The sequence below is a fragment of the Panthera leo genome, chromosome E2 (genome assembly GCF_018350215.1).
Source record: "Panthera leo isolate Ple1 chromosome E2, P.leo_Ple1_pat1.1, whole genome shotgun sequence".
Lineage (NCBI taxonomy): Eukaryota > Metazoa > Chordata > Mammalia > Carnivora > Felidae > Panthera > Panthera leo.
Genome location: NC_056693.1, coordinates 37,719,802 through 38,275,472, shown reverse-complemented (window position 1 = coordinate 38,275,472; position 555,671 = coordinate 37,719,802). Strand labels below are relative to the sequence as shown.

Here is a 555,671-nt window from a genome sequence, read left to right as displayed (position 1 = left end):
ATAAATCAGAGGATGAATTCACTCCTCAAATGACCCTAAAATTATATGTGTTATATCCATATCCCACTCAAATGTAAAGCACCAGTAAAAGGATAGAATAAAATTTAACCCTTTGCATTCCTTACTCTAATGCCTTATTTTAAAATCCTTGGGATATGGAACATATTCTGGAATATAATAGGTGCTCAGCCAAGTCAGTTGAATAAATCAGAAAGTAAATCCATAATATTTTTTTAAATGAAGTTACTGTTTTTTTATAAGTGACTTTTTTCTTTAAATTTTATATGCAACTTATATGTATTATCATCCCCAGAAACATACTATTTAAATGCTTACTAGGCTGATAGGAAAATATATTCAAATCTCTCCTGTTCAGCTTCTCCTCAAGAGTCCTCCTCTGAACCACTGGTCTTTGGGGTCATAATTGTAATTGTGTTTGTTGGCAATCCTGTGGAGCCTCTTGCTGTCTGTTTTGTATTATTTTCATTTTTTTATACTCAGCAGGGATATGTATTAGACTTGCTTACATCAAGGAATACTTAGTGGGGCTCTGACTCAAGGAAGAGCTCTGTGATATAAATAAGAGTTACCAACTACTAGAGCAAAATACAAAATTAGATTACAGGGTCATATCTGTTTTAGTCCCTTTTAAAAATAAAGTTATTGCCTTTGTTTATTTATTTCCATCCAGAAGTCCAGTTTTGCATAGCTATTATGAACTTGAGAATGCCCAGGGCTCTTGGCCTCTATTTTTGTGGACAGGTTTTGTATAAAAATTAGTATATATGCTTAAGAATATGGCCATCAAACAGGTCTCAGTTTGAATCCTGGTTCCTGTATGTGAGCTGTGTGACCTGTACTTAACTCAGCATCTCATATCATGCCACAATAAAATCAGGACGCAAAGAATACTTTGCTTGTGAGGGGGTTGAAGTTATTACAATGAACATTTATAAGCAAGTGCTCAGTAAATGTAACCATCTTAATATAACTAACAGAGAATCCTGGCCTATCTTAAAATAATGAGGATGAGAAACAAGAATAGTGGAGGTACTGCAATCCTATGCTTTGCCCACATTTGAAAAGGGGAAGGAGGGGGAATGTGGAATGTAAAAACAAATCAAGGTGCAAACCCTACTTTCATACTGAACAAGAAGTCCTCAATTAAACCCCAACTCACAAAGCCCCTGTATTTTATTACATACAATGTAGACAAAAAGAAACTTGCTTAAATATAAGATTTAAGGAAACTGGTGAGAGAATCAGCTTAATTCATTCATGAAACATAGACTGTGTCAACCAAGGGATATAGTGCAGCTGTATAAAACATGGTCTTTGAAGTCCCTGTAACCTGGATTAATATTCCAGATCCGCACTTAGAAGTCCATGGCCTTGGGCAAATTATTTGACATCTGAAAGCCCCAGATGTCTCATCCACGGAATCAGAGTAGAATATGCCTATTCCATTGAAATATTTGAAAACGGAAAATAAAAAAAGACCTCCAAACAGAAGGAAAACACTTATTTGGTAAGTGAGATTCATGCTTTATTTCTGAATTAAAGTCAAATAACTAATTCTCAAAGTTGGGAAACAGTAAGATTGTAAGCAAAGTGTTTCCAAATATACCTTACCTCATTTTATTTAAACAAAATTCTTGAAACTGGCATAGTGGTTCTCCACTGGGGGAACTTTGCCCCCTCCTCCCCCCCAGGACACCTGGCAATTTCTGGAGAGATTTTTGGCTGTCACACTGGGGGATACTATTGGCATCTAGTATGTAGAAGCCAAGGATGCTGTTACATATCCTACAATGAATAGACAGCACCCCCCCCATGCACAACAAAAATTATCCATCCCAGAATGTCAGTATTGCTGAAGTTGAGAAACCCTGATCTAGAAGAACAGGCATCTTCTAAATATGGTCTGTTTGCAATAAAAATATGTTTTCCTATTTCATGTTTCACCTTTTGTTTTTGAACTAGTATCAATTTAGCAGTGAAACAGAAACAATACTTATTTCTTTGGGTCAGCTGTCTGAACTAGTTCCATCGCTTCTGTAGGGACATTTTTCAATTGGATTACTCTGTGTCCACAGACAAATAACTGGAGGGGTAGCACTGATTTGAATTCGTTATGGAATTCAAATTCAAATTCGTTATAGAATATTCATAATCAAGGGCTAGTGGTTGTATTCTTCAGAATATTGACTAGTCATAAAAAGTATAATAGTACTTATTAATTGGCAGAAACTATCTTCTTTATACACTTAATTCCAGCATCTTTGTTACAGTAGCTCCTGGCCAAAAAAAGGGGATAAGGAGTAGGAGGTTGAAGATAATAAAATTTCAAATCCTATAATATGTGGAAGACTGTCTAGTGAGTATTCTGGACATCCAGGATACTACCACCTGGGGCACTGTCGTAAAATGGGCAGATCCCCCCGACCCCCTATCAGGTCCAGTGGATAATTTTTGACCCTTTATTTTGTTTGCATGGCTGTCAATCAGTTTGAGAATCCATCACTACCCCCACCCAAGTCTCTGTGTCCATGAGAAGGTGCTTTCTAACTTTAATTCAAACTAGGGCTCACATTTTACTCCATCCTTCAGTGATTGTCTACAGTAGGAATGTAACCTAGAACTTGCTAGGCTCAAGCCTCTAAATCCTGGGGCTGGGTTGTGACTGTCCACATTCTGCTATACTTTACCATGTAACCAGCTGATAGCTCTCTTTATACAAAGTCTGCATATCACATCATGGCACAAGTGGTTTTTATAAGATGAACACACCTCCTTCCCCTCCCTGAGTTGTATTCTTTGGAGAAATGTTGAAATGTTACAGAATTACGATGTACATGTGGTTGTGATTTATGACAGCAATCGTATCAAAAGGAAAATAAGAGGTAAATTACCCCTCTTTAAAAAAAACTTAATATTTATTTATTTTTGAGAGAGAGACACAGCACAAGAAGGGGAGGGGCAGAGAGAGAGGGAGTCACATCTGTAGGCTCTGAGCTCCTATCACAGAATGTGATGGGGTTCAAACCCCACAAACCACGAGATCATGACCTGAGCCAAAGTTGGATGCTTTACTAACTGAGCACCCAGGCTCCCCTTACCCCTCTTTTTAAAGCCCAGTTTTGGGAGAAGAATACAAAGGAAATTGTTGTGAGCTCTTTCCGGAGAGTCAGAAAAGGCCGAGCTGAGTAAAGAGGGTAAGATGTGGATCCCCAGGCAGAACACGGCAGATGAAGTAGCCTGTGTGCAAATGCACAAAACTTAAAAAAAAGGAAAAAGCACAGACAGGCAAAATATTTAAAATTTTTAGAGGGCAAACATATGCCAGCTAGTTCAGAAAAAAATGAGACTGGAAATATAGGAGGAAGAACCAAGTCTGAATGATTTGGTTTCATTCTAAAGGGGGAGTTATGGCATGAGATAGCATTTTCTCCTTTTTAAAGGAGAGTTTGTGGCATGAGATCACATTTTCAAAAAATCTGTCTGACACTTATATGAAGAAGAATGGATTAGAGGAAGGTAAAGCTAGATACTGGAACCAGTTATTAAGGGGAAAGCAAAAACAAAAATGCAAACTTTTAATCAAGGATTCTTGTCAGAAAAAAGAGAAAGTTAAAATAAATATGGAATAAATTAGTTTAAAATAAATCATTGAATACTCCTACTTTCTTAGTGTACCTGAGGGATTGGACTTGGCCTTGGATGTTTAACTTTTGTTGTGTTTTTTTTTTTTTCTAGTAATCTCTGTTGACATTGTTGCTAAATCCTCTAATACCCAATATGACATTTCCCCAATATTCTGTCTTTGTGTCGAACTATTAACAGACGTTTCTCATAAAGATAGCTAAGTCTCACTAGGTCTACCCTTCACAGATGGTCTGAGATACCAGTAGTGACCATAGAAAGGAGAAAATAAGACGATGTAACAGTATTTTGGCAAAGAAAAACCAGCATTGATTAAATTCTTGCAGTTGAACAGAATATTAACAAAGATTTCCTGCCTCATTTGGAGAGGGTGGGATTAATTCATGAAAGAGAGGGTAGCTATAGGCAAGATTCCACGGACACAGAGAGAAAGACAAAATGCAGATTATGGTTTAAAAAAATTAGTGAATGGGATGTTAACCTCCAACTGGGGAAGTAATTGTATTAGAATGGTGATGGAAAAAACTATCAACCAAAGAAATGAACCTGAACTGAAATGTTTCTAAATGGCAAGTAACTTTGGTTACCTTTTTGGCTTGTGCATGTTTCATTTTGTATACCACTACCCTATGCTCTAAAATCTCTGTGGAGAGGAATTCTGTAAGGTTTTTTGTTCTAATACCTAATAAAGCTTTGTCCCCACACATCTGACTTGAGCTCAAAACAGGATTCTACAGACAGCAAAATTCCTGCATTCCGTGGTGGTTTGCAACAAAAGTACCTCAGTCAATGGATGAAAAGATCAGATAGCACTTTGAAATACCGTGTGTACTGCCTGGCACAGTGCAAGTTTTTCCAAGTCTGGTCCTTTTTCTACCGTTCTGAGCTAGTACAAGATTACCATAAGTGATGAATCTGAGAGAAACAAGGAAATTTTTGAAACTCTGCCAGCTGAAGAACGTTCTGGGCTCTGGAGCTCTGTGACTCCACATGGTTGTGATAAGAAATAACTAATGTCACTTCCTCATAGGTTTCTGTCCTGATTGAGGCACATGAAAAATTGAGTGGTAGGGGTTCTGGTAAAATACACCCATGAATACCACTATTTAGGGGGTGTTCCCATGCCTTGAATTGCAGGATGATTTACTAAGATCATAAACTGTATTTTGTGTATAAATGTACTTTCCCATTACATGAAGGCAGCTATGTCCTTTGTCTTCTTGCCTAGCAGGATTTGTGTTTGAGGACTTAAAGTAGAAGGAATCTTCATACATGACTATTCCTCGTTTATGGTTTTGTTCTGAGGAAATTATGCTGGTGTGTGCTGCATAGTAAGGTCAAATAGGTAAATGTTTTAAAGGACTTTATTTTTTACAGTGTTTTAGGTTTACAGCAAAATTGAGTCAGGAGTAGTTTTGCCATGTACTTCTGGCCCCACATAGGCATAACCTTCCCAACTATCAATATCCTGCCTTATAGCAGAAACTTTGTTTACAATAAATGAACCTACATTGATTGATACATCATTTTATTAATGAAATAGAATTTTTAACTGTGTTTTATTTTGGTGTATAGCTCTATGAATTTTAATGCATGTATACATTCATGTAATCAACATTCAGATACAGGGTAGTTCCTAAAGACCCCTTTCATGCTCCCCCCTTACATTCACACCCTTCCCTTATTCCTACCCCTTGACAGCCACTGATTTGTTCTCTGTCACTATAGTTCATCTTTTCAAGAATGTCACATAAATGGAATCATAAAGTATGGGATCTTTTGTGACTGGCTTCTTTGATTCATCAATGATGTCTTTGAGAGTCATACACATTTTTACGTGCATCAATAATTTGTTCTATTTAATTGCTGTATGGGGTTTCATTTTACAGATGTACCACAGTTTGTTTACTTACCCAAAGAAGAACATTAGAATTGTTTCCAGTTTGGGCATTTATGAATAGAGCTGTGGTAGGCATTCATCTACAAGCTTCTATGTGAACATGTATTCATTTTTCTAGGTAAATACTCTGGGGTAAAGATTGCTAGGCCATGTGATAAGGATAAGTTTAACTCTATAAGAAACTACTGAAGCATTTTCCAGAGTGGCATTTCTATTTTGCATTCCTGAGAGCCAGAGATGAGAATTGCTAGTACTTGGTCTTTTCAGTCTTTTCTTGGTATGTTTGTTTGTTTCCAGCCACTCTGATGAATATATAGTGGTATCTTTTGTGCTTTTAATTTGTATTTCTTTTTTTAAAATGTTTCTTTATGAGAGCGAGAGCGAGAGAGAGAGAGAGAGAGAGAGAGAAGACAAGAGGGGGAGGGGAAGAGAGAGAGGGAGACACAGAATCCGAAGCAGTCTCCAGGCTTTGAGCTGTCAGCACAGAGCCCAGTGCAGGTCTTGAACGCACAAACTGTGAGAACATGACCTGAGCTGAAGTCAGACGCTTAACCAACTGAGCTACCCAGTCTCAGTTAATTTGTATTCCTTTAATGGAGAATGATATTGAACATTTCTTCATATGCTTATTTGTCATCTGTATGTGTCATTGCTGAAGTCTATTGAAGGTTTTTATCCATTTTTCATTTGTGTTCTTGGTGACCTGACTCTCTTATCCTTATGCAGTGTCCCTGTCTACTCTTCTATTATTCTCTGACTTTCAGCAGGAATGTTGGACCATTTGCATGTGATTAGTAATATGTTTGGATTTAGCTTTAATGCTTTAGTATTGTTTTCTGTATGTTATTTCTGTTTTCCTTTTCTTGTCTTCTTGGAGGTTTCTCCTTGTGTTCATTATTGGGATAGTGGTTTGGGATTCAGCAAAATGTGAGTACTCATGGCCTTCTCCCATTTATCGCCTCTGGGAGAGTGAAAATTTCAGAGAGTAATGTCTTTAGGTACATTTTGAGAGGTTGAATTTTAGGTCATTGGTGTCACAGAATCAGTATGATTTCTATTATTTAAGTTAGCAAAATCTGAAGAAACCTTGACCATCAGAAAATATGCTTTCTTCACTTATGAGCCTCTATCAGGGGTGGCTGGATATTCCCCGAATGTTCTGTATGAGACCAACTAGCCATTCCAATGACCCCGAGAAAACACATCAATCACTGCCAACCAGATAAATTTCTAGTATAAATTGAGTATAGATTAAATCCCATACCTACTCTTCTTGCCCAGTAAAAAGAAAAAAAGTGGGGGTCTGAGCAAAGCATTTAAAGAGGATGCTACCTTTTTGCCTCTTCTCTTTCTGGAAATAGTTGTTCTACTAATAAATTCTACCACTGATATGTGACTATTTGTTAAGGGATATTACCATATTTTAACAGTGGTGGGGAAGTGCGTCTAAGATAGGGGAGGTTTTGTTTGCTTGTTCCTCCCATTCAATTTCATGATTTAGTTCAATTAAGAAAACATTTACAAACCTTCTGTATACCAGAGGTTTTGTCAAATACTGGAAGACAGACATAAATATGATATTTTTGTTTTATTTTTTATTTAAAAAATTTAATGTTTATTTTTTTTTTAGAAACAGAGTGAGACAGAGTGTGAGTAGGGCAGGGGCAAAGAGAGAGAGGGAGACACAGACTCCAAAGCAGGCTCCAGGCTCTGAGCTGTCAGCACAGAGCCCGATGCAGGGCTCAAACTCAAGAACCTGGAGATCATGACCTGAGCCAAAATCAGATGCGTAACTGACTGAGCCACCCAGGTGCTCCAATATCTTTATGCATTTCGAGCAGTTAATAACTGAGAAACACATACTCACCCACTGTATTGTTTTATGATCACCTGAAGCAAAAACCTCTGACCATCTCAAGTGGGTGTAGGTAAAAGTGGAATTCATGGCTCACAGCCATGGAGAACTTTGATGTAACTGTGTTTAAAGCTCTGTTGGTTTAGGAGGAATGAGAAGGTCACACTTCTTTGTGGCCCCAATTCTCAATGCCTTTTGCTCTGCAGTGCCTCAGTATCAAACACACATGTCTCCTCTTGGGAGCAGTTACAGACAGTGGCAGTTTTAGCATCACATGGTACTTTAAGTGGTAGGTGATTAAAGAAAAAAAAAGTCTTGCCCAAAAGGTACTCAGAAGAACCAAAGTGATCTGAAATACGTCAGATAGCCATCCTTGGAATTAGAGGAAATTGAGTGAAGAAGGCATACTTCCCCAGTGAAAGAAATGCTTGCCATCAACTAGTAGAAACACAATGCATTACAGATTTAAAGATTTGAGGGCATTATGGTCATGGTCATAAATAATCCTATACAAATTTGTAAGATAAGTTTCCACCTACATATAATACTCTCACCAAAGAAAAGGAGACATTCGTTATATGTTATAATGGGCTCAAATGAATATTCCTTCCAGAATTACAGTTTTATTGCTTTCTTCAATTTCAAATTAGGGCAAATGTATCTTTAAACATATAAGCTCCATATGTTCTATTCCAATATACTAAGCTATAAGATATATCTGCACCTAGTGATAAACACCAATACTCTTATTTCAGCTTTAGACACTTACTGCTTTTGCCTTGTTTATTTGACATTTAAAAAAAAATCTAAACCAGAGAACCTTATTTAGCAACATGATTATTCTCAAAATTATATCAGAGCAGTAACAGTGATTCACCAGGTGCTATAAATTATTCCAAGAAGAACTACCTTCCAAATATAAGCCTGTATTACAAGGTGCAATCGTGAATCATGTGTGAATGTCAAAAGGGCAGTGATATTTTAATACGTCATAGGTGCACTGGATTAACGCCATGTATTATGTGGAGATTGTAGAGCCATTCCTTACTAGACTGCTTGTTCATGTGACAATGTCTATTTCACATGGTTAATATATGAATTTTTATATGGGATGTGTAAAATATTCAGAAGCTCTGGGCTTTTTTATATGATACTAACTGCCTAAATGAAAATAATGTAACTCCTTCCCAGGTATCTATGGAACATGGGACACACACACATGCATATACACACACACACACTTCTAACCAGAAGAGAGAGAAATGTAGGAATTAAGTGAATGCCTTAAAATCTATGAGCAATCAAAAGAAAAAGAAAATGAATTAATTTCCTGATATGAAACAGATGCCTTAGAGTAATTGGTGGGAAGTTATCAAATATTATCTTACTATCAACACAATATGGATTAAGTACCTTTATGAACTAACCAACTGGCCCATGGTTTTCCAAAAACATGGCTAGCAGAGAAGAGGGAGAACAAGGCATAAAAAACAGTTGTTAATAGTTAAGCACATGACAAAGGAGTTGACATTATTGTATACTTTGAAAGATGTGCTTAGAATATTTTACTTATGTGTAAGCCATGTGTTTGTTTTTGTTTACTTACAAATATTTAAGTGTCTCTTACCTGCCAGGCACTGTGCTAATTGTAGAAAAACAACAGAGATAAGAGTCTTGCCCTCAAAGAACTTACCACACAGTGCACCAATAAATTAAAGTTAGTTTTTTAAGTTAAAAAAAAACTTTGTTTTTATTGATGTGTAATTGACATGCAGTATTATATTAGTTTCAGTTGTACAGCATAGTGATTTGACATTTATATATATCACACAATGTTTACAATAAGTCTAGTTAATGTCTGTCATGTTAGGAAATTAATACAGTGTTATTGACTATATTACCCACCCTGTGCACTGTGTTCCTGTGATTTATTTATTTAAAACTTGGAGGTTTGTATGTCTTTAGTCCCTTCACCCATTTCACAACCCCCAATCCATCTCCCCTTTGGCAGTCACCAATCTTTTCTCTGTATCTATGATTCCGGGTTTTGTTTTGTTTTGTTGTTTTGTTGTGTTTTGTTGAAATTCCACATAGAAGAGAAATCATATGGCATATGTCTTTCTTTGTCTGACTTATTTCACTTTGCATAATACCCTCACGGACCATCCATGTTGTCACAAATGGCAAGATCTCATTGTTTTTTATGACTGAGCACTATCCCATTGTATTATTATATATATATTGTATCTCTTCTTTATCCACTCATCCGTCGATAAACACTTAGATTATTTCCATATCTCGGCTCTTTTGTATTTTGCTTTCATAGCAAGAGGATGTGAAGGATTCTGCATGATGCATCCTTGATATGTGTTCTTCATTCTGTATCTGAAGCCACTGAAATGTAATCTCTCATAAATAGCTACTATTCATTACCTGATGGTAGTTAATGAGTTTTAATAGAGTATTCTAGGAAAGCATTCAAAACTGACAAGTCCTCCTAGGACTGAAACCTCTTGTGAAATAATGGTTGCATCATATTCTTGTAGGGTGTTCATTTACTTCCACGCCTGTTATGACCTGAACATCCTAGCCTGTAAATTTACATTATTGTACTTTGTCTTTTCTGTTGTATGAATGTTTCAGGATATTTCTAAACCTCTTGTGCTTTGTTAAATTCAAGGACAATGAAACAAGTTAGTTCTAATTTAAGTAACAAGCCTTAGTATGTGTCTATATATATATAGCCATGAATATGAATATCTCTCCCTCTTTCCCTATCTCTTTCCTATTTATGTGTATCTATGAGGAAGAAAGGGAGGAACTGTTGTCTTTTCACCAGATACTTTACATGCAGTGGTTAATTTTCATATACTTAAATCCATGATTCCAATAATAGCCTGACAGTGTTCCTGTGAGCATTGAATGTCATTCAAAATTTCACCCAAGTTCACTTGGCTAGAGAGTTGTAGAACAGGGATTGAACTCCAGCTTTGGCTTAGCATGACTCCCCGTGATTGATTCTCCTGCCATACTATTCTGAAACACTTTGAATGAAGCAATTAAATGGTAAGATTTACCATGAGCCCCAGGAACTAGACACCCATATGGCAAACATTATGTCCAGAGCAGACCACTCCCGGCTCTTCCTGAGCCTCTCTTGGCCAAGATTCTGACTTTTTTCCACTGAAATACGACATAGCATAAGATATTTTCTCTTCTTCTCCAGTAACCTTAGATGTGAATAATAATTTAATGTTATGTTGAAGTTTATGTAATATTTATATAGAAAAATATACCTGTCAGACATCTACAGATTGATATAGCTTCACAAACTTAACACACTTGTGTATCCAACACCCTGATCAAAGAACAAAACCTTGCTAGACCTCCAAAGACCTCCTCATGCTCTCTTCCATCATTTCCCCCCACCCCAACAATAAGCTTTTTTTCTAAATTCTAACTCTCCCAACTCTCCCAACTTTTGTGTTTCATGAAATTGGAGCCGTACAGTGACTCCTTTTGCCTAACAATATATTTCCAAGAATCATCCTATCACTGTGTAGTTGTACCAGGTTTATACTAATTGTTATGTTGTATTTAATTAGGCATCGATATCAATTTAGTTCATCAATATATAGATGATGGGCATTTTGGTAATTTCCAACTTTTAGCTATTATGGAATGGTATTATGAACATTCTAGAACCTGTTTTTAAATGAACAGTTCACATTTCCACTGGGTATATACCAAGAATTGGAACTGCTATATCACAAAGTGAGTGTATGTTACATTTAAGTAAATACATAAATGACTTTCTTTAGAAGTGACTTTTGTTGTGTAAAGATGACATATTTTTTCAATTCTTCCTTCTTGCTTTCAATATAATGCCTTTTTCTAACATACTGCCTCTCAGTAACATGCAGTTCATTTCCTGCTTGTCCAAGCTTATAGTTCTAGGGTCTTACACAGATTTTAGTCTCATTACATCCCACTCCACCAAGTAGCTTGCTGATGTTGCTTTGGTTTTATGTATGCATAAAGAATTTGACTGCTCTCCCAATAGTGGAGTGTGTATGGAAGGCACTGAATGGCTGAGCAAGAGGAATAAGACTGGAAAAAGCTCGCTTGTTGAATTTTATATCCTACTTACTTTCAAAAATCACACTAATTTAGTTTTACATTCTACTTATTTTCCAAAATTTCCTTTGCACCTTAATTCTTTGCTGGTAGGCAGTGACTAAGCCTTAGAGGGAATACAGCTTGCTAGGTAAACCACAAAATTGCTTGCTGGGTTGTGTATCTACAGACTGGGAAAAACTCTGTAAATATCAGCTCCTTGAGTCTTCCTGCAATTGAACTTGAAAAAAAAAAATGTGCTTGAAAACATGCAGTGAGGGGCAGCTGGTTGGAAGTCACCTTTCATCATGTTCAAGGAAAGGCTATATCACGGCATCCAGGTAAAAGCATTGTAGACTAAAATTTAAACCTGTGAATTGCAAATATACAGGAAATTGTACCTTGCATTCCTTCTCATTCTTGTGTCCTTCTACTCATATGCTAAGAATTAAAGGCATATATCATTATGTAGCTATAGCAATTATAATTTAAATAATCTTTAAATTGACTTGAAGCTATACTTTTTCCTAGATAAAATTACTTACTCAATTACATATGTTTTTGAAGAAGATGGAGATTAATGAAAACTGTGCCCTCATGTAACTTCTAATCTAGCTCTGGTAGATCAAAATTCTAGTGTCTATGTAAAAGGACTGTTTGAATTAAAGATGGGTTGTCAATAGATGTTAGAAGGTAAAATAGTGTGGTGTGAGTAGGACACTCTTTCCATATAATTTCTATAACCCTTTATATGAAACCCTTTATATGAAACAATACATGTTGTCATTTAATTCAAGAGATGATATATGTATACCTTGTGTGTTGATGTCAACTGTTGGGGTTGTAAATTCAATTCCTTTAATTGTTTAGCCTCTCTACTCTCAGCTTCCATAATTGTTCTTAAGTATTAAGTGAGATAATGCAGGTGAGCACGTTGGCATAGAGCCTTGCGTATAATACTACTTCAACTATTAGTGACAACAGCGGCAGAGATAATAACTATCCAAATATAGTGGGAGCCTTTTTTTAAAAGGCTTAGCCTGTACTTAGCATGGAGTAAGTGCTATATAAGAGTGTGACATTTGTTTCTAGTATTGTTTTGATGTTGTGTTGTCATTATTATTTCTGTTATAATTTTTGAAGCACAATAACTATAGCCGTATGAAGAGACCCTTGGGCTATGGAGACTGTCTTCCCTCCACAGGAGTGAGCCAGGGAAATCCCATTCATAGCCTGAATTTTATACCATTCCTTCCTTCCATACCAAGGTTTCTGGCCATCACACTGCTAGGATGACTTTGATTGGAGTTGTATTCCTTTTTGTTCACCACTGTTGTCTATTCCTCTCAATTAATCAAATCATCTCCCAGATAAATTATAACACCAGTGCAAAAAAATGTTTTGAGCAACTTCCATGAGCTGAATATAATACAAGGTGCTTCACATTATATATTCCATCTCTCCACATAAACTTGCAATATTGGCATTACCTTCATATCTAGATAAGAAGTCTGAGGATCACAAAGATTAAGAACTTGCCAAAGTATATGAGAAGAATTCACATTGTTAAATGAGTATTTTTCCATTAGGTATACTAGAGTTAGCTTACTTGTCCACCAGTTGACATTTAACTTGTTCCCAGTTTTTTAGCAATTATGAATGACATGGCTACAAACGTTCAAACACAGGTGTTTGTGTGAACATGAGTTTTCATTTTTTCTTGGGTATGCCCTTTAATATGTGAAAGAAGCCAAACTCAAAAGGCAATGTACGATTTAATTTAAATGACATTTTGGAAAAAAGAAAAACTACAGAGATGAATGAAAAACAGGTCATTGGTGGCCAGGGCATGAGAGAGACATTGACTACAAAGACGGCAGGATAGTATTTTGGGTGATGGAACTTTGATACAACTTATTTGGATTGTGGTGGTGGTTCAGCCACACTAAGCATTTGTCAAAACTCACTCACAGATCTGAACACAAAGAGGGTGAATTTTACGGCATATAAATTTACAGATCAATGAAGAAATAAGTAAAAAGCCAGCCAAAAGACACAGCACATGTAAATGGCAGAACCAGCAAGTAAACTCAGGAAGATTGTTCTCCATAACCCATGCACATTCTTGTTTTTTAAATTTTTTTAAGTGTCTTATTATTTTTGACAGAGACAGAGCCTGACCAGGGGAGGGGCAGAGAGAGAGGGAGACACAGAATCTGAAGCAGGCTCTGGGCTCCCAGCTGTCAGCACAGAGCCCAACATGGGGCACGGACCCACAAACCGTGAGATCATGACCTGAGCTGAAGTCAGATGCTTAACCGACTGAGCCACCGGTTCAGTGCCCCAACCCTTGTGTATTCTACACAAACAGTCTTTCGGTCACATTCTCATTGCCTTATCAAGGATTATTACCAAATGAGTTATTAGAAGGTCCCTTGTCTGTATTATAACTTCTGAAAGGGAATATTTTATATATCATCAGATAGAATATGTCTTAATAAAAACACTGTATCCACTGGGCACCTGGGTGGCTCAGTCGGTTAAGCACAGGACTCATGGATTCCACTCAGATCATGATCTCACAGTTGGTGAGTTTGAGTACCGTGTCAGGCTCTGCACTGACCTCGTGGAGCCTGCTTTGGATTCTCTGTCTCCCTCTCCTCTCTCTGCCCCTCCCCTACTTGCTCTCTCTCAAAAATAAATAAATGTTAAAAAAACAAAAAAAAAAAAAACCCATATCCATATTCCCTTGCATAAATCTACTTTCAGGAGCATCTGGAGTACTACTTGTTTTCAACAGAGAATTGAATAAATTAATGCCTTGGATTTGTTATTTTTTTTTTAGAATCAGAACTTTTTTAACATTTAAAAATATTAATCAAATCTATTTCAGTATTCCCATCTGTTCCCCAAATCAGACTCTCTTTAAGATGGCAATTATGACTTTAACTCTATAAAGCTTTTCTCTCCAAGAATACAGGTTGATATATGCACCATGACTTCTTCTAGTCCATTAATCAATAAGCATGCACAGACACTTAAAGTAATAGTGATGGGGAGTCCTGTTAATACGAAAAAAGTTAATGGTCCTTTTCATCAAGTGCAGGCTAATCAGGAAATTATGTCTCCTCTCATAATTGATAACTCTTATAATTCTCTAGAGATTTACTGTCATCAACAGGTTGAAATACCCCTATTATATTGAACAGCAATTTAGAAATCTAAATAGTAGGAGAAAACAAGGGATTGGAATGTAGCAGTGTTTTCTATCATAAATTGTTTAGTAAATGAACATGCAGATTATTCCAGGCTCACATTGCTTACTTGGATGTTTGAAACCACTTAGAAATTCAGTACTTAAAATTTATCTATAAATACATTAAACTCTCAAAGAACCTGCAGTATTAATTGTTGACTGGGGATTTCATCAAGCAAACAAATTATTCAGACAGAATAATGTGTGTCCTTGTTTGCTGGATTTCCCCAGGAGGTAAAACAATAAATCTCAAAACTTAAAGCCACCAAATTTATTTATCTTCTGGAATAAGTACTTTTTTACCCCCTTCTGCAATGAACCCTGCAAAAAATAAAATGCCTTGAAATTTATTGTTTTAAAAAGAGAAAATCCTTTCCTAACTAGAATTTGAGTACTATATTTCAAAGATTGCTGAAAGGGTCTTTTTATCAATGACATATTCTATATGCCAAAATATTTGAGCATGAACACACTGGAATCGGGGGGGGGGGAGTATTGTCATCTTTTGAAGATCTTCTGTGGAAAATACCATGAATTTGTAATCAAGTCACTTATTCTTTTTTTTAAATTTATTTATTTTTTTAATATATGAAATTTACTGTCAAATTGGTTTCCATACAACACCCAGTGCTCATCCCAAAATGTGCCCTCAATACCCATCACCCACTCTACCCTCCCTCCCACCCCCCATTAACCCTCAGTTTGTTCTCAGTTTTTAACAGTCTCTTATGCTTTGGCTCTCTCCCACTCTAACCTCTTTTTTTTTTTTTTTCCTTCCCCTCCCCCATGGGTTTCTGTTACGTTTCTCAGGATCCACATAAGAGTGAAACCATATGGTATCTGTCTTTCTCTGTATGGCTTATTTCACTTAGCATCACACTCTCCAGTTCCATCCACGTTGCTACAAAAGGCCATATTTCATTTTTTCTCATCGCCACGTAGTATTCCATTGTGTATATAAACCACAATTTCTTTATCCATTCATCAGTGGATGGACATTTAGGCTCTTTCCATAATTTGGCTATTGTTGAGAGTGCTGCTATAAACATTGGGGTACAAGTGCCCCTATGCATCAGTACTCCTGTATCCCTTGGGTAAATTCCTAGCAGTGCTATTGCTGGGTCATAGGGTAGGTCTATTTTTAATTTTCTGAGGAACCTCCACACTGCTTTCCAGAGTGGCTGCACCAATTTGCATTCCCACCAACAGTGCAAGAGGGTTTCCGTTTCTCCACATCCTCTCCAGCATCTATAGTCTCCTGATTTCTTCATTTTGGCCACTCTGACTGGCGTGAGGTGATATCTGAGTGTGGTTTTGATTTGTATTTCCCTGATAAGGAGCGACATTGAACATCTTTTCATGTGCCTGTTGGCCATCCGGATGTCTTCTTTAGAGAAGTGTCTATTCATGTTTTCTGCCCATTTCTTCACTGGGTTATTTGTTTTTGTTTTTCGGGTGTGGAGTTTGGTGAGCTCTTTATAGATTTTGGATACTAGCCCTTTGTCCGATATGTCATTTGCAAATATCTTTTCTCATTCCGTTGGTTGCCTTTTAGTTTTGTTGGTTGTTTCCTTTGCTGTGCAGAAGCTTTTTATCTTCATAAGGTCCCAGTAATTCACTTTTGCTTTTAATTCCCTTGCCTTTGGGGATGTGCCGAGTAAGAGATTGCTACAGCTGAGGTCAGAGAGCTCTTTTCCTGCTTTCTCCTCTAAGGTTTTGATGGTTTCCTGTCTCACATTCAGGTCCTTTATCCATTTTGAGTTTATTTTTGTGAATGGTGTGAGAAAGTTGTCTAGTTTCAACCTTCTGCATGTTGCTGTCCAGTTCTCCCAGCACCATTTGTTAAAGAGACTGTCTTTTTTCCATTGGATGTTCTTTCCTGCTTTGTCAAAGATGAGTTGGCCATACGTTTGTGGGTCTAGTTCTGGGGTTTCTATTCTATTCCATTGGTCTATGTGTCTGTTTTTGTGCCAATACCATGCTGTCTTGATGATGACAGCTTTGTAGTAGAGGCTAAAGTCTGGGATTGTGATGCCTCCTGCTTTGGTCTTCTTCTTTAAAATTAGTTTGGCTATTCGGGGCCTTTTGTGGTTCCATATGAATTTTAGGATTACTCGTTCTAGTTTCGAGTAGAATGCTGGTGCAATTTTGATTGGGATTGCATTGAATGTGTAGATAGCTTTGGGTAGTATTGACATTTTGACAATATTTATTCTTCCAATCCATGAGCAGGGAATGTCTTTCCATTTCTTTATATCTTCTTCAATTACCTTCACAAGCTTTCTATAGTTTTCAGCATACAGATCTTTTACATCTTTGGTTAGATTTATTCCTAGGTATTTTATGCTTCTTGGTGCAATTGTGAATGGGATCAGTTTCTTTATTTGTCTTTCTGTTGCTTCATTGTTAGTGTATAAGAATGCAACTGATTTCTGGACATTGATTTTGTATCCTGAAACTTTGCTAAATTCATGTATCAGTTGTAGCAGACTTTTGGTGGAGTCTATCGGATTTTCCATGTATAATATCATGTCATCTGCAAAAAGCAAAAGCTTGACTTCATCTTTGCCAATTTTGATGCCTTTGATTTCCTTTTGTTGTCTGATTGCTGAAGCTAGAACTTCCAGCACTATGTTAAACAACAGCAGTGAGAGTGGGCATCCCTGTCGTGTTCCTGATCTCAGGGAAAAAGCTCTCAGTTGTTCCCCATTGAGGATGATGTTAGCTGTGGGCTTTTCATAAATGGCTTTTATGATCTTTAAGTATGTTCCTTCTATCCCGACTTTCTCAAGGGTTTTTATTAAGAAAGGGTGCTGGATTTTGTCAAAGGCCTTTTCTGCATCGATTGACAGGATCATATGGTTCTTCTCTTTTTTTTTGTTAATGTGATGTATCACGTTGATCGATTTGCGAATGTTGAACCAGCCCTGCATCCCAGGAATGAATCCCACTTGATCATGGTGAATAATTCTTTTTATAGGCCGTTGAATTCGATTTGCTAGTATCTTATTGAGAATTTTTGCATCCATATTCATCAGGGATATTGGCCTGTAGTTCTCTTTTGTTACTGGGTCTCTGTCTGGTTTAGGAATCAAAGTAATACTGGCTTCATAGAATGAGTCTGGAAGTTTTCCTTCCCTTTCTATTTCTTGGAATAGCTTGAGGAGGATAGGTATTATCTCTGCTTTAAACATCTGGTAGAACTCCCCTGGGAAGCCATCTGGTCCTGGACTCTTATTTGTTGGGAGATTTTTGATAACCAATTCAATTTCTTCGCTGGTTATGGGTCTGTTCAAGCTTTCTATTTCCTCCTGATTGAGTTTTGGAAGCGTGTGGGTGTTTAGGAATTTGTCCATTTCTTCCAGGTTGTCCAATTTGTTGGCATATAATTTTTCATAGTATTCCCTGATAATTGTTTGTATCTCTGAGGGATTGGTTGTAATCATTCCATTTTCATTCATGATTTTATCTTTTTGGGTCATCTCCCTTTTCTTTTTGAGAAGCCTGGCTAGAGGTTTGTCAATTTTGTTTATTTTTTCAAAAAACCAACTCTTGGTTTTGTTGATCTGCTCTACAGTTTTTTTTAGATTCTATACTGTTTATTTCTGCTCTGATCTTTATGATTTCTCTTCTTCTGCTGGGTTTAGGCTGCCTTTGCTGTTCTGCTTCTATTTCCTTTAGGTGTGCTGTTAGATTTTGTATTTGGGATTTTTCTTGTTTCTTGAGATAGGCCTGGATTGCAATGTATTTTCCTCTCAGGACTGCCTTCGCTGCATCCCAAAGCGTTTGGATTGTTGTATTTTCATTTTCGTTTGTTTCCATGTATTTTTTAATTTCTTCTCTAATTGCCTGTTTGACCCACTCATTCGTTAGTAGGGTGTTCTTTAACCTCCATGCTTTTGGAGGTTTTCCAGACTTTTTCCTGTGGTTGATTTCAAGCTTCATAGCATTGTGGTCTGAAAGTATGCATGGTATAATTTCAATTCTTGTAAACTTATGAAGGGCTGTTTTGTGACCCAGTATATGATCTATCTTGGAGAATGTTCCATGTGCACTCGAAAAGAAAGTATATTCTGTTGCTTTGGGATGAAGAGTTCTAAATATATCTGTCAAGTCCATCTGATCCAATGTATCATTCAGGGCCCTTGTTTCTTTATTGACTGTGTGTCTAGATGATCTATCCAATTCTTTAAGTGGGGTGTTAAAGTCCCCTGCAATGACCACATTCTTATCAATAAGGTTGCTTATGTTTATGAGTAATTGTTTTATATATTTGGGGGCTCTGGTATTCGGTGCATAGACATTTATAATTGTTAGCTCTTCCTGATGGATAGACCCTGTGATTATTATATAATGCCCTTCTTCATCTCTTGTTACAGCCTTTAATTTAAAGTCTAGTTTGTCTGATATAAGTATGGCTACTCCAGCTTTCTTTTGGCTTCCAGTAGCATGATAAATAGTTCTCCATCCCCTCACTCTCAATCTAAAGGTGTCCTCAGATCTAAAATGAGTCTCTTGTAGACAGCAAATAGATGGGTCTTGTTTTTTTATCCATTCTGATACCCTATGTCTTTTGGTTGGCGCATTTAATCCATTTACATTCAGTGTTATTATAGAAAGATACGGGTTTAGAGTCATTGTGATGTCTGTATGTTTTATGCTTGTAGTGATGTCTCTGGTACTTTGTCTCACAGGATCCCCCTTAGGATCTCTTGTAGGGCTGGTTTAGTGGTGGCAAATTCCTTCAGTTTTTGTTTGTTTGGGAAGACCTTTATCTCTCCTTCTATTCTAAATGACAGACTTGCTGGATAAAGGATTCTCGGCTGCATATTTTTTCTGTTTAGCACACTGAAGATATCGTGCCAAGCCTTTCTGGCCTGCCAAGTTTCAAAGGAGAGATCAGTCACGAGTCTTATAGGTCTCCCTTTATATGTGAGGGCACGTTTATCCCTTGCTGCTTTCAGAATTTTCTCTTTATCCTTGTATTTTGCCAGTTTCACTATGATATGTCGTGCAGAAGATCGATTCAAGTTACGTCTGAAGGGAGTTCTCTGTGCCTCTTGGATTTCAATGCCTTTTTCCTTCCCCAGCTCAGGGAAGTTCTCAGCTATTATTTCTTCAAGTACCCCTTCAGCACCTTTCCCTCTCTCTTCCTCCTCTGGGATACCAATTATGTGTATATTATTTCTTTTTAGTGTATCACTTAGTTCTCTAATTTTCCCCTCATACTCCTGGATTTTTTTATCTCTCTTTCTCTCAGCTTCCTCTTTTTCCATAACTTTATCTTCTAGTTCACCTATTCTCTCCTCTGCCTCTTCAATCTGAGCTGTCGTCGTTTCCATTTTGTTTTGCATTTCGTTTAAAGCGCTTTTCAGCTCCTCATGACTGTTCCTTAGTCCCTTGATCTCTGTGGCAAGAGATTTTCTGCTGTCCTCTATACTGTTTTCAAGCCCAGCGATTAATTTTATGACTATTATTCTAAATTCACTTTCTGTTATATTATTAAATCCTTTTTGATCAGTTCATTAGCTGTTGTTATTTCCTGGAGATTCTTCTGAGGGGAATTCTTCCGTTTGGTCATTTTGGATAGTCCCTGGAGTGGTGCGGACCTGCAGGGCACTTCCCCTGTGCTGTGGTGTATAACTGGAGTTGGTGGGCAGGGCCACAGTCAGTCCTGATGTCTGCCCCCAGCCCACCGCTGGGGCCACAGTCAGACTGGTGTGTGCCTTCTCTTCCCCTCTCCTAGGGGCGGGATTCACTGTGGGGTGGCGTGGCCCGTCTGGGCTACTTGCACACTGCCAGGCTTGTGGTGCTGGGGATCTGGCGTATTAGCTGGGGTGGGTAGGCAAGGTGCACGGGGGCAGGAGGGGCAGGCTTAGCTCACTTCTCCTTAGGTGATCCACCTCAGGAGGGGCCCCGTGGCAGCGGGAGGGAGTCAGATCCGCTGCCGGAGGTTTGGCTCCGCAGAAGCATAGAGTTGGGTGTTTGCGCGGAGCGAGCAAGTTCCCTGGCAGGAACTGGTTCCCTTTGGGATTTTGGCTGAGGGATCGGCAGGGGAGATGGCGCTGGCGAGCGCCTTTGTTCCCCACCAAACTGAGCTCTGTCGTCCGGGGGCTCAGCAGCTCTCCCTCCTTTGTCCTCCAGCCTTCCCGCTTTCCGAGCAGAGCTGTTAACTTATGACCTCCCAGACGCTAAGTCGCGCTTGCTGTTGGGACACACTCCGTCCAGCCCCTCTGCTTTTGCCAGCCAGACTCGGGCGCTCTGCTTGGCCGGCGAGCCGCCCCTCCGCCCTGACTCCCTCCCGCCAGTCCGTGGAGCGCGCACCGCCTCACTGCCCTTCCTACCCTCTTCCATGGGCCTCTCCTCTGCGCTTGGCTCCGGAGACTCCGTTCTGCTAATCCTCTGGCGGTTTTCTGGGTTATTTAGGCAGGTGTAGGTGGAATCTAAGTGATCAGAAGGACGCGCGGTGAGCCCAGCGTCCTCCTACTCCGCCATCTTCCCTCCCAAAAGTCACTTATTTATTCTTTCAAATGCTCTGTATTGAGCACACAGTATATGAAGAGTCTAGAGTCACCAAGACAGTATAGGATAGAACATGCCAAAAGAGACTGAGAATTTCAACAAGTTGTCTCCAAATATCTGGGGCTCAAAGGTGGTTAATATCCAAGCCAAGCCTGGAACCCATTTTTCTAGCACTTTTCCAGAAATTTCCCATAGTACCTTGATGCCACAAAAGGATCAATTTATTTCATTAAACAAATGGCAGTTTCCACTAGAATTTAATGTCTTTACTGGTTAATTTGTTAAGTACTGTATATCTGAGTCGTTTTAAATATCCAAGCCATCAACATCAGTCTTGACCAGACTAGAGAACCATTATTAACAAGGGTAAGGAATTGAAGATTTGCAAGGAATACAATTTACAAAGGATCTTGTGAAGGACACTGTCATGCCGTCTAGCAATTTAGGCAGTATTGTGTTGGGAAAAGTGATAAGGCACTTGAATTAGACAATTCTTAATTTGAATCAAAGCTGTGATATTTTGTACAGCTGTGACTTCAAGCAAATTACTCCATGCATATGTTCCCGTTTCTTTTTCTGTAAAGTGGGATTAATATAAGAGGAAGAGTTCAATAAATAGCTCTTTGTAATAGCCACAAGTAAAAACAACTTCTATGCAATGTATACATCTATCTTTAAGGTAGATATTATTAGCTTTTTACTTTTTTGTTACTTTTTTTCCTTTATTATCTTTTCACCTCATTACCTTTTTGTTGTCCTTGTTGTTGTTCAAACTGAGGCTTAGTGAAGTTCTCAAGATTATGTCGTTGTAAAGTGATAGGGACAGGATTGTAAGCTAAGCAGTCTGGGGCACCAGCCTGCACTGCTAACGTTGCACTACACTGCAGAACAGAGAGAATAAAATGACATAATTCACATGACAACCTAGCAACCCTGCTGACATATGGCAGACATGCCATCCGTTGTCTAGTACAATTAATGAAGGGAGTAATCTGTAGGTGCGATGAATAAGAGACTGAAAAATTGGTTTGGGGAAGAACCATTATGATACAAAACTGGTCTGAACATTTAGGAGCACCGCAGATCCCACTTTTTATTTATGCCAATGGCTCTGAATGGGGAACAATTCTGCCTTCCCCTCCGGGGGGATGTCCAGAGATGTTTTTGATTGTAATGATTAGAGAGAGGCTGTTAAATCTCTAATGGGCAGAAGCCAGTGACACCACAAATCGTCCTACAGTGCACACACAGTAGCCATTAACCCTCATGGCAAAAGATTGTCCAGTCCAAAAATAGCATTGTATCACTGTTGAGAAACTCTGATATATGTCGTCTGACAATTTTAATTTATCATGCTAGGTTAGATGCAGGCCCTGTGTAAAGAAAAGTGTATCAATTTTTTATATTTTCCAGAACTCTCTCAAGATTGGATTCACACAAGAATCCATCAGGGATTCTGATTTTAAAGACTTGAGCTCATTCTAGACATTTACACTTTCAACACTTCACACCTTCAGGTAATTCTGATGTAGGTGGCTTAATTGGCCCTGTTTTAAACAGAAGAGCCTCCAGTTGTAACTCTGCTCTACCTGATACTATGGGCTAGGAAGTGTAGAGCTGCCAGAAGCAGTCAGCTTAATAATAGCTGTCGTCATAAACCCCATGCTGATGTTCTGCCACCCCTCTGGTTCTTCCCAGCCAGCTTCCGTATCAGGCTAGCACCCTGTAGTTGAGGAGCAAAAGACATATTACAGGCAAGGAAGTGTGAGTTATGGTCTGACAAGGAGGTGCTAATAACTCCACTGAAACTTAGAAATATTCCTTTTTCTCTGTGCCAAATGGGTAGGGGAGAGAGTGGAAACAGGTGTTAAAAGAATTCAGCGTGAAGCCAAAGTCTATAGTAAAGCCAAGACAATATGTGCTGGAGAAAGAAGGGACAGCAGCTGGTGCAGTGAAGAGAAGAAGGGGTTAGAATCACAGAGTTGAAGAGTTTATAAGTGGTAAGTATGGAGGATTCCAGTTCAAAATGCATTTGAAAAAATTTCAACAGGTTGCTTAAACTCTCTGAGGCAGTAGTTTTCTATGCTGGATGTAAGTTGGAATCACCTGGGGGGCTCTAAAATAAATACCAATATCTGGGCCCCACTGTAGACCAATTAGATCATGATCTCTGGAGATGGGCACAGAGTATCAATATTCTTTTACTGTTCCCATAGTAATTCTAATATGCAAGCCAGAGTTGAAAACCACTGCTCTAAACATTATCTTTCTCTTGTCAGGAAACAACTACACAATCAGACCATGAACATAAAGATTTCAGCAAGAGATCTGGGGCTAAGCACACCAAATGTTCGTTGTTGTTGCTATTTTTATGATTGCTATTGTTGCTGCTGATGCTATTGTTATCCTAGTTATATTTCTCACTTTATGATGTTGAGTACCTTATTCATGTCTATATCCTCATCTGGAAGAGGGAAATAAGTAAGATTTATAACCCAACATTGCTATAAAAATAATAAGGGGATATACATTTTTGATATATAATTTTCATAAATATTAGTTTTTTTTCTTAGAAACTACTGCATTAACTTGCATTAAGAGGGAATTTGAAAATCTCCCTGATAAAGATGATATTCTTAAGGGTCAAATGTACAATAAAATCCTATGAGAAAGAAGTATTTCATAAAATAAACTATTACTGCTATTATTACCTGTACGAGAAACTGTGTATGTTTGTTTTTAACTTATTAAATTTCCAAGCGCTCTTAGGAGGTATTATGTTTCCATTTAACAGATGAAGAGGAGTGTACACACAGTGATAGGATCAGAATTTGAACATAGGACTTTCATGCTGAATTATTTCCCGTCACCAATATTCTTAGTACTCAGGAGAATAATGGCCCATAAGTGGGATGGGCCACTAAATGCATTGTCATCATTTTTAAATCATTTGGCTTGGGCCCCAGCAATCCCACCCTGCTGGGTGGAGTTCTGGGATTTTATACACACAACTATCAGGAAATGGCTGCGAACAATGCCCTGAAGTATCAGAGAACATAGGGTCGGAAATTGGAAAGCAAAACACCTGGAGAAATTCCCAAGGCCATGTGCAGGCACACTTGGCAATCTTCTGCTGCTGACAGGGCTGCATATGCCAAATTGAGTTAATGGAACAGAAAAAAACAGGTGATAGAATTTAGCTAGCTTTATTTTTCTCAAACATGACATCTCTGCTTTTTATATGTCATGGTCACTGGCATGGCCCTTGGTTAATGGATTATATCAGGAACTTCTGGTTCAGAGAAGCTCTGAGTCTTATCTAAGATCTTTCAGTCAGCTGGCATTCAAGAAACCTAGTATGACCTTCTTTTCACTCTGACATGGAAAGTCCCAGGCTCTTGCTTACTGAACCCTTGCATTAACTTTGAAATGTTATTTATGACAGCTAGGCAATATGCTATGTATTAAAACTATCATGAATATTAATTTTAACTTGATTGAAATGGCAGGAGGTAGCCCTGCAGCTTTTTTTGTTTGTTTTTTAAGCAAAAATCATAGTATTGGTGTCAAGTATTCAGAATATCGTCACCCAGATGCATCAAAATTTAAGAAAATTTGAGAAGAGACTCTACTTCTGCACGGTAATGTTTCTGAGGTCTAGAATAGTACTCATATATGTAATATTAAAAGTGCTTTGATCCTTGAAATCACTGTTAGAGAAGGACAAAATCCCGATCCCCATTTTGCAGATGAAGGAAATTGAGGCTTCAAGAAGCTAAGTGACTTGTTTGAGGTTACTGAGCTCAGTTAGATGGAAGATACGATGAAAACAATAGCGTTTACTCCATGTCTGGAAGGCTTGTCTTAGAAGCATACCTGGAAGTGATAGAGCAATGTCTTCTTAGTCATATAATAAGGTTTTGTGTGATATCTGATAAAATACTAAGTACTGGCAACCAGGGTGTGTGTGTGTGTGTGTGTGTGTGTGTGTGTGTGTGTGTGTGTGTGTTTCTATTTAGCAGGAAGGCTAGGGAGGTTACCCGGTTACATGTATACCAATTATTCATCTATTCTTGCTTTCAAAAAATAGGATGGCACATTAGCCAAACTAAATAATAGTATGGTGCCCAGACATGAGGAAGAGATAGTAAGATATGGTACTGCTGTTTTGCAGTTTTTCTCTTTCCATGTTTTACCTGCCCTTCATTGGTATACAGATGCTGGCATCTCTCTTTTTGATTACCACGATGAGTTAATTAACATTCCCTTCATCACATGCTTGCAAACTTTTTTTTTCCTTTTGATGAGAACTTTTTTTAAGTTCATTTATTAATTTTGAGAAAGAGAGCACAAGCAGAGGAGAGGCAGAGAGAAGAAGAGACAGAATCCGAGCAGGCTCTATGTGTTCAGCCTAGAGCCCCATGTAGGGCTTGAACTCATGACTGTGAGATCGTGAACCCTTCACTGACTGGGCCACCCAGGCGCCCCATGAGGAGAACTTTTAAAATCTCTTGGCAACTTTCATATACAATGTAGTATTGTTAATTATAGTCACCATGCTGTACATTATATTCCCAGAATTTAACTTTTTTTTTGTAATTGAAGTATAGTTGACATACAATAGTATATGTTTCAGGTATATGGCAGTGATTTGACAATTATATACATTATGAAATACGCAGCATGATAAGCATAGTCACCATCTGTCATCACACTGTTATTACAGTATTATTGACTATATTCCCTGATGCTGTGCTTTTCATCTTTGTGACTTTTTTTTTTTTTTTTTATGACTGGCAGTTTGTACCTCTTAATCTCCGTCACCTATTTCACCCATCCCCTCCACCTACCTCCCATTTGGCAATTACCAGTTTGTCCTCTGTATTTATGAATCTGGTTTTGTTTTGTGATCGTTTCTTCATTTGGGTTTTTTTTTAATTTGTTTTGTTTTTGTTTTAGATACCACATTTAGGTGAAATCATATAGTATTTGTCTTTCTATTTCTGACTGACTTAGCATAATGCCCTCTGAGTTCATCCATGGTGGTGCAAAAGGTAAGATTTCATTCTTTTTTATGGCTAAGTAATCACTGTGTATATATGCCAGATCTTTTTTAGCCATTCATCTATCAATGGCCATTTAGGTCTTGACAATTGTCAGTAATACTGTGATGCACATAGGGATGCAAATGTCTTTTCAAATTAGTGTTTTAGTTTTTTTAGGTGCATACCTATAAGTGGAATTACTGGATTGCATGGTATGTCTATTTTTTAATTTATTGAGGAACTTCCACGCTGTTTTTTCCATAGTGGCTTCACCAGTTTACATTCCCACCAATAGTGCATGAGGTTTCCCTTTTCTCCACATCCTCAGATGCTTGCATTTTTAATCTTTTATGTTTTGGAAATGTTAGAACATAATAGCGATTTTAAACTGCCATAAGCAGTCTTTTAAAAATATATATCAAACCCAATTCTCTCATCTCTCACGCTAGACCCAAGAAACACTTACACGCTTAATGGTGTCGATTTGCAAGGATGATAAATGGGCCCATCTGTCCACACCAACTGGTTCACAAAATTAAAGTGGGGAGTAAGAAAAATATAAAAGGAACACAGAAGGCAATTGTTTCTACTTTTTGAGCTTGGCAGACATTTTCGAGAGGGAGTCCCATATTACAAAATCTGACCCCTATTAAGTATAATATAAATGCTATATCCTTTATGTGAGTCTTACCGCCCCATCTCCCAAATCTCAGAGAGTTCTCTTAGTACTTTGGATAAGTTATCTCTCTTAACCTCTACAACAAACCTCCAAAGCTGTTGTTGTCATCCATAATTTACAGAGGTTTTCATAGTAGAATTCCAGAGCAGTAAGCAGACTCTGAAATCTAATATAAATGGACTTTGACCCTTAAGAGATAGCAACAGCTAACACACTTCATGTTGGTATTTTCCATATGAAAATACCACATGGTATTTTACTTTATTTTACTTTTTAAGCTGGTTTATAATTTTTATTTCTCTCACACAGCTTTCTGAGGATATGTGTCTGAAGCATGTGTGTAGGAGGGGGGATCACACCCTACTTCAAAGATCTTTTGAAAGGACAGAAAGTATTTGAAAATGAGTCTTTATGGCCCTTCATTTGTCTATCCACCATAAAATATTCCCTGAATGTTCTTTACATTCCAATCAATATGCTGAGTCATAATAAAAACTCACCAGATATAGTTTTTAATGTGCCTATTATAGTATAAAATATGATAATTCAAGGAAGTCATTTATTTAACCCACAAACATTGAGTGAATGCTTCATAGGTGAGTTCTAGGATGATACAGGATTATATTGGTTACACAGGGTAATCAGGTATGTTTGCTTCCCCTGAGGAGCTAGAGATATATTTTGTAGTGTGTGTGTGTGTGTGTGTGTGTGTGTGTGTGTGTGTGTGTGTGTGTTGGGAAAAGGGATTGAGTTGTTCATAGCTAAAACATTATATTGTACTATTATTTTTGGGTTCCTGGACCTAATTCCAGCATGGGTGGGGGGGGCTTCCCCACACACCACCAAGCAGTTCTCAGACTCCAGCAGTGTGTCTGGAGACAGCATCAGATCCCACAGGTTAAAGCTTAGTCCCACAAGGATGCCCTCCACCCTACTCCAGATGCCATCTGCAAGCCCAGAGTGTCACCTACAATTCTGACCTCCTGGCTACAAATTGGCGGTTTCAATAACCCTCTCTGACTCAGGATGCCAATTGAAAGTTCAAGTTGGTACCTGTACTTCCGACCAACTGGCTATCAGAGATTCCCATGACCCCCTTCTCTGTTGGTTTAATTTGCTAGAGCAGCTCACAGAACTCAGAGAAACATTTTACTGACTACTGGTTTATTAAAAGAAGATACAACTCAGCAACAGCCAGATGGAAAAGTCATATAGAGCAAGATATGAAGGACCACAGAGATTCCTTGTCTTCTCCAGGCACCATTCTCCCCAAATCATGTGTTCACCAACCTGGAAGCTCCCCAAACACAGTCCTTTTGAGTTTTTATGGAGGCTTCATTACAAAGGCATGGTTGATTAAGTAATTGTCCCTTAGTTGAATTCAGTGTTTAACCCCTCTCTCCTCCCAGAAGATTGAGGGTGGGGCTGAAATTTCCAATCTTCTAATCACAGGGTAGATTCCACTGGTGACCAGCCCCCATCCTTAGGTTCTTTTCAAAAGCACTGAATTAACATAATAAACGGCACCTTTTTCATGCTCTTCACCTAGGAAGTTCCAAGGGTTTTTTTTAGAAGCTCTGTGCTAGAAATGAGGGCAAAGACCAAATATATTTTTCTTGTTATAAATCACAATATTACTATTGTAATTATCTCTTTCTTAAAATATGATATGGAAATGTGGAAAGGGCATTTCAAGCAAATCAAACAGCGAGGAAAAATAGAGGTACAGATATATTGAGGAGCACAGAAGACCTTGGGGGAGAAAATGACTCTGAGCTGAGTCTTGGAATTCAAATGATATGAATCTCACAGGGTGGCCCAGCAGCAGCGCTGACTTCAACTGGGAACTCACTAGAAAGGTGAAGTCTTGGGTTCTACCCTAGACCTGTTGATTCAGAGAATTCTGGGACTGGGTACCAGCATTCTGTGCATTGACATATTCTCCTGGTGATGCTAAAACAGGATAACATTTGAGAGTTCGTGGATGTTAAAGAGGCATGGAATATATGACTACACATTTGGTGTCCCCTCAGGTTCCCCATCTGCAAAATAATACCACCTTATTTGGCATTTTGTCAGAGTGGGAGCAGATATTGTAAACAGAAGTCCTTAATTCAGGCCTCTCTAAATGATACTTCCATAAATACTGTGTGGAGAAATTATTCCAGATATATATGTATATATATATCATGTTTTATTATGTAAAGAAATACCCAAGAAAGTATAGCTATAGATAAATGAGCTTATATGTGTGAAAATAGATATATTTGTATGTATACATATCTATTATAGATTACAAAACAATCACTCAAATGAATATTACCTCCTTCAAAGAGTAAACACTTAGAAGGCTGCACATTTCCCTACTATAATTCTATTGTCTAAAAGCCTAGATACGTACATAGCTATTTAGGTAGGAAAGCAATAGGTACATAGGTAGATAAATAGGTAGGTAGGTTGGTAGGTAGATAGGTAGGTAGATAAGAGAAGCACATAAAATATTACAACTTTTGAATTTCGTTGGTGGGTTGTGGGTATTTTCTCACTATTCTTTCTTTATTCCTGTATGTGTGATGATTTTCATAATAAAGTTTTAGAGAGAAAAAAAGCCTGTTAGCTTCATCTTTGGAAGCTATCCCCAGAGCATTTTTGTATGATACAGAAATCAAATTCATTACCTCACTTTTTTTTTTTTTTTTTTTTTTTTTTTTTTTTTACTTCTTCATCACTACTGACTCTGAAATGCTTTTAGGTGTTGTCTCGTAGCAAAATATCCACACAAGTTAAACATCCCAACTACTTGGGATTTGCAGAGGATACATCATGAACTACTTATAAAACAGTGATTCTCAAAGTTGACTTCACATTAAACCACCAACACTAAAAGTTATCAATGCTCAAATCCCACCCATAGAGATTGTAACGTACTCAGTTCAATGTGAAACTCAAGCATTCCCCCTTTTAACTTCCTCAAGTTATTCCAAAGTGTACTCACAGGGGTTGAAACTCCAGGTCAGAATGTGAGGTCTCAGTCTGTGATTTAAGGTGTTGCATGTGGAATCTTGAACTTATAGTTTCCAGTGAAAGAATCAATGCTCTGATTATGTTATTTTTAGTATGAAAATGTGATTTCTGTTTGTAACTCATCGTAGAAACATTGTGGTGGGAGGAGAGGGGATAGCCTGACTGCTAATAAGGGAAATGCTAAAGATCTACATCATAAAAATGATGACATGGCCCTCAAAAAACAAAATTGGTCTTAATACCCTTCAGAGGCTATTAAAGGATTTAAAAATAGAATAATTTGATGAAAAACTAGCTTCTAGAGATAAAGACTTTGGGGCAGCTCGGTGGCCCAGTCCTTTAAGGGTCTGATTTAAGGCCTGGCACAGGGCTTGATCTCATGAACCATGAGATCATGACCTGAGCCAAAATAAAGTGTCAGACCCTTAACCAACTGAGACACCTCGGTGTCCCCAAACACCATGATTTTGTAACTATTCCCTAACGTAGCTCAAAGACCAAAGAAAAACTGCACACAGTCAATCTCAAGGTCCCCTTCTTTCTCCCTTTCTTCTGTCTTTCACACAAGCACATTCATACAGGCGCATATACATTTTCTCTCTGTTTCTGTCTTTCGTATGCATACATACACACAAACACACTTGTGTACACCCCATCCCACTGCCACAAGCACACACACACACAAACTTCCATACGTGTATAGAATAATAAATATTTCCTCTTATTCTTTCATATACTACTTTTGGTTCATTCTTGGCTCCCATATGCATTTTTATCATGAAAACATTATTTTTTAATTTTTTAAACATTTATTTTTGCGGGGCAGAGACAGAGTGTGAGCAGAGGAGGGACAGAGAGAGAAGGAGCCACAGAATCCGAAGCAGGCTCTAGGCTCTGAGCTGTCAGCACAGAGCCTGATGTGGGGCTTGAACCCATGAACCATGAGATCATGACCTGAACTGAAGTTGGATACTTAATCAACTGAGCCACTTAGGGGCCCCAACATGAAAACGGTGTTTATTTATATAGTTTTGATTCAAGATTCTTTGAAGCAAGACCTTATTTGTTAGTTCTTCTGGTTCAAAAATATTAACAGCATGCTAAAAGGACACACATCTGATTTTAATTCACTCTTCAGCATATAATTTGACATTGGTTGTACACATGCATTCTTTGTTCTTTCTCCTTATGTTTTTTTGTTAAATCATTTCCCCTGAATCTGAAGATTCTGCACAATATTCAGCTGAAGCAGACTTTAGGACTTGTAGCAACATATTTTACCAAAATTATTAATATTTCATCAGAAATTAGCAAAAAGGTACAGCTTTGGGTCATTTTATACCAGCCATTCACACCTTCTCTTGAAGTATAACACTCCTGTAAGTTTTGTTGATATTTAAGATGCCCAATTATGTTAAAAACTACTTCCTGTCATGCAGAATGATGTAAGAAAGTATTAAAGAGAACAGAGAGATCAATTCCAAAATATGAGCCTAGGGAGCCATTCTCAACAATGCTTTCAGCTATTTTAGAAGAGAGAGAGTTTGGGAAACTAAGAGGGAAGGAGAGAGGATAATGTGGTGTAGACAAAGCAGGGGAGAATGTCATAGTTTTAAAAAGCAACAAAAAATTTCATCTACTTATTCATAAATTCATTCAAGATTATTGAGGACAGGGGCACCTGGCTGGCTCAGTTGGTTAAGCGTCCAACTTCAGCACAGGTCATGATCTCGTGGTTCACAAGTTCAAGCCCCGCGTCGGGCTCTGTGCTGACAGCTCAGAGCCTGGAGCCTGCTTCGAATTCTGTGTCTCCTTCTCTCTGCTCCTCCCCAAATCGTGCTCTGTCTCTTAAAAATAAATAAACAAAAAAATTTAAAAAGATTATCGAGGACATTCTTTGTTAGACATTAAATTAGGTGGTCTTAAAATTGCCAAGTTGTGTCTAATGTCAGCCACAGGTCACATTCTTTTCATAAATATTTACTGAGCACTGACTACATCTTAGGCCTAAGAAGGAAGGATATATTGAAGCCATGCTTGATAACTTAGAATTTTTCTTGGATTAGGTATGCTATGGATAACCCCCAATTTTAAAGGGCATGGATATTTTCAAAAGAGAAATGCAACATAAAATTCTGATATCACACATTGCCCCAATCAATTCAGGAAGGACTGGATACATGAAAAATGATTCCAGAAATGTATTGATGAACTCCTCCCCTAATCATCTTTAGGAGCAGGGTGTCTTGAGTGACTCACTTATCCTAGGGATAGTTTACTTCCCTTTTTTCATAATCCTTCCCTCCGTCTTGATGTTCTTGCCACTGTAAAGTATCTATTTTTAATCTCTGCCTTCAGCAAGTGAAGAGGAAAAAAGAATATGAGACTATTTCAGGGTAATTTTTCCTGTTGGAAGAATTTTAGCACCAAACTTTCAATCTTGATTCACTGAACAAATATTTAATTATAATAATAGCTAACATTTAATATGTAGTTACTAAGTGTCACACAATTTACATGCTATATTAGTTTGCTATTGCAGTGTAAAAAATTACCATAAACTTAGTGGCTTAAAGAACACCCATATATCAGCTCACAGTTCTGTAGGTCAGAAGTCTGGGCTGACTAGGCTGATCTCTCCATTCGGGATTTTCATGGGCTGATATCAAACCCTAGGGATGGATCTACTTCCAGTTTCATTCAGGCTGTTGGCCGAGCCTGATTCTTTCCATGTGGCTATAGATTTGAGATCAGCATTTTTCTTATACTGGGTTAGGGCTGAAGGCTATTCACAGCTCCTAGAGGGCTCCTGAGTTCCTTCCGATGGGACCCTGTTCATCTTACTGTCTTCAAAACCTGCAGTAGGAGGGGCACCTGGGTGGCTCAGCCGGTTAAGCCTCTTGATGCTCAGGTCATGATCTTGCAGTTCTTGAGTCTGAGCCCCACATCAGGCTCTGTGCTGATGGCTCAGAGCCTAGAGCCTACTTCAGATTTTGTGTCTCCCTCTCTCTCTCTCTCTCTCTCTCTCTCTCTCTGCCCTTTGCCTGCTTGCACTCTGTCTCTCTGTCTCTCAAAAAATAAATGTTAAAAAATAAATAAATAAATAAACCTGCAATAGGATGTCAAACTCCTCCCACGCCTCAATTTTGTCTGATTTCTCCTGCACCAGTAGGAGAAAACTCTGCTTTTTAAAGAGCTCATGTGAGTAGGTTAGACCCTCCTTCCCACTTGCCAATCATCTTCCTATTTTAAGAACAACTCATTAGTAACCTTAATTACATCTGCAAAATCCTTTTGTCATGTAAGGTAACATAATCACAGGGATAACACCAGTGGGAAAAGCCATATAGGTTACTGACTACCACAGTATTTTACCTTCAGTCTTTATCAGTACACCATTAAATTAAGTATCATTATTCCCAATTTTCAGAAAGATCCAAGGTCACACAATTATTAAGTACCATAGCAGTAGTTTGACCCCACGTCTTTGCAATTCTACAGCTACTGCTTTTTTCACAATTGTACAAGCAACAAAACCTTTATGAATACCTATGCTGTACTATAGTGTAGAACTAAAGAAAGGAATAATGCTTTTTCTTGGCCTTCAGGAGCAAAAAATTAGCAGATTCCTCTTCACTGAATCAGTTAGTAATTAATCCCTAATACTTACCATGTGCTCTTTTAAGAGCTTTGTATATGTTAATTTATTTAATCCTAACAATAACTTTATGAAATAACTCTGTTAAAATCCCCAAGGTCAACCCACTTGACCTGGAAAAGTTTAAATTCCATCATAGACACTTGGTCTCCAGAGTTCATGTTTTTAACTACAATATATATTGCCTTTGAAGGATCCATTTTTAAGTTCTATATTTAGATGCCAATCAGATAATGCAATGGAGGTTCTCTATATACACCATGCTATATTTTGTTTGCATTGTAAAGATCCATTTTTATATTTCTTTCTAAAAAAATGTTTTAATGTTTTTATTTTTGAGAGAGACAGACAGACAGACAGACAGAGCAAGAGCTGGGAAGGGGCAGAGAGAGAGGAAGACACAGAATCCAAAGCAGGCTCCACGCTTTGAGCTGTCAGCACAGAGCCCAATGTGGGCCTCAAAGTCGTGAATCGTGAGATCATGACCTGAGCCGAAGTCAGACACTTAGCCGACTGAGCCACACGGGCACCCCTTTTTTATTTATATTATATTTCACTGTAAAAGTTCCTTATTCTCAATGTGTACTTACACTTAAGATATATCAATATTTGACATAGCTGAAGCTTTAGCAACACTGTGCTCATATACTTTCATAGCTACAATCCACGGGAGCTGAATAGTACCCTCCCTACCTATCCTGAGATAGAAATCCTACTTTGCCATACTCCTTGCCACTCTCTGTTGTCTCCCATAGATTAAAAGAGTTTATTACTATTACCATTATATCCCATCAATACTGTTGTGTTTTCTTATAGTAGAGATTTTTTTTTTTTTCTGTACTTACAAGAAGTGGGAAATCAGAATGTAAACTGGAAATTGCCCACAACAAACATTAACTTCTCCTCCTTGGATTTTGTTAATTGTCTGATAGCCTTAGACATTTACTTTGGTTGGGGAGCTTTTGTTTTACCTAGAGACCATTCTTTAATTAGATTTAAGAACTTTGTACCTTCATCAAGTTAAAGAAAATATTGGAGTAAGCTGTGTAATTGTAGGGTGTGAGTGAGACAAAGGAGATATTTTAGTCTTCAGTTTAGCCACTAGGAGGAGGAAACATGCTTTCCAAATGTATTTATTTGTTACTCTAATTTTAAAGTTAACTTTATGTTTTAAATGTTGATTTTAAATTAATGGGTACTTACTTCACCGGAGTCTGTGGTGATGTTTAGCATTTGTCTCCGCAATGTGTTTTTGTGAATTAGTCAATTCCCTTATATATCTTCCTTTATTTCTCATACTTATGTTTAATAATCTTTGCATTGCTTTCTAGAAAGCATTTTGCCCATGAAATTTGAGCCACATTCAGGGAAAACAGAGGTAGTAACCCACTGGCAGAATCAGTAGGCTTTATGGCTGAGAAGCCCACGCGTTTGTGTTAGATAAATGTCTCCCTACCTGGTTTTTGTTCAGCCCGTCCACCGATATAAAACCTCACAGCAGCCATATCTGTATTCAGCCACAACTCTTTGTGAAAGGGACAGCTTGAGAACCTATTAAAAATACATTGTTACTATGAGTATTTTGTTCTTCTTTGCTATATAATAAGCTGAAAGCTACAGTAGGTGAGCATTCTGTGGGGAAGACCGCTGTTCCTTTTATTGACTTTATAGCCACACAAACTAATAGAAAATGCATTTTATATCACACAGCTGAACTCAATCATGCTGAACTCAACAGGATGGAATATTTTCCCTACATTTAAGTTGTAAATGGCAGGCTGGTTTACAATAAATACCTGGGACAATAAAATGTCACTTCTTTATAGAGTTTTATTATTGAAAATACCTGTATTGCAAATAATATTTAGAATTTTTGACTGTGAAGCTAATGTTCATTAGAGAAAACTTGAAAATTCTTAGAAGTCATTACATACAAAATGTGAAATTATTTTTTATATTGACTTTGCAGGAGCAAAAATAGTTGTCATTACTATTTTTTCAGTAATTTTCACTATTCATAAATATAAGATTGAATGATTTACCAGCATAAATTTATTCAGTAATATTCCTCCTTGAGACATTTAAAGTTTCTTTTATTTAATATTATATTTTATTTAACCAATATATCCAAAGCATTCTGCCATGTAATAAATATAAAAGTATTAAGGATATGTTTACATTCTTTATTTTACTGAGTCTGCACAATTAAATGGTCTTGAAAATTGCAAAAAGATCTGCTAAAACGTGGGAGATAGGATGTTAAGAAAAAAATACAGACACAGATATAAATGTAGACTATGAGTATAACTGTCAGTCTGTTTTTTTATACCTAAGATAAAGGACTAAAATAGAAAATGAGCACAAGAAGCAGTGATTTGTTGGGGTGCTAAGGTTGTAAGGAATTTAGTCTCCCCATTTATTAATGTGATAAGAAAAACCCACATACCATAAATTTACTGCCTTAGCAGGCTCACTGTATCAACTATATGTACCTTGTTATGTAACAGATGTTCAGAACTTTTTTCATCTCGCAAAACTGAAACTCTCTACCCATTGAACAAAATCTGCCCATCCCCATCCCGAACTTGGTAACCACCGTTGTATTTTACGTCTCTGATTTTGCCTTACTCTAGGTACCTCGTAGAAGCAGAATCATGCAGTATTGAGACACTTAAAGTTTTTATTAAGTATCCCAATACATTTACTTTTTTCTCTCCCTCTTCTTTCCTGTCATTTTCCAATCTTTTATTTTGTTCCTTTTAGAAAATATTCACTGCGATTCACAATTCCTCAGAAAATGCTCAGTGTGCTACCTGCTTTGGTCCTTCAGTTGAAATTCTAGATACAGAACTATATGTCACAGCCTGTTATTGTTTATGTTGCTGTTGTTTTATTAGCAAGAGCAGCATTATGATTTGCAAATTGGTATTTATAATCCTTCCAAAGGAAATAGGATCATTCCAAAGATAAATGGTGAAAGTGGAAGGTGACTGTGACCTGAAAATTTCTTCTGAATTAGATCTCCAAATATGTCTTCATATAGTTCTTTCTCTTATTTGGAGGTTTAATATTTATCTAAATAAATACTCCTATATGCAGTTTTTTTTACACCACATTTTTAGACTCTATATCAAAACACTCCTGAAAAATCATTAAGATAGTTTTGTTAGAGTGACTGTATAATTTACAGTCTGGATCTTCTAAGTGAAAGGAGACTCTGTCATTCACTACCCCAGGAAAATAGACATAAATCAGAACTATCCCAGGCAAACCATGAAAAATGATTTCCTCAACACTTGCCAAAAAAAAAAAAAACCAAACTAAACAAAACAAAAACAAAAACAAAAGACACACCTATCAAGATCTTTGCTTTCTGGCGTCACTATTTTTCAATGTAAGAAAGCAAATAACTAAAAAGTCATAAAGGGTAACTTTGGCTACCCTTTTGTTCATTTTGTTTCAAAAATACAGGCTTTTTTTTTTTTTTTCATTAAAAGGATGCCTTTTAAGAAGGGAGGATTTATAGAATTTTACATTCACCGCAGCAGCTGTTCTCAACTGCATTGCCATCAAATATGTCAAGATTAGCTGTGGGAAGGAAAAGGGGGGGAGTCACAGATAGTAGACACTGAAATGAGAATAACTGCATCTGTTATAATATTTATTTCATTTAAAAATCTATCATTATATGTTCATAGATGTGAATGAAACATTTGGACACTATACAGTGCATGTGTTGCCAGAGTGGAGGAGGGGAGTCTTGTTGGCGAACATTGACATAGAATTGATACAAATCCACATTCAGTACCTTTTACCTGAAGTCCTTAGAACTCCAGGGGTGCCCGGGGGGCTCAGATAAGCATCCAACTCTTGGTTTCGGCTCAGGTCACGATCTCATGATTACTGAGCTCGAGGCCCGTGTCGGGCTCTGCACTGCTAGTGTGGAGACTGTTTGAAATTCTCTCTCTCCCTCTCTCTCTGCTCTTCCTCTGCTCTCTGTCTCTCAAAATAAATAAACTTAAAAAAAAAATTAAATTCCTTAGAACTCCACCCCCATTTATGTTCCTCAATTTGTCTCTCATTTCTCCAAACATAAGCTCTAAAGTGTGTATACATTTCCCTGCTTCTCTCTTTTTTTAAATGTTTATGTTTGTATACATGTTTATTTTAATTTAAATACAACTTATTTAACAAAGTGTAATAACGATTTCAAGAATAAAATTTAGTGATTCATCACTTATATATGACACCCAGTGCTCATCCCAGCAAGTGTCCTCCTTAATGCCCTTCACCCATTTAGCCCATCCCCCCACCCACCTCCCCTCCAGCAACCCTCAGTTTGTTTTCTGTATTTAAGAGTCTCTTATGGTTTGCCTCCCTCCCTGTTTTTATCCTGTTTTTCCTTCACTTCCCCTATGTGTATCTGTTGTGTTTCTTAAATTCCACATATAAGTGAAATCATATGATATTTGTCTTTCTCTGACTGACTTATTTCACTTAGCATAATACATTCTAATTCCATCCAGGTTGTTGCAAATGGCAAGATTTCATTCTTTTTGATTGCCAAGTAATGTTCCATTGTTACTCACTGATCAAAAAGAATGGAATCTTGCCATTCCCTGCTTCTCTTTTTATCCCTACTTCCCTTTTTATTTTATTTTTGTATTTGGCAAATCTAAGTTTTGGAGGCAGTCCACTTTCTCAGCAGAACTTTACCCAGCTTCTTCCATTTCTTTTTGCTGCACTCCCTGCCTCCCCCTCTTGTCCCACCACACATACACTCTGATCATGTGAGAGGCCCAAGATACATTGTTTAGATACTAATGCAACTTTCAGTAGAGATTAAGTATTGACATATGTATACAGAAAAATTCTATAATAATAATTATCCTACTTGGAATTTAGGCTACTTCCATTCCATTTCTGTTAGAAAATGTGGAGTGCCTGGGTGGCTCAGTTGGTTAAACATCCAGCTTCAGCTCAGGTCATGATCTCACAGTTCATGAGTTCAAGCCCCACATCAGACTCTTTGCTGACAGCTCAGAGCCTGGAGCCTGCTTCAGAATCTGTGTCTCCTTCTTCTCTCTCTGACCCTCCCCTGCTTGTACTCTGTGTCTCTCTCCACCCCACCCCCCGCCTCAAAAATGAATAAAACATTAAAAAAGTATATGTTCTCTTAGAAAATGTGTCTTAATGAAAAGAAGAATGGAGTTTCTTAGGCCACAACCGCAGAAGCTTTACAATTTCTCCCATAAAAAAACTGAGCTATGATCTATATTTTAGACAATTACTTAAAAGTTCTGGCTTTGGCTTAAGGTCACATCTTCCATTGACTTAAAGTAACTTTTTATGTCTTTGTTACTTTTAGCTGTAAATATTCTCTGATAGGGACCTAGAACCAGATACAAAAACCTTTAGAGCCAAGATTAGCATCTTGATTTCAAAGAGCATATGTTTCCTGAAATGGTGTTTAGAGGCTGGTGTTGCACATTGATGTAATTAAGATAGGGCCCCAGGAAAGATGAACTATAAAAGCATCCTGCATACGATCTTCTCCCCATAGATTTGTTATAATTTTTATGATATGAAAGAAAAAAAGAAATGATTGCTATAATTATTATATTATTATTATTATTATTCAAGAATAAATTATTCTTGACATATAATAAATAATATATTATTATTATGTAAAAGTGTATTTTTCAAAGCATTATATCTGTATCCCTCCTTTAAATAACATTCAGTGATACAATTAAATAGTCATTATTACTCTTACCTTCATTCTGTATTGTCACTTTCTCATTCAGAAGTTCCCTCCCCTATTTTGGGAGTCTAGAATTTGACTCATTCATCATTTCACTGGATTAAATATTTCAACTATTTGTTGGTTTGTCAGTTTCTTCTTGTTTGTTTGTTTTCTGGAAAGTACATATTGATTAAGTCTTCTGAGTTACTGCAGGGCTTAGAAGTATCTTTGTACCACCACTGTATGTGAACTGGAAATTTAGCTATGACAAAATTTGGGGTCCCTAACTTTTGCACCACAATAATCAAAAAAGTTATGCCACCATATTATGGCATGTTGTAGTGCAGATGAAAAATCTGAGGCAAGATTTTTTTTTTTTTATTTTTACGTCTAATATTTTCTACATAGTTGACTTCAGATGATTTCTGCTACAAATTGGCAATTTTCCTTAAGACATATACAATTACCAGTAATGTTGTCCAATATCCCTTGGGATCTTTCTGTCTACCTTTTTAAGTCTGCGTTAACAAAGGACCAATATTCTGTAAATACCGACTGGCCACTAACGACCCTTCCCAACAGTGAGGTGTTTTTTTCTTTTTCCTTTTTTAAAAAATTGTTTTCATTTTTTTCAGTTTGAGTATAATTAATATACAATGTTACATTAGTTTCAGGTGTACAACAGTGAGTCCACTTCTTATACTTTAGGCTCACAGTTTAGCTACCGTGTGTTCAACCAATGAGTTTTACTAAGTGAAATAAACTGATAGTTGGTTTTTTTCTTTTCATTTCTGATTATTTTTACTCCAAAATATTTTCTTGAACTTTTTCTTCCCAAATCAATTATGTACAGAATTTGTGCTACCTGTAAACAGGTTAATGTACAGTAGATATAACAGTTAATTCCTTGATGTCTTTGTAATACTGTATACCTCTCATCCAGCACTTTTTATCTCTAAGCTGTTTCACTGTGTATTATCTTTTCATTCAGTTAAACCATGTTTTCTTTATATTTTATGGAGTAAACAAAACAGACGTGGCTGCAGTACATTTCTATTCCCTGAAGTCTTTTTTTACGATTATATTTTTCTTTCACTTCTTGAACTTTGCACTCATTTTTATGTTAAACATTTCTTTTCCTTTTTTATGTGGAAGTAAATCTTAGATCTTAGTAATCTAGATCTTAGTGATATAGAATGGTTAAGAAATAGAGAAATCTGATCTATTTTTAAGTTTATTTTTTATTTTGAAATAGAGGGGCTGGGAGGCCAAAGCAAGAACAAGTAGGGGAGAGGCAAATGGAGAGAGAGAATCCCAAGCAGGCTCCAAGCTTAGTGCAAAGCCTGACACAGGGCTCAGTTCCATCAACTGTGAGATCATGGCTGAACCTAAATCATTAATCAGACACTTAACCACCTGAAGTACCCAGGCACCTCTGATCTATTTTTTAATCATTTCATCTCAAGTGTATGCTGTTGGAACATGTTGAAGAATTCTCTTAGTTCTCAGAATAGAGATCTTATAGAATAAAGATGCCACGGATCTTGGAAAGCCACCATGGCTTGTTATTTCTTTGTGTGTGACCATTTTTTAATATGTCTGTTTATCATCATTATCATCATCATCATTTTCATATTATCTGTGCATAATTGAACAGCAACCGTTAACAACTATCTAGTTTGCATCCAAAATGAAACTGTATACTGATATCCTATCAAAGAAGAATCTCTCTCTCTCTCTTTTTTTTTTTTTTTTTTTTAATCTTTGCCAATGCTGTGATCAAGCGTGACCTTTTGGGAACTCTATGTCAATTGCCTACTAATGTGGCTTGTCTTCTTTCCTAGTGTTAGGGTAAGACTGCTCTTACATTAAAATTTTAAAAATAGTTGCAGACTTTCCAAGTTGTTTCTTCTAAAGCCACAGTCACCATGGCCATCATTCTAGCCTTGGTGGCAACTATATCTCATTGAGAAACCACCTTTCAGGAGCTCTTGTCACCAAAGATGGCCTTCTTTTCTAAGTGGCACACAAATGTCAGCATTTTCTGGCTCAGCTCACTCAGGCACCGCTGCTCAGGTAAATGACACGCTGTCACAAGCCATTCGCAGAGGTAAGTACCATGATCTAGCTCACTGTGGTCAGCTCACAGATTCCAAAGAACCATAATGACCAAAGGAAATTCAACACACTTTAATTTTAAAACCTGCCCACACCGGTGGACGCCCTTATCCATGGGTGGGTGCTCACAGCTTTCAGAAATTCTTCCATTTATGTGTCAGCTGTCCAAGACTCTCTCCTCTCTCTCTCTCTCTTAATTGAAATCTATTTGACATATAACATTGTATAAGGTAAATAACATGTTGATTTAATATATTTTATGTTGCAGTATGATTGTCCTGTTAGCTGGCACGTCTATCAAATCACACAGTTGAGGGTAATTTCTGAGTTGGTCTTTAATGGATTGATTCAATCTGAATGAAGCTGAGTTGTATATAAGTAGATGAGTAAACCACTTGAGTTAGAAGTGGTGACTGGAAAGGAGAGAAAATTAAACCATTAGTGATTTAGGGATTATTTTTTTTTAATCCACTAGTATATGTATGTGTATATCTATCTGAATATTTGTGCTTTCCTTCTGCTAGTTTGAAATTTCTCAAGCTATTATATTTTGTGGGGGGGAGGGGAATGGGGGGCAGATATTCTATGCTGGTCATATTTTCTTTGTTGTTTAACTTCCAAGAAAATAAAAGCCAAATTTGTATCTTGGTATGATACACTCTGACATCCATTTCTTCTGCCGTTTCTTAACTGAATTGTGTTTGGGTGTTGAGTTTGATAAGTTCCTTATAGATTTTGGATACTAACCCTTTATCTGATAGGTCATTTGCAAATATTTTCTCCCATTCCATCAGTTGTCTTTTAGTTTTGTTGATTGTTTTCTTTGCTGTGCAGAAGCTTTTTATCTCCATAAGGTCCCAGTAGTTCATTTTGCTTTTTCTTCTCTTGCCTCTTGGAGACACGTCTAGTAAGAAGTTTCTGTGACCAAGTTCAAAGAGATTTCTGCTCGTTTTCTCTTAAAGAATTTTGATGTTTTTATGTCCCACGTTTAGGTCTTTCATCCATTGTGAATTTATTTTTGTGTATGCTGTAAGACAGTGGAACAGTTTCATTCTTTTGCTTGTCGCTTCCAGTTTCCCCAGAAAAAGTTGCTAAAAAAAAACTATCTTTTCCCCATTGGTTATTCTTTCCTGCTTTGTCGAAGATTGTGATTGGCCATACACTTGTGGGTGAATTTCTGGGTTCTCTATTATATTCTATTGACCTATGTGTCTTTTTTTTGTGCCAGTACCATGCTGTCTTGATGATTATAGCTTTGTAATACAGCTTGAAGTCCAGGACCGCAATTCCTCCATTCTTGTTTTTCTTTTTCAGGATTACTTTACTATTCAGGGTCTTTTCTGGTTCCACACAAATTTTAGAATTGTTTGTTCTAGCTCTTTGAAGAATGCCACTGGTGTTATTTTGATAGAGATCAGATTGAATGTATAGATTGTTTTTGGTAGTATAGACATTTTAGCAAATTTGTTCTTCCAATCATGATCCTGGGATGTTTTTCCATTTCTTTGTGTCTTCTTCAATTTCTTTCCTAGAACTGATACATGCATGAATTTAGCAAAGATGTGGGATATAAAATCAGCATACAGAAATCAGTTGCATTTCTATACACCAATAACAAAGCAGCAGAAAGAGAAATCAAGGAATTGATCCTATTTACAACTGCACCAAAACCCATGAGATACCTAGGAATAAACCTAACCAAAAAGGTAAAAGATCTGTATGCTGAAAACTATAGAAAGCTTATGAAAGAAATCTGGCATGCATTCTTGAAATCTGATATTCTGGGGTTTTACCATGCATCCAAATAATTTGTATTTCCTTTTCATGAATTTTAAATTTAGTAAATATAGATGTGGAATAGACTGTAACTATCCTTAGACATCTTCAAATAACTTATGTAAAAAAAGGGTCACAATTAAATAAAAATATTACAAATAAATTGAAATGTATTTTTATTAAAAGGATAATCTGTCCCTTAGATTCATAGATTGTTCCAACAAGAGGATGCTTAAGTCATTTCTTCCAATATCACCATAGATACCATTAAATAAATCAGAAACCTAAAGCCCAAAGAAGAGAAATACCTCCTGCATGTCTACCACCTTATAAATTGAAACACATTAATCTTCGCTTCTGATTTATTATTCATTTTTATACCTGACATTAAAATGACTGTAGGAATTACAACAGCCAAATAAACTGCAGGGTATATTATTGAAATGTATGTGGTCATTAGTAGGGGACTCAATAAACTCTTGTACATAAATCCAAGGGAATGTTATGCAAATAAAAATAAATGCTATAACTAGTTACACCCTGATAATTTAAATTCAATCTATATTGCAGATTATACATATAAGGTATAAAATAGTACATTATTATAACCCCATTTATGAGAATCACATGTATTTTACACACACATACATAGACTTAAATTCTGACATTTTTATCATTAATGTTAGTTACTCTATAGTAGAATATAAAAGAGATAATAGTTTACTCTCTGCTTTATTACTTAATTATTTTTGTTTTCCTTTCTTTTTAAAACCCTTCTGGGATTGTCTTTCTTCGTTGTCCCTAAGTCACTACTGCTTGTGTATGGTATCATTTCATTTCTTTGTTGTTGCATTGACTATATGTAACAGTTGAAAATAAAGTGTATATTTGGGAATTCTATGTGCATATACACTCTATCATCCAATTTCCTGATTCCAGGTTAGAGTTTATAATGAACCTCATTTTGGAAGGGAACATTAGGTTTTGCATAAAAAAGTAATGTATAATGTTTGTAGGGAGAGATCATTTATAGGGGAGATATGCTTATCTCTATACTTCTGCAGTTTAAGAAAAACAAAAAAGAAGCAAGTGAGCTGAGTCATTTTAAGTTTTATGTCATAAGCCATGCATTGGATTTACCCTGGAGATTAGCACTTGCCACTAGCTATCAGTTTAACTTAATAAATCCGTAGAATTACTGGCTTGGTTTGTAGCAGGAGAAAACTCAATTTCCCCTCAATTGTGTCATCTTGTGCTGTAGTGAGTAATGCAAGAACCAACTAAGCACTACTGACAATAGAAAATCCTGGGAAGTACCAGCTCTACTTTCTGTGTGTGTGTGTGTGTGTGTGTGTGTGTGTGTGTGTGTGTGCGCGCGCTGCATGCGTATGTGTTCATCTTATTCTTACATTTAATTCAATTTAAAGGGGTTGTAAAATACCTGTAATGAATTGCACTGTGTGGATATTCAACAGTAATCATTTTTGCTATTACATTGGCCTTTTTGGTAATTTCCATTGCTGTACATGTTTCTCTCCTATTTTATGCCAGTTTTTAATCTGTTAGATATCACCGACCTCATCATCAGAAAACATTGACAGTTACACAGAACATTCACCCAAATATCAGCTCATGACATCATTTCTTCTTTTTTCTTAATTGTCTTCTATTTTCTATTGATCCTTGTACTAAAATATTATTTCCATATAATACTTTCCGTTTTTATAGAGCTTTACAGATTAGAAAGCATTTTCTTATATGGCATCATGTTTAATCCTCAGAAATTCTGTAAGCTTAATAAGTTAGTACTATTGTTGAATTAATGAGGTTATAAGAGCTCAGAGTATGACCCGATGAAAGTCATTCAACTTACACACTAGCAAAACTGAGACCACAGTCTGTGGTTTTTCATAATTAATAACCACCATTGCTTATGCAGTACTTAACAAAGTCCTTGGCAAAGATCATTTCATTTAGTTCAAAACTACTCTTTGAGGAAGGAATTATTAGTATTCCAATTTTACAGTAAATGAGGCCAGAGAAATTTGCCTGCCATCACCAATGTAATAGTTGAAGGAGCCAGTGCTCAATCCCAGGAACCCTGCTTTCAGAGCCCACTTGGCATTAACAGTAAACTATACCTTTAATTGGTGTACTTTTCAGTACTCATGATTGGTTAAAACAATAAATAAACCTGTGGTGGCACACTACTCTAATTATACTGTCACTTAAGAAATAAATCAGTTACCAAAGTGAAGTGTAAATTTACAGAAAAGTTCAAAAATCTTGTGTATACCTTGAGAAATTTTTGCAGAGGGATAACACCTGCATAAATATCACCCTGAGCAAAATTTACAACATTACCATGCTCCACATCTCTCCTTCCCACCCATGGTCATTGCTACCTCTCTTACAGGGTGACTGGATGGCTCACTAGGTTAAGTGTAGGTCTCGGTTTTGGCTAAGGTCATGAGCTCGTGGTTGTGTAAGTTCAAGGTCAGCATCGGGCTCTGCACTGGTAGCACAGAGCCTGGTTAGGATTCTCTCCCTCCCTCTCTCTCTGCCATTCCCCCACTCATGCCATTTCTGTCTCTTTCAAAATAAATAAATACACCTCAAATTTTTAACAAAAATAATAATAATAATATAATAATAATAAAAGAATATCTTTCTGACTATGTAACTACTAACACCATAAATTATCTTGACTTGATATCCATGGGCTACTAGAGTATGTAATTTTTTTGGCTTTTGCTTCTTTTCAGTTTTTTATCTGTGATTCATTTATATTATTGCAGAAAGCCATACTTTGTTCATTATCCTTCTTCTATAGTGTACCAGCATGTGAATATTCCAGAATTTATATTTCTATTGCTGATGGGCATTTAGTCACTTTTAGTTTAGGACTATTTATGAATGGTGTGCTATATAAGTTTTGTAATAATATTGTGGGTGCACGTGTATACACATTTCTGTTAGTTATATTCCTGGGAATGGAACCACTGGGTTATAGTGGATGTCTACATTCAGCACCAATAAATATTATTGAAGGGTTTTCTAAAGAAGCTGCACCATTTTATACTCCTACCCATATTGTATAATATGCTTTTTCACAGTATCACCAACCCTTGGTATCTTATGATTTTTATTGTTGTGGCCATTCTTGTTGACACATAGTGTTATATTATAGATGTTAATGTGCACTCCTTTTTCAAATATTTGTGGTTATTGGATATTATTTGGGGGAACTTGACTACTGAAGTCATTTGCTAATCTTTTTTTTGTTTTTGTTTTTTGTTTTTATTTTTGTTTTTTTTTTTTACTGAATTATCTATTTTGTTTTATTGAAATGTGGTTCTTTAGTATCGATTTAAGAAGAATAAGAGTCCTATGTGTGTTTGTGTGTGTTGTGTGTTGTCTTACTCTTTGGGCTGTCTTCTTAGTCTCTTGGTAGTGTCTTTTGATAAGGTGGTGCTATTAATGTAAATTTTGTAGTTTACCAATCTTTACATTTTAGTTCCTTCTTTTCGTGTCTTATTTAAGAAAATATAAATCTTAGAATTGATATTATGCACATATAGAAACATGTAGTGAAATCTAAAGTACTATTGACTATAATAGTAATAACTATATTATTATAATTATTTTTATAGATAAGTCATGTAGATTTCACCGTATACTTACTCTTTCTTTCTCCACTCTCCCTGCATTCACATGTGTCCCCATTTCTTTTTTTTAATATGAAATTTATTGTCAAATTGGTTTCTTTTTTTTAAATTTTTTTTCAATATATGAAATTTATTGTCAAGTTGGTTTCCATACAATACCCAGTGCTCATCCCAAAAGGTGCCCTCCTCAATACCCATCACCCACCCTCCCCTCCCTCCCACCCCCCATTAACCCTCAGTTTGTTCTCAGTTTTTAAGGGTCTCTTATGCTTTGGCTCTCTCCCTCTCTAGCCTCCTTTTTTTTTTTCTTCCCCTCCCCCATGGACTTCTGTTAAGTTTCTCAGGATCCACATAGGAGTGAAAACATATGGAATCTGTCCTTCTCTGTATGACTTATTTCACTTAGCATAACACTCTCCAGTTCCATCCATGTTGCTACAAAAGGCCATATTTCATTCTTTCTCATTGCCACATACTACTCCATTGTGTATATAAACCACAATTTCTTTATCCATTCGTCAGTTGATGGACATTTAGGCTCTTTCCATAATTTGGCTATTGTTGAGAGTGCTGCTGTAAACTTTGGGGTACAAGTGCCCCTATGCATCAGCACTCCTGTATCCCTTGGGTAAATTCCTAGCAGTGCTATTGCTGTGTGTCCCCATTTCTGACCAAAGAACATCTGTTGGTATGTCTTTCAATTCTCTGACAATAAAATAAATTCTTTGTTTTTATATGTTGAGGAATTTTTTTAATTTTTTCTTTTAATTTTTTCTTTTTTGTTAAATTTTTTTAACTTTAATTTTTTTCTTTAAGACATTTCCTCTCTGTATAAAATTCTAGTTTGCCAGTTATTTTCCTTCAGCACTTAAAATATAGCATCTGATAGGGGCACCTGGGTGGCTCAGTCGGTTAAGCGTCCAACTTGGGCTCAGGTCATGATCTCACGTTTTGTGAGTTTGAGCCCCACGTCAGGCTCTGTGCTGACTGCTTGCTCAGAGCCTGGAGCCTTCTTCAGATACTGTGTCTCCCCCTCTCTCTGCCCCTCCTCTGCTCATGCTCTGTCTCCTCTGTCTCTCAAAAATCAATAAAGATTTTTAAAAAATTAAAAATATATATAGCATCTGATTAAATTGTAGTTCTCATTTTCCTATTTAGAAATCAAATGTCAATCTTTTTATTGCTCTATACATCTCTTTTGCCCCCCTTTTATACTTTTAAGATTTCCTCTTTTTCAGGGAGCCTAGGTGGCTGTCAGTTGAGTGTCCAACTCTTGATTTCAGCTCAGGTCTTGATACCATGGTTCGTGGGATAGAGCTCCACATCAGTGTGGAGCCTGCTTGAGATTCTCTCTCTCTCTACCTTTCTCTGTCTCTGCCCTTCCCCTGCTCTTTCTCACTCACATGTACTCTATCTCTAAAATAAACTTTAAAAAAATAAAGTTAAAATTTTTAAAAAAATAAAAGATTTCCTCTTTGTCTTCGGTGCTCAGCAGTAGGGCTGTGGTATGATGATGGAGAGTGTTTCTTTTCCTGTTTATTCTGCTTAGATTGTCTGAGTTTCTTGAACCTGTAAGGTGATGTCTTTAATCACTTTTAGAAAATAACATGACCTTTACTTCTTTGAATAAAGCTTATGTTACATTTTTTATACCCTAGATGTGCCTCAGTGACACAACATATATTAAAAATTTTCACCATGTGTCAGGGCGTCTGGGTGGCTCAGTCAGTTGAGCGTCAGATTTCTTCCACTCGGATCATGATGTCACAATTTATGAGTTCAAGCCCCATGTTGGGCTCTGCACTGACAGCTCAGAGCCTGGAACCTGCTTCTGATTCTGTGTCTCCCTCTCTCTCTGCCCCTCCCCACTAGTGCTCACTCTCTCTCTCTGTCTCTCTCTCTCTCTCAAAAGTAAATAAACATAGAAATTAAAAAAAAAATACTAAAAAAACTTTTCACCATGTGCCAATGCTATCTTACACATTTCTGGATATTTGTGTTTCCCCTTTTATTCTCCCTTTCTCTCCGTCTCTCTCTCTCTGAGCTTTAGTATGTTTCTATTCTACTAGTTTTCCTTGAGTCCACTCATCCACTCTTCACCTAGGTCCAATATGCTGTAACAGATTTTGTTCAGGTGGTTCTTCTTCCCAGTAATTGTTTGTTTAGTTCTAGAAATTCAATTTGAGTCTTTGTTTTTGTAGAGATTCCAGTATGTTGGCAAAATTCTCTATCTTAACTTTTCCTTATCTTTCATATATTAATGAATCTTTTTGAAAGTTCATGTGATCAATTCATTATCTGGACCACCTAGCCATCCATCTTTTGTTGTTGTTGTTGTTGTTGTTGTTGTTGTTGTTGTTGTTGTTTTTGTTGTTGTTGTTAAATTTTGATTGTGTTTTCTTAAGCTGTGTTTTTTTTAACTTTTATTCATTTTTGAGAGACAGAGACAAAGCTCCAGCAGGGGAGGGGCAGAGAGAGGGAGATACAGAATCCAAAGCAGACTCCAGGCTCTGAGCTGTCAGCACACAGCCCAAAAAGGGGCTCAAACCCACGAACCGTGAGATCATGACCTGAGCCAAAGTCAGATGCTCAACCGACTGAGCCACCCAGGTGCCCCAAGCTTCATAAGTTTTGATTGAATGCCAGACATTATATTTAAAATGTTGTACAGGGTTTGAATGTCGTCTTTCCACAGAGGATTTTATTATCCTTGACTATCCTCTGGCAAGTAGTAAAGGGGAAAATTCATATAATCTAATGAGGGACCTAGCAGTTGCAAGGCAGTAATTCAGACTTGTAAAGAAACCATGTCTGTCAACCACTGGTTTGCTCCCACTTGCAATACATTTCTCTGGATGCCCCTTCATTGGCAGGACTTACACTCCAGTGACTGTCACAGCACTCTGAAACCACCAAAACCAACACGGCCTATTTCAGCTCTCCTTGGCTTGGTTTCCAATCCTACCGTTCAGTGCAGCTAAAGAATAAACAAACGTCTCCAGGTGGAACCTGAGACAGAATGAATGGCAGCAATGTATCTGTTCTCTCTGTGAGGCTTCCTTCTTTCTTAGATCTTCACCTTTCAAATCATGGGTGTCCCCAGCATTTTCACTTTTTTTAATCTGGTCTTTCAGATTTTCCCAGTAAAAGTGCTGATCTTACCAGGTATTTCAGAATAGACAAAGTCCATGGTAGAGCTTTTTCTCTTTTTTTACTGAAATATCACTGACGTAACATTATGTTAGTTTCAAGGGTGCAACGTAATGATTCAACACCTGTGTTTGTTCCAAAATGATCACAGTCAGTTTCGTTAATATTTCTCATATGGCATAGCTCTAATTGCAAATTTTGTACAATTCATGTATTTGATTTCACATAATAAATTAGATATCTATTATATATACAAGGGACTGTCTTTACAGTTTGTATTTATATTATTTTCCATACAAAAGTAAATTTCATACAAATGTGTTTTGCAATGTAAAAGCCTATGATCTGTGAAATATTGCATGCAGACAAAAAAGACCTATTAAGTTCTAAAGGAGGACTGCATTGGGGATTTTTGAATGTAACTCCTACCTTTAGTTAAGCTCTAAGACACTGCCACTCTGTGGTAACTCTCAGACACAGCAGCATCCTCTGTATTTCTAGAGATGAGGATGCCCCAGCAACTTGCTTCTAAATTCCCTTCCTTTGTTGTTCAGGAAAGTAAAATTCCCCCATTCAGTGAGCATTTCAGCTACTCTGTACTCCATTCCCTCCCATTCCAGTTCTTCCAAGCCTGAAGTCTAGCCATTGAGTCCTTCCTCTTCTTTGCAGGAACTTGAGCAGCAGCAGAATGTTAAGTTGCCTGAGTCACATGAGTCCACAATTTAGGCTTTGGCTCCTGTGAGTGGTATGGTCTTAGGCTCATTACTTACTTGCTCTTATCATCAGTGTTGTCATGTAAAAATAAGAATTTTAGCAGGCATATTCACTTTATGAGAATTCATTGAGCTGGGTACTTTTTGTGTGTGCCAGATTTTAGTGGAATTAATTTTTTTAAAGGTCAATAATACATATGTAAATACATCCTTTAAAGGTTTGGTCTCTGTATTTAAATGTGTAATGTCACCTCGTCAATGGAATCTATACGGACTTTCCTTTTCAAAATTATCATTTTCCCTCCTTTCAGCTATCCACACATATCCACACATCCATCCATCTCCTTTACTCTGTTCTGATTTCTATTATTTTTCTACAACACTTAGCTTTGTCTGAAAAGTTTAATTGACATATTATGCATCTTCCCTCACCCCTTTGTGGACTTACAAAAACATGATTTCTTTTTGCTTCACTCACTGATTTAAAGCAAGTGCCTAAAACAGGGCCTTTCACATGGGCAGTTGCTCAAATGTATTTGTTTAATGCATGATGAGGAACTTAATATAGTTATTGGTACCTAATGATAGCTCATATTTAAATATGGTATTATGATCCAGGCTTCTGCTGGAGGCCATTGTTCTCAGATTATAAACATAGCTTGTGGGAGTGCCTGGGTAGCTCAGTCACTTAAGTGTCAGAGTCTTGATTTTTCACTCACGTCATGATCTCATGGTTTGTGAGTTCAAGCCCTACATCAGGCTCTGTGCTGGCAGTGCAGAGCCTGCTTGGGATTTTCTGTTTCCCTCTCTCTCTCTCTGCCATTCCCCTTGTTCAAACTTGCACATGCTTGCTTTCTCTCTCTCTCTCTCTCTCTCTCTCTGTCTCAAAGTAAATAAATAAACTTAAGAAATTAAATATAGCTTCTGGATAAGAAAGGTGCTGATAAGCAGGTGTCGCATATGACTAGGAAGAGACAGTTAAAACTAGTGAATTGCTTAAAGGGTAAATTTTATGGTTAGTAAATTATATCTTAATAAAGCTGTTATTTTTTTAAGTAGTAGTTCACTCTTCAAAGGGAGAAACATTAGCTCCTGGTTCTGAAACAAACTCCCTTTTTGACCTGATGTAGACCAGTTCGCTCCAGTTTTTAATCTTCTTTATACAAATTGAGTGTGTCCATGAGCTGAAATTCTGAAATCCCCTCCAACTCCAACATCCTGCCCTTTAAAACATGCAGATCTCTGCAGAGATGGAGAGAGTGGAAGGTGATCCTGTGCCACTATCACATTGCTTTGTAACCAGAAGCATACACGTTTTAGAAAGCATTGGGTTATTTTTTTTTTAATTTTTATTTAAATTTTAGTTACTTACAGTGCAATATTTTTTATTATTTAAAAATTTTTAGTGTTTATTTATTTTTGAGAGAGAGACAGAACATAAGTGGGGGAGGGGCAGAGAGAGAGGAAGACACAGAATCTGAAGCAGGCTCCAGGCTCTGAGCTGTCAGCACAAAGCCCGATGTGGGGCTCGAACTCACAAGCTGTGAGATCATGACCTGAGCCAAAGTCAGAAGCTTAACCAACTCTGAGCCACCCAGGCACCCTGAACCTACAGTGTAATATTGGTTTCAGGAGTAGAATTCAGTGATTCATCCCTCACCCAGCTACAAAGCATCGAGTTTAGAGACTGAGCTCATTTCAGCATTCCTTAAGTATCATATAGACATAGAAATATGTTTCCACATGTGCATGTAAATATCTTACTATCTAATTTTTGTGGGACAGAAAATAAGACAATGACTACCAATTTCTTGGTTTCCAAAAGACTTCCCCAGAAGCTGTTTCCTAGCCCTGCGAAGTAGATCATGGATCACCAAGGCACAGATTCTTCTGTCTGCAAACCAGAGTGTACCTTGGGGGCCATCTGCTATCTCCACACACCCAAATTAGCTTGGTTTAATTTGAGTGAGTTAGAAAACTCTGTTGTCACAATGAGAGAATGTTCCTATTACCTAATTAGCGGGGCTTATTAGGAGAGTGGTGACTACTGAAGTCCACTGAACACCCAGCCATATGGGCATATGAAGTGTGGATCAAACAGGTCTTTTTGTAATTACGTTAATAGTTACTCTTTTAGCTTTCTCTCATTTTCATCTAAGCCCAGTGCAAAGCACATTTCCTGGATTTTCAACAGAGTGTCAAATAATAGGCACTGTAAATGGATTTGAGTTATCAAGGCCACCATTTACTGGACACATGTCTGCTGCCCGGTGGCTAACCCCTTTTGCCACTTTGCAGAATGTCCTTCTCTGTGCCTCGTCTGAGACACCACAGGTCATCTGCTCTATTGCTGTGGCCTTTTCCCTGCCATATGGCTATGCTGCACCCAAACCTTCATGGTGATGTGCTCCTTTGATATACCTTCAGCACAAAAACCTTTGCTAAATAGGAAAGTACAGCATGTATAATTTCCTCATTAAATCAATAGACAAGGTCACACTGTGTTAAATGGAAAAGGAGGCGCGTCCCCATGTGCTGCGTACTGGCAGGAAAATATGATGCAATGACCTTTCAAAATCATCCAAAAGTCACTTCTTTAGACATTTTGACCAAAATAATACATGGGTGAATTTTAAATTTTACCCTCACATATATTAAGGGACACTGTATTTATTCAGGTTCCCATGGTCTAAGGACGAAATGGTTTCAAAAGAGGCACAGAGCCTTGATTTTGCACACAATGAGAGAATGCTTCCTGGATACCAAGTCCCACAACACCAATTGTCGATAAAAAGTGTTTAATTAACACTATCACGTATTTGCCCCTAACTAGATCGTGTACAAAATGGTATGCATACTCTCAACAACCTGGAAGTGCGTCCCGTCTTTTTTCCCAATCTTAAAAGTGAGAAAACTGAGTCTTCTAGAGAGCATGGAATTGATCTCAAGTCAGATGCACTTTGACGTCTTTTCAGGACTTTCAGCATCTCCCAATCTAAGAGTCATCTCCGCTCCTGGAAAACAGTAGAGATTCAATGAATCTGTTTTGTTTTGTTTTGCTTTTTCAACGAGTGTCTGTACAACAGTTTCACGTAGGTTAATCATTTATTCAGTGGGTTGATTTAACAAATAAATGTCTGATGAAGTCAGAGGAAGGGAAATCCTAATAGCTGAAAAGAAGATGAACTTATAATATAGATTTGTAATTAGAAAACAGATCCTCCTGCCCAATGTGTACATGAATGAGCTGTCAGTAAACTGAAAGAAGCGAAGAAAACAAGTATTTACAGCCCCTCAGGGGCTATTGCTGTACACAAAAGAGACAAAGATTGACTGATGGATACTTATCTGTAAAATTCAGATCCAAATATACTCTTTTCTGCAGTATCCAAAAATTAGGGAGATTGAGGAAAGAAGTTCTGATTTTACATGCAATATATAAAATACATTTGCACATCTCCAGAAAATTGGATCCAAGAAGAGGTTAAAAATAAAGTTCAGATTTCCAATTTGAAAATCACTTTATTAAATGCCAAATTTAAATGTATGAGTGTATCTTGACCTGGGGAATCCTCTCTCACGTTTTCTCCATCCTGAGGCCCATTTGGAACCAATAAATCTCATGAATCTACTTTTATACTGAAGCTGCTTTAAGTTTGAGCAGTTGTAATGAGACTATCTTTTACAGTTAATGCAGTATTAGCCATCAATCAGGTTCTGCCTTCAGTCAAGCAGTCTGTGTAACTAAAGTCTTCTTTCCAGTTTGTTGTTGGCACATATTCCAACTATGGGAGGCATTGAGTGTAAGAAAATATTTAGGACCACATTTACAATTTGGATCATTGAATATCATATTTGTAGAATTGCATCATTTAATGCTCCTCTTGAGAAGACAAAATCTACTTCTTGAAAATGAAGTATCCTGACTTATCTATTAGTGCTTTGGTCTTTAAAAAATGTTTTTAAAAGGACTGAGAATGAGAGACGAGAGGCTTTCTGGATGTCCAGATGGACCCTAACGGGCAAATAGTACTGCTTCTTATGTTTGGGATCACCATGTGTGATGTGTGGACTTCTCTAGTCTAGTGGTCCCTGTCTATAGAATTGTACATTTATTACAACAGTTTTTTAACAGGTGATTGTATGAAAACTTGAGGAATAGTGTAAGTTTTTTTTATAAATTTCCATGAAGGGGATGGCTCAGTTACCACCAGAACTATTTGAAACAGTAATTTTCCTCCTAAGCTGGTATTTCTGGATTACTCTTCTGTTATCTCCTATCATTCCTCACATAGAATTTCTCACACTTTTCTGTAATTATTTGCTTAAGGATGTATCTCCTGGGGAGTTTGTTAACATCAAAGACTATGTCCGATGCATCTCTGTATCTTTAATTCCTACCACTGATGAACACTGATACATGTTGAATGATTGGATAGGTTTTAATGTATTAACTCTCCTTGAAATTTACTTGAATAGAAAATCACCTGATGGTCGCTTTATAAAAAGAAATGAGTCACAAGAAAATATAATTTAGATGAACAAAGTAAGCCTTCATTTGTTCATACCCATATCTCAGCAAAACTCCTATCCTCCAATCAGCCAATAATCAGGCATATCTCTCATCAAAATTCTAACTTATTTAAGAATGTGATGCCTCATTGCTCACCAGTTTCACATGGCCCATACCCTTCAAAATACAGGAAGGAAGGGCAATGTTATTACATTTATTTTAAATTATGTATACTTATTTTGGGAATAGATAAATTTAGATGGTCCAATATCTGAAATGTACAAAGAGATGTACTGTAAAAGTCACCCATCCACATCTGTCTCCTGCCACTCATTACTTGCTCCACAGAAAGCAGTGTTCCAAAATGTTTTGTATATTTATAGAGGTAGTCTGTGCAAATAAAGGCAAATATATACATGCATTTTTTATGCGGTTTATTCATTTTCTATCACTGCTGTAACAAATAACAACAAGGATAAAACAACATGTATTTATTATCATATATTTCCTTAGGTCTAAGTTTAACATGAGGTGTACTGGGCTAAACAAAATAAAGGTATCTGTAGGGCTTTTTTCCTTTATTTAAAAAAAAAGTTTATGCATTTTGAGAGGGGTGGGAGGAGAGAGAGAGAGAGAGAGAGAGAGAGAGAGAGAGAGAGAGAGAGAACGAGCAGGGAAGGGGCAGAGAGAGAGGAAGAGAGAGAATCCAAAGCAGGTTCTGTGCTGAGAGCAGGGATTGATCTCGCCAACAATGAATCATGATCTGAGCCAAAATTAAGAGTCCAACACTTAAAGTAGTGAGCCACCCAGACACCCCAGACTCTGTTCCATTCTAAAGTCTCTGGGAAGCAGCCATTTCATTGACTTCTCAAGCTATTAGAGTTCATCCGCATTCCTAGACTTGTGGTCTCATTTTCAAAGGCAGTAATGCTTGCTCAAGTCTTTCTCCTGCTGACATTTCTTTGGTTCTACAGCCAAGGAAGTTCCTCCTTTTAAGAATTTCTGTAGTTTGATGTGGCACATCTGGATAATCCAAGATAATCTCCCCATCTTAAGGCCCTGCATATTACTTATCTGAAAGTTTATTTTACCGTGTAAGGTAACATATGCACCAGTTACAAGAATGATTAGAACATGAACCACCTTGGGGACTATTATACCACTTATCGTGTGTTTCATGCACACACACAAGCATGCGCACAAACATACACACAACTTTACTTCTATAATGAAGCAGCACACTATAATGCAATTCTGTGGTTTGCCTTTTTTTTTTTTTTAATTTTTTAACGTTTATTTATTTTTGAGACAGAGAGAGACAGAACATGAATGGGGGAGGGTCAGAGAAAGAGGGAGACATAGAATCCGAAACAGGCTCCAGGCTCTGAGCGGTCAGCACAGAGCCCCGACGCGGGGCTTGAACTCACGGACCGCGAGATCATGACCTGAGCTGAAGTCGGACGCTTACCCGACTGAGCCACCCAGGCGCCCCTGTGCTTTGCCTTTTTATGCAGTATTGGATACTTTGGATATTTTTCCATACTTGTATACAAAAAATTCTCATTCTTTTTCACAGCTGCATAGTTTTTTTTCTTTTCTTTTTTTTTTTAATTTACATCCCAATTAGTTAGCATATAGTGCAGCAATGATTCCAGGAGTAGATTCCTTAGTGCCCCTTACCCATTTAGCCCATCCCCCCTCCCACAACACCTCCAGTAAGTCTCAGTTTGTTCTGCATATTTATGAGTCTCTTATATATTGTCCCCCTCCCTGTTTTTATATTATTTTTGTTTCCCTTCCATATGTTCATCTGTTTTTTCTCTTAAAATCCTCATATGAGTGAAGTTCTATGATATTTGTCTTTCTCTGACTAATTTCACTTAGCATAATATCTTTCAGTTCCATCCACGCAGTTGCAATTGGCAAGATTTCATTCTTTTTCATTGCCTAGTGATACTCCATTGTATATATATACCACATCTTCTTTATCAGCCATCGAGGGACATTTGGGCTCTTTCCATACTTCGGCTGTTGTTGATAGTGCTGCTATAAACATGGGGGTGCATGTGCACCTTCAAAACAGCACACCTGTATCCCTTGGATAAATGCCTAGTAGTACAATTACTGGGTCATAGGGTAGTTCTATTTTTAGTTTTCTGAGGAACCTCCATACTGTTTTCCAGAGTGGCTGCACCAGCTTGAATTCCCAGCAGCAATGCAAAAGAGATCCTCTTTCTCTGCATCCTCTCCAACATCTGTTGTTGCCTGAGTTGTTAACATTAGCCATTCTGACATGTGTAAGGTGGTATCTCATTGTGCTTTTAATTTGTATTTCCCTGATGATGAGTGATGTTGAGCATATTTTCATATGTCAGTTAGCCATCTGGATGTCTGCTTTGGAGAAGTGTCTATTCATGTCTTTTGCCCATTTCTTCACTGGATTATTTGTTTTTTGGGTGTTGAGTTTGATAAGTTATAGATTTTGGATACTAACCCTCTATCTGATATGTCGTTTGCAAATATCTTCTCCCATTCTGTCAGTTACGTTTTAGTTTTGCTGATTCTTTGCTTCGCTGTGCAGAAGCTTTTTATTTTGATGAGGTCCCAGTAGTTCATTTTTGCTTTTGTTTCCCTTGCCTCTGGAGATGTGCTGAGTAAGAAGTTGCTATGGCCAAAATCAAAGAGGTTTTTTCCTGCTTTCTCCTCAAGGATTTTGATGGCTTCCTGTCTTACATTGAGGTCTTTCATCCATTTTGAGTTTATTTTTGTGTCTGGGGTAAGAAAGTGGTCCAGGTTCATTCTTCTGCATGTCGCTGTCCAGTTTTCCCAGCATCACTTACTGAAGACACTGTCTTTATTCCATTGGATATTCTTTCCTGCTCTGTCAGAGATGAGTTGGCCATACATTTGTGGGTCCATTTCTGGGTTCTGTGTTCTGTTCCATTGATCTGAGTGTCTGCTTTTGTGCCAGTACCATAGTGTAGTGATGATTACAGCTTTGTAGTAAAGCTTGAAGTCCAGGATTTTGACACCTCCTGCTTTGGTTTTCTTTTTTAAGATTGCTTTGGCTATTTGGGGTCTTTTCCGGTTCCATACAAATTTTAGGATTATTTGTTCTAGCTCTGTGAAGAATGCTGGTGTTATTTTGCTAGGGGTTGCATTTAGCATGTAGATTGTTTTGGATAGTATTGACATTTTAACAATATTTTTTCTTCCTATCCAGGATCATGGAATCTTTTTCCATTTTTTTTGTGTCTTCTTCAATTTCTTTCATAAGCTTTCTATAGTTTTCAGTGTATAGATTTTCCACCTCTTTTGTTAGATTTATTCCTAGGTATTTTATGGTTTTTGGTGCAATTGTAAATGGGATCAATTCCTTGATTTCTGTTTCTGTCGCTTCATTGTTGGTGTATAAGAATGCAACCTATTTCTGGGCATTGATTTGATATCCTGCAACTTTGCTGAATTCATGAATCAATCCTAGCAGTTTTTTGGTGGAATCTTTTGGGTTTTCCATATAGACTATCATGTCATCTGCAAAGAGTGAAAATTTGACCTCCTCCTGGCTGATTTGGATGCCTTTTATTTCTTTGTGTGGTCTGATTGCAGAGGCTAAGACTTCCAATACTGTGTTGAATAACAGTGGTGAGAGTGGACATCCCTGTCTTGTTCCTGACCTTAGGGAGAAAACTCAGTTTTTCCCCATCGAGTATGATATTAGCATTGGGTCGTTCATATATGGCTTTTATGATCTCGAGGAATGCTCCTTGTGTCCCTACTTTCTTGAAGGCTTTTATCAAGACAGGATGCTGTATTTTGTCAAATGCTTTCTCTGCATCAGTTGAGAGGATCATGTGGTTCTTGTCCTTTCTTTTATTGATGTGCTGAATCATGTTGATTGTTTTGCGGATATTGAACCAGCCCTGAATCCCAGGTATAAATCTCACTTGGTCATGGTAAATAATTTTTTTAATGTATTGTTGGATCCGGTTGGCTAATATCTTGTTGAGGATTTTTTGCATCCATGTTCATCAGGAAAATTGGTCTATAGGTCTCCTTTTTAATGGGGTCTTTGGTTTTGGAATCAAGGTAATGTTGGCTTCATAGAAAGAGTTTGAAGTTTTCCTTCCATTTCTACTTTTTGGAACAGCTTCAAGAGAATAGGAGTTAACTCTTCTTTAAATGTTTCGTAGAATTCCCCTGGAAAGCCATCTGGCCCTGGACTCTTGTTTTTTGGGAGACTTTTGATTACTAATTCGATTTCCTTATGGAAATCTGTTATGGATCTGTTCAAATTTTCTATTTCTTTCTGTTTCAGGTTTGGTAGTGTATATGTTTCTAGGGATTTGTCCATTTCTTCCAGATTGCTCATTTTATTGGCATATAATTGCCCATAATATTCTCTTATTATTGCTTTTATTTCTGCTGTGTTGGTTGTGAACTCTTCTCTTTTATTCTTGATTTATTTTGGTCCTTTCCTTTGTCTTTTTGATCAAACTGGCTAGGGGTTTACAATTTTGTTAATTCAAAGAAACAGCTTCTGGTTTCATTGATCTGTTCTGTTTTTTTTTTTTTTGGGGGGTGGTTTATAGCATTCACTTCTGCTCTAATCTTTATTATTTCCTGTCTTCTTCTGGTTTGGGTTTTTATTTGCTGTTCTTTTTCCAGCTCCTTACGGTGTAAGATTAGGTTGTATAATGAGATCTTTCTTCCTTCTTTAGGAAGGTCTGGATTTCTATATACTTTCCTCTTACGACTGCCTTTGCTGCATCCCAGAGGTTTGGGGTTGTTGTGTTATAATTTTCATTGGCTTCCATATACTTTTTAATTTCCTCTTTCACTTCTTGGTTAGCCCATTCATTCTTTAATAGGACGTTCTTCAGTCTCCAAGTGTTTGTTACCTTTCCAAATTTTTTTCTTGTGGTTGATTTCGAGTTTCATAGCATTGTGGTCTGAAAATATGCACCGTACGATCTCGATCTTTTTGTACTTAGGGCTGAATTGTGTCCCAGTATATGGTCTATTCTTGAGAACTTTCCATGTGCACTGGAGAAGAATGTATATTCTGCTGCTTTAGGATAAAATGTTCTGAACATATCTGTTAAGTCCATCTGGTCCAGTGTATCATTCAAAGCCAGTGTTTCCCTGTTGATTTTTTGATTAGATGATCTGTCTGTTGCTGTGAGTAGGGATTTGAAGTCTCCTATTATGGTATTACTATTGATGAGTTTCTTTATGTTTGTGATGAATTGATTTATATATTTCAGTGCTTCACATTTGGTGCACAAATGTTTACAACTGTTAGGTGTTCTTGGTGGATAGGCCCCTTGATTATGATATAATGTCATTCTGCATCTCTTGATACAGTCTTTATTTTAAAGTCTAGATTTTCTGATATAACTGTGACTACTCCAGCTTACTTCTGTTGACCATTAACATGATAGATGGTTCTCCTTCCCCTTACGTTCAATCTGAAGGTGTCTTTAGGTCTAAAGTGGGTCTCTTGTAAACAGCATATTGATGGATCTTGTTTTCTTATCCATTCTGTTACCCTGTGTCTTTTGATTGGAGCATTGAGTCCATTGACGTTTAGAGTGAGTACTGAAAGAAATGAGTTTATTGCCATTTTGATGCTTGTAGAGTTGGAGTTTCCGGTGGTATTCTCCGGTCCTTTCTAATCTTTATTGCTTTCAGTATGTATGTATGTATTTATTCCTTCCTTCCTTCCTTCCTTCCTTCCTTCCTTCCTTCCTTCCTTCCTTCCTTCATCTTTTTTCCCCCTCAGAGAGTCCCCCTTAAAATTTCTTGCAGGGGGGCGCCTGGGTGGCTCAGTCGGTTGAGCGTCCGACTTCAGCTCCGGTCACGATCTCGCGGTCCGTGAGTTCGAGCCCCGCGTCGGACTCTGGGCTGATGGCTCAGAGCCAGGAGCCTGCTTCCGATTCTGTGTTCCCCTCTCTCTCTGCCCCTCCACCATTCATGCTCTGTCTCTCTCTGTCTCAAAAATAAACATTAAAAAAAAATTTAAAAAAAATTTCTTGCAGGGCTGAAATTTAGTGGTCACAAACTCCTTTAATTTTTGTTTGTTTGGGAAACTTTTTATCTCTCCTTCTATTTTGAATGACAGCCTTGCTGGATAAAGAGTTCTTGGCTGCATATTTTTCTGATTAAGCACATTGAATATATCCTGCCACTCCTTTCTAGCCTGCCAAGTTTCTGTGCATAGGTCTGCTGAAAACCTGATCTGTCTTCCCTTGTAGGTTAGGGACTTTTTTTTCCCTTGCTGCTTTCATGATTCTCTCCTTGCCTGAGTATTTTGTGAATTTGACTATGATATGCCTTGTTGATGGTCAGTTTTTGTTGAATCTAATGGGGGTGCTCTGTGCTTCCTGGATTTTCATGTCTGTGTCTTTCCCCAGGTTAGGAAAATTTTCTGCTATGATTTGCTCACCTACCCCTTCTACCCCTATTTCTCTCTCTTCCTCTTTTGGGACCCCTATGATTCTGATATTGTTTCTTTTTAATGAGTCACTGATTTCTCTAATTCTTAAATCGTGCTCTTTTACCTTCATCTCCCTCTTTTTTTCTGCTTCATTTTCCATAAGTTTGTCCTCTGTATCACTGATACTCTGTTCTGCCTCATTCATTCTTGACGCTGTGGCATCCATCCATGATTGCAGCTCAGTTATAGTATTTTTTATTTCATCCTGACTAGTTTTTACTTCTTTTATCTCTGCAGAAAGGGATTCTAGTCTATTTTCGGCTCCAGCTAGTATTCTTATTATTGTGATTCTAAGTTCTGGTTCAGACATCTTGCTTGTATCTATGTTGGTTAAATCCCTGGCTGTCGTTTCTTCATGCTCTTTCTTTTGGGGTGAATTCTTTTGTTTCATCATTTTGAAGAGAGAAAAGGAATTAATGAGGTGGGAATATTAAAATTAAAAAAATTAAAATTAAAAAAGTTTTAAAGTAAAAAATTTAAAAAGCACGCACAAAATTGAATAAATGATGCTAGATCCTAGGTGTGTTTTGGTCTGGGTGTTTGTTGAAAGTGATTTGACAGATGAGAGAAAAAAGGGGGAAAAAAAGCAAATCGTTTGAGAATTTGAAAAAATGACTACACTGAAGTAGACTAAAATGAAATGATGGAAGTAAAATACAATTTGAAAAAAATTACACAAAAATAAAGAATATAGGAGAAAAAAATAAAGAAAAATATTTTTAATAAAAATTAAAAAAATGAATTTTTCTCCTCTGTATTCAAGAAAAAGAAAAGAAACAAAAACAGAAAAAAGAAAAAAAAGGAAATCATTTGAAAATTTGAAAAAGTGAATTCACTCTAGTAGACTAAAATAAAATGATGGAAGTAAAGTAGAATTTGAAAAAAAAAATTATGTAAAATAACAAATATAGTAAAACAATTAAAGAAACATTTTTAATAAAAATTGAAAATGAAAATGATTTTTTCTCTTTCTGTATTCAAGAAAAAGAAAAGAAACCAAAAGGAGAAAAATGAAAAAAAAAAGGAAATTGTTTGAAAATTTGAAAATATGAGTACACTGAAGCAGACTAAAATAAAATGATGGAAGTAAAATAGAAATTGAAAAAATTTGCACAAAAGTACAAAATATAGTAAAAAATTAAAGACAAATATTTTTAATAAAAATTGAAAATAAAAATGAATTTTTTCTGTTTCTGTATTCAAGAACAAGAAAAGAAGTGAAAAAGGGAAAAAAAATGAATAGATGGACCTGCTAACAGATTGAAATATGACTGAAATTATTTCGTTTTCTCCTAGAAGTCAGGCTATAAAGCGCTTTATAGTCCATAAACTAAGCAGGCAGTGAGACTTGTGTTCTTGAAGAGTGTGGTTGGCCCAGTTGGGAGGGGCTCAGTGTAAAGGGTCAATTCTCCACTAGATGGCGCTGCTAGCCTACTGAGGTGGATAGTTGTGGTGCTCATAGGTGTGTATGCGCATGCGCGGGAGCAGTGAAAATGGCGTCACGCAGCTACCGAGTCTCTAGTATTGGAACTCTGTTCTCTCTGATCAGCAATCGCGCACTTGTCCTCTGTCTTCAACTTTCGTCCACTCCCCACTTCCTCACTGTATGTGACCAAGCCCCGGGCAGTACCTCTCTCCCGAGTTTTGTCTCACATGAGGCTGTGTTCCCAGACCCTTATTTCCGAAGGACTTCAGCTTTGACCCATTCCGCCCCTCTCCAGGAAGGTCTCCCCGATCAATGGCCAAATGTTGACTGCATCCAGGATCCTGGGTCCACTTGCTGGACCCTGTTGCTGCCGGTTTCCAAGACTGCGACCAGGTTCCAGCCCACCCCCAAAAAAGATCGTGAGACAGTGTAGCATCAGTGTTTCAGGGATTATGGAAAATCACAACACGCATCTGGCACTTGGCTTCACCCTTAAAGACTTTCTTCCAGCACCAGCGAATGTGGTTGTTCTCTGAGATCTGCTGGGACCAGGTGGCCTCACAGTCTCTACCAAATATTCTTCCGGCAGTGGAACCGCTTTTCCCCGTGTGGCCCAAGAACCTCCCAGACCCTGCTCTGCTCCTGGGGATTTGCCCTTCCTACCACAGCACCTCCAGGTATCAAGCTGCAGACTTTCAGATTTTGCACTCCCCCTGTTTACAGTCTTAATGGAATTTAAACCCTCTCTTTTCTCCTTTCTCCCTTTTTAGTTTAGTCCCTGTGCTGTTTCCAATTTTCCACTTTCTCTCCAGCTGCTTTTGGGGAGGGGTGCTTTTCCCATATTCTACCCCCCCCCCCCTCCGTCTCTGTCCTTTCTCCTCATGCAAAAGTAGCTCCCTGTCCTCCGCAGCTTCACTCTCCCCAGGTTCACCTCTCCGCGCCACATGCCTGCTGAATTCTGTAGTTCAGGTTGTGTAGATTGTTGTGTTAATCCTCTAATCAGTTTTCTAGGTGTGCAGGATGGTTTAGTGTTGGTCTGGCTGTATTTCATGGATGTGAGATGCACAAAAACTTCCATGCTGCTCCGCCATCTTGGCTCCCCCTCCCATAGTTTTTTTTTTTTTTAATTAAATGAATATACCATAATTTATTGCACGAGTCACATATCAAATTTCTGTGTGTTTTAAAGTTCATGTTTCTTTAAATAGGCCTCCCTGGCTAGACATTCATATCTGTGCAATAATTATGGTGCTTACTACCATTTCACTTATTAGAAATATCATCCTGATAAATGCCTATGTGCTTTTATTAATTATCATTATTCTTTTCCTTTTTAAAAAAATGTTTATTTCTAAGAGAGAAAGAGAGAATGTGCATGAGAGAGGGACAGAGAGAGAGAGAGGGAAACAGAGGATCTGAAGCAGACTGTGCTGACAGTGCAAAGCCTAATGGGGGGCTCCAACCCATGAATGTCAAGGTCATGACCGGAGCTGAAGTCAGATGCCTTACTGACTGAACCACCCAGGCACCCCTCAGTATTCTTTTCTTAAACGTATCATGCCCTGTGATTTAACTCCTTGAAAAGATACCACCTATCTTTTGCTGTTGCATTCAGACCTTCGTTTGTTTTCATTTTTTAGTTCTTTTCGCCCCAGAAACAGTCTTAATGGTTTTGAGGAAGTATGCTTAGTATACAATCATATTCCTTTCTCCTTTCTCTTCTCATTTCTGGTTCCATTGGTCCCATCACACTCTTAAGATCATTCACTTTATCATTTTCCTCTTACAGGCTGCTGTGGAAGCCTGAATTTATTTGACATTACTTCCTTCCTGAAGTAGTGGGCGTGGCCTAGCTACATAAATTTAACTCTGTCTAGTGTGTTGGGATCAAGGCTGCTGATCACTACCCACAAATAATATGATTGATTTCCTGTCACTTACCTTGATGTAATTTTCCTTTTTTAAAATATGAAACTATATAGGAGCACAAAAGAAATTCTTCCTGTCATTGTGTAAAAAAGCTTGGACTTTAGTCACCAGATTTAATTCCCTGATGAAATGTTATCATCTGGCATTCCTAGACATTTTCCAACATATTGTTTTTTCAAACCTTCTTGATCTTTGCTAGATTTGACTTTTGATTATTATTTATGAGAATTATATTTTCTGCTGTTGCTTTTTTTTCTTGTCATTTGTTCCCTGCATGAGACTGTTAGAACGGTGCCTGGATGGCTCAGTCAGTAAAGTGTCTGACTATTTTTTTTCACATTATTTTTGAGAGACAGAACAGAGCATGAAGGGGGAAAGGGCTGAGAGAGAAAGAGACAGAATCCAAAGCAGGCTCCAGGCTGTGAGCTGTCAGCATAGAGCCTGACGCAGGGCTCGAACTCACCATGAGATCATGATCATGACCTGAGTCAAAGTGGGACACTCAACCAACTGAGCCACCCAGGCGCCCTTGCATCTTTGACTCTTGATGTCAGCTCAGGTCTTCATCTCAGTTCTAAGTTCAAGCCCCATGTTGGCCTCCATGCTAGCCTACAAGTAAGTAAGTAAGTAAGTAAGTAAGTAAGTAAGTAAATAAATAAATAAATAAATAAATAGTTATAGGGCATCTGGGTTCTTTTTTAAGTAATTCAATAAAAATAACACCTTCTCTGTATACAAACTGTAACAAGAATAGAAGAGACTTAAATTTGAGGAGAAAAGAGGGTATTCAATTATTTCAAAAGCCCTTCTTAAACCACTTATTTGATATCATTAAAGAGGTACCAAAAGAGTTAGACATTTTCATGCATGATTATATACCTAAGTCCAAATCATATCCAAAGTCTGTATTCTTTTATTTGAAATTTCATTTAAGAAATATTGTATCAAATTGAGTAAACACTATATATTGTATATTGAGTAAACTGTAAATGTTTCACTTAAGAAACATTGTCTACTGAGTAAATACTATAAATCGAAGAAGACAGACTCCCTCTCTGGAAAAGAAAAATGGAATCCAACTAGAACATTAGCTGCTCCATAGGACACTGAGGTAAAGCTGGAGTAAAGGAATTTGTTTAAAAGCCAACAACTAAACATATAGCTGCAGTATCTCTTTGCCATAGATACAGAGCTCATATTGTTTTCCTTTAACTGTGTTTGTTTTAAAACTGCATGTAGTCTGAAAAGACCCAGTCTTCAAATCCAAAACACATATTTCTATAAATATTGCTTCAGGTCGATTGTATTTTGTTACCAGCAGGAAAAAAGCTTCCATTTCCATGTGCAGCAAAATTGTGCCACAGGGGTTGGCACGATACAATTAAGGAAGCTAATGTCAGTTGAAAACAAGAACTGAGGTGTCTCAACCACCAGATAGCTGGAAATGGATTTACATAATATGAAGGAAGTTGCAGGATCTCTGCTTCCATTATAATCCTGCTCACGGATCTGCGTCTGTGTCACCTGGCACTTTCATGAATACACCATGCAGGGTATGCAAGAGGGCATTTTGGGATGAGATGGCAGCTTTCTTTCTTTGAAACAATGAGCCCTGCTTGGAAATACCCATAGAGTTTGGTTCCATGAAGTATGAAACATCCCAAATGAGGGAGATTGTCTGTGAGTTGTGCACTTGCTGCCTTCAGCATCTGTAGGCCGTTTTCTACTAAAAGTCTGACTATTTAGAATTCAAGCCTTATGCAACTAAGAAACTCCAAAAGAGGTAATGAACCATAAATTATTGCCGTTAGATATTTAATACTCAATCAGTATGTGCTCTCTCAGGCATATCCCACCGGCATTGCATTCATTCTGACAGTGTGGTACTGGTTAAATTACTTTGCTCATTTACAATAAAATATTAATAAAAAGAGGTATATTTTAGTTCACAGAGATTAATTGCATCCCATACTTTCCCTACACTAGAAATAGTCAACCCATAATCCTGATAGCTTTTGCATCAACAAGTGCATGGAAAATTAATAGACTTTCTGCTGCTGGAAATCTCAGAGGGTTTTCAGATAGAAATATCCAGGGAAAACAAGATTGAAAGTTGGCTTTGGGCTGCAAATGAATTAATTTACCTGCTTCTTTAAATTTACTTTTATGACATTTTGAATTAGCCAGCATAAAGATATGTGTACTGTAAGTATTTTATATCTGCACATTTTCTGTCAAGTATTTGCAAAGCACATTCCCCTTTGAGATCTAATTCTACCACATAGAGCCAGGTATGTATGCCCATGCTTGGTAGATGTTCCAACATTTGGGGAGATGTCTATTAACATTTGATAGTTTTTTTTTTCTTCAGAGAAAATAGATGCCAAGTATACTAGTGTATTTATTTTGAATATTTTTTAACATAAAGGTGTTCACCATGGGGAAATCTAGGTTTAAAATTTCAAAGTACGTCCCTGATAAAGAATTCTTAAGTTTTTATAAACTTTGTGAATGTGACACTCTATTTTCCAGTGCCTTGAAGATAAACAAACATCTTTAGCTGGTGGTTAGCTAGAATAGAAAAGAAATTTAAATTTACTAAGTCTTACCTACTTTAAAGTAGGGTTTTGTTTCCAGATTTTATTTTACTTGATCCTTACAACAATTTGGTTATATTAATGTTTTCACTTCTCAGAGAATAAACTGAGGCTCAAAGAAGTAAAGTTACTTGCCTCTGGTCACACAGTGACCCAGTAGCTAAACCTGTAGTCAAGCCACTGTCTTTCTGTCTCCAAAGTCCATTATATGTTGTATAAATCAGATTAAAGGTAAGAAAGCTTCTGTGGCTTTCTTGAAAGCCTTTTCTTGAAAGCCTTTCTTGAAAGACTTTCTGTGGGAGTCATCTCTTCTCTAAGCTTGCTTCTGTTTGTCAAATGGTGAACGTCACATTTACTTGATACAAATATTCTGATGATGGAGTAAGACAACCATTGCACATGAAAACTAGGAAAGTAGCGGCACTCTGTGTGCATGGAAATAAAATATAGACGGATTGGGGTGCGAGTGTACAAACCTGACCCTTCCGTCCTGGGGAAATCACTGTCAAGGGCATTGACAGGACTGTGTCTCAGATGTTTGTCCCAGTCCAAATGGACGCTGGGAGGGCTCCTCTCCTCCTGTTTGCAATGCAGTGTTTTAATCTACTTCTCAGTCACGGTATTCAGGAAACTTTTAGCTGCAGAAGTATCTAACCTGTGTTCTCTGCACATTGTTATCTTGTTTTTTGACAAGAGAGATGTGTTCCCTTCCACATATCCTTAAATTTCTTTGTAGAGAGCAAAGGAGTCAGCCTAATTTCTGTTCCCATCTCTCTTGTACTTTCCAGGAGCTCCACCCCAGTGTTCGGTGATATCAGCCCCTGAAAACTTAACTATTCAGTGACCCTCCAATTTATTGAGTGGTCTGTAAGGAGGAAACACATGAATCAGAGATAAATCCACTACTTCTGAAAACATACATAGACATCATAAACATTAAAGATGAGCAAGGCCGAATTAAAGCAATGATACATCCTCTTTTTTTTTTATAAACAAACTATTGCTTTTGTAGGACAAACTAACCTATTTTTCTGATTTATTTCACTGAATTTATTTTATTCCACGGTAGTGGTTTTATTGTGTCAAAAGGAACACAGCTCATCCCTGTGTTTCCATAAAGTCGACTATTTTGTAGCACTTTTAAGCTGAATTTATTTTGTGATCTCCTAGTGAGCTCACTGGGAAAAATGCATTTCAATTTAAGAAGACAGTCTAGAAGCAGTGACCACAGAACAGGTGTTTTTATGTTTGTTTTCATACTTATGGGAGTTTTGGATGAGAAAGAACTGGTTGCTTCCCAGTGATTTTGTTGCTGCTTTACAAATGATGATAATGTTTCTATTCCACATAGAAGCCACTGATATTTCAAATTCTTTACATGTCTTGCACCTGTACAAATAATTTATCTTAATACAGACCTGTGTGTTGTCTTTTAGAACTTTCTGTTTAACAGCGATTAGGTATAATAACCCATCTGTGTAACCCTGGGCAAGTCTTTTCACCCTCTTAGGCCTTAATTTCTTCATTTGTGGAATAATGGAATTTGGACAGAGCATGAGCCAGCAAACACTATACATCTATTAGGATGTGTTCCAAAGGGCCTAGAGCTTAATACTTCATAAAATACAGATTGTGCCTTCAATAACTTCACTGTGTAATGGGAAATGGAGTCAAGCAAAGAAGCAAGAACAAAATAATCATCATCACCACACTAGAGAGACGCATAGTTCCCATTAGAATAGGAGGGACAATACTCAGGTGTGGGAGGTGCGAAAAGCCCCGAAAAGTGTCACCAAAAAAGGTAACACTTGACCTGCATGTAGAAGAACGCCTCGTACTTTGTGGGTAGATATGACGATATGGGTGGTCTAGAAAAGGAAAGAACAACAGTAAAGAAATGTATTTTTATTTTATTTTTTTAAAAATGTTGATTTATTTATTTTTGAGAGAGAAAAAGAGAGAGACAGAGACAGAGAATCCCAAGCAGGCTCCACAACATCAGCACAGAACCTGATGTGGGGCTTGAATTCATGAACCTCGGGATCATGACCTGAGCCTAAACCAAGAGTCCGTGCCTAACTGACTGAGCCATCCAGGTGCCCCAGGAATTCATTACTTTTAGAAAATTGTGAAGGACGGCATAAGGCTATTAAGGGGTGGCAATAGACAGTAAGATGTGTAGGAGCAGTTAGAGAATCCAGAACAGGCCCCGTCCCATACAAGCCATAGGCCTCCTGAGGTTTCTGTCAAAACTATAAGGAAATCATTGATGCATATTAAGCAGCATTAGGCAACATCACAATGTAGTTAACACAGGTTAAATCTAAATATTTCTATGATATGTTTGTGAACTACTGGATAAAAGACAATCAGAAGCAGGACAGGTGTCTAGTAAACATCCTTCAAAATGAGAGTCACACTCCAAATGTCTTGAATAGCATGTAGATGTATAGTGACTGCACATCTTTTGAAATCTGCATCAGGTAACTTTATGTCTGACTTATAACAAGTCCCTCGGTTGATGCTTGAAATGTTTAATGAAAACATTAAAAATTACTCGTATTGGCCTGAAATCTTCCAAATCTTTGTGACAGTATACAAATAATATTTACATAAATTGTGCGTTGTTGTTGTTGTTTTTTTTTTTTTTTTTCATTATCACCTCTAGCCCTTGAGAGACATAAATTCTAAATATAAATCCACTCAGTTTTGCCAGGTCATCTCTTTCCTGTGAATCCTGAGGGTGAATTATTTATTTCATCTTTTAAGGAAGACGACTTGCCTTCTTTCATTGTCTGAAGTTCAGTTGGCCTCAGGCTCCGAAGCGCTCGCTGTTCGGTCGAGAGAAGAAGGGTTTCCCAGCCACAGTATTGCAGGCAGTATGTGGCACTTGATGCCTCGAATTTGCCGTCATAATCTTTCTCTTGTCGTTTCAACTGCTTTTGTCTCCTGAAAATCTTTCCGTTCTGGTATTTAACATGTTTTCCTGTTGATAAGCATCCTTGTCTTATGTCTCTGGTCTTCAGGAGCCTTGCCATGCTTTTTATTTCCCCAATCTGATACTTAACAGGGACCACTAAATGCGGGCTCATACATTGTAGACATATTCTTTTCCCTTTCATTTCCAATGAGTATTTGCTCTACAGTCTTCACTCAAGGGATTCATTGTGAATTATAGTTACTTTCATTTAAAAGGAAACACAATCCTCTCTTCTTGTTGGAAATACATTGGGAAAATTGTTTTTAAATATATACAAATTCCTATGGTAAACTGAACGGGGTACCACAAGACATGAGTGTTAAGTATGGACAGCAAGAAATGCCAATTTTCTTAGGGAAAGTTGTAAAGTTATAAAGAGTGTGGGAGATCAACCCCAATTCTTTAATTTCTAATGACTGTATAACCTTGGAAAATCCAGATAATCTTTTAACATAAGTATCATTAAGTTCATTTGATAAACAGGTAAATAAAGATCTTTTTTGAAAGAATATGTTTAAAAGGCTGAAATAATATTTACAGGGCCTCTCGTGCCCTGTCCATGACACGTGTTAGGGGCTTGATAATTGGAAGTTATAATTAGTTATGTATTCTCTCATTAGTTAAGTATCAATGGACATCCTTAACTCTATGAAAGGAGCAAGGGTATTTTTACGTGATCAAACCCTCAAACTGGAAAGTAAACACCAGGTAGAAGGTTGAGGATTAAAATCAGAGAAGTACTCTTTTAAAATTGTTAATGGTTCTCTGGTTCATAAAAGGAAAAGAACAGTTCACATAGACTTCAATTTGCTAAGCTCTTTTTTTTTAAGTTTATTTTGAGAGAGGGTGTGTGTGAGACAGAGCAGGGGAGGGGCAGAAAGAAAGTGGGGGAGAGGGGAGAGAGACAGAGAGAGAGAGAGAGAATGAGTCAATCCCTAGCAGGCTCCACCCTGTCAGTGCAGAGGCCCTATGTGGGGCTCCATATCACCAACCATGAGATCATGACCTGAGCCAAAATCAAGAGTTGAATGAATGCTTAACCAACTGGACCACTCAGGCACCCTGCTAAGCTCTTTTTAAAATTCTCCAGGATCTTTAGAGGCGCCTGGGTGGCTCGGTCAGTTGAGCGTCCAACTTCGGCTGAGGTCATGATCTCACAGTTTGTGGGTTAGAGCCCTGTGTCGGGCTCTGTGCTGACAGCTCAGAGCCTGGAGCCTGCTCTGCTCTGTGTCTCCCTCCTCTCTGCTCCTCCCCTACTCATGCGCTCGCTCTCTCTCTCTCTCTCTCTCTCTCTCAAAAATAAAATAAACAAAAAAAAAATTTTTTAAACCTCCCCAGAATCTTGCTATAAATGAAGAAAAAAAAGAGAGAGAACTCAGAAGTTTGATAACTTGAAAAGATTAATGTCTGCCCACCCATGTGGTTCAAGTTCAAATATACTATTCCATGTGCTCATTAAGCTCAGTGCCAACATTTGTCCTCCAATCCTCTTCTGATTGTTCATATATGATGTAATAGTGAATCCAAGTCTGAGTTGTAGTTAATAACAATATTTTAATGCCACCAAGCATTTTAGTATGCTATGGTCTCTAGAAGAAAATGAACCTTCATTATAATATAAATGTCTTTTATACACAGCCTCAACCAGATTCTTGACTACTATTTCAATACATTTATTTCAAGCATAATCAAATTCTAAGAAAATTGGTTGGTAGAGTGAGCAATGACTGAGTTATCCATCCTGTTGAATTTTAATTCATTGTCCTAAGTAAACCTGAAATTGGCGATATGATTTGAGTGCAAAGTCAACCACTGAAATGAACATGTATAATTTGGAATTATTTCTATCACAGTGTCTGCCCAAGAACATTATGGACAAAGCAGTTCCCAAAGGATTCCACTTTTAGAAGCTTATGAGTGTTAAGAGGACTGTTGAATGCAGTTGATATATGTATATCCGTGTCAGGACATTGATCCAGTGTTTCATTTTTATCATATAGTGGGATACAAAAATTAAATAATTGTTATTTTGTTATTAGAATCTGTTTGGCAGTAATTTCTTATCCTTAATTATTCACAATATGCTTGCAGATACATTATACCATTATAAAAATCCATGAGAAGAACAAATATGCTTGCCTATTCACAGATAAGGAAATAGATACAGAGTAGTGATGACTTATCTACCTTCTCAAAAGGGATTATTAAACTGGGTAAAGCACGCCCCAGAGGTAGGTAAATACAGTTTTCTTTTTCTTTACTTGATGTGTAGTTGACTCAGAGTGTTACAATAGTTTCAGGTAACACAGCGATCCAAGTCTATATGTTATGCTGTGCTCAGCCAAGTTTAGCTACCATCTGTCACCATACAATGAACACTATTACAATATCACTGACTGTATTCTCTATTCTGTACCTTTCATCCTGTGACTTACTCATTTTATAACTGGAAGACTGTATATCTCACTCCCCTTCACCCATTTTGCCCATCCTCTCCTTCCCTCTGACAACCCCCAAATTGTTCTCTGAAATACTAACATTCTAATAGGAAGCACTTGGATCAAATCACTCTTATTTGACCAAGACATTACTTGCAAATAATCATACTTGACTTGTCATTAGTACTATAAAGAAAATAAAGCAACATATCACTGAGAAATGACTTTAATTTAGATTGCATAGTCCTCCATCTCCAGGAAATAAAAATCAGGGCAATAAAAGTGAAGTCGTAATATTTCTGGAAAAAAAAGGGAGAAAACGATACATAATAACAAATTGTTCCCACAACAGCCACAAGAATAATACAGATTAGAATACACAATGTGACCTGTTACACACCACAGAAGTCCCCCGTTATTGACTTAGGCATGCACTGTGTCTGCCAGAGAGGTGACATATTCATAGTTAGTGCATTCACCTTAACTCTTTGTAAGTGCATGGCTTGTGACAGTATAATTATCCATCTATCAGTTTTGATGTTAGGTAGTTACGTTAAATGACTCAGTTCAGGACAATGAGAATCAGAGCTTTGTCACTTTCCACACTGGCCAGACAAGGGAAAAGGGAAAACCACCTTGTAAACTGCAGGGTCGTGCGGGGGAGGAGTGATGGTGTGAGGCAAGCCCAAGATTGAATCACATGATTCCAGAAATGTGAAGTCCTTTCTCCTGAGTCCTTTCACAAGAAATAACAGATCTTAACAGGTTGTGTGTTCTCACAGACTCTATTGTTTCATTTATTTTAGAACAATAAAGAAATAAAAAACTTTGTGGAGAATTCTCAAACTTGAGAACATTATGAAGAAGAAAAGAGCAGTCCCATGTTACTGCTATAGTGCACTATCTCTAGGAGAGCCTGAAAGGCATAGATCCTAGAGTCAGGGTACCTAGGCTAGAGTCGATGCTCAGTCACTTACAAACTTATTAACCTTGGGAAACTTGACTAAACCTCACTGTGTCAGAATTTTCTTATCTGGAAACCACAGATAATTAACAGCACTCCCCTCATAAGACTGTTAGGAAGGCTAAGTAAGCTAATATATTTGAAACTTAGAACAGTGACAAGCATATTGTAAGAACAATAAAAATGTTTGCTAAACGCAATTTAAAAATGAAAATAATAGCAAACATAGTAGATTACAGTATTGCTTCCACTTTTTCACTCCTGATTCTGATAAGAGCATTATTCATTCCCTCTCCCTGCAATGGCCTTTCATATCTCCTAATGGAAGGCACTGTGGCCCCACCCATCAGAACATGCTTTGGCCGGGGCGCCTGGGTGGCGCAGTCGGTTAAGCGTCCGACTTCAGCCAGGTCACGATCTCGCGGTCCGTGAGTTCGAGCCCCGCGTCAGGCTCTGGGCTGATGGCTCGGAGCCTGGAGCCTGTTTCTGATTCTGTGTCTCCCTCTCTCTCTGCCCCTCCCCCGTTCATGCTCTGTCTCTCTCTGTCCCAAAAATAAATAAAAAACGTTGAAAAAAAAAAAAATTAAAAAGAACATGCTTTGGCCAATGAAATGTGAACAGGACCTTGAAAATCATTCTGTGTTTATTCCAATTCGTCCATACCTACTCTTTGCTTAGCCATACCTAAAACAGGGATGGCTTCTTTGGCCCAAGTCCATTTCAGACAAAATAAAAAAAAAAAGTATGAAATAAATATCTATTGTTACACAATAAGATTTTTTTAAAGACCTCCATTACTCCAGCAAAGTTGACTAATACAACAACTAAACAAAGAAATAAATGAATCAATAAATAATAAGCTCTATTAGCATTTAGGTAATGTTTTAAATGTTACCCTTGATTATTTACATATTCAACTTCTGTAGTAATCTTTAATTACATATATGTATAATTTTTAAACTTGCTTTTTACTTAGCTTATAAGTGTACTTTGTATCTTTAAATACCCTTGCAAACCTTAGAACTGATAGATTAATTGAAATAGCCACCTATAAGTGAAAAAATGATAATTGTAGCAATAGATTATTCTCAAATAATGAAACATATAATCAAACATAATTTGATTATAATGAAATAAAATGTATTAACACATCTAAATAAACTAGGACAAGGAACGACACAGAGGCTGAAATAATCAGTGCCCAGCCAAGAAGTGCTCAAGGCTTATCCAGTAGATACGAGTATGATACTTTGTTTGGCATTTTATGCACAGGATGAACTGTGTGCATTCTAAGACTGGTTTACTTAACGTATAAAGTAGCCACGTATTTATGCTATCAGTTAACATGGGTATACAAAAAAATAACTTGATGATTTTACAAAGTTAATAATCCATCATGGCATATTCATAAATTCATTAGATGTGTTTATTATTTAACCTATGTCAAAGTGGACAATATTAGCATCATTCAGTGTGTTCATCTGCTAAATATAATACTGACTGTAAGCATGGCATTAAGTATACCTGTTGCTATTAAATCAATGTTTTTGAAGCATATTCCATGAAATACTTGTCTATAACTATGTATACATATAACTATATATTAAATTATATAGAGTCACATATATAACTATGTATCTATATAACTATATTTATATATAAAGCTATATATATAATCATATATAACACTATATATATGGGGGAAAGCAACGAAAACTGAAAGCACATAACAACTTATTGAGCTCCTACTGTACGACAGGCGCTGGACGTAATTACTTCATCTTGTGCCACCATCTCTGGAGTCAGAATTATCTTCACTGGCAAATATATTAACTGAATCTCAGGCAAGTTAAACACCTTGACCAAAATGCATCACATAACTGTGGTGCCATCAAGATTTGGACCTGTGTTTCAAAATACCCATAGCTTTTCCACTACACCGATAAACATGAGATTTATACGTAATGGCAACCTGAGAGGCACGTGTTTTCAGATCATCAGATCTGGTACATTTAGTGTAGAACCACTTCCTAATAGGAAAGAGTGTGAGATGCTGTGATCAGAAAGTGTACACATCCATTACCATCTGACTGTCACCTGCTTCTCCTGGTAAAACCATTTTATTAAAGTGAGTCACATTTCTAAGCATGTGTATCCCCATCATTGAAGGTAGGCAAGGAAATACTGAGCAGATGACCCAGGAAAACATTAAACAAAAAGACAAAAAGAAGCCAATACCAAGATGGGGGACATGTATCCATTCTTCTATTTTTAATCTATCTGGCTTAAAAAAAAATGTTCCAAGAAATAATTGTCATGAAAAGACATGCTGAAAATGTGTTGGTGTGAATGTGTTTCATGCACAATGCATTTTTATGTAGAGGAAGAATATTCCTAGCTTCTCTTCTGAGGTATAACATAAGTACCATGAAATTCATTTGTTAGGGGCGCCTGGCTGGCTCAGTCAGTTGAGTGTCCGACTTCAGCTCAGGCCATGATCTCACGGTCTGTGAGTTCGAGCCCCACGTCAGGCTCTGTGCTGACAGCTCAGAGCCTCCAGCTTGCTTAGGATTCTGTGTGTCTCTCTCTCTCTCTCTGCCCCTCCCCGCTCATGCGCGCTCTCTCTCTCTCTCTCTCTCTCTCTCTGTCAAAAATAAATAAACATTAAAAAAATTTAAAAAAAAGAAATTCATTTGTTGGAAGTGTATTATTCATTGAAGTTTAAATATTTATATTATCCCACAAGTTTTCCATGCCTCTTTACAGTCTATATCCATTCATTTCTCCAAACTCAGCTAACCCCTGATGTGCTCTCTGTATATTTATTTATAAACTAAATCATACAGTATATGTACTTTTACTGTCTGGCTTTTTCACTTATCGTGTTCTTGAAGTTAATTCATTTGTAGAATGTATCAGCCATTTATTCATTTGTGCAGGCAAATAATATTCTGTTGTATGAATATACCACATTTTGTCTATCTAGTCTCTAGTTTGTGGACATATTTTGACTCTTACGAATGATACTGCTATGAATACTTGCATACAAGTCTTTGTGTGGTCTTGTGTTTTTATTTCTTTTGGTTACTTGTTTGGTTATTTATTTCTTCATTTTGAAGAAAATGCCAAACTCTTCTTCCAAGGGTCTAAACCTTTTTCCATTCTCAATAGCAATGTGTGAAGGTTCCCCTCTCTATGTCCTTACCAACATTTGTTATTATTTGTACATATGTATTAAAGATTTTTTCATCTGTGTCATTAGAAATATCAGTTTGCAATTTAGTTGTGATGGCTTTGTCTGAATTTGCTATCAGGGTAATACTAGCCTCAATGAGTGAGTAGAGAAATGTTATTAGCTAAAAGATTAAGTGAAAGGCTCTTATTGTTTATTTTTTAGATGTTTTTGGAAGACCCCACCGGTGAAGCCATCTGGCCTGCACTTTTCTCTGTAAGTAGATACTGAATTCCTAATTCAGTTTCTTTACTTGATGTAGGTCTATTCTGAAGTTGAAGTAGATGGAGGCATGAGAAGTTCAAGAAGGGCTTTCAAAATAGGGAGAAAAACATGTGCACATGTATACAGGAAAGCAAGCACTTGACCTGAATTTATTACTCCAAGTGGTTGGGTAGCCCATAAATGGGATGCCACAGTCAGAATAAAGTAAACTTGTCTTGTTCATCACCTAAATTAAAGGCATTAACAAGATGTATTTAAGTATCTCCAGTCAGTCAAATATGTCACTTAGTGATAAGAAATTTATAAGCAGACCGTGATATCTGAAAAATCCAAACAAGGAGTAAGATTATAAATTAATGAGTAACCATGTTATTGATTAATTTTTGTGTAATCAGAATATTGAATGGTGAAAATATGAATGGTATCCCAAACATTGAGTCATATTTTATCAACTGTGGTAGGCAGAATAATGGCCTATAAAAGACACTTCTGACCTAATCTCTAGAACCTCTGACTATGCCATTTTATGTGGCATCAGTAATTTACAGATGTCACTGAAGTTAGAGAACGTGAATTGGAAAGATTGCTATGGATTATCATAATAGATACGGTGTACTCACATGAATCCTTAAACCAGAAACTTGTCCCAGCTTTGGTCACAGAGTGATGTGACCACAGAAGAATAAGAAAGATGCAATTTTTCTGGTTTTCAACATGGAAGACAAGGGCAGGGGGCCAAGGAAGGTAGGAAGCCTCTAGAAGGTAATAAGCAGAGAAGCAGAGACTCTTCTAGAACCTCCAGAAAGGAATACAGCCCTGCAGACATCTTGAGTTTAGCCCACTGAGTCCCGTGTCACATTTCTGACCTTCCCAACTGTAAGATCATAAATTTGTGCTGTTTTAAGCCTCTGAGTTTCTAGCAATATGTTACATTAGCAATAGAAAACTAATGCAGTAGCTATTCTAAAGATTATAAAAGTCCATCAAGATGCTTCCAGATTATTGCTGAGAGTGATATAAAATACATAGAGGGGTGCCTGGGTGGTTCAGCCACTTGAGCGTCCAACTCTTGTTTTCAGCTCAGGTCATGTTCCTGGGGTTGTGGGATTGAGTTCTCCTTTGGGCTCATGCTGAGCTTGGAGCATGCTTGAGATTTATTCATTCTGTCTGTCTCTCTCTCTCTCTCTCCCCCTCTCCCTCCCTCCCTTTCTCTCTCTCTTTCTCTCCCCCTCTCTCTCTGTTCCTCCCTCCCCTCCCTCCCTCCCTCCCTCTACCCCTCTCCCACTCACATGCTCTCTCTAAAATAAAATAATATGTATATATTTAAATGAATATATATATATATATATATATATATATATATATATATATATATATATTTATTTATTTATAACCTGTGGTTTTAGGCCACTCAAAATATCAAACACCATCAGTAGAATTTATATGATGTAGTTACAGACAGTGAAGTCTCTGCCGACCACTGCCAGGAACATCCAGCAACAAAACTATCAGTACACACATGTCTATGTTTGTCTTTTCTGCTTTCAGCAATATTTTTTTAAGTTTATTTATTTTGAGAGAGAGAGCAAGCACATGAGCAGAAGAGGGGCAGAGAGAGAGAGGAAGAAAGATTATCCCAAGCAGGCTCTGCAGTGTCAGCCCACAGCCCTCCTTGGGGCTCATGACCTGAGCTGAGATCAAGAGTTGGACGTTTAACCGACTGAGCCAGCCAGGCGCCCCATGCTTCAAGCAACATTTTAGGTCACTCGTTGCACAGACACTCCATGCCTCATTTTTGAAAAAAAGACCCATTTTTTTTTTCTCTCTCTCTGTAGCTTGGACTCCAGAGTGGATTGTGTATTTGTAACCTGACTCTAGAAATATATGTTAAGATCAGTTATCAGGTGTACATCTCATTTCAGTGTTTCTTAGTGTCCATCCTAAGATAAAGCTTCTTTTGCCAAATCTGAGATACTGCGAAAACTTTCAGTGATTCTCCTAATTCTCAATCCCTCTACTGTTTTCTCAGACCTCCCTCTAGTCGTCTTCTTTTTTTTTTAATGCAAAAATCTTCCTTGGGTATCTCTTTCTTATTTTTCTCTTGCTTCATCTTGACCCTACTACAGTCAACTTAACCTTTATTCATTTACCTCTGCATCGTGTCTAATGATATAACCCAAGATAACTTGTTTTAATTTTACAAAATACTTACATTTTCAGATGAGAGATGGGACCTTCCATTCAAGCAGCACGACCAATTTGTTGCCTATAACTCGCATGTCAAATGAATTTCTCAAAACTGCCAAATCCTTTCTGAACTCCTGTCAAAAAATACTTGGCATAGTTTTTGCCACCACTTTCCTACCTAGTATGCACATGTCTGATACTGTTATCAGATCAGTAATCTCTCGTGTTAGTTTCTTCAGGCTGTCCTACCAAATTGCCACAGATTTGGGCAGCTGAAGACAACAGAAATTCTGGAGGCTGGCAGTCTGAAATCAAGGTGTCACCAGGGCATACTTCCTCTGAAGGCTTTGGGCTTTAGCTTCTGCTTTTTGCCAACATTTCTTGGTATGCTGTGTCATGTAGTTGCAATGCTCCAGCCTCTGTGTCTGTCATCATATGACCTTCTTCCCGCTGTCTTTCCTGTGTCTGTAAGTCTCTTTTCTTACACGAAGACCAGTCATTGGATTTAGGGCCCACACTTGTCCAGTATGCCCTCATCTTGACACTGCAAAAACTCTATTTCCAAATAAAATCACATACATAAATACCAGGGATTAGGGTTTTAATGTATCTTTTGGGAAGAAACAACTCAACCCAAAACATCCCTATGCGAGGGCTTTAGAATATTTAATACACTATCCCAAACAACCACTTGCAACCAGTAAGCGATAGGATGTAGAATCAAGTGTGTTTGGGGAGGCAATCTTGAGGAGGGTTTAAAGCATGGATTCTGGAATGAGACTGCCTTGTTTGGAAGGCGGGTGGGACATAACAGGTGTCTGACTTTGTGAAAGTTGCTTAGCCTTTCAGTTTTTAGATGTTGAATGTGCAAAATGAGAATCGTTATAAGACCTATCCCGTTATAAGACCTATCGTTAATTTATAAAAAACTAAAATTATTAATTTTACTGAAAATATTTTAATTTATTATTAGAAACACTATTTAAGCTGTTATATGTAATTAGCATTGTGAAAAATATCAGAGTAACAAAAACAGCTATGCCTTTATCTCCTAAAAATATATCTAGTCCATATTACATACAAATTTAAAATTTACAAAATTTGAATTGTAGTGGCTTTTATTATTAAAGTAATAATCACTCCTTGGGGCGCCTGGGTGGCTTAGTTGGTTAAGCGTCTGATTTCAGCTCAGATCATGATCTCAGTGTTCATGGGTTCACGGCCCACATTGGGCTCTGTGCTGACAGCTCAGAGCCCAGAGCCTGCTTCAGATTCTGTGTCTCCCTCTCTCTCTGCCCCACCCCCACTCGTGCTCTCTCTCTCTCTCTCAAAAATAAGTAAACAGGGGCGCCTGGGTGGCTCAGTCAGTTAACCATCTGACTTCTGCTCAGGTCATGATCTCAGTGTTCATGGGTTCACAGCCCGCATTGTGCTCTGTGCTGACAGCTCAGAGCCCAGAGCCTGCTTCAGATTCTGTGTCTCTCTTTCCCTCTGCCCTTCCCGTGCTCATGCTCTGTCTCTTTCTGTTTCTCAATAATTAAAAAAAAAAAAATTAATTTTTTTATTTTTTTTTATTTATTTTTTTTTTTTTAAATTTTTTTTTAACGTTTTATTTATTTTTGAGACAGAGACAGAACATGAATGGGGGAGGGGCAGAGAGAGAGGGAGACACAGAATCGGAAGTAGGCTCCAGGCTCTGAGCCATCAGCCCAGAGCCCGACGCGGGGCTCGAACTCACGGACCGCGAGATCATGACCTGAGCTGAAGTCGGCCGCTTAACCGACTGAGCCACCCAGGCACCCCAAAAATTAATTTTTTTAAAAGTAATAATTGCTCCAAAATGTCAAGCACAAATTTTTTGGTGATTTCTTTTTATTTTATCTAAAGTATTTTCTGTCTTTCTGTCACTGTCTCTCTCTCTGTTGGTCTCTCTTTCTTTCTCTCCCTCTCTTTGTCTCTTAATATAGAATTGTGTGTGTGTGTGTGTGTGTATATATATTTATATAATCATTATTTTATTATATTGAGATCTGTAATATGCAGAGTATAATATATAAGCATTTTTTCAAGTCTTTACAAACCTGTGGAAACATAATTGTTAGAATTGTGTAATATTCTACTAAGGGCACTTATTAAAATTCATTTAATTTTATAAGATATTTAGCATTGTGTTTGCTCCCATTTGAACACAGTTTTAATATTAAAATATCTAACACCTTAAGAGAAAGAAAACTGGTATGTTTTTAAGATTAAGTAAAAAATAGGGCATAAAACTGAGTGAATAGTTAAGGGGAAAAGTACTACTTAAGTACAATCGAAGAAACAGAAGTAATGACCGCTAATGCTAGGGGCTTTGCACAGCAGATAAAGATCACATTTCACATGTAATAAGCAGTTAGGCTAAAGTTAAGCTCGTATAAGAATTTCTTTATATAGGTTTTTAAATTTGTGAATCCATATTTTTTCTATTGGTATTGGCTATGATATATTAAGTAAAAGAATAATGTTGATTTTATTTTTGCTGTTACATTAAATCAACTTGCATTTGTGCTTCCAGATTATTTTACTAAGTTGTGGGTTTATGGAAGCATACTATTCCTTTGGGTAACAGTAGAACAGACAAGAGATAGATCTGCAAATTATTAGGGTTTTTTTTTTTCCAATTTTTAAGTTACTTAAGCACTTTTATTCTAAAATGAGGGGAAATGGCACTGGTATTTACTTATTACCAAATTAAATGTGAGGGTGCACAAAAAGAACTTGAAGCAGAGAAGGATCCTTTGTCTTTTTTTACTTTCTTGCTTTGGTTTGCATTTTCCCCCTATAACACGGAACCAGCTTTGGATATCAACATAAGGAAGGACTTGGACATAACAAGAGACATATTACATTTAGATGCAAATTATTAATCATGCAAGGGGGAAAAAAAAACCTATTGTACCATGACAGACAGAATGAGTTTTATGACTAACTTGATAGTTTGCTCAGCTGTCAGTGCCATTGGGCATTAAAACTTTACACTGACATTAAAACTTTACATGAATTATTACTCAAGATTATTTTCCCAAGAAGAATGTTTTGTGAAGTCTTGTATGTGTTGTAAAATACCGCACATGTAATTTTTCTAAGCATCACGAGAATGAGTAAGGAGGAAATGCACCCATTTATTGACTTAAACTTGTCAGAGGAACCTGTGTTTTAAAGAGTCAAAGACACTTTTGTCCCTGGGTTGGGATTGGGGAGTTATTTTTATTTCTCCTTAACAGAAGTGTAGTGTCTGAAAGCAGCTGAGTATTTCTTGTCACCTGTTCCAGGTATTTAAATTTATGTTGCTCTTTTTTCCACATGCATAATATATATTTATCCACCCCAGGTGAAAACAACATCAGAAGAAGGGGGGGAACCACCAAACCAAATTAAACCAGCAGGATTAAGCCAAAATGTAGTTGCAGCCAGCTTGATCAGTGATGTTTTATTCATCAATCACCTGCACTCACCTCGAATTGTTTACGCACAGATTTCAAGCATAAATAGCAAATGCACCACTTCCTTTTACTTGTGTAATATCATGGATTAATGTGGTGCCCATTAGTCTGTTAGATCCCCCTTCAGTGTTCAGGTGCTGCATAAAATGACTTCCTATTAGTTGTATTAAACTTCCTTTTTTTTCACATGAAATGAAAAGAACTTTCAGGTGTTTCACATAATGAGGCAGATTATTTAAGCACTTAGGCTACTTTAGAAAAGCAAGTAGGCATGACTAGAAGCGGCATTAATGCCTTTATGTCACAGAAAAATTACTGATGCAGTTTATGCGTTTTTCCAAAGCTTATGCGTCTTGTAACCTAATATTTTCCAGTATGTGTCCAATTTTGTTATGGAGGGTGTCAGAATTTACAGGATAGACTGAAAGTATGTGAGCAGCCTCCTTTAAAGAGGATGATCTGATAAGACCTCCATGAAGAAGGAATATTTAAGCAGAACATCTGCAAAAGAGTCAAGACCGCAAAAGTTGTAGGGAAGAACATACCAAATACCAATTGAGCCATTGTCACCATTATCAAGTGCAAAGACTGTGAGTAGGGGACAAGTGTGGTGTGTTCGTGGAACAGGAAGAATACTGGAGTGTCATTTAACATACTCAGTCCTGCCACATTCCAAAACCGTGGTCTTTACACCAAGCTGCCTTGGGGGGGAAACAAAAATACGGAGAAAGTGAGTGTGCTTCCTTTTCCTCAGCAATGGCTATATACGGTATATAAATGTCTCTTTATAAGCTGTCAAACTGTTTGATTGTTTATTTAAACAGAATTAAATAAAATCTCTTACATTGACATTAGAGTAGTTTCACACTTTGAAATGATAATAATAAGACTGTAGGTAAATTCTAGCCCAGAAATAAACCACAAATGGGACAAACACTTTTATATTGAAAGTACTGAGAGGAAATGAACCTTGGATTAGAAGATCCATACATTATTCATGAATAAGTAGAATCCATTGTTGAAATCATGTAGATTTCATTTTTGCTCACTGTACAAATAATTTGATCCCCCCATAATTTAAAAGGCACGATACCATTCCAGTAATTTGAGATGGAAAAATAACATCTTTGTGTTCTCTATACCAGACATAATCTTCTAATTAAGGAAATGAGTGTTGTAAATAGGAGATCTCTGAGAGCCTTCCAATTCTGACATCCTCAGATTCTGTACAAAGTTAGCCTCTCCAAGAAACTGTCCTAAAGAATGATATCATGGTTTTGCTTTGAGCTTCTAATTGTTAATTATCCCTACCATATGATGTTTAAAATTGGGTTAGAGCAGGGGCTCCTGGGTGGCTCGGTAAGTTAAGCATCAGACCTCAGGTCAAGTCATGATCTCTCGGTTTGTGGGTTCAAGCCCTGCCTGGGGCTCTGTGCTGACAGCTCAGATCCTGGAGCCTGCTTCGAATTCTTTGTCTCCCCCTTTCTCTGTCCCTCCCCTATTCGCATTCTCTCTCTTAAAAATAAATAAACATTTTAAAACATTAATAAAGAAAAAGGAGGGGGATAGAGTAAAATGGCTTGCAAAGGTGTTTACACTCTAGGGTCCTTCGCTCTGCCACCAACAAGCCTCCTTATGTTGAATATCTCATGTAATTCCGCCAGTCATCATTGAAAAACTGAGATGACATCATACTGTCTTTCTCATAATAAATGATAAATTGCAACAAGAGATACGTTGCTCTTAAAATGAATCTTTAACAATAATTATAGCCAACACAGAATGAAAACATTCTCAGCAAACAAAAGACTATAAAGTCTTCAAATCTTGATTTGTTTTTTTTTTTTCTTTTTGAAATGTGGAGTGAGTTATGATGGCCATTTGGCATACTTCAAGTCCTTCAAATTGTCAATTCTTTGCTCTTTCTAAAGCTCTGGAGGTCTGTTTTCTCTGAAATGTTTGTTTCTCTCAATTTGTAGCTCTCTGTAGGGTCCCACACTCAGAGCATAAACTAAAAAAATACAAAGAAAAGTGAATAATCTTACCCTAAATTTATTACAAATAGCAATTTAGAAGACTCATTATCACAGTATGAAACATTAAAAAAAAGAAGAATCATAATCAAAGAATGTGAAAAAATGTAGAAAATGTGTGGGTACGTATCTATCTAGCTATCTCAACAACATCTGAATGCATGATGTTGTGCTGTTATGCGTGAATCAATAAATACATTTCTGTACTCATTTAACAGTGTGTTATTGAAATTAGACTATAGTTATAAATACTAATTAGAATTAAATCATTAGAAATGAAATGTGCCCAGCATCTCCTGACAGGCTGCTGTAAATGAAAACACTTAAACTTGTTGAAATTCATCAATTTTTGTTTCATACTTTTATCAGGGTTTTATAAGACAAAAGTTTGGGGCGGGGGAAGTCCCCAGGCTTCAAGAGACTATAAAATCTCATTGAAGTCAGTTTCCTGCAAGTCAAATAAAAAGGGAAAAAAGCCCCTTGGTACTCATCCACTGCTGAGTTGGTCGAATCGAGCCAATTCTAATTTTTCAGGGTTGTTGAACTCACCAGGGAGGACATGAGCAGACAGAAGAAGTAGACTATACTCTATGCCCCAGCTTCAGCAAAATCCAAGTGATTTCTCAGCCTATACTTTTGAACCCTCACATCATGGGTCTCAGTGTTCTCTAATGCTCTTCAGTGAGTACCTGGGGTGCCTCACTCAAGTAGCCCTGTTTCCTTGATAATGTAAGAGAGACATCAGCTCTCTCCAGGTCTGAGCTGTAAAATCTCAGGCCAGAGCAAGACTGACCTTGGCAGCTTCTTCAAGGAAGATAGGAAGCTTTGGAGTTCAGAAACTCCTTGGAAGACTTCAGTGTGTTCCAGGATGGATGTAGCCACACAGGGAAACCAAAGAAGCAGGGAGTGCAGACCAAGAAGAGGTATCCATTGAAGACTGGGGAGGTGGTAGAATGTTGCTGAGAAATGTTCACCAGGCTATGCCAGGGTTCCTCAGCCTCAGCACTATTGAAATTTGGGGGCAAGTAATTCTTTTCTGTCAGTATGCAGTGTTGTTGCGGGTGTGTGTTTATAATAGGATATTTAGGAGCATCCCTGGCCTCTACCCACTAGATGCCAGTAGCACTCCTCCCGAGTAGAACACATCAAAAAATGTATCCAGACACAGCCAAACATTCCATGCTGGTGGGGTGGGGGTGGTAGGGGGGTGGAGGGAGAGGTGGCAAACTCTCCCATGGTTTAGAAATCTCCTGTGGTACATTATCCACTCCTGTGGTTTGGATTAATGACTTTCTACTTTAACTTTTAATAATCATGCTTCTTCCCCCAGAAAGCTTTCCCTTCCTCTCTGTGAAATTTCAATGCTCACCGACATGCACTTTTAATACCCTATTCTTGGATCATTCAACAAAAATGCATTAGACACCTACTATGTACTGTGTATGTCCCAGAGATATGGTAGTCAATAAAATTGACACAGCTCCTATCTTTATAAACCTTGCGTGTTTGAAGAGGAAGTAGGTCTTAAAATGCTTACCTACAAATGAGTGAGATATTTGTGGTTGCTAGGAAGGATATTAAACAGTGTTGTGATGAGATTGCTACTTAGGAATTAAGGAAATAATTTAACTTGAGTGGTCATGAAAGCTGATAATTGAACAGACACATGTGTAAAGAAGGCATCCTAACAACCAGGCTGAGGAAGTAGCAAGAGCAAGAGCCCTGACATGGGAGCAAGATGGATTTATTTGAGGAACTGTAAGAAGCCAATGGCTATAGTGTTGAGAGCAAGGGGAAAGGCAGACTTGAGGTGAGTGAAAAAAGGAAGGTCATGGCCAGGTGATACAGAGCCTAGTAAACCGTGGTGGAGTGTTAGCTTGTATATCAGTGGTGTATCATAGCTCTTAATACACTATCCCTACTTGTGGAGAGAGATTGGTCTCTCTCTCTTATTGTTCATGTGGCCTTAAACCATGTATTTTTTTAAAGCTATAAAATGGATAACACTATATGCCTCAAGTAATGTTGTAGGATTAAATAAAATATTGTGAAACTAATGAGTGTTAGTGAAATTTTAGTTACAGCATTTACCTGCATTGCATCTCTTAACCCTCACAACAATATGCTTTATTCCTATCGTAAGCATGGAACAAAAACACTAGAATTCAATGTTGAAGGCAGGAAAGGAGTTTGGCAGGCAAAAAAACGTGATGGAGAAAAGGCACTTCAAGGAAAATGGGAGCAACATATGTGCCAGGCACAGTTATTGAAACTCCTGAAGTAGAGAGTGACTGTGAGCAGTTAGATGTGGCTGGAGGGTCAGGAGCAAGGAACAGGAGGAGAAAAGCCTAAAGAAATACATTCTTAATATATTTAGGTTATGTGATCTTGCTGAAAGTAACTTTCTTCTTTAGTCCTCAATTTCCTTGTGCACAGAAAGGGGCAACGGTGTTTCTTTCATAGCATTGTTGTGAGGAAGTATAATCTTTTATCAGAGACCAACATAAAGTTTTAAAAATGTTAGGTGTGTATCCAAATATTGAAGGGATGCTTATTAGTCCGCCAGTGCCTTTGTTAGCTCATTTCTAGAGATAGGCTAGTACTCTGTTCTCAGATCTTTCTCATTCTACATTTTGATGAAAGATTTGATTGCTAACACAGATCAGATTTTTTACATTATCAAAGTTGGAATGGATAGTTAATATACCAAGTGACAAAAATCATATCTTGACAGGCTGAAGTGATTAAATTTAACACAGATAAATGTATAGTCCTAAACTCACATTCAGGAAAAAAAAAATGTATCTATTGAGATGAGACAGATGTCGGTGTACAGCCATTCATCTAAAATATCAAAGGGCATTTTTGGGTGAATGCACACTTATATGAGGTAAGAATGCGATATATTTACCCAAAAAGGCAGATGCAATGGCATTTTAGTAGCATTCATAGAGGTAGGTGTCCATTATAAGGAAGTAATTATCTCACTTCACTAAAGCCAAAGAAACTTATGGTAATGACAGAACGTGGCTGGCACGTATTGATTGTTTGAATGATTGCGTCTTTGAAACTAATGAATGAAGTGGTTAGTATATTAATGCTATAAATCTATCTCTAGTTAGTGTCCATTTAGAATGGAAAGTATGAAAGATTCTCTGAAAGATGTGAAAAGCAGTGTCCTGAAAGGAAATGGAGCCCATGATATTGACCTTCATCCTCTCTTTTGATTCCTGTAATTCCACTGCTGTTAAGGAGGCCAGTAGACCAGTTGGCAGATCTTTTCAAGGAAACTGACCCTGAGTAGCTCGCTTTTGACATATGGCCAATGGAAAGTCAGGCTGTAATTCATCTGGGGAGTCTGGTTGAAATGTGTAATGATGGGCATGACATGTACTCAGCAAGAGTGGCATGAACCATACAAGGGCACTGGAATGCGTGCAAAGAGGATGCTCCAAAAAGAGGGTGCAGAGAAAAGCACAGCCCTCATTTGAAATATACTCTTAGTGAATTTCAAGAGACTGGAACATGTTTTAAGGAAATCTGGGCTTGCTTTCAAAAACAGGATCCATTTATAGTCTGAGGGGAAAGCCACAGGAGGCTAAGGGATGCTGGCTGAGATTTACTTTGAATTCCTTGATTTTCCAAATCTGAAGCTCAAAGTCAAGTTCAGGCTCTGCCAACTACTTGAACCATGACAGGAGTTAAAAGGTTTTTATAAGTCCTTGAAAAATGTAGCTATAGCTTGATGACTTCAATTCTGCAACATCAATAATGGTAACCGGGTTGGGTAATCCTTGTGATACTACTCAGTTTCACTCCCTAGTACAAACTGCATTTATTTCTTGTTTTGGAAAGGTATTACTCATACGGGAATGACTGTGAAGTGATTTGTGTAAGACGATTCTCTTGAAGCCCTGACAGTCCTGACTTGCTTGTATTCTTGGGTTGGATTTTGCCTTCTGCAGCCATGAAATTTTGTAAGAGCACATTAAAACTCTTGTTAGAAGCAGGTGCAGAGAATTCTACAGGGAAATGGTGAGCACAGATTAGGCACAGGTGAACCATTGGCAGTATCATCTGGATTCAAGAGATGATAGATGACAGGTAGAGTAGATAGATACAATTTTTAAACTGGATAGTGATTTTAGTTACCAGCCCTTTTTTTTCTGTAAAATTCCCTCTTACATCACTCATCACTCATTTTCAGCTAATTGGCACTTGCTCTCAATTTCAGAAAGACTGCTCCTAACTAAATTGGTCTTACCAAAATATTACTTTTCAATTATTTTCCACATGTGAAGGCTCCTTATTCATGTTGACTCTTACCCTGTTTATAAAACTCCCTGTAATAAACTATATGGTGTGGATTAAGGTCCTAACTCCAAATCTTGTTTGCACAACACTGTAAAATATATTTCAGAGATATACCATGTTATAGACTCACCATCTGTGACACTAGTAATTGTGGCAGGGGAAGAGAAAGAACAGACACTTGTGCAAAGGTTGATTAAGACCTCCTTCTAGAAGTGTTATAAATCAGTTGTATTCATATCTCATGGATTGGAACCCAGCCACCAGCCTGCTGTTGAGGAGTCATTGTTCAAACTTCACCTGTGATGAACTGAGATGTGATACCAGCAGGTGGGAGGCACTAACAAGAACAATTACCCAGACAGTTGGAGAAGTTGGAGTAAAGTAGTAAAGATAAGGACTATAGGAATGAATGGCCATTTTTATAAAAAATGATACACTCTGGGGCCCCTGGGTGGCTCAGTTGGTTGAGCGTCCAGCTTCAGCTCCGGTCATGATCTCACAGTCTATGAGTTTGACCCCCGCGTCGGGCTCTGTGCTGACAGCTCAGAACCTGGAGCCTGTTTCAGATTCTGTGTCTCCCTCTCTCTCTCTGACCCTCCCCTGTTCATGCTCTGTCTCTCTCTGTCTCAAAAATAAATAAACTTTAAAAAAATTTTTTTTAAAGTTTAAAAAAAAAAAGGAAAATAAATAAATGTTAAAAAAATGATACACTGAATAAGATAACAATAGGTTGAGGGTGGGTAATCAACAATTAAAGGCTAAGTGTGAAAGCCAATGAATTGGTACAAACAAAACAAACAAAAACAGCCTTCCTTACTGTGTTTCTCCTTTACTCTCCTGTTACTATGACACTTAGAACACTGATACCAGATGTGTGTTGTTGTAGGTCCCCCCCACACACACACACAAAGCAATTCTCTGAAACACCAGTTGGGTACTCTACAATTTCACCCTGTTCTAATGCTATCTACCTGGAGATATCACCAGATACCATAGATTAAGGGCTCAGTCCCATAAGACTGTCCTCCATTTCAGATTCAGTAGCAAGTAGTGAGTCCCCAAGTTACCCACAATTTCTGTCTGATTTGGCTATTAATAGGAGGTTCCCATGGCCTTCTACCCCTTAGATTCAATTATTTCCTAGAACAGGTCACAGAACCCAGGCAAACACTTATTTATATTTACTAGTTTATTATTAAAGGATATGACAAAGGATACTGAAGAACAGCTAAATGAAAAGATACATCAGGTGAGTTCTGGGAGGGACCTGCACACAGGAGCTTCTTTCTCTGTGGAGTTTGGATATGTCACTTGTTCATAGGTGGATAGATTCACTAACCTGGAAGCTCTCCAAATCTCAGACTACTGGGATTTTATAGAGGCTTCATCACTTAAATGTGATCACTTATTAACTCCATTTATAGCCCCTCTCCCTCTTCTAGAAAATGGCAGGTGAGACTGAAGATTCTAAACTTCTTTCTTTCTTTCTTTCTTTCTTTCTTTCTTTCTTTCTTTCTTTCTTTCTTTCCTTCTTTCTTTTGAAAGAAAAAGCACAGTGGGGAGGCGGGGCAGGCAGAGAATATGGGAAGAGAGAGAATCCCACGCAGGCTCTCCACCATCAGTGGAGAGTCGGATGCAAGGCCTGAACTCACAAACTATAAGATCATGATCTAAGCCAAAATTGGATGCTTAACCTGAGCCATGAATGTGCCCCAAGATTCTAAGCTTCTAATCATAGTTTGATATTTTTGGAGACCAACCCCTATCCAGGAGTCATCCAGGAGCCCTCCAGAGTGACTTCATTAGAACAAAAGATGCTCCTAGTGCTCTTATCACATAAGAAGTTACAGTGGTTTTAGGACCTCTGTGCCAGGAACTTGGGAGAAAGACTACAGATAGGTAGATATAGATACAGATTTTTTTTCTATTATCGCACAGTCAGTGAACTTCCATGGCAGCATGTAAAAAGACTTTCAAGTCCTAAATTCTGCAGGCATAAAATTTTGAAGTCCAGGGCCAAATCTTGTTTATAAGACTATCTCAATTCCATAGGAAGTTGAATTCTCCATTGCAGCTATACTAATGTCTGGCCCTAATTGAGAAGGAATAAAACCAGAAGATGACATGTAAACTTCCGAGTCATTCATATACAAATCTTGAATTCCAGATCCTTTTAGTATCCCTGGAACTAGAGAAGTGACCCACTTTTTGTTAAAGGCTGGTACTTCTGGGGCACCTGGGTGGCTCAGTTGGTTAAGCATCTGACTTCGGCTCAGGTCATCATCTCATGATTCGTGGGTTCAAGCCCTCTGTGCTGATAGCTTGGAGCCTGGAGCCTGCTTCAGATTCTGTGTCTCCCTCTCTCTCTATGCCCCTCCCCTGCTCATATTCTGTCTTTCTCTCTCAGAAATAGCATAAACATTAAGAAATATATATTTAAAGGGTGCCTGAGCGGCTCATTCGGTTAAGCATCGAACTTCCGCTCAGGTCATGATCTCACAGTTTGTGAGTTCAAGCCCTGCATCCAGCTCTGTGCTGACAGCATGGAACCTGGATCCTGCTTTGGATTCTGTGTCTCCCTCTCTCTTTGCCCCACGCCCACTCATGCTCGCTCACTCTTTATCTTGAAAATATATAAACATTAAAACATTTTTTTTGATTTAAAAAAGGCCAGTTTTTATTTCTCTTTACTTAAAAATGACTCAAAAGACTTGCCTCACAAGCAGAGGCATGCCGTTAAGAATCCTCACCTACTTCCCACCTTTCACCATCCATTAATCAGGGCTGAGTCACAGATGACCTGGTTCAATGTATGTGTTGGGGGGGGGGGGGCACTAAATACCAATGGACATATGGAAAGAGCAGTCAAAATTTAGCAGGCTAATGGATTAGCCTTCATATAGAGCAATATTTGGGCAACTGAGAAAAAAATGATGGGAATATCAGAGAAATCCAATATATACATACGTAGACGGATTTATGGAGAGCACAAATGAGAATATCATTATATCACATGTTAGTGCCCAATAGAACACGTCCACTTTTGTGGTAGGCAGGATAGTGCCCCCTACTCCAAGATGTCTGCCTCCTAACCCCTAGAATGTGTGAATACGTTATCTTATATGTCAAGAGGGACTTTGCGCATGCCATTAAGTTAAGGATCTTGAGACGGGGAGATTATCTTTATCTCGCTTGACCCAATGTAATCGCAAGCCTCCTTACAATTGAAAGAATAAGGCAGGAAGGTCACCATCAGAGGACCCGAATGATTGAAACAGAAATTGGGAGTAATATGGTTGGTGCCAGGTGATCTTGAGTCAAAAAATTCTGGTATCTTGTAGAAACTGAAAAAGGCTAAGAAGTAGATTCCTAAATCTTCCAAAGGAAACCTTGCTGACACCTTGATTTTAACCCCACAATACACATTTCAGACTTTTGACTTCTAAAACTATAATTTACTAAATTTGTATTATTTTAAGACAATAAGTTTGTGGCAATTTGTTATAGTAGCAGTAGGAAACCGATACAACCAGGGAAGAGGGACTAAACAACAAAGCAGACAGCATTACTCACCTAGCTGACCTTGGCATGTTTCTATCAAAAGTACTAGAATAATGGTCTTATGAATTTAGACATATTGGCAGAGATAGAAGTAACACATGGGCTCATTGATGCCCACACACCAAAGCTGACCTAATTATCACCACCAAATATCTTTATTGCCATTAACTAAGACCAGTGCTAAGCCCTTTGTGTGGCATTCATCACTCAGAACACCAACAAGCCACTTAGTCACAAGTGTTTATATTACATCCTTCCTAACACAGAAGAGGTTCATCTTTCCTGAAGTTGGCAAATACTCTTGGTATGGGTTTCCCTTTCATGACTGCAGAGCCCCAACCAGCCCCATTGCCTAGAATTTACAGAGGATCTGAACCATTGACATGGGATTTGCATAACATTGCATCCCATCAAGGAACCCATTTAAGAGCAAAAGTTATGGCAGAAGGCAAATACCTTGGAATCCACTGTTTATGTTACATATGCACCATACAAACTGTCAGACTGACACAGCAGTGAGAACAGTAATTGAAATACAGCTTGGAGATGATCCTGAGTATATAGGATAACATCCATCAGTATACCATATACACCCCAAATCAATGACTATTGTCTTTTCCACTGTACTTGGTAGGTATAATATGTGGGCTTGAGAAATATTGGTTGCAAGTAGGAGTGGCCACATGTATCACTCCCAGTGATCCCCTTGGGGAGTTTGTGCTTCCCATACCACATCTCTGGACTCGATAGGTCTGGAAGTCCTGATCTTTGCCAGAGAACACAGACATAATCTCATTAATTGTTTAGTTATAGCTGACATCTGGTTATTTCAGAATATGTATGCCAATAAATGAATAATTACAAAAAGGAATTACCAACCTTGCTATGGTGATTGACTCTGATTATCAGGAGAAGACAGGGTACTTTCAGTCCACAAGGTAGCAGAGAATATATTTGGCATCCAAGAGATCCACGGCCACATCTCTCATTATCCCCTGGCCCAAATTTAATAGGAAATTGACAAGCAAAGTGCCTGTGGCCTGAGAAGGGCATGGTGACTACAGGGTAAGACTCCCTCAGAATAACAGTCTGGGTTACTTGACTAGGTAAGCTACCTAAGACAAGCACAGATGCTAGCCAAGGCTAAGCAGAATCTAAAATGGGTAGTAAAGGAAGGAGATGGTGAGCATCAGTTGCAGATTCAAGATCAGCCACGGTAGTGAGGCCATAGTGCATCCACTAGCATTGTTCTTGTAAATTTCCCCAGGAAGATAGAGCAACCAGAATCCTGGAGGAGGTGCTTCCAGAGCACATCGTATGACAAAAGTAGATTTACTGGTGTAAGATGTACCACTCAGGTGTGTCACCATCCCTCCAGTCTCTAATTCCCACTTTTCAGAGCTGAGTCATACATCCTTGAAGCTGCTGGAATTGTTGGTGTCTGAAGGTTCTCAGGTGAATCATTGTCCAGGAATTCCCTCAAAAGAAGAGAGCTGAATTACACAAACACATTACCTTTCCCTGGGATATGCCACATATAGTAGATGGTCAAGAAAGAGGTGTAAATGTCTCAAAATAGAACAGTTATAAAGACCTGTCCCATCTCCAGTGACACCCTTGGATTGTAGCGACTACATGCATAGGTCAACGTCTCTTTCTGTTTAGGCTTAGTTTTTTCACTCACCCATAAGTTTTAATCTAAAGCATATTCCCCAATAAATTTCTTACATGCAGATCTCCATCTCAGACTCTTTTTGGGTGAAAATATGACAATCTTTATTATAAGATCAAAGAGGCAACTATAGTTTTTTGTAATGCAGTTTTTGTGAATCGGAAGCAAGAAGTGTGATATGATCAGATTCTCATTGTGAATGGACCTTTCTGCCTTTGGTATAGAAGCAAAAGGTGCATACAGAATATGGGAGGAATGGACACATAACTATGAGGGTATAGGTAGAAGTCAATGAGGACATGAGAAGGGACATCTAAACCAAACCAAGATGGTCCTTAGCATCATGTAAGGCTTCTCAGTAGAAATCACAACTAAACAGAGTGGGAAAAGCTGTACAGGCAGAGAAGAGAAAAAAAGGGTTTTTCTAACAGAAAATGTGTGAAAACCTCTGATCAGGAGAGGACAAGCCTATCACTAGCACTATAACTTGATAGTTATGTATCACTGAGAACAAAAACACATTAGCCTCAGAGCTAAGAGGCCATTTCCTAAATGAACTTCTAGGGCAGAGTTTAGACTTTACAGTAAAGGTCAAGTGGAACTATTGCACAAAATTAGCAGCAGAGGGGCCTGATCATGATTCCACTTTAGAAAGATCTCACTAAAAGCAACTTAGAGGACAAAGTGGAAGAACTGAAGAAACATAGCAAGATTCTTACATAGGTAGGGGCTGTCTGTCATCTGATTATAGTTTCACATCAGAAAGATTACTCTCTCAGCTGTGTTTATAGTGGAATAGGACAGGGAGACTTACCACCAGAAGCAGATAAAAGATAACACAAAGATACTTTTATACATTATCAAAAGATAAAGACTTCAATGCACATGGTTGTAAGATGTACATGAAATCCTTGCCTCATCTGTCCATGGAATTTCCAAAGACAATAACAAATGTATCATTAAGGTACAATGAGGTACAGAGGAGGCTTCAGCTGGTCCTAAAAAAAGCTCTAGAATTGGGCTGGCCCTTCAAAGTTGTTCCATATTGAGGCATGGTGGCTGGGTATCTATACTCCTACATAGATCACTCTTTGGATTTCAAGTTGTCCCCAGAGAGGGAGCATACACTTGGGGATGGTCATGGTTAATTTCTGGTAGGGACTCAGTCTTAAACCATCAGCAGTCTATCCTCAGATTCTCAGCAGCTGGAGAAATGAGTATCTTGGCCCTTAATTGTAGAACTTAGTCATGCAATAGGGCATCCACTAGAGAAAGCAATTCCCGGGATAATCCCGGGGAAACTGCCTCCAGTTCTGCATAGGTTTCTGTTGCAACTTGCTCTCTGTGAGGGCTTACAAAGCTTTCAGTAAGTCAGCTTCCTTTCCTGTATTCTTTCGCAGTTTATTTTGGATCCTGTAAATCAGCTGCTTAGGCACACTATAGTAAACACTTTTCCAGCTCCTAGGAAGAGTAGCCCATACTAGGTCTTGAATACATGTGCTGTTCACTTCTTAGCCCTGGAAACTGAAGCTACCCCTTTATTTACCTGCCTTTTTTCTTCTGGCTCTCCCACTAAGGGAGAAAGTTTTGCCAAAATCAAAGAGCACTCTAACTGTAGAGAGCTGACTTAGCCATCAAGATTTCTCATTGATGTGATACATGTGACCTTCTCTCTTTTGCTGTCACTGAATTCTACACCCTACACTTTTTTTCTAAGATGCAGAGAGAAAACCAACTCTCTCCACCTTGAGGAGAATGCCTTTCTCCTCAAATTATCACTTGAGGAGATTGAATGATCCCTCTCAGACTTCAAGTTACCCTATGGGCTTCCAAATATGAGAGAAGGCACAGAATATACCTTCCCAGGTTTTTGGTACCTATGTGCAAAAATGACTGGAAGAGAAATGTAAAAACTCATTTGAAATGTGTTGAGGCAAATGATCATTGATATTATTTTAAGTTCAAAAGATTCTATCTGTAAGACATTTTATTGAATATAGACTAAAAGCTTCAACTTTGGAGTCAGACAGTTGTGTCTCCAGTTGGACCTCCTTCATCCCCTACTTGTGTTATTTGAGCAGATTAGTCAAACACACTTAACCTCAAAGACATCACTTGTGCGAGGGTATTTACAATAGGTAGCACGTTGTTGGTGTCCTACTCAACTTCCTCTTCTCTGACAGTGATCCCTCCCCTGCTGCAGGTGTTGACTGCTTCCAATACACATCTGAACTTTTCTTGAGAGGATTCTCCTTGATTTATGAGGTCTACCAAAGTGCCTAGGAGGTTACCCACCCTCAAGTCAAGCCAGTAATTGATTATGAGGTGGGTCTACATCCCATTCTGACTAAACGATTATGAAAAATGTTCTACTCGGAAGATCTTCCTCATTAGGAAGATACAGTCTATTTTTTTTATCCTCTGTGTGTTGTTGTGCTTCCATGCACCTCACAAAACATCTGCAGTTACCAGCACACTATACTGAACATGAAACAAACGTTGAAGTTGTCAGAGCAGACAGGTGAAAAAGAGCTAAAGTTCTTGGAAAGATTGGTGAGTATTCAAGCAAACATTCTGGAGACTTTTCTACCGCTGGACTTTCTACTATGTTAGTCAATATATGTCATCACTATTTAGTGAGTTGTTGCAAGATTTATCTTACTTGAAATCAAAAGCAAGTTAACAGATAAACAGTGTAGAAGAGAGAGAGAGAGAGAAGAAAGAGGAAAGAAGAGAGAAGATGTGTGTCCTGGCATCCATATTGATTCCCTAGTCTTGGTCCCTGAAGAAGCCATACATCCTTCCCCTAAACCCTGCTCAGCTTTCTCTTTTACTTGAACTAGATTGAATTGAGTTTCATTAAAGGGGACCTGAAAGACTAATATTGATTAATTCATATTTCAAAGTGCTTTGAACAGTTACAGTACAATAAAGACTCAGTGACTACTAGCTATTTATAGCATCCTTAATTATCAAGATAATCATTATATTCTTTCATCTTATCACTCCTTGTGAAACCAAAGTAGTGATTCTTAAACCTGGTTTCACATTAGTATCACCGATAAGGCTTTTAAAACTTAACAACACTCAAATTTTCCACTTCTATAATAGAGTGACTTATTCAGGTCTTCAATGTAAATAGGAAACTATACAAAATATATAAAGCAACTTTTGTCAGTACAATAAGTTCATCTTTGGTCTTTGCCCGTAGTTGCTGGCATGCAGCTCCCAGAACACTTGGAATCTCCAGAGTAATAGGAACATGTTTTGTTCTACTAAGACTACTCTTGACAGGGTCCTAGATCACTTCAGCTTGGGGTCTGGTTGCCCAAAAGACCAAGGCATGATTAGAGAGTTGGAGTTTTCATCCCTATCCACTTACCTTTAAGGAGAGAAGAAGAACTAGATATTGAGCTAATCACCAATGGTCATTGACTTAATCAGTCATACATACTTAACTAAACCTCCACAGAAACCCCTAAAGGACTAGGTCCAGCGAGATTATGGTTTGCTGAATACATGGAAGTGCAAGTGTCAGATGGGTGGTGTGCCCGCAAAGAGCATGGATGTTCACATGCCTCCCTCTATACCTTTCCCTATGCATCTTTCCTTCCCATTTGGCTATTCCTGAGTTGAATATTTTATAATAAACTCATAAGTAAGATGCTTTCTGAAGTTCTGTGAACCTTTTAAAATGATCAGACTTGAGGGGCGCCTGGGTGGCGCAGTCGGTTGAGTGTCCGACTTCAGCCAGGTCACGATCTCGCGGTCCGTGAGTTTGAGCCCCGCGTCAGGCTCTGGGCTGATGGCTCGGAGCCTGGAGCCTGTTTCCGATTCTGTGTCTCCCTCTCTCTCTGCCCCTCCCCCGTTCATGCTCTGTCTCTCTCTGTCCCAAAAATAAATAAAAAACGTTGAAAAAAAAAATTTTAAAAAAATGATCAGACTTGAGGAGAGGATTGTGGCTAGCTGGTCAGAAGTACGGTGACAACCTGGGACTTACAAATGATGTCTCAAGTTGTGTGGGGACTCTGATAACTCCAAGCTGTTAGTATCAGAATTGAACTGAATTATATGACATTCAGTTGGTATCCATAGAGTTGGAGAATTGGTTGGTGTGGAGAAAAAAAGCAGCCCACACATTTGGTGTCATAAATGCTGTGAGTAACAACAGTTCAGTTGACATTATACAGCAGGCAGCAAAGGCTGGCACCTGAGAGAAAAGAAATAAATGAGGTGAACCTTACAATTTCCCCAGCTATTGTCTGGAGGAACTTTCTAGACCTCATACAAGTAAAAGGAACCCTACAAATGCAAGGAGTATTTTTGAGATTAGGAAGCAGATATCAGAGTTAAGATAGTCTAAGGTAGCTGCAAAACTCAGAGTACTGATGGGATGCGGCCATGCAGAAAAAGAGCTGCAGACATCTGCAAGAAGCCCTATGGGTCTGTTATTGAATACAAAATTGTGTATGTGTAGGGGACGGTGTCATAAACCCAAAAGTACACTACCAGAAAAGCTATTAGCTAAATTATTATGAGAGGTCACCTAAGTCTGGCAATATATTTATTTCTGACCAGTTAGATTGAAGACTGTTCACTGAACACCCAGAATATCTGGTAGTAGTAGATGAGTCATGACTTAGTTGTAGAGCAAACCTACCTCTAGGATAAGAACTGCTATAGATCAACACTAGTAAAGTTTAAAAGGAAGCAAGCCTGGGAAGTCTCAAACTGGTCCACAGGTAACTTACCTGCCAAACAAGATAAAATTCAGCATTTGTGAAAGAAGGCAAGAGAATCCAGATACTAATGTGATATTAACAATGCCTAATGCCTACTAAAAATTAGGCAGATAATTTTGGGTAGTCAAGACAATGTCAGCTATGTGAATTTGATTACCCCCCCCCCCCATTTCTCCAACAAATAAACAATAAAGGACAAGAAAAAATACAATGACAAAAACTCAATCTGTCAGCATCACATGAAGATTGAGAACAACTAAAATTACATTGCCTGTAACTAGAAAAATGTACACCAAATTCTGGCCAGCTTTCTCTGTGCATCCTCGCACAAAAATTTGGAAATGCAAATAGAGTTTGGAGAATACTCTGGTGTAGAGAAATTAGAGAATCTATGTCTGGGTCTTTTTATTTTTCTAAAACTACATCAGAAAGAGATAGCCTACTTTCTGTTGAAAATGCTTAAAAAACATGCAGGTAGATCAAAGCAGGGAAAAGGCAAAAATCTTTGTGTGAAGGGTGGGAGAGAGCAAAAGGAAGAGACACTCTTTAAAAGGACATGGGAAAGGAAGAAAAAGCAAGAGGAGAGAATTCAGGATTCTGCAAGGTGAAGTAAAAGATATCAAAGATATCCTCTGCTTTCCAAAAATAAATAAATAAAAGGAAAGACATACACTTTTGTACTCTGACAGGAGAGGGCACTCTTGAACTACCAATCTTCTAGCCTTTACAAGCTGGCAGACTTGATCATCTGTGTGTGTGCGTGTGCGTATCTCAAAAAACAAAAAAACCTATGTAGCACAATGTTCAAAATTGAATTAATTATACTCACACAGCATTTAGGGATATGAAAAACAATCTGAATCAGAAATTTTAAGAATGCAAATAGAAATAGATTTAAAAAATGAAAGAATGAAATGAAAACGAATGAATGATATTTGGAAAGAAATAGGAAAAAAAGACAAAGACATATTACAAATTACAACTAAATTACAAAGCACTCAAAGAGGAAGCTATTTGAGTGAAAGCATTAAAAAGGCAAAAATCAGTGTGCCTGGGTGGCTCAGTCAGTTAAGCCCCTGACTCTTGATTTTGGCTCAGGTCATGATCTCAAGGTTCATGAGTTTGAGCCCTGTGTTGGGCTCCACACTCACAGCATGGAGTCTACTTGGGATTCTCTCTCCCCGCCTCTATTTCTGCCCTTTCCCACCCCAAAATAAATAAATGAACTTTCACAAAAGGCAAAAATCAATGCCGTGAACAAGTTAAATAAGTAAAATTGTGTGGAAAAAAAATAAGTGTTTGAAATTGAATAAAATCAAAGAAAAAAATAACATCTGTATAATTGGAGTATCCAAGGAAGCTAAGATAATGCAACAAAATTCATCTGAAAACTGCAGTACAAAAATAATTCCAAAAACATAAATAAATAAAACCTGTATCAACATATGCAAAGGGCCCATTGCATACCTGGAAAAAATATCCTGTGATTATCAACCAACTCTTTGATATATACTAGTAAAAGTTATAGTCTGTAAAATTTAAAAACAATCCTTAGGACTTCCAGCAAAAGGATACAGTATCTCACAAATGAAAAAGAATGAGGCTGACTTTAGACTTGTCCAAAATAACATACAAAAAAAAAAAAGAGCAAAATGGAGTATTTTCAATAAATTGAATGGTAAAAATCATGAAACACAATTTGCTCTATATTCCTTTTTCTTCCATTATTATCAACAAAGCTGTCTTTCAAATATCAAGGCTATTAAAAATAAGAGTTACAAGAATTCTAAAACTATGAGACTTTCTTCGGAAATCTGCTAGAACATGAACTTTTTCCAATGAAAATATGTCTAGGGAAATTAAAACAAAGGATTAATAATAAGCATTTAATGTATTAATATATTAATAGAATTGTATTAGATATAATTAGTTAGATATTGTAAGACTAACGTCAGCTGAGGGTGGAAGAATAATATGCTATATGATATATAAATTATCTTGTGGGTTCTGACAAGTAGAAATAATGCCGCTTAAAACATGGAAAGAGAAGAGGAGTAGAAAGTGAAATAAAGTGATTCTTTTATGGGGCGCCTGGGTGGCGCAGTCAGTTAAGCGTCCGACTTCAGCCAGGTCACGATCTCGCGGTCTGTGAGTTCGAGCCCCACATCAGGCTCTGGGCTGATGGCTCGGAGCCTGGAGCCTGTTTCCGGTTCTGTATCTCCCTCTCTCTCTGCCCCTCCCCCGTTCATGCTCTGTCTCTCTCTGTCCCAAAAATAAATTAAAAAAAAAAACGTTGAAAAAAAATTAAAGTGATTCTTTTATAAGAAATGAGTGTGGGGGCGACTAGGTGGCTCAGTCAGTTAAGCATCTAACTCTTGGTTTCTGCTCAGGTCATGATCTCATGGTTAATGGGATCGAGCCTCACTGAAGCCTGCTTGGGATTCTCTCTCTCCCTCTCTCTCCCTCTGGCTCTCTCTGCCCCTCTCCCACCCATGCCCATTCTCTCTCTCTCTCTCTCTCTTTCTGTCTCTCACAATAAATAAACTTTAAAAAAAATGAATGTGAATTAAAGGATATCATTAACAAATGAAAAACCAAATAAAAAATTACCTAAGTGTAAAAACTTGAGATAAAGGGCATTTTAAAAAGTATAAGTAAATAGGTATCCACTAAAACAAAACTATAAAACTTCCTAAATATTGTAATAAATTAAAACATAAAGAGCCAAGAAAAAATATCATGTAGAGAAAGAGGTATAAGTTATAGATACAAGTACTAATTTTAGGATAAAATAATATGGCAGAGGTGAGACCAAACTATCAGTCTTATCAATAAATGTGAATGGGCTTAACTCACCTATTCAAAAACAAATCTCAGTCAGACTCACAGAGACCCAAATATATGCTTTTTACAAAAGGCATACTTAAACTGAATACTAGGATAGAAAAACACTAAGAAGAAAGGATTAAGAAATACCAGGCAGAACAATCAAACAAAACAGCAAGACAGTAAGAATGCAGCTGCAGAAACACTGATACTAGTTAAGGAAGAATACAAACCTAAACATAATATACATGACAAAGAACATATTTTGATGCTAAATATCACAATTCACAATGATTAATTACAAATACGTATGTGTCTGTACCCCAATGATTATAGCATTACTATCAATAATAACCAAATTATGGAAAGAGCCCAAATGTCCATCAACTGATGAATGAATAAAGAAGATACGCTTTATATATACAATGGAATACTATTTGGCAATGAGAAAGAATAAAATCCTGCCATTTGCAACAATGTGGAGGAACTGGAGGGTATTATTCTAGGTGAAATAAGTCAGTCAGAGAAAGACAGGTGTCATATGTTTTCACTCATATGTGGAATTTGAGAAACTTAACAGAAGACCATGGGGGAAGGGAAGTGGAAAAATTGTTTCAAACAGAGAGGGAGGCAAACCATAAGAGACTCTTAAATACAGAGAACAAACTCATGGTTGATGGGGGAGGCGGGGGTAGGGGGAAATGGCGATGGGCATTGAGGAGGGGACTTGTTGGGATGAGCACTGGGTATTGTATATAAGCAATGAATCACAGGAATCTACTCCCCGAGCCAAGAGCACACTGCATATACACTAAATGTTAGTTAACTTTACAATAAATTATATTTAAAAAAATTATATGTGCCACATAACAGAGAAACCACCTTTATATACCCCAAATTATAAGAGTTATGTAAGGATTCATAGTTATAAAACACTAATAATGAGTCTTAAATAAGCTTTTCTCAGTGGAAGACCTATCAAACCAAAAAAATGAAGGAAAAACAGAGATGAACTGTATTAGCACAATCAGTATGGATAAACGTCTTTATACCCTAACAATAAAGAATATGATTTCTCAAGCATACATGGGCCATTCATGAAAATTTAACATATTTTATAATACAAAGCAATCAATAATTCCATAAATATTACAAATATTACCCTCTGATCATAATTTAGTAAAGACTAAAAATTATTGAAAAACAAAACCCTAGAAATCAATTAACTTTTTGGTTTTCCAAAAGACTCCTTCAACTATTTACAATCTCTACTTTGAATCAGATGTGCCCTGGCTGAAATTCAGCCTGAAATCTTTGGTCAGATGCTACATTCAGTGAAAGCCACAACTCTCCTAGTTTTCCTTTACAATGCTGTTAGTCAAAATTTAGATGATTCAACCTCTTTAATTGGTTTTGTTATATTGCTAGCATGTACAGCACACAGCAGCATGGTCATCAGTTTTCCAACCCTACACTGAGATTCAAAATCATAATGTTACAAGTATTAAGTGATTTCTCTGAATATGTACTTTTTGAAACACCAGTACATTGCCAGTCATGAAAAACGAATGCTTTTCAGTTCACTTCATTGTGTTTGGGGGTGGGGGGAGGAGAAGAGATTTCTTCTGGAATTAACTAAGAGGATGCTCTAAATCACGCTTCCATTGTTGATAAGACGCTGACATTACTACCTATTTTTGAGTAGGTTAGATATTCTCACCTTCCTTCTAAGGAGGAATCTGGCCAGAGAAGCATAGAGCACATTGAATACCCAGATGGAAAAATCATACCAAATGAACAGAAAATACATTCATCTAGCAAGGCATTCCATCATTCAGAAAAGTGTATTTAACGCTAGCTACATGTGAGGCACTCTGACAGGTAGTGACCCCCCAACTTTGTAAGATAAAATCCTTGCCTTTCAGTAACTTATCATCTGAGAGAAACAAATTCACAGAGAAGATATTTCACTAAAATGTAATGGATATTATAGTAGACATGACAAACTCAGAAAAATGATGCTTGACATGGAGAAGGAGTGCCTCCCAAAGCAGAGGAAATTAAGTGTGCACCTTTGCAAATTAAAAGATAATTTATTCAAGTATAAAAATGGGGTGGGTATCTGTTGGCTATTTCTGCAACACTGCTGCATAATATGGAACCACAAGGTCTAAGTGGCATACAACAAGCGTCTATTACTTCATGAGTACTTGGTTGGACTGGGTCAACTCTGATGATCTCAGCTGGACTCATCTATACCTCTTCAGGTTTGCTGTGGGTGCTCTAATCCTGACTGCTCCTGGATGGGTGGCTTGGCTTCAAGCTCTAGGGCTGGCCCTTGTGTTTACACTTCACCCAGGTCCTCACCCCGGGACTCATGCTGAAGGGCCCTTGAAGGGGAGCACTTCTCTTAACATGAACAAAAGGGTAAAAGATGGAGCAGCTTACACGGTACCTCATGGGCTGAAATGAGAGCCCAGAAATGGCAGAGTGTCACTTCCCCCTACATTCCACTATCCACAGGAAGTCATAGGGACAATCTACTCTCAATAGCATGGTAAAGTAAATTCATCATCTCTGCTGGAAGTTTTTAAAAAGGGAACAGAGAGAGAAAATATATAAGTCTTATATAGGAAGGAAATGAGTAATTGGGAATAAATGATTTAATCGATAAGCGTTATTCATAGCTGACATAATAGCCTGAGCCAGAATTATTTTTGAAAACATAGAATATATTAAAATGCATTAAATATACAAATTATAAAAATATATTAAAAAGACTACCTCTGCATATGTTATTTTAGGGAACTTTTAGTGGTTCCGTTAGGTTAAATGACATGGCGGGGGGTGGGGGGAGGCATTGGCAAATGGTAAAGAGGGAATCTGGGCTCTTTTAGCCTAAAACAAAGATTTAATTTCCCTTTGAATCAATGTTTGTTTAGTTATCAAATGTTTTCTTTTTTTATTTATTATCTGTCATCTTTCACCCAAAATTACAAATAGGTCCTTGTGTCTTATTCATCAGTTTGACATGAAGGAAACACAGACTATATGGTATGTTTTCATCAGATGGTGAATCCTTGCTACATCCTAGTTAGCACTGAAATTATTATTAACAAAAAAGGCTGCATATCAATTGGTACCTTATGAGATGCCATGGGGAAGACACGAACATAAATTGGAAATGGAATGAAGCACAATATTTAGGATTTCTAGTATTGCAAACACTGCACAGTTTTTTGTGAAATGAAAAATTCTGACATCTATACCTTTCATCAGTTGGTTAAAAATGACACATGAGGAATGCTGAAATATTTAAAACCAGCATAAATATCCTTTTCATTCCATTTCCAATTTGCACCAATATCTCTTCCTCTGTATCTCTCAAAATGAAACTTCGTGTTTACTAACCTGTGGAGAAAAATTTTATTAACAGCACTGTTAACAGGAAGGAAAGGAAATATTAACTATTTGAATCTGTGGTTTAGGGAGCACATGTGACCCTGTAAGAGTTTCCTTTTTATTGTTTTTATGTCAAAATATTTTTGTGCAAATGGAATTCCTGTTCAAAATAGAATCTTACATTGCTATTGTTGCAAAGGCTCTTAATTTATAATAATCACTGAAAGCCTTCATATTTGGAAACCTTGCACTATGTTATATTTGGAAGCTGCTAACACATTTTTAATCATATGATTTATATCAGAAGTCTTCAAAAATTTAGCAAAGGGAGTTCCTGGCCTCCTTCATTTTCAAAGCTAGTGACAGGTGGTCAATCCTTTCTGATGCCTTGAATCTCTCTTATCTCCCCTTGGTCTCATCTTTTCTGCATTCCTCTTCTGGTTCTAAGGATTTATGTGATTACATTAGGCCCACCCAGATAATCCAAGATAATCTCCCTTTCTTGAAGTCAACTGACTAGTGACCTTAATTTCATATACAATTAGTAACTTTAATTCTATTTACAAAGCCCCTCCATGACAGTATCAAGATTAATGTCTAAGACTGTTTTTTAGAGTGAAGAAGAAAGTATCTTTAGATTCTGTCTACCATACTGCCTCACTGAGTTCCTCCAGGGATTAAATAAAGGAATATATATCCTATGTATAGTGGCTGACACATAAGAAAATTTCTATGAATAATAGCTTTTATCATTGCTGATGAATCAATAGAAGTCTGACATTTGGGTACATTTGACATCAGTCATCTTATAAAGGCTGGAAAAAGGAAGTTCAAATTTTGAGGGAATGTTATGTAGACTAAAATCATTAGGATGATCAGAGTTGTTAATTCACATCAAAAATTGGAGTCAAGTTCTTATTTTAGACTTTGAAGTTCAGATATGTCACGTAAACAAAGTGTTTCAATAAATAAAGAAGACTACCACTACTGATAGGGGCTATGCCATTCTATTACCATGTGACCCTGGGCTCTTTACCTTCCCCATATCAGCACTCAGGGATTTCAGCTGTAAGATGGTGTGATAATACCTACCAACATTAAAAAAAAAAAAAAAAAAAAAAAGATAAGAAAAGTGTGATGATACCTCTTAAGTAATAAGTGCTCAATAAATGTGAGTTTCCTGTAGTACCCTTATACCCACGTGTTAGTTTTGGAGTTAAGACAAAGAAGTGTTATTTTTGGTTCAGTCATTTATGAGTTTTTATTTTCATAGTCTGTAAAAATGGACATAATTGTTCTTACCTGTAGGACATTGGTAAATAAAATTAGAAACCTCCATGATTTAGTGATTACTGAAGTTTCCCTTTTAAAAGATTGAAGAATTTTAGAGGTGCTCGTTGGCTTAGCTGGTTAAACATCGGATTTCAGCTCAGGTCATGATTTCATGGTTCGTGAGTTTGAGCCCACAGTTGGGCTCTAGGCTCTCAGGTCTCAGCACAGAGCCTGCTTCAGATCCTCTATCTCCCTCTCTCTGTCTCTGCCCCTCCCCTGTTCGTGCTCTCTCTCTGTCTCTTTCAAAAATAAACAGACAATTAAAAATATATAAAAATAAATAAATAAAAGATTGAAGAATTTTAAAGCATTTCAAAACCTTTGATTGGCACATGTCCACCTGTCAGGTCACCCCTTAAATAATATTAATGTTCCAGTTACTATAAGACTGATTGTAAAACACAATGCTCTTTGGGAAATGTGCACTTGTTACCACTGGGGATTCACCTCCTGTGCCTCTGCTAGAGCGCAGTCACCTGTAAGCCTTTAGTTGGCCAATCTGAAAAGGCACTGGCTTGCTCCTACTATTTATTAATATGTGTTATCTGTATTCTCAAAGGAATCTTCTATATCCGTGTATTTAGTGATCACTAACAATGTGGTAGGCAAGGTCATGGAAGATTAGCTAGGATTTAATGTAATTTGATGTTTGACAATGATAATGAAATGTGTACTGTATTGGAACTTTGCTTGTTAAACAGGGATAGTTTTTAATCTGAAAAGTTGCATTCAAAAAATAATTACAATGCCAGACCCTAAAACCAGAACACTGAAAGAGAAAAAACACCTGGTTACTTGATTTATTGAAACATTTTACAACTTTGGAGAATATATTTATTCTCTCAATGGACCCAACTACCAGTGTGTTCATGTGTGTGTATGCACATAATAATGCATATAAATTATATACCTATAAGTAGTACTATATATATATGTGTGCATATGATTATTAATGTTACATAAATTATATAGTATATATAAGAAAAGTAACATAAAACATAAATACATATAGTTATATATACATATATATACACACACAACAAATATGTGTGTGCACACATAAATGGTTGCTATTACTATAACATAATGCCTTGTTAACATGCTATTTCTAAGGCTGAAAGTTCTTTGAAGGAGAGAACTATCGGAAAGCTATAGATATAACTGATCTGTTTGATTACACTAATAGTTTCCATACTAAACTTACTGGGTCAATGTATATGAACATGTCTTTGGTTCTTATGTGCAATAATTTAATTTTAGTAACTCCCATAAAGAAAAAAAAAACAAAGTAGTATATCTAATGTGAATTAGATTATCCAGTGCTCTTCATTTCAGTGTTATTTCCTATAAAACCCTGTTGGGTAATATTGATTCACTTCTGGATAGCAAGGGGTCTTTTCCAAAGCATTTGATTAAAAAAAAAAGTTAGTTACTAGTCATTCCTCTTTTACTAGTAGATTTTGTCAAGGTAATTGGGTTTTATTGTACTTGGAGACACCTGTGGGTAATGGTTAGGATAGTATACCTTACACAGATCAGCAGGCAATAAACTGGCTTCTGCCTGGGCTTTCAATCCAAGGGCGTCCCCATTTAATCTAACAACCTGCTGTGTAGAAACTGTTTCCTGAGGTACTCTCACTTATATGCAGCATCCAAGAAATGTCTTTTTGAAGTACAACACAGTTGTGTTTTCTTAAAATACTTCCCACAAGGGATGTGAATATCAATAAATGAGAATATCTTAAGAAAAAGAAAAGGGGGTCTTATTTTAGAAAAAAAAAAAATTCATGCATTCAAAAAGCATTGTATTCTCAACCACTGCTGAAACCAGGGGTACAGGAATGAAGAAAATGTGGTTCCTTCCCTCAAGGAACTTGAAGTCTTATAAAAGAAATAGCATGTTAACAAGTCATTATCTTATGGTGCCCATCAGTATTTATCACAGTGATCTGTGTTGTTTGGTAGTCGTAAAAAAAAGAGCAGTCATTTACTAAGCACATCATGTTTGCCACACCTTGAATAAAATATTTACAAAACTTATGTCACTGGATGCTCACAACAGCGTATGTAGTGGGCATACTTTGATCATTCTTGTTCTGAGGATGAACTGTGGTTGGAGAGATTGACTTGCCTGCCTGAAGTAATATGGAGAGGACATCACTCAGTCAGGATGCATGCCTGTCTAACTCGCATCAGGGCATCTCATCACTATGCTGTGTGGCCTGAAGGAGGGTGGGATTGTCTCTTTATTTAGTGGGGTGGCAGGGGGTAGGGATGTGGGAGGTTATTAGTGGTGGTGGCAAGTGAGGACGTTGAAGGATTCACAAAAGAGTAAGGTATCAAACATACACTAAAAAATGTATATGTTGGGACACCTGGCTGGCTTAGAAGAGCATGCAACTCTTGATCTTGGGGGTTTGAGCCCCACATTGGAGGTAGAGATTACTAAAAAAAATAATTAGCTTAAAAATAGATATGTTTTCTAAGCAGACTTACACATGGGGAATTCCAGGTGAAGGATACAGCATGGGCACAGACGGAGAATCCTGAGAAATCATGGCTAGAAAAAGACAGACAATTCTGCATGGCTGGGAATAGGCTGCAAAAGGAGTAGGTGGCCCTCTAAGATTCTGGAAAGGCAGTCATGTGACATAGCTAAAGCTCTTACATTATGAATTGTCATTCACTACCATAGAAAAGAATCAAGCAAGAGGTCTGGGGTGATTAAGGTTTCAGAAAGATAGCTCTTCAGAGTGATTGAGGTATCAGTGGAACAGAACCTGAAAATGGCCATCCCAAGAAAAATGCCATTGAAAACATCTAAGACAAAACTTACAAACTGAGGCAGTGGCAATGGGAGATCAGGTGAGATGAAGGAATGCCAGATTGGATGTGGGTCCATGAAGCGGAAGAAGGATTAGGAGTTTACATTTCTAACTCAGGTGTCTGGTTGAGAGAGAGGCTTGACCATTGGTGCAGGATGGTCGGAAGGAAGGAAGAAGAATAATGATGAGGGCGTTTTGTTTATGTCTGACCTTAGTTATGGCAAATTATGGGTTACTTCACCAGGATGAAAATTGAGAGCGATCAAGCCATTTTATTTCCAAATACACAGTAATAAATGCCACAGCATAGTAACTTAGCAACCTTCCAAATTATTGAACTATAACTGATAAGGAACATTTTATCTAAGACCTCTCTCCCAATCAGTAGGTTGAAGAGCTACACCTAAGTGTATGTTTGTTTACCACATTAGATGCTCAGGAGAAACAACAAAACAAATATCAGCAACAAAAATACTGCAGGAGCACATTTGTATCTTCACACCAAGATCTTATTGGTGAATGAAGTTCATTTCTTAATATGACCTCCATTGTTGAGAAAGCTCCCCATCCACTCCTAGTATCCTATGTTAGCTACTTCTTTTCCTGGATCCCGTTCATGTTAATTCTCTTGGTATTCTCACTGCCATCAAAAACTTCACATACAAAAATTTTCTCAAGTTTATTAGGCTTTAGTCGGCATATTGTCAGGCATTCTATTTACTGGCTGACACATTAGCTATGTAAAATATATATTACTTTGTTTCCTCACTCAAAGACACTTTCTTAAGTTTTGAGAGTAGAAACCACAAGCTTCATTAGGAATTAAAGATACAGATAAAGGAGAAGAGTTATCGAGAATCCACTCTGCCAGGTGCTGTGTTTCTGTGACCTTTTATTTTCCTAACTCACAGTACGAGATTAGTATTATTATCCACAGTTTTAAGAAGGGTATAATGTTTAATGAGACTGAGTACCTGTTAAACATGCCACATCTTGCTAAGATTCAACTCAGTCTCTTTGAGGAGATAAAACACTGCTGTCTTCATTTGCTTCCCTCTGGAGAGATGCTTGGAAATTACTATGTTTCTTACCTGCTTCATTCAGCCCACAACTTCTAGGGGTTAGAGATGAACAGATTAGAGAACTGCCCAGGATGAAATAATGACTTTAGGACAAACAAATATTGTCGCAAATTGTTTTACTAATATATACCAAAGCTATCATTTCTCTTCCTATGGAAAAATGAGGCAGGTATTCATGTTGTCCTTTTTCATGGATCCTCAGTCAGAATGCAAATTTTTGTGGAAGAATTTTTAAGATAAGTTAAAAATTTCTGAAATATCTCCTCCCTCATGTCTAAAGAATGATCTTTCATCATATATCACATGTCAACTACCTTGATCTTTTTGATTGTATATAATTCAGATATTGATGCATGCATGGGGGCAGAAAGGTTGAAATACATATAGCAACTCAAGTAGTCCTCATAATAAAATGTTGAGTCAAAAGTGAAGGAAAAGACACAAGAACTCTGTGTGGTTTGGTTTAATGACATTTTAGATATTGGGGTTAAAGGAAGGGAAAGGTTTCAGTGTGAGGAAAATACTGTGGGGAAATGGGGAAAGCAAATTCTCCCTAAGTGTTGAGAATCAGAGATCACTGTAGATCATTTAATTGTCTTTTAGCTGTTTTTAATGCCAGATTAATATTTTTTGGTTAGCATCTTATGAAAAGGTGTTCATTTATTTAGTAGGTTTTATTAATCACATTCATACAAGATAGAATAAAGAAAAAAAGAAGGAAAAATGATAATGAAACCCTTAGATCCTAAATGTTAATTTATTTTTTTTTGAGTTTTAATAGTCTTTATTATTTTTTTATGAAATTTATTGTCAAATTGGTTTCCATACAACACCCAGTGCTCATCCCAAAAAATGCCCTCTTCAATACCCATCACCCACCCTCCCCTCTCTCCCACACCCCATCAACCCTCAGTTTGTTCTCAGTTTTTAAGAGTCTCTTATGCTTTGGCTCTCTCCCACTCTAACCTCTTTTTTTTCCTTCCCCTCCCCCATGGGTTTCTGTTAGGTTTCTCAGGATCCACATAAGAGTGAAAACATATGGTATCTGTCTTTCTCTGTATGGCTTATTTCACTTAGCATCACACTCTCCAGTCCCATCCACGTTGCTACAAAGGGCCATATTTCATTCTTTCTCATTGCCTCATAGTACTCCATTGGTATATAAACCACAATTTCTTTATCCAATCATCAGTTGATGGACACCTAAATGTGAATTTAGATTCTACCATGTTTATTTCTGTGATAAAAAAGAAGATACCTTATCCTCAGAGCTTTAATTTTCACCAAAAGAGTGAGAGATAGAGGGGAAGGAGAAGGAGAAGGAGAAGGAGAAGATGAGGAGGAGGAGGAGGAGGAGGAGGAGGAGGAGGAGGAGGAGGAGAGGAAGGAGGGAAGGGAAGTGGGGGAGGAGAAGAAGGAGAAATCCTGGCAAGGAGAAGCTATCATAATGTTCATCAACTCAACAAAGTCATATAATAAGTTGCCCACCTTGCAAATAATACTTTTATTAAAAGTTAACCAAAATTCAAAAATACAAATTATAAATATTAGAATTACAAATTATTGTGCCAATTCTATCTCCAAAGAAGTAAAACGTGATATTATATCACTGATTTTACCTTTCATTTTAGATACAATTTTCAATAATGTAATACTAGCATTTCTTATAATTTCCTTAATTTTGTTTCTTTGTTTCAAAATCAAAGATTGATAACTGGCTTAAGGTCACTGAGGGTCCAGCTAACCCTAGGCATGTATTGTTTTTGATAGGCATTTGAACATTTTCCATTTGTTTTTAATTTCGTCACACTTTTATGATACTCCATGTATCAGTGCTACAGGCACTTTTTTCTGTTGTCCACTGTTTTCATATATTAGGCAGATTCAATAATATTCAAGTAGTTTCACAAACTGGCATGCTACTGATAATGGACGATGACAGCAGGTAGAAACATTGTGTTGGAAAATGAAATGTCAGTTACTCACCTGATGAGCAACAGCCAAAATCTGGCATAGGAGAGTTCAAAGTGCCCACATATAATATGCACATGGCAAGTGTTTTGGAAGTGAAATCTGTAAAAATTAAAGATTAGTTGATACTTGTGTATGCAAAGAAAACAAAGATTAGAGGAAGAGGTGACAGCTCTTCATGACAAGCTTTCCAAAAGAAGCAGCAAGTACAGTCAGGAAAGCTTTCTAGGACAAAGAGAATATACAAAAGAATTTCAGAGTTTTAGAATTTAAGAGCTGGAACAATTTCAACATGAAGGAAATGATCAATAAGGAGATGCAAGGGGAAAGTTCTGGAATACATTTCAAGAGAGTATCTGTCAGCATCTGGATAAAACATCATTTGAGAGAACTGAGGATATCTATAGAAATAGTAGAAACTGAGATGTGGCTTGTAGAAGATTCAGATAGATAGTTTGGGGACAGAGAAGAAACACTTCTGTGTGTCTTAGGACAGTCTTCCTTTCCTTTTCATTCGAGTCTGTATGATCCATAAGTTTCTTATTAGTGGAAACTTTGAATTACTTTTCAATACATGAATATTCTAGTATCTCCTGGAATCAAAAAGCAATATGAAATGATTCTAAGATAAAACCAAAAAAAAAAAAGCACTCTTTATTTAAGCCGACTTTGGATAGTATCCCTTATAATAACCATAAGCTCTTTCCTTCAAACTAAAGGCTCTGTCTCTCCCCCCACTCTACCTGTCTATTGTGGCTAAAGTTTTGATGATTAGCTCAGCCATCGCGGGGTCTCATTTTCCTTTTTTCCTGAACTAGTGATGTGATAAATTTCAAGTCTCAAGTTGCCTGCAAAAAAAAATGATATAGCTCATTGCAAGTGTTTTTAAAAAATCATGAAAATATTGGTGTCTTACTGTTACAAAGGGAATTAAAAAAAAAAAAGAGGAACAAAAATGAGAATTCTTTTTTCTGTGTTCAATTTTGAGACAACCAAACATGGACACAATGGGAAATGCAATAAAAAATTACATAAACTGTTTTGAGTTTTGAAAGATTAAATTTTTCAATAAACCATCAATTGGACATGTTTAGATTATTGTCCCTGAACTCCCTATTGTATTTTTTTTTCCAAACAGGAAATTTTTTCTTTGTTGGCATTTTGTTTTTAATTTTTAGATGATGTGCATAAAGGGAAAAGCATTAGGAAGAAAATCTGCAAAACTCAGTCACAGTTTTGAACTATCTAAACTAATCTTGAAATTTTAAATAAGCCACCCAATTTGTTGATCAGTTTTATCATCTGTAATAAAAAAGAATTGATCAATATAGTTGTACATAATTTTAAGGTTGGCAATAACCTTATCTACCTTTATTTAGTTAAATATTGAAGTAAAAAAGTATTTGTTTCTCGGCTAGCTACGTCCACAAGTGGTAAAACTCTCTCAAATATACCTCTCCAATATACTGAGGAATCTCACTTTTCCCAAACCAAATTCTTAGATTTTTCTCCACTGGCTATGGAGTTTTCCATATGAGCACACCAACAGGTTGTATGTGCAAGCAAGCTATGTCCAAGAATCAGACACAGGGTGCTAATTAGGTAGAGTGGGTCCAGTGTATCTTCACTTGACTTTCAGGAGGCTCCTGCCCTGGCCTTTCTCTCTGGTGCACAGTAAATGTGTCCTTTTTTTCCCCCTACCTCAACCTGGGAGCTTAAGGTCTCTGTTCAATTACCTTGAGTCAACAGTGCTGATATGTGTCTGTTAACTGTATTCATTCTATCATTGCTTTCCCTTGACTGTTTCCAACTCCCTCATCCCAGGAATGAGCCTCTTGAGCAAGCCCACACATCACCACCAACAGGAGAGTATTCAAAGTTGAATGAAACTTTACTTTGGTAGAAGAAATGGGCATTTATCAGAGATGGTTAGCAGTGGACACTGGAGAATGGAAGGGATTCTACTGTCTCCAGAAAGCCAGAGACTTTAGCACTTATTTTGTCTGTTTAACCAAGCATTACTGAGTAATACACAAAGAAGCAAATCATCTAGCTGTTTAAGGTCTAAAATAGTGTAGCACCAGCTACATTATCCATTGTTTATGCCTTGCTATAAACTTGCTTTCACTGATAAGCTGACTAATACTTGGTGTGAATAGTTCCATCTTTCTCCATCTTTAAGAATGGTTAAAGCTATTTTTTGTAGAATATCTTGAAATGGCACAGTTGACTCAATGAGCACAAGTTCCTAGAAAATCTATACAACTTCATGGCTCCCCCAAATTATTGTCATAGTCTGTGATCTTCAGAAGAGAAAACTAAGCTCTCCAAAACATACAAAGTGTCATCTGAGACAATGATCTCATTTGCTATTCTGGACAATTAATACATGTCTGAAATTCTGAGATCTAGCTCTTCTCCTCCTCCTGAATTTATTGGAATCTAATGAACTGAGAGACAGTTTGTAAACAATTTAGGGGGTGAGGTAGAGGGCTGACCCCACTCATTCTGCTTTGAACTGGTCAGCAACACAGAACACGTATGGTAGGTGTGATTCAAGGATAACCTAAATACCACCTGATCCTTTTATAACTCTATCCACCTTAATCATAGCTGATGGAACTAAAAGATTAATATATAGGCAAAGCTAAAGTAAAATATTTTTTAAGTTTATGTATTTATTTTGAAAGAGAGAGAGAGCATCCAAGTTGGGGAGAGGCAGAGAGAGAAGAGAGAATCCCAAGCAGGCTCTATGCTGTCAGCACAGAGTCCCACGAGGGGCTTGATCTCGTGAACTGTGAGATCATGACCTGATCCAAAATCAGTAGTCAGACGTTTAACTGGCTGAACCACCCAGGTGCCCCTAAAACATTTCTTTCATTATTTCTTTTCTGACAAAGTGAGGTTTGGTCCTTGGGAAACATGTTAATACATTAATGTATTTCACCATGGTTTTTTACTGAAAACTTCACAGTATTAATGAAAGAAATCAAAGAAGATATAAATAAGTGAAAGGACATGCTGTGCTCATCAGTTGAAAGACATACTTAGTAAAGATGTCAATTAAAACACAGGTTTAACACAGTACCTTTCAAAATTCCATCAATTTTTTGTGGACATACACAAGATTGTTCTAAAATTGATATATATAAAGGCACAGGATCTACAATAGTGAATGCAGTTTTGAAAAGGAAGAATAAAAGACAAATCAGTCTGTTCAATTTCAAGGATTATTATATAGCTATATTAATCAAGACTATGGGAACGGTGGAGGGTTGAATACATAGGCCAATAGAGTAGAGAATCCAGAAATATATATGTACATTCTCTTAATAATTTGAACTAAAAGAAAAATTTTCCTGAATCACTCTGATGATGGTGGTCAGTTGAAGGAGGAAAATCAGGCATGGAACAGCATTGGAAGCCAGGATTATAGAAAGTATAAAGAAGCATAGGTCAGAGATTTAGGGAGGTTAGGGGAGAGAAAGAGAGTAAGATTGATTTTTAGTTTCTGGAAATTCCACATGCTTCTAGAGACTCCTCATTCCTTCTGATTAATCGATTTTATCCTCAAGGTAATTAGAAAGGTGTCTTACTGTTATTGCTGTTGTCCCAACATTGTCCCAAGCTACCAGCTTAGACAGATGTGCAACTTGGAAACAGTTCAACAAACTAAAGAGTGAAGGCTGTAATATGAACAGAAGTTTGCTGAGTTCAGGTTTCCAGGACAGGCCTTCGTGTTTCTGTGCAGAGAGTGACAGAACAGCAATCTCCCAGCCACTATCAGGAAGCAAAGACACACGACTTTCAGATTTAGGATGAGATTTAGAATTCTAAGATGGCATATATGAGGCAATAAAACCAGTGCTTTATGGACAGAAGCAAGAGTGAGAGTTGTACTTTCATTAGAGTCTCCCTGACCAGGGCTGGACTAAATCACCCTGAGCAAGTTACTTAACCTCTCCAACCTTTAGTGAGTTCAATGGAGAAATGGAGATAATAACAATAGCTCTTCCACAGGATAGCTGTAACAATTAACATACAGCATAGCACTCTGCATGATGTACTGAATATTTAAAAGTGCTTTAGTGATATTAACATTGGCTCTGTCTTAATTTTGTTATCTGTCATTTGGACAGGTTTTAGAGAAAGTCTATAGATGGAGACATTAAAGTATCATTTGTTAAAATTTCACAAAGGTATGTCCACATGTACAAGATTTTCTTTGTTACTTGGGACACTTGACATCCCATGAACTAGGGGAACAAAGCCCAAGTTTAAAATATCTCACGTTCACATTTGAACAGTTTCAGCAATGTGCTCAGTGCCAGCTTTTCTGAATATGAAGTTATTAATGTAGAAAAAGAAAGTAGTGAATTGGCCCTCAGAGATAGATCGTTGGGATGAACAAATAAAATGTGTATTCACTGATTTACAAAGTTTTAAAATACTTTAAATAAGAAATGAGTTTGAAAGAAATTTTATTCTGGCAAACTGATACCTTTCTTCCACATTTGTTTGCAAAATAAGACTTCTCAGCGATCGTTTGGTTTATAACATATAATTTGCACTAGTAGAAGTAAGAACACAAATGATTTATGTTTATTAAATAGCTGTTTGCTAACTGGCCTAAGGAAACCTATGGAATATCAGAGTTTGAGGTAAGGAATCCAAATGCACTGGCTCTTTTTAAAGGATATAATTGTTTAAAATATATAACTATTGATCGATATTCTTTTAAGTGTTGTTAGACAATAGGATATATGCAACTGATTGTGAAATAGTTAATTAAATTAAGCATAGCCATTTAACTCACCTACCATGAGTCCCAAGAATGTGATGCAATTGAAATCAAGGTTTCCATTTGTCACAGTTCACTGCAATGAGCTTTCTTACACTCTCTGCCAAACAAAATGAAATGAATAGAGGTTACACATTCAAGGCCCCTATCTTTTATTCCTTAAAGCTCATCAATATGTAAACCCCTGGGGAGTTAGCTTTCTCAGTTTGTACACCAGGCCTTCACTCATGTGGGGATCACAGTTCAGTGAGTTATGTAAAAGATCCCTGCCATCACTCTTTATGTACTCTTCCCTCCAAAAAAGATAATCTGATAAAATGCTTAGGCTATAAACAGGGGAGGCAGTAAGGGCAAAAAGGGCAGAATGCTTAAGATGTGGGAAAAAGAGATGATAGACAAATAGGGAGGGAGGGAGATAGATAGATAGATAGATAGATAGATAGATAGATAGATAGATAGGATATTGGAAATATTTTATTTTGGATATATAATTTTATACCTTGGAAAACAGATAACATTGCCGTGGACTAAAACTGCCTTGCGGGGAGAGAACTGCAGAAAGATTTTACATAAAATTCTAAATTGCAATAACTTTGTAGTCTCTTCTGACTGATTCAAGCTACCTCCCAACCACTTAGAATCATCCAAGTCAACACCTCGGCTTGTGTGTCAGCTCCTTTTGTACCTTACATCTCATCCTAATGTTCTTCCCATCTGTAGCTATTGCTGGTCTACTTTGCTCTTGCAGTGCGTTCAGCCTGTAGAGATGGTAGCATTCTGAGATGTTAACTTATTCCATGTTAATATTCAGCATTTATTAAAGGGTTTAGGATTTTGTAGATACTCAATAAATGTTTTGAAATAAATGAATGATTGAATAAACAAATTAATGGATGAATGAATGGGTAGATAAATAGGACAAATGGATGGATAGATGTATGGATGGATGGATGGATGGATGAATGGATGGATGAGTGGTTAGATGGATGAGTGGATGGATGGATAAGTAAATGGTTGTCTGAGTTTGGGTCAAACAGAGCTATTTAATTGTCATAAAATCAAAGCATAAATCATTAAAAATAAATAACCAGTACTCTAATTTTATTAAAGTCTTCTTCACCATCTACTTTGTTGTTCTTCACATTTGGGATACTCAGTTAAAACTTCTTTCTCCTTAAAATTATCAAACAAGGAATTTTGGGGAAAACACTTTTTTTTTTAATTCAGGAAATATTGAACAACTTCCAAAACCCCTACACAAAGAAAAAAGAAATCAATTGATGTTATCATCAGTGCATTTAAACATAGCTTCTAAAAATGAGACACTGATGAAAAGGAGTTTAAAAGCTGTTCCCTTTACACTATTCTAAAATAGTTGATGTTATTTCATTTTTTCTCCTCTGAGCTTTCAAAATACTCATGCTGAGATACTGAGATTGTATTCAGTTTCTGAAATTAGTGACATAAAGCTTCTCCAGCCACCCCTATTATCTAGCACAAAGATGCTAAAGCAGAATTGAAATCCTATTATATATATTGCATTAAATTGGTTCCCAGCGGGGCGTCTTAATTAAGATGTGCTTATTACCTGGGTCCAGATTAAGTGGCATGGACTGTATCACAGTCTTTATAATCAGACAGAAAGCAGGGTTAGCCAGGCCCTGATTTGCTAATGAAGGCTAATGACCCGTCGACTTCAATGGTACCATTGTGGTGGGGGCTTTTAATACCACACCAGACACTGTTTTAATTTAACGCTAAGAATGCACATAACCCTATTGCCCTTTCTTAAGTAAATACTCGTAGGTCTTTAAGCATTACTCTCTTAAAGAGAGATTTGCATCAGAACCTCACTTTATGCTTTAGGGCGATAATACAGTTCCTCTACAGAACCTGCAGAAAATGGAAACTCTTTACTAGTTTGATTCCTCTTCTCTCATTTCTATTATACCCCCAACTCCAACACCCATGGCATCATACTCCTCCTCATCCCATGTATACACCCTTCTGACAAGTCTTCATCTTCCCTGTTAATCTATCCAGAATCCCCAGAGCATCAAATCTAGGATAGATCAAGAAGCTCTTTATGATGTTATAGCACAAGTCAGGGTTCAGTTTCCAAGGTCCAAACTGGCTAAGAGATTGAGCTCCAAACTACTAAGTATATTTTTGTGTGTTCTTTGTGAAATCATAGATATATCTATCTGGACCATCCATACAAGTATGTATTTTCGCATCTTTTTCCCTTTCATTGAATTAGAATATCCTATCTTTCTATTCTTATATGAATCTGGATGCAAATCAGGGGAGAAGCTATCCTACCTGATTATAGAAAGTAGGAAATGTAAATGTGATCAAAGTAGCAGGAAGTATTCTCATCCAGGTGAACACCCTCTGGTTCATCCCCATCAACCTGGGAGTAAAATCTTATTGAGTGCCCTAGGTTTCTTTACTCTTAAGTGCCTAGGAAACCCACATATGAATTAAATATTCAGCTGGGTAATAAAGATCCTATGACACAGTCCACCAAACACCTTTAAAATCAGCATTGCTGAAGGAGCCAGCAAAGTTACATAAATATTTGATGAAGGGGACTTAGTTATTGGTGCTGCAATAATTATACAGATTGTAATGGTAATCCTCACTATCAATAATACCTTTGGAGGTAATGGCATTATATACTTCTCTCAGAGAGAATAATAACAATATTAACACCGTACTGACACTTGGCAAGCCAATATCTCCCAAGCTGGGCTCACTTGGCAATCAGGACAGCAAGGAACCTTAGCAAACACATATTTTTTTGGCTGTCGTTCAGTTACTGGAGTGTCAGAGAATATTTGGCATTTAATGCTATGCAAAGTGTTGTTCCCGTTTGATTGTTGTATACTATATAAGCCTTGGAGCATGACGTGAAGTAATTTAACAACTGGAAAAACAGACATTTGGGACAAAACTAATTTCATAGAAAGGCTGATCACAGACATTTAACTTGTTCATAAAAATGTTACCTTGTCATATAATACAGAGCTGAAGATCAAGCTTTGGGGGCAAAAAAAGCCAGTTGTGGGAATGTGACGTGAAGTCTGTTTTTCACTATAATGTTATCTAAGCTCTAAGTACCAAGATGTGCCTTGGTCTTTCTTGCTGTGTCTCTCTTCGGTTTGCAACAAATGGGCAATTGAGTCAGTAGGTTTGTGTTTTAATGAGCTCTATTACTCATATCAGCATATTGATATGCTCTCATATCAGCTGTTTACTTCACCTGGCTCCTGTAAAAGATGCTGAAACAGTCTCATCAGTGTATCAGAGAATGCACAAAGACCCAAGAGAAACATAAGGAAACAAGGCAGACTGTGAGCCACATCTGAGGACTGGAGTCTCCTTTCTTTTCCTGGATAATTTATACACGTATAGTCTTAGGAGCCAATCTCCTTACATTTTCACATATCCAAAGTCACCTCACTTTAGTACCTTATGGGGAAGAGGAGGGTTCATCCTATGACCTCCCGGATTCACCCACTCTGCAGCTGCTCTTCAGCATCATGCTGTCTCTCTGTCAACTGTGATGCTTGTCACTGCCAGGGACTTTTCAGCATTGATAGAAGTGTGACATTGATAGAATCCTACATTTTCTGCCCAGAATGGAGCAGGGGATTGAGAGTAAGAAAAAGCAACACTTCCTTTTACTGCCTATCTTTCTTTTTTCTTCAAAGACCTGCCTAGTGTTTTAGAATTTACTGAATCCTTACAGTATAAAATCTGCAAGTTCCAACATCCAAAAATATTCTCTATATACCCACTGATTACCACACCCACTCACAACAACCCAATTCATACCACTATCATCTTTTACCTGGATTATTGTGATAAAGCTTCTCTTGGTGTTCTATTTCTCCTGTTGCATCGCTACTGTCAATGGTCCATCCAACAGCCAACATGTTCTATAAAAAAATAATGAAATACATTCAAAACATTAACACATGTAGAATAAACACACATTTAAAATAAAACAGACCAATGATACATAATGTATAGATAGGTACAGAACATATCTCTCCCTCTCCTAGTACAACATACACATGGACAGACAGAGACCAGGGTGTCTTTGTGTAGATTATTCATTTTAATAATCCCTAGTAACTGGATCAGCTCCTAGAATATTGTAGAACTGAATATAAACTTGTTGAATTAATTAATTATGAAGTATTCAACATCCCTGGGTCCTCTGACTTCATAGAAAGTTCTACATATAATCCTCTGTATTTGGTCTTGCCACATATCTTTCCTCCTACTAATGCTTCTCCCCGATGTGAATCTGTCCTCAGGACAATTCATTCTCAGTTTTAGTAACACATGCTCCTTAGAAAACTGGGTGTGAGTGTTGTAGGTCTCCCACTTCCCAGTGAGTAGTTGAATCACACACAGACACACTTGTGTGTACATAACCACATTATGCTTACTTTGGGTCTGCAGAGAATCAGAAACACCTATAGAACTGAAACATTCAGCACCCTTTCCTTGTTTTATTCATAGATGGAAGAAGGCCCACTGAAGCTCTGAAACCATGGATTGGAAGAACCTTCTATTTTTTTTTTAATTTTTTAATGTTTATTTATTTTTTAGAAACAGAAACAGAGCATGAGCCAGGGAGGGGCAGAGAGAGAGAGACACACACATAATCCGAAGCAGGCTCCAGGCTCCGACCTATCACCACAGAGCCCATTGCAGGGCTCGAACGGACAAACCATGAAATCGTTACCTGAGCCAAAGTTGGATGCTTAACCAACTGAGCAACCCAGGTGCCCCAAGAACCTTCTATTTTTGACCAGGGGCCATCTTCCTTCCCAAATTCAGTGAGGGAAAGAGGATGTTTCTTTCAGTACCAAGTAGAATGTCAGCATTATATTGTCCATTGTTACCATGTTTTAAGAGATGTGCTGTGCTTAAATCATTGGAAAGAAATGGTTCTTTTGGGGGTTATTAATTATATTTTGTTCAATTTTCTATGTGTCTTATGATGTTTTGACATCTCTCTTTGGGCCATACAGACCTGGGGAGAGACCACCCATCCCAGGGCTAGCTAATTGCTGGGAGAGGTGGACAGCTTGCCTGGGACATGCCCTTCCTGTACACATTGGGCATACCAAGCCAACATTTCCCCTGCCCTAACTCACACCAAGGCCAGGTACCAGACTACTAGGGACTGTCTCTATACCCTAGAGCCCACCAGAATAATTCAAACTAGCCAATCCTAAACTCTTAACCTTGCCATGCCCTGCCTTGCCTTTCCTGCAGAAGCCTCAGAAAAGCCCCTGGCCTTGCCTTCCCTTTGCCCCTACTACTGCTTGGCCAAAATGGTCAGTAATACTTTTTTTCTTCCCCTTTCCATGACACTTACCTCTCTGTATTGGCACTCAGTCATCTCCATAAAAATGAGTCACCTCCATTAAAATCCCATTGGTATAATTTTTCCCAATGGTAAAATCCCATTGGTCAATCTGGACAATAGTACCCCACTCAGAACACATTTGAAGGAGTTCTTTAATGAATTAGACCATGTACATACAAGACTCGTCCATGAGTGGACCAGGAATTGAAAACAGACTTGGCTCTGTTTGAATTGGGATATTCAGTCCTTCCGTTGTGACCATTAGGAAAACCATCTTTCAAGAGAGGAAACAGGCATGTAATATTCATGCGTAATTCAGAACATTGGTTTTCAGGTCTCTTTTTCCAGTACACCTTTACCAGGTACATTGAGAGTAAATTCGTCGTCTCTGGATCATGCACTTCATTTACTAGGTCTACTATTTTCTTTTAATAGCACCTTTCCTTGGCCCATTAATTCCACTTTTGACACCTTAAAATAAGATAAGAAAAAAAGCAAGAACTTAGTTCTCCTGCCTAGTCATTGAGTGTTTCAAATGATTGATGGAAGGGCAGAACTATTCATATGTGCCTGGCAGGAATCAGGTTTGTGCTCCAAGAATCAGAAGATTGAAAGGCAGGAAGGGCCTTATGATTCATGACAGAGGGTGGTAGGTGTTTGGATGAGTGGTTTAAAAAGTGGGGAAACATGGAGGCAGGGGATGGGGGGACTGGCTCTGTAATGACGGTAAGGATTCACCACTTACAAGAATATTATATGCATTTGTTTAAAGTCATTGTAAATAAAACACATTGCTAATATTGTAGAACTTCTGTCAACCAGAATATTATTCATTTTTCGTTTGTAAAAGAAATGGAATTTAATTATACAAAGGGAGCCACGTCTGGATAGCACTAAGCATTTTCTTGTATTGCTGATGCTTCCTCCTAGCTTTAAAAAAACTGCATGGCAATTTAGCTTGACAGATGTGCTAACAGAGATGGATGTGACATTACATTCTGGGTTTTGTTGGAGTTGCTGTTTTGGATGAATACAAACGCAGTTCTATGTGACTGATATCCTAAACTTTTGGTGTTTAGTGATTTCATAGATTTCATAGTAAGAAAGACCCCAATTTTATTTAACACTTTCAAGCAGTTTATCTTACTCTTTTCACCATGAATACAGCCTGCAGAGATGCAAGTTGGAACATGGTCTTGTTGATAATGGGGCAAGAATAGCAAAGTTAGAATTCGGCCACTAGGCCTGAAAACAAGTAGAACCTGGGACCAGACCCTCAGGCAACTTAGAATCAACTCTCCAGAGTGAGACTGTGATGGAGAATTGCAGGCCAAAGGTTTATTGGGGATTGTTCCCAGGCCAGAACACCTATAGGAAAGCGATTGAAGCAGAATTGAGCAAGGAGAGAAGCTGACTGATAACTAAGTTGCAATGGAAGCCTCAGAAGATCCTATGAGGAGCTCTGAAGTTGGACTGGCCCTTTAGAACTGTCCCACATTGATTCAAGGTGTCTGGACCTTTGCACCTCTGAGTCAGCCAAGTATCACCTGTGGCTGAGACAATGTCCAGTGAGAAACAGCTGTGAGCTGCTGGCAGCCATACTGAGGTGATGAGGAGGAGATAGGGAATGGCCGCTTCTACCCTGAAGAAGGATCTGGGCAGAACACCATAGTATCTATAACACTCGGCCTGGAAATCTAGAGCCAGAGGAGTAAGTGAAATTAGAAATGCATGTAGAACAATTAATTTTTAAATGTAAGGTATATAAACTGAATAAGTGAATAATGAATCCCAGATAGACCTCCAGAGGGGACAAGCCAAGGTTTGGGAATGAGGAAGATAGTACTAATGAAATCTTTACCAGGATGAAGGGAAGTGATTTACAAGGGGTGATAGCCTGACTGCAAGACTTTAAATTATCAATTTCCTAAAGGTATTTTACAGGGCAAATAGCGGATGCTGGTTTAATGGATCAAAGCTGGGGTAAAAAATAGATGTTTCACTCCTAAAACACCGAAGGCTGATTTCATTTGTGGTGATGCCAAAAAGCAAAAGATTTTTTTTTTTTCCCTCACCAATAAGTATTCCCATCTTGAAACTGAAATGTTTAAAAGAGGGGAAAAAAAATGAAAGGAGATAAACTTTGATCAAGGAAACACAAAACCTTCCAAAGCATCAAAGCAGCATTTTAAGGATTCACATCAAGGCTTCTCAAAAGTGGCACTGATTGGCATTTTGGACCAGACACTTCTTTCTTGTGAGGGCCTGTGCTGTGCATTGTAGGATGTTCAGCAACATTTCTGGCCACTACCTCACAGATACCAGTAGCAACCACCCCTCCCCAAAAGTCATGGCAACCAAAAATGTCTCCAGGAATTAACAAGAGTCCACTGGGTGTGAGGGGTGGGGAGAGGCAAAACCACCCCAGTCTAAATATACTTATATTCTTTTATTTTCATTAAGGGTTACCAATGGTCTGTTGGCCCAGAGCTGAGAGGTTTCTCCTGATGCGGGAATTTCAGTGCTACAACCAGGCAAGTCACAGGTAAACCATTCAAGTTGGTCACACTAATTGGGCTCTGTTTTGGAGAGCAGTGTGTTGGAAGAAATACATTGACATTGAAGAAATACATACCTGAAGAAATACATTGTAATACCAATTTTAATGAAAATAATAGGCAGCAGAATTGCCCAGCAAGAATTGTCTTTCGCACCTAAAAGAGCTTCTGATTTCTTCAGGACAGTATTGGGGTGACATACTGCAATTAGCAAAGGTGAATTCAGTGTAATTTTACCTAATCAGATAGAAGCTATTTCACTCAAACTTGATCATATGTAAAAATGGATATATTTTTTTACTGACAAGGAAACAATGAAATCCATCTAAGTAAAAGGATATTTTGTTTATTTTTAAGTTTTTGAGTAGATTTGGCACACGATGTTACATTAGTTTCAGGTGGACAACATGGTGATTCAACATCTCTATGTTTTGCCAGCTCAGAACAAGTGAAGCCACCACCTACCACCATTCAGTGCTATTCCAGCATCGCTGACTATATTCTCTATGCTGTACCTTTCCTCCTGTGACTTATTCATTCCATACCTGGAAGCTTGTATCTCTCACTCCCCTTTGCCCACCTTGCCCGCTCCCTACCCCCTTCCCTCTGACAACCATTTATTCTCTGTATTTATCGGTCTGATTTTGCTTTTTGTTTGTTTCTTTATGTTTTATTTTTCTTAAGATTCCACATATGAGTCAGATCATATGGTATTTGACAATGACATTGTATTTACAAGTTCTTTTAAAAACAATTTTTTTAATGTTGATTTATTTTTGAGAGAGAGAGAGAGACAAAGAGTGAGTAGGGGAGGAGCAGAGAGAGAGGGAGACACAGAATCCAAATCTGGCTCCAGGCTCTGAGCTGTCAGCACAGAGCCGGATGCAGGGCTCAAACCCACGAACTGTGAGATTCTGACCTGAGCCGAAGTCGGACACTTAACTGACTGAGCCACCCAGGGGCCCCTGTATTTACAAGTTCTTAAGAAAGAATGGTTGTCCCAAATAGGTTTTATTGTTCAAAATTCAAACTTTTAGGTAAAGACAAAGACCAGTGATTTGTTTTTTCTTTTGTTTTGTTTAAAGTTTACTCATTTGCAGTCACATATATTGTTCTTTTCTAATAACATGAGATGTGGAGGGAAGAATTTGAGGATCGTACAACTAGTTCTTTCTTTTTTTTTTTTTTTTTTAGATTTAATTTACAGTGAGGGAGAGCATGAGTGGGAGAGAGGAGCAGAGGGGGAGAGAGAGAGAGAGAGTGAGAGTCAGAGAGAGAGAGAGAGAGAGAGAGAGAGAGAGAATCTTAGGCAGGCTCCAAACGCAGCACAGAGGCTGACGTGGGGCTTGATCCCGTGACCCTGGGATCATGACCTGAGCTGAAATCAGGAGTGGTATGCCCAACTGATGAAGCCACCCAGGTGCCCCAAAGCCCAGTGATTTGTAACTGACTTTGCAGCAGAGATTTCTCAAATAAATCACATATTTATCCACTGCATCCATTTGTCTCAGTAAATTGAGGAAGTTGAGCAAATGATTTACTCATAGGCACACAACTAGCATTGTTCTCTCAATATGTAAATGAAAACTAACTGGAAATTTACTAGTGAGAGTAAAACTAAGGTTAAATATTATTTCTGCTTTTGAAACTTCATTGTTTAATCATTAAACAAATATTGAGATCCTATTATTTGCTAAGGTCACTGTTAGATGTTGAGGTGGAATAACTCAATAATACCCCATAAGATAGCAAATTTGATGAACACCAATAAATCACTGATTGCTGTGCTTTTGCTTATGAGCAAAGATTATTAACAATAATAACTTTTATTGATCACTATATGTCAAGCATTGTGTTCAATACATTTGTATTTTTATTAATAATCAAGACAATCTTCTAAAGTAGGTATGAGCACTATTTGGATTTCAAATATTAAATGTTATATATATATGTATATATATAACATTATTATTGGACAACTAATCATATTATATGTATATACACATATATGCAGTATATGTACAGTATACATGCAGTATATATACATATACATATATACAGTATACATATATATGACCTTAAGATTTGGCATGCAACAAGGTCACATGGTTTGCAAATGATGGGTCTAGACTCTCACTCTAGAAACTATGCTTTTAACTTCCACTCTGATTTTTGACAAAATATGTTACCTCTATGATTTTTAATTCTGTACTAATTATAATCTTGATATTTAAATGGACAACTATGTATTATTGCTTTCAGAAGTAATATAGCAGCGTGAGGTAGATGTGCATTAACTTTTCTTAGATTTTCAAAATTAGCCTTAATTTCAAATATTTTGTAATGTTCTCAGGCCATATATCTTTATGATTCAAAAAATATATATGGGTACTCTAAAAAGCATCAGTATGATTATTTGTAAGCTAATGAAAGAAATCCAGAGCACTTAGTTGCCCAAGGTCTCAGAGCTGGTAATTAGGAAACGTGGAATTGGAACCAGGACATCTGATTCCAATGTCCACTTAATCAAGTCCTCTGACTCATAAAAGTTGTGAGAGGGAAAAAGGAAAGATGGTTTAAAAAGAGAGCTCAAGCTCATGTTTGCCTAAGATTTTTCTTTTCTGGGTTTATTAAAGACTAATTGTCTTTTTTATGCTGTCAATGGGAATGGTGTTGGACAGCAAGCAAAAAAAAAAAAAAAAAACCAAAAACAAAAACAAAAACAAAAAAACAAAACAAAACAAAAAAAAACTTCTTTGAGCACTAAAATCCCTCTAACCCTCTACCTTACTAATCAGAGAAAGACGTGTCCAGGGTGTGAAAGCCTGAAAGCCTTTCTAGGGTTTCCCTTACTTCCCTGGACTCTCACTACTGAATATCTCACTACTGAGTGTAAGACCCTATATTTAGAAAACCCATTTGTTGCTTGGTCTTTTTCTATGTTCCACTACAGATACTCTCTTAAATATCTTATAAAGTGAGCTGGAATCTCTTTTGCTTCTTGCAGTTCCTCAGCCAGCCAAGTCGTCATAAGGAAGGGAGGAAAATAGATCCTCCTTCGTGTTTCATGAGTTCATGGTTCACAGAACATCTCTTCAGAATAGATTATTGGATGTAGAGGTGAATGAGATACTGTTTATCTTGTTTGACCACCCCTCGACCTGGCAACTCACTATTACATAGAAGAAATCCTAGTGTCAGACATCTTCTGTGGTTTTTTTTTATTTTATTTTTTTTTATAGTACATTTTTAAAGCTAAATGAAGGTAACTATCAAGGTTCTAGAAAATGTAATTATAAGACAAGCACATGTATTGTTGGAAAAAGGCCCTCTGAAGAGGTCAGGAGTTTGACTTATTCTTTGTGCCCTGAGGCCCAGAGTAATTGGCACATGATGAGTGCTCAAACTTCAGCCCTATTGGATTGAAATGGGTTTCATGTATCACACCAGAATCCCCTAAATTATATGCAGTAAGAACACTATTGTTATACGTATTGTATAATTACTATAGTTATGGTACTTTAAACTCTATGTAAGTATATATATTACTACATATCTACACATTACTATTATGTTACTATATATAGTGCTATCACTTAGCTCAGACAGTGATCAGAGGAACTTTGCATCTCAATCGGAAGCCATACTCCCTTTAAAGAGTGACAGTGATGTGAAGCAAAACAGACAGGGGCTTGAGGTTCAGTCCAAGTTCTGACATTTACTGGCTGAGTGAAGGTGGCAGATCTTTTTGCCCAACTGTGCTCCAGGTTTCATGCTTGTAAAATTTACCAGCAGAAGTTTCTTTCCAGATCTAAGGGCTCAATATTATCTGGTCACAAGCTAATCTATGCTCATTTAGTTTTATGATGAGAAACCAGTCCAAAACATTCTCACTTGAGAGCTTTCAAGAAAATACTCTAAGCTCTTTATTTTGAGCCTGTTGTAGATGTGAAAAATGTAGTCACCTCCCTATTTCCCCAAATTCTCAGCACTATTCTGCAGATGGCACCATATGTTCTGTTTTATAAACTCTGTTTTATTTAGTAAGGTGTTTTTGTTTAAATGCAAAGTACTAATTGCTATCTGAGATCTTAAAAGATAAATATAAAGGAGAGACTTTGTATTTTAAAAATTAGGAAAAGGCATATATTGACATGTATATCTAAAAATATAGAAAGAGAAAGAATGGGAAGAAAACAATCCCTCATTATGCATATCCACCACTGGATTTTTTTTCCTTCTTAAGGCATTCCAGTCCTGTCAACCTCCATTGAAGTGGCTGTCCCTGTCAATTGTCTGTCACTGCTTAATGTCATTCTTAAAAAGACTCGCAAACTTTATGAGTGACACTGTAACTTCAATCAATTTGCATTTCTGCCACGGTGGAAATTATTTTTGAAAACGTATGCATCCTCCCTAGGCTCTTTGAGGCCTTAATTGCCTAGAATGTCACTTAATCTATAAACTTTCTGCAAGAGGTTTGTCTGAAGGGAAGTCTGTATGAGCATGAGGAGTATCTTCTTTCATAGAACATTTTTAAACAAGTGCTAAAATCTTGCCTGGTATACACTGTTATGAGATCCTGAGGACGACCTATTGCCACAATATGTTGAATTATTTTCTGATATTCCAGACTTGGCAGGTGCAGCACAGAACCCAATGGTAGTCAGTTACACAGACTTGAAAGCTAGACTGGTTCACAGGCATAGATTTCCTTTTTACCAATCTTGTGACCCCACATACCTCACATCAACTTGTTAACCTTGGGTTCCACTTTGCAAAATTGAAGATCGAAAGTGCCTAACTCATAAGGTTACTGTGTTAAGTGCAATTGTACTTTATACTTGGAACATCAGCACTCAGTCACTGGCTGCTTTCCTTCTTTTGATGCCTGTCTCTGGGAAAACTTGAAGGGATACCTCCTAGGAAGCCCAAACATGAAACTGTGAGAACAAGTCATAGGTGGAGTGATGAAAAAACTGTGGCTATTGCTACCAAGTCTTGAATTAAAAGATTCTGTTTTTTGTCTTTACGCAACATGCATCTTTGTCAAACTGCAGAGGCTTCTTTGTCTGTCTGTCTTTCTGTTGCTTCCCACCCTCTTCCTTCTTTCCTTCCTGTCTTTCACGTGTGTGCTTCAGAAAATAGGTACAGGGAATTGATGTAAAGCAGTATATGGATTGGTATTTACATTTTGCAGATGAAAAAACTGAGAGAGAGGGTTAAGAACTTACCCAAGACCCTCAGCTAGAAGGTGTCAGATCTGGGCAGGCCGGTTCTGTCTGGTCTTTGTCGTGCATGAGGCAGCTCTGTCATGGCATTTTACAGCCGTCCTATTAGTTTCTCTGATCGAATGACACTAAACCTGCACTTTTGTTTCCCTCTTAGGGAAGGGCTGATTCCAAGCCTAATAGCAGCTATTAACATCCTCATACAAGGTCCTTTTAAAATGTGGGAATAGCTTTGAGATTAATTTCTTTTAAAGCAAACTTGAACTAGCTTTTCTATTGATGCTATGAAGAGGAAAATAGTCTTGCCCAAGGTCGATAAAGAATTGAAAAGTGAGGTTAATAATAAAAGCAGAATTAGAAGCAGTTTCAGCGGTGATATGTCATGTACAAGCCTATAAAATAAATAGCAATTATCACATTAGAAAAATGAGTCTCTTGGAATGGGAGCTGTTTCTGACAACTCTATCTGTGTACCACTCTCCTCTGCCTTGCTCACTTTGTGACTCTTATTGACTAAATCAAAGCATGATACTGCCCACCCCTGTGCTTAAGATGAAAGCTATTTTCTTCCATAAAAACTCAATAACTAGAGACAAAACCATGCCATTCCGAAAGCAACCCCTTACGTATTAGCTTATTGTATTAACAAATACTATCTGTAATATGCTTTATTTGTATATGAAAAAAGAGTACTTGCTTTATATATATCTATAACATATAACAATAAATTCTTACTAAATGGTAGCACATCTTGCCTACAAAATAATACATGTAAGTGCTTGTTTTGTGTTACATCTCTGAATCCTTACAACATCCCAGTTATTAATTATCCTTATTGCATTTTACAGAGCAGAAATCAGAGTTTGGAGAGGTGTAATGACATGTTCGGTTTTATGGTGCTATAGAGTAGTGGAGATAGAATTTAAACTTAGTTGTGCAGGCATACCTGGACTTAATACTAAGTGTGGATCACCTCCCTAAATTTATCATGTAAAATGTCCATATATACGTTATATGTCATTCACTGCCAATAGCAGAAAGTCATGATTCGTTTTGCCAAAGCTTGGAGATAGTATCTCCTCATTTTTAACCAAGTAAGGTAAGTGTATATCTTAGTATAACTCCACGATCTCCATTTCTAACTCATTCCTACCAAACACAAAAGTCCTGATTGCTTCTTGAGCCCTTCATGATGGAGCTGCTTATTTGTTTCAGAGATCACATGGCAGTGGTAAACTTCATATCTGTAGCAAAACTGTAGCCTCCTCTTGAAGGAAGACCTCCACCCAAGTTCTTTTTCCACTGGATGTCCTGGTGTCTTAATGGGCACCACTAGACAGACCCCTGTGAGCCTGTCTTACAAATGTAAGCCTTCTTGTGAATAATATGACTCCAACAATGTCTCAAGGACAGAGAAAAGTTACCTCATCAGTAAAGACAAAATGTTTTCAATGCTCAGAGATAACTTTTCCCAAAATGTATTCGCTTAATTGAATACTTTCTACAGAGCAACGGGTTTGGCAGATGGTTAGTTGAGAACAGCGAAAGCAAAGTTTGGCAAAATTGCAATTGTCGTTGTAGGCTTTATGTCCACCCAGGCATGTCTCAAGACCATTTGAGCAGTCATACCTGGGACTTAGTTATATGGTGGGTCAAAAAGCATTTCTGGGAAAACTCATCCTAGTTGGAGCAGTAGAGTCTAGAGCAATGGTCTCAAAGTGCAGTTCCCAGATCAACCAGTATGCCCTATGTACTTGTTCATGCCAACTTCTCAGGTTCCAGTTAAAACCTACGGAGTCATAAATCTGCGGAGATAGGCCTAGAAATCTGTTATTTAATAAGATTTCCTAGTAATATTGCTAGGTGCTAATTTTTTTTGACATTTTTAATTCATTTTTGAGAGACAGAGAGAGGTAGAGTGCGAGCAGGGGATGGACAGAGAGAGAGGGAAACACAAAATCGGAAACAGGCTCCAGGCTCTGAGCTGTCAACCCAGAGCCCAACACAGGGCTGGAACCCCCAAGCTGGGAGATAATGATCTGAGCCAAAATCAAGAGTCGGATGCTTAACTGACTGTGCCACCCAGGCACCCCTCGGTGCTAAATTTTAACTGCTAGGCTTAGTGCAATTCTTTTCAAATATACCTGTATTCTTAAATCACGTGGGGAGGCTTGACGGTAATTACAATTAAGTGAAAATAGCTGGATATAGAGCGTAAGGATTTGTTTGGTTTTGTTTGTTTGTCTGAGACTTTAATTCTGAACTTCTCTCAGCCACTGTCTTCTTTGTAAAATACTTAATGTTTTCCAATACATGCTATGAGTCAGACATGGAATAATTGTTTTGCAAGACTATCGTGCCTTTATGACATAGATACTAACCCTATTTTGCAGATGAGGAAACTTAGGTGCAGACAAGTTAAGCAGCTTTCTCATAATCACTATGTAAGTGGTAGAGCCAGTATTTGAACCTGCCTTCTCAGGCTCAGAGCCTGCACTCTGATCCACTCTTTGATGTCAGTCTAGACGAACAGCAGATAACCAACACATATTGGTTCTTTTCCTCCCTGCCAACACATTCAGGTACATTTCTCTTCCTATTTTCTTGTTCTTTAGTAGAAAAACATTAAGCTGATGGATTTCCTTTGTAACTCTGCTTTATATGAACTAATCACTTCTCTTTCTTTTTTTATCCCCCCCCCCCCCAAAAAAAGTAAGAGATTCCTTTTAGAAAGAAAAGAGGGAGAAGAAGGGACCATGTGATTTCGTGCAAGACCTTAGGGTCTCTAGATCTCAAATGTGAATGTAATTTAAAAAAAGAAACTTTTGGGGCGCCTGGGTGGCTCAGTCGGTTGAGCATCCGACTTCGGCTCTGGTCACGATCTCGCAGTCCGTGAGTTCGAGCCCCATGTCGGGCTCTGGGCTGATGGCTCAGAGCTTGGAGCCTGCTTCTGATTCTGTGTCTCCCTCTCTCTCTGCCCTTCCCCCGTTCATGCTCTGTCTCTCTCTGTCTCCAAAATAAACAAACGTTAAAAAAAAAAATTAAAAAAAAAAAAAAAAGAAACTTTGTTAGCGTTCTGTTCATTATATATTGCCCTGTAATCTATTCTAGGTTTTATCCCCCATCCTCACTAAACTTTAAAAAAATATATTATGGGTTACAACCATCATACTTTGCAACTGGGAAACAGCTTTAATGTGAGCAGATAGATATTAGTCTATTTGAAAATACCTCTTTGGTAACATTTTTAGCTAAGTAATTGGCAGCAGTGATAGCACAAGGAACAGGGTGGTATTTCCATCCTTGTGCTGATGAAAACCTATTTTACCTGTAGCCTACAGATGACTTTTGGGACTCTGTCGCTGAAGGGATGGGATTGGGCTCAATAGATTAACCAATGAGGCTGATCTAAAAGAGCAGTGTAAGAAAGAGGCAGTCCTCTTTACGTGCATCCTAGCAAAACAAAATTTATTGAGTGTTTACAATGTGTCATATACTCTCCTCTGCCTCTGCCACATACCATCTAATTTGATCCCTCTGAAACACCATGAGGAATCGCCATTATATTCCCATTCTAAAGAAAGTTAAATAATTTCCCCAGGGTCACTCAGTAAGTGGCACCGGTAGATGAACTAAACACAAAGAGTTTGCCTTCAGAAACTGGGTTTGCGTCTTCTGTATTGTTTTGGCTTCTTGACTATCGTTTTCTAGAAAACTCTATGTTACTTCTAATCTTTTCCTTAGTTTAATTAGCAACAGTTTTTGAATGTGTATCTTGTGCTAGAGACTGCTGAAGACACTGGGGATTTAAGGGAAATTCATGGTTATACATATTTTGAAGGAATTCCTAGCATTTCATTTAACCTACTGAAATTTGTCCATCTCTACCACAGTGCAAATGAACGGTAAGTTATAGTCAGTATTGATACACATTTTTTCAATGAATAAATGTACAAATGAATATATGAATCCAACCTGGGAGCAATGGACTTATAAACATATGCTCCTAACACATATGCTAATGATTTGGGCACAGACTAATGGATTTGTTCCCCCAAATCCATTCCTCCTTTCTTCCTTAGTAAAGGAACCCCTGATATTTACCTAGACTAGTGGTAACCATGAATTCAATTACATTTCCTACTCATCTGTGTAGTAAGGTATAACCATGTAACTCCTTTCTCTTTAATTAATACTAAATGTAGCTGTACGTACAATTTCCAAGAGTTGTCCTTGTAGAGAGGTAGCCTGCTTTTCTTTATGTCTTCCTCCTTAATTCAGACATGATGGTTGGAGTTTGAGGGGCCATGTTGGACTGCGAGGTGACATATTAAAAATTGCAAAGCAGCAACTTATAAAAATACCGATGGTCACGAAACTCTCTAATCTCGTCTATGTAAGATTATGTGAGAGAAATAAATTTCCATCTTGTTCAAGCCGTGGTTATCTGTGTTTTCCTGTCATAAGCAGTTAATCTAACCTTGTTGATTCAGTGTTAAGATACAAATGTGCATAGTGTTGCAGGAAGACAGATCAGGGAGCGTCTACCTTAAAAGATGGCTGAGAATTAGGAAAGATTCCCAAGAAACTTGAAGAATGAGTAGGAGTTTACCAGCATCCAAGGTGAGGATATTCTTTCAGGAACCAAAAATCGTATTTCTAGGAGTCTGTAGTTCTATCTTTCTCCAGGTTGTTTCCCAGTGGTGATTTTGAATGCGTAATATCCATTAAAGATTCATTCATTAAATATTTACTGGGCATCCAATGAAGCAGACACAGACTCTTCGTTCAGCAGAAGCTCCCTGTTCTTCACACTCTGGGATCAGTCTACCTCTCTAGGCTTGCATCCTGCCACTGAGCTGGCTTGCATTTTATAAGTATTTAATGAATTAGGAGAATGTCTTTTAATACACCATGCTTGTTTTGCATCCATGCTGTGACAGTTATCCAGAATTCTTCTTTCCAGTTGCAAGGTCTGCCAAAACTCTTTGCACCCACCTTCTTTCCCTCTTATCCTTCCCTCCTCTTCTCTTGCCAGATAATTCAAGTGAGACTGAGGAAGGTAGGTATGCACGCCAGGTCCAAGAACGCTGTGTGGTCCAGAGCAGTTTGTTAGAATCCAGTCAGGTAGAGAATGGCATAAAACCGTGTCTGGAGCATCTTAAATCAGAAAGTAGAGATGTAGTAGTGGACGGTGGGGAATTTCAAAAGGAGACAGAAATCTCATTGAAGGGGCTCTGGTCAGTTTAGGGAAACTTGAGACTCAGAATAGGTAACAGGAGTAACAAATTGCAATCCATTGAATAAAATATGAAATCACTATTCTACACTCTTATATAATGAATGAATATATTGAAAGTTTTATCAGAATTGGATTATGTATATAGTTTCAAAGTAGCTCCCCATAAACTAGTTGTAAATTGTAAAGGAAAACTGGCTCATTTACAATGGAAAAGCCTGCTGGACACTGTTTATACCAAGAGATCCAAGTGTGAACCTCAACCTACAATGGGAGAGAGAGAATCTGGGCATCGTGGGATGAGATGCAACGAGAACAACGCAGCACTGATTTTGCAGAATTCTTGCCACAGATACATAGCCTGAATCTGCTCATAAGAAATTTTCAGATAAGCTCTAATTGAGAAACATTCTCCAATGTAAGTGGCTTATAATCTTCAAGAGGAATAAGGCCATCAGAGGGCGAGGAAATATAGAAGAATGCTCTCAGGTTAAAGGGAAATAAAGAGATACTAAATTCTAGACTGCTTCCCTTTGTTGTAAAAGGGCACCTTTGCATCTACTAGCAAAACTTGAAGGAAGTCTCAGAATTCAACGTTACTCATGTATTGGTGTTAAATTTCTCATGGACAGGATTGTACTGTGGCCATGTAGAAGAATGTATTTATTGTAGAAAATGCACAGTAAGGTGGGCGAGGGTTTGTGGGCACCATCTCAGCAATTTATTCACACACAGTTTTAGGAAACAAAAAACAATCCACAGAGTATGCGTGCATTTTTTCTTCAGGTTCAACAATTATTTTAAAATACACTAAATAAGTACACCAAAAAATTAAGTGGTTGCAGGTTTTCCTCTGATTCTTCTTCACATACCCTGATGTGGAACACCCCTCCTGCCTCAATTTTCTGAACAAGAGAAGAGCACGAGATTTAAATTAAGGCCGATATGGGTTTTAATCTAAGATCCACTGTCTGTTTTATTTTCTATGTGACTCTTGGCAACTTATTTACTTTCTTATCCTCAGTAACCACCTCTGCAAAAGAGAAAACATAGTAGTGTTTGCATTTTAGGCTCATTCTGAGAATCAAATTAGCTAGACTATGACAAGAGAAACACAGTGTCTGGTGCAGAGCAAGCACTGAGTATCTGTTAACCCCTTTAACTGACCTCTTCTGTCCTCACATGTACATCAGTAACTCCAGCTACCTCACTATTGTCTCACACCCCTAGGGGCCAGTAAGGCACTCCTCAGAAATGTGACATCACTCATCCTCTGATGTGACTCCTTTCATCTACCTCAGGCTTTGAAAGTTCACAGTCTCTCGAAGAAGCATAGGCCAGTAGCCAGAGTGCCTTTTTTCGTCCCTGAACTCATTTGATCCTTACAACCCCCACCCTGGGTTATACCACTGTGTCCATTTTACAGAAGAGAAAGCCTCAGGTTCTTCAAGATGTTACCTGTAGTTCTGACTGACTATAAACCCTCCCCCTGTCCGCTGCCACCCCCATCCATCCATTTTGCCCTGACCCCGCAGGAGCCAGAAAAGTAAATTAAGTAGGACAGGAGCAGAGAGGAGGGGAGAGACAATCATCCCCAGTTTCTGAAGGCAAATTCTGATCGTCTCTGTTTCTACCTAAACAAAGATGGCCTAAATAATTATAGAGACTGAGCTGGGTAGAGGGAGCAGTAATAGTTTCAGCCGGTGAAAGACTGAAGTTTTTATATTCTACTGAATTGCACATGTACGTATCTATGAATGAAGCTGTTTTCATACAGAAAAGTGAGAGGAAAAATAGTGGACTCTTCTTGACTCAGTGTCCATGATTGAGTGAGGGGAATAGAAAAGCATACTGGAAGAGCTATGGTAGGAAAGAATACATGTGTTTCTTCCTTATAACCATCCCCCATCGTTCGTTCCTTTCCTTTAGTTATTCTATGTATTAGTTTGCTGGGGCTGCCATATAACAACATACCACAGACCGGTTGACCAAACAACACACATTGATTTGCCCACAGTTCTGGAGGCTCAAAGTTGAAGATCAAAGTGTCTGCAGGTTTGGTCTCTTCTAAGAATTCACTCCTCAGGTTGCAAGTGACTGCCTTCTCCCTATATCCTCATATGGTCTTTCCTCTGTCTTACACACATTCCTGGAATCTCTTTCTGTGTCTCAATTTCTTCGAACAATGACACCAGTCAGATTGGATTAAGATCCAGTTTAAGGGCCTCATTTTAAAAATGTAATCACCTCTTTCAAGGCCGTACCTCCACATACAATCAGATTCTGGAGTACTGAAAGGTAAGACTTTAGTATATGAATTTTGTGGGGACACAGTATAGCCCATGACACATATTATTAAGCACTGCTTCTATACCAAGGAGTTGACACAGTGCTTTCCTAATAATAGCAGAGTGCCTGGCATATCTGATGTCTTCAGTGAAATTTAGGCAAGTACTTTACAGGCATTATATCATTTAGATCCCATACGATGTTTGGGTATAGCAATCATTACCCCATCTATAGAGTGGAAAACAGCTACAGAGATTTAGGTAAATTTCCCAAGGTCTCACAATTAAGAAGTAATTCAGCAGGAATTGTAGCACAGATATTTGTGTCTAAGCCAGATTTCTATATTTATGATCTAATTCATCATTGCATATCTATATAACTGCATGATTATCTATCTCAAAACCTGGGGTTTGCAAATATCTCATTGATGAGAGATTTCTAGTTAATGTCAAATGTTTGTAACTCTGCTCTTTTTATATTTGATAAAAAATATGTGTAAAACTAATGAAGAATAAATTACATATGGTTGTGTGTATGTAAATTATGAATGCATATATCTTCAAACATATGGTGATATAATATGCATGTATTTATTCATAAGAATTAGCTGTTTGGTAACATGACCAAATCCTTTTCACAGTACAGTATTTGTTCTTTTGGTGAATCTTATTGTTGCTTTTTAGTTAAGGAATTAAAGAGCAATTGCATTTATTATAAAAGAAGCCTATTACTAACATTTATTGAGGGTTTTCTATGTGCCCAGGTCTTTGAACATTTATTTGGTTTCATCCTCCCTGAAAGCCTTAGAGGATTAACACCTAACAGAATATAGGTGGGTTCCTGGAGAAATTAAGTCACGAGTATCTGTATCGGGGAACTTGACTGATATTTACAGAATACCCCAACAGATCCAGAGTAAGGAGATGCAGGAAGTTGGTCCCTGACAGAAGTTAGCTGGCCACAGACTTCCAACTCCCCTGAAAAACTAACTTCTGGCACCTTCCCTGAAGACAGCAGGACAGACTCCAGAATTACAAGGGAGCTCTACACCAAGTAAACAACCAGTCAGAGGTGTTAAGATGTCAGTAGTCACAGTAGAGGTTGCAATTTCAGAACCTTTAGATTACTGACTACCAAGCTTCGTGGTCCATAGGCATCAACGAAGATGCTTATTAAAAAAATATTTGTCCCCTGAGTATCCACTCTCAGAAATTCTGTTGCATTCTGTTTTTCTAGTGCCCAGGAATTAATACACTTTATGAATTCCCCCAGGTAATTACTAGGGCAGTTAGCCCAATTCTATTTCATATTGCCAACATAGTACATTTTGAGAAACATATATTTATATTAGTGGTTCTTTAACCTGGCTTCCTATTAGAATCAACTAAGGAGTTTTGTGTTTTCTATTTTTAATTATTTATTTATTTTAACTATCATTGCTGTGGCCCATACTCCAATTCTCAGTTAATTGGTCGAGGATGAGGCTTAGGAATTAGGCCATTTTAAAGTTCCCGGAATGTTTCTAAAGGTTACCCAAGAAGCAGGGGCTGACAGTGGTTTCCCAGATACAATGTAATAGAGTCAGGAAGATCTCACAGACCAAACTGATTCTTGCAAAGAAGGCATTCCCATTAAAACACTGCCATTGAAAATTATTTTCTCCAGGTTAGGTGTTTTCTCCAACCTCCAAAATATGATAGTGTTATACTTAAAAATATCAATTTAAAATTATTATAATGCAAAAAGTTACAGAAATATAGACAGTTTTTCTTTTTTTAACTAAAAGGGAACTTGGTGAAAAGGGGCTTCAAAGAAATTGAAATTGTCCAGAGGAGATTATCACAGAAAATCACAGAACATGACAAGAATTTGTAACATTTGGAAAGTTCTTATGTTGTGCCTGGCTCTATGCTGAACAGTTAATGTACATAACATTATTTAATCTTTACAATAATACCAAGATATGTGCATCATTATTGAACACATCTTTATAGCTAAGAAAAAATGACAAAATTCACAGAGAATATAAAATGACCAAATGGGACTAGACCTCAAGGTTCATGATGTCGGATCAATGGTCTACTTATTGTAAGACACTATCACTGCACACTATTCCCAGATAAATGTGTAGAATTTTTCCTTGGGAAATAACAGTTGAGCTGTGAGATTCCAGGTGTGATGAAAAAAATTGATAGGAATCAAAGTGACAGAAAAGAAGTGATCATGGGACGTGAACGCCATGAAACAAGACTCTTGTAGCCCAAATGAGAAACCCACATCCCTTACCATAAACTCCTGGAAAGAACCCATCCCCCTGGAATCCAGATTCCTGCAGGGCATGTAAGAGACATAACGGTTTCCTGATTCTTGCTTTATTTTTTTTTTCTTCCACTACTTTATTTAAATTCAAGTTAGTTAACATATAGTGTAGTATTGGTTTCAGGAGTAGAATTTAGTGGTTCATAACTTACATATGATACCCAGTGCTTATCCCAACAGGTGCCTTTCTTAATGCCCATCACCCATTTAACCCATCCCCTCACCCACCCTCCCTCCATCAACCCTCAGTTCTCTATAGTTAAGAGTCTCTTATGCTTTGCACCCCTCTCTGTTTTTATCTTATTTTTCCTTCCATTTCCCTGTGTTTTGTTTCTTAAGTTTTGTTTGTTTTGTTTCTTAAATTCCATATTGACTGAAATCATATGGTATTTGTCTTTCTTCTGACTTATTTCACTTATAATATGCACTCCAGTTGCATCCAGGTCATTACAAATAGCAAGATTCCACTTTTTTTTTTTTTTTTTTTGGTGGCTGAATAATATTCGATTGTATATACATACCACATCTTCTTTATCAATTCATCAGTCAATGGACATTAGGACTCTTTCCATAATTTGGCTATTGTTGAGAATACTGCTGTAAACATTGGGGTACATGTGTCCCTTCAAATCAGTATTTTTTATCCTTTGTATAAATACCTAATAGTACAATTTCTGGGTCATAGGGTAGTTCTTTTTTTAACTTTTTGAGGAACCTCCATATTGTTTTCCAGAGTGGCTGCACCAGGTTGCATTCCCACCAAAAATGTAAGAGTATTCCCCTTTCTCCGCATCCTCACTAACTTCTCTTGTTTCCTGAGTTCTTCAATTTAGCCATTCTGACAGGTATGAGGTACCTCATTGTGGTTTTCATTTGTGCTTTTCTGATGATGAGTGTTAAGCATATTTTATGTGTCTGTTAGCCATTGGTATGTATTCTTTGTAGAAATGTCTATTCATGTCTTCTGCCCATTTCTTAACTGCATTATTTCTTTTTGTGGTGTTGACCTTGACAAGTTCTTTACAGATTTTGGATACTAGCCCTATATCCCATATGTCACTTACACCTTTTCCCATTCTGTCATTTGCCTTTTATTTTTGTTCATTGTTTTCTTCACTGTGCAGAAACTTGTTATCTTGATGAAGTCCCTGTACTTCATTTTTGCTTTTGTTTCCTTTGCCTCTGGAGACATGTCTAGCAAGAAGGTGCTCTGGTTGAGGTCAAAGAGTTTGCTGCCTGTGTTCTCCTCTAGAATCTTGATGGTTTCCTGTCTCACATTTAGGTCTTTCATCCATTTCGAGTTTATTTTTGTGTTCAATTGTAAGTAAGTGGTCCAGGTTCATTCTTCTGCATGTCATCATCCAGTTTTTCAATCACCATCTGTTGAAGAGACTTTTTTTCATTGGATATTCTTCACCACTTTTTCAAAGATTAGACAAACATATGGTTGTGGGTCTATTTCTGGGTTCTCTATTATGTTCCATTGATCTATGTGTCTGTTTTTGTGTCAGTACCCTACTGTCTTGATGATTACAACTTTGTAATACAGCTTGAAGTCCGAAACTGTGATGCGTCCCACCTTGCTTTTCTTTTTCAACATTACTTTGGCGATTCAGGGTCTTTTCTGGTTCCATATATATATATTTAATTTTTTTAATGTTTATTTTTGTGTGAGAGAGAGACAGAACATGAGCAAGGGAGGAGCAGAGAGAGAGAATTCAAAGTAGGCTCCAGGCTCTGAGCTGTCAGCACAGAGCCCAATGCAGGGCTCTAACTCAGGAACTAGGAGATCATGACCTGAGCCGAAACTGGACGCTTAAACAACTGAGCCACCCAGGTGCCCTGGGTTCCATACAAAATTTAACATTGTTTGTTCTATCTCTGTGAAGAATACCAGTGTTATTTTGATACAGATGACACTGAATGTGTAGATTGCTTTGGGTAGTATAGACATTTTAATAATACTTACTTCCAACCCATGAGCATGGAATGTTTTTCCATTTCTTTGTGTCTTCTTCAATTTCTTTCATAAGTATTCTATAGTTTTCAGAATACAGATCTTTTATATCTTTGGTTATATTTATTCCTACGTATCTTATGTTTTTTGGTGCAAATGTAATTGGGATTGATTCCTTCATTTCTTTTTCAGCTGCTTCATTATTGGTGTATAAAAATGCAACAGATTTCTGTATGTTGATTTTATATCCTGCAACATTGCTAAATTCATTTATCAGTTCTAGCGATTTTGGGATGGAGTCTTTTGGTCATTCTACATAGAGTATCTTGTCCACAAAGAGTGAAATTTTGACTTCTTCCTTCCTGATATGGTTGTCTTTTACTCTTTTTTATTGTCTGATTGCTGGAAATCCAGGAATCCAGTGCAATGTTGAACAACAGTGGTGAGAGTGGACATCTCTGTTGTGTTCCTGACCTTAGGGGGAAAGCTGTCAGTTTTTCCCTATTGAAGATGAAATTAGATGTGGATTTTTTTTATATGGCCTTAATGATGTTGAGGTATCTTCCTTCTATCCCTACTTTCTTGAGGATTTTTATCAAGAAAGGATGCTGTATTTTGTCAAGTGCTTTTTCTGCATCTATTGAGAGGATCATATAGTTCTCATACTTTCTTTTATTAATGTGGTGTATCACATTGATTGATTTGCACATAGTGAACCAACCCTGTAGCCCAGGAATAAATCCCACTTGATTGTGGTGAATAATTATTTTTTTTATTTTAATGTTTATTTATATTTGAGAGAGAAACAGAATGCAAGTAGGGGAAGGGCAGGGAGAGAGGGAGACACAGAACCCAAAGCAAGCTCCAGGCTCTGAGCTGTCAGCAGAGTCTGATACAGCGCTCAAATCCACTAACTGTGAGATCCTGACCTGAGGGGCAGTCAGCTGCTTAACCGACTGAGCCACCCAGGCGCCCCTGAATAATTCTTTTAACGTACCATTGGATTACATTTGCTTGTATCTTGTTGAGAATTTTTGCATCCATGTTCATCAGGATTATTGATCTGTAATTCTTTTTAGTGGGGTCTTTGTCTGGTTTTAGAATTAAGGTGATTCTGGCCTCATAGAATGAGTTTTGAAGTTTTTCTTCCATTTCTATTTTTCGGTACAGTTTTAGAAGAATATGTATTAACTCTTCTTTAAATGTTTGCTAGAACTCCCCTGGGAAGCCATCCTATCTTGGACTCCTGTTTGCTGGGAGATTTTTGATTACTGATTCAGTTTATTTGCTGGTTTGGGGTCTGTTCAAATTTTCTATTTCTTTCTGTTTCACTGTTGGTAGTTTATATATTTCTAGGAATTTATCCATTTATTCCAAATTGCCCAATTTGTTGGCATATAGTTGCTCATAAAATTCTTTTATAATTGTTAGTATTTCTGTGGTGTTGCTGGTGATGTCTCCTCTTTCATTCATGATTTTATTTGTTTGGGTCCTTTCTCTTTTCTTTTTGATAAGTCTGGCTAGGGGGTTATCTGTTTTGTTAATTTATTCAAAGAACCAGCCTCTAGTTTCATTGATCTATTGTACTGTTTTTCTTTAATTTCTATGTTATTTATTTCTCTCTAATCTTTATTCCTTCCCTTCTTCTGCTGGTTTTAGGCTTTATTTGCTGTTCTTTTTCCAGCTTCTGTAGGTGTAACATTAGGTTGTATATTTGAGAATTTTCCTGCTTCTTTAAGAAGGCCTGTATTACTATACACTTCCCTCTTATGACCGCTACATCCCAAGGGTTTTGAACTCCCATGTTTTCATTTCCACTTACTTCCATGTATTTTTTTTTTATTTGATCATTAATTTTCTGGTTAATCATTAATTTTCTAGTAGGATGTTCTTTAACCTCCATATATTCGTGGCCTATCCTAATTTTTTCTTGTGGTTGACATCCAGTTTCATAGCATTGTGGTCTAAAAATATGATCTCAGTCTTTTTGTACTGGTTGAGGCCTGATTTGTGACCCAGTATGTGATCTATTCTGGAGAATGTCCCATGTACACTCAAAAAGAATGTGAATCCTGATGCTTTAAGATGAAAGGCTCTGAAAATACATCTGTTAATTTCATCTGGTCCAGTGTGTCATTCAAAGCCATTGTTTCCTTGTTGATCTTCTGCTGAGATGATCTGTCCATTGCTTTAAGTAGGCTGTTAAAGTTCCCTACTCTTATTGTATTATTACCAATGAGTTTCTTTAAGTTTATTAACTGACTATATTTGGCTTCTTTCATGTTGGGGGCATTAATATTCTAAATGTTAGATTTATTGTTGGATGATCCTTGCTTTATTTTTGTTCTAGATTCATCTTTTGCTTTGCCACAGTTTAGGTGTGCCAAACACTATAGCCAGTACTGAGAACATACATTGCAATCACTATCCATATAGTCACCTACATAACCAAGAGTAATTGACATATACATGAAAGCAATGGAGTGTTTATATTAAGTGCTATGAGCAAAGTAATTTTTGCTCAGGAGGGATGACAAAATTGGAGAGCTTAAGGGAAGAAGGTAGGAAAAAATAAATGAAGCAAAGAAAGAGAGAAAATTATTTCAGAAACATAAAAGAGCTATAGGGGAAAAACCTTGAGTACTGAAAACAGGTGCCTGAAATATACTTCCACAGAGAATCCACCCACCCCCTGCCATTTCCTCTTGACTCTTTGTCCTGAAAAGATAAAGAACCAATCACTTGTTAAGCCTTACTGATGACATATAGTGAACCTTCCCTTCCTCGTACATCCACTCAATCCTTCAGAAAATTCCCAATGGGCAAGGAGTGCTTTTTAAACCACCTATTTTCCTCTGAGTGCTATTATCATGGGCCAATTTCTTTGAAAGTGTTTCTGAAAAAACATTATCTACTAACTAATAGGGACCTGTTGGTGAGTAACAGAAGTCCTGTCGCAGCTGTTGACCAGTCCTGCAAGTACACAATGCATATGCATGTGTTTTTCTCTTTTAGTCTGAATGTTATTTTCTGGGGAAAAAATGTATTTATATAGACTTTTTTTTCTCCCCCAGATCAGTTGAGTAGCTCTCTTCTTCTATTCTAGGGAAACATTTCACTAGTTATTCCTGTTAGGTTGAGGTATTGAAAGAGATAGGAAAAGTAGAAATTCTATTCTCCTTTAATCCATCCCAAGACTTCTGCCATGGGGCACAAAGCCCCAAAGTGTTTGCTATTCAGCTGTGAATGGTTCAGCGAATCTACTCAGAAAACATACATCTCTTTATACATCTTCTATTTCACTATATTTTCATTTTGATTGATTTTTATATTTCTTTCTGAACTTTATAACTTGGAGATAAAACAAGCTTGGCACTGACCACTTGATATTAAGGAATGTACTGAACACTTGCTCTTAACAGAAAATTGGATCCGTGATGTGACTATTTCTATTTAATGTCAGGTAGTCACAACTTGTTAAGACCTGCTTTTCTTAAAGCTCTGAAATTGCACTTATAATGAAAATTCATTTTCAATGTTTGGTGTATGCTTACAGCAGGGCTTCATCTGTAAATTACCTGTAATTTTCTTTTACTAGACTGGTTTCTAATATAAAATACTGATACTTTAATATAGTTTCCTTGAATTTACATCTATATGAATTAATAAAAAATAACAGTAACTGAATGATGTCTGTAGTGTAGTCAACAGTATCATACCAATGTCACCCTCCTGGCTTTGATATTGATAAGTTACCTTAGATGTTACCATTGGGGAAGCTGAGGGAAGGGTACATGGGACTCTGTATTAGATGTAAAAATTTCTGTGAATCTATACTAATTTCAAATTCAAATTTAAAACAGCAGTAAAAGGAGGAAACAGAGAGTACTACAGAGTATCAAATATGCTTAAAAAATTAAATTTGGGTTCCTGGCTCCACCACAAGAGCTGACTTTGGGATAATTATTTGATTACTCAAACCCTCATTTTATTCATCTTTAAAATGGTAGCAATAGTCTCCAATGTACAGTTAAATAAGAAAAATTCGGGGCGCCTGGGTGACTCAGTCGGTTAAGCATCCGACTTTGGCTCAGGTCATGATCTCGCAGTTCGTGAGTTCAAGCCCCGCGTCAGGCTCTGTGCTGACAGCTCAGAGCCTGGAGCCTGTTTCGGGTTCTGTGTCTCCCTCTCTCTCTCTGACCCTCCACCATTCATGCTCTGTCTCTCTCTGTTTCAAAAATAAATAAACATTAAAATAAATAAATAAATAAATAAATAAATAAATAAGAAAAATTCTCCAATGAACCTTTGCTTGAAGGAGCTACTAAAAGTGTGATAAGCTATTAGTGATACAAGATAACATCAACAATAATAACAAGAAAATCTGTGCTGAATTACTTGTGTTTAAGTGTTTATACTACACATCTTGGGTCTTAGGCAAAAACAAAACAAAACAAAACAAGTTTTAAGGTAACCTGACCCTTAGTCCCTCTACATCTCTGAAATCCCTCCCCATCTGTGTCCCTTTTCTATGGCTTCGGGGTGACTGGAGCATACATAATTTATGCCAGGAAAAGGAATTTAATTTTCCTTGGCTTTCTCTCCTCATCATAATACCTCCCTGTTAACCACAGGGTTAAGATCTGGACTTGTTGGCTAAAAAGATTACCATTCCAAGGCCCTTTGATATGGTACAGGATGATCCTTCAAATGCCCTCTTTTACAATTAAGGCAGATAACCCATTGTAATTAAAGTAAACAATCTACTGGATATAATCTTTTGCAATGAAAGCAAGCTTTCATAATCCTGAAGAGTTGGGAAGCCACAATTCTTTTTTCCTTGTAATGGTAGAATATTGCACTTTCAATCACCAGTTGGAGAAGGACATTGAAGTTTCCTGATTGTTTTTTTTTTTTAACTTGTTTCTTATCTGATATTGAGTATGCCAGTGCATTCCTAACGAGTATCATCATTATAGACAGATTTCTCTGAAAAGTACTTCTGAAGCTGTATTGCATGCTAACAAGGAACACCAGCCTCAATAAATGGTCTAACATCTATCCTATAAATGACATTTTTAAAAATTTTATGTGCTAATGCAAACATGTATAGCATCCTTAATTTCTGTTTTAAAGAAGTCATCCCTTACAGAAGAATGGATCCCTGCTCTTCATTGTCTCAGTGGAATTTTATGTCTCTGGGTAGAATTTCCATGTCATTGTTTTCCTCTTATCAAATTCTCAGTGAAGTGTTCACAATCAGGTATGGGCCAGTGGTTGGAAGTTGAAATTGATGTGACTCCGAGATGCATATGTTCTTGTCAGTTATGTGCAGATCAATTCTAAATGCATATTTTGGGCCTTGATTTCTGTAAGTGTTCTACACACTTTGACAACTATCTCCTGAAGTTTTAACTGCAAGGAATGTTGATGAATAAAATGATAGCTCCCACATGAACAAAAGAATGCTGATGACATAATGTATGACCTGATGAACACTTATGATCTTCTCAGAGGCCTCGTAGAAAGGCTGAGGTTCCTGGAAAAAAAGACTTATCGGGTACAAGAGGCTGGTGCACAAGTCTTATACAGTGATAAGGGAAAATAAATATTTTTTCTGGAAACTAACAACTTTAACAATATAACAGAATCACATTTTCAAGACTGTGCATAACTTTGATTGATTTTGAATGAAGCCAGCCAAGTCACTAAGATGTAGAAATGTATGCAAAATTGAAACCTAGACATTCGTGCCTGTTTCCTGACTGGTCTCAAATAAGATATTTAGCGCCTAAGTCCACAATTCCACTGGTGAAATGAGGGAAATTAAAAAAAGCTGTGCCAGCTTTTGTGTGGATGAAACGTTGCCATGCTTCAAAACTGTTCCACATCACTTATGGTATGACTGAAGCTACACTACTTTTCCCCAAAATTATATTGAATTGGCTACCTACCAAATTGATTAGACTGTAATTGTCAGTGTCTTTTTCCTTTACCATCCCTTCTTTGTCTTTAGAGCCAAAGGATCATATAAGAACTGGAAGGTCCTTAAAGAGTTCGAATATCAGGCAGGCTCCTCTTATGTGTCAACTTGGCTGGTCCACAGTGCCCAGATATTTGGTTGAACATTATTCTGGATGGTTCTGTGAGGTTTTTTGTTTTTGTTTGTGATGAGATTAACATTTAAATGAGTAGGCATTGAGTAAAGCAGATTGTCCTTAGAATGTGGATGAGCCTTATCCAATCAGTTGAAGGCCTTACTAGAACAAAGACTTACCTCCCCTGAACAAGAAGGAATTTTGCCAGAAGACTGCCTTTAGATGCAAACCACAACTCTTCCCTGAGTCTTGAGCCTGCAGATTTTAATTCACTAAGTCTTCAAAATTATGTGAACTAGCTCCTTAAAGTCAACCTCTCTCTTTCTCATTCTTTTCCCCCTCCTCTCAATAGATAGATAGATAGATAGATAGATAGATAGATAGATACATCATATTAGTTTTGTTTCTTTGGAGAACCCACACTGATAGAGAATGCTTCAAAGCTCTGTATCCACTACAGCAGAAATTAAAGGAATTGTTTACCTGGCACACTGCTAAAGATGAGAATACATGTTATAACCCAAACACTTGGCCTAATATACATCTTAGTATTTCTCCTTTCAGAGCACAATTCAAACTCCTTAATAAATATATGGTCTCATTACAACCTAGTCTCACATTGTCTTTGCAAACTTATTTCCCAAGGACCTCCATATTATAGATGATGCTTCTGCCTGTCTTCTCAGCCCCAAATATTCTGCTAGGTGCCCTAGGTTTTATTTTCAAACTCTACAGGTGTGGGGACTAGGTGAATGGGTGAAGCTAACTTTAACTAGAGAAGGCCTATTTTCATATGCCTTGATTTTTTTTTTTTTTTTATATGCCTGTCATTTGTGAAGACAGATTCCTGCCATCTTTCATGTGGGTGCTGTGGAAAACCTATTTACACTGAACTGAAGTTCACAAAGTAAATCCAGCTTCATGACTTTCTTCATTTGTTTACAAATTCATTTTCTGTTATCTCCCAGTTTAACTCAATCTTTGCCTGCAAAGTATTTGTTGGGTAAATAATGTCTCACAGTCTCTCAGAATTGAAGTGGATTATAGCGCCTGACTGGCTCAGTCATTTGAGTGTCCATTCTTGATTTCAGCTCAGGTCATGATCTCAGGGTCATGAGTTGGGGCCCCATGTTGGGGTCCTTGCTGAGCATGGGGCCTGCTTAGGATTCTCTCTCTCCCTGTCTCTGTGCCCCTTCCCTGCTCAATCTCTCTTTCTCTCTCTCTCTCTTTAAATAAATAAGTGAACTTAAAACAAGAAAGTATTTGCTGACTTTTCATGAGGAAAATAAGTGCCTCACAAGGCCACTTAATAGGGCATTTTGTTCTAAACTAATTTTTGTGTGTTGTGCAAGCAACTCGATAGTGATGTTTTTTTGTGTAACAACATGTGTGCTGTTTTTCAAAGAAGGGCTGAAGATGAGAAGGGTGGTTTCTCAATTCCAAAATACATGAAAGTTCGGATTTTATATTTATTTTATTGAAAATGCATGTGAACATTTACATGTTTGCAATAAAAAATGTCCGTGGGTTAAATTACAGCTGGCAATGTACAATTGAAGTAGATAATAACATTCTTTCTTGTAAACTGATATGATACATAGATTTGGGGATGAGCAAGGATGGCAACTCTTATGTAAGATCCCTGACATTAAGAAATATGAAGGGGGGCATTTTTTGTCAGGTTGTCAGTCCATGTAGACAAATCACCACACAAATTTATTTACTTTCTTTCTTTGGCCAAAAATAATAAACAGGAATATTGACCACTGTCTTCATCATTTAGCTAACGAAAAAAGTTAAGAACGCCAAATTTCATGAAAGATATGTAACATTGTACTGTTTTTGAGTACTAATTGTGTATGCGGTGCTCTGTAGCGAGCTCTCTGTTGATATTTCTTTATAATTTATCTGCACAGTAGCTCTGCAAGAGACAAATATTCTTCAAAGAGACAATTGTCATAGAAGTATTATAATGGGACTTCATTGAGTAAGTGCCCCTTCCTTGAAAATGCTTGGCTTCATTTGATTCACTGAAAACCCTGGCAGGTATGTAGCAATATGCCATTTTACAAATCAATAAATCAAGGTTCAGAGAAGTTTAAAAGCATTGCTCATTCACAGCTTCATTTAAAAATAATATTTAGAAACTTTTTGTTTATTTATTTTCTTTTGCCTGGTAGTTTACCAAGCTTTGTCTTACAAAGAACAGAAAGTATGGAGAATCCATGATCTTTAGAATCAAGCAAGGGAGACAAGTGTTGATCAAGTATCCCTGTAACAAAAGAAAATTGAAAAGTTGACAAATTTGCTATGAAGGAAAGGAACAGTACTGTATGAGAGCAGGTAAACGTGATCTTAATGAAACTTAACCAAACCCCCTGGGCCATGGGAAGGCTTTCCCCCACAATAGTGTCACTAAAATGAGGCATAAAAAATAAAAATCCAGGGGTGCCTGTCTGGTTCAGTCAGTTAAGCATCTGACGCTTGACTTTAGCTCAGGTCACGATCTCATGGCCTGTGAGTTCAAGCCCACTTGGGGCTCCATGCTCACAGTGTAGGATTCTTTTTCTCCTTTCTCTGCCTCTCTCTCTCTCTCTCGTTCAAAATAAATAAATAAACTTAAAAATAAATCCAAATGTTAGGATGGGAGCCAAGAAAATTTAGACAGGTTAGAGCCATGCCAAAAGTTTACTGTAAGTCATTAGAGATTTATTTTATGGTTTGGAAAATAAACAAAGTAAAGCAAGCAAACAAAAAACTTAGCAGACCTTAATGGTCCACTTCAGTGGACCATTTTTTTTTTTTTTTTTTGAGAGAGAGAGAGAGCATAAGTGGGGGAGAGGCAGACTGAGGGAGACAGAGGATCGGAAGCAGCCTCTACACTGACAGCAGAGAGCCCAATGCAGGGCTTGAACTCATGAACTGTGAGACCATGACCTGAGCCAAAGTCAGACACTACACCGAGTCACCCAGGTGCCCCTCCACTTTAGTTCTGATAGAGATTATACATACTTTTAGATAGAGCAGCAAAAAACGTAAAATATTCAAAGGTTGAAGGCCAGAATTCTTTTCTCATCACATGTGAGAACTCATGGGCTGCCCGCTCCACTCCCCATCAGTGAAGACGTCTGGGCAGTGACAAAGTTCACCAATTTCACCAATGCACATTTTTCATTTTCACTCATGCCTTTTTTTCCCCCTCTGCTGAGAATCTTATAGCTCATCTCAATCTTGGTAAGTAAATATCTGGCACTCCATCCCCAAGTCTAGAACAAAGGAGATGCATGTTGACATTTTGATGCTGGTCAATAGTTTCACAAAAAAAATAGTCAAGATATCTCTTCAAAAAACCCTATGCCATAAACTTCCCTTAAATGAAAATGCCAGCTGAACTTGTTTCATTCTTTCTAAGCAAAGCTATTCAAAAGGTGCAGGGCATCAGAATGGACCACCTGGGCTGAGCTGTTAAAAAACAGCAGGAAATATAGGAGGTCAGAAAGAATAAAAGCAAGGTATTCACCATTGCCATAACCAGCAACATGCCCCTGTGGGTTAACCTTTCCCGAGGTTCTGACCCCACTCTGCCTGGAGAAGTTTCCCTTGCAAATGAAAGCTACCTCTGATCCTGACTGTAGCAATAGAGATATATCTTTGGGTAAGATCCAGGAGGTAATGAAATAAGGAATCATAAATTCCATGGGTGCTTATGCCTGCTAACAGAGAAAAATACTGGAGCCTCTGAGTGTTGCAACTGTTTCCATCTGTTCTCTTTATGTGTAACTGATGTAAGAAATTAGTGACTGCCAGAAGTCACTTGGTTTGCAATTACAGTGTTTCATGATATTAGTATAAAGTAGGAAAATGAGATACTCTATTCTAGAATGGAAAGCACAAATGAAGGTGAAAGCTACTTTTGAGATCCTATATCACTTCTGGCATCCTTTGTCATTACCTAAAGAACGGGATATTCTCACTTTACTTGCAGAGCATATGGAAAATCCCAGAGAACCTGCTGATAAAATATGAAGGAAACTTACACAAAAACTCCTGAATTCTCACAATGGGTCATAGGAGTAGGTTTATTTGTCTCCTATGGGTCAAGTGGTTAGGTGAAATAGAGCTTAAAAATTACAAAGCCAGTCCTGTTACAAATTAAACTTTGACCCCCTAGTGCTTGTTCTGTGTCAAAATGAGACACTCGAATATTCATCCTTGTTTTTAGTCTGGCTCTGGTAGGTCACACATTCTGAAGTTCTGACTTTCATTAAGCCTCCCAGCCAGCAATATAACCTTCATGTTAATTCAGTGCAACCCTGGGTAAGGTGTTTCAGTAAAATGAGAGTCAGAAAAATGATCTGCAGAATGGGTTGATGAATCAGTGCCCTGGATAATGCACAAAAACAATGGTATGGTAAGAAGACACAGAAGCTGAGAATACTCTTGGTAAAACAAACACTTGCAAATATAACTAGTCAAAAAACAAATACTGTGTCTCTTAAAGCACAAGTGTAATACAGAGTTCTCTGTACAGAATATTCTTTAGTCAACAATGAAAGAAAAATAAAAATCCACAAGACAAGCAACCGTTTTAAATAAATATCTTATCTGTGGGTGGCAGTAGATTTTAGCAGAAAATGTATGCATCTTGGAGAAAGATGGATATGAGTTTGAATGCCCAATCTGTCACTTACTAGCTGGATGACTAAACAAATCCCCTAACTTCTCAAAGTCTAAAATTCCCAATTATAAACTAGAAGTCATTCCAACTATCTCATTATACCACAGTGAAAATTATATGAATTAATGAATGTAAAATGCTGGCATGCAATAGTTGATTAATAAATGCTAGTCCATTCTTCAAACCATCCACACCTTAAATTTTAGTAGGATTTATTGTTTGGAGGGTCACTGGAAATCTAATGAAAGCTATCTTATAAAAATTGTAGACACATACAACTTGCCTTACCTTTCTGAAGGTTCACAGATGACATCCATGAGTTTCCCACGAGCCCCTGGCTTATATACAGTTAAAAGACCCAAAGAAGGTGAAGGGCAGGATGCCCATTTAGGTAGGGTGTTCTAAAAATTCTTGAGACAAATTAAACAAAAACTAACAGAATGTATTCCATTAAAATACTCAGCAAAGAATATTTCTTGGGAGTCTAGTTGTATGGCAACTATCACTTCCTTTCTGAAACGAACTACTAGGAAGTAAGATTACAACAAAAGAAACCAGATGCATGTATTTGCAACAAAACAGTTTGTTCTGCTGCACTTAGATTAGTGTTATCAAAGTTATGATTATTGGCTTGCATTCTTGAATGTAGCACCCCCCCTGCTTCTGAATGCACAGAGCATCTGGAAATGATAGAGAACTGTGGGACCATAAAATCAGACACTTGGGAAATTCGTACCCTTGAACTCCTACACCAATATATGGTGTTTTGTTAGTTTCTGAAGAAATATTCACCTCTGAGGCCTTTAGACATTAAAAAGCATTTTGTTGCGTATGGTTCCTTATCTAGGGCATCTAGTAATGTAAAAATCCCTTCAATCATTTTCTTTTGAGTTATTATGAGAACAAGTATGGGAAAAAATAAGCCCATATTTATATACAACCTCGTTTCACATTTATTACAATGAGTAACTATATTGTTAATAGCTAGAATTACTGTAGTTTTGCAAAAGGTACTAACTTGAGACTTCATAGAGGATTATTTGTAACCATCCTTTTGAATCAAATGTTTCCTATTTATCTTAAAATATGAAAACGTTTTCTTTCAGAGTTCCTGTTTTTAACAAAGCTTTGACATTCCTTAAAATCTCATAAATTTAGTTGTGCATTTTAACATATGGTGGAACTAAAACAACCATAAAGAAGTCTTTGGAAAAGAAAGATATGAATTCGCTTCATATTAGGTAAACTGGGGTCATGCATATCAAGTGTAGGGAAAATATGTAATGTAAATCAGTGACATAAAATAAGACACTTTGTCTTTACTCATAAGGAAAATATAAAAGTTGAAATAATTTCACTCTCAATTTTTTGGTCAGGTTGGTTATAGAAGATGAGATGTGGGGCACCGGCCTGCCTCAGTCAGTCAAGCATGCATCTCTTGATCTCAGGGATGTGAGTCTGAGCCCCACGTTGGGCATAGAGACTACTTTAAAAAGAAAAAAACGAAGCTAAAATGTTCATGATTCTATTGCGTCTTTAAGAATTGGTAGTAGGGGCACCTGGGTGGCTCAGTCGGTTAGGCAGCCAGCTTCGGCTCAGGTCATGATCTCACGGTTTGTGAGTTCGAGCCCCACATCAGGCTCTGTGCTGACAGCTTGGAGCCTGGAGCCTGCTTCGGAATCTGTGACTCCCCCCCTCTGTCCCCTTCCCAGCTCATGCTCTGTCTCTGTCTCTCAAAAAATAAATAAACATTAGAAAAATTAAAAAAAAAAAGAGTTGGTAGTAATGCTGTGTGGGGACAGACTATAACTACACCTATATGGTGAGCATTGTGTAATGCATAGAATTGTCTAATCACTACATTGGACACCTGAAACTAATAACATTTTATGTCAACTATACTTCCATAATAAAAATAGTTTAAAAAAGGAGTTGGTGTCGCATATAGAATGGCAGAAATCATGACATTCGTAGTCCATAGATATTTTGACAAAGAAGTGTTTTGAACATAGTCATTTTTAATATGTGCTCCTCGCAGTGATGACGGTATCGTGCTACAAAGGGTCACTGAATGGAAAAAGCCAATTCTTACTGGAAAACCCAGTTTCCCATTGAGAAATGAAGCCCCTCACCACACCTTTTATCTCCCATGTTGTGGGTGGCGGATTTTGTTCTGCACTGATCTCTTAATTTGCAAATTAAATTTAAATGTGCATCTCTCTAAGGGTGCAGAAACATTTGTAGATAGGAGCTGAGTATTCCTTCTAAGGGCATGCATATGCTCTCCAACAGGTATGGTCACAGACAGCAGGTATTAAAAGCAATACAAAAATCCACCCACGTGTGCTCCCCTCTTGAAAAAGTTCTGAAGAATTTGAAGTCTCAGAATATTTCAGATGCGGGGGTTGGTGTGATGGAAGCTCTAAGCCCACTATGTCAACTATCTCTGCTTTTCCTTCAGCTTCAGCTGTATTCTTCATCTATTCATATTGATTTCGGCACATAGCATATATATGGAACACTTATTATACAGTAGGGCCTTTGGTAAGAACCATGGACTCAAGGATGGATAAGAGATAACTTACATTCCCCATAGGAAGTTACAACTTTGTGTCAGAGGACTTACAAACAGATGTTCAGAGTCTGGGATGGTAACAGTTCTGATGGAGGCGGGCGAATTGCATTGTGAACTCAAGAAAGGGGCTAAATAACTCAGCTAGGGAAGGATTCGGGTTTGGAAGACTTGCAGTGGAAGTGAAATAATTAAATGTCAGGACTTCTCTGGAGGTTCCCCTGGAAGACCCAGCTAACATTGTCTACTCTGGAGAAATTTATTATCTCCACTGCCACCCCACCATCATTCTATAGACAATGTTATCGCAGTTTTGCCAAGTTGATGGTAGCCTCTCTAATGACTAGCACACAACGAATAATATGCACTCCCTCCTGGGGATGGGGGGGGTGGGGGGTGGGAAGAGGGGAGGTTAGGGAGACCATCCTGTAATAGAATACATCTGAGTTAAATATTTAAGAATAGGAATTGGCCAGATAAGAAAACAAGGGAAGTGTGTTTCAGAAAGAGGCTCTAGTGAACTGAGCATGTCCTGTCTTTTTGGCTCAAAAAATGTGGCTAAAGTCGTGTTTCTCTGTAGGGAAATGTTGATTCTCATTGAGCAGGATTTATTAAAGGTCAAGACTGGGAAATATCTCAAAGATAACAGCAACCTGTTTTGGAAAAATGAAGGGATGTAACAGGAAAAACCCAACGGGATGAGGATGATGTTTTCCTTTGGGAAAGGGGGAAATAATACATGATTTCCATCTCTGCTATAAGGGAAAGGTGAATCTTCTATAGCTCACAGGGTTGCTCACAGCGTTTTCAGAAGATATGAATTAGATAAACTGCTTATCCTCATGTCTGGGAACTTGTCAGCACTTGATAAAAATAGTTTCTCCTCTCCCTCACTCCTCTCCCACTCATTTTTTTCAGTGAATATGGTTTGAAGACCTCATTTATATGTCTGTAAACATCCTGAAAAAAACATACACAAACTTTATCAGAAGAAAAATGTCGAATAGACAAGTAGGATGTTGCTTGGTGTAATATATTAGTTTCATCACACCCATGGCCCTAAAAGCTGACTTATTACAGACAAGAAAAAAAAAAACAAAAACATGAATTTCTTCACTCTTGCCTAACTTTCATACTCATGAAACATAAATAATGTAAAAAGGTGACTTCTTTGCTGGCTTGTTTTCTCTTTCACTCGTTTCCTCATACCTTTTTAGAATTCTAAGAGTCTTGTCATTGTATTATGAAAAGAAACCCGTGTTAATTGTGTTTTCAAGGTAGGCAAAATCTTAACGGTAATGCTAGCTGGCACTCTCACTGTGTTTACCCTATCTGGGCACTATTACAATGTATTAATTTAATCTTCACTACAATGCTATGAGTTAAGTTTTGTTATTATTGCCATTTTAAAGAGGAGTCACAACAAATGAGCAATATAAGGTTACATTTCAAGGAGGGACTTGAACCCAGGCAGTCTGCACTTGAACCCAGGCAGTTATGCCAAAGCGTCTCTGTTTCTTTCAACTATTCTAAAGGAAGAAACACATGGTAGAAGAATCAACAGAGTGAATTTTTCTAATGCCTCCCTTCTTCTCTTCAAACTCAGATGGTTGAGGTTGGGTTTGAAAAGAAGTTGTGCAACACTCCCTAGTCATATACTCTGGAAAAGTAAGAGACTAGGGTGTGTGTGTGTGTGTGTGTGTGTGTGTGTGTGTGTGTTGATGCTTGCCTGTGCATTGGAGATGCAAATTCGCTGAAGGTAGAAAAGCAAACACATGCTCAGCATTTTCTCCATTATCTCCTTTGAGTCCCCACACACATCTGCAATGTAGATATCATCCTTCCCACTTTAGGGAGACTTCTCCCATGTGACAGAGTTGCAAGTGGCCGAGCCAAGATTTCAGTGCAGGGTGCTTCCACAAAAGGTGAGACAGTATTATAAGAGCATTGAACAGAAATCATTACATTTGCTGGAAACAGGGTGAGATTCAGGAAAGGCTTTCTTGAAGAAAGAGTATGTACATCGAGATCTGAAGAATGAATACAATTAGAATGGAGGAGTAGTACTCCAGAGAGAAGAGTACCCGCAAAGATAGCCTCGCTTGCATGAGGAACCGAGGAAAGTCCAGTATTCCTCAACACAGGGAAGAAGCAGGGCAGTGGTGTGGGACGAGGAAGATGTAGGTGGGAACCAGACATTTGGGATCTTGAAAACATGACCAGGATGGGCATCTGTATACTAAGAGCAAGGGGCAACCGCACACAGTTCTACAGTGTGTCATGAGCAGAGAGGGGAATGCTGAGATGAACAGCTGTGCAATTAACATGAGCATGTTTGCATTTCTGAAGGTTGATTCAATAGGTAGAATATTTGGCACAGTGGAGTTATGTAGAGCAGTTAGGGAGCCCTTGCAGTAATGTAGCCAAAAGATGGTAGATCATTAGCATAGAGCAATGGTGGGTGATACGGATGGATACATTTGAGAAATTATAAAAACTAGCTGAACTTACTGAAAGATGAGATGGGTGGTTAGAGGGATCAAGAGGTCCAGGCTTGACTTCTGGTTGGATGGACTGTAGCTGCACTCCCTAAAAAGCGAAGCATGGCTTAGAACCAGCCACAGAGCAGGAAATGTGGAAAGGAGGAATTCTAGAGTGTCTTGAGCAATATGTATTTAATCATAGTCAAACATTTTGCCACACCCACCTATAGGCATTCAAGGAGAGAAAAAGCATCACAAAATAAGCACAGTAAAATCTGGGTAACCTATACCCACTGTAGTCATACCCTGGATGTAAAAGAAATATTCACAGATACTAGACTCTCAGCAGCCGATTCACTAACTACCCTAAAACTGAGGTTCAGGAAGCATGAGTTCTCAAATTCCTCTAAGAAGTCAGGGTTTTGTTTCTCCCTTTGTGACACTTTAACTTTTGAGATGGAAGAACAGGTTAGAGATGCCAGCAATGACAGATGCCATTCAAAATTATTCCTTCATTTTACAACTGAGAAACTGAGGTGCAGGGAGCAGACCCACACACAACCAAGGCCACAGAGCATCATTCTATGTCATAATTCTATTGAAGTGTTGGGGATCACGCAATGCAATGACAGGATGTGAAGAGAATATCCTTTATACTTTCCTATACTATTCATCCCAGGGCCAAGACACCCCTATGAATCAAATACAGTATACTCAAGCACTGACATCCACATGAGATATTTACATGAATGGTGTTTGGCTTCCTTATGGAGTATTTAATACATTCAGTAATGCCATGGATATGAGCCAATGCCAAGTCCAAAATCCCATAATTTAACTTGCTCAAATTCATTATATTCTGTTCTTTAAACTATTATTTTTTTAGACTTCCTCCTATTTTTTTTTTCATTTTTATTACAAATAACAGCAATTGGATTGCGCTTAAGGTTAAGATTCATATCAAAAGGAAGATCCCTTTATTTATTCATCTGTGTGTGTGTCTGTGTGTGTGTGTGTGTGTGTGTGTGTGTGTGTGTGTGTGTGTGTGTAAATTTCACTTTAGGAAATTTAAACACTTGCACATGATTAGGAGTAGCAACTAGCGTAGATCATAGATACTGGGTGATCTAGTAGTCAAGTGACAAACAACTTGATATGAGTTGTCTGCCTCATCACTCGTTTTGGAGAGTCTACAAAATGGAAAACTAAAAAGTATGCAGCAACAAAATGGTATACTCTTACAACATATAACTTTAAGGTTTCTTTCAAATCGTTGAAGGAGAAAAACTAGATACGCAGATAACAAAACCCATTCAACATATTGCCCAGAGAGTTTGGTATTGAGTGGGACCTTAGATTAGGTTTGGGATAGCTGCCAAACATCCTGCATTCCAATCCTCATTATTCATGCCGATGCTGTGTGACTTAGGGTAAAAAGCTTAAAGTCTCTGAACTTCAGTTTCATCTTCTGTAAAAGGGGAATAATAGTTGTTCCTACTTTGTGGTAGTCTTCCAAGGATTAAATGAACAAATGTAGTGAAGGATTCAGTGTGGTTCCTGGCATAAATGTTAGCTATGCTGAGGATGATGATGAATATATACAGTAAAAGTTGGGAAATACTGGAAGGCTTAGTTAATGCTCCACAGACAGAGATAATTTGTCATCATGCTATTGGAAAATAAAATTTCTTCATATGTCTGGGCTAAGGAAAACCGGATTTGTAATGGTATTCTGAATACGACCTAGTCTGTTTTCTCAGAGAATATACAATTTCTTTTTAGGCAGAGATTCTCTTCTGTATCTTTCTCTCTTTAGTTCTAGGTTACTATTCATCTGATTAATCTCATAAAAAAGTATACAATAAAATATGTTTAGTCAATCAAATAATTATATATATTTGCATATGATATATCATATGTATTTAAATTTTTTATTATCATCATGAAGATTAGGTACTAGTCATTAATATTAGGTAAATTGGCATAAGATGACTAATTTTGTGTTGGGCATTATAATGACACTGCTTGTAAGATTTAGGTGGAAGAACAGGTTGGTGAAAATTATGTGGGTTGTCAACAAAAAACAGGACAACTCATATTCCAGGATGTGCTGTTTCCTTGGGGTGTTTATTTAACTTCTGTTACCCTCTGTTACCTTTTTGTAACAACTAGAGTCATACAATCTTACAGCTTTTGCAATATATGATAAAATACATAGTATACATCAAGTACCAGGTATCCAGGAAGAGCTCAGTGTTGATATAGAACACATTGGAGTAAATACATAACATAAGTGATGCAAAAACACTTGTCTTTTCTTTTTAACTAAATAATTAAACGAACATTAAATGAACCATCTCTGAACTGGAAGTCAGGAGCCCTGGATTTTCATTTTGGCTCTGAGTTGTCATGGTTCCAAGCAGCCATCAACCTTACTGAGGAGAAAGCATATGACACAAAACTTTTGTGCCAAAGCGCATCTAGAACCAGTATTTCCAAATCCCTTGTGTACTCCCGCAGATCTCAGCTTGCATATCTGTAAAACAAACCAGTGACCTAAATTATCTTTAAGTGCTCTTCTAGCTCTGAAATGGTATCATTACTAGCATCTCATGTTTAAAAGTATTTACAAATGGATCTCAATCTCACCTTGTTTTTTTCCTGAAAATTGATTTAAAACTGGTGCATAAAGTGGGTAGTTGGGAGAAACAAAGTATGAGGGAAGGCAGCTCCTTTAGTTTCAATCTGCCTAGTCAGAGACAGATTTTCTGTTAGAAAGAGTTAACTCACAAGAACCTGTGGTAGTTGTGCATCTTTTAAAAACAGATCTCTTTTTCTGTCCTCAATGAAAACAACTATATGTCCAGTCAATGGCTGTCAACTACTGTCAGGAGATTTGTTGATGGCTCACTGTCCCTTTTACATTTGCAGCATCATGCATTTTAATTAGAAGCCCATACAACTGGGTGCCCTCTCTACCTGCCACATATAAATGAATGCTAGCATGTTGCAGAGACAGTTGTCCCAGATGAAAAGAACCAAACAGGTCTCAGAAAAGACTGATATTCATAGAATGAGTTAAAAACCCAAGGAATGATAAATGAAGGGTCCAATTTTCACTGAGCCAGTATAGATGTGCCAAGGTCAGTGGCTCGGTTTCCATATGCAATACTGACAAAGGGGTCATTGTTACCATTGAAGAGTGTTCCTATGTGCCAGTTACACAGTACACATGTTATGAGACAGATGTGGAAATTTAGGTTCAGAGAAGTAAAGACATTTTACCTAAAATAATGGGGACTAAAACCTAAGTCCCATTGTAACTTGACTTGGTGGGTTACCTCTTCATCACATTGTGTAGTGCTTGTTGTTGGGCTGGCCACATCATCTGTTGGAGGAGGAAAATCTCTCTGAACAAGAAGGAGAAAAGGAGTGAATTAAGGGAGAAAGGGAACACAAAAAGTATAGCAGAAAAAAAAAAGAAGTCAAAGAAAAGAAAGGTCTTGTCACAAAAGATGAAAAGGAAGACAGAAAGAAGGAAACAAAGACGATAGAACAAAAGGCAAAGAAAACGATTGCAGAAGAGCTATAAGCCAAAAGGAAAGGACCAGAGATGGGATTTTGTGTGACAATGCACAAGACGAACAACGGAGCAAGGGGATTTGTTAGGGTGCATGTTAAAATCTAACTGTTTCCCTTCAGGAGTGTGTATTAGTGTCTCTTTTGATCAGTAAGTCAATGTTTCAACTATGTTATCACTGCCTTCCTTGTGGCTTTTAATCATCATTCTTGAAAAAGAAGTGTTTTTGCCAACATATTGGAAGATGCTCTTCTCACTTGACTGATTATTTAATCCACCCTGAAGCTGTCTGTCTGTCGGTAGGACAAGGTGTTCATCCAGGAAAGCTAAGAACGGCGCTGATGTCTTAGAGCAAATTAACTTCCATAATGACCCTGTCAATCCACCCTCCCATCACATTCTATTTTGTTAGTTTATACTAAACTCAATCAGTCTCACACTCGGTTTGCTTTCTTTCCCGTGCATCAGTTAGTTATCCCAGCTCCCTTGAAATGTACCAAGTGCTAGGCATAGATGAGTGGCCTAAGGAATATAAGGAACATTTCCACCCCTACCACAGGAAGTATCCAAGTGTTTTAGACTGAATGTTTCTGTCCTGCCCAAATCCATATGTTGAAGCTCAAACTCCCAGTGTGATGGTCTGTGGAGATGGGGGTCTTTGGGAGGCCATAGATGAAGTCATGAGGGTGATGCCCTGATGGTAGGAGTACTGTCCTTACACAAAGAGGTAGAGACCCGACAGCGCTCACTTGCTCACACTGTCTCTCTTCAGCTTTCAAGGGCCGACATCAGGAAGGGCCACGTGAACACGCAGAGGGATGGGAGCCACTTGCAAGCCAGGAAGACAGCCCTCACCAAGGACTAAATCTGCCAGCACCTTGATCTTGGACTTGGATAAATGTCTTTTCTTTAAGCCACTCAGTCTAAGGTATTTTGTTATAGCAGACCTAGCTGACTAAGACGACACATGGTGTTAGACAAAAAGGTAGCTGTAACAGCCCAGGAGCTAGACAGCAAACAACAAGGTTTTTCTAAGTGCTGTAGGCCTGTGCCACCTTAGAGGGGAGGGGACTATTCACCTTGGTTTGAGGAAATCAAGGAAGCGTTGTCGAGGAAGTGAACTGGCCAGATTCCTGAAGATGAGCCTGATGAAGCAGGGCATTTCAAACCGAAGGAAGCATGTAAGCTTATTTGGCAAAGGAACTTAATCTAATTGTCCAATTCTGAATGATTCTCGGTGACTCTCTTAAGTGCAACCCTGAAGATAAATCTTAGAAATGAGTCCGTGCTCCGCTGTGATTAATTAGACATGTCTGCTACGGTTACAGGATTGAAGAGGTGCCTGTGTTAACTGCCATATTCAAAGAATTCAAAGAATCTAGGGAGCGCAAGCACTAAGTTTAGGGTGGGTGGAGGGGAAGGTTTATACAGCAGGTATAAGAGATTGGTTAGTAAAGGGAATTTGGGGAGGATATAAAAGGCTGTGGATGTCAGGCTGAGGAAATTATACACTGTGAGAAAAATTATACACTCATATATTTGGTACTCACTATATTATGTGTGAAAATCCAGTGGGACCAACTTCATTTGACTTAAGCCTCTATCTCTTCCATCCATCCAATTTAGACACTGTCAGTCATTTACCATTTCCCAAATGTTAACGGTCCTTTCGCACAATTTATTTTCCCTACTGCATATTGCCTTACGTGCAGTCCATATCGGTTACATAACATGTGCCCCGATTTCCCAGATCTTTAGTAGGTGTGACAGGACAGACATCAGGAATCTGTACAACACTGCAGTGGGCTCCAAGTACAGGAGTCGTGGTAGAGAGACTGTTGGGGGGCAGCACAGGGGCAGTGATAGCACAGGCTTCTTACCCTAGTTGGGTGTCATCTAGTTAGATCTTGGAGATCAGGCAAGATTTCCGTATGTATAAACCGTAAGGGAAAGTGAAGAGGAAATTCTAGACTAAGGAAACAAGCAATGATTCAGAGAAAGGAAAGACAATGGTGGCCGCTGCTGCCTGCCTGACAATATGTAGTCACGTGTTACAGTAGAATTGGACCCTTAGAATTGTATACAGAGCCTACAGCAGCCTCTGACCCCCAGGACCCCATCGTGGTGCGTTTGGTAACAGTTATGGGGACTTGGTACTTGCTGAGTACTAAAGTGGGCTGCGTTAAAACATAATAAAAAAATAATAATGCATGGAATTTAGAGTGCTTGTCCTGGAGCCTATGGCTCTAAGAAAAAAAAAAAAAAGAAAGAAATTACCAATTTAATAAGCAGAAGGACAGCAAATCCAAAATGGGGGGGAGTTCACCACCCCCATTGGGCTTCGCACTGATGGTGCCGAGCCTGCTTGGGATTCTGTCTCCCTTTCTCTCTGCCCTCCCCTGCTTGCTCTCTATCTCTCTCTCTCTCTCAAAATAAGTAAATAAGCATGAAAAAATGTACAGTGAAATAAAAGGAAAATGTTTACAGTGCTTTAGCTTGGTTCAATCCCTTCAATGTTCTTGCCTAGAGTACTGCAGTAGAATATAATGGTTAAGGGTAGGATTGCTGAAGGCACACTATCTGTGTGATCATGCACAATTACTTAATCTCTGTACCTCCCCCTTCTGTGAAATATGGAAAATAAGATTACCTATATCATAGAGTTTTATGGGCAGTGAATGAGTTAAACACTCTTGGAACAATGCTATCTTATATTTGCTATTGTTTTGTTAGTATTGTGGTTACTTTTTAACCAGTATTCCTGCTTCCCATTGCCCATAACCCAGTCTATACCCACTCAATTCCCAGGGCTATATTTTACAGGGCTACCATAGAGGTGATATATCTATACCTGCTGGGTCTTTTTAAACATGAGAGAAGTTTGCTAGATTAATGCTCAGATTTCTCAGTCAAACTGAGATAAGGCCCTCTGAGTTGGTGAATTTAACTTTTGGAGCATGTGACCCTCTAACTCTCACCTTACGCTCCTCCATGTATCCTCCTCTCCAGTCACACCTGAATACTTATCAGAGGAGTTAAGTGGCTCCCAAGGTTAGAAGGTGACAAGGATCTTCAGAGAGGTTAAGTGACATTTCCAAGGATACGCTGATTCCTAAGCCTTTCACTGTTCCCATCAATCCATTGCGCTGTAGCTCTAGAGAGCTGTCGTTGTACCAAGATCATGTGTTGGTGTCATCTGTCTGTGCCACTTGGCTGAGCTTTTGAGGACATCTTGTCTCATTCACCTCTGAGTTATCTGCATTTGGTACTAAACAGGGTAACAACATGAGAATTAATGCATGTTGATGAAACCACATAGTCATGTAGACATTTTCATATGTGAACATATTTTTATCTTAAGACACTGACTGCTAGTGCGTTCATTAAACTAAATACTGCTTCTGCTAAGCACTCATGTAATGCCTTACCATTAATGACCAGTGTTCATGGTGAAATTTTTAAAGGGAATGGCAGGAATCACAAGGGTGTCTGCTGATCAGGGAGATTTTGGCCCCACACATAACAGTGTGGACTCTGGCCTCTCTATTTGTCATTATGGAAAAGCACAGATAACACGTCAGACTTAAAATTTCAGTAAAATGGGGATTTCTACAACTTCATTTCTTGCTTTTGATCTCACACATTAACATCAAAGATCATAACGTGTGTGTGTGTGTGTGTGTGTGTGTGTGTGTAATACCATTCTGTCAAAAACTTTCATATTACTATATTTTTACTACAACCCAATAAGAAAGAGGAAGCAAGAGTTATTTCTCTCACATTACCGATGAAGAGCCTGAGGTTCAGGGAGGTAAATGAGGGCTAGTGGAGGGTGACTGTGGAATAAAAAAAAGGAGAAAGTCTATATAGACGTCAAAGTGGTATTGATAAGACCACCATAATCAATTAGTAGTCTCGTCCTGCCTGACTTAATCAGCATGACTAAATTCACAGGGCACATAGAAAAGAGAATGGGGAGGATCTTCTTACAATTTATCAAGTAATCATTACAAGAACATCATTTTAATGGTTTTATTATTATTGAGGTTTATTTATCTTTGAGAGACAGAGCATGGATGAAGGAGGGGCAGAGAGAGAGGGAGAGAAGAGCCTGACATGAGGCTCGAACTTAGGAAACATGAGATCATGACCTGAGTTGAAGCAAGACACTTAACTGACTGAGCCACCTAGGTGCCCCTCAGAACATCATTTTTAAAAGACAAACATATGAAAAAAAAAAAGCAATAGCTGTTTTACTCTTTCAAGGTCCTATACCTAGTGAATGACAGAGCCCAGAATATGTCCCAGATTTTCTGACTCCATATTTGTGCATTCCCAGAATGCTTTCTAGATTTGTGTATTTTGCGTCTGACCTTGAAAAGAGATGTGTGTGTGTGTGGTTTAAAATTGTGAATATCCTATAGGAGTACCCCAAACCCCAAGGATCTGGCTACACCAGGCAAACTCAAGGATCAAAGGGGAACCAGACAGTATTTACTATGTATTTCCTTTTCTATTTTTCTCAATTTCTGCTTTTTTGTCTTTTTTCTCTCCACTTTGCTTTGTCAAGTGTTTTATTTTCTTTTTCTTCCTCCTTCACACAGTAGAGTGCTAGTCAGTAATTCAAACTAAAGGAAAACATAAATGGTACTTCAGTATTAAGTCCTAGGGGACGTAAGTGATTTATATTCTCTTTCTTCAGCAATATTTGCTATAAAGCTATTGAAGGTGATATTTAGAGGAAGTGGATATTTTGCCACAATTTCACCTCTTAATCCTTAGAGCATTTCCTTGATATCCATCAGCAGTTCATAAAGACTTTAACACTTTATGAGCAATATGTTGACTTCCCTTTACAATGGCAAGGAAAAAAAAATAAAAATAAGCTCTCATTGAAGAAGACTACAATGTCTCCTCAAATGAAATTGGGTGATAAACCAAATAAAATAGGCACAAAAAATGGAAGTAAGTTTTCGCTTGTTTTCACACACTCTGCTCCAAATCTGCACACTGGGAAGATTTATTTGATTTATTTACTTCAGTCTTTTCTGAAAAAAGAAATTACAGGGGAATTTTTATCAACCTATGGCGAGGATGTTAACCGAAGATGATGATTATTGTTTCACAATATTAGTAGGGGGAGACAGAGAGAGATACAACAATACAAAATACTGTTTGTACCTAAAGACTAAAAGCATTTCTGCAGTGTCCATTGGAATAGGTTATACTGTTCCCATTCCTTATAACTCTCAGAACTGACATTTTTATTTTTAAGAGTCGATTTTATAGGAAATCAAAGTAGAGAAATATGGAACATTTGATATTGCATAAAAACTTTAAGCTCAGGAATAGTACTTTAAATGTGTATACTTCTAAGTTTAAGAGGACAATTTGCTTGATAATAGTACTTGCAAGACTGCTGATTTAATACAGTTTTTTTTTCTTCAAGCTTCAGTCATTTATGTAGTTCTGTGTCATTATTTTCTAATGTGTGTACACCATCTGTGTCATATAGTTTTTTAATCAACTCACTTCTTTAAGAATGTAAACATTGGTTTTGAAAGGAAACTTTATATCTACACTTAAGAATAAGAAAATTATTTTCACTTGCCATAAATACAAGGTAAACTTAGAAATAAAATAAATGAAGGCAAAACAATGTTCTTACATTCTAACAAGGCACTCGGAGTTTGCTTAGGGCTCTGAGCCTCAGGCCAGCATTTTGCTTGTTAGAGGCCAGCAGTGGCAGGGAACTGAAGTGTTCCCTCTGGACATAATGAGACAGTTGAAAGAGAAGTGGAAAGCAAGTAACTCTCCCACCATGTGATTCAGTGTTATTTATTTTCCATGTCTGTGTCCCATGAGAATCACCACGGGGGTGGACCACCTGCAGCATCGGAAATGCTGGGGTCTCCTAACAAGTCTGGGATGGACAGCCAAAGGTGCAAGTCGTTCTGGAGTCTCACATTTTGCAAATGAAAAATGGAGGTAATATCTGCATTTCTGAACAGTAAGTACCAATATGGACTGATGGCTCAATTAATTCCATCAGCCCTCAATATATGCTATCTTTCCTTCTCTCCTACAAGCATGAAGACTCCATTTATTCCAAGTCCCTGTCTTCTCCCTTTACATATCCTTCCTTCATATGGAAATCCTAAACTTGTGTAATTCACCCCTTATTTTTGCTAGAATAGTCTGAGGTGTTTGTAGTTCTGAGGAAATTGCATCCAATATTCAGACAGATTCCATAAGGTTATCTGCCTGTTCTAGTGAAAGCTACACTGCCAAAATAAATAGAGAAACGGGAAAAAAAATACTAGTAATGTAATAAAATACAGGTTAACCACCTCTGTGTAGGGCAAAGTGGAAAGATTTTGAGAGCAAATGAGACTTTGAAATCACATCATTTGGGTGTAAGATCATGAGAAAAAAAATAAGTTCCTCTTCTTAAGGCAAAAACAGCTTTAAAGTCCCATTAGGTCCTTTTAAAAAGGCTTCTTGAACATCAAATATCTTTTCCAAAACACTTCATTGATTTAAGTGTAAATTAATCAGTAATGCATGGTTTCCATTTCCCTCAGAATACACATGGATTTTTACATCAGATGCAAAGTATCTTTCCTGTTTTCCATCTCTTCAGAATTTGCAAGGGTGCTTTAGGTACTCCAGACTGACTCAAAAGTGCAAAGCCTTGCCCTTGATTCTTGCGAAACACAAGTGGTGATTTTGGCATGAGATTTGTTTGGTCCTTTATATGAATACTAAGGGAACATGCTTTCTCAGAATTCCAAACAGAAAAGGAGAAATTAAGAAGCATTGTGACCTTGGAAATATTTCTAGACAATAGCAGGGCCTAATAAGAAAAGCCAATATGTTTAAAGATCTCAGATTGGTTTCCCTGACTTCAACTCTGACTACATATTTCTGGTTTCCTCATCTGAAAAATGGGGATACTGGACAGTGTCTCTTTATCTTGCAGCTTGCTGGGGGAGAGATTTGAGATGATAAATCCACAAAAATTTATAGAGCATCTCTTCTGTGCTACTGGGGATTCAAAGATAAATGGACAAAATACTTTTCTGTGGTCTTCAAGGAAACTCCTAGCTCTGTAGGAAGAAAGCAGTCTGGGAATCTATTTTAGAGTGCTATCTTTGGGATGGGATGAGATGTGTGTCCGGAAGCTACAGAGACAGTGCACCTGCCCAAGGCATCCCAAACTTCCTTAATGGAAACTTGTTTTGTAAACACCAAGGTACTAAATTATGAGGCACTAAGGAGCAGGTGGATTCTCAGGAATACTTGATGTCATTATAATCATTATTACTACTGGTATTACCACTACTATTATGCAAATCACCAGTAGGGATCTGAATTATTTCCTGATGTTCACTCTTAATTTTGTCAGTTGGAAGAATTAATTTTTCCCCCAGTTATTCAGCCTTAGTCTGCTATCTTCACTGTTCTATTTCTGCTCTAAAAGATTGAGTTTCCTGGTTTTGTTTCTTTTCACTTTGTTTTGCCATCCCTTTTTCTCCCTCTCTCTTTTCCAGTGAAATCTGTTATCCTTGTTGAGTCCCACACACCAATCTGCTGAGCCATCTGATTTTTCTAACTCCAAATCTGGGTCTATTTCTAGCTAACTGTTGACAATAATACCATAGTTATCTTTGCAGTCATATTCCTTTATTCGTTATCTCAAATAACACAGTACCTGAACACTGACTATGTGTCAGGCTTTGAGCTAGGTTTGGATACACGGATACGGATAGTGGAGTCTCTGCTTTGAAGGAGCTCAGAATTAATCTGGTGAGGGGGCCAGACAAATGAACATAAACTGATAGGAGAGTGTGGGCCAGGAAGAACAAAGGTATATAAATGGGCACATGAGTGAAGACTTAAGACTAGAATTCCTATCTGTGAGCCATCTAGAAAGAAAAGATGGCCAGTACTTATTGAAAAGTATCCTAAGAGAGGAAGAAAGCCATCTCTCTACGCTTAGGGTCTGTCCAACAGGCTGATCCCAACCGCATCCCCAGAGTATGGTGCCCAGCCTAGTGGCAAATCCAAGGAGTGTCTCTGGGGAGCTTGAACTCTCTTGTAATTAGTGGCAGCACCACAAGAACGCATCTCCAAATAGACATACAATGTATGTAGGAACAGTGCTCTCGCTATGCAAATTCAGGTTCTAGGCAAGTTCCCCAAGGAACTACACTGTCTTAGGCTGACCCGGACATTTTTGAGTCCAGATCTCTTACCTGAGACCTTCCCATGTATCAGGATCTTCAGGCTCTAGTCTCTAAGGTACATGGCTTCCAGATAATTGGATTGAGGAAGAATCCCCAGCAGAGTTCAGCCATGAAGAAATGGGTATGGGCGTGGCCCACTGTTTGCAGGGTGCTTCTCCTCTGAAGTCCTCATGTGGCCAAGGACTCAACCAAAAAATGTTCTGAACACTGGTATGAAGCCTAGTGGGCTGTCATTTTACCTGTCTGTAAATTTCAACACCCCCCTGCTTAGAAACTGACCTTGTTTCACTAGAGATTTAGGAGAGCCCTCCTTCCATTACAACATGGGCCCTTTCTTGCCTCAAGATCCCATTATTTCTCCTTTAGGTCATCAAATGCAAAATATCCATCCATATTTCTTTACCAGATCATGAGATTGAAGTGGGCCTCTTTCAAACATCAGCAGCCTTTCAACTCTTCTTAACAAAAGTAGGAGGGGGTTTGGAAGGCCAAGTGAAATAAGAAAAAACAACAACAACAAAAAAAAACCCAAATTTTAATCTTCAAGAAGGAATGCAATTAAATGAACAAGGTATAAACTGTTTAAAAAATGATTTGAAGATGAAAGGCTGGTTTGTCTGGAGCTGAGAATGTGTTGGAGAACAGCGGATGGTACTAATTAAAGGGCTGATTGAGGTCTGACTGAATGCCCTGTGTAGCCACAAGACAGAATTTTACAATTAAGAGGAGTAGCCTCACTGTAGGGATCTTGGAAGGATCTGTTTTCTGGCCATCTGATCTTTTTTAGGTAGGTGTTGATAGGTTTGCTTGAGAGGAAACTAACATATATACTGAAAACTAGATACCTTTTTTTTTTTCTTTCATTGCATCCTTTAATGGAACGACGCTATGAGTTAAACATTTCATAAAGCATAAAAAGGCTTATGCACAGAGGCCCAAGAGCCTCAGAGTGGTTATCTAACTAGTTAACCAGTTAGCTGGTCTAATTTACAGAACCAGTAGTGTGTTCAGCCAGCCTTTGAAATGAGACGTAGGACTCCAAATGTCTGGCTCTTTCTTGCAGGCCTCATGCCTCCAAACTCCGGAGTAAGGGAGTTAGCATTTTCAAAGGAAAAAGAATTAGTTTAGCTGGTGCATACAGGACAAATAGATTGTGCTATAAAAGGATAGTGGAAAGATGAGCAAGGCCACTTGGGATTTAGAGAAGTAAAATACATTTCCCTTCACATTTTCATCATCTGAAAAACTAGGAGGTTATTGTAGAGAGTAAATGACACAACATATGTCCATCAATCCCTAGAGTGACCAGCAAGATTTTAAACGCTCAATGTAAGAACACTTACCACAACTCCTAATACCATTTATTATTACTTTCTCTTCCAGAAAAGTGATTATATGCATTATGTAATTTTGGAGGAGAAAACAACCCAGTGAAAAATAAAGGTGTTCTGTGCTCAGGCACAATGAGATAGTTTGGGGGAAGACAGAATATCATTATATTTAAAAAAAAAAAAAAAAAAAGAATGACTAAAAATTTAATAGGCTCCTTCATTTTGGCAAGTCATGTGCATTTGTTGTCTCTGCTTTGGGAGAATGCAACAGTCTTGTACACCTGCATTTGAAATGAGTTGTTACTTTGTGAGGATACATCAGAATGTATGAGAGCACATTTATGTATTTTTTTTCTTATGTTGATGTTTTTCTCTGATTCCTCAACAATCCTTACTCCAAAAATCTGCATCACACAAATTTTGCTTTGAAGGAGCCTCTGGGGCTGCATCAGTGAGCTTAACTCCAGGATACTAAAATAATTCAACCAAGACAAGACACATTATTAGACTGAGCAGATACTAGGTGAAGGGAGTAAATGTAATCTCACCAGAAAATGAAAATACTTTACTGGACTACATTAATTTAGTCTAAGTGCCTGAACTATTTTTTTCCCCAGTCTTCTAACTTCATATCTTGAAGATTATTGAGTGTTAGCTTAATGGTTTTTGCTTGGGCCATATTTACAGAGATAAGTGACAAGCTGACATATGACCAAGGACTTATGACCTGATGACCAAGGACTTAGCATCTTGTGGGGTTCCCTCCCCCAAGAATGAGTTATATAACCTTAGGCTCAGAAGTCAAAAGCCTTATCCCATTCTTTTCCTATAAAATGAATAACTTGAACTAGATAGTCTCTAAAGGGCCCTTTTGGTTCTGATAACATGTTAACTCTATAAAACTGAGGAAATAATATATCTTCTCCCCTCATAAGATTATTGTTGCAAGGATCAAATAAAAGAGCTGCTGTTTTTGGAAATATATGAAGGGCTATCCAAATCTAAATAGTAATAGAAGAGTGCCTGAACCGTGGACTCCAGTACTGAGGAGTAAGCATCACCTTGGAGGCCATTTGGTTTCATTATTTTCCAAATGGTCTTCAGAATGGTGTTTGTTATGCTGAATCATAATCGCCTTATTAGCTTTCAAAAAATACACATTCTTGGGGCGCTGGGCTTGGGCTTGCTCAGATCGCGCAGCTCTCGATCTCAGGGTGGTAAGGTTGAGCCCTATGTTGAGCATAGAGATTACTTAAATGAATAAAACTTAAAAACAATACACATTCTCCTTGGAAAGCCTGATTTAGTTGGTTAACCATGGAATCTGGGATCTATATTTACAAAACCACATGCAATTAAAGATTCCGATTTGGTTTGGGAACACATAATGTTTAGTTCATCTTGTATTGCAATGTGTGGGTCCCTGCCATAAAGAGGTAATACATTATTTAAAAGTAGGTGATGATAGTTACTTATTAGTATTTTAATGCTGAGAGGTAGTACTCAACTGTATTTAATGTTGAAAACCCTAGGTTGAAATTGTGCTCTTTAACTCATTGTGTAACCTTAAGCAAATCATTTAACTTTCTGAGCCTCAGTTTCCCCATACTTTAAAGGATACCAACCATGCCCTTTCCATTCTTAGTGCCTTAATAATAAAACAGACATTGACTGTAAAGAAATGAATGGGCATGTTATGTTATCTTGCCTCCCTCTTTAATTACTTTTTAAAGTATCATCGTTTTAAGGGGAATGGTAAAACACAATGCTGCATAATAATATTATTAAAAAATGCATCTCTGAGTTACATAACAGGTGTTTAGATATTCTACCCTCTGAATGGATGCCAAAGGAGAAGTTTGTTTACAGGTATCTTCTTCTCTCTCAGAGACTGTTTAGTGGGTGGTGTTTGGGTGAGTCAAATTACCTTCTGTTCTTGTTAGCTTATTTTCAAATTTAGGGAGATACACCCAAATGTACGTCTTGAAGGAATTTCGCCTTACCAGTTAGCTGTATTTATTCACACGCAGGCATGTTTGCAAAAGCAAGTACATTTTTCTTCCCCAGATATTCTTTCCCATTTCCTACCATTCCAAGTCTCTTGAGCAAATCCACTATTTACAATAGAGTTGTTTTAACGACATGTTTATGAAAATACAGATCCTGATCACAGTTTCCCTCTGGAGACCAAAGAGAATTTGAAACCCTGTTAGTAGATGGGAGATGAAAGGCGGGTTCAACTGTATATCAAATTGTATCTGAGGACCTGAAATTGTTTTATAAACCTCAATTAGGCCTCATACCACCCCCCTGAGGCAAGAAAGAAGTATTATGCACTTTTATGGAGACACAAACCGAAAACCCACAGAGAGGTTAATCAATTTGCATCACATGTCTTATAGCTGGGCTGCAGTGAGTTAGGAACAAAACGGAATTTCTTCCTAGGGAGCAACTTACCTTCTTTTATTTGCCTGATTACTACAGTGTGTGAAACTTCTGGAAAATTATGATGAATGTTCAAAAGAGACCCCTGAGAAAGGATTAGCATTTGTTTCCCAGTTTAGTAAATGAGTGATTTGTTTTTCACGCAAAAGCAACAGCACCTTTTTTGTTTTGCCAAACACTTTGGTAGAAATGACCCCTTGGAGGAAGGAGAAAAGGAAAAGCAGGGCAATTCAGGAATTAGGGAAGCAATTGGTAGGATATTTCTTTTTCTTTTTTCTTTCCACCTCCTTCTACATAGCAACCTGCACAGATATCGCACGCTAGAGGGCACTTGAGGTAGAAGGAAAAAAGTCTTGACGTCTCTCAGACAGGACCAGTTGCCTTTGCAAACAGGAGCCGGCAACCTAAAAGCACTGCTTTCTGTTTTCTACATGGCAGCCGAGCTCTGATGAACGAACAAACAAAAAACCCTTCGATAGCACTATGCAGCTTGGACTAATAAGGAAACTGTGTTCAGATTCTCGGAAACGCAATTTCCTTTCAACTTCTTGGAACCTTTGTCGAATGTAAATATAACATTCTTCCAATACCCAACTTGATAACAACTAATCAGAACTACAGGCTCCATTTTAGGCATAATAAGAGATGCTGATGTGCTGCCCCACCCCCTACTACTGAACCCCCCATACATGTGTAGTGATACGTTAGTGTTAGTGTGCACATTGCAGATGACAGTGATCTAAACCAGTCTTAAGATTAAATTTAACTATTATATTTTAATACCAAATACAATCTGATATACCAAACTAATTTTACCTCATGCGTGTGTGTGTGTGTGGGCGGGGGGGGGGGGTTCTTTTCCTTTTCTTTTCTTTCTTCTTCTTTTTTAAAAACACAATGTGAATCCCCCCCCCAACCCCCCGCCCCTTCGTGGCTTCCACGTTAACAAGAGGGATCTGGCATCTTAATCTAGTGGCCGGCCACTCTGTTCCAGAAAACAAAAATAAAAACACAACACAATCAAACCAAACCAAAAATGCTAAGTGTATCATCTACAAAATCCGGGCTGGCTTATTTGATAGCTTTGTACCAGTCCCCTTAAATCTATCTAACTGGCCCCTCACCCCCAGTTTCTGTGTAGAAGCTGAATTGGAGCTTATCTCTTTTCTAGCACCTGGGAAGATAGGAGATAATGCCATTTTGAAAACCTTCTCCAAAACGCTCTCAGCACAGATGTGGTTTTCAGAAAGTGTTTACACCTCCATTTACTGAAAATATAATGGCAAGCTCAAGATTAGTAATTACAGTCAATATTAAGAGATCCAGGCCTAATTTCAGGGACAGCTAAAACCAGCAGCCAAGAAACGTAACCATCACAAGTCTGAATAACAAGCTCAATGATGATTTTACGCCAAGAACCCATCACCACTTCTAAAGAAATCAGTCTAGTTTTTCAAAACCTGTAATAAACATTGGTGAAGTAATTCCATTATTTAGTGTGCATACACTTTTCTTTTTATTTTACCTTATTTGTTAAGATAATAGTCTGCCCTAGAACATCCCAGGACAAAAACAATAAGTATTCATACAATGCACTGCTTTATTTTTATTCTTCTCATCTTTATATATATCACCTGAGAAAAGAATAGCCTAAGGCAGTGGTTCTCAAAATATAGCAAGCAACACAGTCCCTTGGAGCATTTGCTAAAACCCAGGTTGCTAAGCCCCACCCAGATTCAAGGTCTGAGAATTTGCATTTCTAACAAGCCTCCTGGGATGGGGAGGCAGGATCTGGACCAGAGATCGGTGTGAGAACCACACTAATTGCTCACATTCACTTCATTTGAGCACCCATTACATCTTTTCATGACTGTAATAAAGAGGCTGATTTAAAACAAACTCTTAAAGAAATCTTTCCTAAATGTACCTAACATTTGCAAACTTCTTAAAATGCCTTCCTAATTTTTTGCCTTCTCATGATATATGGTCCAATATTGGAAATTCAATCAAATTTCAAAGTCTCTTCTGCCTAATGCTACAGTTGTTATATATTACTTATTACAACCCCCACCCCCTCAAAAAAAGGACATGGTAGTTTTGAGATTTCTGCATCACGATTTCATAACATGAAATCTGGGAAAAGTACTCTGCATTCCTGGAAAGTATTATATGTTAATTGGTATTACACTTACGTTTTGGCCTTCTTCATATTTCAGAGTCTTAAAGTTTTTACTTAAAATATTATGTTTAAAATATCCCAGGCAGGGGGCACCTGGCTGGCTCAGTCAGTGGAGTATGAGACTCTTGATCTTGGGGTTGTAAATTTGAGCCCCATGTTGGGTGTAGTGATTACTTAAAAATAAAATCTTAAAAAATTAATAAAAAATGAAATAAAATAAAATAAAATAAAATACCCTGGGCAGGAATTACATCGTGAAATATTTTCATTCACCGAATCCACACTTCTCAACCCCTCCTTTAGGAGAAAGTCCACAAATTCATTAATTGATCTAAATTTAAAAGCAAGCGAAGAAACCTGAAAGTTCTCACCATTATACTGTGGTAAACACATGTTTTTTAGTGTTTGTTTTTATATTATTTTAGTTTTTAATTGTGTACCGGAGAATGAGAAGAAGAAAAGTTTACATTTTGATGCAGCAAATAGTAGCTATGTTCCATTCTGCCATTTCCTGCTCCAGTGGGACAAAGTGGAGTGTCCCTGTCTCTCCCACCTCCTGCCAGGGCTCTGCTTCCTATAAGCCAGAGGGTTCTTCACTATCCAGCTAACCAGTCACTTGGTTTAGTTTCCTCTTTAGTCCAAATTACAGCACAAGATCTACCTGTAGTGAAAAAGAAACACAGAGTTTCTTTCCATGTCATTCAACTGCAGTAGAGTCCTCCTCTGCCTGTCACAGAAACCCAGGCTGGAGACACCCTGCCTCATCCCAGTCTGCAACTCAGTCAGCCAAGGTTATTTTGAAGGCATCTCCCCACCCCCCAGCTCTTTTCTGATTATACTTCAGCCCTATCAGATAATCCCTCACCCTTCCTCCCCTGCCAGGCACCACCGCACAGGCAATTTCAGTCGCCATTCTGAAAAGCCCATGTAGCACAGTCCTCTTCCTGTGGACTGGAAGCTGGAAGGTGTAACCCTGGAGAGGATGTTGAAAAGAAAACACTTTCTTAAGGAGTTAGGCTCTCACCATTGTGACATTACACTGCATCCTATTAAGTGTGGGTGGAATTGTTACAGAGGCAAATGCCTTGTCTTTCAGCAACCCTGATTATTTTAGAAATATCCTTATAGGGCTTTTTAACATTATCCTAATCCTCTTTCACACTGCTTAATCACCCAGACCTCTCCTAAGAATTAGGAGAAAATTAGTAGGAAATTCCTACTGCAGTGCTTTGAGCAGAGATTAGCACATGGAGAGAGGGCTACCTTGAAATCTAGTTGCCAAAATTCAATGAAGACAATGCATGTAACTGCTCTGAGAGTACATGTAGAGGTGAGTCAAAACAACGCATCCTAACCATGGGATCCAAAGCCATTGGATCCTGACTCTCTTCCCTTTGTCAAAAGAGTTGCTGTTGTTGTTTTCCTTTAAGAAAATGAGATTTGGGGATGTTTTCTAATTCTACCATTCTGGCTTTCTTTTGAGATGAGTTTGTTACTTGTGATGATTCGCAGCCTTCAGTAACACAAAACTTTTTCTGTGGTTCTCATAGATTTAAGAAAAGTACCCCCCAGGAAAGGAGCAGACCATGTGATCAAACTGAAAATGAATGTCTGAAAATTAAGCACAACACAAATATCATGTATTTCTTTGTCCACTTGGGACTTACTTCCTGGTCTAGCAGGAGTTATGATTTGATTGAGGTATGACTTCTGTTCCTTTTTCCTAGATAGAATTAGCCAACTCCTGAATACCCTGCAAGCTTACACAGTCTGAGAAAAGAAGGAACAGTTACTATGTACTGTCGTGTGTGTGTGTGTGTGTGTGTGTGTGTGTGTGTGTGTGTGTGTGTGTTTGGGGGTGGGTGGGGGCGGAGGGAAGATAGCTCCTGGTTCTCCTCACCTCTCCGTGTCTGAAATAATTCACTAAGTTTTTTGCCCGTAAGAAGCTAGAATGTGCAACAGATATTAGACCTATAGGCTGTATTCTTTTAAACATTTCATAATGGGACACACACACACACACACACAAATGTCAAATCTGCATAAAACATTACAAGCATATTGTGCCTATTTTCTCATTCTGCTCACGGTGTCTCATTAATTTGCGACAGTCAGTACAAGCTCTACAGACCTTGTGTCTGGTTGTCTGCGCCCTTTCCCCCCTCTGTTTCGGCTGTGCCCCCCGCCCCCCCCCCCCAGATGGTAAAACCCTTCCTGAGAACTCCCCTCTGGTGCACAGGGCATGGACCAAATCAGGGTGGCCTGTGGAGGGAAGTTAAACAAAAAAGTAATGCTTAGTGCATCTAACGTTTCACTGATTGTATCAAAAGATGATCACGGTGGCTCAATATTTCTGTGTTAGCCTTGGAAGTGAGAAGAAAACAAGCCTGGACCTCTTAATTTATCTGTACTGGCTCTACCCCAGGGCGGGGGGGGGGGGGCACGTTTCTCAGGACCTGCATGGCGTCCATCAGAGCAGCTGAACGGGCCACAGCCAGGGCATCTCTTGGCGGAGGTAAAGGAGCTGCAAAAATGGTGTCTGCGAGTAGATCTGGAGGCCAAGGGACACTGACAAGACAGGGCAATCTCCCCCTGGGTTTCCCACGCAAGTTCTGCTGTTCTTTTCGTGCCTACTTACTGCGCGCCCCTGCCGGCTGCCCCGGTGCCCGCCCCGATCCCATCTCCCTGAAGGAGTAGAGGCAGGGGGGTGCTAGGAATGTGCTCCACCCACAAGACCGCAACACACGCCTGCCTCCGAGCTGTAGCGTCTGAGTCGTAGGTAGCGGTCTGACAAGCACCCCACTCTGTCCGCAAGAGGCTCTCGGAATTGCGAGGTAAGCCGCCCACGCGCACCCCTCGGCCCTGCCGCGTCCTCTTCCGCCCACGGAGAACAGCTGTGGGTCGTTGAGACGCTTTTCAAGACCACGCTGGCCCCAGGGCGCAGGTGAGAGCCGACCGAGGAAGCTCGCGGGTACCGCCTCCGCCTGCCTTGATCCCCCGCCGGCCCCCTTCTCCGGGAGGCTGGCCTTCCGCGGGCTGCGTGCTCCGCACGGAAGGGCGCATCTTCAGCCGGGGCTCTGGCTGCGGAGACGCGCGGGGCGTGCTCGGGAGCCAGGAGCGAAAAGTTGGGCGCCCACTTGGAGCGGGGAAGAGCGAGCGAGCGAGCGACTGCCGAGGGGGAAGGCAGGGAGGGGGCGGGGAGGGGGACTGCTTACATGAATTTCCAAGTGGTAGACCTGCCTCTGCGCTCTGCCCAATGAGATCCGTCAGGGGAGGCACCCGGCTCACTTTTCCACATCACTTCACAGTTACATTTGGCAGGCAGGCGGGCTCGCACGCCGGAGCGCTCAGCCCGGAATTCGTGGATTTATTCGGAATCTCCTTGCTTCCCCGAGTCCCCTCCGCCGGCGCCGGTCTGGGCACGGACGGTCCCGCGCACCCGCCCGCTCGCTGCACTTTGGGCTGCGGACACCCGGACTCGGCGCGCCCGCCCCGCGTCTCCACGGCGAGCCCCGCAGCTCCGAGAGGCATGAACGGAATCCGGAGGCGCCTGCCCTGCGCGCGGGAACCTCTCGGTGCTCGCCGCCCTCGGGAGCCGACCCAGAGTCCCTGCAGCCGTGTGTGAACCAGGAAGCTTGAAATTCGCCAGCGCCGAGCTCGTCAAGAGTAAGTGCTCTCCCTCTGTCCCCTTTTCCCTCCAAGCCCCGAGGACCCCGAAAGGACCGTTTCCTTTAAGAATCCCTATCCCCCTTCGGACACCTTGCGCGTCTCCTCCCCCCCCCTCCCCCGCAGATGGTGGACGCGGGTTCCTAGCCCAGGCTTGGGGCTGAGCTGCGTCTTTCATGATGCGCACAGCCGACGGGGCCACCTCAGGGCTCTGACGATTTGGCAAACTGTTGTGACAGTAGGTCCTGGGGAGTAGCAAGCAGCCTGTGCCCCTTTAGTCTTCCTGCCAGTCTCCATCTCCGCGGTCGCCTGGCGATTTCGCCGCCTCGCCAGGCCGGCAGGCAGGCGACGCTGCAGCCGCGCGCCTTCACTGCGGGGTCCGTGCGGAGAATGGGCAACACCCGCGGCGGGGGTGAGGAGGGTGCGAGCCCGAGAGGAAAGAAGGCGCAGGGACCGGGGCTGCCCCTTTGCTGCACCTTCCCCCCACCCACCCTGGGGACAGGGAGGGAGACCCCTGCCTTGGGGCCGCGGGCCGCGACCCAGCAGCGGAGAGCCCCCCGCCCCGGCGCAGGGCTTTCCTACAAGTGGCTGCTTCAGCCTACGAGGCGTGGTGCCCGCTGCAAACTTGCTGGCTCTCGGGCCGCCCCGCGGCTCTGCAGCGGCCAAGCCCCTGTACCGAACCCCGGCAGGACGCCCAGAGGCACTGTCCTTGGCGAGCCCACGCTCACAGAGGCCCCCCGAGCCGAGGACTCCGAACCCTCTCCCCATCGCCCGGCAGGGCAGGCGGCTGCGCTTTGTGCCTTCTCCCTGCTCCCCATCCGCCGACACTCGGGGGGCGGGCCGCCTTGCTCGCTGGCCTAGAGGGCTCTCGCCTGGCTTCTGCCAGCGCGTAACAGGTTCGTAAGGGACCTCCTCCCCTCCTACCGGGTTCCAGCCTGGGCTGGGGGACACCGAACACCTGCTGATGCCAACAGGTATCCGCAGTTCTCTCCGCTTCCCTTCTCTCCCAGACCAAAGCTCTCCCCACACAATGTGGCAGGAACCTCAAAGTTTTGTTACCGTTGACCCTTCCCCGCGGGCACTGAGCCGGCCGCTCGTCAAGGGCCAGCCCCGTTGGCCTCCGCGAGTCGAGATGGCAGCTGTTTGCTTGGGTTGCTAAATCTTGGAAATCAAACAACATGAATTGTTTATTGTTGCGAACGCACAGCATCAGTCCGTCATGGCAAATCAGGCTGTCAGCTGCTCACTTCAGCTCCAGTTAGAGAACGGGGCTTGTAACCGAGGCAGCGGGAGGCAGGAAAGGTCCTTGCAACTTTACCACCCTTTCCTGAAGATTCCACAAGAGTTTCCTCTTGAAGAGGCACGATCCGACAATGCCTTAGCGCACCGAAGCTGCTAATCAGATCAGCCGGCTGCTGGGTTTCACCTGGCTTCACGCAGCTTGCGGGCTGACAATGGGAAGGAGGGGGCTTCGGAGAAGGTACGCCAGCACTGCCCTCTCGGGTCGGGTACCATTGCGGAGCGGGTAGGAGGGACCCGGGTGGGTTGGGGCGGTTGTGAAGCGCCTGTCCGCCCTACAGTTCTCCTGACAGCCGTCTCAATGGTTAACAACGCTCCCTGGGCTGTCACCTCTGCTTCATTATGGGAGCTTTTCAACTGGAAAACTATGTGGGAAAGAGATATTTATGTAAGATTCGAGAGTGGGATTTTCCATCCATTCAACCTCGCCGCTGTACTTGACTGCATGCAAAATGAGCCCCGTCTTTTAGGCTAAACACAACTGAAATTTCTGCCCGGCTGTTGCCTTTCATCAGCTGTGTCCAGTTTTGCAGGGATTTTATCTGAGTGTGTGTGTAACAAAGAGCGAGGGAGAGAGAGATTCTTTTACAGACAGGCCTGATACCTTTGAAGGATGTTCTCTAAGGGCTGCATTTTTCTCCCCTCAAAGGGAGTTCTCCATAATCATCCTGTCCAGACATGTTTTCCACTTCCCTGAGCTCTGTGGCTGAAAGAAATTCAAGGATTAACCCTCTTATTAAATAATAACACTAATAATATTCTATAATTCTTTAGCAGATTGGAAGCTCCCCATCACATACTCATTTCATGCTGGAGCAGTTGCAGCATTTTAAACCATCCCCTTTGATAGATTTTTTTTTTTTTTTCCTGGACTCTAAAGAGGGCTTGGAGTTGAGAAAAATCTCCGAAAACAGAGAAGAGCTTTCCCAGCAACTCTGGGATTGCTTCATTCAGGGCTATTGAGTGGCATTTCGTCTTCCTCATTGTTTGTTCCCCTTGCCACCCAGATGAGTGTCAAGGTATCCCATGTCCATCACGAATGGGCTATATATTTTAGAGATGCTGGCTAACGTTCGCCAAAATTTGTGCTGTAATGCTGTCACTTAAACTTTGAATCTTTCTCCCCTGCAACCTAGATCTTGTATTTCTAGTTATTATTACTGTTAAGAATCACTTTGGCTTTAAAATCCCCAGATTCCCAAAACTCTCGAGATTCTTGATAGGTAAATCTCTACATGCAAGACTCAACATTTTTTGGCTGCATTTTTGCTGTGCAGGATGCATTTTTGAGTTCTTGAAGGTGCTCTGAATTTCACTGAAGAGCAATTTTATAGCAGCCTTCCCTAGAATAGCAGCAGCATTTGCTGCTCTAAAGAATATTCTCTCTAAAGGAGAGGAGGTCTTTAACCTGAAAATAACTTTCTTTGGGTATTGTGTAGAACTCTGGTCCAGACCGAATTCATCTAAGGCAGCCCCTTAGTTTAGCACTGAACACACTTAAGTAGCCAATGGTGGTATGCTCAATGTAAAAACAAACAGCCCATAAAACATGCTCAGCAGGCTGGAATAGACCACGTGAGAAGGCATTTGTAAAGGCTGTTGTATGAGCTTATTCGTGATACAACATTTCCGTGTACACTGTGCACAGATTTAAGGTCTTAGGATGCTGGTTAGCCGGGAGCATCAGATTTTGGAGCAAAGCATGGGAACTCCAAAGAATCAGGGTATAATGATTCTATTCAAGAAGTTGTACTTCAAGGTTTTGCTTTCCAGTTTCCTTTCATTGTTCATTAGTGAGGAGAAAGGCACAATCATCCAGAAGTTAGAATCCATACTTAGCAACTGTCCAGAAAACCATATTATAAGTAAATTAATGCTTTAAGAAAAAAAATCTTTATTTTTCTACTCAAGGTGGCACACCTCACAGCTTTATCAACATTCCAATCTGAGCAAAATTTCCATGCAAAGCCAGAAGCTTTTCAGGGGTAAAATGATATTCAATTTATATTTCCAATCACACTTTTCTGGTTTATCAGCCAAGTTTTGTGTTTGACAAATCAAGGAGCAAGCATGATCAGAGTAGCCTTTTAATTATAGATGGAGTCTAAAGTCTCAAGACTTTGTTTTGGAAGTAGCGTGCTCAGTGATGCTGTGGATAGTGGTGTCAGTCATTTTATATTGCCTAAAAAGTTACTTGGAGAAGCAGGAAAAAGATGAAGTTTTCTTCCCCCATTGTTTTCAGCATTGTTGCACTCACAGCTGAAATGATCATATTTTGCTTTTTAGTTTAGGAAAAGGCTCCTAACTTTGGTGTATTAAACACCACCTGCAGAGTGTAAGAATTCAACCCTGGCCGGTCCTGGCTGCTCTGTATTAGGTGTGGTACACACATACACAAAATTTACTTGTAGAAAACTTCAAAATGTGCCCAGATAACTAACTTATGTATTGGTTCAAGTATGAGGATTTTTATCATGTTCCCTTTGCCATTTCATCTGCCTTGGATGGTTTGATTTGCACCCCCCACCCTGGCTTCCTGAATTTGTATATTGACCAGTCTTTTTTTTTTTTTTAATATCTTTTTGCAGTGCTGGAAATTTTTTTTCCTCCAGAATCCCACAGATGTGTATTTGTGAAATAAAATATTATTTTGATGGAATAAGGCTGTCATCTGAATTAGTGGGGCTTAATTAACCAAAGAGCGATTAGGCTTTTCTCATTTAATTCCCATAGAAAGTTGTGATGAGCAATCTATTTCTGCTGAACCGTTGGTTCTTGCCTCTGGAACATGCTTCAGATATAACCATGAGGAGAAAATTAGTTGAACCTGGCAACTTCGAAAGGTCAGAAAGGAAATAAGTTCAAGGGATGCCATTCAGCTGCTGCTCCCATATGCTGCCTCTAGCTAAGTCTCCAGAGTTACTTCATGGCAAAGCACCGGGGCCAATACTGTTTCCTTTTTCTATCATGTCCCAAGCTTTTATTTCCCAAGTTTTAAATGTCATATGCTTTTCCTTATGATAAATATCATCTACCTTCTTGCCTTTAGAAGTCTTGTTTTTAAGTTTTATTAATAGTTGAAATAGATGCGGTTTTCTGTCTTTCTTTAGAAAACATAAAAGAATAACACTTGTACTTAGAACCTTCAAACTTTCCTTTCCTATTCTCTCTGCCAAAGACAGTTGAAAATGTTGAAATGATGGTTAGTTGAGGGCAAGCACAGAGTTAGTGCTCTGCAAACATTTATTTAATGCATCGACAATGAACAAAGACTGCCTTCTCTTCCTTTACTAGGAGATTCTCAGTAAAGGATGGGGTGGGATATAATCCTACCCAAAATCCAGTATTATGATTATAAACCTCACTTGGAAAATCAAGACCAGACTTATATCAAGAATGCTGCTAACCTACATGGGATGCAAAGTAGTGTTTTATTGGGGAAAACACACTAAATTCTGAAGGGTTGCATGTGTAACTCAGTGTCCATACCTTTCCCTTGGTGGGGGAATGTATAAAATAATGAAGGGAAGAACTTTCCCTCTTTTGCTTCTTCCTTCCCCTCCCTCCTTTGCTTCTCTTTAGTATATTTTGTATTTGAATGGAACAGTTCATATTAACCTTATGTGAATTGCAAGTCAGAACGTCTTAGAAGACCATTCTATACTCTTCTATATTGCGTTAATCAGCAGGATACCTGGCACTCACATGTACACAATGGAAAAAAAATACTGTGTTTGCCATGATAAGGTATTTCTGTGAATAGATTTATTTACATTTTAAGCATGTTGAATATACTGCAAAGGAATATTAAGTGGAATTGTATTCTATGTATGTCATTAAGTGAAAATGTTACAGTACCTTCATGTTCTATTACCGATAACATTTTCCATGCATTGTTTCTTTCTAGATAGATTAATGCATAAAATATGACTATTTGATTTCCGATGTGATACAAATAACATGAAATAAGTAGATGAGGGAGTGATATGAATATCTTAAGGGAATACTTTTCTTATACATGCAACCTCATCTTCTGAACTTGTTATAAAAATTACAAGGACACATTCCATTCTTTATTTCTCTATTGCTGTTTCAGCTTGACAAACAGAATTTAATTTTCTGTGTTGAAGTATTTCCATCTTCCTACTGGGGGTGCTCAAAAATGAAAAACCATTAATTTATACTTATTTTTATTAAAGTGGTAGGGCATATTTGTGTTTGTCTGAGTTTGACTCAAATATAGTCGGTGAAGATAATACTGATTTTAGAACTCATATAAATACTTTAATTGTCATGACCTATGTATTCTGTTGTATCTCAGTATTACTTTTGTCAAATGATTGCTTGTTATCTGTCTACCCATCTATCAACTGTGTTCGTAGTTCATGGTAACCGTGTCAGTGGGTGGTTTTTAAGCTATAAAGTCTTTGAAACATGAAAGAATGACAGTAAGGTGCACTTGTAAGGATGGTTACTACACAGTATAATCTAATTGGCAGAATCTTGACTTAATATGCTGGGATACTTGGCTGCATTTCAGTTTTAGTATTACAGACTCTGTAGCCTTGGTTATGTGATATAACTGATTTTAACCATTTCCGCATGACTTAAGCAAGAAGCGAGAGCTTGTAATTTTCAGCTATCACCAGTAGTGCTGAAATGAATGGAAACCAGTTGTTGAATACTTTTGAAAGAAGATACTACCTGACAATCTCGTAGCATTATCTTCTCTCAGCAGCCTTCTGAGTAGTGTTGAGAGATCATTTTGGCCTCATTTCTGAGTTAGTGGGGACTCCTCACTTTGACCATTCTCATAGGAAGGTAGATGATGATGAAATGCAACAGAATTTTTTTTTTTTTTTTTTTTTTTTTTTGGTAGCAGTACCCGGCCAATGAAATGTTTGTCATCGAGTAGTTAAAGTTTGGCTGTAGTGCAATTGTACAATAGGATGTAGCAGCCCATGTTTTTCATTGAGTGGTTACAAAGGGAGGGAATAGGTCCCATGCGGATGTTTAGTGCTTGTGTGTTGTCCTGTCTGCAGAAAATAGTGAAGGGACAATGCTATGTCTTCAATGGAAAGAGACGTGGTTGGCTCTTGGGAGGGGACTAAAAATCCTGCCCTTTAGCAGCTTAATAAAACTATTTGAAGTCATTAGTTGTGTGTTAGCTGTGGGCAGGGAAAGCTATTTATAAAATGCTATTTTATTCGTATCCAACATGGTTCCTGCCATTTAAAAAAAAAAAAAAAAAACAAGAGTTGGAAAAGGTTATTTTATTACCTGTTCTAAATAGAACACTGGGATATTCCCCAGTGAGGTACACAGCAAGAAATTGAAATAAAATAATTTTTTAAAATATCAATCAAAAGTCTTTGTTAAGTACATGGAATTTTCAGTAAATAGTAGCTATCATTGCTTCATTGATAGAGTTTTATGTACATTCACTTATTTTTTTCCACTGTCCCTCAAGTTAGAGAGTATGAAACAGAGCATCAGTTCCCTTATTTGTCATAATTGAGATACATCTCCCCGTACCTTATGAGTGATAGAACAGTAATTCAAACTATTTCCAACTCCAAACTTGATGTTTCATCCACTGTGCCATGGAGCTTTTCACAGCTCAGCTACACTACAATTGGGCAATAAAATTGATTTCTATTGGTTACTGTGATTTAAAGGGTCTTGGTTCACAACCTTGGGAGTTCCCAGAGTGAACTTTGAAATTGGCCTCCGTATACACAGGGCACGGAGTTGCCAAAGAAAGATGTGAGACATGCCTGACTGGTAGGTGGCAGTGTTAATAAACAAGGGAACTCAGATATGAGGCTTTCTCTCAGGTGGTCACACGATGAGATTTCCGCATCTAGAATCTTAAGGTGTTAAATAGAGGCCTAGAATCTTAAGGTGTTAAATAGAGGCCTCCATGGGGTTCAGTCACGTATTTAGTCCAGATGGACTCACCAACATCTTAATCCCTCAAAGCTGAGTCCTTGAAATGACTCTTAGTGAGAGAACAGTGGGTAGAATGTAGGTCCAGGAATAGGGATGGGATAAAAATTTCTGCGCCAGCTCTCTGATCCACTGGTGGTCACATCTTCACAATGACCTCCTCCAACAAAAGGTGAACACATTGTTTTCACTCCTAGGTTTCTATTAAATTTTCAGCACGTTACTTAAAGACAGCAATAGATGGGGCTTTCAAATGGAGAAGGAGGTATTTAGAAGAGCCCTGAGAAATCACTGCCTGACACTACTGTGTCTATAATTAGCAAGGGATACATGGAACTTGTGTTCATTTTTTTGAGATGATCTCAGTACACTTCTGTCTTAAGAGTCTGACAGAATAGATTCATCTTCAATATCTTAACCTTATGATTTCAGGAAAGTTTTCCTAAATGAAGGTCTGGGTCTGTAACACTAGAAAAGGGCCTTATTTTGACCTTGTCTTTGTCACAGACCTAGTCACCCATGCTGAAATTTCCCTAACAAATAGAAATGTTTCTGTGCTCTGTGTGTAGAACAAAGTTCTGACTCCTTGGGAAAGGAGAAGGCATTTATTTTTGCCAAGGTAACCCATAATGATTAAACTTCATGAAAACTAAAGAAAAAGAGTCACGTGCCAATGGCAGCAGAATGGATTTGGCAGGTGTTCTGGGTGGCAAAATAAGCGAAAGATACGTGCTTTTGAATAGAATAATAGCTGGATTAAGGATATGGTAGGAGACCAAGGAAAGATGATTAGAGGGTTGTGGCTGATGGGGAGATAAATAGGGTGTGTGTGTGTGTGTGTGTGTGTGTGTGTGTGTGTGTGTTTAAAACAAAAACAAAATTAGAATCTTGTTATGCGATGGGAATCTGGTCAGGGAATTCTGAAGGCTTTAGGAAAGATGACTCTCCTGAATTGTATTTGGATGCATGCAAGTACCATCCCTCTCTAAACCCCAAATATATCTGTGCCTGTTCCGTTCCAGTCATCCAGCGTTTGGCGTGAATTGCACTGGGCCACAAGCTGAATCTCATACCCCATCTGTGTTTCTGAAACACCACTTTGAATTCAATGTGCATTTACCTGTTTTGAAGCAGCCTGCTAATGGTTCTAAATTCAAGGTCAGAAACATTTTTAATAGAAATTCTCTGGTCTTATGTGTCATTTTTGCTTCTATGAAATATTGTGGCTACTAAGCCTGGTGGATAATAAAAGCATAATTTCCTGTCAACCACAATAATCTGCTGGATTGAATCCTAAAGTGTCTGTAAAAGCCCATTTTTATTTTAGACTTCACCTATTGGTGTGCGGCTTATTGTTTAGAACTTTAATCTACCTTGTTCACAAAATTGATGGTGGAGTATATTTTTGCATAATGACTTAACGTACCCGAGAATTGACCACCTTAAAAAAGTTCACCATAAAAAAATGTTGGGGTCAGCAGAGTAACATCCAGGCTGTAATTAGAAAGGTGTCTAAAATATGTGTATGAATGAAAAGTCAGATTGTAAGTATGTTACCCAAGAGAAGATATTTTCTTATGGGGAAAATTCTAAAGACTTTCTTACTTGTAAGAATTCCAGAGAGACTGTAAAATCTCTTCATCTCACTATCTGGGTGTAAATCAATGCAACAGCATTATAATAAAGTGGATTGCTTGGCCAGACATACGTACTGTGGTTGGAAAATCTAAAAATAAATTGATTTTTTACCCAAGCTTTACAACCTTGCTCAATTTCTTCTTCCTTGCATAGACTTAAGCAGTTTGTGTATGAGTTACTCTTCACGATGTTTATTAATTCTGATAACAGTGACATCACATTTGGTTGCATCTCAAGAATTCCTATAAAGCTATTTTCTAATCATCAAAGAGACATTACCTCTGCTTGTGGCAGAGGTGAAAGCAATATAAATAGTATGGTTCTAATTGTCACAGTAGAAGCTCATTTGTCTCTAAGTGAAGACTCTCTAAGGCAGACTTCGCTGAATGGAAGGCCAAGTCTCACCACCCCCTGATAGCACATTTGTGCCTGTGAATACTCCAGTTAGTGGCACAGTTTTACCAGAGCCTTGCATAAAGTTGTGTGTGTGTGTGTGTGTGTGTGTGTGTGTGTGTGTGTGTGTGTGTTGGGGGGGGGCGGTATTATGACATCATACAAATCTCATATATTCACACCAGTGCAGGGATTCCCAAAGTCTGATGTGTGTATGTACTCCTGTAGGCACGGTGAGGATGAGCCCTGCGTGGGCCTGGGAGGAAAAGACCTTCTCACCACGCTGCTAAATCCTTTGTTATTTTAAGGAGAAGGTCTGAGTTGGGAAGTGGTCTTATTTGCTCCAACCCCAGGCTTCTCAGACTCTGTTCCTCAAATCCTTACAAAGTCCCAGGCCCCCACCCTCCATTTACTGGGTTATTATCTGCATTTTGGCCAGGTTTCCTGAGGATTTGTATGCATATGAAGGTTTGAGAAGCACCCCCAGGGGTGTTGTGGAGAGGACTTACTACATTTACCAGAGCCCATTGTTAAATTTTCAGGAAATGCCAGAACTTGTTAGTGGCCACAGCGAGAGCTTGAAATTGGTGGAAGTATTTACATTATGGAAATCATAAATCAAGGATTCTTTCTTTCGAGAGCCACTTAAATATTTAACAGCATATCCTTGCCTCTAACTGTTGATTTTCCTTTTTATCGGAGACAGATGACCTCAGGCTTTGCCAGTGTCTAGTTAAGAGAAAATAAAACATTACTTAAAATACCAGTCTCACTGTGCTTCAGTTTGCTTATCCATAAAATGGGAATGATGATAATAAAGTGATAATACTTACATTAGGGTTATTTTGAAGAGTAGATGTAAATACATAGCTGTGTGTGTACATATAATATGTATATATATGTATGTAGTCATGATTTACCATATACATACACATATGTGTGTATGAGTTGATGATTTAATATTACCCAAACACTGTCTAAGTGTTTACTGTTAATCTCTTTGTAACAAATAACATTGGTTTGCCATTTTAAAGTAGATGTTAGAAAAAACTCGCATTTTAAATTTAATAGTACAAGTAATTTAAGAATTTGGCTGCCTGAGGGAGGGGTATATGACTGTGCTAGAAATTCTGTGCAGGGGAGGGTAGTAGAAATGACCAATGTGGATGAAGGAGAGTTTCCCTTCATCCCAATAGAGTTAGGATAATTTCTCTCCAGAGCTCTGCCACCAGCTATTGGCCATTAACCAAATCATTCCTCCTTTCTCTGAAAAATGAGGAGTCAGATTGGAATAGCACTCATATGTTTCCCATACCCTGTCTGTAGGATGGAAAATATTTCTATTCCTCAAAGCCTTGGAGAAATCCAACATGCTCTTTGCTTCACAGAGAACTGGCAGAGTAGAGGGTACCCTATTTGACAGGTACTCTGTGGAGACCATGTGTAGGATGAATTTGGTGGGTGGAGAGCAGATCATGGATTGAATGATCTGGTAAGTAATGATTTGCAGACTACCTAAGATGCTGGATTAATCGGTGGTCTAGTTCCTGTGCATTGCCTGACTTAAATGCCCTTTCACCCCTAACTCCTCCCCAGTTAGGAAATTGCTTGCTTCTCCATGCTTAGATGTCACTTCCTCCAGGAAGCCTTTTTCTTTTTTTTTTTTATGCTGTGAAGATGAGTGGCATACCATCGCTCTGTATTTCTGTAACCCTTCTCAGCCTGCATTTCACTAAATATTGTAAGTATATCTTTGTTAGTCTGTACCCATTGGACTCTTTGCTTCCTGATGAGAAGAGCATTGACCTGATTGCCTGTTGACCATCAGAATACACTCATCAGTGTTTATATAACGAGAGACGTGGTTAAGAACGAGAATTTTGGAAGTAGATTACCTAGATTCAAATAATGATCTGCTCCCTACTGGAGGTATTTTTCGGGGCATGCTGTTTAACTTTTCTGTGCCTCAGTTTTGAATGAAACAGTGTGAGACACAGTAAGATTTATCCAGCCCTAAGATACTGCGTTAATGGGTGGTATTTTGGGCTATGCATCTATTCCTTTATTAATACATCCTTTCTAACTAACAAAGGTGTGCCATGGTGTACAATTACTTCAGGGTTTGTTATCACTTTTTACCTGATTTTGGTAAGTTTGGGTGCAGTACCGCTCATGTCACATTTCATCCTGGCTGCCAGTGGATGGCTTCCATGAAGGAAGTGTCTATTATGAGTATCGGATTAAACTTTCTTATCCCAGAATCATCAACAACAGAACAGATGCCAGAATATACTTGCAGAGTTATTTGGCACAGTTTAAAAATAACTGTACGCTCTAGCCTTTTCTAATTGCGTTAACAAGACTACCTCTTCTAATCCTCAAAATAAACCATTTAGGTATTCTTATAATTGTTGTTATTGTTGGTAGTTGGCCCCCACTAGTAAATGCAGTTTTTTAAACTAGAATTCAATCCCCAGACAGGCTGATGCTGGAGGAAAATCACAACCCACTTTGAGAACTTTGTAGTTCTCTGGCCAAGAGAAGGGCATGCATGGGTTTTGAGCATTCAGGGATGTTCTGTCCTATAGAAGGTGAATTTGGAGAGAATATACACTTTTTCCCGAGAAGAATTTAGAGTGAGGCTATGTGGACAGGATAGGTCTCAACTACTTTGTGATAAGGTCCAGCCCTTCCTCCCCGGCAACACCTTTGCCTTCTCCCATCCCACCTTCTGGAAGATTTTTGAGTGCTTTGTGTCACTCTTGGACCTTACCTACTCCTGCCATAGAGGTCATGTGGCTTAAGTCTCTGCTCTTTCATTTGACTTTTTAACCAAAGCCTCCCAAAGGTATGGACCATGTCAACACCACCCTCACAGTCTGGTTTAGGAAAAATAGTTTAGTGAGTGCTTCGCATGTTCCTGCTGCTTTATCAGAATCTTGATTCTGACTCCCCCTACTGACTGGAGGAAAGTGGGAATTATTTTTATTGCCATTTTGCAGAAGAGAAAACTGAAGCTCAGGAACTTACGTATCTGATGCATTATGAGAGAGACCTCAAGTGGTGTGAACTGGGATTCAAACCCAGGCTTCTCTGCCTCCACGGCGGACCCTGTAGCACACTACTGTGCCCCTTTAGCACTGTTCAGGCCCCCTGTCTAGGAGAGGGCAGGGTGTGTGATGGTCGTGCTCTAAATGCTGGTTAAATAGGCCAGTGGATGGGCAATTTAGAAAGAGATTAATACTTGGGGATGTTTTTCTTGAGAACTTTTAAATTCCGTCTTGTTTTAAATTTGAAGCCTGCAAAGGTCTGCTTCTCACACTGGAATAAGAGAAGGTCATGATGGAAATGTGCTTTAAAGAAAGGCTTCTCTTCCTTTTGTGTGCTGTGGTTCCAGGGGAAGCAGAGGATATTGTTCTGGGTTCTGTTTTCTCTGAGCTGGTTTCCTATTGAAAGCTTTTCTTCCCTTCCATTTACAGACTACTGCCGTTTGCAGTGCTTTCCCTAGGCACTCATGGGGCGGGGCCACCTGAGGTACCATCCTAGTCCGGGAGATTGAGCTGAGCCCGGGCAAAAGGTGACAAGTGGGGTGATTCCACTGGCCATCTTGTTAGATCAGATACAGCCTGTATTTGCGGCAGAATCTGGGTCTGCCATTTCAGCTGGCATCACTAAGGCCACTCACTAGCCCAGCCAATGTTAATGACTTTCTTGCTTTCCCATTCTGAGCCAGAATGGGACCAAGGACCTAGAGGTGAAAGGTTCCCTACCCCATTATGAATTCCCTGAGCCAAACTGATCCCCATGGTGTCCTGAGGAATTATTTTCCCATTTAATCTAATTCAGCAAGGCTTCTCTCTGGGTTCTGCAGTGAAAATTCTTTCTTTAAAAATAATTTTTTTGAGAGGGAAGAAACACATTTTTCCACACTGAAGGTAAGCAAAAAAATGTATTTGACACCTCAGGTAATGGGGGATTTTTTTTGCCCATCCCTTTCTGAATCTCCTCAATTGAAAATTGTATTTTTACCATATTTCATTCCCAAAGGAGCTTTTCATAATTTAAATCTCCTGTTCAACTGTACATTTAGAATGGGAGCTCTGACACCAGCCTGATTATAGCATACATGCTGGACATTACAGAATTTCTCTCTGGGAGACTTCTAATTTTATTCATTCATTATTAGCATCCTGGCAGAGAATAGCATTCTGCACCCTGAATTGGACCATCCCTTCTGATGCTTTGTGGCAGCTAAGACTGTAAAATGGGAAATTTCCTTTCCCAGTCTCATGTGTAAATTAAAAAAAAATACCCATTAAAGGCTATTTATATTGCTCAACATAGAGTGAAATAGAACCCATGTTTAAATCAGAAGAGAGGGAGGGAGGGAGGAAGAATAGGTGGAAGGAAGGAAGGAAGTAGGTAGGGGAAAGAACTTGTGTTACTTAAGCGGTTTGTGATAACTAACATAGGTACAAATAAAAAAATCTAAATAAAGCTTAACAAATAAAAGGACCCACTCATTCTAACTCCTCAGATCCACTTTTTTAACTGGAGAGTTGGGGAAATGCCTGCTGTTGTTCATTTAGGTGCTTCTAAAAGGCAGCAGTTTTGTTGGAAGACCTGGTGGAGTGAACCTTTACTCTTTCTGTCTCCTTGTGTTTGCAGGCGATTTCAGTGAGAAGGAATGCCAGTGGATCGTGGTCTCAGAAAAGCGGCTTAGATGATGTCTGTTTCCTGTGCTAGAAACACGTGGCAGAGCTGTAAGTAAACGCTCTACACTGCATGATGAATTGGATGGCTGCAGACCGGAGGCAAAAAAAATAATTGTCTCATTTTCGTGGTGATTTGCTTAACTGGTGGGACCATGCCAGAACGGCTAGCGGAAATGCTCTTGGATCTCTGGACTCCATTAATAATATTATGGATTACTCTTCCCCCTTGCATTTACACGGCTCCGATGAATCAGTCTCAAGTTGTAATGAGTGGATCCCCTTTGGAACTAAGTAGGCTGAGTGAACAGCGGATTTTGAACCGCTCCAAAAGAGGCTGGGTTTGGAATCAAATGTTTGTCCTGGAAGAGTTTTCTGGACCTGAACCGATTCTTGTTGGCCGGGTAAGCTACACTTTTAAGATCCCCATTTCGGGATCTGTTTCTCTTCTTTAGATCTTTAACATCCGACTTGTCAGAATTGTTGGCACGCTTAGCTGTAGTACTTTAGGCCAGATGGTTAGTTTAGTTACCTATTGGTTTCTTTAGGAATATGACTAATCCCACTGTAACAGTCTTAAATGTAGACAGACTGCTCTTCTGGTGAAGGCTCGTCTCCCCCACCACTTGCCTCCCTTCAGATACAAAACACTTGTGTAATGTGTGTACCTACAGACTTTTCTTTCCCATTTTGTGCAAGAAATCTGCATGGCAAACTTTTTCTCTAGCTTAAGTATTTGGAAGAGGGATACATTTTTGTTGGGTTTGAATTTCCTACGACCTTGATTCCTAAGATGTTTAGTTGTTTCATTTTGTTTTGAGGTCGTGTGTCTCCAGTTGCAGGTAGATTCCCCCCTCCCCCTTTTTTTTTTCTGTGGTTTGTTTGTGGTTTTAGTCATTAACCTGGGTTGGAGAAAAAGAAATTCTTGGATTGGATGTTTAACAGTGCTTTGTACTGTAATCCAATAAAATTTGCGATAGGAAACTAGTTCATTCATTGTCAGATGGAATCAAATGTATACAATCAAAATTTCACTTAGTGGCGTGTGTGTGCATGTGTGTGTGGGTATTTACATTTGTTTTGTTGTTGACAGGTTAAACAAATGTTCTTTCTGTAGATAAGTTTTTTTTTTTTTTTTTTTTTTTTTTCCAAAATCATACCATGGGTACTGAAGACTGTATACATTTATTCCTCAGAACTGTTCATAGGCTTCTATTAAATTTGATACATCATGGTAGAATTCTAATTATAAGCCTACCAATGGCTGATTTTCCTGATAAGGGAGATTAAGATGTGAGTCATGCCAATATTACTCATTTCCCAAAAGCAGTGATTTAGAAAAATAGGAGGAGAATTAAATATTGATCTCTAAGACCTGAGTTAACTCTTTGTGTTTGACTAGGAACTTCTGAATACATTCCTGCTTCTACCTTATTGTCTTGCAAAGCAAATTGAGACTCTCCAAGGGTTATGTTTTCTCATTTTGTATAGTTAGTCTACTTGGACAAACGATATCTGGATGAGGAGATCTCATGAGTAAATCAGATAATACTTATTAAGCCCTTTCTATGTGTCCGTCACTGTTCTAGGGATACTGGAGCATATCCGTTTTCAAAACCATGATCTCTTTCTTGAAGAAGCTCATACTGTAGCCGGTATTGAGTGTTTATTATGTATTGACCACTCATACAAAAGCACTTTGTGGGCACAATCCTGTTTGTGTCTAAAAATAGCTTTTCCCCTCTTTCTGTGTATGTATGTGTATGTGTTTATGTGCGTATATATACACATATAAAAATATACGTGCAAAACAGCTCTACACTACTTTTTCAGATGTAAAAATGCAAAAATTTCTGAAAGATTTTTTTTTGTATGTTTAATACAAACTCAGGTAGCAGAACTGACTTGAGGCTATTTATAGTCATAATGCATCCTATTACTGTGACTATTCATATAATTCCCAGCAGAAATGTTAATGTGCTTGAATGCAGGGTACTGCCCCAGACCCTGCTAAGGGTGTTACTTACTATACAGTTTATGTACCTTAATATGTTTCCAAATGTGGAAATTCCTGAATTTTGAAACACATCTGGCCCAGTGGGGTTTGAATATGGGCTTCTTGACCAGCATTATGTTTTTTGGTTTGTTTTTTAAGTACAGAAACTGAGACTTAGAAGGATTGGTAAAGCAAACCAAGATCATTGAGCTAGTAAAAGTTCTGAGTTTGAATCAAGTTGGGGATTCCCAAGGCCATAATTTTACCCACCATATCCTATTACATTTTAGTAGCTAGTTGCCACGTGTTGAAACCATAATTTGTACTTAAATGTTGAATACAAGGGTGACTGGCTGGCTCAGTCAGTACAGCGTGAGACTCTTGATGTCAAGGTTGTGAGTTTGAGCCCCATGATGGTTGTAGAGATTACTAAAAAATAAAATCTTTGGGATGCCTGGGTGGCTCAGTCTGTTAAAGCGTCCAGTTTCAGCTCAGGTCATGTTCTCAGGGTTCGTGAGTTCGAGTTCCACGTTGGGCTCTGTGCTGACAGCTCAGAGCCTGGAGCCTGCTTCAGATTCTGTGTTCCCCGCTTCTCTCTGCTCCTCCCCCACTCGTGCACTGTCTTTGTCTCAAAAATAAACAAACATTAAAAACATTAAAAATAAAATCTTTAAAGAATAAAAAAAAATTAAAAATCCTTGATCTTAATGAAAACTGAGTTAATGAATACAGAATGCAGAGCCTGTAAAGTCCAGAAAAGTATTCTGGGTATTGAGAACTTACCCCAAACCTCAGGCAATTTGTTTTCCTACTATAGGAAATTCTGGATCTGTGCACACATGCATCCATGCATAATTGGTGAATTATGTGAATTCTATTAACTTTTTATGGAGGCCTATCACTGTGATGGCATTTTGTATAATATAAATAACCAAACATGCTATACCCAGGATGTCTCATTTTTGTCTGCATAGAAAAAGTATTTAAATTGGGGTTTGCTTTGGATTCGTAAGAGTCTGATGACTAATTTTAACGCTGTTCCTTACATTAATAGAGATAGAAGCAAACAGGCAGACTTCAGCATTGATTTGTGACTTAGTAATATTTGAGAAATTCATGCTTCTTTGAAGGACAGAAATCTTGTCAGAGAACCCTAAGATTTTCAAATGACCAAAATGCTCCCAAGTCTTTATGACCGTTTTAATGAATTAGTTCTTTGCTTTCCTGTCTACCCCAGCCAGTTCACAAACAATTGTTAAATCAGAGTTAAACTTATTTTCTGAAGAAATTTCTACAAACAGTTCCAATCCTCCATATTTCCCCGTAAAGAAAATTGCTCCTGAATTATTATAGCTTAGCCATGGAGGACCTTGGGTTGTAGTGAAGCCAAAAATACCTTTCAGGTGACTGCTTCAAATTACAAGTCAGGCTGAGTGTGGGGATGATCCCTATCAAGGTGCCCACCGGTGCTTTACGGTGTTTTATCTCTATGTACACTCTTCCACGTCGGACTCTAAACCACTTGTCACTGAGCTTCTCCCTAGGAAGGGCTGGGAGCGTTAGTCACTCAGGAGCATACCTACTCTTTAAAAGGCATTCCTGTTGGTGCACCTGGGTGGCTCAGGTAGTTGAGCGTCTGACTTTGGCTGACTTTGGCTTGGGTTATGATCTCACGGTTTGTGAGTTTGAGCCCTGCATTGGGCTCTCTGCTGCCTGCTTTGGATCTTCTGTCCCCCCTTCCTCTTTCTATCCCTACCCCTCTCTCACTCTCTATCTCTCAAAAGTAAATAAACATTAAAACAACAACAAAAAAAGACTTTCCTGTGAATCACCATGGTGGGGCCCTTGACACTGCAGGCTGAGTTCAAGCTCAAAGGCAGATTCAGTTTTTGAGTGACTGGCTTTTCAGAGCTTCACATACACCCTCCATCATCCATTGTGCTTTTACTGTATTTGTAGACAGTGGGGTGCAGAGAAGGAACAAGCCCTTGAGATGTACTTTCCAGAAGTTTGAACTTTGCTTTGGCTACCTTCTGAGTGTTAACCCTGGAGAAGTTACTAAAACTCTTTTAAAGTTTTCCAAGTAAGAGCAGTAACACTGGCTGTTGTTCTATGTGAGTGATGAATCACTAAATTCTATTCCTGAAATCATTATTACATTATATCTTAACTCACTTGGATTTAAGTAAAATTAAATAATTTTAAATAAAGAAAAATGAGAGTATATAACAGCCAATAAAATAATATATGCATAGTGCCTGCATATAGTTATTGTAGTCATGATTGTATTCTTTAATTTTTTTTAATGTTTATTTATTTTTGAGAGGCAGACAGAGCATGAGGGGGTGTTTGGGCAGAAAGAGGGAGACACAGAATCTGAAGCAGGCTCTAGGCTCTGAGCTGTCAACACAGAGCCCTATGTGTGGCTCAACTCACCAGCTATCATGACCCCAGATATCATGACCTGAGCCAAAGTTGGATGCTTAGCCGACTGAGCCACCCAGGCACCCCTAGTCATGATTGTATTCTTAATTTTGTGTGTGTGTGTGTGTGTGTGTGTGTGTGTAGTTGCAGTGGTGGCTAAACAGACAATTATATCACCAGGTGAGCACAAGACACCTGGAGCCTGAACAAGAGCCCTTGCTGTTAGTTATCCCAGGCTGCTTAAGGTGGAGGTGATACTTAGATGTGTTTTGAAGGACGACTTGTTGCCTAGACTGAGGTTGGGTGGAGTAGGAACTTAGGTATCCCAGCTGGACAGAGGGTTTATGCAATGTCAGTGGGATAGGGTAGGACTACTGAGGATCCCTTCTGTCAAAAGTAATGCTGCCTGTATATTTCTTGTTGAATTCGAATGAGGTTGAAAGTCATATTCACAAGAAGTCTTCCCTGTCCCATTCTGTCTAAAATATAACTGTCCTCTCTCTAATATTTCATATCCTTTGTGCTTTATGTTTTCTTGTTCCTGATGATCATTGTCTCAGCCATTCTCTATCTTATTTAGGATTTTTCTCCTACTACAATGCAAGTTCTACAAAGAAAAAGGATTTTTGTTTCCTTTGCTTTTTACTTGACATCCCTAGAACCTAGAACACTGCGTGCATATAAGAAGTGCTCAGTAAATATTTTGCATAGATAAATGAATGAATAATTCACCTAAATAAGGGAAGAATTTATTAAAAAGTAATATAAATTCAATATGACTTAATACAAGTGGCATTTTTCAATAAAGAGGACAATGCATTACTTTCATGTTCCATTTTCATATTGGTACCTTATAGACAGCTGGGTAGTTTAAACACGGTCTCTACTTACTGATTTTATTTTTATTTTTCTAAATATTTATTTATTTTTGAGAGAGAGAGAGTGCGTGAGCAGGGGAGGAGCAGAGAGCGAGGAAGACACAGAATCGTTAAGCAGGCTCCAGGCTCTGAGATGTCCGCACGGAGCCCGACGTATGGCTCGAACCCACAAACCATGAGATCATGGCCTGAGCCGAAGTTGGAGGCTTAACCGACTCAGCCACCCAGGCGCCCCACTACTTTCTGATTTTAAAAGTCTTTCTTTGAGGTAGTCATAGTGTGCAAGTTAACTTGTTAAAACAACTCTTTTTTGAGGAGGCTGCATGATCCTCTCTAAGCCCCTTACCCGTGGTATGAATCACTACATAGAGATGATTTCATTGTCTCCAATCCATCTGCAAACTTATGTTTGTGCTTATGGCACAAGGTACCTCAGAACTCTTCTTTCTGAATTTCTCAGAAACAGGTATCAGCCAAAGAGACTCCAGTTCTTTGTGGAACAGGTGGTTCAGAACCTGCTCTACATATGAATACTTAGCATTCCACATACTTAGGAGCTCCAGGGGTGACTTACTCTGCCAATTCTGGAAGAGAATAAGGTGGTGCAAGGACTCTTCATCCTATATACTTATGTGTTCTTGTCTTAGAGAGAGAGAGAGAGAGAGAGAGAGAGAAACATGGTGGTTTTCATAAATCGTGCAACTAAGGAAAAAAAAGTCATGTCCTTGTGATGAAATGGACATGACATGAACAGCTTGATAACATCATGGGAGCCCTTCCCTGTGAAACACAAGGATGATTGATCAAGTCATTCTGCAAATATGTATTGAGCACTTATTGTCTCCTAAGCATTGTGGCCAGTAGATTCTCCGCTCAGAACAAATACAAATGCAAACCCTCTGTCATGGAATTAATGGGCTACCATGGGGAGAGAGACATTAGGAAAATAGTCATGAGAACACATGTCACATTAAAACGGAGGTAAGTGCTACAGGATAAAGAGATAGGGTTCTATGGAAACACATACCCAGGAAGCTTGTCTATTTGGTAGGATGTAGAACCTTCTTGAAAGAAATAGCCTGTGAGCTGAGACGCTATAGCCAGCGTCCTGGCTGTAGAGTGGCACCCCAGAGTGCAGGGATGGAAAGGGAGAGCATTCCCCAGCAGAGGCGATCACAGATGCCAGACTGTTGAAAGAGCCGAGAGGGTCAAGGTGACTGAAAGAGAACTAAGGTTGGAATCTGAGAGTCACAGAGAAAGGATGGGAAGGCTCTCTTGGAGATCTGACTTCTTCCTTTTTCACTTCTGCTACAAAGCAGCTGGAAGAGCAAGTCAGACAGCCTCTCTGGGGCAGTTTCCTCTCTTGTAGTGGTATCGTGGATTATGAAATTATATTTAACATACAAATCCCTATGGAACAGGAAAAGCAAGCAATATAAGAAAAATGAGTGTAGCGTCTATTGATTTTCTGCCCAAGTTCTTTTGGCTCTTGTTCTCTGGTTCTGTGATCCTGGTTCCTCATATTGGTTTATTTTGGGAAAAACCGGTTTGCTCTCCAGGTGGTCAGAGATCTATCCTAAATCCTCTCTCTTACATAAACTCCTCTGCTCTCTTTCTTCCCTTTTCCCCTCCTACCTGGGCTTCTGAGCAGTTCCTTATTTGGATATAACTCCACTGCTGGTGATGCCACATCTATTTATAATTCTCTCCCTCCAAGGCACTGACTCATTTTCTCTCTTTAAATTTGACCTTCTAACCTTCCCTCTTCTCTGCAACTTGGAAATCGTTTGGGTGGTGCTTAGTATGAAGGACACGGGATGCCAAATAATTACACTATATTATAGTTTACGGTGTCAACGGCTGGGGAGAAAATTGCACTTGACATGCCATTATTTTTGCTGGCCGTTTGCATGTAAAGAGCACTGGGCTACGCAGCCGCAGCCAAATTGTATCCTCGGCCTTGCGAGAACGATTCACTGTCAGTTCCGTGGAGCCTCTGCCTACTCAGACAAAGCCCGTGCACCAATAATTTGGCAGGAATGCAAGTCAGCATCGTGTGTCTCAATCTGGCAAAACGAGAGTTGTCGGCTTCTTGCCCCATGCCCCGACCTAGGAATAACAGGCATCCCAGAGTTTTGGGAAATCTCTGATGCTGATATCAATAAAGGAAATAATATTCGTCATGGAAATCAGCAGAAACCCTAAACACACACACACGCACAAATGCACACGTATGAGCGATCTACTAGCTGAGTTTGTGCATGAGTAAAATCCCAGATCATCTCCTACTCCTTTGTCTCTGGAGCCCCACCCCCCACCCTGTTTGCCTCATTCCTTGCCAAGGGACCAGGTGAGAGTATGGATAGTCTGTGCTCATCTTTGCAGATACCCTCAGTCACACTTCTTAAAAGTCTTTCATATGTTCTTAATCTGCTTAGGGTCATCTCATTAAGGCAGGTCTCGTTTTCCCACTTGAAGAAAATGATAGTGGTCATATGTTTGTGGGTGAAAAGCCCGATAACATAACCCTATTTTATAATTGACAACAAGGTAATCAGTATTAAAAAAAAAAAAAAAAAAAACTTTCCTTGCAAATTCACATGGCAGACTAGCCTGAATCATTAAAACTTACTAAGATTTATAACATGGGGACACGATTGCAACTGAGGAAATACCAGAAACAAGATATGAGGTGTGGATAGACTATAATAAAAAAAATGCATGTGTGAGATGAGCAGAGTATGTGGCACACATGTGTTAAGATATGCATGTGCACATGTGAAAATACATATATTTAATCATCTGCAAAATAATGAACCCCTGTGTACTCATCAACCTGATCCTCCATATTCAAAAATTTTCACCATTTTGCTGCTTTGTTTCCTTTAGTTACTTCCCCTTCACCCCTGATAGTGCCAATACTCTTTATTTTTCTTTATTTATTTTGAGATAGTGAGTGAGCAAGGGAGGGGAAGAGAGCGAGAAAGGGAGGGAGGAAGACAGAGAGAGAAAATCCCAAGTAGGTGTCAGCCCAGAGCCCAGGATGCGGCTTGATCCCACAAACTGTGAGATCATGACAAGAGCCAAAACCAAGAGTCTGACGCTTAACCAACTGAGCCACCCAGGTGCCTGTAATACTCTTGACTTTAAATATTAATGTAGAAAGAATCCTAATCATATTTATAATAACAACCCATTGTTTCTGATAATAAAATTCCCTAATAGAAAAAATGAAACATAAGTTATCAAAATTCCCAAATATATTATTGTATCTAATGAATAAATGATAGGTATGTGACCCACATTAAAAACAAAATAAGGAGTTCATTCCTGATGTTGATTCATATTAATAATTGTACCAGGTATCAATAAAGAGGAATCTTTAAGGAAATAGACCAATATATTCGTTTTTTCCCCTATTCATGTGATTGGATTACCATTTTGTTTTCTTTATAATTTTTCCCCATTTTACTTTCTAGGATATGCTATTATTATATTATAAAACATTAAAAAATAAAATTAGAGAAAATTAAATGACAATGTTATATCATTTAATTTTCTTAAAACCAGTGCTACATATTTATAGCATATTCTTGGAGACCACTGTTTAGTTTGAATCTCATTTCGTAAACGTAATCTTATTTTTAAAAAAAGTACATTTATGTTAAATTCTTGAAAGGATAATCTCAATAAATTAAAGAGTTAGAAATATTTAGTCATTTTTACACAATGATGAAGAGATAAAGAACAGCCATAGCTCGGCTATACTGCTGAATGTACTTTAATGACTTTTATTACCTTGGGATAGACCAAATACTAACCAGAAATAGTTTATATTTGGCTTTGAAATGGGAAACTATGTTTTTAATGTTTAAGTATTACAGTCAGCCTGCATGTTGCAAGTAACTTTTCAATAAATAAGAATAACCTAGAAAAGATATTTATGGAATCATGTTATTTAAGAAAGATAAAAGTGTTCCCGCATTTATAGAGTTTCCTTTGGCCTGGCTATGCGTGTTTGCTAGACAGTAGTTTCTGTAATATTTTAGCATTTTCCTTCCATGCATATCATTAACCTTAAAAATAAAACCACCAGTTCCATTACCAGCAAAAGATGGGTTTATTCGGGAATGAAAGGGAATTGCAATCTGGGATAAGCAAGAGGTGGCGACACTTAAGTAAGTCCAGAGAACAGAGTAGAGATCGCTCTTTTACCCAGGGGAGAGGGGAGTTGGGAAGGCTGTTATAAACAGTCCACTGGAGTAAACTGGGAGTAAAAGTATGGTGGCTTCTCATTGAGTTGTGACACACTCTAATTGGCTGGGCTGTTGCTGGGAGAGGAGGTAAGCTTTTCTTCCTTCTGAGGGGGTTGTGAAGTAGTGTCCATGTGCAAGGAGCATCTCTTTTATTTGGGTCTTCAACTGACCTTGAGTCTAAGGGCTCTCCCTGCCATCCCCTTGACTTCATTTTCATGAGGTATCCTTTCATTAATTTTCGCCGTATCATTTCCATTATAGCTAACTTAAACTCCCCCCCCCCCCCCCCCCCCCCACACACACACACTCTCCCCTTCCCCTTCCCTTCCTGGCATAATTTGGTCATGTACGTTCCTGTTCCTAACTAAGTCTTTGAATATTTTGAAATATAGGAAAGGCAGCCTTGTCAGTATTCAAATATTGGAATGTTTTGTTATGATGTGGGTGTGCTTTCTCATTAGCTACGGCTACCTTACCTCACATTTTAATACATTTAGGAGTCCTTTTAGATGTTCTGTCTGTAAAGAGAAATATAATTCACTACATTGTTATTACTAAAAGTGAGGGTCTACAGACCAGCACCAGTTTCTGGGAGCTAGTTAGAAATGTGGAATTTCATTCACCACCTGTATGCCTGACTTATGAATCAGAATCTTCATTGTAACAATTTCTCCAGGTAATTTGTGTGCAAGTTAAAGTACACATACATAAATATAAGTATATGAATATAAATAAATACAAATCATCAGTCAATCCCAGGATAGCTTGAATCATGACTTTGGTGCTCTGTATCTGGCCTGAGTAAATTTGGAATACCACTTAATTAAAGAAACAGGTCATGGGGGTTGATGTTTGGAAGAACTTTAGGCAAGGTATTGGGTAGGAACCGCAGCTTATTTCATTCGAACCTATGTGATAGGTGCCGGACACTATAGGCTGTGACATCAATTTGCACATGGGACTCCTCTATACTGCAGGTGATGGCAGAGGCAACAGCCTGTGGACCCCCACAAGCTGGATTAGTTAACAGGAACCATCCTCTGCTCAGCTCCATGGAATCCTTTTTTTTTTTTTCCTGCATGTATTTACCACAACGTGGCAGATGTGCTCTGAAATCTGCAGAGTATCAAATGTCACTGGGCTTCCATGGGAGACAATAGCAGAATCCAAATGAGCCTGATCAGAAGGGCTGAGGGATATTGGGAAACAGCAGGGAATAAAACACTAGATGCATATTTCTATTTCTCTGTAATCCTAAAAAAGCCCAGCTGTGTTGCATAGATCTCTTTTTGTTGTGAATATATGTCAGAGACTATGAGATCGATGACGTGGTACAGGGACATTAAAGAAAAGAAGGATTTTAAGTCACCAAAACAAACTGATCATGCGTATTGAGTGTTGACTGCATGGCAGGCATCTTATAAGGTTTGCTGGTTCAGTCCTCACAGATACCGCTGATGAAGGCATCATTATCCCCATTGCCAGATTGAGAGAGCTCAAGGGAAGAGTTATTTCCATTAGTGGTTACAGGTTAGACAAACAGTGAGTGTACAATGAAGCCAGGAGTCAAGCCTGGGCACAGGGACCCCAGAGCCTGTTCCTGTACCCATGGCCACACATCGTCTCTTTTGAACCCCATGTGGGACGTGCTCAATGAGCTTAGCTGCCACCCCAATTTGGAGATGAGAAAAGTGAGTCTCGCTGAAGTTACTCAAGTTACAGTTTCATGACTAGAATGTAAAGAGTTAGTAAGATTTGAATATGCATTTAGAGATGTCTAGCTAATTGCAAAACCACTGTAACTATTTGCATGCTTCTCTTTGTGCTTTGCTGGTTGAAGACCGGGGTGGATATAAAGCCCTTGAGCGAAGAAAAATATCCTTGAGGCTTATGCGTATGGTAGCGCTGTTTTATTTCCTTTATGGAGACATGAAACTGCCACAGTGTGGGTCTGGGCAGGGCTGGTGCCACCTACAGAGTGACATGTGGGTTAGTCTCCAAATAGAGAGTAGAGAAATAACTGTCTTTTTTGCTTTCTCATTTTTAAATATACATTTAAAATAATTATGATAAGGAAGCAAGAGAAGAACCATGTGGAAGGAGTAGCAGAATATTTCTATTGAACAACTTCAGGCATCTTGCTCAGTGCTTTAGATACACTTACAGATGTCATTCTCTGCATTTTGCAGATGAGACCATTGAGGCCTTTGCATCGAATCAAACTTTCATGGGTTAGGTGACTACACTGCAATGATTCTAGCTTTTCTTCTGAGCTGGGCAGAATTCTGCGGACTCATGAGCTATAGCGTTACCTTGGAGTACTCACCGGGACCTTTGACCATGACTGGGCAATTTTGTAGGCTCCTCTTAAACTGAGAATCACCAGACAGCAGCAAGAAGAGTAGAATGGTTGAGTGGAATAAAAAATAAAATCCTGTACACGTAGGCAGGAACTAAAAGAAGACAAAAAGCTTGTACCCTCCAGCTGCTTGAACTAATTGTGTTAATGCTGAATAATTTATTAACAATTCCCTGTACACTTGGAAACTGAGCTGGACAATATTACAGAGGCTCCAGAGGTGGGATCAATGATTTGCTTAGCTCCCCGCAGTGACTCCCCTGATTCCTCTTGCAACTCCAAGGGTCTTTTTCCAGAGGGATATGGGCTTCTCTGTTTCATCTCTTCCTTCCTGACTCTTACAATAGTGACCTTCCTCTGGCCAGCTCCAGTCATGTCCTTTGCTACTGGTGCACTTTGGCCTCTGAGAATAATTCCCTCGTGCCTTTAGCAGATTCTCTGAGGAGAAGTGATTTGGTGAGAAGGCAAACATGGCTATTAAAAATGACCAAATCCTAGATCTCTTTGAAGTAAGTCAGACTCCCTAGCCACTCAAGGGCTTTATTTAGAATGTGGTAGGGTTATTTATAGTAGAGTTTTCTTTGCTTTTATTTTTTATGTGCTTCTGGGAATCTAAAAGTCTAAATGAATTTCTCATTGCAGTTTGTTTTTTGTCATACTCGTGTGTGTGTGTTCACGTGTGTGTGTGTGCACGCATGCCTTAGAGCAGTGATGCTTTGGCAGAGCTCAGCCTCCGATTATGTCCCTGCCTGCCTTTGCAGGAACATTTACAATCAGCCTTGTGAGGTGTTTTCAGAAATCATTAGACATTTGCAGTGGCTTGTCCTATTGATCACAGCCACTATTTCTCTCCTCTTCTCTGCTTTGCCTGTCATTAAACTCATATGTAAAGTTCTTAGATTTTTAGAGCTGAAACCAAGTTCCACATCACAACTAGACTATGGGGAATGCATTTCAGTGTTTGTGGCTTTTTCTTCATCCAACAAGTTGGGTGAGAGATACAATTTGAAGCCAAAAGACCAGGCAGTAAACATGGAGACCAGCACCCCCCCCCCCCCCCCCCGCTACTGCCCCTCAGAAACACAGACAAACAGATAAGATGATCGGGTGGGGTCACAGAATACAAATGATCCAGCCAAGCAGAAAATGGAGAAGACCAAAATTCTGAATTACAGAGAGAAAGTCACATTTTAAATGTTACAACCTAAGAAAAGAGGGTAGACACAGAAAAAAACAACTGAGAGACTTTCACAGGAGCCAAAAATTTAAAACTACACAGGATCAGGAAACAATGAGATAGAAGGAAGTGAAGAGTTAGAGAGCAAGAGAAGAAAGATAATGGAGAGGAAAAGAGAAGGAGAGAGAGAGGGAGGGAGGGAGAGAGAAAATGAGAGGGAGGGAGAGAGATGAAGAAAGAGAAAGAAAAGCCGGAGTGAGTTTTGAATCCACTCAGTGATTTTCACTAGGAAGAATCTAATTTCTTTCAGCCTCTACACAGATGGGCTTATGCACACTTCTTTGGCACTTCTGATCACACATAGGTTTGCTTTTTTTTTTTTTTTTTTTTTTTGAACAAGGAGTGTGTTTTGTTTCTGACACATGGCATTTGCTGAGTAACCGTGGCTGGCAGGACCCGGCATGAAGTCAGAACAATTTGAGAGAACCAGCAAGCATGATGATCTTTCTCCTAAACTTTCCCAGAAACAGAATTTTGGCTTTTAAATTTAAATACTTTGTAGCAACTGGTGCTAGAAACTGAATGGTGGCCATTGTACCTCAAATGAGATATAATAAGTGAATAATGTCTTTTAATGAAATCATCACATAGTTCATTCTAAGGGTTCATTCTGATAGGCACTAGTTTACAAGAGAAGTAGAGAAGTTGGGGAGGATTATGGGTAAACCCTTGCACCATTTATATCTTCTAAAACTCTCTAAAATTATGGATTGGGCTTTTGAAACAGTGGAAGAGAAAAACACATTTTATTAGAATTTCTATTTCTAGTAGAGAAGCAATTTAACTTATGTATTTAATTTTAAATAATCCAAAATGTGCATAGAGGAGGCTAAGACTGTTTTCTGTGTCTGCTATTTGACAAAGACATTTCAATGAATATATTCTTTTGAAAATAATTTTTTAAATGTTTATTTTTGAGAGAGGGAGAGGGAGGGAGGGAGAGGGGGAGAGAGAGAGAAGGAGGGAAGGAGAGAGAGGGATTGTGAGCAGGGGAGAGGCAGAGAGAGAAAGAGAGAGGGAGACACAGAATCTGAAACAGGATCCAGGCTCTGAGTTGTCAGCACAGAGCCTGATGCAGGACTCAAACTCAAGAACCGTGAGATCATGACCTGAGCTGAAGTCCAATGTTGAACCAACTGAGCCTCCCAGGTGCCCCTTCAATAAATGTATTCTTAATGGCTTAAGAAAAAGTAGACAAAGTGAAATTTGAAGGGTGTGTATAAGTAGGACAAAGGGAAATAACACTTGGCACATACCTCATGCCTTCTAGGATATACAAAATCTTATTTAGCATTCATTGAACCTTGTGAGAAAGAACTCTTGACACCGATACCCCCCCACCCCCACCCCAACAACCCTTCACATCTAAAGAAACATAGGTTCTGAGAGATGTAGCCACTGTCCCAGAATGGCCAACAGTGTGGGAATGGGTACTGGAATGCAGAGCTAGCTGATTTCAAAACCCATGCTTCTTCCTGCCTACACTCCACCACCTCCACCCTCCCTTTATTTGGTTCTTCCTTATGTTTCTTTGCACATGGATATGCTCTTATGGAATATGGAAACGTTCTTATTTTTAAACAACACCATTTGCTCTTCCAAATATTTCTTTTGATCATTCCAACAACCCTGAGGCCCAAGTAGGATGTCTGTGACGGCATGAGACCCACAGGAGCCACCAGGGCTTCTGAGTCTCTGCTCAGTGTTTAATGTCACACTGCCTGATCAGGGTCCTCTGTGAATTCCTCGGAATTGCAGAAGGTGGGCATGTTTCTGTGATCACTCTTCTCCACTGGGAAGTGTGTTGAGATTCCTACTACAATTCCAGGTTGCACTACAGAGCAGGCTTCTTCGGACATGGACCCCTTATTCTTGCAACATTTTGCTGCCATGAAATGGGAGAAGTCTGGTTGAGGTTACTTGTTTTAAGTATACTAGCCAATCGTGTGTTTGATGTGGTCTCTGCCATCGAAGGACTACACTACTTCCCTTCTCACGCTGGCAAATGAAGAGTGAGAACTTGGATTAGTAATAGTCATCATCCCAGGAGGTGTTAAGGAAGGAGGCTCTCAAAAACCTTCACTGCCTCGTAACCTCTTAGCTTCACATTGTTCAAGATTGTGTTCCCTAATGCAGCCTGGCACCCAACTTCTGAATGACGTATAGTCCAGGCCAGGAAACCGTATGTACAAAAATGTTGGATTCTTTTGTTAATGTTTGAGGAAGTCCCGGGCAGTTGAAGTTTTCTGTAGGAATATTCACCAGGCTTGGATTTGGGTGGGAAAAGGTGGAGCATTTCTATGTCACTTGGCATCGCAAGCCCTGGGTACAGTTTGATCCTATGACCTGGCAAAAAAGCTTTGCTCTATTTACAAAGGAAATCAGCATGTCTGGGAACTGCTCACTGAAATGTAATAAGGAAGGAAAAGTCTGTCTGAAGGCTCTGCTCTCCTGAGAGAACTTTTGAGGTAGCTGAAGAAAGGCTGCCTCATTGGAATTGGAGACATTGAACAATTCTTGCAAATGCAAAGTTCTTGCGTCTGTTCCTCTGAAAGCTCCACAAGGTTCTGGCCTTTTCTTTTAGATTTCATAAATGTGTCGGCTCGAGCAACACTTGTCTGTCTCATCAAATAAGAAGCTAAGTGTTGGCTCTTCCTCCCTAAAACTGAGCATTAATGCACCACGTGCAGATTTTCAATTTGAACCTCAGTCGTCTTAAAGCACTAGTATTTTCTAGTTTACAATTTACTTTTTAAGGTGCATTGTTTTACCTAAGGCATCCTGTTTATGGAGTTATAGGCTTGGGTTTGCAGCTCCAAGAGGAATAAACACTCACTCGAACACAGAAACACACAGCACAAAATTAGGAAACAGTGTTGAGCACCAATTTCTGAAACCTTTAGCAGATGTTCAACACAACTTTTTTGTTATCGCCACAGTGGCTAGCCTGTTTTCCTCCCATATTTATTCCTGAGGCAATGAGCTTATATGGACCACCACACCCTGGACTACCTGTATTGACCTCTGCTGGTCAAAAGTTTAGGCTGTTTGTTTTTTTTTGGTTTTTTTTGTTTTTTTCTAAATGAGAAGTATGCTAGCCCAGAGTATTGTGGTAAGGAACTCCTGTGCTGAAGTTAGACAAACTTGAGTTTCAAATTCTGTCATAACTGACATATTCTGTGGCTTGTAACCTCTTTTAATTTTGTTAAGCCTCAGGTTCCTCATCTAGAAAATTAGCTTGTAGGATTTTTTTTTTTCTCTAGGGATTCCTTAAGCTATGGATGTGATATCTTAGTATCTACTAAGTATAATAGTATATCTGCTAAAGATAATAGTAGTTTTTATCCTAACCATTTCACACCTTGGAATTTTTTGTCATTAAAGCCCTAATTGCCATTACCTTGAATTTTTTTTAAGTCCTGCCATTTTGTGCCCGTATGCTGCTTATCTGTAAAATGACATGGATGAATGCAGTCTTCTCTAGGACCCTCAGAAATCCAACTTGTCATTTCTCTAGAATTCTGTTACCTATACTGGTAAAACACTGAGCTTGAGGAAGGAATGAATCTCACACAGTAGAAGGAATAGTGGTTCTTTAATATGAGTGTTTTGTATTCTAAAGTCATAGGTGAAAGTATGTGCTTAACTGTTACTTGCTATTCAATACTTAAGAACAAGAAGAACATTCAGAATGACATAATGGATACCCACATTCCATAGTCATAGGCAATCGAGTGTAGTGCTTCAAAATGTCACAGTACCAACAAGATAATTACTCTGAAGATCAAGTGAAGGGACAGGTTGAAGATGTTCCCCAACTTTCAACACTCAGGAGCCCATGTAACTGGAGAGCGATGTGGGTGCGACACAATGATGTTGAGTTCTGCCGTGCTGTGGACTGCTGTGCGATAAGCATGGGTAGGAAGGACTATTTTCCTCTGAGCTATGTAGGCTTAAAAATGATCCTATGAGAAAAAATACAGTCAGCCCTTACAAAGTGTTCCTGACTTATAAGTATAGAATCATCACCATCATAATAATATCAATGGCAATGAAATACTCGATCTGTAACACCTGGAAAGCAGGTTGCATGAAAAGAACATTATTAAACATATGTAATAAAAGCTATTATGTTGAAATAAGTTAGTGTTATTCCATGGCTATATTATTTCATGCAAAATTTCAAAAAGAAAATCTTAAAACTCCTGAACAGGTAAAAAAAAAAAATCTGTATTAATAATACTATCTGGAATTTATTGAAATAGAAGGTAACCTTCAATGGCACATTTTATATATATTAAAAGGAAGGAACCTTTAGATTCATAAGTAAGTATTATGTATCCTTCTATACATGCATACCACCAAAACCCCATACCTATTCGAATTATTAACTTTTCTTACTAATGGATAATTACCGTGCTGAATATGTCCAATAAATAGGTTTTTAGACAAGTGATGGGTACATCTATTATCTAAGTTGTATTATCTTATAAATTCACCTAAGATTTGTACCAAGTGTCATTTTTAGGAAAATGAGGTGTTTTATAAGAAGAATGTCATTTTTAGGGTAACACTGTATCACATGTATTGCGATTTCCATTCTGTATTTCTCTCTTAAGGAAAATAGATCTGACTGCTGCTAATAACACTAATAGCTAACATTTTGAACACTTTCATGCTAACAGTAGAATGAACACTCTTCAGTGCTCACAAAATCTGTATAAGGTGCGCACTGCAATATATTTCAATTTGTAGGCATACACAGACTTAATGAACTTGTATAATTTGCCTACAGCCAGCCAGCTGAAAGTCGCTGAATCAGATTTCAAACATAAATATATTTGCCATCAAATTTTGCTCCTAAACACTTCTGATATATAATGTCTTAAAAAATGTTGAGGTTCTTAGATGAAGTACACACATTATGTCATGTCATCACACACACACACACACACACACACACACACACACACACACACGGAAGCTAGAAACTAATAGGACATTCCACAGGTTTATTTACGTGTTATTTTCAAAATCAATACAGTTGATTAATGTGTTATTCTGAAGTGCTAACACATTATTGGGTCAAAGTAGATTAAAATATTTATTCTGCAGTATTTATTGGGGACATACTATGTGCTAGGGCCTTTGCTGAAATGATTAAGACAAAAGCCAAGACTCTGGATGACTTAAACATTCACTTTGAAGAAATGAGGTAGAAATATTCTAAATAAATTTAGAAGAAATGAGGGCTATTCACTCTTTAAAACAACTTTCTATTTTACCTTTAATATCCATACATTTTCTCCGCAATACTGCTACCAGTTCACCTAAATTATCTGGATTTCACATCACCTCTGGAAAAGAATTAGCAATCAAACCAGCTTGAAATAGGAAGGATTTCTCTCTTCCTCTTAACAGAGCACATAGCTTGAAGCTAGTGCAACTTTCTAGTCAGTGAGAGAGAGGATCACTATGTAAATCATTATCACTGACAAGTTAAGCCTCCAGTCAAAAGCAGAATGTATAGTTTGTGTATTCACCTCAGGCTATTTGTCTCCACAGGGTAACTTTTTGAAAAGAAATACTTAGAGCAGGTTGATATCCACACATATCCACACAAACATACACACATACGGTATTACTCTCATGTCGTCTTGGGTTAACTGAATTCCAAGATTTAAATTACTCTCAGGACTCTTGATATTCACCTCTCCATCCTAACCCAGAAATTCCAAGCCAACAAGATGAATTGAAACTTCCATTCAGAATGAGTTGGAATTTATCTGACTCATTCTGCATGTAGGTGGTCAAATATGCTGTCCCAGCCTCATCTTCTCTGTTTCTTTCAACTTGATTTTCTAAATTTCAAAACCAGATCTGTTATTATCCTGCCTGTAAAATTTCTGCTTCTCTGTTACCTATGTGGATGAGTATAGAATCCTTCCCTACCTCAGTGAATAGCAGTTACTATTATGTGATCTTAGGGGAATCATTTAACCTTCTAGAGTTATTGAAAACATTAAATGAGTTGATAGGAAATTGATAACACTTAGAATAGTGCCTAGAGGTACTATGTAATGGTTAAGCATACTAATGATAATAAAACTAATTATAATTGTTCACCAACAAATAACTGTTACTGCAGCTACTACTAGAATTACTACTTCTGCTACTAAAAATACTTCAGAATTTGTATCTACAGGTATTACATGAGAAAAAAATATATTAACTTTGCTCAGCAACCATGTGTGGATCTGAGCTCAGAGAAACATTGTAGCCAACTAATTCAAGTAGGATTTTGCTTTTTAAAACTCTTTTTTATTTGCTTTTATTTTTTATCTCTTTTCTTTACCATGATATCTGTAGCAACCTACATCTGTTCTGTTGTTGGCACATTGAGAGTACACAGTAAAAGTTTATTAATAGAGCTATTGTGGATCGTTTTTGTTAGACCATAAAAAAAATACCTAACACTAGTAAATGCTAAATAAATGTGTGTTCTCTTTTCTTCTAGCACTTTTCCACAACATTTTGAAAATCAGTGTACTCTAAAAAGGTGAAACATGAACTGTCTTAAGCCGTGTGTTTCCAAGATAAGAAGGGGATTCATTATGACTTTATTTTTTGGAAAACATATTAAACTCCTGTCCTTAAAGTATGCTGATGATCCCAATATGGACATCAGAAACACATGCAGAGCTAAGTATATGTACCTTAGCTTTTTCCAGGGTCCTGTGATAAAACAAAATTCAGCTGAGTAAATTTTAAAGATGTTATTGGTTTCATGAATGGGTCAGCGTCCCATTTAGCAGATAGAAAGTAGCTCCAAGGAACCATACAGAATGGGCAGGAGGGAGTGGGACAAAGAAGTCATATCAGTAAAAAGTAGATTGGTCATGGCAAGGCCAGTTTCCTTTAGGGGATGGCAGGGGACCTAGAGGGCAAATTACCTCACTAGTGCTGACCAGGGGATTCCTGATTGACTGGTTTAAGAGCCCATTTTTTGGAGAAGCTGAAACTGTAAGTCTCTGTTTGGTGACATGAGGCTTAGCCTAAGTGACTCCATTTCGAATCTGTTATTATTTTAATATATTCTCAATGATGAGAAACCCATATACCCCCAGAGGTTAGGTAAATCCTCCATTGAAGTGATGACAGATCTGGATCTGCTGATATCTGATAGGCATGTAGCTAGCTGTAGAGCTTTGGTTCAATCATCATACTGTTTATGCAAGAAATAGCCAATAGCTTCCATGATTTTCATGATCCTCTTACTCTGAGAGTTTTTACTTCCAGATTTCAACCCTCCAGTCTTTTATACTTTTTTTTTAAATTTTTTTTAATCTTTATTTTTGAGAGAGAGAGAGCAAGCGAGCAAATGGAGCGGGGGGGGGTGACAGAGAGAGAGGGAGGGAGACACAGAATCCAAAGCAGGCTCCAGGTTCTGAGCTATCAGCACAGAGCCTGACGCAGGGCTCGAAATCATAAACCATGAGTTCATGACCTGAGCTGAAGTCAGACACTTAACTGACTGAGTCACCCAGGTGCCCCTCAACCCTCCATTCTAATAATTCCCCGTTATTAGATGCAATAACCTAGCAAGACTATGGTGGAGTTGTGTCAAACACCCGGATACACGTGACTGGGAAAAAGCTTGTCCAACTTTTCTGAGCTCATTTGGGTTTTGTTTGTTTCTCTGTGTTTTTCCATCTATAAAATATTTGCTCAGCTTACATTTTGGATTAAATGAAAGTGCATATGAGAAATACTGGTCCCACACTTTTTATACAGCAGGAACTCAGTAAATGGTAGCTATTCCTTTTATTTTTCTTACTCTTCTTCTTATTAATAATCAGGCCATGTAGAGGCATCACTAATCATTACGAGTTTCATCCTTCTAAGGCTGTGTATTGGTTGTTTGCTAATGAGACTCTCAGACTTAACTGAAGTTATCTGCTTTGTCATGCCCCAGTGTCTTAGTTTTACCTTCCATGTAATATCCTACTGATTTCTTAGAACTGAATCTTTGCACCCCCATTGTATTGATTTCATTAAGTCTTTCAGCACAATGAGTCATTAGGTTGAAAGATGTGGTCTTAGAGAAAAGTCTTTGGAACCAGGAACTGAAAGTTTCAGTCCTAAGACAAGTAGGTGACTGCAGAAAGCAGAGACTTGAATTTCTTTTCCAGATGACAGGTAGCTTCTTTGTGGGTGTCAGTGCTGCTATCCATCCCACGTGTCCTTTGATTCATGAACTAAGGTTGAGTAACTCAGTCTTCTCAGTAATGCTGAACAGATGATGGGCTTGATTCATTTATTTACAAGATGAGAACTTAGGCATGGCTCAGAGGAAGCAAGAAAGGGCAACACTGAAGTTTGTATCAACTTCCTGTGTTTAGGAATAAGACGGGCTGGTTGAAGACAGCATGATAGACTGGGATGTTTTAGATTTAGACAGTTATGGGTTAAAATTTTGATTCTGCCACTCTATTACTCAGGGATTTCCAGAGAAACAGAACCAATAGGTTGCATAGACATAGAAAGGGATTTACTCTAAGGTGTTGGCTAATGTGATTATAGAAGCTGAGAAGTCCCACCATCTGCTGTCTCCAAGTTGGATGCAGGGGAGCCACTGGTGCATTTCTATTCCAAGCCCGAAAGCCTGAGAACCAGGAGAGTCAGTCACGTAAATTCAAGTTCAAGTCTGAAGGCCAGGAATGCTGATATCTAAGGGCAGGAGGAGATGAGTGCCCCAACAAATCTGCACAGAACAAATCTGCCTCTTGTCTACCTTGTTCTCTTCCAGCCTTCATTGGATTGGGTGGTACCCGGCTATTTCTTTACTCAGTCTCTCCCGGAAACATCCTCACAGACACACCCAGAAATAACATGTTTGTTTGTTTGTTTGTTTTTTTCTTTAAGTAAGCTGTATACGCCCAATGTGGGGCTTGAACTCAAGATCCCAAGATCAGGAGTCATAGGTTCTACTGACTGCTCTAGCCATACACCCCCAGAAATAACGTTTTATCGGGTCTCTGGGCATCCCTTAGCCCAGTCAAGTTCTCAAATAAAATTAACCATTACAGCCCCTGAGTAGTCCTACATTCTTAGGCAAATAATCTGGTCTCCTTAAGCTTCAATGTAATTACCTGTAAAATGAGAAAAATTGCACCTTGTAGAAATTTGATGAACAACTGTGCTTATTATTTGCCATAGAGGGCCACATTGTGATAGAATTTCAACTTTTAGGAAAGTTGGAAGAATAATATGAAGATCTCCCCATATTTGTCAGTTGTTTACATTTTGATCCATTTGTTTTATCATTTGCTATCTATCTACCTGTGAATATTATATTTTTCTTCAAAGTCATTTGGGAACAAGTTAGGGACCTTTTAGGGATATTTTCTAATCACAAGGTAATTATCATTATCAGGAAATTTAACATTGGTACACTACTATTATCCTATCCATAACTGTCTAAAATTCTGTCAGTTGTCCCAACAATGTTCTTTATACATATTATATTTCTTGGTCCGGGTCAAGATGACAGACTGCTGGTAGTTGTAATGTCTTTTTTGATTCCTTTCATTTAGAACCAGTTTTCAGTTTATCTTTAAATTTATATTGTTGAAGAATTATAGGCCATGTATTTTGTACAATGTTTTTTTTAAATTTTTGAATCTGATATCCCCTTGTGAATACATACATGTTATGGTTTTTGGATGAAAAACCAGAAGAAGTGATGATGTATTCTTAATATCACACATGTTGTCCCAATGTTGATGATGCCACTTTGATCATCTGGTGGTCTTTGAAGTCTCTCTACTAGAAAGCTGCTGCTTCCTCTTAGTAAATAGTAATTGGTGTAGAGCTACTGCATGAAATTTTGTTTCTCATCAGACTTTTGTCTAATAGTTTTAGCATCATTGGTAATTTTGTATCTCCATTATTATATCCATGTTTGTCAATTGACATTCTACTCTAAAGAAGTCTATGAGCATTCAACCACTGTTCTCTATTAGAAGAAAAGCACAGTAGGAACATGAGACAGTCTAGGGGTATAATAGTGTAAAGACCTTAAGTGCCTATATAAATAACTGGTATATGCCTTCCTGACAAATTATTTTGGTGCCATGTGCAACATAATACAGATAGGGCCTTAAAGAAATATGCATTATATTCTCATTCCAATAGAATGTCTTAATTTTACTTCATATAGCATACCATAAGGTGGGATGGTGGAATAATGGGGGAATCCTTGGTAATCCGCACCCTAAACTCGAGGAGACTCTAGATTGGAGAAGGTTGGATGTTATATTAGAATTATGAATGTTTTGGAAAATCTAGACCTTGAGAACAAAGAGACTAGAATATTAGAGAAAGATTACTCTTAAAAATATAAAACACCTCTACTTATGAAATGCTTGTTTGAAGACTATTAACTTCACATATGAAAGAAAGCAAAGTGGAGATTACCTAACGTTTCAGGATTGTTTAAATTGTAGAACCCATCAGGTATCTAATAAACTGCCTTTATTGCCATTATATAAATCAATTTGTCTTTTGAAAATTACTTCATAAATTACTACCATATTATGGGTTTAGGTGAAATTGTTCTGTACATTTTGGAAAAGATCTTATCTGGGTCTGTGTTTGTGGGAAACTTTCAGATTTTAGAATGAAAACTGTTATAGCTTTGGGAAATGTTATTATATGACTTCATACCTTCCCAATGAAAAAATATTATAGATGAGCATCCTTAAATGTTCTGTGTTATGTCTCCTAAGAATGTACTAATGCTCTCTTAAGAAGGGAGATGTGAGAGCACACCTTCCCTTCATCTGGGTACAGGTTGGCATGAATCTTTAAGTGTGGTCATTCTGGAAGAAAGCAAAATTTTCCTCCCTACCCCCGACCCCAGGCAGTGTTTCCCTGTGGTGTCAATGAAAGAAGTGTGTTGTTCAATTAGAAAGCCTGATTCTTCCATTCTGGGTTCAACCTCAACCCTGATGCTGTTATTTTTAACCCTGCTTCTGGGGATTGGGCTTGGATGATCTGTCAGCTCCCTTCTAGCTCAGATATCCCAAACTAAGAAATAGAGAACACACTAGTAAACATTTCCACAGGCCTTGAGTTTTGATGAATTTATCTGCAAGGATGGATTAGGTTTATTTTTCTTTGTCTTGAGGCAAAGGAGACATATGTCTTTAAAGCTGCTTGGCTGGACTGTCTTTTCAGCATGATTTAAGAACACAGGAAACTTTCACATAGGATTAGGATCAGTATGAGCCATTGGAAGAGTTCATAAATTCTTTTTGGAGGGTGAGTAGCTAAGAAGACCAAGGGCGGATGGATTATGTCTGCTGAATTGGGCAGGTAGGATGAGAGCTTGTGAAATTGAAAGCATGTTTTCTTCTACCTTTCTAATATATCTGTTAATTTTGATTGCATAATAATGAGAAAACATATTATTAAATGTAATTGTAGGCACTCAGTCTGCACCGTAGCAGCTGTTCTGTTCCAATTTATCCAAATGAAGAATGAGACCTGTAAAAAAGTAAAAGAGAACTCCAACATGCCTGCCCCCAGCACAAGCCCATCTTTGTCCTTAGAATCTGAGAATTAGATGACCTTTTGTGGGAAAACAAGAATTACTTTCAGTAACCTCTAAACAATTGGTTTTAGTTTTCCTCTTAATTTTTTTTTCCTTTTTTCTTTATTGTAGCTTTAGGTAAGTTCAAACCTGAAACATTATCTCATTCATAATCATCTATCACAAGAAGTGTTTTCTCTGTCTTACACAGCAGAATGTTTCCTTTGTATGTATACTAGACCTATTCCCTCTTTAATAAAACTTTACCTTGTAAGTGTCTTGTCTGGGAACAAGAGAGTTACCATGATTTCACATAGTAATCACTTTTATTTGAAACTTGGTTCATTTTTCTTAATCTCCTTGGGGCTTAGAGTTTATCTTCAGACAGCTCTGTTTGGTGGAAGTAGGTATTGGGGACACAATTAGGACTTCAGTGAGATTACCAAAGGAAACAGGGCAGAGGTGAGGGGTGCCTGGGTGGCTCAGTCAGTTAAGCATCCAACTTTGATTTTAGCTCAGGTCATGATATCATGGTTTGGGTTCATGAGTTCGAGCCCTGCATCAAGCTCTGCACCATCAGTTCAGGATATATATTCTCTCTCTCTCTCTCTCTCTCTCTCCCTCTCTCTCTCTCCCCCTCTCCCCCCTCCCCCCCTCCCTCCCCCCTCTTAAAATAAACTTTAAAAAGGGTGAGAGGTGATATTTTCCTAATTTTCTAATGGGTGGTTCCAATGTGAGGAACAAAATGGTTGTAGGAGGGTAGATGATGTGAAAACATTGAGACCTGAGGAAAATACTCTAACATAGTGTGGTTCTGAAAGTAGAGTGATCATCAGAATCACATAGAGGGCTTGCTAAAGCTGGATGGTAGGTCCCACCTTCAGAGCATCTAAAGGGGGGGCATGAGAAACTGCATTTTGGACAAGTTCCTGCATGATCCTGATGGTGCTAGTCTGGGGACCACACTTTCAGGATTGGGGCTCTAATACATCTGTAAAATACAGTCATTTCAGTAGCTTTTGTCTGTAATAGAGCAATAGATTGGTGTCAAAGCTTTGTGCATTTTATTGGTTATTTGACAGATTTCCCTTGTCCCATAATAGGTAGATTGTGGGTTATGCCCTGTTGACACAGAGGTTACTAAAGCACAATCTTTGTGTTCTGGAAATTGATAGTCAACTAGGGGAGGCAGTGAAGGAAATCCACAATCTCAATACAGCGTAATAAACAGTCTAATGGAAGTTAGTACTGGTTGATATGGAAACATAGGTGTGCCTGAATCACTTTGCATCCAGGGCCTGCAATCAGTGTAAGATCTTTGGGGGCAGACATCTACAATGAGTTTTGAACACCATATAGGATCTGTTAGATTGAGGGACAATATTACATGCATAATGAAAAGGGTTAAAGGCACACATGAGTGAAATGGTAATGCAATTTAAAAATAGTAACAGTTGGGTAAAAGTAGAACATGTAACAATGAGGTACTTTTTTCCTCCTTGGCTTATTAGTAGTAGTATTCACTTCCCAGGCATGAGTTTTGCCTGCTATTATTAGGGCTTTGCACTTTATTATGTATGTGATGGGCTTGGAGAGTGAACTCTGTCATTGATGATATTAAGCAAAGAGGTAACAAGATTTAATTTCTATTACGAATGCCTGAATAAATTGTGATAATCTCCCCTTTGGAATATGATGCAACTGTGCAAAAGGGGGTGGCAGTACTCTTATATGTTAAGGACTAGTCTCTGAAACAGGGTACAGGATAATGTTCATAAAATGCTTTTATTCATGTACAAAGCAGATGGAGGAGAGTAGCTGCACTCACATATTCTTGTGTGTGCTTTGAATATTTCCTTGTGTATGGACACATGTATATGCACAAATGTGCAAAGTATAACTTGATAGCCGTGGTTGCCTCTGGAGGGAGAAACCGGAGGACAGCGATCTGCATTGGGAAGGAGAGTTGATGCTCCGTGCGCTATTTTGTGCTACTTACGTGACGTAATTTTAACATGCACATTTTGTTTTTGATATTATCACATATATTTACTACTACAACTACTAACAAATCATTTTAGAGTAAAAAGGTTGCTATTATAAATGTTTTTATAAAGGAGGCCAGAAGGAAAGGCTGAAGAAGGAGGAACAGTTACCTTCTCTTTCAGTTCATGCCTTGAGTGTGTTTAAAGTTAGAAATATGGTGCTGGGGCACTTGGGTGGTTCATTCCTTTGAGCTCCTTGATTTTGGCTCAGGTCATGATCCCAGGGCAGTGGGATCGAGCTCTGTGTTGGGCTCCTCACTGAGCATGGAGTCTGATTGTGATTCTGTCTCTCTCCCTCCCTCCCTCTCTCCCTCCCTCCTCTACCCAACCCCCCATCTCTCTCTGTTTGTCTTCCCCCCCCCCCTTTCCCACTCCCTCACTTGTACTTTCTTTCACAAAATAAATAAACATAAAAAAAAAAGAAATTGGTGACAGGGTGTATTGAAAGGAAGAAATTGATTGATCTGAGAGAGTTATAAAACCCAGGTGTTTTCTGGAGTCACTGTATACACATAAAAGTTTGTTTTTGAACCATGTGTATGCACATTAAAAATATCAGTTTTCCCCATCAGAAGGTATGCAAACTGAAGGCAAGGGATTTATTTTTCTTGTTTACTGCTGTATCCCCAGTACCTTCTGGGTAGGTGCTCAGTAAATATTGTTAGATGAATGAATCCCAGAGCTTTAATTCCTTGCCTCTGTTGAATTTTTATTCTCTCAGCCACATATTAAATATATCCCCCCCACTTTGGTGTAGAATCCAAAACTTAATATATTTCTTTTTATTGCAGAACTCTAAATAGGGTATATTGCCTTATATAGTAGTCTCCCCTTATCCATGGGGAATATGTTCCCAGGCTCCCAGCCAATGCCTGGTACTGCAGATAGTACTAAACCCTATATAAATTATGTTTTTTCTTATATATGTGTTCCAATTATAAAGTTAATGTATAAATCAGGTACAGTAAGAGATCAACAACCATAACTAATAATAAAATAGAGCAGTTATAACAGTTTACTGTAATAAAAGTTTTGTGAATGTGGGCTTTCTCTCTCCTTATTATACCATATGCACCCTTCTTCTTGTGATGATGTAACATGATGTAAGATACTTGATGAGATCAAGTTTGGTGAATGACGTAGGCGCTGTGACACAGCATTAGATTACTACTGACCTGACGATATATATTGTGAAGAAGGAGGATTATATACTTTGGACCTTGGTTGACTCTGGCTAACTGAAACCATGGATAAGGGGGGGGGGGGGGGTACTACTGTATTTTGTTTCCTGCAAAGATGACCCCCTACAGAAAAAGGCTTTACATGTATTTTGCTGGAAGCAGGGGGTTGCAGACATGCATTCAATATATTGACTGGCCAAAAAGTTAGAAAAGCAAAGCATCAGGCAGTCCATTGTTTCTTAAGGGAGGCTTGTGTCTCCAAAGTAGTGAATAAATTTTGTGTTTGCTAGTTTTAGGAATCAGATTACAGGAGAGAGAGAGAGAGAGGGAGAGGGAGGGAGGGAAGGAGGGGGATGGATTCTTGGATAACTCCGAATTTTCTGATTTAGCTAAAATGATTGAAAGGCTTGAGCAGCACCTTTGTCCCTTACTTGTGTTGCTTTGGGCAAAACTCTCATTCTCTTGGAAACTCTCTTGTCCTTCCCTATAAAATATCCTTCATCTGGCTCCAAATGTGGTTTTAAGTACCCAGCAACGTGAAGAATGTGAAAGCATTGGGTACACTTCCCCACTGCTGCAGTAATTTAAGTCATGTCATTGTCTGCCTAAATGGAGTCTTGACACATTTGCATTAGCTGTTAAGAGCAACTAAAGGTTATGATCACTTACACTCCTGCTACATTGGGTTTCTGCGGGGAAATGAGAGCAGGAGTTTACAAAAAGGAATATCTGTAGTACAGACGGAGCGCACAAAAGTGCCTTACACTCCGCCTGGCAGATGGTAGTGTCTTAATAGATGTGTTTCCTTCCCTTCCGCCCCTGCTTACCTAAAATGTCTTAGAGATGCTAACTCTGGCAGTTTGTAGAAAATTGGATTCCTGAACTTGCCAAGTTGGTTTAGGGTATGAATCTATGATTTTTTATCTGAGTATTGTTAGTGAAGACATATTGCTAGTGAAGTCACAGAGGCAAGGAGTCAAGTCCTGACTCTTTTTAAGATTATTTGGCTAGGGGCGCCCGGGTGGCTCTGCCAGTTAAGTGTCCGACTTCATCTCAGGGCATGATCTCACGGTCTGTGAGTTCGAGCCCCGCATCTGGCTCTGTGTTGACAGCTCAGAGCCTCGAGCCTGCTTCAAATTCTGTGTCTCCCTCTCTCTCTGCTCCTCCACCGCTCACACTCTGTCTCTCAAAAGTAAATAAAGATTTTAAAAAATCTTTAAAAAATATTATTTGGCTAATGTGCACCTTTATACTCGACTCTCAGCTTTTCCTTTCTGTAAAATGAGAGTACCTTCCACTTTATCGGCGTGTTAAGATTTTAGCTAAAATATGCAAATTACTTGTTAAAGGATGTAGCAAATAATGGCAAACAATGCATGGAATTAACTAATATAACCTGGTTTAGAGGCCCCTTCTCTGATCTGTTACAATATCAGCTAATGATAACACCCATGTAGTAAGAACTTAATGATTACTGTTTCATCATGCCAACCATTAAATTTTTGTTTCTGTATCTTAGGATGGAAAAAATAATAGTACCTGTCAGTTAATGTTGCAATTTAAAGAGATTATATACACTTCTCATAGTAGAAAATCCAGTAATTTGAAGTATAGCAATTGGACCTATTCTTGTCCATCTCTAGAGTCTTAGCTGGCTTCTAACTAACATGTGATATTTACTTTTCTAAGAGCATTAGAAGAACAAAGAAGGCTCATCCTGGGGTTTTCTCAAAGACAAAATTCATTGCCTTGGACAAATCATGTACTATCATAAGATTCTAAGTTTGACACAAACAGCAAAAAAAGCATATCCTTAGCACAATCTCAACAGATTATGGGAAGGGCTTAATTAATGTTTATAGAGTGTTCCCTTGTTTGAACAGGAATACAAAAGAAGGAATAGAAACAAGCATATGCTTTTCATTCCCTGAGCTCTAATGCAATTCAGTACAATTAATTTATTTCACCATCTCCCTGATCAATCATAGGAGCTAAGGATGGCAGTCTGAGCACACTCCTGATTTGTAGCTGCAGGGAGTGGGGCTTTTGGCTGCACGACAAATCACTGAGAAAGATTTTCCTGGAGATTTGAGAGGGGACCCTTGGCACTGGTTTTATCTCGGCATGTGTGTATTGTTCTCCCAGGACGTAGACGCTCTGCCTTCTTTAGGACATGGAGTTGAAGTTGCTGTGAATCTCAGTATTTCCCCACATCTTAGGAGTTCACCATTCCATCAAAGCTGGACATCAACACGTTGACAAACTCTAACATCAGCACGTTGCCACTCACCAACCTCCCTGTGTGAGGAAACTCATTTCGGTCAATCATGGTACTGATTTATCTGCAATATTTTGAATCACTCTCTTTGTCTAAAAATAACAATGTATCAACTGCATGGGGCCTCCCTTGCCAGAAGTGTATGGATGTGTGAAATTATAATTTTGGCCTCCCTTTTCTTTTTCTTCTATTTCATCTCTCTCTGTCTGACTTTAGGTGTTAGAACTAGTCCCTAAGCCAATTCACTTCCGAGGGTTTGCAGAAATCTCCGGTTACTTTTGGATCTCACATAATTGAAGGACCTTTCCCTGTCTGTGAGCTCAAATACAGACCAAAGGAAAAAATGCTAGAGTGTTTTTAGAAAATCTATTCAAGTCTTATCTGTACCCTGACCCTTTTATTCTTTTTTCTTACCAAAAAAGCCAATTCTTTTTGGAATGAAATTATATTGATGCCATGATCTCATGTGTGAATATTTCTGGTCTCAGCAGCTTTCTTTACGTCTCCTCAGCCTAACGTTGGGATTTCCTGGGTCACATTTCACATATTTGAAGAGATTTGAAATTGCGGAGTTAAAAATTGCTGACAAATGATCAGCTGCCAGCCTTTATTATTTAAGTTAATAACAAAACATCACTTAAAAACTTCTCATTCAAACTAAAAACTTCCCATCAAATTGTGTTATAACAAACTCTAAATTTTTTAAAGATTGTTTTAATTATTTGACAGCATCAGAGAGTGAGCAGGGAAGGGGCAGAGAGAGAGGGAGGGAGGGAGAAAGAATCCCAAGCAGACTCTGCACTGTTAGTGCAGAGGCCAATGTGGGGCTCGAACTCATGAACCATGAGATCATGACCTGAGCTGAAGTCAGACACTTGACTGACTGAGCCATCCACGTGCCCCCACAAACTCTGTAAATTTTTTTTTTCCATATGTAGTTCATTATATTTTGTGTTTAACAGAAGAATCCTCCGTCATCTGAAGATGATGGGTTTTTCTTTTTATTTTCTTCCATTATCATCATCATCATCATCATCATCATCATCATCATCCTTTGGGTATTTGTAGTTCATGAAGATGGGCCAGGGGTGGATGCTGGATTGTTACTGCTACATGCTTTTAGGATGGTTTTATACTGCTATTTCAAAAATATTTACAGCTAAAATGTAGAACTTGGTTTAAAGAGCACCTGTGTAATCAAGGATAGAAAGTCATCTTTTGTATGTGCCACTAGGTGAGTAGCTGCCTTGCATGCCACTTCTGTCCCTGACGATGGCCCTGTTCTTGTGGAGTTTTCTCTCATTAGAAGATAATTCTTTTTAGAACCAGTGATTAAAATTTTAGGACAGATATTTCTGTACTGAGCACTGCTTGGGCACCAAGTTAGATATTTGTTTGTTTTAGTATAACTTTTTATGTTCATGTTCCTTTCTGCCTTTAGAAGTAATTTCCTATAGGAAGTTTGGTGTAGATCTTACCCAGAGGAGGAAGAAGCAGATACCAGCAGTGTCCTGAGTCTTCTGAGCATGGTGATGATGGAATATTTTTGTTAATTGAGCAGTATTATTTTCTAAGAATAAATACAGGGTAAATTGATCACAGCTTGGGTCCTTAATGTTATGAAGTTAGAGAGACTTGGGCCATTTAGTAGCAATGTAAACTTAGGAAATTTACTAACTTAGATTTTCCGTATTTGGAAAGTTATGAAAATTATATTACATACCTCATAGTGTTATTGAGAAAATTAAATGAGGCAATTCATACAAAGTGCCTGAAATGAAGTTAACACTTAGTAAATGCTAACTATTAGTGCTATGATTAATACCCAAACAAAAACTAAAAAAGGGGAACGATTTTTAGAGACTGAGTATTTTTGCCAGTCTAAAACACCAGACTGATTAGAATGTGAGTAATGGGGAGATTCATGTTTTTGACATCATATTGTAATGAGAAACAGAAAACTGTAAAATCAGCCAGATATATCTGAGTCTGAACTCTACTTCTTACTAGCTAAGCTTTAAGTTTCCTACCCTGCCCAATGGATATAATAATCCTGTCTCTAAGGGTTATCGTAAGGCATAAGTGACATGATGTCTCCAAATTGTATGACCCATAGTGAAAACCCAGTATATTTTCAACCCCGTATGCATTCTCCTTTGAACTCTTCATTATTAATTAGCACCACAGAATAGATTAAAACAGTGGAAACACAGTTTTTAAACCCCCCTCTCTTATGTAACATGGCTTTCATTCCCTGGGAGTTGGGAACAGGTTGTATTTGTTCAAAAGCCCAATCTTAGGTCATAATTTCTCAGTACTTTTCCATTGTTGTGAATGATGTGCAGTCCAGCCTGCCTGAGATTTGTATCTGAATGAAGAGTCTGTCACAAAATAGAAATTACAGAAACTACATTAAAGTGCTTAGACAAATTCCATATCCTGATGTCTCTTTTTCATCCTTTGAATTGTAAATGGCTTTTCCAGACAAAAATCATTCAAGGTGTGCTTGAAACTTCTCTTTCAGCCACTAGCCCATAGAATCCATGGCTGGGTTAGAGCACCTCCTCCATTACCTATCTCATTTTTTAATCTGTCTTCGCATAGTCCTGGACTCCCTGCCTCCAGCATACATAGAAACTTTACCCCTCCTTTACATAATCACCTCAAAGCCCATTACTATGGTGACTCAGTTTGGACACGTTTCCAGTTTTTAGTGATTCAGTTCTCATAATTTCAGCGTTGGGTCATACAACATTTTGAATTAAGCCTCTGTTAAAGAACACAATTCAACTGAGTAAGTTGTTATGACCTTATGGGCTTTGTTCAGCGATTTATGAATCAAGCAGCATCCAATCTAGCAGACAGAAAGGAGTTCAAAGGACTTGTATGGTTCAAGGTTTTAAAGCCCAAAGTGAGCTGAAATAAGACAGTTATACTGAGCATTTGTTGATGGGTTAGAACTGAATTACTTCCCTTGTATGGAAAGGGAAGGGGAAGTCTTAGAGCCAGGTTAGGTAGTTTGTGATAAGCAGGCAAGTGCTCATTGGTTGACCTAGATTTCCTTTTCTGGGAGAACAGAACATTAAAAGGTAGTAAAGCTTTTGCCTGGTGAAGTGGGACTTAGCATGGGGGGCTCCATCTTGGGCCCAACCTGATTATTTTAACACCTGAAATAGCACATGTTTTTTCTTTTGTTTTCTACTCTATGCATGTAATAGCCCTTCTTGCCTTTCATAGCGATTGCAAGGTGAATAGAGAACCCAGGAAAATAATGAGTTTCTTATCACTAGGCATGTACAAGCAGAGATCACTTACCCTGCAAGTTGCCCAGGGATTTGAATATCAAAAGGTTTGTAAAAAGGGTTGAGAAAGTTGCTTACAGAATCTTTGAGGTGCAACTTACCCTTGAGGCTATTATGATTTTTCCTACTCAGTACACCTTAATTTTTCAACTATTCATCTATTGGAATGAGGATACCTATATTTAGCAACAAAGACATTACATGTAGAGATTTTAAAGAAATCCAAATGTAGAGAATAAGAAAAAAGAATGAATCAGAAGACTTTATTAGTTTGTTGTTGCAATGTTTTGTTCAAAAGTCAATAAATCAGCTGTCTTTTACCATTCCATCTTAAGGGTCTGAAACAACATTATCTGATAAAGTTTTCTGTGATGACAGGAAAGTACTATATTTCTGTTTTCCGAGATGATGGCATTAGCCACTAAATGTAGGTAGAATAACTGAGTAACTGAATATTTGTATTTAATTTTAATTAACATAAAATTGTGCACATGTATCTTGTGGCTACAGTGTGGGTTGATTGCAGGTACAGAATGTAAAATGGCTTTCTTGGAAGCTTGCCATTTACAGGGGATAGAGCAGAGATCATTACAACTTTCCACATTCACAAAATAATTCTTCTTGGAGAAGAAAACAAGGTATGGGTGGTTACACTAACATAGACAAAGACTCAGTATAAAAGAAATATAAATTGTGGCTTTGGCTCCGTGATAGCCAAGTAGATAGTAGGACTGAATTAAAGGGGCCAGAAGGAGACTGTGCATACACCAAAACTTGCTGCAAAACAGAAATGGCATTATAAGTCAGTGATCAAAGACTGGTCCATAGTTGGTAAACAGCTCAGAGACAATTCATTGTCCATATGGAAAAAAAAATGGTTTTCTATTTTAAACCATCCTCCCCAAATTAATTCCAGTTGGATAAAGGCCTTAAGGATGAAAGGTATAAGTTTTGGAAGGCATATGAGAAAATTATTTTATGTCCTTTTGATAGGGAAGAATTTATAAAGCAACAAACAAATAATGCAGACATTGAAGGGAAAAATGAAAAGTTTCACTGCATCAAAATTAAGAACTTTGGCTTAGGCGTCAGGTTAGAAAAAAAGTGAAAAGGGAAGAGAAAAGCCGTCTGTTACATGTAACTGACAAGGATTTTCATCAGAATATGTGACAAGTAAGATTAATAAATAAGAGACAAAAATGAGACAAAGATGCAGACAAATAAAAATGAGACAAAGATACAAGTTACCCTTAAGCATCTTAAAAAGTGTTCAGCCTACTAATAATCATGCTAATTAAAAATTATAGTTAAGTAGCATTATGTACCCAACAAATTGCAGAAATGAGATGTAGATGGAAATGTAGAGCAGAATGAGTTCTTATAACTGGTAGGTAGTGTGTGAGCTCATAAAATTGTTACATACAACAATGTGGTATTGTCTTATATATATTTTAAAGTAGGAAAATTGAAGCTATGGATGTATTGTATTACCTAGCAATTCTCTGGGTAAATGCCCTAGAAACCTTCTCTTAGGCATACACACTAGAGTCCAAGGAAAAACTATAAATCAGCAATGTTTATAATGCTAAAAATATGGGAATAACTTACATTTTCATCTGTTGTAGAATAGCTAGATTTTTATTGTCTTTCCATAATTTGCTGAAAATGAACTACAAGTGAAAGCATCAGCATGAGTCAATTTCAAAAACAGGTGAACAAAAAGCAAGTCACAGAAGCATTTATGAGGTTGAACTTAAAAGAAAGGCATGTTAAATACAGCATTCAGGGTATTGACGGCCTTTACTGATGAGAGAAGGGGATGCTGCATTATAGGGTCATATTTAAGGTCAAATATATTAGGATTGTTCTATTTTTTTGTTAGATTTATTGGTAAGTGTTCCTTTTAGTAGTATTCTTCAACCTGATTTTTATATGATATATATAAAATATATAAATATATAAATTTATATTTATTATACTTATTTAAATATATTTATTATATTTATATTAATATATTAAACAATATATTATATTATTTAATATATTAATATTACATTTTATTAATATACCAATATATATGAACTAATATATAAATTACTATATTAAATAATATATAAATTAATATATTAAATAATATATAAATTAATATATTATAATATATTAAATATGTTTATATTTATATTTATAAAATATATAAATATAAAAATATATATACATTTATATCACATATATATATATATATATATTTGCATGTAGAGAATCTATTTCATAATATAAGTATTTAAAAAACCAGGAAATACTTTTATGACAGCATACAAATTGTTTCATACACATGTACTTTACCAGCTACAGAAGAGTTCAGGGCTCACTCATAAGCTAAGAGTGTTTGATGGTTTCATTTTTATGTTTTGTTTTATTTTTGTTTTTTTCCAGGCTCAGACTCAGAGTTCCTGGCACTCACATGTCTGTCTTAGTAAATTCATTAATTCTTATATGTTATAAAACTTCAGGATCACTTATGGTTAACTAAAATTACTAGTATTATATCTAGAAATAAGAATGGCATGTGTTTATTGACTAGTTACTATGGATGTGGCACTTTTTAAAGAGCTTAGTACACATTAACTTACTGAGTTTTTACAACAACTGAAAAGAGAGAACATTATTATTATCCCAACTCCTTTCTACTGGTTAGGGAGCTAAAACTCAGAATTTATTTTTTTAGTGTTTATTTATTTTGAGAGAGAGAGGGAGAGAGGGAGGGAGGGAGAGAGAGAGAGAAAGAATCCCAAGCAGGCTCCACACTGTCAGTGCAGAGCCGGATGCGAGGCTTGATCCCAGGAACAGTGAGGTCATGACCTCAGGTGAAATCAAAAGTCAGACACTTAACTGACTGAGCCACCCAGGTGCCCCTAAAACTCAGAGTTTAAGAAGCTTGTTCAACTTCCCAGAACTGGTGAGAGAAAAGACTGTTTCTTATGCAGGTAATAGGACCTCAGGGGAAAGGCTTCTGCCATTTACATTGTAAGGACTTACTATACATACACCTTGTGATTTTTTTTTTTTTTGTATAAGGAATGCATTTGGGAATTTATTTATTCAGTAAATATTATTGAGCATTTTCCATGTACCAGAAATTATTCTAGGATATGAGGATACAGTGATAAGAAAATTAAAAATAAGATAATGCCTTTCTTTCCTGAAAGCCATCAGTAAACTCACACAAAAGTAAGGGGCAAGAGAGGGGGCGATGGAGTGAGGGAGGGGAAGAGGAAGAGGAGAAAGAAAGAAAGCAAAACAAAGGATCAGGAAGCAATTTTACGTTCTTGTCACCAGTCCAGGGTAATTAAACAACCTTAATAGGACAAACAAGGCCTTTTATTTTCTGCTTCCTAATTACTCTATAACCTGAGAGTCTTAATTTATTACATTACTTTTCAACTCCTGACTCAGACATTCTTTCTGCTGTCACTTCTGCCCGGAGTACCTTTTTTATTTACCTTTCTGTGCCCAGTGCGCGCACGCACACCCACCCACACACGCACGCACACACCCTTCTACCGCCACCCCCACCATACCACACATCCTTTTAAATTTTCAGCTCAAAATTTATGCTTTTTTTAAAAGACTTTCTGGGCTCCCCTTAATGTCTGAGGTGAGTGGATGATTTACTCTGTGTTTATTACATTTAGAGTTAGGGAGAGAGACATACTGGTTCCCTGTATTATTCTAGAGGCTCTTTCTTTGTATGCCCTAATTGATGCCTTAGAAAAACCCCATGTTCAACTTTAGATTCCTGCAGACCACCAGATGGAAGCCCATGGAACTAAGAAATTTAAGCCTTTTTGAGAAGTATGGGGAGGAAAGCAATATTGAATACATTTGTTATAGGAACATGATGAGGCAGCCAGTCGACTCACCATTATCTCATGTTGAGGTGATGGCACTGGCCATGCTACTATTGGTTACTGCTCATTCCTCACTAGGAAGTTTTCCAAATTTGCTTCTTTCACTGTTGAAATGATTATAGGTCTGTTGTCAAGAGATATAAATCATAACAGCTACAGCTAATGCTTCCTTAGTACTTCCCATGTGCTAGGCACTCTGCTAAGTATTTTTGAGATACACTCTCATTTAATCTTTGGCACAGGTACTGTTGTTATCCCTACTTACCGTATAGATGAGGAGCTGAGCCACAGACAGATGCAGGAGATTGTTCAAGGTCACCCAGCTGGGAAATGGCAGTGCTGGGGTTCAAACCCGTTCTTCCAAAGTCTAGCTTAGTTTTGTTCTTTCAGACTTTTTATATCTGCATGGAGAGTACATTTGCCCTGTATAATTTTCTGGTCTGATGTTTTAATAAAAACATGAGTTAGGTAGTGTTCTAGGGCAGGACGTCAGGAATTGGCAAACGTTTCTAGAAAGGGTTAAGTAGTAAATCTCATAGGTTCTGTGGGCCATGCAGGCTCTGTTGCAACTATTCAACTGTGTCATTGTAGAGTGAAAGCAACCATAGGCCTAATGCAAGGGAATGCATGTGTCTGAGTTCCAACAAATCTTTATTAACAATAGGATTGACCATAATTGGCCTGAGACTAATAGAATGTGGACCTTGGTTTTAAGGGCTTTGTAAATACTCCCATAGTCCTTAAAAACAAAACAAAACAAAACAAAACATAGAAAACGTGAAAGTACCATGACTCTTGGATAACATGGGTTTGATTTGTGCAGGGCCACTTAGTTACATTTTTTTCCCCCACTAAATATAGTACAGTACTGAAAATGGGTTTTCTCTTTCTTGTGGCTTTCTAAATAACATTTTTTTCTCTAGATTCCTTTATTTTAAGAATGCAGTATTTTATACATCTAATGTACACAATATGTTTATTGATTATTTGTGTTAATGGTAAGGTTTCCTATCAACAGTAGGCTATTAGTAGTTGAGTTTTTGGGGAGTCAGAAGTTATGGGTGCGTTTTTTAGTGCATGGGGGGTGGTTGGTGCCTCAGTCTCCAGTTGTTTGGAGTCAGCTGTGTTACTATTAGGATGGCAACAGTTTAACCTAAGAGGAATCTGAGGTAAATGGAGTGCTAGTGACTTTCACCCAAAGTAACAGTTTGGTAAACAATAGAAGAAGGGTGTGATGTCAGTAGGACCCTGTTCTTCCACATTTACATGATGTTATCTGCATTCTGACCCAGAGATTCCCTGAATGTGAGAGACGGTAAGAGCAACTCACTGCCTCTCCAGTCCCAGCTACTTGCTTGGTTAGCTGTATGAAATCCCCATGCTGTGAGCCCCTTTAACATGTATCCTTGTCCCTGTTCCTGCCCTTCTCTCTTCCCTGGAGACCCATGCACTCTCCCTCTAGTTTCTACAAGACTGCAGTGCCTCATTATGCAAACTTGAATGCCTTCTGCCACCTTTTTAGGCTCCTCTTTCTCCTTCTACTCTCTAGTTCCTATTTTTGGGTTGTCTCTGGGTGGAGTGGATCAAATGTTGCACATCCTCTAAGTTAAATCTTTATAGGGCTTGAAAGGAGAAGAAAGGCACATGTCTGTGCTAGAGTTTTAAAAGAGGGAAGTATAAATGGATAAATTATTCTGTCTTGAGGGTGGAGTTCAACAAGATGCATCTTGATTTCTCCAGCAGGTATCACAGGACCTGACATAAAATAGATGCTTAATAAGTGTTTGTGGAATAACCTAATGGCTGAATGGCATCTATTATTTGATAGTCTTAAAGCATTTCTAAAACCGTGGGAGTAGTCACTGATTAGAACAGTGGCTGACTCTGTGAGTACCTGTAATTAAATATTGGGGACCCTTGAGAAAGCCCCTTTTGTTTCCTCTATATAGCAGATGACTTCATGTGTCTCTCTTTGGCTTTCATTTTTAACAAATCTGTTGAGGTATAATTAATATTTAAAAACTACATATTTGGTGTATACAGTTGAATGAGTTTGGACATATGGACATATGTATACACTTGTGAAACCATTACCATAATCATGATAATAAAAATAACAATCCACTCCCAAAACAAAACAAAACAGAAACAAACACAAAACGGAAACAAAAACCAGTGACTAATGTTATAGAAAAACCTGAGGGTAAATAAAACAAGCAAACAAAAATATTACAGAGTCATCCATATTCCCTGTCTTCTGTGTTTGGGTTGGCCCAATTTTTTTTTTTCTTTTTTGCCTGTTCCAGTTTATTGATAGAAGCTGCTTGGAATGTGATGTTTAGAAGGACGTTTAGGCTAATTCTGGCCCCATGAACACAAGTGCCTTCATCAGTTAGTGATGTCTGCCCTGTGTGCATGATCACAGAGTTGAGGCACCCTTCCAAAGTATCTGTTGATCTTTACCTAAGATTTATGTTGCTCTCTAAATAAAGGATTTTATTTTACTCATCAATGAGAAACCTTTAATTTAATGACATACTCTATCTGGAACTGGGCCTTACTAGTGTTTGTCAACTTCTTTCTTCACTCTGCTTATGCCCCTTGATCTCCAGGTGATGAAGGAAGCCTTTTACCGTCATTCCAGAAGTCCTATATGATGTCCCATCTTGAATATCTCAAATGTGTGTTGTTGATAGCCAAGATTTATTGCAGTGCCTACCTTAGGCAAGACACATTTACTCTGGGCCCATTGTTCCTGGCTCTGACTTTGGGCTGGATTCTTTATTTCTCTTGGCTTTTTTTTCAGTCGAGGTGCAAATTGCTTTTCAAAAGTTTGAGTAGAAACTAGAGCAGTTTTGGATGGGTTAGAAATGGGGAAAATGGCTCATTTCATGAATAAATATTTGCCTGCGGTTCTCCACTTTGCAGACTCAAACAGGGATTAAAAGGTAAAGATTGGCAGGAGGGAGGTGAGGAGGCTTTTAGGCAAAAACCAGCATGTGTGCCACAGCTCCACACACAGAGAATGCAATTTTCCCTTTGTAATAAGTAAAATCAGCTATAAGTAACCCTTTGTAGCTGCCACTACAGAGGGTCAGTCTCGTGGAAAAAGCACAGGATTTGAGCCAAAAATATCTGAATTGGGATCACTTACAAGAGGTGTGAGCTTGTGCAGGTGGCTAACTGTCTCAGAGTGTCAGTTTCCTCATCTGTAAAATGGGAACCAATACAGGCAAAGTGCCATGTTCAGAGCCTGATAGGCAGTAGATAATGAGCAGTAAAGCTTGGTTTTCTTATTTTTGCCATAAAGAAAAGATTATAAACTAATCAGAATTACCTGATTTCACAAGACTATTGAAGCAAACCTCTTCAAGCATTTTATTTGGATAGTCTGTTTACCATACAAAAACCCTACCATCACCATCACCACCACAACAAAGCAGCAGCAGCAACAGAACAGTGAGTGGGTAACTTCCTGAGCAGGTATAATCAGGGAGATGGGTCATAGCCTTTTTGTTAAATTGGTCAAGGAACACATGATTTGTGCAGAGAGAAATTTATGCACACGTGCGTGCGCACACACACACACACACACACACACTCATGCACACAAGACATAATGAGAATATTGTGTTTCAGAACTGCTAGGCTGGTATGCTCTCTAAAGTCCTGGCATAGCTTTTGAAGTTGCATAAAGATTTCAATAGAAGAGCAGAAGAAAATTTTGCAGTGGGCAAAGATAGTATGGCTTCCTTGCCAAAAGAGAAAGAGATTATAAATCAATAGATTCCGGACTTAAACTGAGCATGGATGTAGGTGGAAAAGCTGTTTAATGTATTGGCACATTTTACATGATTCTGTGCCACAGTAACAAAGCAACAACAAAGATAGCAATAATAAAAATAACAATCACTAAAGCTAAAGCCAGTATGTCCCGAATGCTTACTAAGACCAGGCATGTGCCAAGCCCTCTAATAAATCTGTCAGAACCTATGTGTTGTTGTTATGCAGGAAAAAAATGAGTTAAGTTAATAAATATAGTTTGTCCGTGGACACATAGTTCAGACATGGCGGATCCAGTATTGGAAATGAAGCGTTCAGATGTCATGTGACAGTGGAAAGGGCAGGCGTAATCATAAACGTTCTTCTCCACTTCTGTACCTTTAACCTTAGATATGACGAAAATTACCTTGATCCATTCACTTTACCTCCCCAAATTTCCTATGGAGATTCTAGGGAATTTTTCTTCCAACCTACAAATGGGTATCACATTTGAACTGATTTCAGTTTTCCTTTATCCCAGACTCCCCTTTCTCAGGTAAAACTTTATCATAGAGGCAATTTAGCCATCATGTTTTTTGGGAGACAAGGCTAGGGGAAGAGGCACTTTTCTTTGAAGTTGTTGGGAAGAAGTCTTTGAGCTAAGTGCCTTGGAGAAATGTAGAATAATACCTCTTTATTATGGTATTTTTTTCCCCAGTGTTTTTCAAGGTTTGGCCTCCCTGACTTCCTGCCTCTTGCTTTCTTTTGTGACTTAGACATTATTGAGCATTTATTATGCTCTAGACTGCTTGGGGCTGGAGACTCAAAAACAAATAAAGTGTTCTTTATGCCCTGAAGGAGCTGCCATTCTAGCATTTCTCAGAAGGTTAACTGTTGCATGAGTGGAGAAGATAGTAGAACCCTTGAGAAGAATTTAAGTGACTTTATCTTAACCCCTCAGCAGTGAGAGATCACCTTTATTTTAAAGATACATGTTGCCTGAATCCCATGGCTGTGTGCTTTTTGTTAAAATTTGGCTTCTTGTATTATGCAGTTCAAGGGTCCATTGATTGCATGTGCTGGTAGGTATTTTGGAAACTGATATTGATACTGGATGTCTGTATTCCAGACTTTTCCCATATGAATTAGTGTGCGTTTTTTGGGGTTTTTTTTGTTTGTTTTTTTTTATAAGTATTTGAATTGTTTGCTGAGTGAAACCCCCAATGAAAAAGTTCCCACTGGCTTGGAAAATAAGGAATTATGCTTATGCGCCATTCAGCTGCTTATACTCGTCTAACTTTGATTTGCAATTAAAGTCTCCATCAATGTCCATTATGCCGTAGTTACACGCTATTGTGTTCTTAGTGTAACTATCACCAAATTATAAAGCTCTCATTCTCAGCATTGTTTCTATCCTAGAATTTTGATTGATAACAAAGTAAAACACTCTCCATCGGTTTAAGCAGAAATAATAGCAGAATATCAGGAAATTCACAGAATCCAGAAGAAATCCATTGAATCTGTCTCAGAGAACATACTTGGATTCTGCAATGGTAGGCTTTATGAGAGCCCTGCTGCTGCCCCCTTCAACACTCATTCCTGGAAGTCTGCAATTCCTACTTAAATTCACGAGTGGTGGTGGATTTCCAAGATATTGGGAGAAGGCTCAGAAACCGTGCAGCCTGAGAGAGAGAGAAAGAGAGAGAGACAGACACAGAAGGACAGAGAAGAGTGGATCCTCTACAAAAGCAATCTGGCCTGTTCAACTATATACTACTGAAATAGAGCTATGAAGCACAGAGGGTCTGCTGCATATATATTGCTGCAGGAATATTTGCAGAATGATTTTTATCCCTGTTTTGCAAACTAAGAAGCAGAGAATTTAAGCAATTTCCCCAAGTTTGCACAGTTAATAAAAGGCTGAACTAGGTTTTAAATGTAGTACGTTTTAGGGACACCTGGATGGCTTAGTTGGTTAAGTGCCTGACTCTTAATATCCTCTCAGGTCATGATCTCCTGGTTCTCAAGCTCTAGTTCTGCATCAGGCTCTGTGCTGAGAGGGCAGGGCTTGCTTGGGATTCTCTCTCATCCTCTTGCTCTGTGCCTCCCCTGCTCACACGTGTTTGCCCTCTCTCAAAAAGAAATCAACAACAACAACAACAACAACAACAACAAAGTAAGTGTAGTATGTTTTTGTATGACATTCTCCCTGATGAACTTTCAGTCATGTTTTAAGGGATTGAGGGTGCAGCCTTAGGGGGCTAGATATTAGGTGGAGCTAGAATTTAAGCCTATCTTCTACATTCATGGACACTTTTATTTTTTCCTATTCCAGCATTCCATGTTTGACAGTAAATGCCACAGCAGTATGGATTTTCTACTTTGGGTTTCCAGTGTCAAAATGCTGAGCAGCCTTTTTCTTGGCAGGAGGATGATCACATTTGTTTCTTCTTCTTCTTCTTCTTCTTTTCTTTAATGTCAGTGACACTTTCTCCCCAACCACATAGACCATCACAGAACCTTTATGATCTAAAGGAAGACAGAGAGATTTATGGCTTCTTGAGATTGTCTCCTGCTTCCCTGAGAATAAAATGAAATTCTTTGTACCACACTTCAATATACTTGACATCTTTTATTATTTTCAGGTCATACACATCTTTCTTCCTATAAAGAAAGTCATCCTACAAGCATTCGTTCATTACTCTTAAGGTCATGTCACAAAGAATCATAGACTTATTGTCAACACACTCTGTAGAAATACAAAACCTTTTTCCCCCAAAATCTTCTGTATGTTCTTATCAGGAAATCAATGTGCTGATGGGGCACTGAGGAGTGGGAGAGTTGGAGAAATTCAGTGCACTTTGCCATCTGCCCAAGCAGATGGAATTGGGATTGAGTGCACTCACTCCGATCTAGGATCTGTTGGGTATTAGCATCTGGAATGTCATAAGTACTAGAATTACTGCCCATGAAAAGGTACCAGTTAAGATGCTGAAAAAGATGTGCAGAGCATACTTTGCTGTGATATGGTTTCTATGTTTTTGTACTATTTAATTCATTGTGTGCTTTGGAAGGTTTTTAAAAAACTGGGAATATCTACAGTTTCTTTCTTTTGAGTCTGCTTTTAGACTTCCCCAAAGCTGTGATAACCAACAGTAATAGTGTCACATATGGGTCTGAATGGTTCAAAACTTTTAGAACTGGGCATCTTTGATTTCACAGTACTTATTACATCTTTTATTAGTTCTTGAGTTTGTGAGTCAACTGTACTCTGCATTGTCTAGGCATAACAGAATGAAGCATATGCCGTTACATATCCAGACCCTCATCCCTGACACAGGTTGGTACCTACCCCTATTCTCATGGTAACACCAGCCTGGTTCAGAGAGGGATGTCTATGCACTTAATACAAAATTCCACTGTCTCATGGGTGGCTATTGTAAATCCAGTAGATGCCTCATCCTTTTCCAAGACTCTGCTTTATTGAAAGCCAACTATATTTTCTCATCTCATGAATGCATTTCTTTATATAGTTCTGCTGTTCCTAGCCTTTTGAATTATTATGTAGAAGCGTCAGCTAGGCCCATTACTAGCTGCATTAGTCAAGTTATTTACCCTCTCTAAACCTCAGATTGTTTAATTCAAAACAGGACTAATTATACCTACACCATAAAACTCTTATGATGGTTAATACATGCAAATTGTTTATTGTATTTTAGGCACTGGGTTGGTGACTCACTGATGATGAGTCTGAGGATTAGGCAAACCTGGTAGATGAGACTAAGGAGAAATGTGACAACTATGTCCATTTCAAATATTTGTGACAGGGGCATTAGAATATATGGGCTTCTTAGTACAAACATCTCGGAAAAGTGTTAGGTATGCGTAGAATGTTTGGATATCAATTTCCAAATTGTAAATCTGAGGGGTAAGACATTCTGCACCTTGAGACTGAGAAGCTGTGGATATTTTCTCTAGCTCATCATTCAGGAAATTATATCTCTGGATTTATTTAGTTTCATGACATCATTTTCATGGACTACACTCCAGGTTTCTTAGCAACCTGGATGCCTCTGTATTTTCGTGCATGTTGCTGTGTGGCACCATGGGCTCTGTGGTGTGAAGGAGAGGTGGGTCGGTCTCTAGGGAATCGTATGACTATACATTATTCAGGACCCTGAAGGGTCGTATGCTTATTTCAGCCTCAGTCACCTTTTTGGTGTAACCTAGTGTGAGCAACTTCTGAATTTCGATCCACCTCCTTGCCAAATTTCATAGAATCTTGACTAAGTGTATCTCTTCTCCATGTCTCCCCTTCTGCTTTCCTCTCTGAGTGGAAATCATTATGTAGACCTCTTCTGCCAGGTACCTGGGTGAGACAGTTGCTGACACCTACAGGCTTAACAGTTCCTTCAACCTCAAAAGCCACTAGGTAAAGTGAGGTCCATTATCACCTAGCACTCATGTCATTCCATGGAAGGATTTGGGTCAGCTTTGATGGGATGATATTTCTGCTCTCAGTTAAATCTCATTGTCATAGGAAAGGATATTCTGAACATTCTAGGAACTAAGCCCAATTAAAAAAACATAAAACATAGAATAAAACACTCAAGCACACACACACACACACACACACACACACACGCAAAATATGTTCTCAGAAAAAGTACAATTTTTCTTGCTAAGAGAGTGGGGGAGGCACATGACTATAGATACAGAGCTTACCTTGGTATCACTCTCTACCTCTTCACCAACCCTTGCTTTGTCTGCAGGAATCGTACATGATGCTTATACTGTCCCACCTCAAACCAAATTGCTACAAAAATAGACTCTTTTTTTAGACTCCTTGCTCCTCAGGGAGGTGAACAAGTTGTCTTTATTCTCTTCTTATGTTGATCCACTCCATTTCTCATTTCTTTCTTGATTTTGGAATGTCTGCATTTTTCCAGTTGTTGCTGCTTTGTTCTTCATTTTTCTGTGACTTTGGCAATCTTTTTTCAACTTCCTTCAACTTCCATTTATGAAAAGAGACATTCTCCAATATTTCCTGCTTGACTTTATTTTCTCATCCTTCTCTTGAGTTTGGATTTCACTTAGATCATACACATCATCTAAGTGATACACATACTCTCTTTTGGAGATCATACACATCTCTAAACCATGTCTCACTTTTAAGTTTCTAAACTGCATGGCTAATGGCTCCACCTAAACTTCCACGTTAGCACATTAAGCTCAAATTATCTAGATGTAGTTAAAAGTACAGGGATTATGATGATTTATGGACTTACGTAAAAAGTCCAGCATCCTAAATTTAGTAATGGGGTGACCTCGTAGAAAATACTATGTATCGTGTAACATGCATAATATGGTGATGATAATACATGCCTTTAAGAAACACTTTGAAGATCAGAGATATTACATGTAAAATATTAAGCAGATGACTTGGCATATAATATTAAAGGAGGTCACCATTCTAAGAAAGAATGCCTTTCTTAACCTTTCAGTACTCATGGATCAGTCCTGGGGAAGCACCTTAATTTGAAGACTTTGAATCACGTAGCTCTATCTCTGGGTCAAAACAGTGTTGTGTAGAAGGCAGGCCCAAACGTGATTTATATTCTCATATCAGAGACCAGCAAGGTACTTCTATACGCTAGATTTATACTCACGCCGTCCCACTTAAAGAGAATGCAACATATAGTAATGGCATCAGGAGCAGTACTATACATATTTTACCCCACTAGTGTCCTGGTACACATTATATGTTCAGTCAAGCTTTGTTCATAAATGCATTAGAAAATATATGTATCTGGGGGCACCTGGGTGGCTCAGTCAGTTGAACATCTAACTTTTTTTTAAATCAATTTTTAATGTTTATTTTTGAGAGAGAGAGAGAATGCATGAGTGAAGGAGAGGCTGAGAGAGAGGGAGACACAGAATCTGAAACAGGCTCCAGGCTCTGAGCTGTCAGCACAGATGCAGGGCTCAAACTCACAAGCCGTGAGATCATGACCTGAACCAAAGTCCGACACTTCACTGACTGAGCCACCTAGGCTCCCCTGAACATCTGACTCTTGATTTCAGATCAGCTCGTGATCCCAGAGTTGTGGGATTGAGCCCCACATCAGGCTCTGTCCTGGGCATGGAGGCTGCTTAACATTCTCTCTCTCTCTCCTTCTTTTTCTGCGCCCCCCTCCCGCACTCTCAGTCTCTTAAATAAAGAATAAAAAATATGTCTTTGGATCACTGTGTAACTGACAGAATTTTGGTCCTATTAGAGCTAGGAGAGAAATCAGAGTTTGTTCAGTACATTCTGCAGATAAACCCACGTAGGTCCTCTCTGTGCTCTGGGTATTCTTTGATGGATTTCAAAATAAAATGCATACAATATTTAAGGGACGTGCTACCCGCTAAGACAGTATCTCCATTACCCCAAACAGTATATGATGACATGTCTCATTTAGCAGTGACTCAGAGTAATAGGTAAAGCAAGCAAAAGCATGCAGCCAGGAAGGGTCAGACTTAGGATTCAAACCTGTGCCTCTGTGATTTTAACAGAGGAACACCCTGTCCTATGAAATCTACTCTCCAGATTCACAGTTTGTGTTTTAGCCTACCACCTCACACACCTGGAAATCCATTTTAACATTTCAAGGTTTCAAGGGAGGATACAGTCTACCCAGAAATCCATTCAATGATGGTGCTGCCCCGGGAGCTCACTTTTTGTAGTGATTTTCCGTGTTTGTGTCTGGGTTGTGTTCTGTGGGTTCCGAGAACTTTCATGTCACATGCCAATCCTCACTTCGTATCATTCACTCTGCCAATGGGAAGTCTATTTATTGTGAGTCATTTGTATCGTTACTGCACACTTGAGGGCGAGGGAAATGAGGCCCTTAACACCGAGGAACACAATCGCCTTCATTTTTCTTTCTCCTTAAATATGTAACCCTGCGTGAGAAGGTTAGTTCAGCTCCTTTTTGTGTAAATCCAAAGCCGAGCTCAGTGTTTCTCAACAGTCTTGGACTCTTAGCATTCTGTGGTCTTCTGCCAGGAAAAATAGTCAATTTGTGGTGTGGGGATACAGGGAGACATCCCTCACGGTTTCTGGGAGCAGAGATTGTTTTCGATGAGCAGCCTGCCCCCTGTCAGGCTCCATGCTGCTTTCTCAAGCAGCACTAAAGGAAATGAACTAATGATAGCTGATGCTTGGGATGGGCGAACTCCCTCCTGCTGCTCAGAATGGGAATGTGAGGGAAAGCTGTGGGGGCCTGGGCCAACCCCGGCAGAAACAGGTTTTTAACAGCATGAATTTATGAATCCAGTCAATGCAAATGAGAGTTTATTATGCTTGGAGTCTAAAAAACGATGCCTCATTTATTAAATTAAGCTGCAGAAATTCTGTTCGGATAATGTTAAATGATAGTTTTTACTCTCAAAGCTAGGCTTTTCTTTGAGTGCTTCTGCTTTTCATAGTATTATTTTAATGCTGTGCTTGAGACGGAAGGGAGAGGAAAGATAAGGGGATGGAGGGCATTATGATGATGGCCAGATAAGACTGGATCTGAATCACAGTTCTGCTCTTCCCTGATCTGGGTCCCACAGATTTGGAGGTAACCTTTGTCTTCTTTTAAATGGGCCTAGTTACCTAAACTGTAAAGTGTGGCGAAGGAGACAATGAAGGGAGATCACGACATTTAACTAACAACTCAGTGCAAGCAAGAGGAGGAGAGAAAACAACTTTCAGATACATATATAATCTAGATAAGTGTTTTTCACTGAGAGGCTGTGGACCCTGTGTAAGAATTCCTAGTCATTCAGTCATTCATTCATTCATTTACATATTTATTTACCTGTTGAGGAGCTATTAGAGGACTCTGCATCAAACTAACCCTTATTCTAGTTAAAGAACCACTGACCTTAAAGTCACGGTCTCTGTTTAAATCCAGCTGTGATGTAAGTAATATGAGTATTTTAACCCCAGCGTGAGAGTGCTCACTAGGTTACTAATGATCAGTATCAACATGTTAGGAGCAAATGTGATGATGTTGGAAACAGAAAACTAGCCTGTACACGCTCTTTGGGATCTTTTGGCGTGTTTATTTTTCACTGACTATATGACTCGGGCTAGTATTTAATTTCCTGTGAGACTAGTTTCTACCTCTCCAACTTGAAAAAGTCTTCATGTATTTGCATGATTGCTTTGATTAGTAAATGAGATAATGCATGTAAAGGTTTTAGTGCGAAGCTTTGTATGTCGTGGTTGCTTTACAATGCTAGTGTTTTCTCTACCTACGTCCTAAAAATAAGTAATTGCTCATTGTTTATATCTGTAGTTTGGAACATAATTGATTTGATTGATTTAATTTTAATGGTTTGACTCAGTGTCTTTTTAGTGTTCTTGCTTGTACATGTATTTTATGATGATAAGTTAATTATATAGTTGAATATTTAGGTACTCTGTGTGTGTGTGTGTGTGTTTGAATAATCACACTGTACTTTTTTTTCTTTTCTCTTTGCTAAATTATGTCAGTATACAAGTTGGTTTGCTCTCAAGTTATTACCACGCCAACTTTCTATAAAATAATCACAAGACATATGTGGACTAGGGGACTGTTTTATACTCTTCTTTTCAAAGCAATATTTTCAACAAAGAGGTTCAGCCCAATAAAGCCCTTTGTGATAAAGCCAATGAACATGTGTTTTAATTGACAATTCTTCCTGAACCTTGCAAACATGATTTTTCATCCTAGGAAGCCAATTTTGCTAACCTTTTAATAGTGTCACATATGTGATCAAGGCATAAGGTGTTCCAAGAACAATTAGCTGTTAGGATTCAGGTGTAAACAGAAGGATAATTCACAAATGCATTCTCCATGCATGTTATGCTAAAGAGCCACTGCAAATGAAAAGAATTAACATACGTTATGGCCCATTTTCATGAAAGTGCCCGCTTGCAAATTAGTGTACCTAGTTGGAAATGTACAGTCACAGTGCTCCCCAAAGTGCAGTAATACTCCCTCTTCTCCTTGTCAGCATGTTTTATCAGGAAATCAAATGGCTGTGAGGTCATCTTGTGTATATATTTGTTTTATTCTTAGTTTTGTTCTTTTGATTTTCTTTTACTTGAAATTAAGTATGTTTGTTAGCAGGGACGAGTTCCTTTGTGAGGCTTTCACCTTATGTGAGCTCATTTTAGAATTTCACGTTTGGGTTTCTGAGAGCCATGACTTAGAGAAAATTGGGTAGCCAAATACTCAGTTTAGGTTACTTTGCTGTTATAAACCTTGAGAGCTATGAATGGGTCTTTCGTTGGAGACATTTAATAAATATGGAGGGAAAAATGAGACATTCAGGTCTTGTGCTGCCTCTGGGGTTTCAACAGTTACCATATTGAAGTGATTCTAGCCTTTACAGAAAGGTAACTTGTTTTTGCTCCTACTCCCCCACGTGAGCACGTTAATAAATTAAGCACCAGGATGGGAAGTCAGCTGAGAAGAAAAGAAACTGGGTGCTGATCAGAAATAGCACATGGGTACGGAAAGTCTATTTGAGGTGAGTTGGTCATAAATTGACCACTTTTGACATTTAATTAAACAGTGATTCCCACCTGAGGGAATTTGCACATGTTGTTTCTTGTATTTTGAACACTCTTGTCCCCAACCTCAACTCTAAAAGCCAGGGAAAGAGTAGCAGATGAGGGGAATGGAAATCGTTTCATACACAGGGAACAACATGCATCAAAGGCCTTGAGGAGGATAGAGGTGGGAAAGAACCAGGTATATATGAGGTCCTAAGTAGAAGACTACTGTAGTAGAGGTCAGATTTACGTAGACCAACTATACCTCTATAAGGAGTTTGCATTTTATACTTCGTACCCAGGAAAGCCCTTAAAGCATTTTAAGCCAAAAGGGATGCAAACTAACTTACAATAAGGAAAATCCATCTTTTACAGAGCATCAACATAGTATGAGAAAAGTGTAGCCAGTAGACCATCTAGAAGGTCAATATTTAATACAGGAGAGAGCAGTGGTGGTATTTTATAAAGAGGGTAGGGGGCAGACAGGGGGTTCACTATTTTGGGGAAGACTGAATCCCTTAGAGGCAGTGATTTACCCAAGGCCGCAGACCTAGTCAAAAGTTGATTTAGGATTGCAGCCAACTATCTCCCCCGTGCTCATTGTAAATAGGTGAGGTTTGAAGAACTTTTTAGAGAGAAATGCCCAAGCGTTTTATTTTATTGCCGTTGCCTACCTCTTGTTTGCTAGAGATAAGCAAGACAGAAAGGCAAGCTTAAAAGTGGGTTTCTGAGTATTTGCTTACATATGGTTTGTTACAAGATTCTCAATTAAAGAAAACAACAAAAAGTCAATGAACATGACTGGTGTATTTGGTTCCTTGAATTTCAGAAACCGTAGGAGCTTGGAAAATACTGAAGACATTGGGCAGTCTGTTATTTCCCAAGGCATTCCCAGTTAGTTTTTGTTTGTTTGTTTGTTTGTATTTGTTTTTATTTTTTCCCCCAATCCTTATCACAATGGAGAAGAAAGTCTCAGTTTATTAGTCTTCAGTAGCGTTAAAAAGAGAGGTTAACACTTCCCTGGGCCTGAGGCCCCTTCTCTCTTTCTTAGTGCCTTTGGCAGGCAACAGCATTTAGACAGAATTTAATAACGTTGCTTTGTTTTCATTGAATTTATTTTTATGATTACATTTATTTATGGCCTGTGATATAGGTTTTGTGTTAGAGTTGTGATGTAGAGTTTTCTTTTGAAATATATTTGCGTAAAAAGTCAATTTAAAGGCAAAAGTGAAAAACGTTAATAGATGGTATGTTACAAACAATGAAACATTTTACATCCCTCCTGTCAGTTACCTCACTGATGGTTATGGTGAGGTAGTGGGGGCCGTGGAGAGGGGTGCACTGGGGGCCAGCTTCCTTTGTCTTATGCCTTTCCCTTGCCCCCATTCCTTTCCTGCTCCCTACTTTGCTTTTAACTCTGGGGAAAGAATCAGTAAGGTAGTGAGTGCAAGATACACAACACCCCGAACCTTCAGAAACCTATCTCATTAAGGGAGCGGGGATGGGGAGAGAAGAAGAGGCTTAGTTTTGATTTTACACGATTCTCTACCAGTGTACCACTTTGCTGTGTTAGCCCATACTTTTTCTCATACACACACAGGTGACAACCACGCATTCAGTTTTGGAAGGAAAGGAGAAGGTACCAATTTTAAGTCAAAGCCCTTTGAGTCCAGCAGTATTGGAAGCAATGCTTTAGTCCAGCAGCCCCAGACGAACCAGGCTTTTGGCACATGTGCTCAGCACTGTCCTGGAACAACAGATCCTGCGGATCTCGTGATGGTAACAGGAAATGCTTGTGTGGCACGGTCTTGGGACATCGTCAAGTTTGTTCTGCTCCCACCTCCACTGAGGATTCAAGGCTAAGCCATTCTTAGGGAGACCTGCTGACTTAGTATTTGTATTTTTCCCACTTTTAACAGTTACATACCGAGATGCTGCTCTTTGCTAGGCACTGTTCCAGGTATAGAGATTCAGAAGGGGAGAAGGTTGTCTTACCTAACTTGATTTTGGTGTGAAAAAAAAAAAAAACATTCAAATGGAAGGGAACCATATTTATTTACATAAGTGTTATGTATCAGGCAGCATCGAGAGACAAAGAGGAATACATTTGGGGGATCCTCTGTGAAGCAGTAACATCAGCACAGGGACTGGAGTGAGAGAGCTGTGAAAATTCTTTACCTGAAGTGGGAGGAGCTGGCAGACTTAAGGAGAAGGAAGAGTTGGGATCTTTGTGATGGAGACCAAGAAGGGGGGGCGGCGATGAAAACCTCAGGGGCAGAACCTCACACTCCCTGGAAAGAGACCGAACTTGGAAATGCATGATAGGGATTTGCTGCCAGATTTGGAGATTTTGAATGGGAGAGTAACATGATCCAATTCATGTTTTTTAAAGAGGTTATTATGGTTTTTTTTTTGAGGGGGATAGACTGTGGGGAGGCAGCGGTAGAAGCAGAGAGCCGATGTAGGACCCTACTCTAACCTTTGAATTTTCATGTTAGAACTTTTTGGAATGCAAGTCCTCAGAGAATGTGGGTAAGGAAAAGAGAGCAAAGTGAAATGAATGCTGTTAAACCTAGCACAGAGCTCTGGCAATATATATATATATATATATATATATATATATATATATATATATATATATGTGTGTGTGTGTGTGTGTGTGTGTGTGTGTGTGTGTGTGTGTATATATATGTATATATATTTAATGGGAAGTGTTTTTGCTCAGCTCGACTGTAAGGATTCAGTCAACCAAGGCTAGGGTGGATGATGGATAGTAAAGAAAGGAAAGAAAAAGGAGGGAGGGACAGAGGGAAACAGGCAAGCAGACTGGATAAAACAAAAGGGGCACCAGTCTGAAGTAGCACTTAACCATTTCTTCAGTTATTTGTGTTGTGTTTCTTTCAACATTAGTGTAGTTTTGAGCCCTAGGTTGTGGATTCAATGTGCCATGCTGCACTATACAGAAAAATCTTCATGACACATTCTTTTAAAGAATTTTTTTGTTTATTTTTGACAGAGAAAGAGTGCGAGTGGGGGAGGGGCAGAGAGAGGGAGACGCAGAATCCCAAGCAGGCTCCACGTTGTCAGCACAGAGCCAGATGCAGGGCCCGAACCCACGAACCGTGAGATCATGACCTGAGCTGAAGTTGGATGCTTAATCCAGTGAGCCACCCAGGCGCCCCTTCACTGAACATTTACTCTGTACTGCAGTGTGATAGAGTCTGTGGTGAAGACAGAAAATAAAGTGAAGGGCACCTGGGTGGCTTATTCAGTTTAGCATCCAGCTCTTGATTTCAGCTCAGGTCACGATCTCTTGGTTCCAGGCTGCATTGGGTGCTGCACTCATGGTGTGTAACCTACTTGGGATCCTTTCTCTCCCTCTCTCTCTGCCCCTCCCCTGGGCATGCTCTCCCTCCCTCTATCTCTCTGTTAAAAAAAATAAACTTTAAGGAAGAAAAAAGTGATAAGGCCATGATGCCCTAGGAATTCATATTCTAAAGACACTAGCCTGGCTCCTTATGCATGCAGCTTAGGGAATTGCATGGGTCTCTGTGGCTCAGAAGAGCCCATGGCTGGATTCTTGCTCTGCTGTTGCTGTCTTGAAATTCTCAATTTTTGGACATGAAATCCAATGAGACAAAAGAGCATGCGCATAAGTGGGAGAGATACATGGAAGAGAGGAAAATACTTTATACTTTAATACCTAAATGATGCTTTATTCTTGTCCCTTTGTCTACATTTTCATTTCGCACTGGGAGCCACAAATTAAATTAGCTGGTTTTGCAGCCAGGACATATAAACCAGTAGTTCTAGTAGACCACGACTTTTCTTGTGTGAGAGATGCTTGTGTCCAGCCACAGAGTAGAGGCACTCAAGTCAGACGTAGGTGGGAGGTGCCAGTGGTAAAAGAAGAATATCAGGAACAAGTGAGAAGGTAATTGATTTTTAAAGGAAAATCAGGCCAGTGAGAGAAAGGACTTCAGACAGAGCAAACAATATGTGTGAATGCTGAGAGTTGTGAAGAGGTTGTGCCTGGGGATTTACAGTTGTCATTCAGGCTGTAGTCCAGGGAATGGTCTGGGGGTTATATCCACTGGGGATGCAGCTGGACAGACATGGTCAGACTCAGGTCAGGTAGGGCCTTCGGTGTCACACTGTTGAGCAGGGAAGCAAATTGTTGATGAAATACTGGTCTTAGTAAATAATCTCACATGTCCACAGAGTACTGAAGGTTTTAGGAGAGTCATGATGAAGTATTATACGGCACTCCTTGTGCAAATCTTTCCGTGTGCATTACTTTCCTTCACAAGATTATTTGGAAGTTCCTATTAATTGCTATTCTGGCTGCAGGAACTGAAGTTGAGTCTGAGTTACTGTTCAGACATGTGATCTTAGAAAGATAAGTGAGAAACAGATTCATCTAAAGTATTTTGACTTTAGAGTCCATGCTTTTAACTTTTTTTTTTTTTTTTTTTTTTTTTGTGGCATCCCTATGGAATGGTAGGTAAACAGCAGTGGTGGGAAAAGGCTTTGACAGATGGACAAAGCTTGACCTAAATTGTATGGATCTTAGAATATTATTGTGTCACTGTTATGGATGAATGTGACAGTATTGCTTTCTTATATTGATATAGCTCTGCTTTGTTCAGCTTCTTTCCCACATATCACCACACTCATACACGGAAATTCAACTTTCAGATAGATCAAGAATTCTCATAACTTCAGACCTACGTACCCGCTTTTCTTTTGACTGGAGAACAGTTTCAAGCACGCTTTTCCTTAACTCATTGTCGGGGGGCCCACCTGAGCTGTCTCCAGCCTTTGGAATCTTCTCTGCCTCATGCAGACAGGCTTGGCCTCCCTTTTCCAAATTCCTGAATCTTCCATCTTTTTCTGTCTCTTACCATCCACACATTTTGCTTAGTTTTCTTATTCTGTCGCACTACACAGGACCGAATCTGTTTTCTTTCTGTATACTACACCCATTGCCTAGAGCAACCTGTAATGCAGTCAGTGCATAATTTCATTCTGGCCTGGGTTACCACCACTTACCCCAGCAGAGTTCTTCATCGAGTAGAACACCTGATATGAACAGGATATTGTATTGAGTGCCTACTGTAAATAAGGCAGACACTGTGCTAGGTTCTGAAACTAGAAAGGTAGAGTAAAAGACATGATAAAATTAGGGGGAAAAGAAATAAGAAATGATTTTAAATATGGTGGTGAGCAGAAGTGGGCTGATGGTTAAGCTGTAGCTTGAATGGCAAGAAACCATCCATGTAAAGGTTCGCATAGAAAGTGTTTCATGCACCGAGAAAAGTCCAAAGGATCTGAGTAAAAAGAAAATTTGCTGTGCTCAGAAAGCCTCTGTGGCTAGAACAGAGCATATGAATGTGTGTGCATGTGTGAATGTATGTGTATTTGTGTTCGGATACCTACATACTGTCCTTCACATGTATTTAAGTAGCTCTGTTCATTTCCATCCTGAAATCCTATGCTCTCCTCTTTACTACCAGAGCTGAATGGCTACTTAAATAGTTTGGAGTCTCCTGAAGTCACATTCACTGGTGTTCTTTTTCACAGAAATGGTGAACCTGACAGATAGGGAGGGTTTCCAATGTGTTCCTTTTAAACTACACTTAGCTGCTGCTAGTGGCTCTTAAATCGACATTCTTTCTGGCTTCCTTGAAGGGAACAATCAGATAGTCTGTAGGTGGTCTTGCTTAGACATTTGAAGCTTTATTCTTAGACAAATTCTGCCAGGATATGCTTTGATTCCTGAGAACAGCTAGAACCTATCAAGGTGTGTGTGTGTGTGTGTGTGTGTGTGTGTGTGTGTGTCTAAGGGGAGGAGACTTAGACTTGGATCTCTGGAGTCTCTGATTGTGTAATTAAGAATCAATTGGCCAAAACCTAATTTTGAATATTTAACTACTGCCACTGACTTGCTTCTGCTCAAATGATTTGCCAGGCAATATTACATTAACACCTAATCTACTCTGAAAGACGGTTAGAAATACTAAATTACCCAGATACACCTAATGTTTTCCATGGAATGTCCATGTTGCATTAAACGCATGCATTGACTACTTCACACTTACTAGCATGAGGAATGATGTCGGAACATGGACTCTTTTGACCGCAAGTAGAATGAAAGTGGATTGGAGAGAAATGCAGGCAATCCTGTAACATGCAGCTTTAAGGGCCCTCCAACCCACTTGCAGGCTGGACCCCCTGCCTCAAGTACTGAAGTCCATTCCTATGGGGCAGGTGAGAAAAATCAGTCCCAGTAAAAACACTGTTGAAATCAGAATGAGTTGTACAGAACCGAGCATTTCGCTTAGCTTTTTATTCTTTTTTTTTTCTTCTGTTTTTTACCTGAGAAGTAAAATAACTTCTTCTTGCCGAAGAAGTACAAACTTGTTAAGCGGCATCATAAAAATGCTGTTCAGGAACTTGGTACTTTTACTGTAAAAATAGATACTGCTTTGTGCTTATGCAAACTAGGCTTAATTTGCCCTCATGAAATAGAATTGCATTACCTTGGGTCTGCTGTTTGGAAATTAGATAACATTAAAGGATATAACAAAACACAATGTAAATTTACCTCCTCTCCTTCCTTTATACAAGATGAATTTTATTGGAGTCTAGTGATTATTTGAGTCAGTTCCAGGCATTTTCTCTAAGTTTACCTTAAGATTTTACTGTGTGTGGCTTCTGCGTTTTCAAAGACTGTCTTGCCTGCTTTAGAACAAAATAAACAAACACTTCTGTTGTGCAAGGCAGACTTTCAAGGAATAGGATCAAATTAGATGTACTGTTTTTAACTTTCAGAGTGTAGATATTTATAGTTAAAGGGCATGTGCATGTGTGTGAGTGTGTGTTTGCATGTATGTATGTTCATGTATACATACTTTTTTGGGCAATTAATTTACCGGATTGAAACATAGTCTAATTATTAAAATACACATTTCGACATTTATATTAGAGAAAGTTAAACACATTTCATTTATTTAAAATGTGTTAGTGTTTACATATTTACGTGAGCACTACTAAATTAAAAAAACATTTAAAAATTTTTATTTATTTTTGAAAGAGAGACAGAGCACAAGCTGGAGAGGGGCAGAGAGAGAGGGAGACACAGAATCTGAAGCAGGCTCTAAGTTCTGAGCTGTCAGCACAGAGCCTGACGTGGGGCTCAAACTCAAGAACCGTGAGTTCGTGACCTGATCCAAAGTCCCACACTTAACCAGCTGAGCCACCCAGGCACCCCTGAACACTACTAAATTTAACTTAAGTGATCAGGTATGATTATACTTAAGCTTCATGGTGTCAATGTCAAGAAAGGGGTTTACATTCTCAATATAGGGCTCATTTCTACTTGTTGGTTTAAATGTGGGAGAACTTTTGGTCTGTCTCACATGGCAATGCTGTTAACAGCATTATGTATATTGGGGCATTTATAGGTCAAATGCTACTTCTGGTATTTGAGCATTTGCTAGGGAGTCAAATAGTTTTGAATTTTTCAGGAGCCCTGTGAGACACATCATTACAAGATGTTAGGCATTGTAATGAAGATGGTGTTTTTTCCTACAGAATATCAAGAAACCCTTCCTTTTTTTTAATTTTAATTTTTATTTATTTTTTATATGAAATTTATTGTCAAATTGGTTTCCATACAACACCCAGTGCTTATCCCAACAGGTGCCTTCCTCAATGCCCATCACCCACTCCCCCCTCCCACCCCATCATCTTCCTGCAAGGAATTTCCTTTGTACAAAGTTATACCCAGGTCTTTGCAGTCATTTTCCAGTCACCTTATAGTTAAATCTTTCTCCCAAGTTGTCAGTCAAAAAACAGAGAAAAAAACCACAAAACCTAGAGTAACAGCAAAATAAAACAAGACAAAATGAGAAAGTAGATGAAAGCTCTATTTATGAAATATTTGAACATCTGAATGAAAATCAAGAAACCACTTGGTTCTCTGAATGTTCATATTCTGCAGTGGAGGGTGGCATGGTCTTTATTAGGAGGAATGCCATTTCTTCTTCACTCACTGTATCTATAGGCTCGGGTAAGTAATTTCCCTAATTCTCTTTCACTTCCTCATCCATGAAAGGGAGCCAAAAACTAGTTGAGAAAGTTACTGTTGAAATACAGTGATAGTGCTAGTTCCTGATGTGTTAGCTCTTAATACTGTTACTGCCAAGCAGAGTTCATATTTATAAATGTGTGCATTTTTGTTTAGATGTCTCATTTCCCACATAGTTAAAGACTGGGACTCAGTTAATTATGGGAGTTTAAACTCATTCTCAAAAGTATTTTTGTTCTGCAAGTTTGGTTAGAGTATTATCATGACACAAGTTTAGTCTTGAGGACTAGGGATATAAAGGTGTTTAAAGCCTTCCTTTAGTCTTTGTAGGAAGCATAGTATTAAAATCAAAGTTGGCACTGGAACTGGTGGAATTGTGTTGACGTGAACTCCTTAGTAGAGAAGAGGATGTGTAACCAAGAAGGACAAACACCATATCTTTTTTAAATTTTTCTTTTAATTTTAATCCCAGTATAGTTAACATACAGCATTATATTAGTTTCAGGTATGCAAAGTGATTCAACACATCCATACATCAGCGGGTTCTCTTCATGACAAGTGCACTCCCTAATTCCCATCACTTGTTTCACCCCCCAACTCACTCCACTCTGGAAACCAGCAGTTTGTTCTATAGAGTTAAGAGTCTGTTTCTTGCTTTGTCTCTGTCTCTCTTTTTTTCCTTTGCTTGTTTTGTTTCTTAAATTCCATATATGAGTGAAATCATATGATATTTATCTTTCTCTGAGTGACTTATTTTGCTTAACATTATACTCTTTAGTTGCATTAATGTCATGGCAAATGGTAAGACTTCATTCATTGTGATAGCTGAATAATACTATATTAGGTCTATATATCACATCTTCTTCATCCATTTGTCTATTAATGGACACTTCAGACTGCTTCCATAATTTGTCTATTGTAGGTAATGCTGCTAGAAAAATACAGGTGCATGTATCCCTTTGAATTAGTGTTTTTGTACTTTTGGATAAATATCCACTAGTGTGTTTATAGGGTCATATGATAATTGTATTTTTAACCTTTTGAGAAGCCTCCATATTGTTTTCCAGAGCGGCTGCGCCAGTTTGCATTCCCACCAACCATGCAAGAGGTTTCTCTACATCTTTGCCAACACTTGTAGTTCCTTGATAAACATCATATCTTGTTTTTTTATACCCCTTTTCTCCATAGTGGATAGATGAGAGGTGGACAACCAACTTAAAAACATGCTCCCGAGTTATGGGAAACTCTGCAATGAAAAGATGTCACCTTAGTGGAGTCGTTGAAAATTCCAGATTACTTCCTTGCGTCCATTTGTCCCACCTCCAATCTATACGTTATGCTTAATCATAGAGTTGATGAGATTTGATTTTCATTTTGGGAAGACCACACGGGACACTACACATCATTTATTTTTCAGTTCTTATAGAAGATTAAATCCTGAGGATCCAGTAGACATTGCGTATGTTGCCCCTGCCTAATTCCATGATCAACCTTCTGTAGACCACGCACTCTCCTCATTGGTATCTGTGTCCCCCTGCTCTGGCCTCCTTTCATTTCTTAATGTGTGTGTGGGTTGTTTCTTCTGGGTTTTTACATAGGCTATTTCTTCTATCTGGAGTTCACCTCCTGTGTCATCCCAACTCCAGATTTTTAACCCCTAGTTGTTTTTTTTTTTTTTTTTGAAAATCTCAATTCAATATTTATTTCACTTGAGAAGCCTTTCCTAACACCCCTCCATAAAGCCAACTGTCTTTATTCATTTTCACATGATATCCCAGGTAACAACACAAATATCAAAAATAAACACAAAGCATATGTAAAACCATAAGTCTGTCCCCCAAGTCAAGCTGTGCATTATTATTTTCTTGGTGTTCACCATTAAATCCTCAGTACATAACACTGTGAGGGAGCTCAAAATATATTTATTTTTGAATTAATTATTGAATGGAATTCCCCTGTGGTATTCTTCAGCTGTTGTAGTGGTATTTTATTTCTGTGTAATAAACTCATACAAGAAATTATAGTTTATTGGCTTCTTCTCATATTAATGAGAATAATTTTCACAGATTTCAAAAAAGGCATTTTATTTTACCAGACACGTATTGAACATCAGCTCTAAAGAACTCTGCTTTGGAAGCCACACAGATGAACAAGACATGGTCACTGCCTTCAGGGTGTCTAATAATATTCAGTAACTGATTTGGGGTTTATTCAGTTTCTCTCTACATCAAAGGTTTCTACTAGGTTATGCAATGAATGAATTCCAGCAAAGTTGGCAAATTCCTGTGAAGCAAATCCCATTTCCCATCGACTTCCATTATTAAATTGGAAATGCATTTCCTCTTGTGAGGGACCCGCAGTATTCTATTGCTTAGCACAGTGGCTCATTGGGAAATCATATCCCTTCAAAGGAGTAAAGAGAAAAGGAGGAGTGACAGGCATGGTAGGAATTGTTAATATCCTATAAAGGTGCTGCTGTTAAAGGATAATGGTGGTGTAGAAGCTCGCTCTGGCTTTTAGCTTCACTATAGTAAAATGTGAGGCTCAGTGGAGAGTATGAGCAGGATCTTTTGATTTTGAATCCCCGTTTTCCCACACTAGTTGAATGATCTAAGGCGGTTTACTTAACTTCTTTGAGTTCCGTATTCCTCAAATATGAAAAGAAGATAATATGGGGTCTCTCATAGGTGTATTGAGAGGATTATAAGTGCTAAGAATATGTGTATTGCTTAGCATAGTGCCTGGTACAAAGGAAGCACTCATTCAAGTGTATCTTCTGTTTATGATGATGATGATAATAATTAGCCAAAGACCGGAGTGTGGAGTGTTAGCAGCATAAAGATTGAAAGAACAAAAAAATTATAGTTGAACTGGTGTTGGGGAAGAAAATAAGAAAAAAAAATACTGTTACCTCTTGATGCTCTATTTCTTTATATTATCATTGTTGGCACTGAGCCACTTGAATCAAAAGCAGTAGGAGGGAATAGACACCCAGTCACGTGGTACTCTGCACTCGTGTCATTTAATCTTTTCAACATCAGTTCACTCAACAAACAAGTATTGAACTGCAATGCACATTTGCTAAATAGAGTAAATCTAGCTCCTGCCTGCAATATTTCCCTAAAGGTGTCTTTCTTATGAAGGGCTGCTTCTCAGCTAAAAATATCCTATACCCTGTCTTATCTCTACCACCTTCTCTCAACACAGAAGTCAAAGAAGAAAAAAAAATCCATTTGGGATCAAAAGGTCTTGCCTTCTGTATTACAACCTGTATCACTTACCAGGAAGTATGCTGGGCTCATCCTGTATAGACAGTGCTTTATCAATAATTTTGCTGTACAACCTCATTTACAGGTCCCTGGCTGTCTTGATTTCAGGATTATTCAGCCTGTACATCCTGTACAAAACCAGAGAGCAGGAAGCACCAGTGTGATGTTTTGGTTCACAGAGCTTAAGATGCCTTAACTCTAACATGTACCCGAGTGCATCCTGTGAGGTATTAATAGGTGTCATGTGAAATAGTCCCAATGTTAACCACAAAATCTATGAGTTAATTAGATCCTAACATGTGTCTCTGCTGAAGGAGTAATCAGAACTTTTAACATGCTGACTTGGGTATCTGCAAATTAGGAATATAGTGTGTAAGTTCAAAATATCAGGTATTATTTTTCCAAAATTTATTGGATTACTTTTTATATATAAGATTACTTTAAAAAATATCTGCTGTCTCCATGGAAGGAGAATACTTTCTTGCTTTCCCATTTTTTGTCAAAATATTAAGAAGGGCTGTATGCCTGTGTGGCTCAGTCAGTTAAGCATCTGACTCTTGATTTTGGCTCAGGTCATGATCTCAAGGTTTGTGAGATTGAGCCCCACATTGGGCTCTGTGCTGACAGTGTGGAGCCTGTTTGGGATTCTCTCTCTCTCTCTCTCTCTCTCTCTCTCTCTGCCCCTCCACTCCCCTGCCTGCTTGTGCACATGTACACACTATCAAAATAATAAACTTAAAAATTGTTTTAAAAATATATTAAGGGAAAGTGAAGTTTTTATAAAAAGATACTATATTGAACAATTAGAACATACTCTCATCTGTAGCATATTCTTTAGAGGGATGAAAAGCATACATTTAGAGGCACCTGGGTGGCTCAGTTGGTTAAGAGTCCAACTTTTGATTTTGTCTCAGGTCATGGTTTCATGGTCCTGAGATCAAGCCCCATGCCAAACTCTATGCTGACAGTGCAGAGCCTGCTTGGGATTCTGTCTCCCTCTCTCTGGCCATCCCTTACACACACACACACACACACACACACACACACACACACACACACTCTCTCTCTCTCTCTCTCTCTCTCTCTCTCAAATAAACATTTAAACAAAATAAATAATAGTATGTATTTAATATGTGTTGTTGGACGGCACATTGTTTCAGCACTAGACAAGTTCTCTACCACTTGGAACCTCGGTTGTGATCTGGTTACATATTGGTAATATTTGTTGACTAAAGAATGAATAGCATGTCCACTATTACAGAGGCACTCTGCTAGATGTTAAGTCCTGACTGTGTTCTAAACCCCTTTTGGATGTTTCTTCCAATGTTGTGAATTTTCTAAACCTAAAATGATTTCATCAAAATAATCAGAAAACTAAGAGATCAGAAATTTGGGGGAGCTAATTCTTATAGGAAGACTTAATTCTTTTGTACATATCTTAATGTCTCCCTGTTTTATTATGTTCTTTACAGTGTCAGCTCTACCCAAATGTCTTTGCCAATCTGCCCCCAATGTAGTGTCATGAAGTCTTATAGCTCAGTTGGTAATTACTGATTTCCAGTAATTATCATGTGGATTTCTCATGATGTTGCTGCTATCAAAGTGGGGTTCTTAATGACTTCATAACCAGGGCGAAAGTAGGGACAGGGAAGACTTAATGGGGATTCTTAACTTCCTGTGATCAGGAGCCTCTGTGTTTTCAACCATGTGGTCCTCCTGGGTGCCTCACTGTAATACAGATTCCATCAGATGAACATGTCCTTGGATTATTTTCATTTCCTTGTGGCATCTATTATTTGAGAACAGAAGCACAACAGCCTTGTAAGTTGACCAATAGCAATACCACACTGAAATTTCAATGCATTTTAACCCCATTTGACATTTATTTTCATCATAGATGTAACTTGCAAGACCCCAGAGTAATGAGTAAAGCTTTTTAAAGAATGAACTGAAATAAATATGTAGAATGAGGAAAAAAAAAAGCATATCCATATCTTAAGTCTGAAAAGGAGTATGTTACTTCATTTAGAGGAAAAATGTGCTATATTTTCTTTCCGATTTATAATACCTGAAACTCAAATTCTATTCCATTTTTATTTTCTACTTACTCATATATTCCGGGGGGAGAAAACTCAACCCAGAATGAGAACTCCTTGAAGGCAGGGGCCTTGTTTTATTCATCATCCCTGTATGTAACTCCTCTGGAAAATAATAGGGGCTCTGTTTGTTGAATCTGTATGACTGAAAAGCAGCTGAATCTATCCCTGAATGGTACAGTTAGAAAATATGTGCTTGGGGAATGATCAGCATTTTCTGTGACACATTCAATACACTTTTTAATTCATACTGTTTAAATTAAAAAAAAAAAAAAAGCCCTCAGTGTCTTATAGAAACGTCATATTTGCCGGTTTCCTCATAATCATTGTAATAATAATCATACTCTACTCAGCCTAAAGTCACATATACTTCAATTTAAAAATAATGTCTACAATACTATTCCTGCATGGGAAATAAATAACAGTTTAGAGTTGTTTTGATACTGTTTGTGATACTGTTTTTGAGCAGTCTTGAAATTTATGGCTTTAAGAAACAGAGCTATTTTAACCTCCCGCCCCCACCCCTGCCAGCAAGAGAATACTCTGGCAAGCTATTGGAAAGACTCTGCTTTGATCACTGTGAAATATTTCACCCACTAAATATAGTCAAGCACTTATCTTGGAAATAGATGACTGGATTTGGTCAATCTTACCCTACTGTCCGATTCCAGATTTCACCAGTTGTCTTCTCTCTGAATTCTGCACATAAGATTGTTGTGCACCATGCAAGAGAAGAAGAGAAGTTTTGCCATTCAGTTCAGCTCATGTATATTAAGAGACCAAATTGTCAAGATCTAGAGTCTGCAGATAGCTTTACAGGCTGTGCCTCCTTGGGCAAGTTACTTAGTGGCATTGAACTTCGGAATCAATCCTTGTTCTCCCTACATGATATCTTGTCTTCAGCACAAACAGGGCTAATGTGTGAGTGGTAATGGTGGAAGAAAACTAGTAAGCTGTACACGCTTACTGTGTACTGGAGAGTGTCCCTTTCCAAGCTCAGCTTCCTAATCCATTAAGTAAGTATACTGGTACCTACCTACTTCAGAGGAGAAAATAGACCCTTGAACGGGCACCAGCTGCTGTAGCTCCTGTAATCTTATCCACAATGGTGGGGCAGCCTTTGTGCTGAAGGATGTTTCAGCTTTCCTGTGTGTATGTGCACACACGCGAGCACGCACAGACCTGGGTATTAGGGGTGCAGCTTAGGTGGTAGGAGCTTCAGAGTAATTAAATGGACTCAAGTTTTTGAGAATCACGGGCAGTGATTTTGAAGATGCTGAAATCCATTCTGCCTGTGACTTATTAAAATGAGGGAAAATCACAAAGCATCCTTTGGTTCAGTCACGTGTCTTTTCACATTTTACAGCATTCATTCTACAAGCTTTTAAATCCAAATGATTTAAAAGAAAAATAGGAGGGAATAATAAAACAAAACAAAACATCACCATGCCTGAGAAAGCTATTAAAAGAAAAAAAAAAAGCCTAGTTCTCTGTAAACAGGTAGCTCCATCACCTTTCAGCAAGAGTCTTCTTAATTCACACCAGCTGGTCATTTCTGGTTTCCCCTTACTTTCTTGGAATAGCTACTTTTCTTTGAAGCAAATTGCTCAGCTTCTGCAGCTGACTCCCCGAGTTTGGAATTCATGAAGAAGGTAGTAGACCTCCTCCACTGTCTGCTCTTCTCTGTTCTTCCTCCTCAATTTCTTAACCCTTGAACAAATTTAGCTTTCATGGGTAACCTTTGAGGAGGGGCGCTCCCCGAGATAGACGCCGCCTATGAGTTTGGGTGACCTTTGCGAGTAAGTGCGATGGTGTAAGTGGGCAGATAGACTAGAATCCCTGACTTTTACCTTGCACCTAAGCACACAGTGAAATTGACTTTTCAGCAGGACCGGTGGAGGCTGGACTACCATGCCCCCCTATCACCTTTCTCTGAGCATTGATAGCAGTTTTAGTGGAGAAACTGACTTTGTGACTGTTGAGATGCAAATTCTGTTAACAAAGTAGAGCACATTTCTCCTGTACTGTTTCATTTAATCTCTGCAAGGATCCTGTCAGGTGGGCATTTTCATGTCTTCTTTAAAAATAATTTGGAAAATGCTGAGAAAGCTTAAGAAGCTGCTAATATCGCCTAGTTCATAGGAATAAAACCTTATTCAAACCCAGACTGTTAGACTCAAAAGCCAGATATTCTCCCTAGTGAACAATAGTGTCCCATCCTCTGTTGTAATAAATCTGATGAACTTCATGTTTTTTGAACCTATTTTTGTTTTGGAACTTTTGTCTTCCTTTACCATTGGTAAAACTGTAGTTTTATATGTATGTATAATTATAGTTATATGTATGTATAATTCCATATATATATGGAATTAAATAAAAAATACAAATACATAATGAATATATAAATATATAACTACATGTTTATATACATATAAAATATGTGTGTATATATATGTATATACAGGCTATTTAAGTTTTGTTTTTGTATTATTGAAAGGCTTCTGGATTTTGAGAAGCCTTCTTTAGGAAATGAGGCAGTAAGAAACAGGCCTGGCATATTTCTCGTATTGTGTATTTAGAGAGAGCATTAACTTTTAAAATGTAAATGCCTGATATATACTACTTAATATAATTAATGTGTTTAATATATTTAATCCTCACAACCTAATAAATTAGCCACCCACATCATTTTTGTTTTTAAAATAAAAAGAGAGAAAACTTAAATAGGGTGACACAACTAACAAGGTAGTAGTCAAACCAGCTTACTATGTACCAAATGGACAGTGGCCCCTCCTCCAGCAGTGTTTAGGAAGGAAAAACTGAGAACCCGTAGAATACAGGTTTATTTTTGTTGTTGTTGTTAACAATTTCTTCATCCAAAATCAGCAAGAACTACAGATTCTATGCTAATCAACATTCAACCTCTATAGCTCATTTCCTGACACCCTGTGCATTCCATTTGACTGTTGAAACTATTTACTGGTCACTCTTAATGCTTGGAAATGTGACATGACATGCTTTGCACCTGTTATTGTCACAGTGGTCTTCTGAGGTAATGAGAAGTGTTCTCAAAGCCTGCCTTGTTCCTTGTAAAAGGATATACTAAGTAACTTTAAAGACATGGGACTCATATGTAGTAATGTTGCAATAGGAACCTTGTTCTGAACCTTGTTCCGCCTGATCTTAGAGCACCTGCTCTTCCCCTTACACTGTGCTGCTTATGCTCTGTCTACTATTTTAGAGGGTTCCTTCACAGGATTTGGTAACTTAACTCTCTCCTTTGGTTGACACTATCCATGATGTAATTTATCTGGCTTCTCACCTAACTTTTATGTTGCTCTGAGAATTAGATCAGGCATTCACTTTTTCAAAAGAGACCTTCTATGATGGTTGACCTGTGGGCTCCATAACATTTCCCATAGTATAATATCACTTACTGTGCTGTAATATTAATATTCTGTTTTTATTCTGCCACTCCCATTGGACTATGAGATCTGAGAAAGGGGGCTATGTTTTAATCATATTTCAGTTTTCCCAACTCAACACAGTACACAATAAACAACTATAGAGTGCCTTGTATGTCCAAGTAAATCTACTTCTGACCCAGATAATGTGTGGAAGTACTTGGAAATCATGTGAGCAACTAGGTTTTGACTCAGAGTAGAATGACCACTCTGTAAAAAGTTCTGTACTATTTTGACATGAAATTGATCTGCAAACACTCATCTTGAACCCTAAAGTAATCGAAAGGACAGAATATATCCTCTGGACTTTATTTTTCTGAAGTATCTGGAATCTAGAAGATGGAAATCCATTGTACTACCATCATGTTTGTTTCCAATCACCTGTTCTCTCATTCATCAATCTATTACATGGCACCTAATGTTGGTAAGACATTCTTAGATATGCTGAAATACAGACTGATAAAGACAGATAAGTCTTCTATCCTCATGAAGCTCTTACTGTAGTATTTGAGTCTATGGAGCAAGAAAATAAGATAAAACAGTGATGTAGTATGGAGTGACTGGATGATTATATTTGTTTGGATTTTCTGGAAAATAATTTCTGATTGGTGATTTAAAAAATATTGAAATATAATCGATAGGCAGTGTTATATTGGTTTCAAGTGCACAACATACTCAGCAATTGTATACATATTCGTGTTCACAGTGGTGAATACAGTTACCTCTGTCACTGAATTGGTGATTTCGTGTTCACCATGCTAAATAGAGTTACCTCTGTCATTGAGTTGGTGATTTATTTTCAAGCTATGAATGACAAGAAGAGACCAGCCTTGGAAAGATAAGAGGAATTAATGCAAATACCTTAGCAGAGAATAAGGCGAATTTGCTAGAGGAACAGAAAGGAATGTAGAGTGGCTACAGAGTGGTGAACTAGGAGTACAGTGGTATGAGATGAAGTTGGAATGTAAGACCAAGGTTAGGTAACAGGTTTTTATGGACTGAGATGAGGAACTTAGCTTATGTTCTAAATGTGACAGGTGGGGATTGAAGAGTTTTTGTTGTTGTTTTGGGGGTATTGAAGACTTTTAAGTGAGGGGCAACAACATGTGTGTGTGTGTGTGTGTGTGTATGTGTGTGTGTGTATTGCACAGTTTACAATATGCCGAATGGACATTAAGGTGGGAAGAGTAGAAGAGTGGAGACCATCTGGGTGACTCTTATGTCGTCCAAATAAGGGGTAGTATTTCATTGGTCTGAGGATGTGAGTCACAATGGAGATGAGAAAACAGGATAGTTTAGGGATATTGTTGAGAGAATGAGCCAGTGCTACTTTCTTTTTGTACATAGAACTTATGAGAAAAGGGGTCAAGGAAGTCTTGTAGGTTTTTGCTTTGAAAAATGGGTAGATGCTATTACCATTTACCAAAATGAGGATCAGGTTATGGGCAGAGGAGAGGTCAAGGTATTCAGAATTCTGCTTAGCTCATGTTAACATTGAGGTTCTTTGAAATATTCATGCGGGAATGTCACACACAATGTTGGATATTTGAGTTTGAGAACCTCAAGATCATTCATTAAACATGCACATTATTGTGTCACTGACATTGTCGTTAGGATGAGATTGCCTAAGGAAAGTGTGTAAATAGAAACAGGAGATCAAGGAGACAACTGTGGGAACTTCAGCCTTTTGAGTTCTGGAAAAGGAGGGCACATCAGCAGAGGAGAGGAAGAGTGTGCACCTGGAAAGTGAAATGCTTTGGACACCAAGAAAAACAAAGTGTTTCAAGGAGAATATGACTCTTTGTTTTACCTGCTGTTATCATTATTTTAATTAAAATAATTTTGAGTCAAAGATGGAGCTATTTGAAAACACTCTTTAAAGAAATCTTAACTTTCCAGAAAAGGGAAAAAAATGGCATTAGTCACATTTATAGGCCACCTCTGGAAATTTCACCATACAACCCAAACTGTCTTTTCAATCTGTACATGAATAAAATGAGAACCAAAGATGAATGTGGTCTGCCTCAGGTGCTTATTTTTCTTGTGGATTATGGCATAATTATTTGAAAACGGTGTTGTAGTACTGTCAAATTATTGTGTCTTTTTCTCTGTTTCAAGTTCACCTTGAGTGAATTTCGTATGCCTTTAAAATGATACAAGAGTAACATGCTCACTTAAGAGTCCCATATCTTCCAACATTTTATCATTATTAGCATTATTGTTACCTTTATGGTAATTGTTATGCATGTGTTTTGCTTGTCTTCAAGATCTGGGACTCCCCAAAACTTGAATTTGTAATTCTTGAGAGATCGACAAAGACAGGGAAGAAAGCATCTTTTGGGGTGTTACATATGGCCTCTTCCTGCCAGGAAGTTGTTGTTGAATCAGCCATGGTTACCTCAGACCCAGGGAGACTTAAGGGATTCCAGCAGCCTGTGTTCTGGGCCTTTTTTAAGGTAAAAGAACCCATTAGCACGGTTTTCCCCTGCAAGGCTGTAAACTCTGGCCCTGGTGAGGAGCACACATATTCAGAAGCCAATTCGGGCCAGTAATGAGATCTTTAATGTGCAAATAAATATTAGATAGGGCAAAGAGCACACTATGATTAGATGCTGTGGTGACTCATTTATGTTGATGTGCAATGTTTGACGTAACAAAGATGTAAAAGGAGGTAAGAGGGGCATGTATTATTTTTAATACATTCTTCATTTTTGTAAAAAAAATCCGTGAACTATCCAAGAAATATAACTGAAAGACTGATTTTTGTTTTCTCCTTGGTGTTTATTATTTTGGATGTGGAAAAACTGGTAAAGAAGGAGCTAGGCTGAGTAAGGGAATGCACCTTTGTTTATGTGATGTTGGAAGGGAAGTGTTGGGAGGAGGGTGATGGTTTGTGAGCCAGACATTTCTGGCTTGACTCCTGGCCCCATCACTTAAAGTCTGTGTGCTCTTCCATAAGTTTCTTAATCTCTTTGGGTCTCAGCTTCTTATCGATGCAGTGTGACAAATAATGTTTATGTCCCTGGACATGGCAGATATTTAGTTAGTGATAGCTATTTACAATATTGTTTTATATCTTTCTCCAAATTACGAGCCTGTTAGTCTTTTCCTCTAACTTTATGTGTAGCTAGAGAGGCAGATCTATTTGCATAGCCCATCATTTTCAGATTATAGTAGGGCTTGGTATTTAGCTTTTTGGTATTAAAGTCAATTACAATTGATTTATTAGCTACTAGGAAGGTGCAATATAAATAATAAACTTGAAGGTTATAGATAAATTATGTTTTTAATTGGCATGCTAATAAATTATAATGTCATGGTATGAAGTAAGTAGCTGAATTCTTCAAACATCAGAGAAGTCACCTGATGAAAATGTTTAATAAAATTAAACTTAGCTGTCAGAATAAAATATGCCAAGGAAGAAAAATAATCCCCCCATCTCTCTAGTTAATTTGAATTTAGAATTATGTCTACAGATCTATACTTTAATAAATCTGGAAGATCCAGAAATCATTTTTTTTCCTGATTATGTAACAATAAACTTTTCCCAAAAACTTTTTTCTCCTTGAGATAGGTAAGCCATATTTTGTTTGCAAATATCCCTTGAAATTGGAATGTGCGGCTTAACTCTTAGTAGAAACAACTTGAATTGTTATGATAAATGGAAGAATTTTTTTCATACCTCTTCATCTTTCTGGATTCAATACCGATATCCATATTTGAAGCAAGTTCTAAAAAGTGTTTGGTATTTGATAAATAGCATCCCCTCTGGGAACTGAGAAACTCAGAAGAATAGATGAGGCCCTCATCCTAGATGAGACATTGGCTTCTTGCTTAATTTTCCTTGGCTTCCTTTTTTTGTTTGTTTGTTTTTCTGAGTGACAGAAGGAAATGTTTATATCGTACAGCTACTTATAATAGTATAATGACTAACATTTATTAGATGCTTACTAAATAGCTTGTACAAATGCTAAACATTTTACATATATTATCTCATTCAGTTTTAACAAACAACCCTAGGAGATCTAAACTAGCATCATCCCATTTTTGGATGAGCAAATTGCTCACGGTCATGTGGTATATAGATAACAGAGCCAAGGACACAGGCAGTCTATTGCATGCTTAACCTCAATTCAGAACTTCCACTTTTGATGAAAACCCCTTAGAGATAATGATCTTTGGACATTGGAGTGATTTTGCTCACCTGTGATTGTTAAAAAGGGGTTACCAGGTAGATGCCCTTGATGTTTTCATTGTCAATTTAACTATTTGCTATTACCTTACATTTAAATATTACTCTTCAGCTGTTTTATTTACTGATAGCAACCTTTAGGAATTTTATTTACAATTCTCAGAGATGTGGCCAAAGCACAGAGCCTTCAGTTCTGTTTCAAGCAGAGCAAAACAGAAAACAGGGATATATATCTTCTGCAGTCAGAGAGAGAGGCCAACAGGGGTGGTAGGGAGGGGAAAGGGGGCTCCTCATTAATATCTAACTGCAAGGAGTGAATACTTCGAATTTTATGTATTCTTCTCCCTGAATGAACTACCGCAATTCTGAGATGACTGGTAAGAACATGGAAATCATGTATATTGTAAAATAAGTGTAATTTGGGATAACGGGGTAATTAATTCATTCCTCATCAACTTGTCTGTAGCTACTGATGTATTACATAGATCTGTGCTTTAGTAGGAATTGGTGAGATAAACACTCAGTGAAATCATTTTATATATGATTGGGGAATTTTTTTTTTTTTTTTTTTTTCGGAATGACTTTATCTTGATGATGCAGTGTGAGGTGTTGTACTTTTCCAGGGCATCAATGAAATACGGAATTGTACCATTTGTCTCTTTTAAACCAATTTAATTCCATTACATTTAATAATATTTAGTACTTATGGAGCATCATCTCCTTTCAAATGGAAACATTAACTGTTGTAATTAATTCTCTGAGCACTTCTCCAGGCTTAAAATATAAATAGACATAAAGGAAGCAATTAGAAACAGGTGTGCCCTTGATAAAGGAAGGGAACACAATCAGATGTTCAGCCTCTGACTCAGGACTCCTGGGTTCAGTTAGTGCATGTAGAAGGTTTTTTCTTCAGGGAGGCAAGCAGTTCACTAAATAGAAATTGCAGCATATATCTGAAGCTGGACTCATTGGAAGATTTCTGGGTCCCTTTATAAGATGTTGTGAATAAAGTTCTATCATTAGTAAAGGTTTGAAAATAGATAACATTATGGGCGCCTCTCCATGCTGAAATGCTAGGATTGTTTTTTTGTTTTGTTTTGTTTTGTTTTAATTCTATGAGGAAATTGGATTACTGGGTCTCTGCTGTTCACTGTCTCTGGCTTATGCCAATTTGTCAAGGTCTTAAGAAAAGGTGTGTGTAGGGGGGATGGGTGGTGGGCAGGGGATAATGGAAGCCACAGATGGTTAAAAAAAAAAAAGTTGTTACTTTGGTCACTTGATAGCCCACTTGGAGAATCATCATCTCCCTGTTGAACGATAACTCAATAGGTCAGTTTGATTCCTTCTAAAACATGGACCTTAGCATTCCCCATTGTCCTTTCACTAAAGGACAATTTCCTTCTGTCCTCAGGAGAAAACATCCAGGCTCCCACTCATGGCACAAGACATGCCATGATAAACAGCTCCTTGTTCTTCATTGCCACGTCTTTGAGAACCATAAGACCAGAACCATGGTTTAAAGTCTCACACATATAGTAGTTACAAATTCACATTTCATGAAGACCACCCACTAACACTTGGACAAGCAGTGCTTCACCCAAAAGCAGGGTCACATGGTTTTCAACCCTGAGTAAACATCAAAATTACCTTGGAGGCTTAAAAATATCATTTCTTGCGTCCCACCACAATCTACTAATTCAGAGTATACAGAAAGGGGAGGCTCCTCGGCGTTGGGTATTTTACAGATCCCGTAGAGACAGGTGACTTCAGTTTGCCTCCAAATTTTAAAACCACTTCAGTATAACAAAAAGTAATATTACTTAGAAGTTAAGAATAAGGGCTAGAGAATTAGACAACTCGGGGGTTCTTTATGTGTTCCTAAATGAATTTTTAATTCAGTATTTATATAGAGACAGAGCAGGACATTGAAAATGATCAGAAAAGTAGGACCCCTGGTGGCAGACCTTAGGTTTGTCTCTTGTGCAGAGCAGTCAAGCTAGTAACCTCCACTCTAAGGGTATCCCACTCCACAAGACAGAAGCCTTCTGATTACCTGGATCTATTGTCCTTAGATACTAGTAGGGAGATAATTCATCAATACTTGAACATTCCTCTTCGGGAAGCGGGTCTCGTGTGGCGTCTCACGTTACTCTTGCCAGCGACATGCATCCTCTTCCTGATGGAATTGTGATAAATCTAGTGTTTTTAATCTTTTTAGAAAGCCGTTGATATTTTGTCAGTCCTTATCTACTAGCCTTAGTTGTGCGGATTAAATGAAGCAACAGTAATAAAGCACCATGTCTGACATTGTTAAATGTTAAATACATGTTGGCTGTTGTTATTATTTTTATTTTCAGCACTATGTATCTAATTACCTTAGTGCCTCAAAACTGTGATGCTCTCATTACTCATTATTTCTGAAATGCCTTGTTCTTCTCTTACCAGGAAATTTACAGTTAGAGCTAACACGGTGTAAGTATTTATAATGTAATGGGCACTGCCTTAAGTCCTTTATATATATTTAGCTTATTTAATATTTATACCTATGAGGTAGGTCTTGCTATTGCCCCCATTTTGGAGAGAAAGACACTGAGTCACTAAGAGGCTATGTACCTTTTTTAGGATACAGCTAATCTGTGGTGGGTTTAGGATTTGAACTCAGAAGTTTTGTTTCCAGAGTTTGTGCTGTGAATCTTTACAAAACTGATTCTCTCATGCTCCTAAGATTTAGCTCCCAAGTATTATGACCATGTGAATCCATCATAGACATCTTCCTGCCTAAGAAAAATGACCTATTTTCTCCATTGTTTCCTATACAGATGAAAACTGTATATATAATACTATACTGTGTGCATTCCTTTTTCAAGGAACACATAGTCCAGTGCAGGAGCACACATGTGTCTAATTGAGTTGAGTGTCTTTAGTCCATGGTAGAGTTTTGGGCATATACTGGAAGCTCAGCAAGTGTTAACAATAGAACCAAAGAAGAGAGTGAAATAGTGAACTCACAGGAAATAGAAAATTATATCAGTGTCCAAGAAATAAGAGATTTCTTCCTTCCTGTCTAATCAAGGGTATGTAAGTATGAGTTGCCAGCCATGGTGGCGATGGCGGTGAGGACATTTAATTGTATATTTTCATTTTTTTGAAGTTAAAGAACAGTTAATACACAATGTTACATATGTTTCAGGTGTATAATAGCATAGCGATTGGACACCTCTGTATTTTATGCTGTGCTCTCCACAAGTGTAGCTACCATCTGTCACCATACTATATTTTCATTCTTGATGATGTATTATTGAAGTCCAGAAACAGTTGTAGTTATGTATTTTCAATGATATGCCACTGTCATTCATCACTTCTAAATCCCCCAGAATTCATCTACATAAAGTTGTTTTTGCGCCTAATGGAAATTTAATGAAAATGAATAGGTTACTTCATTTCATCAAAAGTAATATGATGACTGTATTTTTCTGGTTATGCATCATACATGCACATCTTCAAGTTTACTGATGCATTCCAAATAGAACAATTATATCCTACTTTTACATTTATCATGCTAGCTTAAAGCATATAGACTGTAGCTGTCTTACTTTTGGCTCTTCTGAAGTTAGCCTGCAGGATTTTGGTACATTCTCATTGACAACATCATCTAATGGGGAATCCATAGGTAATTCATCTCCGCTCTGATGTAAAGATAGCATTCCCTGTGGCCGTGGGATTTAATGCAAAAGATGATAGTTAACATTAGTGTTAACAAATTCAGCTTGTTCCCAGTAGTCAATCCTCTCGGCGGTTTCCTATCTGGATGGCATACTGTGGACGTGGTGTGGGACCTAATGCCGGAATCACATCCTGTAGTTGCTGAAGCTTGCATTTTTTTCCCTGTAAAGCTTCAGGTGACAATCAGACTTAAATTCTCTGAGGATTTTAGTGCTGGTGATCATCTGATAATTCTACAAGCATGTCTTGAATACCAACCATACATGAAGTCTTGTATTCAGTACCAGGTATACAAAGATGAGTGGGATGTGGATAAGAGTTCAAATCCATTTTGAGGGAGGAAGACAGTCGCGGTACTCATAATCAAGTAATAACAACCATAGCTTCCGCTGGGTAATGTAAGGCCATGTGCTGGACATGTACCTCTCAAGAGGGTTTTCTTTTTTTTAATTGACTTTATATTTTCCTGTCTGAAAAACTGTGATAGAAGTAAATTCTTTAAAGCGAAATAAATACCATATGTACTGGATCACACATGGGTTGTCCACAAGTCGTATTCTTCTTTAACTCTATTTTTTTTAATGTTTATGTATTTATTTTTGAGAGAGAGAGAGAGAGAGAGAGAGAGAGACAGCACAGCGAGGCAGTGGCAGAGAGAGAGGGAGACAGAGAATCCAAAGCAGGCTCTAGGCTCTGAGCTGTCAGTGCAGAGTCTGATGTGGGGCTTAACTCAAGAACTGTGAGATCATGACTTGAACTGAAGTTGGACGCTTAACCAACTGAGCCACTCAGGTCCCCGTATAAGTCATATTCTTAAGTGATAGGATACAAAAGAGTAAAGTGTCCTTACTGAATCCTGACTTTAAGCTTCCTCTTATTTTTATCCTTCAGTTTATACTAACTAGTGTAGAGTCACCACTTACTCAAGGGGTCAGGGAGGCCCTTTATTGAGCCAGGACTTGAAGGATATCTGGTAGTTCGTTTAGATTCCCAGATACATCCTATGTACCCGCACTAAACCTACCTTCTGACATACGTTGCCCCTATGTCCACTGGGCAGGCTGGCATGCCTCGGGTATTTCACAGGCAGGGCTTTAGTGTTCTGGAATTTAGATAGGCTGTTTGGCTCACTCTGGGCACCACTCAGTACTTCTGGACCATATGGGCTGAAGCAACTTCATTCATTCAGGTACTGTCTCCTTACTTTGTGGCATATGCCAGCACCATCCAGAAACACCTCTGTCACTGATCCAATCTGAGCACTGTAGATGATTTCTGCCCTCACTCAAGCAATGTTATCTCTACAATCACAGGTTTTGATGTGTTCATTGCCCTTTCCATTCAGAGAAAAAATAATCCATACATTTAAAATTGTTCTGTCTGTACCACTTAAAATTAATTAGGGTATCTCTCTTCAGGAAATACAGATGTAATCCAAAATAGACTAGACCATATAAAATCTTAAAGTAGGAGAAAAAAATTCCTAGAACTCTGTTCCTTTTGCTACATGTGAAAGTTGAAAAAAATAAAAAGCAAAAACCCAGGCTTGTAGAGTTAATTAATTTCCCCAATATTTATCCCAATGAATATTTCTCAAATTTTACCATGCCTTTCCATTTTTGCTGAAACCACCTTAAGCTGTATTTCCATATTTCATTGCCTGATTTATTTCACCATGTATTTTTAAAATTTTTTTTAATGTTTATTTATTTTTGATAGAGAGAGAGAGAGAGAGACAGAGCATGAGCGGGGGAGGGGCAGAGAGAGACGGCGTCAACAGAATCCAAAGCAGGCTCTAGGCCTCGAGCTGTCAGCACAGAGCCCAACCTGGGGCTTGAACTTACAGACCGCGAGATCATGATCTGAGCCGAAGTTGAACGCTCAACCGACTGAGCCACCCAGGCACCCCTTCACCATGTATTTTTAAAAAAAGTTTTTTTTGATGTTTATTTTTAAGAGACAGAGTGCAAGCGGGGGAGGGGCAGGGAGACAGGGAGACACAGAATCCACATCAGGCTCCAGGCTCTGAGCTGTCAGCACTGAGCTGTCAGCATAGAGCCCGATGTGAGGCCCGAACTCACAAACCCCAAGATCATGACCTTAGCCAAAGTCGGAAGCTTAACAGACTGAGCCACACAGGAGCCCCATCACCATGTATTTTTTTAAATTTAATTTCTAAAAATTTCTTTCCTGATTTCAAGATGATACTCTTTCAATCAGTTTTCCACAGTGCAGTCTGAGTGATATTTTTAAAACACGTATCTGGACATGTATTCTCCTGCTCTAAATCCCTCATTAACTTATCCAAACACCTTTGGGTAAAAGTCTAGTATACTTAATATGTCTATAGGATGCCCACAAACATACCACTACCTAAAAAATCAGCCTCTCCTCTTTACACACTGCTCAATATCCTCTGCTCCCCAACCATACTGGACCTATTGTGGTTTCTTGAAACTGTTCAATTGATGCTGATCCTCTCAGTTTGGTACACAGTGGGGTTGATTGTAAAGGAAAAGGGCTTTAGACCTAGATTTAAAGTTGGCTGTCCATTTTCCCTTTGTCTGTATTGGTGTATATTTCAAATGAAGAGGGTCTTACTCTCAGGTCGTTATGAATAAGAAAGAGGACAACTTCTTCAGTAGATGGAACTTCTTTTTTTTTTTTAAGTTTATTTTTATTGATTTTGCTAGAGACCTAGTAAGTGGGGAGGGGCAGAGAGAGAGGGAGACAGAATTGCAAGAGCCCGATGTGGGGCTCAAACTCAGGAACCCTGAGATCATGACTTGAGCCCAAATCAAGAGTCAAATTCTTAATCAACTGAGCCACCCAGGCGCCCCTGGAACTTCCTTTTTCGCATGGCGTTTTCATCTCATCTTCCCCTTCCCAAGAATGGATTCCTGTCTTGTTCTGAGTGGGTTTTATGGGGTTCCTAGGTCACACCAGTGTCACCTGGGAGCTTTTTAGAAATGCAGATGCTCAGGCTCCATCACAGACCTGCTGAATCAAAATTTGCATTTTAACAAGGTTCCCTAGATAGTATGGGTACACATTGGAATCTTAGTTCCCTGCTGGGGATTGTATTTCCTAACTACTGTGTTTTCTTTTGTAAAATTCAAATCCAGCCATCATGTCAAATAAAATATATGTCACTGAGGGCAGGAGATATCTCTGATTTATTATTACATCCCCAGGGTTTGGAATGGTACAATCAATGACAGTTAAAAAAAAAAAAAAGTGGGTCCCAGAAATTAGGACTCAGTTTTCACCACTCTGAACCTACTGTTATATCTTAATCCTGATAGCACTTAGTTATTACCTGACAGTGGCATAATAATCAAGGACACTGTATATAGCAAAACTCATATAATTCCAGATTAATTTTCCCCAGGCCACAGATATATTCCTGTGTGGAGAATGTTTTCAGAAGTACATATGCATACTGCAAAATGTATTTTTGGAGCACAAAAGTCCAAAACCCTTGAACTGGGTTCTTTGACTTCATAATGCTATTTTTTTGTTTGTTTGTTTCTGGAATTATCTCTCCTAGGTGTCCAGTGTTGTCTTCACAGTTAATAACACAATATGTCATGGAGATGATTTGTAATTTTTCAATACATTTTAGAACATCTCACTTCTAGTCCAGTTATTCGTTAGATGTGTATGTGTTAATCCAGTTATCGATTACTAGGCCTGTGTATGCGTGTGTGTATGTTTAGCTCAAATCCCAGAACCGCACATTTAATACCACTGATTTTTTTTTAAAGTAGATTTTATCATTGCAAGTTTCATTTATGTGCTATTTTTGTTTGTTCGTTTAACATTTACTTATTATAGTTAGTAAAACCCCTCGTGGACTTTCTGTTGGACCCACATGACATCGTGGTTCACAATTGCTGACAGTGGAAAGTAAGTGTTCCTAGTAACCAGAAAAAGTGTCACAGTGGTGTGATGAGAGTCTAATACAGTTTATATTTGCCTCCACCACCACACCCGCAAACCGAGGGATTCTTAATGAAGGTCAGACGTACTCATTATTTCAACTTTTATATTCATTTTAAGTGAGATTATGTGTGTGTGTGTGTATACACACACACACACACACACACACACACACACACACACACACATATATAGTTCAATGCAGAGAAAATGCTGCAGTAAGTACTATCTTTGATGGATGTGAGTCCCAGCAACTTTTAAATTCAAGGGTGTGGTTACATGTGCATTTATTAGCTAGTCAGACCCAGCAGGTAGCAAGTCAGGCTCCTTTGAAAGCTGCATTTTTGTCTCTTGGACTCTTCAAGCCAAGTAATGGAGAATAACATCAGGAATTTCATTGAGGTTGACATTTAAGGCCCTTTGTTTTGTTTTGTTGCAGTCAAATACCCAGAGACCACTTTTCTTAACTAGACAAAATTGTAGCTAGAAAATCCTTAATGGTCCATGGAGAAAGGAATGATACAGTACAAACTCTTGCTTCAGTTGTTATTTTAAATATGGACATTATTTCTACCAGGACTGAGAAAGAGTTTATGGTTTATTTTTATGGAATAAAAAGGTCCACACAGTTCTAAGCCCAAAGCAAGTGTCTCCTAAGGTTTGTGAGTGATGAATCCAGAACTCCAAAGGTCAATGCAGGATTGTAAACTTACATTCCTTTTGACATTAAAGAAATAAGCTAGTTTTAAACATTTTTCAAAAGTGCATTGAGGAATAGGCAATCTAATTGTAGTATAAGCAAAGGTCAGCGACCTGTGCTAATTACAAAGCATTTTAACCCTATTCTCAAGTTGGAATGTGTCCCCGCAGTAGTTGGTTAACCTGTTTCTAAAGGTTATATGCATTTGTGTGCAAGAAAATGGAACTTCTCATTAAAAAAGAATATAGATACATGTGTGTCTGTCTTCTCTCATTTTAGCTACTTAATCCACATCACTGATGTTTAGTTTTACTGTTCACATTTTTTTGTTGTTGTTACTTTAAACATTTATCTTTCTTCTTGGTTCAGCATAATGCAGATTTCAGTAAGCACTTGTTTTTAAGCACTTATTTCTAATCTGTGATATAAAATGATTCATGACTGCACTTCTGTTTAAAAACTGTCCCCATAGTATATAGGGCTATAGTGATAGGCATGTATTTGTTATGCAACAGAGTCATTGAGCAAAAGGCTCTACAGATATTAAGCTGACCTATAATTATGTTTGATTGCATTTTAGTTTTTCTCTGAGGCATGTAATTGACATAAGTTTTGTATGTATTAATCTATTGATTAATTAATTGATTTCCTTCTTATTAAATAAGGCATGCTTTTGTTTACATCTTTACAGTGGTGCACTTATTAGAAATCTTTCCTGGCAAGCGCAATATAATAGGTTTCTTCCCAAGAATCTTCAATCTATATGGAGAACAACCAGCTGGTGAGATAGCTGGGAATGAAAATACCTAGCTCAGAAAGTTTTTGTTGTAGTCACTTGGTTAAGAGCAGGAGTTCAGGAGTCAGGGTGGCCGGCTTGATACCAAGTCAGCCAGATATGTAACCTTAGCCCCACTATACCCATTTGGAAACTAAGGCTCAAGATGCTTGTATGGTTTATACATGGTACATGGTACACAGTACAGTAAATCAGAACAGGTGAAAATCTAAAGACAAATAGGCAAAGCAAATTGAAAAAGCCAAACTGTAAGCTCTGTTAAAGAAATATCTAATGTATATAGCTCCAGACACTGTTCTGCTTCTTCACAGTTGTCCCTTTCCTAAAACACAAGTTCCTATCTAAGCCCCAGATATGTCTGCCTCTTATAATATAGACAAAGAAAAGCTATTTTAATGAAGTGGCTTCTACAACAGCACCTGTACCTTGAACATCTTTGGAAAAGTTCTCAGATCACTGACTTTCATAGAGTTTCTAAAATATAATGTTATTTTCATTTGCTCATTTGATAGGATGATAAACATTTCCTATGAACTGTTATTAGGTTCATTAATATTGGTCTTTATTGGTCTTAAAGTTGGTCTTTATTAGAAGTGGACAAGAGATAACAAGAAGGAATGGAGGAGGAGAGCTGTGTGGGCACACAACAGATGCAGTTACCCGGGGCAGTCAAGAGTCACAGTAAGAACAAGCTTTCAAAAGCTCAACAAGTTTTTGAACTGACGAGGTTCCTTGATGAAAGAGAGAGAATTATAAATAGAACATTTCTACTCTGCAATAGCCTGTGCATAGGGTAGGTAGGCATTTGGATATCTCAAAAGCAAGTTTACTGTATTCACCTAAGCATATCAAAGCTTACCATAGATGAAAATACAAATCTAAAGAAATAAAACCAAAAAATAACATAAAAGCAAGGACAGGCCTTCATAACCTAGTGATAATTGACAAGTTACAAAAACGGAAAACAAATGGGAGCGAAATAGTTTAGCTAATCCACAAAATTGCACAATAGAATTCCTATGTATTTGTTAGTGGTGGGGCCAACAGGTTGGCTCTCAGCTTGCTAGTATCCATTGTGAAGTATAAAAGTTGATTACCAGTACAAATTAGAGTATCCATAAGATAAACCAATTCACCTCAAGAAATTTGGTCACTGGCTTGGTGTTGGGAATATTTATTTATCCTTCACCATTTTCCCTCGAAGGACACTAGGCAATGGAATGAGCAAAATCCCCAGTGTGAGCTGTGTAATATCACAGTGAGGTATTTCATAAGACTTTTAATTTCTAACATTCCTTAATGTAGGTCACAGAAGTGCAACTATTGCATGTAAAGTACAATTCATTGGAACTAACTTTACTAACCTGTTGAAGGGAAGGACTGGTCATTATGATGATACTGCCCTTGGAACCTCTCAGGTGTTCCTATATAGTTGAATCATATGATTAGAGTATTCAGAGCAATGGTTTCAAATACAGTAAAATCTTGGTTTGCAAGCATAGTTCATTCTGGAAACATACTTGTAAATCAAAGCACTTGTGTATCAAAATGAACTTCCCTGACTTAGTTGGGATCATGTGACATTTGGCATCATGTACTACTTGTATCAAAACACATCGCTCGTTTATCAAGTTAAAATTTATTAGAAATGTTTGCTTGTCTTGTGGAACACACACAGAACAAGTTACTCTCAATCCCAGGTTTTACTAGGTATTTTTTTTGAATTGCCTCACCTTCTTGTCAACTATTGTCTTATATAAAAGCAACAAAAGCAAACAAACAAACAAAAAAACCCAAACATTTAAAGTTGATTAAATATAAGGCTTCATCATTATGCTTTGGGCCAGGTAGGTCCACACGGCTCCTCATGCTCCATTTTCTGAAGCATCTCCTGAGGTATCACCATAGACCCTGCCCTGGGCACAGAGTTGTGTCATATATTTACTTGTATATAATGTCTATGATTTAGCATTGGGGTGTGTGTGTGTGTGTGTGTGTGTGTGTGTGTATGAACGCACGTGTGTGTGTGTGTTTAATGAAAGATATGTACAAGTAGAAATAAAAGAATGTTTGGTGAATCCAGACCCCCACCTGTTCTGTACCTTACACACATAATATTGTCAGTTAACAGGTATACTTCGTTTTAATATAAATGTCACGTTGACTCTGTAAGACGTTCTTGTTCGTACTGTGATGTAGAAATTGAAGATAAGTAAAACGATTTGTTGAAAGTCACGTGATGTTTGAATCACAAAGCCACTGTTGGGATTCAGGACTGAGTGACTCCAAAATCCATCTTCTTTCTGCTATACCAGGTTGTTGAATTACATGGCAAGGCTAAATGGTGAGGCACTCAGACCACAGGTGATATAGCTCATGCAATGCCTTCTAATGCATCTCTTGGTTTTTTTTTTTTCTCTTTATCCTTGAAATTGTCATAAAAGGTATTAATGGCGGAGTTCAATGGCAGTGATTAGCCACTTGAAATAAAAAGTGTATAACAAATGAGACCTTGTGTAGCCATTTTCCTCTCCAGTCTCACCATTAACTCAACACAGCCTGGATGCCAATTTTCAGTATGTGTCTATGTATAGTTGCTATCACTATTAATGAGACTTATGTGAGCTCACAAAAGAAATAGTGGAATCTATTAAATCAAAATTATGACTCCTTTACCAGTTCTTCCTTGTGTGTGAGTACACCGCATCCTGATGATTCCTATTGCTTAGCCAACAATTGTTTAAATGCTGGGTCATTTGTGGGCATATGCTCCATCTGTCAGGTGTCACAGAAACCTAAGGACATAAAAAGTCCTTCTACCACCTAATGGTTTTCATCTGTTTGGTGAATTCAAGAGTTGACCCTTTAGAAGAAATAGCTAACAAGGACACAGACCAGGGTGTTAATTTGGAAGGTGTTACAGAGACAAGGAAGCAACACTGTCTATAAATAAGTATGAAGACTTTGGAAAGTGATGTGAAGCACTGGAAATTAATGGGCTGCTGTCAGGCATACTTGGGTTCAAATAGCTGTTTTCCTGTTTGTTGTCTTCTGACTTAAGTAATCTAGTAAATGATCAGTTTTCAATAAGTGTTCAATCTATTCCCTTCTTTTCATATTTAGGGAATAGATTATTTTTCTATTTCCAAAGAAGTGTCAACAGAATCCTGGAGAAAACAAATAGAATATTTATTTCAAGTGGAGAAAAAAAAAATGGTTGTAAAGACGTGTACACACACACACACAAGCACGTGTAGCTTTGTAATTTGAGACCACAACTCCATGATTCTTATTTATTAACTTTGTCTTGGAGTCAGTGATTTAACTACTCTGTGTGTCAGATTTCTCATCTATGAAATGTGAATAATAAAAACTACCATGGAGAGTAAGGCTGAAACACACACACATTAATCAATTAGAATGGTACATGGTAGGTTCTATGTATTCAACTTATCCTGCCATGACCTGACCTGATCCTGATAACAGTTATCTTTGAAATAATAATGGTAGAGAGTTTGTGTTGCTTTGCGACAGCACACATCCCCCCACCCCATTAAGAATTAACTTCAGAAACCAACCAAGTCGTTTAGCCGGTAAACAGTTATTTACTGCGAGTCTTAATTTTCATTTCATGAGATACATTTACACTAAGGAACTGTATATTGTACTTTTGTAGAAGAAAACCCTTTTAAAATTTATGTTTCTTGATGCTTTGAAATATATGTGGGATAATTCCTCTATAATTAGGCAAGATGCATTAATTATTTCCTAATGAGGCCAAATGGAAAAAAAATAAAAATGAAACAAAGGTAATGTACTATCACTATTTTATTTCTCTAAAATCATGAAAAGCCTATGTCTGACAAGTAGAAATAATTATTCATTCTCCAGATGGTGGCTTGGATTGGTGAAAGGGGAGCCTTTTGATTTGGGGATATTCAGTATTATCTCTACTAATCAATTTTTCCATTGACATTTAGTTTTTACTGGGATAAGGAAAAACTGTGAGTCTCCCGACTTTGCTTAGCTTCCTGAGGTTCTATTAAAACAACAAGAACAACAAAAACTTCTTTGCTTTTTTTATTGTGTTGTCTTGTTATTTAATCAGGCTGGCCATGTCTGATAGGCATTTGCACTGTTGCTACCCCATGGTCTCACCTGCGTTAATTGGACAGTGGCAGTTTTCAATTAGTGTAAGCTCAGCTTCTTGGACTGCCTTTGCGATTTCTCTCACACATACGTTGTAATTATGTGTGTACCTCAATGTGTGAGACTATAAACATATGCTATATATTTGAATAAGAGTGCTGTCAACACTTTATTTTCAAAGTATATTAATTATGACTGAATAATAATGTGGATGCTAATGCAGTGAGAGCAGTATCCTGTGCCTGGTTGATATTTACATTATCAAATGCATCTCATTCTCAGAAGAGTGAATTTTAAAGTAAGGAACAATTAGCAACTCTATGGAAATTGTATATTAAGGGTATCTTACAAACAATCCTCAAGACAGCCAACCACTCTTTATTTTAAATTGTTTCTTTGCTACAACAGACAGAGATGTTAAAAATAGAAGGGTTGAATTGTATTTAGAGTTGCAACAACTGAAGAAGACTGCATGGCTAGATAAGATTTTTAAGTGTTTATGGCTTGTTTTTTTTTAATTTTTTTTTAACGTTTATTTATTTTTGAGACAGAGAGAGACAAAGCATGAATGGGGGACGGTCAGAGAGAGGGAGATACAGAATCTGAAACAGGCTCCAGGCTCTGAGCTGTCAGCACAGAGCCCAACGCGGGGCTCGAACTCACGGACCGCGAGATCATGACCTGAGCCGAAGTTGGCCGCTTAACCGACTGAGCCACCCAGGCGCCCCATGGCTTTTTTTTTTTTTTTTAATAGAAACTAATATCCATTTATCTTGATTATATCACTCTATCAATCACCAAGATCCTGTATATTTATGAGTGCAATTTTTGAGTATGATGCTCTTTGACCTTCACATGAGTACACACTGATGATGCCTGGGAAGGTGAATATTTTCAGCAACTTTCAGTAGTTAGGGTAGATGTTAGGAGTGTGAAAAGGATTCTGCTATTAAACATCCCAGGTACTTGTGGATTTGGTTAAGCAGGTAAATTTGACCTGATATTTAACTCTTATAGAACAGTATGAATCTGCTATGTGCCATAGCAAGAGGATGGGATGAGAATCTGTTTTCTGGGCACATAGTAGAAACAGTATTAATATTTGTTGACTATATTTTACAATAGACTACAGGGACAAATATGAATCTCTATTACTACATAAATTAAGAGTTTTAGTATTCAGGACATGAATGTCAGAATCTTTGTAAAAAATGTTTTGGAACCTAACATTGACTATTTCTGGCAGAAACAACTGGAACCATTTATTAAAATTAGCATTTGTTACCAGATAAAATAATTTCACTTACAATTTTTCAAGATTAAAAAAAATCACAGAAGTAAATTCCTTTTTGATTTCTTAGTGGTTTTCAAAGGTTTCCTGGACCAATAATATTAGTATCACTTAGAAGCTTTTTAGAAATGCAATTGTTTGGGTGCCCAACCCCAAATTTCTACATAGGGTCCAGAAGTCTGTGTTTTTATTTAGGATTCTGATACTTATTAATGTTTACACTGCTCCAGTATATAGATGAAAATGTGTTTGTACTTTTTCCTTCTAGCCATCTAGATGGTTTACCAGGGCTTTGGAATAACCTGAGATAATATTCACCTGAGATTTCAGATGAGTGCCCAGTGTCTAAGAAGAATTGCTTTAATGTGCAAATAGTGTTAAGTTAGCTTCAAAGAAGGAGGGAACTTGGGCGGGAACTTGATTTATAGTATGTCATTTAACATTTAACATTAACAAAGTTTCAAAGTGTTAATTTTCCCATTTGTAAAACTTGCCTCAGATTGAAACAAGATAAGTTCAACTTTCTTGTGGTCATACATTGAAACTTCCAAACCTAGGTTTGGAATAAGCCTACAATTTTTCTGTTTTTTTAAATTTCAGCAACCTTTGTTTACATTACATTTAGCCTATGTTTAATGAAAATTTAAATTATATTAGTTTTTTTCAAAATAAACTTTATTAAGGTATAATTGTTATAAATTTGAATAAGTGGTTCTCAAATTTCTTTTGGTCACAGGACATCTTTATAACTTAAAAAAACTTATTAAGGACTCCATAAAGCCTTGATTTATGTGAACTGTATTATACTTACATGTTTTCCATTTTAGAAATTCACACTGAGAAAGTTTAAAGATTTAAGTCATTTAAAGGTAAAAATGATAAACTTATGACATAAATCATTTATAAATGATAAACTCATAAAAGTTGAATGAAAACTACTTTCCAAAGCAAAAAATGAGAAGAATGTTATTGTTTTACATTAAAAAAAAAAAAAACTCTTTAATTTCTGAGTTAATAGAAGATGGCTAGATTCTTCTATCTACTTCTGCATCCAGTCTGTCATAGTATGTTGTTTTCATTAAAATATAAGAAGAAAATCCAGCCTCAAATCTGTAGTTGGGAAGGCATGGATATTTTTATAATCTTTCTAGATAATTGTGGATATTTTTCTTTGGTATCACACCCAAATCTCCACAAGTGGAAGTGCCTGAAAAGCTAGTTTCAATGTGAATCGGAAACCATATCAATAAGTTTTTGTATTCTTCTACATTAAGTCTGTTGGTTTCCCTTTTGTTTGGAATAGATCTTTGCCATTTTATAGTTTTTTTAGCATCACTCATTTGGAAAACACTGTTTCACTGAGTTATATAGATCTTTAAAATTTTATTATAATAAAAATTCATGTTTAGTAGTGTCATCAGATTAATCTCACACAATTTACACTGGAACATTCAGTCGAACTGTGGAAAAAGGAAAAAATTTAAGAGAATGTTTTGTCAGTGTTCTTTATGTTTCAAAAGAATTTGATTAACCAGAGAACTAACAGGAGTTGAAAATATGAGTTAGATTTCTGATGTGCTAATCACAATTACTTGCTAAACAGGATGTATCTTGTTATCCAAATAACTGACAAGAGCACAGTGGGAAAGAACACAGTGGATAACCAAATGACAGTTTCTCCTCTCTTAAATTCTGTATTTAAAAAGAGACTGGGATAATCAAAATGCCATGACCTTGAAAGAACATTGCAACTGAAGTTTAAAAAGAGCTACATAAACCTAGATTGTAGTCTGGGTCATCAAATGGGGTGTGATATTGGTAAATCATTTTTTTTCTGTGATCAAGATGCCTAATAATAACTTAGCTGTGTTGCCTCATACTAGCCCTTGGGCTCTGCAAACCATCTCATTCAAAGTCTTGTAAAAAGCAGACGGTCACAGCCAAAGCTCAGATTTAACAGAAGAAATCACAATTTCAAGTTTCATCCACCACTACTCAATGGGTGGATGGATGGGTTGATGGGTGGATGAGTGAATGGACAAATGTGTGGATAAGAGAATTAAGGGGAGAAAGGTAGGTAGATAAATGGTTTTATTCAACAGCATATGGGTGCATGAAAGAGTGGGTGAGAAGAGTGGTGACTGAATAGATTCACAAATATCCTTCCTTTTAGACAGATGAGAATCAAAAACCCTAGTTTGGAGTACAAATACGGTAATTTCCCATTATCCCAGTTGCCCTTTCCATGGTTTGTTACCCTTAGTCAACTGCAATCCTGAAGCAGAAGATCCTCGTTCTAATCTATTATCAGTCAATAGTAGCTTCACACATGACGTCACAGTGCCTACACATCATTCATTTCACTTCATGTAGGCATTTTATCATTGTGCATCATCACAAGAAAAAGGGTGAGCACAATACAAGAAGATATTTTAAGACAGACCACATTCACAGAACTTGTATTATGGTATATTGTTATAATTGCTCCATTTTATTATTAGTTACTATTGTTAATAGGGTGCCTAATTTATTTATTTTTATTGTCACTTTTTTTATTTGAGATAGCACGCACACAAGCAGGGGATGGGAAGAGAGAAGGAGAGACAGAATCCCAAGTAGACTCTGCAACGTCAGCACAAAAGTCCAGGGAGGGGCTCAGACTCATGGGTCTGACACATCACGTTTCTAAATCTGTAAAGCCACAGTCCAGACTGAAGGTGATAAATTTGCCCAGGTCATGAATGTTGGCTTGGGTAGTCTCTTGGCAAACAGTATGCTGGCCTCCTGTTAATATTCTCCTTTCACATTCCTATTAGTTGAGCATTCTTCCTATGTCTGTGTCTATTCCATTTCAAACTTTTATAGGATAAATTAGTTCACAAAATATGCCTGTTCTCTATGGTTTTATACTCATGGCTTGTAAATGTGTCTATTAAATATTGTCATTCAGGAATAAACTGGAGAAGCTTTTATATCCTGTCTCCTCATCTAGGGAAATGAGAGATCCCTAGACTAACTACTTATGTACTCCTGAGGGTCTCTCTAGAATTATGCTAAAATGTATATGCTCTGGAATCCAATTTACTAGGTTTATATCTGGTTCTGTCATTGTTAATTGTATGTGTCAAAAAGTCATTATATTTTCTGAACCTGAGTCCTTCATCCATGTAAAATCATTGACAAGGTACGGGACATTAAAATAGGTCCTGTGCAGATGAAAAAATAAATAGACTTTAATGAGTGTTGACTATATGCCAAGTATGATGTTTGTTGCTGGGTATAATGTTTAATATTGTACATAGAGGTCCTTCCCTTGTGGAACTTTCTTTCCTTCCTTCCTTCTTTCCTTCCTTCTTTCCTTCCTTCCTTCCTTCCTATCTATCATCTATCTATCCATCCATCCACCATCCATCCATCTATCTTTAAAAGAGTAGTGAAGACAATGTATTTTTTTTCTGACTATATTTTCAGGTCCCTGCAGCCAAAAACAGCAGTTCACTTGGGCTTGTTTCTAACTTTCTATTTCTCTGGACACCAGTTCCCATGGTCAGGTCAAGCTGTTCAATGCTCACACCAGTAATTGACAGAGAATGCAAAGAACGAGTCTGAGATATCAAGATGCTGTCCCTTTGCCAGTGGTGATGCTTTAGGAAAACTATATTTTAGTGAAGCAGGAGTCATTTTCAGTATGGGATGCTGTGTTCTGTTATTTTAACCAGGGAGTGTTTCTTCTTTAGCCTTTTTACCTCTTAAGACAAACTGAAGAGTAACTCGGTTTATAGGAGAGTTAATTTGAGAACTGTTGTTTCACTGAATTTTTTTTTTTTTCCTTAGAGTGTGTGATCACAAGAGCAATTGCATATCCCAAGCTTTGTCTTACAAAATGTTGGGATGATGCTATGCCTTTTACATGGCTTTAATCCCTGCTCCTTATTGGTAGAGAGCAGTTTAGAAACATGAAAAGAATCTTTATGCCCTTGTGCTCTTTTTCTTCACCTGACCTTTCAATCTCCTAGCAGCCTATAAATGTTTTTTTTTTTTAATGTTTATTTATTTATTTATTTATTTATTAAACTTTTTTTTAACGTTTATTTATTTTTGAGACAGAGAGACAGAGCATGAACAGGGGAGGGTCAGAGAGAGGGAGACACAGAATCTGAAACAGGCTCCAGGCTCTGAGCTGTCAGCCCAGAGCCCGACACGGGGCTCAAACTTACAAACTGAGAGATCATGACCTGAGCTGCAGTTGGACGCTTAGCCAACTGAGCCACCCAGGCGCCCCAAATGTTTATTTATTTTTGAGAGAGAGAGAGAGAGAGAGAGAGAGAGAGAGAGAGAGAGCGAGCATGAGTGGGAGAGGGGCAGAGAGAAAGGGAGACACAGAATCCGAAGCAGGCTCCAGGCTTTGAGCTGTCAGCTCAGAGCCTGACATGGGGCTCGAACTCATGGACCGCGAGATCATGACCTGAGCCAAAGTCAGACGCTCAACCACCTGAGCCACCTAGGTGCCCCAATATGTTTTTGATTTAGATTGAAGTGCCGTATTCTTGAGATTTAGACCAAAATTGTACATTGTGTCAAAGTCCCTACTGCCATCTTTGGTAGTAAATGGTTGTAAGGATGAGATTATCAGTCTACTCACTGATAGTTTCACAGACCATGGTATTGTTTCTCCCTGACAGGCACAGTACTAGATACTGAGAATAAGGTGCTAGGATACAATTTGATTCAAGAGTGCTAAGCTTGCTGTCTTCTCCAAAGGGGAGCAGATTCTTGAAAAACGGATCAATAAGTGACAGTTTTATGCCACAACGATCTCTGTTAATTTCTCTGGGTCCCAAAAGATGATTCTTTCCTAGCAACTTGGATACTTCTCTAGAGCAGGATAGGGAATGAGACACTCTTTGGTGATGTCTTTGCAGATAGAGTGGAACTTCCAAATAAGTTCTGATGCCAGAGCTATCCAGTTGTCAGTTGATAAGGAAGTGATGAGGAAGTAATTTCACCTGTGGGTTACTGGATGTCATCCCTCAAAACTCACTCCAGAGGGAAAGGTGGCAGAGTGGTAATTAAATCATTCTTTGGCATTAAAATAGCCATTAAGGGAGGAATTCATCCTCTCAGACTCTGTTGTCCTAGGAGTACTTTAGTGTCCTCAGAGATCCTGTGTGAGAAGGTTGAAAAGTAGTCTGAACTTGTTTTTGACAGTCACAAAGAGATGTGGGTGACATTGGAGACTGGGGTGGGGCGGGGGCTCTTGTTCTGAGAGCAGTGATTTCTAATTATCACATAATTGTTATTTCCCGTCTATTACCCTTCCACTAGCCATCCATTTATCCATCCATCTACTCATCCTTCCATCAACATTCCCATGTCTCCATTCTTACATTGGGTGTTAAAGTTGAATACACAGTTGGGGGACTTCCAGGGCTTTGGATTTACAGTCGATTAGACTTTAGATCACTGTGCCTAATTATTCTAAATTCCTTTCTCTCCTCTTTAAATCATTGTTTTGAAAATGGAATGGGAAGATCTTAATTCCCTCCTTTCCTTCACATTCACTTTATTCCATGAAAACATTTAGAGCTTCCAACACCATGACAGACACCTTACTAGGCAGTGGGAATACAAGGGGAAATGTAAATGCAGATCCTTCTTCCCACGACTTTTGTAGTCTAAACTCATTTTAATTGGGGGGTATTATGCAAATAGATGGAAGATGGCGAGGGTGCAATTGTACTGATACTCACATTTCAGCTCAGATATGTAGCAGTCCTGTTAGGATCCCTGAAATTGAAGACTTCATCTAAGAAACTGGGTTCACCCTTTGCACACCTGACACTCTGCTTCTCCAGCCAGGCTGCAGTGAGTGACCAGAGGGATTGAAGATTCGTCTGGTGGTAGATGTGACAGATCATGGGCGTCAAGCTGAACTTGAGCACCAAAATTGAGGCAGCTTTGCGAATTGGTGTCTGTTTTCTCTCTGACCTCCTCTCCCTCTTTTGCCCACAAGACCTTTCTTGTAGGCACACACCAACCTCTGTGATGTTATGAAAACAAAATTATGATAATGTCAGGCTCCTTACTGAAACCTTGTGTAGATGGACTCTTGTTACTTTCATAGTCAAATCTAAATTCCACTTGTTGTTTTCCAAACTCTTCATAATCTGACCCCTGGCTGGCCTGCCTTTTTCTTTCTTTCCCTTTCTTTCTTTCTTTCTTTCTTTCTTTCTTTCTTTCTTTCTTTCTGCTACATTTTCTCTCCTTGACTCAGTGCTCTAGCCATATTAAATCATCTTTACTTCCTCTAACACAGTATGCTTTGTTTTTTTCTCTGGATCATTATCCATACTATTACCTGTGGCTGGCATGTGCTTCCTCCTTTCTTTGAGATCTGAGGTTTTAATCATCGCTTCTTTGGAGAGGCCATTTCTGTCCCTCCACACTTCATGTTCTGACTTAAGTAAAATTTCTGTATGCTCCCATACCCCTCCATATCATAGCCTGTAGAGCATGCATTTGAATCCAGGAAATTGACTCTAAAGCTTACACTCTGAAGATTGCCACTTGCTGATAGTGCATTCTGTGGAAGAGTTCCCGAAATCTCTCTGAATTGCATTAGTTGCATTGGTGAAGTGGAGAAATATTATCTAGTTTGCTGTGGGAATAACATTGCATTTATACATGTAAAAATGTATACCAGATGATAAGTAGCCAACACATGTAATAATAATTAATAATAATAATAATAAGTCTGCTTACCCTGAATTTTCTGTGTATTTATCTCTCACTAGCCTTTGGGTCTTGGAGAGCAGCAACCATGTGTATGTTGTTTGTAAACATTCTCTGTTCATATTTAATAAATGAATGGGTGTACTGTACTGTAGCCAGGCCTTGAGAGTTGTACCTCTCAAGGAGAATTTGCAGGTGTCCCTTACCCAGCCTGCTTCGTGTCACAGAAGCAGCCCTTGGGAGAGGTGGTCCTCACCCTTGCACGTGATGCATGGTGTGTGAAAATTCAGTGTCTTGGGGACATCTTTTGCACCATAATCTCACAGAGAGGGTCTTGGTGACAGGATCAGTGAAGTTGTATTGAAGTGAGCAGGTGTTGGCTGACTTGTGTGATGCACAACAAAGAGAACAGCTTGTCTTTCTGCACCCCACGTCCTTTTGAAGTCCACACCTGGAGTCTTACAGCGTTTGTTGCCTGTAAATTGCCAGTCTTACATATCCACAGATCTTTTGTTTGTAATGCCAAGTGGGTTACTTGAATAACCATGTGAGTGTGTGTTTGTATGTGTGACACAGACAGTAGGATGAGCCAAATATATATAGAAACACAGTTCTCTGTGTTTCAAGAGTACCGTTAGCCAGGTGATCTGGATTTTACTGAGATTTGCTAAAAATGAATTTCTGGAAGAAAGACGGAGCATACAATGTTTACTTAGGGTTTTTGTTTGGTGTTTTGTTGTGTTTTTTTTTTTTTTTTTTTTTTTCCATTTTTTCCAGGATCTAGTTTTGGGAAGTTGCTTTCACTTATGTTGCAGTGTTTCAGATAGTTGCAAATGGTTGAGTATGATACTGATATAAAAACAGTTTTAGTTACTGTATCCTTACTATGTCCACTCCCCTTTTCCTCTATTTCTCAGGTGATCTCAGATTCCAAAATCACATCTGCAGAGTAGATGGTTTATCCCTGTGTTCTAGGCAAGGTATCTGAAGCTCAAATAAATGCGTTCACCTCTCCAGTTCATATGGTTAGAGACCTAAATATTAGCTTTGTGTTTTATGACTTCAAAAACCTATGCTTTCCCCTTCTGCTTCCGTTACTTTTAATAGAAGGGGCCATCAAAACCCAAGTTAGGATTATAATGCAATTTACTTATCAGAGGCTATGGGTAAATGTAAAGAAAAGTATGGCAGAAATAATTTCCAGCATAAATGAGAATAACACCATTTGGATGGCTTGAGTTTTTTTAGCAAAAATGCTGTGTCCAAGAGTGACGCATACCAATACCTGTGTCTCAGGAATGCCTTGTATGTGGATGGAAACCTCCAAGAAGGATATATTATTCAAATTTTCTTTTTTTAATAAAAATGCTAATGAAAATGTTAAAATGCACATAAATTAAAATGATCATAAATTAGGATTAATATCACATTAATGAATTATAATCCCATACTCATTAAGATAAAGTGGCATTTCAATATTTGCTCTTGTTAATAAATTTAATACAATAAATGAAAGGGATACATTTTGAGATTCAATAAATATTTGATGTAATCTTATGCTTTAACTTTTTAAAATATGCAAAAGTAAAGTAGGATATCTAGATGCATTTGGATTCTTTGTTGCTATTTTATGTCTTTTTTTTTATATTCTTTTCTTTTCATTTATTGAAGCGCTAAATACAATTTAAATTGGCAAAGAAAGCGATAGAGCCTGTTCTGAATAAAAGTGATCCCAAGAGAACACAGTATCTTTGAGTCTAGGAGTTTCTTTCCATGCAGCAGCATTTTTTTTTAAGGAACAAGTATTTGAAATTTGAAATCTTACAGTGAAATACCTGGAAAATAGATAGATACATGCACAGACGCACATACATACATACATACATACATACATATATACATACTGAAGATATGTACATTTAAGCACTATTTTCAGCCATAATTCAGTGAGTTTTCCTTTAAAAATGCAAACTAAAATATATACAGTTTTGTTTTTAGTTTTTTTTAACAGGAGTCAACATAGTATAAAGAAGATGTACCATGTGTCTGAACACTCCTGTCTCACTCTTGAGAGTAAGCTGAAAATTTTAAAAGAGGGGTTCTGTTTTCCCTAGTACTTACCAGAATGTTTCAGGTAGGGTAGGTATTCAGTAAATTTTTGCCCTTGTAACCAAACTAACATGAGTTCAGTCCTTGGTGAGTCACAGATAGAAACTATACCAGGTGGTGTTGTCACACAAAGTAAACTTTTTTGCAACAAATAAGGAGACCATGGGGAGTAATTTCAAAAGCTGTGACTTTTGAACAAGGGTAACTTTGTTTTCTTTTCTTTTTTTTTTTTAGGATTAGGATGAATATTAGAAAGGGGAGCCTTGTCATTGGATGTAGAGGTGGGCATTAAGGTCCCACATGTACCTTAAGGAAACATGCATATTCATATTATATTTGTATGTTATGTAAATGAGGCTTGTGCTCCTCCCATGGTGGAGATTTTAGTATTGTAATAAGGTAAAGGTAACTGTCAGTCACTCTGTGGTCCATCTGCGCAGGTGTGAGTCAGAAGTTTAGTTCAAACTGGTCTGGGTGGTCTGGGTCCATGGAACTCGTCCTCTAAGCAGTTCGTTATTGCTTGAAGGATAATTTTGGTTTCCGTCATGGGATATTGTACCTATAGGGTCTTTTGCTTGAATAAAGAGATAAGCTGGAAAGAATAGCTTACAGAAAGGTGTGGAACAAAGGTCAGTGGGTACAAGCAGGTAAGAGTAGTAAAGGTCAGGCCTTGGGGGTCTAGCTAGTGATGACACCCTGACCTGAGATGAATTTGTATTTCTCCTGCAAAGTTCTGATTTTGCAAAGGGGACCCTTTTCTGGCCCCGCTGTTCTTTATCAAATGGGAATAATTTTCCAGGACCAGAAAAATTGTACAAATCAAAGAAGAGAAGGTCATAGAAAATATAAGATCTTGCTATACTTCAGGTTGGATTATTTTTGTTTTTCTAACAGGTAGACCTGAGTTGAATTATGGGTCTACTGCACTTGATCCCATCAAATAGAAACATTGGAGAGGTTATGATGGGCCTTGTCACACCTCACTTTTCTCATGTTTCATGTGAAATAGTCTAACTTACTGACTTCTGGAAAAGTTAAGAGAATTATCATATAAGCAAATCCCGTAGTTGTTGACACTATGATCCATTAAATGACCCATTAAAGGTAGCTAAGAACAACTTTAAATAAATGTATTAATAAATGGAAAAGAATATATGATTTTTGTGTTTTGCTCTTGATATTTTTATCATTCTAAATGTATGGTTGAGTGTCTGACTTTGGCTAAGGTCATGATCTCGCCATTACTGAGTTCTGGCCCCACGTGGGGCTCTGTGCTGACAGCTCAGAGCCTAGAGTCTATTTCAGGTTCTGTGTCTTCCTCCCTCTGTACCTTATCCACTCATGCTCTGTCTCTCTTTCTCTCAAAAATAAATAAACATTAAAAAAAACTGTTCGAACTGATTTGTATACATTTTATTGTATTTCATTTTGTTTTATAATATTTTTTAATTTTGTGTTTAATGTTTTATTTATTTTTGAGAGAGAGAGATAGAACACAAGTGGGGAAAGGGCAGAGAGAGGGGACACAAAATCTGAAATAGTCTCCAGGGTCCAAGCTGTCAGCACAGAGCCCGATGTGCGGCTCAAACTCACAAGCTGTGAGATCATGTCCTGGGCCGAAGTCAGACGCTTAACCGACAGAGCCACCCAGGTGCCCCTATATTTCATTTTGATTGATATGCATACAGTGCCTAAACTCTTTGTACAACTACTGTTAGAATAAATTGATGATGTTAGAATGAATGTCGAAAGAACCAACTTGATACTCAAACAGAAGGTGGTTAAAAAATAACTTTGCAAATTGCCTCATTGCTAACCCATGTCACTTTGCATTTTAGCTACACACAGACCTGGATCCTGGAAGCAAAAAAATCAAGTATATCCTGTCAGGTGATGGAGCTGGGACAATATTTCAAATAAATGATATAACAGGAGATATCCATGCTATAAAAAGACTTGACCGTGAGGAAAAGGCTGAATATACTCTAACAGCTCAGGCAGTGGACTGGGAGACAAACAAGCCTCTGGAACCTCCTTCTGAATTTATTATTAAAGTTCAAGACATCAACGACAATGCGCCGGAGTTTCTTAATGGACCCTATCATGCTACAGTGCCAGAGATGTCCATTTTGGGTAAGTATGCTTCCAATTTCACAGAAATATTAAGAGTCCTCTTTAAAATAGTTCCTGGCATCTGGGCTGGTGTGTTGCTGAATGAAAGACATTTATTACCGTCTTATCTCTGATTTGCATTTCCAAATCCCCTTTTTTGGCCTAAGTTCCACAGCTCAATAGCTTTAGTCCCTTAGTAATAGGAACTGACGAAGCAGTTTTATTAAAATATCTCTCCTTACAACGATAGTACTTCAATAGGCTGAATTTGTATTCCTCTCACAAACTTGTAGTTTGAGTATTGTTACTGAGATGGATTTATCAAGATTTGTTCCAACATGCCAGACTAATCCTATTGATATTTGCTTGATGTTTAATTATTTGTTTGTGTATATTCACATGCAGATGCCACGCATAGAGAAAGAGAAAACGGTCTAAATCTGTAGTCAGCCAGATATTGGATTGAGCTGGTGGGTCAAGTCAAGAGTGAATTAGGAAATCACAGTTGCTAGAGACTTCTTTGTAACTGAGCTTTCTGTAGGAGCACTGCATTCACCAGTGTCCTGCTCATACTTGTTTGCAGGCATTCAAGTATCCATTATATTTTATTGAGCAGTATATATTTCAAAACATGATTTTCTCCCTTTTCTTTTACTGTTTTTGGATATCCTTATCTATCCTCCACCCCTGGCCTTGGTCTAGGAAACACCTGTTTCTAGACTTTATACTATTAGAGGAAAGGTGTTAGACCTCTTCCGTACCTGACAAGATAAGGCAGGATCCAAAATTCACAGTCTGAGATTACAAAAGTCATTCTTATGTATGTAATAAGTACCCGAGCTTATTTCAAATTGCATTTAAGACAACCTACAAGGATACGTGCAGTGCAGCAAAGTCACGTAAATTAAAGCAGGTGAAATGATGAGACAACTAGAAGACACAAGTAAACGTATAAATTGAAGGCCACAGTTAGGTAAATAGCTTGGCTTCATTTGATTTCTTTGCTCTTAACCTACATTATAACTTTGGTAAATAGACCCACTGCAACAGTGAATGAGCATTTTAGGTCTTCCTATCTTACCCATGTTATCTCTTGCCAGGACTCCACTCTACCCATCTCTTGTGCAAGGAATTCTACTTTCTTCTTGTTCTTGTTCTCCTTCTCCTTCTCCTTCTCCTTCTCCTTCTCCTTCTCCTTCTCCTTCTCCTTCTCCTTCTCCTTCTCCTTCTCCTTCTCCTTCTCCTTCTCCTTCTCCTTCTCCTTCTCCTTCTCCTTCTCCTTCTCCTCCTCCTCCTCCTCCTCCTCCTCCTCCTCCCCCTCCCCCTCCCCCTCCCCCTCCCCCTCCCCCTCCCCCTCCCCCTCCTCCTCCTCCATCATCATCATCAAAATCCAGTTGCTCTTCTACACCTGGTTGAAATGACCTGTTTTCTAGGGAAACTTCTATGGCTTTCTAGCAAGCAATTAGCTTTCTACCATCACCACAAGAAGACACCCACAAATGAGCAAAAGCATCTCCATGTTTATACTTCTTTAAGAATCTGACATGCAGGGGCAACTGGGTGGCTCAGTTGGTTAAGCTTCTGACTTTGGCTCAGGTCATGATCTCACACTTGTTGAGTTTGAGCCCCCCATTGGGCTCTGTGCTGACAGTTCAAACTCTGAAGCCTACTTCAGATTCTGTGTCTTCCTCTCTCTGCCCCTCCCCTGTTTGCTCTCTCTCTCTCTCTCTCTCAAAAATAAACATTAAAAGAATTAAAAATCTGACATGAAAACAGGAACTCAGAAACTATTTTTTCTTTTTTTCCCCTCCTCTTTGATCAACTCATTTAGAGCAAAGAATTTCTCTAATTTGTCTTTTTATTTTTTATCTAAATTATAGTAAGATGGTTTTAAAGGACTCCTGATACCTACAATACATACAGAACACTTTGTCTTAATTGCTAATAAGTGATGAACTGTTGATTGAAATTCATGATTACAATTCCTGCATCATAATGACCAAATCTATATCTATTTATTGTAAATATGTCAGAGGCTTCCTTTACTGTGTATATGAGTCATGTACTTGATAAATACATTGGGAAAGAAAACCCCCAAAACTTCTGAAGACTTCAAGATCATTCAGCTAAGAAAAGCATATTAAACATAATATTAGCTACATAATACAGTGTATAAATGTATACTTATGTATGCATTTTTTCCTCTATTTAAAAGATTTTTCTTGATAATTACGTAGAGACTAAAGGAAATAACATAATATTAGCTACATAATAGTGTATAAATATATACCTATGTATTCATTTTCTTGATAATTAAGTAGAGACTAAAAGAAATCATCTATAGTAACATATACACAGTTATTTTTTAAAAGATGTATAGCCTTTGACATCTCTTCCAAAAACCTGTGGTTTTTGCTGCGATTGAAAGTGTGGTTTTTGAAGTTAGATGGAGTTTTGAATCCTAGTTCCATCCCTTATTATCTGGTTGACTTTGAAGTTCAGGGAGGTTAAATTATTGCTTATTTTCCCAAGCTATAATGCAAAGATAATAATTTCCATCTTGCTTTCATTGTGTGAGAATCGCATGAGGAAACACAAGGTAAAGGTATGCTGTAAAGTAAGTAATTGTGCAGAATTGGCTGTTGCAGTTTTTAAAATCATTTTTATTAATCTGTTTCCCACGTTACCTTTGGACCTTTGCTCAAGTATTGATTTTACGCATTGGGTGTCTGGTTTCTGCTTGACTCCAGCCTCTCTGGTTAAAGGAAGCAGAAGCAGCTGCACTATTTTATTGTCAACTGTGAATTATTCCCTTCATTTCTCATGAAGGTGAATATCAGGATGAAGGTCAGCTACTATCTCCTTTCTCTCCCCATTACCACTGTTCTCTCTCAGCCTGGCTCTTCCCTCCCCTCCTTAGTTCTTTCATTTTTCTTCCTTTGCTACTGCAGAAATGCCAGCACTTGCACCTGCACACCCTGAGGAATGCCAGCAAGGACTGGGGGTTTCATTGTGCAGAAAGTGAAAAATAAAATTCTAATTGAGAAATTTACCAATATTAAATTGAAATGAATGTGATGTTCAAGAACTGTCTGCCAGCTGACAGGCTGTCAAGACAAAACACACATATATATTTGCCCAAATGGCAGCCAAATTATTTTAGAAATATCTTACTTGGAAGCTAGAGACACAGCTCTTTTATATTCTGTGAATTTCAGAACTTGATGAGAATTCTCTTTTATAGCAATACCACATAAAGAGTGGCATGTGAGCTTGTCTGATTTTAACTGTGAATCCCAAACTAGCATTGTTGAGGTGGGTTTTTCAATGCAGATTTGCCTATACCTATTGAGTTTCAGACAACATAAATATGTTTAATGCTGTGGTACATTGGGGTGAAGGGTGTTTAACCCTGACCATATGCCTGAACCTGTGTTCAGATGAAATAAACTTTTTATTTGAGTTGAAAATAGAATCTCAGATCAGTGGCCTGCAAATCTGCCTTCTATTTGTGTGACAAAATTTGTAGAAGCCTTACTTTATAGTGTGCACAGTGATCTCTACCTAAATACATATGTTGGGAAGAATTTAGTGATTATATGTAAAGTACTTGGCAGAGCAAAGAGTTAGTGACGAGGGTGTATGAGTTTCTTTACAGCCATCCATTCATGAGTTACTTCTACTAGTAAGTTTCAGTAACCTATATGAATGCCTTGGTCAGTGAAAAACTTCTCAGCAAGCCTTACCTTTTTATTTCAAAAAAATACATATGTTGGAATGAACCCTGTTTCATTCAAAAGGCCATATTAGTGAAAGTAGTGGTGAACGAATGAGAAGTCAAATAGCGCTTAAGCTGCTAGATGTTACTGCATTGGAGAGTACACAATTATATGATATATAACACTAGAGGTTTTCTTAGTTTTCTTTGTGATTCCGGGCTTCTCTAAGGATGATCAACGCGTATTGAAAAGTTGCTATATGCCAGAAGCTGTGTTAAATGCTTTTAATATCTGCAACAGCCCTCCACCACCAGTACTGATATTAACTCCTTATTTCTCATATTTTTAATCAGAAAAACAGGGAAAATAATAGCTAATCCAAATCCAGATATTAAGTGAAGGAGCTGGGATTTAAATCCAGACATCTGGCTCTAGCTCTCATGGGTTTAACCAGTATGCTGTACTCATCTTTGATAATATCTCTAGAGAATTTTGTTTATATGAGCACTATGTTTCTGCTGCATATTTATAATAGTTAATGTTTTTCCAAGGTAGATGATCGCTTGAGGTCAATATACTTTGCAAATTAAATAAAAAACGAAGACAGGATTTGGAAAGGAAAAGTTTGGGTAGAGAGTTGCACAATTTTCAACCTAGGCACAGAAGCACTTTACAAATTTAAGAACAATGCATCACATACATATTCAGATAACAATAAAATTAATTAGGAGCCATGTGGTGAAGACTGACCCTGAAGTGCTGCTAATATAATAAAGATTAAAGAGAGTAACTGAGATTGACTCTGAATTTCCTGGTTGTGAATGCAAAAGGAGAATGTACTATCCACCAAAAATATCCACCAAAATATCGGGAGAAAGTTAAGAGATGACTTAGTATGATATATTTTATTTTGTTTTATTTTTTAATGTTTCTGTTTTGAGAGAAAGAAAGAGTGTGGGTTGGGAAGGGGGAGGGAGGGGGACAGAGGATCCAAAGCAGGCTCTGTGCTGACAAGCAGTGAGCCCCAAGCAAGGCTTGAACTCGTGAACTGAACTGTGATCATGATCTGAACTGAAGTCAGACGCTCAACTGGCTGAGCCATCCAGATGCCCCAGTAAGATCTATTTTAAAAAGGCAATTCTTACTGCTTTCCAAAGACTCACAACTGAAGCGGTTATGGAAGTCAATACGCAATACACACATAAACTCATTCTCCATGAACACTAACTCACACAAAGGAAAATGTTAAAATTTGAAAATAATTTCCGTCATTTTCTATCTATCTTCTCTTGCCATTAATATTAAGCCTTTTTGTTATAAATATGTCCTTTTATGATAAACATCCTCAAATCTTCTTATGAGGAAGGCCCACATAAAATACTTATTATTTATTTGGTGTTTTTTATCATCTTTGATTTGGAATATATTTAATCTTAGAGAAAAGGAGTAAATGTAGTTCAAGTGTATTTTCCTTGAACCATTTGAGAGTGAGTTGCTGACTTGATGCCCCATCACCATGGAAAACCTCAGTAAGTCCTTCCCACAATGCACAATGCAGCCATCACCATCAGGAAATTTATATTGATGTACCATTGCTATTGAAAGCACAGAACTCAGTCACATGTCTCCAATCATGGCAGTAATGTTCTTTTGTATTAAAAGTATCAAATCCAGGACTGTAGGTACATTACCAGTATGTGTCCTTAGAGTGCTTCAATCTGGAATGGTTCTTAAGTCTTTCCTTTGCTTTTATGACCCTTCTAGTTGGACATTATAGAAGAGTTAATCTATAGAATTCCTTAGTTAGGATTTGTCTGAGGTTTCCTTGAGATTAGATCCAGAATATGCATCTTGGAAAGTGATATCACAAATGATATCTTATTGATTTGTATCACGTGGTACAAGATTTTGACATTATTGGTGATAATAACTTTTGATGACTTCATTACGGCAGTGTCCACCATGTGCCTCCATTGTAAAGTTATTTTATTTTTACTCTTTGTACTTAATAACAACTTTGTGGGCAGATGCTTTGAGCCTAAGTAAATATCTTATTCTTCATCATATTACTACACCCCCAGTTTTAACATTCATTGAAGTTTCTTGGCTGAATTATTACCATGACAGCTGCCAAATGGTGGTTGTACTAATTCCCTCATTCAGTCTGCATTGATTACTTGATATTCTTCTTTAAGGAAAAACATTCTTTTCTTCCCATTTATTTGCTTGTGTATTTATGTTAATTTGGACTTCAAGATTTCTGTTTTATTTAGTGAGTTATATACTGTTATTATCATTATTTATCTTAATGCCATGATAATAGTTATGAATCATATTTGTATCAGGCTTGGTCATGACATGCTCTTGAAACTTTTCCTGTGTCCTATTGACATGCCTCATCATTCTTTGGGTACAGTCTTATCTCTGGCGAGAGTGTTCTAGGTTTTTTTTGTATTTTCCATGCCCCGGCCCTGGAATTTGCCATTTATACAAAGACACTTGGTTCCATTTAAAACAGACTTGTATTTGGCGCCAAATGCAGGGTATTGGTTGTATGCATTGCTACCAGGGTGTTGCTCCTCCCATATCTTCTCAATGGACAGGGCAGAACGAAGTAACATATGAGAGCATGTGTACACACACACTTATCTGTATTGAGTTGAACAGTGTTCCCCTCAAGTTTTGTCTGCCAGGACTTTAGATTTTACCTTTATTTGGAAATAGAGTCTTTACAGATGTAAGTAGTTAAGTCCAGGCCATGAGTTAGATAGAGGCAGAGATTAGAATACTGCCCTAAGAAATGTCAAGAGCTACTAGTAGCTGGAAGGGGCAAGGGAACATTCTTCAGAAGAAATGTGGGCCAGTCAACACTGATTTTGGACTCCACCACTGTGAGACAATAAATTCCTACTGTTCTCAGCAATCCAATTTGTGATCATTTGTTATGGTAGCCTTCAGAAACTAATGCACAATCGATCTATTGAAAACCATAAGTTTGGCTCTAAACCTCCAGTTCTAATGCAACAACAGAGGGTTCATTGTATATTTTTTTCCCTTCTCCAGCTGTAAGAAACTGGAGTTTCCTTATCCTCAATATATTTATTATTTGGATCACCCTTCACATCCTGTAATAAGGGATTTCCATTTGCTCCTTCTGACCAACCCCAGATCTCTCACATAAATGTTTATCTGCTGTCATACTCTCCCTTCATCTTTCTATTGTTACACAGATTAGTATCTTGCCCAGTCACACTTAATGGCTTTTGCACGAAATTGTTCAGATGGCAGGAAAACAGGAATGGAGGCAGAAAACTTATACTACTCTCTACTTTTGTTCTCCTCTATTCCTCAGTTGTTTCTTGTTGTATACTGGACCTATAGCAACATTTTCCAATCTGTATTCAAAATAGGTTTACTAAAAAAATCAAATTCAATTGATAAACACTGAATTTTGGAAAATGCAATGTTTTTTGTACTTCTGAGTCTTTATTATTATGTCATAATTTGATAAATTTGTATTACATGCTCTTTCAGAGATTCAGACATTTATATGATCCCAGAAGCTATTTTTTAAATAAATATTTTGCAGCACTGCATAATTTTATACTATACAAGCTTTACAAACACATGTCCAAAGAGAAGAGATTTTTGATTCTATGCAAGGCCACATATTAGTTTAGCATGTAGCTAAATAGTAAAATCTGCAGTTTCTAAAGAGTGAATTAAAAATTATGACAACTGTAGCTTACATGGATTAACTTGTCATTCTTGTCACTTCCTGGTACTTATATCAGTCATATGAACAAGATTCCCAAAGTAATAAAGAGTTCATTCCCATATTCTTTTTTTTATTATTATTAAAGAAACATTTTTTGTCACATAAGCTTAAAATATCAAAGAATGTTCATACTAACAAACAGTCTTAAGCTTCACATTCTCCTTTCTTATAATGTAGAGGTTGTAGATTTCTTGTCTGGATTTAAAAAAAAAATGGTACTTTTCTCTATTTTAATGGAAAGATGCAAAATGAAGAAAGGGAAATACATATCTTGATGGATTTGATTATATTTTTTTGTCTTGTTTGATTCAGAGTGATGAGCAAAACTGCAATTCTTTAGGAAAACATGGGTAGGAAATCATGGGGATTGAAATAAATACTCTCAAAAGAAATCCAGCTGCTCTACCTGATATGAATGCTTATAACAGCTGTGGTTCCAAAACTCAAAGATGACGTGAGGATTGTGTAGTTTCTATTTTGCATAAGGAAGCTAACCTTCATTAGGGATACATATTTGAAATACTGAAAGTATTCTCTGATCAGCAAATCTGTACTTATCATAAGGAAAATTAAAATACCTCCAGAAAAACTTTGTATTATAGGTTGAGGTTTGAGAAACCAAGGTAGTATTCTACCTAGACAATCCAATGATCTGCTGTCTTCCTTGTCTTTTTGCCCTCATAAGAGAATTAATATTTTAGGACTCACCATATTTATTGATTCCAGAAGCAAAAGGGCAAGTCTTCTGTAAGTTATTCAAGCCATGCTTGTGTCCAGAGCTCTGTGAATTAGTATCAACACCCACAGTGTTAGGAGTTTTTCTGTTATGTTGTCATTCCAGGAAATCATGAATTAAAAGGAACCAAAGAGTAAAAGCTTATAGAGTTCAATCTTTGCCCACATTCGCCTGCTAGAGACATGAATCAACTGCATGTCAGGGCAGCTCCAAAACATGCATTTGTGAAATTCTGAAGTCTTGGCTGAAAATGAATGTAGGACACCTTTGTCAATATATTTTTGGTATCAGCATGCTCTTCTCAGAACCTTGCCTCTTGGAGCTGGTGGGAATTCCTTAGAATGTCTATGCATTTATTAATATTATTTCTTTAACTTTGGTATTTGTGTATGATGGGCTTAATAATAGTACTTCCTGGATTCATTGGACTTTAAAAATTACCATTTGATTTTTTTAGAACCAAGCGCTTTATTCCTTGGTTGTTTTATGAGGTATGTGTTGTTGTTATTCCTATTCTGCTTACCAATAACTTCACATAGAGAAAAACAATGAGATTTATATGGCAAGATAGCTGTATGTGTAGATAAGCACATAGATTAATAGATAAAAAGTGATAGAGCTGTTAAAAGGGGAAAAATAAAGATACACAGATATGTAAAATGTAGACCTATGGATAAAAGAGCTGTGTGTGTGTGTGTGTGTGTGTACTTGATATATAATTTGATATCCTAAAAAAAGACAAAAAATAGTTATATAGGAGGCTGTAGATGAGAATACATGGATTGCTTCAAATGCATCTCCCATTGTAAGGGAACAGGTTTTCATCCCTTGTGCCTGCATTTGAAGAGTTTAAAGTCAGTATAACCATATTTGTTGCCAAGAAGATTTTATTCATTTTCTTTTTGTCAGTGAGCATGACACCAAAGAGTCTTCCCTATATAACCATGTCACATTTTTCAGATCTCATCATTATCGAACAATTATGCATCTTTGCAAGCCACAGGAGCCATCTGAGTTCAAGAAATATATTCAATGTGGGAGAAGGGGAGAAGGTGTCTGGGGAGGAAGACCACAGAAGTAAAAGTGACATTTTCATCACATTATATCAAGGGTACCTACTGTCAGTAGGATTTATTCTTGTTGATGTTAATCTTGATCACTTGGCTGAGGTATTATTTTATTAGATTCCTCTACCATAAAGTTACTCTCTCCCTCCTTTTCCATACTGTACCCTTTGGAAGGAAGTGTCAGTGTGCAGTATATATTTAAAGAGTGGAAGGTCGGGGCTCCTGGGTGGCTCAGTCGGTTAAGCTGCCGACTTCAGCTCGGGTCATGATCTCGCGGTCCGTGAGTTCGAGCCCCGCGTCGGGCTCTGTGCTGACAGCTCAGAGCCTGGAGCCTGTTTCAGATTCTGTGTCTCCCTCTCTCTGACCCTCCCCCGTTCATGCTCTGTCTCTCTCTGTCTCAAAAATAAATAAACGTTAAAAAAAATTAAAAAAAAAATAAAGAGTGGAAGGTTATGCTTTCCTCCCACACCACATAATAGCATTGCTCATGTGATTTCTCATACATATGAGATTTTTCTCTTCTGTATTTTTCCTTTCTTTTTTTTTCTTTTCTTTTTTCTTTCCTTTCCTTTCCTTTCCTTTCCTTTCACCAATATGTGTACTCAAGTGTTATTTCTTTTGTATCTTGGCTTATAATCCAATACAACTTTATTTTCTTGCTCAATTTCTTTGTCAGCTTTGGCCGCTGGAAGGCATTTTAGTTGTTTCCTGTGTCCCTTTAACATCCATCCGTCCATCATTATCATTATCATCATCATCATCATCAGTACTTTGGTTTAGATTTTAGCACTTATTTACTTTCTTACTTTCTTGCACTTCATGATGCTCCAGGCTCATCTTGTATAATTATTACTCCAATTCTAGAATAAACTATTTTTCTAAGGAACCCCAGTTCCTTTTATTGGAGTGTTACAAACCAAGATGAGTATTGGGTGTATTTGTTCCTACTGAGTTGCCTTTGCTTCTAGGCCCTCTCAGCTGATACAGGGAGGACAAATATATGTGGATATACTAAATTATACACACACACACACACACACACACCACATATATATTGTACAAATATATATGGATAGTAGTATATGTACTAATAATCTAATCCATGTATTAGTATATACGTTAGTATGTTAGTGTATTATTATGTTAATGTGTATATATACAAACACAGTATACTTATATACACACATATACAAACATATACAAACACTCACACACTTAGGTCCCCCTTTTTCCCCCATCGCCCTCAGTAAGTTCTAAAATAGATATGTAATATAGTGGCATTATTTTCTCACCGGTTATATTTTATCCTGGGAAACTCTATTATCCATTTTTTTAATTTGCGTATATTAAGATTTACTCATTGTGCTATAAATTTTAATAGTTTTGATAAGTATGTTGTGCCATGATTCCATCATTACAGTATCATACAGAATATTTTACTGCTTTAAAAATATCCCTTGAGCTTTACCTATTAAACTTTGTCATATCCTTAACTCCCAGTAAGCACTGATCTGTTTATTGATTCTTTCCTAGAATGTCCTACAAAGAAATAATATAGTATGTAGACCTTTCACTTAGTAGTATGCTCTTAAGATTCATTCATCCATGTTTTTGCATGGCTTAATAGTTCATTCCTTTTAACCAATAGGTAGTATTGAGTCATATGGATTACCATAGTTTGTTTATCCATTCACCTATTGAAGGATATTTTTATTGCTTCCAGTATTGTGTGATGATAAATAAAGCTGCTCTAAACATTCATGTATAAGTTTTTGTTTAGAAATTAGTTTTTTTAATGTTTATTATTATTTTTCTTATTTTTTTGAGAGAGAGAGAGAGAGAGTGAGCGAGCATGAGCAAGGGAGGGGCAGAGAGAGAGGAAGACACAGAATCTGAAGCAGGCTCCAGGATCCAGGCTGTCAGCACAGAGCCTGATGCAGGGTTCAAATCCATTAACTGTGAGATCATGACCTGAGCTGAAGTAGGACCCTTAACTGACTGAGCCACCCAGGTGCCCCTAGAAGTTAGTTTTAAATTTAGTTGGATAAATATCTAGGGGTATGACTGCTTATATTTAATTTTATAAGAAATTTTAATTGGTTCAATGGAAGTACTAACCACAAAGCCCTATCTATAATCTACAAAACACTATAAAGATATCCCTCTTTGATCATCAGGTCATCAAAAACCTAGAATAGAAAGCAATCAGTTAATATAGAGATGGACATAAGTACTTGAATGAGTTCCAGTCATCACATTACAAACAGGAACTATCTTAAAATACTGTCAGACCTTTGGAAATGCAACCCAAGATGATTTTTTTTAATTTTTTTAAATGTTTATTTATTTTTGAGAGAGAGAACGAGAGAGAGAGAGAGAGAGAAAGCATGAGCAGGAGAGGGGCAGAGAGAGAGAGGGAGACAGAGAATCCGAAGCAGGCTCCGGGATGTCAGGACAGAGCCCGACGCGGGGCTCGAACTCACAAACTGTGAGATCGTGACCTGAGCCGAAGTCGGATGCTCAACTGACTGAGCCACCCAGGCGCCCCCATTTTTTTAATCTTTCCTTTATTCTGGTCAAAATGAGTCCTCTTTATTCTATTCTTTGTGTGTTGTTCATAGGCACTGTTCACCAGCTTGCCACTAACAACATTACTCTGGCCATTCCTGCTTTTTGAAAGTTTGTGTGAAAAAAGGGAATGAGTGAAAAAATGAGTATCTTCTAGTCCATAACCACCTATGGAGAACCTACCTCTTTCAGGCTGTAGTGAACATCCATTGAGTGTCTGCTTAACTCATGCTGTGTTTAATCTCTGCTAACTGTCCATCTCCCTGTTGACAGTATGGATAATTAACAGTCAGTTTATATAAGGTTGCTTCTGTTCTGGAACACAGGTAGACGTTTGATCACATCGAATTTACTTAGTCTCAACCCCAGGAATTTGCCATGAAGACTCAGAAGATTTTGAAATAGTATCTTTCTTAGCAGCTCAACATGTAAATATGTGAACATGTAAATCACTATGTAGACATCATCTTTTCACGGTGTCTATTAGAGAAATCAAAAAGGTACACTTGACCGAGAGAGGTGGGGAGATGAACTAAGTAACAAAGAAAAGAAAATGATGAATAAGTAACAAAGAAAAGACTCTGCAAGTTCTTACTGGATTTTTTAGTCTCTGGTTTTCTAGAAACATACTGAGTCTTAGGTAATTCCCATCACTGGCTTCCCATGATACTCCATCCGTACATGACAACTCCACAAGGGGAGGGACATACTATGTTTCTTAAAAACAAAAATTTCATAAGAAATATATAATTGTCTTTTGTGTGTTGTCGGTGCCAGTGGAAAGAAATTATTCACAGGAAGTTTGGTCTATTAGAGAAGGGATATAGAAGCATTTTTCTTCCTGGATATGTTAACCCTGTATAAAGATAATCAATATTTATGCACACTGAAATTATATGAAGTTCTTTTTTCATTATATAAACCTAGAGAATAGACTATCACTCTTGTGTCTTCCTTCTGAAACATCTTGGCTCTTCAGGGCAAGGTGTGGCATTAGTAATATGTCGTGCTTATCTTCATAATATAATATGAGTAAAAGAGGAAGTTTTGTCTTCATCTGCCATCAACTGCTGCTCATTTAAACACAATGAACTGAAATATTGCATTCTTGGGAATGTTTAAACTGGAATTGGGGATGGGATATCCCTTCTCCCAGGCTTTTGAAAAGGTCATGGATCTCCTTGACCTGGGAAAGAAAGAGAAAATGAGTGAAGGAATATTCTCAGTTCAGTATGAAAAAAGACCCTTCATGCCAAATGCAATGTCACTCTTCCACCCATTTATATTCATAGATGCTTTTAATGGATGTCAGATAACATGCCATCTTCTGTGCTTTGTTCTTTTAAAAATTACTATTAAAGAAAAGCTGGATGATCAAGACTGAAAACAAAGGACAAAATTCATTCCTGAGTATGTCTTTAGTGTCCTTTTTCTCACCTTGACAAAACCATCTGAATAATGATAATCACCCCAGGATCCTTTTTTTTTTTTTTTTTTTTTCGGTGTTGTTATTCCTTTGTCATTTTTAGGGCTGCTGATACCATTAGGTAACAATGAAATAATATTAAACAGTCCCCACACATTTATGTATATGTAACAAGTTACAATGTCAAAATTAAACGAAAGGAGAAGTGCCAGGATCTGCCTTAAGAGTGGCTCTTGCAGTGTCTTGCAGCTCCAGGAAATGCTGTGTATGTGCACTCTGAGCACGCTTTTTTTAAAAAATAATTTATTGTCAAATCAGCTTCCATACAACGCCCAGTGCTCATCTCAACAAGTGCCCTCCTCCATGCCCATCACCCAGTTTCCCCTCTCCCCAACCTTCATCAACCATCAGTTCTTTCTCTGTATTTAAGAGTCCCTTGTGGTTTGCCTGCCTCCCTCGCTGTAACTCGCCCCCCCCTCCCCTATGGTCTTCTGTTAATTTTCTCAAGATTCACATATGAGTGAAAACATATGGTATCTGTCTTTCTCTGACTGATTCCACTCAGTATAATACCCTCTGGTTCCATCCATGTTGCTACAAATGGCCAGATATCATTCTTTCTCATTGCTGAGTAGTATTCCATTGTATATATAAACAGCATCTTCTTTATCCATTCATCAGTTGATACACATTTAGGCTCTTTCCATAATTTGGCTATCGTTGAAAGTGCTGCTATAAACATTGGGGTCCCATTGCCCCTATGCATCAGCACTCCTGTATCCCTTGGGTAAATTCCTAGCAGTGCTATTGCTGGGTCATAGGGTGGTTCTATTTTTAATTTTTTGAGGAACCTCTGCATTGTTTTCCAGAGCGGCTGCACGAGTTTGCATTCCCACCAATGGTGCAAGAGCAAGTGCAACAGTGCAAGTCCCTCTGAGCACCCGTTAGGGGGACCCTACAGCAAGGAAAGTAAGACCATGTGTTGTGAAGCCAGCATTGTCTCCCTGCTTCATGTAGCACTAAGGGCATTGGTGACTTAGAATTTTCATAAGCACAGAAGGCAATTCTTGTTCTTATTCAGGCTTTTCTGCATGTTTGCCTTCTCTTGTCCCTGGTACATATTTTTGAATTATGCATTAAAGTATAATATCCACACAGTAAGTGCATATGTCATAAGAGCACATGCTCACAAACTGAACAGTTTCATGTAATTAGCACCCAAATAGAAAAAAATCAGTATAGTATTTGCCTTGCAAAATTCATTCTTGGGCTTCTTCCTGACACTATTTCCACAAGAGTAACCTGTATCCTCACTTCTAAAAGTATAATGTTTTGCCTGCTTTGTGCTTGACACAATTGGACTCATGCACTCCTTTTGGCTTTTGTGTCTCATTTCTTTCTCTCAATGCTCCAGACAAGCTTGAAACCAGTTCAACCATATTTACGAGACACGTGAATGAATCAGTGAATATGGTGCTTTTTAAATTCCTTTATCCTGTTGATTCCTCCCACACTTCTCCTCTTTTCTTTTTGGTTTTGGTGTTAGAAGGTGACTTTACCATTAGATATGTTATTTCGCATGTCCTTTCACCACGTACCCAGCTCAAGGCAGACAGTGGGAACTTCCACATCAAGGCCAGAATTGGTTTGGTAAGTCTGCATCCATGGGACACAGAAGTGGTTTCTAATCTGCCTGAAACAGTTTGACTGATTGATTGACAGAGAGAGAGGGTGAGCGAGGATGAGCCTGGGGAGAGGGGCAGAAGGAGACAGGAGAGAGAATCTCTAGCAGGCTCTATCCTCTGCTCTGTGTGGATCTTATCGTGGAGCTCCATCCCATGACCTTGGGATCATGACCTGAGCCCAAATCAAGAGTAGGATGCTTGTCTCAGCCACTCGGATGCTCCAAATCTCACTTTTTTGTAAAAGAAATTTACATATTAGAATTACTTTTACCCCAAAGGGGAAAAACACCCAAACTGCAGTTCTGCCTTTTCTTTTTGTTTTTGTGAGAGGGAGGGAGGGAGAGAGAGAGAGAGAGCGAGCGAGCAAGTGCACATGAGCATGAGCAGGGGAGGGGCAGAGAAAGAGGAGAGAGTCCCAAGCAGGCTCCACACCCAGCACAGGGCTTGATCCCACAAACCATGAGATCATGATTTGAGCCAAAATCAAGAGTCAGACACTTAACCATATGAGCCACTGAGGAGCCTTCTACCTTTTATTTTTTTTTAAACATTTCACTCCCTGTTTCTCCATTGTCTCTAATGTTATCAAACCACCTACATTTTTGTACAGTAAAGTCACAGAGATGAAAACTCAACTCTGTGTGCAGAAAGAAGGACCTAGTGGTTAAGAATTCATTCTCTAGAGTCTGTAGGCCATATTGCAAACCCCTAGTAGTTTCCTTAGAGCCCCAAACTGACCTTTAGTCCTTTGAGATTTGCCGCTGGGATTTTTGTCCTATATCAAGTATGACATTAATTACATGGAACATGTCATGTTAGAGAAAACTATTATAATTTTGTTTACTGATATAAATTATCATTTAAAAAGGAAACTTTAGGGGGTACCTGTGTGGCTCAGTCGGTTAAGTGTCCGACTTCAGCTCAGGTCATGATCTCACAGTTCTTGGGTTCGAGTCCCATATCTGGCTCTGTGCTGATAGCCCAGAGCCTGGAGCCTGCTTCGGATTCTGTGTCTCCCTCTCTCTCTGCTCCTCTCCTGCCCATACTCTTGTTTTTCTCTCTCTAAAAAATAAATACAAATAAAAAGGAAACTTTATTTCATCACTAGTATCATTTGCCTTAAATAGATAAATGTCAAATGTAACATTAGATATAATGAAACATATACATAACATTAGGTAGACATCATGTGAGATATAGGTAAATATATAAAAGTCATTGACTTTTGTATAGACACTGTTGCCTGATGAAGGCTTTTATTTGTAGGCCTTCATGTGCCTTGGTATATTAAAGCATATTGGCAAATATCAGCTGTTAAACTCATATAGGCATAAAACTGAGATTATGCCTTTAGTATAAAAGGAGAATGGAATGGGTATATGTCTGTCACTGTGGATTTGAAACTAATTAATGCTGATTCCTTGCATACCTAGAGTACCCTGCTGGAATGCTGCTCCTATTTTAGAGAGCAACATGTTATGCAAAGTGCATGTTTACATTTTGGTATATGCCATGCAAGGACACACACAGCCCATGTTCTCTCTTAGCCATACCTACCACCAAGGGGCACATAGTTTGGCAGGGAGGGTCACCAGCTACTTACATCTTGCCAAAGATGTGGAAGGACCATCACAGCAGAAACCAAGACTGCCTGGAGGACCCAGAGATACCTGGAGATATCCCTGGGAATTTTGCTCACCTAAGATTTGCATGGCAGGGGATCCATTAAAATTTCATGTTTCCTGTGACTAGAGGAGCTGTGGCCATTTCTTAAGATCTTTGGAACAGATGAGGAATAGGCACACACTATCATCTACTCAGAAGTCAAGTCCTGTGCATTGGTCAGAGGCTGTGCTAGTAGGACTGTGTGGGCTCTGCTAAACGATCCATTTCTGCAAAATGGAAAACATTTCAGCATCATCTTTCCATTCCTAGGCCTTAGCCATCCAGAGCGTACGAACAATTAACATTGTATTCAGTGAGCAAGCAGGTGGATGAAAAGAAAAGTGTGTGATTGTTTCAAATATTTGGTGGGAGCCTTTACCTCATATCCATCAAGTGAAACACATCTGATCACAAGATATTTCAAGATGTCATGATAAAAGTGAGTTATTGCTGTGCTATCATCCTCGGTGAAAAAGGCAGTTTTGAAGCTTCCTTATCCCCACGCCTCAGACACAAGAGCCATGTTGGGTTTTGAAGGGACATTCGAACACATTAGACTTGGCATTTGCTTTGAACAGAAAAGACATTCCTGATTAATTTTAAGATTTGCCTGACTCGTTAGATTTTTCTGTAGCTCTTTAACTTCTTTAGAGCTTCTGGTACTATAGAAAGCAATTTGAGCAGGGTGGGGAATGCTTAGATATGTAAGATCCAAGGTTAGGCATAGGACTGCGTGGAGAATATAAAAATTTGCTTCCCTGTGTCTGATGTAATGCTTCCTTGAAATATTCAAAGGTAAATGCTTAGGCTTTGAAGCCAGACTGTGTTTGAATTGTGATCTCTTCCTAACTATTGGGTGACCCTAGGAAGGGAATTTACCTCTCTGAATCTGAGATTCTTTGTCTTTAAAATGGGGCTTAAAAAGGAAAATTATGTGAAAGGATAAAATACTCTGGTATGTAATATTCCAAACAATGTCATTTGGCCCAGGCTCTGAGGCATAACTACCTGTTCCAAAGGTCTGCCTCATTGGCTTTCTTTGCATGCTCCTTCTGAATTCTCTGAGCATCAGTGTATATAAATTTGAGTCTTCCTGCATGGTGGTTTTTGTTTAGGATACGTTTTCAGAATTAAGCTAGTTAGTTTGTTCAAATAATCAATTATTTTATTACCTTTACTTAAGACTATACCTTTACTCTTTGTTTCTGTGATCCTACCTACTCTATGAAAGAATTTTTTTTTAATTTTTAATTTCTATTTATTTTTGAGAAAGAGAGAGACAAAGCCTTAGTAGGAGAGAGGCAGAGAGAGAAGGAGACACAGAATCTGAAGCAGGCTCCAGGCTCTAAGCTGTCAGCACAGAGCCTGACACAGGATTTGAACTCAGGAGCCTTCAAGTCATGAGATCATGACCTGAGCTGAAGTTGGCCGCTCAACCAACTGAGCCACCCAGGCACCCCAATGAAAGAATTTTAATATCTCATTTCTTTACTTTGTGCTGAGTTCCTGGCCTATAACTCCCAACTGCCCGCATGACATGTATATGTGAGATTGAGAAGCGTTTTTAACAACTAGCACATCCAAAACTGAATCTCATACAACCTGTGGGACAGGATCCAAGCAAGGAGAGCCATGGGTCTTCTGCATTTAAGCATCTTGGAAAGCTGCAGTCAACGTGTCAGCCAGGACTGAGATCTCATCTGAGGCTCTACTGGGCAAGAATCCTAATCCCAAAGTCTCATGGTTATTGACAGTGTTCAGATTCTTGAGGGCCTTCAATTCTTTTTCGTATTTTTTTTTTATTTTTTAATGTTTATTTTTGAGAGGGAGAGAGAGAGAGAGAAAAAGCAGGGGAGGGGCAGAGAGAGAGGAAGACACAGAATTCGAAGCAGGCTCCAGGCTCTGAGCTGTCAGCACAAGAGCCCGATGTGGGGCTTGAACTCATGAGATCATGACCTGAGCTTAAGTCAGATGCTTAATCGACCAAGCCACCCAGGCGCCCCAGAGGGCGTCTGTTTCTTTCCTGTGTGGTGACCATCTTCCCTTCCTCGCTGCATGGCCTTTCCCTGTGACAGCTCAGAACATGGCAACCTCCTCCTTCATAGTCACCAAGAGAGAGTCTCTGGCATAACAGTCATAGCAGTCTCGTGTGACATAATCCCTTTGCCCCATCACCTTGGCCGTATTGTATTGCTCAGAAGCAAGTCACAGGTCATAGTTATCATTGATCCCCTCCTCTGTGGTTTTATAATAGCAAGAGTGATTATTTCTAAAACAGGGTTTTGAGCATGGCATTCCCTTGCCAAACACCCTTGTGTGTCTTCCCTTTGCTCTTAGAAATAAATGTAGTCAGATTTGAACCATTTTACAGTAGAGAAGGGTCACCTTCTTCTTTTCAACTGCTGTGTCTTCCCTCCCCATCCTAGTCCAAGAGACCATTATATTTCACTCAGACTTCTGGCTGGCCTCCATGCTGGCTGTCTGGATTCGCTACTCTGTGAATTCTAGTGCATTCTCTGATTATGGCATGTTCCTGCTTACTGATCGTCAGTGTTTCTCCATTGCATTGTAGAGATCTTCCAAAATTTACAACACGGCTGCTAATGCTCCGCTCAATTTGTGCCAACGTCCCTGTGTTTTCAAGCTGTTTACTGTCCCTCACAGGCCTACTTCTTGTCCCTCGTGTGTGATGGCCTCAGAGACTCCACATGTGGCATTGATTTTGCCTAGGAGAGTCTAATTCCTCGTCATCCTTCTAGTTTGGATTTTTATCCTTTCTTCCGAGTGTGTTCAAGCCTTCCTATCATTCTGTCTTTTCCTTCATACAAATTATAATTAATTAGTTACTTGTGTAGTTATCTGTGCTTATCATTCCTGAAGATGGAGCCTCTGCTTACATTGTTCCCCATTGTTTTCTGTACCTCGCAAGAGGCTAACCTAGGTATATCTCAGAAAACAAACAGGCACACAACAAACAGAAAAGGAAGATAGGACTAAAATAACGAACGGTGTTCTCTTTACATATTTCAGTTGCAGTTAGGGAAACAGACAAAAGATCTTTCTGCCTTGAGGCCAGGTGTGAAGGACATCTGCGTTCTCATGATCTGTGCTCCTGAGAGGTCAGGAGAGGAGCCCAGGAGAGGTTCGGTCATGGCCAGACACAGAACAGTTCGTGAGGTGGTAAGTATCAGGTACAACTGACAGCACTCCAGGAATCCCATGGTGAAGCAAACTTCAGTGTCTTGGGGGAACATGAGGCGTTTTGGTGCTGGAACGTTATCAAGATCTGTGCTGCCTCGCAGAGTGACAAGGCAGCTGATCTTGAAACGTGACAAACGGTAAACTCCTTTTACATGATGCTGTGTCTTCAGTCTTCCTGTACACACCAGACTGATAGGGAAATGAGGAAAGTGCTCTCTGTTTAAGAGAGAAGATGCTCAGGCCTTCTTCACTTGTTTTTCTTTTGATATTCACGTTTCTCCCTCCTGTTTAAGAGAAATCAGTCTTAATAACATTCTTCCCCTTTATGATTCAATATAAAGTTGACTTACGTATTACTTCCTTTTAATTTTTGGTTGTCCTAGGTAAGAGCATCATGGAAAGCTGGGGAATAACAATGTATCAGTCTACCTTCCAGGAAACTCATTTCTGTAGGATTTAGACAATGAAATGTAAGATTCACTGTATCATCTTTTATTTTTCAGTGGCTTTAGAAACTTAGGCAAGACATGGAGGTGAACACATTAATTTTATTCAGATACAGGGGATCAAAATATTCAGGTGGCAACTTAGATAACCTTTTATAGAATAGGATTTAATGTACAACATGAGATGCTAGAGTCTCTAATGAGCAGCAGAGAACAGGTAGACTCTGGAGAGGAAGCTGTGGATCTGGGAGGCCGCTCGTTAAACATGCAAATTTGGATATATTGTTTCTCTTCTCTGCACGTCCAGTTTGTAATTTTTATTTTTATTTTATTGTATTTCAATTTTTGAGAGAGAGAGAACATGCATGTACAAGGGAAGGGGCAGAGAGAGGGAGGGAGGGAGAGAGAGAGAGGGAGAGGGAGAGAGAGAGAGAGAGAGAGAGAGAGAGAGAGAGAGAGAGAGAATTTTAAACAGGCTCCATGCTCAGTGCATAGTTCGGCACCGTGCTCTATCTTAAAGCCATGAGCTCGTGTCCTGATCCAAAGTCAGGACTCAGATACTTAACCGACTGAGCTGCCCAGATGCCCTAGTTTGTAATTTTTAAAACAATTTTCTTTTACTATTATTTAGGGAACTAATTTACATTCAGTGCCATTTAGTAGGGCTTCAATACCTGTTAATTAAGAAATAAAAATAACATCACCTACAAAATTCCTGGGCTAGTGTCTTACATACAGTAGGTGCTCACTAAATCTACACCGTTGTTATCTCATTATCAACATCATTATCATTACTACTGTAGACCAACACTACACTGAGCAATTTCACCTGATTGGATGGGCACACATATCTATGAGGCCTTTTGTTCCTTTGTTTGGATTAAGAAAAGCCAACAGTTGTCTAAGAGTCTTACAGCAAATATGCAGTGAATCCGGGGTTTTATTCTTTCCAGTCTTACCACAAACACTTTAACTAAATCATGATTCTGTACATCCCAGTGGAGCACATCATTGTATGTTAAATACCTGTATATTGTTATGAAAATCACAGCTGCTTTCAAGGTACTTAGGGTTCACTCACTTTCCATTGTCCCCAGACTAAACCCTGGGCAATTATGTTGAAATACTTAAAAGCAGGTGAGGAAGTGTAAAGTATTTCTGCCATTTGGGCATCGTTTATTCAGGGTTCCTCCTTGGGCAGCTTTTAAAGGATACTCTTTCTAGGAATAGAAAAAGAAACTCGTTACTTGGTTTTCCATCCTTCTTTAATAAACATAGAAAAGTATTCAAAGAAAGATTAAAATTCTTCTAATATCTGACTCGATGATAAGCTCCGTGAAGGCAAGACCATTGCTAACACACTTTGGCATGGTGTTTGCAAGTATTTTTTTTCTTAACTGTGACAAAAACTTCATTCTTAATCCCCCTTCTTGGTTTTTAACTTACTGTTTATGAATTGCAGGTTAATGCGGTTTCTAAAAAAATTTTCTCTTAAGCCTTGCAGGAACCAAAATTTTCCAATATTTTGTCTTTTTTGCACCTATTCTCTCCTTCTCTCTGTCTGTCTCTCTATCACACACACACACACACACACACACACACACTCCTTTGCCTTCCACTCTCTCTATATGTTGCAGTGTGTGTGTTTGTGTGTGGATTTGTGTGATACATACTGTCTGAGTTGGAGGGAAAATGCTGCTTTCTTTCCAAATCAAAGAGAAAATTGCGTCGAGCCTGGAATGGCAACAAAAATAGCTGGCTTGACTCACAGTCTCTCTACTCTGAAATATAAATTCTATCCTGAAGGGAATTCTCTTTTCTGTCTCGTTCAGTCTACTCTTCATACATACACACGTGGTGAAATATGCACAGATTCTAAAGTCTTCATAGGAACATGAGAGATCATTAATTTTGTCCTATCTTGGCAAAAATGGGGGGTGAGAAATTATTTATATTGTGGGCTGTAATTCAAGGCAGTTCAAGTTCCAAAGAATTGAGTTTCAGCAAATGCCTAGGAAGCCTCTTGTTTGAAGAATTCCACATTACCCCCCATATACTTGTTTATGAGCTTGCCAGTTCCAACTGCAATATACAGCGTTGGGTAGTCTTGTTCTGAGAAGATGATGAAATTATTTCTTTCTAGTGGTGCGTAAAGTAATTGTGTTTGATTTCATGGGTTTTATAAATGGAGTAAAGAAGGTATCTGAAATGGCACATCATGCTGGTGACAGAGGAGATAGAGGGTTAGATGTAAGAGAACTGACATTGAATATGTAAATAGGTATTATAGTTATCTCTGTGGATTCTTTATTGTTTGTATGAGGTTTTCGTATATTGTGCAATAGTGTTGTATATCTTTGTGATCCCTTTGGTTGTCCGTGATAGTACGGTCATGTGAGTAAAGCAGAAAAGTATATTGGACTCAGAGATTTATGATTTGCTTTAAGTCTGTCTGTTCCAGCTCTTATTATTTATAAGCCCCACAGAGACAGATCCCCTGTGCCAAATGTGCTTTCCGTAGACTTTCTACCAAATCTAGGATAATGCTTGGATCAGAAATAAGGGAGAAGGGGCCAGACACAAATGGAAAGTTGAGGCTGTTCTCGGTGGTTGATCACCTTCATTCATTTAATCAAGAGAGAGAGAACATCTTTTCTATAAGGATATACACGCAAGAGGATTCTTTTTTATTATCAACAGTCCGTAGTCTTTGCTTCTGCTTTTGTTGCCTGAACAAGCATGTGCAGAATCAACAACAGAAGTGGTCTAAGCTCAGGCAAGCAGAGGCCATTTCGCTGACAATGGATTAAAACAATGCTTAGACCTAGTTTTGAAGGTTTTTTGAAAACTGCTCACATAAACACAATGTCCAGGATTCTCTTTTTTTTTATAATATATTTTTTTAAATTTTTATTTAGTGGGGAGAGAGCAAGCAGGAGAGGGAGAGAGGGAGAAAAACTCCCAAGTAGGCTCTGCACCATCATTGCAGAGCCTGATGCAGGGCTTAAACTCAGGACTGTGTGATCATGACCTGAGCAGAAATCAAGAGTCAGATGCTTAACCAACTAAGCCACCCAGGCACCCCAATGTCCAGGATTCTTAATCATTCTAGAGCTGTAAAGTATCTCGGTGCCTTGTATAATAAATGAGGACCAGGAAGGTGTCATCACAACCCTGATGTCTTTTAATGTAATGTGGGAGCTAGGAGAGCAGCATTTTCATTTCTTAGGGGATTTGTGAAATTATGCGCCTGGAAATTTATGTTATTTAATTCTTACTCAAATTTTCACAAAGTATATAATTTTAATGGCTGTGGTTATCTCTGTTATATTAATGTGGTAGAAAAAATTATAATTAACATGAAAACTATACTGCATTCCATATTTCTTAATTTATTATCCTAAAAAAATGTAGCTATTCTGATGATCAGGACACCATACCGTTTGGTGGAAAGATACTTTAATTACTGGAAAGCATTGCATGAAAACAGGGAGATTTATGAATTATATCCTTACTGACACTAAACCCAAAGCATATCACATATTGAAAGACTGAAAAGCATACTTAGATGTACTCCCAAATCCCCAGTATTGGTACTTTCCGGACAACCTTTGAATACAAGGAGGCTAGGGGGATTTTTGAGTCTACTCTTCTATACAATTAGAAACTTGATAGTTTTCTTATCTTACTCAGAAGATTGTAAAGTTATACAAATAAGCTAAAACACTGTGTAACATAAGTTATTATGGGGCGCCTGGGTGGCTCAGTCGGTTAAGCGTCCGACTTCGGCTCAGGTCATGATCTCGCGGTATGTGAGTTCGAGCCCCGCGTCGGGCTCTGTGCTGACTGCTCAGAGCCTGGAGCCTGTTTCAGATTCTGTGTCTCCCTCTCTCTGACCCTCCCCCGTTCATGCTCTGTCTCTCTCTGTCTCAAAAATAAATAAATGTTAAAAAAAAATTAAAAAAAAATAAGTTATTAGTGGCTTATTTCTTAGATCGTAGATACCTATGTTGATCTGGTGTAAATAGTCCTGCAGTTGGTCAGGTGATACGTGGGCTCCTTAATCTGAGTGTGCATGGGAAGATCTCGGGAACTGGTTAAAATAGTTTCACACCTTCACCCTCACAATCTGTGACTCAATAGGTTTGGAGTGAAGCTGAAAATTTACATGTCTAACAAGTTCTAGAGGAAGCTAATGCTGCTGGTCTAGAGACCAGGCTTTGAATCCACTTGCTCAGTGGGTGATTAATGCCATATTTCGTTACTTGGAGTCCAAGGCAGTGTGCCAGGAGATTCTGAAAACAAAATAAGAGAGGTGTGACACATCTTTTTGAGGTGTTACCAGAATATGGGCAAAGCTATTTCATTTTTTTTAAAGAAATAATGTTGATAGATTAAGGAATGAAATGCAGAAACAGCATGACATATCCTGAGAAAAACACAAGACCTCAGAGTTGTGCCAAGTTTATAATTGTCTGCTTCTACCTGTGAAAGCTATCACCTAATATGACTGCCTGCCTAACTTGCTAGAGCTTTTCAAACACGTCCACCCAAACGTTGTAAAATTAGGGGTTCCACAGGGCAAGTGCTGTTATGCCTGTATAGCTAATCTTGAATCCCCAGGTTTTAGCTTCAGGTCTGGCAAAAATAGAGGCTCAATAATCTGTGTGGTGTTAGGCAAGATTTCTTTTATTGTAACCTCTCTTGTGTCTAGTTGCCCCCAAAGGAAAATAAGAACAATGATAGAATCACTTCATTGGGAAGATAATGTTTTAGGTTGGGCCTGTCATATTGATTGAAGACAATATTTGATACTATTTATCAAATATAGTAAATGTACTGAGAGCTTACTGCGTGCCGCGCCACTGTTTAATAACAGTGAATAGACAAGGCGATATATACCATTCCATATGAAATTCTTTGTTGGTAGTGGGTGGGCTGAAAATTTCAGGTAAACCAGTTCATGGTGCACTTCTTAATTAACTGTATGGGTCACAGTTCAGAAAACACGGCTACAGAGGTTTTTATTCCTTTCAGAGACAATGCCTGCCCTGGAGGATATGGCAGCAAACAAAGATAGGGGGAAGAATTGAGCCTCCTTCAGGCTTATTTGTGTAAATTAGGAGTCTGGTGTATGCCTATGATTGTCTAAATAACTCTTTATTATTTATATATCAGCAACTGTATTCATCATTGATTTCGTTAACAAAAACACACATCTATACAAGCTATGCTCTAATTAGAGAGCGAATTAGAAGTGTCTAATGCCTTAGTACTATAGAAAAATGACAATACATAGGTTTTTGTATTTACAAAAGTAAAGTTTAAGCTCTTATCTTTCGCAATTCTTCAGGCTCTCATGGATGCTCTCCACAGGGTTTGACCCCCTAATCTGTCCTACATTATACTTGCTGCTTGTTAGAATGCAGGTGCTAATTAACTAGTTAACACCTTTTGTACAGTACTAAAAGCCCCGCCTCTGTGCCTTCTAAGGTGTCTCTTTGAGTTACCCACTAAAAAGAGATGTGCTTCCCATGGCAAGTATGTATTACTTTTGTAATTAAAAACTCAAAATAACATATAACTTTTCAAAGGGCATAAAGCACCCTTTCCTCTACCTAGCTCACAAATAGCATTTTTCCATGTGGCCAGTTTGTGGTGACTTGGATTCTTTGCTCCCTCCTCTGATTTTGAATTGATTTTCCAAGGGGTAGCACCTAGGGATCTCTCTGCATTTTAAATACCACTTATCTGGAGATTCTGGTCTTGGTGAAGCAATCATTCACCCAGAGCGGAGTTCTTTTCAAACTGGACACAGTGCTCTGTTTTCTGACATATCATGCTTTGTTTGATAGTTTCAAAATAGGTCCATTAAGTGTCTCCACATTCTGATTCTCAAGTAGCTGCTAAATTCTTTTTTGTTTCATCATACGGGAATAATATAGTATAGTACATATTACACAGTACATAGGGCATAGCGTAGTACGACATAGTGAGACACAGAATAGTGCATGCCATTTGCTCCTAATCAGAGTCAGCCTCTGATTATGGGTCCCACATCTGTCGGTTATGGCAACCCATGATAGTGTCCTAAACATTTTAGTTTTTTCTTTTCTCTTCTTTTCTTTTCTTTTCTTTTCTTTTCTTTTCTTTTCTTTTCTTTTCTCTTTTCTCTCTTCTCTCTTCTCTCTTCTCTCTTCTCTTTTTCCTTTCCTTTCCTTTCCTTTCCTTCTTCCTTTCATTCTCTTCTCTTCTCTTCTCCCTTTCTTTTCTTATCTTCCCTTCCCCTCCCTTCTTTCTTTTTATAAACAGTCATTGTTTTCCTTTGACTGTTTTCATTTTGTATATATTATTTTATCTTCAGGTTTTTTTTTTTTTTTACTATTTTAATGTTTGCTATTATTGTAACTATTACCAATAGTATTCTACATTTTTTTTAGGTTTACTTATTTATTTTGAGAGAGCAAGAAAGAGGGAGGGGCAGAGAGAGGAGGAGAGAGAAAATCCCAAGCAGGCTCTATGTTGTCAGCACAGAGCCCAGCCTGGGACTCGATCTCATGATCCATGACATCATGACCTGAGCTGAAATCAAGAGTTGGATGCTTAACTGACAGAGCCACCCAGATGCTCCTAAATGTTTTTAAATAGGTATTCATTTGTTCTACCATCGTGTAAGGAAAAAAAAAAAAAGCTTGCTCATATTTTGGATTCTTTAGGATAACTTGAAAGCGATAGAATTACTAAGTCAAATGTTTTGACTCTATCTATATATCTACATGTACATATCTATGTATCCATCATACCTATGTATGTAGGTATGTATGTATGTATCTATCCTTTGTTTTGTATCCCTGACTGTACTAACTACTTGGGTACTTGCTATTATTATTATGCTACAAATACCCAAATGGAAAACATCTGTAATTGAGCACATGAATGAATTGAAAATATGCATTTCTTGGGTATCTATTTCTTCCTATTTTTTTTTCAAGAAGCTAAAAGTGATTAAGTTTTAGGGTTTATGTGAAGTCTAAATGAGGTAATCCCTCAAGTAAATACTTGGGCCGTGTGTGTGTGTGTGTGTGTGTGTGTGTGTGTGTGTGTGTGTATAGCGTTTCCTCTATTTTTGATGGTAATGATCAGTATAATTAAAACAAAAGACTGATATTTGAAAGTAAGAAAAGGCAATTGACAATGAGTTGATGGTAATGATCAGTATAATTAAAACAAAAGACTGATATTTGAAAGTAAGAAAAGGCAATTGACAATGAGTTGGAAATATAGCAGTTAAAATGATTTGGGATTCTTTAGGAATTTGTGGATTTTCCCTTCATGCTTTTCCTTTGAAAGAATGTCATGAGTGAAGTTTGTATTTAATGACCATCCCGATTCCTAATTATTTTCCTGGGGAATCGGGAGAGCTGCTAAGGTAGCTACATATCCTGTATGAAATACTGTTTTGAAAATATTTCTCTGGAGAATTTAAAAACAAGAAGAGCTCAGATTCCACCGTTTTTAGACATATCCCGGTACTCCTCATTTCACACATTTATACTCAAACATGTACAAAATCCTTGCTGCCACATTTTTCTTTCTGCCTGGAGAACAGCTGTAAAGATATTAATTGTGCTTCAGTTATAAATGGATTGCCAAAAGGGACAGAACGGGTTGTGTATCTCATCAGCATGCCCTGTCTGGTATAAATAATGAGACAGGAACTTGGTAAATTGGAAATTTGTGATAAAAATGAGATGTGATATTATAAAGTCCCATCAGTTCCTTCTTTGAACACATTGATTTGTAAGGCATTCTGCAGGACTGCTAAATCAATGATTGTCTGTCACAAAATGTTGGTTAAAAGGGTTCTATTACTGGGGTCAACTACAAATTAGCCCAAAGGGTAAACACAAAGGTAGTATAAATGTTAAAAGGAAAAAAAAAGTCACAGATGTTGTGAAATAGAGTTGGAAAGGCACAATTGTAAGAAAATGTATACACTCACTGTCCCTCCTACGGTTCTTAACTGTGGTAACTAGGAAGACTTGAAGAGTGGAAGTACAACTTAATTGAACAAGGTACTTGATCATTTCACTTATTTTTAAAGCAAAGTTGGGCGTTTCTTTGATGTTTCTCCAAATTCTCTGTGTGTCTTTCAAATCTGCCGATGTTCACATGTACCTTTTGTGAGCACCTAGCAAAGCTCTTTCCCAGCACATCATGCTTAAATTTTAAACAAACCTAAGAAAATATTGATAGTTCCAAATGTTTCGTACAAATAAATTGATACATTTTGACTTGTTTCTTAAATAAAACCCAATTTTGGAAGAGGTCTTACCTTAATGTGATAAACATTGGTGGATGGAATTTAAAAAAAAATCACGTAACTATACAGAGACATTGAATACTTTGATTTCTTATGACCAAGTCAGTATTCTGAAATCACAGAATACCCTTGAAGTTGAGCTACCTGTCATTTCACATCATCAGGAGAGGTTGCATTTCCGTACCTCCAGTCTGCCTTCCACTTTTCCCTAGGCACCAGTCTCCTCTGCACACATACACAACTCCTTGAACAAAACTAAGTTATAGACTGTGTGGTGATGTTTCTTTCCATAACTCTCCCCGTGTTCGTCTGTGAGCCCTCCTCTCAGGCCATGAAGGACCTATATTCATTTTTAAAACCCCAGGGCCAAGCACGGTTTGATGGTGTCCAACAATCGATAAATGTCTGTAGGATGAGAGGAAGGAACTAAGGAAAGGAGAATAAAGAGAGAAAAGGATACACACAAACAGATACAGAAGAATAAGATGAAGAGATGAAAAATTAATTCAACTTCCTCGTGCTGTTTTGTTGAACTCTTTAAAGGTATGGTCCCTTCAGATTCAGCTTTATGTCTTCAGGACCAGAAACATCATTGTTCTGTTTCTCTCTGTCTCACCCTCTCTCCCTCTTTGTTCCCCTTTCCATCCTCTCCATTTGAAAACCACTCAAGATGTTGGCAGATCCTTAGTCACTTTTTGTAAACTCATTGCCTCCCTAGCCTTTCACATATTCTTTTGTTTTTGTCAAGATTTGAAGTAAGGCAGAGTTTTGAATACATTTCTCCCAAACTCTGTACAGGTATACAGGTATCAAGGTCTCACTTCATTCTTCTAGTAATTTTGTTTTCATGCTACAGTCTGCTTATTTAATGTGACTGCATAAAACTTCTCAAGTATAATTGTAGAAGACTTTTTTTCTCACATATATGTTAATATGAACTGGGGGAAAGAAAAGAGGCTGTTAACTGCAGTCCCAGAATTCCTACATGTAGGAATGAGAGGTTAGCACCAGAGTTACCAAGGATGGGGTTAGGAATTGACCTCAATAGACTTGATTTCAAATCTTTTCAATAACTTTCTTTAAGGTGAAATTTTCTTGCCAAGGCTGGTTATTTGTAAGGATTATATATGTGTGGATTTCTGAGTTGTATGGTCAGGTTTTAGACACGCATCTAAACTTGACTGTTTATGGTAAGGTGCTGGAACTTTAGAGTTGAATTATCTGGGTTTGAGGAAAGAAGAAAAGTGAGTTAGAATAGCATTTCTTCACTTACTATATGCCTCACTACATGTATTTAGCTTCGTTGCACGTGGTTTTCCATACTTTTGAGTGTGTTGGGAGACAACAGTATCAGGTTAATAGGTATATTTAGTGTAAAAATGAGTAAGGGAAGGTAAAGGATACTGCATAGTGAGTATGTAGCACATAGTTGGAGATAATTGTTCCAATTAGAATTTGAAATTAGGATAGGTGGTATATCTGTAACTCTATTCAGATTGGAAGTCAATGTGTTTATCAGAAGTAAAATTTGATATAAAATATACTAATACCAGAATACAGATACTGTATATCTCTGTGGTTTTTTTGTTTGTTTAATACAGTAGAAGTGTTGATTTTGGGTCAGGTGGAACTAGAATTGAATGACAGCTTCTTAAATTATAATCTAGACCCTGGTAATAAGAGATGGCAATATACTGTGTCTTAGTCAGGACTGTGATCAAAAACTACCACAGCCTGAGTGACTTAAACAACAAGTATTTATTTCTCACAGTTATGGAAGCTGGGAAGTCCAAGATCAGAAGATCCAGTATCTGATAGAACCTACTTCCTACTTTGCAGGTGGCTGTCTTCTTGCCATGTTTTCACATGATAGAGAGCAGGGGGGGAGAGAGAGAGAGGCACATTCTTTTGCCTCTTCTTATAAGGTCACTAATCCCACTACCCAAAGCAATCTACACATTCAGTGCAATACCTATAAAAAAAACACGAGCATTTTTCACAGAGCTATAACAAACAATTCTAAAATTTTCATGGAGCCAGAAAAGACTCCAAATAGCCAGGGTAATGTTGAAAAAGAAAACTAAAGCTGGAGGCATCACAATTCTGGACTTCAAGCTGTATTACTAAGCTGTAATCATTAAGACAGTATGGTACTGGCACAAAGAGAGACACAGATCAGTAGAACAGAATAAAGAACCAAGAAATGGACCCAAAAATGTATGGCCAACTAATCTTTGACAAGGCAGGAAAGAATATCCACTGGAAAAAAAGACAGTCTCTTTAGCAAGTGGTGTTGAGAAAACTGGACCATTTTCTTAACGATACACAAAACCAAAATGGAGGAAATACCTAAAAGTAAGACAGGAAACCTTCAAAATCCTAGAGGGTAAAAGAGGCAAAAACCTCTTTGACCTCAGCTGCAGTAATTTCTTACTAAGCATGTTGACTGAAGCAAAGGAAATAAAAGCAAAAATGAACTATTAGAGCTTCACCAAGGTGAAAAGCTTCTACATAGGGAAGGAAACAATCAACAAAATTAAAAGGCAATGGGAGAAGATATTTGCAAATGACATATCAGATAAAGGGTTAGTATCCGAAATCTCTAAAGAACTTACCAAACTCAACACCCAAAAAACAAATACTCCAGTGATGAAATGGGCAAAAGACATGAACAGACACTTTTCCAAAGAAGACATCCAGATGGCTAACAGACACATGAAAAGATGCTCAACATCACTCATTGTCAGGGAAATACAAGTCAAAACCACACTGAGAGATACCACCTCACGCCAGTCAGAATGGCTTACATTAACAACTCAGGCAACAACAGATGTTGGTGAGGATGCTGAGAAAGAAGAACTCTTTTACACTGCTGGTAGGAATACAAACTGGTGCAGCCACTCTGGAGAACAGTATGGAGGTTCCTCAAAAAATTAAAAATAGAGGTACCCTATGACCTAGCAATTGCACTACTAGGTATTTATACAAAGGATACAAAAATGCTGATTTGAAGGGGCATATACACCCCAGTGTTTATAACAGCACTACTAATAGTAGCCAAAAGATAGGGGCATCCCAAATGTCCAGCAACTGATGAATGGATAAAGAAGATCTATCTATTTATCTATCTATCTCTATCTCTATCTCTGTCTATATCTCTGTCTATATCTCTGTCTATATCTCTGTCTATATCTATATCTATATCTATATCTATATCTATATCTATGTCTATGTCTATATCTATATAGATACACACACACACACACACACACACACTAGAATATTACATGACAATCAGAAAGAATGAAATCTTGCCATTTGCAACAACGTGGGTGGAACTAGAATTTATTATGCTATGTAAAGTAAGTCATTCATAGAAAGACAAATATCATATGACTTAACTCATGTGGAATTTAAGAGACAAAACAGATGAACATAAGGGAAAGGAAGGAAAACTAAGATAAACACAGGCAAAATGTAAGAGATGCTTAAATATGGAGAACAAACTGAGCGTTGCTGGAGGGGTTTTGAATACAGGGTTGGGCTAAATGGGTAATGGGCATTAAGGAGGACCCTTGTGGGATGAGCACTGAGTGTTATATGTAAGTGATGAATCACTAAATTCTATTCCTGAAAACATTATTATACCATATGTTAGCTAACTTGGATTTAAAAAAAGAAATAGTCACTAATCCCATTATAAAGACCTTACCCTCATGACCTAGTTATTTCCCCCACAGTCCCATCTCCTAAAATTATCCCATTGGGGGTAAATATTTCAACATATAAATTTGGGGGGAACACAAAATGCAGTCCATAGTATCCTGTTAGTGATTTTTTTTTTTTTTTTAATAATAGGCATTAAAGGACTTCCCTATACAATACTAGTGGAACATCTAGCAGGGAGTGACTCAGGTTCAAGAAATGCGGTCTTTATTTTCTCCAGTTTAAGTAGAATTTCCTTAAGCACATTCTAGCAAGATAGGCAGAAGGTCCTTGTTTTTTCATCAAACATAGGAAAATTCCAAAAGATTTATTCATGCAGGAAAGGGCCTACCACATTTCCTCAGTAGGGAAGGAGAGATTAATCTTCCTCCACTCTCCTCCATCCTGTCCCCTCTCCTAGGACTCCATCCCTGACCATTGCTACTGCTCTTCAGTATCAGATGATTTTGTTGATTCACACTTGAATAGAATCTCCTAGTCCAGTTCTTTGCCAGAACCATGCTTGCCTTGCCTGGAAGGAAGCTTTGGGGCTGTTCTTTCACACAATGATAAGGTAACCTGTGATGCCCAATTTTCAGACTTGGGCTCTTACAGATTCGCCTTCACAGATGTGGCTGCAGCCTTCCTAGATGCAGGATTGTAAAACCTAGAGAGGCTTCACTTTGTCACCCATGGAACTTAACATCATTGCCCTTCTTCCCAGTTTCTGGTAAAGACACTTTACCCCTGGTAAAGACACTTTCTACCTTCTCAGACCCCAAATAAAATCTTCAGGCTGTCAATTCTTCTACAGGAAGTTTTCATGAAGCTCATATAAGGAACTGGTATTATACTAGGTTTTATTTATAGCCACAAGAGTGGGCCCATCTTTAGGGAGTCAAGACTCCCCTCTTAAGAGGAGGAAAAATTCCTATTGTTTATTTTCTAATGAATTTATAAAATATGAAAATAAGACAAAACAGTAGAAACAAATAATTCAAAAGATCAATGGACCAGACTCCTCTTAATCATTGAATGTGTCTTCCTATAGAAAAGAACCATTCATTCATTCATTCATTCATTCATTCACTCATCTATTTAACAAATATTTATTTCGCTTTCTCAGTTGCTGGAGAGAAAAATAAAAATATTAGGCCAAGTTCTCTGTACTTGAAGATAGAAAATTCAGAACCAGTATCATAGTTATAAAGGCTGGGAACCTCTGTAACTGGTTTTGAATATAGGTTTTACCCTTTTCTGTTTGAATGGAGATCATCTTAACAGATGTTCCAAGGCTTGTTGCAAAGATTAAAAGAATAAATATTTTATAACAGGCATTGTTCTTAGTGCTTGTACCCCTAGGATGATGTAGAGCTGTACCTCTTATATAAATAAAGGATGAGGCCACCTTGCAGAGGAGTGGGCTAATTCTGCAGAGGAGGGTCAGATGGGAAAGTTTGAGAGAATAAGAAAGAATATTGTTTTCAAGAAGCTTTCAGGGGCACCTAGGAGGCTCAGTCGGTTAAGCGTCCGACTTCGGCTCGGGTCATGATCTGAGAGTTCATGAGTTCGAGGCCCACATCCAACTCTGTGCTGATAGCTCAGAGCCTGGAGCCCGCTTCAGATTCTGCATCTCCCTTTTTCTGCCCCTACCCTGCTTGCTCGCTCTCACTTGCTCTCTCTCTCAAAAATAAATATTAAAAAAAAAAAAAACAAACAACTTTCAGTCTGGAAGGAAAAAATCTGTGCATGCTGCAATGTAAATATAAAAGGAAAAGATGTTCCCAGGGACAGTCAAATGAAGTATTTTTAGAGTTCAGAAGAGGGGACAGTTCAGCTTGGGGACAACTAAATCTTGAATCTGGGTCTCCATGAGTTAGGCAGATGTGTTGGGCAATCATAGGAATGTACTTGAGCAAGTCTGTGGGTTAAAAACAATAATAATTGGGAAGATTAGAAACCTCTGGTGTAAAAGAATGTTGAAAACCCTTTTCTGACATTCTGTTTTCCTGAGATAAGTTCCAAACTTATCAACCTCCTTCATGGGGATTCTTCCTGATTTGCAACCCCACCTCTGAACTTTGACTCAAGAGCATCCTTGTTCTTAAATGTAACCTCAGTATCATTGCTCCCTCCTTCCGGAAACCTTGCCTTTGCTGTTTAGCTGCCCCTCCAGTGTGACTCACACTGTCTTTGTCTCCCCTACAGCACTTTATCACTGGTTAGTCCTGTTATTTTCTGGTCACCCCCTGGTGTGCCCTTCAAGACAGCAAAACTCTTCTAACTATAAAGCCTCTTAGGTGCCTAAAATAAGGCTCAGCACATAGTAGGAGCTCACTGAAAATATAGTGTGATAGCGAAGGGCCCAAATAAGCCCAACTCCCCTCCTTTTCCGCTACGGGCATCATGGATGCCAGCATGTATAGGATGGCATATTCGGGGTGAGTTAAAGAAAAGTCCCTGAAGCCATTTCTCTAGAATGATATTTCAATTAAGCCTGTTTTTGTCTAAGACTTTGCCTTCTCAGTAGCTCAGTGGTTCAGTGGTTTTTCACTTGGGCGCATGTGAAATTTGATAGGAGAGTTCCTCATTTTGTCTTTGAGTTGAGGGGGTGGGGATGGGGGGTAGAAAGTAACCATGTGAGGTGGTTGGTGGATGTGTTCATTAATTTGATTGTGGTAATCATTTCACAATGTCTACATATATCAAACCATTACATTGTAGACTGCTTTAAATATATTACAATTTTTTTTTGTCAGTTATATGTCAGCAAAGGTGGAGGGGGGAGATGTAAAGGAAGAGATTATAGTCACAACTACACTGTCAGTTTTAAAACTCCCAGCTTTTAACTAGAGAATTAAGCTCATTCTAAAAAGAATAAAAAAAGAACAGCCACTTGAGTGGTTATAATTTTGTTCTCATGCCTCTTAAGCTCAAATTCATCTTTCAGCAAATGTGCACATGTCCAGGTAGGATGCCACAGAGAGCCATGGGTCAGCTCCAGATAGTGTCCCCTCATCCAGGGAATCCTGATTGTTTATCCATATGGAGCAGAATAAGACTATGAAGTAGTCATATCATAAAAATGATACTCCCATTTTTAAATTAGGAAACTGAGTCTCCTAGATGTAAAAGAACAATCCTGGCTGCAGGAGAGTGACAAGTCATTGATAGAGAATGTGACCTCAGTCCAATAATAAGAGGATGTGAGCAAAACTTCTGACACTATAATTGTAGCATATGCCTGTGTTCCACAACATCGTGCTGATGCCTTCTAGAAATAAATTTTACAAAGATTTGCAGTTTCCTGTTACGGTGAAACCCTGTGAAAACATTGCTAAAATAATCGTCAAACCCTCTCGGGACAGAAATTCTGACTGCTGCACATTCTTTTGCCCTCCACGTCTAACTCAGAGCTCAGCATACAGCACCTACCATGCAAATAGCCTTTGTGTGAGGGAATGAATGAGTTCATATACTAAAATATAATGAAGGAAGCTTCCACCGACTGCAACCCTGACACATTGTAGAAGGTACCCACAGAGCCCCTGGTAGCATAATTTTGCAAGGTCAGGATGGAAGTAGCTGCCAGTCTAAAGCATAAATGATGATAGTTTACTTCTTAGGTATTTGTAGGATTTCATTCCATAGGTAACAGATTAGCGAAGGCTTGATAGCTGGGAATAGGCAGCCTAAGAAAAGAAAGCATACTTTTTTGTCCCATTGTACTATAAGAGTCATTCTGATTCTGAAAGAGTTTATTTATGCACACGGAACCGTAAAACAGACAGGTTATTAGTTTTTACAACCAGGCTTCCAATCGTCCTCATTATCTGTTTGCAAAAGCAGTGGGTAGGCCACCGTTCTGGCGCTGTTTGTGAGAAACACGGAAGGTACTTTTCTCCTGTGCATAGTAAACATGGCTGAGACTTTACAGTTACACATTTTCGTCCAATATTTTTCACTTCTCTCACCCAATGCACATTACAGATGTTCGCGGGAATGATGCATGGGTGGATACGAGACATCTGTGTGCTTGAATGCGTTTCCTGAAGTGTTTAATTGTTCCAGAAAGTTTTGAGCTCATTTTATAAACACAATGTTGAGTGTGTATGGATGTTGCATTAAGTTACAAAACTGTTTATACCTCTAAATGCTCCAGAATAAAATATGGAAATGGAATTTTATTTCCCCAGTTTATGTCCCAAATCATAGAGCCAGAGAAATGACAGGATGCATTTCGGTGCTGTCCATCCGCCTGACTGCAGTTAAGAATCTGTCCCTGTTCCCATAATAAAATCAATTTGGAGCATATAGTATCTGGCAGCAACATTTTACTACAGGCTGAGAGTTGGCACGTGAGAAGAACACCCAGTGAGCAATGGTTAGACCTTTGCAAAAGATGATAGAGGAGGAAGTGACTGTTCAGGATTTCATTGTGTGGTGTATGTCTTAAAGACCGTTTTCTGAAATGAAATGGCAAACCCGTGCTGCCCTTGCCTCCTGTTTAATTGGCTCTTATAAATTGCAAGATGGATCACCAAAAAAGAAGAAAAGGGTTTGATCTTCTCTTCTCACCCTGACTGTAACTTCCCTAGTTTAACCAGTGGTTGTTCAGAGCAGAACTTCCTAGAAGGAAGTAAAATCTGTCTTCTTGCTTCCAGGTGGCACATCTCACTATTTATTTCCCTCAGAGCTTGGTTGAGAAAGAATTTTCCATGTGTAGGGTTAAAAAAAACAAGCCATAAATTTTACTGATCCATGTTAATCCTCCTCATCCTCCAAAGATCCCCTAAGGCGGCCCTTGGAGGTTTGGATATTTGGCATATGTCTTCTATAATTAAATAGCAAAACTGGGGGGGAAAAAAAGCTCCTGGTAGGATTTAGGCCATCTTCGCACTTGGAGGATTTGCTTGAGGCCCTTCAGGAGAAAGTAATGTTGAAGACTATGGTGTCAGTTGGAGGGACGTGAAGAAAACTGCATCGGCTGCCTGCATTTACTCTCAGCTTTTCTGTAAGCATATTAGGTCTGGGTTCTCTTGTAACTTGGGGGGTGGGAGGAACAAAATAAACAATGAAAAACGCTCTAGAATTACACAGCCATCATGCACAGAGGTATCCCAAAGCACATTTCCATAAAAGTGAAAAAATAATGGATTTGGCATCACACGTTTAAAACATCCAGGGCCGATGCTTCAGCTTCTAGTAAGGGATAATTTAAACGTCAACAAGTTACACAGGCCTTAAGAAATTATTGCTCTGCTATTCAACAACAACCAAAAAACGTTGCCATGGCAACACCTGTGCCTCACTACCTCTTGTATTGCCTAGTACTTGGGAGAATTAACAAGGAGGATGAGGGAAGATGGGCTGAGGGTTTCATTTTATTAAAATAACCAATGCCTGCTGCATCATTGCTGTGACCCGTTAGGCCTCTGATCTTCGGAATGTGTGAATGTTTAAGGAAGACGTTTTCAGATGATAACGCGGGGCACTCTATCCATGGACTTTACGTACTGAGCTTGCATCTGGGTAGCCAGAAGGTCAAAGCAAAAGTTTGAAGATGGTAGCAGGAAGGCCAGGAACATACACCTTTCTGAATTTCAGTAATTGCAGGGGTTCTGCTGCTTTATTTTCCCACCTGCTATCAGAACGCTTATTCTCTGAAAATGGATTGCAAATGACTCTTTGCAAATGGGGTTTATGTTCTTCTCATCATAAGAGTTTTCGCTTTTCCAGTGTGCGCATTTTCACGCTGCACCAAACCTTTGTTTTCCTGCTCAGGGTGTCAGCACCAGCATTTTTCTTTCTGAATAATGTGCAGAATTGGTGTGCTGACTTGCTCATAAAAAAGTATAGTCTAGCTAACAGAGCTGCACTACCCAAACCCAACATCTTATTTTCCCGAAGGCCTTTCATCTTAGTTTGTCAGCAAACTGGAACCTCTAACCTGACAGTGTAAAATTTTTGATGGTTAATTTTGCTTGTAGTGTTTGCTGTCATTATAGGGGGAAGACTTGTGGGCCCTGCTGCTAACGGGAGGGAACTTTCAGGTGTGGCAGGAGGCAAATGATACCGTGAGCCTTCTGTTAATTAAAATCCAAGTGCATGTTGGCAAATATCACTTATACAAGAAACTAAATGCAGAAAAATGGGCTTATTAAAAGCAGAATGCACCTTGGAATTGACGTATTCATACGTGAATTGATACAGCAGGATGCATTGTGGTGACAGGGATCATTTTTGTTGACAACAGCTGGAAATACAACGGCTATATTATTATAATTAGGATCGGCATCAAGTTGGATTATAATAGGGGCTTTCTTGGAGAAATGGCACAGTGTCAAATTTATAGTCACCAGCTAAATGAGTCTCTTGTATCCTCGACAAAGGGACAGAAACAGTTCCAAATGAAAACACAAACAGAGAATCCTGTTGTTATATTTCCTGGGTATTACGCAGGGTCCTATTTATCACACACCAACACTTGCCGCTTTGAAGAAACATTATCCTGCAAGGTTTACACTTTTCAATTTGCCTCTGTGGTCTGCATTCTGCATGCATTTCCATGGAGAAGCCGACACCACAGCTTGACTAGAAATCTTTTCTGCTGCAAGATTAACCTCAAAGCATCCATTTTCCCCCCTCTGGGTAATCACTTGACAAATGCATCCACAAAACCTCTACACACATCTATTCCAGTGTACAGGTGCATCAACAGTCTTGAATCACTATTAGGAGAAATATTATCCTTGACGGGAAGTAGAGCTGCCTTTTCATTTCCAGATGTCTAAAGTTGAAGGATGTGGATTTCCCGGGAAGCCAGACATCAGGCAGAAATATCATGGATGAGGATGTGGGTAAAATCTTGCCTTAGCTACGTCGCATTGCTCGGGACAGTAGTTCATCTTCAAAAGAGTATGGGATTTGCATGGGCCGAGAGATAGGGCATTGATTTGAATGCCACCCATTCACATAACAGTGAGAAACTTGTGCTGATGATGTGCCCACTGCCTGGCCCTTGTGCTTGCTACATCCAAACACAGTTTACTTTTGAGTCCACAGCAGTTTTATACTACAGAGGAAACTGACGTGAGATAAACTAGATGGGAGCAAGTGAGATGGAGTGAGTGTGTATGTATATTTTCTAAGTTAGTTTCTTATTAAGGGCATGAACATATTGTTACATTTGGGAAAGTCTTTCTGTGTTTTCCCCTCAAATTTAAGGAAATATACTACTATTAATTAAGCACAACACTTAGAAATGACAGCACCCACCACCACTTAAAATGATAAAAGATGAGTTTGTTTTTCAGTCTCTCATGCACATACACATAATGTACATATAATAACAGTGACAGCAAGGTCTCAGAAATATAAAATGTCAATGACTCTTCATTACTGTTTGCATAACTTATTACATTTAATTATCTTAACAAGCCTAGGCCATAGCAGTTATTTTACCTTCCTTTTTGCAGATTAAGAAATCAAAGCTTAGAAAAGTTTTGTTTCTTTGGCCAAGGACACAGGACTCCTAGAAGTTGAACATGGGTATAAAACAAGTGTTCCGGTTCAACATAGTATGACTCCAAATTTATCTTCTTAGTCTCTTTTCTCTACTTAATATCATCCCATTTGATTCTCTCACAGAACTTTAAGGTGTGCAGAATGAAAAATGATTGTCTTCAGATATGCAAAAAACTAAATCACAGAACATGGAAATTATGGAAATCTGGTCCCTTCCTCCTGCCTCAGTGTTTGGTAATGTGATGGGACAATAAAAGAACATCAGGTTACAGTAATCAATGAAAACAAATAGAATCATCATCAGTCTGGCATTAGTGAAGTTCCCAGGAAAGATCCCTAAATTCCATTTAAGGAAAAATCATCTCCGTGGGCCTTTATGCACTATGAATGGATTAAAAAAACCTTCAATATATAAACAAATCTGAGTGAGAATTCTTCAGAATAATCATGATAGAAATTAATGTTTCTTTGTAGGGGAGTGAAGTCAAATTATAAAAAAGTCCGGGACCCACTACAGTCATTCTGAACAATGACTTTACTTAAGAGTTGCCTGAGAAGACTTTTAAAAATACTCCACCACCATCCCCATATTGCCATGCCATAGATCTGAAAGGTACCCCAAAGATCTAAATGTTTTTCAACCCAGATTCTAAAATGTAGGCAGAGTTGGTGCTCATAGGCTTAGCATGTGGTCATTTCTGTGCTCAGCGTCTATATAGATTATTTAGTGTGACTCACAATAATTCTGATGTGTATTGTAGATTTGAGATTGGTGGGTGAGGCAGGTTAAATGATTTGCCCAAAGAGACGAGTAATTGTTTCAGCGTAGATTGGAAGTATCCCATCTGCAAAACCGTGACCCACATACTTCTCCACCCAAACACACCCACTGCACACATATATGCAGTGATTCTGTCATTGTTCACAAATGTGTTTGATTGATTTATTTTTCTGCATAAAGGTGTTTCTCAATTTAAGTCACCTACTGGCAGGTAATTTTAGTGATGATAGGAATTTTTGACTATTTGTTCACTTCTTTGTTTCCTGTGCCTAGGCAGTGGTTAGAACAGAATTAGCTTAACATCATATTTGAGTTCATTTTTCTCAAACAATGATAATGTGTTACTTCATAATGGTGGGGGGGAGCATTTCTCCTAAAAAAAAAAAAATAAGACAACTCAACAAAGCAAAACAAACAATTATTTCACAGTCTTCTGCTTGGAAGAGTTCACCCTTTCTTATGAATCTCTGGACTATTAGCTCTCAGTAACTCCTGAGTCTTTTTCTTGCTATTCATTCTTTTTTTTTTTTCTTTAACTTTTTCCGAACTATTCTTAGACTTAGAGAAAAGGGACAGAAAGAGTTCTGCATACCCCTCACTCACTTTACCCTCATTTGAACATCTTATGGAAACTTAGTACAAGGGTGAAATCAAGAAAATGAGCATCAAGATCCATATTTATTGTTAATGTTTTATCACCCCCCTAACTGGACTACTGCTGTAACCGCATATCTAGTCTGATCTCCTAATCTTGTATATCGCTTGCTCCAGTTAAATCTGGGGGCACTAATCCAGGAGAACAGCATAGGATCGGTCTCTCACTGAAATACCTTCTCTGTTTCCTACAGGAAGAGCCAATACTCCCCATCTGGGCACTCAACTGACCTCTGCATTTTGCACTCCAGCTTGCCTCTCCAAAGTTAGCTTGATGACTGATTTTTCCAATCAGATCTCCTCCTAAAATGTATTTATTTCGCTTTCTTCCTCTTACCTGGAAGGTTTTTCCTCCATTTCTTTTCCATCCCACACAATATTCAAATAACTACAAATATTGTACTTTCACGTGCTCATCTTTACCAGCTAGTTGATGAGTTATTTTCGAAAGTGAGTCTTATTTTTTTCTTTGATATTGTTCCCAGTGTCTGATGGAATGTATTACAAGACCAACATGAGGTGTTTTTTTTTTTTTTTTTTATCACTGTAGATTTTGTAGCACCTCTGAATCATAATGCTGAGTAGAAATTCCAATTTTACAGGACTATCAACCGCTCAATGAATAGTATTACTACATTTTCATGTATAGTGACCGTAATTCAAAACCCTTAATAACATTTTGATTGGCAAGATCTTGCAAAAGCTCTATCCTATTTCAGTAAACATGGAGGTATGCTACTCAGATCCGCCCTTCAAATTGAAACATTCTTCCCCCATGCTGCTTGAGAGTGTTGATGACTGGCATCTCAGAGCTGAAGGTCATCCAGCTGAAGAGAGCTGCATGACCCAAGACCAAGCCTCCATTCTCAGAGGGGTTCCCACATCCAATAACTGGACAGTGCTGGAGTCTAAAGGTCTGGCCCCATTTCCTCAATGACCATGTCAGGTATAGAGTAGCCACTGGAGTCTGTGAGTGCATCACAGACCAAGGGCTGGTTCCACCCAATATTGTCCTGTTCATTTCCCCACAGGTATCAGTTGAAGAGAACTCCCTGGTAAAAATTCTGCAATTAGGAGCATCTGGGTGGCTCAGTCAGTTGAGCGGCCAACTTCAGCTCGTGCTGTGATCTCACAGCTTGTGAGTTTGAGCCCCGCATTGGGCTCTATGCTGACAGCTCAGAGGCTGGAGCCTGCCTCGGATTCTGTGTCTCCCTCTCTCTCTGCTCCTAACCCACTCGCATTCTGTCTCTGTCTCTCTCAAAAGTAAATAAACATTAAAAAAAATTCTGCCATTAATCTGAGAGTCTACTTGCTAGGGAGCTTCTCTGTGACACTTAGATACCATTTGTCGTTAAATCATCAGATGATTTATTCATTTGCCCATTCATTCAATTATCAGTGTTTGATAATTACAGTAAAACCTTGGTTGGCAAGCATAATTCCCTTCCAGAACCATTCTTGTAATCCAAAGCACTTGTATATCAAAGCAAATTTCAAGAACCATTGGCTCAGTTGTGATCATGTGAAATTCAGCATCACACACTTCTTGTATTGCAAGACATTGCTCGTTAATCGAGTTAAAATTTATTAGAAATGTTTGCTCGTCTTGTGGAACACTCACAGAACAAGTTACTTACCATCCAGGGTTTTACTGTATTATGTGTCCAACCCTTACTGGATTAAGGACATTGACCCTGTCCTCACAGAACTTGAAGCCTGTCACCACACCAGACATCTCCAATTGCTCCCAGTTTTAGCAGTTTCCAGAATTTCACACAGTCTTTCAGACTACTTTGCCTTTACTTATGCTTGACTTATTGCTTGGAATTCCTTCCCTGCCATTCTCATGATTAAACTCTACCTGTCTTTAATAATGTAAGTCAAATGCAACGTCTCACAGAAAGCTGTCCTGTCCCTGCCCGCCCTTTCTGTGGAGTGAGAGTTCCAGACATGGTGCTATTGCATTCAGCTGAATTTTTATGTGTGTGTGCACCAGTCCCCTCTTCTTCCCTTCCACCACCAAACTGTATACTCCTTCAGTGTAGATCTTATCTTAGTATCTTTACTTCATATCAGGCAAGCTGTATGTGCTCAATTGCTGAAGGAATGAGTGAATAACACAAAGAAAATGAATCCGAAAAAAAAAAAAAAAGTTTTGATTCTATTATCCATAAGGCGTAATTACCTAAACATGTTAATTAATTGGTGGTTCCAATCTAATTTTATATTGTAAAGAATTAGATAAAATGAATGAAATATTCCTCTGATATTTCTGTGCAGTTTTTCTAGCAGCCATTTTATTCAGGTGTCTTCAGTTTAGTTTTGCAAAACTTAAATGTTACATGTGATATGAGTAATTTTGTGTTTCATGTTTCTTTGATATTTTTCCTTTCCATATCCTCCAAGCCCACATGAATCTGATAGGTGTCTTTAAAATGAAAACAAAAAAGAATCTTAAATAATATTTATTCTAAAAGGGTTATCTTTATATAGTGCTCCAGCCCAGCAGTACTCATTCTTTTAAAAGACTTGGATAGTTTTGAAGTTATGACAGAGTAGTTTTTGAAGAGATTTCTTATTTTCCTTATTCCCACACATGGATTTCTGTATGATATGCTTGGCAAAATTTAGCTCTTGGCAAAGGATAATGTGTTAATTATTATCTTTTCTCTCCCTCTTTTTCTTCTTTTTTCCCTCTTTCTTTCTTTCTTTCTTTCTTTCTTTCTTTCTTTCTTTCTTTCTTTCTTTCTTTTTTTTAGGTACGTCTGTCACTAATGTAACAGCTACTGATGCTGATGACCCAGTTTATGGAAACAGTGCAAAGTTGGTTTATAGTATCTTGGAAGGGCAGCCTTATTTTTCCATTGAGCCTGAGACAGGTTTGTGGCCTAAATTTTGAATTCTATTTACCATGTTATTGCTTCAGGGAAACACTTTTCTTGGGATTTGGATTATGAAATGTCATGGTTAAGTACTTCACTGCCTGTATCAATAATATTTGAATGTGTTATTCCTGTGCAATGTGTGCTACATGGCAAGCCCAACAATCATTTTGATACTGATTAAAACAAATTGCAGACCCATTATAGAATATCACCTATTTAACAGATGGCCTGGCACCATTTTTCATCCTGGGGGAAAAATGTGTTTATACATCAGGCACACTTAAATATCAGATTTAAGAATAAAGCCAGTTGCTTATTGGCTCTGTGATTCTTTGTGAGTAATACTTACAAATCTTTTTTAAGTTTCAATTCCCCTATCTATAAATTGGGTATGGAATCTATTTAATAGTGTTATAATGAACATCAAATCGGGTAATAAATATCGACCATATAGTGCATGACATGTGGTAATCATCCAATGGGTGGGTATTATTATATTTGCTATTAGGTTGCTTATTTATAAATCAGGATACTGATATCTACCCGTTAGAGATCTTTATGACCTAGTGGTGGTGGTAGTAATAAGAGTATTGCCAGTATTCGACCCAACCAGTATCCTGAATCTGGTGGTACAGATTTTAGAAATCATTAAGTTAGTTTCAACAACAAAACAAAACTTTTATAGTACACTTAAAAATTATTAATAACAGTGTCTTTTGCATGAATTTTTATTCTGTGTCTTGTGGTTTGGTCTGCAAATTTTCCAAATTGACAAATTCAATACATAGCTATGTATAGTATAGGTATAATATATTTTCTCTGATTCATGAGTTTTCAGTATTATTGAGATAAATTTCCATGTCTTACCAGTAAGTCAATTATTAATAAATTAAAAATTTAAAGCCTCTCTTTGCTTTTTTTTTAAACTCAAAGAGTAAAATCCTCATGCATTTAAAAGTGAGAAAAAGTACAATTTATATATAAATAGGTCATGTCTTAAAATTGAATTTAGATTTAGTAACAGGAAGGAACTCTTGTAAAAGACATTAATTAGGGGCATAATTACATACTCTTCCTCAGAGAAGAGAGAAGTCTGTTATAAACTTCATCTCATTTGGGCTCCTTGATGACCCTAGGGGAAGTGTCAGAGAAGGCAGTCAGCTGAAAGAGAGAGAAAAAAAGAGGGAGGGAGGGAGGGAGGGAGGAAGGGAGGGAGGGAGAGAGAGAGAAGTCTGGAGATGTCCTGTTGGCCAAAGTCACAGTGACAGAGTTGGGAGTAAAACTGGGACTCATCCCCAGGTCCTTAATTTCAAAACCATCTTTGAACTTTACTTTCCTAGGGAATAATTATGGAACAGAGGCTTCTGTAAAACAAAACTGTGTTGATGGCTTAAGTGGAGTTGAATCGTCTTTTCCTTTGCTCCTTGACTATTTGTCTACTTGGATCATTTTGTTCACCAGGCCCAGCATAATCCAGCAAAAATGTATTCAGCATTCACTGTGTGCCAGACATTGAATTAAATGTAAGGAGAAAAATTCACAAAGGCTAATGTCAGCCTTTGAGTATCACACAATCCATTTTGGAAGACAGATTTTTGCTTTCAACATAAATACAAGGGAGTATGGTGCTCACATTTAAATAATTCATATATCAAGAATAAATTACTATGAGGTATAGATGATAAAAGTCCCCTAGTAAGTCAGAGGATTTGGGTACTTTTAAGTCTCATTGACATCTATTGCCATTTGCTTAATCAAATGTCAGCAACATTTAATATTTACATTTTTACCCAGCATAATGAGTGTCTTTCTCAACATAGATTTATTTTAGCTTTATCGTTTCTAATTTGAAAGATACAAAATTATCTGGTTTTATATTTTAGAAAGTTTATTCAGAACCCATTGTGGGAAATAAAATGGAGAGAACGGATACTTTGAGAATGTATATAGAAGTTGCTTAATCGATATTGGTTGAGTGAAGTTGAGATTTTAAACTAAAACAGACACAATGCAGAAGGAAATAGAGGCTAAATTCAGTAATCAGTAGTCAGCCTAAGTTCTTTTGCTGCAACACAAATATGTACAAGTGAAATATAAACACTTTTGTGTGAATACCTGCATAATTACACTTAGGTGTGTTCAAATGAAAGCAGAGTGTAAGTTGTTCCCATACAAGCTAAAGTTGCTTTGTGAGTCCCTTTCTCTGTGTTTTTAAAAATATTTTTGAAACTGGTATGAATTTTTTTGAGTGTTTGTGGTAGAAAAGGGCATGTTATGCATAAATTGATTAAGAAGACTTTTTAGAACTTGTATGTCAGAAAAATATAGAAAAAAAGGGCAAAGACCATTGAGGATTTGGGCTTTTTATTTTATAAGCAAATGGAAAGTAAATACACTTTCTGGCAACCAAAATATGTGTACCAGTTATGTCCTCTGGAAAAGACATTGAGACAGAATGAGGAGAAGAAGTGGCTTAGTGGGGAAGGGCTATGAAAGATCAAAAAAGCACTGTCTTAGTTCTGGCTGCTATAACAAAATACCTTAAACTAGGTGGCTTATAAGAAACAAATTTATTTCTCACAGTTCTTGAGGCTGGAAGTCTCAGATCAGGATGCCTGCATGGTAGCATTCCAGTGAGGGCCCACTTCAGGTTGCAGGTGGCAGACTTCTTGTATTCTTGTAAAAATAGAGCTAGCTAGCTCCCTCGTCTCTTTGTATATGAGCATTAATACAGTGATCACATTGCCTCTTTTTTTTTCTTTCTTTTTAGTTTTTTAAATGTTTATTTAGTTTTGAAAGAGGCAGAGGCAGCATGAGCTGGGGAGGGGCAGAGAGAGAGGGAGACACAGAATCCGAAGAAGGCTCCAGGCTCTGAGCTGTTAGCACAGGGCCTGACGTGGCACTTGAACTCACGAACTGTGGGATCATGACCTGAGCCGAAGTTGGCCACTTAACTGACTGAGGCACCTAGGCGCCCCTGATCGCAATGCGTCTTAAAGTCCCTGCCCCCAAATGTCATCACATTGGGGATTACATTTCAACATAAGAATTTTGGGAGGGAGATTAACATCCAGCCCATAAGAGACCTGAAACAGGATTAGGCAGGGCAGCCCGTCATACTGCAGTGCAGATCTGATACCCATGCAAGTTAAACAGAGAGGAACAGGAAAGGCAGTGCAGATTTGACAGCATCTTGGCCAAACCCATGGGCGTCCCTGGAGCAAAAATGGCTCTTAAAAGAAACCCATAATTTACAAACATGGGTAGGCTTTAATACAGTCTGGCCATGCTCAGTCTTTGGCTCTGATGTGTCTGGGAAGAAGAGTCCTCAACTTGCAAACTAACACTAACCCTAAAGGTGCTTCAGCTGGAAGATGTCAGCTAAGTATACTCTTAGGCAAATTCTTTGTTAAAGAGAAATCCAAGCAGTGGTTCTCTGTGGCTGTCACAACATGTTGCAAACACAAAAGAGTAAATAAATTTACCCTATCAAGTCAGCAAATGTGATGTTTAAAACAGTAATGTGCAGGATTGGATGAGCACTGGGTGTTGTATGGAAACCAATTTGACAATAAATTTAATATATTAACAAAAATAAAAATAAAAAAATAAAAAAAATAAAACAGTAATGTGCAGGATTAATATGTGCTTGGTAAATTACTTAGTCAAAACCTAATAGTAAAAGTATTAATAATTACATTTATTGAAAAAAATTGAAGGCTATGTATCAAAACCATTAAGAATGTCCACTAATTTTAGGGGCGCCATAGTGGCTTAGCCAGTTAACCATCTGATTTTGGCTGAGGTCATCTCACAGCTCGTGAGTTTGGGCCCTGCGTCGGGCTCTGTGCTGACAGCTCAGAGCCTGGAGCCTGTTTCGGATTCTGTGTCTCCCTCTGTCTCTGCCCGACCCCTACTTTGTGCTAGTGTGCTCTCTATCTCTCTCTCAAAATTAAATAAACAAAAAAAAAAAAAAAAAAAAAAGAAAAAAAAAGGAATGTTCACTAATTTTGACCTAGGGATCTAAATTCTAGAAAAATAAAGAAATATTCAGGGATGAGCCCAAATTCATTACAAAAGACCTGTATACCCCTACAACTCTCATAGATGCCAACCCTGTACATAGTTGGTCTGTCCATGACTTCAGGAAGAGATGCAAAATAACTGAGACAGAATATGTTGGTTTAAATACCAATACACATTTCTACTGTGGAATTGTTCAGTTCCTTTTTTTTTTTTAATGTTTCTGTATTTTTGAGAGAGAGTGTGTGTGTGGGGGGGGGGAGGGTGGGTGGGTGGGTGGCTGGGTGAGTATGAGCAGGGTGAGCAGGGAAGGGGCAGAGAGACAGGGAGACACAGAATCCAAATCAGGCTCCAGGCTCTGAGCTGTCAGCACAGAGCCCTACATGGGGTTTGAACCCATGAACGTTGAGATCGTGACTTTAGCCAAAGTCCAATGCTCATCCAACTGAGCCACCTGGGTGTTCCTTTTTTATTGTTATTATTGTTGTTAAAGAACCAGGATAGTGAAATTTGTATTTTGGTAATAATTTTGAAAAAATTGTTTCTCCTTAATTTAAAAAGAAATTTAAAGACTTAAAATGTTTAGAGCAGTATTTGGTTTAGAATATAATTGACAGAGAGGGACAGAGATATCTCATATATCCTTTGCCCCACAAATGCATAGTCTTGCCCATTACCAGTACCTTTCACCAGCACAGTACACTTTTACCAAGGATAAACCTACATTGACACATAATAATCACTCAAATCCATAGTTTGCCTTCAAGTTTATTTTTGGTATTGTACATTATATAGGTCTAGACAAATATATAAGGATATATATCATTGTAAGGATATATATCAGTATAAGGATATATATTACTGTAATACCATACATATTTTCACTGCCCTAAAAATCCTCTGAGCTCTTTCTGTTCATCCCTCCCCTAATAACCCTTGGCAACTACTCATCTTTTTATTGTGTCCATAGTTTTGCTTCAGAATGTCATATAGAGTATGTAGTTTTCTTTGATTGCCTTCTTTCACTTAGTAATATGCATTTGAGTTTCCACCATGTCTTTTCATGACTTGATCACTCATTTTTAAAAGTTTAGTATTTTTATTTTTTACCATTTTATTTTTTTTAAATTTACATCCAAGTTAGTTAGCATATAGTGCAACAATGATTTCAGGAGTAGAATCCTTAATGCCCCTTACCCATTTAGCTCATCCCCCTCCTACAACCCCTCCAGTAACACTCTGCTTTTCACCATATTTGAGAGCCTGTTATATATTGTCCCCCTCCCTGTTTTTATTTTATTTTTGCTTTCCTTCCCTTATGTTCATCTGTTTTGTATCTTAAAGGCCTCAGATGAGTGAAGTTATATGATATTTGTCTTTCTCTGACTAATTTTGCTTAGCATAATACCCTCCAGTTCCATCTACTGTTGGATTGGTAAGTTGCAAATGGCAAGATTTCATTATTTTTGATTGCCATCGATCACTCATTTTTTTAAGAGTTAAATAATATTCCTTCTCTGGGTAGATCACAGTGTATTTATCCATTCATTGGCTCTCAGACTTCTGAGTCCTTCCATGTTTTGCAAATTATGAATTAAGCTGCTTTAAACATCGATGTGCAGGTTTTCATGATGATGTAAGCTTTCAACTCCTTGGAGTAAATACCACAGAGTGCAATTGCAGAATTGTCTGTTGAGAGTATATTTAATTTTGTAAGAAACCTCCACATTGTCTCCTAAAGTGTCTGTACCATTTTGCATTCCAGCCAGTATGAGTGTAAGTTCCTGTTGCTGCCATTTCCTCACCTAAATTTGATATTGCCAGTGTTCCAGATTTGGGCCATTATAATAGATGTGTAGTGGTATTTCATTACTTTAATTTACATTTCCCTGAAGACATGTGATGTGGTAAATCTTTTTGTAAGTGTATTTGACACCTCTATGTGTTCTTTTGGTGTCTGTTAAGGTCTTTGACATATATTTTGAAATTTTTAAATTAAAAAAAAATTTTTAACGTTTATTTATTTTTGAGACAGAGAAAGAGAGAGAGCATGAACGGGGGAGGGTCAGAGAGAGAGGGAGACACAGAATCTGAAAGAGGCTCCAGGCTCTGAGCTGTCAGCACAGAGCCCGACACGGAGCTTGAACTCACAGACCTGAGATCATGACCGGAGCGGAAGTCAGATGCCCAACTGACTGAGCCACCCAGGCACCCCCGTCTTTGACATATATTTTTAAAAGCTAGTCCCTTTGTTTTCTTATTGTTTAGTTTTAAGAGTTATTTGTGTATTTTTAGATAGCAGTCCTTTATCAGATATGTTTTTTGCAAACATATCCAAATTTGTGACTTGCCTTTCATTCAGTGAAATACAGTACCTTTTACAGACCAGGGATTTTAAGTTTTAATCAAGTCTAGCTTACCACTTCTTTCTTGGTTTGTGCCTCTGGTGTTATATCTAAAAAGTCATGGTCGGGGCGCCTGGGTGGCTCAGTCGGTTAAGCGTCCGACTTCGGCTCAGGTCATGATCTCACGGTTCATGAGTTCAAGCCCCGCGTCAGGCTCTGTGCTGATGGCTCAGAGCCTGGAGCCTGTTTCAGATTCTGTGTCTCCCTCTCTCTCTGACCCTCCCCCGTTCATGCTCTGTCTCTCTCTGTCTCAAAAATAAATAAACGTTAAAAAAAAAAAAAGTCATGGTCATATGCAAGGTCATCTAGATTTTCTCCTATTGTCTAGGAGTTTTATAGTTTTGTGTTTTACATTTAGGACTGTGATCCATTTTGAGTTAATATTTGTGAAGGGTGTAAGGTCTGTATTTGGATTCTGTTTTGTTTTTGCATGTGGCTATCCAGCATCATTTGTTGAAGAGATTATCTCTGCTCCACTGCATTGCCTTTGCTCCTTTGTCAAAGTTCAGTTGATGTTGTTTATGTAATCCCGTTATGGGCTTTCTATTCTATTTTGTTGACCTGTTTGTCTGTCCTGTCACCTATACCACACTGTCTTGATTACGGCAGCTCTGTGGTAAGTCTTGAAGTCAGGAAGCATCAGTCTTTCTAATTTGTTCTCCCTTACTATTTTGTTGGCTGTTCTGGGTCTTTTACCTCTCTATATAAACTTCAGAATCAGTTTGTTGATATCCATAAAATAATTTGCTGATATTTTGATTAGTATTGCATTGAATCTCTACATCAAGCTGGGAAGAACTGACATCCAGATGTTTCTGAGTCTTTCTGTTGATGAACATGGAATATCTTTCCATTTTTTAGTTATTCTTTTATTTCATTCATTGGAAGTTTGCTGTTTTTCCTCATATAGATCTTGTACATATTTGTTGGGTTTATATTTAAGTACTTTAGTTTTGGGGGTGCTAACATAAAACGTATGGTGTTTTTAATTTCAAATTTATTGTTTTTATATAGGAAAACATTGGCTTTGTATCCTGCAGCCTTGCTCTAGTTTATTATGAGTTCCCGAAGGTTTTGTTGTTTTTATTTCTGTCGATTCTTTTGGACTTTCTGCATAGATGATCATGCCATATGTGAACAATGAACATTTTATGTCTTCTTTCCCAATCTGTGTATCTTTTATTCCTTTCCTTGTCTTATTGTATTAGTAAGGACTTACCAGCATGATGTTGAAAAGAAGTGGTGAGAGGGAACATCCTTGTCTTGGACCTGATTTTAGTAGGAAATCTTCAAGGTTTTCACCTTTATGTATGCTATTAGTTGTAGGGTTTTTGCAGATAGTCTTTACTGAGTTGAAAAGTTCCCTTATGTTCCTATTTTACTAAGAGTTTTAAATCATGAATGAGAGTTAGATTTTGTCAAATACTGTTTTTTCACCTACTGATATGATCATCTGATTGTTCTTTTTTTAATCTGTTGATGTGATAGATTTTATTAATTGATCTTTGGGTATTGACTCAGTTTGGCATATCTTGGATAAATCTCATTTGGCCATGACATATAACTCATACTACTTTGGATTCAATTTATTAATATTTTGCTGAAGATTTTGTATCTATGTTTTTTATAGATATTTGTTTATAGTTATCATTTCTTAGAATGTCATATGATTTTGGTATTAGGGTAGTGGTGGCCTCATAGAATGAATTAAGAAGTATTTCCTCTGCTTCTGTCCTCTGGAAGAGATTGTAGAGAATTACTATAATTTCGTTATTAAGCGTTTAGTAGAATTAGAATAACCCGCAAACGCATCTGGGCCTGTCCTCAGTTCATTTTTATATCAGGATTCTGGCCTTACCAGCAAGACCCAGACTTGTAGCTATAATCAGTATTGTGACAGTGAGCATCCTCTCAGCAGGCTATGGGACTTGAACATATTTATGAAATTTATAAAGACTTCCCATTGGCAACTGTTATCAAGTTATTGATACTAGAGTATTTTGAATAATAATAATAAAAAAAAACAGAGCACAGGAGACAAAAAATCCCCTATGTGTCTTATTTTATCCTCACAAGAATGCTAAGAACAGAACTCTGGACTTTGGAAAAGAGAAGTTCTGCTATCCCCTTACTTGTTACATACAACTTAATGGAATTATTTTCTGTTGCCATAACACCTCAATCTCTCTACCTCAGGGAGCACTCCTTCTCTTGTTTCAGGAATAAATTTGAGATTACAGAAAGATTTGCCATTTGTTTTGCTTTTTATATTATTTCAGCTTATAATCAGTAATTATCTTACATATTGATTTTTTTTTTATATTTTGAAGTTAGTTCTAATGCTAGAATGTATAATCCATGAAGGAATGGAGCTTGCCAGATTTGTTCCTTATATGTCCCTATGCCCAGCAGAATGTATGGCACCTAGAAGTCCTTCAGCAAGGATTTTAAATAGGAAGACAAGGAAAAGAAAAGCAAAGGATGGATGGAATGGGGTAGAAGGCAGGAATGGATTAATAGAAAGAGAAAAGCTTGCTATAACTCATAGAGAAGATGTGTGATAAACCAGGTAGGGAATGCAGCTTGGTTTTTAGTCTATATTACTTCTATTTGTTCCTATGGTGGGAGTAGCCCTACTGTAACCCCAGAGGTAGTTTTGTTGTGGTTGTTGTTGAGATTCACTTAGAGCTAAAATTCATGCCATTTCCAAGTCTCATACCATGTCCTAAGTGTCTAGCCAACACGTGCTATTCTTGTACTTGCAAAAATGAGCCTTGAGACTGTGATAAACTCTTGCTCAGATTTAATTCAAGATCACATGTTGAGATAGAAAAGGGCCATCACACAAGGAAGGAATGGTTATTAATATATTCTCTTATTCGAGAGGTCACTGTGATAATAATGATAACAACAACAACAACAACAACAAAAACATGCAAAGGAATGTATTGGTGTGTTTCCAGTTTTCTAGGTGGACAGAGCAATAAGCCAGACTGTAGAGGGAATAATTTCTGTCTCCATGCTACAAATGACAGAATTATATTTCAGAGAGAAAGGTAAAATGCTTTCCACATCTATCAATAAAATTCCCTGTCAAATTATAACAAAAACAGGAAGAATGACAAGAATATAAACCAAAAGTCTTCTTTATTGAACACCTATTATGTTCTTGGCATTGTGCTAAATGGGTTTGCATGCATTATCAAATTTATTTTAATTTATTGCACACAGTATTTTGAGATAGTTTCTCATGTCATCTCAGTTTTACTTATGAGAGAATGGAATGAGGGTTAAAATTGATATTTTTTTACACAAGGAGCTTGAAGAAAGATTCTAAGTCAGTCTGTCTGATATCAGTCTCCAGTTTTTCAACAGTCTCCTATATTCCCATATGACTTCCAAGCAGTGTAGCTGAGCCCTAGGGCTATCATTGGTGTAGAGGAAAGGGACCTATAGAACTTGCAAAGTCCAGATATACTTCATACCTAGACATAGGAGGCAGTTCGGTGTCAAAGAAGATGTAAGCAGTAGTAATTGTAAAATGAATTATCATTTTTTATGAATAGCTTCAAAAGGCTGAAAATAGCTTATTTGTATTCTATAAGTACCTTCTTTTTTTGTTTTCCCCTTCATGCTACCCTCAATACCATATGTTTGCTTACAACATTGTGAGCAAAGACAGGGAGAAATGTGGCATCTATTTAAAAAGCACCAGTTTAAGGACAGCAGTGAGAAAACAGTTGCAGTCTATCCTAAGTGATTGAAGATGGAAAGTCTAAATGAAATGCAAGGCAAGTGAATGATAAATGCTTAATTATCCACAGAAACCAAGGTAAAGTTGCAGCACAGTTTAAATGTTGCTCTAGGCAAGAAAGAGTGTGAAAAATGACCTGCTTAAAAATAAGCTAACTTAAATCATTGACCTTTTTTTTTTGAAACTCAGAACATCGTTCTTCGTTGGATACAAATAACATTTGTCTCAGTAGAACTTGTAAAAAATGCGCTAAGGAAAAAAATACTCTTTGGGAAAAAAAAATCCATGTAATGAATGGTTCTCTTTTAGAAAAATCAAGATAACACATGGAGTCTTTATGAAATGCCTTCATGGAATTGAGTCATTTTTATGCATTCTGAGTCAAAGTGATAAATTGCAAACACACGGGGTCTCTTTTTAAAACATCAGGATTGGGTGGATTATCATTTTCATTGCCAAAGGGACCAGCCAAAGAATGTTCTTAGTGCAGATCTTTGAGAAGAAATATTCAGATAAATTCAGGCAGACCAGCAATGCTAAGATATAAGTGAGAATGTCTTTGTAATTCACATCAATCAATATTTACTGTCAACACTCTGATAGGTCATGTTCTGGGCATCAAGAGCGCAATGTTGTGTATGGTAAATCCTAAAAAGAGATGTATATCGACAACTTCAGTGGTGTGATAACATAGAACACGTGCCAGAATTCATGATACAGGGATGGAGCAAAATGCCACCTAAGCAAACGGTAGAAAGAGAAGAACAAGGGAACCTTTTAAAAGGCTGTGTTCTGAGAAAATGGTGGCACTTTAACCAGTGATTAATAGGGTAAACTGTTAAATAAAGCCTTACAGCAAGAGGAAATCAAAGGTATATGTGGTCACGGGAAAAAAAAATTGGATACTGAGAAATTAAATAGTTTTCACTTAGAGGTATCAGAAGTTTTTTTTGTTTTTGTTTTGTTTTTCCCTTAAGAGATTGTTCTGTATGAAATAAATTTATACCAGAATTTAAAAATCCAAGCTCCCACTAATTTTCTGCATGATTTTGCACGAGTACCATCACCTCTTGACTAAATATCCAATATTAATAAACACCGATATCATTGCCATTTCCAGCATCCATAATATTGGGGTTAAGGAAGCACATATTCCATACTTTGCTTTTGATCTCTGCAAACTGAGAGTTCCTTTAATATTATTAATTTTTATTTTTATTGAATCAAGAAAAATGATTTTGGGTAGGATATCTCCAGTTACAGCAACCCCAAGATCTTGTTTGCGTTAATAGTAGATAGAAAAGTATTTCTGCAATGTTAAATACAAGACACCCATTTCTATTGAAACTACTGGATTTGGAGTGGAAAGTTTGAAAGGTAAGAATGCCATGGAAATGAGGAAGGTGGCATTTCCAATTGCCTAAGGAAGTTACATCATAGGGGATAAAAATCCTTTCCTACATGCTGGCCAAAAGCTGAGGCATCTCCACCTATCACACAGCTGACTTGCTTTTAAAAATTACAGAATACTCTACATCAGGTCTTCCTATGAAGTGGGTAGCTAGTAATGGGGAAGGGATGGGGATGGCTTCTTATATAACATGTGGAGTCTCTTTTAAGTCTCCTGGAAGGAAGGACAGGGGCTCTCCATGAAGAAGTCAGGCTTGAAGTCAATAGACAGGAGGATTTGGAAGGGAGCCAAAGAGTAATTTTCTCACCTGTGAGGATATCCTCCTGTTGTATTCTTCATCCTATTTGTGTTTCCTTAATAGTGAAGTTCATCGATTTCTATAATTTTACAGGAAAGAATACAAGCAAAGAGACATACTTTTCAAACATAATGGCGCACGCATGCGTGTGCGTGCGCACACACACACACACACACACACACACACACACACACACAGTCACACATATGTTCAGAGCAACTAAACAGGGGAGGAAAGTATCAGTGTGTGAGTTTGCTTGTTTTAGGCCAAATGGGAAGATAGAGAAAAACAGTTGCCTTTTTTATGTTGCTTATATTTCGGGTAGAAGAGCCAGCAGTGGATATTGAGTAAAAATCATAGGCATTAACAAACTATGTGCCAGTGTCTTTATTTCTTATTTAATTCATATATCATGTAAAGTAGCTATTTTAAGATAAATTCTTAGAAGATGAGGATTATGAGGATCTTTGAGGTTTAATGATACGACAAAGTCAAACAGGTAACAAGTGTTTGGTACATATAGATCACAATAAATATTTGTGGAACTAATGAATGAATGAATAATTTAATGAATGAGTAATGAGAATCTAAAGCATGTAATTCTACCTGTACCTAAGTCTAAACTCCACTGTGTTGATGATAATGATGACAAAATTTAATTTTAAATATCTAATAGATCATTATCCTAATCTACTCAACGTTTATAGATAGTATTCCCAACAAATTCTACCCCTCTCCAGTTTTGCTGATGATTAAATCCTCATATCCCCAATGAGCATGACAGCTGTATGCATGCACACACTAACTTAACAATCATTTATTTTCTTGCTTGGAATCTCCTATGGGAGGTGAAGTAGGTTGAGTAAGTTTTGTGGTCAGATTAATTGCTTTATGATTACTAAAAACAATGTCTCTACCCCAAGAACATAGAATAATTAAATATATTTGGGTAAATAAAAATAGTGTCACTTACACCTTTGGACAAACACTTTTTAAGTCCAGAGGGAGCTGTCCAGTGCTGACTGTAACTGAGGTTGAAAAGATGAATTTTTAGAGAAACCAAGGTCTTTAGATGTGCACAGTGAACAGAAAGACTATGAACCACCCAGACTCCTCAACTGTCACACTGGGGTGCTTTGGGATGGATTTAAGTGGAAGCAAAAGCAAATACTTATTCGCAATGACATCCATTCAACCTGAGCAGACCAGCTAGGATCAAGGATTTTTTCCAGCTTACTATGTATCATGTCCCTGCAGAATTAAACTGTAATTTCTATCTCTATGGTGATATTCTTTCTCTCCTTTGAAATATAGCTTTGAGTTTTATTTGGACTAGTTCAAAATGACTTCATGAAGAAGGACAAAACTGTATTTGCATTGATTTTATAGGAAAACATGGTTTATCTAAGAATGTCAAAGATTAATCAGTATCCAAGATACGTGCATTTTGACAACTCTTACATCAAAAATGCATATGTATAATATCTGGTGTTTTTTGTGTTAGTATAGCAGGTTTTATATAGTTGGAGGATATAATTCTACCCTCCATCCTTTAGGTCTAACTCCATAACCCAGCATTTAAGATTACCTAAAATTATACTAAACATATCATGGAAATTCAATAATTGTTTTTAAATATTGTGGTAAGTCTGACTTTAGATATACCTCCCCCAAAAAGAATTATCTAATGTTCAAATTTCCTTGTCTGGAAAACAGAGTTAAACATCATAAAATTTTGTCTATGACTGTATATGTAATTATTGGAAGCTCAGAGAGGGGATTAGTTAATATTGGACACCCCTCTCACTTAAGGTAAAAGTAGTCTCTGTGATAGGTTCTGATGTGTAAATAGGAATTCACTAAGTGGCTGTAGGAGGAGAAATGCACAAATACTTCATCTGTTTCCTTGTAAGTCATATTCCAGAAACATCTCTGTGAAATTATTTCCTCTGGGCTAAAACATGAAATATCATAATTTTTTTTGAGAAAGAGAGTTAAAAAAGGAAAAATTTCTTTTTTTTCCACTATATGAAGTTTATTGTCAAATTGGTTTCCATACAACACCCAGTGCTCATCCCAAAAGGTGCCCTCCTCAATACCCATCACCCACCCTGCCCTCCCTCCCACCCCCCATCAACCCTCAGTTTGTTCTTAGTTTTATTTAAGAGTCTCCTATTCTTTGGCTCTCTTCCACTCTAACCTCTTTTTTTTTTTTTTTCCTTCCCCTCCCCCGTGGGTCTCTGTTAAGTTTCTCAGGATCCACCTAAGAGTGAAACCATATGGTATCTGTCTTTCTCTGTATGGTTTATTTCACTTAGCATAACACTCTCCAGTTCCATCCATGTTGCTACAAAGGGCCATATTTCATTCTTTCTCATTGCCGCATAGTACTCCATTGTGTATATAAACCACAATTTTTTTTATCCAATCATCAGTTGATGGACATCTAGGCTCCTTCCATAATTTGGCTATTGTTGAGAGTGCTGCTATAAACATTGGGGTACAAGTGTCCCTATGCATCAGTACTCCTGTATCCCTTGGGTAAATTCCTAGCAGTGCTATTGCTGGGTCATAGGGTAGGTCCATTTTTAATTTTTTGAGGAACCTCCACACTGTTTTCCAGAGTGGCTGCACCAATTTGCATTCCCACCAACAGTGCAAGAGGGTTCCCGTTTCTCCACATCCTCTCCAGCATCTATAGTCTCCTGATTTGTTCATTTTGGCCACTCTGACTGGTGTCAGGTGATATCTGAGTGTTGTTTTGATTTGTATTTCCCTGATGAGGAACGATGTTGAGCATCTTTTCATGTGCCTGTTGGCCATCCGGATGTCTTCTTTAGAGAAGTGTCTATTCATGTTTTCTGCCCATTTCTTCACTGGGTTATTTATTTTTTGGGTGTGGAGTTTGGTGAGCTCTTTATAGATTTTGGATACTAGCCCAAAAAAGGAAGAATTTCAGCCGTAAGTGTGGGGATCTTGTCTAATACTCACCATACACCCTAGTGCCTGGCACTTTGCCTGTCTCATGAGAGTTGTTCAAGAACATACGATAAATCAACCAGTAAACATAGACAACAAAGTCAAGGATGAGCGTGCCTAGAAAATGGTCATCTTCAGAAGGATTTGGGTATGGTCAACTTTAGATCACAGGATGTTGGGGGTTTGAAAAATGGAGACTTTTAAGAAGCTTATATCTTTGTGCTCTGTTCTCATATTTAACATATATCAGCATCTAATCATCTGATTATTTAAGAACAGAAGGTATGACATTGCTGATAATAGACTAGAGACACAAGGATGTGCCCACATTTCAGGTCATTTGTATCTCTTCTTCCAGAAGCAGGGGCCTTTAACTCATTACAGTAGCATATAACTCTGGACATTATAGTCTGTTCAGAAAATCAAAAGAAGGTACCATTTATTGATTATCTAGTATATGCCATTTGTCATCATTGTCTTAGTAACCATGTGCAGTGGGTGCTATGATCCTCACTTTACATAAAGAAAATAAAAGCTCTGGGCAAATTGATTTCTGGAAGATACCCAGGTAGTAAAAGAGCTGATTTCCCTACCTCATCTGTCTGATTTCAAGCTCTGCTACATTAGGCTTTCTGTCTCTTAACAGAGAGGATTAAGGTTGCGGAGTGGGGTGAGGAATGGTAAAAAGCAAATGTAATCAGAAAAAAAAGAAAAAGGAAAAGAAGAAAGAGATTGTAAACTATTTAATGGCCTCTGTTAGATTAACATTTATTTTAAATTCAGTAAATAAATATTTATTGATTACCTCCACTTTCAGGGACAAAATGATGGATGAGGTAGACATGGCCCTGACTTCATGGAGCTTATGGAACAACTAGAGAGATGTCAACATAAATAATTACATTATAAATACATCAATTGGATATTTCTTATTTATTGTCCGAAATGTCATGAAAAAAAACTTGTAAGGGAATGAGATAATTGATTTATTGTTGTTGTTGTTGTTGTAGTAATTTGAAAGATTGGGCTGAATTTCATGAAAGGAAAGTGGAAAAAACATTTTGGATAATGAGAATAATTGGTTTACATGAATATGAATATGGATGGTACTAGAATATTGGATAAGGAAGTCTAAAATAGAGATACTTGCAAAAATTAATTAGTCTCAAGAGAATGTCTTTCTTTTAAAAAAAAAAAATACTAGGAGGACTTTCTACTTGGGGTGAAACCCTGATTCAGAAGGAATTTTGAGTATCAGGACTGGTCTTTGTCCCCTTCTAGTTAGAACATTTTGTGGTTATAATTTGGAAATAAATGGATATTTCTACTAGGTTTAATCAACATTTATAGAATAAACAGATTTTTCAAATTTGTATGTGCCTGGTACTGTGCTTAGATCAAGTGAAAGAGACAGTAGTTTTGACTTCCCATAGGCAGGGACTAAGGAACATGTGGCTATATAAAAATAAAGCAAAAATAATTTTTTTTAATGGTTTAAGAGTTAGACTAGAGTCACTTCACAATTTGTGATTATGTATAATTTTCCATTCAAAATCTTATATGTGATTGTTTTATTACAAGGTAGGATGTTATATATGACCACAAGGAGCAGAAATATGGAATTCAGTAAATTAGTAATCTTAGTGTTCATAAGGTTAACAGGGTTGAACTGGTTGGTAAATGTAAACATAGACATAATTAGATAGATCTATCTATCTATCTATCTATCTATCTATATATCTGGAGAGTTTCTTTAAAAGTAGTTTCCATGAGCGGTAAAATTTTATTGTGTGTGACAGAGTACTATTAGAACTTTCTTTTCCGTCCCATTAACTTTAATAATGTTGCTGTGGTATTATCTATCTTAACAGTTACCTTTGCACTCTGACACCTGTGGATCTCTTAAAGACAGGAATTGAGATTGCCTAATTTTGCTATTTAATAACAAATCCATTCATGGACTATAAATGGAACTGATAATAATGACTGTATTTACATGATGAAACAAAATGCAAATTGGGTTCCCTTGCTCTTATTCTCAGCAGTGTATAGATTAGCAATCCCGTACACAAATAGTAATAACAGAAAAAAACTTAGTATGTAGCAGACCTTGGATAGTAAGAGCTAGAACATTAAGGAGTTGAAGGAGTTGGGGGTCACTCACTGGTCCTCAGTTCCTTTTTTTTTTTTTTTTTTTTTTTTTTGCAAAAATGAGGTCAAGGAAAGAAGTAGTCCCATAAATTTCTCATAAGAACTTATCAGAACTTAAGGAACTTCTATGTTTTTACAGGAACACTCTATAACTTCAGTCAAGTCATTTATGTTTAGATGACTCCACATCAAAGTAGCAATCTTAGAAGAATGACCTTCTAATAACTTCAGAAAGTCATATTTTAAAAAATCTTTTTTTCCTTTTGAGGAAATGGTCTGAACAGGATTTGTTAATAATTGAGTAACAAGAAAATGTTTAGAAATGTAGTACTGGTTGTGTGCTTTTTCTCACTATGTGTATACATATCTGTAGTTACTTTATGATAATCAGAAGGAAGCAGCCTCACCACCATGTTCCATTTTCTTTCCATCAGGTATATCACATTGCAGCAATAAAATATTAGAATTGTCACAATAGAATCTATTCTGAGATGACATCATTTTATAGTTAAAAATAGATACAGGGGAAAACACATTTGAAAACAGCATTTGTCTTATTTACATTTCATATGAACTCTAAAGTAATGTGCCTCCTACACTCTGGAAAGTAGTTATTGAAGGCTGTCATCTAAAGTAACTGAAAAATATGCTGAAAGGAAGCCAAAAGACAAACAAGAGCTCTGTGTTACATATAAACACTTATTTATAACAAAGATAAATCTCTGAATGGTCACTGTGTTTAAGATTCGAGGTGGTGACGATCTAGTTTAGAATTTCAAGGGAGACAATATAGTGCATGAAGTTCTGAATGTGGACTTTGGAGTCAGAGTTAGATTCAACTTCTGTCTCCCACATTTACTACTTTACGACCATCACTAAGATATTTCACAACCTCAAGATCCTATTCTTTATGTCTTAAGGGTGGATGATCAAAGCTACATTTAGAGCTCTTAAAAGATTCTGACTGAGATAATATTTTTCGTGTGCACAGCAGATAATATCCGTTGAGCTCTTCAAGTTCCCTGACTTGACGTATTTAGAATTTTCAGACATGTGTTAACCCAAATACTTCCCCCTTGAATCTTGCATTTACCAATATTGGGTTACACCAAGTAAAAATTTTTGGTAACATAGGCCATTGAGTTGAGAATGAATTTGGGTGGAAACGTGAGGTTTGTTCATATTTAACAGACACATACAAAACCGTCCCTTATTATCTTGGTGGGACGGCCCTAGAGTGTAGGACCAGAAGGCCCAGATGTATGTTCAAATCCCTGAGCAACTGACTAGGAAATGGCATCTTCAGAAGCAGCTTCCATTCCACCCACACGAAATTCTGGCTTCTGCATTTTTTTCTACCACTTTTGGTTGTTGCATTTACCAAGGACTGTCTTCCTCTGTGCTGACTACCAACATCTGTCTCTGAGTCAATTTGTCTCATTCTTCCATGCAACCATTTCAATAAATGTCAGGGTGCTGAATTTTTTCCTTTGCAAATATTTATGTATGAGTGAGAATAAGCACAACAGTAATTTGATCCTAAGGTATTCAGAATGTTTCACAGATGTAAATTAATTATACCATGCATCTCCCTGTTAAGTAGAACAGTACTTCTCTGGCTCTTGAGCTTTCTGTGGCCAGAATTTTCCACTATTGAAAGGGAGAAGTGGAGAAAATCAGCTCTCACTAGACATCCACACATCTTCAAAAGAGCACTTTAGATAGTCATGTACTGCATGTATTTACTTTTATATGGGATCCCTCACAAGTTTGCATGGGGAAAGATCATTCGTGCCTTGACTCGTTGAAAAATATTAAAATATATTGAGAGACTGCTACCTGTCAGATGCTGGGTAAACGTGAATAAACAAGAAAAGTCCATTTTTTTTATTGTCTGCTCCTGCTGGCTTCCATATGGGCAGAGACTTTGATGGCTCAGTAACAGAGAAGTGGAGTGTGGACAGGGAATCCTCACTGATAATTTGACGTTTGAGTGGAGATATCACAATAATGTTCTTACTAACAAAGAGAGGGTCAAAGAGATAAAGTAACTCACCCATGGTCATGCTATCTATGGCAAGCACCTGGAACATAATAGGTGTGATGGAAATGGCTTCTATCTGGTCTTATGGTATTTATCACAGTGTTTAAGGAACTAAACAAGGGGCTAGTCATATATATTTTGGAGTGAATAAGGATAAGAATACTTTTGATGAATAGAGGATGCTTAAAGCCTCAAGTAAATTTTGACACAGGAGCTGAACAGTTAGATGCTAAAATAAGAACAAAAACACATTGAAAACAAAATGGTGCAGTAAATGTTACAATAGAGGGATGCATAAAATGATAGCAACATTCAAAATAGGAAAGGATGAAGTTGCATTTTATAGGCAGTTGCTCACACCTGCTTCATCTTTTGACTTGTGAACCATTCCAGTCCAGAGAACTGTACCTCCTTTATCTTTCTATCTCCAAAGCTTAGGACAGTGCGTGCCTCTTTCCTCCGAGATGCTCTCTCAGTGGTCATTGATTTAAATGATACTATCCAAGATTTTGCAAAGATGAGGAATTAAAGGTGGTGGAAGTTTGGTAGCGTGGCTTCTTTACTCTTAACTTGCTATGGGTGTAGTAAGAAGTTAGAGTTAAATTTGGAGTATTTGGCAAGATTTAGCCTAAGTATGGAAGACTAGTCAGGAAGAAAGAAAGGTTGGTTTTATTTATCATCTTCCTGATTCCTTCACCTGAGACTTCTTTGGCTATTAATTTCACTCACACCAGAAATGGACCCCTATAATGTCTTCCTAATAACAGATTATTTTCATGTATGAAGCTAGTAAGGGTAGTGAAATTTTATTTGCCTTTAAATATAGAAAGTATTTGGGAACTTTCGAACATGAAATGATTAGGCAAGTAGCTATTGAAAGAATGCTGAGTTGAGAAAGAACAGCATCCTCTTATCTTTGGACCCCTTTGGGGCGATCACTTGGCAACAGTTTCTAGAAAAAGAGAAGGAAGAATAATTAAAGATCTTGGGAATGATCATTACAATATGCCTCTAACTATAATGCAGTATGTTTGGATGTTTTCTATAGGTTTTCAGGAAATACATGTTTTTAACAAGGATGGATGAAAGAACACACTATTGCTTAGATACATTCATGCTTGTGAAGAGAAATATTGGAACTGGAGGTAAAAAATTCTGGATTCTAACATCATTTCCTGGTAGTGTGACCTTAAGTAAATCACTGATCATGCTGTACATACTTTTAAAGAGTAGGAAAAACGTGTCTTTTGGGCAACCTCACACATGTTCCCCTGATTCAATCCTTTGACCTTGTTAGAAACAAAGAGTTAGTGGTCTTCTTTTAATACAGGATATTCGTGATGAGAGAAGGGTAGGTGACTTACTTGAAGTCACCGAAAACACAAATGTGAGATTTGAAGACAAATTTATTCTTTTGTCCTAGTCCAAAAAGGTTTTCTGTATCACGTGATTTCTTTTAACTGTGCTGCATTCATGTACACCCAGAGGTTACTTCTAGAGATGGTTTGATTCATCATCACGCTGCATAAAGTGATACTATGCAAGTAGTGGTGGCAAATTTCTCAGAATCACTGGCTTGCATTCTTGGTATTTTTGGAAGGTCAAAAACAGATAAATATATAAAGCCCAGTTTCTATAATTACCACAATCAACTGGTTGAGAGTTTGAAGGAGGCAGTCTTTCACCTACTGTGGGTAGGTCTTCTACAGAGAATCTCAGTGCAGACCCCTCGACCTAGCTTAATGCATAGCGAGTAGGAGGTAGTCAGTGAGAATCTATTGAACTGAATTGTGGCAAGCGGCCATATAGAGAAGGTAGAATTTCAGTATTCATTCATTCATGCATTCACACAAAGTATGTATTCCCATAATATGTGTCTTCATTTAGATTTTTTGGAGCAAAACCATTAAAAAGAATATATATTGCCACAAAAGTGGAAAAAATGGAAAACAAGTAGTGATTGATAGGAACCAGGAAGAGGAAGAAAAAAGGACTGTTATGTAATTATTAAAAATCCAGAGCAGGAAAAAGAAGATGTACTTATTTCTTGCAGTTTTTTATTTTAATATAGAGAGTAAAAATCATGAGCCACTTAATGTATTTGAAGAAACAGCTCTGATGTATTGTGACAACTGTCTTGAAGGGAACAATAGAGCCATAAAAATCTGCTCTTACTAACCCTCTGTATGGTAACTCCTTTAACTAGAACATCTACCTCACTTTTACATTCTGACTGGTTTTGCCTCTGGCTTGTCTTCTAGGGAAGTGAGATGGCCTCCTGTTAACATAAGTCTAATTATCTCTGTCCTGGAGGGACATAGAGATCCATTTCGCTATGCTTGCTGCTCTATGATGGGGCATAATCATACCTGGATTTCAATATTCAGAAATGTCCTGGGCTAATCATAGTTAAATGTGGCCTATGTATATGAGAACCACTGGTAATGAATAGCTCCTGCAGGTGACTTGTGTCTGTCTCATTTGTTTTTTTTCTGCAAAGTAAGTTTCACTGTCCCAGCATTACAAATTAAAAGACTGGGGCCCGGAAAGCCAATGAGTTGTGAGCCTGGTTGCCCTGTGTAATGTAGCTCTGCACATTACAATACATTCCCCAGCTTTTATACTTAGAATGCAAGAATTGTGAAGTTAGCCTCCTTATCTGTCTTCTCCACTATATCTATAGTACCTGAAACAGTGTATGATATATAGTAGTCCTCCACAAACATTTGTGTAATGACAGATTTATTACTTGTCTGTTATTTTGCTATGCTACTACTTCTCCTTATCCAGTGCGAAATAGAGCATAGGGCATTTTTGTGCCACTGCCTTCTTAGGTCCATGAATGGGAGCTGAAAGGCATTAGCTGCCTGAGTGCAAATAATTTTGAGTGGGGAAAAGTTTTTTTGAATAAAAATAATAAAATAGATAATGATAATAGATCACGATGATAAGAGTGAAAAGGAGGGATGAGTATTGTGCCAAAGGAAGGGAGCTGATGGTGCTTCTTGCACAGACACTGACCTGATTAAGTGGGAATCACGTAGCAATATTGTTTGAGAAGACACATGAGGGGTGGAGGAGGAGAAGAATTCTATTTTGAGAGAGAATGTGAAGGCAAAGAGAGAAGTCACTCTGCTGGGAAGAAAGCCTGCATCCCCAAAGAAGAATGTAGGAGGATTTCAAAAGCAGAACTTGCAGAATGCAACAAAGCGGTCAAGGAGAGTATTGGATTAAAAGGTACAAAAGGTATCGTGGGAAGATTATCCAGGGATAGTAGTGAGATCTGTGCCCCTCAGATGATTTTAAACAAATCAAGTTGTCAGAATTTTCAGTGATTCTAATATGTAACCCCTCTAGGTACTTCAACACTTTTCACATCTGTACATCTCTATGTTTTATGAGTCTTTGGCTGACAAGGAAAATGTAGCAGAAGCATGTCAATGGTAGGAAATTCTAGAATATTTCTTTTGAGCCCAATCTTGTTTCTGATTCTTATTTTGAAGGGAATTGAGGCAAGATCTCGGCATGATGATGTCCGATGTCCATTGTGGCACATTTCATTGAAGCTGCTGTGCCCCTCTGCCCTGGGTTAAAGCAATGGAAGAAAATTGTGTGCCCCTCTGCCCTGGGTTAAAGCAATGGAAGAAAATTGTTGCCCCACATTTATGAAGTCCTGGGTTCTGATTACATGAGTAGGAAACTTAGTCACACCTAGAAATCACGCAGTGATCATTTGATGCTGAACATGCAGTGACCTCATGGGGCAAAGGCATGGTTGATTATTAGTGAGAAACTTCTCTAGAAATTTGAGGTTGAGTGTTTAGCTAATTGGGACATTTTATTAGCAAAGGCCGGTGTCTTACTCTTTATATTGCATAGATCCTTCAAATCAGGGTTAATGGGTCACTGTAAATTCCCTGAGGGAGGTCACTGAGTTGATTTAGCATCTCTGAGTTAGAGATTACTAAAGGAGAAACAGCACTGACTGCCATTTGAAGCTAACAGGCAGACTTACCAAGCAGATTACTCTCAAGTTTGCAATTAGTGATCGTCTAAAGCCTCCAGAGTGTAGGAGAGACACGTTGATATAATGGGAAGTGCTGAGAGACGCATTAGATCTATTACTGTCTCAGCCATGTTGAAACTCACAGAATACAAATAATTTAACCAAGACCACAAAAGTTCACGTTTCTTCATGTTTTCATGGGAACTGTAATAGTTATGGTCATGAAATGTAGAGATGAGGTGATGATGAAAATTATTATAAGAGCTATGTGGGTGACTATCTACTCTTTGTCAGCCACTGCATTAAACACCTTACCTGCGCATGGACTGTGTACCTGTGTAGGACCTTGAACAAAGAAGGCTCAGTAGGATATGAAGTATTGCTATTTTATTGTGAGTGATCTTCACAGTCATCCAGCAACAATGTAGTATTACTGGGAGTTAGAGTAGGAGTAGTATTAGTGATCAGCAAATTACGATTTTGTTATTGCCTAAATATGTTACATGCCCTGTCTTCTTTAATAATATCGTGCGGAAATAAAACAACAACAAAAAAACTATGGGGTAAATACTATCTCTGTGTAACAAAAGAGGAAACAGGAGCTCAAAGATGTTGAAAAATTGCTCAGGTTACTTACAACAGTTGGAAGCGAAGGAGTCAGAAATCTCATTGTCCGATATCAAATCCAGAGCTCTTAAAATGGCACATTCTGCTTGTCTGTGTTGCCAAGCCTTGATCCATATGACATGCTGTGTCTGACTGATATCTGGGGCCAGAAAGTTTCAATGGTGCATGAGAGGAATCAGGACTATTTAAGGATCATATCGATTCAATTAAAATTTGAGTGTCTTTTATGCTCTGTGAACAATGTTAGATGCTACTTCATATAATGTCTGGTAGGTGATACCATCTCCGTTTTCTAGATGAGGAGACTGAGGTTCTGGGTTGAAAAGAGTGGCTTCAGTCTATTTAGATGCAGGTCTCAATCCTGGCTCCGTTTTGTAGTAGGCAACTGTAAAGCCTGTGCTTTATCCGCTCTACAACCCTGTTATTCTCATCTGCTTAAGTTCTCAATTGCTAGGAGAAAGCATCCAATTTTTTAGCGACTTTCACGTTGCTTTTTTAAACCACCCATACTTTTTATACATATAATTAGTTATTGGAATTATGGCTTAAGGAAAGAATAGTGCCATCATGCTCTTCGCAGAAATAATTCCACTTGATTGAGGAGTCCCTGGAAGTGTTTTCATTTAGGGGAAAAGAAATTTCACCTTAATTCTGAATAGGAATAATTGCAAGTATTGCAGTGTAACAGAATTGGCAATTTGAGCAGCATCATTTATTGGCTAGCCATGTGTTGATGCTGCAAATGGTGGCCTGTGCAGAATTATTTAATAGAAGAGCTACAGAACAAATAGTCCATGCACTAAAATCACCATGCACAGGGTGTGTAAAAATATTGAGACAGGATATCATTGTTAATTCGCTTACAATCTATGATATATGCTCTCCCATAAGGAAATGGGTGTAGACATGTCTGTGATCCACAGAGTGGGATAGTTAAGAAGTTATAATTATTTAGTCAAAGAATACGCTGCTTTACAAGACAGGAAATTCACATATAAGGAAGCAATTTGTACATATTGAGATACTTGAATGATTCTCAGTGTTCTGATTTAAAGCTCTCAAGTTTGCTGTTCTCTAGTAAGAGCTTTCAAACACAAATGTGAAAGGTCAGGTAGAGGTTAATATATAAAATCTATGTGAAGAAGTCATGTCTGTCAAACAGATTCACGTTAAGATGCTGTAATAGCATCGGAGATGATTGTTAGACAAATGTCTCACTAAGCACTACATAGACATTTTTTTTAGCAAAAAAGAGTATGTTATTTTATTAACATATCATAACTAAGATTCTAGAGACCCAGGTTTGAGCCTTTGTTCTGCCACAGTCTGTTATGAACTGGCCTAAAACATTTTCCATTGCTGAGCCACATTCAAAATCCATAATATTCATGTGGCAATAGATTTCCAACTAAGTTTTCCTATGAATTAATTTAGGAAAAATCAGATGTCATCTATATATGAAAAAAATATATATATATATATACACATACAAACACACAAATGTATATGAAATGTTACAGGATGCAGAACTCATCAGCATCACCCCTTTTTCTGAGTAATCCTGAGGCTATCTGAAATAGTAGAACACTATACACAAGTTTATTCTGAGGCATTTAATAAATACAAGTGTCAATTACGAAACAGTTAAAATACCTAGAGGAGCAGTGAGAACACTTAGGTTCTTTAATATGAAAAACACACTCTCCTCACCAGCATTCACTGAAGTGTTAGGTCCTTTCTCCTGGCAAACTGATCATGACCCTTGGGATGGAATGGAGTAGTCCTTGAGCCTCCCTTGAGCCTTGGAGGTGGCAAGACTTAAAAAAAATGCATCTGGTCCCTGAGACATGACAAGTATTAATATTGCATGCTTCCATAGTCTAGCTCGGAGCTCCCAGAGCAACTGGAAAAGCCCCCAATTAACGTTTTATTTTGTTTGTCTTTTTTCCTCCCTCTTCACTTTCTTCTACCTTCTCTTCTTCTCCCTTGTATTGTCTTTTTCTCTCCTATAATTGTCCATACTTATTATGTGCAGGAATTGTGTTTGGTTCTGGGCATGGGAATGAATGAGGCATGCTTTCTGTCTACAGTGATTTACTATCAGCACAGGTTGAAATCCTAGGGGAAGTGATGAAGAGGAGAAGAGACTTGAAAGTTAATGCTATGAGAAAGTGGCTAGCAAAGGTGCAGAAGACCAAAAGGAAGAGAGTAATTAGCACTACCTGGGAAGCCTTCTTAGCCTCTGAAACACCAGAGCTGGGCCTGAATGGATGGATGGAATTTTAAGAGGCCTAGTAAAGGGTAAGGGTGGTCTAGACTGCATTGTCCACACAGAATAGTGAAGGTGCTAAAGTCTGTTGGAAAAATCTGAAGAAAGGTAAGTATCTGGGGAATCAAGGGCATATGCTGTGTAGAATGTTATAGTAAAAGTTGAGTTTGGGTACAAATCATGCAGTAGAGATTTGAATGCAAAAAAAAAATTTTGTCTGTCACCTGGAAAGCACTGTGGGGACATTACTATTTTGAAGTTGATAAGAGATGTTCATACATTGTAGCATCACTGAATATAGTCTTTATTTCTAATTTTTTAAGTTAAGGTAAGTTTATTATCACTAAACTGATACCTAATTTTTATTTACATACATATATACGTATATGTATATATTTATAAAATGTATATACAAAATGATGTATATATAACTTTGAGTATACTTATGTGTGTGTGTGTATATACATATATATATATATATATATACACATTAGATATGTGTTATGTAAAAATAAATATAAAAACGTACATTTACATATATCTTTGTGAGGATGTCATATATCTCTGTATGTATAAAGGAAGACATTGGCTTTTTATTTTTCATGTAATAATATCAAATTTAAATTCTTATATAACAGTTAATAACCTTTTACATATAATATTGGTAAGTCTCAGGGAGTTTTAGTGATTTACCCAAGATCACTACATTACATTGTTGGTAATCTCATATCAAAATAAATTCTCATCTGTATAACCCCAGAACTCATTTTCTAATACCTATAGTCCTGTGCTTTCCATTACAAAGAACTGGGAGATTTGGGGGAGGGGACAAGCTTCAATTTCTTCATAAAAACATGTCACATTATCTTTGTTTGTATTTTTTGCCAAATTTTATAAGCACATTATAATATAGAATAATCATTTCATATATTATTTTTAAAATTTGAGAATTGTTATAAATGTTTTATGTTGCTATGGAATTATAGAACATAATTTTAAAACATCCGCTTAACTTTGTATATGTTTGATTTCTATAACCTTCACCACTAATTTAATATTTCCCTACTGTTGCATATTTAAATTGCTTGACAGTTTTCAAAATATCATGTAAAAAAGTGAACATCTTACTCTAAACATTTGAGATATCTGGAGAAAGGAAAATTTATAATTTCCTTGAAATAAATTCTTAGTTTTAAAAATACCAGATGAGAGTATATAAATAAGCTTTTGATTCCTGATACATTTAACTCATTAGCTTCACAATTATGTTTTGATATTTTACAAAAGCACCAGAAATATATGAGAAATATAGTTTCTCTAAATCCAGACCGTTGTATCTATCTGCCTGTCCATCTATTATCTATTATCTATCTTTACATCTACCTATCTATCAACCATCTATCTAACATTACCTTTCTAGCTAATTCATAAGTTGTAGTCAAAGAGAAAATGAACCCTATCGAGTTCATTTAAAAAAATTTTTTTATGTTTATTTTTGAGAGAGAGACAGCATGAGTGGGGGAGGGACAGAGAGAGAGGGAGACACAGAATCCGAAGCAGTCTCCAGGCTCTGAGCTGTCAGCACAGAGCCCGACATGGGACTCGAACTCACAAACAGCGAGATCATGACCTGAGCTGAAGCTGGACACTTAACCAACTGAGCTACCCAGGTGCCCCCTTATAGAGTTCATTTTTGAACACTATGGAAGCTAAAGAGTTTTCTAATGATTTGTTTTCTCCTTTGTGGTATATCTGTGCAAGTTTGACATTATTGCACTTACTATATTGTAGCTATAATTCAGTGATAAGGTGGATATATATCTGGTTGTATATCCTTTACCCCTCATACATGGCAGCATAGAGTACAAATCACATGGCAGAAGAGAAAGTTGTGGGTACAATATATGGTCCCCAAATGGAACTTTTCCCTGGTGGATTTGTACCACTTAATCTCATAAATGAGAGATTTTTTGTTCCACAGATAGTAAAATGATAATTGCACATTGAATTGGCAAGAGTTTTGGGAATAACAAAGCTAGTGGTTTCATAACCAGGATAATGTGTTCAACAAGTCTTATTCAAAAGAGGAGTCTAGCACAGCATTTTATATCAACTGCAATCTTTGTACAGCACAATCTGGGAAACCCGCAAAGAGTGAATTACAGTAATCAGGCTTCAGAATGACAAAGGAGTTAATCAGCATCTCCTTGCCTTTCTCGTGAAGCCTCTCAATCTGGTGATATCACAGAAATTATAAAAAGAAGTCTTCGTGACGGATACAAAATGCTTCTCAAATGATAACATTAAAGACAATGGGAAACACACACACACACACACACACACACACACAGACACACACACACGTTTTAAATTTTTGAGATGACTGACACTAGATTCTAATCAGAAATACTCCCTGGATAATGAGACAGAAGGAACAGCTGTTTAGCACTTAGGAAGAACTTAAGGCCAACCTAGGACTTAAATTTTTAAACTACTGCAACAGGGAAATCTCCATATGATTGAATAAGGTTAAGATAAAAATATTGTCTTTTAAATATAGGAAAATCTATTCACAGTAGGGTAATATATACCAGTTGCAGGGCAAGGTGACTCCCCCTCTCCCTTCTTAATTCTGTTACCAGGGTTCACCTCCCATCCCAAACCTTCCCACCCAGCTCTCCAGTGTCAGATTCAAAACCTCCAATGAATTAAATTCATGGAGAATAGATTGTTCTCATTAATTCTCATGAATTTTCTGATTAGATTAGATTTTCAAAATGAAGTTTGAGGGAAATTCTTCTAAAATGTGATGATTCATGTTCCTTTTTCTGAATTTATTTCATAGTTAATGCTATTGAGACTCCAGCAGGACAGGCTCATTCTCCTTAACACCAATTTGTGTATGTGTGTTTTTTCTTCTCAAAATCTTAGAGCTTCTTATTTTCAAGAAAAAGAAAAGGTTTCTCCCAAGGATGTTCCATGATTTATCCTAGAGTAACTAGGTAAAGGGTTTAAGTATAAATACTAGAACCGTTACTGAGTTGGAAATTTACAAAAGTCAAAGAAATAAGATTTTTTTTTTTTTTTTAGTTTTATTTATTTTCAGAGGGAGACAGCACAAGCAAGGGAGAGGAGCAGAAGGAGAGAGAGAGAAAATCCCAAGCAGGCTCCAGAGTCAGCATGGAGCCTGACATGGGGCTCGATCCTATGACCCTGGGATCATGACCTGAGTTGAATCAAGAGCCAGACACTGAGCCACCCAAGCACCCCAAAAGATGTAATGTTTTTAATTGTATCAGCTGCAAGTCAATCCTGGTATTACCATATTTAATTAAGTTGATTTTCTTTTTCTTTGTGAGACTATTTATCAAATGCCTACGTCCATGAGTTTCACTACCCCAGAAGAAAGCATTTTGTGATACTGCTTGCCATAAAATTGAAAACTCTGATTTGTTGTCAGACTGATATTATGGAAGTTTAAGTATAATATTTAATCTTCTGAACACTGCTGGGCATCAAAAATGTGTGACTATGAACATGTAGAAAGACATGAGCACTAATTTTGCTTGACTACTTTGGTGAAAAAGGAGGGACACAATTCTTGTCTTTGGGAATGGGAAGTTATTTGAAATTAACACCATCAAAGGTGTTTTAAATTGGTTTATTTCAGCAGAAAGGATGTAGGAATCTCCTGTATGTTGTTTGAAAATCAAAGTTGAAACTGGATAAAAATGCCATTTAACTGAGGCTTTCGGTAACTTTTTAGTATCATAGGTCAAAATTTTTGACTTCTCAAATCTGAGAGGAAAAAGAACTTACTATATTTTCTGCTCTTTGTAAGGTGGTTATTTGATACCAAACAATACTTTTTAAAATAAAGAAGTTATCTCTTTGTCGATAAAAGAAAAAGCCTGAAGTGTGGGAGAACATGTGAACCAAAGGATATAATTTAGAGGAGAAATAGAGGGAACTTTTAACGCAACTTTAAGCTTCTATTTTAGGAGTTTATCAATATCTTACAACATCTACGTAGGTGACATGATCTCCCTTTTGAATAAGAATTTTAAAAAAGGTTCAGTGACAAGTGTAGAGATGCCCCAACTCAAGGAGAAAAATGGGAGGGTTGAGGTCACTTGGGGTTTTTCCTAGCCTGCCTTTTTGGACACCAGGTAGCAGGAAAAATGCTCCAGAAATTCTTTCTTGAATTTTCTAATGAGTCATTGTTAATTATGAGTTTGAGACTAGCGGCAGCTCAGAAAACAAGAGCTGTTCATTATACAGTTTTGCACTGAAGTCCATGAAGTGTGCTGCATGCCCTAGAAAACTTGTGGAGACTCCTTGCTTGTCTTAGAAATTAGAAAACCCACTCCAAGTATTGTCTAAGAAAAGAGAAAGTGTGAAGACGTCCAGGTACAGCTTTCTGGCTGGGTCATCTTGAGCAACTCACTTAACTGAATAGCTCTTACTCGCTTTTTACTGATGGGGAAACAAAGAGCTTGCCCTGCCGTCTCAAAGAATAGCCCTTTGGACAGCAATGTGTTCTTATATTGAAGTACTCTTTGAACTGTAGATGTGTGTTTAACAATGATGTGCTGGAAACATCTTTGACACCTGGGTAATGGAACCAGTATGCTGACCATATTTTATAGGGTCTTGGCAGGAATGGGGTAATTGAGGAGAGTTTAATAAGTAACTATTGACAAAACCTTGGCCAGGTTAAGAGAGACCATCACAGGATAACAAAGCACCTCAAGCCTAGCAGCAGAAGAGCGATCATTACCCCTAGACCCAAGAGAACAAGGGATTGGGGCATCTATTGGATACTAGAGTTTTTTTCTAGTAATACCTGAAAAGACTAACCATAGAGTGGGCCAAACATGTGACTGGGATATTTGGGGAGTCTGGAACTTCACCCTGCTACATCCTCGCAATCTCCTTGGGTAATGTGTGTTGGTTGAATCTAATGCAGAGTCAGAAAGTAAGGAAGTTCGTTGAAGCAATCCATAAAGGTCACTGTCCCATGCCAAGAATAGGTAGGAAATGCTGGAAAGTGGATCTGGAGGGGCAATTGGAGAATGTTCAGCACTCTAACCACCATCCAAAGAGGCATTTAAATAAATTTTGGTTGGGAAGGAAAACGGGGAAAGGGAGTAGCATAGTTGGATAACTAGTGTGTGTGAAGAACTTTACATGAATTATCTCACATAATCTTAGTATAACCACAATGGAAGGCTGATTTATTTTCACCATTTGACAGGGCAAGATACTGAATCCTGATGAGTTTAATAATTTGTTCATGGTAATAAAAGTAGTTAAGTGTGAGAATAACTTAAGAAACCAAACTTGCTTGACTTCAATATGAAGGAGCATCTGTAAAGGGACTCCAGCTTCTCAGTAGATAAGCCTATAAGGTAGTGTGAGGCTGCTTCCTTTTATAGAGGAAGGCATAAACATAGGTGGAGACCCATGGAGCTCTTTTTGTCCCATTTAAGCAAGGCTCTCATCATGATGCTTCACATATATTTTGATATAACTCATACACATTAGCCCAGGTATGCTATTTTTAACTGAGCCTCAATATTATTTTAATTCCGAATGTCTGAGAGATATTACAGTCTTTTTTTTTTATTTACACTCTCATGATGTATTTTAAAAAATGATGAGAATAATACATACCAAACTTCTCTGACTCTGAGGAAATTATCAAAATTATTCCACTGAAGTAACCTGAAAGGACTCTTGCATAGACTTCAACCTATCCACTTCTTTGGGGGAAAAAAATGATGCCTTCCTTGGGTAATTATATCAGTTACCTCCGATTATTAGATGTTATATATTAAATTCCAAAGTCCAAAGGATGGCTTTAATTTATGATGAACTTAGAATGTGATGGTACCTAAACTTGACACACACTTGTGTAAATATCATGGGAGTAAAACAATTTTCTAATGGTTCCTACTGGAATTGGGCCCATAATGAAAGTATTCTGAGTTATGAAATATATATCCATACCATAGCACAATAGCCATATTGGCATCCCATCATGCTAATGATGAAGCTTTATTTGTTATTGTTGTTGCCTTAGCTCACAAGTTATATTTTGATACGATCAAATCTTGAAACAAGCCATTATATTGAAAAATATTATGTTACTATCAATATTTCCAAATAAGCAATATTTCCAAATAATTACCTTAGAAATGCAGGGGAAATTCTCTTTAATCCAGAAAGTTTTATTTTACTTGGGCCAGAGACATAACTCACACTTACTCAACAAGAATGTTTTGGGCTAGTCACAATAATTTTTATTATGGGCTTTTACCAATATGGTAGGGGGGCGTATTTTTTGACACAGAATTAAATAAAACTGCAGAACACAGAAAAAATATAGTGTCACCAGTGTAAAGGATCTCATTGTTCTTTGAAATGGGAAAAACTGGAAATAACTGGAATATCCACTGATAATATGTTCATAAATGAACAATCATGCAGTTAAAAGAAGTAATGAGTTGGACCTCTAGATGCTAGTGAGCAAACAAAAGACATCTCAAAGATATCTATTCTGTGATAAAAGAAAGTCCCAAAACAGTGCCTGTATCATGACCACATTTGTGGTTAAATGTTTATATGCATATACACATTTGTATGCATATACATATAATGGCTTTGAAATTGTACACATCAAAATGTTAGCAATATTTATCTATAAAAAGAGGTATGAGAGTAAGGAGAGGGCTAAATAAAGATTTTCAAAATAACTTCAGAAGCATCTACCCAAATTTTGTATCTTTAACAAGAATATTAAATTACTGGTGAAACACATAAAGAAGCAGATGGATGAAACCCTGAAAATATATCACAAAGGAAAAAGCTAACATTTTAGCACTGACGATGTTCTGTTATTTTGTATGATCTTATGTTTTACCTCCTTTCTCTTTTCTTTTTAATTTTTTTCTAAATTTTGTATTACTTTTACAATGGAGAAAATGTAGCTAACTAATTAAAATATAAATGTTGAATAGTACCTTTGGATTTAGACACTCGCCTACATTAATTCTGATTGGTGTTTTATTCATCTGAGTTGATTCTAATAATGCATTTATTTCTTTCATCTCTCTGATGTATTTGTGAGCTTCAGAATAATTTATCTTTGACCTCAGAGCCTTCAAGCTATTTATGTATTTACTCCTCTCGTAGGGGAACTGGAGTCTGTGATAAATTGTAAGATTCTTTCACTTCCAGGGTTTTCCTGGGTAGATGAGGCCATGTTTTGATTTATACTTTAATTTGGTAGGCAACAGTATGCCATTCAGTTTACTTTCTAATGTATATTTTTGCAAGTTCTCTTTTTTATACACTATAAAATGTATTTTTGCAAGTTAGCCACTAATGTCTTTGACTGAAATCTTTCAGTGTTGGCATCAATGATGCACACCAGTTAAAAGGCAAAAGAAAACAGAAGATTATCTGAGTGGGGACTTGATGTAGGGGTGTGTGTGTGTGTGTGTGTGTGTGTGTGTGTGAGAGAGAGAGAGAGAGAGAGAGAGAGAGAGAGAGAGAGAGAGAGATGCACACATTCATTTTGAATGAGCTGTCTTCCTGAAAGTCATTCTCCCATTTTTCCCCCTCAGCAATTATAAAAACTGCCCTTCCCAACATGGACAGAGAAGCCAAGGAGGAATACCTGGTTGTTATTCAAGCCAAAGATATGGGTGGACACTCTGGTGGCCTGTCTGGGACCACAACACTTACAGTGACCCTTACCGACGTAAATGACAATCCTCCGAAATTTGCCCAAAGTAAGTTTGTTCCCTACACTGGGTGAATATCTAATTACAATGTTTTCGTATTAATTTATTTTCTAATTTTTAGCAATATCCAAAAACCTGACAGCAATCATTGAATGTTTATTATATGTAAGGTATGCCAATGTGTGTGTGTCTGTGTGTATACACACACATATACACATACACACACACATAGATATGAAACAACCAACTCTCCTGTCATTTTGGTAATAAATATATTCTCATTTTACAGATTTTAAAGAAGCTGAGAAAATTTCCAAATATTTAGGGTATAGTAAATAGTGTAGCTAAGAGTTAGAACCAGTCAGTTACAGAACATCTGACTGCAAGACGTGTGCTTAGTTCTCCATTCCCTGGTACCTCCCTTTGTGAACTTGAGAGAGTAATTACAATGCACCTCAGATAGTGCTCTATCAATAGTCCCACTTTGTTGTATAAGAGGAACCACATCTGTAGTGCCTTAGGAGGGGAAAGCAGATAGGCCGTGTACGGTATACTGGCTGCAAAAATAAACACTCTTTCCTGTGACTTCCTGTGGCTCCTTCAGCCATCAGTGATCACTGACCCTACTCATCCTTACTAAAGCCAGGCTCTGCCTCAGAAGCATCTCAACAAAATTCGAGGCAGCCACCATCCATGAATCAGGGAGACAATCATTGTTTTCCAATTTTATGTACGCTCACAGAACCGTTTCTTTTTTTTTTCTTTTGTTTTTAAATTTTTAATTTATTTTGAGAGAGAGAGAGATTGAGCATGAGCAGGGGAAGGGCAGAGAGAGGGGAAGAGAGGGAATCCCAAGCAGGCTCCATGCTGCCTGATGCAATGTGGGGCTGGGTGTCATGAAGCCGTGAGATCATGACCTGAGCCAAAATCAAGAGTCGGATGCTTAAGCAACTGAATCACCCAGGTGCTCCACAGAACCATTTTCTTGTGAGCACTTATCCAAATACTCTGACAAACTGCATTGTGAAGACCTTTTGATGTGGAGACTCTTGAGTTGAGACATGAGTGATGACTAGGAATTAGCTGGAACAAGATGAAACTAGGGAAGTGGGGGTGTGGTCATGGCAATGGGAGGAAGAGGATATCCCAAAGTCCTGTGAAAGAAGGGTATATGGCCCTAGGTGAGAATTAAAAGAATCTTATAATAGGGGCCCCAGGATAGCTCAGTCGGTTGAGCATCTGACTCTTGATTTTTGTTCAAGTCATTATCTCATGGTTCATGAGATCGAGCTCTGGGAAGGGGTCTATACTAACAGTGAAGAGCCTGCTTGGGATTCTCTCTCTCCCTCTCTCTCTGCCCCTCCCCACTGTCTTTCACAGTAAATAAATAACCTTGCAATAATCCTACTACAATTGGAACACAGAGTCTAAAGAGTTAGGTTAGGCAAGAGTTAGCCATAGTTGGATTTGGAGGCCATTCTGAGTATCATGATCTTTATTCTAAGATCGCTGGGAAGCCATTAAAAGGTTTTACATTATAGGTAAAGTAATAGAATTGGAATCCAGGGAAATAAGAGAAAATGAAATCTGGCCTCCTTCCAATGTGTTCTCCACACTGCAGCCACTTGAAGGGTGTGCATAAGCATTCATGTAAAAAGTGATGGCAGAGCTAGCAAGCCAGGGTGGTCTCTGTGGAACTGGAGAAAGGTGTATAGGTGTGACAGATACTAAAGAGGTAATGATAACAAAACTTTAAGGATATGTTGTATTCGCAGTTGAAGAAGTGAGTTTTCACATTTTTGCAATGAGGGATTACATGCATGCTGGTGCTATTTGCTATAGTAGGGAATACCATAGGAGAACCTGTTGTGGTTTTTTTTTAGGAGAATTTTTTTAAAGTTTATTTATTTATTTTTTAAAAGAGAGAGAGAGAGAGAGAACGTGAGCAAGCATGAGCAGGGGAGGGGCAGAGACAGAAGGAGAGAGAGAGAGAATCCCAAGCAGGCTCCGCACTGTCAGCCTCTAGAGCCTGATGTGGAGGTCAGTCTCACAAACTGTGAGATCATGACCTGAACCACAACCAGGAGTTGGATGCTCAATCAGCTGAGCCAACCAGATGCCACTGAACGGAGAGAAGAGCAGGGAGAGGGATGAAGAGGGAGGTAGGGGGAGAGGGAGAGAGACAGATGGAGGGGGTGTTGAAAATGATACATTTAAGGTATTTTTGAGAATTTACCTGCAGAAAAAAAATCAAAGGTAAAAAGAACAGAAAGGATGAATTTTCATTAGGAATTTCAGCATTTTCACTTCTGGCTATGCATAAATCTGATAACAATGCAACCCTTTTTAACCAAATTATTGAAATGGAGAATACCATCTCTCCTATCCTTTCCCCAGCTCTCTTCTTTCCTTTTCAGTTGCCATTATAGTTAAGGATCTAATATGCAACTCTTCTTTCTCAGAAAATGATTGTTTCAATTCAGCAGTGGCAGGTGAGTTTCAAAAGTGTTCCCTTTCTTAGGAGTAATAACTATTAACTATGATCACACTAATAGAGATGAGTGAGCAGAATAGGAATGGATAAATGTTCCATTTGCTTGGCTTCCCAAAGCTCCCTGATGTAGGACTAGCAGCAAGGTGAAGCCCCTTGCTGGCTTATTGCCTTAACAAGCATACCTAGAGGGATCATCTCAAACCTTAACTGGAATATAAAGTTTGAAGGAAATGGAATCATTACACTAATTATGAGAGAATTGGGAGGCTTGTATTGGATGTGTGGATTTTCAGTGCCTACCTTATGGCAAAACTATTTGGAAAACATTTTTGTTCCCCAGTCCCATAATTTCATGATTCGAGGAGACATTTTTATTTCATCATTAAATAAAAGTGTGCTAGTGCTAGAAGAAAACCTTACTCATCATAGGAAATAATCTTGTTAGATTGCGTAGAATGAGTTATCCAAGGGACTCAGTGATTGAGTTCCAACTAGAATTGGGTAATGTTCTCTAGATTTAATTTTTCCTTTTGTTTTATAGCTCATCGAATATTTATTTATTCCCTTGTTTTGGTTCCAGCGGGAGTAAAACTTCCTGATTGCCTTGACTTTGGGTTCCCCACAAACAGGCATTGAGACAGGAATTTGATTAGAAGTAGTTTATCTTGGAGATGATCCCAAGAAACGCCAGTGGGGAAGTGAGGATGTGTGCGAGAGAAGGATAGAGAACCAATAATGTGCATTATCAAGCCGGCTACGACTGTGGAGGAACTGGAGCTTTATCCCATCGGGGAAACTCTGCAACACTGTAAATAGACAAAAGAAAAGAAATAGCTCAAGGTTACCCTACCAGAAAGGGGAGGAGCCTGGGATTCTGTATCCTAAGTTGTGTGAGTCTTTGAGGACTGCTTCTCAGAGGGCATTAATTTTCTGGTAGTTAAGGCCTGACAGGCAGTGGGCAAAATGGGTTCTGAAGGCCAGAAAAAAAGCCTCAGGCAAGAAATGCGGGAGTTGGCAGTTAGATGTGGGGCCGGTGTGTACTGAAGTGGTAATGGCCAGGGGTTATGGTCTCTTCACTCTACCAATGAAATGAGTGACACCAATACAACAGCTAAAGTGATTTGAGTAAAAATGGGACTGATACCACTAATCAGACACATTTTACTGGCCCCACAGGAGAATGAACATACACTATGATTGTATTTTGCCTAGAGAGTCTTGGAAGTAGGATTTCTGGTCTTCAGAGCAATGAGGACTTTAGTAACAGGAGGACTGTTTCATGTGTCTGAACAGCTTGCTGCAGGGCACAGCAGAAGTTTAGTAATTGGATGTTATCAAAAATGGTCTACAGGTCTGTAAATATAAAGGTAACTTCAAAAGTGACTTTCATTGTGTTACACATTACATCTTTCTGTGCTGAAATTAGCGTAATATTTTATGTTGGGCAACAATGAATATCCCCGTGGGCAGCCGGTGTGATTTTACAGCAAATTGGAAAGAACATTCACATAGACTCCTTCATATCCCGATGTAAATTTGCTCCAAATATATGCTTGGTAAACATACAGTTGAATAAGTTTTATATCTCAGAAGAGTCTCGAAGAGGGATCACTTCTTCTTCTGGGAACTCTTTGACTCATTTAAAAGATTGTACATTTCGCAGCAAAATGGATATTTTTCTCTTTTCCATCACTGTCCTGTTAATATCTGTAGGTGTGCTCGGAACAAAGAAAGTACCCAATAAATATTTGCTGAATAGGTCAGTAAATGAATGGAAGTTGTGCATTGCTCAGTGTCTTGTTTTGTTTTGTTTTTTCCTAAGGTCTGTATCACTTCTCAGTACCAGAAGATGTGGTTCTTGGCACTGCGATAGGAAGGGTAAAGGCCAACGATCAAGATATTGGTGAAAATGCACAGTCATCCTACGACATCATTGATGGAGATGGAACAGCGCTCTTTGAGATCACTTCTGATGCCCAGGCCCAGGATGGCATTATAAGGCTGAGAAAGGTAAGCTAAGGAAGATTTTGTTCGTCTTCCAAAGACGTCTTTGAAACTTGAGTTTTGAAGTTGACAGGGGTTGAGCAGACTTCCTGACATAATCTTAGGATTGGTAAAGGTTTAGCTTCTTCAGCTGTGAAAAAGCAGAGTCCTTTTTGCACCTCATAACCTTGGCCCCAGTTTCCCTTTCAGCTAACTGGGGGGCAACCAGTTATCATGGTGTTGGTAGCATCCCATCCTACCCATTATTTCCCTTCATCTATGCCTCAGTGTTCTTCCCTAAGCCAAAGGAATTGGCTCACTTCCTTTGCAGAGCACCCTCGTCACAAAGGGAAGTCAACACTCAAAAGGTCACCCTCAAGCAATGAAGGACATAGATTGGTAGACAGTTCTTATTCATTGAAGACATTATTCTGAGGCGTATTGTCTATGGTTCTTAAGAGGATTCCCAGTAGGAAAAAGATTCAGATGCCCAGAGAGGTGGCAAGTTCAGTGGCCTTTAATCCTTCCCTATAGAACTCTCCCCATTTCCACACTCCTGCTGCCTGGAATATCTGCACAAAATATATTGAAGATTCCCAAGTTTTTATTGCAGGCTCTACTTTCAGAGAAACTCCAGGACAGACAAAACAGTCAGCCTGAGTTGTTCTGGTCAGCTCTAGCACTAGAAGGGCAGGGCCAACCCTCCTACCATTGGTTACTCCAAACCATGCATCAAAGGTCCAAGCATTATGGTAAACGAAGCTCCTCTTGGCCTTGCTTCCGGGTGTGGGGCTACCATGAGAGAAAGAAACATCTAGATGAGTAGTACAGATAATGTATGGCTATTGTATCTGCATTTGCCAGCAGCCATTTCTTTTGTGATAGATGTGAAAAATTCTGTACAGTAGCTTCTGAATTTATTTATCATCATGACACCTACATTCATAAAAAAAATATGTAGAATGCATTTCATTATCTTATGGGCATGGACCGTTGCAAGGGAAAATATCCTTTTATCCTCATCATGAGTATTTTTTTCAATACTGTTTTCCGAATCTTTTTCACAAAACAGTACAAATTAATTTTAATTAGATGTGTGTGTTCATGAATAAGAATATAAATGGCAGAGCACACTGTTGGGACCCTGTCTTGATCAGCATTATATTCATGTGACTCCAAGCTTACTCTCTAATTCTCTCCATCATGTTACACAAGAACGTGATTCCAACGGCCATGCTCTAAAAATCCCGCCTTGGAGAGATAGTAAGATTATGAACCTGGAGTTTCCTGGACATACTTTTTATACAAAATCAGTGAATTTTTTAAAATTAATTTCAAGCGAGAGGAAAAAAAAAAAAAGGCTGCATTTATTTTAACTCTGTTCGGAACAACACTAGCTTTCTACCTGGCTTGAGTTTAGGTTAAGAGTTGGAAAGTATTTAAAAACTCATGTTTAAAATAGAATACAGTATAATAATGCTTGAGTCAATTATTGAATAACCCAGAGCCACATTTTCTTTAGCTAATGATTCCTAATGTCATTTTTATTGTTATTATTAACTGCCATCCTCTGCTACCATAAGGTGCTTTTATAAACTGAAGCAGTTAGCCATGTGTTATAGTTTTATTCACTGTTATTCATAAACGTGGAACTATATACTACATGTTTTGACACTGAGAAACCCATGTATTTTCATGTAGAGAGCAATATGTAGGGTGTCATATTTCTACAATTCGTGGGTCTCCTGTTTGATAAGATCCTAAGGACACTAGGGATGTGTTTGGATGCATTGTCATTATGTTGAACTAAGAAATAAACAGAACATAATCTGCTACACTTAACAGTGTTTGTGAGGAATTTGAAATTGCAAAATAGTTACAGTAGGGGTGATTGGCAAATTTTTGCAAATGCTGATGTTGAATCGTCTATTCGTGGCTACGTGTGCCTAGGAATTTCAGAATAGACAGGGAAGTGACTATATGCCTTTTTACTAGAAAATATTTCCCCCAAAAGCCAAGTCCCATTAGAACTCATATGCCTTTTTACTAGAAAATATTTCCCCCAAAAGCCGAGTCCCATTAGAACTGAATTCAAGTAGAAAGATCGACCCCAATTCTGAAATAAAGATACATATTTAAGCTTATACAGGAGTTCTGAAAGAGTTCCCTAATGCCAGCTTGTCTTCTGATTTCTTTTTTTAAAAATCTGCATTGCAGATTGTGAAGAATTGCACCTCACACCTAAATTGTCTCTCTGAACTTTGACAGACGTTTATTCATGAAATCTGAAATATTACGAGTTGACAAGAATTGCAATGTAAGGAATCTGACACAGATTGGCTTCTGAGTATTTAGGGGAACTAAATATTTTACCTAACTCTCTTCACCTAGGTCATTAGCTGAAGTCGTAGGGGCTTTTAAGGAATGAGATATTAATATGTCAGAAGTATTGTCAGTAATGGAGCAGTGAGGTAATTTCAAATTGCTTTTAAGTGGTTGGTGGAGGCACAGCCAGACCTAGATATCTATATATATACTGCTCTCACCCTTCCTTCTTCTAAATATAAACACTGATAAATATGTATCTGCATACATATTTCTTTATATGCCCACCTGCTTCAGAGCCCAGAACTTATATTAGAGACCTTCTAAGAATACCCTAAAAAGTAATAAACCTTATTTTAGCCACATGATCAGTAGAGCAGCGGTGATTTTAGAAGCGAAATCAGAAAACACTCTTTGTTGGGATTAGTGCTAAATTATGCTTTATAATGTCTCCTTGGACTAAACAATGATTATTTCTAGTTCTTTACATTTCACACACTGTTGCAGAAATGATAAAATATTCTTCCCAGATAGAGATTGTGTTCGATGCCGCCTTATCTCCCACCAGCAGAGGCCCGATTAACTGGCTGATTGTTATTCAGGTCGTGCCACCACTAGTAAAATTTTATTATGACTCTGAAGTGAAATTTTGATGGCACAATTCATGACTGTGAATATTTTGTGAATTCCAAGTGAAATGAGCAAAACAAAACAAAACAATAGGAGATTAGATTCACTGAGCTTGTATAATAAACAGATATCAATAAATGCCTGTAAAATTTACAGGTTGAATCTGAGGGAATGGAGAGTGATCCCATTAAGGCTCGCAAATGGGCTTAAATGCACATAACTATCATCCATCAGCATTATACTCATTTGTTCTTGCTGCTGTGGTCATTAGCGGGAAACATTCATCTTTGTCATTTCTTAACAGCCTCTGGACTTTGAGACCAAAAAATCCTATACGCTGAAGGTAGAGGCAGCCAATGTCCATATTGACCCACGTTTCAGCGGCAGGGGGCCCTTTAAAGACACGGCGACAGTCAAAATTGTTGTTGAGGATGCTGACGAGCCTCCTGTCTTCTCTTCACCTACTTACCTCCTCGAAGTTCATGAAAATGCTGCTCTAAACTCCGTGATTGGGCAAGTGACTGCTCGTGACCCTGATATCACCTCTAGTCCTATAAGGTATTCCTTTTATAATTTTTTTTAATGTTTATTTTTGAGACAAAGAGAGAAAGGGTGTGAGCTGGGGAGGGACAGAGAGAGAGAGGGAGACACAGAATCCAAAGCAGGATCCAGCATCTGAGCTGTCAGCACAGAGCCCGATGCAGGGCTCGGACTCACAAGGGGTGAGATCATGACCTGAGCGGAAGTCAGATGCTTAACCGACTGAGCCACCCAGGCGCCCCAGGTATTTCCTTTTTAAAAGGCTTAGGGGCTACATCAAAGGACAAGCACATCAGTACAGAATGCAATTATGTGTACATTCTTTGTGGCTGCCTTTGGTAATTAGCTCACGTGACTGAGGGATTTTGGTCAGCACAATGTCTGCATGTGTGTGTGCACGTACGTGCCCAGGCACACATGTTCACACACACCTACTAAGAGCTACATGCAATACCCAGAGCCAGGAATATCAAGATGAATGAAGCCATTGCAGCTTTCAGAGAACTCAGTGAAAATACAAAATTGCATTTTTTTTTCTAGTATTGGGCAAGTATTGCTGGTTTGTCTTCTTTCTCTTCTGACAGTTACAGTGAACTATATATATAAGAACTTGAGAGACATGAGACCACTGCCTCATTCAGTTCATTAAGAGGCCCTTATCTTATTTGTGTCATTCGTGTTTGGCTTTGAAATTATCTTCTTATCACTTCATGGGCATTTCTGATAGGTCAGCATATCTGGATTGGCCCCTTTTAGACAAAATCTTTCTTTGCCATTAAACAAAAAAAAATCTTTTGTTTATATTTTCCCTGCTCAGAATTTTTTCCCAAGATGAAACAATTCGTTTGTTTTTTAATGTTTATTCATTTTTGGAAGAGAGAGTGAGAGCGAGAGGGAGAGAGAGAGAGAGAGACAGACAGAGAGACCATGAGTGAGGGAGGAGCAGAGAGAAAGGGAGACGCAGAATTGGAAGCAGGCTCCAGGCTCTATGCTGTCAGCACAGAGCCCGACGTGGGGCTCGAACCTACAAACCATGAGATCATGACCTGAGCTGAAGTCGGATGTTTAACCAACTGAGCCACCCAGGTGCCCCAAGATGAAACGATTCTTTATTAAAGTTTTTCTGCTTTTTTTAGAAATGAGGCTCAATTCCATTTTTTTGTTATTGTTGTTGAACTGTGTACATCTTTTCTCTTTTGCCATTCATCTACATGACACTACAGGTGCTGAAGCTACATAACATGAACACTGAAAACCTATAACATGTAAACTGGCTAATGATGTGCTTGAGTATAGATTTCAAATATTGTCTTAGAAATGCTTGTTGGAAAAGAGAGAGAGAAAGAGAGGGGTAGGGAGAGACAAGCAGGGAGAGAGGGAGAGGTGGGGAGAGGGAGGAATACAGTCTTAAAGAATTGTCCTTTTAATCTGGGAGTTAGATGTCAGTTCATCCCATCTCATTGAATGGATATATTTTCAACTAATCACAGAAACTCTGGATAAGTGAGCTTTCTGCAAGTTTTATCTATTCACTTTTTTTTTTTTTTTATGTATTAAATTTCCATTACTCCCAAGGGCATTGAAACTGTGAGGCTACAAGTGAAACTCACAGAATAGTCGGTGCCCCAAATAGTTTGGGCAAAAAATAATTCTTTTCAGATCCAGAAAAGCTGGTTTTAATACAAGCCACTTCAAAACTCAGGATAATGAAGAGGGTTTCCCAAAAGGATACAAAAAAAAGAAAATTCCCTCAAAAGAGCCCAATCTCTGAGAAGATAAAATCCCACCTGGGGATTTGAAAAATGGTCAGGTGTCCATTCTCAGTTCTGAAGAAGTTCACCAAGCTATAGCCATACAGGATGTCCATAGTTGCCTAAGAGAATTGTATCTCTCAAAGGGCCAAGTGTTGAAAACAAGGGAAAAATGTATCCCGAGAAATAAATGTGCATGGTCATTCATTTTCTGACTACATATTGAAGTTATGAAATGGCTCTGTATTGTGATGCCAATATATAAATACAGGCAATATTTGTCAAATATTCTGTCCTGTTTCATGTTTTTACTACTTGTCCTCCGAAAGAACACAGAAAGGAGCAGTTGCCTCTTGCCTCACATCTCCAAGCATGACACAGAATGAAGGGAGAACTGAATGATGGGGCCAGTTTTAACCCTTGATTTTACACGATTTCTACGCTTTTTAGCAAGGAACATACAAGGGCTCAGGAGTATGCCAAGTCAGGGGCCCTTACAGACAAGGGGGTTTCAGATATTGGGGCAATCACATATAAACCCCAAACATGGAATCCATAGTGGCAGTGGGAACACACTTCCAATGCAGAGATATGCTCTTAATCAGCTAGGAGAAGGTCTGAAGAACTGTTCATGCCACACTGACAGGAACCTCAAATTGGCAGAACTGATTAAAAACCCAGGTTTATGGTTGCCCACATATTTTTGCACATTCTGTTATCTATCCATATACTGATGCAAACGTGGAGATTTACCGATACCAACTCCCGGTTCCCAGTGAATCAAATGATGATTATCACTGTAGTTAACTGTTACTGTTATTGCTGTTGTTATTTTTATTATTACCACTGCTTTGAAAGGCAGGTGTAGAGGACGCTTGAAGCTGGTTAGCAACAACTGTCCAGTTAGAAGTGTTTTGTTTTCAGGCAAGCTAAAGGGGATTAGAGGCCATGTTACCTGGAGAGATGGACAGATAAGATACCACCTGATGACACTGACATCTGTGCCTGTGATAGATTTCAGGCAAGCGCTTATTCCTTGGCATCTATGGTCCCACCCAAAGAAGGGGCAAATACTGTTTCAAAGCATTTTGCAACAGGGCTTTGATGAGTGATTCAGAAGGCAAGCCCCCCTCAGTGTGCATGGAGGTGGATTGGATGCATGGGATGGGAACGTAAGAATCATCACCTGCATTTTTCAGCACTTCTGCTTTTCTGTACTTGTTCCCCTCCCCCCCGCCCGTTTCATTGTGTTATGGAGAGCAGCTCTCCTCTCTCTTTGCACAATTGGTTAATTTGAGTAGAAAATTAAATTTTCTGACTAGCCAGAGCATTGCATGGTTCCTTATAAGTCTAGCAGACAGATTTAGACCCATTTAACCTTTTTAAACAGAACTAGAGGACATGGATATTCAGGGAATTACTGAGTGACAAATAGCTATGGATTATTGTCTCTTTAGAACTGTTGTATTTTATATGCTGACAAGAAGGTACCCATCTTTTAGAGGAATGTTTACTTTGACATGCAGTAAGAAAGAGGCCTTTTTATGGCATTTGCTGTGTTTAAAAACTCAGTTGTTTAGGGGCGCCTGGGTGGCGCAGTCGGTTAAGTGTCCGACTTCAGCCAGGTCACGATCTCGCAGTCCGTGAGTTCGAGCCCCGCGTCGGGCTCTGGGCTGATGGCTGGGAGCCTGGAGCCTGTTTCCGATTCTGTGTCTCCCTCTCTGTCTGCCCCTCCCCCGTTCATGCTCTGTCTCTCTCTGTCCCAAAAATAAATAAAAAACGTTGAAAAAAAAAATTAAAAAAAAAAAAAAAACTCAGTTGTTTATTGGTTGGTCAACTTCCCGTAAGACTCAACTTCTTTCTAGAGCACATCATCAAGTTGGAAATATCATGTATTTTAAAATTCTTATACCTAAACCTGTACTTTTTTTTAATTTATTTTTTTAATTTAAATCCAAATTAGTTAACATGTAGTTTAATAATGATTTCAGGAATAGAATTTAGTGTTTTATCACTTACATATAACACCCAGTGCTCATCCCAGCAAGTGCCCTCCTTAATGCCCATTGCCCATTTAGCCCATCCCCTGACCCAACACCCTACCAACAACCCTCAAGTTCTCTGTATTTAAGAGTCTCTGTGGTTTGTCTCCCTCTATATTTTTATTTTTGTTTCCTTTCGTCTATCTTCATCCGTTGTGTTTTTTAACTTCCACATATGAATGCAATCATGATATTTGTGTTTCTCTCACTGACTTATTTTTCTTAGTATAATATACTCTAGTTCCATCCACATTGTTGCAAATGGCAATATTTTTGATCTTTGATCTTTGAGTACAGTTCCATTGAATGTATATACCACATCTTCTTTATCCATTAATCAGTCTATTTGGGCTCTTTCCATACTTTGGCTATTGTCAATAGTGCTGCTATATAAATATTGGGGTGCATGTGCCCCTTCAAATCAGCATTTTTTTTATTCTTTGGATAAATACCTAGTAGTGCAGTTGCTGGGTCATAGATTAGTTCTGGTTTTATTTTTTTTTTTAGAGTTTATTTTTAAGAGAGAGAGACAGAACATGAGCAGAGGAGGGGCAGAGAGAGAGAAGGAGACACAGAATCTTAAGCAGGCTCCAGGCTCTGAGCTGTCAGCACAGAGCCTGACATGGGGCTCGAACTCGGGAACGGCCAGATCATGGCCAAGGCCAAAGTCAGATGCTTAACCAACTGAGCCACCCAGGCGCCCCACTAGTTTTAATTTTTTGAGGAACATCCATACTGTTTTCCAGAGTGGCTGCACCAGTACCTAAACCTGTGTCTGTAACTACATTCATACCTGTATCTTTGTCTATACCCTTTCAGGGGAAAGAAGACAGTGGCATGGAGGGTCTTACCTTGTCCTTGCCAGGAACATTCATTAAATACTTGCTACTCTTCTAAATGTCTCTGAGTAATATTGAATGAAGTCGGGTAAATTATTTATATTTAAAAAGGTGATACATTTTGAGCTTACATTTTGAGCAATCCTATCATTGCTACTTCCTCCAGCAGCTGGTCTCTGGAATTCTCTTAGACTCAGTTTCCTCATATGTATTTTGGGTTAATATCCTGTCCCTCACAGGGTAACTGAAATAATTAAGTTATTAAATTTAAAAAATATAGAAGCTACTAGCATTGCCAGTTAATAAAGCCACCATCAATTTCATGTCCTAAACACAAATTAAAAATCCAGTATTTGTGCTCTTGGGTGGCTCAGTCGGTTAAGCGTCTGACTTCAGCTCATGTCATGGTCTCCTCGTTAGTGAGTTGGAGACCCTCACTGGGGTCTGCACTAACACACAGAGCTTGCTTCAGATCCTCTGTCTCCCTTTCTCTCTTCCCCTGTCCCCCATGTGTGCCTGCTCTCTCTCTCTCTCTCAAGAATAAACATTTTTTTTTAACTCTGGTACTTACGTAAGCAGAGTTTCCTCTACAAATGGTTGCTTCGCTGTGCAGAATTACCTGTTTTACCTTTAACAGTTAGCTGCTAAATAGTCTAACCTCAGTTAGTGTAAAACGCCCCTGCTACTGCAGTGAGTATTGTTACTGGTGAGTGCTTAATATGTGACAAGGATGTGCTAAGTATACTCATTTCATTCCCTAACACCTCTGTGATAGAACATGTATTCTCATTATCGCAAACTGATGAGGAAACTGCAGATAAAAAGCCTCAATTGCTGAGTATCACACAAATACTGTAGTGGAACCATGAAGCATACCTGGGTTTTCCTGACAACGCAGTGCCTATCCTCTGTCCCTCTGCCTCACTCTATCCCTGAGATCTCTGTGACTTCACCCATGTCTCTGCCTGCTGGAACAGCCGAGCAGGACCAATTTTAATTGAAATAATAAACTGTTCATTCTCTAAATGGCCTCATTCCATTCAGGATGCATACCAACAAGGAAGGAAGATAGACCAGGTCTGTGACAATAATCAGAGCATGGGTGGAATGCTCTTTGCTCCTCAGCCCTACCCCTTTGTATGAGTTTTGTTACTATTGGCTATAAACACAATCGTGATGATGGAGGTAAAAGAAGAAATGATGTTCTAACAATAACATAAATGAAACATGGTGTAAGTTACTATTATGTACCAATTCACTTTAATTCTCACAAAAGTTGCTGTGAAGTCATCAGTGTGATTCTAGTTTTATGGAGAAGGAAGCTGAGTCTCTGAAAAAGTTCCCTGTGTGTGTGTTAGGGATTGCAGGGCCAGGATTTAGACCTAAATTTATTCTTACCATTGACTACTATGTCTGTGCATGCTTCTGGCATCTTGCATGAGGAGTAGGCTGATGACAACTCATATTTACTGAGCCCATACTTAGTGACAGACACTCTGAAATGCTGTTATGTGCAGTAAACTGTTTATGTAAGGTAAAAATTCTTAGCACAGGGTAGGTGTGAAATTCTAAGTCAGTGCCTTCATGTAAATCCTCTATGGTTCGTTTTTCCCTTTAAATAAGTTTATGAGAAGTGTGTATTTGATGTTACCACTGTGTGGAGATGACATGTGTCTGGGGTTTTTAGTAGTTGCTTCCTGTTTCTTTCAGAGCCTTCACCTTGGGTAAGACTACATGAACTGCTTAAATTAGAAGTAGGGATAATGGCCATTCAGCAGGCAGAGTAGACGGACACATGATCATGGTAGGCACAGTGCTCTGTTGTCACAATTCCTCTCCTGAAAGTAAGTGCCCACTCAACACAAGAGATTACATTTTTAGTTCCTACTTGTACTTGGGCATTTTTATAATTCACTGTGGTTATCCAGCTTGCTGTTAATGAGCTCTTTTCCTGAAAACACTCCTTACAATCCTGATGCCCAGTGATGCAAAAGTGGAAATATTTCATTCAGTAGAGAACCTGGCATTAATTTGGAGAGTAGACTGTGTATTGATTGACTCCTCAGTCTTGCAATAACTTCCATTTTAGGGAAGGACCTATTTTTTGTTTGTTTTTATTTATTATTATTATTCTTATTTTTTTGGTGATAAGAACACTTTACATGATTTCTGTCTTTTAACAGATTTTTAAGTGCACAATACAGTATTGTTAACTGTAAGTACAGTATTGTAGAGCTTATCTCCGGAATTTATTCATCCTGTGTAACTGAAAGTCTATATCCATTAATTAGAGACTCCCCATTTCCCCCCTCCGCCAGCCCCTGGCAACCACCATTTGATGCTTCTAGGAATTTGACTATTTCGGATTGTCTCCCGTAAGTGGAATCATGCGGTACTTAACGTTTCTGTGATTAGCTTATTTCACTTAGCATAATGGCCTCCATGTTCACCTATGACATGGCATATTACACAATTCCCTTTCTTTTTTTCAATATTTATTCTTGAGAGAGAGAGACAGAGACAGAGAGAGGGAGTGAGAGAGTGCTCGAGGGAGGAGGGGCAGAGACAGAGAGGGAGACACAGAATCCGAAGCAGGCTCCAGGCTCTGAGCGATCAGCACAGAGCCTGACATGGGGCTTGAACCCATGAATGGTGAGATGATGACCCGAGCCAAAGTCGGATGAGCAACAGACTGAGCCACCCAGGCATCCCTACACAATTTCCTTTTTTAAGGCTGAATATTACTCCGTTCTATCAACATACCATGTTTTCTTTATTCATTCATCTGTTGATGGTCATTTAGGTTGTTTCTATATCTTGGCTATTATAAAGAGTGCTACAGTGAACATAGGAGTACTAATATCTTTTGAGATCCTGGTTTCAATTGTTTTGGACAAATGCCCAGAAGTGAGATTGCTGGATCATATGGTAATTCTATTTTAAATTATTTTTTAAAACTCCCATTCTGTTTTCCATAGAGGCTGCACTTCTTTGCATTTTAACCACCTGTGTGCAAGGATCTAGTACAAGGACCGAGTTTTCTTAAAATAATTAAAATTTGGCCATTTCATTCCTGCACACTCTTAGCCAGGTAAAAGCTTGATTGTGTCCCAAATCAAAAATACCAACCCTTCCAAATCATTGTTCCAAAACAAATCTCACTATACTTGCTAATTCAACTAATACTACTTAATGCATCTATTAAGTCATATTTTCATTTAGTCAGTCATTTATCCATTCAGTCACACACAGACTATATATACATTTTCATATACATACACGTATATGTATATATATGTGTCATATATAGAATTTATTTATTTTACTAGGGGATTTCTGTAAACACAGAGCCCCTGCCCCATGGACCTTATTCTGTAGTAGGGAGGCTGGCTAAATAGCCATGAAAAACCCAACTCTCACATTTATCTAATTAGATACATGTTTTCTAAAAATGATAAATAAGGATGGATTCTGGAATGTTAGGGTCATATGAAGGAAGAAGTGTCCTCATTTCATAATGGATTTGAATAGAAACAACCATATATATCCAATGATGCTAAAGTGGAAATATCTCACACTGTAGAAAACCCTATATTAATTTGAATGTTTTCTTTTTCTTTTATCCTCTCTCTCTCTCTCTGTAAAGAAATGTTTTGGGTAAAAAAGGAATCCTTTTTTCTCCTTAGAAGAGTAATAAATAATATGTGATGCAGAGACCTTAGAATCCTGGGACCAGCAGCACCAGATAATATTATTTATTAAAGCAGTTAGACCAACCAGTGGAGCAATTAGAGGCAAAAAGCTGAAAACTTGTAGATGGAATTTTTGATACTCAAAATGCATGCGAGAAAATGTTAAAATGGTTTCTTTAGGCATAATAACAAAAGCTAGAATGAAATTAAGCAGTGAGAAAGAAACAGTTGGAGTTCACCGAAATATAATAACTGATTCATAACTAAGGGGTTTATTTCATTATAAGTGGCTCTAAATAGCATCTTCACTTGCAGTTGGCTCAAAATTGCATCTTCCTATAAATTTTCCATATAGAGGCTGCAAACCAGTGTTTAGCAAAACATGTTTTAGAATAGAAAAGTACCTGTATGCCTGTTAAACTTGAAAAATAGACATACACTGCCTTTCTCTGACAACAGCATCTCCCTAACTGTGCCCTAAGGGACACTATCGGGATCAAAGACATTGTGGCCACATTGATTTGAACTCAAGTTCCTTTGCACTAGGATTCCACAGGTATGTTAATTAGCCAAAGCGCATTGCACTTTTTAAGAAGGAGAAAATGTAAGCAGCACATTCAGTCTTTGAACTTTGTGTAGTTTTGCAGAGTATCTGGAGCATATGATGGAAGACAGGACCCTGAAGCTCCTGTACTGGTCTGTGCTCTAGATTCTAATGCACTGAGCATTGCGAGTTTCACGATACTTATCCTTCTGGGTGTAACAGGCGGTTTATCTTCTTATTACTGTATGAGTCTCCCTCCTCCCAACAGCTGCCTTTTTTTTTTTTTTTCTTTAGGACCTACTTAAAGGAGGACTCATGACTTTTAGTGAATACTTTTACTCTATTACGGTAGACCTGCAGTCAATAAACTATAACCTGTGCGCTAAATCTGGTCTACCACCCTTTTTTGAAGTTTTATTAGAACACAACCACCCTTATTCTTTTATGCCCTATGACTGCAGAGTTGAGTAGCTGTGACAGAGATAGTATGGCCAACAGAGCCTAAAATACTTACTTTACAGAATTTTTTTTTTTTTTTTTTTTTTTTTTTTTTTTTTTTTTTTTTTTGCCAAACCCTACCCTGGACTGATAGCAGTTTGGATTTTCATCAGTGATTTGAACAGTTGGCTCCCATATAATTCTGGGATCTTACTCTGTCTCCGAAAGTCCCTAAAGATAAAATATATATATATAATTTTTTTAAACCTGTAGCAGCCAAAGAAATTCTTTATGTTAGACTATGTGATAGGAGTTGACTTTGTCCATTTTTATCTGAGAGCCCTCAGGACATTGGTTTTCATGGGATCCATGACAGTGTATTCTTATGTTGACTCTGCCAGAAAAGACTAGTTTTGTTTAGTGTAGCTTTGGAGCCAATCCCCATAACTACCATACAAGCTGTGAAAGGGCATCCTGAGAAATGGTGTGATGCTTACATGCTTGGAGCAGGGAATTTACTTGTTTTTTGCATGAGTTTATTAAAAAAATAGATTTTTTCCTCCATTCTCCACACCTCAGTAATAAGTATAATATAGGGTTTTTAGAAGTGTGACTGGTGACTGCCTTAGCCAAACACTGGTCTCTTCATTTCAGTGTCTTGGTAAATTCTCCGATTTCAGCAGTATTTTTCTGTTTAAAAGCATGAAATCCCCTAAAAAGAGAAATTAACTTGTAATAGACTTGCTACTGTAGTGTGCTAACAGACTCTAACATGTATTCTCCAATATGAGACTAGATAGTCACCAAGTGATACTGGAAATAATCTGTGGATCTTTATTCGTGACTATTTAGCATATTAGTATAGTGCCCTTCACATGTATCTCGTTCACACTTCATTACGTTAACTCTATGAGTGACACGTATCCTATTTCCATTAAACAACTTGTTGCAGGTTGTTTTCCCTGGGAGTAGATGCATTGGAAGTACAAGATGTTTATTAGGGATCAGCACCTGTGAATGGAAGGAGACAAAAGCAGGATGAGCAGGGGGAGAAATCGAATGGCATTGCAGTCCTGGCAAAAGACCCAATCCAGTGGGTCTTTCTGGGATGAGTGTTAACCATCAGAGGAATGCATCATCCCTCTGCTTGTTTCGTCTCCAGATGAACTCCGGAGTGTAGGTTCTCTGCAAAGGATCCAGATTCTAAGGAGTGGATAGCTGAAGGGTGTCTACTGACCCCTCCCCACACAGCCCAGGCTTCCTTCCTCGAAGAGATATCTGCACAGAATATCTTCATGTCAACTGTGGATAAGAGCACTAACCATCTTTATTCGTGAAGTAATTTGACTAAATTCATACTGCTAGCCATGTAGCTCCCAAATCCATGTTGCCACCACACTACAGTGTCTTCCTTTAGGCAAATGTGTATTTGTTCTGCATTTTGAGATGCAAACACTGAAGTGGCAGATTGGTTAGCTGAAATGTTATCGGTGTAGTATGGCAATAGTTATCCAAAACTATGAAGCTGCATGTATTTATAAAATATTTTATAAAATATGGGTGATCTAAGTGGTAAAAATAGCTTAAGAATCTAGAGACAGGAAAAAAAAAATTGGAAAATGCTGATCTTGGGTTTAAAAAGTTTGTGTTTTTTTGTTTTTGTTTTTGTTTTCTGATGGGTGAAGTCTTTGTCTTCTCTAGGGAACAAATTTGATAATAATGTTTATATTCTGAGAGAAACAAAGATGCCTGTGTAGGCTGAGCAATGTTATCTAATATTGTTACTCTCATAAAGCAAAATAAATCCTCTATTTTGCATCCCAACAAAGGGAGATTGACATGCTTATCTGATGTTCAAATATTTATGGGAGTCATTTCAACCAAGCCTTTAGTTTTCCTTATATTTCTACATTCTGATTTGACACAAGGTATTATACAACCTTGCTTTTGATAAAGGACAATCAGATTTGACTTAGTGTTGCAGGGGGAAACATAATATTGCATATTTTATAAGAGAACACGTTAAAAATGGAGAAATGTCATCTCCATCCATCTATCAAAAGTTTACTGGTTCTATTCTATGTGTCTGGAGCCAGCTTGCTGGGGAGCAGAGTGGTTCAAGTTGAAGTGCCTTCCAAATGGGCTTCTAGATTCAAATCAAGTTTTGGGATAGTCTGCTGAGGGGTGTAGCTTCACAGTAAATAAGATTTAGGAAAGTCCTTAAGAAGGATCAGAGTTAGGGAAAATATATTTAATGGTGCAAAAGACAGCAATAGATCTAAATGTCCCTGTGAAGACAGTAGGACAGAGCAGGTATGGAAAGGGAGCAGGCCCCAAAGTATGGTGAAGTGTGGGAGATATGCTCACTGGAAAAAGAAGAAGCCTGTCTAGATCACCCGTATTAAATATCACGTGCATGATATTGGGCTTTGCACTTGCTTAAATGTACAAGATTAAGTTAGACAATGCAGGCAGGCATTGTGCTTAAAGATGGGTATTTTTAGTGGAAAATATTTTTCCCCCTAGACAAATTACATCTGCCTGACACTGGAATGGTGTGCTTATATTAGTACTATTGTATATCACATAGGTAAACAGGCTATTTCAATGTAAATTCATTTCCAGCCCTTAAGATTTAACAGGCCACATCTTGTCCACCTATTAATTCCTATCATTTAGCATAAATCCTTAGCATTTATTAAATGATCCAGAATTTACTAAATGTCTAATTAAAATTTCAATATATATACAATTTTATGCATTAAAAACACCTGCTTTAATATAGTTAATATTTAAAATATATTTGTATTATTTCTTGGGTGTGCATGTTTTTAATAAATACTTTTTTCTTTTGTACAGTAAGTGATTTTGACCAAAATTGGACAGATATATAATCAAACACCACCATACTTATAGCTTTCCGACATTTAGTGTCAGATACTATAGTCAGGATTTTATACTTACTATCTCAGTAACTTTATGACCGAGGAAGAATGTGTATTATCTTAATTTTACAACCATAGACATTGAGAGTCAGGACAATATATATGGGCTACTCCAGTCATTTATATAGAGGATTAAGTAAGAATTTAATACACGGGGTTACCAGAGAAGCTGAAAATTAGGAAGACCACAATAAATACATTAAATATATTACTCAATCTTAATTCTGGGTATGGTCCTATGGTCTAGACTGATACATAATGAGTACTTTTTTTTTTTTTTTAATTTCACGCCATCTCTGTTTTATTGTTAATGTAGCCTCATTAACTTTCAGTATCCTTTCATATAAAGAAAAGTCATTATTGGCATGATTGGAAGCCCCCAGAAGACATTTAACAGAGTTAAAGAATGTTCTCCACTTTTAGATTTCCCCTGAGAAGAGGAAAAGGCTGTGAGCCTTTCATAAGGGTATTTCTTCAATATTCTTCCACCTCCTTTAGTTCCCACATCCAAACAATTACCATGTTATGTTTATTTTACTTTCTAAGCTCAAGCACCATCATCTCTAATGTGAGTAGTTGCAAAAGTCCCATTTGCCAGTCTCTTATGCCTTGATATTCACACAGCTGCCAAAATGATCATTAACTCAGTTTAGATCTGTGTGTTGACCAGTAGGTTAGCCACTGCTCACACGTGGATCTTTGAATTGGAATAGAATTACTTTAAACTTCATAAAATACACATTTCTATTCCTCAGTTATACTTGCAGGATTTCACAGGCTAAACAGCCACATGTAGTTAGGGGTCACCATATTGGATGGCTCAGAGCATATTTCTACATCACAGAAAGATCTACGAAATTCAGCTGTGTTTTAGATCGTATCACTCTCCTATATTTTTTCAAGTGGCTTCCCATTTCCTACAGGTGAAAAAAAAATCCTTCATACAGTTTCCAAGGTCTTTCATGATGTATTCCCTGAGGCCCTTCCCCTATTGAGTCTTGAACTTCAACCACACCATCCTCTGTTAAGGTCTTCAAGCACACTATTCCTAACTCAGACTTTTCATATTTGCTGCTTCTTTTGATGTGAAGATTTTTGTAATATTTTATGTATCTCAGCCCTTTTCTTTTTTTCTTCATGAATCTATGACTGTAAGCTTTGAAAAAACTTATTTACTTTCATTGTCTTTCTTTACCTATAGACTCAGTGACATGAGATCGAGGCCATGTAAGGGCCAAGATGGAAGAAAGGATGGGAAAGAAAAGACAAAATTCTCATCTGTCAGACCTGAGCTCTCCCCACACTAATCTAGTCCTTTAATTTTATAGTTTCCTAAACAAATCCAAACTCTCAAGATTTTCTATGTGCATTTTTTTTATGCTGAGGATGCTGTCCTTACATATTTCACCTGGAAAAATCCTGCTTATTCTTCCTGTCCTTAAAGAGATACTATATCCTCTTAGTGTCATCTCTGGCCACCCCTCCCCCTTTCCCAGGCACATTTGGACTTACTGCAATGTGACTTCATTACGGAGCTTGCTACTTTTCATTGTAAACAATGCAAAGGTCACACCAGTACATCTAAGAGGAGAGTCTCTATTCAAACATTTAGCTTCTTCCCTAAAAGAAGTAGCCACTAAAACTTTACAGAAATTAAAAAACATAAAAATAAAAACTTATATTTAATACCTTCATATTGTGTAAAAATGTATTCTACTTTTTTCATATATTTGCTATAATATCATATTTAGAATTTTCAGTTATGAATGATTATTTCGATGACTCAGGGATAAAATTAGAATTTCTCCAAAGACATTATGTAAATATGGAAGAATTAACCATGAATCAAATTTACCTGAGATTTACTCTAAGTAATTCTCTTTTTTGTTGTTGTTTGTGTTTTGGTTCTGCAGCTACAGAAAGTTACACATGAGACTATGGCTTTAGGCTGCTATTTTCCCAAGGTATAAGTGGGATAAACTATAAAACAAAACACATGCTCAAAAAATGGAACCTCATATGAACTGACAGAATTGAAATCTGAGATTTCTATACTTGACCCTAAATAAAGTAAAAGATACCTGAGATTGATTGGGTTGGGTGGATCCGCTTCACTCTTTAGGTGAAAACAGTAAGTCGAAATACTACAACATTATGTCTATCTCCATATGGACACCAAAAAACCAGAATCTTTCAAATATTCTGTTGTTGTTACTTAAAAATACCAAGATATTTGGCAGAGTGTATTCTAGAAATAATGATAAATACTCAGTGTAAAACCATTTTTAAAAAGTGTGAGGAAATTTAAAATTTTTATGTTTTTATATATTTTTGAGAGAGAGAGAGAGAGATAGAGAGAGAGAGAAAATGAGTAGGGGAAAGGGAGAGAGGGAGGGAGGGAGGGGAACATACAGAATCTGAAGCAGGCTCCAGGCTTTGAGCTGTCAGAACAGAGCCCGTGAGGGGCTGGAACTCACAAGCCGTGAGATCATGACCTGAGCCAAAGTCATATGCTTAACCAACTGAGCCACCCAGGTGCCCCAAAAAGTGTGAGGAAATTTAGAATGTGTTATCTAATTTCAGATTCACCTAATCTTTAAAAGAAGGCAATCATATTGTTCTCATTTTTAGATGAAGAAAGTGAGTATTGGTTATATAAATTGGCTTAGAGAAGTTAAGAACGGGAGGGCCATTCCCTGGAAAAATCATCGCATGTTTCACAAATATTATAGTGGCAGGTTGCCTGGGTAGCTCAGTGGGTTGAGTGTCTGACTTTGGCTCAGGTCATGATCTCTCAGTACGCGAGTTCGAGCCCCACGTCAGGCTCTGTGCTGACAGCTCAGAGCCTGGAGCCTGCTTCAGATTCTCTGTCTTCCTCTCTCTGCCCCTCACCCGCTCACACTCTTTCTCTCTCTCTCTCTCAAAAATAAACATTTAAAAAATAATTAAAAACCTAAATATTATAGTGAAAGAATATAGTCCAGAATAACTTTTTTAAGAAACTTCTTATCAGTTTATCTGATTGCTAAGATAATCAGTGTAGCTGGTTTTGCACACTGCACAATTAAACCTGCACATTTGGCTCATGTTGCACTGAAGTCATTGGGAGTGAAAAGAAAAGTCTCCTTGACTTTAGGAACTTAGTTCTAAAAGTCCTGAAAATGTTCTTAACATTGTTATAGACCAAGAAGCGGTAAACTGAATAGGGGATAGAGGTTCACCGTACATAGTGTTAGGGGTGGGATGGGGAAGAGGAGGTGGGAGATGCTTTAAATGGATATGCACCTATAATACTTGCATATTGAAAACAAAATACACATACACATGTGGAATTTTGCGCCACAAGCTGGTATGAAATATAAATAGGTGAGCTGTGTTAATTGAGGAAACATATTACATGTTTCAGGTAAACATTGTTATTTAATATCAGTGGTGGCAGCAATGCAGAATAGGGTGCCTTGTCCCAGCGCAGTGATATCCAGTGGTCTATCTGGATCTACTCTCAGCTGCTGCACCAATGGTATCTTCCTATATTTACTTCTCTCTGTAAGCTACTCTTCATTGGGTAAGCTGGTGACATCAATTTGTGTTCATGGTCAGAATGATGTATGTTAAAGTGGAGTCTCCAAACAAGGTGCTATGCATCTAGGTAGGAATTTTCTTGCCTCTATAGCTTTAATTTCACAAAGTAAGATGATGAAGCTTTCACCATTTACTTCTAAGACATACTACTATAGGTTACAGAAACAGTAGTATTGAAGCAAACCAGGAAATTTGTTAGAATAAAATGAGAAAGTTTAAACAGGGCTTCTAAAACATATTCATTGTACTCGATGGAGAATGTGTATTTCCAAAACTTCCGTCATTAGAATTGATGTTAACATGACCCAAGGAGCCAATTTTGTCACATGCCACTTCCCACTGTGTTAATAAGAATTCTTTTCCTTCTTACTGTGGCAGGAAGATGGCTCTCCAAAGTATATTCTGTTCTTCTCAGAACGAGATCTTTTCTCTAACACATTTTAAGTAATTCTGCATAGGAACAGCAAATCCAATACATGCAAACTTTTAAGAAATTAGAGCGGAGACTTGAATACTGGAGATACAGATCCTATGACTTTTAAGATACAAATTAGAAGGCATTGAACTTTTCAGTAGATTTAAGAACCAAAATAATTCTTCCTTATTTTTTATTTCTTTCCTGTCCCATTTATTGCTTTCCCTTGTATTTATTTCTTTAGCACCCTATTACACATATAATCATAACCTATGCTTGATACATGTTTGTGCATCTTGCCTACAACCAGTCATTGAGTAACTACAGTGCAAAATCTAACCAATGTGATATTGTAATATATGAATCAAAAATGTCCCCCTGTCCTAAAAAAGTGGAAAGTCTGGCAAATGTTTAGCTACAGAAAATGGAACATCCGTAAGGAAAAGAATGACTCAGAAGCCTTGAAGAGGGATCTGTATGGATGAGGTGTGTGCTGAGAAACCCAGTATAGCCTTTTATGTCATCACTCAGAGTCTGTGCTCCATGGAGGTACTCAGACTAGCAGGTAGTTTGAAAGAGGTGAAGATGGGAATAGACAAATATTAACAAGGGTTTTGCAATATCTTTCTGGTGTCATTTGTGAAGTTCTGTCATTCCCAAGACTACTAAAAGATGTGAATGATAGCCCTTATTTATATATTTCCATTTCTAGAAATTTATGTCCACAGTTACTCTAGGCTTGAAGGCATCTCTTACAGATTGAAAAACTGGCTCATCATTTATTTTATTACTCATTTATTTATTTGCCTAATGTGAGTCATGTATCAACTCATTTACTGCAAAGCACCACTCTGTGAAGAAGATATTCTCTCCTATTTATAGACAAGACTGTGAGATTATGAATAGTACATGATTTCAGGGAGATTCCACTGAAGGTTCTCTGGTTTCTCTGATTATACTTCTCTGTGCTGCTATTCAGAAAGACACTGGGAATCCCAGAAGACAGAGTGGCTTATGGATCTACTTCCCAGGTATCTAGCCCCAATCATGACATTCTGAGAATTTACACAGTACACTGGATCCTAATATTTCAGTCGTTACTCCAGGTTTGTTTTCTTAACCCATTCTGTTTTTCTTTGAAATGATTTTCTGTTAACTGACTTAAGGAAAGAGCCTATAGTAGAGTTTCGTGTTTAAGTATTGCCCTTTATTGCTGCTGTTGTAGCTGTATGACAGAGTGGAATGAGAGGGAGGGGAGGGGAGGATGCGAGGCAACGCAGTGGATGGTGGCAGCTTAGAGGACTGGAGGAAAGCAAGGTGAGCCTTTGCAGCTAGAGATGCAGTGCTGTGGCTCTCGTGTGTGTGCTTGGGGTGGGGGTGGATGGTGGACTGAGTGTCTTCTGAGAACATTCCTAAACATGGCATGCTTTCAGTTTTTAAATGTAATCTTTAGTTGTGGAATAAGTCTTAAAAATATGTTAAAATGCAATCAGTTTTAACTATGGTTAAGAACGATCATGTTACTCAACAATAATACAAAATTGAATGTGTCCACTAAATCTGTGGACCCGCAGTGGTGACTTCACGAGACAGAGATTTTGGTCAGAAAAGTTGGTGGAAAAATAAACAACTGAAATGGTGCCAGACATGCAGGTTTCGTTCCCCATTCCCTCACACTTGCTTTTCCTTCTCAGCTTTATTTTTAATCACTCAAACTGGCATCTTCTATGTTTCCTTCTACGGATAGGAAAATCCAGATGAACTTGTTGAGGGACAGAGAACCAAGGAGTGAAATGGATGCTACCTTGGGCCTGAGAGGGGACTAGGGAATCATCAGGAGAAACTTATTATCATGTCCAGATAAGTAATGATAAGATTACAGATTTTTAAATAATAGATTTACTGAGCAATTATCATGTGTCAGGCACGGTAGTAAGTGCTTTATATGCAGTACCTCATTTAAAACTCACAAAACCCATTATAATTCCCAATTTACAGATTAAGTAACAAAGACCCAGATAGACTAATAGCATGAGTAAGTCACATCTATGTAAATGGTGAAATTAAGGCTGTCAGGCAGTCTGAGGCAGTCAGACTGGGACCCGTGTTCTTTACGATGAGATTATTATTTTTTTAAGTTTTTTCATTTATTTTGAGACAGCATGAGCAGGGGAGGGGCAGAGAGAGAGGGAGAGAGAGAATCCCAGGCAGGCTCTGTGCCATCAGCAGGTAGAGCCTGATGTGGGGCTTGATCTCACGAACAGCAAGATTATGACCTGAGCCTAGATCAAGAGTCAGATGCTTAACCGACTGAGCCACCCAGGTGCCCCACGATGAGATTATTAATGCATATGGAGCCTATGGTCTGGGACTCTCCTGGTAGTCTTAATGTAAACAACCAGAAACTCAGGCCATGCCCTTAACAGAGCAGAAAAAAGTTTGCTAGAATATAAAGGTGGATTAAAAACCTATCAGGAGGTCTATAAAGAAGATGGGAGATGGAGAATTCTTATTCCCTGGCTTTCCAGCGAGGTCTAACTCCTTGTCATCTGATTTAATAAATCATATTTCTTTAGATATATTTCAATATATGGAATTATATATATTATAATACTATATACTATAAAATACTATATGTTATATAATATATAATAGTATATATTATATTAGGATGTATATATACACACATATGTATGTATATATATGTATATATATATACACACACATATACACACACACGTATATATAGGCATTTGTAAGATGTTAAATCAGTGTGTTCTAAAATAAGAAAAATAATCACAATTTTGGGTTCAGAAAATTGAGTGCAAAGGTGGCATTCAATGATGTCACTATCATACAAATGATAGTAGAGTCTTGATCCCTGATACTTAGTGGGCAGCACACACGTATTGACAAAGTATGCCATGCTTATCATCTACTCTAGTCCTCTCAAGAATCCTATTATCCAGTATTAATATCACCCCTACTTTATATATGAATAAGGTAAGCCCTTCCTGTAGCTGGTGTACACATAGACTTCAGAGTGAATCAAACATGAATATTCATTCTGGTTCTGCTGTTCACTAGTTATGTTGCTTAAAATGTCCTCTAAGGGTTTCATTTTTCCCTTCTTCATTCTATAAGAAACCAAAGAGAAGGGACACCTGAGTGGCTCCATAGATTAAGCATCCAACTCTTGATTTCAGCTCAGGTCATGATCTCATGGTTCGTGAGTTTGAGTCCCATGTTGGTCTCTGTGCTGACCATACGCAACATACTGGGATTCTCTCTCTCTTCTCTGTTTGCTCCTCCCCTGCACTTGCTGGCTGTGCTCTCTCTCTCTCTCTCTCTCAAACAAACAAACAAACAAACAAACAAAAAGAAACTGAAGATTAGAGGACAGAAGAAGGAAGGAGCATCTAGCACTGTGCTTGGTCCACATTTGGTGTTTAATGCATGCTTGTTGACTATGTTGAATCAGGACTTCTAGGATGTTTAGCAATTCTTGGGAGCCTTTATCATAAAGTCAACCAGGCAGATGTGTGAAATATCTACATAGGCAGCAAGGGGCATCTTTAAATAGTTGAGGTAGACTTTAAACTGAATTTAAACAAAGTCATTTTTTCCCCCATCAAGTTCCTCCCATTGTGTAATCTTGTAATATTATGACATTCTCACCTGTGATCGTACTAAAGGGCTGTATTTATAGCCTATTTTATAAATTCTTATGACTCACCCCATAAAGTCTGTCATGAACTGGAACTTTAAAAAATGAGAAAAATATCTCTGCCTCTGTTAGAGTTAAGAAACTTAAATGACACCCAAAAGTTTTTCCAGTTTTATGCTATTTATAAACTGCTAAGAAAGGGGCGTTCTCTACCACCTTCTAAGTAGGAAAGTTTATTAAATTTTTGTGCAATCAGACATGGTGATTACGGTGAGGAGGATGATGATAATGATAAACATATCTCTAGCACTTTTAGAACATATCTTTAGAGACTGATTGATGCTTTATTTTTAGTCTGCAACCATATTTGACCAGTGAAAAAAATCAAGGCTCAGTGAAGATGAATTATCCTAGAAACAGCAATACGTAAATAATAGAGACAGAATAGCCATCTTCTCATTGCACCCTCATTGGTGGAGAACAGAGAGAGATCCTGTGTCTACTCCATTTTGTATAAAGTCATTAATCCCATCAGACCTAATCTAACCCTATTTACCCCTCAATGTCCTCATTTCCAAATGCTATCATGTTGGGAGTTAGGATGTTAACCTCTGAATTTGGGGGCAGCACAAACATTCAGTCTACAACACCCTCTTTTCAGTCTCCATTCCATCCTGTTTTAGTTTATTTCACTCTTTATTTATGGGTTAATTTTTCTAACTATGTCTTATGTTCCTTAAGACTTTTATCTTATTGAATTCAACATTCTATAACCAAAACACAGATCTTGGTGTATAAAGAGGATAGCAATAAATGTTGTAAAAATCATAATTACTATATTATCTTGATGCCTAGTATCCCTTAGAAGCAGTTGGTTCTAGATACAAAATACCTTAGCGGCACCTGCATGGTTGAGTCGGTTAAGCTTACAGCTCTTGATCTTGGCTCAGGTCATGATCTCACAGTTCATGGGTTCTACCCTCACATCGGGATCTGCACTGAGAGCACGGGGCCTGCTTGGGATTCTGTCTCTTCCTCTCTCTATCCCTCTCCCACTCATTCTCTTTCTCTCTCTCAAAATAAATAAACTTTAAACATAATACCTTAATAATGTCTTCTCTGAAGGAGTTTTCTCAAAAGAGGAGCTACTGGGGCGCCTGGGTGGCTCAGTCGGTTGAGCGTCCGACTTCAGCTCAGGTCACGATCTCAAGGTTCGTGAGTTCGAGCCCCGCGTCGGGCTCTGGGCTGATGGCTCAGAGGCTGGAGCCTGCTTCCGATTCTGTGTCTCCCTCTCTCTCTGCCCCTCCCCCATTCATGCTCTGTCTCTCTCTGTCTCAAAAATAAATAAACATTAAAAAAAATATTAAAAAAAAAAAAGAGGAGCTACTAACCTGTGCATTTAAAATTGTGAATTTTGGAGACTCGAGTGTTATAAAGCTGCTGAAATATCTTTTCTGACTCAAAAATGATTACTAGATAATCAGCCACCATCTTATTTCTATGGAAAGAAACTAACAGGAATCCTAAATATACACTTTACTTGTCAAGAAAACAAAACAACCCAACAGCAACAATATATAACACATACATGTTGTCTAGTGAAATATGGGTTTAACATAAATACACATTTCCTTTGAACTGCCGTAAATGACATGCTGCCTAGCACCATCCTGATTTGGGCTTGAGTTTATTGTTTTATGTGATATTTTGTGGCAACTGCTAATTATCATAAGCTGTCCAATAAATGTGATGGATTGTGCAATTAACTCTTCATCAGCATCCGTTTTTGAAGATGCTACCTATTGAAACTGATGGCAGTTTATGACCTCCATGTTGCATAGGTAGCTAATTACTCCTTGGACAATAATTATTAAGTTTCTTGTGCCTCATTCAGTCATTTTATTTTACAAATTATGATGCCACCGAGTTTCCCAATCCATTTGACTTCACAACTATGACTCTCACAGGATTACTAAAGGTCTGCTGTGGAATATATGGATCATATAAACATTGAAGTGATTACAGATGTATCTCTTTTGTAGGTTTTCCATCGACCGGCACACTGACCTGGAGAGACAATTCAACATTAATGCGGATGATGGAAAAATAACGCTGGCAACACCACTTGACAGAGAATTAAGTGTATGGCACAACATAACAATCATTGCTACCGAAATTAGTAAGTGCCTGGGTTTAATTTCTTCCTTGTGTGACTGGGTTCAATTTATGCCTAGTGATCACATGACAAACGGTCCCTGTTTGCATCAGGTATTTTGGCATTGGAACTTATATTATTGCTCCCAAGGAGCCTTTGAATGAATTGTCTCAACAAGAAATAACTTGCCCAGTGGTAAATTACCAAAGGTTGCAATATATATGGGAAGGAAATACTCTCATATCCAAATATTCTTATATATCTATTATTCAGCCACTAAATAATGATTTGCATATTAAAATATGGAGAAAGAGTGTGAAAGGGTAGGTAAAAAATAGAACTCAAGTATTGCACACTATAATTTAAATAAATGGACCGAACATATATACTATTATTCACATATTTAAACCACACACATACATATTCACGTATGCAGACAAAATATAGACGGAAACTTCATACTGTCAATGCATATTATTTTGGAGTGATAAAATTATAGATGATATTTGTTTTTTTTAAGAGTTTAATGTATCTTACTTGGTACCATAGATTATTTAAAACTGTAACTTCAATATAATTGTTTTCATAAATTACATGTGAAAATGTAAGCTTTTTTTTTTTTAGAGGATGTTCCAGGGTTGTTAAAATAACATGTTAGTCTTTCAGTCAGTTTTTAGTGAGCACAGCTTCTTTGATTGCACATACTGCCGCTATTACTGGGTCTCTAAGCAGCAGCTCTCTGGTGGAATTTTGTGCTACACTGTCTCAGAGAATTTGCACTCTGCCTCACCAGTTTTTATTACACAAAAATATGCAAAAGAACATAATATTCATCTTATTTCCAAACAAAATACCTTTTGCATATTATCTGATGTCCTTCTTTCGATCAAGGACCTGATAAGGCCTTTACAGTTCACACAGATTCAAGGGAGACAAATTCTTGAATGAGTTGGGAATCTGGGTAAGGAAATAAAAATCAACATTAAGAAAAATTCCTGGGTGTACATACAATATAGAGTTTATAGATGACACTTAATGGATGTGGGACCTAAAATTTTCTCTGTACTCTCTCTAAAATTTCCTCTATGGTTTCTTGTGAAGACAGGGCAAACATCTCTGAGACACACGATTAATTTGTTTGTGCAAATGAGCCATCCATGACATCAGGATGGCACCACTTTTCCTTGTTCTGGGTTATGGGGGAAATGTTCCCCACGGAACTTTGTTAAAAGACAAACAGAACAAAAGTAAACCAACAATAACACTGTGTGGAAAAAGTGAAGATGTAAGAGTGCGGCGTATCTGTTTTTTTTATAGCCTCCTTGAATGCAAGCAGAGGACATGCAGTCAGGTTGATACGTAACTTCAGCCCTACCAAGTGGAGGGTTCTGGAGAGAGCATAAACTCTGGAAACTCTGGTGTTTTACTGGCTAAGGAGTAGTATTCTCTTCCTCAGTGTGCTATTCTGGTAGCAGTTACCCTTTGCTAACATTAAGGGATAAAGCAAACCAAGGATACTACTTGGTAACTGGTTCATCAGAAATGTTAACCCCATCTACGCCTGGGTGGCCCAGTTGGTTAAGCCTCTGACTTCAGCTCAGGTCATGATCTCATGGTTCATGGGTTCGAGCCCCGCCTCGGGCTTTGTGCTGACAGCTCGGAGCCTGGAGCCTGCTTCAGATTCTTTCTCCCTCTCTGCCCCTACCTGGCTGGCTCGCTCGCGCTCTCTCTCTCTCTCTTAAAAGTAAATAAACATTAAAAAAAATAAATAAATGTTAACCCCATCTAGAGAAAGAAGTACAAACATGAAATTTTCATAATTTACAATGTTGAAGCCACATTATTACCTTAAGCCTCAGAGAAAAACTGTATACAGTTTATATTGCTTTAGGGCTTTATAAAAATTCTCTAAAGGATCACAGTTTTCTTTATGCAGGCAGTAATTACTTTTTAAAGAACCTTCTCATATTGAATACAACCAAGTTGAGTTAGCCTTAATTCGTGACACTTTTTTTTTTTTATGAGATGGATGCCTTTACTTAATATTCATCAAGGAGGTCCTAATTATAAGGATCTATGTTACTCATTCTAAGGAGTAAAAATAAACGAATATACAGAGCGGGTAGTTAAGAAACATTTCAGGGACAATCACGAAACAAAAGACTCGTTTGCAAGGAATTACAGACAAGTAAGAAGACAGACACAAAAGCATTTGCTGCAAGGAAATAAGCTGTTAACTCTAGGGTGACCAAGTCTGAGATGGCATTAATTTGTTCATTTACTCAATAACTATTTATTGAGTCTATCCTACTTGCCAACCACTCTACTGGTGGCTGGGGATATAGCAGTCAGCAAAAGAGACAAAATCCCTAGTGATCTTGGGGTTTTCCTTCTCGTGGCTCCTCGAAGCACCTGGATATGAAAGGGTAAATTGAAATCTGCTGAGATATCCATACAGAAAGACTGAGGGGTAAGGAAGAAGATGGTGAGTGTTGGGAATTACAAGCAGTTCCCTGTTGATGGTGTGGAAAAGTGCAATGATGGAACTCCTTTAATGAACATATGATTATATTAAAAAAGGGATCATGATAAATATGAAAAAGAATAAGTTGTTATGTGTACCAGTAAGATAATTAGTTAAGATCATTTTTAAAGCAATATAGTTTATTTTTTAATAAATACAGTATACTCTAATTACAAAAGTATATCAAAGTTTAGACCAGATAAAACTTTCTTCATGGCTTGAGATAAACCACTCAAACATGTCCCAGATTCAGGTTTACAGTTGGTTCCATGTAGGGAACAAATACAGAATGGCTGTGCCCGTATAAAGACCATTGCCTTGTCTGTGAACATTATACAATTTAAAATATATAACCCCAACTTACATCACTCTATTGAAATAATGAGAGATATCACTCTCTTTTACTTAATTAAATCTTACCTGGAGATTGAAAACTAAACAAACTACATAGGCATATTTTGACCTATAAGGAAGTTTAATTCAGGAGGTCAAACATCTCAAGAAATGTGAAACTGTTAACTTAGATATCAGTCTGCTTTTCTTGGAATGTTTGCCTGTAACCTTCTTAGCACCAGCAAGAAAGAAAGTACAAAGAGAACTTTAATTTTTGGCCGAAAGATAAAAGCTGAGATGGGCATAAATTTAGGAACTTTAAAATACAATTAAGCCTTTTATTTCCTAAAACATAAAAAGAAGTATAAATAATAAGATCACAGAAGGCTTCAGAAAAATTAGAATTACATGAAAATGGCTTAAAAACTTGTTTGACTTGGTTTTATTACTTAGCCCATCATGTAATGTTTATCTTCCGAAGCCACAGACCATGTCTTGGGGAAAAAAAGAAAATTAGAGATTTATTGTATTTGGATGAGTTGAAGATTAAAACCACCCAGAAAAACAGAACCTTAAAAGTTGAGGTTTTAATAAAGATAAAGAAATACTCTTTCCAGGGAGAACAATTTAAAATTATTCTCAGAATGCCATCTCATCAAAGATTTAAACAAATGAAATTAAGCTGAAAAAAAAAAATGGATCTTAGGGAAGTCCTTCTCTTATCTCTTAATGAGAATGGAGATGATGTCCTTTATCCTCTGTCAGATTCACTTAACCAAGGCTGAGATGCTTCATTGTGTATAGTACACAAGTATTTCTGTGGTGATAGATCTAGCTTGCCATCACAATCAACAGGCACCTCTCATTACACGAGCTGGCAGTTAGATGCCCATGTGCTAACAAGAGATTAGACTGGTAGAGAGTGTTTCTGCTACTAGCAATGCCATCGTCTGCAACTATAGCGCACGGCTGCTATTTACCACAGTGGTGAAGGTTTAAGGTAAATTTAGCTGACTAATTAAACACTGAAAAAGTATTAGGTAAGCCCTATCATGCATTAAATTCTCACAGCACTCTGAGAAAGTAGGTACTGTTAATATAATTGAGCCCTGAACCACACAGCTTTGTACTGCACAGGTCCACTTAGATGCAGATTTTTTTCCAGTAAATACACTTACAGTACTGTAAATGTATTTTGTCTTCCTTATTTTCTTAATAACATTTTCTTTTCTCTAGCCTACTTTAACGTAAGACTACAGTATATAATACATATAACATAGTAACTACATGTTAATAAACTGTTTATGTTATCAGTAAGACCTCTGGTCAATAGTAGGCTAAATTAATATAGCCTATAGTATATAAATATAATTAAGTTTTTGGAGAGTCAAAAGTTATACACGGAGTTTCAACTGTGCAGATTTGGGGGATTGTTGGCACCCCAAACCCCAGAATTGTTTAAGGGTCATCTGTATGCATTTTTCAGACAAGGAAACTCAACACAGTTAAGTAACTTACCCAAAATTTCATAGAGGTCAAGGGTTGGGGTACAAAGGCGAGAATGGTGCCCATGCCATTCAACTGCAGATGATATGTTCTTAGGTGCCTTCCATGGAAGAAACCTCTGTTAAATCTTCCTTCATCGTCCGGCTTAAATTGAGCTTCTGACATTGCCTAGCATTTGCCAAAGCAAGTGAGTGAAGTATTTCCTCTCGGCCAAGCAGAAGGGTGTCCAGACAGGGGTTCAGTGGAGGAAAGAACAAGATCAGGTCCTGCTCTTGTAGCGCTTCTAAGCGAAGGTAGGAGTATTGTCTAACGCACAAAGCAGAGCTCTGAGACTGTTCAGACTGCAAGTGTATAACCATTTTACAGATGAGGAAACTGAGGAAGGCACACAATTGTACATTTTAGGGGACAGTGTTTTTCAATGAAGACCACATGGTACTCAACTGACCCGAATCACCTACATGAAAGAGCCCTGGTGTCTGGCCGGACGTGCTGTGTCACAATTTCCAGGCAGTTCAGGAACCCCCCCCCCTCCCCCGTCCTGTCTACCCCCCAATCAGAGGTGCCTTAGGCTCTAAAAATGCCTTGAATGAAGGCACAGAAAGCTGAGGTGTTCCCTTGTTTGTTTCTGTCTTTGTTGTCATTCATCTGGTGACTAGGTGATACTTCCCTGAGCTGTGATTTGGCCTAAGGCCCATCAGATGACGCACGGGGTTCCTCTGGGTTGGACAGAATGCTAAGATCTGCCTACGAGGACAGTGTGATTAACAACACAGCTGTAGGAGACATAAAGGACATTGGGGGACAGCGGGGAATCCACTTGCATAGAATAGTCTCTGCAGAGGCATTTCAGAGGCACTGAATGACGGTTTTAGAGCAGAGAAACTGGTTGTGTGAGGTGGTTAAGTAGGGAAACCCGCTGACCCTGGGTGCCTGGGTGCTGGCAGTTGGCATTTACAGAAGCATACTACTATTGGTTACCTGAAAGTATTTTAAAGCAGGAAGCATATAATTGCCCATTAAATTAATCTCTTTGAGTTAGTGATAATGCATTGCTCTGGCCCACTACCGTGGGCTGCACACAATATTGCAAATGAAGCTTTTCACTAATGACGGCTAAATCTCCCAGGGAAAACACTAGTTTGATAGCACTTAAGAAATGTTTCTTCCTGGCATGGGGCCCAGTTGCCAGAATAATTGCTTTGTCCAACCCAGGATACTTAGGAAAAATATATCTTTGTAGCTCATGGTGCAGAGAAATCTTGAGTCCTAGTGCTGGCCGTGTCTTGGCCATGTAACCTTGGGCAAACTCTTTCTCCTTGTCCATTCTCAGTGTTTTCATCTGTGGAATGGGAATCATAATTGTCTCTTGCAATCTTGGGTGTAGTGAGAATTGAATTAAAAGTGATAGTACTGTACCTCTTAGCTCAAAATCCATCTACAGCCTCTAGAAATTAATAAATTATATACAATATTGCTAATATAGTTGTAATCCTGGGCTTTGAATCACAGCTTAATTTAAAACTATGTATTAGGTTTATATTGTGTGTTACTCTATCTCCTCCCCGCAGTTACTCTATCTCCTTCCCCGCAGAATTGGTAGTCATGGTCTGCGTATTACTGCTAGGTGTGGTTATGTTTCTTCATCGCACAACTGATAGGATAAGTTTGTTCACTGACCTTTATCTTGTCCTTGGTTCAGGCACGGTAGACTGGCCAGTGGCTAAGGGAAGGTACTCACAAGAAAGCAGGCACATTTTTGCAGAGCCTGCTTGAACTAAAGACTTCAAATTTTATATCAAGGTCCTGTTCAATATATATCATCTCTTTCTTTTTTCCCTGTGGCACAATAGAAACTAGAGTTTCATTGAGATCAATGCCATTCCCTAGTGTAGGATTAGATGGAAGCAGATGAAGGGATGCCATATTTTTCAGTTAGATAACGCTCACAGAAGGGAAAGGGTGCTGGAACCTGAGGTGGACAGTGAAATTCACATGCACGGGTGGTTAAAGAGCTCCCAAATATCAGGGAGGCCATAACAATATAACCATCTGAGAATATAGTCCCCTGACCTCAGACAAGCATACAGGTGCTGTAAGGTGAAGATCACCATTATTGTTAACAACAAGATTGATAATGAAGGGATTTGGGAAATAACATATTTGAAAGTCATGGGGAAACTACAGGTTCCTGGGAAAGGGGTCATCCTCCAGTCAATCATTATCCAGAGGGATGGACTGGAGTCAGCATCATTCTGCATCCAAGGAGATGCTGATTCAGGCCCAAATGAGTATCATTCGGTGGGTAGCCCGCATCAGCTTTCTTTAAACTGCTATAGTGCCCATGTTCTATATAGCTACTCTGGTTCTTTGCAGATTGACCTGGCAATTTCTCCCTATATCCTCTGTGTTCTGCATCCATTCTGCCAACATCTTGCCACAACATCTCCATCTTTTTCATCTCTGCCCTCCTTTTGCTTTCATCTACTTAGAAAAGCATGCAGATTGAGACTAGAGATAAGGGTTTTAACCAGGAGCTTCTTTAGGATGTCACTATGACTAACAGCCCCTTAGTCCTAACTTAAACAAAAACTGAGGAGTTTCCATCCCTGTCTTGTCCTGGTTTCTCTTTATAAACCACCTACCCAAGCCTCAGCAATAACTCTTCCTATAGACAAAGGGTAGAAAGAAGGTAAGCAGCGAGCAGCGATTCAAGCTTTTTAGGTGCACGTGACAAAAAATTAGCCACTTCGGGCAAATAAGTGGTCATTTGCAGCTTTGAGGATAGCAGATAGAGTGGTGTGAGATGGAGAAGGCCTTAGATATAAATATATGAACAGATTATAAAGATAAGATAGTATTAGATTGATTTGTCTTCAGGCTTTGGTTTCTCTGGGACAGATGTTGTAAGGACTTGGGGAGGAAGTGCAGTTATCCGTCTGGAAGTCAAAGAAAGAAAGGGGGAAGTTAAGTGATTGGTTTTCTAAGTCCTGCTGCTTGGATTACTTTTTCACTTAGCCACACTCACTCTGTTGGCAAGGTACTTCTCTCTGTGGCTCACTGTCCCTACATATAAAATGGAGACTGCATTGGTGCACCTTTAGAGATATATGATGAGGAGTAAACATATTTCAGTGCTAACATTCTGCCCAACATAGTGTAAAATTGTTGAGGACCGGTTCTGAACCCAGGTTCAGCTGCTTGCTGCCTTAAAGGCAAATTCAAAAGACAGGTGATGGTGAGAAAGGCAAGGTGGGAGGCCAGCAACTGGGGAGGATGGCGGACTAAAGTCCCAAAGACCATCCTCCCAGTCCAGGCCAAGCATGAGGTTTTCAACAGGGAAGATGTGGAAAATCGTGAGGATGGCTGCGTGCAGGAGAAGCTAGCGCAGCAGTTAATCATTTGTCCTTGCAAGTCTTCCAGATTCCGCTACTCTGCTGGTAATCAAGGCTCACAGGTGTCTCGCAGTAAAGGATGCCCCACGAGTGCAACAGTTGCCTCCTGATAAGGCAGTTCAGACTCCTCCCCTGTACCAGTAATTAAAACTACAAGTTGTCTCTTGAGGAGACTGGTCCATGGTTGCTGTCTTTGAATGCAGTCAGGCCTTATCTTCTGGAAAGTCTGGTCCTTTGTCCCTCACGGCCAGAGGACTTCGGGATCCCCTGGGAAGCAGGTTAGTTCTCCTGCAAACCATGAAGTTAAGGTCAGCAAGCAAGGAGTGAATAAGCTTGAAGCAAGGGAACCTTTAAGGACTGGTTGGAGGGCTGTTGTCAAGTGTTGATAATTATGACAATGCAGTATTGATTATCATAGCAATAATTATAAAGCAAACTTACTTTTATCATTATTATACAAGTAAAGAGGATATGCCCAAGACAGGTCTTCTTGTCATGAGCAGAACCACCTAGCTTCATTCTGAGGATCTACCAAATTGTGAGTTTTTTCCAGAAGTGTCATTTTGGGATTCTTTGGGGAATATAATTTTTCACAATGATGTGTACCTAGTAGGAGTGTTGCCTTTTCTCTCTCAGCTCAAAGTGTCCTGGCCAGGTTCCCAACTTGAAAAGCTCCCTAGTTCTAACTCCAGACTGAGGTCAAGGGTATTGCTATCACCCTTTTCACAGCAGGTGGTAGTGGTTATTAGTTAAAAACGTGAACTTTGAGTCAAATCGTCATGGCCAAAATATTGGGGCATTGTATGCTTTATGTGTGACTTGAGTAGGTTATATAATCTCTTTAAGCTTCAGTTGCTATATTTTAAGTTTGTTATGAGAGTTAAATGAGATAATACAGAAAAAGGACGTCAGAAACCAGTGTATAGTAAGTCCTCAATAGTGTTGTCTTCCCTCCCTCAGGCTTTCCCCTTCCTTCTCCCTGCTCTTCTTTCACTTCCTCCACACTAAACGTGGTGCTTACCCCTCTCACATCCCCTGGCATCTCCTTTGTCCTGTAGCTAAACATTCTGTTGGTCACTCATCTTCCCCCACTTTGTTCCCCAGCCACTTGGGCTTAGGGGGAAAGGGTTGATCAAAGTGGTTATATGAACCCTCTGATTTGTATCCACTCACCTCTGTGGAATAAGCCGTGCCTAAACTCTGCAGCTTAAAATAATAAACATGTATTTCTCCTGGTTTGATGGGGCCAGATGGGTAGTTCTTTGGGTTTGAACTGATTTTGCTAGTCTTTCTGGTCAGCTGCTGGCTTGTCTGGGGGTAGATGGTCTGTGTGGATCTCACCTGTCTATATAGAAGGTTGGTTAGACCAGGTGCCATAGAGGGCACCGCTGTACCATGCTACGCATGTGTCTGATCCTCTGATCGGCTAGCTCAGCATCTCCAGAGCTGCTCTCAGGGCTCCAAGGAGCAGCAGCAGATTGGTGAAGACGCACTTTTCAAGTCTCTGTATCAAGTTTGCTATTACCACACTGGCCAGAACAGGTCACATACCAAGAGCAGGTTCAAGGAGCAGGTTCAAAAGTTTCAAGGTTCAAGAGTTTCAAGAATGTCACCTCTTAATGGGAGGAGTTGGAAATATTATGGCCATTTGTTTTTTATTCTTTTTAAAATGTATTTCATGCTTGGATGCCGAATCTCAATAGGTGTGACCAGGAAGCAATAATGATCTGCAGCCTAGGCATAGGTACTTACCTGCCTTTCTTCCAGAATCCTCACTATACTACATGTGAGTCAGAATTTTTTGCTCCCACACCTTTCTTATTTGGGAGAAACAATAAGACACAATATTTCTGACAGCCATCAACTGGTTAACTGCAGGGTCTTTAGAATTTCAACTTAAATAGCAATTTGTATTACGCATACTAAATCTATTAGTGCATTTATAATGCTACAAGAACTTCTATGTGAGTGTTCATGCAAGCATTAACTATTATTATTACTATTTCCTGATACTCAAACTGGGTCAGGTTTCTTTGTTCTAAGTTCTCACAGATCCATTCTCTTTTACTTCAAATGACAGGTTAAGGATTATAAATAACCACCGATTTGCTTATGGCTTTGAGAATACATCTCGAAAGGAAGAAATGGGTGAAGCCCTTGCTCTTGTGAAACATGTTATTATTGTTTTATTATTGATCACTGTTTTGTCCTGGGATCCTACCATAATGCTTGGTGCTTCCAATAAATATTTGCTAAATTAATGAATGATTAAAGGAAACAATGTGTTAATACTACTGGAGAGTACCCTGATGAGTTCTGACTCCAAACAGCCACTATTAATGGATTGGTGAAAAGGATCTTTGCTTTAATATATCCCACTGGGCTCCTGGTTACGGGTCTCAGACAGGCCTATGGCTTTCTGGATTTTCTAAAGTTATGCTTTCCTCAGTGACTGAAGCTAAGACACAGAGGGCAAGAAGAACTGTGCTCCCCTTATATGAAAATTGTGAGCCATTGACTGTGCTCACAGAGAAGGATTCCCGTAGAATATTAATCAATCTCAGGAGTCAGAAACCATGAGAAAGGTGCTGGCAGAGAGGAGCGTCGGATCCCCTCTCCTTCCCCAAGGAGCCAGGCTTCTGATCTAAGAAACTTTATTTCTCTTCCCTTCTGAGAGCCTTGAGGCAAGCCCTGAATAATGCCAGCCCACACTTCATTACCCAACAAGCCCGTTTATCATTTAATCTGATCTGTATTGAACAACTGGAAGCAGGTTACAAAGCAGTAAAGCCAAGAATGAAAATGCAGCGCTTTTTCTGATTACAGGAATCCCTAATCCAAAGCTTAGAAACTGGGGCTAAAAATAGGCACCAATTCCATCTTTATCCACCCCCCACCCACCTAGCATTTCAGTTAGGTTCAGGTGACCCTTCAGCCAAACAGTAGACATTTAAATTCTGATAGCTTGCTTACATATCATTTGGGGTGGCAAGGCATTAATCACGCTGTACCCTTATACTAGTGATGATTTCTGGTTCCTGGAGTCTCTAGTACAAGGATCCACCACATGTGATGGCCAAGGTCAGAGGTTATGCTGTTCGTAACAAGGATGTGTTATGCTTGCTCCTTTTATGACTATCCGTTCTATGTACCCACAAACTCAAATCAACTAAAAGCAAAGAAACATCATTTTAGCACCAAAGTTGGGGCCAGGTATTGTGTTGAATGTTTCACAAGAGTTGTTTTGTTTGAGCCCTACAGAACCCCATTAAAGAATGGAGAGGAGGTGGTGCCTGGGTGGCTCAGTCAGTTAAGCGTCTGACTCTTGATTTCAGCTTAGGTCACGCATGATCTCAACGGTTTGTGGGATCGAGCCCTGTGTCGAGCACTGACAGCAGAGAACCTGCTTGGGACTCTCTCTCTCCTGTCTCTCTCTGCCCCTCCCCAGCTTGCACAATCTATCTCAAAATTAAAAAAATAAACTTAAAAAGAAAGAGTGGAGAGGATATCCTCTGAGATGTGAAATGACCACTCCAGGACTACATAGCCAGAATTCACAAAGTCATGCCAAAACATAATGCTTTCATATCCTCAAGACAATCGGTAGTATTTTTATAATGTTTCAAAAGTAAACAAATACCTAGAGCAAATAGGGCCCAGCTCATTTCAGCAAGGATTCCATGGGCACCTACTGTGTTAAGAATTGGGCACTTGGAACGCAGTAAGATGTGACTCATTTCTCTTTGAGCCTTAATAGTGCATCTAAAGCAAAGAACTTTTCCCTCAGGCATGCATTTGAAACTCTTACATATCATTTACTAAAAAGCTTGTAATTGGGAGCAGGGTGAGATTTCTCCATTGGACAGGAAAGACCATGTTCTCTGGGAGGATTCCTTGGAGGAGGTATATTTTCATCAGGCTTTTTGTGAGAGATCTCACAATTAACAAACATCTTGATCAAGCGGAGAAGAGCTTAGAATATCTTCTGGTGATGAGGGAAATCAAGAGAGAAAAGAAGATATGGTTGGAAAATTAAATGAATCAAATTTTGGTTGCCTTTTGATGACAGAGCAAGGGAATTACCTTATTCTGTGTCAGAGAGCCCATCATATACATTAAAATATTGAAATAAGAGATAGGGTGCAGAATATTAGGATTCAGGTTTAGGAGGTTAGGCGATTGGAATGGAGAGCCTGAGATGGAGAGAATGAAGGGGGAAGAATAGGGCTATGATGGAGTTTTTGTTTTTAATACCAGTATAGTTAACATACAGTGTTATATTAGTTTCAGGTATACAATATAAAGATTCAACAATTATATACATAGTGCTTATCGAGATATGTGGACTCTTTAATCCCATTCATCTATTTCACCCATCCTCCCACACACCTCCCCTCTGGTAGCCATGTTTGTCCTCTATAATTAAGAGTCTGGGGGCGCCTGGGTGGCGCAGTCGGTTAAGCGTCCAACTTCAGCCAGGTCACGATCTCGCGGTCCGTGAGTTCGAGCCCCGCGTCAGGCTCCGGGCTGATGGCTCGGAGCCTGGAGCCTGTTTCCCATTCTGTGTCTCCCTCTCTCTCTGCCCCTCCCCCGTTCATGCTCTGTCTCTCTCTGTCCCAAAAATAAATAAAAAAAAAATAAAAAAAAAAAAAAAAAACGTTGAAAAAAGAAAAAAAAAAAAAAGAGTCTGGTTTTTTTTTTTTTTGGATTGTGCATGTGTGTTTTTTTCCCTTTGTTCATTTGTTTGGTTTCTTCAATTACACATATGGGTGAAATCATATTTCGTCTTTCTCTGACCTATTTCACTTAGCATTATACTCTCTAGACCCATGCATGTTGTTGCAAGTGGCAACATTGCAACATATAAAAAATTTTTTTTTGTAACAGATTATAGATATAAATTACTAATATTCCATTGCACATATTTACCCCATCTTCTTTATCCATCCATCAATGGACATTTGTGCTACTTCCATAATTTGGCAATCATAAATAATACTGCTATAAACATAGGGTTGCATGTATCTTTTTGAATTAATGTTTTTGTATTCCTTGGCTAAAAAGCAAGCAGTGGAATTACTGGATCATATTGTAGTTCTATTTGTAATTTTTTGAGGAACTTCCATACTCTTTTCTACAGTGGCCGAACCAGCTTACATTCCCACCAGCAATACACGGGGATTACTTTTCTCCATGGCCTTGCTAATGCTTGTTGTTTCTTGTGCTTTTGATTTTAGTCATTCTGGCAGGTGTGAGGGGAGACTGGTTTTGATTTGCATCTTTCTGATGATGAGTGATAGTGAGCATCTTTTCATGAGTCTGTAAAGCATCTGTATGTCTTGTTTGGAGAAATGTCTGTGGCTGTTTTCTTCCCATTTTTTAATCAGATTGTTTGGGGTTTTTTGTGTGTTGATTTGTATCCGCTCTTTGTATATTTTGCATACTTAGGTTTACAGGATATGTCCTTTGCAAATATATTCTTCCATACACTAGGTTGCCTTTTAGTAGTCTTGGTTATTTCCTCTGCTGTACAGAAGCTTTTTATTTTGATGGAGTCCCAGTAGTTTATTTTTCCTATCGTGTTCCTTACTTTGGGTGACATCTCCAAAAAGGTTACTACAGCTCATGTCAGAGCAGTTACTGCCTCTGCTCTTTTTATGGTTTCAGGTCTCACATTAGGGCCTTAATCCATTTTGAGCTAATTTTTGTGTATGGTGTAAAAAGTGGTCTGGTTTCATTCTTTTGCATGTGGCTGTCCAGTTTTTTGTTGTATTTTTTTTTAACATCATTTGTTGAAGAGATTGTCATTTTCCCATTGCATATTCTTGCTCCTTTATTGAAGATTAATTGGCAATATAATGAGGAGTTTATTTCTGGGTTTTCTCTTCTGTTCTATCGATACGTGTGTCTATTTTTGTACCAGTACCATAGTGTTTTGATTACTACACCTTTGTAGTATATCTTGAAATCTGGGATTGTGATACTTCGTGTTTTGTTCTTTTTCAAGACTGCTTTGGCTCTTTGGTGTCTTGTGTGGTTCCATACAAACTTAAGGATTATTTGTCCTAGTTCTATGAAAAATGTTGGTATCTTGATAGGAAATGCATTAAATCTGTAGACTGCTTTGTGCAGAATGGACATTGTAACATATTTGTTGTTCCTGTCCATGAGCATGGATATCTTCCTAATTTCTTATGTGTTGTTTTCAATGTCTAACTTCAATGTTTTCTAGTTTTAAGGGCACAGATCTTCCAACTCCTTGGTTAACTTAATTCTTAAGTATTTATTTTCTTTAAATGGGATTTTTCTCTTAATTTCTATTTTTTCTCCTTCATTATTAGAGTATAAAAATGCAGAAGCCCTTCTGTATATTGATTTTTGTATCCTGCAACCTTAGTGAATTAATCAGTTCTAGTGGTTTTTGATGTAGTCTTTAAGAATTTTCTATATCTAGTATCATGTCTGCTGCAAAGAGTGGAAGTTTTGCTTCTTCCTTACCAATTCAGATGCCTTTTCTTTCTTGGTTGCCATAAGTAGGGCTTCCAGTAAATGTGGTGAGAGTGGACATTCTTCTCTTGTTCCTAATCTTAGGGGGATATCTGTTTTTTACCATTGAGTATGATATTGGCTGCGGGTTTTTCATAATGTTAAGATACGTTCCCTCTAACCCCACTATATGTTGATGGTTTCCATCATGAATGGATGTACTTGGTCAAGTTCTTTTTCTGCATCTATTGAAATAATCGTATGGTTTTACTTTTTCACTTGCTGATGTGATATTCCATGTTGACTGACCTGCAAATACTGATCCACCCTTGCATCCCAGGTATAAATCCCACTTGATGGTGGTGAATGAGTTTTTTATGCATTATTGGATACAGTTGGCTAATATTTTGTTGAGGGATTTTGCATCTATGTTCATCAGAGATACTGTCTTGTAGTTATCTTTTTTTAGTATTGTCTCTCTCTGGTTTTGGTATCAGGGTAATTCTGGCCTTATAGAATGAACTTAGAAACTTTTATGTTTTTCAGAATAGTTTGAGAAAAATAGGTAGTAACTCTTTAGATGTTTGGTAGCTTTTACCTGTGAAGTCATCTGGTCCTGGACTTCTGTTTATTGGGAGTTGTTTTGATTACTGATTAAATTTCATTGCTGCTAATCAGCCAGCTCATATTTACTATTTCTTCCTGATTGATTTTTGGGAGGTGATAGGTATTGATCATTTATTCTCTTTCATTTCAGATTTTTTATTTTGGGTCTCCTCTCCCCCTTGTTTTTATGAGTCTAACTAAATATTTATCAATTTTGTTGTTTTCAAAGAACCAGTTGCTGAATTCACTGATGCTGTTTTTTTGTTTTGTTTTTTAGTTTCTATTTGGTTATTTCTGCTCTAATTTCATTATTCCCTTCCTTCTACTGGTCTTCAGTTTTCTTTTTCTAGCTCCTTCAGGTGTAAGGTTAGGTTGTTTGAAATTTTTCTTGCTTCTTGGGGTAGGCCTGTATTGCTATAAACTTTCTTCTTAAAATAGGTTTCCTTCATCCCAAAGATTTGGACCATTATGTTCTCATTCTCATTTGTCTCTATGTATTTTTTTCTTTCCTCTATGACTCCTTGGTTGGCCCATCCACTGTTTAGTAGCATGTTATTTAACCTCCATGAATTTGTGTTCTCTCTAGATTTTTTTCTTGCAGTTCATTTCTAGTTTCTTATCATTGTGGTCAGAAAAGATGGTATGACTTCAGTCTTTTTGAATTTGTTGAAACTGTTTGGTGGCCTAATAGGTGATCTATTCTGGAGAAAATTCCATGTGCATCTGAAATAAATATGTATTAAGGGCTCCTGGGTGGCTCAGTCGGTTGAAATAAATATGTATTCTGCTATTTGATGATAGAAGTTTCAGAATATATCTGTTTAATCATCTCCTCCAATATGTCATTCAAAGACACTGTTTCCCTGTTGATTTTCTGCTTGGATGATCTATCCATTGATGTAAGTGGTGGCATTAAAGTTCTCTACTATTATTGTATTACTAATGATTACTTCCTTTATGTTTGTTACTGCTTTATGTATTTGGTGCTCTCATGTTGGGTGCATAAATATTTACAAGAGTTATATCTTCTTACTGGATTGTTCCCTTTATGATTATATAGCATGTTGTAAAGTGTTTTGTCTAATATAAGCATTGCTAAATGCAGATTTCCCTTTACTTTCCTTTGGAAAATAAATGTTTTCCATCCCTTCACTTTCTATATGCATGTGTCTTTATGTTTGAAATGAGTCTCTTGTAGGCAACATATAGATGAGTTTGCTTTTTTTTTTTAATCCATTCTGTTACCATATTTCTGTTGGAACATTTAATCCATTTACATTAAAAGTAGTAATTGATAGGTATATACTTATTGCCCCCTTGTTACTTGTTTTATGGTTGTTTTTGTAGTTTGAACCCATTCTTTACCCCTCTTCCACTCCGCATGTTTTAGGTATATGGAAGCATACATTATAGCCTTTTATTTTGTCAATCTCTTGAGTGATTTTTATAGATACACTTAAACTTTTTTTGTGTTCCTACATTTCTTACTCCTGCTTATGGTTTTTCCTTTCCACTCAATATATCCACTGTAACATTTCATGTAGGGCTAGGTTAGTGGTCATAAATTTTTTAATTTCTTTAACTTGTGTTTGGGAAACTCTTTATCTTTCCTTCTGATCTGCAAGATAGATAGTATTCTTGGCTGCAGTTGTTTGTTTGTTTGTTTGTTTGTTTGTTTGTTTGTTTTGTTTCAGTACTTTGAATATATCATGCCACCCCTTCTGGCCTGAAGAGTTTTGCTGAAAAATCAGCTGTTAGCCTTATGGGATTTCCTTTGTATGTAACTGTTTTCTTTTCTCTTGGTGCTACTTTATCACTACTTTTTGTCATTTTAATTACCGTGTGTCTTGGTGTATACCTCCTTGGGTTGATTTTTGTTGGGACTCTCTGTGACTACTGCATCTGGATTTCTGTTTGCTTCCCCAAATTAGGAAAGTTTTCAACTACTGTTTTTTTCCAGTAAGTTTGCTGTACCCTTTTCCCTGTCTTCTCCTTCTAGGATCCCTATAATGTGAATGCTTTTATGCTTCATGGTGTTGCTGAATTCCCTAAATCTATTTTCATTTTTATTAACTTTTTTCTTCTTTCCTGTTCAGCTTGATTGCTTTCCATTAGTCTGTCTTCAAGGTTGTTGACCTCTTCTGCTGCTTCCTCTAGTCTTTTTTTTTATTTTAGCTTGTATAGTTTTATAAACCCTTCTTAAGTTTATTTATGTATTTTTAGAGAAAGAGTTAGTGTGGGGGAAGGGCAGAGAGAGAATATGCCAAGCAGGCTCCATGTTGTCAGCACAGAGCCCAGTGCAGGGCTTGAATTCACAAATTGTGAGATCATGACCTGAGCCAAGATCCAGAATCAGATACTTAACCGACTGAGCCACCCAGGCACCCCTATTTTAGCTTGCATATTTTTAATATCAGTTACAGAGTTCTTCGTCTGATTGGTTGTTTTCTATGTTTTATAGCTCTTTGTTAAAGGTCTCAGTAATGTGTCCTCCATTCTTGTCTCAACCTTTATGACCACTAATTTAAACTCTCTATGAGTGATATTACTTACCTCTATTTCATTTAACTCCCTTGCTATGATTTTGTGCTGCTCTTTCATTTGGAATATATCCCTGCTGTGCTCATTTTTTTTTTTTTTCTAATTCTCTGTGTTTGTAAGTGATAGGGAAGTCCCCTATGTCTCCTGGTCTTCAAACTAATGGCTTTATGAAGAAGGTGTTCCTGTTGTGCAATGTCCCCTGTTCACCAGAACCTGGCACTTTAGGGGTGTTTCCTATGTGTGTTTTGTGCACTGTATTGTGGTGGCTGAGCTGATTTTCCCTTCTGTCTGGTCATCTCCAATGGTTCTTTTTGCCTGTTGTGGGCAGGGTCTTGTCTCTGTGGTGTTAGTGGTCCATTCTGAGCTGCCTTTGTCTTGAGTCAGACCAGGTGCATGCCAGAGATGTAGTAGCACCAAACTGCAGAGCACTTTCCCTGTGTTACCGCCTGTAAAGCTTTGGTTGGTGGTTGGGGTCTGTAGTCAGACCCAGTGCCTTCCTCCAGCCCACTGCTAGTTTTGAAGCCAGACTGCTATGTCTAGTTACCTTCCCTTATCCTTAGGGCAAGAGTCACCTGGGAGTAGTGCTGGCACTGGTCAGTGCTTCTTGAACACTGCCAGGCTTGTGGCTTGTGGCACTGCTTTGAATAACCTCAGGCCAAGGGAGTATTGGAGGAGTCAGGTCTGCATGAGAACAAGACAGCCGGGGCAGGCTGTCAGCAAGTTGGGTAGTGGGTGTTGGTGTTGTCTAGTTCTCACAGGAGTTTCTGTATCTAGGCTAGGGGTGAGAGAGGAAAATGGTGCCTGCCAGCTCCTTGTTCCTGGAGAAGTCTCCCAAAGATCCCTTCCCCTCCAGCATTTTCTGAGATGAGTAAACGAATCTCCTTTCCATGTACCTCACGTGTTTTTCAAACTGCTGCTTCTCTGCTGAGTCCCTATGGGGCTCCTTGTTGTGGTATCCCTTTAAGCATGTGTACTTAGTTTTCTGTGGCCCTCAGGTTCTTCCAGAGCCATGCACACTGATTTTTCACATTCCAGGTGTTAAGCCCCATTGACTGTAAGAACTCTAAAAATTTGGCCCTTTGGTTTTCAAAGCCAAATGTTAAGGGGATTCGTCTTCCCCATGCAGGTTCCCTGTGCCTGATGACCTGGTGTGAGTGTCTGTGTTTTTGCTCTCTCTGTGCCAGTGGTATCTCTCCTTGCTGTGGACAGTCCCTTTGTCTACCTCCTGACTATGCTCTGCCCTCCCTACCCTCTTTCATAGGGTCTCTTCTTCACATTTAGCTGTGGAGAGTCTGTTCTGCCAGTCTGGCTCATTTTCTAGGTTATTTAAACTTATGGGAGTGTTACCTAGTTTTATCTGTGGGACGAGGTGAGTTTAGGATCCTCCTACCATGCCATCTGCCTTGGGAGTTTACAATAATGGGTGTTCCTGAAACTTTACGGTGGATCAGAATCACCTGGAGGTTTGTGAAAACAGATTTCTTGGACAAGAATTTGTATTTCTAACAAGTTCCCATGTGAGGGATGCTGCTGGGCCAGGTACCACTTTGACAACCATTGCTATAATCCCTGCAGTCCTAATTCAGAATATAACTAAAGCTGTATTAGATATGGGGTTTGAAAGAACAGAATTTGGCATCTGATTAAAACTAATGAGCAGAGAGGAGAAGCAAATACTCTTGGTGGTTGCAAGCCTTGATGATGAGTATGAAACTAAGGATATAATTAAGTATTGTGCTTACTGTATTCTAGGCAGTATTCTAGCTCTTTGTATGCCCTTTATCACATTTAATTTGCACAAAAACTCCTTAAGTGGGTATCATCAATTCCTTCCTCTAATAAAGAAGAGATTCAAAATTCAAGCTCACTAGATTGAGGTGGCTGACTTTGGATTTGATCCTAGGTTTGTCTGTCTCTTTACCCCCAATCTCTGAACATAGAACCACTTTCTTCTTTTGATAACCTAGATGCTATTAAGATATACCATGATTCCCATGAACAAGCCAAGAAAAAGAGAAGATGGTCCATCCCTTCCAAAGTTGAAGCACCCACAGTTAAAGTCTTCCTTTAACCAGATTTTCGTAAGAGGTTCCAACACAATAGGATATTATTGGTAGACTTTCACCCCCACTAAAATAACTAAATGGGGTGCATGTGAGGAGGTCCAGATGGGGGCAATTAATTTAAAATTTACATCTGTGAACTATCTGTTCTAAAGGAATTTATATTTTTAGGAACCTCCAGTTCCTAACTTTAGAAAAAATTAAAGTCTAAGTGAGGGGCTAATATTAAAATCTGAATGCTCTGCAAACCCACAGAGGTAAGCTTGGAATGATGCTGAAGTCTGTTCCACACACCTGCTGTTGCAATTTGATAATTAATGCTTAATAATAGGCTGAGGAAGGGGGATGTGGAATAAAACCAGGGATGACAAGCAAGGAATGTAAAGGCTTTGACTCTGCAGTCAAACCAATAGGATTCCAATGTAGTTTCCAATAACAACAGTGTACTTGAACATAATTTCCTTGACCAATCTAATGTATTTGCTTATTGATTAAAAGGAAACTATAATATTCAGAGAGCTAAAACTTATTTGGCTGGCATAGAAAATAGATACATCTATATCACATTATTATATTTTTATATTTACTATAATAGATTATATTAACATAAAATTGTTACATTTTATTATATGTAATTCTATTATAATGCAATATGATACATAGTTATACAGTGTAAATATATTCTCTATATCTGTATTTAACAACAGTGATAGTGATAGTTTTACCACTTTTTCTTTCCAGTGGACTGCTGTGAGTGTGATGTTTAAGAGCCACTGATTTTTTTTTTTTTAAGAACCTTTTCTTTCAGCCTTATTTACTTGTTTATCAAACACAAAGGAACAACTCTAAAGCACTGTAAAGAAACAATCTGTGTTTGGAAAAAAAAATGTTCTATTTGAGCTTTTTTTTTTTTTTTTTTTTTTTTTCTGGCTTTTAAATAAGGCCTGTCATTAGATTGCATGTTAGGCACAGTATCCAAATTTCTTTGCCGGTTCATATTTGAGTATCTTTGGATATAAAAATACCCATACTGAGCCAGCATTTGATTTCCTGCTGAACTGTTTTCCACATTTCCAATATAATTATGTAGCAGTTACAAAGAAACAAAAACTGAACTCCAAAGAATACCATAGAAACCCACACTTGTTTATTTAAGAAAAGATATAAAAAGCATCTAAGACAGAAACTGATGTGTCAGATGACATGTCAGGGAAACTGATACCTAAAAATAAGTCTGAACGTATCTGGACATTTATCAGAAGTGGTTGGTTAGACGTGGTTTAAAAAGGCAGTTAGTCTATAGATGACTTCTGGTGTGTAAATAGGAGATCTTAGTGAAACTGGGAAGTGTTAAATTATATATTTCTTTTGTCTTTTTTCTCTGATTGATTTTTGATCCCTATAGTATCCTTCTTAAAGAGGTTTAAAATATAATAAAATAATCACTGAGTATCCCAAATCGTTGTGGATTGAACACACAAAACATTAATGAGTCAAATACATTTCTGCACAACACTGCTAGGCACTGTGGTCCCAGGTTGTTGAAGCTATAGTCCCCAGCCTGGAGGTGGGGCTTCTCTAGTTGGGAGACTACTCCTGGATTACAGTCAAGTTGTCTATGGAAGGAGACAGAAAGCATCCAAACAACACCTAGAGGAAGAGATGAGTTCTATATGATACCTTCCTCAGTGTGCTTCCAGTCAAGCTCAATGCCACTTTAGGACAAGTGAAGAAGGAAAGCAAGGATGTTACAGGCAGAGGAATTGGCATGAATCCCCCCAGGATGCTTTGGGAATTTGGAGATACAAAGCAGGGATTGTTAATATTGGCCTATTTCAGTCTTGGTTATGGTGGCTTCCATAGTATGTGCATCTTACTTCCACCTGATCTTTCTGTTGTGCTTTAGGATTGCATGATAGGTCAATAGGAAAATATAAATTAATGCCCAAGGTTTATTTTCTGGCTGCAGAAATGCTAGAGATGCTCACTTGGTTTTGGACATCAGAAGAATTAGGATTTAGGAAAGTTGCATGGATGCAAAGAAAGCAGTGGTACTGTGAGAACTCTCCTATGATCTCTATTGACTCCATGTTTAGATCCACAAGAGTGAATGATACCTGAATGTGACAAGGGGATAAACTGGAATTTGGGATGCTATAGAACGCCAAGCAGAATGCTACTCACTGTATGCAAATGCTTCTTTCATTAACTCCTCATACAAAAAAAAAAAAAACACAAAAACATTGAGATGGATGTATTCTGAGGATTGTTTCAGAAATGGAGAAAGAAGATGTAGGGAAGTCAAGGAATGTGTATATATGGTCATGTACCAGGTTTGATACCAAAGCCTGGATTCGTCATGCTACTAAGGAAGTGTGGCCTTTGGGCAAACATCCTTTGAAAAATATTAATATTTGCACAATTTTTCAAATATCTCAATAATGACAGGTGTAGTGTACTAGATATTATACATAGAGGAACAAAAAAATTAGGGAATTGCTTACAGTCTATGTGGGATTAAGAATCCTAAAAATAAGTCAGAGGGTAGTATGCTTATTTTATTCAGTGTAGTTTTAGCTTGGAATTTGGCTCATCATTATCTTCACATGGTCCGTTTTTTTTATATACACATAGAAAATTACTTTATCTGCAAAAGGAACATCTGCTTTTAAGAGGCCTGTTAAAACCATATGGGGAATATAGGTTCAATTATTGGGCCCTTTGTAATTTTAAAACTGGACTTCAGAGTTCTCTGTAGTATCTGAGTGAAATGAGAGCTCTAATTCATCTCTAGTTGATGTATCTTGGGTGGCTGCAGCATAACATGATAATGAAGAGTACATATGTGGAGACAGAAGGAGAAGATGTAAACTGATGACAGAACTTCTAAGTCATGTGATGTTGAGCAAAGTACCCATCCTTTCTATGACTCAGTTTAATGATTTGTAAGGTGTGGATAATAACACCTTATCTTTCTAGATAATCTTTCTATATGGTTGGACAATACACCTAGCATCGTGTGTAGTCTTAAAAATACTATAATGGTTGAATATATGGAGGAAGGTTAGGGCAGGAAAATTTTATTCTTTAAGACAGCATAGTCAAAGTGTAGTCCAGTGACACTGGAAGTCTTTGAAACATTTTTAAGACATCTGCAAGGTCAAAATGTGTTTATAATACTAAGACACTATTTGGCTGAGTGGGGAGTGGAGTTGTCTAGCGGCTGCATAACATATGATATGTTGATATTGCTCAATGGCCAATGAAATGTGTGCTTGTGTGTCACTGTGTTTTCAAGAAAAAATTAGTTGTAACTTCTAATTGATAAATATTGAGAGATAGCCCAGTAACATATATCTTTAAATGTAAAAGGTTTTTTTTTTATTTCTTCAATAATTTTTAAGTATGCAACGAGGACTTGAGACCAAATTGCTTGAGAACTGTCACCTTAGAAAGGCATTCATTTTTGCAATTGGTGTGACATATAGTAACAACAAAAATTGTTATTACATATTGGATATCATGTTGGTGAAGTAATTTATCACTATAAAATTGAGGTTGGCTATTGAAAGCAGCAATGCATTCAGGAGAATTCTTGGTATAGAGTATACAGTAAGAACTCCATAAATGCTAGTCCCTGTTAAGAGCAGAATGAAAATCAAGGTTGCCCTGATGGAAATAGGTTAGGATTATAATTTACATTTCTCGGTTCTCATCAAATAAGGTTGCCTTCTGAAGAGGCAAAATTGTTTCAGGCCAGATCAAAACTTGACTGCTGCTAAATCCCTGGTCTTACTATTGCAAAGAGATATGTGAGCCGGGGGAAGGAATTAAGAGAGTCATAGAAATAGAGCCTGTGGGTACTCATCCTGGTTCTGCCAGAAAGAGATGCCCTGGTCTAAGGATCAAGACTGAAGTGATCTTCCCGGGACCAGCCCTGTCTCTGGAAACAGACGCATTGTCAGAGCTTTTGGCCACCAAGATTTAAATTATACATCTTCCCCAGTGCTCTCACTCTGTGTCTTTCAAGCCATCTTTTTTTTTGTGATTATTTTGTTCAATTTTGGAAATAGCTACAATAAAATACACTGACCCAGATAATCTTTATCATAACTACTATCCCATCGTTTCATGAGATTTCCTTAGTGCTTGACTCCAGCATTTGGACAAGATTGCCCATGTACTTTATAAAACTTCCCTATGTGGTTATCAATCATACGATTAACACTGTAAATAAAAAAATCGGACAGGTGTTGTATGTCTCTAAGCTTCAAAGAGGACTTCACAAGTAGTGTTTGGTAGAGCCAGACTTTGATCCTGCATTTTGCCTGACTACCTAACATCTGCCTTAACCAGTAGACTACACTGGAAGACCTTGGACAGACATTTTATTTTTCATTGTAAACTAACATAATCATTGTCTTGTTAGACAGGTGTCTTCTAAGAGTTTGGGTAATGCATGTCTGTGCTGAAGCAACATTCACTTCAAGGATGCGCAGATAGACTAAAGTTTCTGTTTCTGCGAAGTTGAGGATAAAACCCTAAATCTCCGTGAACCTAGAAAGGTGAATGGTATTTTAAAAACTATAGTCAAAAATTGAAGCCCTTGCCAGGTAAAGATAACTTTGGCCTCCAGACTTCATTTATTCTAGTAATGGGAGTTCCTTACATTACTCTTATGATATTATATATTTCATAAATGGATACTTTATTCTTTACTACACTGAAAACTTAAATATATGAAAATAGGCCAGGGCTGATAATATTATCCTGCATTTTAGGTGATGTTCCCAAAGGTCAGAAAGCTTAGGTTGTTTTGTCAAGATCATTCAGCTAGACAGTGCAAAGTCATTGTGCAACCCTAAGACTTTTCATGAATTCATAATTAGAGTGTGTGCCACTCATAATCATTTTATGAGAACAGATACTAACCAGATCGATTCTAGGAATACAGACTGTAACAGTGGTAACAGTAATGGCATCTGTGACCACAGTGGTCCATAAAATTGTGTAGTAGTTGTACCTAGGAACCGTAGGAAGAGTGGCAGAGACACTTAACAAATCATGCAGAATACTTTGAAGGGTGTCATCATTTCAGAAGAGATATAATTGAGAATATGCAGGTCTCAGTTCTCTTCAGTGAAAGCAGATGCCTGCTGGCTTGCTCCTTCCAGAGTGCCCATCCTCTCATCTTCCTGCTGATCGTCTTCTCCAAAGTACACAAGTGCATCTCTGGAGTTGTATATGCTTTGCAGCTCAAAGGGATGGTCCTGTTCTTAAAAGGGCCAATATAAGCTTGGCCTGAGGTTCTTCTTCATAAGTAATTGTCACAAATGACTACTTAACTTGTTTAGCAGCATTTCTGTACATATAATATTGAGATAAGAGACCGTGAAGTAAATAGGTTACATTATCCTCAATTTATAAAGCTGAGCTCTAGAGAGGTTAAGTGATTTCTTTAAGATCACAGACTTGGCAACTTAGGTACATCAAATGTCCACCAAGTCTGTCTTTCTACATCAGCAGACTATTTCTGAGACAGTATCCCATGGACTTCTTGCAGATGTGAAGATTTATTCTGGATATCTTCTGGAAATGGAGTCTCTCCTTCCTCTCTAACTCCTTTCTGTCATCCCATGGGATCAGCCTGGAGTTTCTCAGGGAAATAAAATGTATGCAGGCCCATTGTTGAAATGCTGGGTCAAGATAGATATGAATTTCAGATCCAAGTTCTTATTTTAAAACAATAAAATTACTTCTTTTATTATTTTGATTAAAGCCTAGAAGGCAGGGAACAGAACTCTCTTGAATTAATCTTGCACTTTGAAGCAATTATATGCCTATAAACTATGTGATGCCAAAACATCTGGAAGGAAAAATGAAAAAATAAATCAACTGGCGTTTACCCATACACAACCAAGCAACTGATGTGGGGAAAGGCTGCATGAGTACCTCAACTAATTTTGATGAATTGCCGGAGAAATAAACCCTAATTGTCCATTTAGTAAGTGGCTGGGATTGTGGATCTAATGACAATAATCTTAACACTGAAGTGTCAGCCTGCGACATTGGAAGATCATACCTTTCTTGGTTTCTCAATTCTCAGATGCGTTTTGTTTTGTTTTTTTTTTTTTTTGAGAAATCTCAGATCTTGATATTTAGACATTTAATTGAAGTCCTTCTGTTAAAGAACAAAGATTTCTTTAAAAATTACATTATTGCTACATTCTTTTTTTAAAGTTTATTTATTTTTGAGACAGAGAGAGACAGAGCATGAATGGGGGAGGGGCAGAGAGAGAGGGAGACACAGAATCAGAAGCAGGCTCCAGGCTCTGAGCCATCAGCCCAGAACCCGATGCGGGGCTCGAACTCACGGACCGCGAGATCGTGACCTGAGCCGAAGTCGGACGCTTAACCGACTGAGCCACCCAGGTGCCCCATTATTGCTACATTCTTACATCTGCCTTATTTGCAAAGGTTGAGGGTTATGGTTCTGCAAATTCTATTGGAAGAATATAACAGAATCACGATGATCTCCGAATTTATCCAGCTTACAAGTCTTAACAAATATTTCATTAATCTTTGCAGCTTTTTCTCTGAGGTATATAAAGGGCAAGTATTATACCCATTTTTCAAGTGTAGAAAACAAGGTGAAATGACAGAAAATAATTTTCCCATGACAGCAGCAAGAGTCTTGCCCATACTACTCCATGTTTGTCATTGCTGTGTTGTTTTAAAAACATTACACATGTTAGCTAATTAGTTCACATGTAAATTATTTTTTGAACTTTTATCATGTTGAATATTTGTGTATATATACATCTTTAAATCTGTATCTATATTTATACACCAAGTGAAAGAGGGAAGAAAATTGTTTCTACACATTAAGAGGAGCATTAGAGAACTGAGGACTAATTTAGTCAATGTCTGTCTATATCATGCCATCTGTTACATTCACCTTAAATGTGTCCGTTTCCTCTATTTTCCCCCCAATAGCTCATGAAACCAGAGACTATGAGGACAGAGGATCTCTGGTTTACTTCAGTGTTGAGACAAAAAGAAACATACAGCAACATTAATCTGACATGTTTATGGACATGTATAGTGGCACTTAGGCTGTGTCAGTAATTGGATGTGAATGGTTAGCGATTCATGTAGATGGTAGTAATTAGTCTTAAGTTTTCCAAAGATAAGCACATTTGGAGCCATCTGTGAAGGAAAGAGAAGTACTGAAGTTGGGTAGCCCTCTTTGATCTGAGTCTAAGCCCCTTCCTATCTCAAAGGATTCTACCTCCTTTCGATGCCTTTTCTGAGTTCTCATCAAAGAAAGGAGTTTCAAGGGGATAGGCTTTTGTTTGAATTCTACCAGCCACCTACTTGCTGTGTGACTCTGGAAAAGTCACCTCATGTTCCTGAACTTCAGTTTCTTTGTGAAATATGAATGTTAATATGATAGGCACGCTGTGTGATCTGCAGTAGAAAAGCCACCTGTCTAGCACCCAGCCCCAAGCTTGGCACATTGAAACTGACAGTTAAATTAGATATATTAAATTCATTTGATTATTATGTTTTCACCTTTGAATCTCCAGAGGCAATCAGGAATTAGAACAGGATAGTCAATAATATTAGTTATTATTAGCTATTAATGAAGGTCTCCCTTGTTCCATTAGCTGTTTGTTTTGCTGTTAGACATGTAAACTTATTTCACTTCTCAGGATTCTTCAAAATACACAGAATCTTAATCTATTCTCTAACAGCTTTGAAGCATTTTCCATCCATGCCTCCCTACTTATTCGGCAAAAGGATTAAGAGCAACTACCCCTCCCCCTGAAATCCCAAAACATTTACTCCATGTGAATTTTGCTATTTTCTTGAAGTTAAACCCTAGACATAAAAATGGTAAATGATTTTTTACGCTGTCAGTTGTGCATTCAGATAACACTTGATTCTGCCCGCACTCTTCCATGGAATTGAAGTGTGGAAGATAAATATGCAGGAAATCCAGTCAGAGACAATCAGAGACTTCCGTTTCAACTCCAGCTCCCAACAGTATTATTTTACAGCTAATGTGCACTCTGTCGACTTGGAGTCTGTGCCCTGTGATACCCGTGGAAAGACCGATGGAGGGCCTTAGGGAGGAGGAGGAGGATGTGCAGATGCTCTGCAGTCCTGAAGCCGGAGCATCCTAGGTGGTGTATCTGAGGTTCCTGTTGTGAGCTTAGTGTTCAGATGGTAATATAGTCAGAGCTGCCTGAGTGAATAATGATATCTCTTCTGACCCTGGCTTGTATGTATGCAGTTCAGGACATTCCCTGTTGTAACAGGTTGGAAATCAGAACTGGCCCACAAGGGGTGGCCTAACACATGAAGAAAGACTGGACACTTTAGCATATTGCTTATGAACATCGGCTGTGGAGGGATCCAGCCCAGAAGGCTGTTTCCTGTTCTTTTTTGTATTGTGCAAGCCCGGATCCTTGGTTACTTCTGAGATGTGCAATTTAGGGCAACTTGTTTAACATCTCTGCCCCAGCAGGAACATGGTGCCCAAATGTTCTCACTTTCATTGGAAACAGAGCTGCATTTTGATGGAAAACACATGCCAGTTCAGAAAATACTCTAATGTACTGCTTCTGAAGCTCTATTTTTTTAAACATTTTTTAAAAGTTTTATTTATTTTGAGAGAATGCACAAGTGGGCAAGGGGCAGAGAGAGACAGAGACAAACGGGCTCTGCATCCGTCAGCCCAGAGCCTAATGCGGGGCTCGAACCCATGAACCTTGAGACCACAACCTGAGCCAAAATCGGATGCCTGACTGAGCCATCTGGGCATTCCATGGAGCTTTAATGTATCTTTGAATTACCTGGAGATCTTTTAAAAATGGAGGTTTGGATTATCTAAGTCTGTAGTACAGATTCTCCATTTCTTCTAAGCTTCCATGTGATACTGATGTTGGTCAGTGAACTCACCTTGAGTACTAAGGATGTATTCACCATATATTTAACAATTATCACAAGACCCTAGGTTGGGTGTTTCTCAAAGTTCAGCTTGCATTATCCTCACCTTGAGAGCTTGTGGAAGCCCAGATTGCTAAGCCCCACACTCAGAGTCTCTGATTTGTTGGGTCTGGACTGGAGCCTTACTTAGAATGTGCATTTTTAGCAAGTCACCAAGTGATATTCAAACTCTGCTATAGATCATAAACTGAAAAAAAAGACTGATCTAGATCAGCTCCTCCTCTATCTGAAAACTTTGGTTAATACTTCTGAAGATCATATGTGTGTTTTTCAATCTTATATGACGATCATCAGGAAGTTGATGTACTTAAATTGTTATTTTTATATAATTATATATTTGCATGCAATTTTAAGAAAAAATACAAGAATTCCTCTGTACTCTTTATACAGTTTCTGATAGTGGTAACATCTTACAGAACTGTAGTATGATACTACAACCAGGATATTCACTCTGATATAATCTACCTGAGGTCCTGAGATATCCCCAGGTTTATTGAGTAAAACTATACTCATGGTGTTTGTGTGTGTGTCTATAATTAGTTCTGTTCAGTTTTAACATGTGTAAATTCTTGTAACAGTCAAGATCTAGGGCAGTTTCATCACACCCTGAAAGGATTTATCTTAATACACTTTTATAACCAACCACTTCCTTCCCAAGCCACATTTTCCCATCCCTCATTTATGGCAATCAGGAATCTCCTCTCCAGGTTTATTGTTTTGTCATTTCAACAATGCCGAATAAATTGAATCATACAGTATGTAAGCAGCAGGAAGTGTTTAAAGCTTACAAGTGCCTGGGTCTTACCATTATATTTATTATTTTAGTATGAGACCCAATATCTGTATTTTCTGAAGCATCACAAGTAAGCCTAATATTCACAGTATTAATAATATCTCACTCCCAATAAAGGAGGTCTTTAATTTCAGGGGTTGCTTACAACTGACTCATACAGATCTAATCTCCTTTTCAGTGGCCAAAAACATACACATGACAGATTTAGTATTGAAGCCTTTTAAAATCAGAAATCTTCTTGGAAGTGCGTTTTTATTCCTTAAATTTTTAATTTGTTGTAACTAAAGACTCTGTGGGCACTTTGGCTGCTTCCATAACTTAAATATTGTAAATTATGTTGCCGTAATCATTGGGGTGCATGTATCCCCTTGAATTAGTGTTTTTGTGGTTTTTTTGGACAAATCTCCAGTAGTATAGTCACTGGATTGTAGGGTAGTTGTATTTTTTAATTATTTTGAGGAACCTCCATACTCTTTTCCACAGTGGCTGCATCAGTTTGCATTCTCACTAACAGTGCAAGGGTTTCCTTTTTTTTCCATATTGTTTATATTTTTGATTTTAGCCATTATGATAGGTATGAGGTGGTATCTCATTGTGGTTTTGATTTGCATTTCCTTGATGAGTGATATAGAGCATCTATTCATGTGTCCTTTGGCCATGTCTATGTCTCCTCTGGAGAAATGTCTGCTCTTCTGCCAATTTTTAATTGGATCATTTGTGGGTTTTTTTTGTGTTGAGTTGTGTAAGTTCATTATATATTTTTAATATATTTATATATTTTATTGGATATGTCATTTGCAAGTATCTTCTCCCATTCAGTAGGTTGCCTTTTAGTTTTTAATAATTAAAAAAAAATTTTTTTTGAGAGAGAGCCAGTGCATGAGCAAGGGAGGGGCAGAGAGGGAGAGAGAATCCCCAACAAGCTCCTTACTGTCAGCACAGAGCCCCATGCAGGGCTCCATCCCACAAACCTGTGAGATCATGACCTGATCTGAAATCAAGAGTTTGAGGCCCAATCGACTGAGCCACCCAGGCACCCCAGTTACCTTTTAGTTTTGTTGGTTGTTTCCTCTACTGTGCAGAAGCTTTTCATTTTGATTGAATCCCAATAGTTTATTTTTGCCTTTGTTTCCCTTACTTTGGGTGACATATACAGAAAAATGTTGCTATAGCTGATGTCAGAGCAATTATTGCCTGGGCTCTCTTCCAGGATTTTTATGGTTTCAGGTCTCAAATTAAGTTCTTAATCCATTTTTGAGTTAATTTTTGTGGATGGTGTAACATTCTTTTGCATGTAGCTGTCCAGTTGAAGATACTGTCATTTGGCCATTGCATATTCTTACCTCCTTTGTTGAAGGTCAGTTGACCATATAATCATGGGTTTATTCCTGGGCTCACTAGTGTTGTCCATTGATCTATGTATTTTTTTTTTTTTTTAACCAGTACTATGTTTGTGTTATCTTCAATTTCTTCAGTGTTGTCTAGTTTTCAGAATTTGGGAGTTTAACCTCCTTGGTTTATTCCTAGGTATTCTTTTTGATGCAATTGTAAATGAGATTTCCTTAAAGTCTCTTTCCGCTCCTTCATGGTTAGTGTGTAGAGATTCCATGGGTTTCTGTACATAGATTTTGCATCCTGCAATCTTACTAAATCCATTTATTCAAGTAGCTTTTCAGTGGAGTCTTTAGGGTTTCCTATATATAGTATTATGCCATCTGCAAATAGTGAGTTTTATTTCTTCCTACTGATTTGGATGTCTTTTATTTCTTTTTGTTGTGTGCTGTGGCTAGGACTTCTAGTATTGTGTTACATAATCGTGGTGAGAGTGGACATCCTTGTCATGTTCCTGACCTCAGGGGAAAGGTCTCCGCTTTTTGCCAATTTTTCATATATGGCTTTTATTATGTTGAGGTCGTTTTCCTCTAAACCTACTTTGCTGAGGGTTTTTATCAGCAATGGATATTTACTTTATCAACTGCTTTTTTTTGCATCAATTGAAATAACCATATGGTTTGTATCCTTTCTCTTATTGATGTGATATATCACATTGATTTGTGAATATTGAGCCACTCTTGCACCCTGCAATAAATCCCACCTGACCCTGGTGAATGATTTTTTTTTTTTTTTTTAATGTATTGCTGGGTTCACTTTGACACTATTTTGTTGAGGATTTTTTTGTATCCATGTTCATCAGAGATATTGGCCTGTAGTTCTCTTTTCTAGTACTGTCTTTCTCTGGTTTATCAGAGTAATGCTGGCCTCATAGAAGGAATTTGGAAATGTTCCTTCTATTTTTTTTTTGGAATAATTTGAGAAGAAATTTTGAGCAGAATTAGCCTGTGAAGCCATCTAGTCCTGGACATTTGAGTTTTTAATTGACTCAATTTTGTTGCTAACCTTTGTTCAAATTTCCTGAGCAGGAAGTAATAGGTTTCTAGAAATGTGTTCATTTGTTTTCATAATATTCTTTGGTGGCAGTAGTTAACTTCTTTCAATTTTTATTTTGTTAGAGTCCTTTATTTCTTTGTAATGAGTTTATCCATTTTACTGATACTTTCAAAGATTGAGCTCTTGGTTTCATAGATATGTTGTAATTTTTGGATTCTATTATTTCCTTCTTTCTGGTTTGTGTGTGTGTGTTCCCCTAGCTCCTTTAGGTGTAAGGTTAGGTGGGGTTTGGGATTTTTCCTGTTTCTCGATTTGCCCTGTGTTGCTGTGAAGTTCCTTCTTAAAACAAATTTTGCTATATTGCAAAGGTTTTGGACCAAAGGTTCTGTGTTTTCATTTGTCTCCATGTAATTTTTTTTATTTCCTATTTGATTTCTTGATTGACCCATTCATTGTTTAGTAGCACGTTAATTAACTTACATGTATTTGTGTTCTTTCCAGATTTTTGTCTTGTGGTTACTTTCTAGTTATTTTCCAATTTCATAGTGTTGTGATATGAAAAGATACATGGTATGACTTGGAGGCTTATTTTGTGGCTTAATATGTGATCTATTTTGGAGAATGTTGCAAGTGTACTAGGGAAGGATGTATTTTGTTGTGAGGATGAAATATTCTGAATATATATGTTAGATCCATCTAGTCCAATGTGTCATTGCAAGCGACTCTTTTCTTGATTTTCTGTTGGGATGATCTGCCCATTAATATAAGGGAGGCATTAAAGGTGTTATTGCATTACTATTGATTATGTTTGTGATTAGCTGCTTTATGTATTTGGGTTGTCCCATGTTGGGTGCATAAATATTTACGATTGTCGTATAACATTGATTTTATTTAGGAAAAGCAGCATGGGTAAATTATAAATTTGCAATATGAGACTTTTTCTAGAAAGGGCTATAACCTCATGTTTTTGTTTTTCCCCACTCCTTTCTCTTTTTAAATGTTTTTTTTTTTTTTTTTTTTTTTTTTTTCAACGTTTTTTATTTATTTTTGGGACAGAGAGAGACAGAGCATGAACGGGGGAGGGGCAGAGAGAGAGGGAGACACAGAATCGGAAACAGGCTCCAGGCTCTGAGCCATCAGCCCAGAGCCTGACGCGGGGCTCAAACTCACGGACCGCGAGATCGTGACCTGGCTGAAGTCGGACGCTTAACCGACTGAGCCATCCAGGCGCCCCTCCTTTCTCTTTTTAAACCTTATTAATGAAATGTGAGTTCTATCTTTTCCATATTTAATACTAACACACATTTACTATTAAATATGGAGAATGCTTTAACAGGTATTTCTTATGTTCCCTGAGGTAATTATGTTTACATTAATGGTGAATAACATGGCAAATACTCAATGTTACCTACTAACACTAAAATAGACATCTTTAATATTTTCACAAGTTTTAAATTCAGAAGGCAGTATCTAGGAGTGGTGGATCAACTGGGGCTGGAAGATCCACATCACTTCTCTAAATAGCTGGGAAACTGATGTTGATCTCAATGTGGGTTTTTTCAGAGAGTGGTTTGATGCCTAGCATCCATGATGTCTGGATTCCAAGAGCAACCATCCCTAGAGTGTTGGAGAGTGAAGTCTAGAAGTTGGTGTTATATATTTTTTTCTTTTTTAATGCCTATGGAACTCTACTACTGGCTAAGCTTTACTTCTGTCATTTTCTATTGCTTAAGCATAAACCAAGACCAGATTTACAGGCAGACAGAGAAGAATGCTAAATAATTTCTGATCAAAGGTGGTTTGTGGTAGTTTTAAAACATGGCATAAAATTACTTAACTCCTGTTTTTAAAAGTTCCAGTATCAGCCTCAGGCTTCAAGTCCAGGAGCTCATCATGGATGTTAGAAACAGGTGTGCTTCTGTGAGTCAAATTTCTAGAGTGTGGTTCTTCTGTATTGGAAGACCTAGAGACAAAGAATAGAAAATTTGCACATATTTACAATATAATGGTGGAAGGTGATAAGGATAATTTCTCCAGACAACTATTTTTCTATAGACAACTATTGAAAAGGAAAGAAGATGAATTCAAGTGAACATCTAACACAGGTCATGTATACAGTACTTCTCTGAAGGGCTGATTCTTCTAGATTCTAGTCTCTACCCTACAGCTCTTGGTTGTGCTCTAGGAATCATTCTTTTTTCTTCATAAACTATTTGTGTTTGTAGCTGAGATTTCTTCTCATCTCCTTCCTGTCTAGAAAGGTTTGAGACTCCACTAGCCTCTTTTCATCATTTACTGTCTTTTAGTCAAAGCCAGTACATTTCCTTTAAAGACTTTCTAAATTTCAAATAAGTTTATAAATCGATTTTATTAAGACAGTGGTATCTCTTCATTATGAGCCCTTACTGACCTTGGCAGCCTAGGTAGACTGCTATAGTCGATGCCCTTAATCGCCTTAACAGAGCCAGTCTGTGAAATGAGCTCTGTTTTTAAATTGTCGAAGGGACTTGTAGCTCTCTGGAAATTCCCATGAGGAATCTCATACTTCTGACATATTAACAACAAAGGATCATATTGTCCCATTCTGTATTTGACCTGTGGGCTGAGATATTTCTTAACTTTTTTCTCTGGAGAAGACAGAAATGAAAAGTAGTTTTGTTTTCACACCCAACCAACTTGGTGGAAAAGTTCCTTCTTTAGCTAATTTTTCTCCATTCCTATTTATTTCGGCATTGAAAAGCCATGTGGCAGTAAAAAAAACGTATGCCTCTACCTAGCATCTCTTAATTAGATCATCAAATGCATTAAGTACCTTTCCTTTTTTCATATCAAGCCACTACATACCTGAGTTCCTTTCCTCCAACTTCCAATAATTCATGCCTTATTTTTATGACTAGAAGATCTCATTGCCAGTGCTCCCCCCGCCCCATTCTTTAGTCTTTGAACACTCTCTCTGGGGCCCTTTAGGCTTTCACTAACAGTCATCTAAAATCCTCCTACCTCTTGTTTTCCACTTGGTCCCAACGCCACCTGTTTTAAATTTTCTTTACAAATCTATCCAGATTATATGTTCTTACATTAAAAAAACTACTCCTGCAACACGTAATGACCTAAAACAACAATTAGCATTTATTTTGCTCACAAATCTGAAATTCAGCAAGGTTGGTCACACTCAGCTGGTCTCTGCAAAAATGTAGTGCTAGCTGGGATAGCTTGAAGGTAGCTGTCCATCCGGTTCCAAAATGGCTCCCTTACCTGACTGGCAAATCTTTCCAAAAGGCAATTTAGGTTTCTTCATTGTCTGGAGTCTATATTCATATCTCCCTTGGGATACTAGCTGATGGGAGTGGAAACTGCTAGGTTTTTCAGACTTGAGTCCAGAAAGTGGCGCAGTGTCACTTGTTTCATATACTATTGATTAGTAATGGATTATACCTTCAAGAGAAGGGAACGTAAACCCCACTTCACTATGGGAGGCATGTCAAAGCATTTTGGGACCATGTTTAAAAATCACATTGAGTCGGATCACACAGCATATTACAAAAGACAGTTAAAATAGTCTCAAATTACGTTTGTAAAATATGAAACGGGAAATACTTCACACTCTTAGATTACTAAAATTTTAGGAACTGAAATGTAAAAGTTAAGCATTGATGTAGATGGCATGTTCTTCACAGACCCCTTAGATACATTGTTTTTGTTTTATCTTTGGCAAAAACGAGTCATTTTTTTAAGGCTCACCTTTGCAATCTGAGCAGCTATGTAACCTGAGATTGTTTCTTATATCCACTGAACCTTTATTTTTTTATAAATGAAGAATAACATTTGTCCTACTTAAATCAGTGGCAGTAGAGACCATCTATTGGGACACTAATGCAAGGCCTGTATTTTCATATAGTAATGGCATTTTAATTTAGATATCTGAATAATAAGAGAGCCTGAATAATGAGGGGTCTGCAGAGGACTGATAATTGCAAATACTGATAACTCAAGATTTGTCAAGGTGAGATGAATTTGTGCCGATGATAAGCTCCAGATAGGTTTGTCAAAATTTCAAGAAACTCAGAGTCCTGAGCCCATAGATTTTCTTACTCACTAGGACATTTTTGCATTCAATTTTATAAGCTTTTTACAGACACCTCAAATAATGTCAATATGAATGATTTGTGGAGCAAACTGTGGCAAACATGTAGAGGGGGGAAAGGGGAAGAGAAACTAGAGATTCATGAAAAATACGTTTTCCCTTCAGCTGAGAATACAGTACATTATGTTAAATATGACACTACCATATAATTGCTATCTTTAGATAAGAATTTTGATCTTGATATTACATATGTAATACACAATTGCAATAATTTGGTATTGGGTAATTATACATTAGGAGGCAACAGCAACACAGACACTGTAAAGCGAAGCAAAGAAATTATCCTCTTACAGTGATAGTTTTCTAATGATTTTCTATGTAATGTTTTAATACTGGTGATTTCTTGAAAAGGTTTTCAGTGGTTATGGAAAGTAAGTTTGCAAGGAGAGGGGATGACAGATGAGCTCAGATTTACCTTAGACATTTGGCAATAGAAATCTTTCTGGTTGTAGGAAAATGGAGGAGAGGCACAATAAGGATTCAAATGTACAAAACATCATGGTTTTCAGGGTGGAAATAACTTGGGTTAAAAAAACTTAATATGCGTGGATAACACAGACAATATGAATGAAAAATCATTAAACTCCAGATGATTTTGTTCACAACCTGGAGACAACCACTATTAACATTCCATATATTTCTATTTGGTGTTTTTACTGTAATTTTAACCCCGCTTATATGCTGTCTCTATTGCCATAGTCGCCATACTATGCCATAAAAAATCTTTACATACACCTTATTAATTACTACATACTACTTTGTATGACTAGATTATAAGTAAATTTCTTCAATATGAAAATTCAAATAGTTTAGGTCATTATCTGTGAATGTGAAATCTTTAGAAAAAAATAGCATAAAATATGCCACTACTATGAATACACACAGAAATAAATACTAAGAATCACAGGGAAAAGTCAACTAATTGTTGTTAATTGTTCTGGCTTATTTTAATTGTGACTCTTCATGATAATTTTAAGTTTAAAGCCAATATGCACCCACTGACCAATAGTAGGTTCTCTACCTGTAAGTTGCACTCTTTGTCGGGCTTGAGTTTATTTGGAGACCATATCCTAACTCTTATGAAATGAGACCTCCAGGAAACTTTACTTGTGAGGACAATTTTTGTTTGCTTGGATCTCTCACCTTCACCTGAGCTTCTGAATTACTTTACTTTTCTTAAGGAAATATTCTGATAATACTTGTCCTTTGACTCATCTTTTTATCCATGTAACTATTCATTCCTATGGTAATTACATTTTTATTCATTATTGATTTTATAGACATTCACTGACTAACGGTTATGTACAAAACAGGGTCATGTTTTCTGGGAGGTATGAAAGCAGTAAAACAATTTCATCTTTAAGAAACCTGATACTTTTCAAGGAGGAGGAAGGGTTTTATATTTGGAGAGAACTAAGTTTGAGAACATACAATTGGGAGTCCTGCCTTTATTTTGTGTAAGTTCTATTTATAGTTTCTACATCATAAATACAGTTATACTAATTTATCATAATATCCAATAGGATACCTGATAGGTTCAGACATGAAAGTTGTTTTTGTTGTTTTCCTTATTATTACACTTTCTATCCCTACTCATGTAAGTAAGTGCCTTACAAACTCTGACATTGTACATTTACATCCTATTGCTCTTTTTTGGTTCCACTAGCTAAGTTGTAACCTGTAAGTGTAGTGTTTATTTACTGATCATAATTTGAAGATCAAAAATAGACTTGTTATAAAATCCAAACTTGAAATTTCTTATCATTTTGTATATGAACATATCCTCCAAAAGCTTCTTTATGAATAAAGTAGTTTAAATTTTTTTTCATGTTTATTTTTGAGAGAGAGAGGCAGACACTGCAATCAGAGCAGGCTCCAGGCTCTGAGCTGTCAGCACAGTGCCTGACACAGGGCTTGAACCCATGAACTGTGAGATGATGACCTGGTGCTGAAGTCAGATGCTTAACCAACTGAGCTACCCAGGTACCCTGAAAAAACAGTTTAAATGAGGAATTATTCCTTTAGCAATACCAATAAGAATATGTGGCTATGACTTGAAAACTAAGGAAATACTTTGATATTAAAGAGTAAAATTTTTCCTCCACCCCAAAGCTGCATAGATGCCTTGTACCTATAATTTTTCATGTAACACCTTGTTTCTTACTACATGTTCATCAGACACAGTGTGCACTGCCCTAACTCTGGTTCTTTAGTCATGACGTTATTGCTATTATTGTCTCAAAAGTAATTTGCCTTCAGGGTGCCTGGGTGGCTCAGTCGGTTAAGCGGCCGACTTCGGCTCAGGTCATGATCTCGCGGTCCGTGAGTTCAAGCCCCGCGTCGGGCTCTTTGCTGACCGCTCAGAGCCTGTTTCAGATTCTGTGTCTCCCTCTCTCTGACCCTCCCCCGTTCATGCGCTGTCTCTGTCTCAAAAATAAATAAATGTTAAAAAAAAGTAATTTGCCTTCAAAATTCAGATCAAATATGACCTCCTTTTGGAAGCTATAGATGTTGCTCCATCTACATAGGAGTTCAGAGAAGATGGCATGATATCCTTTGTAAATATACTTCTTTGTGTATATGTCTACCATTTGTAATCCTTGTAGCATACAAGATATCACATTATAAATGACTGGCAACTATTTGGATGCAATAACAAGGTGTTTAACCACATGCTTATAAGATGCTAAATACTATTCAGATAGAGAAAATACATCTGCCTATCAAGATAGGAGGAAGGAAAGGTGGCATAGGATTCTTAAAAATATTCTGAGGTGGTGGGGATAGATCAGAAGAGAGGTTTCCTAAGGAAATGAAATACCCTCCACAAACACAGCAGTTGGTTGTATACTTTAAAGTTAATAACCCAAGCTTAATTCTTTGTTAAAACCTAGAGTCGTTGTGCCTTGCTTTATCTCAATTCAGTAATCAAGAAAAGATTGTTGTTTAATTTTCTTTGCAGTCTGTCACTGTTATGTGCAATTCTGTTACTACCCCTAAGAAAATAATTTTGTGTGCTAACCATCCAGAAATCTGTGATTGAATACTTCCAGACGTTAGCTATGCTCTCCCTTAAGAATCTTTGCAGTAACTGTTTCCTCTGCCTGATCTATGCATCCTCTTGATATTGTCAGGACTGCCTTCATCTTTAAGTCTTTGCTCTAATAAATCCTACCCTCAACCAGTACGAAATCTTGCTTACCCTACTTGATTTGTTTTGATCAGCATTTTATCCTATTGTTCACAAACTCTTTCCCAGGAGAACTTATGCTGTAAATTGTTACCTCCCCAAAAGCAAAGAAGTATCTGATAATACTAAGCCTTTAGTAAATAGTTACTGAATAAAGGAATAGTTGACTGAATAAATGAAAACATATAAACCAGGACTAGACTATTAACATTTATCACTTGGCTTAAAGAGGATTGTCTAATACCTAATTCCATTAGATAATTAATTGCTGGTATAGTAACATGATAGTTTTCATGGGCATCTACCAATATTTAGACTGGAAAGTTTACCACAACTTAAAGTGTGGTGTGAATCAAGCACAGAAAGATGTTTCCTGCTACAAACAACAAAACGTATTAACGGAGGCTGAAACTGCATTCTTGTCCAGATTTATTGTCACCACACTCCTTTTATGCAGCTACCCTATAAACCTACATTTTATTCTTATTCACTGTGTTAATGCACTATGCCAATTTGGACCTTTTTAGGACATCATAATGGCTCAAAATATGATTGGATAATCCTTTATCTTACAAATAGGAGTATCACATTTCCTATAAGCCAATGGTTTTACTTCTCAGACTTCTCTCTTTTTTAATGGAGAGAATGTAGAATGGTATATGTGGCAAATTATTTTGCCCCAGGTAATAAAGGAAAATGCTCTCTGCTAGTGTATGGGTTTCTAACTTCTCTTCTAATGGGGTCTCTAGCAAGCTAACATTTAAGGCAGATATTGTATAACTGCATGAGATAGGTACTTTGGAGTGAGGCAAACATGAATTTTAAACCCTGTATTGTATCAGCATTTAATTGTTTGACTTCAGAAAAGTGAGATAGTTTCTCTAAACCTTTGTGTTGCCATCTGTACAATGGATACTGACACCCACTGAACATTTATCATTAGCTTCCTTTTTTCCTTCCCTTTCTTAGCCTTCACCATGTTACGTCGGAACTATACTCATTGTTATTCATAGGATGAAATGATTTGTTTAACTGCCTTAATACATTAGGCAATTAATTCTTTTTAGTGTTGAGCAAATTCCAACAATTTCCTGAGAAGAAATTACAATGAAGGTTTATGTGCAAGAAATGAAAAGTTATAGAATATTTTTTTATTCTCATAGTTATAAAAAATCACCTGGATAGGCATTATTTCAAATTACAAAATTCTGAATTGCTCTTATGCACTTAATTAGAAATAAATATGGATGTTGGGATGAGAAACCACATTGTGGAACACATTAGTATAGATTTTTTTTTCCAGTATGGAATTATGGGAGCAACATCATCACCACTCTAAGAATTTAGTTGGGGGAAAGTGCTGAAAGGATGTATAATAAACCGGAGTCAATGTGCTTACCGGCAAAACAGTAATTTGTAATGGTGTGAATGAATGACCTGTAAGAGCAAGGTAAGGTCAAAAATTAACAGTTCCTAATTGAGTTCACTGAGTCAAGTTTTCTATGGGAAACTATGAGTCAGAATACACAGAAATATTTTGATAATCAGAGCAGATATTAAATCCTAACTCCATATATACCATCGAGTACTCCATTTGTCTCTACCACAGTCCTATACTGTTATTCTATGCTTGAAGAGGTCAGAAATACACCGCTTTGGGAGATTATTTTTTTTTTCTTGAGTAACTGTTAGAAATAGCATTTTCCTAAAGTGAGTCAAAATGTGCCTCAAGGTATGAACAAGTCTTATTTGCTCCTCTTTGGCATAGTGAAATACAAAGTTTCTTCAAAAAGTTCATGGGACCTCGTTTCAGTCCCCTGGAATAATGGATATAAAAACTGTGTGTGGATTTAGGTCCTAATGTGCCTGGACCTCAGAGGAAATTGAGTCAGTAAGGAGGTACCTTTTGAGTTTCGAGCAAAATACAACACAGGACAAAAATGAGACCTAATTCTTTTAAAATCCTGCAATTTGCTCTGTGTTTTCATGTATGATTTCATCCAATCCTCTCAAACTCCTCAGATAAGATACTATGTATCAGGTAGTATTCTCTATGCTAAATATAACAGTGAATAAAAAAGACCTAAAATTCTTACCCAGATGGAATTTACACTCTTGGCAAACCCTCGTTACTGCTGATAAAAACCATAATACCTGCTTCCTGGTTGGTGTAAAGTCTAAATTACTAACAACAGAGGGGAGAGAAGGACAGAGTCTTTTTTCCTAGAAGCAGAGCTTTGCAGAGAATGTAAAAATAGGGCAAGCATGAATATGGTCTTCCAAATCCTCACAAGATTTATGGTATATACAGAGGGAGATTCTTAGATTTTTTTTTTTTTCACTATGGTTCTTAATGTATTAGTCTGCTCAAAACTCTGGAGTCCTCTTTTTTTTCTTTCCAGTAAAAGCTTCTGGGATCCAAACCTAAGTCAGATTTTACCAAATTTTTGATCATCACAAGATTCAAGAAAAACGTCCTAAGTTTTTATTGTAGATGTTTCAAATGAAGTGAATATACCATTTACCCTATCTCAGGGTTGTAGATTCCAGCTTACATAGCCAGAATTCAATAAAATTATTTGTTCTTTTCAAAAAAAAAAATGGAAAGAGAAAGACAATGACATGTTTCTCTATAATAATCTATGCCTTGGTCATAGCATCAGTTGGCAGAAGTACCTAAAGACCTCTCGGACCTCTGGAAGCCATTACTCTGATGTTCACTGGTTGCCAACAGACCTTTGCTGAGAGTAGATACAGTTTTCCAACAGTCATGAAGAAAAAGGAGCCAATGTCATTTCATTTCCATACTTGGGACGAATGCTTGGGCTCAAATTGTTAACTTCTTTAGATGGAGAAAGGAGAGAATTGATTAAGATAAGAAAATAGAGAAAGAAGGTCAACATACCTATAACTTGATACCACAATCAGCTATAGGTGGTTTGTAAGCATTATTTTCTATTTGGTATCTCCAGTGCCTAGAAGAATACCTGGCATCCAGTAGGTACATACTTAAGGTTTCTTGAATGAATACAAGTTGGGAGAGTTACTTTTTAAATTACAATGATCATGTTCAGTATGAGAATAATTCTGTTACTTTCTTAAGACTGCATAAGAATAAAACCATGATACCTGAGAATAAGTATGCACTACACATCACATCATTTAAGATGATGGTGTGGTGGTGATGACATTCTAATGTGACAGGGATTATCACTGGAGTAGGGCTTGGGTTTACAAATAAGATTTCACTATCAGATGGTACGAGGTAAGTCTTATGTAAGGAATACTCAGAGCTTAGACTTCAAATGTACAATTTTTTCTAACATAATGGAGTTCAGAAGAGGAAGTAAAGTTGTTCTTCTCTACTGATTGATTCAAGTACTTTGATGGAGAAAATCTACATCCCAACTAATTTATGCTCTAAGAGGGTATGTATCAATATATAGTGATACATTGGCCACTTTTTACCCACCTATTTTTGCTCAAAGGCCTGCCCCAGTCATGCCAGGCCATACCTGGAAGGCAACCACCAAAAGCAAGTGGATTATCTGCAATAGCAAAAATGTAGATGTCAACAGTACAATTTAGCATTTTGCTTGCAGTGCATTTCTCTTGCATCTTTGTTTCTTTTGCTGGTGTGTTAAAGAAAAAAAAAAACACTTTTCATTTTTGTCTTTGACCTAATTTGTAAAAAATTGAGGCATTTCTGTAGTATCCAAGGCTTTTTGCCATTCTTCATAAATTGAGGAAAAAATATAGTACCTCTGGCAGTTTTTCTTTTGCACGGTTATTGGTTATTATTTTGCTAACAACCTGGAAGACTCCAATACTGGCCTGTGTGCTCTCACTTTGTCCTAATGTTTTGAATTAAGCTTGACATTTTGTGTCCCTGTCAGCATCTCTGTTCTATAGGTTGCAAATTTGCATGATAGATTTACTGAGCCCACAAAACATTTATTAATCTTTGTTTAATAGGGTAGGCATTTTAAAAGTGAGGTTTGTGCAACTGACATCTAAATTTTACTGATAACCTCTCCCTCCAAAAAAAAACCCCCAAATTTACAGATATCCTGTGCTGTATAATGCCATTATGTACAGGTGCTTCACCTTACCTCTGCAAACCCCATTATAAAACACAATGCATATTACTTACAGGATTTCATATTTCACCCAAGGTATGGTTTTAAGTTTTATTAGAAGAAAAGATAGCATTTTTGTGTCTAGTTACCTTTCTGATATACCTTGATAGACAGATGGTTTTGCATCTGTAAACACAGTTAGGCGAAGTAGTGATGTATAGATCTATGTATATCTACATTTATGTTTACATATATTCACACTACTCAGTGTTAACATCTGGGAATAAGTCAGCATCATCCATTTTATTATCATTTACATTACACTGGTGATAAGTTGTGCTGCAATCATTTAAGCCACCTTTGCTAATCATTTATTTGTTATTGTTGTTGTTGTTGTTGTTTTAAACTCAGTATGGTGTACATTATATCTTGGTCCACTGTTAGAATATATGCAGAAATTTACTGTGGCCAAAGCAGAGACTGAGCAAAGGCAGACTCAAGATCAGTTTGGCTTTCTAGTCAGAGGATTCATTAAAGATAACACAATCTTAATTAAACTCTATGAACTCTACTGGGAACCAACTCACAGAGGGTTAGGGTCTTCTTACAGTAATATTTTGTCCATTGTTCAACAAGTACAGAGTGACTTACAGTTAAATTTGTAGGGGGAAGGGAAGATAATATACATAGTATACCACTATGTGATGGGGGGAAATACCTCTTTTTCTTAGGTTTATGATAATGGCTTATGTATGACTAACTCTCCCAATGAGAAGAACTATAAAGTTAGGGGGAATACTATTTGAAGACAGCCAGTACTTAAGAAGCCAAGATACCAGTGAAAAAGCAAACAGATTGAAATGACTCCTAAATTTCTCTCTACTTATTTCCTTAGGGGCTTTAACTTATTCAACTCACAAGGCATAGAAACCAAGCAGGAGTCAGTGACCTGGAGTTTCTGATGATTTCTTAGGATTGTGGAGATAAAAGTTGAAGTTCAGGGTTAGCAAGGTGTCTGGAAAGTGAAAGGCCAACTCTATGGTGAGAAGGTACTTGAAAAGAATCAGAGCATTATGGGTGACTTTTTACCACAATGCATTTATCAAATCTTAAAATGTACAGGAATAAGATGATTGCAACCTATCAGAAGGCATGTACTAAGAGGTAAAAGCTAAATAAATATTTTAAACAAGTAGAAAGGATGGGTTCTAGAAGTAAGAGAAAACCAGAAATAAATTATCCCCCACAAATTCTGAAATCTAATCTTGATAGTTTCAAGATCTATATGTCTCCTCCTATGAGGAAAAAATCAAACCTTGTCTATATGAACATCTTTTCGTGTCTTCATATTTTCAGTTTTCAAAATGCAATGTTCATTTTCAGTCCACATTATAAAATTCAATTAAATCAGCAGGCATGCCATAAAAGAAAATAAAACCACCAAAACTCCAGAAACAGATATAATTCTAATACCACTTTAGTATTTTTCCATAAGTACCCAACAATAAACACAGCTAATACATTAAAAACTACAACAAAGGGTGCCTGGGTGGCTTAGTCAGCTAAGCATCTGACTCTGTATTTCAGCTCAGGTCATGATCTCCTGGTCATGAGATTGAGCCTTACATCAGGGGTGGGGGAGGATTCTCTCTCTCTCTCTCCCTAGGATCCTCCCTTCTGGGGATTCTCTTCTCCTCTCCCCACCTCAAAATAAACTTTAAAAAAACAACACAGGAGATGGATACTTTGACCAATGAGCTGGAATCTAAAAGTATAAAACTAAAAAAAAATTACTGATTAAGTAACAGTATAATCTGAATTTAAACAGAGCATGAGACCAACAGCAATTTTTAGAATGGTAAAACAATGATAACATTCAGGAAAAATCACAGAAAATATGAATAAAAATAGAGAGGGGCCTGCTAAGATACAAGTAATAGAAGTCTAACATATTAGTAATTAATGTTCTAGAAAGAGAGGAGGAAGACTAGGGAAGAAGTAATGTTTAAAGAGGTAATAGTCCCATAGCTTTTAATTGGGTAGAAGACCTCAAGCCATGGATTCAAGAAGTTAACCAAACTCGGGGCGCCTGGGTGGCTTGGTGGGTTAAGCGTCTGACGTCAGCTCAGGTCATGATCTCACAGTCCATGAGTTCGGGCTCTGTGCTGACAGCTCAGAGCCTGGAGCCTGTTTCACATTCTCTGTCTGTCCCTTCCCTGTTCATGCTCTGTCTCTGTCTCAAAAATAAATAAACGTTAAAAAAAATTAAAAAAAAAAAGAAGTTAACCAAACTCTATCAACTAGATACATAATAGTAACATGGCTGAAAAATAGACCATGAGAATCTGAAAATCAGCACCCCTCACCCCATTATATTTAGAAATCAACAATTGACAGCTGATTTTATAGCAGAGATTATGAAAGTCAGAGGGGAAAAAATAAGCAGAATAAAGATCAAACCAAAATTTTATATCAAGAAAAAACTTCACATAAAAATGTTTTGTTTTGTTTTTTTGTAAAGTACTTGGTGTAATTTATCCTCACTAGTTCATTACTAACAGGAATAAACAACAAACACCAAAAAAGGTCATGAGACGAAAAGAAAAACAACCTAACTGGCAATATGGTAATGTTGAAATGTGGGGAGAGAAGAAGGAATATTTACTATTAGAATGTTTCACGTGTATAAATTACATGGGTATTTAAAATGAAGAAAGCTAAAAAATGAATTGGTATAAAAAAATTAATCTATTGCAAATGTCTTCACATTCTACATAAAATTTGTAAAAGATTACCATAGACTCTGTTAGGTCAAGGACACATACATACATGTATTACCTGACTTCCTGGGAAGATGAGAGAGTAGGAGCACCCCAAGCTCCTCTTGTCCCATGGGTACAAAAAAGGAACCCTCACATCAATGTATGTAAAAAAGAAAATGACCCAAAGACTGACAGGATGAACTCCACAACTGTCTGTAGAAAAGAGGCTACATTTTGAAGAAAGTAGGAAGGTCACAGACATGGTAGGGAGTGACCTGCAAGACAGTATACATGAAGGGAAGGAGCCACAGGTATAGAGATGGGAGAGAAAGACCCTCATACCAGGGAGCCCATACAAGGAAGAAAAATTCCCGTAATATTTGGATTTTGAGTAACTCAAAAAAATTGGTCCCTTTGGTTTTCCACTAGTGGGACTTAAAACCTAGAATTTTAAAAATCAGTGGGATCATGGACATGCTGCTTCATTCAGTCTTGGTGTGGCAAGGCCCCTCCAGTGACATGAAAAGCTTGCTAGTACTACCATCCTTTGCTTTGGGGAATCTACCTTCTCTAGTATGCTGTTGGCCAGAGCCCATACAGGGCAAGGCTGCAGGCCTGACCATGTCCAAGGAGCCCCATACTGGTCAGCACCACTCCAAAGTGACACATGCCCCACAGAGAGGGAAAGATAACCACATACACCAGTCAGAGGCTACAGTAGTAGGCTGGAGAGAGACAGCTGTCTGACTGCATGCCATGTCCACTAACAAAAGCTTCTCAGGGGACAACACAGGAAAAGCACCATGCAGGAGATAGCTACTGTATCTCAGGCAACTATCTGGTATGACTGAACTGAAGTGCAGGACATCCCCAGACAGGCACATTAACACCACAAGAACCAAACACTGCCCATACCAGGTGAAGAGAGCCATTGGAGACAACTAGATTGAAGGAACAAGTGGCTCATCCAAAATAGCAGGGCACATGCACCACATATAGAAGATATCCCTGAAACACTGGGTTCTGATAAACAAGGGGCACTACATGGTCTCTTCTTCGTAAGGCCACTACTTGCCAGTGCAGGAGATGTAGCTGTCTCTCCTAACACACAGAAACAGACACAGAGTTAGGCAAAATGGAGAAACAGAGAATATGTCCCAAATGAAAGAACTGGACAAAACCGCAAGAGACATAAATGAAATAGATACAAGTGATGGAGAAGTTAAAGTAATGATCATAAAGATACAGGACCTAAGGAAAGAGTGGAGGATATCAGTGAGACAACAAAGAGATGGAAAACATAAAAGAACCAATCAGAGATGAAGAACAAGATAAATGAAATTAAAAATACATTTGATGGGCGGCACCTGGGTGGTTCAGTCACTTAGTTGTCCAACTTTTGATTTCAGCTCAGATCATGATCTCATGGGCCATGAGATCGAGCCCCATGCCAGGCTCTGTGCTGATGGCATGGAACCTGCTTGGGATTCTCTCTCCCTTTGCTCCTACCCCACTCACTTGCACATTCTCTCTTACTCCAAATAAATAAATTTTTAAAAATACAGGTGGCTGAATACATACCAGACTAAAGGAAGCAGAGGGATCAATTAGACAAGTGGAAATTAAGCTGAACAGATGAGAGAAGAAAGAATTAGTCAAAATGAGATTAGACTTAGTAAACTCAGTAACTCCATCAAGCATAATTCCTTTTGCATTATAGGGAATCCGAGAAAAAGAGACAGAAAAGGGGGCAGAAAATTTATTTTAAGAAATAATAGCTGAAAACTTCCCTAATGTGGAGAAGGTAACAAATATCCAGATCCAGGAGGAAGAGCACCTTCAACAAATTCATCCCAATGAGGTCTATACCAAGACATGTAATCATTTAAATGGCAAAAATTAGTGATGAAGAGCTAATTTTATAAACAACAAGAAAAAAACAATTACCTACCAGGGAAACCCTCTAACACTATCAGATGCTTTTTCAGAAAGAACTGTGCAGTGCAGAAGGGAGTGACATGATATACTCAAAGGGCTAAAAGGGAAAAATCTGCAGCCAAGAATATTCTATCCATCAAGGTTATAATTCAAAATAGAAGGAGAGATAAAGACTTTCCTACACAAACCTGAAGAAGTTCATGACCACTATACCAGCACTACAAGTAATATTGAAGGGCGCTTCAATAGGACTTTGAGAGGAAAGGAAAGACCATAAGTGAGAGTATGAAAAGTAAGTGTATCTACAAAAATCACTCAAAGGATTGATAAAGAATGTAAAATATGAGAACATATAGATAAAATGTGGTAGAGAGGAAAGAATGGGCTAAAACTTAAGTGACCATAAACTTATAGAATGCTTTACGCAGAAGATGATATATACAAATATGATGGTAATCACAGATCAAAACCAATAAAAGATGTGTAAAAACTGAAGAGAAGGAATCCAAGTAGATCACTGAAAAAAGCCAACTAATTGTGAGAGAAGACAGAAACAGAAGAACGTATCAGAAAAACTATAAAAACAACCATAAAACAAGTAACAAAGTGGCAGTAAATATGTATCTTTCAATTATAACTTTGAAAATGGACTAAACACCACAGTCAAAATATACAGGGTGACAGAGTGGATGTAAACACACACACACAACACACACACACACACACACACACACACATATCTGCTGCATAGAAAAGACTCATTTTAGACCTAAATCCACCTGCAGATGGAAAGTGAGGGGATGGGAAAACATTTATGATTCAAGTGGACATCAAAAGAAAGGGTAGAAATACTTACATCACTAAAAATAGAATTTAAAACAGAGACAAAGAACATTATATAATAAAATACAACCTAAGAAGAACATATAACAATAGTATATATTTATGCACCCAACATGGAAGCACCCAAATATATTTAAAAGTTAATAACAAACATAAAGGAACTAATTGATAGTAATAGGGGACTTTAAAAGCAATGTGCCATCAATAGATCATCCCCAAAACAAAAAATCAACAAACAGTGCCTTTGAATGACAAACTGGACCAGATGGATCTAACAGATACATTCAGAACATTCCAAACCAAGAAAGTTGAATACACATTCTTTTCAATTACATATGCAACATTCTCTAAAAATAGATCACATGTTAGGACACAAAACCAGTGAAAACAAATTCAAAAAGATCCAAGTCATTTCATGCATATTTTCTATCCACAAAGCTATGAAACTAGAATTCAGCCACAAGAAAATATCTGGAAAAAGCACAAATATGTGGAGGTTAAATACATGGTACAAAACAATGAATGGGTCAACATAGAAATCAATAATTACATGAGAACCAATGAAAATAAAAACAGCCCCAAGTCTTTGGGGTACAACAAAAATAGTTCTCAGGGAAGTTTATAGCAATACAGGCCTACCTCAAAAAGAAAAATCTCAAACAACTTAATCCTACACCTGAAGGAGGTCAGTAAAAAAAAAAAAAAAAGATCAAAACCCAAAACCAGCAGAAGGCAGGCCACAATAAAGGTTAAAGCAGAAATAATTGAAATAAAACCTTAAAAAAAAACATTAGATCAATGAAACCAGGAGCTGGTTTTTTGTGGAAAAAAAAATAATAAACCTAGGCAGACTCAAAAAATATTTCTCAAATAAATTAAAAATAAAAGGAGACATAACAACACAGAAATACAAAGGATTATAAAAGAATATTATGAAAAATTATATCGACAAATTGGACAACCTAGAAGAAATAGATGCATTCCTATAAACATATCATCTACCAAAACTGAAGCAGGAAGAAATAGAAAATTTGAACAGACTAGTTATTAGTAAAGAAATTGAATCTGTAATCAGTAAACTCTCAACAAACCAAAGTCCAGAACCAGACTGCTTCACAGGTAACTTCTACCAAACATTTAAAGAATAGAAATAGGAAAGGAAGTAAAACTTCTAAAATCATTCTATTATGCCACAATTACCCTGACACCAAAACCAGACAAAGACACCACAAAAAGAGAATTACAGGCCAGTATCTCTGATGAATATAGATGTAAAAATCCTCAACAAAATACATCAAAGCAACCCCAGCAATACATTAAAAATAATCATTCACCATGATCATGTGGATTTATTCCCAGGATGCAAGGATGATGGCTCAATATTTGTAAATCAATCAATGTGAGACATTACATCATTAAGAGAAAGAATAAAACCCATATGATTATTTCAGTAGATTCAGAAGAAGCAGTTGAGGAAGTACCACATCCATTCATGATAAAAATATATCAACAAAGCAGGTTTAGAGGGAATAGATCTCAACATATTAAAGACCATATATGAAAAACCCACAACCAACATATACTTAATCTGGAAAAATTGAGAGCTTTTTCCCTGAGGTCAGGAAAAAGACAAGGGTGTCCATTCTCACCATTTATATTCAACAAAGTATTGGAAGTCTTAGCCACAGGAATCAGACAACAAAAAGAAAAGGCATCCAAATCAGTAGGAGGGAAAAACTTTCACTATTTGCAGATGACATTATATAGAGAAAACCCCCAAACTCCATCAAAAAACTATAACTGATAAATGAATTCAGTAAATTTTCAAGATACAAAATCAACACAAAAGAAATGTGTTGCATGTCTATGTACAAATAATGAAGCAGAAGAAAAAAAATTAAGACAATTCCATTTACAATTGTACTGAAAATAAAAAAATACCTAGGTATAAACTTAACCAACGAGGTAAAAGACCTGTAATCTGAAAACCACAAAACACTGATGAAAGAAATTGAAGGAGACAAATGGAAATACAGTCCATTCTCATGGATTAGAAGAACAAATATTGTTAAAATGTCCATACAACCCAAAGCAGTCTGCAGAGTTAATGCATCCCTATCAAACACCACAAGTATTTTTCATAGAATTGGAACAAATAACTCTAAGTTTTTATGGAACCACAAAAGATCCTAAATAGCCAAAGCAATCTGGGGAAAAAAAAAAAAAGCAAAACTGGAGGGATCACAATTCTGGACTTCAAGTTACACTACAGACCTGTAGTAATCAAAAGAGTATTGTACTGGCAATAAATAGACACTGAGACCCATGGAACAGAATAGAAAATCCAGAAATAAACCCACAATTATATGGCCAATTAATCTTTGACTAATGAGGCAAGAATATGCAATGAGAAAAGGACATTCTTCTTTAACAAAGGTGTTGAAAAAACTGGACCACTTTCTTACATAACACATAAAAATAATTTCTAACTTATGATCTAAAAGCATTAAAATCCTAGAAGAGAGAGTAAGCAATAATTTCTCTGACACTGGCCATAGCAACATTTTGCTAGATAGGTCTCCTAAGGAAAGAGAAAGAAAAGCAAAGGTAAACTATATGGACTACATAAAAAGCTTCTGCACAGCCAAGGAAACAATCAACAAAACTAAAAGGCAACCTATGAAATAGGAGAAGACATTTTCAAATGACATATCTGATAGAGGGTTAGATATACAACACTCAAAAAACAAATAATTAAAAATAAGCACATGAATAGATCTTTCTCCAAAGACAACATACAAATGGCTAATTAACACATGAAAAGATGCTCAACATCACTCATAATCAGGGAAATACAGATCAAAACCACAATGAGATACCACCTCACACATGTCAGAATAGCAAAAATCAAAAGCAGGAAGCAAGAAGTTTTGGCCAGGATGTGCAACAAAAGGAACCCTTGTATATATTCTGTTGGGAATGCAAACTGGTGCAGTCACTATGGAAAACAGTATAGGAGTTCCTCAAAAAGTTAAAAATAGAACTACCCTGTGATCCAGTAATCACACTACTGGGTATTTACTTTAAAATACAAAATCACTAATTCAGAGGGATACATGCACCCCCATGTTTATGGCAGCATTATTTGTAATAGCTAAATTATGGAAGCAGCTCAAGTGTCCATCAATCGATGAGTGGATAAGGAAGAACTGACATATATATGCAAAGCAATATTATTCAGCCATAAAGAATGAAATCTTGCCATTTGCAATGATATGGACGAAACTAGAATGCTAAGTTAAATCTGTCAGAAAGACAAATACTGTGTGACTTCACTCATACATGGAATTTAAGCATCAAAACAATGAGCAAAAAAAAAAAAAAGACACAAAGCAAGAAACATTCAACTATAGAGAATAAACTGATCATTACCAGAGGAGGGGTGGGTGGGCAAAAGGGTGAAATAAATGATGAGCACCGGGTGATGTGTGGATTTGTCAAATAACTGTATTGTACACCTGGAACTAATATGCCACCGTATGTTAACTTTACTGAAATTAAAATAGTAACTTAATTTTAAAAATCAGCAGGCTCAGCTCTGGGAGAGCCAGGCTGGCTTGAAGAGGCTGAATCCCTGTCCATAAGGAGACAGCACAGAAAGAGAAGTTTCTTGGGCATAGGGATCTGAGAGTTATTTACTAATCTTGGAGCATATCCTGGTGGGGCAGAGATCCTTCTAAGACTTCTCCAAGAACAAAGACTTGTCCAGGCATCGTTTCCTTCCCCCACCCCTGAGCATTAACACAGGATCACCTGGGATAACCAGCACAGAGCAGACACTTGCTAATATTGTGCCTCCACTGTCCCCACTACCATGGACATACCCCCTTCAGCCAGGCCTACCTTGGTCCCCAGGCTGCAGGCCCCTTCTGCAGAGGACCAGCGCAAATCTGGCTAACATTGTGCTCCCTACCTGCTCCTCCCTGCCCACTTTGTGGATCTATACCCACCAACATGTCTGGCCTAGATCAGGATGGCAGCAGGTCCCCTTTTGCAGAGTACCGGTATGCTAACAATGCTACAACTGTGTGCCCCATCCACATGCATCTGGTGGATTCACAACTTCCACCACCAATATGCTTGTGGCCAGAACCTACACAATGTGGTGCCACAAGACTGGCAATTTGCAAACTGCCCCAAGAGGGGCTGGTACCAACCTAGAGTGACACCTGCCCTGGGGAAAGGGGAAGATAACACCAGATCAAACTGTAACCCCAGCATTGGGCTGGGGTCAGACAGTATGTCTAACTGCAGGCCCTGTCAACCAATGAACACTACTCAGGACAACCCAGGAAAAGCACTCTGCATTATTGTGCTACTTAATCTCTGGCCAATACCTGGTGTCACTCACCAAAGCCCAAGGCATCCTCAGAGTAGCCCACTACCATCATAGGGAAAAATCCTGTCTACAATGGACAAAAATCCAATTTGGACACCTGTCTGAAGGAAAGGCACCTTGTCCACAATACAAGGGCACACAAAACACACATGGGAGATACCACTGAACTGTCAGATCCTCGTAAATGCACAACACTGTGTTACAGGGCAGTACAGGATCTATTCTTCAGAAGGTCACTACTTTCAAGAGCACAAAATATAGCTGTCTTTGCTAACACACGGAAACAGACCCAGTGAGTTAGATAAGATGAGGAGAATAAGGACTATGTCCTAAATGAAAGAACAGGACAAAATCACAGCAGGAGATCTAAGCATATAGTGATAAGTAATATACCTGATAACGTAAAGTAACAGTGATACAGGTACTCAGTGGATTTGAGAAAAGACTAAAGGACATCAGGGATGTCATTAACAAAGATTAAAAACAGGACAAATCAGAGATGAAGAACACAATAAATGAAATTTAAAATACGCTTGGTGGAATAAATGGCAAGGTAGAAGAAGCAGAGAACAGATTAGTGCCCTGGAGGACAGAATAATGGAAAAAAATTGAGCAGAGCAGGTGAGAGAACAAAATCATGCAAAATGACAATAGACATAGGGAACTCAGTGACTCCAACAAGCTTAAGAACACTCACATTATAGGGATCTCAGAAGAAAGAGAAAATGAGAAAAATTCTTTTGAAGAAATAGAAAACTTCCCCAATCTGTGGAAGCAAACAGATACCCAGATCCAGTAGGCACAGAGAACCACCACCAAATTCAACCCAATAAAGTCCACCCCAAGACATGTAGTAAATAAAATAGCCAAAAATAGTGATAAAGAGAAAATTTAAAACCAGTAAGAGGAAACACTTACTTACCAGGGAAATCCCATAAGGCTATCAAGCTGCTTTTTCAGCAGCAACTTTGCAGGCCAGAAGGGAGTGGCATAATATATTCAAAGTACTGAAAGGTAAAAATCTGCAGCCAAGAATTCTCTATCCAGTAAGGCTATGATTGAGAACAGGGGAGAGAGATATTCTCAATAAAAAAAGCTAAGGGAGTTCAGGACCATTACACCAGCCCTATATGAAATGTCAAAGGGGACTCTGAATGGAAAGGAAAGACCATGAGTAAGAAAAGTAGGAAACAAAAAAGCAGTAAAAAAAAAAATTTATCTAGAAAATCAGTCAAAGGGCTCACAAAGTAAAAGGGTATAAAGTATGATACATTCACCTAAAACGTGTGTCAGGAGGAGATGAGTGAAATATGGTTCAGTATGCATACAAGGTTACATGTAATCCTTCGGGTAATAAAAATTCAAGAGCAAGGAATAGATAATAAGAAATGAAGAGAAAGGAATGCAACTATATCACTAAAGAAAGTCAACTAATTGTGAGAGAAGACAGCAAGAGAAGAACTACAAAAACAAGCTTAAAACAAGTAACAAAATGGCAATAAATACCTTTCAACAATTTCTTTGAATGCAAATCAACTAAATGCTCCAATCAAAGTGCACTGGTGGCAGAATAGATTAAGAGAAACAAGACCCAGCTATATGCTGCCTACATGAGACTCACTTGAGACCTAAAGACACATGCAGATTGAAAGTGAAGGAAGAAAATCATTTATCATGCACATAGATGTGAAACGAAAACCTGGATTGCAATCCTAATATCAGACCAAGCAGATATTAAACAAAGACTGTAGCAGAGATTTAAAAAAAGGACACTATATTATCATGAAGGAACAGTCCAACAAGTTAACATAGCAATTGTAAACATTTATGAACCTAACATGAAAGCACTCAAATACATAAAGGAGTCAATAACAAACATAAAATAAGTGATTGAGAGCAATACAAATAATAGTACGGTACTTTAACACCCCACATTCATCAATGGATGCATCATCCAAGCAGAAAATTAACAAGGAAACAGTGACTTTGGATGACACATTGGACCAGATGGATCTAATATACATATATTGAGAACATTCCACTGGAAAACAGAATACACATTCTTTTCAAGTACACATGGAATATTCTCCAGAATAGATCACCTATTAGGCCAAAAACAAGTCAACACAAGGTCAAAAATATCCAAATCATACTGTGCATCTTTCCTGACCACAATGGTATGAAGCTAGAAATCAACCACAAGAAATAATTTGAAAAAAGCACAAGTATGTGGCGGTTAAATAAGATACTACTAAAAAATGAATGTGCCAACCTAGAAATCAAAAAAGAAATCACAAATTACATGACAACAAATGAAAATAAAACACATCAGGGGCGCCTAGGTGGCTCAGTTGGTTGAGCGTCCAACTTTGGCTCAGGTCATAATGTCACAGTTTGTGGGTTCGAGCCCTGCATTGGCTCTGTGCTGACAGCTCAGAGCCTGGAGACTGCTTTGGATTCTGTGTCTCCCTGTCTCTCTGCCCCCCCCCCACTTGTGTGTTCTCTCTCTCTCTCTTTGAAAAATAAATAAAATCTAAAAAAACAAACAAACAAAAAAAAAACACATTGGTCCAAAATCTTTGGGATGCATCAAAAATTGTTCTCAGAAGGAAGTGAATAACAATACAAGCCTACCTCAAGAAGTCAGAAAAATCTCAACCTAACCTTATACCTAAAGGAGTCTGAAAAAGAAGAACAAAACCTCAAACCAGCAGGAGGAAGGAAATAATAATGATTAGAGCAGAAACAGATAGAAACTAAAAGGATAATATATCAATGACTCTAGCTGCTGGTTCTTTGAAAAGATCAACAGATTCATGAACTTTTACCCAGACTCATTAGAGAGGGGGGGGGGGGGGGAGGGAGAGAAAGAAAGAGAGAGAGAGAGGGAGAGAGGGAGGGAGGTGACTCAAATTCAAAAGCAAGGAGGAGACATACCAATCAACACCAAAAAAATACAAAGATTTTACAGAATATTATGAAAAATTATATGCCAACAAATTGGACAACCAAGAAGAAATAAATTGCAAGAAACATTTTACCTACCAAAACTTAAGTAGGAACAGAAAATTTGAACAGACCAGTTGCCAGAAATGAAATTGAATCAGTAATCAAAAAATTCCCAATAAACCAAAGTCCAGGAGCAGATGATTTCACAGGTAATTTCTAATATATTTAAAGGAGAGTGGATACCTTCTCAAACTATTCCAAAAAAATAGAAAAGGAAGGAAAACTTACAAATTCATCCTATGAGGCCAGCGTCAGCCAGATACCAAAACCAGATAATAACTCTACTAAAAAAGAGAACTTTATCTCTAATGAACACAAATGCAAATACCTTATTAAAAACACTGTCAATGTGAACACAGCAATACATTAAAAAAATCATTCACCATGATCAATTGGGATGTATTCAATATTTATCAATATTTACAAATTTATCAATGTGATACACATTAATAAAAGAAAGTATAACAACCATATGGTCATTTCCAAAGATGCAGAAAAAGCATTTGACAAAGTCCAACATCCATTCATGATAAAAACATTCAACAAAGTACAAAGTAGGATTAGAGAGAAGAGACCTCAACATAAAAAAGGCCATATATGGGGGTGCCTGGGTGGCTCAGTCGGTTAAGCGTCCGACTTCGGCTCAGGTTACGATCTCACTGTCCGTGGGTTCGAGCCCTGCGTCGGGCTCTGTGCTGACTGCTCAGAGCCTGGAGCCTGTTTCAGATTCTGTGTCTCCCTCTCTCTCTGACCCTCCCCTGTTCATGCTCTGTCTCTCTCTGTCTCAAAAATAAATAAATGTTAAAAAAAATTAAAAAAAAAAAAAAGGCCATATATGAAAAACCTACAGAAACATGGTACTCAACGGGGAAAACTGAGAGCTTTTTCTCTTATGTGAGGAGCAAGAGAAGGATGTCTACTCTCACCACTTTTATTCAATATAGTATTGGAAGTCCTAGCCACCTAATCAGATAACAAAAATAAATTAAAAGCATCTAAACTGGTAAGGAAGAAGTAAAATGTTCACTATTTGCAGTTGATATGATACTGTATTGAGAAAACCCTAAAGACTCCACCAAAAAACTAGAACTGATAAATGAATTCAGTAAGGTCACAGGATACCAAATGAATGTATGCAAATCAATTGCATTTCTATAAACTAATAATGAAGCAGTAGAAAGAGAAATGAAGAAAACAGTCCCATTTACAGTTGCACCAAAAATAATAAAATACCTAGGAATAAACTTAACCCAAGATGTGAGAGACCTATACTCTGGAAACTATAAAACACTGATGAAAGAATTTGAAGAAGACACAAATATAGAAAGACATTCCTTGCTTAGGGATTGTAACAACAAATATTGTTAAGATGTCCACAGTACCTGAAGCAATCTACAGATTTAATGAAATCCCTATAAAAATACCATCAGCATTTTTCAGAGAACTGTAACAAACAATCCTAAAGTTTGTATGGGACCTTAAAAGACCCCTAATAGCCAAAGCAATCTTGAAAAATAATAAAACTGTACGTTATCACAATTCCAGATTTCAAGTTATACCACAAAGCTCTAATCATAAAAACAGTGTGCTATTGGCAAACACGCACAAAAATTCCTACATGGAAAGACCAATGGAACAGAATAGGAAACCCAGAAATAAACCCACTATTATATGGTCTGTTAATCTTTAACAAACAAGGCAAGAATATGCAATGGGAAAAAGACAGTTTCTTTCACAAATGGTTCTGAGAAAACTGGACAGCTACATGCATAGAATGAAACTGGACCACTTTCTTACATTGTATACCAACAAACAAACAAACAAAAAAAACCACCTCAAGATGGATTAAGGATCTATATGTGATACCTGAAACTATGAAAATCCTGCAAGAGAACACAGACAATAATTTCTCTGAATTTGGTCATAGCAACATTTTCCTAGCTAGGTCTCCTACAGCAAGGGAAATAAAAAGCAAAATTAAGCTGTTAGGACTATATATAAATAATGAGATTCTGCATAGCAAAAGACACTACCAACAAAACTAAAAGACAACCCATTGAGGGGTGCCTGGGTGGCCCAGTTAGTTGAGCATCAGACTTCAGCTCATGTTGTGATCTCACAGTTCCTGGGCTCAAGCCCCACATCAGGCTCTGTGCTAACAGGTTACACAGAGCCTTGACCCTGCTTTGGAATCTGTGTCTCATTCTCTCTCTGCCCCTTCCTTGTTTGCACTCTGTCTTCCTCAAAAATAAATAAATGTAAAAAAAAAAATTAAAAAGATATGTGCAAAAAAAAAAAAATGCACTGAATGGGAGAAGATATTTTCAAATGACATAGCCAATGAAGAGTTAGAATCCAAAATATATAAAGAATTTATACAAAGGAACATCCAAAAACAAATAATCCAATGAAAAATGGGCAGAAGACATAAACAGCTATTTCTCCAAAGAAGAAGTAAAGATGGCCAACAGACACATGAAAAGATGCTCAACATCATTCATCATCGGGGAAATGCAAATCAAACTACTATGAGATATCACTTCACACCTGTCAAAATGGCTAAAATGAAAAGATACAAAATTTGTTGAGAATGTGGAGAAAAACGAACCCTGGTGCACTGTGGGTGGGAGTGCAAACTGGTGCAGCCACTGTGGAAAAAGAATATGGAGGCTCCTCAAAAAGTTAAAAATAGACCTGCCCTATGATGCATCAATCACACTCTTGGGTATTTAAGTAAAGAATACAAAAACACTAATTTGAAAAGATATATGCACTCCTATGTTTATTGAAGCATTATTTACAATAGCCAAATATGGAAGCAACCCAAGTGTCCACTGATAGATGAATAAAGAAGTGGTGTGTGTGTGGTTGTGTGTGTGTGTTTACAAAGGAATGCTATTGAGCCATAATAAAGAATGAAATCTTGCCATTTGCAACAACATAGATGGATCTAGTGAATTAAATCAGAGAAAGACAATTACCATATGATTTCACTCATACGTGGGATTTAAGAAACAAATTATTAAAGGAAAGAAAAAAAAGACAACCAAAACCAAGACTCTTAACTATACAGAACAAACTGATGGTTATCAAAAGCAAGATGGGTGAGGGGATGGGTGAATTAGGTGAAGGGGATTGAGAGTACACTTATCATGATGAGCACTGAGTAATATATAAAATTGTTGAGTTATTATATTGTAAAACTGAAACTAATACAACACTGTGTTAACTATACCGGCATCAAAATTAAAAAACAAACAATAAGTAAATATGATATTTAAGGTTCCAGCTAAGATAATATGAATAAAAGTCTATGTAACTAATTAGTTAATGGGGAAATGGATGAACTGAAACTTATCAGTACAAAAAAATATAAATAGGAAAAATAGTAAAGAATTGATGAGGAAGAAAAAGTACAATAAGAAGTTAACACCCAAATATATAACCAATCACACTGAATGTAAGTAAACTACATACTTCAATTAATATTTATCAATTTTCAAACCAAAATAAAAAGGAATAATTTTTGAATCCTGTTTCTATTCAGAGTAAACCTAAAATCAAGGACACATAAGGACTCTAAGGATTAAAGAAGATCAATCATGCAAATTCAAAGCAAAGTAGTACAGAATAAGGAGAAAGATTACAAAAAATAAAGAGAAAATTTTCTTGATAAATGATTAAATTCAGCAGGAAAATATAAAAATCTTATATGTTGCCAATAATATATTTGCCAACTACATAAGGTAAAAAAGATGACAGAAACAGGGAAAATAAATCAACAGCTACAAATAAAAATTTTAACCCCCAACTCTCTACTAATCAAACAAGTAAACAAAAACAAAACAGCAACAAAAACACCTATGTGTCCTTACAAGGATAGATAGTATTTGAATATTGTGATTCGTAATCTTTTCTAATTGAATGTCTAAAGTACTGCACTCAAAATTACAGAAATCGTTCGTATCAAGTGGACTTGAAATATTTACCCAGGGTGGCTCAGTCCCTTAAGCATCTAACTTAGGCTCAGGTCATGATCTCATGGTTTGTGGGTTTGAGCCCCGTGTCAGGCTCTGTGGTTACAGCTAAGAGCCTGGAGCCTGCTTCAGACTCTGTGTCTCCCTCTCTCACTGACCCTCCCTGCTCATTCATTCATTCATTCATTCATTCCTATTCTCTTTCTCTCTCTCTCCTTCTCTCTCAAAAATAAATAAATAAATATTAAAAAAAAATTACCCAAAATGTCCAAAGGCTGGGCCATAAAGCAAATCTCAACACATGCAGAGTATGACTTCCTAACACAATGGAATTCAACCATGGGGGGAAAAATAGTCAACTAAAATCATCCCTATGTATTGGAAGTGAAGCCATACATTTCTAATTAGTCCATGGGAAAAAGAATAAAATCACAAAGGCAATTAGCACATTTTTAAAATGGATGATACTAAAATCCTGACATGGCAAACCTTGTGCTAACACAGTGTCCACAGGAAAAAGAACCTTAAACATCTGTATTGAAAAAACACAAATGCTAAAAATCAGTCATCTAAGCACCCACTTCAAAGAAGCTACAAGCGAATAGAAATCTAAAAACTAGCCGAAAGGTCAAAATATAGTATAGAATATAATGCAATTGAAAACAGGTACGATAGTGAAATTCAACTAAACAAAAGCTGTTTGTAAAGATGAATAAAGTTTCTTTGTAAAGATGAAATGGTGCAAGGAGGTACAAGTTACCAATATCAGAAATGAGGAAGGGGACATTATTACAGACTCTATAGATGTTAAAAACATAATAATTGCACATTATGAATGTATTTATGCCCATAAAGTTTAAGCTACCTTATGAAATAAGCTAGTAAGTTAAAAATGTAGTCTTCACAAACTGGCATAATTATGTCTATCACTTTCTCTACTGAATAAATTGAATCCATAGTTACTAACTTCTAACACATAAACCGTCATGCCCAAATGAACCAGACACAAACTTTATCAGAGAGAAGTAAAAAAGGGAGCATTTTCTACTTCATGTCACAAAGGCAGCCTAATCTGAATGCTAAAAGCTGATGAGCATATTACAAGATAAGAGATTTAACAATCTGCTTCTCATAAACAAAATCCTAGGTAATATACTAGCAAATCAATACCACTAATGTAAAAATATAATACTCCAGGGAATAGAAGGACAGGTTATAACTTTCAAAAAATCTATTAATGTGAATTAAAATATTGAGAGAAAAAAACCCTAAAAACCTATCATCAATCTCAGTAGATGCAGAAAAGTGTATACATCCATCTCTTGATCATGAGAAAAAGCCCTTTGCGCACTAGAAATAGCAGGGAATTTAGCCTGATAAAGGATAGCCACACACACACACACAAAAAAAAAAACCCAAAAAAACAAATATGAGACTTAATGGTATAAAAGAATGAATGCTTTCTCCCTGAAATTGGAAATGAGATAAGTGTGTCTACTGTTGCTACTTTATTCAATTATACTGAAGGTTTTAGCCAGTACAGTAAGATACAAGTAAGAAACAAAAGTGAAAATATTGGAAAGGGAGAAATAAAGTTGTTACTCTTCATAGACATCATGATTGAGTGCATAAAAATGAAAAAAAAAATAAGTTTACATCATCAATAGTTATAATCAGATATTTTAGTAATAGAGAAAATAAAGATACTACTTATATTAGTAAAAAGACTTCAACTAAATAGTAACAGGATATAAAGAATGATGTGTAAGACCTCTAAACAGAAAACTACAAAATTTTAGTGAGAGAAAGTAAAGAATTTGTGTCTACTAAAAAAGTGAAAAATCAAGCCACACAGTGTGAGAAGGTATTGTGATACACTGTCTAGCAAAGGACTCATAGTCATAACATATAATGTGCCTATTAATCAGGAAACCTAAATAACCCATTACAAAATCTTCATAAAAGAAGATATACGGGTAGTCGGGTTAGCATAATAGATTCTTAGCACCAAATCATCAGGATATTGCAAATTAAGATCTAAGTGAAATAAAATTACACACCTCTACATTGGCTAAAATTAAAAATTAGTAATGAATTGCTGACTTTGCCAAGTATCTTTCAACATTTGAAGAAGCCTGAACTTTTTACTCATTGCTGGTCAAAGTATAAAGTGGTACATCTAATTAGAAAAATATTTGAACACACACTCGTACTGAAAGGATGTGTGTCCTATCACCTTTCACTCTATTCCTAAGTATGCCGTGAATTCATGTATTTGTGCACCAAAAGATATACAGAACTGATTTATAGTACTTTCAAATAGCCTGAAACTGAAATATCCCACATTTTTACCAGAAAGAGAATAAATAAAATTGTGGTATATTTATACAATGAAATAATTTTCCATGTAATAGGAAAAATAAACTACAGCTACATACAACTACGGAAGCTAAAGAAGCCTATTATACAATACATTAATTTAATTTTTATAAAGTTGTGAAGAAGGCAAATTAATGTAGTATTAAGTTACAGAAGAGGTTACCCAAGGATCATAATGACTGACATGGGGCACCTGAGAGGCTTTGGGGGAGCTGGTTATACTGGATGTCTTGGTCTGGATGGTGGTTATATGGGTTTGTTAATTTTATAAAATTCTACTGGAATAAAACCTTAAGAGTTATATGCTTTATTGTTTGCATAGCTGACTTCCAACTACCAAAGTTGTCCCTACACAAAAAATGTAATGGAGCCATCCCAGGAACTTTGAAAAAAAATATATGACTATTAGGTTTCTATATATAAATTCACTAATAGAAAATTCCATGATAATGGAAACGTCAAACCTTTTTTTTTTTTTTAATATATTGTTGATTGGCTTATTATGGTCTTGTATTCTGTGGGGAGTGATTCATACTGAAATTGATATGATGTTTTAAGATTATGTTTTGTAAGTACTATATTTTAAAAAGCCTGTGGGGAATAATTAGTTTTGTTCCTATTTGTTTCTTTACTTGTTGGTCAGACTGCCCTGCATTCACATTTTAGCTTTACCACTTCCTGGCTTTGAGTAAATATGAACGAGATGACTAAAGTCCATATAATATACCCTTTTTTAAGACTCCTTGGATGTTCAAGAATTGATACTTCTTTACTACATACTATATTTCACTCATATAGGTGGATTTCAGACCTTACATACCCAGAGACTAGATTCATATTTGAGACATAATATTCTTCACAGTAACCCAACAAACACCAAATATATGGTATATACCAGATCATGCAATAAATGCTGGGCAGTTTACAGTATCAGTTTTCTTCTCTAATAAAGTGTGTTGTTTTGTGTGCATGCATGTATGAACGCATGTCTATGTATTAAGGCATAATTGTTATTGTAAGCTGGTACTGAATGTTCATTTAAACTGAATATTGGATACATCTATGTATCAGTCCCTCTGAAAGTGTGTCTCCTTAATTAAGATTTGAATATATAAGGGATTTAAACTCAACTGCATTGTAAAAGTAACTTCAAGAAATTCAGTTCCAATAATCTTGAATCAATCCTATTTGAAATAATTAGAAGGAAAAGAAAAACCACTGAGGATTTGGTAATAGAGGCATAATGCAATTTTGTTGGCAAAGTAAAATGAGAGATTTTTGCAAAGACTTACTTAGATTATCGAAGAGGACATGGGAGTTATAAACTCAACACAAAATTTTATTTCCTTATCTGTTACAGTTGGTAGAAAGAGGAGATGGGTGAGAAGGCTAGAAAGATGTATTTAGGACCGTACAAAGAGAAAGTCATTATTTGGGTCATAAATTGAGCAAAAGTGATACACAAATCTAAAACAAAACAAACAGAAAACCACATATGCATGTACACATGTGTACAACAACAAAACGAAAAGAATGTAGACAACAGAAGAAAACAAATTTGTAAGCCTGCACAATTAAAAGTAGGTAATAGTTACAATCAGATACCACCTCACACTGGTTAGAGTGGCTAAAATTACCAGCTCAGGAAACAACAGATGCTGGCGAGGATATGGAGAAATGGGAACCCTCTTACACTGTTGGTGGGAATGCAAACTAGTGCAGCTGCTCTGGAAAACAGTGTGGAGGTTCCTCAAAAACTAAAGATAGAACTACCCTACAACCCAGCAATAGCACTACTAGGAATTTATCCAAAGGTTATAGGAGGGCTGATGCATAGGGACACATAGACCCCAATGTTTATAGCAGCACTTCCAACAATAGCCAAATTATGGAAAGAGCCTAAATGCCCATCAACTGATGAATGGATAAAGAAGATGTGATTTGTATGTACAATGGATTACTACTTGGCAATGAGAAGGAATGAAATCATGCTATTTGCAGCAACGTGGAAGGAACTGCAAGGTATTATGCCTTGTGATATCAATCAGTCAGAGAAGGACAGATATATGTTGTCACTCATGTGGATTTGAGAAACTTAACAGAAGACCATGGGGGAAGGGAAGGGAGAAAAATAGTTACAAACGGAGAGGGAGGGAGGCAAACCATGAGACTCGTAAACACAGAGAACAATCTGAGGGTTGAAGGTGGGTGTGGGGATGGGGGAGAGGGGAAAATGGGTGATGGGCATTGAGGAGGGCACTTGGGATGAGCCCTGGGTGTTGTATGTAAGCAATGAACCACAGGAATCTACCCCCAAAAACCAAAAGCACACTTTACACACTGTGTTAGCGAATTTGACAATAAATTATGTTAAAAAAATAAAAAACAAAAACAAAAAGTAGGTAATAATTTATAGCAGATATTGAGAAAAATGGACAATAGCTCATTCTCATTAGTATTTACTTTTCACTTATAAATGGACATAGATGTCTTCACTTAGAATGGGACTATCAAAGTTTTACACTTAATAAAAATATAGAATGCAAGAACTTCAAAAGTTAGTTCTCACCTCAATGGTTTGAAAACTTTTTCCTAGGAGATCATAATTTTACAAGCATAAATTACTTAGTTTTAAGGACCTCAACCCTTGATCGGAGTAAACAGATAATGAAGGTTAATGCAGACAGACAGGAAAAGGGTGGAGTGGAGTACCTGCCACATGTTTAGGCAGGACTCTGTAATTTCTAGGTTCATGTAAGATGCATCTAATAAATAAGAGGACTACACATTTTCTGCCCCTTTGGAGAGTGTCTGAAAATGGTGTAGCCAGGTAGCCTGCTTTCTAGCAGGTGGAAAAACAGACAGGGTCAGTGATGACTTGAGCCAAAGTCACCCTTTGGAGTTATTTTCTCCGGAGAGTTTAAGCCATTTCAAAATGTCTAAGTCCACAACTCCATCAGCAGAGAACATTTCTCTCCCTTTACCGCGAACGCTCCTATTTAGGTAATAGAAAAGTAGAACTTACAAACTTTGTTTATTTGATACTAAAGCCTCCATCTGATTTAAGTTCTATTTAATTCTAAACTATTCTGTAAATATGCCAGATTTTTAAGGAGTAAAACAGAGTGTCTCCTCTTTATAGTCTGCCTTGCTGAAATTTTCACAGTCGTACAATAAAAAATTATGAAAGTTCTGGTGGTCAACTCCTCCCTCGATACATTCTAGAAGGCAGAAATTTCTTGGTGTGTATTGGAGGGAGTCAAAAGACTGAACCAACAATCAGTGCTGTTGCCCTGATAGTGAAAGGGTAACACATAAAAATAATATCGTCAAGAGAATCACCTAACAAAAATATCCCCAGTAGCATTTCTCCCATGCTGGTATCCACTGGTTTATTATATCCTAAGTTGCTCCTATTTAATAACCTATTGATTGGTAGACCATCCACTAGCAATTTAGAAATTATGTCATCAATGGGCATAATAGACCTCAAAAAGTTTTATATTTAGTCACTAGGCAGCCTAAGTCTGCTCCTGAAATTATTTACCAAGACTTCCTTAAACCTTCTTATCAGTTTTGTTTTACATTTCCCAACTTGCTATATTTTTCTATCACATATTCAGTTCACATCTTCCTATTTTATAAACTTCCACTGTTCCTCTCATCCCTATTCAATTATAAATTCTCTTACTTTGCATTCCCCTGTTGACTGTAATTTACTGCTCATGGCTTCCACCCTTCTACTTGCAGAAGGCTCAAGAATTATTTATTGAGACCCACCAGTATATCTAAATTTGTCAAATCATTTTTTTCTCTCTTATAGTCTGAAAAGGAGAGGCTGTTTATTTCAATCGATGTCTGCAAAAACAGCTCATGGAAACTAGTTAGAAGCAAATTCCCAAGTAACTTAGACTTGGCAGGATTCCATTACCTTTGATTATAAAAGGGCAAAATTAATGGGCAATTCATGAGGCTCTGTGACAGAGAGGTGACAGGAATCACTACGATTCAAATGGTAGAAGTCAAGGAGTTGTTTACACTAGGTGCCATTTCACTTTTTTCTTCCATGGTACGTGAAAACAGTCTGACTTTTGTGGCCAATTCAAACAGGCTTTTCCTTCCAGACCACTTTGTCATATCTCTTGTGTTTAGAAAATTAATCTTTAATGAATGCTAATCAAGTTTCTAATTATAATATCTTTATATTTAATGTTTGTGTATCAGATGAAAGGCAAACATTTTGGGGCCAGTCACAAAGGACATGAATTATTTCCTCAGAAGCTTATCTAATTAATTTTATTGCTCTATAGTATCTTTAAAATTTGAATTGCCATCATTTCATTAATTTAGATAAAAGTGAATCTTCAGCATTTAAATATGACACTTGCAATAATTTCAATCACGCATGTTCATCTAATGTAGATAGTGGAAACACATTTTGGGAATATTTTGGGGACGTGAGGCACTAGTTTTCTTATTTTATTTTATTGTGTTTCTTCCTATTTTAACAGTTTCAAGAAATAATCAGTAAATTTCTGGGACAGCCATATACTTAGAAAAACAAAATAAACCAATGGTAACTTTGCTTGCCTCTCTGCTTTATGGTAACATTTTAAAATTGTAAATTTCATCAAGAAATAGTTCAACGGCTTCACACTAATCACATGATACAGCTCATACTCATCAACATATACCAGAAGACTTCCTGATATGGCCTGAATTCTGTGTCCTGGCATCACCACCAGCTACTTCTCTGGATGCACTCAAAATTTGGGCTACTGATGTACTGGTGATGGCATGGTCTCTAGGCTTCTGGGCCTTTTCATATGTGGCTAATTCTATCTAAAATATCTGTACATCTTTGTTTACCTAGGGTACATCTACTCATTTAAAGCTAATTCAAAGTTTATTTCCTTGTTTAAATCGTTCCTATAACTATAGCACAAGGTCTCTGCCTCCTGTGTTCTTCTGCAGCATTTTGTAAAGGAATATTTTGTAGAATAGATGAAGGTATAAAACCATTATAATGTATCTCCTAGATTACTGTGGTCTCCTTGATTGTAAGAGCTTTGTCTTAGTAACTGGCAAAAGAGAGGACACTATTGGATAGCTAAAGAGAAGAAAATGAAAGAATAAATGAATGACTGACAAAAGGGTGTTATCGAAAATCTCAGGAGGGAGTTATGAGCTTTTTAAGCCTCTTCAAGTTTATATGTTATGTTGAAGAATAAATTCAAAGAAGCAGCTAAAAACAACTGAATTATTTTCATTTATGTTTGCTTTCTAGGACAGGAGCAGGTTTGTGATAGTATCATCCTATTTAGTCACAAATATCCTAGCTTTTGAGAAAATGGAATATAGGGGCTTATATGGTGGTCCACAAAAAGATATATCTCGGTCCTAACCCCAGGAACCTATGAATGTGCTATTTGGAAAAAGGGGATTTGGAGATGTGATGAAGTTATAGATTTTAAGATGAGATCATCCTTAATTAGCTGGGTAGGCCCTAAATATAGTAATAAGTGTTCTTATTAGAGACAGAAAAGTAGAAAACATGGCATGATAAAAAATAGCCCTGTGAACATCGAGGCAGACATTGGAGTTCTTCAACTACAGCCGAAGAATGCCATGGCTGATCTGTCTCCAGCAAGTAGCAACAACTTCCAGTATCTTGAGATAATCATTGGGCTTGATCTTTTCCACATTCCTTTACAAATGACATCCATTCTTCCTGAAAGATTCAGAGCTCTCTGCTTTATGTTTCATCTTCCTGCCCATCCCAAGACAAAATGATTCAGCCATGGCTTGCCAAGTGACACTCTGCTTTAGGAGTGGAGTGCCCTGTGTGGGTGGAGTATGGTAGAGAAGAGTAATAGCCTTCAGTCTTCTTGGTTCATTTCTCTCAGCATGAAATTTCCCCTCATGAGACTTGGCCAGGAAGATCAGGGCCCAGGATTCTCAATGACATTGTTTCAAATGTGTAAGTGTGTCCCATGAGTAGGGACTTGGTGGAAAAAGGCAGCCCCCAACCAGCAATTGCCCCAAACTTAGTGTAAGCAACAGGTATATGAGCAGGATAAGAAACACTAATGTCCTGGGTATATATCCCTTGACTAGTAGCTTGGGGGAGAAGGACCCCTGTGTTCTTGGTTGTGTTTGTCCAGAGTAGATTTCTCATCTTCCTGAACTACAAGGGTAAGAGGAGTAAGCAGGTATTGGTTCAAATGCCACAGGATTCTCTTACCAACATTTCTGTTTTCTTGAATAAGTATTTTTACTTGTTGTATGCACTTAGGATGGTTAAGCATCCAACTTGATTTCAGGTCAGGACATGATCCCAGGATCATGGGATCAAGCCAAACATTGGGCTCTGCACTGAGCCTGTAGCTTGGTTAAGATTCTCTCTCTTTAAATTAAAAAAATAAATATATGGGGGCACTCGGGTGGGTACCATTCATGGGTTCAAGCTTTGAGTCAGTCTCTGTGGTGAAAACTCAGAGCCTGGAGCCTACTTCAGATCCTGTGTCTCCCTCTCTTTCTGCCCCTCCCCCACTCATACTCTGTCTATCAAAAATAAAGAAAAAAATTTAAATTAAATGTATGTTTTTTTATTTTTTTATTTTTTACCAGTTTTTATGGGCAATGGGATAGCGGTATTCCTCAAGTAAAACAGTAAAAAACAAAAAACAAAAAACAAACAGAAACAACCTGAATTGTATGTTTAAAAGACTTTTGGGAAGAGATGTAGTTTGGTGTGAATCTTAAAGGATAACAAGGAATTCCACAGTTATGAAGAGAAGAGATATTATTTTGTTAGTGCTTACATAATAGGTAATGGACAGTTAACCCTAAGTCTACAGAAATTCTAAACATCCAGTAGCATATCATTTTTCAGTGCCGGGGGGGTACAGTTTAGATTTTCTTTTAATAAGGTATACTGTAAACTACAAAGTCAAAAGCAAACACCTAAAAATATATTGAATTCAACTATATAATAAAACATGAATGTAGTGAATTTGGGAGAAGAGAACATCGGCTTTAGCATAATTATCCTTTGCCAAAATTCTGAGAGGAAAAAAATCTGTGTATGCATGTTTGCCTGTTAGGTGTGTGTGTGCAGTCTAAGAGAGAAAACAGAGTATCGGTTGGTAGACTTGACCAATCAGCCATTGCCCATGAACCTGACTCAAGGTTAACATTTCCTCACTTTCCAAGAAGCAAAATCATACTAAAAGGAATCAGATAGTTTTTCCTTATACTTAAGTTTCCCAAGACTGTGCACTTATATTTCAGTCTATTCTGTATGTGCTATTTATTAAACATATATGGATCACTCATTGTTAGGTCAAGAGAGGTAGATGACAAAAATCCAATAGAAGTCTCTTGTCATCATTTATATACACAAGAGTTGGTCTCTGATGGGGAACAGAGAAAATGAATGTTGTGTAAGTAAATAACTGATCAATAGTTCATAAAGTTGGGATCCAGAGAATTACAAAATAAAATTAATCAGTTTAAGGGGTTCAACTTGGGTGCAATAGCACCTTGAACAAAAATACGGAATTTAAACTGTTCCGACTCTCAGGGAGGTTTGAAAATTATTATACAAGTCTGAGAATGTTCATGATAGATCCCTTTTGGTATGTGGTATTTGTACTCAACCTTCAAATAGTGGTCACTCATGAGATAAAGATTTAGAATAAGCCTGTAAGTATTCTTGAAGAAATAGCAGTGATTAGTTACCTTGATATACTTTGTTTTTGAAGTTCATCAGTACTATACTATGCAAAGGTTTCATGTTTGGGAGACCACAACTACATCTTCGAGTTAAGTTTTAACTGAATAATCTTGGTAAAAGCTTATTATCCTTTGAAGGGCAGTGTCCCATCAAAGTATGGGAATATCATTGAATTTAATGTAACTCCTACTTAGATTCGATACAGTTAAAATTTACTTAGGACTGAAGAGATCTACTTATGCGAAAGATCTCTTATTGCATATACTAAACAGTATGCATGGTACTGATCATGCTGACAATTACAAAGCGCAAAGGCTAAAATGCCCTTGACTACGTGCCTAATAGTATCTGAGCACTTCCTGTTTTCTCTTATTTCTAACAATTCAGAAAATAAAGTGTTCAGTTTTTCAGTTTTGATTTTATCAGGAATAAAAGAAAGTTAAGTAATTTTTTCAGGATCATGTAGGTGGTACAAGGCAAAGCTGGGGCCCCACACGTTGCTGTGTAGTACAAACACTATATGCCCTTTTCTCTCTAGCAGCTGCTATCTAGCTCACGGTCCAGCTAGAAGAGAGGTGGTGTATTTCAAATACCTTACACCTTATTTATTCACCTTACATAAGGTGACAAAACATAAAATGTAAGTTCCTTGCCTTAGGGTCATGTAATGTTTTTAAAAAAACTTCTCTTTCCATTCAAACTAGAGAGATCCATAGTTCCTCTCTCAATGAACCAATTCATTCATTAGACCTAAAATAGGAAAAGAAAAGGGATTCATCAGGTGAGACATTTAAGGCCATTGGCTTGATTTTGGGGAATGAGGTTATGTTCCATGACTGAGGCGGTGGGGATTCCACAGGATAATATTCATCCATCCACAGTTAATCAAATTAGAATATTGGAGAGTAGCCATCCTAGTTAACTAAATTCAAATCTTGTAACACTGCCAGTGGGTTTAACCAACTATAAATTTGTAACATGGCTATGATTATTGGTTGTGTGCTTTACAAGTATTTTCATAATAGAAGTATTTTCTTATTTCACACACAAAAAAGAGTGAAGGTTTTAGAGATCTGAATTTAATCAATTATCACCAAGAAGGCTTTGAAGTATCAAATCCAAGTCTGTTTCATATTCAAAAGCCTTACATGTCCCCCCTCTTGCCTTACATATAAATAGTGCCATAGAAACACAAATACTTGGCCATCACCAATGCATTCTGTATAATTTACAAGAGATCAAAATATTATTACATGGTACAAACTGTATGGCATTTATTACAAGTGAAAAATCATCACATGGCCGAAGTCAGCAATATATTAGACCAGATTTCTGTGCATATGTGTGTGCGTATGTAACTTTTTAAATTTAAGGACTGAGGATTAAGGATTATGTATTAAATTCTCTGCTGTTGGAATTGACCTGAAAAGATTACAAGATTATTATCTGTTTACACTGATGAAAATCTTTATGAAAATGACAATATTAAAATGACTTAGCCTTAGCTTATCCAAAAAGATCCCAAGGTCAGTTTTTAATAAAAAAAATTCATAAAAAGTAAGCTTCCCCATCTTTAATGTTATCTTGTTTACCATTGTTAAAGACATTCTCTTAACAATTGACTTGGTTCTGGCCTTTTCCTGGGTTTTTGATTTTCACCTTTAGTATATAGCCAGTCAAATATGGTAATAGCACAAAAATGGCTTGTGTTCTACCCAGGAGAAACAAAGAGATAAATCTTTGTTCCACACAGCGCTTTTTTTCTTTTGTATAATGGATTTTATCATTAACATAAAGCTTTCTTCATCAAGGAAACCTCTTTTAAGTTTTTCAGACATGGTCATTGTAAAGCGAAGCTCCAGCAAATGGTGTTTGAAGTAATAATTTCTCCTTTTTTTAAGCAGTCAAGCACGTGCTATTTTTCCTTATTGAATGGTCAGATTCCATAATCACTATGTTGAAAACACCCTAATTAAGGGAAGTAGAAACAGACACACATGCTTTCAAGAAGAAAGTTGAGTTGCACGGTAAAAATGAAATACCCTCAATGCTGATGTTATTTTTTCCTTCCCATAGGGAACCACAGTCAGATATCACGAGTGCCTGTTGCTATTAAAGTGCTGGATGTCAATGACAACGCCCCTGAATTCGCATCCGAATATGAGGCATTTTTATGTGAAAATGGAAAACCCGGCCAAGTAAATATCTCCATGTTGTTAATGCTGAATATGTTTGTATACAACTGTCTCATATTTAATTAACCTGCATTATAGTGAGCATCTCATCATTTATGGTTTTCAAAGTCACAGGCAGGAAACACCCAAATGGGAACAGAAAAGGAGCATTCTTCTTTCTCAGATGTTTGTTAAATCTCCCTACTTATGACCACATTGGCTCCTGAAGTCGAACAACCTACTGGGCCATGAACCCAGAGCCAAACAACCATCTTAAAATATCTCAGGCTAAGATCTTAGAGAGGTGGGGACAGAATTTTAACCTTCCAATGACAGGAAGCAGGAGAAAAAGTTCATGGGGAGGGCCTTTCAGTTTCATATCAATCATAGGAATACTACTTAAGGGTGAAACCCAGCAAGACCAGTTGTAGAAAGCTAATTTTGAAATCTATAAATAGTGTAGATTTATTTAGATCAACATAGGATGAACTATATGTTTTAGACATGCAAGGAAAGCAACTGAATATTTTGTGGATTAATCAAAACTTTTTTTTTTAAACCTGTCTTCTGTAGCAGAGATAGGGACAATGGAGACAGACAAAAACAGAGAGGAAGGAAAAAAAAAAGGGAAGGAGGGAGGGAGGGAAGGAGGGAGGAAGAGTGAACAACACAAAGAGAAACAAAACCTGCTCTACTCTGAATGTCAAAATGGAAATAGTCTATGTAAAGTTCTAAAAAACACAAATGTAATAGATTTATTTTAACAAGGTGCCAAAGTACTGTATGTTTAAGAAATTTATCGTTTTTCAACTTCCTAATTTATTTCTGGATGGTGACATTTTAATTTAAATAAACAGCAGCTGACAGCATGACACTGGAGTTGTTAATCCAACTATTCTTGTGCCTCATGTGGGTGTTAGGAATTAAACTTACTATTTGCCGAGTAGCTTACCTGACAAGAGTTAGATATTTTTTTCCACCTAAAGAGAGGACTAACACTGTAGCCCTATACTTTTATTTCATTATTTCACAATGCTCCTGTACAATAGGGGACATTTTCCCCTCGACTACTCTCATGTATCTGAAGGATTAGCCTCATTTCCATCTCCCAAAAAGAGACACAAATACATGCGTGCACACACACACCAAGTACAGCTAAAATTCTAGCAATAAAACTGATTAATTTCAAACATCTACGGGTCATAAATATGGTTATCAAAATATTCATTTTTAGCAGCGATACACTTTTTTAAAAATATTCTAACATTAACTTAAATGTTTCCTAATTTCATCATGTGGAATTGCCCTTTAGCCTATCTTTTGAACATTTTCATCTGTTATCATTTGAAGGTGGAATGTGTGTGTGTGTGTGTCTGTGTATACACGGACACACACACACACACACATATATATACACACACATATATATAGTAGTAAATATCATTTAGCTAAGTTAGGATTGAGCTGGCAAAGAAAGTTTGATCAAAATTTATGCAGGTTAGTTTCAAGGATATGGTTGTGTGGGCCAGATCGTTGCTGGGGTAATATAGCCAATCACAGACTTCTACACCAGACATTGTTGATCACACAGAATGTATCTAATGCTTTAGAATTTAATTAAAACCCCATTTTCATGCAAAACTCACCACACAAGTTCAGAGAGTCAATGGCATTGAGATTTCAAAAATTCCACATTGGCTTCACTTGTGATACTGACCTTTGGACCTCTAGGAATCTGGAGATTTATCCTATGGATTTTGACTATTTCTAAGGTTTTAAAGATTCCTCAGCAGTTTTTATACTCAGGAAAAAAAATGCATTGTTTCATCATCTTTCCTATGCAAGATCAAAATAAAAAAAAGTTGATTCTTTGTTTTATGATTTTTGCATATCAAAATGAATGACTCATTCTGTGAAGAAATGCTTATGTTGTGTATCTGTCCACTGCCACTAAATTATCCTCAAGTGAACGTGTTTAGGTACGTTTATTAGAGTTCATATTAACATGAAGAAATCAGATTTTTGACTGTTCACCTAAGTTTTGGACATAGGACTGGTCGATACACATGAAGTTGTACAAACAACTCCTGAATTCCTTGAATCCTCTGTGCTAGTCCCAACTCATGTAATTCATTACACCATTAGTAGGCCACTTTTAATGGCTCAAGTATCTTATTTTTATAGTTAACATTTTCCAAAATTAATTGTTATCAACATAAATTTGTTACCAACATAAACACTAGTGTGTTTATGTAACTTCAACATACACATTTTCAGTCATTTCTCATAATGCTACACAACCTCTGACTTTGAAATCAGAATATTCATTATGAGGTGATAACACACTCATGAAAAACAAATGCCAATAGCTGAATGAGCACTAAATTCATAGTTCTATCAATATTTTCAACCATTAATGTCTGCTTTACAACAGCCTGAGAAAAAGGAATGTGGAGGACTCTGAAATGTCTGGTTTGTCCGGAAGGTATGGACTTAAGGCTAAAATCAAAGAGGATCTACTTCCTGGGAAATGAGGCAGCTGGGGATCATTGGGAATAATTAAGAGCAAGCCACTGCAACACTCAGTCTGTAAAAACCTCCTGGACTGAGAGAGCCTCTACAAAGAGGTTTTTAAAACATCTCACAAAATGAGAACCAGTATCAACAAAACACAGACAACTCTACTGTACTTGACCACTCTTTTCCACTAATTGGACTCCTTAAAGAATAAAAAAAAAAAAAAAAAAAAAAAAAAAAAAGACTAAATAAAAACTTTCACCAAGGAAGGAGGGACAACACTTTCCTCCTCTCTGGAAGTACATCTCCAATACATGATACATCTATGCTGAAACTGTTATAGGTTCTTTGAAAGTAGAATTGGAAATCATGTCTGCTTCTAAAACCTTTTCATTATTATTAACTGACAGATGACATTTTCTTCAATTTATTTCCTAAAGAGAGGAACCACCACCCATAACAGGAAAAGTCCATAGTCCATATTATACAAAATCATGGTGCATCCCTTTTCATTAGAATCATCTGAAATAATTGCTCCATTAGATAATTAATTAAGTATTTTCTGTTGCTCATTACTTCTATTTTAGAAAAATTTCCCCAATAGTTCTAGGTAATTTATCTCAAGTCACAAGTTTTAAGATGACAAATATGTATCCTTAGTCTCCAACTCAATCATATCACGATACAATCATTTACAAATTACTTGGCTCTCAGTTTAACAGTAAGAATAAAAAAGATTCCTTCCACTGACTCCTCTCTAATGGCCAAAACAGAAATGATGGTATGGTTTAAAGAGTTCAAAATTAGAAAATATATAACTGATAGTTCATGTGTATAATAGGATGATGGTAGGTTTGGGTCAGTCAGTAAATACTTATTAAACAGACAGAAACTATGTACCAGGACTTGGTGAGGTACTGGGGATTTAGTGGCAAACAATGCCCTAAACAACAGTCTTTTTCCCTTCTAGAGTTTTCTCTCTGGCAAACACGTAATAAAATTAGAAATGATAGAATTGCAAGAACATACCTCAAATCCTCTGGGCAGAAAGGAGGCTGAAGAGCTGAAGGGAAATGAAGCTATCTTACTGAAAAGACCTCTTAATATAGGACCTGTTCCACCAGAGACAGGAAACATCTATCAAGAGCTGAAAAGGAGTCAGCTGGGGATAAACCAGGTTCTCTCTGAAGAGAATGGTAATCTGGCTGGACGGGTGGAGGAACAGGTAACAGCTGTGGAGAAACCAGTATCTTCCTTCATTATGCTTGACAACAGCACACTCAGAACCAAACATGAAAAGAGAAATAGAGAGCTTTAGTGACCAGTGTTGGCTAGAGGGCCTTCCATAACTCTGTTCTACATCCTATCCCCTTGATAGGGTCTTTCTAGGATTTTATTTCAGATGCTAACCCCTTGCTTATCATACATACATAATTAGGATAATTTGCTCCAGATGGTTCATTGATGCAAGGACTACATTGAAAATGTTGTATTTCCAGGTATGAGTCAAGGTCTCTTATTTAGTCCCAGAGAATATTTTACTGTTTGAGGACTAGATGACAGACTGCTTCAGTTCTTTTTTCCTTCAGGGAGGAGCTTCCCTTTTTACTGTAAATAAATCTAGTGGCATATAATTAAAGCTTCATCACCCTCTATAGAAGCTGAGGCAAGCTATTTGGCATCAATTATGTCTGGGATGAAAAAAATGCTTTGGTTTACTTCTTCTAATCCCCTTTGTCTCTGACCAATACTGTAGCAATATGAAGTTGGCTTATCCTAGGAATGTCATAGGTCAAAAAATAAATAAATAAAAACCACAAAGAAAGGAAGAAAATAATATCCTATATTTCTAGATTTGTATCTAGCTAATGCTTTGCATGTAATGAATATTCACGAAATTTTAGAATCATAGTTCTAATTCATTTCATTCAGCAGTGACAAATATTTCAATAACTAGCTTCTCAGATATTACCATGGAAACACTTGTTTTACTCACACAGTGCACAAACTAACCTCTTCAAATGAAAAATCACTTATTTATTTATTTACTGAACAACATTTTGTATTGCATCTACAAGATACTCTTGTAATATGACCCAGGGAAACAATGTAAAAAGGGCAAAAAAAGAATGTCCTGTCTAATGGAACTTAATGAGGAAGAGGACTTATTAAAAAAAAAAGTGGAATGAATACATAATATAATTTCAATTTTGAAAACTGGATTGAAGGAAACATTGGCACAACTAGGCAGAGGGGAAAAAAGAAAAAGCAGACCCTACTTTATATAGTGTTGTCAGAGAAAGTTACTTTTTAAGTGAGTATCCTTTAAGCTGAATCTGAAAAAAAAAAAAAAATTAGAAAGGGCTAGACATTCAAGCAGTGGAAGCAAGAGACTTCTAGCCAGCACGATAAGCTTGGGCAAAGACCCTCAAGGGAGAAAGACCTTGGTTTGTTTGAAGAATTGAAGACCTCTGTGGCTAAGTGTAAGATTAAGAAGAATGTAATAAGCAACACTGAAACTGGACAAAACGCATTTTGAATAAAATGTACACACACATGCACAACACACACACACATGCATACATGCAATTAAGCAGGAAGAACATTTAATAGGCTGTAATTGCAAAAGATGTTGGTAAAAGATATTTATTAAACATAAACTATATACCAGGACTTGGTGAGGTACTTGGTGATCTAAGGTGGTAGCAGTTGAGATGCAGACAAGGAATTGTGAAAGCCGCATGCTTTCATGAATACCGTAATATAGACAGACATCCAACATACAATCAAAATCACTACTTCGGAGATTCGTGTTGGCAGCCACATTTTACTGATAAGGAGGCTGAGGCTGAAAAAGGGTGAGGGGCTTCCCCAAGGCCATGAAAAGTGGCATACATGGGTTTCAAGGTCTGTTCTTGAAGCGTCCAAAGTCCTTGCACTTTCTATGATCTTGCAGTGCTTCCCAAGGAAGCGGACTTTGAGATTCCATTGCCTGTGCAACAAACTTCTTAGAAATAAGATTGTGGTCAAGAGTGAGCATTTTTCAAAAGCGAAAAATGTCAACTCCTGTGACCCATAAGACACATTATCCAAAAAGCATTCCACAAAATCTTAAGAAAGAAAGCTTAGGGAGAAAAGTAAAAATAATTATCTGTTGATAAACACCAGAAATGAGTGTGTTTGCTACTTTATTTATTTCTTTTAAAAATTTCTGTTGGCTTTTTTCTAATAAATATAAAACAGTGAGTCAAAAATATGGCATTTTATAACACTCATGAAACAATAAATTTAGGAGATTTAATTTTAACTTCCCTGCCAGCAGGCATTTTTCAGGATCTATCTGCATGCACAAGAGGGAGACAGGATTGATTTTAAAACAGATGAAATTGATAGCCTCAACAAAATGCATACAGTACTATTTTCATTTTGGGGGGTGTAGCTAGGAGATGGTAAATTAATAGAATCCGTAAAACAATATTTGAAGAAATCATACTTAACAAAATATATTTCAAAACCATCATTAACAGAAGTATGACTTTTCGAGCTCACTTTTGACAGAGGGGAGCACATAAGTAAAAAATACAGTGGAAGGATTTGAAACCAGAATAATCTTAGTGTGAATCACAGCTCTGCCGTTTACTAATTTTGTGACCTTCAGTCTTAACCTCTACTAAACTCCGATATTTCAGAAATATCTAGTGCAATATCAAGTGCTTAATAAATAATTATAATTATTATTAGTATATATTTTAACTAATGTCATAGTCTAAAAAGCAAAATATAGGATTAAATCATTAGGATTGCTTTATTTTGTTGTTAGAGCTACATGACTTTGATTTGGAGCAAAACATTATAAATAGTCCCTTAATGGGTCCCTATAACAGAAGACAATCTAGTTCCCTGTATTGGAATAACTCCTCCTCTGGTAATTTCCAAGTATTTTATTCATTCAGGGTAAAGGAAAGGCTTGTACTTTATTCCTCCTCATTTAAATGTGTGGGGCCAATATCATTATTTTTCAAATATACTGGGATCAACCTGCAGGACACATTCAATCTCCATCTTTTTTGGAGTCATGTTTTCAGCCAACATACACATTGGCTGAACCTCTTGTGCGATCCCCAATTCCATATTCTAGCACCTCACCTAAATGAGATTGATGATCCACAGAGAACATGCTGTCAGGGATTGTTTGAGAATCTTGGCCTATTTCATACAAATATATTTTGTTTTGTTTTCAACCTATAAGTTACTGAGTAAGAATTTAGGACTGAAGCAAGGTGGGCACATGTGTATGCTTCTTTCCATTTGTTCTTAGAAGCCAAGTTGATACCCTTTTGAAGAAAGTAAAATTGACACTGGATAGTAAAAGGCCTTAGGCCTAGGCTTTGTGCTAGTGGGTAGTATGTGGTACCACGAGGAGCTGACATTTTGTTGGAAGGGCAGAGACATGGTAACCACCAAGCTAGATAGACACAATGCCTCCACACAGAGGTGGAAGTCTCCCAGGCCTTTAAGATTCAGTAGGAATTTTGGAGGACAGCATTTCTCAAAGAGTGCCTGAGAAAAACTTGTAGGGCATAGCACATTACCTATATGGTGTGGCGTTTGTGGTGTGTGTGTGTGTGTGTGCGTGTGTGTGTGGTTTACTTAATAAGGTCATGGAGCACTGACACTGAATTAAACCAAGTTCAACAACATTCCTTTCTTCTTCTTTTGTTTAACTCTAAGATTCCCTTACATTTATAAATACATATGAATCATGACAAGGCTATATGGTCTTTGCCATTTAGCAAACATAGCTGATTATAAAATCTTTCAAATTTCCTTCAGAGAAAACTATACAACTAGTGGTAAAGGGAACCCAGTCAGGAAACAAACCTGCTCCAGGAGGATAAATAATGCCACACAGGTTCAGCTTAGGAAGTGATGCTTGCAATGCCAAGGAGGCATCAGGAAGTATTCCTGTGGAGTAGTATCATGGAAGATGGAGAGAAGAGATTGAAAAGGGACCTGAGACTTCTCAGCTATGTTAGAAACTTTGGGGTTTACCCTGCTAATGAGGTTTTCAAAGCAGAGCAAGTGATGGAATATTTTGTTAGTATTAATTCAGAGGTGCACAAAATACACATGAAATATGCAGAGTCTAGGAAAAAAGGTATGAGACACTGGAAACTCCAAACTTTGTATAAACATACTATTCAGAAGTCCTTGCTTTGTATCATTTTATTTCAACTTGGTTTCAGGAAGGGAAAGGGGAGTGAAGGAAACAGAAATGGAGGAAAATATCGAAAGTTTCGCAAATGGGTTTATAAAGGTACAGCCCCCAAATGTTGACCCAGAGGACTGACGACTTCACTTAGTGTTTAAAAGAGACATAGAAAATCAAATCTATATCCTCCTGTTGTATTTTCCATAGGTCAGACTTCCAAGGTATATGTTCTGAACAGTAACCTAATGGTTTTTAAAGACAAAGACACACACACACACACACACACTGGCATGGCAAAACACTCTAGATAGGAGAAGTCTTGGTAGAGATTGGATTACCATGCAAATTATAAAACAAATATCCAGTAACTATCCATTAAATATCTATGAACAGTGCTTATATTTGAACCTTATTATATACAGTTTTGAAATTATGGAGGATAATTGGGTCATTGTGCGGATTTTAATATAATTTCCCAAATTCCAATATTTCCTCTTTTTTCAATTTATCATCGTTGTTATAACTTGATTTCTCTTGTGTGCATAATTTTTATTTCCAAGGACCTGTCTTTTAGGGGCTGGTTTTTAAGCTATTTTGTTTTCTTTCAGTTATAAAAAACATTGATACTCTGATAAAAGCTATGGACTTTCCCCTCCTTTATGTGCATATATAAGTAATTTCATTCAACTTTACTTTCAAGTTGAGAAGATTGAAGCATGTGATGCTTATTCATGGTTCATCCTTTCCTTTCCCAAGTTTAAAACTCATGCTCTAATAAACAGAAGTTAGTATTTCAGGAAAGCTAATAGGCAGAGGAATGAATAGAAAACCAAAAATGATGCTGTGCTTTCCGCAGCACCTTTGATTTCGTCCCATTCAACTCACTTTCCATCACCTTCCAATTCACACCACCACAGAAAGACTTGCCAAGAAAAAAGAAAATTAAGTTTTGCCTGACAAAGTGACAGTGTGCTGTGATGGTAGATAGTATCTTTGCTATCAATGTTGAGTGTTCCTGGAACATAGATGTATATTCCAGAAGCTTTTGAAAGCATTCCAAAAGATGCAAGAGAATGCAATCCTCTCTCATCTTGTCCACACTTACAAGGAACTATGATTTCTAAGTCTTCATTTTGTTGTGTGATGTGTCAGAATAAAAGGGGACCTTTATCTCAGTAAAGCAAAGTACCTGAGCAATGAGAACAAGAATGGATGAGTGCATCCTATGCACTCTCCAAAATATCGAAGGCGTAAGCCCCAACTTAACTGAAATACATGTGCAAAATGTATGAATGTCAACAAGATTTTGAGGCAGCCTGATGTATTGGAGCAGGAAGACACAAGTGGTTTGTTATCAGATATATCTGGGATCAAATATTATATATCACATCTTTGATGTACTAGGGTTCCAATACATTTCTTCATACATACTTCTCAAGGTTATGTGAGAATTAGTGATGAGGCTAAAATATGCTGACATCATCCGTTCATTCATTCATTTTTTCATTTAGGCAATATGTATTAAATAGTTATCATGTGGTGTTCTTACAACAGTGAAGGGGATAAAAATCCAACTCATTGTATATAATCATGCTTGGTACCTAAGAACAAATCAATGAATAATATCTATAGAATCTTATATTGCATTTCTAATAGATCCCTTGACAGTTTTATGGTTGCAAACAGATCAGATCATCCAAAATGTATCTGTTGGATGCTTGCTTTTCAAAAATTAATAATGACAGTGATACCTCACTGTCATTCAATATTTTTGAAGTAAGGTAAAATAGTCTTACATAAAGTTTAATCAACTCTGCTAATAAAAACAATATAAGTTGGGTTAAGTGTTGATAAACAACAAATTGTTTTTTAATAAAACAGAAATATGATATGGCCCCATAATTCCCAAAATTTTTCTTTTTTTAGTTTCATTTCTTAGAAAGGTTATTTCATTTCAAATTAGTAATCTCAAGAAATAGAACAAAGTCTGCTCCCATAGAATTCCAAGTATGGCCTTGAAATTCATCTCCTTATCCCAACATTCCAGATATACTTTGTTTTTCTAATAAATCTGTCTATCTATTTATCTATCCATCTCCTATATATAGATATTACCTATCTACCTATATACATCTATATAGATATATAAAATTTCGGCTTCCTTTAAAATTAATCCACAATAAGTCATCAAACATTAGATTTTTTTCAATTGCATCTTTACTGGTAGAAAGGAAAAATATTTAAACCGAATGTTATATATGTACTCCTAAAAATCTGTGACATCTCCAGAAATTTTCAATTATCTAAAAGGTAATTGACATCATAGTAGCACACTGGGGGAACGTGTGTGGTTTTCATTCTCCAGCTAGTCAGTGTGCCTATAAAATCTGCTTATGTGGAGTTGCACTGCCTTGAATAAATCTGTTCTTTTCTTTCTATTGTTTAAAGCTGAGTGTATTCAGATGTTATTACATCAGTGAAAATTTCAGCCTTTTAGATAGGGGTATCTTAACGCATTTTAATAGTATAAAGTCCTTCAAGTGATTTACCGGGTGTCTACTTTTAGAGAAAATGTCTAGACAGTAGCTATCTACATTAAGATAAAATGAAGTGTCAAAAATGGTTTAAACCAAATTCTTAAGTGTAGTCAGTTCATGGGATATTTGGAAGTTGATTTAAAGATTCACCATTTCTGGGGCACTTGGGTGGCTCAGTCCACTGAGCATCTGACTTTTGATTTCAGCTAAGGTCATGATTCCAGGTCATAGGATTGAGACCCTGTCTGGCTCTGCCTGAGCATGGGGCCTGCTTAAGATTCTCTCTCTCTCTCTCTCTCTCTCTGCCCCTCTCCCCTGCTTTGTGCTTTCTCTCTCGCTCTCAAATGAAATTTAAAAATAAAAAATATAAAGATTCACCATTTCATCACTATTTCCCCAACATATCAAGCACTGAGCTTGATGTTAGCTTAATAATACAAACTCCCCTAGGGGCGCCTGGATGGCTTGATCGGTTAAGCGTCCAACTTCGGCTCAGGTCATGATCTAATGGTCCGTGAGTTCGAGCCCCACGTCGGGCTCTGTGCTGACAGCTCAGAGCCTGGAGCCTGTTTCGGATTCTGTGTCTCCCTCTCTGTCTGCCCCTCCCCTGTTCATGCTCTGTCTCTGTCTCAAAAATAAATAAATGTTAAAAAAAAAAAATAATTATACAAACTCCCCTAATGAGTAATAATAAGAGAATTGTAAACACCAATCTTCTCCCTTGGCTGAAAACAGTCCATCTCAGACTTAAGCATGCATCAGAATCACCTGGAAGACTGTTTAAAATGCCTCACCCCAAGCCTTTCTGGTTCAGTAGGCTCAAGAAATTGTATGTCTAGTTTCTGGCTTAAATACATCGTGGAAAAAAACATATTCATTGCAGGTATAATGTTTAGACCAAACTTCTGAGATACGGCATGACAGGTAATTATATTCCTTTACTTCAGGTAAGCTAAATTATTGCATCTTTTATTTTGGTCGTGGCGGCTTAACTAATGAAATAACTCATGTAGATCTACTTGCCAGCATGTATGAGTCTTTTTCATGCAGATTACTTAGAAATATTAGGAAGGGTATTATTACAGGAGCTCTATCCACTAACTACACTACAGAATGCATTTAGTCGTGAATGATTTTCACCACAGGATATCAAAAAGTCTTTTCATTTGCTCTTCTTCACTTATGCTCACACACGTTAAAAGTTAGTTTTTCAACTGGTGCACCTGGACATAGGAATACTTTTGAAACAAAATTGGGTAAATGGAGAAGGGAATACTACCTATGCTCACGGATAACTTTCCCCCTCACTGTTCTTTATAACTGCTTAGAAGAAGGTTCTTGTCAAATTCTTCCCTTAAATATGTGTACATGTAGGCTAGTCATAAAAGACTTACTTGTGTTCCCCAGATTTTCCCCTTGGATTTCTATTCTTTCATTTTTTATAAAACTGGAGGCTCAGGGCATCTCTCTGCACTTAAATGTCAGGGAAAACATGCTAGGTGTTCAAATAGAGTGAATATAATTATATTCCCATCTAATCTGATGAGGTTAGGGAACTGTTGTGGTAACATCAAAGCCATTACATTTATCATGGGGCTATGTCATGAATAAATGGTACTGACCCTAATAAAAAAAATGATAATGACAATAAGGATGATGACTGACATTCACTGAACAGTTACTAGGAACCAGATACTATATTAAGAGATTCACATGAATTTATATCAATTGCCAAAACAGCCCTATGAGAAAGGCACTTGTTATTTGTCATTTTAGAATACATGGAAACTGAGTTTCAGAAAGACTAAAGTAACTCCCTCAGTGTCACAATGACGAGAAGGTAAAACTATGGCTTCTATCAAGGCTGCTCAATTTCAGAGTCCATCACTTTGATGACTACCTCACTGTCTTAATCCTGAGTTATATTTTGTGCTATTTTTTTGTTATCTTATTACTCAAACTAAGTACACTGATAAGACATTTTACAAGATCCTTAACAAAAGTAAAACCCCTACCAGGTAAGAATATGTCCCATTTTTAAAATGGAGAAATGAAAGCTGAGAGGGGTTATTTCCTTTATGTCTTAACCTTAACGTACTGTTCATCATATAGTATGCACAAAAGCCATAGATGCTCACAGTTGTGGTTCTCACACTCATTTAGGCGATAAGTCACTAGGCAAGGATATCCTTTTCTCAGAAAGAAATGATCCATTTTTTCATCTATAATGAAATTGGTAAAGTTGAATGGGACCTAAATTCAAACAAACCTAATATATTAGGCATCATCATTATATTCTCTAAATTTCACAAACCTTACAGCATTTCCCTGTTAATTCTTCTTATGGTAAATCTGATGTCGCCTTGACTGTCATGCTTTACAGGCATTTTTTTTTTTTTTGTAGAAATTATGTCGTAGTTATTTACAATGGTAGTGTAAGCTATCATTTTTACTACATTAACTACTGCCCGGTGTTTCATATTGAAGTGATTAATATCACAGAATCATTAATATGAATTATTAAGCTGATTCTCTGACATCCTAAGAAACAACTTAGCACTAAGTTAATGCAGCTTTGCAAATGAAATAAGCACATTCAACCGGCACCAATTCCAAGTGTGTGTATCTATCCAAACAGCTCTGCACAGTGGTAATTCTCCTAATCCCTATAATTTATTCATCTCAGGATACACTCCAAAGCATTGTTTGCATGTGTTATCCACTAGCTTTAAAAACAGTATTCATTATTGGGAGGGAACAGATGCGACTCTTCAGAAAGGTTTGTTGCAGTGATGTTTGTGCCGAGGAACATTCTATTTGGCAAACATATGTAACCTGATAAGCAAAATAAAAGAGGAGTTTTGAGGATTCAAGATTTAAGTTCTTTACTTCCACGATCCTCCCAAGAGCCATACTACAATCACTGTAACAATTCCAAATCTCATTCTAGATGCCCGTGTATATTCAAATTGGAAAGAAACCTGTAATTACCCAGTGGAATTTTCAAATAACCTTAAATTTGCTACTTTGAGCCACAGACACCAAATGGACACAAATGAACATTAATGTTCATCAATTTATCAAAGCTAAGGTTTTAAAGTGATAAATGTTTCTCCTTGTTCTTGGCACAAACCATCCACAGCAACTCAGAAAAGTGAAAAAAAATCGTTGGACCAAATATCAGTCAACTAAAGAGATGTCACTCAGCTTTTAAAGGCAGTATAAGCCCTTTGATGTCATCAAAAATGCTGACGTCGAGTTTTATGTTACAGGTCATTCAAACAGTGAGTGCCATGGACAAAGATGATCCCAAAAATGGACATTATTTCTTATACAGTCTTCTTCCAGAAATGGTCAACAATCCGAATTTTACCATCAAGAAAAATGAAGGTAAATCTATTAGCCTTATGAAACAGGGTGGAACATAAATTGGAAAATAGGATGTGATTTCATAATTTGACTGAAAATATCAATAAAATAATTTTTGCTCACCCATGAGCAATTGAAACTTAGCTTATCAGCCTAATGGCTTGGTAATTACATCACTTCCTCCTTCCAATATTGAAACAATAGATAAGAAAGCTGTTAATGTGAAAGTTAATTTTATCCCAGGGAATACCTCAATCACCTTACTTTGAAGAATGAACAGTAAGATTTAACCCCTGGGAAAGTTCCAGGAATTTTGAGATACTGAGATATCTGTTAGAGAAGGAACTGGCTTATACTTCACAGTTGCTAAGTTTTAATTGAATGTTTACCAAGTCTTTAGGGAAAGCCTATCCTAATTTTGCCTGGTTTGTGGGTACACATTAGAGGTATTTGTTTAAGCCTGTACTAACTTTGATAATAGCAATTGGATCAGGAAATCCTTCTTGAAGGACACTCCTTATCAGTATTATTGTGGAGGTAATATAAACTGATTTTATTGTTAAGTCTTTCACTCATGGAGAACATTTAATCCATTTCATTATTTCTTGAGAACTAAGTTTGGGTTACTGTTTTCCCTAACTATTATCTATTACATACGAAGGTTATAGATCTATTTTTTTAAGTCCATCTCATCTGTACATTTTTGTTTCCTAATCTGCTGTATATGTAACAAGCATTTTTTGCTGTTGATTTTGGCTCAGGTATATTTAAAACTTAGTTTTGGCTGTTTTGGAATGATTAGCAAAATAAATGTATTGTCTTAAGCTGTTTTCTGTAGGCATTTGTTTGGATTTCTGAATGGTCTCTATAAAAACTATACTCAGAAGAGTCAAATTTAGTTCATGACATTTGGGTAATTTGCTATGTTGTGTTTCAAGGAGGGAGTGAATTTTGACATTTCTTTCATGAAATAAAACATTTTATGGCTCTTGTTAAGTATATTATGGCCCTACCTTTTAACATGATGCTCCTTACTTAGTTCTTTGGGGATGCTTTGATAAATGTAAGTGCAACACCAAAAATGAAATGGAGAAGTCCTTATACAGATATTCCTCTTTTAGCTGGCCTTCACTATTATAAACACGAAGGAGACGAAATCCTGTTCTTTCTCCTTAGTAATGGAGTACTCCTTTGTTAACCTTCCCTAATTAGGAACTGTAATCCATGTACATTGTCTTTGTTTTTCAGTTATCAAGATTTCTTTTTTATGAAAGTCACATGAATATGGCTAAGATGAAAGCCAAACAGAAATCCCAAGCTGAGCTAAAAGTCTGTGTATACGTGTGGTCCATGCTCACTTTGATTGTGAGCTAATAGGTATCAGTCATTATTTTTGCATATGAAATGCCCTCCATTTAAAAATTCTCTGTGAAGAAATATTTTCCCATCCCAAAGGTTTTGAGCTTTTTGGCATATTCTGGGCATGCAATTTCAAGATATGCCTGTCATATAAGTACAGCCCGTCAAAGGCACCACATAAACATATTGCAAAGGAATGAGAGGCTGTTTGGGGTGCCAAGGAAAGTGCAGTTTCGTACTGAATTTGTTTGTACCCTAAATCTTTTAAAGAGGGGATTTTGGTCTGACAGTGAATGAATTTCATGTGTTTTCTCTGAATTTTGGAAGCAGTAAGAAGTCAAATTTGCACAATTAAGTAACCTCTTTCACCCTATCACACATTTCAATAAGCCCTTTAACAGAATATTTTAAAAGCATGTATATTATATGTCTTACTTTGAAACTAGAACATGGAAGTTACACTTTTTATTTATGTCACAGAATTGTGTGTGTGTGAAAAAACTGAAAAAAGTTTTACAAAGATTCCAGGTGTTATGAATATTTTGTGCAAAGACCACTCTGTGCCACAATTGTTCCATTTAAATTGTGCGTTTATTTTGCCAAAAGTGACCATATAATTTATTTTTCCAATTGGGGCATTTTTTAAAGTGAAAGGGGTTGCTATTTATATTTGTTCCTGAAAAAAAACAAAACAAAACAAAACAAAAAAAAACCCATAAACCAGGATTGTATTGTGGAAATCAGAATATATGTTCACTGTGATTTTGGATTTAGGATCCAAATATTCAATTTCTCCGTAGAGTAAATCATGAGCTCACTAGTTTTTCGAATAGATATGTATAATTTATACTCTATCTTCCTTTTCCTAGATCAGAAATTCACAAGTTTTGCTACATAGACCACTACCTTATTGGCATCTGGATAGTTACTATAAAAATAGGGTTGGGGGAGATGGTCCCTTCTTCACATGTAGAAACAATCAAAGTAATGGGAAAAAAGTTGTCAGATTTAAAATTATGGAAATAAATAAGTAAATAGATAAATCAGTATTTTGGTAGCCTATTACCCATTCCCTGTTAATGATAAGACAATACAAGCACAATTGAAAAATCCAAATACTAGACATTATTTATTTTAAAACTATGGTATATTTTATGTTTTAAGATGGAGAAAATCAAATGGTATAATCATATTTAGGATTGTTTTTTTTCTTCATAAAATGGACTTTAAAATGGTCATTAACTGATGTTTCTCCACTGAGAGTGTCATGATTTATGAGTCCCAGCCCAACAGATGAAGGTTAATATTTTGAGAGATCTAGTATATCCAAATTTATAATTGATGGCCAGATGATTTCCTTATTTAATTAGATATTTATGGGTGATGGTTTTAGTATTTCGCATTTTCTAAGGAAATTGTAGCCACGTCTTTCAACTTGAAGTTAATGTGACCTTTCACCTCCCTTGTATAGATTGGTCCTTCTGCAATTTTCAGCTGACTAATTCATAATCAAAGACAAAAAAAGATCAAAATTAGCTGTCTCCTATCTCCTACACAGTTGGGTGATTCCACAAATAATTCTCTTTCTGAATATATGAGATTCATATTTCATCCAGATTAGGAAAACAACTTTAAATACCCATAAAGGTGAAAGCAAATGTCAAAAATATGATGAGTCACATCATATATGTATCACATATATACACCGATCATAGCACCTCACATTGTCTAAATAATATGGCCCAGACGTTGGTTTCTCCATCTTCCAGTTGGGTGAATTTAGAAACAAATTGAGTTTTTTGCTGACGCATTGCAGTATTGGCCTCCATTCTAACCATGAAAATGGAAGATACTCAACAATTCAATATAACAAGACATGGAAGATAAATGGACCTTTCACAGATACAGAAATATCTTGGTTGCAGAAAATTTCAGGTCTGCCAGGATCATGGTCTTCTCCAGCCTGCACATTGTAGTTAAAAGATTTGATTGGAATTGCCAGAAAGCAGTCTGGAAAAATGGGAGTCTTCATGTTTTGTACTGAAATATTTGAATCATGTGTATACAGAAATGAGGAAAACCACAAACAGGACAGTATAAAATGGAAAGAAGCAGACAATAAACTTGGCCTTAATTACACTTTGGTTAGGCTTCAGAAAAGACAGCAGGGGAACCAGAGTACCTGATGATACTAACATTTGTTTCTCTTCTTGGTATTTCCTTTTGACCAAAATCCTACTGATAAGCACCTCACTCCCCAGGTATAATTGTGATAATTAATTTGGATAATGTTGATGCTGACTGGAGCTTTGGATAAATGCACCTGGTAATCTCAATGTCCAAAACATGGTTCCCTGTTTAGAATGCATTTCATGCTTTGTTTTGTGGGGTTTCCATCTCAACTGATTGACTGGTTTCAAGCAATATGTGTTTTATGTCTTTTTATCCTCTAGAGGCACCCCTTGTAAGAATACAGACTACAGGCTGATAATTTTAAGCCATACTTTCCTCATCTGTAATACCAGGATAACAATACCTATTCACCCCACAGGTGTGCTGTGATAGATATGTGTAACCAAGGTCTTAGACAGCTCTTAGCACAATGTCTGGCGCATAAAACAAAAAAAACAAAAAACAAACAAACAAAAACCTTCATCAGTAAATGGGACAAGATCGTCATAAGATTAATCTATTAATTCTTAAATTCCTATGCTATGTCCCATCTCCTCTGGCTTATCATTCTCATCCAGCCCCTTGGCAGCTTTAACTCTGTTAATTTTCGAGTATTGTACAGTAATTGTGAAAGTGGCCTCGTTGGTAGTTGTGAAAACCTTCATCCTTACTAGAACACATTACGAGAAATCTGCTTAGTAATGTATTGCAATCTAAATGATATAATACAAAGATAAAAGAAAAAAAAAAGGAGGAGGAGGAGGAGAAGGTAGAGAAATAATTAAAATATTTACCAGCCTTGGAAATAGCTGCAGGGTTCTTGGAACTGTTTTTGAATAGAAAGGCTTTTCTTTCTTTCTCCTGTGCGAAAATGAAACTCAGCTTTCTCCACACAATAGCTGACCCCATCTTCCAACTTGATGGGATTACTTTTCATTTTAGCATATCAAGTTGTTTTAAATACCCACAACCTCCTAACACAAATGCCCTGTGGAATCATTTTGCACAGGCTGAAGATTAAAGGCAACATTCCTTTGCTTTTTTGAAGAATGTCAATTTATCTCACGTTCCTCTCACCACAAAACTGAAATTTGCTGCCTAACGGTGTAAATGGATTTCCCTGATCCCAGGCCAGCCAGAGCTGGCCCTCTGTCCTCCATCTTTACTCAGGCCGAATCCTCACACATGCCTCTGCTGTATTCAGAACGGAGGCGTTGAGGCAAACAGAGGCCCTCCTCTTTCTCCTCAAGCCACTTGTACCCCCATCCAGGCAGAACTGGACTTGAAAGGTCTTCCTGAAGATCCACAGCAAAGAGGGCCCTTTTGTAATACAAGTGTCCTTTTCTGGCCACCTCAGGCCCTCATGGAATTCTTCCATTACCTCAGGCTGCTTTGAAGCTAAGAAAGGACTTTCCAAAATAACATCTTTCCTCATGTGGCCTTTACGAAAGCCTCCGTCCCTCAGCCACTGCAGGTCCATTCTTAACGGGTTTCCCAGGCAACCATACCTAAGCAACAAGTGAAAACCCTGTGCTTGTATGAGTGCGATAATGAATACCTATATATGCATGTTTGCAGTATGGGGACCCTGTCTATTCTGCTCACAGAGAGGAATTTTCCACAGCACTTACACAGCACCAAACATTGACAGAGGTCTTTTCCATATAAGGTATCGGTTCTGATCCACATGAAGCATGGTACTTCTTGTCAATGTTGAATGGTAAAAGGTAGTACTCAATTTGCATGAAACAGGAGGCCCAACTGGGATCCCAAATATGCAGAACAGCATTATGCATACATGATCCAAAAGGCTTCTGCTTCAGTAATTCATAATTTATTGTTTATGCTTCTAGCAATGTTCCGTTGATAAAAAGCCATTTATGTTTCATTTTGTCGTCTAAACTGTAATTAAGGATGATGTGCAAGCTAAGAAAAATAGATAACAGATCTGTACTTCCACTTTCCAAGTTGCATATGATTGTAGAGTTGGGTTCAGAAAACTAGATTTTCTTTTCTTAGGTAGTTTTAATAAAATTCTTGTTATTTTGTATAGTCTCCATATCTTTTTGGTTTGTTTTTCTCTTTTAAATCATAATACAAGAGTGCTTTCAGAAATTGAGAGTTTCTTCTGCATATACTGAAAATCCTAAAAGTATTGCTCTACTCAGAGATAGCACTGCTCCGTGTCTGTTCTTTAGTGTATATTGTGGAAGACAATTGAATTCTGAGATTACTGACTACCAGGGATATAATTTAGATACACGGCATAGACTCACATGTGTGGTTGTCCACATGCTATTCAAAGTTATAAATTGATTAAGAGTGTCATAGTTTGCTAAATCATATCTGATCTGTATAGAGCATTCTAATTCAGAAAAAAATAATTTTAATGTTTATGTACTTTATTTATTTTGAGAGACAGCATAAGCTGGGGAGGGGCAGAGACAGGGGGGATAGAGAGAGAATCCCAGGCTCGTACCCACAAACTGTGAGATCATGACCTGAGCCGAAGTCAAGAGTCAGACATTTAACCTGCTAAACCACCCAGGCATCCCTCTAATTCTGAAAATTTTTGAAAGAGAAAAACCAAGAGATAAATTGTACATGCTTAGTTATCTTAAAGCTATTGTAGTTACCTTAAAGATCCCTTAGGACAAATAATCTTTTTATTGAGAATTTGCTTTCTGAAACTTTTACTTCAAAAGAAAAAATAGAAAATAAGGAAATCAGTCGAACATCAAGAGGAGTAGAGAGAATTACTCAGAGAAATGTTTTTTATTTATCAAATCTTGTTTGGACCACTTTCTTGTTTGTGCCATTAAAAAATAATGCTATTTACTGATTTAGAATCTGTTTACAAGCATAAAAATAGGTCTTGGGATTTTGTGGGTGCCAAATAAACATGACTGTCCTTTTGGTAAGCACAAGCAAATATTAAAATTGAATGTGGAAACAAAATGAGCTGTCAGTCGATGCAAATTCTCCTTTTCTAAAAAAGTATTAAATGTAGCTGACAATCATTTTATCTCCCTTCAGCATAGAAGTTTGAATTATTTTGAGCACTTTATAGATACAACATTAGGTATACGTGACATTCTATCTAGGGATGTGACCTGAATAACACATATCATGTGCTTTGCATCCCTTGGTTTATTAAAGTGGATACAGAAAGCAGAGAAAAAATTTGGAAACAGTAAAGGGGGCACTCATGTAAACATTTTTAAAGTTGACTTGGGGTGAAGTAGAATGAATAGTAAAAGAGAGACCCTGTGGAATATATAAAGCACGAGCTTCATAGTTAAGAGTATTTAGCTTTGAATCCTAGCTTTTTGATTATGATCTGTGAGAACTTCCACAAATAGATGAATAATCTCGAAACTTTATCTATAAAATGGAAATAATTATTACCCATATGTTGTTTTGAATAAGAAAACATTGATTTAATTGTTAAAAATGTGCAAAGTTCAGTGTCTGATAAATTGAAGGTACTCACTCAATAAATATTAATTTCCTTTCCTTATTTCCCTTCTTTTTCTACAATTGTATGAGCCTCCTGAATCTCTCAGCCCACCGCAACAAACCCGCACCCACACCCAATGGAACAAACAAATATATGAATAAGGAAACTAAAATAAGGCATTTGGATGGTAACTAATGATAAGCTATTTAACTGCCCCTTATTTGAGTGGCCAGTGATTGACCATGTCTGTAAACATCGGCCATAAGTAAAGCAAAGGGAGAGGAGAAATGGTAAAGACAAATTTTGGGGTAACTGAAATTTTTCTTTGAATACAATCCTCATTACCATAACATAATAGATTAAAAAAAAAAAAGAGTACTTACAAATTGTAGGTATCCATAGAGCTGAGTTTTCTCTCTTTAGATCCAACTGCATACAACTCTGTATACTGCCAAATGGAACATTTGAGAGTTGATAGAATGATAGATTGTTTTATCTTGGAGCACCTTAGTAAAAAAGAAAAAGAAAAAGAAAAAAGAAAAGAAAATACAGATTAGGAAGATCTTAAATGTTAAATATGGAATGTCAAATATATTTGAAAAACTCAGTGATAGTGTACATTTAAAAAAGGCAATGATGAAGAATGTCTCTCTCCCCAATTTTATTATCCACCACTCTCTCCCTTCTACCTTGTTCTTATCCTCTATATTCCTTATGCATCCTTGAACATGCAAAACCAATGATGCTTTTTAAATGCACTCTCCCTTCCCTTTATCTGGAATACACATCTACTGCTCCCTCCATTTTCTATCTAGCTAATTTCCAATCATTCATAAGAATTCAGGTTACCCCCATCTGTGAGCAGAACAAGGGAATGTTTAACAGTTGCTGTAAGTTTTTTTTTTTTTTCCTTTGCTTTTCTCTGCAGGACAGTGTGGTAACTGCTAGGGCGGGCACATGAGTCAAAGAATGTCTCCCCCATTATCCTCTGAGGTTATTAATAAGAGAGTATATCTTTTTATTCACTCATTCATTCAATACCTATTTATTTAGTGTCTACCATGTGCTAGGCACTGCCTTGGAATTGAAAACAAACCAGGGAATTAAATAGGCATTGTTTTGGTCCTCCTGTACAGTGTATTTTTGTTCTCACAACTCAATCTTATACTAATTTGAATTCACAGAAAGGAAGGCTATAATCTAACATGGATTTTTGTCATATAGTGGAGAAATTCACATGCTAGGCTGCAAAATACTATGATTTGGGAAGGAAAGATCACACATTCTAACTTCTATACTGTCATAAACAAAGGTCCCTCTTAGACCTCACCCAACTTGTAAAACTGGCCCTACATAAAAAAGAGTTTTCATCTTTACAAAGCATTGTGATGATCAAGGTGGTGATATACATCCATAGTCATGGATAGTGAATTCTCCCTGTGAGTTTCAGATTTGTGCCCTCACTATGTCTGCACTCAGACAAGTGGAACCACATTACTCAATGTGCTTCTGACTACAGTCAGATCATGTTGTGGAGTTCTTTTCAAATTTAAGGTGATCCCTAGGCATCACTGTAATTTATGCGTCAGCACTGCCACTGAATGGGGGCTGATGATTCCATTTTTGCATGTTTATTAGAATCCATTATAGTTTTGATCCAAGCCTCGTTAGATATAGTTTACGTCTTTTCCAGTTCCTATGCATCGTTGATTCAAATACCTGTCAGTGACCAGGTTTTAGCTAACTTTCAGTGTTTAATGTTTACTGAGGTCTTCTGGCAACTACAGGATGGTATTGTGCTGATTTTTGGACATGGCATTGGGTTCATTTTTCTGTGTGTTCCCTAAAGAGCCACCAGAATGAATGTACTGATGCACTTCATAGAGAAATATAGTAATTGTTGTTCTTGGACCTTTATGGGTCACCCATTGCCTTTCCTTTCAGCCTAGTAGATAGCTTACTCGAATTTTCTCCGTCTATTGTTTGAGTAGATCATTCTCAGCCTTTTGATGGCTGTTTATCTTAGGGCAGTCTGAGAAAAAAGCGATATTGTCCCTGGTATGCTGAGCACAATCTTCTTTCTCTGAGTTTCATGCTTTCACTTGGCTAGACTGTCATTTCTCATTCCATCAAGGTCACACTGTGGTGTACTTTTCCGGGGACTTCAGTTTCTTCTCCTACAAAATGAATGGGTTAGTGCTGAGGAGCTAAGAATTCACGTACCCTAATATACTGACAGTGCAAACGTGTGCTATTTGGAGAAATATCACAGACTTGAAAATCAGACAAATTCCGCATCCACCAATTAATGAAGATGTGACTTTGGATAGAGCTTTTAATTTTCTGTAATGGACTGTGTTTGATAATGTTAAAATAAAATTGCTGTGATGAACAAATGAAAGGATATATGGTAAGTGCCAAGGGCAGTACCTAGAACTTATGTGATGTTCTGTGTACTTTGTCTTCTTCATTAACCTTCAAAAGAAATAATGCACATGCAAGTCATCTTTATACCAGAAATTATGATACCAAATCTCATTCATACTAAAATACTAGATAGTATTATTAAAAGATATGCCTCTGCAATATTACAGGTTCTCTTTCTCAGTATGTTAGGGCAGAATTCTGGACATATTAAAGAATTAAACCATTCCCATATATCAAAAGAACTCAATAAACATATGACACATGGTTCTAATAGCTCAGAATTTGGTAGTCTTGCTTATCTTCTAAGGGTGGAGAAAGAAAATATACGAGTTCTATGAAGATATTTAATTACTGGATTGGTATTGATTTATCAGGAAGGTCTCTCAAAAAAGTAGAGCTTAAATAAAGTTTTGCAGAAATGAATACACTGTTATGTGCAGAGGGTGCTAATCACAGTTAAGGGAGAATGGTCAGATATAGAAGGAATTTACTTTAAGGAACAATAAGGAAAGGCCAAAAATGTGTTTAAAGATAGATGCAATGAAACATTTTGTGGAGATCCATGAACTCTATTCTCAGAAGACTTTGCATGGTTCACAAAAGGACATTAATGGTGTGGCTCTTAGTATTTTAAGTATGTCTGCATAGATTCTTGATGTTTTTCATAGAATAACAAATGTGTCCTACACATTTGGGAGGTTTTAAGACAGACACACACGCACATGCACACACATGCACACACACACACACACACACACACACACACACATTTCTAGTGGGGCTGGGAAATGAATTGATATAAACACACACGATATATACCAGTAATATATATATATGAAAAAGGTCCCTCAGTGCATATTTTCCTATCTTAAAAATTAAAAAAATAATATCTTGGCTCATGTTCTGAAACATGAAGTTGACATCAGTTGATAAGAAACTTCCCTTTCTTCTAAATGTCATTGGGCAAATGTTCAACAAAGAAGGTTTTAGAGTGGTTAGGAGAAAATTATCTAAAATTATTTTTTCCCAAAGTAAAATGGATAAAATGTACACAAGTTCACATTTTGATTGTTTAGGGAGAAACAAGAAGAAAATCTATGCCCCTATATTAATTCTGGTATAGCCTTTCTGTCTTTCTAAAATATGTATGTATTCCAAAGCTGATGCTTAATTTTACAAGAAGTTATTTTTGAGAAACAATCTAACATTGCATAGAAATATGATTGCTTATAAAATATATTTAATTGGGAAACATAAAAAACGATTATACACATTAGATTATAATTCTACACATTAGATGCTTACATCTCTGGTGAGAATTTTATTTAAAAGTCCTGCAGTTATTTTAAGATAAATCTGTACTCTATTACTCTGCATGGGTTATATATCAAATTGCAAGAAAAAAACAATGGTAAAGTTTTTTGAGTTTTTTGAGTTGTTTCATATCATTTACACGATATATGTATCTATCCATCGATCTCTAAACGTACATATTCAAGTTGAGCATTATCATTGCCATTTTACAGATGGGAAACTGAAGCTCAGCTATGTTAATTGAATAGGCACAGAATGAGGCTACCAAGCTGGGAAATCTAGAGTCTTACAAGGAGCACTTACTGCCTCTCAAAGCCTTGCACTTTTACTCCTAGAACATTTGCTCAGCAAAACTGCTGATATTTTATTTATAGTTTTCAAACACTTGTGGTTCTTTTTCTCAAAATATAGAAGGCTAGAAACTATCAGCTAAGCCTTAGAGAAGACCATCACAGTATTAGTTGGGTAAAACTTGGCAACTCTAATCTGATGCCTTAAAAACTTTAATATCACCAAATATACAATATTGTTAAAGAGATACACCATTAATTTATGTCCAATTAAGAAAAATAGCATTCCATTAAAAATCTGACAATACAACATGCCCTTAACTAAAAGACATATCCTTATTTCATAGGTATTAAAACATATATATGTATATATGTGTGTGTATATGTGTATATATGTATATATATATATATATATATGTATGTCATATACACACACATATATGTTAGAATCAATAAAATACAGTATTTCAAATAACAAGTCTGAAGGAGAACTGGAGGGAAAAAAAACAAGAACTTAGGTATAAAAATAGTGCTGGGTGCAACGTTTAGGTAATCTAGATCAACATTCCACTGAAATTAGAGTATAGACAAACTGTGAGGGCTATTTTAAAGAAGCACATTTCTAAAGGCAGTCATTGTTTTTATTATATCACTCACTTGCTTAATCCCTTCATAGAATGCCTCTCAAAATAAGCCAAGGGCCATTAAAGGAATTGCGTATTCATTTCTCTCAAAAGCACAATTTCCAAGGTTGGAATTGCAGTGTGAGAATTTAAAATCCAAGTCTTGGCTATTCAACCTGTTCCTGGAAATGCATTATTGGGGTACATGCTGGGTCTTGTTTATAAATATAGAACATGGAGCTTTTGCATCATAAATTTCTCTTATCAGGGCCCTTCCTCTTTAGAAAGGTGATGGTAACATAAAAGTGTCAGAGAACAGAAAATGGCAAGAGTTTTTATATCATAATTCAAGGGGACCAAATAGCAAAATTGGTGGGACCTCAAAGAAAAAAGAAGGAAGCAGACATCCATTGAGGATGGGCTTTAAGGGATTAAGCTAGCTATATAAAACCTACCCTGAAATGCATTCTAGACCTCAATATGCTAACTGCAAAGAGGAATAGGGATAGTCAAATTAGTAAGGTTGGTATAGCAGCAGGAATTTCAAAAAAAAGTTAAAATAAAAAAAAAAGAAAAAGAAAAAAAATCTCACTGCTAGGGACAGAGATGTTCCTTAAGGAGAGTCCAGGACTCTCCTTAAGAGTAATAGCCAGGGAAGGTGCTTATTACATGACCTACATATGGCTCTGCCAAAGGGCAACAATGACAACAAAGTAAGATTCAGGGAAGTTATCAGTATTTTTAGGAGATCTAGTGAAACAGGAAACCAAGGCCAAGAACAGATAAAGTTCATTATGTGCTAAGTAATCCCTGGATCCCTGCAAACTCCACTCTTTAAGGTCCATGAATGTTGGGCTCACAGAAGCCCATTCACATTGCAGGGGATCTGAGCCTCCTGTACAACATGCATCAGTTTGTTCTCCTAGAGGACAGAGAGGGGGAACAAAGTTACAATGTGAAGAAAATTATGGGGGAGGAGGAAGCATGGGCTCTCACAACTGTGATTCTGTTATGCTTGATCCCACACGATTCTTGTCCTCCTCCAGCTACTAAAATATAATATATATAAAACATAAAATATATAAAATACAAAATATTCTTAGAGGTAACAGTGATGAAAGTGAGCAATGACAAAGACAATCACACACAGTGGGAAGCCAACTCCCACAGGTTGAGTACAGACTAGGCTCCATCACTTGCAAGCTGATCTTTGATGAGCTATTGCATTTCTCAGCCTGAATCTTCTCTTAAAATGGATACATCCAGGCATTACTTACAGCATTGTGAGGAGTTTTTAAAGATTATGCAAACTTAGAGTACAATACATGGGATCGAAGGGAGGATCAATAAATGGTGGCTGTGGTTAAAGAACATATGAGGCTGGTGAATGAATGTATTCATTTAAGGTACCTTCACACAAAGGAGTTCATGAAAAGCTTACCTGTCAAGTCTTAGACAGAAAAAACTAGGTGGAGAGAGTACATGTACTTATTAAGACTTATTTGCTTGCAGACAACCCCACTCAAACTACCCTCGCTATAAAGGTAAATTGGCCCAAATAATAGAAAGTCTAGAGTTTATATGGCTTTTCTAATGATGAGACCCAGGTGCCCCAAAGTCTGTCTTTCCCTACAACTTCCTCTACTTTCTTTCTCTGTGTTATCTTGCCTTCCCTGCACAGTCTCTTTAAAGAGAAGGAAACAAAACTTGCTGAAGGATCAGGGCTATAGATATCTCACAGCCTGGTATTTCTGGAGGAGAGATCCTCTTTTTCCTGGGTTCCCTATCTATCAACTCCTGGTTAAAACGTCCGTGTATGGCCTAAGAGATGCTCATGTGACTCAACTGAGCCATTCTCTGTATTCATGGACATGAAATATCCTCAGGGCTGTTGTGAACAGTTTTGTGAGCTCTTCCCTGTCCAACGCCCTTGGCCCTGGGGTAAGCAGCAATTGAAAACCAGCCCATTTTCCCCATGAGAAATTATGACCCCAGGGAGTCTTCTTTCTCTATTCTCAGAAAGGCGTGATTTCATTTCAAGCCCTTGAACCCTTTAAGGTTGTAGCTGCCCAAAGGTGAATCCATCCCTTAATTCACACAAATTCAACCTTAGGCTGGCAGCAGCCTGAGATCTCTGATGGGTCAGCCTGGGTAAATCCCCACTTTCATGGAGGCAAGCCACTTGATTGACAGCTTTGTCACACTCCAAAGAAATACTGGAAGGTCAGTTTTAAAAAAAGAGATAGGTTGGAAGAATAAAGAGTACAGATGGCATAAGAAGGTACAAGTCATAAATAGGCCAGTAGCATCAATGCTGTGAATGACCTCAGCAGAGGGATTCCTTCACTTCCCTTGGGAAGCTTCTTGGTAGAGCATGACTCTCCCTGTTCAGAAAGTTATGAATTGCAGCTGTCTCTTATGTGACTTACATTGCATTACATTGCAATATGTCATTGTGAGATGTGACATAATATAATGTAAGTGACAGGCAGCTAAAATTTTACAGCAAGAAAACTTTTTTTTTATATATCCAGGATCTGCTATCAAATTTGATAGCAGCTATCAATCCATTTTTTTTTCTGCAGATAGATCAAAAATTTGATGTTCATGAAAAGCAGGTCATTTTGAAACATCCACAAACACTTCAGTGCCTGCACAACTCAGTTACCATAAATCAGTTAAAAAAAATCCTAAAAGCTGCATTAGTCTTGACTCAAGTTCTGTTTTTGCCTTCCATGACTAGTGCAGATATTGTTTTAGATTTCTTTGGGATATCACTAAGAAGTTTAGTGAGTTTAGTTTTCTTTGGGATGTCACTAAGAAGTGACGATCTAATAAATTATTTTAGTGCCCACATCAGACCACGTGTTTCACAAATGAGGGTGGCTTTGCAGTCCAGGAGACATTTGGCAGTGCCTGGAGCCGTCACAACTAGGGAAGTGGTGGGAGATTACTGGCATCTAGTGGGTAAAGGTCAGACATGCTGCTAAACATCCTATGATACATAGGGCATTTTCCATAAGATCATTCCATCTAATGTTTTGGCAATTCCTCTGATCCCAGAGGTCACTGTTTAAGAAAATTGGCCTAAATATGGTCATGACCTAGTCCAAAGATGGCCGAAGAGTAATTCTGATGACTCTAGAACTAGTTTTTTCCGATGGCCCCATCCTCAAGACAGGCCATGGTAATGCATTAATTAAATATTCAGCTAAACCTTTTGGGCCTAAGGGGCACTTAAGAGAATCTCCTTGCACATCAAAATTGACTGGAAACCTCATCTAGTAACAGCCTCACAGAAGGTTCTACAGGGAGAGGAAAGCCAGATTTTTGAGGTCTAATCCTACCTCTATCAGAAGTCTGTCTTTGGGGGTCTTTGTAAAATAGTTTCCACTTTGGGCCCCAGGGGTCTCCTCTACACTATGGACATTTGCATGAAACTGAAGTCCTTGACTTTGTTACTGTTGTTGTTTTAATGGAGGAATCCTTTTGTTAAGTTATATTTTTCAATATACCCTAATTATGTAGAACACACAGATATGAAGATTCTATGACTGAAACATAGGTGAGGGACAGGACCAGATAGCCTGTCCATTCCCTATCACCCTCTCTTCTAATATGACAGAACCCAAGATACAATTTGAAAACCAATGATGCAAGGAGAGTCCTTCTAGGAGTAAATTCATTTGGTATTATGAGTCATGCCAGGAAAAGACCCTGGAGAGTCAATTGTGCCCATGTTAATACTCAACTGTAGAGTGTGGATAGCTTCACCAACCTTCCCCTGTGCTTTCTTTCTGAGAACAAAGCAGACAATAATCCACTGCCAGTGTTTATGTGAACCTGACAAAGAACTCTCACTTTGTAGGATTTCTATCTGCCAAGATGCAGAATGACACCAGCAAAAAAAACATAGGTTTTAGATTATGACAGCTCCAAATAGGAATCCCTGCTCTGCCATTCACTAACTCTGTGTGTTTGGGTCCTTTATTTAAGGTCTGTGTGCTTCTGTTGCTTTATTTGTTAGGTTGGGTTAATAATGCCTATCATAGAAGTGATTTTAAGGATTAAATGTGATAATGATATAAAGCATTTACACAGAATGTGATGCATAATAATAGCTATCATTTATCGACTGCTTCGTAGTATAATTGTAAGAATTAGAGATAATGTGTGTAAAGTGCCTGACATGTAGAAGATGCCCCATATATAATAGCTACTGTTATTATTCAGCTCGAATGCACAACCAGGAAAGTCCCAGAAACATTTATAAAATGGAGATAGTTTAATGTCACTTCCTTGAATCATACCTCATTTACCTTTTCCCCTTCTTTATGGCAGAGAATCTCTAGGCTGCCCCTGGGATTTCAGTGTTCAACTTTGACACTCAACAAAGTTAACTTACACATAACTCGTATCAACAACAATATATGAGTGTCTACCATTGCTTTTTGGAGTATATCTCCATTTTGCAGATGAACAGGCAGAAACAGGGGGCTGTGAAGTGCCTTAGCCAAGGTCAATTAAACAGGTGAAAAGTAGTGAAACCAAGATTCAGGTTAAGGCAGTCTGCTCCAGAACTCTGTGTAAATCATATAGCTTAGTGTTGCCAAATCAAGTCTCTCTTAATAATGATACCCTGTGAGGCATAAAAACAATCGCCCTTTAATTTCATCCCAATTCTGTGAATCAGCAAATTTGCTGCTATGCTTGTCTTCCTGGTTCTTCTGGTCAGAGCCAGGCTGAGCTATTCTCTCACCTTGGTTCACACAGCTGCCTGAGGCTTTGTATCAGACAACTGGGAACCCATTCCACATGGTTTCTTCTCCTCTAGAAGGTTAATTTGGACTCTGGGGGTAGATAGTTTCCCAGACTGAGAACAGATTCTTCAGGATCTCTTAATCCCTAGGCTCAGAACTGGCACAATGTCACATTCACCAAATGCTTTTAGTCAAAGCAAATCACAAGGCAACCCACATTTGGGGCTGGGAAGAGAGACTCCACTCCATGAAAAAGAAATATATATTCTGTGGGCATTTTCTGTAGTCTACAATGTGTACCTTCTATCCATAAATCCTTCATATTCTTCTCACATTTGATACATGCTCACCCCTATCCCAGGATTCCCCAAAATCTCTTAACAATTTTAGAATCAGTTTGTCATGATCTGTAACAGATATGAGTGCAGATGACATTTTGAGTTTCAGCTTCTCTCAGTCAGGAGACTATGAATTGAAAAGGCACATTATCTGTAGCCCATATACCTAACGAATAGAGTTAAGCTCAAAATAATTGGACTAGAGATTGACATTTTAATAGAGGATGAATGTTAGATGTATAGAAGGCACTGGTCCATAGCTATTGTACAATCCACCTGGTGACTTGTTGCCATCCTCTTACTCTAAAGGTAGGGAATAAGCCAGGTTCTGCTTCTGGGCATGGCTCCCAGGTCATTGTTTACTGCTCTTGCCTGTGCCCTCTAGATTCTTAGGTCATCCCTGAGAAGTATTTCATTTTCTACAAGAAACACTTCATGTTTTCAGCTGAAAGTCTTTCTTATCTGCTAGGTGTCCGAGGCTTCTTTTTGAATTACAACTGTTTTAGTTCATGCTGAAGATGATTTAAGTTGTAAAATTCTCTTCTAATACTTTATAGGTTTCCTATAAGTTTAATCAGTAGTCTCCACTAAGAAGATAATAGTATCCTTTCTGATTTTCTAGCATTTGCTAACCGTTTCCTGACCTCTTTCCACACCTCTGCACCTACCTTGTCCCAAAGCTGTTGCTACATGTTTTAATTTTTTTTACAACAACCCCTTTATAAGGTACCTGTTTCTTTATCAGTTTGCTTTTCTCTGTAACAAACTAACTCAAAACTTAGCAGCTTAGGGGCGCCTGGGTGGCTCAGTAGGTTGAGAGTCCAACTACTGATTTTGTCTCTGGTTATGATCTCTTGGTTCATGAGATAGAGCCCCATGTCAGCACAGAGCCTGCTTGGGATTCTCTCTCCCTCTCTCTCCCTCTCTCTCTGATCCCCTCCTCTCTCTCTCTCAAAATAAACAAACATAAAAAAAAAAAAAACTTAGCTGCTTAAACAATAAACTTTTAAAGTTTCTTATGACTCCTTCTATCACCTGGATGATTCTTCTTACTTAAGCTAATTCAGCTGGGACTCAGCCTAACTTGGCTTTACAACATACTAGATGATTGGCTTAATATTAGGTGGGCTAGGGATGATTTAACATTGTGTGTCGCATCATCCAGAAGGCCAGTCCACACTTGTTCACATGGTATTGGTTATAGGATACTAAAGCATAGGAAAATATACCAAATACCAAATACTAAGCCACATTTCCTGTTGCCCCTTGGCCAAAATAAGACACATGATTAATTCCAGAGTGAGTCTGGGAGGGGAATATCCAGAGGCATAATTATGGAAAGAAGACTTATTGCAGACATTTTTGCAAAATAAAAAAAAAAAAATCTATAACCAACTTACTCATTATTCAGCACCCATTTCCTCCAGAGAGAAACAGATAAAATTATTCTATAGAGCAATACAAGTGCACCATTTATTCTATTTTCTGGGGGAAGGTGGAAGGGCTTCTAACAACTTTTTGTTATAATTGTTTAGTCTGTGACTGTGGCCAAAATCTCAGGGAAGCAGGACCTATTCTCCTTCAGTCAACAAAGAACAGTTGTTCCTCTTCTTAGCAACATTAGGACACAACCCAACACATGTGTGCACATGCATACACACACACACACACACGCACACACACACACACACGCACAACCACCTGGGAGAATTCCAGCATAGCCAACAAGGTATATGCATACTCTTCCCTTACTCTCTGAAAGGGGAACTGCAGAAGAGCAGTAAAACAGTATATATGTTTTTTATTCAGAGAGGTCTGGAGGAAGGAATCCATCAAACCTCACTAATAATGCATAGCAGGATTGAGTGACTAAGAAAAATATCTAATGGTTAGGTTTACAGGCAACTTCAGACACTTAGATAAAAATCTCTGATGGGGAGGATTTTCATAGAGTTAGCGATCACATTTGCCTTTGGACACTGAAATTCAAATGAACAGACTGACATTCATAAAATCATTGCCTTTTCCCTCTAGATAGGGTAAACTTTCACCACTGTTTTCCTGGTTAATTCCAGGTTTAAGCCTGCTAGCATTTCTAGCTAAGCAGTTCTAGCATGCTAGCTGTTAATAATGGCCTCTTTTGTTTCCAAAGCATTTGGATGATAAATTATATGGCCACCTAACCTCTGAACTACATTTTTATCCCTATGATAAAAAAATCACTGATGTTACTACATATAATAATTTCCAAGTGGATAACAATGTACTTCCCCTGAACACCACTGAATCATCCGCTGCATAGCAAAAATATTCAGTGATTGTACTGTCTGGCAAGGTAGTCAAGAAGGTGGTCAAGGTGGTTAGAAGTGTTGATTGATGGTTAATTGGATATAAGCTGTGCATGTTTACTCTTATTCAGTATGTTTTCAAAGAGTGTTAAGACCAAATACTACAGAAGCAATCTTTCATACATTTTCCTTTTATTCATCCATTCATGCACATTTACCAAATGTTGACTGAGTTCCTAAAACTTATCAGGAACAGGTACTGTGACAAATATAGGAAATACAGAGATCAATGTCATGATCCATATCCTCAACAATGCTATTGGAGTTCTTACTCTGTCCTAGTCATTGGTTTGCTTGTCTTAAGTCTGGAGTTTTCAGAGGGCACAACAAGATTACAGACAAGGGGATCTAAATAGATGAGGTAAGAAAAGCAGGCAATATGGATTTCTAGAAGAAGAAGACACCTGAGCTAAGTTTTAGAAGAAGTACCAGATGGAGAAAATAAAGACTTGGTGGTGCTTCCATCCAAGGGAAGAAAACTGGGAAAGAAAAGATTACATAGAAGTATGTGCCAACACGGTGCCTGTAATGTAAATAGATAAGTTGCATTCAGCAATGGCCCAGGCATACCAAAAATAAATGAGGGCTTTTGCCTTACTAAAGGTCTCAAGATTAGAAAACCAATGATCCAGGCAATGAGAGGAATAGGCACAGAGAACTTAAACACAGAAAAGAAGTCCTGATGCTCAATTCTGAAAGAGGTAAATCTGGGCTGATTCTTCAAGGAAAATGTACTTATCAAAGGTGTATGACTTACCAAGGTAAATGAAAGTGGGGGTCATCCAAGACAAAGGGAATAGCTTGGCTAGACAGGGGAGATTACAGGGGAACTATAATCTCACTGGCACTACTAGACTATATACTGAGGGGGCACGCAGGCATTAGTAACTAAAAATGAGGCTACAAGGAGACCAGAGATATTTTGAGGAATTACAAGGTGGAGGTGGTAAAATAAGAAAAAATGGAGGCAATCCTTATAATGACTTTGTGTACTACAATGAGCCTTGAAGAAGGAGTCACTCACATATAATAAACTAGCCCTACTGAGGAAAGAAAATTCCAGAGGATCCAAATATGAATTATACTGATATATTCATTCTACTTCTTCATTTTCTTAGATTGAACAGTGTTCTTAGAATAAACATATGGTGCTGTTAATGGACATGTTACTTGGTACAGGAGAAAAATAAACCAAATAAAAAGACCAAAAGTTGAGAGATTTATTTCAAATGTTTAATCGATAGCAACTCGAAAGGTATGTGTGCTTATCGAAAGAGCATAAATATTTTACAATTCCCATTCTTGCAAACACTGATCAAACTCTGTAGATCATATCATGCATATTGATGAGAATTGTATTGTTCCAAACCTCATTTTGTTCACGTGAAATAGGAGAGCTTATATAGATGAGAAAGACCATTTTAGAATCATCTATGTGTGAGAAAACTCACTTAGCAAGGGGGTTTATAACTTGCCACCACTGTGCCAAACTGTTCCAAGGTTTCAGAAAGCCAATAATGGCAGAATTGCAACAAAGATCAATAAAGAATCCAACATTTTAGACAAGAGGGAGAAACGTGATTAACCTTCAGAATCTATCTTTATACCTTCTCTCAACAATGCTCCCAAGAGTTAGATTGCTACTTCAGAGACCCTCTTGACCCAGGAAACTTGATCATCCTTAAAATATGGATACTGAGCTGCCAAAATGCCAGTGTAAATCCCCCATGGCCCATTATTCAGCATATGTCCAACATACTTCCTTGCTCCTATACATCCTGAAAAATGTCAGCTTAGTGAAATGGTCCTGAGAATATAGTCCTAGTTTAAACACAGCTTAACATTGGATAACTAACAAAGTTAAAATTCCTAGACACTGATTCAGATGGCAGTCTATATTAGTGGTTTTTAGGGCATGGTTAGATTGTTGTATCTCAACTATAACATATATTAGTGGAGTGAGCTTGGGCAAATTAGTTAAACTCTCTTAAAACCCCATCTTTATCCAAAAAATAAATAAATAAAAATAAAACACATTAGTAAAACTATCTTCATAGAATTTTGTCATTAATGTTTATAAAATTCTTCAGGGGCACCTTGGTGGCTCCGTCTGTTAAGCATCCGGCTTCAGCTTAGGTTGTGAACTCACAGTTCGTGGGTTCAGGCCCGTGTCAGGCTCTGTTCTGACAGCTCAGAGTCTGGAGCCTGCTTAGGATTCTGTATCTCCCTCTCTCTCTGCCCCTCTCCAGCTGGCACTCTGTCTCTGTCTCCCTCTCAAAAATAAACAAACATTTAAAAAAATAAAAATAAATGAATAAATAAATAAAAATCTTCAGAAGGACTCAATAAACATTTTTTCTGTCTCAAATTTCTGGCTATTACCATCATCATAGAAGCAAAAATAAAATCTGTAATCATAATAAACACTAGTAAGTATTGCTTCCTGTCTTACAAAGGAGTGGCTTCAGTTCCCTTACAAAGATCCTTGAGGAGATATTATTAACCTCATTTTAAAGCTGTAGAATCTAAGGCTCACTGAGGTTGAGATTAAGTGATTCCCTTAAGTCACAAAGCAAATAAGTGGTAATACCATGGAGAAAGTAGGATTCCATGTCAGTGTGCTGGGCATAGGGGGTATTTCCAGGGAGGAAGTGGGGCTTGACTAACATTAATGTGTACCTCTTACCAGCCAGGAACTTTATGTATCTTATCTACTTTTAACTTTACAACCATCCTAAAAAGGAGTTGTTACTTGCTCTACCTTATATTTACAAAAACTTGAGTGGTAAAGAGACTTTTCCAAGATCACAGAAGACCTAAAATTCAATCATCATTCACTTTGATTCTAAAGCCCTTAGCAGTTCATTGAGAAATGGTGTTTTGGTTAACAGTGACAATGCTAGTTTCTTAAACTGTCAAATGAAGAGGGGGACCATACCTTCGCATTTTGGAGCAATCTGCCAGCCCATGTGTCAACAAAGCTCCCTCTGCCCTATCCCCCTCTTATGTTTTTTGCCCCTGGGATGCTATACGTTAGACTGTTAGATACTGAAGACATCAAAGTGGGTGGCATGGGGGAGATGAGGTAGGCAATACTCGGACTTAAAAGTATCTTAAGATAACAGAAGGTAATGCTTCGATCCACTCAGACCCCCCAAACCTACTGCAGGGGCTTTGATGGAAAAAATTTTTTCTTTTTCTTTTTTTTTTTTTTAATGTTTATTTATTTTTGAGAGACATTGAGAGAGAACACAAGCCAGGTAGGGACAAAGAGAGGGAGACACAGAACTTGAAACAGTCTCCAGGCTCTGTGAGCTGTCCGCACAGAGCTCGACGCAGGGCTTGAACTCACAAACTGCAAGAGCCAAAGTTGGACGTTTAACTGACTAAGCCACCCAGGCACCCCTGAAAAATTGATTCTAAGTATAGAATGGGTTTGGGACATCTTAGGCTTATGAAAATTTCACTTTCAAGATGATAAGAACCATTGGAAATGATGCTAAGGGTGGCCCATCCACTAAAGGCAAAAAGAAGTAAAATGCTCTCTTTAAATGGGTTTCATTTTCTCTGTCAATCAACTTGAGGTCCCTCAGTATGGAGTATTCCCTAGCTGGGGAGAGAGTAGAAGGGAATTCACGCTGTTCAAATCCAATATCCCCACTGCCACCTCAATGGGATCATTCTGCAGAATCCCAAATCACAAGGGAATACTAACAGTTACTTTCAGACCTCAGGACTGCTGTGTTTGGGGTTATCCCAGACAGCTGAGTGCATTGCATTTCCCCCCACTGCTTGATGGCCCAACAACAACACGAAAAAAGAAGCACTCAAAAAAAGAGCAAAACTCTTCCTTTTTAAACTCCTTTGAAAACAAACTGCTTTGCAGGCAAGTTTGGGCCCTGCAGGAGGTTAGGGGCACAGAGAGAATTGCTACATGTCTTGAGTCCTTATAAAGCTGAGGTCGTTCAGTAGAGTTTCCAAGGGCACATATGCACTAATTACATGCTTGGCTTTCATCTGACCTTAACGAACGGGATGTAAATTAGTTGCTCTGGCAGAGAGGTTGGCATGATGGAGGTGATGCTGGCATGTGACACATGAAAGGAATAAATAAACACAAGTAGGCAGGTCTCCTCCTTGCTTTTCCTTCCCTCTTCCAGCAGGTTAGAAGTTCCTTCTGCTAAGAGATTTCAAACTGTTTGGAACACCATTTTTGGGACAGAGAGACATGAATGTAATGCCCTCTGTACCCATTTAACAAGCTGTCAGTAGCCCCATTTGCCAAAAGGGACTGATGATTTTCCTCACTGTAACATATGGGAACGGCTTGCAATGTTGCATGATAAAAAAAAATATGATATAGCCAAGTGAGATGAAGGTTAGAAAGAACCCACTAAAGTTCCTAGCTTATTGGTTATACACACTCAGTAAAAATCACTAGAATTCACTTATGCTAGGGCTGTTATTTCTCCATTCAACAGATGAGAAAACTGACTCACGTAAAGGTTAAGCAACTTACCCGAAGCACTTGGTTGATATATGCAAAGCCAGGGTCAAACCCAAATGGTCTGGCTCCAGAATACACAAGGAAACCATTCTGTTAATAAGTATTTTTTACACCGTAGAATTAGAATAACAACCCCTGGTGGGAAGGTCTGTGTGAGAACTAATGGGGTTGTAAGTATGAAATCATCTTGTAGGGAGTTTAAAGTGAGAGTCTCCTCTTCATGACAATCATCAAAGCCTTCATAATGTCCTTTAAATTCAGGAGAACCATGACAAAGCTAAGGGAATCCCAGCTGCTCAGTGCTACTGCCAAAGAACAGAAGAACTTTTAGGAAGTTATTTAGACTGTCTGAGCCTGAATCCTGATCTATAAAATGGGCATATGTGATGATCACAGCTTCATTTATAGTGAAGAAGGCTGGATACAATCTATATATGTACTGTGCGTATTAAATAAGGAAATGACCTTTATGAACGCTATGAAATTTGTGACTGACTTTTTTTGGCTTTAAAATGGGATGAGGACTGAGAATTGCCAAATTTCACTTGCAATCAGGCTTCATTGCTTTTTTGTTGTGGCATGAAAGGAAGAGGGAAAGTAAGCCAGACTAAAATGAGTCCATTATAAGCCAGGTACACTATTACATGGTTCATTTAAACTACCCCAATATTTAAGGAACGTATCAATATCATTTTAATGTGTAAGGTACTGAGGGGGAAAAGACTGTAATTTGCATCCAACTATGTGGTTAGGAAACTGAGGAGTTGCTCTATAGGATCCTACCTAAACCCCCAGGTAACTGCCTTCTTCAAAACTGCCTTGTCACAAACATTTCATTCCTCCTTATTTCAAAAGCTATCTGGTTAAACATAGATTCCACTTTCAAACCTCAAAAGGACACATACGCATATGTAGAAATGTCCTTGTAATTTCCGAGCACACTCTGCCTAACCTACAATGCATTAACGCTAGTAAATATAAAGAAACACAAAACCCCAGCCTTGTGGAGGTTTCCAGCTGCAAGACTTCCAATTAAAAATTTCTCCCTTTCTTTACTCACGTAACATTTCCAGCATAGATAACAATTTTACTGCGACATCTTTAATACCATTAATGATTTGATCTTTCTGCAAAGAGCTTAAAAGCCCATAGAAGACAGAGATAGACTCGAGGTAGGTAGGTGGAAGGTTACACAGCAGGAGTATCTAGTGATGTGAACATAATAAAGAGAGTGCCCCAGAATTAAAGGAACCAGATGAGGGGCATTTACAAAGTAACACTTGAACACAAACCAACTGCTGATTTTTTTTAAATAAGAACTTTGGAATGAGAAAGTAGATTTCCAGTATCTCTTTGGTTTTATTTTCACAGGCAAAATCAAATGGAGAGTTGAGGCAATCAGTACTGGGAACAGTGCCCCGTACAGAGTAGATGACTAATAAATTTGTAAAATGAGTGATTCGGGCAAACAAAAAATCCTGCTGTCCTAAGAATGGAGTGCAAAGAATGGATGCATTCCTGCATGAATAGCGATCATTATTTGAATAATTATCTAAACATTCAGATCATCCTGGTGTTGATAGATGTGCTTTACACTGGCTTTGAGGAATCAGATTCACAGACACAGAAATATCCCAATGTGAATAAGACTTCTTTGCTTCAGTGATGCATAAGCAAAGGCTGGCATCTTCATGTTCATTGCCCCAAGTTAGATTATCTGGGAGGATGAGAACATTCATCTTTCATTCCGCAAACATTAAAGCTTTACTACAGCCTCAGTGTTAGACTATTCAGATACGAAGTCATTTAAGACATAACCCCTTCCCTCAAAGGAATTTACCATTTGACTCCACTGAACACAGTAGAAATTAATGAAGCTAGCTTCTTTCTCAGGTGAGAGAGCAACTTCTGCTTTTGGTTTAGAGCAACTGATTCTAAAAGCCAAAAATCATCCTCTAAGGGAAATGTGTGCGGAGCAAGGGAGACAGACTCATCATCTCCGCTGAAGGAAGAGAAAACACAGGGAAGGTAAGTAATAGAAACAACACAGCAATAGCAATAATGATAGACCTCTTTATATGTGTCTGGTCCCTGGTAAGCACTTCGTACACCTTATGTAATGTCATCCTCACTATTAGAATGTAAAGTTAATTATATTATTACCACATTATATATAAGGAAACAAATTTCAGGGTTCTAAAAATTCTGATAGAAACTATGTAAAAAATGTAAGTGCCCTTCTTTATCTCTTTGACTTAATCTTATACTCTGATTCACATCACTCCAGCGAACCCCCAGCCACACTGACATCCTTCCTTTTGAGCTCATTGAACTTATCACAGGCATGCCCGCCTGAGGGTCATTGAATTTACTATCCCCTCTCTGGACACATTGTCCTCTCCCCCCTCCTGACTCAGCTATCTAAGTGATTGACTCCCTCATCATCTGCCTCAACTCGCTCAAATGTTGCCTTCACTGAGCATGCTCTTCTCTACTGAGCTCCTCAGTTCTCCAGACCTGCTTTGTTTTCTTCCATAGCAATTTTCACCTTCTGTAATACCTCACTGGCCAAGCCCTTGCACCCGGTTCTACTCTCCAAACTAAGCTGGATAAGGGTTGCCCTTGTTTTGTGTGTTTTTTTTTTTTTCCCCAGATAGACCCTTTTTAGACGCTAGACAAAATAAGTCCTTTGTTTTCAAGTTCTGTTTCCAACTCAAAACTGTATATTGACCACGTATCATCAAAACAGAAGCCACTCTCAGTATTTAAAACAGGAAATTTAACACAAGGCAATGGTGACAGAGATGATGGGAGACAACTTAAATATTGGCAACAGGAGAAAGTTATTGCAACCAAGAAGCTGAGAGACAAAGGGAAGATGCAGAATTACTGGAACTCAGTGTCTAGTGTTTCCCAGAAAAGTTAGAAATGCAAAAGGAGCCATAGGAAGGGAGGGAAGACTGAAGCCACTGAGGAGGTTCAGCTGTTGCTAGAAATGCCACCTTGAGCTAGCGAAGAGAGATGAATAACTTGGAGTTCTTTTCTCCAACCCTCCCGTCACCAGCTACTGACTCCCCATTAGCTGAACCCAGCCAAATTCTGGATGACACAGGATCTGTTATGTCAGCACCTCCTGAGGCAAAGAACAGAGCAATTGACTGTCAGGAAATCAATGTAAATGCAAGCAGTCAGATAACTGCCGCTGTCTGACTGATGCATTAGATTTCACATAGGTTTTAAGGCCTGTTGCTATAGCCCCTCAATGTAACCTGGCTCCCTTATTACCTAACACATGGAACAATTATAATTAAAGAAATGCGTGTGATTTCTGCATTTGTCATTATGGTTGTTGTTTCACTGTGTCTGCCTCTAGATTAGAAGTTCCATGAAAGCATCTGAACCTTTTTATTGTTCTATCTATAATGCCTACACCATGGAAACACTTTCACAGAGTTCTTCACAATAAACACCTGGAAAATGGAGGAGAGTGAATCACCTGATATTTAGCAACATCATGATATACACACTTTATTATCACATTGCAATAATCTGTTACTGGTTTTAGTTCCATTTTAAACCTGAAAGGCAAGAATGTACAACTGATCTCAAGTTCTGAAGGTGTTATTGCTTAGTCTCCCAGCACTGTCATGTATTTGTGGGGAAGTAGGAGGAATGGACAACAGAAAAGATAACAATTCCATGATGACAGGCACTGTCTCTGCTGAACACCAATGGTGCGGTGGTGATCTAGTCCTGGAGGGAAGGTATCCTCAAAGATCACTTGACTCTGTGCTTTACTGGCTTTTCTAGAATTACCAATTGCAGGGTCTATCCTACCTCATGGTGGAGGAGGGTGACTGAAATAATGCCTTTTGCAGAGAAATTGCACCTATGCAGCAAGATCAAGTGGATTTCCAAACCTTTCTATCTCTAAGATCCTTAATGCGAGCACAGCCAGAAGTTTGGGACTGAACACAACAAAGATATGAATGAATGCATGATGAAATGAATAATATCTAGAGCCAATACCTCTGAAAAAACAATGTCCCCAATGTCCATTAATACTTTTAAAGAACCCAACTAGTGAATCTTCTAATGGCCCATGTCTTTTAAAATGCTGCTCAGACAATGTTTGATTGTCTGGTTAGAGCATGCCAAAGAGAGATGGAAATCCAAATTATGTACATGTATATACATGAGGATATACAAACATTATATCATCTGATTCTCATTTAAAAGTATAAATGACTCCTTCCAAAGGTCCATGAATTAAATCATGGGTACCATTCAGTGACTTTAGGTTTTGTCCTGTGCTCTATTTTTTACATCTATAGTATGATCTCTAATCTTTGTAATAGTCCAACAGGTTGTGTGTTATTATTCCATCATTCAATTAAGAGAATAAAGACTCAAGGTAGTAGAAAATCTTGTCTAAGTCCACAGAGCTAATAAACAAAGATGTAATTAGAAAATGCCTAGGTTATTTTTCAATGTTTCATTATGGAAAATATTAAAAGTTTATAAATCATCTTATTGCTCTCTGCATACCCATATCTTAAATTTCAATAATTGCCGCCTTATGCTCAAGCTTATTTCATTTATTTCCTTACCACTTTCCCCACTTCTATTTCTTTGAAGCAAGTCCCATGTATGATAGCATTCGTCAATAATATATATATTTTTAAATGCTTATTTAATTTTGAGAGACAGCATGTGAGCAGGGAAGGTATAGAGAGGGAGGAGGACAGAGGATCCGAAGGGGGCTCTTTGCTGACAGCAGAGAGCCTGATACAGGGCTCGAACTCATGAACTGTGAGATCGTGACCTGAGCTAAAGTCAGACGCTCAACTGACTGACCCACCCAAGAGCCCCCATAAATATTTTACTATACGCTATATAGGCTGTTTTTTAATGTAACAGCTTTTTGTATACTATATATAGATTGAATAGCTTAATATAGACTAGTTATTACTGGCAAATGTTAACTTACTTTCACTTTTAATTGTCACTGGGCAAAACTCCCATTTCAGCCTGTACAGGGATAGGCAATTATTGTTCCAAAAGTTAAGTAGGATAATTACAGATGTTCTATTGGCTTATTGGACAGGAATGAGAATTTACATTGAAAGAAATGTACATGAAAAACATATCTGTTGTATTTTTCTTTCAATGCCGTTGTCTTTAATATAAGCATTGCAGGAAAAGAGAAGAATAATCAAGGAAAAAAATACCACGATTGTGATGAACTGGAGGATTTAATTGGAGATACTGTAAGAGGAAATTTTTAAAATGTGAAAAATGTTCAAATGTAAAAACATGGTAACAAAAGCAACACAAGAATTTAAGTATCACTTCTACCTTCTGTGGTGGGTATGGAGATCCTGGCAAATGCATGTTTAAAAGTAAGAATGCAGAGCAATTACCAGCAAATCCACATATGACATCTCTTGGGAGTCTTTTGGAACCAGTTTCACTTATCCTTAGGTTTTTAATATTTTCCATCTCAAATTAAAAAATAAAGTTACTTTTTCCTAATAAATAAACTCTCATTGCTTCAGATCACTAAAAACTAGTGAGCTGTTAAACATCCACAGAAATTGTTTTTGGTCTTAAATGGCTTCTTCTAAAAGGAAAATGCTCGAACTCTTCAGAAGATTGGCTTAGATTTCACTTTTCACAAGCTTAAAAAAAAAAGACTGAATAAGCTCCTTTTTGTTATAGAAGGGCAAGTTAAACAGCAGAATCTACTTATTGAATTCTGTGAATATCAATTTTTTTTTAATATGGAATATTTTAGGAGCTTATCCTTTACTTGGAGAGATTATGTTCCCAGAGATTCAGCGGAGGTTTCTACAGTTTTTGCAAGACATGACGCATACTGGTAGATCATCCAGGTTACCACCTGGAATTTTCCTAATTTTAGGAGCCAAATATTGTCAGCTATCAATCTATGCACAGTGTTACTCAAAGGAACATTTTGTAGATAGGCATTAGGGTCACAAATGACTTTGCGACTATTCATCAATCTTCAAAGAGATAGCACATGCGGCTCTCCTATGTGAATGCTAATACAAATGTGAGCATATTCTTTTTCTTTTTCACAATTTTAAATAGATTTTTGAAATACAACATACATTTCATATAACCCACCTATTTTATAGTACAATTCAATAATTTTTAGTAAATCTACAGAGGTACACAACAGTCACCCCCATCTAATTTTAAATCAGTTCTATCACCTCAAAGTAATAGACAGATGTAATGATATAGAGGCTTAAATGCCATCCCAAACTACATTTCGAAAACCAAAAACATTTTAATATTCCAGGATTGGGGGTGTTTTCAATTTATCCACTGATATCTGGTCCCATTTTCCAAATTGTATGAAGTGGCAGGTAAATGTGGGATCATCTTAAAAGAACTCCAAGTCCTGGGTGGACAGAAGGAACCAAATAGGGTAATTCTAAGAGTTCAGTTTGGGAATTTCAGAAGAAGGCACCATTTTCATCACATGAGTTCAAGTCAGAGGCCAGTGCTAGAGTCTATGAGGAACACATGAAAAATCCCAATAAACAAAAGTACCAGCACTTTCTATCTCCCTCTCATAGGGCACCAGTAACAGATTATAGCTGTAACAGATTATAGCCATGTGAAATTTTACCCTTTCCCTTGACCCATGTGTCCGTGGGCAGATCATGGAGCTGTCACAATCACATACAGCAGATATGTGACTAGAAAAGGAATTAGAAGGACAGAGAGAGAAGAGAACTAAATACCCCACTTTGGGAAGGCTACCTTCCACTCCTGAAGCAAAACTAAGTGCAGGGGAGGCAGATGTAAATCAAATGAATTGGGAAATTCTTAAATCTTTCTTGAGAAATAATTGACCTGCAACAAATACTCGTTTTAAGTGCACAGGTGAAAAGTTTCACAAACGCATGCACCTATATCACTATCACATTTCCATCACCCCACAAAGTCCCTTCATCTCTCTTTACAGTCAATCCCTTGCACATGCATGCCACCAGACAATAAGAGCACTTTGTGGGGCTATGAAAATATTCTACATACCAATTAGAGTTTTTTGTGTTCAGTATTATGTTGTTAGTGAATAAAGCAGGTTTCTTCTTCTTTTACAATCTTTAATTTCTTTCTCGTGCCTTATTTTTTTCTGTTTAGAGCCCGTAGCAGAATGTTGAAAACAAAAGAATACAACCTTGCTTGTTGCTGATGGTTGGGAAAAAGTATTCATATTTTTCAACATTATGTAAGGTGTTAATTCCAAGTTTTTATAAGATAGCCTTCATTAGGTTGAGGAGAATCTCCTACTCACCGTTAGCTGAGTTTTTTTTATCATGAACGAGTGCTGAATTTTATCAAATTCATCTACTGAAATGATCATGTGGTTTTTCTCCTTTATCCTATCTATCTGGCAATTGACTTTCAAAGTTAAGAGAAAAACAAAACCATATTCTTAGGAGTAATACCACTAGGTAGTGTCAGAATCATTTTTTCGTATTGCTGTATTCAAATTGCTAAAATGTTCTTAAGAATTTTCCCCCGTAGGTTAATTAAAAGATATTTGGTGCTCTGCTGCTCCTCTTTGTAAGTAGTTCATGAGACCTGATTTTTAAGATTTCAGGAATTTGGGTAACTGGTTAATACTAGGTTGTTAGCTTGAAATCAACCATAGTTGAGGTATCGTATCTACAACACAAAAATTGGCAAATGCTACCTATCAGTGTCTTTCTCCCTGTCTCAGAAAAGCTGGTTGTAAGACATTTAACTTCATACCCCTGGGGACATTGATGTGTGAAGTGCCTGCATATGTTTGCAATAGTTTTGCCTGGTTTAAGTATCAGGATAATGCTAGTCTCATAAAATGAACTGGGAAATATTTCCTCCTTTTCTATTTTATGGAAGACTTGTGTAGAATTGGCATAATATCTTCCTAAAGAGTATGGTAGAATTCACTAGTGAAGCCATCTGGGATTGTGGTTTTCTTTACAGTAAGCTTTTTAATTATTAGTATAGTTTCTTTAATTGATATAAGGCTATTCCAAATTTCTGTTCCTTCTTGAGGTGGTTTAGGCACTTTTGCATTGTCAGGAAACTTGTACAATTCACCTCAGTTAAGGAAAGCATTGTTATTAAATTGTTCATATCACTGCCTCTCTTCATACCTCTAATATGTAATTTGTGTTTTCTTTTACTTCCTAATTAGTCTAGTTAAAGTTTTATAAGTTTCATTGCTCTTTAGCAGTAAACAATATTTCATTTTATGAATGCCTTGTATATTTTTTTAATTTACTCTTTCATTGATACTTACCTTTGTTAAACTCTTTCATTTATATATTTGGACTTAACTTGCTCTTTTTCAAGTTTCTTAAGGTGGAAGTTTAAGTCACTGATTTTAAGACTTTGTTTATGTCTAATACAAGTATTTAACATTTTATATTTCTCTTAAATAGCTCTTTAGCTCCATCCCACAAAATTTTAATGGGTTGTGTTTACATTCTCATTCAGTTCCAAATACAGTTTCTAATGACCCTTGTGATTTCTTCTTTGACTCATGGCATAATTTTCTTGTTAAGGTATTCTAATTTAATTATTTTGAATCAGGGAACATAACTTGTTCATTTCAACTTTTTTGCATTGGAACTTTTTATGGCCCAGAATGTAGTCTATCGTGGTGAACAGTCCTTGTACCTTCGAGGAAAAAAAAAACAAAAACAAACAAACAAAACCCATATATATATATATATGGGTTTTGTTTGTTTGTTTATATATATGTATACACACACACACACATATATATGGTTTTGTTTGTATATATATATATACACACATATATATTTATATTTATATATGTATGTTTTCTCCTATTGTTGAGTGGAGTTTTCCGACAAATAATTTAAATGACAAATAATTTACATCAGTTTATAGACTAAAACCATCACGTTCAGCTATTCTGTCACCTTACTGTTTTCTTCCTATTTGTTGTATCGATAACTTGAGAAAGGAGTGTTGAAATTGCAAAGTATTATGGAATTGTCTGTTGCTACTTTCAATTCCGTCACTTTTTGTCTTAGGTATTTTTTTTTTTTTTTCCCAGTGGTACAAGTAGGAAAGTTTATTAAAGTGAAAGTACTCTCTGGGGATGTGAGAGCAGGGGAGTTCAACTGACAGCTGCCTACCTCAGGGGGTGGGTCTCTGTCTGTCTTATGTATTTTTGAAAGGTATATTTGATCATCACATATTAAACCTTCTTACTGAATTGACATATTCATTACTATGAAATAGCCCTCTTTATAACTGATAATTTTCATTGTTCTAAAATTTATTTTGATTGATACTAATATGCATTCCACTTTGCTTAGTATATTAATATAGCTAATATTATTACAGCTTTCTTAAATGAAAAGTTTTCATAATATTTTTTTTCCAAAATTGTCCCCTTTTTATCACTTTCCTTACCTCTCTCTTTGCATACATTCTTTTTCTCTGGTACTTACTCCTACAAATCCAAAACCCATCTTTGTGTCTTCAGTTCAGTGAGACTATTAGTCTCTCCTTGGACTTTTCTCAAGTTGGGAGCTTTCAAATGACACTGAATAGTACTTTTTAAATATTAAAATGAGATGTCTCATCATTAAGACTCACCAATAATGTTGTAGAATGTGCACCAAATTTTTTCCAAGGACAATGATCCAGGTGAGTTAAATATTCCTAGTTAAGAAAGAGTAAAATTTTTATATAAATGAGTTATACTTGTCAAAGTTGTTCATTTGGTACAATAACAACAAGAATAGATAGCAATGCAAGGTGAGCACCATCAAAGAAATGTATAATAAAAATATTCCATTTGAAAGTAGGGGATATGTTGTATATTCTTAGAACAATCTTGATTCACAGTTGGAGAGAGAAAATTTGCAAGAACCAGACCATTTTAAACAAAGAAGTGAGCTATTTACTGATGGATAAAATGCATCCTAAAATGACATGGACCAAGCTTCCTAGAGAACTCTCAAATTTTCCCCCTAATTGTTGAAATATTTGTGTTCCCAGTCAGTAGAAACACATACAGGAGAAAATACTCTAAGGAAGGAAGAGGCCTCAAGACAAAAATAGAGATAGAAATCTTTCAAATGGTACCAATGATCTTGGGCTAAAAAAGTTAAAGATAAAATAGAAGAACTATGCAATTTAACATCACCTACTGTGTACACGATCTAATACTAGACACAGGCGATGTAAGATATAAACTTTTATTGGGCAGTCTTCTATTTAGGAATTGTCATCAATGGATTTTCTGAACCTAGCTCTGAACTGTAGCAATTTCCTAGTGGTTTTTGGCTTTTTTGGATTTTTCTGTGAGTTCAGTGGGCTTCCTTTTGATTAAGATAAAGTTTTAAATCGAAATCTGGATTACTAAAACTGATGACTGATTTTTTATAGTAATTAAGTGGAAGTTTTCCTTAGAAATAACTTCATACTGCATCTGGATTCTATAAGAACCTCATCATATTCCATTCTGGAAACTCTTCCTCAATGTGCATCCTGAAGTCTCACTCCTTAACCTTTATTTTCTCAGTTCTTTATATTCCAACTTTGAGGTTTTCAAACAGAAATTCCTTATAAAGTATAAAACTCTGAAATCCAAATATTCTTAAAAGATTACAGGTCTTCACTTAATTTCAAAGTTAAGGTAACTGATAGCTTTACATATACTAATGAAAACCACTGTTATTTTAAGTTTTATTATACACCTCAGGAAGAAAAACACATTTGCTCCTCAAAGACCTTCTGACTCTTGGTTTTGTAATTAGTAATTTGGGTACAATAAAAGTATTTGCTCTGACCATGGGGAAATTATTTTAAAATGCAACCAGGTAAGTAATGAAATTGGTGTGCAAACACAATGAGGAATGATTCCAGAGCCTGAATATTATCTAATAAGATATTCAGAAAAATTCTGAAATACACACCCTAAAGGAATTATACCTTAAGATAAGCTATTGAGGATTTAGAATGTTGAAAATGGAAGAACTCCCCTAAATTTCTATTTGTTAAGCACAGCTCTATGGTGCCAGAATGTGGAATATTTGATAGTAGGGATCTTTATATCACTGCCCAGTACCAGAAAATACTACGCATCCATTGTCAACGGGGGTTGGCAAGCTTGGAAAATCAAATAACATCTTGAGAATATTTTAAAAGACTCATCAAAAAAATCCCTTTTATTTTGAAAGAAAGTATTAAAATGAAATCATGCATGACTTCAAAATGTATTCAGATTTCTCTATAGTGTATAACAATAGGGAATTTTATCAGATTACATTTTCAATAAAAAGAGTTTGAATGAGCTTGATGTGATTTCTATTTCAGTCATAAGGGTGACCTACACAGGTATCTTCTTCTTCAATCATTTTATTTCTGCTCCTTCCATCGTATTTTAACCTGTTAATATGTGGGTGAATTTGAGGAAAAGCAAATCAGTTTGACCTTTAATGTAAAGTCATTTTTGTATGATCAAAACAGTACTATTTCCAATACTATACAGGATGTGGATTTTAAGATTCAAAAGCACGTGCCATTCTCAGCAACCTGGGAGGAATGATAATGTGACCACTGCTTGAATGATAATTTTATCTACATAACTGCCTTCCATACTCTTGCCTTCACTATATATTAAGACTTCTGCCCAAAGATATATGTTTAGCCAAGCTGTTTTAATATAACATATTAAACTTTAAAGTGATTCAAGGACAAACACTGGACTTCAGCTCGCTGTAGGATGCCACATTTTCTTGCATCTTTCCCTCCTTTTTTTAGCAGTTATTTTACCACTAAGCCAGAAAAGAAGGAATTATGCAGGAAAATTGCTATCAGCTGCTACCCCTGCTGGATTACAGAACCCAGAGCATAATAGCTTCCCCAGTGGAGCCTCTAAGGGTTTGGGCCAAGCCATTAACCACTGCAAACACCTAAGGGAAGAAATGGAATAGAGTAGAATGGCTCTCAGGCATCCCAGGAGATTTTTATGCAAACAAAATTTATTTGAAATGCAGATGTCCAGGGCCTATCCCGGGAAATTCTTATTCAGTTGATTTGGGGTAAAATCCAAGAATAGGCATTTTTAACACATGCAAATATTTATATCTGAATTACTGCCTGAATTTTAGAGTTGGCTTCTGTTTGTGTGAATATTTGCTCAGATTTAAGTTGATAATTAAATGGGTTTAAGATTGGAATGTCAAGATGGACCAGGTATGTCAGACCCTAAGAGATAATGGACACTTTATTTTAATTAGTGTAATAATAAATATAAGACTGCTGACATATGTCTCTCTCCTTGCATTCTAGTTTTGTAGGGCTAGGAATATTTTGGACTTCTCAAGGTTCTGTTTTGTATTTTGAGACTCGTTAAAAAGTGACTAACTCATATTCACTGTATTCACTATCATGTATTTAAGAGAACAATTAAAACCACTATATTTACTTTACATTTCTTTATAATCCAATCTCCATTTCATCTCTGAATTAGATACTCCCAAATCCCTAGGCTGTTCCTACAGCCTCCTTCATAAATGAAGTAATAAATTTTCAGCTAGTTACTGAAGGATGGACAGAACTTTCTTACATGAAAAGAAAGAAGTGAGGTTATTGGATGCAAGGGGAGAGATGTATAAAGTCATAAAGCCACACAGATGATGCAAGGAACGGAACGAAGAAAGGGATTTTTAAAAATGGGGAAGAATATGGATGAAATATTATTAGTTCCATTATTTGAAAGGTTGAATTTGTGCTACTGAACATTCAGGTACATATGGTCAGTAGGTAAGTAGAAGAGATGTAGGGTAACATTTTAGAAAGAAATATTGTCTCGTATTTGAAATCAAGTAAGTGAATCACATTCAAATAGTTCATAAAGAGGTGGTAAAGAATGAAAATTCAACTAAGGATATTTGAAGCTCCAACTGACTTTATTCAAGAATAAATGAATCAGACAGCATCCCATGTAGCAAAGAGAAAGGAGCACCAATGACGTCCAGTATAGAAAGTTTTTTAAAGTCAGAGAGGACCAGAAAAAAGGACATTATTAGCAAAGAATGCACTGGTGGGCATTCTAAGGCAACATAAGGGTTCTTATTATGGACTGTGTCCTAGTGCTGACCACACAACTCCAGGTTGGTTGGTTGAAGTTCACATTCCTTGCAGGTGGTGGGTCAGGGGGGCAGCTGAAAGTGCATTTAGCTTAGGTATCAAGTCTTGATTTGCTGATGTGGGCTTTAATATAGTGACTCCATTTTGAGCCCGTGGTTTTCTTGTTGTCAGAGGTTAGATGAAAACGCTGAGGGCAGAATGCTATTGAACAAAACAGGGAAGCAGAAAAGATGGAATGCCATTCTCTGTATTTCCCCATTTCACAACCAGCTGTTTTTAAACCCAGCCCACAGGCCTCACCTTCCTTAAGGCTTCTTTTCATCTGTATCTATGATGATGGAACTTTAAGTCAAGGTACATATGGCATAGTGGACCACAGGGTATGAGAGCTAAGGCAGGACAAAGGTCCCAATTAGAGAATAGACCACCAAGTCGCCTATGTTTTGGCTAGTTACGTGCCATTTTTCTCTCCCCTTCTGTGTCAGAAGTTCTTTGGGATCAGTGATCACATCCTCACTTAACCTGGCCACCCATTTGCTCATTCAACAAGGATTAACATCTCGCCATGAAGACTTCTATATAGTGACACACATGACAAATGAAATGATGCATTTGCATTTGCTAAAGAAGACAGTATCTCTGCATCCAAGGATCTTTCATTTTGCAAGACAGAAAACCATCGTATCTGACCATATTGCAGCATGCTAGGGGAAAGTATGCAGAGGATCTTTCCTCTGACAGTGATGTCTTGTTGACAATAGGCACTGAATAACTGAGGGCAGAATGCAGTGAAGGTATCGGTGTAGATTTGAAAGAAGTTAAGATAGAGACGTGGGTGATAACAAGGGAATGTGCATTTGTACCATTTTTGGTGGCTTTCACCTTATGTCTTATTTGTATATGTGCAAATTCAAAACATTCAGGGAGAGGATGGTATCTAACAAAATGATGATTTGCAGGGATACTTGACCTCCTTCAAATGGAAGCAGGTTAACTAGATAACAAACTACTTTCGGTAATTCCTTTCTTTCATATCTGCAGTTGTCCATTCACTATATTTAATGATTTCAGTAAGTTATATGCAATGTATACCTCACTTGAACTGCTGTTGTAAAACAGCCTTACTCTCTGGTCCAACTACCCTATACATCAAGTGTGTTAATAAGCACAAATTTATCATCTCCAGTGCAAAATGAATTAATCAGCTCCAGTGCAAAAAGAATTAATCTCTGACACCCAGTTTCTTAAATATTTAGAGAGGTCTACTCAATCAATAGCGATGTGGTGGAAAAGTCACTCTCTTGACAACACTAGCTTTCCAATGTCTTGATTTTTAATGACTATGAGGTTATTTTCTGGAATTTTCACAAGAAATTCCAATAAGAGCCTTAGTATTTCTTTGTTTGGTTTAGTTTGTATTTAAATAGCTTGCACACTCTAAAAAATGTTGTTGTTGTTGTTGTTTTTTTTTACTTCTGCATAAATAGGTAAAAATACTCTTTGTCATACATGTTGATATTTATAAAAGGTTTAAAATTTCCATTTGAACAGAAACTGACTGTTGGTATAGTTTTCACTTTCTGGGGTTAGTTAATATAGGTATTCCTGAAATAAAATGAAGGTCATATTAGTCTTCATCCCTCATTCCCCAGTGCCTGGAGTAAGATAAATCTTTTCATCTAAGCATTAAGTGATCTGCATAAGGTTCATGGAACATTTTGTGTAAGAGCAAGTATGCAAATTAAATACAGGGAAAAAATAATCAAACTCAGAAGACCTTGGGCAATATGATTGTATCTAGCATAGAATTTGTACCTGTAATACTTGTGTTTCTCTCTGGCACCAAAAATAATCACTTCTTGATAATTAATTCATGGTTATGTTATGCTATGATATGTTGTGCTATGTTAGGCAGACTCTCAGGATATGGGATTTAGATCTATGGAGTACTGTACTGAATACCTTTTGATCCTTCTAAAATACTGAATTATCATCTACAGTGGCAATGACCATTTAGTTTTTCCTTGTTTGTGATAAAGGTGCCATAGAATGGAAAAACCTCCCTCCACACACTTTCTGTTTTGTATCTTATCCTTAAGCTTTAATTTAACCTTCTTAGAGCTCATTTTCCCTTGTTTTCTGAGATGAATTTTGTTAAGATGACAGAAAGTGTAGAAAATGCATTGGATTTAGTTGTAATTCTTAGCTACCAGCTGAGAAACCTTGAGCAAGTCACTGTTTGTCAAAAACTCCATTCCTCATATGTAAAATGGGAATAAGTATGCCCTTCCCTGACTCTGTAAATCACATTTAATCAGATTCACTGATTAACTTAGTTTATTAGGGATCCCAGAACAAATTACCACAAACTGAGGGGCTTAAAATAACCAGAGATATATTATCTCAGAGTTCTGGAGGCCAGAAATCCAAAATCAATTTGCTTATAGGGCCATACTCCTCTCCAGAGATTCTGGAGGAAAATTCATCCTTTTTGTCTTCCAGCTTCTCTGTTGGCTGTAGACATTCCATGGCTTGATGGTTACATCATACCAATGTCTGCCTCTGTGGTCACATTACTTCTTCCTTTACTCTGTGTCCAATCTACCTCTGCCACCCTCTCACAAGGATACATGTTTTGAATGTAGTACCCAGCGGTTCAGCCCCAGATGAACTCATCTCCAAACACTTAATTTAATTACATATGCAAAGACTCTTTTCCAACGAAGGTAACATTCACAGATTTCCAAAAAAAAGGACTTGGATATGTCTTTTTGGACATCACTATTCATACCACTATATTCTACACCAACTTCATATAATCTAATTTTTTGCTTTTATATTAACAATTTAAGAATAGTTTATGTAGCTTCTTATGGAATTTTAGAAGATGTTTAACTTTCACAGGCTACTTGCTGAGTCCTAAGCACAGCCCAGTTTCTGTATATTTCCTTCACAAAATGAAAACAATGCAGATATTTATAGAACTGTAGTATTGCATGCTTATAGCAGAATTTTTCTGTTAAAAAAGTGTTAATTCATTTAATGCGTACTTGCAAATTTTTGACTAAACATTATTTGGTGTTAGTCTAGGAACTTCCAAAAGAATTCACAATGATTTTTTTTTTTCTAAAGGCAGAATAAACATTGATCATTACTTTATGGCTAGATATACTTTATTATTAAATATTTGGAAATTTGATAATGAGTTAATGCTTGACAAACATTGATATTATTGACATCAGGTGGTATTGTGGACAACCTAATGAGGAAAAAAAAAGGAAACAAGTAACAAATGATCTAATTAGGTAGCTCAGAATATCCAGTTGCTTGTTGCAGATTTAGTATGTTGGTACACTTTCAATGAATTATGTAGGAAGTTATAATGGTACTAGAGGAGATTGGCTTCACAGAGTCTTAGTTTTTATTAATTCATTACAGCCTGATTGTTTCCAACAACACTTAGTGTTTGGAGTAAAAATGTATAAATGAAATATAAATGGTAGGATCTTCACTCCATATTCCCAAATATTAGGTATTGTATATACATATATTTATATCTAATTTGCTAAAAGGTAATAGATTTGGTATCTCTATTGCTTTGCTAGGCTCTTAGAAATAAACAGCAGACACAACACAATAAGGACTTAATTAAATCTCTTGTCCATACCTACTGAACAGAGTGCCATTTTCCCTTTGTTTTGACCTCCTTGCCATTTTTATTCCATTTTACTTGACCGAGAAAATGTGAAATAAATTTGCAAGTCAAATGCCAGGAGATATTTTTTCAAAAAGAGAGAACGCCAGTGATCTTCTCTTCATCTACTCCTTTTGTCATAAACATTTGTCTGGCAAGTGCCTTCATTAACTCTGGCTCCTTGTTGCTTTTGCTTGCATGTAAAACAATGAACAAAAGCCATAGCTCCATGATTTCAAATAAATGGGACTTGGGGAAAGTAAAATTTCTGCATCAGGGCAACAATAATAGATGAACGACGGTAAAACAATAGAGAATTTAATTTGCCTGCCTTATTTTATCTGGGGGAACAAACAAGGACAATGTGGGAAGAACATGGGATATTTAAATAATAACAAGAATAATGACCTTTCTTTTTCTATTAAAAATACATAGAAAATAAATGGAAGGAAGGAAATTAGTGAGGACTGTGGTAAAATTACACAAATAAAGTTAAAGAATTATCCAGGTAGACACAGTCTATCTCTTTAGATAGATTTGGATATTTCATGGAGTATGTATACAGAAATAATTAGTGCCTACAAGATTTTAGTTTGCTCAGGCTGCTATAACAAACACTGCAAACTGGTGGCTTAAACAACATTTGTTTCTCACAGTTTGGGAGGTTAGGAAGTCTAAGATCAAGGGGCAGGCAAGGTATGTTTCATTCTGAAGCCTCTTCTCCTGGCTGCTTGTAAGAGGCCACCATGTTTCTTTGTGTTCACATGACCTTTTCTTTGTGCACCCATGGGTAGAGAAAGAGAAGCATTCTTGTGTCTCTTCTTATAAGGGCACAAATTCTATAGGACCAGGACCCCACCCTATGACCTCATTTACCCTTAATTAATTTCCTTAAAAGATCTATCTCCATAGACAGCCACACTGGGGGTTGGAGCTTACAAATGTCAACTGCAGGTGGAGGGAGAGGCACAAACATTTAGTCTATCACAAATGCTTACTGGCTTATTTATACAAAGAAACTTTTCTTCTAAGAGTATTAATGTTCTATGAAAGAAGGCCCTTGATTGCCAACTCTAAATGATATAAAGACTGAATATTAACAATCAAAGAAGACATTCCTCCTAAACCAGCTATAGGAGATTCTAATTCCAATTATGTGCCCCCCTCTGAATACAGGACTAAGTTATCGAATTTCAGCTCAGTAAAAGGGAATTCTGGTGTGCACTCTTTAACATGATGATAGTTCACATATTTTAGATATCTGAGATGGTATTTCAAATATTCTTCTCCTCTCAGTCTTCTCTATTTGAATCTAAGCACCCTTAGTTTATTGTTCATGATACATGGTATTAGTTATGCCCAGAGTAAGACTGAGAAACCATGAATATATCTCTTAAATTTCCATATAGGACCTTGGGCTATAAATCCTTTCCAATAGCCTAAACTGAACTTTCTCACTGACTTATTCTGAATCACATATAATTCCCTATGACAAAATAACATGAAGGGAAATAAATGTGAGACCCATAAAATGCAGCTAATGATTATTCATTCACTTAACAAATATTTGCTGAGTACTCATTATGCATTTTAAATTGGTTATTCATTACTTAAAAGTTTTTCAGTTTATTTTGGCATCCCCTGTATCGATCACATCCCTATTACTATATTATTTCTTTGTAATAAGTTCTTTGATAAAAATATAAAGATTATCTTATTAGATTGCATAAACACTCTGTCTGGGAAGGCTGGGGATGGTTAGTAAAGGAATTATCCCCCCAAAATTACATTTAAGTACAGACATAAAGAATGCATAAATGTTAATTCAAATGAGGGCTAAGGAAAGGTAGAGAGATTATGAGGTAGAAGAAAGAGCAATTATGAAAGCATGAAGGAAAGAAGATCCTTGACTCAGAAAAGGCAAGGATGGCTAGAACACAGAGGAGTGGTAGGACGGGAAGCTGGAGGATGAGGCTGGGGCTCGACCATGTAAGTCACATAGGAAGAAAAACTCTCATATGCAGCAGAAATTTTGAAAAGACTTAGCAAGCTTCTATCATATCAGTTAGTTGATCACTTCCTTAGAACTGAAACATTCCAAATAAAAGTGGATAAAACAACCCCACCAGTGTTGCTGTTTTTTATGAGGATCTTCACTCTGTGTCAAGTCCTGTGCTGAAGACTTGGAATAGAGCCATGACTAAGGCTAGACTCCCTCAAGGGGGTTAGACTTTACTGAGATAATACACACACTTTACTGAGTATTATCTATTTGTCTCCTCAGTGTTAAAACCATTGTGTTAAAATTCTGAGACTTTAATTTTAAGATGGCTGTATTTGATACAATATCAAACAACCTCCAATAATGCACTAATAGGTATATCTGGAGGAAAAAAATGGCAAACTAAGCATATAAGTAAATATTTTTATTTACAATGAATATGTTATCAGAATCTGAAAGGAATCTCATACATAATGGCATAATGTAATTTGCTGTCTGAAAAAAGCAAGCATATACCCCTACTGTTTATCTGTTCTCTACTTTACTATTTATTTGGTGTAGACCTTGTATTACTCAGCCAAGGAGTAAGAAACCCAACGATTCTACTATATTTGGAATATTGTCAATTTTGAGAACTATGTCTGGTGTTACTGGTCCACTTTAACTTTCCACCAAGATCTTTCTTTCACAAATCAGTCATAAGCAAAAACGAATGGGTTTAGAGTATGAAGCAAGATTCTGGAATGGAATCATTCATCCTCCTTGGTGTAATGCTCATAAGCAAAATATTCCAGGAAGATGAGAAAATAGGAGAAATCTTTAACTTATGGAAATAATAAGGAATACTGATATTTGACTATTTCACCTATTAAGAGTATCAGGCAACCAGGTGATAAGCTGAAGAGATATGTTTCTATCTCAGTGTAACACAAATGCATGAAGTGGACAGCAAGTGGACATTGCTCTCCACCTGGATATTAGTCCTCCCTAGAGAATACCAAACTCTCTTGCTCCATCCTCTTCTTACATAGATCTTGACAAAACACCCTTCTCCCCTTTCTCAAACTGTGTTATTTTATACTCAATTTCAAAAGATTTAAATTTAAAAATAAATCATGACATATACGTTGATGGGCTTTCAGTGACCACTCTTTTTTTCTCATAATTTTTTCAGTTTTAGAAAATGTATTTTCTCTAGTAAGTCACCAGGATATGTTCTTCTATTTGCTCCAAGGGAAAAAAAAAAAAAGTAAATGCAATAAATACAAAACCCAGGAGCAGAAGCCATGAGGATGGAATAGATTATGATGCAAAGGCAACATGATAGAAATTGGAAATGCATTAAAACAAAAAGGTATGAAAAAAAAGTTTTTAAATAATACAGTAACCCAATTGAATCCAACTTTAGAGGTATTGAACAGCTGTCTTTTATATGGCTGCCTTTTCCCTTTGCATCATTGCAGAGAGAACAAAAAAGAAAGAAAAATTAAGGAGGAAAAAAGAGTACAAGTAAACAAACTTGAACAAAAACTGCCTTCCAATAAAATCAGTCATCTTAATGTTGAAAGTCAAAACCTATTTTCTCTTTTGTAGTATCAAGAACAAGGTACAGGTATCACCATAACTTCTTATGCTCAAAATTCTGTTAGAAGGTCTAGCTAGTATAGTACAATAAGAAAAAAACTAATAACGTAGGCATTTAAAACTATAACTTTCCCTCTAAACATTGCTTTAGCTGCATCCCTTACATTTTGATATGCTGTATTTTCATTTGCATTGTCTCACAATATTTTCCAATCTCCCTTTTGACCTTGCCTTTGACCCAATGATTATTGAATAATGCATTGTTTAATTTCCACAGATTTGTTAGTTTCCCAAATTTCTATTATTCATGTTTCTTCATTCCATTATAGTCAGAAAACAAATTTTGCATTATTATCTTTTTAAATTTTACTCAAGTTTATTTTACACCCTCACATATTGTCTACACTGCAGAATGTTCAATGTGTACTTGAGAAGAGTATTTATTCTACTGTTGTTGAGTGGAGTGTTCTATAGATATCACTTAGATATCATTGATTTATACTGTTTTTCAAGTCTTCTATTTCCTATTTCCTTGTTTATTTCTGCCTAGTTGTTTTATCCATTATTAAAAGTGGGATACTGGAATATCTAACTATTACTTTTGAATATCTAGATATTACATGCCAACAATATATTATGTACTTACTGTTTTATACAATTGCTTTATAAAACAGTGAAGAAAAAAGGAGAAAGTTGTGTATTCCTTCTTTCATGATGACATAATTACTTTTCCTGGTCCTCTTTTTTTTTTTTTTAAATGTGAATCTGAATTACCATCTGAGGTTATTAGCTTTCAGTCTGAAAGAGTTCCTTTGGTATTTCTTACAAGGCATGTCTGCTGCTGATGAATTTCCTCAGCTTGATGTTTACTTTCCAAGCTTCTATTTCATATTTTTTTTGTTTGTTTTGGAAAGAAGGCTTTGCTGAATATATGATCCTTGGTTGAAAGTGTTTGCTCTAAACACTTTGAAAATGCTATCTCATGTCCTTCTGGCCTCCATTATTTCTTTTCTTTCCTTTTTTAAAAAAATTTTTAACATTTATTTATTTTTTTTAACATTTATTTATTTTTGAGACAGAGAGAGACAGAGCATGAACGGGGGAGGGTCAGAGAGAGGGAGACACAGAATCCGAAACAGGATCCAGGCTCTGAGCTGTCAGCACAGAGCCTGACGCGGGGCTCGAACTCACACACCATGAGATCACGACCTGAGCTGAAGTCGGACACTTAACTGACTGAGCCACCAAGGCACCCCGACATTTATTTATTTTTGAGAGAGAGAGAGAGAGCACAAGCAGGGGAGGAGCAGAAAGAGAGGGAGACACAGAATCCGAAGCAGGCTCCAGGCTCTGAGCTGCCAGCACAGAGCCCAATGTGGGGCTCAAACTCACGGACCGCGAGATCATGACCTGAGCTGAAGTCGACCACTCAGTCAACTGAGCCACCCATGCGCCCTGTGGCCTCCATTATTTCTATAAAAATTCAGTTAATCTTATTGGAGTCCCTTGGAAGGGATGAGTCAATTTTGTCTTGCTTTCAAGTTGTTCTCCTTGTCTTTGGCTTTGAGTATTTTTACTAGGATACACTGTGAAACTCTTTGCATTTGTCTTCTTAGAGTTTGTTGAGGTTTCTGAATGTATAGGTTAATGTCTTCAAAATTGTTTGAAGTTGTTAGCTTTATTATTTTTCTTTTCTTTTCTTCTTTTCTGGTATTTTTCATCCACATATTTTGGAGCCACATTTTTATGAGGCTCTGTTCATTATTCTTTATTCTCTTTTTTCCTCTCTTTCTTCAGCTTGCATATTTCCTATGCATCTATCTTCAACTACATGAACACTTTCTTTTGCCAATTCAAATCTACATTTTAGTCAGCCTAATTAGTATTTTATTTCAGTTATTGTGCTTCTTAACTCCAGAATTTCCATGTTCTTTTTTAAATGTTATTTTTAAAAATAATTTCTATTTATCTATTTATATTATTTGATGTGATATTATTATCAGACCTTTCTTTCTTTAATCATAGTTTAGTTTATTGAACACTTTTATAATGGCTTCTTAGAAGTCTGTTTAATCTGATATCTGGTTGCTTTCATGAATAGTTTCTTTTGCCTCCTTTTTTTCCCCCTTGCTATATGGGTTTCCTATTTCTTTGTATATGTTGTAATTTTTTGTTGGAAACTGGACGTTTTAGATATTATAGCAGTTTTGGATATTGACACCCCCCCTACACACACTGAGAGCTTAATATTGCTGTTTTTGATTAATTTGTTTAATGACTGGCTAGAATGTTTTTGTTAAGTCTATTTCCTATCTGCAATTTTAAACCACTGATATTTCACCTCAAAGGATCCCAGCCTTGGGTATGCCTACAGTCACCCTAGAATGACAGTGATTTGGGCAGGATTCTCTGCCCCTGACCATGTTCCAATTGTTAAACTCCACTAACTGCCAGATGATTTCTGTATTGTTTTCAGATTGGGGGCAAGATTGCTCTACAGACTAAGCCAATCAAGTTTGGGCTCCTAGAATATTTCTCTAAGTCAGTGTTTCAGATGTGTTCTCCCCAGGCATGTTGCTCCCCTAGTCTCTGTCTCAGGTTCTCTGTGTCTCCACTGAGGCCAAACTGTAAGCCACTCTCTCCAGAGTTGAGTTGGAAACTATGATGTGTTTCTCTGAATGAAGCCTCTGTTTTAGATGATGAGCACTTGGTGCTGGGTGGGGGTGGGGAGTGGATGTGGAGTAACGTCAAGTTTTTTGGCTTGTCCTTCCCAGTGTGTAACCAGTGCCTGATAGGCTAGGGCAAGGGTAACTGAGGCCCTATATCCCCAGGGGAACCCTTCCCAGGGAGAGTTTCTGTCTCACAAGCAAGGGCTGTGAGAAAGAAAGGAACCCTCTTTTGACTGCACTCACTTGAAATTTAGTTTCAATAATATAGTAGGATGAGACTGCTCACACCCTGTATCTCCTGCTAAGACAGTTCTTTAACTGTCTTAGCTGAGGGGACAGGGAGCCCTATGTTCTTGGCTGAACCAGTATAGAGTGGATTTTCCATCTCACAGAGCTGGGAGAAAGTGGGTTCTACTTCACACATGAGTCTCGTCATTCTTACCAACCTTTGATAGATTGTCCTGGATAAATGTTTCTTCATTTGCTGCTTGCCTCCAGGACCATTTCCAGAGATGTTAAATGTTTTTTCTTTTATAATCACCATTTTCACTAGGGAACAGTTCTGTGGAGCTCCTCACATCATTGTCTTGCTGAAGTGGAACTCTGTGATGAGAATATTACTTTTATAAATAAAGAAAAGTTTACAAGATTGCTAGAATTAAAATCAATGCATAAAACAATTACACTTTACACACTAGCAACAATGATCAGAAAGTGCACTTTTAAAATATTAATATCACTTTGCAGTTTGATAATATTACCAAAGCAACAAAAGATATACAGTACCAATATTAAATCTAACAAAAGATGTGAAATTCTCTTGTAGCTAAAAGTTAAAAATTACATGTTTAGTGATATATATTAAAGAAAATAAGGAAACTATGATCTTGAAATGGAAGACTAAAGACAGTAAAGGTGATGCCAATTCTCTCAAAGTTGATTTATATTTTAACATAATTTCTACTAAAGTTCTTATAGGGATTTTCATACAATTTGCTAATCTGATTCTATAATTGTCAGAGATTAGCAAATGAACAATAATAGCCATGATACTTGTAAAGAAGAACATGAAAGGGAAATTAATCTAATAAACATCAGGATTTATTATGAAGTTTCCATACATAAAAATGTATTACTGATGCAGATTTATAAAAACAGAGCATTGGGAACATAATAGAGAGCTCCTAAAAGGGTGAGGGTGCACAAAAGTTTGATTTGTGAGAAACTGAGAGTTGAAGAGCAGTGAGTAAAGGATAAGTTACTCAATAATTAACCTTGGGGAAATCAATTACCAGTAAAGAAAGAAACACACACACACACACACACACACACACACACACAATTCCATACAATCACCTAAATGTGACAGATGGCATTATAAATATATTTCATGTAATTTACTTTTAAAAACTCAGTTTAGAAGCACAAACCTAAAAGAGATTGATAAAACTGACTATATTAAATTAAAACTTTCATGAAATTAAAAGGCACCATAAGTCTTAAAGAAACTAACCATAGCTTCATAAAAGATATTTGCCACATGTAGATTTTTTTAATGTATTTCAAATGCAGGAATTTGAACTGTGTGAAACTGCTGATACTTGTTTTTTTTTAAAGTGTACAATAATGACAATTTCATTTGGCATAATAAAATAAATCCATAATAAATATAAACACCAATTAGAAATAGTTTTTTGTTTTTTGTTTTTTTTTTAAAGGAGAAAAATGAATAGGCAAATAGGGAATTGACTTGCCTGGAGGTAGCAGGTAAAATTTGCCAAAAATGACTCATAGACTTCCTTTACTCAGATAATAATTTTCATTATCTAGGACGGGAATAACAAATGCAAATGCAAGGAATAGTAAACACTGTAAGTTTAGTGGTGGACTCACTAATGCTTTTATACGTATTAAAGAGCATAGTTTTTTTCGACACTGAGCAATATTCCTGCTGCGGTTTCTAAATTATCATTATAGATTGTTTTAAAGAGAGAATATGCAAAAATAGTTTCCCATATAAATAATGTCAACCACAAAAAGGCAAAAGTCTCATTGTAATTTTATTAATTGCATCTTGAAGAACAATTCCCATCTTCTGTTTTGAACTATGGTATATGAAATCATCCACAAATGTTCCTTTCACTAATTAACTGTACTCCAACTTGTCACACATTTTCTGAAAATATAACATAACTATATATTCTGTATCTGTTTTGAGATAATGTTCTCCCATTTTTTAGCTTAGTGGTATTTCCCTCCATGTCTTGGAAATAAAGATAACTGGATCATTTGGTACACCACTACTTAACTCTATTAGAGAACTCTTTTCAGTCTTCAACTACTAATGAGGCACAACGAAAAGAAATTTACAAAAAATAATGTTACTCAATTTGAGTGTTTTCCTATTTGCTTACTAGCAAGGCATTAGAGATCCATTTATATCTTAAAACAAAAATAAATATAATTTATACATCTATTTTGGGGAACGGCCATCTTTTTTTTTTAATTCTGGAATAGCACTATATGGTACAGAAAATTTAACACATTCATTTAAAGTCATTTGAGTAGAATATGTGTTCATGTATTTGAGTGTTCTGGAAGCCAGAAGGACATTAATGACCAAGAATTGGACAACAATGGTTTGGAATCCCTGCTTATTATGCAACAATGAGGTAGCCAGGTATTCTAGGGTCTACAAACTTGCCAATATGTGAAAAAAATCTGAACTGAAATAATCCTTTTGCTCAAATAATATTATACATGTTATCTGAGATTGTTTATTTGCTTCCATGTAGAATATAAAAAGGAAAGTATGTTCCCATTTTGAATAGATATATGTCTTTCATTAATCAAAAGGAGAAAACAATAGTTAATATATACAATATGACTATAGTTCATGAGCTGGGCATGAATGACTACGAAGTTTTATTTTGAGGGGTGAAATTTTGAGAACCATAGGGCTAGCATGGGTTCAATTACTCTTCGGTGACAAGTTTTACCCTGAACTGAAATGAACCCTTCCGTACGGCTTAATTGTCTTGAAATGTTGCTCTAGATAACCAACATATCTCTCTGTATAATCGACTGATACATGCAAAATGGAGCATTTGCTCCAGGGACTTTTCCATTTATTCTTTTTTGCATAACCAGTATAGGTCTTCTCTACAGAATTTTAATATATGTGGCATATCTCCTCCAATTGGCAGTAAATGGGACTTTTGTTAGTTTAAATGCTCAAGGGTGTGAATGACTCTTTTTAGATACCTGTGGGAGACAACAGAGTGCATTGTTTTGTATGCCATATCGTCATATAGTCTATCTTTCAATGCAGAATTTCTCAAACATGCCTTTCAAATGTGGTCCAATTCTGTTCAGTCAATTTTGCATTATCAGGATAAATGAGGGAAAAAATAAACTTATTTGTGGAAACGTGGGTTAATTTGTGTCTTCTGAAAGGACACTTGAAGATTATTTTTATAAAAGAAATATTTTGCATTTACAAAGTGATGGTAAAATTTCATTAATTCATGGTGGGGGCCCATTTATTAAATTTGCAGGGCATGGATGTTTTGGTCCATGTCAATTGGGGAGGTAGGGAGGGGGAAAGAATCTAACTGGTCTAGTGGAGTTGGGATTCTCTTGAGTTTTCCAGAGGATTTATGAACTAGAAAAACAAGTGTTGTTTGGGCAGCCACTTGGAAATGATGCAAACTATTGTAATTTTCACTTTTTCCAGATAATTCCCTCAGCATTTTGGCAAAGCATAACGGATTCAACCGCCAGAAGCAAGAAGTCTATCTTTTACCAATCATAATCAGTGATAGTGGGAATCCTCCTCTGAGCAGCACCAGCACCCTGACCATCCGGGTCTGTGGCTGTAGCAGTGATGGTGTTGTCCAGTCTTGTAATGTTGAAGCTTATGTCCTTCCGATTGGACTCAGTATGGGCGCCTTAATTGCTATATTAGCATGCATCATTTTGCTGCTAGGTACGTATTTCCTTCACAGCTTAATGGTCACCATTTTTCTGGTTCATAAATGACTTAAATAAGGACAGCAAACCTGAACCCCAGTCAGGTATCAGCATTCTTCTGGGGAAAAGGAACTTGCCTGCACTTCTCCAAGCTTTGAAGTTACCAAATAGGGGTGAAGGAAGAAAAGTGCCACGATAGCCAATGTCCAATTGGAGAGGACAATTCAGTGCCTTTTTCAATCCCATTACCAGTGAAAAGACAAACTAATTCTAATGGTGGTGGAAGTGGGGACAGACCTTTATGTGGTTACAACAGCATCTACCATATAAGAAGGCCTGCAGATCTGATGTACACCAGTTTACTGTAATGGGAGGCTCTCGTGTGTCCATAATACTCTTTTCTCTAAACGATGTATACATTGCGTTGCTGAGTTCATCCAAACACACAGTTTGGTCAGACTAAAAGATAACAAACAAGCAAACAACAAAAAAAATATTTTTCAAAATTACACTGTGTTCTTCAGCTATTTTTCTGGATATTAAAATCAACTTAAAATGAAGATTGAAAATGAAGGAAAGTTTTTTTTTTTTTGGTAACTTTTCCATTAAAAATTTCTAATTATAAAAACAACATTAGAGACTAGAAAGATATATAAGAAGAAAATTATGTCTTATCCTGTCCTTAAGTAAAGGATATGGCAGTTACTACCTTTCCAGTCACATCCGTTCTATTCACCCACTGCCTGGATTAACATTTCTAGACATATTTTACCCTGTGAACCCTAGTTTGGTTTGGCTGGCTTTGCCTGTTGGGTATGTATTCCTTTCCTTTTGCCTACCTTTAGGCGTACCTTCCCAGATGGGGAAGCCCCAGCTTCCTTATAAGGCAAAAAATTGCGTATGCCAATTTGACATTCATCTTGATATATCACTTCATCTGTGAATGAACATTATTTGATTGGAGAGAGTCTTGAAGAGCCGATAAAACACAAGATATTCTAGATATGATTTACTCTGCTATTTTTTCTTTATCGAATAAGGACATGGAATCAAAGATATTAAATAACTTGCCCAAGAGCCACAGCAAGTTAATTATTTTTATCTTTGCTGTTTTCTATTGTGTGCCATTTATTCTAGAGCTCGTAACAGTCTTACATGCAGCTTTCACCATGGATAGATGCAAATTAATTCTTTTAACCCAACTTCATCACCATTTAATAAACAGAAGCAACCTGGAATAATACTCACTCAGAATTCAATAACCCATCTTTCAGAAAGGTGTTTAATTTAATTCCCAAGTGAATTGTAGTAAGGCTATATGCTGGCAAGTTTCTACACAACGCCACTCTCTTGTAACATACATGATATGTTGCTTGTGAAATTATTTGCAAATTGAGCTAATTGTTATTTCTCATTTTTCCTACAGTAATTGTGGTGCTGTTTGTAACTCTGCGGCGACATAAAAACGAGCCATTAATTATTAAAGATGATGAAGACGTACGAGAAAACATCATTCGTTATGATGATGAGGGAGGAGGAGAGGAAGATACAGAGGCTTTTGATATTGCAACTTTACAAAACCCAGATGGAATTAATGGATTTTTACCTCGTAAGGATATTAAACCAGATTTGCAGTTCATGCCAAGGCAAGGGCTTGCTCCTGTTCCGAATGGTGTTGATGTTGATGAATTCATAAATGTGCGGCTACACGAGGCAGATAATGACCCAACTGCCCCGCCATATGACTCCATTCAGATTTATGGCTATGAAGGCCGAGGGTCTGTGGCTGGGTCCCTCAGCTCCCTGGAGTCCAGCACCTCAGACTCAGACCAGAATTTTGACTACCTCAGTGACTGGGGTCCCCGCTTTAAGAGACTGGGAGAACTCTACTCTGTTGGTGAAAGTGACAAAGAAACTTGACAGTGGATTATGAATTAATCAGTGGAACTGAGCATTCTGTAATATTCTAGGGTCACACCCCTTAGATACAACCAATGTGGCTATTTGTTTTAGAGGCAAGTTTAGCACCAATCATCTATAAACTCAACTACATTTCAATGTTGAACCAAAAATTAATAATAAAAAGCATATGTTAGGAGGTTATAAATCTTGTGGAGTGTGAATTAAAGTATGTGGAGTCTCTAGAAGTCTTTGGATATTTGATATTTACTTAGCCACCACAGACAAAGATTGGGATCCTGGCTAATCCTTAGAGAGATGGTTAAAAAGAGGAAAAAATCAAAATTAAAAGGTGCTTTCTTAGAAAAATGGACCTGCAAGAAATGTGCTGCTGATATGTGTCTTCTGCAAGGATTTTTATAAATGCAAATGGTTTTTTCCCCTTCACCAATAAGGATTCCGCCACAAACGATAAAGCAATACTTGGTCTGCTGTACGTTATGACTTTCTGGAGTTTTGGGAGGCCTCCTAGATTATACGGTACGGTGACCGCACATTGTACATAACTGTTGGCCCCACTCATCAGAGACCGAATAGCATCTTTAAATATTGTGTCGAGCCTTAAAATATTCACATGTTCGTAATCCATTCCCGGGTGGGGATTGCCAACTCAGTGGTGGGAGGAGAGAAATCCCATTCAAACAGGCTTGTTTTCTGGAAGCAGGATTACTCGTTCCCTCCACTTCATCTTCTTCCACAAGGACAGAAAGATAAACCGTATCACACAGCGGACTACATATGAGACAGATGGTTTTATTGCTAGCGCGTGAATTTATTTGTTTAATCCTCGAAATAAATATTTTATTGATGTCCATTAATGCTTTTATTTATTAAGGTTGGTAATCTATATAGATTAAGGGACTATATGGAAAAAAAAACTAAATTATATCCATTAATAATCCTTTAGATTGTTTTATATAAATATATATATATATATATATACACACAATGAATGTTTAATACATGTACATTTTGATGAGATGAGTATGGCAGGCAATATTATCAAAAGGGGAGCTAAGAGTCTCTTTAGAGTAGAAAGTGTTATTGTGGCTGGTGATGGCAGGAGCAGCATTTTCCCAGAGAAACTTTTGGACTGTTTTCTATTTTGTTCATAATCCTAGTATTTGGTGTTTTTACTACAAGCACAAACATCTGAAAGCATATTGATTCATGTGACTATTTAAACTCTAGACTTTTAGATACCTACATAATGCCCTGCCCAGTAAACATGCTTCAAGTTGCCCCCACTGTTTTAAAGCAGGAAGTGGTTTGTACATAATTTTACTGCTTTTGTTTTTAGCACTTCTCTCCCTGATCTTCATGGTGATGCACAGAATGTCGTAGACTCCAAAAAAGGACAGCACTAGAAGATGTGAGCATATTCAATTTGTAACACAATCCTGCCATTTAGGAGTAGAAAATGTATGATAAAAATCAAGTACTACACGCAGATCATTTTAATTTTCTACTTTGCTTTAATGCAATATTGTTTATTTACTTCATGTATTGTATTCAGAGAAACTCCTGTATTGTTTCCTACTTTGTGAAATATATTTTTATAAATACCTTTGTTGTCATCACTTTTTTTCCCCTAATCAGATGAAGATCTGTTAACAGAGACATCAACTCTAATTAGAGTTCTACAATGTTCAACTAAATCATCCCGAGGATCACTTATATTTCTAAGAGTCATTATTATAAAGCAGAGGAAAGAAATAACCTGGCAATGAACACAAAGCAAAAGGGACATTAAAGGAACATGGTGTACAGAAAGTCTAGTCCAGCTGTGCTTGTTGGGTCCTCCTGGCAGCAGAAGCTGTAATAGAGTTAAGAGTAAAAAGAAAAGAAACAAGAATAAGGAGGGAAAGATTTCAGCTAGGAGTACAGGTCTAAAACCTTTAGAAGGAACGTTATCAGTATGCAGGATTTAGCAAAAAAGATCTAAACCGCAATACAGACCTGACCAACTTCTGCCAAATGGGTTCTGAGTGAAAGACTGCCTGATGAGGGGTCTGTCATTGGGGAAAAAGTAGTTGAGGTCTACTTCCCCTGCCATCTCAGTCCCTGGTGTGGGGTTGCCTGGGAAGAGCAGGACTTTGGCTAGAAAACCAAAGATATCAAATCCTGGAGACTGCCTCCACTGTGACAGACATAAAATGTATGAATATTGGAATTTACAACTATCCAGGGACTTAGTTGACTCATTGAGTGTCTGTTGCCTGAGAATAGTTCATGTTTTATGCTCTGGCTATTGGACACTTTTTCTTGAGGTAAAAGTAATGGTCCAGAGTGACTTTATGCCACAGCTTGGCATAGTACCTAAGACAAGTACTTAGTGAATGTAGATTAGTAATAGTAGTTGCAAGAGTAACCAGTGGTAATATTCTGACTAAACCAAGGTGAAATCATTACCTTTTTACTTATTTCTTGCATATCAGATGCATTTCTAATGTACTTCTCAGTGAAGCCCTTAGATTACTGACATACAAACATGTTTGACGGAAAAACTACACTTTTTCAGGAATACAAAATCTATATCCTCCAGTCTTGGTAATCCATAGGGTAATATTTATATGGTGGTTTGGGGGGGGTAGGAGATGGTGTCTATCATACTAGTTCCCTAAATCTTACCTCAAAATTTATTTTGACCAGGAAGGGAGAATGAAAGTGTTTTAACCTCTTGGTGATTTACTTTGCCACCACCTACTAGCATTTTGTGCTTTCAAAGTCCATTTAAAGTTTTATAATATGGAATGAAGTAATTAACACCATGTTCAATGGTACTTTTAGAGTACCCTGAATCTACATAAAGATCCGAGAAACACCCGCCCCCCACTCAGCTTAAGTACTTTGTATTTTAGCAAGAGACTTGTTAGGACTTCCTCAACCAAGACAGGTTGATGGGGTTCCCAACCTTTTTCAGACTTTGAGTACTCTATGCTCAAATCTTTAAATAATACGTTTTTTGAATTTTATCAGAATGAGTATTTTTACTTCTGCATTGTTTTCTGTTGCAGTAATACATATGTCTTACATATACATGTGTGGTTAGTTTTCAAATAAAATGCTGATTCAGTTCACAGGCATTTTAATGTGACTGTAGGTTTTTATTGTGTCCTAAGCATTAGTTGTTTTCCATTCTTAAAACTCACTCCTGCACAAGGTTTCTCTGCCTAACAGCAAATGACTAATAAGTGGGAGTCAGGTGAGACAAAATTATTTCCCTCTGCCCACCTCACAATTCAAGTTCCTGTCTGGGAAAACTGATACATTCTTGTGTGACTGGACACCACCTGGAAACAGTTCAGCCCCAACCCTGTCTACTATTTCAGCAAATCATATTACAAAAATGTCCCTTAAACATCCATGCATGGTTACCACAGAGTATTCAGAACACAACCTTCCAATAATATTTTATGATACAGTTATAAGATTAAGAATAGTTTATAATAGGATGATTAAAATATGCTAGAAATTATATGCAAGTATTAACATTGCCGCACAGAATTGTGATTTCTGAAATATAAACTTGACAGTGAAAATGCTTTGGGAAAATGTGCGGGTGTTTGTATGTATGGAAAATAAAACTTGGATCTAGGGGCATCACCAGTGAAAGCAGGATGCTTAAAAAGAGTCACATGTGCTTTGGGAGAGTTTCCTTAATCAGATGCTTAAAGTGAGACAAGTCTCTGCATGAGATGTGGAAACCACCTAGGAGCAGCCAAATTCCATACTGAGACTCTTCTGGGCTGTGCTGTATTTTGGAGAAGGAAAAGCGGGTGCTGGGAGCTAAGTAACCAATTACTCTTTATAGCCACATAAGGACCAGGGGCAAGTAGGCCCTTCCAACAAGTTATATTATGCGATCACTGGCTTTGCAGGGAATCTCACGAATATATAACATTCTGATTGCCTTTTTGATTGAAAGTTCCATCTGAGATCAGGACAGTGCAACCAGTAATAAGATTTCAAAAAATCCCATCACTGGCACTGTTGGAAAGGCTGAGCATGACTGAAATCACATCGTCAGTCAAAAAGATAAGGTAACAGTGGGCATCACTATAAAAGCTATATAAATGCACAATTTAAACATGAATATCAACATGGAAAAACTATATATATATGTGTGTGTACGTATATATATATATATATATACGTACACACACATATATACACATATACATATATATATACACACATACATATATATATGCACACATACATAGATATATACACATATGCCAAATTAAGTTATTGGGGTTAATCTTATATTTATAATTTTCATCCCATAATCCTATGCTACTAAAACCCCGGAAGGGTAGCTCCTTGTTTTTCTGAAACTAACCTTGAATTGGAAAGAAATTGGATTGAAGATAAACAGTTTTAAATGCAGGTTTTTGTTTGAGAACAAAATAATGGTTCATAATAGCTGGGACGAGAAGGAAATACATCACATTGTATTTGAGAGGTTTTTATATTATTGTGTTTTTGTGGAGAAAATAATTGTGGAATGTATTCTGCAGGTAATAGTTTTCAATATATTTTTATTTTCCCCATTCTGGTACTATTTTATTTGCTATACAAAGTTTTTTTGCAGAGTAACTCAGTTGGCCAGTGTTAAACATATTGTTGCCACTGTGGTCATTGCCCTCTTGATGACTGTAGAAGACAGAAATGCTGTCATTAAAGTAGATGTTTATTTGTATTATTTTCTTCTTAGTCAACACACATTTATGTATTCCATGGTATATTATTTTATTTTTTATTTACATGATACACTCTTTAGAGTAAAGATATTCTAGTCCTAGTATTTCTGACCCAATCCTAGTATTAATGGGTCCATGCAACTTAAAATCCCCCTGACTGGATGGACTATCTGCAAGGAAAGAATGTGTTTCCTACATGTATTGAGCATCAATCATCTCAGGAAATAGGCTATATATTTGATAAAGAAAGATTAAATGAGATGGCATCTCTAAACTAATTCCCTTATTTATAAAGTAGAACCAATTAATCGCATCTAACCTAATTGTTGAGACATTCTTTCTCTATCATCTTGAAATAGTACTTTGAGTCTAGGTTTAAACTTAGGTTGGTCTGACATTAAAGCCCATAACTTTCAATTAAACAAAACTCTGTAATTATAATGGAAAGCTTGTAATGATAAGAAATAGAATCTAAGTTATGAACAGTGATATGGAAGAACTGAGGAAAAACTAAGTGACTCTAAGTGGGAACACTCAGGAAGTCTTCATGGAGAAGTTTTCAAAAAAGATGGGAATGAAATAATTGGCAGAACAGAAATCACAGCTTTACAAACACCCAAAACTAAGAGGGGGGGCATTATAAAAAGATCACACTTACAGATTAATGACAACTTTTTGGACCTTCAGAAAGATCCAAAACATTGGTGCTCATAGGACACTTTAGGTTTGCCTAAATTGTAGCATGTTTGGTGGATGAGAAAAATGAGGTTCAGAGATGTCTTTGGGAATTTTTTGGAGTTACATTAATCATCTAAGAAGTAAGAGAGACCAGAATTGAACTCTGGTCTTCTAATTAATTACCAGGATTGTAAAGTTGTGTTTTTGTGTATATACATACCTCCCCCCCGCCCACCCCCCCCCACACACTTTATGTCAGTTTCATCTAGATCACAAGGCTAATAGGCATTTGCTGGAAGAATCAATGTCTGGGGCATTCCTCTTCCAGCCTGAGTTACCTGTCATCATCTGACATACATCCTGAGTTTAAGCACCATCTCTTGCAGGTACCATTATTAATAGATAACAGCTATCTATTACTATGCACAAATGAGAGAAGGATAATTGTTAGAAGGAATAGCACAGGAAACTGTCTGAGAAGAAAAACTGTAGAAAACAAAGGCTTCAATTAACCTAGAGACCAAATAAAAGAAAATGAGAAATCACTGAAGGTAAATTTTAATTGCTTTGGATCCCCTCTGTATAGGCAAAGATATCCAGGGCCATCCTATGCCTCTTCACAAATATGAACTAGATTCTAACGATTATGTTCCAAGTGAATACAAAAATTTAGGAGTCATTGGAATAATTCTCTCTTCCTAATATATGCATTCCTAACTACAACTTTACTTAATGTTTTTCTATTTTTCTCCCTTAATTCAACCTCTAAATTTTGAGAGCAATTCCGTATTTATGAAGTCTAATTTTTGCAAAAGTGAATGGATTATCTAGGCTCAAGGAGAGAGCTATAATCATACTGCAAATAAACTTTTAAAAAAAGATACCTTTCTAAATTTTTCTAAATTTATTTTCTACAAAATATGTGATATGATAAGAAAACTCTTGTCTTATCTTTCCAAGACACATGGTCTAATTGGATAAATTATAGAAGCAAATAAGTGATAAAACATTAGATTTCGCTCTGCTATGGAAAAGGGGAACAGATGGTTTTATGAAAAGACAGAAAATTAATAATCTAACCCTGCCAAGGCACAGTATTCTGCTAGAAACTGTGTTATAGTGAATCTTAGAGAGAGTGAGCATCAATAAGCAGTGTCTGCTGGGGTAGAATCTCTCTCAACGGACTTTACAGTTAGTGCTTTTTACCATATGAAATCTCCACGTGACAAAATTTCCAATACCCTTACTTATTTCATAAGTATTTGCTTAGGATCTCCCAGAAATCTGGGTGCTGGGAATATAGCACTCAACAGGACAGGGAGGTCTATTTCTTCACAGACTTGGTGGTATAAGAGAAATAGAAATAGAAATAAAAAAGACAGAGATGATGATGATATGAAAGAACATAACATGGACAGGAAATTAAATGTTTTACATGGAGTGGACAGGGTCATCTTTGAGTTGTCATGTTATGACATGTGAAGTTGCCAGGATAAGAGCAATGGAAAAGCTTATGTCCATCATTGTGCTGTTCTAAACCATATACAAGAAATAACACATACAAGAAATGAACATGAGGCATAGACCACAGTGGATCAGGGTGGAGGTGGCACAATGTGCTGTGGAAAAGTAGTCAGAGACCACGTTATACAAGTCCTTGTCAACCAGGGCAAGTAGCTCAGATTTACTTCATGTCTGTTGGAAGAGGAGGTGAGTGAAAGTGTCACTCACTTTCACAAGCAAAGGGATGACATATTCTGGTTTGTATATTTAAAAAGATCCCTCTGGTTCTCGAATGGAAAGGGATTTTAGGAGACAATGATGAAAGCAGGAAACCCAGAGAGGAGATTGCCACAGTAGTCCAAGCAAGAGCTTATTTTGGTTTTGATTACTGAGGTGGTATTAGAAATGGAAGAAATAGATAGTCCAGATATATTCTGGATATAAAACTGGCAGTATTGGCAACTTCATTGCATGTGTAAGATGAAGGAAAGATGGATTTAAGGGTGACCTCTAGAATTTCTGACTTGAATAACTATGTGATTAGTGGGGCCATTTATAGGGATTGCGTTGACTGGAGAGGGTCTGGTTATCAAAAGCAGACATCCGGACTCCTCTAATGATCCACAATAGAAGGGACAACAGAAACTAGAGTCACTTAGAATTTCCTTGATGGTGTGTATAAATGACTTCTAGAAAATTTTACTGCATTTTGATTCTCCTATATATGAATACCTGAATCAATAAAGGTCATAAGTGACATGATCAGCCTCGGGCAGAAAAAAATCCAGCCACACCGATTATTTTTTTTTAATCTTTCTAGAAATAGGAAAAACAAACACTTGATATTAGTGAGTTTATTCTTGGCTGGAGTAAGATGGATTCGCCTACGTTTCTTTTCTTTTTTTAATGTTTATTTTGAGAGAGAGAGCATGAGCAGGGGAGGAGCAGAGAGAGAGGAGGACAGAGGACCTGAAGCAGGCTCTGTGCTGACAGCAGTGAGACTGGTGAGGGGCTCAAACTCACGAAACATGAAATCATGAACCATGAGATCATGACCTGAGCTTCTGACACCCAATGGGCTGAGCCACCCAGAAGCTGCCAGATACGTTTCTTAATGGAAGTGAGGAGGGACAGTTTGAAATATTTATCTATAATTATCTTAAAATGGGGGCAGTAGCATTTGTAACTTTATATATAAACATAGTATGTTATCCAGAAAGCATTCCTGAAGTATGTCCTTTCTCTTTGGACTGAAGGCTAATTCTCAAGGGAAGAAGCAGTTTGGTCTTTGTGGTTTAGTGATATATATATATATATATATATATATATGGCAGGATATATATATATATATATATATATATATATATATATATATATGGCAGGATATATCAGGATATATATCAGGAAAATAACACACTCAAGTCTTGTTTATTGCCATTTATTGATAAAGTTCATCTGGTTATCTGTAAGCTGAGGAGCTTGGCATCTAAGAAATGCTGGGTGCATGGAATTAAAGTGGGATCAGTCTGGAGGGAAACATCTTATACAAAATAAACATAAGAAATTCCTACACAAGAAAACAAATTTAAAAGGATGTTTCTTCCTTGTTATCCCCTTATTATGTTATAAGCCCTATACCAGATGTCATGGGAGTTGGTCAAAGGCGGTAAGATTTAGTCCCCCCTTGGGAATTTCTAGTCTTCTGTGTTAACGTGACATTAAAAAAAAAAACATAGCATTGTGTTTTGACATATAGGTTTTTGCACTTTCAAACTGCTTTAAGAATACGGAGTGAAAATAAATAATGCTTTGTGACTTTAGGAAAATAAAGGTACAATAATATTTACTGAACTATGCCATACACAAAAAGTTATTTGGGTTAGTGAATATGGTGAGAGATGGGACAAATAGGCACAGATAATATCACAAGTCAAAAGCAAGAGCCTAGAGAAGATAGAGTGCATCTTTAAAGTTGGCAGAGATAAACCAAGAACTAAAAATTACAGATCTATTTATTTTCCCTATAGAAACACATCAGTAGAATTTAATAGTATTAATAAGTAATGCCTCTTACTTTAATGTGGTGTATCCCAAGAATTTCCTCCCAGGAATGTAATTTAGTGTTATTTGGCTGTCAAAGACAGAAATATCACTTAAGATTTCAATAGATGAATAAAAAAAGCCTCAGAGTTCATGACCTGTTTAGTATTAAAAGAAAAAAAAAAAAAAAAAGAAAAACTAATAAGCACAGATTCTTATTAAGTTGATAAATGGTAACCTATCTAAATTCGATAGCAATTGAAATGTTTAATAAAGAATTTAAAAGGTATATTCTCTTAATATGAAAATAAGAAAAGAATGGCTGTCCTCACTGCTATGGCTCAATATCATATTGGAAGGGCTGGCTACCACCATTACACAAGGAAAAGCAAAAATAGATCCCAAGATTTAAGATTTATGGGGCAGGGACGCCTGGGTGGCTTAGGCAGCTGAGGACCTGACTCGATTTTAGCTCAGGACATCATCCCAGGATCATAGGATCAGGCTCCCCATCAGGCTCTGGGCTGAACATGGAGCCTGCTTGAGATTCTCACTCTGTATGCCCCTTTGCATCTCTCCCACTTGGAGTCTCTCTCTCTCTCTCTCTCTCTCAGGTTAAAAATAATTTTTAATTAGAAATTAAAAAAAATTTTTACGTGGGGGAGGCGGGGGGCAGGGGCGGCACCTGGCTGGCTCAGTCAGAAGAGCAGGTGACTCTTAATCTCAGGGTTGTAAATTCAAGCCTCATGTTTGGTATAGAGATTACTTAAAAAAAAATAAAATCTTGAAAAAAAAAAAGATTTTGGGGGAAAAGAAAAAAAGTGTCAATATTTGCAGATGGCATTGCCATAAACATAAAAATTTTAACAGAATAAGCAAACTGTTAATGCTAAGCAGAGATTTGGAGTGTCTCAGTCAGTTCAGCAGCCAGCTCTTGATTTCGGCTCAGGTCGTGACCTCCTGGTTCATGAGTTCTAGCCTCTCATGGGGCTCCGTGCTGTCAGCATGGAGCCTGCTTGGGATTCTCTCTATCCCTTTCTCTCTCTGCCTCTCCCTCTTGCATGAGCTTGTGTTCTCTCTCTCTCTCTCTCTCTCCCTCAAAATACATAAATAAACTTTAAAAAATACTAAGCAGAGAGTTTATCAGTATAACTAAATCTATGACAAAAACCTAAAATATTAAAGATGCCAATTATTCTAAAAATCTATAATTTCTCTTCCATTGAGATCAAAATTAGAACAGAATTTTGATACCAATTCAACATCTTTTCTTTTTCAAATTTGATTTTAGTATTTACTGAGCTCCATTCTATAATATAAAATATTATAGTAACACTAGTGTATTCCTCACACTGCCAGATAAGGACTTGCTACGAAGCTGTAAAAATAAAAATAAAACGAGAAAACCGCCAGAGGATTAGCAGAAGGGAGTCTCCGGAGTCAAGCGCAGACTAGAGGCCCACGGAAGAGGGTAGGAAGGGCGGCGAGGCGGTGCGCGCTCCACGGACTGGCGGGAGGGAGCCGGGGCGGAGGGGCGGCTCGCCGCCCAAGCAGAGCCCCCGAGTCTGGCTGGCAAAAGCGGAGGGGCCGGACAGACTGTGTTCCGACAGCAAGCGCGACTTAGCGTCTGGGAGGTCAGAAGTTAACAGCTCTGCTCGGAAAGCGGGAAGGCTGGAGGACAAAGGGAGGGAGAGCTGCTGAGCCCCCGGACGGCAGAGCTCAGCTTGGCGGGGAACAAAGGCGCCAGCGCCATCTCCCCCGCCCATCCCCCAGCCAAAATCCCAAAGGGAACCAGTTCCTGCCAGAGAACTTGCTCGCTCCGCGCAAACACCCAACTCTGTGCTTCTGCGGAGCCAAACCTCAGGCAGCGGATCTGACTCCCTCCCGCTGCCACAGGGCTCCTCCTGAAGTGGATCACCTAAGGAGAAGCGAGCTAAGCCTGCCCCTCCAGCCCCCGTGCACCTTGCCTACCCACCCCAGCTAATACGCCAGATCCCCAGCAACACAAGCCTGGCAGTGTGCAAGTAGCCCAGACGGGACACGCCACCTCACAGTGAATCCCGCCCCTAGGAGAGGGGAAGAGAAGGCACACACCAGTCTGACTGTGGCCCCAGTGGTGGGCTGGGGGCAGACATCGGGTCAGACTGTGGCCCCGCCCACTAACTCCAGTTATACACCACAGCACAGGGGAAGTGCACTGCAGGTCCTCACCACGCCAGGGACTCTCCAAAATGACCAAACGGAAGAATTCCCCTCAGAAGAATCTCCAGGAAATAACAACAGCTAACGAACTGATCAAAAAGGATTTAAATAATATAACAGAAAGTGAATTTAGAATAATAGTCATAAAATTAATCGCAGGGCTTGAAAACAGTATACAGGACAGCAGAGAATCTCTTGCCACAAAGATCGAGGGACTAAGGAACAGTCACGAGGAGCTGAAAAACGCTTTAAACGAATTGCAAAACAAAATGGAATCCACGATGGCTCGGCTTGAAGAGGCAGAGGAGAGAATAGGTGAACTAGAAGATAAAGTTATGGAGAAAGAGGAAGCTGAAAGAAAGAGAGATAAAAAAATCCAGGAGTATGAGGGGAAAATTAGAGAACTAAGTGATACACTAAAAAAAAATAATATACGCATAATTGGTATCCCAGAGGAGGAAGAGAGAGGGAAGGGTGCTGAAGGGGTACTTGAACAAATTATAGCTGAGAACTTCCCTGAACTGGGGAAGGAAAAAGGCATTGAAATCCAAGAGGCACAGAGAACTCCCTTCAGACGTAACTTGAATCGATCTTCTGCACGACATATCATAGTGAAACTGGCAAAATACAAGGATAAAGAGAAAATTCTGAAAGCAGCAAGGGATAAACGTGCCCTCACATATAAAGGGAGACCTATAAGACTCGTGACTGATCTCTCCTTTGAAACTTGGCAGGCCAGAAAGGCTTGGCACGATATCTACAGTGTGCTAAACAGAAAAAATATGCAGCCGAGAATCCTTTATCCAGCAAGTCTGTCATTTAGAATAGAAGGAGAGATAAAGGTCTTCCCAAACAAACAAAAACTGAAGGAATTTGTCACCACGAAACCAGCCCTACAAGAGATCCTAAGGGGGATCCTGTGAGACAAAGTACCAGAGACATCACTACAAGCATAAAACATACAGACATCACAATGACTCTAAACCCATATCTTTCTATAATAACACTGAATGTAAATGGATTAAATGCGCCAACTAAAAGACATAGGGTATCAGAATGGATAAAAAAACAAGACCCATCTATTTGCTGTCTGCAAGAGACTCATTTTAGATCTGAGGACACCTTTAGATTGAGAGTGAGGGGATGGAGAACTATTTATCATGCTCCTGGAAGCCAAAAGAAAGCTGGAGTAGCCATACTTATATCAGACAAACTAGACTTTAAATTAAAGGCTGTAACAAGAGATGAAGAAGGGCATTATATAATAATCACAGGGTCTATCCACCAGGAAGAGCTAACTATTATAAATGTCTATGCGCCAAATACCCGAGCCCCCAGATATATAAAACAATTACTCATAAACATAAGCAACCTTATTGATAAGAATGTGGTCATTGCAGGGGACTTTAACACCCCACTTACAGAAATGGATAGATCATCTAGGCACACAGTCAATAAAGAAACAAGGGCCCTGAATGATACATTGGATCAGATGGGCTTGACAGATATATTTAGAACTCTGCATCCCAAAGCAACAGAATATACTTTCTTCTCGAGTGCACATGGAACATTCTCCAAGATAGATCATATACTGGGTCACAAAACAGCCCTTCATAAGTTTACAAGAATTGAAATTATACCATGCATACTTTCAGACCACAATGCTATGAAGCTTGAAATCAACCACAGGAAAAAGTCTGGAAAACCTCCAAAAGCATGGAGGTTAAAGAACACCCTACTAACGAATGAGTGGGTCAACCAGGCAATTAGAGAAGAAATTAAAACATATATGGAAACAAACGAAAATGAAAATACAACAATCCAAACGCTCTGGGATGCAGCGAAGGCAGTCCTGAGAGGAAAATACATTGCAATCCAGGCCTATCTCAAGAAACAAGAAAAATCCCAAATACAAAATCTAACAGCACACCTAAAGGAAATAGAAGCAGAACAGCAAAGGCAGCCTAAACCCAGCAGAAGAAGAGAAATCATAAAGATCAGAGCAGAAATAAACAATATAGAATCTAAAAAAACTGTAGAGCAGATCAACGAAACCAAGAGTTGGTTTTTTGAAAAAATAAACAAAATTGACAAACCTCTAGCCAGGCTTCTCAAAAAGAAAAGGGAGATGACCCAAATAGATAAAATCATGAATGAAAATGGAATGATTACAACCAATCCCTCAGAGATACAAACAATTATCAGGGAATACTATGAAAAATTATATGCCAGCAAATTGGACAACCTGGAAGAAATGGACAAATTTCTAAACACCCACACTCTTCCAAAACTCAATCAGGAGGAAATAGAAAGCTTGAACAGACCCATAACCAGCAAAGAAATTGAATCGGTTATCAAAAATCTCCCAACAAATAAGAGTCCAGGACCAGATGGCTTCCCAGGGGAGTTCTACCAGACATTTAAAGCAGAGATAATACCTATCCTTCTCAAGCTATTCCAAGAAATAGAAAGGGAAGGAAAACTTCCAGACTCATTCTATGAAGCCAGTATTACTTTGATTCCTAAACCAGACAGAGACCCAGTAAAAAAAGAGGACTACAGGCCAATATCCCTGATGAATATGGATGCAAAAATTCTTAATAAGATACTAGCAAATCGAATTCAACAGCATATAAAAAGAATTATTCACCATGATCAAGTGGGATTCATTCCTGGGATGCAGGGCTGGTTCAACATTCGCAAATCGATCAACGTGATACATCACATTAACAAAAAAAAAGAGAAGAACCATATGATCCTGTCAATCGATGCAGAAAAGGCCTTTGACAAAATCCAGCACCCTTTCTTAATAAAAACCCTTGAGAAAGTCGGGATAGAAGGAACATACTTAAAGATCATAAAGGCCATTTATGAAAAGCCCACAGCTAACATCATCCTCAACGGGGAAAAACTGAGAGCTTTTTCCCTGAGATCAGGAACACGACAGGGATGCCCACTGTCACCGCTGCTGTTTAACATAGTGCTGGAAGTTCTAGCATCAGCAATCAGACAACAAAAGGAAATCAAAGGCATCAAAATTGGCAAAGATGAAGTCAAGCTTTCGCTTTTTGCAGATGACATGATATTATACATGGAAAATCCGATAGACTCCACCAAAAGTCTGCTAGAACTGATCCATGAATTCAGCAAAGTTGCAGGATACAAAATCAATGTGCAGAAATCAGTTGCATTCTTATACACTAACAATGAAGCAACAGAAAGACAAATGAAGAAACTGATCCCATTCACAATTGCACCAAGAAGCATAAAATACCTAGGAATAAATCTAACCAAAGATGTAAAAGATCTGTATGCTGAAAACTATAGAAAGCTTATGCAGGTAATTGAAGAAGATATAAAGAAATGGAAAGACATTCCCTGCTCATGGATTGGAAGAATAAATATTGTCAAAATGTCAATACTACCCAAAGCTATCTACACATTCAATGCAATCCCAATCAAAATTGCACCAGCATTCTTCTCGAAACTAGAACAAGCAATCCTAAAATTCATATGGAACCACAAAAGGCCCCGAATAGCCAAAGTAATTTTGAAGAAGAAGACCAAAGCAGGAGGCATCACAATCCCAGACTTTAGCCTCTACTACAAAGCTGTCATCATCAAGACAGCATGGTATTGGCATAAAAACAGACACATAGACCAATGGAATAGAATAGAAACCCCAGAACTAGACCCACAAACGTATGGCCAACTCATCTTTGACAAAGCAGGAAAGAACATCCAATGGAAAAAAGACAGTCTCTTTAACAAATGGTGCTGGGAGAACTGGACAGCAACATGCAGAAGGTTGAAACTAGACCACTTTCTCACACCATTCACAAAAATAAACTCAAAATGGATAAAGGACCTGAATGTGAGACAGGAAACCATCAAAACCTTAGAGGAGAAAGCAGGAAAAGACCTCTCTGACCTCAGCCGTAGCAATCTCTTACTCGGCACATCCCCAAAGGCAAGGGAATTAAAAGCAAAAGTGAATTACTGGGACCTTATGAAGATAAAAAGCTTCTGCACAGCAAAGGAAACAACCAACAAAACTAAAAGGCAACCAACGGAATGGGAAAAGATATTTGCAAATGACACATCGGACAAAGGGCTAGTATCCAAAATCTATAAAGAGCTCATCAAACTCCACACCCGAAAAACAAATAACCCAGTGAAGAAATGGGCAGAAAACATGAATAGACACTTCTCTAAAGAAGACATCCGGATGGCCAACAGGCACATGAAAAGATGTTCAACGTCGCTCCTTATCAGGGAAATACAAATCAAAACCACACTCAGATACCACCTCACGCCAGTCAGAGTGGCCAAAATGAAGAAATCAGGAGACTATAGATGCTGGAGAGGATGTGGAGAAACAGGAACCCTCTTGCACTGTTGGTGGGAATGCAAATTGGTGCAGCCGCTCTGGAAAGCAGTGTGGAGGTTCCTCAGAAAATTAAAAATAGACCTACCCTATGACCCAGCAATAGCACTGCTAGGAATTTATCCAAGGGATACAGGAGTACTGATGCATAGGGGCACCTGTACCCCAATGTTTATAGCGGCACTCTCAACAATAGCCAAATTATGGAAAGAGCCTAAATGTCCATCAACTGATGAATGGATAAAGAAATTGTGGTTTATATACACAATGGAATACTACGTGGCAATGAGAAAAAATGAAATATGGCCTTTTGTAGCAACATGGATGGAACTGGAGAGTGTGATGCTAAGTGAAATAAGCCATACAGAGAAAGACAGATACCATATGGTTTCACTCTTATGTGGATCCTGAGAAACATAACAGAAACCCATGGGGGAGGGGAAGGAAAAAAAAAAAAAAAAAAAAAAAGAGGTTAGAGTGGGAGAGAGCCAAAGCATTAGAGACTGTTAAAAGCTGAGAACAAACTGAGGGTTGATGGGGGGTGGGAGGGAGGGCAGGGTGGGTGATGGGTATTGAGGAGGGCACCTTTTGGGATGAGCACTGGGTGTTGTATGGAAACCAATTTGACAGTAAATTTCATATATTAAAAAATAATAAAAAAAAAAAAAATAAAACAAGAAACAATAAAAAGCAAAAACGAACAAACAAAAAAACAAAAAACAATGGCATCCCTGCTTCAGGTGAATAAGCATATTCAAGTACACTAGCCAATAATCAAACGTAGTATGACAAAACATGCAAATACAGAAACAGTAAGCTATTATTATAAATAGTAAGCTATTAATGTAAAATCAGAAGGTCTAAAAAGGTAGATACAGCCAAATGTTGGTGAAAATATTAAAAGTGAGAAGATTCATAGACTGCATCTATCTTGTGATCCAGCGATGACATACGAAGATAAGTCAATATGCCTGATATTATTTATTATGTTTTTATGTTTTTCTAACTAAGATGCCAGAGACACTGTACTCATTGACAAAAGGAGAATGAATATTAATTATGACTATTTAATAAATTCTAAGGGCAACTATGGGGCATTTAGAAGTAATAAAATGAATGCACATGAGCCAACATACATCCACTTTGAAACAACGTCAAGGGTAAAAACAAAATACAAAATGAACTTTTTGGTAAAATAACATCTGTATTAACTGAAAACACAGTCACACAAATATACGTTTTACAAAGGCTAGGTATTATCATTGCATTATGTGAGAAGACAGAATGGCCCAACAACTTTTACTTGAGGTTCATAGAAGTAAATGAATACATAAATAAAAATTAAAATTAAACAAATATAAACGTGTTTAAGGAAAATAATAAACAACCTATGTCTTGGATTTAAGGTCAGGTGGAGGAGAGGGAGCATTACAAAGAGGATAAGTTGTGGTCTGTTTATGGAAGTCCATACATGCTAAAGAGTCTAGACCAACATGGAAGGTCCCATCTATGTAATTTGTTATACAGAATACAAGCCCATAGGATTTTAATAAATATTCTGACTAAAAGGCAGGTTTTCAAATATATTTCATATTTGGTGACATGCCCAGACTACCTAATCCCCCCCTAAAAAGTCTCCATCCACATTTAATAAAGACCCTTAGAAATCCTACTGCAATGAAAACTTCTTAATTTGTTTACCTGAGGATTTCTCAAATGTAATTATATATATATATATATATATACATATATTTTTACTGAAACACCAACTTCATCTTTCCAGATATATGCATGTGGTATAACAGAATATGAGCATTATTACTGAAATCAAAAGACAAACAGGATTTTTAAAAAGTGGAAAGATATGGTCAAATCTAATTTTAAAAATCAAACCATTTAAATTTTATTTGGTATATATTAGCCAATCAAGTTTCAAACTTAAATGTTTAGTAATTATTTTTATGTTCTCACTGAGATCATTATGAGATCATTATGCAGTGATCTTTCTGTCTTCTGAGC

At 37.7% G+C, this 555,671-nt stretch overlaps 1 protein-coding gene across 3 annotated transcripts; it reads left to right on the top strand.

The window, feature by feature from the left end:
• The first annotated feature begins 125,795 nt into the window (after window positions 1-125,795).
• On the top strand, window positions 125,796-538,609 carry CDH8 (cadherin 8). 3 transcript variants are annotated; one of them, XM_042918476.1, is made up of 12 exons: window positions 125,796-125,862; window positions 194,139-194,586; window positions 291,375-291,669; window positions 335,689-335,808; window positions 369,413-369,580; window positions 373,849-374,036; window positions 377,269-377,522; window positions 399,462-399,598; window positions 471,759-471,880; window positions 485,395-485,512; window positions 535,942-536,193; window positions 537,604-538,609. In XM_042918476.1, the coding sequence occupies exons 2-12, from the start codon at window positions 194,338-194,340 to the stop codon at window positions 538,095-538,097; spliced, it is 2,397 nt and encodes a 798-aa protein (XP_042774410.1). In that variant the 5' UTR covers window positions 125,796-125,862; window positions 194,139-194,337; the 3' UTR covers window positions 538,098-538,609. The 3 variants fall into 3 exon arrangements, with proteins under 3 accessions (XP_042774410.1, XP_042774412.1, XP_042774411.1); XM_042918478.1 differs by lacking the exon at window positions 125,796-125,862 and adding an exon at window positions 180,113-180,191; XM_042918477.1 differs by lacking the exon at window positions 125,796-125,862 and adding an exon at window positions 188,526-188,597.
• Window positions 538,610-555,671: the final 17,062 nt, after the last annotated feature.

Coding starts and splice junctions, on each gene's coding strand:
- CDH8 (XM_042918476.1), top strand. CDS start 194,338: ATGCCAGAACGGCTAGCGGAAATGCTCTTGGATCTCTGGACTCCATTA. Junction 399,599..471,758: donor AATCATTGCTACCGAAATTA/GTAAGTGCCTGG, acceptor TCCTTCCCATAG/GGAACCACAGTCAGATATCA. Junction 536,194..537,603: donor ATGCATCATTTTGCTGCTAG/GTACGTATTTCC, acceptor TTTTTCCTACAG/TAATTGTGGTGCTGTTTGTA.